The sequence below is a fragment of the Myotis yumanensis genome, unplaced genomic scaffold (assembly GCF_028538775.1).
Source record: "Myotis yumanensis isolate MYYU_CA2020_CCGP unplaced genomic scaffold, mMyoYum1.0.hap1 SCAF_5, whole genome shotgun sequence".
Lineage (NCBI taxonomy): Eukaryota > Metazoa > Chordata > Mammalia > Chiroptera > Vespertilionidae > Myotis > Myotis yumanensis.
The window spans coordinates 1637579-2094047 of NW_027223756.1; the positions used below are offsets into that span (position 1 = coordinate 1637579).

Consider the following 456469-nt stretch of genomic DNA (forward strand, 5'->3'; position numbering starts at 1 on the left):
CATAATTTAGTTGCTTTCATTTCGTCGTAAGGCCTGCTTATTACCTCTCGGTAATTGAAACTACTTGTCGCGGAAGGCTGTGTGTTTCTCAGACCTGTACGTTTAGAGCCTGTTTCTAAACAGTGTCTCTCGCTTGTGGAGCAGGTGACTGGTTTATTTATGTTGCGTCTCAGTCGGCAAGCTTTTGGGCGCGCTTCCGGATGTACTGGCGTAATCGGCCTGCGGAAGCTGCGCCCGTGTTCTGGGTTCTTGGATCAGCTTTCACCTTGACGGCTTCGTTAATGTCAGTGACAGAACCCCGCACGGGGCCAGAGGCGCGGGCATTGTGTGCGCGGACAGTGTCTTAGTGACCAGGGCCCGTCTTGGTGGCAAGTGACACTGTGAGGCAGTGGTTTTAAAAAACGGTCGGTGCCAATTCAATACTTCTTCCTTGGAAGTAGACAGTACTCTTTCCCTGGATGATGATACTTTACCCTCATGGAAATCTATATTCCCTTTTCCTGCCAAGTGATACAACTTCGTGAAGTCCTCCCAGATTTTACTACCAAAAGTTCGGTAATAAAAGATTGCTTTCTTTCATTATATGTACGACTTTTCACCTGAGACAGTTGCCTCTTCATTTTCTTGATGGTGGGTTTATTTTACATATTGAAACGAAGCATTTTTATAAAGTTAAACTCGTTGATCTCTTTGTAGTCTAGTTTTCCAACCTCCAGCTCTTACTTTCCCAGCATTTCTGCTGCTGTAATTTGGTGTGGATGGCCTCACCCCAGGCCTAAGGATTGACCCTGTGCCGTTGAATTTAGAGGCCCAATCCCAGTCCCTTTGCTGTGAATGAACTCAGGCCTGATGTGACCGTTTCTTACCGGGACTATGAAGGGGTGGGTGTGCAGGGCTCGTTGCAGCGGATGGAGGAAGAGTGACTGCTTTATAGCCGGTGAGGCGCGCAGCCAGCAGCCGTATACGACTGAGCCTTTAGGCCTCACGGGAGCTGTTCTTTGGGGGTAGCTGCCTGCCAGGAAGAGGGCAGACTTGAGAGCATGGTGGAGAAGTGGAGCCAGAACTTTGATCACACTGAGCCTGAAACAGGACCTACCCCTGTGCTTGATATTGCGGGAGTCATTAAATTACATCCTTAAGTCAGTTGAGAGAGATGGCCCATTTGCAACTGAAAACACCCTAAGGATTCGTTCTTGCCTTATGATTTTAGCTCATGTGTAGGATGAGATGTGGGTGAAGTTTGCCGGTATCTCTTTCTCATATTTGTGAAATGGTTAGTTCCCAAGTGTTGCAGTACATAAGGAGCACATTTGGTAAGAGTTTCCCATTACTGGAAGAGATCAACCAAAGGACTTGTACGCATGCATATAAGCCAAACCAATGGACATGGACAACAGGGGGATGAGAGCATGAGTGGGGGGGGGGGGGGGGGGTTAATGGGGGGGATAAGGACACATTTGTAATACCTTAACTAATAAAGAATTTAATTTTAAAAAAAGAGTTTCCCATTACTTATTAAATTGTATTTTCCCCATTGATTTAAAACCTACTTCTTAGGAAACTTCACCTGCTGTGGATTTTCTGTTTGGTTCCATTGATTTGTCTTTACATCCCTTGACCAATAAAAATATTTTGAAGTGTTATTCTTCTGTAATACATTTTCATGTTTTTAGGGCTAAGCTTCCGTGTTATTTTCCCCAAAATTCTTGTCCATTACCTCCCATTTATTCTTCAGGATTAATTTGAGAATTATTTTGTTATTTTTTACAAAATAACTCCTGAAGTGTTGATTAGGCTTCCGTTAATTTTGTAAACTCTTTTTATAAATTCATATCTGAGCTTTGACATCTTCATGTTGCTAGGTCAGTGATGGCGAACCTATGACACGTGTGTCAGAGGTGACATGCGAACTCATTTTTTTGGTTGATTTTTCTTTGTTAAATGGAATTTAAATATATAAAATAAATATCAAAAATATAAGTCTTTGTTTTACTATGGTTGCAAATATCAAAAAATTTCTCTATATGACACGGCACCAGAGTTAAGTTAGGGTTTTTCAAAATGCTGACACGCTGAGCTCAAAAGGTTCGCCATCACTGTGCTAGGTTTTCCTGTCTATGTCAGAAACACAGTAACTCTCTATATAGCTAGTATTTTTAGGTCCCTAATTTTTTGAGGTAATTTCGCCATATTTCTTATTAGTGTACTTTTGGCACTTCATATCATTGTTATGAATGAGGTCTTCATTTCCATTTTTTTAAAATTGGGATAAAATTTATAAAAACACAACTGTGGCCGAAACCGGTTTGGCTCAGTGGATAGAGCGTCGGCCTGCGGACTGAGGGGTCCCAGGTTCGATTCCGGTCAGGGGCATGTGCCTGGGTTGCGGGCACATCCCCAGTGGGGGGTGTGTAGGAGGCGGCTGATCGATGTTTCTCTCTCATCGATGTTTCTGGCTCTCTATCTCTCTCCCTTCCTCTCTGTAAAAAACCAATAAAATATATTAAATAAAAAAAAAAAGAAAAAAAAAACACAACTGTGGTAATTATTAGAAAAAGAATCTGGGAATGTCATATTATTTACATCTTTTTATTTATTTTTATTTTTGTGGCTAAAGTATTTTATTAAGTTAAGTAATTAATTTTCAAATAGTTTCATAAGAAAATTTTTAAAGCAAAGTTAAAAAATATTTTCAATGAAAAAGTAGATTCAGGTTTTGTGATTCTTCCTGATTTAGTTTTGGGAGATTGTAGGTTTCTAGGAATTGATCCATTTTACCCAGGTTGTCAATTTGTTGGCATATAGTTGTTCATAGTATTTTCTGGTAGTCCTTTGTATCTTCATTTTAAATAAAATACAAATAAAGTTGAATATCCATGACATGAGGTTTACCCATATCTTTGTTTTCAGTTGTGTGGAGGCCTCGTGACCAGTGTTGCTGAGACTTACCAATTTTATTAGCTTTTCAAGGAATCAGAGTTTTTGTTGAATTTCTGTTGAATCATTGTTAATATATTTCAGCTCTTTTATTATTTCCTTCATTCTGCCTGATTTAGGTTTATCCTTATTCCTCTCCTAATGCGTAAATTAGATGCTTAGTTCATTGCTATTCAGCTTATCTTCCCTTATAATTTAAGCATTTAAATTTATAATTTTTTTCTAATTATTTTTGTTGCTTCTTAGTTGTTCTGATATGTGCTATTTCATTATTTTTTTCATGCATATTTTAACATTTTAATTATGATTTCTTCTTTAATGAATGGATTATTTAGATGTGCTTTTAAATATAAAAATATCTTATTGTTTTCCAAAATACTGATTTCTAACTTAGTTGCACTAAGGTCAGAGAACTTGAGGTGTATTAAGCTGATTGTTTAAAAGTTGTTGAGACTTACTTTATGGCCCAGTATGTGGTCACTTGTTATAAATGTTTCACATTTGCATAAGACTACCTCTTCTCTAATTGTTGGATACAGGGCTCTAAAAATATCAGTCAGATTGTTGATTATATTGTACAAATCTTTAATATCTTTAATAATTGTTTTTAGCCTGATTGGCAATTCCTGAGAGAGCTATGTTAAAATATCCCATTAAATGATGTGTCTGTAAATTTCCCAAAGTTCTTGCAATATTTTTCTTTATAAATTTGAGTCTGTTACTAGGTAGGCAGAATAATGCCCCCTCTCTGTCTTTCCTGCCTCCGCAAAAGATCCTAATTTTCAGAACTCATGAAGTTTTGAGCTTACATGGCAAAGGGGAATTAAGGCAGCAGAAGGAATGAAGGTTGTAGTCATGTGATCTTCAATAGGGAGAGGTTTCGCATCATTTCTGGGGCCTTGGATGTGGAATGGGGGTTAGGAGAAGAGGTCGGAGTGGTGATGTGGGAAGGACGCCATCCGCCACTGCTGGCGCCAAAGATGGAGGGGCCCCGTGACCCTGGAGGCCCCCAGAAGCTGGCAAAGCACGAAATGGGTGGGCGCCGCCCTAGAGGCTTCAGAAAGGAGCTCAGCTCGGGGCGGGCAGCCCGAGACGCGTCAGACTTCCCGTCAGTGTCTCCTGGTACCTCCCTTCCCCCTTTCCCTTCCCATCTTTCACTAGGCTGTGTGTTATGTGTGGCTCTTACAAGTGTGATGTATGTAGATTTTGAATTTTTTACCGTGTCTGACAGTATTGGTTTTTAGTTGGAGAGATAGAGCAGTTACTTACTATGATTATGGAGATCTTTGGAATTATTCTTGCGGTTGTATTGCTACCGTTTTATTTCATCCCACTTTAATTTTTAAAAGTAATTTCTCCTTGTTATGTTTCCCCACTATTTTAGATTTAATGAATTCTGTTTCTATTGTTTTTATAGTTTCTCTTAAAGTTTAACATGCATACTTAAACTCTGAAGACTTCTTCCTAACAACACGCATTCTGGTCATTGCTCTTCCGCATTCTTACTTTCCAGTGGTTTTGTTTTGTTTTTCTGTCTTGCTTTTCATGTAACCTTCAAATTCAGTATCATTATCATTGTTGTTTTTATATAGAAATGTTGGTTTGGGATTGACTGTGTTTACTGTTTTCTTGGCCCAGCTTTTCTTCGTTTCTTAGACATCCTCTGGGTTTATGTGTTTTCTCTCTGAAGCGTATTATTTCTTTATCACACTTTTAAAAAAAGGGTATTTTTATTGATTTTAGAGAGAGAGAAAGGGGGGGAGAGAGAGAGAGAGAGAGAGAGGAGAGAGAGAGGAGAGAGAGAGAGAGAGAGGAGAGAGAGATCAGTCGGCTGTCTCTTGCACATCCCCCACCGGGAACAGAGCCCACAACCCGGGCATGTGCTCGACCAGGAATTGACCTGGCAGCTGCCCAACCAACGGAGCCTGACCAGCCAGGGCTCACACCTTTTGTTTTTGTTTGAGAAATATTATTTTGCCATTGCATTGGAGTCATCGTTTTATTTGCTAGAGCATTCCAGGCTAACAGTTATTTTTCTGTCAGTGTCACGATATATTCTAGACTTAACAGTGTGTGTGTGTGTTTTTTCTGCATCGTAAAATAGTCAGTTGTCTTCCGCCTCCCAGGACTGCGGTGGAGAAGTTTCCTGGGAATGGAATTGCTGTTCCTATGGCGGCTGTTGTCTCTGGTCTGTAGTTTCATGGTCGTGGGTGTAGGTGTGGGTTCCTGGGGACTCACTGTGACTCCTGCCTTGGAGGCTTTATGTTTGCCGCCAGCGCTGGGAGTTTTCAGTCATTGTTCCTCCCCTCCATCATGCCCAGCACATGTATGTTGCTGGCACTTCTCACTCTTCTCTTCACTGTGTTTAAAATACATTATTTTCTGGCTGCGTCTGAGGCTGCATTCCAGGTAACGTTTTCTTTTCTACCTCCTTGCTCTCAAAGTTCTCCTTTCAGTTGTATCTGACTTGCTATTTAAACGATTCTGGTGTGTTAGCAGGTGTATTATTTACTTTGTAAATCAGCTGCGTCATATTTTCATTGTCTCTCGGTCCTTTCTTGTGACTTTAATTGCCTTTGTATTCTGTATCTGAGCATTCTGTATACCTTAATTTTTTAATGAGTCTGGTGATCATGTTTGCTTTTGCTAATCGCCCTTATGATGCTTTCCCCTTCTATGCCATTATTTTTATTGGGCGTTGCTGTCAGTGGAGACTGTCATTGTAAAGGTGCTGAGAGGGGTCAAAGGAGCCTTTCTTTAGAGCAGTGGTTCTCAGCCTTCCTAATGCCGCGGCCCTTTAATACAGTTCTTCATGTTGTGGTGACCCCCAATTTCACTGTTACAAATTGAACATAATTAAAGCACAGTGATTAATCACAAAAACAATATGTAATTATATATGTGTTTTCCGATGGTCTTAGGCGACCCCTGTGAAAGGGTTGTTCGACCTCCGAAGGGGTGGCAACCCACAGGTTGAGAACCGCTGCAGTAGAGTAAGGGTATTTATTAGACTGTTCTTTGTACTTTTCTTTATATTTGAAACTTTCATAATACTTAATGACAAACCCAATTATTTGCTTTTCATTCTGTAATAGGGCTTGACAAACTGTTGTCTGGGGGCCTAATCTGGCCCCATGCCCATTATTGTAAATAAAGTTTTATTGGAACACGGTCGTACTCGTTTGTTTCTGAATTGTCTGTGGCTGCGTTGGTGCTGGGCTGGCAGTGCTGAGCAGTTTGAGGCCCTTTGGCCTGCACAGCCTGCAATCTTCCTCTCTGACCTTTTACGGAAAAGCCGTGCGGAGCCCTGCTCTGTAGGTGTCCCCTCGTTTATTTTGCCCCATGGCCCTTAGCCCTCTGCTCGTCTCTCTCCCCTCAGCATATAGTTATGAATTTATTGTTTGGTTCTGGTCAATAGGATATGAGCTTTAACGCAGACTTTGTGTTTTCACTAAAATAATAAATACCAGGAACCTATGAGGAGCTCAGTAAACTGTTGACTAATGAGTGAGTTAGCATCCCTCATCCTTGTGAGCACATGCAGTGAGAGATTTGTACATGTTGCCAGGAAAGTGGCTGGGATGGTGTTGCGTTGTTCTTTTGCTTTTCGTGTCTCTGGTTCCTCCTGGGCGATCGCTGCCTTTCCTGTTCTCTGTTGATGAGTGCGTGCACTTTATCTTGTGGGAACTGCTTGCTAATCCCTTACCTGCTTTCCTCTTTGGCTGCCTTCAGGAATGCTTTGAATTTGGGTTGAAGCTGCTTTCCTCCGGAGGACCTGTGTTTGCTGTTGCCAGTTGCCTGGGGGCACATTTAGAATTGTTTGCTTGAGGTCATGTTGGACTTCCTGTGAGCGTCGGGCATCTGGGCTGGCGATGGTGTGAGCCCCCTGGTGGCTGTAAATTCTCGGGGAAGCCGGTTCCCTTCCACTCTAATAAGTCAGACTTGTTTCTTCGCTTTTCTCTTCAACCCAGGGGCTCCCTTTCCATTCACCTTTACTCTGGAATCAAAGGGCTGTGTGATTCCAACTTAATGCGGAGTCTCCTTTGAGCTTTGCAGTTTGTAGAGACCGTGGCTTCATTGCCCGTCCGGCTCCGGTGCCCAGCGCGGCCATCAGACCGGAAGCCCGGGCCACCAGAGCTCAGAGGCGACAAGGGCGCACTGCCGCCCGGAGCCCAGCTTGCCTTCCCCTGCCAGCTCCTCCCTCTCGCGCCCGATCACAGTACATTTTAGAGTAGCTTTGGGGGAAAGTAACATTTGTAACTGTTGTCAGTAGGCACGCAGCTTAGGGTGCCTGGTCTCTAATACTGTGAAGCGAAGCCTGTATCCTTTTCACGCACCAACACTCCCCGCTTTATCGGGGGAGCATCACAGATGCTGGGGAGAACCCCTCCCCTTCGTGCTCATCTTTCCTCGGCGGGGGGGGTTCTGAGGCCCTTTACACGCTGTCGCTGCTGATCCTCTCTCTGTGCCGGGTTCTGCCGGCCAGATCTGCCGCCCGTTTGGTTGTCACACAGAAATTTGAATCTTTCTGTCGTTAAGTTTATTAAGCTGTTCTTTTTTTTTTTTTTTTAATATGTTTTATTGATTTTTTACAGAGAGGAAGGGAGAGAGATAGAGAGTTAGAAACATCGATGAGAGAGAAACATCGATCAGCTGCCTCTTGCACATCCCCTACTGGGGATGTGCCCGCAACCCAGGTACATGCCCTTGACCGGAATCGAACCTGGGAACCTTCAGTCCACAGGCCGACGCTCTATCCACCGAGCCAAACCGGTTTTGGCTATTAAGCTGTTCTTATGTGTTTCATTCTTCTGCCTTTTTAAAGAAGGAATCCTCACCCAAGGTTATAAATATTTTCTGTCTCCTGTCAGTATGTATATGCTTTTGTTTTGGGTGGGTTTATCTTCAGTTCATCTGGAACATGTCTTGTGACTGGTACGAGGTCGGGCTTCCATCATGTGCTTCCCGGGAGGGTGGTGACTTCATTCACTGATCTTTCTCGGCGAGCTGGTCAGGGTGCAGGCAGGAGCAGTGTGCAGGCATCGGGCGAAGTGGGAGGAGTTCAGTGAAGGGGCTGCCCAGCGGCCTGGCTGTTTAGGGAAACGCGAGGGGCTTCTCCAGCTCCGGAGCACGTGGCACCTGCCTTTCCCACGGCGAGACCTGAGGGTTAGAGGCGTGGAGTGGGAGACGATGTTGAGAGGACCGAGTGGCGGGGCCACCTGCTTGGAGCGTGGCATCTTGGGGAGGGTGGCGAGCTTTGTGGCCGCTCTGTGGGATGGGAGTGGTCGTGTGTGTGTGTGTGTGTGTGTGTGTGTGTGTGTGTGTTGGGGGGGTTGTTAGGGTTCAGGGGCCAGAATGACCATCCTGTCCTGATCACCTCGGCCCCCTTGGCGGAAACCAGCTGGGAGGCGTAGGAGCCCACGGACAGCCTTTCAGGGAAAGAGCAGGGGCAGATGGGAGGATCGGGAGCCGCAGGCACCAGCACATCCACTGGTTGGAAATTTCACCTTCTTTCCTTCTCAAACCCCGTAAACTGCCCGGCACTCTGCCTGGGTAACATGGTAGTCACTCTGGCAGATGTACCGGGTTCGAATGCAGATCCTGTCAAGCACGAGTTGTCCCTTAGCCTTTCTGTGTTGTAGTTTTCTCAACTCTAAAGTGGGCCTAGTAAACATCCCCACTTTAAAAGATGGTGTGAGAATGAAACTGGCTGATCTTGCAATAGACCTTGAACTGTCCTTCGCACCCAATCGGTGCCAAGTTAATGTTGGCCGTGACGGTGATGAGGATGGCAACAGCGATGGAGTGGATGTCAAGGCTGCTTCATTCTCCTCTGTAAATCTTCCTGTATGAACACTGTACCACGTTATTAATCTTCCTGTATTAATATTATACCACTCTAATTAGTATAATGCCATGTTGTTTTTGTATTGTTTTGTATAGATCAAACTCTTCACCGATCCTTTACATTTTTTTCTTGCATATTTTTTATGTTAGTTTTAGAATTAGCTTGTCAAATTCCCCAAAGATTATGTTTGAATGTTGATAGGGGTAAGGATTACACTTGTCAAAAGGGATTTGTTAAAAACTGACATCCTTACAGCAGTGTCTCACCGTTCTTGAACAGGCTGTCTTTTCATTTGTTTAGACTTCTTTAAGCCCTTCAGTAAGTTTTATACTTGGCTTCATAAAGGTCTTGCACATTTCTTTTAAGGAGTTTTATACCCATTTTAGTGTTTATATTGCTTTTTTTCTATTAGATTCTTAAATTGGCTATTCTGGAGGTGTAAGAGCTATTGATTTTTGTGTTGACCTTGTCTGTGGTCCACTTGCCAAATTTTCTTATTATTTTTCTGTTGATTTTATAGGTGAATAGTCACATTGCTGTGAATTATGATGGTCTTGTCTTTTACGTCCCAGTATTTATAGCTATGGCTTGTCTATCTTATTGCAATGCCCAGGTCAGTGCGTTGTGGGGTTGTGGCAGGTAAAACAGATCTTTGTGTTTTACTCTTCCTTTTAGTGGATGCTTCTAATATTTTATCATTGAATATAAACATTTTTAAATTTATTTATTTTTAAAATTACATTTTTATTGATTTCAGAGAAGAAGGGAGAGAGAGATAGAAACATCAATCATTGATCGGTTGCCTCCTGCACGCCTCTCCCCGGGGATGGAGCCCTCAACCCAGGCATGTGCCCTTGATCAGAATTGAACCCAGGACCCTTCAGTCCACATGCCAACACTGGATCCACTGAGGCAAACCAGCTAGGGCTGAATATAAAATTTTCTCTAAATTTCTGGTCTATACTCTTTTTCCAGATTTGCTCAGTATATTTGTTAGGAATTGGAGTTGAATATTATTAAATGATATTTCAGCCTGTTTGATAATCATACTAGAGGCCCGGTGCATGAAATTCATGCACTCGAGGGGGTGCCTCAGCCCGGCCTGCACCCTCTTGCAGTCCGGGAGCCCTCGGGGAGCAGGCCTAAGCCGTCAGTCAGACATCCTTAGCGCTGCCTTGGAGGCAGGAGAGGCTCCCGCCACCGCTGCTGTGAGCCGGCTTCTGGCTGAGCAGCGCTCCCCCTGTGGGAGCGCACTGGCCACCAGGGGGCAGCTCCTGCATTGAGTGTCTGCCCCCTGGTGGTCAGTGCGCATCAGAGCAACTGGTTGTTTCAGTTATTGGGTTGTAATGGTCACTGAGGTTTTTATATAGATGATTCTTTTCTTTTTTAGTATGTTAATATAATACATTCATTGGGATTTTTTTTAAAATCACTGAACTATATGTATATACCTTGTGTAAACCCCACATGGTAACAGCACTTGACTAACTTTTACATTTTAAAATACTTCATTTAAAAATGTTATATCAATGTTCATAAATGCTATTTCCATCTGAGTTTCTATTCTCATACTTATCTCATTATGTTGGTGTCTTAAAATGTTAGGTAGTTTGTTTTTTTTACTTTTTGCTTTGTCCTGAGTTTATAAAAAGCATTGTAATTATCTAGTCCTTAATGATTTAGAAACCTCTTCCAAAAACCATCAGAGCCTTTCCTTTTTCTGTTTCTTTTTTAGAGTTAAATCATTATCTAACATTTTAGCTTTTTCTATGACTATTATGTCTGTTCATGTTTTGTTTTATTCATATGTAAGTTTTTGTACATTTTTCTAATATTTCATCCATTTTGCCTAGGCTTTAAAATTAGTTTAAGTTATATGGGAAAAGTAAAAATAATCTCTTTCAAATCTGAAGTTATGTTCCCTTTTCCATTTCTAGTGTGGCTTGTTTGGACTAACACTCTTTTTTCTTAACCAGACTTAGCAAAACTTTGCCAGTTTTGTTGATCATTTCAAAAAACCTGGGCTTTAAATATCCTGGTATTTTGTTTTGTTTCCTAATTCATTTCTTCTTTTATGTCCAGAAATTTCTTCTACTTTCCTTGTTGGGCTTATTTGTGAAGTTTTCCTCTCATTTTCTGAGTTAAAAACTAATTATTTTCAGTCTCTTGCCTTTTCTAAGAAACGCATCTTATGCCGCATTTTTCTCCTGACCCTGCTTTGGCTGTTTCCCAGTAATTGTTATTTATGTGTAAAAGGAATGGACATTTTTATCCTATTTTTTTTCTTTATCCCGAAACACATGTATAAGTATGGTTTTCTACTTTAATAGGTAGGTAGAGGGAGAGCATTTTTGTTAACCATGTTTAATATAGTTTACAGTTTAATAGGTAGGTAGATGGAGATTATTTTTTTTAACCATGTTTAACTTTTATCCCATCACATTCATTTCACAAGGTTTGTATGACTTCTATTTTTTTAAAATTTATAAATGTATTCTTTTGTCCTGATATTTGATTGGTAATTTTTGTGAACATTTCACTTGTGTTTGATAAGAGTATACATTATTCTCTTAACTGTCTTATTCTCTACCAATTTCTCCTTGTTTTTTATCATATATATTTTCACGTGTGTATATACATATATATATATATATATTATTGTATTAAGTGCATAAAGGTTATATTTGCTTTGCAAATGTTATACTATCATTGCACGGTCTTAGAACAGCTAATTTTTTCTTGTAGGGACCAGGTACTAAATATTTGAAGCTTTGTGAGCCACATGGTTTCTGTCACAACTACCTAACTCTGCCATTGTAGCATGAAAGCAGCCTGATACGTGAATGAGCGTGTGGCTTTGTTTTAATAAAACTTCATTTATAAAAACACGTGGCAGGCCAGAATTGGCACACTGGTCTTAGTTTGCCAGTTCCTGGTCTCACGTAAGGGTTATGAGACTCTGGCATTTAGATTTATCTATCTGTGTTTCATCTGCGTCTGGTAACCGTTTTTGGTAGTGATTTGTTGGAAATTCGTACACCTTTACCCGTGGTTTCTGTGTTTATGGTATTCTCCCTGTTGGATCAGGATGGACAGTCCTTGTTCTTCTGAAGCACTGCACTTAGTGTTAATGCAAGCCTCTCAGCAAGGCAGCATTGTGGAACGTGGTGGGTCGGGAGAGGAAAAACATCTCCGAAATGATCATGGTTCGTGGCTCTCTAGAGCTCAATCCACCAAGCACGGTTCACCCTTCGTGTTTGATTTCCCGGGCAGGGAGCTGACTAGGAGAGGGTCCTGGGGGCATGCCGGGAAGAAGATGGCAAGGCACTCCGATTTAGTACTGGTTCCTGAATGTCATGTTCTTGAAACTGTTTGTAGGGTCTCTATGGGAGGCGACGCTGTTTTACTCACTCCTACTGTCGCATACGCCGTTTTCTCTAATTGTTCTTTATTAGATTAGCTAGCGGCTTTTCCCCTCCACCCCTTTCAAGGACTCTCTTAGATTGTTTTCCAATTCAACTCTTCCAGATTCATGTATTTTTATCTTTATTTTGCTTAATGTTTTCTTTCTGATATCTTTAATTAAATCATTTTTGTTTTCTGCCTCCCATCTCCCTAATTATATGCTATATATTTTCTTCTGATTACTAATTTGGCTATATTTCTTTTTCCTTTTTCTTTCTTATCTTTTCTTTGCTTTCTTTTTTTTTTTTGTATGTTATGTTCTTCCTGTCATTATTATCTAAAGATTTGATTTTACAATTGCTTCTTTACCTTCTTTGTTTGATAAATGATTTAGTATTTGAGTAGAATTAAAATTTTTTTAACCTTATTTAGCTATTTTTGCCTCCCCCCTTTAATGCCTGTGTGAGTTTCGGCATGCACGCATGTGAGCGCAGGTGTGCGTGTGTAAAGTTTTCCCAGACACTTCCGGTAGATCGGAGAAGACCTTTCAATGACCAGAACTGTGTTATGGCCCATTCCTTGTCCAGTCACTGGCAATGTCACCGCCGTGGGTAGTAAGTGCAGTACTGCTTGAGGGTAGGTCAGAGTTGGGCATGAGAAGGGACAATAGCCTGATGAACATAGACCCTGGCCAGTGGCTAAGGCTCAGGTATTATGGGTAGTTTAAGGCTGGGTGGGCGGGGTGCACGGGGATGGTGATTGGGCGGGAAACCAACATTGTCCACACAGCAGACCTTATCAGCTCTGCCATCGCATCAAAACCATAGACACTTCACCGTGGATAGCGGTTCCTTCAGCTGGAACTAAACATGCATCATTGTGGCTACCGATAATTGTGTTTATCGTAGGAAGTTTGGTATGATTTTGTCTTTAATAAATAATTGCTGCTTGACTGAAAAATGATTACTATAAAATTCTCTTTCAGTCACTGTGAGTATATCATATATGTACTAGAGGCCCAGTGCACGAATTCATGCATGGGTGGGGTCCCTCAGCCTGGCTGGCAATCGGGGCCGATTGGGGCATTTCGCCCAGTCCAGATCGGTGCCGGCCGGCTGGGGGGAGGGGGGGGGCTGAGGCCGCAGGAGGTTGGCCAGCCAGGGGGGAGGGGCCGTGGGAGGTTGGCCGGCTGTGAGAGGTTGGCTGTGGGAGCGCACTGACCACCAGGGGCAGCTCCTGCGTTGAGCGTCTGTCCCCTGGTGGTCAGTGTGCGTCTTAGCGACTGGTCGACCCGTTGTTCTGGTTGTTCTGGTCGTTCGGTCATAACGGTGGCTTAGGCTTTTATATATATAGATTTTTGCTGTATTCCTTATAATTTAGGATCTTGGGATTGTGAACAGACACTGTGTCTTCTTTCTTGTTTGTCCAGCACTGAGCACTGGATTTCCAGAAACTACTTATTAGTAATAAAAAAAGGTGCGTGTCTGAAGATTGAAGTGTAACTCCAGATGTAATTAGCTACCTCATTTGTTTTTATTAAATTATTTTTTTTCTGCATATTTGTAATACAGGGAAAGCTTCTAATATGAAAAATAAAGTAGATTTCTTTTAAGGCAACATATAAAAATAATTGGTTTAACAGCATTGTGTGAATACAGATGAGATGGTCCTATTATTAAAATTTGGTCACAAAATATCTATATATATAAAAGCCAAGCGACCAGAATGCCAGAATGATTGGAACGACTGGTCATTATGCTGTGCACTGTGGTGGCCAACCAGTCCAATCAGGACTGGTTGGCCCCCCAACATCACACGGCCCCTCCCCCAGGCCTGCCTGGCTCCTGATTGCCCCCCCCCACCCCGATCAGGGGCAGGGCCGGCCGGCCAACCTCCCGCGGCCCCCCGCAAGGCCCCTCATCATGGGCGGGGCTGGCTGACCTCCCATGGCCTGCCCCCTGCTGGTCTTGCCCTGATCGATCCCCATTGGGGTGGGCAGGCCGGAACCCACCCATGCACGATTTCATGCACGGGGCCTCTAGTCCTCCTATATAATATGACCCTAATATGCAAATCGACCGAATGGCGGAACAACTGGCGGAATGACCGGTCACTATGATGCACAATGACCACCAGGGGGCAGACGCTCAACGCTGGAGCTGGCCCCTGGTGGTCAGTGCATTCCCACAGGGGGAGTGCCGCTCAGCCAGAAGCCATGCTTACGGCTGGCTAGTGCAGTGGCGGTGGCGGAAGCCTCTCTTGCCTCCGCAGCAGCGCTAAGGAACAGTGAGCTGAGCAGTAAGGAGCAGCGAGCAAGTGGGCAGTAAGGAGCGAGGGGTCCCAGACTGCGAGAGGGTACAGGCTGGGCTGAGGGGACCCTCCTCCAGTGCACAGATTTTGTGCACCGGGCCTCTAGTATAAGATAATGCAGCAAGGTTCATGCCAACTAATTGCTAGTTCAAGTTTGTGTAATGAATTAATGAGAAGCTGTGTTGTCCCTGAGTGAGTCCTGTCAGGAAGGGACGGTGCTGCCAATTACACACAAAATAATCGAAGTCTCGTACATTTGGGTCGCCGGTTGTCAAGATGAGCTTTTCTTTATCCCCCTTGTACTTACTGGTCATTTGTTTATTTTCATTTTTGTTGAGAGAATTCACAGAAATTATATGTTGTCACTTGCCTTCAAACTGCAATTATTTGTCTTGATGTGTAGACGTAGCTACCAATTAAGTGAAAAGAAGAAAAGAAGTCTGTCTTAAATAAAATTATTACTATTAGTATAGTGCATCTTATAACTGTCTAATCTTATAACCGCTGGGTTCTTTATTTTGCATGCAGGTAATTTAATATGAATGATGGATTATTAAATTCTTTCATAGGAAACAGGCATATTTTAAGCTAACAGCCTTTATCACGGATACCAATTAGCAGACGAGAAATAAATTCCGAGGATTTATATTTCTTGATAGCTCTTTCAGGATATCATTTTGTTACTTTTGGGGAAGGTGTGTGAAATCTGGCCTAGGTATCATGGGTGGCATAGAACAGATTCATTGACTCAGCAAGTATCTATTGAGTGTCTGTGATTGCCGGTCATTCATGTCTTTCATTCATCATGTTAAGGATCGTCATTCCTTTTCTTACGATACTTCTGTAGAGACGGTACTTGTATGAAGAATTCACCCTATAGGATGCTATGGCTTCCCATCAGCTCCATTTACCTGTCTAGCAGGCCTAGAATTCATGTGTCCACATGAATGAAGAGGATACTCAAAAACACTCCACTACTTGAAATGGCTAGTGAGTGGGAGAACTCTGCTTGAGCCCATGCCCCTGACTGGGAGGTCTGGGATCCCCCTCAACCCCCGCACCCCCGGTCTAACAGCCTCGGATACGCAGGAGCCCCTGTTGCCACAGTTGGGCAGCCTCGCAGCTTCCCCAAGGCAGCGGCTTCCTTTTGGTCGTGGTGAGTGTGTCCCCTCGTTTCCTGGGGCTTTCTTGAGCTCCGTCAGGGGGTCCCCTTCCCCGCCCTGAGCTCGGTGCACATTTGGCTGGGCCTCCTGTTGCTCCGCTTTATCGGCCACAGGAGAGAGCACAGGCTCCTGTTAGGGTTCCCGGTAGCAGCGCAGGCACGTGCTCAGGGACCTTCACTCACCCCGTGTCCGCAGTGAGCAGGGCGCCCAAGTCTCCCTGGGGACTACGGGCCCACTTTGGCCTCCATTCTAGCATTTCCCATGTGGGCCCTGCGCAGTGAGACTGCAGTGAGCGCCAGTGTGTCTTCAGGTCAGAGCAGCGCATGTGGAGACCCGCCAACAGGTGCCGCACGGTGTCCTGAGGGCCCGGGGTGCCGAGGAGCCCCACTGCCTTAGACAGGGAACCCTCTGGCTCTGAGGCCCCCAAGCTTCTGTGACTGCGGATTCCCAGGCCGCCTCCTCCCGCCAATCAACCAGAGCCTCTGCGGTGGGGTCCAGGCATCGGGAGTCTGTAGTTCCCGCACCATTTCACACGCAGCCAGACGCGAGACCCGCTGGGCTAGAGCTCTGAGCGATACCTGGTGCTGCTGTATCGTAGATGTTACAGAAAGGTGGCGTTGAATTGCCTATGAGATAAATTACAGGTGAAAACATCTCTCTTTCCTCTCTTCATAAACCATTGTTAATTTCCATAGGATTACCTAATTTTGCCTGATGAGATTTATTTAGAAAAAGAGATGCAGTAAACATAGAGCTCCTGGAGTCTTCTTGGCAGCTGCTAATTAAGGCCGTGCCCACATTCTCAGTGGAGGGAGGACTTTAAATATGGCCTCTCTGCTGCACTGAAGGTAACCCAAGTGTTATGGCTTTTTAAATGAACCAGAGCAATAAATCCAAGTGTTTGCCAGCCATATCCTTTTCCTCATATGCCAACAATTATGTAATCAGAGTAGAAAGTAGCCATTTACAGATTCCTTCCTCTTGAACAGAATCCAAATGTAAGAGTTAGCGGTAGCGATTAGCATAGGGCACAGTGCCTGATGGACCACTGTGCCATGCCTACACACGCTCTTGGGAAGCGCATCACAGGCAGGGGAAGTCCTGTCCTTATGGGACTCGCTACCTTTTGTTCCAGTTACATCCGCCTCCTGTTGGCTTCTGGAGACACGCAAGGTGCTGGTTGAATTTAAAGCCAGATGTGATGGGGCATTTGGCAGGAACGTTCACATTTCCCGAGACACTTTTGTAGCGACTTCAAACTTGAGAAAACAGTAGTCACTGCTTATTTAAATCTAGAGAGTTTCCAGAAGCCTTTTCTGTTGTCTCAAACTTTCTTCTCTGCTGAAATCGGTCGTTATGTGCATGAGGGCAGATTTGTGAGTTAAAGAGAAATCATGTCTCTAATCAGAAAGCCAGCGCCTGACAGACTGCTGGGGTCCAACCCCAGCAGGTCCAGGGGTCCCCAAAGGTGTGGACGGAGTCGGTGAAGAAGGAATGACACGGAGACAGCCTTCAGTTGATCAGCAGCCTAGCCAGAACCTCTAGCCAGGATCTCCAGCCAAAGTTCTGGTCGGGATCTCCAGCCAAGTTCTGGTCAGGATCTCCAGCGAAGTTCTGGCCAAGTTCTGGTTAGGATCTGATGTTTATTGTCTTGTTACATCTGTATTTATACCAGTTGATTTTAATCCTGTCAATTTCTATTGCAAAGGTTAGGGCGTTTCTTATCTCCATTCCAGGGAGTAAAGATTATGTAGCTTAAGCGTGATTGTTCTTAGTTAAAGTGATTAACTACCCGCCTGGCACTTAGTTAAGGGGTTTTATTTCCTCCCTAACTTCAGGGAAAAATTCCTACCTGGGGAAACAACCTTCCTCGGAGAGGCAACCTTGGCCAAAACACATAGCGCCAAGAAGGGGAGCAAACATATGAAGAACAGTATGCCATATACGCCAGGTCCCTTGAAACATATGCTGTGCAGATGTTTCTTTCCTGCAGTGACTGTGTCAAGCAGCAAGGATGGACTGGCTTCCGGCAAATTCCCCCTTTTTTATTTTTTAAATGATAGTGCATGCAAATCAGTGGCCACCTCTCAGACTGGGTCGTTTAAGACTCGGAAGAAGACTGGCAAGCGATGACAGTGACCATAGTTATAAACATAGTGGATGGAGTGCACAAGGAGCCCCGTTCCTGTAGAAGGTTGCCGGCCTCCTCAGTCAAGGGATTTCAGCTATCCTCAAATCGGGGGTTTGGTTGTCCTTGTTGATCTGGCTAGCGGGCGGCGTCATTGGCGACGGGCTTCCCAAAGTGTCAGGGAGTTGAAGGGCTGCATCAAAGGGTCCATCAGGGCCGTGCTTGATGGTGGTGTCGGTGTCCGAGGAGGAGTAAGCTGTGCCCTCTGAGTCAGCTGATATGGAAGATGGAGGGTAGTAGAGAGAAAAAGAAGAGAAAGCAAAAGAACTACGAGGCATGGAAGTGTTTAGAAAAAAGAGGGAGAATAAAGGGAAGAAGGCAGCATCCTGACACAGCCCTTTCCTTCAGCTGCCCCTTTCCCTGTGGTCCAAGGTAGAAATGGGAGACAAGTCCTGTTGCAGTGAGAGGGCAGCTGCTGTCAGCCAGTCTCTGTCTTTACCTGGGTCCCGATCTGAGCTGGATGTGGGAAGCGGGAAGCAGCCATGGGGGCAGGAGACCTCCCTCAGAAGGGGCGAGTGTTCAAGCCCCTGCATAGTTGGGGGGGGGTGAGGATCTGTGCCCCACCTCTGTTGACCCCCAAGTTCTCTCCTGTTGGCCCCTCTGCGACTGTACCTGTCTTAGATCGTTCCTCCCTGAGGAATCTTACCCGTCTTTGACTAACCAGCCATCCTCCGGGGACAAGCAGGGTGATGTGAGGTGAGGTTCTGTCTCCTTGGTAGCCTATGCCCCCGTGGCCTCCACGCCCAGCAACTGCCTTGGAATCCCCTCGCCTGCTGGCGGGGCCCTGGCATTGATCGCATATCTTGGGGAACCCAGGATTCTTCTCCAGGGAGGGCCCAGCTCACGCCATTGGGCGAGAGACAGATCCATGGTACCAGCCACCATGCGGCTTCAACCTCAGCATGAACAGAGAGCTCATGCAACAGCTATGGGGAATTGGATTGTAAGAAGAGGGTCCCTCTTGACACGAGGGTAAGAGGGGCCAATACAGGACAAAGGAGAGTCCCGGGACAGGGCTTTCTCAGCCCAGGATGTCAGGCTCTTGGCACAGGACAACTCCACGTATGGGGCATATACCAAACACCCCTAGTCATGGCATAAAAGGGAGGTGCCCTTCCTGGAGCAGTAGGGTAGGGAGATTCTAGAAAAGGCTGTGTTCAGGAGAAAAGCAGAAAGGCCAAAGAACCAGCAAACAAGTAGTCAGATTAAAAAAAAGAAAAAGGAAAGGAGATGTGGGGCAAAGCTAGAACATAAGGACAGACAAAAAGGAGGCACATGTGATCCTCCCAATGGACAGGTTGTTCCAGCTCAGGGCTGCACATCTGCTGCAGACGGGCACTGGTCAGGTGTGCTAGGGTGAGGCAGAGATGGAGGGCGGTGAGACATAAGGTCGGACTAGACGGTCTGGAATCCACACAGGTGAGTCTGCGTCCTGTGGAAATATACAAGCATATCCTCTCCCCCGGGTTAAAAGTACATCAGGTCCCTTCCAGGCTCCTGTAAGCAAGTCTCTCCATTTGACAAGGACTTTAGGTTTAGTTAGATCAGGGTTCCAATGTCTGTACATCGAGGAATTTCCCTCAGAATCTACATTTAGTATATTAATTACAAATAGAGTATGTTGTAGAACATGATGAGGAGAGGAATATTTAAACTCATAGTCATAACTACATAGGGACAGAATGTTCCTGAATGTTGATCTTCATCAGCCCAAGTTAAAATCTGAGAACTGTTTTTTACATTAGATGCCTTGCCTAGCCCTACTAGGGAAGTGGAGGTGGTGTGCGTGGGCCATGAAGAGGGCCAATCCTTCCCTTTTTTTTCATTTTTTGATGGTCTTTATTTACAACTTTATTGGCAAAAAAGAAGAGGATACGATTAAAACAGTTCAGCACAGGGCATTGCAGCTGGTCTGTCAATTAAAGAAGGTTCACTTTAAAGGTCCACCTACTTCTCCAAAACATACAACACGGAACCTGCATTGCCGGTGCCTCAGGAATTACAGTGCTCACGTTCCAGGCAGTCTTTTAACACATAAACACAGAAGAAACAACACCACCCGCGAGACCGCATTAAATAAAGGGTCCTGAACTGTACACGGATGTCCTCGCAGGGACACATGCCAATGACACCAGATGCCGGGGAGCAGGACACCGGCCCTGAGTGGACAGTCACGACGATGCTCTGCCAGGAGGTACTTCACTCACTACCTGCACTTCCTGGGAGAGGGAGATGGAGCGGAGGAACCACGAGGGAGAGGAGTCCTGGAGGCAGCATGGGACTGCCGTCCTGTGGACGAGTTCTAGGTGGACGGAATGAGTGCAGTCCCTTTACTTCATGCTGGGGGGTGGCTGACGGACCCACTGGCGGGGTCATTTCTCCAGGTCCAGTGTGTTCAGCTTCTCCTCCAGGTCCTCCAGGTCCTCCCCGGTGAAGAGGTTCTCGTCCACGGACACTGCCGCGCCGACCCTGTTCTCCGGGCCCTCCCCGCCGTGGTCCTCCTCCAGGTCGCTCCTCTCGCTGTTCTCAGCCCTGCCCCCCGAGGCTTCGCTCAGCTTGTTTTCATCTCTCTCTGCAGCGTACGCACTGAATCGCTCATGACTGGCCACCATGATGCCCGTCTCGTCCACGTCTCTTGGGATGTACAGGCTCACATCTATGTCGTTTATGCTCACCGAGTCATCAACCTCATCACCGCCTGCTCCCTGTGTGTAGCACGTGTCATCTGCTTCCTCATCCTCATCGTCAACCAGTTCAGGACGGAATTCAAATACCTCACGACCACTGATCACCAACGCCTTCCCCGCCTTGAAGTCTGCTTTCCTTCGCTCCATGTCTTGCTCCAGTTTGTTGATCTTTTCTTGTCTCTTCCTCTTCTTCCAGGCGAGGAAAGACTCTAGGGTGATCTTGGTAATGTTTGGACCGAGGGCAGCGCGCTCTCTTTCAATGAGATCTTCTAATGAAATTTCATCTTCTTTCTCTTCTTTCTTCTTATCTTTTTTCAATACAAATCCTGGAGGAAGTGCATGACGATACATACAAATATTGCCGCCTCCGGGGCATACCCAAAACCAGCCATATTTGTTGTTTTCAATAGCGTCAAGGAAGTGCTTGCACACTATTTGCGTTTTGGGCTTTTTCTTTTCCGCCTCACCGTGCTTCTTGTTCACCACTTCTTCCAGCTTCTTCTTGTCCCAGTTTTCCATCGTGTCTTTTTCAAGTTCTTCATCTCTTGCATCAATGTAAACACTTCGCTTCTCGCCCTTCCTCTCCAGGGTGAGGTCGTGGGAGAACTTGCACTTGTCCCCCTTCGTGCACTGCCCTTGCTTGAAGAAGGCGCACACCACAGACTTGGGGTCAGCACCTTTACTTATTTTTTGAGCAGCAACTACAGGTTTGAACAGTTCATTTAGCTCTTGCAATTCTTTCTTCTTGTCATCTTTCTTTAATTTCTTTTCAGCTTCACTCTGTGCTACCTGGCGTGGATTCTGCTGACCAAACTTAACTTGATGAGTGACAGCCTTGATAAACTTCTGCTGCTTTGCTCCTTTCTTGTTCTTTAGACCAAAAGTTTTGTCCTCGATGATCTTCTCCTTCTTCTTCTGCTCTGCCTTCTTGCTGCTCCCGGCCTGAGCCTGCTTCTTGGGGGGCATGGTGGAGGCGGGGGGCACTGGCCGGGCTGGGGCGCAGCTGGACACCGTCCGAGGACGCGGCCCTGCGAGCGGAAGGAGGGGAGATGCGGGCCGCTGTCGCCGCCGCACCGCACGTAAAGCGAGGCACTCACTCACCGCCGCAACGCGCCTTTTAACCTGGGGGAATGGGGGGCTTACCTAAGGGTCCCTGTTCGGGCACCAAATGCTGGGGTCCAACCCCAGCAGGTCCAGGGGTCCCCAAAGGTGTGGATGGAGTCAGTGAAGAAGGAATGACACGGAGACAGCCTTCAGTTGATCAGCAGCCTAGCCAGAACCTCTAGCCAGGATCTCCAGCCAAGTTCTGGTTAGGATCTGATGTTTATTGTCTTGTTACATCTGTATTTATACCAGTTGATTTTAATCCTGTCAATTTCTATTGCAAAGGTTAGGGCGTTTCTTATCTCCATTCCAGGGAGTAAAGATTATGTAGCTTAAGCATGATTGTCCTTAGTTAAAGTGATTAACTACCCGCCTGGCACTTAGGTAAGGGGTTTTATTCTCTCCCTAACTTCAGGGAAAAATTCCTACCTGGGGAAAAAACCTTCCTCGGAGAGGCAACCTTGGCCAAAACACATAGCGCCAAGAAGGGGAGCAAACATATGAAGAACAGTATGCTATATACGCCAGGTCCCTTGAAACATATGCTGTGCAGATGTTTCTTTCCTGCAGCGACTGTGTCAAGCAGCAAGGATGGACTGGCTTCCAGCAACAGACGTGTCCGTGGAACTGGGCGGCCTCACTAAGCAGGCTTTCCGGTTGACTGAGGGTCCGTTTGTTACATAAACCCTGACACCCTGTTAAGACTGTAATTATACAACCAAGTCCCAACTCATGGACAGTCATGGCAAACGAAACACCGCCGCTGTGTCGCTCGCTCTTTTTGATTAAACATAAAACGTAATTTGGCCTTTAGTTGACTAATGACTAAATTTTTTATATCTAAAGATGAGCCAAGCAAACACTGGGAACTTGAGATTCAAGTAATAAATAGCTTGTGCACGGCCTGTATTCCAAGTGAGGCTTTCTATGGCTGGCTGTCTGTCTGTCTGTCTGTCTGCCTGCCTGCCTGCCTGTCTGCCTAGTATCCACTCATACATTCTTGGCGTTACTTGAGAGCTAAGACTCACACCTGAGATTTTAATCTTTAAATCCAGAGCTCAGTCCTTTGAGTTATTGTATTAATCAGATTTTATTGCTGCTTATAGATTTTGTTCTCAAAAAAGAAAATTAAAAATGTTCCTTCTGCTATAGTGCACTGTTTTCACTACAGGGTCCTGCTCCCTTTATTTCTAATTGACACATATTTACAAGGAAGTGCCCCCATTGCTAGATAATCGTCATGAATTGAGAATTCCCTTTTCTTGGATACTCCTTTGTTTAAGGAGGGAAGGAAAAGGAGAATGCTATGCAGAAGTTGAGGAATCCGATTCCCATGAGTCAGGGCTTTTGCAATGCTAGGGCTTTCCAGTTTCAATTTCTTTCTCGCAAGGTTAAGAGAATTATGCTTGCGCTAGCTCGCCAATACTGTGTCCGATCATCCTTCCTCACTTACAACACAGCCGGCGTGACTTACGGAGCATTGCATTTGCAATAGTAGATCCACCGGAATCTGTCTCTACATGGAATGACCCGATTGAATTGTTCTAAATCCTTCCCCAACGTTCCGTTACAAATCCTTCGCCCAGCCTTCCAGTTTGAACTGGAAATACCAATTCAGGCAGCTCCAGGTCATCATAGATTCAGGGGTTGACACAGCCTGAGCAGGCGGGAGAATGAGCTGGGGGGTAGACGGTTCGTTGGAAGAGCCACTTCCGAATGACATTTGGTTGAATTTTGAAAACCTAGATTTTTTAGTAAACTTTCATCCATTTGTTTAGAAGTCAAATATGTTCCAAGAACCCAGGAGAGAGCAAACAAACCCCCCTTTCTCCCTCCAGCATTCAAAATAGCGATTATAAAGCCCTTTTCCTTATTGCCTGGGGAAGCATTTTTACTCTTTAATCTTGAGTCAGGTTTTTTAACTTTATATATGACTTTGATGTGCTTTGTTATATGTTATTCTGCTGTAGTCCTGGTTGAAGATGGGCGTTTCGAGGGGGTAATGGGTAATGAGGGGGCAGCAGGCCTGGCAGAGAGGGAAGGACCGCTGATGTCGGCATCTAGGGAGGTGGAAGACCCTCTGAGTCCACGGGCCCTTCTGAGCCTATCGGAACGCTATGTCAGACCAGGAAAATGAGTGTTAGGAATTACAAACCTATGAAAAAGCGTTATGTTTTATGCACTTGATTAAGGAAGGAGAATGTATTGGGAAAACCACCAGAGTTGTTACGATCTTAACCCGATGTTTAAAGGACAAGAGCTCATGTTCCTAAGGTTCCCCGTTGCATCACCTCGTGCACTGACTGCTGCACGCGGAGGGGCCACAGGGGCTTTATTTGGAGCATTGGTCCGAGGCGGGTGGCGCGGGGACCTTGCCTGCTCGAAGGGTTTCCGGTGTGTCTGTCTCGCTGTCCGCCGCCCAACCTCTCACCTGGATTCCGGCCGTTATTTCTTTTGGGTGAAGGCTTAGCACCGCCCTCCTCTCCTGTGGGCACCGAGGCCTGAGTGTGACTGAAACGCGTTTGTGCAGAAGGAGATGGAGAGCAGCAGATGCGCATGCAGGGAACACCCCACGGGCCAGGGGGCAGGAAAATGGCATCGTCTCATTTGGGAAATTGGAGGCCATCCCAGAGGGTCTTTGGGAAGAGTCCTGTCCCTCTGGGCCCCGTGAAGGTCCCTGCCCGTGAAGTGTAGGAAGTCACCTCGCCGTTCTGGGTGGCGAGTCACCTCGCTCCCCTCGCGCGGTGCCGGGCTGAGCTCTCACTGTCTCTTCCCTGCTCAGAGGGATTTCTCCGGGAGGAGCTGGCTCCGTGTCTGTATTTATGAACCTCTGGCCGGGGAAGGAGCTTCTCCAGAATTTAAATGGCAATAAAGGCATTTAACCCTCTGGCCTCTCTCTCCGTCCAGTGCGAGGACTCCGGGCAGCACCTGTCATGGTGAATGGGGCGCCGCCCTCTGCCTCGAGCCTGAGCCTGGGGTGGGGTTGGCCCTGCTCGAGACGCGTGCAGGGCCCCTCAGACTGTCATTTCCGTGGGACCCTCTGTCCTGTCCTGCTGCCGGAGCTCAAGCCCACAGCTGGAGCAGGTGGCAGTGCTAACCCACTGCCCTGTGGGGGGCTCTCCACCATGTTGACCGAGTGGTTCTCTTCAGACACAAGTGGTGAGGCTATGCGTCCCAGGGAGACTCCCCCCCCCCACCCCCACCCCCAGCTCCACTGCGGCCCAGCTCCAGCGCCCGTTCCGCAGGCGCTTGCTCCTCTCAGGCCACCCTGGTCCCACGCCTCTGCATGCGGCGTTCTCCCTGCCAAAGCCACGGGGAAGGTCCACCAGCCGTGTCCCACGTTAACTCTCACCCAAGAAGATCTGTTGACCTCCACACCTCAGCGTTTCACTTCATACATTTCAGAAAGGTTTGTACATAATTAGAATATATTTATCATATTTTCTCAGTGGCCTGCCACTATAAAATTGAACAAGATCTTGTAAAGCACAATCATCGGTAAACATTTCCCAAGGAATAGAGACACGGTGGTGTGGTGGTTAAGAGCGTGGGCTCTGAGTTCCTGCTTCGGCTCAGAGTGAGTAGCTGTCTGACTCCAGCCTTGGCCAGCCCGCCCCCCTCACCGCAGGGGGTGCGGCTCCTTCCTCACAGGGTGGCCGTGGGGGAAGCAGGTCCCATGTCCGAAGCTTCGAGGACAGTGTCTGGTGTGGGCTGACGGGCTGTGTGGTTTAGCTCTTGTTGTTGTCATCCCGTTGGACCCCAGTTTGCAGCGGTGCTTGTCATTCCCACAGTTTATTTAAAGGGTTCTGGGTAAAATCATTCTATCGGCTAAGTTTCTGAAACGATTTTTAACATGACGTTTCCAGCCTTAGGGGAAAGGGGTGTCGGTACCGGCTTTGTCTTGTTTTGCTTCCTAATGGTAAAATATAGGGAAACGCATATCATTTTGCATTAACCGGCGAGTTTGTTGGAACGGTCGCAGGATGAGAGTGTGGACGCGTGAGGAGTCAGGTCGGGTATAATACATTGGTTTATGCTCAGTAACTTCCAAAACGGTGGGTTTTCACATGGCGAGTCTCTCTGTTGTATGAAGAACGTCTGTATTCTGCATGTTTTGCTTCTCAGTTCAGTTTCCTTTGTTACAGTCTGAGCATAAGGAACGGCCCGTTGGTTAATTCATTCAGTGCAGTGACGGTTACACGTTCAGCTAAACCTGGCTCATCTCTCCTGCTGGCTGGACGGCGTGCTCCTTTCCCTGCCCGACTCCTGGTCAGAGGCACCTGCTTCCCCGAGGCTGGGCGCTGCCTACCAGCTGGGCCCCTCTTCACGCTTCCGTCCCTTTGCGTTCTCAGCGCGGATCACCACATCCTTGTTGGTGGCGGGCTGGCCCGTTCCCAGTGAAAACTGCCCACAACCAACACGTGAGTGTGAAAAGCACCCAGAGGAGCGCTTGTCCACACCGCAGGCAGTGCTGTGCCCAGGCTTCGTTTTAATCTGGGACTTTCCCAAAAAGAGAGACCCCCCCCCCCCAAAACACACACACTCACACACACACACACACACTCACACACACACACACACACACTCACACACACACACTCACACACACTCACACACACACACACACACACACTCACACACACACACACTCACACACAAACACAACACACACACACACTCACACACACACACTCACACACACACACACTCACACACACACACACTCACACACACACACACACTCACACACACACACACTCACACACACACACACACGCACACACAAACACAACAACACACGATTCTGCAGGCCGTCCCTCTTCATGGGCACCGGGTTCCCCTTTACTTTTCAGGGGTGTTGCAGCCTCCCCAGTGCGGACGTGAGGAGCGTGCGCAGGGCAGGTGGTGGGTGGCGTGAGGAAGCGCCGTGTTTGTGGGGACGTCAGTCCCGCTCCTTCTCCCCGTGTGTTTACTCTCTGATGGATGGTGTTTGTCCCTCTCCGTCGCTCTGCGCAGACCCCTCCGCACCTCCGTTCCGGGCGCGCTGTCGCTGCCTGTCATTGCTATTCCAGGGCGAGTTTCTGAAGCAGCAGGAGTGAGATGATTTTGCAAATTGCAAGATAATACCCTCTATGATCTTGTCTCAACCTGTAACACACATCCTCACAGAAACACCATTTAATTATGGTAATATCCTTCCTCAGAGCAGACGCAGCACGGGGCCGTGAGATTATATTGTTCATGGGAGATGGAGTCAGAGAGGAAGGTGTGCAATCTTCTTTCGGCTCTGGAGAGCTTTTGATTTCGTTTTCTTTCTTGACTCCCCAAATAAAAATGCAAACAACGCTCTGACAGACAGACACACACTGTCAGACACCATGACGCCATCTAACCCACTCCCTACCCCCTGGTCCCCGATGGGCTCCCCTCAGGTACATGGGCGCTGAGGTGAGGGAGCTTCTGGAGGTGACACTTCTTCCCGAGTCTCCGGCGACAGCTGCAGGGACCTTATCGCGCACACAGCTCTGTCCAGGTTGACAGCCTGGCCATCTGGCTTCTATCGATCATAATTGGTTTAAAGAAACCAGCTCTCTGACGTTGGTCATTTGAAACCCTGAGGCTAAATTGGCCTACATTTAATTGAAGTTCTAAAAACCTTTATTCTTGACACTTGTTTGGGACTAACATGCAACATGAAGCCTGGTTTCTTGCCTGTGTGTGATTTGGGGGTGAAGAAACTCGTGGCCTGCCTTGGGAAACGTCAGCCTCTATAAAGACTGTTACACTCTAAAGGCTGCCCGTGCATGTGCACGCACATTGGGTTTATGATTCTCTCTGGTTTTGCAGGAGTTGAAAACTTAGTGGACTAGGGTGATAGGACTGGTCCTCCTTGACCAGCTTTCTAGATTCGTGCTAGGACTTCACCTGAGTCTCTTGAGCCTGTGACGTGGGTGAGGACAGGTACCTGTCTCGTATCATCGGCAGAATGAAGTGAAGTGGTACAAGCCCAGTGCCTGCTGAGCCGCTGCCGGGCACACTGCGAGGAATAAAGACGGATTTGACTACTGATCACTTCACTCGTTGCCAGTGGTTACTAAGAGCCTCTCCTGCTTCCTTTGTCCATCTCTTCGCTTTCCCTCTGTGTTCATCTCACCGCAGCTAAGACCTCAGCCCTCACTGGTGCGCTGAAGGCTCCCGTGCTGATCTCCAACCCAGGCCTCCCTTTGGGCTCCTCGGAAGGGCACCCCTTATCCTGCTACGGGCGGTGCAGGGGCCATAGGGCTGGTGCAGGGCAGCCCTGCAGGGAGTTCCATTGATCTCTTTTTGGAGACAGCTTGTATTGATTAATTGATAATATGTGGAAACCCAAAGTTTAATGACAATGTGGGGTCTTACACTTTGTTTTTTTAAAATCCGATGTTGCATTTCATGCTATAATACAAGTAACGTTTGGTCAGGGGTCCCGTTCTGCAGCTGACCCCTGGTCTTCATGAAGCCTCTGGATCACTGTTCTGTAAACCATCCTTTTCCGAGCTGGCAGATTGTACTCAGCGCAGCGTTAGGGGTTTCTTTAAGGTGGGCATCTTTCCGAGTTTATTTTTATGCTTTGATTTAATTCAACAGTTAGCAGTCATATATGTAACACAATATGCGTAAATGACTTTCAAGCTCCCTCCTCCTCTTGCATGTACTGTTTGACAGATGATGTTTATCACTCTTCCCGTAGCTCCGCGCGCGCAGGCCTCACTGCACCTGTGATGAGAGCGCGGTAGCTTTCTGTTGTTTTCATCAAGTGCTAACTTGCTCTATTAAAATTGGGTTCATTAACCAATCATTCCTTAATGTCTTAGCCATCGTTTTGCTATTTTTGTTTTTATTTTTTAAAAATGTGAGACTATGCTACCTGAGGAAGAGTCTATACCAGTGATGGCGAACCTATGACGAACCTATGGCGAACTCATTTTTTTGGTTGATTTTTCTTTGTTAAATGGCATTTAAATATATAAAATAAATATCAAAAATATAAATCTTTGCTTTACTATGGTTGCAAATATCAAAAAATTTCTATATGTGACACGGCACCAGAGTTAAGTTAGGGTTTTTCAAAATGCTGGCACGCCGAGCTCAAAAGGTTCGCCATCACTGGTCTATACAATGTGTACTGTGGTTTAAAGATTAATAATAAAATGAACACGGCATAGCCAGCTTCCAGGTTAAGGAAATAACATCATCAGTGTCTTAGAACCGCTGTGAGCCCCTCCCCATTGTTCCCTCTGCCTCGCCCCAGAGTCAAACCCATCATGTTTGCTTGCTCTTCTCCACACGTTACCCCCCACATTGCTGTTTTGCATAAAATACAATTTCTGAGAAAGCGAGTAACTTACACACACGCAGCCGTGTAAGGGAAGGGTCTCCCGCTGCAGGTCCCGTAATTAGAGCAACAACTCATCTCTGGCCGGAGCTGGGCCTCATCACCCCTCGGAGCTTCCCAAGTCCCTCCGGGGAAGTCATGGTCAGGGTCAGAGCTGCATCCTGGGAGCGGGCTTTACCGGTCAGAGCAGCTGGCGGCTGTTGGGGGTCACGTGGTAGACGTCTGGAGTGGAAGGCATGTGCTGAGGGGGACGCCTCTCTGACCTGTTCTGAGCTCGCTGTGCCGCCCTCCTCTCCCCAGGAGCCCACGGCAGCCCCGGAGGCGGGAAGGGGTGCCCTCAGCTGGCCAGGCCTCAGGCGGCACCCGCAGGCGGAGGTGGGGGAGTGGGGGCTCCGTTAACGTGGCTCAGGATAAACCAAGGACAGATACAAGCCTGGGTCAGGCTCACCTGGGCATTTCGTGTTCCGGTAGCAACGACCGTAAGAGAAGGAGAGGGCGTTTGTGGCGACCGCCCTCAGCCTGTCTCTCCTGAGCCACTTTGCGGACTCTGGACCCTTCCCTCTGTGTCTGCCGAGCAGCTCTGACCCCAGGCGCTCTGCCGCGTGTCCTGAGGCTTCCGTCTCCGTAGCTGTGTGGGCCTCGCTCCTGGACCCCCTCCCCTCCTCGGATTCCTTCTTGTTGGGGTAGCACGTCCCCCAGTGTCTCTGAGCTCAGGCTTCTCTCTCTAAACACGTCTTCATTCTGCTCTCCTTTTTGGAACGACGGGGTAGAGCATTCTGGGTTGGCCATCACTTTGATCTGTAAGTTGAAGGAATTGCTTCATTGTCTTCTTGCTGCGTTGTGGCTGTTGAGGAGTTAAAAGCCATTCTATTTCCCGATTCTTTGATGTGATCCTTATGCTTTTTCTTTTGCTATTTGTAAGAACTGTCCTCAGTGCTTTTTAAAATATTTTTATTGCTTTCAGAGAAGAAGGGAGAGGGAGAGAGAGAAACATCAATGATGAGAGAGAATCATGGATCGGCTGCCTCCTGCACACCCCACACTGGCGATTGAGCCCACAACTCGGGCGTGTGCCCTGACCGGGAGTGAAACCGTGACCTCCTGGTTCATAGGTTGACGCTCAACCCCTGGGCCATGCGGGCCGGGCTCAATGTTCTGAAGGTCCACAATGAATTGCCCATGGAGATCAGTTTTCTTCCATTGTGCTGGCTGCTCAGTGGGTACTTTTAAACCCAGAAACTGATTTCCTTTAGTTCTGAGACGTTTCCTAGAACAATTTCATAATTTTGACAATTAAAATAATGGTAATTGTAGTGATTTTCTCCCCTCCATTTATTTCTGTTCTCCCTTCCCAGGACTTCCATTGTTTGGATGCTGGCCCCCTACACAGGCCTTCTATTCCTTATCTTTTCTTTCATCTTGCATTTCTTTGACTTTTTGCTCTACTTCCTGGGAGATGTCTTTAACTTCATTCCCCAACTCCTTTTTCCTTCTGTCATGTTAATTCTAAACAGTTCTTTGTGCTGTTCTTGCCCTTGTCATAGCTTCCCATTCTTGTGTAATAGATGCAAAGTATTTTTCATATCCCTGAAAATTTTAATATGTCTTTTGAAGTTCTCTCTGAAAAGTCTTTTCCCCACATTGCTTTTATTTTTGTTATGATTGTTTTGCTTTTTAACTTCTCTGTTGAAACCTTTCCTTAGATGGCTGGTAATCTTAGATACGTGCTTATAATGCAAAATGGCGGCGAACAATTCGATGGAAAGTGCTGAGCCGTGGCTGGGACATGCGAGCTTTGCGTGTCATTGCAGGGTGATTTGCCTGAGCTCTTTCTGGAGTCACCTTGGATAGTAGCATCTTTAGAGGATTCTTCTTAGACCAGTGGTTCGGTTCTCAACCTTCCTGATGCTGCGACCCTTTAATACAGTTCCTCATGTTGTGGTGACCCCCAACCATAAAATTATTTTCGTTGCTCCTTCATAACTGTAATGTTGCTACTGTTATGAATCGTCATGTAAATATCTGATATGCAGGATATATTTTCATTGTTACAAATTGAACATAATTAAAGCATAGTGATGAATCACAAAAACAATATGTAATTATAGATGTGTTTTCCAATGGTCTTAGGGACCCCTGTGAAAGGGTCGTTCGACCCCCAAAGGGGTCGCGACCCACAGGTTGAGAACTGCTGTCTTAGACTGACCGGATTCCCCAGAGAAGATTCCTTCCATTTCTTGCATGGCTGTTGGCCATTTTCCCCTCCCTTTCCTTGTCTCTGGTTTGCTGTTTCTCATTTGCTACAGGCTAGAGAATGGGGGATGTAGGGGGGAAGCGACCTGATTAGGGTTGTTTGAAATGAGAATAATTAGATTCGGAGTGGCAGCCTAAGGGACTGGTCTGTGTGGAAAATGCTGCAAATGTGTGGGTTTTTGGCATCTGTTTTGGTGACCCAGAAACATGTTTTCGTTTATTTCGCATCCTTGGATGGACTCTGGAAACAGGAAGTCTTCCTGTGACTGAGTTCTAAATAGAGGAAGTATTAATGCAAATTGTTCCGGAGTAATTTGTGTTTTTTCTTTTCTTAGTCATTTTAGTTGATCCAGTACGTGTACTTTTCTAGTTGAGTATAAAATGATTTATTAATTTGTTCTCTAATCTTTCTAGTTATTGAAGAAAATACTACTGGTCCATTATTATCACATTAAAAAAAAGTATTTGTTAAGGTAGCAGCCATTCAAAGTTTTGGCAATATATAGACTAGCCACAAGTTCTCAAGAGTAATGGGAGACTACTTTGAGAAGTATTTTTTACTTTTGATGTTCTCCAAGGTTCATATCATGAGTTCCTGTTGATTTAAAGCCATTTGGAATTTTAAAGTATGTGCAGCCATTTTAACCTATCCTTATTCTTGCTTGTTTTACCTCCCTGACTAGAGGTGTTTATTTTTTATAACTTTGTTTTTTTAATAAATAGCTGAATTTCTAGTGATAGGCAAACTTTTAACGAAAATTTCCATTGATGCATAAGCTCACTGTCATTTGTTTACTATGATTAAACATGATATTATAATTAGGGCTTATTTAGTCACAACCGTGAAAACAAACCCATGAGATGGAAATTCAGGTGCACAAGGATCATTGATTGAGGATTGCTTCTTCAGAGAGTTTTAACCAAAATAATTTTTTTTTACAAAATGTTTCCTAAGATGATTTATTTTTAATTGCACCTCTAATACATTTAAAGCATGATTGCATATACAAAATTTGGACACACATACCTTTCAGAACTACTTAATTTGCATAAGCATACACCTATATTTCTTGACAAATGAGAGGGCCTTTTATTAGAAATCAGCTACAGGCTCTGATTTTCTGAATGACCTTGAGCAAATTGTTTACTTTTTCTTTAATACCCTTTTCCTGCCTCTAATACTGAGATGAAGATTTAGTCCCGATCCTACCGAATCGCCGCAGTGTTGTGGGGATTAATTAACTGATGTTTGTAAAATATTTTGTTCTTCTGAGAATTGGAATTACCTACGTAGATGATACTATCATTGATACTGTGTGTTGTGTTCAGCACATTGGACTAGATAATTGTGCCATTGTGTCAGCTAATGTTCCGGATTTCTTTTAATTAAAATTACATGGAGATAGTGGTGTGCTTGCTGCAATCTTGCCCTCCCCTGAAAATTGCAAGTGACTATTAACATGAAATATTTAAATTATAGATAATTACCAGGTTCTTAAGAATTTATCAGTTCCAGGAAAAAAGAAGGAGCAAGAAAATAGTCATTAAGACTCAGGAATTTCAGCAATTGCATTTGGAAGAATTAGATTACTTGGGTTATGGTTTCATAAGATTTTGGAATATTCATTCTCAGCCAGTGATAATTGAGCCTTGACAAACATAATAAACAGCGGTTAACAGTTCACAAATGAAACCAGGAGAGCAGCTACACTTACAATAGCATTAAAAAGAGCGAAATACTTAAGGTTTATAGAAATAAAATGCAAAACTAGTACACTGGAAATTACAAAATGCCATGAAAATGAATTGAAGGAGATCTAAATAAATGGAAAAGGATGACATGTTTATGGCATGGAAGACTTAATGCTACTAAAATGGCATTATTCCCCAAATTGATATACAGATTAAACACAATTCATATCAAAATCCCAGACGAAAGTTTTTGTTGTTGTTGCAGAATTCAACAAGCTGATCTTAAAATCACATAGAAATACAAGGGACCCAGAATAACCAAGCAGCATTGAAAAAGAAAATCAAAGTTGGAGGTTTCATACTTTCCAATTTAAAAGCTACAGTACTCAAGACAGTGTGGTATTGGCATAAAAAAAAAAAAAAAAGACACACAGCTCAATGGAATAAAATAGAAAGTCCAGAAATAAACCCACACATTTCGAGTCCATTGATCTTACCCAGAGTCTGAGGCACTCATTTAAATGGAGAGAAGAGGAGTTTGCTCAGCAGATTGTGCTGAGACAGCTGGATGTCCGTGTGGAAAGAATGCTCGGATCCCTACCTCACACCTGCCCAGACCCTAACTCCGTCTTTGTAACGCTCAGCTACAATGTTCTTAGGAGAAAGCCTGGTAATCAGGAGCCCTGGGGGAGGAATGGTTTCCTAGCTGTTACACCAAAGCACCAGCAGCAGGACACCCCTTCCCCCGCACGGCTGTGAGCGTGTAGTGTGTGCCACTTCCGAAGCGGTCCGACGGTCCCTCAAAATGTCAGAGACACGAGTACCATCAGCCCAGTAATCCTGCTCCTATGCATGTCCCCACAAAAAATGAAAACATAGCTCCATTTAAAAACGTGTACGTCAAGGCAATCCCTATTAAAATGCCAGCAGCATTGTTCACAGGTCTAGAATAAACACTCCAAAAATTTATATGGAACCGAAAAGTAACTGCTAGTTCTTAAGAAAGCAGAACAAAGTTGGAGGAATCACGGTACCAGATATCAAGCTATACTGCAAAGCCACCGTACTCAAAACAGCCTGGTACTGCACAAGAACAGGGATATAGATCAATGGAACAAAACAGAGACCCCAGAAATCGACTCAAGCCATTATGCTCAATTAATATTTGACAAAGGAGGCATGAACATACAGTGGGGTAAAGACAGTCTTTTCAATAAATGTTGGGAAAATTGGACAGATACATGCAAAAAATGAAACTAGACCACCAACTTACACCATCTACAAGAATAAACTCAAAATGGATAAAAGACTTAAATGTAAGCTGTGAAACCATAAAAATCTTAGAAGAAGCCATAGGCAGTAGAATCTCAGACATCTTTTGTAGCAATATGTTTACTGATATATCTCCTAGGACAAAGGAAACTAAGGAGAAAATAAACAAATGGGACTACATCAAAATAAAAAGCTTCTGCACAGCAAAAGAAACCATCAACAAAATGAAAAGAGAGTCCACTGCATGGGAGAACATACTTGCCAATGATACACCCAGTAAGGATTTAATTTTCAAAATATATAGGGAAATCATACAACTTAACAAAAGGAAAACAAATAATCCAATTAAAAAATGGGCAAAGGACCTAAATAGACACTTCTCCAAAATGGATGTACAGAAAGCCAAAAGATATGAAAAAATGCTCAAAGTCACTAATCATCAGAGAAATGCAAATTAAAATGGCAATGAGATATCATCTTACACCTATCAGAATGGCTACCATCAACAAATCAACAAATGACAAGTGCTGGCGAGGATGTGGAGAAAAGGGAGCCCTCGTGCACTGCTGGTGGGAATGCAGACTGGGGAAGCCACTGTGGAGAACAGTATGGAATTTTTGTAAAAAATTAAGCATGGAACTCCCATTTGACCCAGTGATCCCACTTCTAGGCGTATATCCTAAGAAACCAGAAACACCAATCAGAAAGAATGTATGTGCCTCAATAGCAGCACAATTTACGATAGCGAAGATTTGTAAACAGCCAAAGTGCCTATCAGTAGATGAGTGGATAAAAAAGCTGTGGTACACTTATACCGTGGAATACTATAGAGCAGTAAAAATGAAGGACCTCTTACCTTTGAGATAGCCTGGAGGGACCAGGAGAGCAAGCCCCTTTAACTATTACAATGATTTTCCATAAAATAAATAGGTTGTATATATTTGAAAATAAAGTAGAAACTTCTCTTTTTTAAGGTTTTATAGATTGAGTGTTTTAAAATATAACCTGTTATCTTCTCTTTCACCTTATTAACTAAACCTCTCCAACTTTTACTGGTTGCTATAGGGTTTACAATATGTTTATCTAAATTTTTGGGTCTATCTCTAAATAATATTCTACTCCTTCCTATGACAGATATACACTACAGCAGTGTTCCTTCCCCCTCCTGTGCTGTTAGCATCATGTATTTGTATGTATGTTATAAGTTCTACAATAATTTTTATTTTTGCTTTCAACTCAGTTATCTTTTAAAGAAATTAAAAAGTAAAAATTAGCTTATATTTAACCATGTTTACAATGTATAAGCTTTTTATTCCTTTTTTTTTAATCCTCAGGCAAGGACATCCCTCCATAGATCCCTAGAGAGAATGAAAGGGAGGGAAGGGAAGGGGGGAGAGAGAGACAGAGAAACATTGATGCGAGAGAGACTCATGACCAGTTGCCTCCTGCACACGCCCTGATGGGGATGGGAGTGGGGGAGGGGTGTGGACCTACAACTGAGGCACACACTCCCCACTGGGAATCAAACCTGCAACCCTTTAGTCCGTGGGCCGATGTTTCAACCACTGAACCAAACCGGCCAGGGCTGCAGTTCAGTTCTTTTGAAAAATTATCTTAAGCATTTCTTTGGTTGAAAACCAATTTTGGTTCTATTTTTAAGTGACATTTTCATTGGCTATAGTATTCCAAGGTGACAGTCTTATTCTTTCCTGAAAGATGTTCTCCCATTGTCTTCTGACTTGTATTGTTTCTGGTGAAAAGTCAGTAATAACTCTTATCTACTCCCTATGTGTAACTTACTTTTTTTCCCTTTCTTACTGCTTCGTAAGCATTTCACTTTGTCATTAATTTTCAGGAATTTCATGATGATGTGCCCAAGTTTATTTTCTTAGTTTTTACTCTGTTTGGGGTTTGGTGACCTTTTGGATACATGGTTTATATTTTTAATTTACCAAAATTTAAACATTGTACCTTCAAGCAATTTTCCATTTTCCTGGACTCCAATGGCGTGTAGAGCACATTGCCTTTCCCTCACCAGGTGACTCTCCCTTTAGCTCTGGGGCAGGCTCCTGAGGCAACTGCCAGACAGGATGGATTTCTGTAAGACAAGGATCGCAACAGGCACAGCGAGCCCCCGACTGCACGTGGAAAATGAGCGCTTGGAGTCGCCGTTGCAGGCAGCAGCATGACTTAGATCAGAGGTTCTCAGCTGGGGCTGTCCGTGAGGACCAGGGCTCCCGTGGGCGGGGGGTGCTTTCAAGGCTCCGCGGGCAGCTCTGAGAGGTGAAGCCTGGGTGAGCAGGAACACGGACAGAGAGCTGGCCGGGGGCTCAGTTGTCTTGCTGCCCTGCGCTCTCCAGGACTTCGCCCTCAGCAGAAGCAGGTGTCGTGATGTTTTCCAGGGCTTGGGCCCGGGTATTGTTTTTAACTGCAGCTCGAGTTCAGCTTTGAAAACCACTTTGTGCTGCTGCTGGTCACGTGATGGACGGGCACGTGCAGATGATGCGGAAGCCAGCGAGTCTCAGGGCGTCACATTTCACAGGGAAGCGGTGTCTGAGGCTCGGCTTGCGATGGGTTTGCCCAGAAAACGTTGTTGCCAGTAAAATCTTGGTTGGGCGAAGCGTTTACTTGGCCTGTGTTTGCCGGTTATGCAGTGTTTGGTTGTTTGTGTCATGTAACAGCATTTTAACTACTGATATTCCGAGTTTTGATTTTTAAGAAAAATGTTAGCACGGCAGACGGAGGGTTAAAGGAAGAGGGCGGGATAATGAGAGACCGGCTTTGGAGAAGGAATGTCCTTAATTTCAGGAATTTCGGTGAGTGTTTCCCACAGTGAGGATATTTCCCTGACGCATGGTCATAGTCACCTGTAGCCGTAAGGTTAAGCGTCATGGGGCAGATTTCCCACGGTGTGCTGTGTGCCATGGAAATGTGCCCCAGTTTTCATTCATTTGACAGATTCACGTGCATGGATTATGTGCCCGTTAAACTGCAGCACGTGGGAGACGTCGGTGAACCAAACGGACAGAAATGTCTGCCCCCCTTGAGCTTGTATTTAGGGCGGTATTCAGGAGGGTCAAAGAATAAATAATAGCTGTAACTCATCAATTACATGGTATGGTGTAAGGCTCCGGGGGAAGAAATGGGCAGAGATCGGTGATGGGCTGAGTGGCCTGCAGTTTAAGAGAGTGGCTGGGGGCCTGACATTTGAGCCGGGGCCTGAGAGGAGCCAGGGAGTGAGCGATGCGGGCATCTGCGGGGAGAGAGCAGGAGGAAGAACGGTCCAGCGGGTGCCGGTGGGCACGGGGGGCCGCGGGCAGAGGCCACAGTGGTCCGGAGAGGGAAGTGAGCTGGAGGGCATCAGGGGCTTGGCCAGCAGCGCCTCCGCGAGGACTTGGGTTTTCACTTTGTGGGACAGGACCCAGCAGCGAAGGGCTGCTGCGTTGAGGAGTGTAGGGCTGAGGGTGACGCGGGGAGACCGGACCGGGGCGGTCACCGTGGTCCTGGCCAACGGCGGCCGGGCCAGGGTGGCAGCAGTGCCTTGGAGGCTCCAGCCCGTGGGTTCCAGATGGATGTGTGGCCTGAGACAGGGGTCGGGGGGTTCCGCAGAGGCTGCAGCTGCTAGTTTAATGAGGTGATTTAGCATTTCATTTCTTCCTTGTTGGGCGTTTATAACCTAATTCAGTGTGTTCTGAAAGCGATACTGTATTAGATTATTCCTACTTTCTTTTCATTTGCTGAGTGATAATATCTTTCCCTATGTATGTGTTCTGAGATTTCAGGGCTAATGATTTTAAGTAAAACTCTAGTTCAAAAATAACTTCAATTCGTTGAAATTTAAATTACTCAAAGTTCAGTGGGTAGATTATTTAGGTCATTTTACTTACATTAGTGCTTTACACTCACATTTTCCTGTTTAATGAATCATTAACTAATACGTAAAATTTGCTAGTCAAATTGTCAGACTTTGTTAAATGGCTTGTCAAAATGTTTATTTAGCATTGATTCCTGCCTTCTTTAATTTTGTGGAATCCCCGCTAATTCAGAATTTTCCTGGTAATTTGGTAAGTGGCAGTAGTTAGCAATTAAAAATTTTTATTATAAAAATAAACTCATTGTAGAAAATCAGTAAAGCATAAAAGTTTAAAGAATCAAAAAAAAAATCAAGCCTGATTTTCCCACTCCGAAGTTAAGTGGCGAGTTTGGTGAGTGGAGTCATCTGTGAGGGCGTGTGTGTGGGATGCGGCTGCTGTCCATGTTCCACTGATGAGTAGCAGCTCTCGCCATGGTCTCCCCTGACTCCGCGCTGGCACGCGCCTCCGTCCTTCCGACGTGAAACTCGTGAAAAACTCCCCCCGCCCCTCTGTGGCCCCCGACGCCGGCCACCCGAGACCGTGCTTTCCTGCTGGAGCTGAAGCCAGGATGGTGCTCAGAGCGGTCAGGGCGCAGCCGGGGGCTGTCTCCTCCCGGCCTGGCCTGTGTCCGCCGCCCCGCGTGGGCAGGGCCCGCGCCTGTCTTCAGGCCTCGGGAGCTAACACTGTCCTGTCCGTGTTAAAATCTCACCAAGTCGGGGATGTTGTTTCTTGCTTTGGTTTACTGATCTGTGACCGTTCATGGGAAGCTACTCAAATCGATGTTAGTTTGTACCTCCTGTTTTGTGCGTTGCCTTTTCTTGTCCTTAGTTGTTACTGACTCGCTGCGAACTCTTTCTTCATAAGGAGCTTAACAGTGTTGTGTCATGTGTTACAAGTGTTTTGTCCAGTTTGTGGTTTGCTTTTTAATTTTAAGTTTTTAAGCTTTGATTGCAAATTTTGATCATTTTTAACGTGAAGTAATGAAGACTTAAGACTCCTGTGGCTAAAAGATGAATTTATGGCAAGCAATGTAAACGAAATACTAGTATTTTAGGAATAAGGAAAGCGCAGAAGGGCAAGACACGGTGTCAGTGTTTCAGAGCAAGTGTCTGCACGCACCATTGGGTGGAGTTTGTATGTTTAGTTTAAATCCCAAGTATGATGTGTGTGCGCGTGTGTGTGTGTGTGTGATTGAGAGATCTGCAGTCAGCATTTCTGCATTTCATATATTAAATATGGAATATAATCTTTTGTTTCTTGAGTATGTTTTATGTGTCAGTTTGTATTTTCTGTTAGTGAAATAAGGGAAAATATGTAGTTAAAACTTAAATATACTTGTGAATAATTTACATATCAGGTTGGCTTTGGTTGCTTTCCATGTGGCTATAGGAGAGAGGGGGTTATTTCTGTCTGAACTTTGGGGAGGCGGGTCGTCCCGGGCAGGCGTGGCGGGTCCGCAGTCATTAGGGTGCAGCTCCCGGTGCCGGCTGCTCTGCATCCCTGCAGGTCTCCCCACTGTCCTCCATGGGTGCTCTGGCCGGCGCCTCTGCAGGTCTCCCCGCTGTCCTCGGTGGGTGCCCTGGCCGGCGCCACTGCAGGTCTCCCCGCTGTCCTCGATGGGTGCTCTGGCCGGCGCCTCTGCAGGTCTCCCCGCTGTCCTCGATGGGTGCTCTGGCCGGCGCCTCTGCAGGTCTCCCCGCTGTCCTCGGTGGGTGCCCTGGCCGGCGCCTCTGCAGGTTTCTCCACAGTCCTCGGTGGGTGCCCTGGCCGGCGCCTCTGCAGGTCTCCCCGCTGTCCTCGGTGGGTGCTCTGGCCGGCGCCTCTGCATCTCCGCGCGGGACCGAGGAAACAGCGCGTGCGAGTGCCCAGCTTTCTCTGAAGAAGGCCCTGGAAGTTGCCCCGCAGCACCTGACTTCATCTCATCGGCTGCAATGAAAAATCGGGAGAAACGGGGGATTGGATGTTAGGCTAGACAAGTAGCCATCTCTGCTCCACCTTACTAGTACTTGCATTTATCTTTACACGCACACACACACACACACACACGCGCGCACGCACACACACACGCACACACGCGCACACGCACACGCACACGCACGCACACACACACCAGCTTTATTTTATGTGTAATAAGCACAAAGGAAACATTTCTAACGTGAATTAGAAAATTAATCCCTTAGCTCCTTTTCGTCACTGAATGTATTTCCATAACGCGGCAGCATCAGGCTTGGCAACACCTTTGACACCATCATTCCTTTAACAGCACCAGGACGTTCTGAGGGCAGGGGAGTCAGATGGAGGAGGGGAGGCAGAAGGAGGAGGGGAGGCAGGTGGAGGAGGGGAGGCAGATGGAGGAGGGGAGGCAGGTGGAGGAGGGGAGGCAGATGGAGGAGGGGAGGCAGATGGAGGAGGGGAGGCAGATGGAGGAGGGGAGGCAGAAGGAGGAGGGGAGGCAGAAGAAGGAGGGGAGGCAGATGGAGGAGGGGAGGCAGATGGAGGAGGGGAGGCCGGGCTTGGCCAGAGGGGACCAGACCCGGAAGTGCAGCAGCTTCTGCTCTGCTGGGAGCTGGGCAGCCCGAGAGTGTCTCCTGAGCGCTGACTCACCTCGCAGGACCGTCCCCACATGCGGTCCCGCAGGAGGAGAGGGGACCCGGGGAAAGAGGAAATCGTTCTGTTTTGTTGCATCGATCTGAGTTCAGAAGGGAGGTATCTCTGACCAGCAAGATCCTGGAGGGCCAACGCCACGTCCTTAGCAGTCGCCTTAGCACAAGCCCACGTGTGCGTGGCCCTCAGAAACGTGTTTGTGGCAGCGCTGCGGGAAGGGCAGGGCTGACGGCGTGCAACTCGAACCTCTGACTCCGCTGTCGCTCCACGAGTGATGGTTAAGAACACTGCTGGCAGCGAAAGGCTCGGTCGTTTATGCTCAGGGTTGTGTTGTTGATGGAACCATCAAGTACCCTCTGGAATGTCGAACGTGCTCTTAAAACACGCAGCCTTGCCTTGGCCTCCTCGCGTGGACGTGGCAGCGCAGGGTCTTGCTCACGCCGGCGTTCGGAGGTCAGTTCACAACTGCGGACGGCTTAGCCAAAGAGAAATACTGATGTAAATTTTGCTTTGGGCATTTTGCACTGTTTTTCAACTCACTTGGTTTTACAAATTACTTGATTTTAAAAATTACAAATTACTTGAAGTTACACATGCATTATTAAGAAATCCCCGTAGCACACTCCAAGTTATAAAGCACCTTATTTTGATCAATTTTTGAAAATTGAAACATAGCTAATGAAAAATTCTCTTTACTATGGATAAGAGACTTGGCTGAAATTTTTCATTTTGGATCTTTGAAAACATCCATGTGGTATCATCAGATGGGCTTTTGCACATGTAATCATTTCATTGTTATCATATATTTATAATTCATCGGGTGCGAACTGAAGTGTTATCTTTGATGCATGAAGCTGAGAGAATGTAAGTTTTAGAACTTTCCTTTGTTTTGCCCTTTAATTCAAAGGTATTTTCTTGTCTTATGGTCAACTTTCAAAATAGGCATATGTGTGAGTATAAAACATAAGATACTATTCAAACTATATAGTTTCTATGTACCTATATTATATATCATATAATTATGTAGGGTATACACACACACACACACACACACACACATACACTGCCCTTGAACGGAAGCTGCCTACTTCACAACATCCTGCTGGCTGCGACTTACTTTATATTCTTTTAACCAAACATTGAAAGTACAATCAGAAAAAAATTTAAGTATTCAACTTAAAAGGTCTGTTCTATGTTTTTAAGAAATAAATACTTCGCCGCCTTTTATGAAAACATTCTCGTGATTTCTAAGTGAACTGTCTTTAGCGCTCCCGTGGCCTCTTAAGGAATGCGTTTTCTGGTGCCCCACTAGCCCTGCTTTTGCAGAGCGTTCTAGCATCCTGTTAATTAGGGTGTGACCGCCTTTCGGGTGAATTCCTGTGGGTCTGTGTAAATGACGATCGGGAAAAGTGCATGGAAGTCTAGCGTGAAGAACTGGGGTGTCAGTGTCTGACAGTTGACCATTTGAAATGTATCTACTATTGGACATGGTTACTTTAAAAGAAATGGGTAAAAAAATCATTCAAAGGAAAGCATGTACCTTCTTAAGAATTCAGTGCCCGGGATGGCATTGACTATCATAATTTGGGGACACGAAAATTATGTCCCCAAAGCTATGAAGGGCCACATGGGTCCGGGAGCCCGCTGGTGGCTCTCCGATGTTTCTTTATGGAGAAGGAGCATGTTTGCGTTGTGTCATCCTGGAGAACTGGGGTGACAGGCACACAGCCCTGGTCTCCTCTGGGACCCCTACTTTCTGCATCCTCCATCGGTGTGTGAGGACTCACACGGAGCCCACGCCCAGTCTGGTCGGAACGGGAAAGGCCCTTTCAGAGGCTGAGGGACCAGGCCCGTCCAGCAGGTCGGGAAGCGGCACCTGCCCCCTGGCCACCCGGCCGGCCAGTCCGGTCGGAGGGGCGCCGTGCGAGCCCCTTCCGTGCTGCGGAGCCCCGTGTCTTCGTCCGTCCGAGGGGGGTGCCGCCCTCCTCGTCATTCAGCTGGTGTTGGTTCGGTTCACGCCGTCTCCCCTGTCCCGGTGCGAATGCTGGAGGCACCGGCGGCGGACACGCACGCGGCTCCACGGGAGGGAAGTCAGCGTGTTCTGGTCCGCGGCCTCTTCCTGCGGCCCTCGCCCGCCGCTGCCTTAGGATCCGCCCAGGACAGTGTAGGGGCCCTGCGGGGCCACCTGCCCTCACGCCCAGCCCGGAGCCTGCCCGCCTGGGGGGGGTGAGCGTGTGCCCGGGGCTGCGCATGCTGCCCCCGCCCTGCTGGTGCGGCTCTCGGCGTGTTCGCGGGCACAGCCTTAGCCTCGGATTCTGACCTCCAGAGCTCCCTCCGGGCCCGGCCGGCGCGGTCCTGGCGCGTCTCTCCGCCGGCATCACTGAGCAACACGGGTTTTCTAGCACCGGACGCGCGGCTGAAGTTACTCTTTCAGGCCGTAACCTCCTTGTTGTTATGCTGTGTCATCAGCCAGGGCCTGAATGTCCCCTCGTCTCCTGCTGATTCATGGTGTCTTCTGTTTGCTAGTTGGCTTTGTGTCCTCTCTCTGTGGTGGAGAAGCCACAGGGGGATTTACAGAGCGAAATTATATTACAGTTTTAGGCCCTTTCTTGTCAAAACATAATTTATCCTTCAAAGCCTTTTGGTGAGATGTTTACGATATTTATGTTAATGTTTATAGTTTTCTTTTGCCTCGAAGGTAGGTTGAATTCATGTAGTAGTGTACCCGGTGTTGATATGAAGCAGGAAAAGACATTTCTTATAGGTGAATAATTTATTTTGTACTACATTTTCTGGGAAAATTAATAATACATATTAAAAATTCTTAAAGCATGAGCCTTTCTACCCAATAATCACACTTTTTGGAATTCATTGTAGGAAAAAATAACAATAGTAGCTAAGCTCTCTGTACCACTGGCTATGTTTGGAACACTGTTTTAGGTATTTTACATGTGTCAACATATCTGACTCGTCATAACCTTATGAGCTAGGAGCTATTGTTATCTCCATCTCTTAGATTAAAATATTGAGGGTCAGGGGCTACATAACTTGTCTGGCATCACATAGCTAGTGAAAGGTGAAGCCAGGATTTTGTTGTTTCTCTTACACGCAGAGATGTGCGTAAATGTATGTAAAAGATTAAAAAATGGAATATACTTATACTTCCACCAATAGAGGTTCTATTAATTAAGAGGAGAATCATATAGTAGAATTTTATGAGGGCATTAAAGCTTTGAGTTGTGGAAAATGCCTTCCATAAGGCTAAACCTTAAGTGAGTATGATACTATTTTAATAAAAGAGTATCAATACCCATATACTGAAATATAAATATTATGTAAATAAAGCAGATAACAGAACATTAATAGTATCGATCACCTCTGGGCATAGAGATATGGGTAATTCTATTTATGCAAGTATTTCTCTGCTTCCCAAGTTTTTCCCATTTACCACGTTATTCTGCATTTGGGAAAAGGGTTATTGAAAGCTGCTTTAATTAGGTTCGCAGTCACTGCCTGTAAGGGTTTGCCTGTGCCAGTTAGGGGAGTAAGACGCTCGGCATCAAGCGACCGGAGCCCTCTCTGGAGCCCTCTCTGGGCGGGACAATTACAGCCTTTGGGCTTTGACACAGCAGCTCACAGTGATTTTGTGAGTGACACGCGTCGGGGTTGTGACCAACAGGCTTCGCCCTCTGTCTCCAGGGCTTCTGGATAAGGGCTGTCCGGTGCCCTGGGTTGAGCAGGTCCACGGTGCCAGCTGAGGTAGAGGAGGAAGGCCCGCGTGGGCCCGTGAAACCCGTTTGGATGTTGATGCTAGAGGAGGGAGGGAGAGTATGGGAGGCCGGAGAGTGTGGCCACCTGAGCAGAGGGGATGTAGCCCTGGGCACGTCTGTGGCACCCACGGAGCTTCGCCGACGAGGTCAGACGCAGAGGGAGCTCATGTACAAACTGCAGGGTGGGGAGTCGGGCGACGGGGTTTCGGGGTGATTTCCTAAAGTGGGCAGCACCTCGTTTGGGACCAAGAGAGCAATACAAGGAACGAGTGCTTCCTGAAGGCCAGTCTGCAGAGAGATGCAGGACGGACGGATGGACGCGGGGGAAGGTGGGGTGGGGACAGGAGTGGGTGCTGCTGTCATCCAGGCCGGGCCCAGGCCAGGCCGTCATCACCAGCACCTCTACCCTCGGGGACCTGACGTGGGAACGTCCTGAGACTTAGGATTTAAAAGCTGCACTCGCAGTGGCCACCTCATTACCTCCGTCACTAATGGGACCGCTTCTGCTTTTATTGCAAACAGCCGTCTCTCTTCTGCTCTGGGAGGCGGCGGTGTCAGCAGGAGTGATGCATGGCTCTCCTGTGGGAGACTTTAGTGCCTCACGCCCCCTCCTCATCGCCGTCTCCAGGACGCATGCGGCATGGCAAGAGGGCCTTCCTGCGTGAATACCAAGAGCTGGAATTCAGAAATCTGTTCTTATCAAGATCCTGCCGCGTCCGGCCATAAGGAGAAGCAAATGCCGCTCCGTTCTGATCCGTGCGGGCCCTGAAGCTCCGAGCTGCGCCCAGGGAACCTTCAGACGCCCCTGACCCGGAGTGGAGCACGTCCTGCCGAGGAAATGGGGGTGTGGGGCCTGGTGTTGCGGGTGTAGCTGGCGTGAGGCGGCCAGGAAGCACTCGGTCCTCCTGCTGCTCCAGAGCCTGCTCCTGTCACAGTCACACAGGGACTCGGTCCTCCTGCTGCTCCAGAGCCTGCTCCTGTCACAGTCATGGCTGCTGAGTGGGTCGCCCCCGGCCTTTAGAGGCGGCCGCTTCCCACCCGCTCGCTCCCAACCCGCCAGAGGCCCGAGGCCGGTGGAAGCCCCTGGAAGGTCCTCACCGACCCCCGACCCCAGCGCACGGGCTCCGGGGAAGGCTCACAGCCTCCTCTGGAAAACAAGCTCTTGTTTAAACTAATTGCCGCATTGATCTGGGGGTGGCGGGGGGAGAAGTTTCCCTCGGAGAGTGTGACTGGCCTTTTCTAAGGAGACCCGATTCCTTTGCTAAATTCCAACTGGCATTTGGACATGGTTTCTGCGGAGGCTGCCGGCACTCCGTGGCTCTACAGTCTCATCGCAGAGTGAGAGGTCCCCGCGGGCTCGTTGGACTTATTTAATTACACCGACAGGGCTCGGGTAACCGTTTTATCAAACCCTCTTCAAGGCACATTTGTAATTTAATACCGAGTGGTAAATTGGTAAACCTTTAACATTTACACCACGAGACAGGTGCTGTAGATCAGGATTAAATAAGGGGACAAATGTGAGGTGTCACATTTGAATTAGAAATGGTCATATTTGTATATGGTTAAGAAAACTTGAAGGGGCGAAATCTCCTGAATGACCTCCTTGTTAAATATGGGAGAGCATTTGCGAGTCGGAAGTGGAAGTGCTCTCTCCTCCGCTGACACACAGTAGGACTGTCTCCTGTCCGCAGGCACTGTGCTCAGGACTGGGTCCTTGAGAGGCGGCCTGGCTCTGCTCCAGGGCCGTGAGACAGACAGACACGGGACACATGCTTCCAGGGAAGCACCTGGGGGCCCAGAGAGGCACGCAGTTAGTACTCAGCACACAGTAGGTCATCACTGTGAATGAAACGGACCCTCCTTCTAACCTTGTCTGCCTGGTCACTGGCTACTGATCTTTCCAGGCGTGGCTAAGGACCATGAGTCCTGTAGAGTCTTTTTTGACCCGCCATCACCCGACAGCACACAGTGGGTGCTTCTGTCACAGCACCTGAGATACCCCCAGGGGACAGCACACCAGAGAGAGTGCACATGGGGCACCCAGCCTCCCAGAGCAGGAGAATCACGTGTAGCTGTCAGAAATCGGAATGATTGAATGTTAAGTAAGCGGTGTCTGTTGTTAACAACCAGTAAGACCTTGGCCGCAGCGTGAAAACATTTTCTCATCAAGCTCGCAAATGCAAACCAGACGGGGAGCCTTTCGCTCCCACAGGAGTCAGTTCCACTCCTGGGCCCGTCACGCATTTGCCTCCCCCCTCTCCACCTGCCCCACCCCCGAGCCTCAGCCATGTTCCTTGCTTTAGCGCAGTGATTCTCAACCTTCTGGCCCTTTCATTACAGTTCCTCATGTTGTGACCCAACCATAAAATTATTTTCGTTGCTACTTCATAACTGTCATGTTGCTACTGTGATGAATCGTCATGTAAATATCTGATATGCAGGATGGTCTTAGGCGACCCCTGTGAAAGGGTCGTTCGATCGCCAAAGGGGTCGCGACCCACAGGTTGAGATCCGCTGCTTTAGCGGGCACCCTGGCGGCATTCAGGAAGACTGGGGAAGCATTGCCTTTGAAGGAAACGTGTTGTTGTCATTTATGACTGGATTCCTGCCCCCGCCCTGGCTCCACGGAGCGGGTGTGTGTTGGTCTCTCCACCGGCCTGGGGAGCCCCTCCTCGCTCTAAGGTCCTTTAGAGGCAGGTCTCCCTCTTGTCACCTTCCGGGAGGCGCCGGCTGCACATTCACTCCCCGAGCGCCGTCTGCAGGTGAGGCTGGAGCTGGGAGGTGGAGGTGATTCCGCGGGGTCCCAGCCCCAGCGACCTGTTGCCTGTGCAGCGTCCTGTTGGCACGTGCCCTGCCCTGTGCGGGGCCTGGACGCGGCCTCGCCGCTTCTCTCCCTCGGAGCCTCTGCCGGAGGGCGGCTCGGGCAGGTGGGCAGGCAGCAGCCTGGGAGCCGCAGTGGGAGCCGCTCCTCTGGTGTCGCCCCCACGCCTGCCACTCCCTGTCTCAGCTGCTTCGTAGCGGATTCTTCTGCCTGGAACTCCCAGCTCCCCGCTCTCCGCCTAATAAAAAGTCTCCAATTTAATGTAATAACTTGTCCTGTGTAATTTTGTTCATTTAAGTGAAATTCAGGGTTTCCCGAGGACTTGGAACGGGGCTGGGATGGAGATGAATGGGATAATAACAGGTCCCCGCCTCAGATCATTCACATTTCCGGCTTTTATCATCCGGTTTTACATGGTCGGATTTCCCCTGCATTTTTTTTCTTTTTATGTTTCACTGTAAACGGCAATATTTTTGATATATTAGAGAAATGTTTTATTTTTATCTTTTCCGGTTTTATTGAGAAATAATTGACATCCATCACAGTGCACGTTTAAGGCAGACAGCATGATGGCTTGATATCCATACGTTGTGAAATGATCACACAACAGGTTCCCGGCATCCATCTTCTCACCGAGGCACAAGCAAAAGAGAAGAAAGAGGAAAAAAGGAAAAATGTCCTCGCGACGAGAATGGCAAACACGTTAGCGTTGTGCCTGTGATCGAGCGTAACGTCCATGGATAGTCACCGTTTCCGCTTGGGCGTTCACTGCCTCTCTGTGCCCCCGGCCTCTCTCTGTGCCCCCGGCCTCTCTCCGCGCCCCCGGCCTCGCTCCGCGCCCCCGGCCTCGCTCCGTGCCCCCGGCCTCGCTCCGCGCCCCCGGCCTCCCTCCGCGCCCCCGGCCTCGCTCCGTGCCCCGGCCTCCCTCTGTGCCCCGGCCTCCCTCTGTGCCCCCGGCCTCTCTCTGTGCCCCCGGCCTCTCTCCGTGCCCCCGGCCTCGCTCTGTGCCCCCGGCCTCGCTCTGTGCCCCCGGCCTCTCTCTGCGGAACGAGCGGATGTCACCCGCACAGGAAGCAGGTGCTTGGTGTCCGCAGACAGTCCTTGGGTGGCACCTTCATCTCCAGTTGCTGCACTTTCCCTCCGTCGCTGCAGGGAACACGGACAAAATGGTTCCTTTCATTCCTCTCCTTCCCCCATGATCGTCCCCGCAGCCCCAGTCCTTGCTGTCAGGCTGCCTGCCGCCATCCATCTGTCTCATTTGCGTGCCGGCTGTTTCCTTTTCCACGGCTGCGCGGGGCCACGCGCGGCCTTTATGTGCGCGATTTCCATTCCCGAAGCGTAGACGGACCACCGGGGTGTGCGTTTCGGATGCTGTCTGTGGCTTCCACACTTAGCGTCGTATTATCACGAAGAGATTTGTCATCGGGCCGCTCCGAAAGCCTTTTCCTAGACGCTCCGCTCTCCTCCTCTGACTCGCACGCGGCTGGCTGTCCGTTAAGTCGCTATAAATCTAGCCTCGGTCTCAGCGTTGCGTAATTATATAAATTCTGTTATTAACGGCACGTCTCTGGCTGCTGGACTGTCTGGACGTTGCCGGTGGTCACTAGCCTTTTACTTTGCCATTGACAATGAATCTGCATCTCCGGACGATCGGATTTTCTTTCGTAACAGTGTGTTATGCGTACATTTCTGTTAATGTGTCAGTTTAACCAATAGGTACTAAATGCCTGCCATGTATTAGGCAGAAGTGATGGGAATGCCATGGCGACTATGATGCCATGAAGGAATTACTGTCCAGTGTGGGAGGCAGACAGTAAGTCCACACAGCACCTTACAGAGCTGCGAGTGTGGAGAGCTAGAAGGGAAGTGAAGCAGGAGTGAGGACCAAACTGAAGACGTGGGCACAGTCAGGGGAGGTGTCTTGGGGGCAGGGGGGCTTTGTCTGCTCCCCCGGGGCCTCCTCACCGCCCTGCCAGGGGCTTCCGTGGTGACAGAGGCACGTGAAGATCCCACGCCTCAGCGGAGCGGCCGCAGCCCTCCCGTCCCCAGCCGCTAGCCTCTCTGATACACCAACAGAATAGAAAAGAACGTTCACTTCTTTCACAAAGAGACGTGTTCCTAGAGGCTGTGGTAACCTGTAAAGAAGAAAAGAAAAAGTGTTCACTCAAATGATCAGCATCCCATTTTGATATTCTCTTCTACTATTTATCTGATACAGTTTGACATAGTTGAAATTATGCCATATATACATGTAATTCTGTCTCCTGCTTTTTAAAAAAATATATTTTTATTGATTTCAGAGAGGAAGGGAGAGGGGGAGAGAGAGAGAAACATCAATGATGAGAGAGAACCATGGATCAACTGCCTCCTGCACGCCCCCTACTAGGGATTGAGCCGGCAACCCTCCCTGACCAGGAATCAAACCATGACCTCCTGGTTCATAGGTCAACACTCCACCACTGAGCCCAACCGGCCGGGCTGGCTCCTGCTTTTCAAACATAATATACGTCACTGCCATTTCCCCTTCTTTTTAATATTATTTATAAGCAACCATTTAATGGCAAAAATAATAGCACTCCATCATATAAATAAGTCATAATTCAATATTTGGGTAGTTTCAGAGTTCTAAGTTTTCACTATTATGAGATGAACACCTTTGTGGATAAAATTCTATACTTAATTTGAGATGGAATTCTAAGAATGTAATAACTAGATCAAATAGTAAGATCATTTAAGGACTCTTGAAAATCATTGTTAAATTTTATTCCCAAAACCTAGCACCAATTTTTCACTCACTGTGGAGATATGTATGCAAGTATTCATTATATCAGCTCAAAATCGCAATGAATTTATTTGCATACATTTTAAAATGTGATACAACAAACCATGGAATCTTAGAAATGACCCATTTCAACTTGTCTAAGAACAGGAATTAGATATTTCTGGCATGAGAACACTCTTTGCAGTAACTGTACATGTTCACCACCCTCCTGTAACATATTTCTAATGAAAAATCATGGATTTTGGTATTTCTGGTGACTAAATGCTTATAAAAATTTTAGGCCCTTCCCAAATTGCTAAAGGAAACGTGTGTTTTGTCATATTATTAACCTCTGTGATAACCTGTAGACCACATCTACTGATAACTAGTTCTTAGAATGACTGGAAGCTATGAGAGAATTAGGAAAACCAAGTCTGAAAGGATGAGGGATAGAGAGAACTTAGAATTTCACTCATTTTTATAAAGGAAAAAATATATGGATAGAATGAACAAGAGAGGGAACCTAGTATTATTGTTTGTTTATGGTATAGAGGCCCAATGCATGAAATTCGTGCAAGGGCTCAGCCCTCGCAGCCCCACGGCCCTGTGGCCCTGCCCACTGGTCGTTCTGGAAGGTCATTCCGGAAGGTCGTTCCGTTGTCTGGTCTAATTAGCATATTAGCTCTTTATTATATAGGATTATTGACAGTAATACTTATTTTCAAATAGATAGGCATATAAGGCAAATTATTTATTTCAAAATTATCTTGATATGAAGTTAGTATATGTGCATGAATGAGAGATAAAAATGCAGGCTCAGCCCTAAGCTGGTTTGGCTCAGTGGATAGAGTGTTGGCCTGTGGACTGAAGGGTCCCTGGTTCTATTCTGGTCAAGGGCACATGCCCGGGTTGCAGGCTTGATTCCCAAGAGGGGGCGTGCAGGAGGCAGACAATCAATGATTCTCTCTCATCATTGATGTTTCTATCTCTCTCTCCCTCTCCCTTTCTCTCTGAAATCAATAAAAATATATTTTTAAAAAAGCAGGCTCATACCTGAAGTATCAGCATCCATTCACTGCCTGAGGAGTACTAGTGAGCCTGTGAAAGGCCACCTGGGAACAATTTATGTGAAAACATATTTTCCGAAAGAAATAATTATTTGCCTCATTATCTCTCTATGTATAAAGACATAGACAACTATCCAGAAGGTCAAGTCTAAATATTACGAACATTGTTTCTCAGTGAACAATCCTTCTTGTACAGTTGATCTCTGTTGAATTTTTATTGACTTGGAAATGATATGGCCGGTGTTTGGAATTTAGCTCGGAGACTGTTCTACCAAAATAGCTCTGCTCCGTGCCCCAGCGAATGAACCCTTCCTTTAGGAGGCTAACGGGATTTGACTAATGTGAGCCCTGCTGTGAATATTGGGCCAGCTCCCCACTGTCGGACCAAAGTACTGACCCTCAAACTACATGGGTTTTCAGGTGCTATGAAGGTGGATCTTTGATAAACCCACGTTTTTACCTTAATAATTCAGGGGCACATTTTGATTGACCTTACTCCGTGCCCGATGTGAGTGCTGAGTGTATATCCTTTTTCACCCTGAGTTTTGTAGGGAAAGGTTCATGCGTATTTTGATTCCAGTTACTTAAGGGCAGTGAGAAATGTGACTGAAATTTAAATTTATTTCCAGAAGGGGTACTTGGGAGGCTAAATTGAGGATAACTTTAACTTTTACTTTCTTAAAATTTAAAAACTAAATTTAAACTACCTGCAATTTGAGCAGTTAATTTGTCCTTCGGATTAAAAATTTTTTTTTACTTTATTTTTATTATCAACACCGTTTATTGAAAAAGCTGTTTTCACTCCATTGTGAGTTCTTGCCTCCTTTGTCAGATATTAGCTGACCATATAAGTGTGGCTTGATTCTGGGCTCTCTCTTCTGCCCCATGGATCTACATGCCTGTTCTCATGCCAGTGCCAGGCTGTTTTGATGACAGTGGCCTTGTTAGTATAGTTTGACATCAGGTATGTGTGATACTTCCAACTCTGTTCTTCTTTCTGAAGATTGCTGAGGCTGTTTGGGCATTTTGAGGATGTTTGTTCTAGATCTGTGAAATATGCCGTTGGTATTTTAATGGAATTGCGTTGAATCTGTAGATGGCTTTGGATAGAATGGACATTTTAATGATGTTAGTTCTTCCAATCCATGAGTACGGTATATGCTTCCACTTACTTGTGTCTTCCTCAGTTTCTTTATTCCGTGTCCTGTAGTTTTCCAAGTGCTGGTATAAGCCTTTTGCCTCGATTCAATTTATTTCTAGGCACCATATTGTTTATGTTGCAATAGAAAATGGGATTGTTTTCTTAGTTCCTCGTTCTGATAATTTACTATTGGTGTATAAAATGCCACTGACTTCTGAATGTTAGTGTTGTATCCTGCTACTTTGCTGAATTCGTTTATTATATCTCGTAGCTTTTTGGTGGGGTCTTCAGGGTTTTCTATGTACAATATCATGTCATCTGTGAATAATGAGTTTTCCTTCCTCCTCTACAATTTGGATGGCTTTTATTTCTTCTTCTTGTTGGACTGTTGTGGCTAGGTCTTCAGTATCATGTTGAATAAGTGGTGAAAGCGGACATCCCTGTCTTATTCCCAATCTTAAGGAAAGCGTTTTTAGTTTTGGCCAGTGAGTGTGATGTTGGCTGCGGGTTTGTCATATGTGGCCTTTCCTACGCTGAGCTATGTTCCCACTTTGCTGAGGGTTTTAATCATAGTGGGTGCTGGAATTTATCAAATGCTTTTTTTTGCCTCTATTGATAGGATCATGTGGTTTTCATCCTTCATTGTGTTTCTGTGGTTTATCATGTGTGTTGATTTGCGGATATTGTACCAACCTTGCATCCCTGGAATAAATCCCACTTGGTCATGGTGTCTGAGCCTTTAATGTTTTGCTGGATCTAGTTTGCTAATATTTTGTTGAAGATTTTAGCATCTGTGTTCATCAGGGATATTGGCCTATACTTTTCTTTCTTTGTAGTGTCTTTATCTGGTTTGGGGGTAGGCTAAAGCTGGCCTCATAAGATGAGTGTGGGAGTCTTCCCTCCCCTTGAAATTTTTGGAATAATTTGAGGACATTCTTTGAACGTTTGGTAAAATTCACCTGTGAAGCCATCCGGTCCAGGACTTTTATTTGTTGTGAGGGTTTGTTGTTGTTGTTTTTTTAAAATAACTGCTTCATTTCACTCGTTGTAATCTGTCTGCTCAGGTTCTCCGATACTTCCTGACCCATGTGTGGCAGGGGGTGTGTTTCTAGAAATGTATCCGTTTCTCTCAGATTGTCCATGTTTTTGGGTTTTTTCACAGACCCACCTTTTTCTAGCAGTATTCTGAGTCTAGCGAGCAGGGAGTAGGTTGGTTAGAATATACTCGGTGTGTAGTGTTACATTTGTGCTGCTGTCTATATCTCAGTCAACTAGTGCTTTAAAAATGTCCACTCCTTGGTACTACCCACCCTATTTCCACCTTCGTCAATGTAAATAATTAAATTTATTCCATTATTTATTTTTGTTGCTTCCGCCTGGGTGCTGACACTTGTGGAAGGGATACCTGGGAGAGTTTATTACTGAAAAAGGAACGATCTTGTTACTATTTACAATGCTTACCTGACAGTGGGAAGTGCTACCCATCAATATTTTAAATGCACAGGAATTCATAGCAGATACTGGCAGGGCAGGTGAACCGAGCTGTCCGGAAGGTAAGGAGGCTTTTGTTTTCAACTCGATCCATGTATTTGTACTAAAGGAGCACATTCAGTAACACTCCATTTATCTGGTCATTTTTTCAGAATAAGATGGAATTTTCCAGGTAGCTGATCATAAATTAGTTTTCCAGGTAACTGAATCTTACACCTTCAAGCACCAAAATCTGTTAAATGTAACCATTTCTGATGGAAAATTTTATAAAATGTATTATCCAATTTCTGCCGTCTTACTGCCCCATGTTTTCCTGATCAGAGAATCTGCGACGTAATTCAATCGAGTCTCTGACGGCTCCGGACCGTTATTGTTTTAACGTGAAGGAGGTGAGTGTGAGGCCTACTGCCCACGTTTGCTCTTCTTGGTGAGACTCAATAAGATGCCATTTCTTCTGTGGTGTCCTCCTCTGATGCTCCTTCCTCCTGTTTGGCTTTTCTCCATGGCTGTGACACCGCATGCGGGGAGGCCGTTTGTGGGGAGTCCGAGTCCGGGGGGAGGGGTGGGGCCCTCAGCCATCTGTGCTGTCTCCTCAGCGCCCGGCCATTCCCAGGTTCCTGCTGCTCTGGGTTGGAGCGTTGCTCTGAAAGGTCGCTTACGGAGGGGTCACTCATGGCTCATGGCTGCTGGGTCTCACCTGCCCCCCCCCCCCCCCCCCCACACACACACACACACTCCCCCGGAAGTGCGGGCTGACGCCTCGGTCCCTGCCTCCAGGCCCAGGGCTTGTCTCGGGGACTCAGATGTCAACTCCAGGTTTTCTGAGGAGCGTTGTCTGGATGAATAAGAAGGGCCGCGCTCTTCCTCCAGGCACCCTGGTTGCCCCCTCGCGCCCGGCCTGGCCCCAGAGGACCCTCCGAGGCTGCCCGCGCTCCGTTCTGAGAGGTATCAGATGTCTGATGTGTCTAGAGTCTCCCCCTCTCGTCTCCCCCCCGTGGTCTGGCTTCAGTTTGTCACCTTCCGCCTCGTCCCCTCCTGCCCCGCCTCCTGCCCCTGGAATCACCACCTTCAGATCCCCATCCACTCGGCCAGCGAAGCGCTCAGTGCACGGGGGAAATACGGGGAGGAAGGGAGATGGAGACGCTGTGAGCAAACATGGGCCCCCGAGGGCGGAGGGTGAGCCCAATGGGTGGGGAAAATACGGAAATACAGAGAGAAAACAGCCAACTGTGCACATGCAGACATGAAACGGTTCAAAATGATTCATGTGTTATGACCCACGGAAACCACGTGGTTAGTGCAGAGAAAGGCAGGGGGAGCCCCGCGTGCACGCGGTGGATGGCACCCCCTTCTCATCACGCACTGAGGACGGTGCTGCCGCTGCTCACTCGGACAGAATCCCGCTTCCCGGCGGGAAAGTACACATGGAAGCGTGACGGGCTGGCGGCTGCGCCTCCTGAGGAGACGGACAAGTGACTAGACCAGCCGTGGGCAAACTACTGCCCGAGGGCCGGATCCGGCCCGTTTGAAATTAATAAAACTGAAAAAAAAAAAGACCGTGCCCTTTTATGTAATGATGTTTACTTTGAATTTATATTAGTTCACACAGACACTCCATCCATGCTTTTGTTCCGGCCTCCGGTCCAGTTTAAGAACCCATTGTGGCCCTCGAGTCAAAGAGTTTGCCCTCCCCTGGGCTAGCCCGTTGGTAAGGACTTAAGTGAGTGGAGTTGTTCCGCCTTGAAGAGGAAAGGTTAAGGGGTGACTTAGGTGTGACTAACACACATGCTTTATTCTGAGGGCAGAGCCAAAATAAACCCGATGTATCCTCTAGGCCAGCGGTTCTCAACCTTCCAATGCCGCGACCCTGTAATACAGTTCCTCATGCTGTGGTGACCCCCAACCATAACATTATTTTCGTTGCTACTTCATAACTGTAATGTTGCTACTGTTAGGAATCGTCATGTAAATATCTCATATGCAGGATGTATTTTCATTGTTACAAATTGAACATAATTAAAGCATAGTGATGAATCACAAAAACAATATGTAATTATAGATGTGTTTTCCGATGGTCTTTGGCGACCCCTGTGAAAGGGTCGTTCGACCCCCAAAGGTGTCGCGACCCGCAGGTTGAGAACCGCTGCTCTAGGCAGTAAGAGATTATGTTATAAGCAGGGCTTTAAATTTAAATATTTTTATCAACCTAACACGTGCTGTGTAAAGCTCATTAGCACTGTGGTCTAGAATGGAAAATACTAGTAGGGACTGCTCTGTTTATCCTTAAAGTGTGGGAATTCACGTTCTGGGAATATGTTTGGTAGCATCACTGTGGTTTCTTTTCTCCTTCTGTCTTTGATCTCTTTGTAGCTCTTGTGAGTTTGATGTTGGACTTTCTGGACTTGCTGAGTCGATCGAGTTCCCATCTATTTTTCTTTTCTGTTGTTCATCTCGTGGCCCCGACCCCCACCCCCACCCCCACCCCGGCCCCGCCTGTTTCAGGTCCTTCTGTCTGCAGCATCTCAGCTGGAGGCATTAATTTTCTTCTGCTTCCTCATTCCTGCCACCACCGCTGCTGCCACTGCTGCTCCTCCTCCTCCTTTTGTATTGGATTCTTTACATTTGTTCGTTCGGGGCTCTGCCCTCCATGTAAAGCTTCCTCAGGTGCCCACTGGCCATGAAGTCCTGGCACAGGGGCGGGGCCCAAGTGCTTTTCGTAAGGTGACCCGTCCTCAGTGGGCTCTCCAGCGGCCACGGTACATAGTCTGTATGAAGTTCTCCATTTTCAACCAGCAAAACGAGAAATCATTTAAATGAAGCATAGGAAGACTTACATTCCAGGGACATTAGATCTCTCATGGAATTACAGCAAGCGTTGTAACTTCTGAAAGCTTATAATTGTTTTGGTTTTTAAATATTAATGTAATCGGTTTGCAGTGTGTTTGGTGTGGGAGGTTTTGTTGGGGAAACTGGAGACGAAGGCCCTGTCCTTTCTGGGTGGGGAGGGTGCTGTGCTCAGGGCATTGCAATTCCCAGTCCTCAAGTTCGCTGTCATCCGCAGGTTAGATTGGGTGTAACTCACAGCTACATCCCACCCTCTTCCCCTGGTGGAGTGGCCAGCCGCTTCCGGGGTGGGAGGGCCTCCGAAGTGATACTCCATTCCTGTGATCCTGAGTCCGGGGGAGATCGTGGGCCATTGTCTTCATTCTTAAATACTTCGTTGTTGAAAAGTACTTCACATAAGAATAATTTACATGTTTAAACCAGCGTAAAAAAAGGTAGATATCACAGATTAAGTTCACTGTTTTCACAGAAAGAGCTGTGATAGATATTTTCTCAAAATCGTTTTACTAGTAGATGTTAAGGGTCTTGTAAAGTGAGAAAAGTGCATTTAGCCTTATGGTTTAAATTAATAAAATGCACCAATTTCTTTCAGAACTATCAAGCTAATAAAATAAAAAGCTTGGACATTAATTTTCATTACTGTGATTGGGTTAAGTGTGGGTAGTTCTTTTATTACATTCAAACAAACTACAGTAGCCTATAAAGAATCCCCTTGTTTGTTGGTTTAATTTAAAAGTAAAATGTACATTATTCTAATTATATGCCTTAGCGTTGACTGTTACATTCATAAACTTATGGCTCTCATTCTTAATTTTAATCACAGTTCAGTGACTTGTCCCCTGTGGCCAGTGTGGAAGGAAAGTGGCCCGGAGCGTGTACCAGGTTGAGTTTTGCTGCTCCAGTGAGCTGTGGCCTTCTCCAAGTTACTTCTCTGCTGCTTGCGAGTTTCCTTAGCTGTAAAGTGAGAGCCTGTGGGTTCTCTCTGCTTGTAATATGCCCTTGTTATTTGACAAAATATGTCTATATAGGCCTTCCTTTATAATTAATAGAAGTATAATTAATACAAATTAATTATATATATATGAATCGTGGAAAGTCAGACATTATCAAAGCATAAATAACCAAAAAGTGAAAGTCTGTTCCCTCCCCCACTAAAAATAAAAAATAAAAAAGTCTTCAGTGTACATTCTTCCAGAAATTTTTCATCTGTCTGTCAGCATATGCAAGCTTTCTTAGCACCCTATTCTTTTCCCCCCTTACATCTTGGAAATGATTTCATGTAAATATATATATATATTTAGTATGATATTCTTTTTTTATATTTTATTGATTTTTTTACAGAGAGGAAGGGAGAGGGATAGAGTGTTAGAAACATTGATGAGAGAGAAACATCGATCAGCTGCCTCCCGCACACCTCCCACTGGGGACGTGCCCACAACCAAGGCACATGCCCTTGACTGGAATTGAACCTGGGACCCCTCAGTCCACAGGCCGATGCTCTATCCACTGAGCCAAACTGGCTAGGGCCATGTAAATATATTTTTGAAAAAATTTATATCTAGTCAATATCTGGTAGCTTTTATTTAGAGATTAATAAGGAACTTAAATTTTTAATTCTTTGCCTTTTTTCTTACATCTTAATTTCCCCTTGCATGTTTGAATTGCATTAGCAGAATAATTTTAAAAATTCTATGCAGAGAAAGATGTCTGAAAGTCAATAAAACAGATGTTAATAATACTTGTAAGGGGTGCTGAATTTGAAGTTATTTTTTTCCTTTATGCTGTTTTTTTTGTATTTCATATTTTAATAATTGACATTTTATTGGGAAAAGTTCATTTAATAAAATGTAGTATGCTGTTATGAAATAATTATTAATCAGCAGTTTAATTAAATTATAAAACCGTATTCTTTATTGACTATTAAATCATACCTTGTTAAAAATAATTTATTTTTCAGTCTATTTTTAAATGAAGTATAATTTACAATAATAAAATGCAGAGATTTAAACTGTATCCTTTGATGAGATTTTACCCACTGTTCTTAAAATATAAAACATTCCAGTAATCCCATAAAAGCCCCTCAAATCCCTTTAAAGCAACCCGTCCCCTCCACCCGGCAGCTGCTGGTCTGGCTGTATCTCCAGGGATTCCTTTTCTCTGTCCTGAGCGTCTACGGAGTCCCTCTCCATGCACTCTCCTGTGCTGACCTCCATCCTCCATCACACCAGCATCTGTCGTCATCACCGTTTTAAAATCCCTCTCCTTTCCTTTTCTTCACGTCAGAGCTGCTGGCCCAGGTCCGCGTGGCCCGAGCTCGGCCCCCTCCCGCGCTGCTCTCCCGGGGCAGATGGAGGGGGCTGTCGGCCTGTGACAGTCCTTGAAGGTCCCGCGAGGAGGGTTGCATTTTATTCCTTGTGAAGTGAGTTCTCCCTGTGGGACCGGCACACTGGGGCTGAGAGTACAAGGAACCAAGTCTGTCGCACACAGCGCCTCCGTTCCCTCCGTCCGGGGCTCAGCAGGCTGCCAGCGGGTCCCACGGCTCCCAGCACCTGCGACGCCAGCCGGGCGCGGGGCAAGCTGACCACGTCCAGCGGGAACTTGATGTCAGATGTTGGCACCACGTGTTTCCCTTTGAGCAGCCGGTTCCCCAGAAAAGACTCCGTGTCCCCGTGTAGATGGCGGGTGTCCCCGTGTAGATGGCGGGTGTCTCCCGTGTAGATGGCGGGTGTCCCTGTGTAGATGGCGGGTGTCTCCCTGAGTAGATGGCGGGTGTCTCCCGTGTAGATGGCGGGTGTCTCCCGTGTAGATGGCGGGTAGATGGCGGGTGTCCCCGTGTAGATGGCGGGTGTCTCCCTGTGTAGATGGCGGGTGTCTCCCGTGTAGGTGGCGGGTGTCCCTGTGTAGATGGCGGGTGTCTCCCGTGTAGATGGCGGGTGTCCCTGTGTAGATGGCGGGTGTCCCTGTGTAGATGCGGGTGTCTCCCGTGTAGATGGCGGGTGTCCCTGTGTAGATGGCGGGTGTCTCCCTGTGTAGATGGCGGGTGTCTCCCGTGTAGATGGCGGGTGTCTCCCGTGTAGATGGCGGATGTCTCCCGTGTAGATGGCAGGTGTCTCCCGTGTAGATGGCGGGTGTCCCTGTGTAGATGGCGGGTGTCTCCCTGTGTAGATGGCGGGTGTCCCCGTGTAGATGGCGGGTGTCCCTGTGTAGATGGCGGGAGCCTGGCCATCAGCGCACATGCCGCTGAGCTGGGGCTCGGGCGCCTCCCTGCAGCTTCTCCCGTTGGCGGGGCGGTGTCAGGGTCCGGCCTGTCCTGGCGTCTCTGAGCCCAGGGCCCTGTGTGACCTGCCCCGGAGCGGGCCTGTTGGGGGGGGGGGCAGGCTCCAGCTTAGGCGGAGGGGCGGGGCCGCCAGACCAGGCGGCGCTTTCACACCTTCACGGGATGGTCCTGCGTGGCTCCTGCAGCCCGGCCCGGCCCAGGGAGCGGGGAACGGCACCGGAGAGCCGTGTGGGTTTTATTGCGACTCCGTCTGCGGGGCTTCCCCGGGGCCGGCCCTGGAGCCGGCTCCGGTGTGGGCTGTGCTGGTCCCGCTGCCAGGACGCGTGCCAGCTGTCGCCTTCACTTCTAATAGAGAGTCCGCTCATTGTCATTCCAGGGGAGTTTCCGGGAGAATTAAAATAAACATGTGCTTTCAATCTGCCATCTTTACCTTGGGAGTCTCTTTTGTTTAATCAGACTGGGCATCGATCTCTTTTTATTAATTTTTGTCTTTTAATAAGTTTTCTTTTGCTAATTTGGAGACGGGTTCAGAAACGCCGGGTGTCTGTACTTCCTGGCGACCATCGTAGTTTGGGCTGCGGGCACCTTCCTGTTGCCGAGAGCGCCTGGTCGTCATTCCCCCTCAGGGCCGCCCCGCTGACCTGGGACGGACGGTGGGTGGGATGGGGAGAGCCTGGGGCGTCCTGCAAGGAATGTGCATTTCATCCCTTTTATGTGGAGATGGACGGGGTCCCCTCCTACCTGCCACCCCGCTGCTCGGTGCTGGGCGCAGGCACAGGCACTGACGACACTCCGCACCCTGGGGTGCCAGGGAGGAGCCTGGAGGGAGGCCAGAGGGGCCTGTTCGATCCCAGAGCAAGAGAAAACCCTTTCGTGGCCGGATGCTGTTTTAGGGAACAAAAGAGAATAAAAGGAATACCCGAGCACATTCCCACCGCTGGCTCCCTGTCCTGCTGCGGGCGCCAAGGGAGCGCTGGCCGATTCCTGTCCCTCTCTCTGTCCCGTCTCCTAAGCTGGCGGCGTCCGGTGTGTCCGCTCCTGCGCAGGGGCTGCTGGGTTTGTGCTCCTGTGGGACACGCCCTCCAGCATCAGGGGCACAGAAAGGCCCGGGGGGGGGGGGTGCGGGGGGGAGGTTTCCCCGTGGCTCCCGCCACCTGGTTCCCGGGGTCGGCTTTTCTCTCCGCAGATGGAGCTAGTGAGGAGGGGCGCTAGGGCTCCACTGACTGTGTCCAGGAAACTGGAGTCGGGCCCCGAGGACCTAGGCCTGGGTGCTTTGTTTAGGTTCCTTCGAAGACTTGGTGTATGAATGGTTTCAACGTGGCTGTGAATGTTTCTGTGGGATTTTATCGGGAAAGTGACTGAAGAGCGGTGGTCCTGGCCCTTGCCCCCGCAGTGAGAAGAGGGCTGGCTCGTTTGCCCGAGTGTCTCAGTGTCGGCCGGACGAGCTGAGTTGCGCTGGCTCCCATCCCACTGGGCTGGGACTCGGGGCGGGAGGTCAGCGTAGACTGACACTCGCCTGGCTCCCTCCCTGGATCGCAGGCTCGTTTGTATCGGGATCCTTGGCAACTGACATCATTCACGGCAGCGAGAGGCACCCATAACCGACCGGGGACCGACCGGTTAGTCCAGGCAGGTATCCCCGAGGGCGTCACCCCCTCCAAGACGAGTCATGGCAGCTGCTGCCTATATGGCAGCTCGGCTCAGTGCAAACGGGGTCCAAGCAGTGGGCAAAGGGCCCCCTCTGGCTGCATGAAGGCAGCTCAGGGTCTGGGGAGTGGTGGCTGCTGGTCAGCGGGGCGCGCTGGCTGCCTACCTGCAGCCCTAGGCACAATGACAGAGCCCCAGGGCTGCTGATGGGAGCAGGACTCCGATGGGAACAGGAAATGTCCTGGTTTTAGCACCTAACTCATGATGCCAAGGCATTGCGAATGGAACACACGGTGGGTCGGACTTGGCCCAGGCCCTCACATGGTCTCTTCAGCAAACCACCCAGGAAGGGGACCGGCCGCCAGGCTCCTTCATCGAAGGGGCGGAGGAAGAAAACCGGCCCCAAAAAGCTCGAGAGAGAGCAACCGAAGGGCGGAGCCACGCAGGGGACTGGACGGGAAAACCCTCCAGAGGCCTGGGCAGGCTGCGGGCGTCTGCGTGCCGTGTGCCGTGTGCCGCGGGGAAGGCCAGGCCTCGGAGCCGCTGTGATCACTCAGGCCGGGGCGTGCGTGTTAACACCGGCAGCCGCTGCGGGTCCGGCATACGTCTGGGCCCGGCCGTGACTCCGGGCGTCGATCGGACCAAACTTGTTTTCAAAGTTATTTCCTTAAAGCTTTGGCCAGAAAAGAGTGCAAGGGTCTATCAATTCGTTTGACATGTTGAACCCTATTATCCCTGTGTCCATAATATAATACTTTAAAGAAGCATTTGGAGTATTTCGAGGCATTTACACGAAACCGTAAGGAGACCACTCGTTCTGTACCCTCACCGGGATCGGACGGGCCTTTGTCTTGTCTGTGGGGAAGTTATGACAGTAGATGCTATCCCAGGAGGTTCATTTCCCTGGAGGGAGCCGCGGGAAAGCCCCGCTATTAATGTTTTGTCACGTCACTGACCGAAGAACAGACTGCCACCGTCTCAGCCGTTTGACACAATCGTTTCTGTTTCTGAATCTTGATCCATGTTTTTTCAAGTGACTTGTGCATTCTAAGTCAAAATTGAACAAGGTATATCCAATCTAAGGTATTGGACTAATGGATGTTTTTATTTTTATTTTATTTGTTGAAAGTTTATCATTGATTATCTGTGCCAGTTAGACATGGTTTAGTGAGCACCGCCGTTGACTACGCCCTCCCCTGCCCTTCCCCAGGCTCAAGGCCACTCAGGGTGTCAGGCTGCTGAAGGAGGATGATCTCGCCACAAGCCCATCACTCCGCGCCCCCCCTGCCTCCAGGCCCTCTCTCGTGTGCCTGCTCTGCCTGGAATGGTCCGTCCATCCTCAGCCGCCTTTCCTCCCGATCTCTCTCCGGTGCCTCCTTCTGCTTCAGGGGCAGCAGCCGGTGTCAGTCCTGCTGCAGCCCCCTTCACGCTCACTGTTGTTCCCACAGCACTTGTATGGACGCAGCATTTACCAAATTCTCTTCCGCAAACTGTCAGCTTTCTGAAGCCCATCCCATTAGATATTGTATATCCCAATAGTTGATATACAATATTACGTTATTGCCAGGTGTACCACATAGTGATTTGACATTTAAAGACTTTACAAAATGCTCACACATTAACTCTCGTAACCATCTGCTACCAAACAAAGCTATTATAATATTATCGACTGTAGTCCCTATCTTGTAAATTATGTTCCCGTGACTTCCTTATTTCACAACTGGAAATTTGTATCTTTTATATATATTACAAAAGGCCAGTGGCTGTAATGACCAATCGAACGGCCACCAGGAGGTGTATTGATGGGTTTCGAGGTGTGGTGGGTCTGGGGTCTCACGTGATTTCACGCACTGGGCCTCTAGTATATATATAATTGACTTCAGAGAGGACGGGAGAAGGAAAGAGAGATAGAAACATCCATGATGAGAGACAATCATTGATCGGCTGCCTCCTGCACGCCCCACACGGGATGGAGCCTGCAACCCAGGCATGTGTCCTGACCGAGAATCGAACTGTGACCTCCTGGTTCATAGGTCAATGCTCAGCCACTGAGCCATGCCAGCCGGGTGAAATCTGTATCTCTTAGTTCCCTTCACCTATCATGCCCTCACCCATCTCCTCCCCTCTGGCAACCACCATTTGTTCTCTGTATTTATGAGTCTGTTTCTGTTCTGTTTTGTTTGTTCCTTTTTTTCCTTTTTAGAGTCCATATATGATTTAAATAATATGGTGTTTGTCTTTCCTGTTTGATTTATTTCACTTATTATAATACCCTCTGGGTCCGTCATGTTGTCCCAAGTGGTAAGATTTCATTCTTTTTTATTGCCGAGTAGTATTCCACTGTATGTATATCGCACCTTCTTTAACAAGTCATCCATCGAAGGCCACTTCTGTTAGTGGCTAATAAAGGTGACACGCAGCCACATGGAGGCAGGTCTGGAAACACAGGTGGCCATTGGCGGACGTAGGAGGAGACGTTTGGACTGAGTGGCATTCAGTGTGTTTCTCAGACTGTATTCTTACAGACATGGACAGCGATTACAGGCCCCTCATTATTATAATGTGTTTTAAATTCTGATGATGTTCATATGGTTTGAATTTTACTTTTGATTTATTCTGTACAAAAGGATGATCTTTCAGAGTACTTAATGGTTATTAGTTCATAAATTACCTCAAAATATTCATTTATTTGTTAACAGATAGTAAAAACACCAGTAGCAATTTGAGTTTTATAAACTTTTTGTTTTTATCAAGATGGGCTTTATTTTTGAAATGTGGTCATTTCTTTGCTCATGGATTATCACCAGCCATCTGTGCGACTGTTCGACTTGTTTGATCCTTCCTCAGACTTAGAAATTGTAGTTTTTGCATTTGAATTATTTTTCTCGTAAATTATGTTATCCTTGGCTAAAGGCTTTTCTCTTTAGTAAATGCTTTTGACTATCTGGCCTTTATAGCATCAATTTCAGTTTTAAATGCTTACAGAGACATGCTTGACTGCTTATAAATTTTCTAATATAGTTCTGTAAGAATTCTTCACTTTCCAAGGGCCATATGTATTCATCGGGGTGCCCACCAGTTTATAACTGCCAGAATAATTTAAAAGTCATTTTCCGTTTGCAGCTTCATTTCGAGCAGAGCACATTTTGTGAGCAAAGGCGGGGTTGGAGACGGCGTGGACGCAGCAGCGTTAGCCCTGCAGCTCCCGCCCCGCCTTTGTGGGGCCTCCGCAGAGCACCGGACTGGGGGTCTGGTGGTGAAGTCTCGGTGTATTTCGTGCCGGGGCTGCACACCCAGTGGTGCGGGCAGGGGTCTCGGCTGACCAGGGCCCCGTTTCCAACCTGCGGACGCCGTCAGAGGGGAAGGCGGGGTGACGGCAGGGAGCTCACCGGCCTGCGTTTCATCGGAAGAGGCCGAGCCTCCTTGGTGGGCAGGGAAGTCCGTCCCGCCCAGCCCGGGACTCTTGACGGACAGCAGCGTTGAAAGCACATAACCAAGGCCGTCTCCCCCCAAAGCCCGCGTTAGGGGAGACTTTGAGTTGAGAGGTAACAGGTCCCTGCTGCGGACGTTCCATACCGTGCAGAGGAGAGGGACGGCTGGCGTCTGAGCCCTTAGGGATGGAGGGAGGCGTGAGGCAGAGCGCAGGCAAGTGTCATGGATCGAGGGAGGGGTTCGGGAGACGGGGCGCACAAAATAAACAGAAAACACAGAGGTCGCTTCGTAGGTCAAGGCTGGTAGGTTAAAATTGGCTTTGGCAATAAGGTGGAGATTTCTCTTGGGCGGAGACTATAGCTGGGTGATAGATTGAGCTCTCGATGGTGACGTGTGTCTACATATACTAGCTGCCACGGTGACCGGAGCCCGCGTCGGTGCCACTCCCGCTACCTGCGGCGCCGATCGGTGTCGTCCTGTTAATTTCCTGAAGGAGCGGCAGAGGAGGAAATGGCTCTGCTGCTCAGCATTGGGCTGACTCCGTGTCTGTGGCCGCCATAAACACCGCTGTGATGAACATCCTCGCGTCTAAATTGATAAGTGGGTCCATGATTGTTTTCTCAGGACACGTTCCTGGAAGTGACGCCTCGGGGTCAAAGGAGACGCACATTTTTTAAGGCTTTGAGATGCATTTCCACCCTGCTCCTCAGAAAGGCGGTGCCCGCGAGCCTTCCTCTGCTGTGCGGGCGCCTGAGTTTCCGTTCAGCACAGGCCGCCTTCGCTCCAGGCCGTCACTGTCCTCCCCTCGTCTCCCGGGACGCGGGGCTGCCCGTGGCCGTGGCGTTGGCAGCCTTTCACCCTCGTCAGCCTCGAGGAGTAACTCGTGAATAAGCTCATGAAGGAAACGTCCCCTCTTTGCCCCCAAACATCTCCGCCTCTGCATTAGTCAGAGACCTGGCAGGGCCACACAGAGCGACCATCGGCTGCTCTTTCTCTTGGTGTCAGGACAGGCGCTGTGCCGGGGCCGGGAGCCCACGCCGCCGCGGGGACTCGGGTGAGCTGTCGCTCGGTAGGGCTTGCTGTTGCCTGACGTCTGTCCCTCTCCGTTCTCTGGTCAGTGACAGTGCAGTGCGCTCCCAGCTGGACAAAACACGGGCACGGCACTCAGACTTCCTGCTGGGTTCGGTCGTCTCCATGTGCACGGTGTCTGTTTTAATGGAAACTGCCATTTACTGAGTTCACTCTGAAGGCGGTGAAGCGGGTGTCTGAGTCCTGGCCTTCCCGCGAGATGCGTTCTCCGGCGGAGCCGCCGCGGGCTCGCATAGGATTGTTTTCTCCAGGCGCTTCTGGGCCGCAGCTGCATCCAGGAGACACGAGTGGGAAGGAGGGCCTCTCGCTCCGATGCCGCGCACAGAGTTCCGTGCGTCGCCCTCTTGCGGGAACATTGTGAATGAGAAGCTGTGTTCCTGTCGTTCCTGGGCCAGGACGAGGCGAGGCGGTTCCTCCTGAGCCGGGAGGGGGGATGGCCGTGCCATCAGTCACCGTGTGCGCCGGGCCGAGTTCGGAGCTTGTGCGTCCTGCAGCTGCTGCCGTGTCCCTGTGGGAGGAGTTTGTCTTTGTTTTTATGTTTTAGCACAAACTCAGCCTGTAGCCTGGGAATCAGTGGAAACGAGAGGAGGGCAGTGGGCCCCACCAGTCCCTGCTCTCGCTGGACCCGGCTCTGTGGCGGCATCGAGGCGCTGCCCTCTGCTGCGGCCTTTCCGCCCGGTGCCGGCCCATCCTGCCCGCTTCTGTTTGCTTGTCCACTCGTAGCCCAGGGCGCGACATCGCGTGCCGTGGGCCGCCCGCCGCTGCCGTGGGAGCTGGCGGGAGCCGCAGCGCACCTCGGGGAGCCGAGCTGCTTGCACGGGAGCCGGGAGCTGGGCAGCTTCCGCGGAGGCAGAAGCGAGCCGCCAGCGCCCACGGGAGCCGGGAGGGAGCCGTGCCGCTTCCTCGGGAGGCAGGGCCGCCATCTCCTCTCCAGCCTGTCTGCTCCGGCTCCAGGGGGCCGGCCCAAGCCGGGGTGCGGCGGCTCGCCGGCCCTTCAGTCTCTGTGTCCATCTCTGCTCTGGACCTCACCCGCACGCAACCTCCTCCTATCCGGTCGTGACCCGTTACCGCGTCCTGGCCTAATTTGCATATATCCTGTATATATATATATATATATATATATATATATATATGCCACTTGTTTCCTTAAGCTAGAGTTAGCCGGAAAGGAACAACCCTATTTCGGTGTATGTAACACTAAGATAGAACAATGCAGGCAGCTTCATTTATTGTGTCCTTAAACCTGCATCTAAAAATAGTATTTAGGTAAATTATTATACAAAATACTTTTAAATATCAATTATCACAATGATAGTAATTGTAAAGTGAATTTTTAGCTTTACATATAAATATGCATATACATGCATATATATTATCTCAATATACTTATGTATGTGTATTTTAACATAGATTAATATATATTTTATATAGTATACATAATCCTCCTATATAATAAAAGGCTAATATGCAAACTGGGAGTTCAACCGGGAGTTTGACCAGGGGGCAAGGCCGGCTGGCCAACCACCCGGGGCTCCTCCCCGCAGCCGGCCCGATCCCACCTGTACACGAATTCGTGCACCAGGCCTCTAGTATGTATAGAGAGAGAGAGTTAACACAGATTACAAATGACATATTAAAGAGGCTGCAAATTTCAGGAATCTTGTGATGTATAAAGAAACCTACAATATTTCAGTGCCTGGGATGTTTTTAGCTTTATATTTTAGTAATTTGCACTGTCTTCTCTTTTCTAACATGGTCTTCAGATGAGGGAATTCACTCACAGTCCATGCCTTATGGCAAAGGTGAGGATGATGGGTCCCGCACATGCTATCAGGGAGGCGGTCCACGGAGTCCTGCCAGCCCCCGGTTAATGCGTGTGTCTCGCGTCCCTCCACCCGCACCCCCTCTGCTGGGTCAGTGCTGCTGCTGGTCCCCTTCTCTGGTTTCACTGGCCCCGTGCTCACTGGAGCACGTCTCTGCCCTCCTGTCATGTGTGAGTGTGGTTTTGCTCCGTGCCTAGGTTGGATGGGTCGCTGCTAAAGTGAGCCCGGGGAACATGCAGAACGTAGGGATTCTCGCACTGATTCTGTTGTCGTGACAGATCTGTTCGAAAACTTCCTTGTAGTCATTAAACTATAAAATAAAATTTGGAATGCTTTGTGTGATATTAATACTGCTCTGACAACTGATTAAGAAAGATTAGCTTTCTTGTAAAGAATTATCATCCCTTCTATTTTCATATTTTGATATTTCTAGAAAATGTTTTACTCCATTAAAGATAAGCAATTTGTAATTTCTTTGTAGTACAGCTCTGAAGCCTAGCTGAAATGAACATATTAGCTGATTTTAAACCTATTTATCATTCTTTATTGTTAAAAAGAAATAAAAGTTAAAATGAATTTTATAAATGTTGAGTAAATTCAACCCGCTTTCAGTAACTTTTTTTTAGCAGAGTAGGAGAGAACAACCTAGTTAAGGACCTTACCTACTTTTAAATCATACAAAGTAAATTTTCTTTTTCGTTTAAAATCTTTTTCCTCTTTGTATTTTCTTTATTGGAACAGTTGTTTGCCAGGAATAGATGCTTTTAGGAGTTACAACCCAGCCAAAACAAAGCACATCTGTGTTTATGATGCAATATTTATTAATATAGGTCATATTACTTTAATATATCAGTACCTGATGGGACTGTGAATTATTTAAAGTGAGCATCTGTGTGCTATTTTATGGTATTTGAAATAAAATGAATTTTTAATGTTCATATGTAATACGATCTGCCAAGATTATCCGGGTAAAAGTTTTCAAATCCAAATGGGGAATCAGCTGCGATTTCTTCATCGCTGTGTAGAGTTGGGTACGAGACTGAAGTTGAACCCAACCTGCAGTGATGTTTTCCTGCTTTAAAATGGGCTGCTTAGGTCTGTATTTACACACCGTGGCCTCTGGCATGCCTCCCGCACATGCCTCTTCAGTCTTTTTTGTTCTTTTCTGGAATTAAGACTCTCCGGAAATAAAGCCAGAAACATCCATTTTTCCAACTCCACTCTCCCTTAAGTTCTGTAGTTTTGTATAACAGACAACTCTAAGTCTTTTTAATGAAAAACTTTCACAAGGGAGTTATTAAGACCTAGAAATTGTGAATCATATCATCAAGCTTTAGAAAATGTTCTTTTTTTTTTTTATGAAAGTCTTTTTATTTTTTTTTATTTTTTTTAATTAAATCTTTATTGTTCAGATTATTACATTAGTTACTCTTTTTTCCCACCATAACTCCCCTCCACCCAGTTCCCACCCCACCCACCGCCCTCACTCCCCACCCAGTGTCCTAATCCATAGGTGCACGATTATTGTCCAGTCTCTTCCCTCACCTCCCACATCCCCCCCTAAGAATAGTCAGTCCATTCCCATTCTATGTCCCTGATTCTATTACAATCACCAGTTCATACTGTTCATCAGATTATTTATTCATTTGATTTTTAGATTCACTTGTTGATAGATGTGTATTTGTTGTTCATAATTTGTATCTTTACCTTTTTCTTCTTCTTCCTCTTCTTAAAGGATACCTTTCAGCATTTCATATAATACTGGTTTGGTGGTGATGAACTCCTTTAGCTTTTCCTTATCTGTGAAGCTCTTTATCTGGCCTTCACTTCTGAATGATAGCTTTGCTGGATAAAGTAATCTTGGTTGTAGGTTCTTGGTATTCATCACTTTGAATATTTCTTGCCACTCCCTTCTGGCCTGCAAAGTTTCTGTTGAGAAATCAGCTGACAGTCGTATGGGTACTCCCTTGTAGGTAACTGAGTTTCTTTCTCTTGCTGCTTTTAAGATTCTCTCTTTGTCTTTTGCTCTTGGCATTTTAATTATGATGTGTCTTGGTGTGGTCCTCTTTGGGTTCCTTTTATTTGGGGTTCTCTGCGCTTCTTGGACTTGGAAGTCTATTTCTTTCACCAGGTAGGGGAAGTTTTCTGTCATTATTTCTTCAAATAGGTTTTCAATATCTTGCTCTCTCTCTTCTTCTGGCACCCCTATAATTCGGATGTTGCTACGCTTGAAGCTGTCCCAGAGGCTCCTGACACTATCTTCGTATTTTTGGATTCTTTTTTCATTTTGCTTTTTCGGTTGGGTGTTTTTTGCTTTTTCGTATTTCAAATCTTTGACTTGATTCTTGTGATCCTCTGGTCTGCTGTTGGGAGTCTGTATAATATTCTTTATTTCAGTCAGTGTATGCTTAATTTCTAGTTGGTTCTTTATCACAACATCGAGGGTTTCACCAGTCTTCTTGAAGATCTCACTACATTTATCGGCGGCTTCTAGACAGTTCTTTAAAGACCTTAAAAGTGTGGTTTTGAACTCTATATCCAGCAGTTTGCTTTCCTCCAATTCTGTCGTTTGTGTTCTATTTCTTTGTCTCGGCATTTTTTATGCTTCGCTGTGTCGATAGAGTGCCTTTCTGTGCTAAGTGTCCCAATTACCTGAGGTAGACACTCTTGGTGCACCCCCTTGTGGGCTCTGTGCACAGTCTTGTTGTGGTTAAGCCTTGATTGTTGTAGTTATCACTGTGAGGAATTGACCTCCAGGCCAATTGGCTGTGAGAATCAGCTGTGTCTGCAGTGGGAGAACTTCTGTGCTGGAGACACCCCTCAGGGGCTAGACTTGCTTCGATGGGGCTTTGGTGCTCACTGAGTCTGCCCCCTGAGTGTGTCTTTTATGGTTCCACGGAGCTCAGAAAAAGTTCTTAATTTCATAAGTAAATTAAGTGCTGATGTTACGGGCTAAGTCATTCAGCTCTCAGTTTGCTGCAACTCGTCAGTGTGAGCTCTTACCTGGCTGCCCCTCTGGTCACTGGCGGCCCAGGCCCCAGGCCCCAGGCCCCAGGCCCCGGGACCTGTTGCTGACTGAATGCTCACCAAGCCCTTGGATGCCAGGGGCTGCCAGGTCTCTGCCCACCTTCTCTCTCCTCACACCTGGGCTGACACAGCCTCAAAGGAAGGCAGAGTCTGCTAGGATGTTAGTTTGGGACACAGCTTTTCTTTGCAAGTAATTATTTCCACTTTGCTGGGCCCCATTGTAGAGAGCGGCTGTCTGTCGAGTTGATTATGAGCAGGGTTTCCTACAGGTCGTGTTACTTGACTATATCAGTGGCCGATGGGAATGGGAATTGAAGTGTGATTTTATTTCCAAACGCACATCTGCCTTTTGTAACAGCAGTAAAAACAGTTATTTATATGTCCTAGCTGGGTGCTGCATCTGAGTTACAAACTTTAAAAGCTTCAAGGAGAATCCCTTCAGCTGGAGAGATGAAGGGATTCATCTTGCTTTCTATTTTCACTCTTAAAATTTCCAACGAGTACATCCTGCATGTAACCAAGAAATGTAAATAGTCCGAGCTGGACCGACCTCAGGGGGATCCTACCTGATCCACGGCTGTGAATCATTCCAAGCGATGTATTGAGCTGTCATGCAGTTTGCCAGTCAGGTCACTGAGGGGTTGAGGGCAGGGAAAGACTGAACCCATCACTGAGTTCTCAGAACAGAGCAGCCGCGCCCAGGGCCGTGGCCAGGCGGCGTGTCCTGCTGGCACGGGAGGCGTCTGATTGACACACGCATCGTCCTCCTCGCTTTGTGTGAGGGCTGTGCGGAAGGTGTTTACGTACGTCCCTTAAGGAGCGATAAGGCACATGTTTAGATTATAATACTTTTAAAAGATTTTCAATCATAAAGCTAAAACCTGTTCATTGTGGAACATTTGGAAAATACAGAGAAATGTGAAAGAAGGAAATTTAAAAGTACCCGTGATCCTGCCATCTCGCGGTATAATTATTTAGTGGGTTTCCTCTGGCCTTTTCTGTTCATATAATTTTTTCACAAAAAGTGTAATTGTTGCTGGTGCTCATTTCTCAGGAGACAGTGACCGAGAGCGGTGCGTGTGTGACCTGCTCAGTGTTCACCATGGTTGAGCCCGTTCTCTTCTAGTGATGGTTCTGAGACTCACAGAGACTCCAGGGTCCAAACATGGGAAACTGGAGGCTTCCACTCGGGATAAGTGCTGCTTAAATCATACACATAAGAATAGTTTAAAAGTACCCTATCTAATGAAAGCCTGCTATGCAAATGGTCCCCTTGGGCGGTAGTTGGACTCCTTCGACCACTCATTATGACATGCACTGGCCACCAGGGGGCGGTGCGGAACATGGCGGGCATCGGTTGCAGGGCGCTGGCAGCAGGCGGCAGTGGAGGCACTGCCGGCCCCAATGGACCCTGATAAGAGCTGGACCGCGGCCGGATGGTGGGGCAGGTGAGCGGGCAGTGCCAGGCCAAGGCGGGTGCGAGCAGGGGTCCAATCAGCCCGCAGATGGCGACCAGCAGCTGGCCGGGGGGCGGGGGCGCGCGACTGGCTCCCAGACACTGAGGGAGCTGGGCAGGGCGCCCCCCCCCCCCCGCCCTAATCAATTGCCCCGCAGGCGGGATGGTGGAGCAGGTGAGGGGTGGCACCAGGCCCGGGTGGGGTGCCAGGCAGCACTGCGGGGCTGTGAGGCTGGGGGCGTGAGCTGGGGGCTGATCTCTGCAGGCCACCCCGAGGGACCCCACCCGTGCACGAATTTGTGCACCAAGCCTCTGGTATCTAAATAACTTAAAAAGTAAAGCTTTTGAGTTCTGTGGAATTTTCCCCCCTCATATGACAAACCAATTTATTTAGAGACTATCAAAAATATTTCAAAAGTAGCATTTAAACCAGGAATAATATTTGTATACTGTTGCTATTCACTTTCATTAGGCAAATATGTATTCAATTACACATTCACACAATCACCCTTTCCCATCGCACTTGAGGTCACAGATCTAAGGTGTTTGCAAGCCGGCTTTTGATAATGGGCATTCAAAACAGTGCTGAGTGCTCACAGTGCTTGTTCCCCGCAGGAGACAACAGAAAGCAGGCAGGCCCCCTCCCCGCTCCCCTGAAGGTATTTCCCCCGGAGCTTCCACAGCTTAACTCAGATGCTGCCCCCAGCGAGGGCGTATGAGTAAGTGTTCTGTCTATTGCTACAGAAGTCAGGTGTGCGTGTGGCAATAAAGGCAGGGACGGGAGAAAAAGGACTCCTGCCGGGTTTGGTAACGGAGTGACTCCCCGGGGCGCCTGCTGACAGTGTGTCATTAGCCAGCACTGTCCACTCTGCACTGTCCATCCAGCTGGCTTACGAAGGCCCACGGGACCCAGCTCGCGTCCTCTGCCCGGAAGAGTACCTCCTCTGCCCATGAACTTGTGTGTGTCTTTGCCAGAAAATGAACAAACAGGAAGTGCCGTCCGTGTTCCTTTAGCGCGGACACCCGGAGCTGACGTGCCCAGATGCACGTGCATTTGCGTTCGTGTCCGCTCAGCACCGAGTGTCCGCAGGAGCTTTTGCTTCGTCCGCGGAAGCCCCGCTGGCAGAGCAGCGTTGGTTCAGTTACCCGCCTGTCTGCGGGCCTCTGCTCACTGGCCGCCGTCGTAAATATCGGGGCCTCCAAGTGGTCTGCAGAGGATGAGCAGGGATGACAGTTTTTCCTTAAAAACCACCGGAATAAAAGCAGACGCAGCGGCGCCTCGTCGCAGGAACCTGGGCGCAGACGTGGCCAGGGCGGGGCTGCAGGCGGCCGCGGCGTCCCCAGCTCCCGGCGCGGTGCTTGCCACGCAGTAAACGCTTCAAGTTGACTGATGTTGAATCAACTTGAAAAGTCCTGAGCTCCTCAGAACTGGGAGGAACACAGAGCATTTGTGTTGGCAGGAGAGAGACGCAGGCCCGGGAGACGCGGAGGCCGCTCAGCAGCCTGTCGCAAGCACAGTGCTTTGAAGTCTGTGTTTTATCTCAAAAACTCATACAGATTTTGAATTCTACTTTATATTAGGAATGTTTGCTCTACCACGAAAGTATTTTAAATGCTATCATAAGGCGCGATCCTTCCAGAAAAGGCTGTGTGTGTGTCCCGAAGAGGCCTGGCCGGCACACCTCCAGGCTGCTTGCATTGCTTCTGAGAAATACAAATGCCCCGTCAGTTACATTCTGTTTAAGTCCTGTTGATATGCCGATGGCATCCACATTTCCGTCTCCTGCCTTTACCTTCCTCCCGGATGCGTCATCTCAGTTAATGACAGCGCTGTGCTTCCAGCTGATGGGCCAACAGTTGTCCTCATCCTTGACTCGTTTCTCGCTCAGTGTATGTCCCGTCTGTGGGGAAGCCCTGTTGTCTCTGTACCTGAGGGTCTCCCCTCACTGTGGTCGCTTGTGCCACCCCCACTAGGGCCGCAGCCTGGCACCATCACCCCTGTTCAGTTCATTAGATGAGAAGGCCGCTGGATTGGGCTCCCTACGCCATGGGGGCCAAACCCGCAACCCCAAATCTAAGCCTCTTAAGGCCCCAATGTTATGATAAAAAATGCGAAGGACAGCCAGCAGCTGGGAGCTCCCGCCGTCCAGTCACCCCTCCTTTGCCTCCTCTTTCTCTGTGAGTTTCCCCCGCCCTCTTGTCCTCTGAGCACACTTCCGGTTTGGTGCTGCCAAATCCAAATCAATATTTGCTCAAATTCTTCATATTTCTTTTAGTTTTTAAAAAAATATATTTCTATTGATTTCAGAGAGGAAATGGGAGGAGTAGAGAGAGAGAAACATCAATGATGAGAGAGAATCCTGGATCGGCTGCCCCCTGCACGCCCCCTACTGGGGATCGCATCCCGGGCCTGTGCCCTTGGCTGGAATCCAACCTGGGACCCTTCCGTCCGCAGGTCGACCCTCCATCCACTGAGCCAAACCAGCTAGGGCTCAAACCCTTAATATTCCTACCGTGCCTCAGTTTACCTTTTAACACCTCTTGCCTGCGTCCGAGCAGTAGTGCCGTAGCTGGTCTCCCTGCGTTGGCCCTTGCCCCGCACACTCAGGCTCCATAGGGCAGCAGTGTCGCCCTGTAAACACACCTGCAGGTCATGGGGGCACCCCACCCGGCACGCACAGAGATGGCCCAGGCAAGCAGCGTGAGGGCTGAGTCCTGAGCCCTGCAGGGTCCTGCCCACCCCCCTGGGTTCCTCCCTCAGGCCACCCGCCCTCCCCCCTTGCTGTCTGTCCCAGCCGCGCTGGCCCCTGTGGTTCCTGCAGCCGGAGTGGCTGCTGCTCAGGGCTTTGCATTCACTGCTCCCCCCCACCCCCGTCCAGATGCTCCTACATTTCGTTCTCCTCTTCGCTCAGAAGTCACACCTGCAGTGGCGTCTGCCCATTCCTCCTGTGCAGCTTCACACCGGCCAGGCAGCCGCCCCTCCGCTCTGGCCTGTGCTTTGCTTCATGTGTGGAAGGAATTCCTCCTCCCTCTCCCCCGTGGCATGGACTTCTCGGGCCACGGGGGTCCTCGGCAGACGCTTCCCGGGAGGCTGCTGACCCGTGTGTGTCCTGAAGGCTGGTTCCTGGCGGGCATGACGCCTGGCACGTGGCAGTGCTCAGGCCCTTGTGACCCGAGGCTGGGCCCCTGGACCTGACCTGATGGCTTGAGGGTTTCGCTCGGTGTGGCTCGCAGGAAGCCTTCGCGTTTACCTGCCAGAGCCGCGGGCGCGGACGTCAGAGGCCACGCCGCAAATGCACCGCTCACAGCTCACTGCCTTTCCTGACTCTGGGAGCATCGGAGGGCTGGCCTCGCCTTCCACACATGCTTTTACCAGGGCCCGGGGCTACGAGTATTTCCCTTTCTTATCAAAGTTTTTCTTCTAAAATTTGCATCTGTTTTCATTTTCTTATTAAAACGGATTGAGAAAGATTAATTTAACAGAAACGCCAGTGGGGACAATGCAGAGGAGATAGGCGATCGTGAATATTTCAGGGCTGTTTTCCAGCCGCCACGGCTGTGCCGACACAGCGGGTCGAGGACAGGCTGCTCCTTCCGATCGCCACAGTGTGCGGCCTCGGGGCCCCGCTCACCAGGGGACGGAACGTGGACGTTTGGAAACTGCACACGCGCCAGCCCAGCGAGCAGGACTCCACGCGCCAGGCAGATCCTGTCTCTGAGGGCTTCACACCATACTGTTCCGTCTCCAAACCCAACGTGCCGTTACTGGCTTTGACCTTGACCTTTAAAATAACCTGTTCTGCTTATTTAAGTAAAACATGCTCATCATAGAAAATACTTTGGCAGATTCTCCTGTAGGTTTTTTTAATTCAAGCCAGGATGGTGAAGTCGCGTGGAGGACTGACACCCCCTTCACCCCCATCCCCCGCTCCCAGCTCTGAGTGAAGATGGAAGCTCATGGGAAATCGGGGTCTAAACTCACCCCCGGCAGGAGGACTCCCCACTTTAGCGTCGTTGAGAAGCAGGTGGCTGCACCTGAGGGGGAGGCAGCCCGTGGTGTCATGAGAATCTGGAGAAAAGCTGTAATTTATCTTAACTATTTAAAAAAATTGTGGTGCCCGGCCGGTGTGGCTCAGTGGTTGAGCGCCGACCAATGAACCAGGAGGTCACGGTTCGATTCCTGGTCAGGGCACATGCCCAGGTTACGGGCCATCCATCAGCGATTCTCTCTCATTATTGATGTTTCTATCTCTCCCTTCCTGTCTGAAATCAATAAAAATAGATATTTAAGGTTGTGGAAAATGTATATGACATCGGGTTTACCATAGTAACCGTTTTCCGGGTACAGGTCGGTGGCACGAGTACGTTCACGTAAGTTCTGGTTCCCCCTGAATTTTATTTCCGGCCAAATTGTCCCACAGACGTAACGAGTATCTCCGGCTGCAAGGCCTTACGAGGCTTCGCACGAAGGCCCCGCGAGCTCTGTTGGTGGGAGGGATGTACATATGCAGGCCAGGGTGATCCGCCGAAGAGCTTGTGTGCACACGTGTACAACCCTGGACACGGGCAACAAGGTGGTGAAGGCCTGGGGGGGGCGGGGACGGGCGGAAGGGGTCAGGGGGAAAGAGGACAGGGGTCATACTCTCAACCATAAAGACTTAAAATAAACAAAGAAGTGTGCAGGCAGCAAACAGAGCAGCTCCAGAGACGAGGAAGGCGGGAGGACCGGTCCCGGGAGCTTGCTGGTGCTGCCCAGTGACAGACATAATACAACACGGGGACCGGTTCGATGTCCTTTGCTCCAGGGAAAGCACCGTGGACGGGTGAGTGCCGACCGCACACCAGGAGCTTTGTTTGGGGTTCACTTCGTGTCTGTTACAGTTGATCCCGAGAACAGAGGCGTGCGCTCTGGAGAGGGTTAGAGGAGGCCGTGCGCACAGGCATGGCCGCCTGGGGCTGGCTTCCTGGAGGCGCGGCCCCGTGTTCTGGGGTCCGGTGAGCGGCTGAAGCTGAGTGGAGGGTTGTGATGGGTGGTGTCAGGTTTCCGTGACGGGTGTTCCCGAAGTTCAGGCTGACTCAGGTTTTGATTTGTGACATGGACACATGGACGGGGCCACAGGGGCAGTATTATATGAATATATAATTCATATATTGTGGATCCTAATATATGAATTAACTGTTTCAATACCTTTAAAAAAAAGTCAAGGACTAAAGAAAAGAGAACCACAGGCAAAACAGAAGGTGCAGCTTTTTAAAAATTTTTTAAATATATTTTATTGATTTCAGAGAGGAAGGGAGAGGGAGAGATAGAAGCATCAATGATGAGAGAGAATCATTGATAAGCTGACTCTTGCACGCCCCCCACTAGGGACTGAGCCCGCAACCTAGGCATGTGCCCTTGACCAGAATCAAACTCAAGACCCTTCAGTCCACAGGCCGATGCTCTATCCACTGAGCCAAACCAGCCAGGGCCAGAGGTGCAGCTTTGAAACCAGCAGAAGAAAAGTGATCCAGCCGATCAAAAATACAAAAAGGGGTGGGGGTGGGGGTGGGGGAAGGAAATAAAAAGCAAGTATATTAACTGCAAAATAGGAAAAAAGTGCCCAGAGTGTAGCGTGACTGTAGTTACAGTGAACATGGCTGGGCATCCATGGTAACGAGAAATTCTCAGACTGGGTAGGAGAACAAGATGCAAAAGTGAGTTATCTAGAAGAAACAAAAAACAAAGAAAAAAAGGCCGAGAAAGGTTGAAAATAAGAGGATAGAAAAGAGATCTACTACTCAGATATGAACCAAGAGAAAACAGCTGTAACGAACAGGAAGTATATTCCGGGGAGAAGGAGGGTGTGACGTGGTGCTGAAAGGAACACTGGAACAAGAAAGTGTAGTCATCAAAACACAGCCCTAGACGCGCAGCGGCACTCGGCAGAGCTGCAGGGCGCCCGGGTCTCAGCTGCGTTTGAAGGTTCTAGCATTTTCTCAGAAACTGGGAGCCTTGCCCTCAGAAACAAGCAGCTGTGGACAAGACCGAACAGCACAGCTACAAGCTGGAGCTGCTGGAGCTGTGTCTAAAACTGGGCACCACAGAGAATGTGCAGTTTTGAGTTTATGGGGGATGGTAATAGAAGTAAACCATGTATCACACCATAAGGAAGCCTGGATGATTTCCCCAGAATGAAAGTCACACCAGTTAGGTCTCAGTAGTGAGCAATGTAATAAGACATTACTAACAAAAGATAGCCCCCTTCCCCCCCAAAATATTCCTCATAGTTATAGATTAAATCACATATTTCTAAATAGCCATTGGGTTAAAAAGGAAATAAAAATGAAATTTCGATATATTTAGAACTGAAAGAGAATGAAAACTCTGCATGTTGGAATTGTGGGATATAGTTTAACTAGTACTTAAAGGGATTTGTCATCTTAAATACATTTATCAGTAAGCAAGAAAGGTTACAAACACGAGCCAAGTTCAACTCAGAAGTTGATAAAAAAAGAAAAAAAAGGAACAACAAAACAAACCCAAGGAAACAATGAAGGTAGATATTGAAAGCAATAAAATACAGAATTATAATGACACTAATTGATAGAGAAGGTTAAGAAAATCAGAAGCTGGTTCTTTGAAAGATAAATAAGACAGTGTCAAAATTGTCACCAGAAGAAATAGAGAACAGGACGCGCCCATATATGACTAAACCGCTCCATGGGGATCATCAAAGAGCTTTTGTCCCCAACCTTCCAGGGAGAGTTTTGTGGGTGATTCCTGGTAAACGTGTAAGAAACAATCACTTCTTGTCTTTTACAAGCGGATCCAGAAAATAGAAGATGGAGAGAAAGGTGCCAGCTCACTTTCTACAGCGCTTGAAACCATTATCAAAATGAAGGCAGGCAACACTGGGCAGTAAAAGGAGGAAGGAAAAATATGTGTATCTCAAACAGTGCAGCAAAAGCACTTGGTAGCGTTCAGCACCTACCTAGGATTTTAAACACACACACACGTAACATAGAAGGAGTGGAAGGGACCTTCCTGTAGGTTACATACCAAAAACTATATGAAAGATTACAGTTAACATGCCCTGGCCGTTTGGGCTCAGTGGATAGAGCATCAGCCCGCAGACGAAAGGGTCCCGGGTTCGATTCTGGTCAAGAGCATGTACCTCGATTGCACGCTCAATCCCTGGCCCTGGTGAGGGCACGTGAAGGAAGCAACCAATCGATGTGTTTCTCTCACATTGATGTTTCTCTCTCTGTGTAACTCTCCCTCCCTTCCACTCTCTAAAAATCAGTGGAAAAATATCCTTGGGTGAGGATCAACAACAAAAAAGTTTTTAAAAAAATTTTATACTTAACAGAGAAAGTGTAGATACATTCCCTGCACTACAGGGAAGACAAGCACGCTGTGGTCAGTCCCAGGTTAGCACAGGAAGCAACAGACCAGGTTTTCAAGAGGAAAGAGATGCCACGCGGTGGGTCAGATAGAAAGCTGTCGGAAGGGGCAGTTTGTGGGGACAGACTTCAAGATCACACGGCTGTAGTCACAGTCCAGGGGGCAGGGATTGCTGCCCTCTCCTTTCATTAACATTTGCTTTTCACCTCCGAAAGCTGGTCGCTAGCCACAGATTGCAGACCCCGGCCCCACAAACACGTCTCCAGCCTTGCTTTCCACCGTCCCCGGGGGCAGGCGAACGGCCTCTACATTATCTTTCTTTTTTTTTTTAAATATATTTTTTATTGATTTCAGAGAGGCAGGGAGAGGGGGAGAGAGAGAGAATCGTCATTGATGAGAGAATCTTTCCTCGGCTGCCTCCTGCACACCCCACACTGGGGATCGAGCCAGCAACCCAGGCACGTGCCCTGACAGGAAGCGAACCATGACCTCCTGGTTCAGCCCCTGAGCCCCGCCGGCGGAGCCATGCCCTTCCTTTTCCATAGCTCTGAGAGTGTGTCTAGGTGACAGATCTCAAGTTGCATCCAGAACCTTAGCTGTGAAGGAGTCTGAGAACTGCAGTCCTTAGATTTCAGACTGAGCCAGAGGCAGGGAGGGAGAAATGGAGTTTGAGAGATTCAGTCAAAGTACCCACCACACCTGCCCACTGTCTCTGCTGCTCTCAGCGTGGCCTTGATGTCCAGGCGGGGGCTGCGGAGGAAGCACGGGAGGTGAGGACGGAGCCTGGGCAGGAATTGTCACTATTCGCTGTTCGCCGACAGTGTGGTCATCGCCGCCAGCAGGAGGTACTGACGGGCGGAACTAATCAGTGTGGGGACGTTGCTGTATGTAGGATCAGTCTGTGAGAGTCAGCGTGATTTATCTATGCTGGTAATACCCAATTAAAAATGTCATAAAACATAAGATACCACTCATCGTAATAACAGAAACTGCGGTATCTGTGAATTAATCACGAAGTACAATATCTCTTCAGAGAAAAATGTTAAACTCTAATAAAAGACAAAGATTATGTGAGTGACTAGAGACTTTTTATTCTCTTAGAGGTAGTATTAGGAAGGCATCATTTCTTTCCAAATTAATCTTCAAATTCAGTTTAGTCTCTTTCAAAGTGTTACTTGTATGTTTGTAAGGACTTGATAAACTGAACCAGAGCATAAAGCAGTAGGGAACGTGGGCAGTTGGATGGAGCCGTGGGTGTCTGTGACGTGAAGGCATCCGCACTCGGGGATGGGAGGCGAGGTGTGCAGTGTCCAGAACTTGTCAGAGATGATAGCAAATCAGTGTCTGAAACTGCCAGAAACTCCTGCTAAGCAATAAGGGGTAGCGATCCCAACAGACACACGAGAAAGAGATACAAGCACACACTTGACCAGAGTGGACCCCAAAGGCTGGCCAGCACGCGAGGAAATCATCCAATGAGCAGCAACCAGAGAAATGAGAACTGATAGGCGGCGTGACAATCGCTGTTAGACTGGTGGTCATTAGAAAGCTGAGGAGCGCAGTGGGTGAGGAGAGTATGGCGTTCTCACTTGTGGTGGGACGCGGACGCCTGCGGCTGCATCGGGGACAGTCTGGCGCCCCTCATCACATCGGGAACACTCTCTGTGGCCCCACATTTATTCTCCTGAGTGTGTGTAAACGCCACGGACGTCGTCCATAACTGAGTAAGCGGCACGGCGCCGTTCTCTCTGGAGAGAGGCAGGAGGCTTGGGCCGTTCTGGGAGAGCAGCGGGGAGGACATGGAGGCCACCCGTGTGGCGATCGGAAGCACATGGTGTGGCAGATGTGACAAGACGAAGGCGGCGAGGCAGGGAAGCAGCAGGATGAGATGAGTAGTGTAGCCCATCATGCACTTGAATTACAAGTACACGCACACAGGACAGTATGTGGTTTGTAGAGCGCGTCCCAGTCAGAAGAGACCACAGAGCACAGGGCTGCTGCCTTGGGCAGGGCTGTGGGGCGAGTGTCGGGAATGGGTTTAAGAGCGAATGTATCCATCCATCCAGCCAGCCATCCACACATATAACCAGCGGGGGCCTTGCATGGCCATTAATAAAAAGCCTTGCGTGGCGGAGCAGGGTTAACGAGAGCCACTGCCCCTGAGGTTAAAAGGGAAGATAACGAATCGGTGCATTTTCTCCTCATTTTTACTTTCCGCATATGGTTGAGATCTCCGTTCGCTCAGTTTCGTGTTCTGGTTTTGTGCTGACTTAGCATCGTATCTCATGGCTGACGTGCTTTGTAAGCGAGCATGTTCCGATGGACCTGGGACACCCCCTTCTGGGTGCAGTGTGTCCGTGAGAGCTGTCCCCGCTGTTGGCGTGCAGGTGGTTTCAGACCTACGGAGCTCAGAGTGACGAACATCTTCCCATGTATTCATTTGGCCTCGTCCTCTGCTTGGAGAGAACAGTGCTCTGCCCACTAACTGCAGCCTCAGGCGAGCCGTCTACCCCGTGTCTCCCTTCCTCCTGGGTGGCTGAGAATTCAATGGCGTCAGCCTCTACCCGATTAGAGCGCCTGGCACGTCCTAACCCGCTTAATGAATGGTCGCCATCACCGCAGCGCTATTTCTAGGAACAGAAGCGCTGGGTTCATAGGTATGAACTTTTCTCCTAAAGCTCATCAGTCATTGGTTCATTCGGCAAATATTTATCGAGTGCCCACTGTTTCGTCTTGGCATTTAGACAAAAATCCCTGCTCTGGTGGAACTAAACCCGCCAAACATTTTCAAAACGTAAGCGCCGTGCGTGGCATGTTCGTGTCGGTGAGCGCTCCCGAGGACAGGCGGGCGTGGGCCGTCCCAGTGGCGCCCGGATGGAGAGGTGCCCGCAGCCCGCGCATCAGCGAAGAGGACCGGCCCGAGGCTCCCGCGTGTCCCCTGGTTCCTACCTGGGCTGTTCAGGCGGCAGCCCATTCGCTGGTCCGTCCCCTTCTCCGTGGGTGTCCAGGGGGTGCCGGGAAGAGGTTGTCATTTGAACAGTGCCCGTGATGGTGATGGAGGGTCAGCCCTTCCTGTGCTTGTCAGGGTCAGGCGCGGCGTCAGACCGGCTGTGACACCCCCGGTGTCCTGCTCCCCGGACGGAGGTGGCCGCCTCCTCGGCGCCCCGCCCTCCGCGCGGCTGTCACAGCAGCGGCCACGCGGGCCCTCCTCCTGGAGTCCGTGTGAGCGCGTCCCCCTCGTTAGGATCCCGGTTACTCTGGTCGTTTTTGAATCTCTAACGTGGTTAACATTCAGGGCGTTTTGTCCAACTGAACGTTGACCTTCGCCTCGGTGTCTGCTGGGCTTCCTCCTGGTAAACGCTCCGAGCGCCCCAGGTCGGTCCGGCCCGCGCTCCCGCCGCCTCCGCCGTGATGTGCGGCTCCGGCCACGGCCCAGAGCAGGCCCGGCAGAGGCGGCCTTCACCACGTGGGGCTCTGCCTCGGTGACCTCGCCACGTGCCTCTGGCGAGCCCCATGGCGGGAAACGATCCTCTCCTGACGGCCTCCTCTGGAGAGCCTGCGCTGGGCGGTGTTGGTCACCGATCCCTGCCAACCCGTTCCCGTGCCAACAAGCAGCTCCTGCACTAAGTGTGCGTTTTCTGTTAATAAACAGAACGTATTTCCCCAAAGAAACTACAGACACGTGGACTGGGTTACGTTTTTCACTCTCCGAATAAACCTTCATCTTCAGTTTAATTTCTCGGACGGATTCCAAATATTTATCGAGCCATGTGACTTTTTTCTAGCATCACATGGTACTCTAGGTGGTTATTTGGACCATAATTTTCTTCTTTGAAAAATTAACACATTTGTATTTTTTAATATTTATTTGCTCATTTGAAATGTGTATCTCAGTCTTAAAATGCATTTAAGGTTGGTGAAAAGGATCCTGAGAATACAAAGCAGGTATCCGTTAGAAGTGAGGGAACAAGGAAAAAGCAGGTGGGCCAGGAGCTGGCACCAGCTCTGAGGCCAATGGACGGCGTGGAGCGCGTCGGGCATCGGCCATGGCGGTGCCTGTCCCACAGGTGGGCTACGCAGCCGCCGGCAGGACAGGGGTCCCCGCCAGCTGTCCGGTTCACTCTCGTCAGGTGACGCAGACTCCTGGCCTCACCCCCGGCTCACAGCAGCAGCTCCCTCACCTGAGGGGCAGGGCACAGCCTCCCGCATCCCGCTGGCTCCGGACGGGCCTCAGGCGGCTTCGTCCCTGGGTCCTTCCGTCACCTCGCTGCCATCCTGAGGGCGGGGACCCCACGCAGCCATCGCTCCCGTGAGGATCTCGAAGCTTCTCCTACTGGAGACACACACGTCTTGTTTTCTAACGACAGTTTTATTTATGACAACACAGTTACTCAGTTGTGTCTGTCAGACGGCAGGGGCCTGGCCGATTCCCCCTGCGCGGCACGCCAGGCACGGAAGTGCGGTTCCTGCACCCCGGGTCCCGGAGGGCATTCAAACCTTGCTCCACCGCGTGCTTTATCTGAACACAAATTAATGCATTTATTTTGCTCAGTGCTTGTTGTCAACACCTAAGTGCCTAGAGCGCTCTCATCCCAGTTGCTCTCTCTCATCCCAGTGGAGCTAAGATTTTATCAAATATATTTATTGTTTTGTTTTGGGGTCAAAATGATGCTCAGAGACTGAGATTATCTTTGCTAATAGCTTATTGGACACAAGTTCACCGCAGGGATGATGATAATTTCATAAGCCAGCAGCATATAGGACGTTGTCTCTTAATAAGCTAATAAAGGAGTAACAGTCCAAACCAGTGATGGAGTCATCACAGCGCCGTTCAGGCGGGAGGCGGAAGGCAGGGGGTCCAGGTGTGGAGGAGGCGCACCTGTGCAGGAGCCGAGCTCGAGGCCATGGCAGCCGGAGCTGGCGTTGCTAGGGCGAGTTGCTAGGGAATAATGCGGGGTGAGGGGCCGGGGCTCTCCTCAAGGCTGCTGGACAGTCTTCATCCTGCTGGTAGAGAGTCACCCCTATGCGCAGGAGCTGTGTCCCAAAGGTCCCTGAAGCCTGTTAGGTCAGTAGAGGTCGCCTTGCCAGCCAGGACACCCTGGCCACCCTCACAGCCTCGTGTATGGTCTCACCTCCCCAAGCCACACCTGTGTCTGCCTGTGCTCTTACAGGTACGTCCCAGCGGCCGCAGTAGCTGAGCTTCTCACTGCTCATCACCCAACCACTGAGATGTGACCACCTCCCCCCACTTTCCCCTCCCCCCTCCCCCCCACACTGACCTCACTCTTACAGCAAAGCAGCTTTACTCTTGCCGGCAATTTCGTTTCTGCCTTAAACCAGTGGCTTGGACATCACACCGAGCCAGCACACAGCACTTCTTTAATGAAGCTGGGAGCCTCCTGTTGCATGTTCATTTCTGAAGTTCTCTTCAGTGCCCTCTATTCCTCAGTTTAATTGAGAGTTGCATCATGGAAGTTGATTTTCACTTAAATGGTGTAATAGCTGGAACATCCATATCTCAGTTGTATGTGAAACACTATTCTTGTGTTATTATTTATTATCGTATTACTTTCCACTAGAGGCCTGGTGCACAAAAATTTGTGCACTTGGGGGGGCTCCCTCAGCCTGGCCTGTGCCCTCTCGCAGTCTGGGACCCCTCAGGGGATGACCACCTGCTGGCTTAGGCCCAGTCCCTGGGGGGATTGGGCCTAAGCTGGCAGTCAGACATCCCTCTGGCAGCCCGGCAGCCCTCGGGGGATGTCCACTTGCCAGTGGGGAGCAGGCCTAAGCTGCAGTCGGACATCCTTAGCGCTGCTGAGGAGGCGGGAGAGGCTCCCACCACCACCGCTGTACTGGCAGCCATCAGCCTGGCTTGTGGCTGAGCAGAGCTCCCCCTGTCGGAGCGCACTGACCACCAGGGGGCAGCTCCTGCATTGAGCATCTGCCCCCTGGTGGTCAGTGTGTGTCATAGTGACCAGTTATTCCCAGTCGTTCTGCTGTTAGGGTCAATTTGCATATTACCTTTTTATTATATAGGAGTGCCTGGCCAGCCTGGGTGAGGGGCTGATGGCTGTTTGCAGGCTGGCCACAGCCCCTTCAGGGTAGGGGTCCCCCCTGGGGTGCCTGGCCAGCCTGAGTGAGTGGCTGATGGCTGTTTGCAGGCTGGCCACAGCCCCTTCAGGGTGGGGGGTCCTGCTGGGGTGCCTGGCCAGTCTGGGTGAGGGGCTGAGGGTAGTTTTCAGGCTGGCTAAGCCCCCCAGCAGGGACCCTCACCCCATGAGGGTGTGGGCAGCCTGGGTGAGGGGCTGATAACTGTTTGCAGGCTGGCCACAGCCCCCAGCCACCCAAGCTCCCAGTGGAGGCTGGCTGGAAGCAGGTATCTGGGATTTATTTGTCTTCTATAATTGAAACTTTGTTGCCATGAGTGGAGGCCACAGCCGACTCAGGGCAGGTGGGAAGTTTGGCTTCCTCCATTGCCCGGGCAACCAAGCCTCCTGCTTGCTCCAGCTCTGTGGCTGCCGGCCGCCATCTTGGTTGGGTTAATTTGCATATAGTCACTCTGATTGACTGGTGGGTGTGGCTTAGGGCGTAGTGAAGATGCGGTCCGTTAGCATCTTTGTCTTTTATTAGTGTAGATGTGAACAAGTGTAAACCTACTTTTGCCTACCCTGTGTATATGTATGTACTGTGTGTGTGTGTATACATATGTGTGTGTATATTTACATATATAATATATTACCAAAACCTTGGTTTTGATGTTATTATTGTTACTGTAGGCTATCTTTGTTTTTAACGAAGTCGCTTTTTGTTTTAGAGTTTGTTATAAGGGAATTCCCAAGTTCACATTTAAGAAAAAAATAATGAGCTCATCTAAAACCCTCTTTAAAAGAATCAGCTTTGAGAGATGTAGGCGCTCACTGAGGACCGTGTTCTTGGCCACCTGAGAAGAGGATCGCATTTGTAACTTGGACAAGATGTGTTAAGTGACCCGTGTTCTGTGGAGTTAAACTGGCTGTCTGTATTTTAAGCTGATCGATCGGTCACCTCTGCCCAGCCCTGAGAACGCCCTCAGACACTCTCCCTCCTCGTCCTCTCCCTTCTCTTACCCGCGTTACTCACTGGCTGTCCTGTTAGGAAAGTCTTCAGTCTGCTCTTTGAACATCTAAGCACGCAGGATTTATCGGCTAACGACCAGCCGAGCCGTCGGGGAAAGGGCACCTGACCCATTGAATGAAGCTTTCAGATCAGCAAGAACTGACTCGTGTTTTTTAATTCAATTCAGAAAACCTCTATTGGGTATGTACTACGTTCAAAAGCCTGTGGATGATAGGAGGCCTAGTAAGTCAATAGTTCCTAATCTCAGGAAATGTACGTCCCTGCTTTTCTCTAGCACTTTGCTGGACTTTTCATTTCTTTAATGGTATTTCATGCATTTTGCAAAGTAAGATATTTTGAATGAGTGGCAATCCTACCCCATTGGAGAGGATGTAGAGCCTTTTGGGACTAGGGTCTTCCGGACGCCGGGGCCGGAAGGTGGAGGTGTAGCCATGATGGGCACCGGACCAAGCTTGGCGTGGGCATCGTGTCGATGGGGGTGATATTGCCCGCCCGCCACCAGGTGAGCAGACCACTGGGCGGCGCGGGGAGGCCTCTGGGAGTGCCAGGCACAGCCCCAGTGCGTGAGCCACGCGTGGGAAAGGGCCCAGCAAATTGACACACAGTGTCCGACCCACTTCTAGTAAATAGCCCTCTGCTGTTACGCTGCTGTTTTTATTTGATCCTGGTGAGCTTCGCTCAGTGAGGATGGCCAGCCGTTCATGGGGGCTGTCAATCCAGTGCCTGTTCTGTGACAGGCAGGGTCCTCGGGACAGAGGACTCAGCTGCCCGAGGCGGCCCTGCCCACTGCCCCGGAGCTTTAAGTCCTGGGGGTCAGACAGCGGCTGGGCTGTCCGGCCAGGGGCTTGGCCGTGAGGTGCGGTTGGAACGGCTCCTCTGAGGAAGGGGTACAGGGGAGAGCTCCCCTCGCACAGGCTCGCACAGGTGTGATGTGGAGGACCCCTCCTCTGAACTGCAGGGCGCGTGTGAGTGGGGCGTCGCGGGAGCCGCTCAGCCTGCAGGTGCAGGTGCAGGTGCAGGTGCAGGTGGTGGGTGACTGTTCCCCGGCGCTCCGTCCAGCCCCCGTAAGTTGCAGGATCATCGCTGCTTCACACTCTTAGGAGCCTGACCACGGCCTCCATTGCTTCTCGGAAGGCAGGTCCTGAAGTGTGAATTGAGACCCGCTTGGTCTGCTCTGGCCGCGTAACCAAATCCCAGAGGCTGGGCGGCTTAAACAGCAGATATTTATTCTCACACCGCTGGCGCCTGGAGGTCCACGGTCAGGGTGCTGGCAATTTGGGGCCGGTGAGAGCTCGCTCCTGGCTTGTGGATGGTCACCGTCTTGCTCTGTTCTCACATTGGGGGACGGGGGGGAGGGAGAGATACTGCAGGCTTTCTGGCGTCTTTTTATCAGGGCACCGATCCCATCACGAGGACTCCGTGGGGACTTCTTCTCGTCCTAGCCCCTCCCGAAGGCCTCATCTCCAAATGCCATCACGTTGGGTAGGGCCTCCACAGATGAATGGGGGGGGGGGGGGGGGGGCAGAAACATTCAGTCCGTCCCAGCTTCCCATTGGTACTTTCATTTACCATAAAAGAATACATTCATGCATTTTCTGGAGGGAAAAAACCACATGGACTATGCAGAGTTGTTTGGGTTGGCTTTTTGATTTTGCAAGATCAAGAGAAATAAATCTCGAAATAAACGATAAAATTCCATTAACTAAGCGCGTCAAAGGGGCCATCTCAGTAAAGGCAGTACATCTGCTGAGAGAACGGTTTAGGCAGCAGCTTATTAACCGCACCCACACCGTCGCGTTGCCTTTGTCCTAAAGCCGCGGGACGGAGTTGAACACAAGCTTCCCAGTGTATCATGTACCCGAAACCCAAACACAATAGCATTTGTCTCGCTGCAAACCGGGAGGCTGCGGACCTGTTATTTATGTTTTATTAAAGGTGCAGATTCCAGAGGGAGGCCTGCGAGTAGCGGGAGAAACAGGAGATGCGCCTTTCATCTCCGCGGCTTCCCGGGCGGTGGGGCAGCGGCGATGCGGTGCCCCCGCTGTTCTCACCCGTGTGTGTGTGTGTGTGTGTGTGTGTGTGTACACTCGTGTGTGTGTTTACCTGGGCTGCGTCCAAAGGCAGAGAAGAGCAGAAAGGGGAAAGGGAGGGAAGTCTCAAATCTGACTTTGCGTTGCGGAACAGACTTCCAGTTGTCATTTGACACAACGACATGATCACTCGCGGCTCTCACGGAATTTTCCAGGGGGTCCGGTGTAGGGGGACCCTATGGATCCTGGTAGGCAATGCACTCAGACTTCTCTATGGCCGTCACCCCAGCAGGTCCCTCAGGGCCTCCGTTGTTTAGAGTTGCCAGCGGCCTGCCCCCGGGGAAGGCTTCTGAAGTCGCACAGGCGTCCCAGCCTGGCGGGCGCTGGCTGCCAGCCTGTCCAGAGAAGGCCCGGCTGCCTCGGGGGCTGGAGCAGGAAGCAGGCAGGTGGCCTTCCTGGGGCCTGGAGCCTGAGTCTGTGCGTCTCTTAAGCACCTGATCCGGTTCCCGGGGGCCAGGCCCTCGCTCTGCAGCAGGAACTTTTTGCTCAGCTACTTGCTGGCACTGCCGCGAGGCTGAGGTGGCGTAACCTGCCCAAGGAAGCCTCAGAGTCCCTCCCTCCCAGCACGTTCCCCCAGCGTGGGGGGGGGGGGGGTGAGGGGGGTGCCATCCCCATGTGAAGTGCGCTCTGTCATGTATGTGGCTGCGCTTTGCCTGCGCTAAGTCCGTGTGCACAGGCGGAAAGCCGTGTTTATTGCCCCAGGAACAGCTTTTCCGTCCTGTTCTTATTCGGGGAGGGTGTGGCCCTGTGAACTGCATGCAAGGTCCCTGCTCAGCAGTCAGCTGCTGTGTGCCGGCCGCCTGCCCCGCCTTGGGGACCAGCAGTGCCGTGGCCCTCGGAGCTGGAGCTGGGGGGCACCCGGGGAAGGGCTGGCTCTTGGTGTGGGACCATCGGCACCGTCTTTCCTCCTGGAAGACTCCTGTGTCGCAGTCAGGGCCGCCCCGGGGCTGCCTGGAGCCTGGGGTGCGGGAGTCTCTCTTTCTGCGCCCATCCCGAGTGAAAGCCATGCTCCCCTCTGGAACCCCGGCCCAGGCGGCACCCACAGCCACCTGTGTACTTCTCTTCCTCATCCCTCACCCATCTCTACACGTCCCCCAGCAGTGACGGCAGCGCTCCCAGGCTGGTCCTGTGGGTGACGCATGTTACTGTCGGGAAAGGAGACAGAGATGGGGCCAGCCCGCACCCCGGCCGGCAGAACTTAGCCCGCGGAGCCAGCTGTCTGCCAGCGTGGACGGCACGGGTCCGGGCGGCCTGGGTGCCCCGGGAGTGGGCCCTTTCGTGCCCTCCAGGCTCCCCACTAACACTGCTCCCCTCCAGGGGCCACCCCTGTGCCGTTGGTCCCTAAGAACTGTTTCCCTCGCCCCGTGGAGCCCCTGGAACCTTTCCTTTTTCTGTCTGTTGTTCTGTCCGTGTCACACACGTGCTAAGAGCTTCCCATGTCTGTTACATGCGATGAGCGTGAATAAGTGGAGCATTTCGTTCTTGCAGCGGCCCTGCCAGGGCAGCACGCTGTCACAGACCAGGGGCTGCTGGCATCCTGCTCCTGTTGGTCAGATTGTCCCCCAGCCCTGCCATGGCTACTTGAGGGGAGTCCTTCATCTCCCACAGTCTCAGGTGACCGAGTGTGCCCACGCCTGGGGGCCTGCGAGCTGGTGGCTGGAGGGATGTGGGGGCGGGGAGCTGAGGGGGCGGGGCCAGGCTTGGGTCCACCCAGAACCGGGGTCCTTCCTGCCCCTTTTCTGGATTCACACAGTTACTTTCCCCTGCAGTTCCATTACTTTTCCCACAGAAAGGGGCGATGGGAGGACTGGCAGCGCCTGGGAACCCGGCACCGTTCCTTCAGGCTCTGGGGTGCCCGGCCTGCGCCAGCCCTCCTCACCTCCAGCTCCTCTCCTCCTCTACTGCAGGGCCTGGGTGACGGGGACTTCGCCCCACGGGTCTCAGCGGTGCCCGAGGGCTTCGTGGGGAGATGGCAGGTGACAGGATGGCGGAGGCCCCGGGTCCAGGACTCACGAGGCAGGTCTCCCTCCTGCTGCCCCGGCCTGGGCCTGCAGGAGGCGGTGGGGACAGAAAGCGCATTTGGTGAAGAAACGGGAGACCTGACCGGTTGGTGTGAACACCCTGCAGCGGTGGTGGCTTCTGGCCTGTGGCCTGGGAGCCTGCAGGCCGCATCGGCGTCTCACTCGCAGACTAGCACAGTGGCATTGGTGCCCGCGGAGGCTCACCTCTCGGTTCTGGTCTGAAAGGACTCTCCATCTTTCCGGAGGTAAACTGTTCACACACAGAACTGCAGTTGATGAGGATAAGCATTTAGAGACTCTGGAGGAAGACGGCCACGCCCGGGCCCTGCCCTCCCGGTGCCGCTGAAGGAGACCCCGTGTGGCTCTGTGTTCAGCGGGGACAGAGGAGCTTTCGGCTCTGCCAGTGTGGGCTCCAGCGCGAGCGGGTGGCAGAGGGCAAAAGTGCTGTGCTGCGTAAAGTGGGGGTGACATGGGGGGCCAGGGACCCAGGTCAGACAGAAGCCGAGAGCTCTCAGGGTTATTAGCAGCGGGAGCCAGAAAGTTGTCCTGACCGTCAGTGCCCTGGCCACGCACAGAAACGCCTCGATGGGGTCGCGGGCAGGAGAGGGCAGGGAGAGGAAGAAGTTGTCTCCCCCAGAAAGCGCTAAGTTCCGCTGGTCAGCAGGGACCAGCCAACGGGCCCGCAGCTGTGACCGTGAGAACAGAACGCGTCTCTCAGGGATGAGCTGCAAATTGAGGAGGGCTTTGGGCTCCCACAGCACGTGGGCAAGGACAGCAGAAGCAATTTCATGCCAGCGTCCGAGGGCAGAGTGCCCTTAGCTGTCACCTGGACGTCATGGGGGACGCCTTACTGTCTGTAGCAAGGGGAGGGCACTCGGGGACCAGGTGCTGCCGTGTCTGCAGAATTGCATGTGCTGGGGAAGGGAGAGCTGGTGTGAGGATTTTAAATATTATTGATTTCAGAGAGGGAGGGAGGGAGGGAGGGGGAGAGAGAGAGAGAAACATCAGTGATGAGAGAGAATCATGGACCGGCTGCCTCTTGCCCGCCCCACAATGGGGATCGAGCCTACAACCCGGGCCTGTGCCCTGACCAGGAACCAAGCCGTGACCTCCTGCTTCATAGGTCGATGCTCAGCCACGGAGCCACGCCGGCTGGGCCCGTTGGAATTCTTTAGCAATGAAGGCCCCAGTAGGGTTAGTGGGCATCACAGTGAAGCAGAGGGCATGATCGCTACCTGCAGCGGGGGGGGGGGGGGGGGGGTGGGGGGGGGGGTGGGGAGGAGAAGGAAGAGGAGGAGGAGGAGGAGGGACGTGGGCCCAGTGCCGAGGTTTGGGGGTTGGCATGGTGGGCACGGGCGGAGATTTGGTCAGGGAGGGATCCTCGAGGTGAGTGAGATCTTGTGGAAAGGGCTGGGATGGGTCCGACACAGCAGCTGAGTTCTAACACCAGCTCTGCCTGTGGACCTAGGCAAGATGGGAGAGCCCAAGACAAGGGGTGAGGGGTGAGGGGGTGCAGGCGAGGAGGGAGGAGACGGTGGGAGGGGGGAGCGGTGGCCAGAGGCTAGAGGCTTGGAGAGGGCCAGCATTTGCTGCTGACATGAGCCAGGGGTCCCCGGAGAAGCAGTGCATGTGCATGAGAGCGCGGGTGGCATGTACTGGCTTCCACAGTCCCGGTGCTGAGCAGCCCGCCTGCCCGCTGCGCCCGGAGAGCGGGTCTGAGTGAAGGCTGAGCCGCAGCCAGAGGACAGAGGACTGTGTTCCCGGAGGCAGTCAGGCAGCGAGGCCACGGCCTCGGCCTTTGGTCCCTTTCGTGCCCTCAGTGGATTGCATGACGCCCACCCGCAGGGAGAAGGCTCTGCTTCCCTCAGTCCCCGGTTCAGATGCTAGTCTCTGCCCAAACCCTCCCGGACACGCCCAGAGCTGGCGCCCACCAGCTGGCCCGGCACCCTGTGGCCAGGCGGGTGACGCCACACGAATGCTCCCACTGCTCCGTGACCCTGAGCCACGCGGAGGTCAGAGCTCCACGCCCGAGCTGCGCGCTCCGCCAGGGGGGCCCTCTCTTCTCAAACTGTTCTCTGCAGCTGACAGGCTCCCCGTGTGCTCATATTGGATGGTTCATTGATCCCGTAAACGGATGCCTGTGCCAATACAGAGTCGCTCCGAGAAGCCGGGGGAAATCCATTCTTGGTGAATTGACTCTTATTTCAAGTGTACCGGGAGTTCAGCATTGAGGACCCCGGTGGCTGGGCATCCGGGCGCCTTTACTCCGTGATATTCACGTTGTTCAGATAAGGAAGCTGAGTTACAGAGAAACTGTGTGACCTGTCGCCATCTGATATGTCGCTTACACGGACGGCCTCTTAAAGCAAAGTTTACCTGTTACTGATGTAGTGACTCTGCGAAAAGCCGTCTGTGGCAGTGATGGCGAACCTATGACACGCGTGTCAGGTGACACGCGAACTCATTTTTTTGGTTGATTTTTCTTTGTTAAATGGCATTTAAATATATAAAATAAATATCAAAAATGTAAATCTTTGTTTTACTATGGTTGCAAATATCAAAAAATTTCTATATGTGACACGGCACCAGAGTTAAGTTAGGGTTTTTCAAAATGCTGACACGCCGAGCTCAAAAGGTTCGCCATCACTGGTCTATGGGGTTCACAGCATTAGAGCGACAGCATTTTATTTCCAGCAGGATTCGTCTTTAGTCTGCAGATACGTAGTAGATTTGTCTGAATTAAACATTATTTCAGTAATATACTCACGAGTAAAGTCTATGCAGTCATGCGCTACAGAACGGCGTTCCGGTCAATGACAGACTGCGCCTATGACGGTGGTCCCATAAGATTATAATGGAGCCGGAACATTCCTATGGCCCAGTGACATCATAGCCAGCACACCACTCCCTTGTGGGTGATGCTGGTGTGAACCTGTGGCACTGCCACTCATGTGGAGGCGTGGCACATGCAGCCTGCACAGTACATGCGTGATCATGCTGACTAATCACATAGCTGAGCTGTGCGGTGGGCTTCCCGTCCAGGTGTGTGTAAGAGCCCGCTCTGGCGTTCGCACGACCAGATTGCCTGGACGCCTTCCTCCGAACGTGTCCCGTCCTGAGAAATGACTGTACCGAACCGTTCCGCAGGGTCTGCGGGTTAATGAGGAAAAAGAAAACGCACAAGAACATGCAGAGGAAGCTTCTGGTGGGAAGATTCCCTTCGGAAGGCACCGGGCTCAGGGCATAGTGTTCGTCTGTGACTGGGAAGGTGGGTGAGTAGACGGTGCCCAGCCCTGGGGCCCCGAGAGCGAGTTCCCAGACTCACCGCCTAGGTGACGGGACCTTCCAGGCAGCGGCTCAGTGTTCGGGTGAGAAAGATGTTGAAAGGATTCAGTGGCACCTTCAGAACAGCTTCCTGGTTGAATTATTCATTTTAAATTGATCTGGTTTTATCAGCATCTGCGTCGGTTGATGTGGTGGCTCCCGCTCCGTCCGGAATGGAGGGATGTGTTAGGCTGAGGGGCTGGAGGAGAAGCAGGGCTGCTTGGATCACTGGTTCGGACGATGCAAATGAAGGAAGTCAGAGCCTCGAGGTGTGTGTCACGTTTGCTCGTCTTCCCGGCCTGGGCACTTCACACGCTCCCGCCTGTCGGAAGTGATTGTGACGTTGTCATTTACTACAGAAGAAGCTTCCTCCTCTGCGACCTCCGTGTCCTGGCCGTGAGCAGTGACTCAGCTGCGAGGGCAGGAGCTGGCGCTGATGTGAGCGAGGAGCTGGCACAGAGACCGACTCCGAGGGCTGGAACCGTTACCCCGTGTTACCAACGAGGACACCGAGGCTCCGGGACAGAGAAACTCGGCCCGCAGGCGCGTGCCCGCCGGCACTGTCCCAGGGCCCGAGCGTCTTCCTTCAGCTTGTGCTCGTATCGTCGCTGCGGCTGCCGAGCTGCTCGCTTCTGAAGACAGCGTGACGTCACTTATGTGGCGATGTCTTAAATAGGCACCCATTCGGGCGATAGGACAGATATGGATCAAGGGAGCCTTTAGGGCAGCGGCTCTCAACCTGTGGGTCGCGACCCCTTTGGGGGTCGAAGGACCCTTTCACAGGGGTCGCCTAAGACCATCGGAAAACACATCTATAATTACATATTGTTTTTGTGATGAATCACTATGCTTTCATTATGTTCAATTTGTAACAATGAAAATACATCCTGCATATCAGATATTTACATTACGATTCACAACAGTAGCAACATTACAGTTATGAAGTAGCAACGAAAATAATGTTATGGTTGGGGGTCACCACAGCATGAGGAACTGCATTAAAGGGTCGCGGCATTAGGAAGGTTGAGAACCACTGGTCTAGGTGATCCAGGCTCTGGTCTGTTCATCACCGTCTCCACTCAACCAGCACCGATCTCCCTGCGCCGGCTCCTGGCGCTGGGTCAGGGACACAGGAGGGAGGGGGGTGGGAATGTTTTCTTCACCTGAGCGTCAGGGTAGCTGTGGGATGGACTGTGCGTGGGCTTCCAGGATTGAAAGCTGAAAGGGAGCGCATGGCGAGTCGCAGCCGCTGCAGGCCGCGCCAGACCTCCAGGGCCCCTGGGCAGCGCTTCCCCTGCGGGTACTCCTGTCACAGTTGATTTTCTGTCACAGTTGATTTCCGTGGGTTGAAGTAGAAACTGCGTTGTCTTCCTTGAATCCTAGTTGGTTTGAAGTGAAGAAACGGAGGTAGACTTTTCACCTCCTTCCCTTTGCCTTTCTTTTGAGTGACGCGTGGATAAGCAACGCTATAGACAAAGTGCAACGGAGAGGGCAGATTATGGGCAGATCGGACAATGAAACTCCGCAGAACAGGGCTTTATTACTGTTAAATTGCACCATAGATGTAATGAAATACACAGCACCAAAAGCAAATTGCCAATTTAAAACATTCTGTTTAGTGTCTAAGAAATGAATACTAATAAGTTTCAAATCACAAAATCACAGTCATTCCTTGCTTTATGCAACTGAGGTCTATTAATAAAAATCAGAATTATAAGCATGTTTTCGGGAAGATCAGTAGCTTCCGATGACTGAGTGTGGAGCGCTCAGCTCCTCTGTGTCCCGCCTGAGCTGTGCACGGAAGTCGGAGGGGAGACTGGGAAAATGCTGAGGCCCCTGAGGCCGGGCTGTGGCGGCCGGCAGCATTTTTTCCCGCTCCCACGGCATCCTGTGCATCCGCAGGTAAGAGCCCTGTTTTTGTTGCTGTGATTCTCTAACTCTAGTTGGTGGTTTTTTCATACGTGATCTCCCTTTTAATGTGCTGACTTTTGAGCTGCGCTGCTCTGCGGGCGGCAGCAGGTCAGCTCGTGGGTGAGGGCGTGCTGGCCTCTGCCTTTCAGGTGCCCTGTGGTGGGGAGTCACTGGGCAGGTGACCCCTCCGCTTGCACATCCGCGTGCTGAGTGCCAGGACCTCGGCTTTGAAACCTCCCCACAGACCCTTTAACTGGCTCCGAGCCCGCAGGGCATGGCAGCGCCAGCGTGAATTCAGCTCTTTCATCTGATTGACGCGAGGATCAGGGCCACCCAGGGGAGGCCTTGCCGTTATTAATTCCTTTCCAGGCGTCCTCCGTGTGTCTGCCCAGAGGCCGTGGCCTTGGCTGCGTTGTGAAAGTCATGAAAGTAAAGAAATACTTTGCGCCGCTGCTCCTGCTGGCATTCGGCAAACAAGCCGCAGCCCGGTAGGGCTGCCTCGCTGGGAGGGGCACCGGCGCCTGGTGGCGTGTTTCTTGGAAGAGTTTGCAGTGGGTCTGCCGTGCACGGGGGGTGGGCCGGGTGCTGGTCAGCACGGGGCCACCACTGCTGGAGGCCACCCGTGCCCTGTGTGGTCATTTGGGGGGGGGTGTGAGTGTATGTGAGAATGTGACTGTGTGTGAGAGAATGTGAGTGTGTGTGTGTGTGTGTGTGAGAGAATGTGAGTGTATGTGTGTGTGTGAGAGAATGTGTGTGTGTGTGAGAGAATGTGAGTGTGTGTGTGTGTATAAGAGAATGTGTGTATGTTGTGTGTATGACTGTGAGAGTGTGTGAGAGTGTGTGTGAATGTGAGTGAGAGAATGTGTGTGTGAGTGTCTGTGTATGGCTGTGTGAGAGTGTGTGTGAGTGTGTGAGAGTGTATGAGTATGTGGGTGCGTGAGAGAATGTGTGTGTATGACTGTGTGAGAGTGTGTGAGTGTATAAGAGTGTGTGTGCACGCACGTGAGTGTGTGTGTATGAGAGTGTGTGTCAGAGTGTGTAAGAATGTGAGTGTGTGTGAGAGAATGTGTGTGTGAGAATGAGTGTCTGTGAGAATGAGTGTGTGTGAGAATGAGTGAGTGTGCGTGAGAATGTGTGAGTGTGTGTATGACTGTGTGTGTGTATGAGAGTGTGTATGTGAGAGTATGTGTATGTGTGAGTGTATGTGTATGAGAGTGTGTGTGTGAAAGTGTGGGTGAGTGTGTGTATGCATGAGTGTGCGTGTATGTCTGAGTGTGTGTGTATGTGTGCATGCACACTCACATACTAGGATGTACATATTGTTTTTGTATTTCACACTTGAAGCTCATTTTTTAAATGTTTATGAAAGTTATCCAAAGCGAGGAAAACATTTAAGTCTGTGACTCTCAAACTCTTGTAGGCATCTGGGGGTCAGCCCAGGACCGGATCCAAGTGTGAGAGGCACTGATTTCCCTAAACGTCCCCAAGGCCACTTCTGAGCGGCCCTGATACGATCACACACCAGGCTGCTGGTGTCCTCTGTAGAAACAAGCGACTACATTCTACCCTGAGTGGAAATTACAGTTTTGAAACTGCAGAGGCCTGTGTATCACTCTCGGCTCTATTTTTGGAAGTAACGGAGGAAGTATTTCAGCCGGATTACTGCCTGTGGAGTGAGGAATTTCTTCGTATTTGACTGACCACCTGCTGATAATTTATTTCCTTTGAGCTCCTCAAGTCATTACAAGAATCACCCAACAGTTTGAAATCGAAATGATGTCTCACTATAAAATGTCAGCCATCCAGCGTAAAAATATTACACACCATTAAAAATATAATTGCCACCCCCCCTCACACTGCAACGGTTCATAACCACAGGGTCCTTGCAAAGGAGGAGCCTGAGGTTCAAGCCTCGCCCCTTGGAAGAACTGCCTTCGGTTTTAAGTCCTTTAATTAAAAGTCCCTGCGATTGTAACCCCGCTCACTGCCCCTTCTCGCACCCCTGCTTATCCTGTGACGCTGCAGGGAGGCGCCGTGTCTCCAGCCCTGCGAGCTCCGTGTGCGTTTGTCCCTGGGCTGGGTTCCAGCCTCTGTTTGCTTATCTGGTCCTGTTGCCTTTCTGAGCGCCGCCGCCGCCAGCCCTCTGCGCGCCCTTGTGCAGCGCACAGCAGGCGGATGGAGCTGCAGGCTCCCGCTGCGCGGCCCGTTTGGGTAAATGTCACTGCTTTCAACAGCGAAGAACTCGGCTAAATTGCACCTCCAGAAACGGCGTCGGTTGCGTCTTACACATGTTACCTGACAGTTGGAAAGCATGTGTTTGCTGTGGGTCTGAAGCACCCGGGGTCGGTGGCTTTTTAATGCATCTCTGTGACGCGCCCTGCGGGGACGGTGAGCGGGGGCCAGTGGGGTGTGTGATCTGATCTGTGCCCCCGGCCTCCTCCGCTCCGGGCCTGCCGGGTCGGGGCTGAGACATGCCCCTGGGAAAAGCTAACTCACCTGAAGATGCTGCCTCGCCCGGAGGGGGCGGCAGAGACCGGCCCTGCCTTCCCGCGGGGAGCCCCGCTGGTCCAGCGCCTGTGAGCACGAGCCAGGCCCATTTAGAGAGCGCTCAGTGGAGGCCTGTGCTGGGCATGAGGAACACCCTCACGAAGTAATGCTTCTTCCTCCGCCCCCCAGGGCACTGCCTTCTCATTTCCACCCGCCGCCCCCGCCCCCGGCCCCGCCGCCCCCCGGCCCCCGCCGCCCCCGCTAGTGGGAACAGATGCCCGGCGACATTCCCACGGCCACCCCCCCTCTACCAGGCCCTGACCAGGGCTCAGAACCCCCTTTCTCAAATGCGCCTCCCTCAGGGACCGGCGGGCTCTGCAAATGCTCAGCCTTCTTCGGACAGTTCTGTGTGTTTGGAAGAGAACTCTGAGGTGCTGCCTTGCGATGCTTTCCTCCCTGCTCTCCAGTTGCCTGGTCAGTCTGGGCGGCGCCCGGGCAACGAGGGAAGCCTTTGTACGTCCAAGAACGATGCCCACACTTAAGCCAACTGTTCTGTACCCAGTTTGGGGGGCTGTTATGACTAACCCGCTGTTAACATCTTGCACAGGCTCTTGTGTGAACGTAAGTCTTCATTTCTCTGGGGTGAGTGCTCCCAAGTGGACTTGCTGGGCTGGGTGGTGGTTGCGTGGTTAGTGCAGTCAGAACCGGCCTAGCCTTTCTGAGTGGCCGGGGCCTTCCCACCCGCCGTGTCTGAGTGGTCCAGAGTGTGTCTCCATCCTCAGCACTCGGTGTTCGTCAGTGTGTGCTGGTAACGCCTGGGGTTGAGTGTGCATTTCTCCAGCGGGTCGTGATCAGGCCTCTTGTCCTGCGTGTGTTTTCCATCTGCAGATCCTCTTCAGGGAAAGAGCTGTTCGCATCTTTCCCTGTTTCCTGTTTGGCTCGTTCATTTTGCACTGTCGGTTTTTGAGGGTTCTTTACACATTTTAGATTCTAGTTCTTCTTCAGATATGTGATTTGGACATATTTCCTCCTAATCTGTGCTTATCTTTCCATCCTTTTCACAGGGACTCTTGTAGAACAAAAGTTTTAAATTTTGATAAGGTTCAATTTGTATTTTTTTAATCTTTTTTAAAAGTATATTTTTATTAATTTCAGAGAAGAAGGGAGAGGGGGAGAGAGCGAGAGAAACATCAATGATGAGAAAGAATCATCGATGGGATGCCTCTTGCATGCTCCACACTGGGGGGTTGAGCCTGCAACCCGGGCATATGCCCCAACCGGGCATGGACCCGAGACCTCCTGGTTCATAGGTCGACACTCAACCACTGAGCCATGCCGGCCCGGCTAATTTTGTATCTTTTATGTATTGTAGTTTTGATGTCAGCTCTGGGACTTTTTGCTTACCTTTAGATGCCAGAGATTTTCAGGATAAAACTAGGCTCAAAAGATGAGTTGGGAAATGTTTCTTTATTTTTATTTTTAATTGTGTAAAATTAATATGAATTCTTTACATGCTTGATAAAATTCTCCAATGAAATTATTTGGGTCTGGAGATTTCTCTTTCAGGAACTCTTTTTTTTTTAATCCTCACCCTCAGATATGTCCCCATTGACTCTACAAAGACAGGAAGGGGAGGGAGAAAGAGAGAAAGAAACATTGATATGAGAGAGAAACGTCGATCGGTTGCCTCCTGCAAGCATCCCGACCAGGGATCAAACCTGCCACTTGGACATGTGTTCTGACTGGTTATCGAACCCGAGACCTTTAGGAGTATGGGATGACACTCCATCCAAGTGAGCCACACTGCCCAGGGCTTCAGGAGCTTTTAATTACAAGTTTAATTTCTTTAATGGGTTATGGACTATTCAGGCTGTCTACCTATTTTGATCTTGCTAGAGGTTTGTCAGTTGTATTTTTTCCTCGAATAATCAGCTTTTGGATCCACTGATTTTCTGTATTGCTTCTCTTTTTTCAATTTTATTGATTCTGCTTCATCATTATTTTCCACCAGCTTTCTTTGCGTTTATTTTAATCTTGAGTTTCTTTCTTTTTCTGAGGTAGGAAGTAAGGTTATTAATTTGAGGCTTTTCCTCTTCTCTGATGTAAACTTTTAGTGCTATAAATTTTCCTCTCAGCACTGCTTTAGCTGTGTCTGCATATTTTGTTACATTGTATTTTCACTTTCATTCAATTCTATGTAGTTTTCAATTTCCTTTCAGACTTTCTCTTTGACTGGGAATATTTAAAACCTTGTTTACAGATGTTTGAAGATTTTTCTGTTGTCTTTTTGTTACTGATTTCTAGTTTGATTCTCTTATGGTCAGAGGATACATTCTGTATGAATTCACTTCCCTTAAATGTGTTGAGGTTTGTTTTTAGGTCAGGAACATACAATTGCAAGCGCTCACTTGCAAAACCATGTGGGAATCTAGTTGTTTTTTTTTTATTAAGCCAGACATTGAAGGAATTTGGAAAAAAACAAAAAACAAGTGAAACAATGCCACTCTTTTAGGTATTTTTGTTGTTCAGGATAATATACTTATTTTTCAAGAACAATGGATGTGTTCCTGACAAGCTCCACACACTAAAATAACAGAACTTACGGGGAAAATGGGGTTAGGGGCCGACCACCCAAAACATACGGGATTTTGCAACCAGGGCACCAATAAAAACTAACACTCCTAGTAACTGTCTTCATCGATTTGCTATTTTGATAAAAATGGAAAAGTCTTCTGAATTTGTGTACCTGCACTTATCTCCATGGCGACAAACCGTGGGAAGTAAAGTAGGTCCTGAGGGCCCTAACCCAGGCACTGCTGGCACGGAGCTCACCAAGGGCTGCTTTGATTTTAGGGCAGTTGCGTGGGCTGTTATCATTGTTGGTAATTGCTTCCTTTTAATTTTCAGGCTGACTTTTTAATAAATGACAAAAATTATCTATGATTGCATTATAACATTAACATGCCGGACAAAATCATGTATAAAGGAATACCACTTTCATGCTGTACTAATAACAGCTTTCTGTTTACCAACCACATTTGTCATAATTTGGATAAAAGAAATAAGAGCTTTAGCAAGACTCGGTGTACCGTGTATTTTCTGTATTTGTTTACTATTGATCTCTCTAAACTAGAATATAAACCACATGAAGATAGGATTTTTGTTTTGCTTTTAATTCACATCTGTATTTCCATCTCATTGGTGGGGTGCCACTGAAGTATTTGTTGAATGAAAAAAAAAACACACAGATAATTAAGTCAATACTTAGGTCTGGCCGGTATTGCTCAGTGGTTATAGTGTTGGCCTGAGCACTGAAGGGTCAAAGGTTCAATTCTTGGATTGCAGGTTAGATCGCTCACCCCGGTTGGGAGCATGTGGAAGACAACCAATCAATGTGTCTCTCTCACACATCGATGTTTCTCTCTCCCTCCCTGCCTCCCACCCTTCTTCCACTCTCTCTGCCTCCCACCCTTCTTCCACTCTCTCAAAAAGAAATCAATGGGAAAATTTCCTCAGGTGCAGATTACAAAACAAAATTTTTAAAAAATAAATATTTAGACTTCTCAGAAATTCTGAAATAATTGAAAATATGGACACCTGCTTTTTGTTGGTTTTTTGTTTGTTTGTTTTTTAAATTGAACAACTTCTTTGGCTTAATCAGTTACATTTAAGACCATAACTGATGTGTGTTGTCTAGGAGGCCAAAAGTAGATGTGTTTTGAATGAAGCTCAAGATTGAACATTCTGTAAGAAGGTGCGGTGTTATTCTCTGACGATATGTTTTAATAAAAGCTGATGGGTCCGTTGCGCTTTGGCGCCGGGCCTGTGCTGCACACTTGGAACACAGTAGCCGGTTTCACGCTGTGCGGTCTCTCGGGTGGCAGGTCTCAGTGCCCTAAGGAGCTCCTTTAGTTCTGGAGACCGAGCCCTTGCAGGGTCCGAGGCCAGGGCACCGCACAACGGCGCTGGGAGTGTGTTCGCTGGGTCTTCCTGGCGGTGCAGAGCGATCCTGGACACCTCGCGGCTGCGGCAGGTGCGGCCCTGGCAGTGGTGCCAAGCTCTCCTCGCCGGCGTGGTCTCCTCCCACCACACACGGCGACGCGATTCCCGAGGACGTCCTGGACGAAGCAGTAAACACAGTCGCTCACTCACTGTTGACTGTAGTGCACGCCTTCCTGATTCTCTGTAGGGAAGATGCGAGGCAGCTCCGCCCGCTGCCGCGCACACAAGTGTGAGGGCTGTCCCGGGCCTCGGAGCCGGAGGTGCCTGCTGAACGGCTGCTTTTCTCCCGGCGCCGTTCTGTTCTGTCTTGTTGGGTGGATCCTCACCCGAGGATATTTTTCCATTGATTTTTAGAGAGAGTGGGAGCGAGGGGGAGAGACAGAGAGAGAGAAACACCGATGTGAAAGGGACACATGGAGTGGTTGCCGCCTGCACAGGCGCTGGCCAGGGCCGGATGAAGCCTGCAGCCTAGGTATGTGCCAGGGACCGGAATCGAACCTGGGGCCCTTCAGTCCGAGGGCCGACGCTCTGTCCACGGGGCCACCCCGGCTGGAACCCATTCTTACTTGAAGAAGCGATTCATAGACACACACATACTCAGAGCTAGGTGTTTGGTAGCATTTTCTTGAAAACGATGAGCATAATGCTGTGCCACCGAAAACAATTGACAATATTTGTTACGACGAATAAAAATCGAGCTCGTAAGAAAAATTGGAATTTTGGGCCTCATCTCTGTGCCTGATGCGCTTGATAGCATCCCGTTAGTGAAGGGCTTTCATAGCAGCAGCCGCACGTGATGTGTTTTTATTGCGTCCTGAAATGTGTCCACATTGGACGAGCAGCCCGAGTCGGAGCCAGCTGACCAGCCAACGCGGGCGTGTGGGAAAGCGCCATGTAAAACGCAGGCGAGGCCCCGGGGCTGCGGGAGAGAGCCCCGCCATCCACGGCCCGCCCGCGGGTCAGTTCCACGCGGCCACGGCCTCCGGGACCCGCCGCTCATGCCGGTGCCGTTCCGGAAGCTTCCCACGATCTGAAAAGGCTGGTGATGCGCCTCCCTCCCCGCTCCCGGTGTGGGGGAGGCTGGCTATTTACCTTACATCCTCAGCCACAGCAGCACAATAGCAGGAGATGAAATGCGAACGCATAGATGGGAAGCGATGATCTTTGTTAAGCCAAGCATTGAAGAAATCTGAAAAAAAAAAAAAAAAAAGGTACAAGAGTGCCACTCTTTTCGGTATGTTTTGGGGGAGATGAGGTCGTTATTTTTCATAACCATGTGTTTTGTCATAACGTATAATAACTTTAATGTTATTTTTAAAAATTAAATATTTTAAGAGTTCTCTTTTACATTCTAATACGATGGAGAAAGGTGCAGCTCACGTAAGCAAGACATTTGGGGCTATCAGTAATTTTTCCAGACGCTGTAAAGGGGCCCTAAACCAGAAAGTCTGAGCCGCCGCTCCCACAGACGTTGGTCTCCCCGTTTCATCCACTGGGAACCCCGAGCGCAGGAGGTGGGGTCCCCCAGGCTCACCCGCTCCTCCGGGCCGAGCTGGGACCTGACGCAGGAGGGACTCGACGCGCCCTGACCTCCGACTCCTTTTGTGGAAAACGTCCCGTGACTTTGCTGAAAGTGTCGGGCCTTGTCGTGGAGACCTTGGGTGTCCTTCAGGGGCTTCCCCGCCCTCTCCTGGGTGTGGAGCGCAGCCTCACCACGTGGAGTCCCCGCTGCTGCTTCTGTCTCTGTGGTCGGTGCGCCTGTGACAGACGCTCACTCGCCTCTCCGCTGGGGAAGGGCATGACACCCGAGCTTCGCTCCCGGGGCTTCCGGCCGGTGTTCACCTGAGCTGGGTGTTCGGGGTTATTGGAAAGAACACCTGAGAGAAATATCGAACCACAGTCAGAAACTGGGGGTTGTTTCTGCGAGCTCCCCGCTTACCTTGGTGGCCACACTTTTCACTGCAAACCAGAGAAACGACAAGGTAGTGCAGTTCCCGTTTGAAACAAAAGGTCGGCGAGCTGGGGGCTTGTTTCGGTTTGGAGGAGCCGGGGAATGGCTTCCATCCCTTCGCCTCTTCGTATTAATTTAAACGCGGAGGCCGATTAGCACGGAGCAGGATCACACCGTCCGCAAACTCGGCCGCTCATTCCCCACCGCCAGGCGCCGCAGACGATCTCACGGAAAGTGCGGACGGCTTCTGAGGGGAAAGCCCCGGAAGGAGGTCCACCCCGTGAGCCCTTAAACACGGTGTTAACGTGCATCCGTCACCGAGGAAACAGATACTCAGTGTGAAGTCCCCTGGCCGGAGGCGCCGCCAGCTGCTCCCAGTGCCGGGGATGGGAGCCTCGGGAGCCCCCTGCGGTGCCGACTTTACCTGCTCGGATCCGAAGACCAAGAAGACCCTGCAGATGAGCCCCTCACTCAGAAAACCCCTCACAGGCGAGGACTTTGGAGAGAGACCCAGGAACGTGCCAGGCCGGCTCCGGCCTGCTTTCTCCCGGCGACAGAGGCCCCTCCAGAACCCACTGAGACAGAGGACGGGCGTAGCGGCCGCCTCGTGCCTGCCCTGGCCCCCACCTCTGCCCCTCACCGAGCTTCGCAGGCCTTGGCACCTGCCGGGCCATCCCTCATCCTCAGAGCCCAGGTGTCCTGCAGCACTGCCCACCCCACAGACAGACGGGCAGGCGGCTCGCACAGGCCTTCATTGGAACGGAGGTGTTTATGTAAAAGAATTCAGTTCCCCTTGGCCGGACAGGGCGAGGTGGCTCCTGAACCGGCCGTCGGAGCCTGTGGGAGCCCCTGGAGCTGGAGCGGCAGTCGGAGGGCCCTGAGCCCTCAGTTTCTCTAAGACCTTGGCGCCTCAGGCCCACCAGTGCCCTCCAGCTGCTGCCCTGGCTGCTACGTGGGCACCTCGGCCCCGGGAGCCCCTCGGCCGGGAGCCCCATCGAGGGCCCTGTCAGCTTCCGACATCACCCTTGGCTTGCTGACCGTTTCTCACTTCCTGGACTCTGACTGCTGAGGGCAGAGACCAACTGTGTCCCCGTGAGCAGCAGCCAGAGACCCTCCGCGCCGGCGGGAGGATGCTGCAGCGCCGTCCCTGTGGGGCAGGGTGGCCGGAGCTTCCGCGTGGCCTCCTCTCCTGGCGAAGCTCTGCGAACTCGGAGAAGGTGGCGAGGGGCTCCTGGCTGTTGGTGGGAGAGGCTGCATGCACAGTGGGGACCCGACTCACCTCTGCTCTCCGGTCGTGCCCGCCAGCAGCTGGAGAGTGGGACCACACGACACCCCATTCCTATGTTCGCAGTCATCATGGCTTGGTTAGTTTTTATTATCTTTGAAATAATCCTATATAATAAAAGGCTAATATGCAAATAGATCAAACAGTGGAACGACTGGTTGCTACTGACATGCACTGACCACCAGGGGCAGACATTCAGTGCAGGAGCTGCCCCCTGGTGGTCAGTGTACTCCCACAGGGGGAGCACTGCTCAGCCAGAAGCCGGGCTCACAGCTGGCGAGCGCAGTGGCAGTGGCAGTGGCAGGAGCCTCTCCTGCCTCCACAGCAGCACTAAGGATGTCCGACTGACAGCTTAGGCGCAGGGAGCGGGCCTAAGCCATCAATCGGACAACCCCTGAGGGCTCCCGGACTGTGAGAGGGCACAGGCTGGGCTGAGGGACCGCCCCCGCCCCCACCGAGTGTATGAATTTCGTGTACCAGGCCTCTAGTATGCATGTATATGTATATGCTTAATTGTCACTACCTTTCACCCTGAAATTTCTGACATTTGTTTATTTTTATAAGGCAGAAGTGGAACTATATAAAGTGGCATACAGAGAAGTTGACTACTTTTTTAACATCTACAAAATATGGTGGTGCATCCTACTATGCTTGAAGGTCTATCGCTGGAAAATATTTATAAATATTTCTGATAAGCTAGGAGAATGCAGCCTGAGATTCAGCTGTAAGGATGGGGCTGCCGCCGCCTCCTCCTCCTTTTCCTCATCCTCTTCCTCTCTCCTCCTCCTCCTCCTCTTCCTCCTTCTTCTCTTCCTCCTCCTTCTCCTCTTCCTCCTCCTCCTCTTCCTCCCCTCCTCCTCCTTCTCCCAGCTTCAGCCACCAAGTGCCTGCGTGGTGGTTAGAGAAGTGCAGCGGAGCCAGCTTGTCCGGAGCACAGAGGACTGTCCTGAGCCCGCAGCATGAGGTGTGCCCGCCCATATTTGAATAACTAGAACCTATCTCATCATTCGTTTCAGTGTTATCTCAGAAGCACATTTGAAATGTACCACTGTTTTCTTTAAAAAGATGAATGTGAGTGTGATGTGAGAGTAGCTGCCTGGCTCCAGGGGGCGCACTAGTCCCCTGCCAGCAGCTGGGTGTGAGTGGCCGAGTTTACAAAAAGGGCCCGTTCCCGCCCTTTCCAGGAGCGCCGCCCGCCCATGGTACCTCACGCCCCTGCTTTGTTCCCCCGGGACTCTGGGAATGCAGCTTTCCGTTGGGGGGAGTCCGTGAGCGTGGGGCATGCAGATGTTGAATCTGGTGTAAAGGAGGATTGAAAGGAAGGTTAGTGGTTTAAACCAAAAGCTTAGCCGCCCGGGAAACGCAGCTGCCAAACAGCAGACTTGGCAGAGGAGGCCCCGCCCTGGCCGAGGCTGCCCTCCTGCTGCAGCTCTTGGGGTTCGGCCGGGCGCCTGCTGGACGCCCAGGAATGTCACCCTTCCAGGTCAGCGGGCTCCTCCGCTCTGGACCTCTCGGCTGTGGCCGGGGGCGCCCTCTGCTAAGCAGATGTGGACTAGCCTTTCTTTATTCAGTTGCTTTAAAATGGAAGAGGAGGGGGAGCCAGTGCCCGATGCTGGTGGCTCGGCCGCAGGGCTCTGGTTGCAGCCACAGAATAGGTGGGTCTGACGCTCACGCCTCTAGTGCAGTTTCTGGTGGCAGAGTCTCCTGTTTCCATGGTGAGCCAGGTAGCTAACCCCACAGGGTCCAGCCCACTGGGGGAGGAAGCCGCTCGCCCAGGAAGAGGCCCCGCCTCCCGGCCTCCTGCACCCCCCCCCCCCCCCTGGCTGCCCCGTGCCAGCGGGTCGTGGCTCCTTCCTAGATGAGCACAGGCAGTCACGTTGGACAGGAAAGTTCAATGTATTCACGTTACCACCGAGAACCTTAGGAGTCCATTTAGGAAAGTGACTGCTGCATCATAAAATTATAATGTTGTCTGGAGAGAACATTAAGTCCATCCCTCTCCTCTGGATGGACCTTAAATCTGCGTTACCCGGACAGACGAGCCTCTCTCTTTCATAAATGATTTATGTTCTGTTTAAAAGATTGTGAAAATGGAAATGTCACCGTTTTCCTTAGTAATTCATTCCAGGGTCTTATAATGATCATCCTAAGAATACAGAAGCAGGGTCATCTCTGCTTCTTTATCCCCAGGAAGGGAGATCTTTTCGTTACTATTGTGCAAGACAAGTGCGCGTGCGCACACACACTCTGCCTCAAAAGGCCACAGGGCGACCCCACTGGCTTTTTCCCAGGTCAGAGTCTGATTACCTGTCTCAGAAAGAACTCATTCATTTTTGTCTTTATGGGCCTTTTCAGACTTTTTTCTGTGCCACTTAAGGCACATAAGGATCACATGCTTTCGCAGGGGCCTGTGCCGACCTGAATACTAATCCTTTTGTCTCTTTCTCTCGCCTAAGCGTTTGCGTTTTGCTCCCTTGATACCGCGTTTAATTTCAGGATCTACTGTCTGTGTCCGTGGTAAGCAGTGCTGGGCTGGGAGAGGGCACTGCTAGTCGGCACGTGGGCCAATCTCCGTGAGATACTTGTGGTCATAACTTTAACGTAGACACGTGAGATCCCGCCCTTCCTCCTAATGTAAATGCTAGCGTCTGCGCCAGCCACAATTCTACCGTCGCTGGATCACAAGCGACCTGCTGGCCAGCTCCGTGCAGCTTTCTCTCTGGCGGGTTCTCCGCCAGTCGGGTCGGGCGCCCAGCATTTCTGTGCAGCAGAGGCCGCTCTGGAAGCTGCGTGTTCTGCAGAGGCGTGAACCACGGCATCGCTCACATTCAGAACCCCCACGTCATCTATTACATCGCAGATGCCCTGTCGTTGTAAAACCAAATCCAAGCTCATGCGTGTCTATCTTGAAGCAGGTTTCTTTCAAAAAGATGTATTTCCTCTGACTTATTCCTGCAGGACGCTGCACCCACAGGCAGTGGCGTTCCTCTTTCTGCTGTCAGGGGGTGTGCAGATGGCGGGACATAAATAAAGCTGCTGCGCAGTCGGCCCCCAGGCGTCAGAGCCACAGCCACAGCCATTCCGCTTTATCACACGGCTCGGGTTGTGCGAGCGGGTGACTCCGCTGAAGTACATAGCAAACACGGAGCTGGACCGCGGATGGTGAACCCAAACCTAAAAACGCACTTGAGGGCTCGGAGCACGTGACATGCAGCAGAGGCAGAGGGCCCCTGGGCCGGGCCGAGTTATACATCTCAGCAGCCGCGCCTCACGCCTCACGCCTCACGCCTCATGCCTCACGCCTCATGCCTCACCTCACACCTCACTCCTCACGCCTCACTCCTCACTCCTCCTCACTCCTCACACCTCACTCCTCACACCTCACTCCTCACTCCTCCTCACACCTCACTCCTCACACCTCACGCCTCACTCCTCACTCCTCCTTACTCCTCACACCTCACTCCTCCTTACTCCTCACACCTCACTCCTCACGCCTCACTCCTCACTCCTCCTCACACCTCACTCCTCACACCTCACACCTCATTCCTCACTTCTCACTCCTCACACCTCACGCCTCACCTCACACCTCACTCCTCACGCCTCACTCCTCACTCCTCCTCACTCCTCACACCTCACGCCTCACTCCTCACTCCTCCTCACACCTCACTCCTCACACCTCACACCTCATTCCTCACTTCTCACTCCTCACACCTCACGCCTCACCTCACACCTCACTCCTCACGCCTCACTCCTCACTCCTCCTCACTCCTCACACCTCACACCTCACACCTCACTCCTCACACCTCACTCCTCACTCCTCCTCACGCCTCACTCCTCACGCCTCACGCCTCACGCCTCACTCCTCACTCCTCCTCACACCTCACTCCTCACACCTCACTCCTCACGCCTCACACTTCACACCTCACACCTCACACCTCACACTTCACACCTCACTCCTCACACCTCACACCTCACACCTCACGCCTCACTCCTCAGACCCAGACTGTGATCTCTGAGGGGCCAGGGCCTGTCTGACTCCGTCCATGTCCATGGCTGGCTGCAGAATTTGTGTGTTTATCGAACAGCAAGTTGGGCGTGTCAGAGATCTCTGAACCCTCCTTGCCCCCCGTTCTCCCTCACCCCCACCTTCAGTCCATCCCTGCCTTTGCTTGCCCCCTAAATAGTGTTTGAAAGCAGCCGTTTCTCTCCACCACCACAGCCTCTACGATTTCCTCGCCCTGACCCACATCACCCTTCAGAGTGTTCCCTGGGTGCCTGGCTTGGCCTCCTGCCGGGTCGGCTCGCACCTCTGGGTCCCTCCTGACCCCTCCTTGGTGCGGCCAGAATGAGCTTTAAGGGCGACTCTGTCCAGGCTGCCTTCTGTCCCTCTAGAGTGGGTGGGAACCTCTTATCTGCCGAGGACCACCGTGCATTTATAACATCATTCAAGGGCCATAAAAGTATCAACGTAAAAATTAGCCTGCTGCTATATTTGATCAAACACTTAACTCACCCCTAATGACCTGGGCAGGGCCAGTCCCACTGATTTCTCAGGCCTTAGGCGGCAGCTGTTCTCCACCCCTGTTCTAGAGTAATAGCGAATCACCATCTCTCTCTCTCTCTCTTTCTCTCTCTCTCTCTCTCTCTCTCTCTCTATATATATATATATATATTTATATATATATGGCTAAGTGACCATCCGACCGGCCGGTACATATGACGCACACTGACCACTAGGGGGCGGATGCTCAACACAGAAGCTGCCGAGCTGTGATGACTTGACAGCAGCGGTTCTCGGGTGACGCACCCTGGAACCAGAGAGGAGGGAGCGTGGCCCCACTTCCTTTCACTGTGCACGAATCCGTGCACCAGGCCACTAGTTGTAATAACATTGACAGTACTGTTCACTAGGCCTGTGACCAGGGCGACCGTGTAACTTATTATTCACATGAGACCATGTGGAGTGTGAAGAGAGCACCACTGAAAATCACCGGGGATGGAGACCGGCTGCGGCTGGGCGCGGCGCACCTGCTCCCGTCCCCACCGCCACCTGCTGGTTTTCTAGCCTTTGTACCTCCCAAGGCAGCTCACGCCCCAGAGCCTCGGCGCTTGGTTTGATCTGAGGATCTGACTGGACTGAGCTTTTAGCTCTTGGCCGCTGCACGTGCTCACTGACCAGGTTAGATCTTCTTATTTGGGGAGGGGGGTGTCCAGCCGGGAAAGGGCAGGGGGAAGGCCCCAGGTGTGACAGGCTTTCCTGGCTTCAGAGGTCAGAAGCCGAGCGGCGGAGTGTCCGTGTGAGTTGAGGGTAGGAGGCCTGGAAGGCGGACAGGGAGCAGATGACACAGGCGTGCCCTGGGATTTCATCGCAAAAGCGAGCAGGCATCTAATTCCCTGTGTTTTACTGATGAATAAACAGAATCAGGGTCATGCAGGGAATTAGAGATGGCAGGAACTACTAGCTGAGTGTCCTGTGGTCATATGTTTTTTAAAAGTTATTGAAGCGTACATACAAAAATTGTACAAGTCATATATATGCATTTTCACTAAATACGTACCCCCATGCAACCACACACAGTAGGTCTGGCCTGTCTCCATCCGTAGCCCCCTGTGCCCTGCCCCATCCCCCCAAGGTAACCCCCACCCTGACCTCTGACACCACAGACAGTGCCGCCTGGTTTTAACTTCCCGGAACCTGGGATGGAAGCCTGTGTGGGAACTCCTTCCTGTCTGGCGTCCTTCACCCCGGGTGTCTGTGGGGTTCACCGGCTCCGGGTCGTGTGTGGCTGTAGGTGGCTCACTCCCGTTGCCCTGTGCTGTTCCTTTGTGCGAAACACACAGGTTCCCGGGGTGGCGCCCCGCCTGTGCGTGAGCTGAGCTGGGTGCCTCATGGCGTGCGTGCAGGCATGAGGTTTGCTAGTTATGGAAGGCGATGCGAGGGCGTGGTAGAGGAGCCCAGGTGCACCCCTGCTGTCACCTTGAGGACACTGCCTCGTTGCCCCCAGGCTGTGGGAGCAGAGGGCCCGCCTGCCCCTGGAGAAATGCGGGTGAAACCCACGGGGACTAGCCCGGGCGGCTCCGTCAGACGCGCTCGGATGGTGCCGCCAGTGAGCGCGCAGCCATGGGAACTGTCATCCCTGCGAGCTTCCAGGGGGCCGAATGGCCATCATCGCTATTTTTAAAACAAGGCCACTTTATTTTATCGTTATTTTTATTTTAATTAAGTTTGATTGGGGTGACATTGGTCAACATGAGCATACAGGTTTCAGGTGCGGGTTTCTAAGGTACAACATCTGCTTATGGCACCGTGTGCCCACCGCAGTCAGCTCTGCTCCTGTCGCCTCCTGTTCGGCCCCTTCTCCCCATCCCCTCCCTCTGGCACCACACCTCTGCCGTGTGTGTTCATGTGTCAGCTTTATAGCCCACATACGTGTGACATCACATGGTTCTTAGCTTTCTCTGTCTGTCACCGGCATCATGTTCTCACTGTCCATCCATGTTGTTCAAACGGCGCCGCTTCGTCCTTTGTGGCTGAGCCGTATCCCGCGGGGGGTGTGGACCAGCCTCCTCCATCCAGTCCTCCCCCACGGGCACTTCCTTGTGTCCATGCCTTGGCCGCCCTGACCATAGGGGTGCATATCTCTGCGAATAAATGAGTCGATTTAAACTAAAAGTGATTCACTAATTGGATGAATGCCGTTTTCACATGCACTTTATTTAGCTATTTTCTTTCTTCTTCTTCTTTAAAATTCTTCAGAGGACGTGGTGCCGTATTTCAAGACGGAGCCGGGGCTGCCGCAGACGCACCTGGAGGGCAACCGCCTGGTCCTCACCTGCCTGGCCGAGGGCAGCTGGCCCCTGGAGTTCAGGTGGCTGTGCAACGGCAGCGAGGTCACCGCCTACAGCAGCGAGTACAGGTACCGGGTCGCCTCGGGCTGGGGTGCCCTTGCACGTGGGTGTGTGCAGAGCGTTGGCCTTGTCGGCATGGAGACACAGGGATTGACCTGGTGGGAGTGGCTTTCTAACGCCCCCGGGAGGAAGGGGTGGCTTTGAACATGCGCTTAGGATGGGTTTGCTGTTCTCATACAGGTTGTGTTGCTCACACGTAGGGAGTCTCTCGTTATATTTGTAAAACGAAGCCTGGGAGTGGAATTACCAGACCCCAAAGAGAGGAAGCAAACAACAGCCTTAGAATTAGACCTGCTTTTCCCAGGCAGCAGCTCAGCCCTGGTAGCGCCCTGTCCGAGGAGCACACGTGGGTAAACACCATCTGAGACCAGAGCGTCTGCAGCTCTGTGCTCAGGGAAACCTCCACGGGAGCTCGCGGAGCTGGGACAGGAGAGATGGAGCCACAGAGGGTGGGCCTGCGGAGGGCGCCTGCATCCACAGCACATCCCTGTGGGTGCTGGCCGGGGCCCAGGCCTGAGAACTCCGCTGGGGACTGTGTACAGGCCAGAGGCGGGGAGCAGGGGTCAGGCCACGCCTGAGCTGGGGCCTCACCGGAAGGGGAAGCCGCAGCACCAGCCTGTGGCCCAGCGGGTCTCCAGGTTCAGGTCTGTTCAGCCTGCATTCCTGTGCAAGGAGGGTCACACCAGATGCTGCCCTTCTGGGAAGGACAGAGAGGCAGAGAAGGCCTGAAAGTCTGAGAGGCTCCGCGCAGCACCAGCAGCAATTCCAGGCTCTCCTCCCATGAAATGGGAAAGACAATGGGATTTCCCGGGTTACTTTAATAGAGGGAGGGGCTTCTCCTGGAGGCGTGGCCACCACTCACTCTGTCCTCAGAGCCCCAGTAAGGCCAGCCAGGATCCACACCCTGCCTCCTGTGCCCCCCCTCATCCACACCCTGCCTGCCCCCCCTCCCCCGGGGGGATCCACCCTCTGCCTGCCCGCAGTGGGGTGTGTATTTAAAAAAATCAGTTTGAAGTCTACATGGCTGTACACAGACTAGATTTCTTAATTGCTGGCCAGCATGGACTTGGTAAGATATTACATGAAAGTGGGCTCTCGGACCCCCCTTGACCAGTCGGCAGCCCACACAGGAGCAGGCGCTGGCAGAGCTGCCTTCGGGAAAGGCACGGCCACTGGGTCCCGGGCACTCTGGCCCCACCCCATCGGCCACACGTGTCGGTCAGCCCAGTGTCGGCCCGCCCCGCGCAGGCCTGAGCTGAGGCCGCCTCTGTCATCCGCGGGCCCGCCCTGTCAGTATCTGCCATTGGAGCTTGATCCTCATGGTCCAGCTGGTTGACGCTGAGCAGACCTGGGTGTGAGTCCCAGCCCCCAGCAGCTGGCCTGGCGGGTGGCCTCGGGCAGGGCGCCCGCGAGCCCCTCGTCCAATGTCCGCAGAGGGATGGCCACACCTCACTCGTGGCGTTGTGAGCGGAAAGGTGCTAATACGTGAACGTGGCCTATGGTCTGGCCCACCGCCGCCTGTTACCAAGGCCTCGGCCACAGTGTGTATTATTGTCCCGTGGCATCTGGGCTTGCTCTGTTGGGAGCGCAAGAAAGAAAGCAGTGGCCTTAGAAATGAGGATGCTCGGTGAGCCATGGGCTTTCCCAGCAGAGGAGAGTGCAGGCACTTCCGTTCAGCATGCTGCTTGTGTGACTTTGGACAAGCTATCTCACCAGAGTGACCTTACTTCTCTCACCTCTAAAATGGGTATAACAAAGCCCACCTCAGAGGTGTCCTAAAATTCAAATGGCAATGCTTTGGTGCCCTAGGCCAGTGGTCGGCAAACTGCGGCTCGGCAAACTGCGGCTCACGAGCCACATGTGGCTCTTTGGCCCCTTGAGTGTGGCTCTTCCACAAAATACCGACTTCTGCACATGGGCCACGAAGTTTCAATCACACTGTATGTGCGTGCCCACATGTGGTATTTTGTGGAAGAGCCACGCTAAAGGGGCCAAAGAGCCGCATGTGGCTCGCAAGCCACGGTTTGCCGACCACGGCTAGGAAGGATGTTTTAAGAGAATCCAGCTTATTCGTCCTAATAGAAAGGAGTGGTCAGTGGATGGCCTGTCCTGGTGTCTTCACCCTGAGGTCATGGCCAAGGACAGTGGCAGACAGACTGCGTTCTAGACCCTCAGTCTCCACTGGCTTGCGTTCCAGAACCGAGCTGCTGAGATCACGCCCGTGTGTTCCCCTGTCCGGCTTCTGCGTTGTTTCTCTCGTCTCACAGCCGAGAGACACACCAGCCCGTCCGAGTCTCTGGCTCAAAGCCGTCCTAGGGCGCCAGCCAGACACACAGTTCAAAATATTTGTCTTAACCCAAAGAGTGGGCCCTGCAGGCAGCCAGAGAGCCCCTTGCCTTTCACTCTACACGTATGTCTCATAACTGCAAACCTGACCCTGGAAATGGGGTGTTTGGACCCAGCCCGGAGCCACCTCAGTTACACTGCACAGGCTGGGCTCCCCTCACCGGCTCTGCTCCCCAATAGCCCTCAGGAACGTTGGGCGAGCGCCCGGCAAGGACAGCACCTGCGCGAGGTGCTGCAGGTGAGGGCGCCGCTTCAGCAGCCGGCACACATGCTGTCAGGCTCGGAGGCCCTCATTTCCATACATTAGCATCGGACTAGCCCAGGTTCGCTTGAAATGTAAAGCAAGCGGAGAAAAGGCCTAGGAAGCACACTGTATGCGTTTCCCGGCTCGGGTGCAGATTTCTGGGAGGAGGGGAGAAGTTCCATCCACCTGCAGGTCCTTCTTCTGTGTTGATCTAGAACAGCGGTTCTCAACCTGTGGGTCGCGACCCCTTTGGGGGTCGAACGACCCTTTCACAGGGGTCGCCTAAGACCATCGGAAAACACATATAAATCACATATTGTTTGTGATTCATCACTATGCTTTAATTATGTTCAATTTGTAACAATGAAATTGGGGGTCACCACAACATGAGGAACTGTATTAAAGGGTCTCGGCATTTGGAAGGTTGGGAACCACTAATCTAGAAGGAGCGCCCCCTACGGGAAGTCTGTGCTCATGTTTCCCCAAACATTTCTGCAGAAGACACTTCATTCACTGCCCCCCACAAAGAGCATGTGCTGTGGAGGCCCCGGCCGCCTGTGTGACGTCGGTGCTTCCCGTGCTGCCTCGGCTCCGCATGCTCGTTTCTCCCACTCACTCATTCCCAGCAAATGAGCGGCATGCGGCCTGGTCAGGCCTTCCTCCTCTTCTTTAAATTCCTGTCCAATTCTGTTCATTCCAGCAGCAACTAACTTGCCTTTTAACGAAATGCGAATTGAAAACAGTCACTGCCGTCTCATTAAGAAACATGTTTCCTTTCTAAGTTTTTAATGTTTAATCGTTATTTTTCAAAGTATGTAATACATTTATTGTGTTTTGATGAACAGTGAACATGGAACCCAGAAGAAATTTTTATAAAAGGAACTTCAAATCTTTTGGACAAAGGGGATTCTCTCTAAATTGCTATTTATGTGCACATTTTTATTTCCGAGAAGTCGGGTGGGCAATCGATGTGTATCCTTAATGCATAAAACTCTGTTACATGAGGATACGTTTCTGAGGGGTGAGTAGGTGTAATGCGAAACTTCAAAGAGAGAAGAGAAACCACGTGGAAGCTGAATTGGTTAGAGTTCATTTTGAAAACTGGATAATGTGGCGATCACAACCACTCTATTATTTAGACTCCATGGGAGACATTTTATAACAGTGGTGTAACGTTTTTATTCGTAAGCGCCAGGACGCTGCACGGTGCCATCATTTTATATGTGCAGCCATCTAAACTTGAACTTGGACATCCTGGAGGAGGGGACTGTGCCCCGGCGGCCGCGCCTGCTCGTCGGGGCTCTGGAGAGTCCACAGGAGACCGGCGTCCTGCGCTGGAGCTGGAGCCGGGCGAGGGGGACGCGCACCATTAGCACAAGGAGCCGCGTGGCGGCCGCTTCCCGGGAGCTCGCTGGGAGAGATGGGTTTCTGCAGCCGCTGACTTGGGGCCGACGTGATAAATTACATTCTATTCATGAGGCTCCAGGACTGAGATGGGTTATCAAGGATCTATCGTGTTTTGTCATTTTTTTCAAGATATAAGACCTGTCTAAAAACCTCAGGCTGGTTTTCCAAATTACTCTTCCATCGCCTGACTCCTGCTCAGCACCTTCGGCTGCCAGGCGCTCACCTCCACGCCGGCTCCGCGTCCCGAATTGAAAACACGGCACCTTCCGAGGATGGTGGCTGTTCCCGCCTGACATGAATGCCGACCCCACCCCCACACTTGGTCTCAGTGATGAAATGCTAACCTTATAACAGAGAAAGTAATATAAATTCACCTTTGCAGCTTTGACAAAAAAAGCAATTGCTTGGCTGCTTGTATTACGGTTAAACTGCACGGTGGTGAGTTCTGGCGAGTTCCAGCTGCTGTGTTATTCATGGGCCTGCTCATTTCCACATGTAAGCACAGGTGACTACACTGCAAAGCGATAGCAGTTTCATGAGAAAACCATTTCTACCTGCCCGTCCCCCCTCCCAAAACAACAACAACATTTATTCTAAATTATTTTCTATTTTGGGCTAAAACATTATTTTGCAATTGTATTCAAAGTGTATATCCCCAAGCCGAGACTTGGTGCTGGGCACAGTGCTCATTGTTACATCGGGCGGGGGTGGTAATGGATGCTCTAAGCTGCTGAAGGATCTCACCGCTTCCTCCTGGGCCTGTCTCTGTGCTCAGCCTCTAGGACAGTTTAATGATAGAAAATTCATGGATGTTTGTTTGTTTGTTTTATTCCATTGAAAAATAGGAATTATTAAGGGGGAAGTTACTTTTTCCTAAGTCTTATCCAAAGATAAAAAATTTCATAATATCAATAAAAATTATTCAATGCCTGGAAATCACCTTTATAAGAAACTAGGGACCCAGTGAATGAATTTGTGCACCTTGAAAGGAACTGTGGGCCACGAGGCTGCGGTAGGCACAGGGGCGGGTCTCGGCTCATCCTCCGAGCCCCTGCCCCACCTCTCCCACTGTGGCCCCTGGTCCCCTGTCTGCTGGCAGCCCCGCTCCTGCCACTGCCGTTCCCATGCACTGACGGCACTGGCCCTGCTCGCACCCGCTGACGGCGCAGAGCGATTAGGGCTGACACCAGCAGTAGGTGCAAATGGGGCTGGTGCTGTCAGCAGGTGTGAGCGGCTGCTGCTGCCCCAATCGCCCCTCAGGAGCAGGGGGAGGTGGAGAAGCCTTCGGGGGCGATCAGGGCGGCAGTAGGTGCGAGTGGGGCCAGCACCAGCAGCAGGTGTGGGTGCCGGCAGCAGGTGCGAGCGCCCGGTGGGACCACGGCACACAGGAGCAAAGAATTTTCAGTAACCACCAGAGGCTTGCCCGGATGACAGCAACCGGAGCCCCGCCTTAGTCTAGCGCCCCCGCTCAACTGCTCCACCATCCCACTGCAGCCGATGCCCACCATGTTCCTCATTCTGCCGCCTGCTATTGACGCCTACCATGTTCCACGCGCGCCCCATGGTGGTCAGCGCACGTCATAGCAACTGGTTGTTTGGTTGTTCTGCCGTTCGGTCTATTTGCATATTAGGGTTTTATATATATAGATGAGTAGAACCTACATGAAGAAAAGTAGTGAATGTCACCCTAGTTGGGAAATCTAAACATTGTAGAAATTTAAATTCCTTTGAAATTGTTGTTGAAGTTTAGCCTAATTTTAAGAAAAGTCCCGATGGGGTTTGCTGAGGGTACCGTGATTCATGAGCGGACTCCAGAGCGCATGTCGAAATAGAAACAGAAAAGAAGCCCAACGAATCTTCAAACACTAGGTGAATGAATACAGGGAGGAGTGTTTCCTCCCAGGAGCCACCATAATTAAATGACATGTGGGTGGGACACAAACAGACAGAAATATTCCAGAAGGGAGTTTGAACTAGACCGTTGTGTCCATAAAAACCCACACCCTCAAGTGAGCATGAGAACCAGCGGCAAAGAAGTCAGTTATTTGGAAACGATATTGAACATGGGTCCTCTTTTTATACCAGACACCAAGTACTTTGCAGATTCATTTAAGAGTTATATTAAAAAATTAAACTATAAGAAAACAAAGGTGAAATGATCTCTAGATATACCAACGTGTAAAAGACACTAGAAAAATGGCCAAAACCAGATCACAGCCATATCCAATTTTACAGCGTGTCCTCAGTGACCACTACCAATGAAGAGGCAAATAATAAACGAGAACCATTCTGCAACACATCGGACAGTTCGCTCTCTGTGATCCCCTGGGCTCTCTGGAAACTGCATAGGTGGGTTGGCACGAGGTGTCTGGGACACTCAGGCCGCGAGAGCAAGGGCAGAGCTGCGACGCAAGGAGGAAGACCCAGTGCCACCCAGACAGAACCAGGACACGCTCCGTATCAAGGTCCTTACAGAGGCTCCACTGATCCCCCTGGGACGGAAGGAGACGAACACAGTCACCTCTGAGCTCCTTCCTCAGCGGATGGCCCACGGCCCAGCCTCGCTCCGGCCCCTCAGGCCTGAGGGCCCGCGTGGACATCCTGGCGCAGAGAACCCCGGAACAGGCAGCACGCGGCACGAGGCCTGGCTGATGTGGGGTGCTGCCACCGCACCTGAACGCAGGCCGCCCAGGCTGCGGGGACCTGGTGGCCAAGCCATGGCTCAGATGAAAAGGTGGAGCCACAAGGGCTTTTGGAATGGCCACAGGAGGGTCAGAGGGAGCCTGTTCTTCGAGCCTCAGTGCCCCTTGCACCTGCTGCTGAGTGCCAGCCGCCAGAGTCCCCCCGGGAGGATGGTCTGCAGTTTCTACCAGGACTTCCTGCAGCAGGGGGAGGAGCAAGCTGCACTTCTTCTCTGAGCGAGGGCCCTGCTGCTGGGGACACGGGCACTGATGCCACTGCGGGGGACGCTGCCCCGATGGGCACGGGACACGCGCACTGCTCGCCTGGCCCAGGTCTCAGAGCCCACAGTGCCAGTGGCCGGCGCTGGGTCGGCCTCCCCCAAGCCTCCGAGCGGAGCACTCTCCAAATACAGGAGAGTGAGCAGATGCTCGGAGACCAAAAGTGTCCGCTGCCCCCCCCCCTCCCCCCGGGAGGCTGGTCGGACACTGTCCCGGGCTGCAGTGCACCCGCTGCCGCGTCCCGGAGACACGGGCTGTGCCTGTGGCCCCTTCTGAGCGGCAGTTCAGGACCTCGTTCTACTTAGCGGAAGTGGAGGATTCCCTTCAACCCTTGGTTTTGCTGTGATTTTGTTGGATTTTCTTTAACTTGCTCTTCCCGATGGTGAACTGGCCTGGACACCGTTCTGTTAGCCTAGCACAGTGGTCGGCAAACTCATTAGTCAGCAGAGCCAAATACCAACAGTACAACGATTGAAATTTCTTTTGAGAGCCAAATTTTTTAAACTTCAACTATATAGGTAGGTGCGTTGTTATTAACTTAATTAGGGTACTCCTAAGCTGGCCTTTGCTAAAAACGTCTTCAATCTGATTGAGGTACGTTCGCTGAGGTCGACCCCTTCCAACTCTCCCATCCACACTCGTCTTGTATACTTGTTTCGTCTGTCTCCTTTCCAAAAAGCCGACTTCTGCGCATGGGCCACGAAGTTTCAATCGCACTGTACGTGCGCGCCCGCACGTGGTATTTTGTGGAAGAGCCACACTGAAGGGGCCAAAGAGCCGCATGTGACTTGTGAGCCGCGGTTTGCTGACCACTGGCCTAGTAGGAGATATATATATATATATATAGATGTCAGAGAGGAAGGGAGAGGGAGAGCGAGAGATAGAAACATCAACGATGAGAGAGAATCATTGATCGGCCGCCTCCTGCACGCCCCCTACTGGGGATTGAAACGGCAACCCAGGCATGTGCCTTGACTGGGAATGGAACTGCGACCTCCTGGTTCATAGGTCGAGGCTCAACCGCTGACCCACGCCGGCCGGGCAGCCTAGTGGAATTTCACTGTGGTGTGACATTGCCTGCCGAGTTTACTTGAAACCGGAGCAGCATTTCCTGTGTTTTCGTGGCATCTGGTGCTAAGATGTCATTGTAGTTGCTTGTAAAGAGCCAGGAAACTTTCTCGGCTTGAAAATGTGTGCTGATAAACAGAGGCCTGCGAGGAGTGTTCCCATCTGTTGGGCGAACATAATGTGTGGGAAATTCCTGGAATAGGTGGGAGGACTTTGCAACTTTTTTGTATATTTTTTCCCCTGGTGAGGCATTCAACTAAAGCTCCGGTACAGAACAGCATATGTCTGACACTCCGCCTTGTCTCTTTCTCTCCGTTGTTTGAAAGCAGTGCTGAGTTTGTGCACTGGTGCGTGGGAGCGCTACGGAAATGTAACAGCTAGTTAGGATTCCTCCAAAAAGGGAAAACGGCACGAATACCAATGATATAAATATGGTTACGCTGCAGGGACGAAGCTGTTCTTATCGTTTTTCAAAACATGCTCTAATGACCGTGTTATTTCTTTTCCAAAAACTTTCGTTGACTTTATTTTAATGCAGTCTCAAAACTCCTCCTTCTTAGAATCACGGTACATAATAAAACCCCTCATCCTTCTCGTTTTATTTGTAATTTAAATACATGGCACCGACTCCTTGTGCTCTCTTCAGTATTATTCTGATTTACTAGTCGATGCACTAATTAATTTTTTATTTGAGGTAAACCATTCCTCAGAAAAGAATGAAATTTTGAATATTAAAACTCAGCAATATTTTCCTCATAAAAGATTTTATTAATCTCGCCATAGGATCTCAAGATGGTTATCAGAGGGAAAACATACTTTGATTAATATTTGCTTAATACTGAATTAGCTGTATGGTCCAAATGTGTGGGGGTTTTTTGCTTAAAAATTATGCCTATCAGATCCTTTTTGGGGTTGACTAATTGGACACGGTTGAGTAAAAAGATGAGCAGTTAGGTGAATGTAAGTGATTTCAAGGTGTCCTTAGGAACTGAGCACATACAATCCCACAATCGGTGCCTCCTACCTGCGTTAAGTACTCTGACTGCGGTGTAAGAGGCAGCCTTCTTTTTAAGAACACATTTTTATTGATTTCACAGATGAAGGGCGAGGGAGAGAGAGAGAAACATCAATGATGAGAGAGAATCATTGTTTGGCTGCCTCCTGCACGCCCCACATTGGGGATCGAGCCTGCAACCCGGGCATGTGCCCTACCGGGAATCAAACTCTGACCTCCTGGTTCATAGGTCGACGCTCAACCCCTGAGCCACGCTGGCCAGACAGGAGGTGCTATTCTTAAACGAGATGTCCGTGACCAGAACACCTTTTCCGCAAGGGGTGCAGCCCCACCTCTTCTCTCTTTCGGAAAATAGGCAGCATTCACTGGGCTTCAGCCCTCTTCTTCCTCGTAGTAGACAGCTGCCCACGTGTGGAAGGTGCCCACGTGTGGAAGGTGCCCACGTGTGGAAGGTGCCCGCCTCACACCTTAAACCCTGTTCTCGATTTGTTTGGGAGCGCGGCCAGAGGCCCGCTACAGCACTCACGCAGCGTGAGCGGTGTGGCCTGGAGCTGTAAGCTCACTAAGTGGTTCTGGGCTATTTATCCCACTTGCTTGCGGGTTTCAAAACATCCTCCGTTATAAAACCAACGGTAAGCCTAAAGCAGGCTTTTACGGAAACTGTGTCTTCTCTGCACTTTTTCCTATAAAACTTTACTGACGTTCTTTGAAAGGCGCTGATTTGAAGGATGATTGCTTATAGTCACAGGAATGGAAATACAAATGCATTGCCCTTTCAGTCCTTCCGAGAGGTTTTAAAATGAATGTTGGGCCCCGGAGGAGAAGTGAGAAAGGAAAGCGTGTGACTCGTGTTGGGCGGTGCGCCCGGCATGGCGCGGGAGGGACGCTGGCCGGGATGCCACGGCGCCCTCTGCCTGGCCGACTAGTTTACCGCAGCCTCCTTAGCTCTGTGCCTGGCGTCCCTCCAGCCCCGGGAGCGGCGGCTCCTGCGTGCACAGGTGCCCGGCACTGAGGCGGCACCCCGGGTGCAGCGATGAACACGGCAGATCTGCAACCCGTTTCCCGGGACATTGACAGCCGGTGGGGGACGGGGATGGATTGAGTCATCCCTCCAACAGATCGCAGCGGCAGCGGGCGTGCTGGGCAGGGAGGGTTGCACGGACATTACTTATTAGAAACGGTCTTAGTGGAGCGCCGGGTGCGATGGCGGCTGCTGTGGGAGGCGCACTAACGCTGTGTCCGTGTTCGGCAGGTACGTGATCCCGGCGCTGCGGCGGCTGGACGCCGGCTTCTACCGCTGCGCGGTGCGGAACCGGCTGGGCGCGCTCCTGCAGAGAAGATCGGAGGTCCACGTCGCGTGTACGTGTCCACTGAGATCTCCACGGTCCAGTGACAGGGTGGGGTGCCCGTCCGTCACCTTCGGCCGCCTCGGGGCCGGCTTCTGTCTGGGGTCCCACGTGGAATAGAGTCCCTGCCGAAACCGGTGGAGAGAGAAGGGACTTGCGGGAGTGGCTGGTCCAATGGCGATGGGGCTGATGAGGGGAAGGGCACCTTTCAGTTCAGCTGATCGAGGGCCCAGTAAGCGCTGTGGTGCAGGGTCCTCAGACTTTTTAAACAGGAGCCAGTTCACTGTCCCTCAGACCGTTGGAGGGCCGGACTGTAGTTTAAAATAAAAACCATGAACAAATTCCTATGCACACTGCACATATCTTATTTTGAAGTAAAAAAACAAAACAGGAACAAATACAGTATTTGTATTTGCATGTGGCCCGTGGGCCGTAGTTTGAGGACCCCTGCTGTGGAGGGTGGAAATAAAATAAGCAGAACAAGCTGCCTCTGCTTTATGAATTAGTGAGCTGCTCTGAGCTTTCGTTACATTCACAGTCAGTGTTTTTAAAATAAAAAATTAAACCCAATTCGGTAACTTTTCACCAAGTTAGAATCCGTTCCTTGCAATGATGATGTGTTCAGAGATCCCTGAGCTGCACGACCAGAGCCCGTGGCTCGTCACGTCCCAGGCGGGTTCATGTAACAGTGAGTTCGTTAATCCTGTTGGGCTAGTTCAGTGGTCAGCAAACTGCGGCTCGGAAAACTGTGGCTCTCGAGCCACATGCGGCTCTTTGGCCCCTTGAGTGTGGCTCTTCCACAAAATACCTACTTCTGCGCATGGGCCACGAAGTTTCAATCGCACTGTACGTGCGCGCCCGCATGTGGTATTTTGTGGAAGAGCCACACTCAAGGGGCCAAAAAGCCGCATGTGGCTCGTGAGCCGCCGTGTGCTGACCACGGGGCTAGTTAATCCTGTTGGGCGGTCCCATTTTGAAGAAGGAAACTTTTGAAAGTAGGGAGCTTGAATTCCTGGGGAGCCAGGATTCAACCAGGTGAGGGGAGCTGGCCCATGTAAAGCATTTAGTACTTTTCTAGTCCATAACCTGTGACAGGTCCCGTCCATCTACAGTGGCCTGTCTGCTTCATTCTAGTGCGAATTTGCTACCAGAATGTCTCTTCCTTTCAAAGAAAGCAAAGGGCGTCATGAAATGTTAAATTCCACACTCGTGTGTCCTGACAGGCCAGAGAGCCCTACGCGCTCCTGGCGGGGCCGTGCTGAGCAGTGATGGTCGCCTTCTCTCCTTCGTTATCTGCCCACAGTCAGGCCCTCAGTGGTCAGCGTTCCGCACGAACTAAAGCGATTCCCAGTTGCTCTCCTATGCCCTGGCTGCTGGGGCCTGAGTGCAGATCTCACCCATGTTCACTTACATCTTCCATGACTAGGAAGGCAGCGACGTTTCTGAATTGTGGGGAAGCCACTCGGCCCAATCTGCCTGCAGGGCTGTTTAGAGCTTTTCCAATGGAAACATCGAAAACGTTATCAATAAAGTCACACCCCAGACATTCGAATAAGTTAACGGCTTGGAATTTATGATCATCTATTAAATGCTATTTTGTAAAATTAAATTTTGGACTTTTTCTTGCTTAATGATTTATCTCCTTTATTGCCTATGTTTTCTCTCACCTCTGTTTTCTCCTGCTCTTTGATAACAAATTTTACTTTAAAATAACCACAACTGCTTTCCCAATCTATTAAATCTATTTCCTAGACTATTAAATGCTGCTTGTAATATAGGAAATAGTTTCTCTTGGATAAAAAAGCCATTGATAATAGAGATATTCTGTTCCAAATTCCTATATATCCAGACAAATGTGTGCATATACACATATGTGTGTGCCTAATCATTCAAAAAATGTCAGACGTTACTAATGTAAACATTGGCCACTTACACCCACATGCTAATGGCTGGTTTTCCCGTGACCTCATTTTCTAAATTGGTACCAAGTAGCACAAAGACTGGAACAACACCCACCTGCCCCAAACTAAGTCAGCGCATGGGGTTGGGAGCGCCTCTGAAATGAGCCTGGGCTTGCAGATGGCTCACCCCAGGAGAGCTGTGAGGGAGCAGTCGCCCCAGGAACAAAGGGAAGGAGAGACGGAGTGGGGCGCCGGCGGGCGGGGCGTGGAGAAACCAGCATGAGGGGTTCGGGAGCGGGAGACATCTGAGAGCTCTATGTTAGAGCGGCCTCCGGCTCGTGTGGCTCTAGGCAGCTTCCAGCAGCTCGTCCAGGGGAAAGTACTAGCAATTGTCTTGTTGCAGCAGCGTAGCGCGGGCAAGGCTGCTGATGGCGATCCCTGGGCACCTGGCCCGGGCCTCTCCCCACCAGCCAGCACCGTCAGCACATGCTCAGTCTCTCCTCCCGGCTCCTCCTCGCCACGTCGGGGATGCTGTGAAATGCAGTTCCCTCCACCTGGGCCCCTCCCCCTCAGAGAGAGCTTTCTAGAACCTAAGAGGCCTGATTGTCTCCGCAGATATGGGCAGTTTCCTGGCTGGAGAGCAGAGGAAGACGGTGCCCGAGGGACAGGCGGCCGTCCTGGACCTGCCGCCCCTCCGCAGCTACCCCAGGCCCCAGGTGACCTGGTTCCGAGAAGGACACAAGATCATCCCCAGCGACAGAATGTGAGTCCTCCCCAGCGTCCCCTCCAATGTACAGCCACTGCCCGCGGGCGCCGTTCACACGCTGCGTTTACCACCGATCGCTGAAAAGGGTATCCCAGCCGCAGCCCTGCCCGGTCCTGAGTGGGCAGCGGCCTTCGCCTGGCGTGGGGGTGTGCGAGCAAGTAAGAAAACAGGTGCCGCCCGGCCGGCGGGGCTCAGGGGCTGAGCGTTGTTGACCTATGAACCAGGAGGTCATGGTTGGATTCCCGGTCAGGGCACCTGCCTGGGTTGCGGGCTCGATCCCCGGTGTGGGGTGTGCAGGAGGCAGCCGATCCATGATTCTCTCTCATCATTGACGTTTCTCTCCCTCTCCCTTCCTCTCTGAAATCAATTATATGTTTTTAAAAAATGAAAACAGGTACCATGATTCCTCCGTTTGCCGCACGCCCTTCCCCGCCCCTGACGGCCACGTCTCCCTTTGCGAGCGACTCTTGGCGACCTCAGGGCAGCCTGCGTGTGCCCGGCTCCCAGCACCAGGGAGGAGGCCTGGTCGCTTACAGAGCTTCTTCGTGAGCCGTGTGTGATGCTGCTTCCGCTGACGATGAGGCAGTAATTACTGCGCATTTCTCTCTATCCCTTCATCCTGCCGTGGCAGCTTTATTTCCTCCGTCTAATTAGAGGTCCGCTCACCTATTGCAGAAGAGCTGCTTTGTGATTAGTTAAGCATTATTTCAAGGTGTTCCGGCCTGCCCCACATTCTGCATTCAGTTTTAAGTGATTACAAAGAGCGTGGGCATATGTTTCCTACCTGGGCATTCTGCGGTGCGATATACCAGATGGGAAGGGCTCAGAGATGACCATCCAGGATAATCTCGAAATGCTGTAAGCTCGTCTATACAAAAGCTATATTTTAAAATTCTAGTAAAAAGATCAGTTACCTTAGAAATGGGATGACTGCTATCCTTCATTTTTTTTTATTAAAAGTTGCTTGGGTACCGCCCACCTCTATCTCGATTCCAGTGATCACAGATGCCTCTGCAGTTGGCGTGAAACAAAGACGCGTGAAGAAGGCAGCCAGGGAGATTCCTGTGCAGTATTCTGGGGGGTCCTCGTGTCGAGCGCAGCGTGGCCGGGCCGAGTTGGGAGGAGCCCCGGGAAGAGCTGCTGCGGGGGGAGGGGGAGGGAAAGCGGGGGGTCGACACGGGCTCCTCTCAAACACCGAAGCTTCCGCGGAAGGGCAGGGGGCACAGTTCGTGGTGGAAGGAGAATTGTAACTCGGCAGCAAGTGAGTCTGGTCACTTGTTTGCTTGCTGTGGTCCACGTAGACTCATGAGAGCATGTGTCCCAGGAGGACACAGGACATGGAGTGAAACTACAACTCCTAATTTCATCAGCTCGTGTCTTCCACTTGCAAATTCTTGCTAAAGACGGGTTACTTCCTGGGGAGCTAATCACCCCCGACGCTGCTCTCCAGCCCGGAGGACACGCCGGCGCCCTTTTAGCAAGAGAGGCCACGAGGCTGGTGATGGGTGTTCCCACGTTTGCAAGCCCTTCGGCGTCGGATCTCCGTGCATCCTCACCTCGTGGTTTTGAAGCGCCGGCCGTGCAGGTGTCACAGAGCAGCCCGAGCCTGGTCGCCCCCCGCGTGCATGGGGTGTATCAGTGGGAGCAGCAAGTTGAAGCCCTGGGTAGATGCACAAGGAGGTGGGGGGGGATGGGGGGTTGGCAGCGCCGGGACGGGGGTGAGGTGGGGGGTTGGAGACAAGGCTGTCGAGGCTGTCGAGGTGGCTGGACCGGGGGGTTCAGAGCCAGGCCGCTTGGCTGTGCACAGACCGGCCGTCACCGAGGAGCTGAGCAGAACAGCAGCGCAGCCTCACTTACGGGTCTTTGGTTAAGAATTATGTTATGAACAGACTGTGGGAGACACGATCAGGAGCCGCCTGGGGGTTTACTGCCGCCACGGGGTGGGGGCCACCGCCGCCATCGGGACGGGTGGGGGGCGTGGTGAGAAGTGTCGGATGCAGGTCTGTTTGCGTGGCATCAGGAGGCTGTCTGTTGGGGGGGTGAGCACTGAGAGCAGCAGGAAGCATGGAGAGCTCTAGGAGTTCCGCCTGAGCTGTGACAGGATGAAGCAACCACTGGGAGGCGCTCTTGGTGGAGCAGTTTTTACATGTGTGTGTACATGTGGTGCATGTGCGTGCGTGTATGTGTGTGCATGTGTGTGCGTGGGGGGTGGCGGTGGTGTCTGGAGTTTGTTCGGACACGTGGGTGTGAGGCAGGGCGATGGGCAGGAGGGTCCCAGGACTAGGTCGCGCTCCTTGGACTCGGGGAGCTGGGTGTCGGGGTGGTCGTGGCCCTTAGAGCCTGTAACGCTGAGTGTGAGCTGACCGGCCAGCGAGAGGAGCCCGTGGCTGGAGGTCACAGAGGTGACAGTGAAAGACCATGTCCCGGAGAATTCAGAGGACCCGGAACCGAACCAGTGGGGAGGCCTGGCTTGGAACGGGGCTGCTCCCGGGCCCCGGAGCAGGGGCAGGGCACATTCGATGGCCGCCCGCCCGCGCCGGCCCCGCCCCGATTCCTGGAGCTTGGGAATGTGGTCCTGGTGGCATGTGCAGGCCCGTCTCCTCTGTAGCTCCAGCCTCCTCGGGGTGTTCCCACTGAACCCCTCTTTCTGTGCTCCGTCTGGCCGGGGCTCTGCAGCGCAGAGGAGCGGTGCTGGGTGGTGAAGGGATGAGGGAGGGGATGAGTGTGGGCGCCGTCCTGTGGTACCTGCGCCTCCTCCCCAGAAGGCAGGAGCCTGGCCAGCCCCAGGGAGCCGCGTCCCTGAGGGAGTCTGACTTGGAAAGCGAGCGACCAAGAAAGAGTCGAGAATAAGCGATACTCAGAATTTTGAAGAGGAAATTACAGGTTTCGCTTATGTGAGATGATGAAGATAATGCATGTTTACTTTCTGGTGTACGGGATCCAAACAGCGAGGCTGCTGTCTTTGCATTTCAGAGATGAGGAGAGCCGTGTCCTGAGAAATGGAGCCTCATTTGATGCTAAAACTGTTCTGTGTTCTCCCGGGAAGATCTATGTGCGTTGTTTCCCTTTATTTCTCACAATAGGAAATGGGGAGTGGATGACACGCGGGCCGCCTCCCCCTGGAGGGAGTGGACAGCGCGGTCAGCAGGTCGGACGCACAGGCTGTTCCGTGAGCGCCCTGCCGCCGCCGATGGCCGCTCCTGGCTGATGGCACCCACGGCCGCCGGCGGGAGGGGGACACAGCGCCCGGTTCCCCTGCCAGTGCCGCGGCCGCAGAGCCCACGCTCTCACCTCCCGCCGGCGTGGGAGCCGCTCGCCGGGAAGGGTCCGGACTGTGAGTCAGGCAGCAAACAGCGTCTCAGGACGAGGAAGCTGCCCGACTCACACTGTGGACGCTACGGACGGGACGTCACGGCCACAGCGCCCTCTCCCTGCAGCTGCTCAGGGTCCGTGTCAATTAGCACTTGGGTTGGGAGTCACGACGTAACGCTTGAACGAAGACCCGGTTATAATGATATTTTTATAGTTAACGGGGCTTTCAAAATAATGAGCTTTTAAACTGTTAGATTGTTTCATAGGCATTTGTGCCTGGTTATGGAGGGTTCTGTACGTGTGGGTGGAGCCATGTTTGCTGTAAGCAGATGTGGGTTCTAGACCTTTCCTCCGCCAGGTCTGCCCTGGGCAGTCTTACCCTCCGGGCGGGGGCACGACCTCCACTCAGCGATCCTGTGGGCGGGAGCTCCCGGCCAGTTCTGCGCCCCGCCCTCATTCTTACCGTGCACCCCCTCACTCTTAACCCGTGCGCCCCCCTCCCTCTTACCCGGGCACCCCCTCCCTCTTACCCGGGCACCCCCTCCCTCTTACCCAGGCGCCCCCCTCCCTCTTACCCGGGCACCCCCTCCCTCTTACCCGGGCGCCCCCCTCGCTCTTACCCGGGCACCCCCTCCCTCTTACCCGGGCGCCCCCCTCCCTCTTACCCGTGCTTTCAGGAGATGCCTCCTGGCACTGGCTTTGTGCCGGGCCCTGTCCTGGCTGCTGGGACAGAAACGAGGCTCTGGGGGTGCTGCCATGTGAGTCCGGGTCCAGCCCGGAAACAGCTTAAGGACCAGGATGCTTTCAGGCGAGGGTGGACGTTATGAGGGAGCGAGTGGGGGCGGATGAGAGAGAGCTGGGGGGGGGGGTTCCCCTGCACCGAGTGGTCCCGGGCCGCCTTGCTCGCAGGTGACATTTTAAAAATCACTCGCTGAGGATTTGCACACGTGCACAGGTTTCAGCTCGGGGTGGGGGCCGAGCAGGTGGCTGTGACCACCACCCGCAGGGCCCTCACGCAGTGGCTGTCTCCCCCCTGCCCGCCCGCCCCTCGTCTGGTTCCAGCACCAGAGGGAACTTGTCTGCCCGGGAATTTCTTGTAAGTGGGGCCATGGGACATGGAATCTTTTGTGTCTGGCCTCCTTCATCCCGCATCATTCCTGTGGCCGCCTCAGGGTGGTATTTAATAACAGCAATTATTAATAACGTTGAGTGCCCGGCTCCGTGGTAAGTGTTTTCTGGGTAATGACTCATTTGATCCTCGCAGCAGCCTAATGAGTGCGGTTGTCCTTGCTTTTCTGATGGGAACTAAGGCAGCGCGGCCCACGGCGGGTCCCCGCTGAGCCCGTGGCTCCTGCGCCCACGCGCCCTCCGCATCCGCGTTGCCAGGCGCAGCTGGGACCGGTGCCCTGGGAGGGGCCCGGGCGGGAGGGGGCTGGACCCTCGGCCAGGACGCCCGCTCCTGTGCAGACCGCGTGGGCTCCTCCAGGTGCTGGTTCCTGAAGCCCCTCAGTGCTCGCTGTGCTCGTCCTAAGGACATGCAGGAGCCCCGCTGAGCCCCGTTGTCCGCGCTGATGTCCCGGGCAGATGTCCACAGAGGAGACCGGGGAGTGAGTCTGTGTTCAGCGACCGGCGTGCGGAACGCTGACTTGTCAGAAGCGGCTGCCGGGGGCGTGAAGATCGCCGCGGGAAGTCATTTGCTCTCGGGTCTAGGCAGCGTCATGGTGGGTGGAGGGTTACCTTGTCAACACGATGAGAGCAGCGGCGGTGCAGATGGACTTGGTGAAGGTCGTCCCGGCGTCTCCTCTCTGGTGGTGTTTGTCGGGCGTGTGCAGGCTGCTGCCCTGTGCCCACCGCGCTGGGCAAAGGCAGGTCCCCCCCGGAGAGCCCTCCCGGGGCCAGCCGGCGACCCTGAGGGAAGGCGGTCCTAGGATGACTTGGTTCCATTTCAGTTGGCAATGTAGTGTTTAACTTCAATGACAAGAGTTTAATATTCTCTGTACCAATTTTTCATTCGAAAATAAAAACCACTTCATTTTGCATGAGCAGAGCTTGTGACAATAATAATGCATTGCTTTTCAAATATTAGCCTATTAGACACCTTAAGTCAGTTGCCCATAATTGCATTTCGCCAACTCGACATAATACCTTAATTAAAACTAGGATAATTAAAATACAGCTTTAATGAACAATAAATTCTGAGGTTGCCAAGCCTGGAATATGTTTGTTGAATCATAGCTTGCTCTATTTTAGCTCTTAAATCTGTATCCACATTATGTTTTGAAATGGCAACCATCATGAGCCAAAGGCGCTTTAATGCATATAATCGTACTAGAGGCCCGATGCACAAAATTCGTACACGGTGGGCCCTTGCGGCCTTGGCTGCCTCAGCGCTCGCAGCCCCACGGCCCCGTCCCCTGCCCACTGGTCATTCCAGAAGGTCGCCTGGAAGGTCATTCCACTGTCTGGTCTAATTAGCATATTAGCTCTTTATTATCTAGGATGTACCACTGAGCACTCTGCCCCTCTGTGGCTCTCATGTTTTTGTTCCCTTCCTTGCGTGTGGCTGTTTGTTTGCTACTAAATTTAATCCCTTGAGGCAAAAAAAAGTGTTGTTTTTGTTGACAGTCTCCCGGTTTTATTGAGATAGAATTAACATATAACAGTGTATTATTTTAAGGCACACAATGTACTGATTTGATACATGTACATATTAAGGAATGATGACCATAAGTCTAGTTAACATCGATCGCCACACAGTTACACATTTTTTGTTGTTGTGATGAGAAGTCTTAAGATCTGCTCTCTCAGCGACTTTCAAATATACAGAATGCAGTGTCGTTAACTGTCCATACACCCCTGGGGAAACGGGGGTGTATACCTTCGGACCTCCTTACCCATTCCTCCCCTCCGCCTTTCCTGCTGCGATTCGAGTCCCGTGGTTTAGATTCCGCCTGTAAGTGAGGTTGTAAGTGAGATCACACGTTGTCTCACGCCTGTCACTCAGCATCATGCTCGCAGGGGCCCTCCGTGTTGTCACAGATGGCGGGGTTTCCTTCTGTTTCGGCTGAGTCATACATGTCACTTTTTCTTCCTGCCTCCGTCGGTGGACACGGGGCTGTTCCCATGTCCTGACTCTTGTGACTCCTGCTGCCCTGACCACCTCTGAGATGGTGATGTTGTTTCCTTCAGGTAGATCCCGGCGGTGGGAGGCCGGGCCCTGTGGAAACTCTATTTTAGGTTTTTTAGAAACGTCCACACCGTTTCCCAGAGGGGCTGCATGCACCTGCATTCCCGCCCGCAGGGCTAGGCTTCCCCTCCTCCAGGCCTCATCAGCACTCACCTCTTGTCTTTTCGACAACAGCCATCTGACAGGTGTGATGACGCCTCACTGTGGCTTTGACATCTTTCCCTGGTGATTAGGGACAGTGAGCCCCTTTGCATGGTCCCGTTGGCCATTTGAATATCTTCTTTAGGAAAATGTCTGCTCAGCTTCTTTGTCTCCCGCCCCCCTTTTTTAGTTGAATTATTTCTTGGTCTTTGAAGGCTCAGGAACTCAGCACAGTTCCTGGCCATGTAAATAGTAAACGCTTACCGGCTGGCTGGACAAGTGTTTCTTGAGTAAATAAATAGGCAATAATGCGTGGCTCTTTCCAGGGAGATGGTGTGAGACGATGGGCACTGGACTGAGACTCAGAGCAGGAGAGTCCCAGTCTCAGTTCCTCATCCTTTCACTGTGCCCAGCAATCTATCTATATGAAAGCCTAAGCGACCATTATGACCGAACGACCAGAACGACCGGTCGACCAGTCGCTATGACACACACTGACCACCAGGGGGCAGGCGCACAGCCAACCTCCCCCTGGTCCCTCCCCCTGGCCGGCAAACCTCCCGCAGTCCCTCCCCCAGTCTGGCAGGCCCTCTCCAGCAGGCCCCGGCCAGCAGCCGGCAGGTCCCGGCTGGCCCGGTCCCGATCGGGACTGGGCAGGACGGCCCTGATAGGCCCTGATCTATCGCCAGCCAGGCCTAGGGACCCCGCCCATGCATGTATTTCGTCACCGGCCTCTAGTGGTGATATAACGGAAATCTCAAATGGAGACGAAGTAGGTACCCAGCAAGCTCTTGGAGTTATTACAGGGAAGATTTATTTGTGGAGAAAAATGTTTAGTATTCGAAGGCAACTGCTCACTAACGCATTTGGAACTGCGGGTTCAGGGAGGGTTTGTAATGGATTTCCGGTCCTTATACAACAAGTAGAACGAGGCTCCGGCCTCCCCTTCCCCTTCACTCTCCCCGTTACAGTGTCCGTGGGACACTTCGGCCCGTCTTATTTTTTAAATGTTATTTATTGATTTGAGAGAGCGAGAGAGAGAAAGAATCATTCCACTTATTCAGGCACTCATTGGTTGATTCTGTGTGTGTCCCGGCTGGGGATCAAACCCACAACCGTGGCGTATCGGGATGACGCTCGAACCAACTGAGCGGCCCGGCCCGGGCCCGAACTGGTCTTGATAGTGCTGAGTAATGAGGAGGCATCGCTGTCTGTGCATCTAACATGTCGTCCATGACACCGTCCAACACACGTACTTTCATTGGCTGCTGTTTCAGAGGGTCATGGTCAGTGTTACTCTTCCCACATGCAGGGCATGTGCCCCTCCGCTCCCCTGTTCACGTAACAGGAACCTCATCGCACTGGCGTCAGCCACCGAGGTGCTCCTGGGAAGGAAATGTGCTTCGACGGCGGCCACGGGGATCCTGCCGCTGTTCATTTATAGCCCAGGCGTAGGCGGGGTCCTCCCCTCGAGGGTGCGTGTCACCTTGTGTGTCCACGGAGAGCCCGTGGTCGGAGCACAGGTCAGTTCGTACGTGCACTCTGGGCGCTCGGGGCCGGGGGTCAGCCTGCCCTTTCTGGCGTCATAGGCAGTCGTAGGCAGAGGGCTCGGGTACCCAGGTGAAGTTCTCCCACACAGGGGAGCAGAGGAAAGGGGACCTCACGGTCAGAGAGAGCCCGGGACGGTCTCCCCTGGGCACGTGTGCACTTCCGGGCTGGGCCGGGGGGAGCCTGTCACCTGGAGGTCAGTGGGCATGTGGGAGGGTCAGAGAAGGTCAAACAACGAGCGGTGCCAGCGGAACCTGGCGGGTGCTGTCACCTGGCAGCCTGCGCGCTTGGCGCCCTGTGGGAGGCGTTCCAGGCCAGTGCACCCTGAGTCCTTGAGACCCGGGCAGGGAGCGGGGAGGACCGACGGAAGGGAAGGTCACGCAGATGGAAGTGTGCGCAGAGACTCGGGCCCAGGTGCGAGGGGAGGCGGAGCCCAGCTGCTCTCCTGCACCCATTCCCGATGCTGGCGGCCTGTCTCGGTGTTGGAGGGGCTTGGGTTTTCACATTCCATGGGTGACAGCAGTCCTGCGGGTGTCCGACCGGAGGCCGTTGCGTGGATTTGTGGGCTGGGCCCCGTGAGTGGTGAGGGAGCAGCTGTCCTGGTGGCAGGGCCATGAGGCGAGGCCCCACAGACACTCCGGAGGGCCGACAAGCGTTTCTCTCGTCTCCCTGTAGCTCTGCCCTGCGCCCTCCGTCTTCTTGGCGTCCTGCTGAAGGCGCCCGGGCAGCCTTATCACACCAGGTCTGTGGGTGACTGCGTGGGGGGGGGGGGCGGGGGGGGCAGTGATCCGGGCTCCAGGGCCCCGGCAGTGACAGAGCCAAGGATGGAGCCCACCGATGGCCTATCTGCTTTCCTGGGAATGTGCCTGGTGGTTGCTCTCCGCTGGCCCCCAGGCTGAGGCCTGCAGCAGGGGCCTGGCTGCGGTGGGTAAAGAGAAGGCGTTCCTATCCTGGTATGAGGGCGCCTGGGTCCCACTTCTCAGCAGAAGTCCAGTCCGGTGCGGGCAAACAGGCAAACGGAACGGGCAGGTGAGGACACACAGGAGGATCGGTGGCGAGGGAAGCCCTGCCCAGGCATCTCATACGGGACCGGGAAGAGGAAGAGAAGGAGCAAGTGACTTGAAGAAAGGGGCTGGGGTTCCGCAACATCGGCACCGAAAGCAGCGGGAAGGCAGCCGGAGGCAGCGCGTGTGTGGGAGGGAGCGGCAGAGGCCAGCAGGCCGGGCTGTGGCTGTGGCTGTGGCTGTGGCTGTGGCTCTGGCTCTGGCTCTGGCTCTGGCTCTGGCTGTGGCGCGGGCTTCGGCACTGTGCTGAGGGCGGTGGAAAGACGTGGGGACGCGTGATCGGATTTGCTTTAAGAAAACCTGGCTGCTGTGTGAGGAGTGGGTGCTCAGGGGCAAAGGGGGAAACAGCCCCTTAGGAAGCTCTTGCTAATACCCTTGGTTTGCGAGCAGGAGGGGCTGGTAGCCTGGATTAGGCGGAGCAGGGGAAGTGGGGGGCCGTGAATAAATTAAAGCAATTGGTTAAAAGCAGATCCACAGTTACGGTGTGAACAAATACTAACAAAATGAGGATTTTAAAAAAGCAGAATCGCCGGGACTTGCAGATGGAGTGGGCCTAGAGCGAGCCCGTGGCAGCATTTCCTGAAGTACTGACAACGGGGTCGGAAGGGGCTGGGCCTGCGAAGGTCGAGAGAGATCCTGCGAGCAGCCTGCGTAGCCAGAGCGACTCCCATCCGGACGCCACAGGCCTGGAGCGCAGAGGAGAGGGCTGCTGGAGACACAACACTGGGCGCAGAGGCGGGATTTAAACCACGAGGGAGAGAGTTCCCAGGGAGGACGAGATGCGAGCCCGAGGAGCTCCGGCCCTTGGAGAGAGGGGCGAGGATGAGAGGCCACAGAAGACAGGAGGGAAGAGGCCCCACAGTGCTACAGAACCACCCGGAAGGGAACTGGTGGGTGGCGGTGCGGCCTCCACAGAGCTGAGCCGGGACAGATGCGCGGGGATCACAGCCCGACACACTGGCTCAGGCTGCACCCAGGGCTCCCCCCAGCTGCTTCCGAGCCTGGTCCTCAGGCTCACGGGCCTGCAGGTTCTGCCCTGGAAGGTCATGAAGGGGGGAGTCTGGGAACTCGCTGATCTCTCCGAGCGTGATCCCTCCCTCCTCCAGCCCGGATGTGCCGGAGCCTCAGCAGCCAGGGAATCATCACAGCCAAGAGCTGCCGTGTGTCCTGGTTATGCAGCCATGTGTGGACTTAGTTTATAGTCAGAGTCTCACTTTAACGCATGACACAGATTTTCGAATGACCCGTGTGGGTGGTTTGGGTCTTAGGCATTACCTGTGTGGAGTCTCCCCGTGTTCATGGCACTAAAGCTCTCTCTCGGTCAGTGAACCACTGGGCGGCCAGCGCTGCCTGCTCCGAGGACCCAGCCCATTGACTCTGCGCGGCCTGCAGCCCGGGTCCTGCCAGGTCTCTGCACAGCGAATTGGCTGCCAGGGACCTCGCTGTTTCCTGTTCTGTCTGCTCCGAGCCTGCCGTGCATCTGAGTGAAGTTGAGAGCCGTGTCTCCGGAAGTGAACGTGAGCAGGGCTTGTGTTGATTGAAGCGGGAGAGGGGAGGGGTGGCCACCTGCCGCTGGCCCGCCTCTGCCCCGGGCTGTGCGTGGAGGGTCCAGCCCCCGAGTGCCTGGCTTTCCTCCAACACCCGCTGTGAGAATCTAAAGACATCGCACGTGCCCCGGTGCCACTCAGTCATTGCTTTGATCTCCTGATGGAGTAAGGAGGTGTGGCAATCAGGGACGGTTTGAAGAGCATCTAATGATTTAAAGAATAGCGTTTCTAAATATTTAATGGAACAGGCTCCTGCCGCAGCACTTCCTGTCTTACTCTCCTTTTACCACCTTGAGGACGAGGCCAGAGAGAACTTGCAGACAAGCAGGAGAGAGCGGCGGCTAACGTGTGGGGTCGGAAGTTCAGTGTTGTGTGACCTTGGGCACGTGACCCAGCTGTGCCTCAGTTTCCTCTCCTGTAACAGTACTGTCTGCCCCGTAGGCCTGCGAGGACCCCCTGGGCCCACACCGGGCCATTTCGAGGCTGAGCCATCCCCGGGCCATGTACAGGCACAGGGATGCTCCCCTCTCACTGAGCCTTCCGAACGGGGAAGGACCGGTGCGCACTCCCCTCCGGTGTGCCTCCAGGAGGTCTCGCAGCGACACTGCGTTTGTGTTTCTGTACTTCCTCCCACTGCAGGCTGGCATTGTCGCCGTAACCCTTCTGTGGGCCCGCGCCCCAGTCCTCGGTGGCAGGAGCGAGATGGGACTAAGGCACAGCCGTGACACGGACCCCGTGGGTGAGCCGTGACCCAGCGCGGGCTTTCCACACGGACCGGCGCAGCTCGTGCGCTTCCGGACCATGTCCCGCCCGGTCCCGGGACACGGAGCCGGGCCTTTCCCCGCGGGGCTCAGAGGCTTCAGCGGCCCCTTTCCTTGCCGGCGCCTCAGTCCAGGAGGAGCAGGCCCATCACTGCCCACGGCTCTCTACAGCCCCCTGTCTGTTCAAAGACCCCGTTCTAGCCCGGCTGGTGTGGCTCAGTGGCTGAGTGTCGACCCAGGAACCAGCAGGTCAGGGTTCAATTCCAGGTCAGGGCACACGCCCGGGTTCTGCGCTCGACCCCAGTAGGAGGCGCACAGGAGGCAGTCGATCAATGGTTCTCTCTCACTGATGTTTCTATCCCTCTCTCCCTCTCCCTTCCTCTCTGAAATTAATAGTAATAATAATAATAATAATAAAAAGCGCTGTTTAGTAAGATGGCAGCCAGATTGTATTTCCGAGGCCCCTAGGAAAGTAGGTGCTGACCAGGACTGCTGGGAGGTTGGAGGTCACAGGTGAGGGTCAGAGGAGAACATAACTAGTTACTGAGAACATAAGTGTTTCAATACCACACGTATGCATTTTATTAGGGCCCGCAGTGTATGGGGGTGTGTGTGTGCACGTGTATACATTTTATAAGGGCCTGCGGTGTATGGGGGTGTGTGTGCACGTGTATGCATTTTATAAGGGCCTGCGGTGTATGGGTGTGTGTGCACATGTATGCATTTTATAAGGGCCTGCGGTGTATGGGTGTGTGTGCACATGTATGCATTTTATAAGGGCCTGCGGTGTATGGGGGTGTGTGTGCACGTGTATACATTTTATAAGGGCCTGCGGTGTATGGGGGTGTGTGTGCACGTGTATGCATTTTATAAGGGCCTGCGGTGTATGGGTGTGTGTGCACGTGTATACATTTTATTAGGGCCTGCGGTGTATGGGGGTGTGTGTGCACGTGTATACATTTTATAAGGGCCTGCGGTGTATGGGTGTGTGTGCACATGTATGCATTTTATAAGGGCCTGCGGTGTATGGGTGTGTGTGCACATGTATGCATTTTATAAGGGCCTGCGGTGTATGGGGGTGTGTGCACATGTATGCATTTTATAAGGGCCTGCGGTGTATGGGTGTGTGTGCACATGTATGCATTTTATAAGGGCCTGCGGTGTATGGGGGTGTGTGCACATGTATGCATTTTATAAGGGCCTACGGTGTATGGGGGTGTGTGCACATGTATGTATTTTATAAGGGCCTGCGGTGTATGGGTGTGTGTGCACATGTATACATTTTATAAGGGCATGCGGTGTATGGGGGTGTGTGTGCACATGTATGCATTTTATAAGGGCCTGCGGTGTATGGGTGTGTGTGCACATGTATGTATTTTATAAGGGCCTGCGGTGTATGTGTGTGTGCGCACATGTATGTATTTTATAAGGGCCTGCGGTGTATGGGTGTGTGTGCACATGTATGCATTTTATAAGGGCCTGCGGTGTATGGGTGTGTGTGCACATGTATGTATTTTATAAGGGCCTGCGGTGTATGTGTGTGTGCGCACATGTATGTATTTTATAAGGGCCTGCGGTGTATGGGTGTGTGTGCACATGTATGCATTTTATAAGGGCCTGCGGTGTATGGGGGTGTGTGCACATGTATGTATTTTATAAGGGCCTGCGGTGTATGGGTGTGTGTGCACATGTATGCATTTTATAAGGGCCTGCGGTGTATGGGGGTGTGTCTGCACATGTATGTATTTTATAAGGGCCTGCGGTGTATGGGTGTGTGTGCACATGTATGCATTTTATAAGGGCCTGCGGTGTATGGGGGTGTGTGTGCACGTGTATACATTTTATAAGGGCCTGCGGTGTATGGGTGTGTGTGCACATGTATGCATTTTATAAGGGCCTGCGGTGTATGGGGGTGTGTGCACATGTATGTATTTTATAAGGGCCTGCAGTGTATGGGTGTGTGTGCACATGTATACATTTTATAAGGGCATGCGGTGTATGGGGGGGTGTGTGCACATGTATGCATTTTATAAGGGCCTGCGGTGTATGGGTGTGTGTGCACATGTATGTATTTTATAAGGGCCTGCGGTGTATGTGTGTGTGCGCACATGTATGCATTTTATAAGGGCCTGCGGTGTATGGGTGTGTGTGCACATGTATGCATTTTATAAGGGCCTGCGGTGTATGGGTGTGTGTGCACATGTATGCATTTTATAAGGGCCTGCGGTGTATGGGTGTGTGCACATGTATGCATTTTATAAGGGCCTGCGGTGTATGGGTGTGTGCACATGTATGCATTTTATAAGGGCCTGCGGTGTATGGGGGTGTGTGTGCACATGTATGTATTTTATAAGGGCCTGCGGTGTATGGGTGTGTGTGCACATGTATCCATTTTATAAGGGCCTGCGGTGTATGGGTGTGTGTGCACATGTATGTATTTTATAAGGGCCTGCGGTGTATGGGTGTGTGTGCACATGTATGCATTTTATAAGGGCCTGCGGTGTATGGGTGTGTGTGCACATGTATGCATTTTATAAGGGCCTGCGGTGTATGGGTGTGTGTGCACATGTATGCATTTTATAAGGGCCTGCGGTGTATGGGTGTGTGCACATGTATGCATTTTATAAGGGCCTGCGGTGTATGGGTGTGTGCACATGTATGCATTTTAGAAGGGCCTGCGGTGTATGGGTGTGTGTGTGCACATGTATGCATTTTATAAGGGCCTGCGGTGTATGGGGGTGTGTGTGCACATGTATGTATTTTATAAGGGCCTGCGGTGTATGGGTGTGTGTGTGCACATGTATGCATTTTATAAGGGCCTGCGGTGTATGGGTGTGTGTGCACATGTGTGTATTTTATAAGGGCCTGCGGTGTATGGGTGTGTGTGCACATGTATACATTTTATAAGGGCCTGCGGTGTATGGGGGTGTGTGTGCACATGTATGCATTTTATAAGGGCCTGCGGTGTATGGGTGTGTGTGCACATGTATACATTTTATAAGGGCCTGCGGTGCATGGGGGTGTGTGTGCACATGTATACATTTTATAAGGGCCTGCGGTGCATGGGGGTGTGTGTGCACATGTATACATTTTATAAGGGCCTGCGGTGTATGGGTGTGTGTGCACATGTATACATTTTATAAGGGCCTGCGGTGTATGGGGGTGTGTGTGCACATGTATGCATTTTATAAGGGCCTGCGGTGTATGGGTGTGTGTGCACATGTATGCATTTAATAAGGGCCTGCGGTGTATGGGTGTGTGTGTCTGCACATGTATGCATTTTATAAGGGCCTGCGGTGTATGGGTGTGTGTGCACATGTATGCATTTTATAAGGGCCTGCGGTGTATGGGTGTGTGTGCACATGTATGCATTTTATAAGGGCCTGCGGTGTATGGGGGTGTGTGTGCACATGTATACATTTTATAAGGGCCTGCGGTGTATGGGTGTGTGTGCACATGTATGCATTTTATAAGGGCCTGCGGTGTATGGGGGTGTGTGTGCACATGTATGCATTTTATAAGGGCCTGCGGTGTATGGGTGTGTGTGTCTGCACATGTATGCATTTTATAAGGGCCTGCAGTGTATGGGTGTGTGTGTGCACATGTATGCATTTTATAAGGGCCTGCGGTGTATGGGGGGGGTGTGTGCACATGTATGCATTTTATAAGGGCCTGCGGTGTATGGGTGTGTGTGCACATGTATGTATTTTATAAGGGCCTGCGGTGTATGGGTGTGTGTGCACATGTATGTATTTTATAAGGGCCTGCGGTGTATGGGTGTGTGTGCACATGTATGTATTTTATAAGGGCCTGCAGTGTATGGGTGTGTGTGCACGTGTATACATTTTATAAGGGCCTGCGGTGTATGGGGGTGTGTGTGCACATGTATACATTTTATAAGGGCCTGCGGTGTATGGGGGTGTGTGTGCACATGTATACATTTTATAAGGGCCTGCGGTGTATGGGGGTGTGTGTGCACATGTATACATTTTCTAAGGGCCTGCGGTGTATGGGGGGGGGTGTGTGCACATGTATGTTGCACCTGTCAGACAGCTAGTCCTTCCCTGGTTTCACCTTGGACTCTGAAGGAATGCACGATTAGGGCAGGTATTTTAATCAGCGTGGATGTGCTCGCTCTAAGGAAAGTGGGTGAAGGGTTCCCAGCCCTCACAGTCCGTACGAAGGTGAAGGCCTTGGCTCTGCACGTTCGCAGGGAGCCAGGGGGTGACACGGGCGGGCAGAGGCAGGTCTGTAGTGACAGGAAGGCACCCGGAGCGGAGAGGCAGACGCCCGTCTCCGTTCAGTGGGTGACGAGGACGCGTAGTGCAGGGACACTGTTTTCTCTTTTGAGTGTTTGACTGAATCAGAGATCAGGGAGGCTGACTGTGTGCTTGTGACACAGCTTCTCGAGCGGCGCTTCTTCTCACCGTTTATTCTCTGCGAAGTTCACTCTTAGAGGCGCGTGCGGGAACGGTGGGCTCCACAGCGAGGCATTGGACGAGATTGTGCGGGAACGGAGGGGTCCACAGCGAGGCATTGGACGAGATTGTGCGGGAACGGAGGGCTCCACAGCGAGGCATTGGACAAGATTGTGCGGGAACGGAGGGCTCCACAGCGAGGCATTGGACGAGATTGTGCGGGAACGGAAGGTGTCCACAGCGAGGCATTGGACGAGATTGTGCGGGTACGGAGGGTGTCCACAGCGAGGCATTGGACGAGATTGTGCGGGAACGGAGGGTGTCCACAGCGAGGCATTGGACGAGATTGTGCGGGAACGGAGGGCTCCACAGCGAGGCATTGGACGAGATTGTGCGGGAACGGAGGGCTCCACAGCGAGGCATTGGACGAGATTGTGCGGGAACGGAGGGGTCCACAGCGAGGCATTGGACGAGATTGTGCGGGAACGGAGGGTGTCCACAGCGAGGCATTAGAGGAGCTGAGGACATTAGCACATGGCGGACCAGTAGTTTTATTGCTAGCTTTACCCAGTGGCCAGATAAGTTTCTATTGAACGAGTACAAAAAACGTTTTACATAAATGTGAAAGGCACGCTTTAAAATTAAGCACCCATTGCCTCTCAGAGTTATTTATTACATGTTCTTACAAGCTAATGTCTTTTTAAAGTATGAGACTGTGTAAAACACTGTGTAATATGAAGCGGAACTAAACAAAGCTGCAAACGTAACGCGTTTCTCTTCTCTTACCGTTACTTTTGCACACTTTGCAAACTTTAGTAGGATATTTCCTTTTATATAAAGTTTCTGCAATTGAAACGCTATTGGAATAGTTGTCTTGGTATATGTGATGCCCCAATTCCAGATACGGCCGAAGTAGTGATAGAATAGAGTCATTCCATTTTTTTCCTTCTCCTGTGTAAATTTGCATATTGCAAATATACCCAGTCTTGCCCTCACATACCATTCCTATAAGTCAACCATATTTAATAATCTTAGCTGGGTTGTAAGTTCGAAATAGAAGACGTCCCCTCCAGGGAATCACGCCTTCATCTAATGGTACTTCTCGCCTAGGCTTCTATATTGTTTGAAATTTGCTAATAAAGTGGTCGAGTACAGGTTGAATTTTAAATAGCCTGGATGAAGAGTTAGTCATGTGTGCATTGTCATTGAAATGCCAATAAGTCCAGATCTGTTCAAAATGATTTCAACTCATTGTCTGAGGAAATATTGGAACAGCTAGAACTGGATTTGTAGACACTATTCTTTCCAAGTATCCTTTCGAGAACGCCCCATTAGCACTCTGAGTCCTAAAGGTTGTTGGAGTAACAGGAGACTGCTTTATTGCTTTCGAAGTTTTGTGCTTTCCCCAAATTTGGTTATATGTTCTATTGATGACAAAATAGTTCAAACAGATCGTTGTAAAAAATCAATGATGTTCTTAGAATCAGACGATATAACTACAACCCCAGGATTACCTTCAAATTTTTCCAAATTAGGCTGAAAGTCCTCTTTTGACCAATCATTATCTCGGCAACCAAGATGCAAATTACACTCAAAATCATGTGTGGAATTGTTCAAATGTTCAGGTTCAGAATCACTTGAAATTACTATTTTTCACCTTTTTGAAGGAATAACTATATCACTGCCACTGTCAAAGCTTTCATCACTTTCACTTGGAATATCTAATAAATTGTCAGCAAATATATCAAGAATTTTATCACGTTCTTCGTCATTATCCATGGTTACTGAGCACTTTAAAAATATCAAATTGATATTTTAAAAAGTTATTTTTATTACTAACAGCAAGAGACTAATCACTTTTAATTCCTTTTGTAATTTTTAACTCCAGCGAATGCGTTTTCTGTTACACTGTTTCTCTCTGACAACAATGAAAAGCCGAGAATTCTCGTGATTGGCCACAAGCTTAGAACAGAAAACACGAGAATTCTCGTGATCCGTCCGCATGTGTTAAGATACTGTTAGGCCACGTGACTGGCAGGAGAGAGCGTGTGACGTGTGGGGTAACCTCCTCGTCTGGTTTCCCCAGGACTGTCCCTGTTTTGCACTGAAAGGCCTTGAAGTCCCCAGGCAGACAGGGATGGTCGGCCCCCGTGGCTACCGTGGGAATAGACATTTGCCATAGTACAGCTCCATATCTTCCCCACTAGGGGAGAGCCGGGCATCTGTAAAGCATGGCGGTGGAGCGAGAGGCCAGCGTCGCTAGCGATCCTGTACTTGCTGAGCGAGGCAGAGGGGTTCGCTGAAGAGAACCCCGTTTCCCTCCAGTGCTCTCTTGGTGACAGGTCCCTGTCACTGCGGGAAGAACCGGGTGCGCTGCGTCCTAGGGGAGGCCTTGCCCGCTTGAGAAAAGGAGCCACAAGCTGGTCCCCGACCCCAGCATCTGGTCCTGGCCCCACGGAAGTCACACACTTTCGCAGGTGACAGGGCCCAGGTGGCTGAAAGGTGCCCGTTGACACGAGCCCATGAGCAGTCCCGTCAGCCCGATGCCCCGGAAGCTCCTCTTTCCAGCGGGCTGTGCTAGGAATGCCCGTTTCAGCCGATGACTGGATTCCTTCTCCTCAGGCCCTGCCCTCATCACAGTAGCTGTCCATCCTGCACACCCCTCCTGGGGGCAGGGAGCTCCGTCATTAAACATCCACGATGCAGAAAAGGGCAGAAAACACAAGGTGCAGGGTGAGCACCCTTATCAAGCCCGCACCCACGTGACCGCCTCTTACCCTGACACGCTCACCCCCACCCCCGAAGTCTGGACCTGACACTCACTTTCTTGCTGTTCTCTAGAGTTTTACCACTTACGTTTTTTGCTTCTGTGGTGGTTTTATGCAAACAGAATCAAGCAGAATGTCTTCATTTGTGTCTTGCTTGTTCAATCCAACTTTCTGTTTTTGAGACTCATCCAGGCTGTGTTTGTGCCTGTAGTTGGTGCATATCTATGGCTGTGTGGGTTTCACTGTGTAACTTGCCACCATATGTCGCTCGGTGGTTCTCGGTCGTTAACCTCGTCTGCACGTACGGCCACAACGAATAGCCCCGCCGCGAGGACGCGCCAACGCCCCTGCTGCGTGGGGTCACGCGCCCCAGGGCCCCTGCCTTCAACTTCCCTGCCATTCCGGTCTCCACAGCGGGCCCAGCCTCCACACCCACCACCCTCGAGGAGATGGAGCTCGTCCCTCCAGCGGCACTCGGGACGGCCGGACTTCACATTCCCCCTCATCTAGTGGGTGTGCCTTCCCTGTGGTTTCACTGGTGTCCCTGATGCTTAGTGGAGTTAAGCATGTTTTTATATGTTTGCCAGTTGCATGTCCTCTCTGGTGAAGGGCCAAGTCTTGCCCATTTTCTCTCTCGGATTCTTTATGTTTTTCTAAGTAATTGGCAGGAGTTCTGTACAAACGCCGGGTGCACGTCCTTCGCTGGTTATGTCTTTCTCGCCGCTCTGGCTTGCTTTTCACTCCTGTTATGGTGTCTGTTGGTGAGAAGAACCGATTTCCACTGTAGGTAAATCATCTTTCTTCCCTCGTGGTCGCTGCCTCCGCAGTCCTGTCTCAGCCCTCCTGTCCGAGCGCAGTGAGGTCTCTGAGTTCCTTTCTGAGCTGATGGCTTCGCCCTCCCATCCGGCCGCCCCGTGCTGCGGGCTCGTCTGTGGGTGGCGGGAAGGCCTGTGCTTGCTGCTCTCCCTTCGCTCCCGCCTCACCTGCCGTCATCCGAGCCCTCGTGTCGGACTGGCTGCTGGGTCCCCCGCCCCACCCCGGCCTCCACGCCCAGCCCGCTGCTGCTCCCTTCACCGGGAAGTGCCCCGTGGGCCATGGCGGCTGCATGTTAAATGCAGAAGCCCGCGATGCCACCGTGTCACCCACGATTGAGTTCGGCCTATTTTTCTGGTGTTCTGAGCTCCTGGCACGTCTGTGGTTGGCACAGCTTCGGCAGGCGGAGAGCATGTCGCCGGGGAAGCCCAGCTGCTCTCAGCGGCTCTGCCACAGCCCCGGGCCCGGCCCGCACAGCCGCACGGTAGAAGGCTGAGAGCGATGGATGTGAGAGCCGCACACCCGCTCACTGGGGAGCAGCACGTTCCGGGGACCACCCTCTTCCCCGTCAGGGATGCAGGAGCCACGGTGGCATCTCAGCTGCTTCCCGTGCAGAGGAAAGCCGGACCTGTAACAAATATGTGCCGAGCCCCAGCGAGGCCGGACCCCGAGCTCTAACTCACAGCCCCTCCCGGGCGTCCTACATGCAGCATCCAGGCTCCTCCCCTCTTGCGAGCTGGGCCAGGGAAACAGCACATGTTTGTTTACACATGTGTTTCCCCGGATACGTGCTGACCCTCCCTGGCCCCACCTCGGAAGACACTCCTTGGTCAGGAAGAACGGGGTGCAGCGGCCCGCTGTTAGGACTGGAGCCTTTTCCCGGGTTGTTACAGGCCTCCGGCTGCTCCAGCCCCTCCCCCGCCCCCCAGGCCCTCTCTCCTGTGGACTCCGCCTTTCCGAGCCTGCGGGCTCCTCTCTCTAATCCTGACCGCACAGCCCCGCCTCGGGCAGAACAGGACACTTCTATTTCTGAAGCACATCCTGTGCTTTCTCACTTCTTTACTTTTCGTTAATTATGTCATTTTCCTGTCTGGGTTAATCTGTCCCGGGTCCATTAAATCTTTTAATAAATCCTATTTGGTGACATAGACAGAAGCTTTCCAGCTCATTCCTCCTCTTCTAGGACGCGTCTCGCCCTCTCATTTCCTGCTGACGGGCACGCTGCAACCACACGCCTCCTTCCTTGGGCCGCTGCTGGTTTCAGGTCAGAGGTGACGGAGAAATCGACGCGTTGGCTGGTCACCCACCGAACAGGCCAAAGACAGACCCGCCTGGAGGATTGTTTCTTGGGAAAATCAAAGCCACCTGTCCTCTGAGCCCCGGGGTTAGAGAGGAGCCGCCACACAGAGGAAGCAGTTCTGCAGCGGGCCATGAGGTGCCAGTGGGAGCGGCATGAGGCTCACGGAGGGGTGGGGAGAGAGACAGAGTGAGAGAGAAAGAGAGAGAAGAGAGAGAGAGAGAAGAGAGAGAGAGAGAGAGAGGCTGGCAGGGAGGGGCCTCCGTCCCCGATGGCCTCGCAGAGCAGCCCCTGGGGCCCAGCGAGTGCCCTTGAACGAGGTTGTGCTTCGTGACCAGGAGACCTGTGTCCTCATGAAAGAAAGTCTCCCTCCCTGAGTCTTTACCCAAAGGGAACATCGTTTTCCTTCATTTTAAAGTGAAGGTGTAAAGTCTCCTTCCAGTGGACAGCTCCATGAAGTGTCCACACATGCAGTTCCACGCCCCTCACAATCAAGATAGAAAATATGTCCATCACCCCCCCCAGGTGCCCTCATCCCCTGGCAGTCAAACACCCCCCCTCCCCGCCCCCACCAGGCTGGGCTGTTGCAATCTGTGTCTGTCCCTGTAGTTTTAATGGTCAGAGACCTCCCAGCATCTAGCCTTGGAGCCTGGCTTCTTCCACGGATCAGAACCTTCTGCTCCGGGCGGGCGTGCCGCCTGGTTGGCCCGGGACGGACCCCGGTCACGCCTGTTGCAGATCGCGCCTGCTCGCTCTGCTCAGGGGCTCCCTTCCCGCTGGTTTGTGCCACGAGTGATATGCTCACCCTCTTGTGCTCAGTTCAAAAGTCACTTTTTCCAGGGAACGTTCCCTGATGCCTCTGTCATTTGCTTTCGTGGAGCATCCGATGTCTGTCTTTGCGTAGTCATCACGGCGTCATTAAGACGGGCCCAGGGCCCAGGTTTGTTTCTCCCGGCGGGTCCGAGCTCTCGTGGTGAGGACTGAGCCGTCACCCTCATCGCGGAGTTCCCAGCGCTGGTCTGTTGGGAGCGCCTGCTCGCTGAGCATGTGCGAGGGAGGAGAGACGCTGGCCCGGAGGCAGGACTGGCCTCCTGCCCGTGTCTGCATTAATGCGTTCCCTCTCTGGGCTCCATCCCTCACCTGTGCAGTGAGAAATTGGACTGGATGTTCTAAGGCTCCTTGCTGTAGGCACATCAAAGAAATCTCTTGCCATTTTCCTAACATTTAGAGTCATGAATTCTAAGAAAGGTATGGAATCCATTTAGATCCCCCGAAGATAGACTAATGTCCCTTTATTGCCCAGGGAATGCAGCTCTGATTGTTACCCTCTTTCTGATTATGGGCTCCTCATGTGTAAACGGCGATGTTATTCCTCTTTTCTCAGGGCATGAGAGAAATATATAGTCCGTATGATGATACAATTATCGCTAATCCTTTTAACAAATGTAAGGCTGAGCTTGTCTTTCTCCAGCTAGTTAGCCAACCGAAGACGTTTTATTTTGTTGCTGTTGTCATTCAGGAAAAAAGAAATCCTTAAGGAGACAGTGTGGTGAAAATCCTAAAGCATTTTCATTGAGTTTTATAATGAAGTTAAGTAGGAATTAAGAGCAGGAAATGAAATTCATAACACCGGTGGGAAATCTTGAAACCATTTCATCGTGTTTTCCTTCTAACTTAATTGGGTCTCATGATGTTCGTGAGGCGGGGAAGTTGTTGGTTTGCTTGCTGTTTGTATTTAGTCATATGAGGAAATCAGCGGAAGACCTTGGAAATGAGAACAGCGATTCTGAAGTCATTCTGGCTTCTAGAAAGTCTTAACAATACTTTGGGATGTAAGGGCTCGTGGGGTCTTCAGGAGTGTTCCCCATACCTGAAGGTTGGAGGGCCGTGGAGCAGGGGCCATGTGTGTAAGGAGGGAAGGGGGGGCGTGGAGCAGGGGCCGTGTGTGTAAGGAGGGAAGGGGGGGCGTGGAGCAGGGGCCGTGTGTGTAAGGAGAGGATGGAGGGCGTGGAGCAGGGGCCGTGTGTGTAAGGAGGGGATAGGGGCCGTGGAGCAGGGGCCATGTGTGTAAGGAGGGAAGGGGGCCGTGGAGCAGGGGCCATGTGTGTAAGGAGGGAAGGGGGGCCGTGGAGCAGGGGCCATGTGTGTAAGGAGGGAAGGGGGGGCGTGGAGCAGGGGCCATGTGTGTAAGGAGGGAAGGGGGGGCGTGGAGCAGGGGCCATGTGTGTAAGGAGGGAATGGGGGGTGTAGAGCAGGGGCCATGTGTGTAAAGTGGGAATGGGCGGCGTGGAGCAGGGGCCGTGTGTGTAAGGAGGGGATGGAGGGCGTGGAGCAGGGGCCGTGTGTGTAACTGGAAGGGCTGTGGGATTGGGGGCAGGAGGAGACGAAGAGGAGGTCTCTGGCGGCTGGCGAGCGCGTGGCCGCCACACCAGCCCTGTGTCCAGGGTGCTGGCTCTCAGGACGCCCGCCAGCAGGTGGTGCATCTCCTGCCCCGCACCCCGAGCACCTAGAAGTCCTCCTCTTCTGGGCCTCAGTGGAGGCAGCAGCGTGGAGAACTCACTCTAAATGGATCCTCCTACTGAGAGCACTGAGAGAACCGAGGTATTGTTAGAAAGACAGGCCCACAGGGGAAGAAGGAAGGTGCGGGGGAAACCAGTGCCTGCGTCAGTCCAGGGTCGTCTACCTACCGACTCCAGAGCTGCCCCGATGCAGGCGGTGACGAGGAGGGAGGAAAATCCAGAAGCTCGGAGCGTGCGGAGAGCACCCTGTCCTGACCGGTCCCCATCCCGAGGGCCGCCTTCGAGTCGGCAGTGGGTTGTGGGTAAAAGCTCTGTTCTAGCTCATGAAAGAGTAAACTTTTTAGGGGCATCTTTCAGTGTTCCTGTTGAGGGATTTCAGTGGCTGCTTCTAGCATTGTCGGAAGATAAACTTTTTTCCCTTTTTCCTCTTTTGGCTGTGGAGCAGCTCTTGCTGATAGTAAATAACTACTTAAAACACGGAGATCCTTTTTCCCTTTTGTAGCTTTCGACCACTTTGAAAGGTAGTGGTTTCTAAATTTCAATGATACGCCAAGCGTTTCAGAAAATGAGTTCCAAAGGGGATTGATTTTATCTGCAAGGCTCTCATCCCGCAGACAGGATATTGGCTGCGCTGGGCAGGATGGATGTGACGCTGAATGAAGCATCGCGGTCCCGTCCTGGGGGAGCGCGTCGCCTCCGCAGGCCCATTCATTAGCTGGGAGCGTCTGGGGGTGAGACGGCGCCCAGAGAGAAGACGCAGGAAATAAAAGCCTCCTCTCCCAAAGGCTCCTCCTCGGCTTCTCACTGGCTCGTCTCCGTCCGCCCCCTTTTCCTAGTTGGTCATCAGCTCATATGAGGATCTCAGAACTTCCCGTGATCGATTGCTAATCACATCCAGGGGGAAAAAGTAGGTTTACAGTTGTTCATTTGGAAAATAATACAATAATTAATAGGTCATCCAAGAATAAATCTGCGTTTTGGGTTCCCACAGCTGTAAGCCTGCCTTTGCCCGCCGGTGGTCACACCTCAGAGTGAAAGTGCTGGCACCCACAGTCCCACTGGCCTGCTCCCCCGAGAGGGCTGCACACGCGCTGTGAGAGGCTGGTGTGGCCTCACCTGAATCCTGTGCATTTGAACAGTGCACGTTCCCAGGGCCTCTGGCAGGGGTGTCTCAGCGTGGGAGGCCAAAGGTCTGCCACGGACTCGGGGCCCCTGCCCCCCGGACTGCGTGCGCTCCTCCTGTCTCCTGGCTCGCGTGCTTGCGCCCTGGCAGGGCCACGCCATCACGTGGCAGACAACCATTTCCACTTCAGGCGAGAAAAACAGAAATGGTTTCATCTGAGAATTATATCGTAAAATCGAGTTCTAAGTACCTCTTCTTAAATACTGAGATCATTATTGATGAAGTGATTATAAATCGTTCTTAGAAACGTGAACAAAGCCGTTTTTATCTCATTAAAACTCAGGATGGGATTTGTATAGAGAATGAGGGCTTATTTCAGGGAGGTTTCTTGTAGGTGACAAAGGGACATTTGGAGCTTTTGCGTACCTTTGAAGTTTTGAAATTCATTAAGGCTCTGAAGAGCCATCACTGTGCCTGTGAAAGTTGTGCGTCTAGAGATGTATCACCCAAAAGTAAGGGGCACATCAGAGAGATGCAGATTAATAGGACAATGAGGTGTCACCTCACACCCGCCAGAATGGCTCCCATCAACAAAATCCACAGATGCTGGGAGGGTGTGGAGAAAAGGGAGCCCTCGTGCACTGCTGGTGGGAGTGCAGGCTGGGCAGCCACTGTGGAGAACAGTATGGAGTTTCCTCCTCAAGAAATTAAAAATGGAACCGCCATTCGACACAGTGATCCCACTTCTGAAATACCAGTTATAAAAAAATGTATGCGCCCCTATGTTCATAGCATTATTTACAAGAGCTAAGATCTGGAAACAGCCCAAGTGCCCATCAGTAGATGAGTGGATAAAAAAGCTGTGGTACATCTACACGATGTAAAAAAGAAGGATCTCTTACCCTTTGAGACAGCATGGAGGGACCTAGAGAGTATCATGCTAAGTGAAATGAGCCAGTCAGAGAAAGACAAGTGTCACATGACATCACTTACATGTGAAATCTAATGAACAACATAAACTGATGAATAAAATAGATCCAGAGACATGGAAGCATACAACAGACTGACGGATTTCAGAGGGAAGGGGATGGGGGGTGGGAAAGATAACCAAGGAACTTATATGCATATATATCCATCCATCCCATGGACAGACAATAGTGTGGTGAAGACCTGGGGAGGGGGCGGGAGCTGGGGGGAGGGGTCAATGGGGGAAAAGGGGGACATCTGTAATACTTTCAACAATAAAGATAAATTTAAAAAAAAAAAGTTAGGGACAGACAGCCTCAGCAGGTGGCTGCCGTGGCGAAGGGATCGTGGGAAATGAAGTCCAATGAGCTGGCATTTGAATTAGGGGTGGAGGCAGTTAGAGCAGGAGAAGGCAGGGTGGGCTGGACATGGTGGGAGGCCCTATTCCACCCCCAGGCCCAGTGGTGTGAGGGGTGTGGCGCTCGGGGCTGCGGAAAGCCAGGTTTCCCGGGGATGAAGAAAAGGCTGCCAGTCGGGCTGCGGTCCCAAAGGCACAGCGTGGTTCGGGGTGTAGAATTGATGGGGGCGCAGCGAGGCAGGAGGCAGGCCAGGCTGCCTGGGGACCTGCGTGTAGGAGATGAGGGATGACTTGAGATTTGGGACTTCACCCCAAAACAGGGGCAAGGCAGTGATGTACTGTCAAGTGTTCAATGACTGGCTTTCAGCAAGGAAAAGCAGCATTTGGTAAATACTCCTCCCACGGCATGTTTCTGCTACCACCATGACGTCACACGTAAGGAGTTAGCCAGAAAAGCACAAAATGGGCTCATCTGAGCCCAAAGGAGCTGGCTCAGGCCTCGCTGGAGTGAGAGCCTACGTGGATTCACCCAGGCGGACCAGTGGGCAAGACTGTGAGTGGTAGGAGACGAGGGAGCACTTCGTCCCTCCTGACCCCGTGGTAGAGACACAGCGACCTCAGTCGTCTTAGCTTGGGGACCAGATTCAAACAGGCCTGGGTTGGATGGGACCCCGAGGCCGCGGCTGGCCGGTCACCGCCGTCGACTTGACCGTGAACGAAGCAGCTCCGGTGGGAACCCAGCGGCTGTCTCACTCACAGAGCCTGGGGGGGGCGGGGGGTGCTCCCCGGAACACACACGAGAGAACTGCACCTCCACGGGCAGCGGCAAGAGACCCGACCCAAACGTGGGCGAGGGGTTCAGTAGGTGTCGCTCCGGAGAAGAGGCGCGTGGCCACCGAGCACCTGGAAGATGCTCCCCGCTTCAGTCGCCAGGGAAACGCAGATCGAACCCGCACCGCGAGGCCACCCCACACCCACGGGAAGGGCTGCCACTAAAGATAAACGAACATGGCAGACGCCGTAAGGCTCGGGGACACGGGAGCCTCTTGCCGCCAGCGAGGACGGGAAATGGGCGGCGACCGTGGGAAGCAGGTTGGTGGGTCCTCGGGTGTTAAACGGAACGACCGAGGGACCAGCAGCTCCGCCCCTGGGTCTGTGCCCGAGAGAACTGAGCAGAGACGTGCGCAGGCGCTCGCACCCCGTGGTTCACAGCAGCACATTCCCACCGCGGAGGTGGGAGCAGCCCAGTGCGTCCCCGTAAGCAAGTTTAGTCTATAAATCGGGCCCGTGAGAGGTCGGCGTGGTGACTCATGTGGTAGATCAATGGGAACGATAGACTGTCGTACGAGTTATGTGCAGGTGGTCTCTCTCTCTCTCTCTCTCTCTCTCTCTATCTCTATCTCTCTCTCAGAATGTACCATCCCGGACCTGCCCTTCCTGTGTGCGGTGAGGTGATGACACGCTGACCTGTCGCGGAATCGCAGCCGCCTCTCACTTGTGGGACATGGCCTGGGGTCGCCCGTCTCAGGGCCCCGGCGGGTCTCCCTCGGGCTCGGCGCTGCCTGGCACAGCGCGTCCCCATCAGCGGGGACACCTTCAGTTCAGTCTCCCGCCCATGGTTTTCGTGCTTTTTCCGACCCGAGTCAGCCCTTCTCTCCTCCGTGGCCGTGACCTTGCAGCGTGAGGCAGGCAGCAGAGCTAGCACCGCCTCCCTCTTCCGTCCTCACGGCTTTACGGCCAGAAGGTTCCTTCTGCTGTGGGTTGAGCAGCCGCGGCCTCGGCTTGCCTGTATCAGGCTGAGAGCGTTGCCTTTCACTTACAGGAAGCGCTTCCCGCTCCTCCCGCCCCGCCTGCTGTCCGCTCACCGCTCGGCACCGGGGGGCCATCTGTCAGTACAATAACGGTCACCGGGACACAAGCCTGCCCGCGTGGCGGCTGTCTGTCTGGTAGGGACACGGCAGCCGTGGCTGATGGGCGGGGTGTCTGCAGCGTGGGGACACTGGACAGGGGGGAGTCGTGTTCCAGGTGGGACACAGCAGGGCGGTGCGAGATTTCTTCACGCTGCTCAGAATGGCTCACCATTGAAAACTGACGAATTGTTTATTTCTAGAATTTTCCGTTCACTATTTTCGGATTGTGGGTCCGAGAACCCACTGAAACGGTAGAAAACGAAGCCGCGGGTAAGGGGAGACGCTGTCATCGTTTGCAGACTTTTAAAGCCTCTGCCTGCCAGGCCTTCCAGTGAAGATCATGGTGCTGGAAATTATACCTCAGGATCTGTAAAAAGGCGTTAAATTTCATCACAACTCCTGAGGTAATAGGCAGCATAGACATGCTTATACCCACTTCACAGATGAGATAGTCGAGGCACCAGAAAACAAGGCTGTGGCCCCGAGGTGCACATACACGCAGAGCTGAGACACAGCCTCGTCTTCCGCCTCCAGCGCGGTTTCAGCAACGCCTCCCGCTGGTGGCAGGGGCAGTGCTAGGGATGCGCACAGTGACCCCAGGAGGGAAGGGGCGCCCTCGGGATGGAGCTGTCCTGGCCCCGCACAGCTGTCTGAATCGGGAACATCGCCAGGCAGTGTCCCCACCAAGGCACCAGGTATGCTGGGGCCATCCAGGGACATTGCCCCCAGCACCTGCCGCCGCCCTCCGTGTTGCCTTTTCCTTTGGTGAGAATTCTTTCCCTCAACAGCTGCACAGTAGGTCCCCAACCACAGTACACTCCAGCCTGCTCTCTCCTCTCAAGACAGGAGAGGAGCAGAAATCAGCATCTGGATTTATAAACTAAGCAGCAAATTTTCCTGGGAGGGAGATTCTGGACAAGGTACTACCTGACTGGATGGATAGATGGTGGTAGCAGAGAGAGCTGAATGAATGAATGGATGTTGGTTGCAGAGTGAGCTGAATGGATGAATGGATGTTGGTTGCAGAGTGAGCTGAATGAATGAATGGATGTTGGTCACAGAGTGAGCTGAATGAATGGATGGGTGTTGGTCACAGAGTGAGCTGATCGAATGAATGGATGTTGGTCACAGAGTGAGCTGATCGAATGAATGAATGTCGGTTGCAGAGTGAGCTGAATGAATGAATGGATGTTGGTCGCAGTCTTCTGATGGGCCATGCTTGTTGCATGTGTCTGGCTCCTCCGGGAGAGGATGGGGTGCCAGTGTAGGGCGTGGTATTGTTTTGTTCTCTGATGATTTCCCAGTACCCAGGACAGGACCCAGCACGTCCTCTTGCCAAATATTTACTTAATAACCAGATGATTGTTTGCAACTTTTATCTGGAAGGTAAGCATGCCTCTTTGAACTCTGTTAAAAAACAATTTCAGACAGATGAGAAAGCAGATCGGGAGGTGTGGGGGGAGGATGGCGGGGCAGGGGGGGCGGTTCCCACATGCCCGTTGGAGTCTGTGTAGGAAAGTACCACAAGCTGGATGCTTAAAACCATAGAAACTGGTTGACTCGTGGTCGGAGGCCAGAAAGGTAAACCCAGGTGCTGGGAGGCCCACGCTTCCTCTGACCCCTGCAGGGACCCTCCTGCCCCCTCCCGCACCCCCCGTGCCGCTGGCTTGCTGCCACCATTCGCCATTTCTCGCTTTGCAGCAACGACACTCCCATCTGTGTTATCATACAGGAGTCTCTCTTCATGTGCCACCTTCTTAGAGCCCAGCCCACTGCACGTGACCCCGTCTTCACACGACATCTGCACGGCCCTGTTCCCAGCGACGGCCACGGTCTGAAATACCGAGTGTCGGGGCCCCCGTGGTCTTGTTTGTTTGTTTTGTTTTGAAGGGGTGAGGGCAGGAGGTACAAGTCCACCCAGAGGAGGAGTCTGGAGAGAAAGAAAATGATTAGAGAAAAGAGAGACTGACAGGTACCCCTGGAGCTCTGGTGAGGTCAGCCCCGGACCGCCCACCCCAACAAAGCCAATATTGCAAACAAGTGCGTCATGGGACATGTTTTGGTTTCCAAGTGCATATAAAACGTATGTTTACACTGTACTGGCATCTATTAAGTGTTCAGTAGCCTTATGTCTAAGAAGCAATGTGTATAACTTAATTAAATACACTTTATAGCCCAAACATGCTAACCGTCATCTGAGCCTTCAGCGAGCTGGGGACTTTTTGTTGGTGGAGGGTCTTGCCTTCCGTTTGTAAAAAGCACGATATCTGCGGAGCTCAGGAAGCGGGGTGCAGTAAAAGGAGGGGTGATGTAGATGACGACGACAGATAACCCACCAGGAAGGAATAATCTCCAGTGTGTAGGCACCAAACAACAGAGCCCTGGCCTGCACGGAGCAGAAGCTGCTAGAGCGAGAGGAGACACACGGCAGCCACCATTGCAGCCGTGGGCCTGACACCCCATCTCAGCAGCTCCAGGGCCTCCAGACAGAACCTCAGCAATGGCTCAGGAAGGCGGAGCAGCGCGCTCAGCCAAGAGAGGCCATGAGCAGGCGGAACTCTGCATCCGCAGGAGCCAAGTGACACTCCTCTCCGGCTCCCGGAACATTCCCGAAGGCAGGCGCTCTCCGGCTGCTGCGCTGACCTCCACAAACCAAAGGAGCGGACATCAGGCAGAATCTTCTCGGACCTTAATGGGATCCAGTGAAAAACAAACAACAGAAAGACAGCAGGGACCTCTTCAACACTTGGGAATCCAACAACATACGTCTCCATGCTCGTTGGATCAAAAAGGAAAACTCAAGGGGATTTGACAATCCAAAGAAGGGAGTGGAAATAAAACGCAGCCTATCAGAATGTGGGGATGCAGCGAGAGTCGGTCTGAGAGCGAGTGTTATCGTGTGTAAGAAGGTGTGTCACATTAGAGAAAGGGAGGCGTCTCATTAAGCCAAACCCCGCCTCAAGGAACTACAAAAAGAAGAGCAAAATACGCCCAAAGGAAATCGAAGGAAGGGACTAATCGTTATACGAGCAGAAATTAATGAAATTGGAAATAGAAAACTGTCAAAAACCCAGCTCCTTGAAAAGATCAAATTGAAAAACCTGCAGCAAGACTGACAGTGAAGACTGAAAAGACACAAACACCAGTGCCCGGGGTGACGGGTGTCATTCCGGGTCCTGCGGACGTCGGGATGGTGGTAAGGAGCCGTGTGGCCCAGTCTGCACAGACACTGGATCCCCGTTCCTCGGGAAGGAAGTTCCACCAGAACTCGACCAAGATGGATGAGTAACCTGGACAGTTCAATAGCCATTAAGGAAATGGAATTTGTAATTACAATGTTCCTGAGAGAAATTTCCCTGCCGTTTCCAATGTCACTGCGTCTGAAGTGAGTTTCCATGGAGAATTTAACAAAACTCTTAAAGAATAAACACCCCTTTTCACAGTCTCCTCCAAAGAAATGAAGAGGAGCGAATACTTTCCAATACACTCTATAAGGATGATATTACTTTTATATTAAAACCAGATAAAGACAATACAAAAAAATAGAAAACTATAGACCAATATCTCTCATATACTGTTACAAAAAAAATCAATAAAATATTAGCAAGTCAATTTCAACAAAGCATAAAAAGAATTATATATCATGACTCAGTAGGATTCCTCCAGTTATCAAAGGCTGATTCAATTCAGCAATCTCCCAAATGGTTCAATTTGATAATCACCCCAAACTGAAAAAAGCCCAGATGTCCGTGGACTGGATGGATAACCAGACTGCGGTGCCCTGGGACTCAGCATAGAGAGGGAGGAGCCCCTGGGGCCGCAGCGGCCTGGGTGCATGTGGAAGGCGTTAAGGAGGAGAAGGTCCGACCCCACAGGGCGCACTGTCTCCCAGTCACGCAATGCTACTGCGATGCGCCTTTCCAGGGGCGGGGACAGGCTAGAGGTTTCTAGGGCTCAGTGACCCGGGGACGGGGGGCGGTGACGATAAAGGAGGGGCCTGGGGTGGTGGGAACGCGCCGTTCTGCTGTCCGGTCCGCATGACGCTGTCCTGTAGATTTGCACGGTCACCGCTGGGGAACTGGGTCACGGCACACGGGTGCTCTGTAATATTTCTCACCGCTGCATGGGGATCTGCAATGATCTCAACGTAAAAAGGCGGCTTTTAAAAAGTATTTATTGGATTAATAAAGGAAGGAAAGCTCACGGGGCGGGGCCTTGGGGTCGGCACTGACCTTGAAGTGAATGCGGCGACCTGGAGGCACCCCGGGCACGGGAGTGTCGCCAGTTCCAGATGACTGTCCCCTGGTGAGAAAGGGGCCAGAGCCCCACTTTCTGCGGTTTCTTGGGGAACCCGGGGGGGAAGGAAAAATAGTCATTAAGGTCCAGTTTCAAACTGCACTGAGCCCCATGGGCCTCCCTCCGCCTTCCTGCCTGAGAACGGGGCTCAGGACATCGATCCTCAGAGCACAAGGCCCCGAGCCGGGGGAGCCGGGACCCCTGCGCGGTTCCCAAGGACACTGCCCGGAAGCTGTTTTCCACTGAGCGCAGGAGCGGCGACATGGCGCTGCGGGCAGTGAGCTCAGCGTGCTGACAGGGCCTCCACCTGACCCCTTCTGAGCGGCGCTCACAGTCCTGCTGTCAGGGCAGCCCCCGGCTTCCCCTGCTCCTGGGCCAGGAGCCCCCCCAAATCCCAGGGAGCCGTGCGCTCACTCAGCCTGGGTGCCCGTCAGACCTGGACCCTCCAGGCTCTCCCACGTCCTGGCCGTGGCCTTGGGCCAGCGTGGTCATCTTCGGGGCTTCAGTCGCTGAACGTAGACGGAGAACTGAGGGGTGGCCCGTTGTACCTGCATTGAAGGGCGTTTGAAGAACAAAGGAGACGGAACAGAGCACGTGCTCAGGGCGTCGCGGGTGCCAGCGCGGCCGCTGCTGTTCCAGGAGCAGGAACCGCGGTGCTGGGATCAAAATACAGATCCCGCCTCTGCTCCCAGCGGGCAGGGCCACTCGTCGGAAGTGCCTTAACTTTCCCCTCGCCTCCTCGTCTAGAGCCTCCGTGTCAGAGGGGTCCGTAAGCAGAGCGCCTGCCGGTTTTCACCGTCCTGGATTCCCGGGTGAACTGGTGGAGGCAAAGTGGTGGATGCCACGGGGTTGCAGCTCAGGCTGTGGAGTCTCACCGGCCTGAAGGAGAGCCCTTCCCCTGCCCCGTGTGCCCCCGTGGCCAGCCCGTCAGCTGTCCTAACAGGACAGTGACTTGTTTACGTCAGGGTCGTGTGCCCTCGCCTCCCATGCCTCCCCCTCCCGTGCCAAGTCATGATTGCTCTAAGACAGGTCAGCAAACCAGCCAGCGAAGGGCAAATCCGTGCCCGAGCTGCCTGCTGTGTGTTTCTGTAAACATAGCCCCCTCGTCTCGTCTGCATCGTCTATGGTTCTCCAGCTTTATGGGCAAAGCTGGGTAGTTGCGACAGAGGCCAAAGAGCCTGCAAACCCTAAACCTTTTACTATCCAGGTCTTTACAGAAAATGCTTGCTAACCCTCCTCCAGGGAAATTATGATACTCCTGTCCCTGGGTTTCCTCGCTTCCCTTGCAGCTATAGAAAGATGGAGGGGGCGGGATTCTGAACAGACATCCTGGCACTGCTGTGCTAGTTTTGGACTCTACCTCTAGTTACCTCGATATGTGGGAAATCAAACTGCGACTTTTGAAGGTCTTTTAAAAATGTCTGTTGTTGTTGCTGCTCATGACTCAACGCTGTCCACCTTTTGAAAACCCTTTTGCTATTTGCAAGCCTTTGGACAAATTGCTTAACTTCTCCAGGCCTCAGATTCCTTACCTGCTTCTCACGTTTTCTAATAACCAGGGTTAAGTTAGATGATAACGATGAAGCTTTTGCTCAGCTCCTCCTACAGAGTAAGCAATTGATTGTTATCATTTTTACTTAAAATACTTTTCCTGATGAATGCATACATGCTTTTAAATCGCTTTGACTCTGAGTCTACACAGGCACACATTTGCCAAATTAAATACCTTTTGCAAAAACATGTTTTATTGAGACATTTTTTGACAGCCAGAACATGTGTTTCTGTTGTGAAGAAAAATGTTTCCAGTTTAGAAATACTTGTTTTGACCATCTGTGTGGAAATGAACGTTTTGTATCTGAGTCCTGAAGCTACAACGTACATTTGCTAACTGTTCTCGCAAATGTGTTTGTCCAGTTGTTAGGATATTGCCTCGAAACACCGAGGGGCACTCGGGCTCTTGGGCAAGGGTTACCGTTTCTGCCCCAGAGCTGCGCTCACCGAGGGAGGGCTGTGTGGTTACTGCCCCGCGTGCTTCCGGCTGCTCCTCCCGACACGAACCTCACGCCCAGTGCTGGCTGCGTGGGCTTCACACGCCGTCACCAGGAATCCAGATCTTAATGACAGGTTATTCTTATGTCTCAACCGTCATACAACATTGATTTTTTTTTTTTTTACTGTAACTATATTTTTTTCTTTGAGGACCATGAGTAAATAGTATCTTTTTTTTTTTTTGGCCAAAATTAAAATAATTCACTTGAGGCATATTGCTAACGTTCAGTGTGGCAAGGGTTTATCCTTTTCTAATTCTCATGTTGTTTCTCTTTCAAATTTTACTTGTAGTAAATCAGAAAGTAAGCCCCTGGATAGCCTATGTCTTTTGCTGGCATTTAGGATAAAGAGAAACCAATAAATCATTATCGAGCAGCTTTACCAATATTGACTTAACTGAGATCACGGAACCGCTATGCAGGTAAATCACTGCGCTCCAGCCCAGTGGCTCCGTTGTTTAGAGGGTCGCCCCGATGTGCCGAGGTTGCAGGTTCGATCCCTGGTCAGGGCACACAGGAGGAGCAACCAGCGATGCGTCAATAAGTGGAAAACAAATCGATGTTTCTCTCTCTCCCCCTCCCTCCCTGCCTTCCTCTCTCTAAACAGCAAAAGCAGGCATCACAGTCAGTCTTGTTTAGAAAACAGTTCTTCTCCTTCTCTTTCTCCTTATTCTTCTTCTCCTTCTCCTCCTCCTCTTCTTCCCCCTGCTCTTCCTCCTCTTCCCCCTCCTCCTCCTCCTCCTCCTCCTCTTCCCCCTCCTCCTCCTCCTCCTCCTCCTCCTCCTCCTCCTCCTCCTCTTCCCCCTCCTCCTCCTCTTCCCCCTCCTTCTCCTCCTCCTCCTCTTCCCCCTCCTCCTCCTCCTCCTCCTCCTCTTCCCCCTCCTTCTCCTCCTCCTCCTCCTCCTCCTCCTCCTCCTCCTCCTCCTCCTCCTCTTCCCCCTCCTCCTCCTCTTCCCCCTCCTTCTCCTCCTCCTCCTCTTCTCCCTCCTCCTCCTCCTCCTCCTCCTCTTCCCCCTCCTCCTCCTCCTCCTCCTCTTCCTCCTCCTCCTCCTCCCCCTACTCTTTAATAAGAGGAAGTTTACTTAGAAAGTCACGGAGGTAGAAGCAGCGAGCCGTGAGCTCTGCAAGAAGAGGGCTCAGGAAACATTTACAGCAAAGGAAGGCCTGGAGCTTAGGAGAGAGGGGGGGAGATTGGAATGAGGGGGGCAGAGGCGCAGGCGGGCGCTGTGGAGGGAGCAGCGCGGGCGGGCGCTGGAGGGAGCGGCAGCGGCTCTTTGTGAGAACCCGCATCACGTTGACCCCATGTGACATGACGCCAGTCTTTTTTCTCGTTGATTATCCTCTTCCCTGCAAGGTCAGGATACGCTTTACAGCAACAGAAGCCAAATGGCTTGTTTTTTGAGTCCCAAGACAATTTAAAGGTAGCACTTCGCATGTACAGCAGCTTTCGTCACGTGTAGGCTCTAAACACTTCAGAAACAAAACCCGCGGCGCGCTGGCCTGGGACGCAGGCCGTGCCCCGGTGGCGTTCCCTCGAGACTCCGGGCCACGGGGCCTCAGGCAGCGCGTTTGTCTGCCCTCGTCGGCGGGTTTGGCTTCAGGAAAGGTCGTTTGGAAGAGCAGTTCTTCGCTGTGGAAAATGCTTCTCTCGTTTTCTCATTTAGCGGGAGGCAGGCCGCTTTCTCCCGGACATTTACACGTTTCCCGCCTGGAATCCCCTTCCAGCATGAACGCGTTCACATGGAGATGGAAACCAGGGAGAGACGGCTCAGTCCCAGGCCTGTGCAGCAGAAAGCAGCTCCCCGGGGCCTTGAGGTCTCTGATCTCCGGGAGGCAGAGCGAGAAGGCTGCGTGGCTCCCTGGGCGGGCGGGCGGGCGGGCGGGCGGACGGACGGCAGGCCCTGGGCGCACCGGCCACAGGCTGCCTTGGGGCTGGACCAGCCCTTCCTGCCTCAGGGCGCCCGCGCGGCTGTGGCGGGGAAGGCCCGGGTTGGAAATGGCTCGGGAAACTGGGTGACCTCGTCTCTTCTCGGGGACCTACCCCGGGAGACAGTGGCATTCACACGAGAGTGGAAGATGAGCGTTCTCTGCGGGCAGGATGTTTCACAGAGAATAGAAATATTACTGCCTGACGTGATTCATGTGAGCGGACCTCACTGACTGTCCTGCTGTGGCCTTGGCCTCCAGCGCCAATCCCAACCACGTCGGACGGTTCCTGCGAGGCGGCTTCCCTTGTGCTCAGAGTAGGTCCAGGTCAGGCGGGAAACGGGCCTCAGTGTGTGTTCGCCCCTTCGTTACCCGTAAGAAGTGAGTCTCGTGTATCTACTTTTCGTCCCACAGCCTGCGCTCAGCATGGCTCAGAGCCAGGTCGCCTGTTAGCCCGTGGGGACGCCCTGAGGAGCTGATGGTTAGGGGGCTCTGTGCTCAGACTCACCATGGTCTTGCTTCCCATGGCCTCCTCCTTCTCCCTCATCTTCCTCCCAGCTCCTTCCTCCCCCTCCTTCCCTCCCTCCTCCCTTCCTCTGTCCTTCCTTCCCTCCCTCCCTCCCTCTCTCCTTCTTCATCCCTTCCTTCCTCCTTACCTCCCACCCTCTCTCCCCCCTCCCTCCCTCCCTCCCTCCCTCCCTGCCTCCTTCCCGTCCTTGTTTATTTATTAATTCGTGAATATTTTTAGGTCCCTGCAGTGCCCCAGGCACTGAGACTATAGCTGTGAGCATGGTGGATGGAGTTCCTACTCTAATGTACTTCATAGTTGGGTAGGGAGACAGACATTAAATAAATGACTGTATAAATACTTTTTGTTGCAAGTATAATGATTATTCCTATCAGACCCCAAAGAATTTCTGATTTTATTTTCTTAAAAGATTTTTTCTGATTATAAAACCTTATAGACAACTTAGAAAATGTAGGACTGTATCAGGGGAAAAAATAACCTAAACTAACCCACTCACAGCACAACTGTTGTTAGCATCTGATAGCGTTCCTGCCCTCTGTGTCTCCTTGTACATGTGTGTGCACATGTGTGTACGTGTGTGTGCACATGTGTGTATGTGTGCACATGTGTGTACGCGCGTGTGCACATGTGTATGTATGCTTATGTGTGCATTGGGATCATAATGTATTCAGTTTGCTGCTGCTTTTAGGAGCCTGTTTGCCTTTTGCTAATTAGCCTTTTGCAGCCCTTGGCGATGACGCTCTGAAACACATGGCCATCTCCGTCTTCCTCAGAGCGCGTGCTTCCCTCTCTCCTTCCGGCTCCTCGTCTATATCGAAGGTCGTTAAAAAAGCAACACTAGCTGTATTTAATGTAATGATTATCTAAACCTCTAATCCTTTATAGGTGCAAACTTCTCAAACAACGTTAAAAAATTAAAGAATGAAAGAAATAATATATTTAATTATTTCCTTATTTATGGATTTTCTAATTATCTCATTAAACAGTGTATTGAATTTAGAGACCAAAATCTAATCAGGAGAAAGCGCTGCTCTGTAAAGGGAGCACGTCTCGTTGTCTCTGCTCCCCGCGGCGTCCACGCCAGTAGCTGGGACCCCCGGAAAGAGAACGCGAGGGGCGCGGTGTGTGGTACATCCAGGCCGTGCCTCGGAGGCCGTGCTGAGCGAGGCCCTCGTTAGGAATCCTTTGGAGACCTCGACAGGGAGATGCGGCCTCAGGTTCTCGGGGGTAGGCAGAGGACCGGGAAAGAAATCCTTATTTTCCAGATGTGTCTGCCTGTCCATCTCTGACCAGGTCCTGTAATGAGCCAGGCGGGAATGAAGGGCGTGCCGGCCACTCTTCACTGGCTTTTCCTGGACCTTCGGGAAGGAGTGGCGATGAGCTGCGGGGCTGTGGCCTTCCATCGCTGGCCGGCTACTTGCGGGAGAGCAGGCTGCTGGCTGATTGGGGGAGAGCAGGCTGTTGGCTGTTTGCGGGAGAGCAGGCTGTTGGCTGTTTGCGGGAGAGCAGGCTGTTGGCTGTTTGCGGGAGAGCAGGCTGTTGGCTGTTTGCGGGAGAGCAGGCTGTTGGCTGTTTGCGGGAGAGCAGGCTGTTGGCTGATTGGGGGAGAGCAGGCTGCTGGCTGATTGGGGGAGAGCAGGCTGTTGGCTGATTGGGGGAGAGCGGGCTGTTGGCTGATTGGGGGAGAGCAGGCTGTTGGCTGATTGGGGGAGAGCGGGCTGTTGGCTGATTGGGGGAGAGCAGGCTGTTGGCTGATTGGGGGAGAGCGGGCTGTTGGCTGATTGCGGGAGAGCAGGCTGTTGGCTGATTGGGGGAGAGCGGGCTGTTGGCTGATTGGGGGAGAGCAGGCTGTTGGCTGATTGCGGGAGAGCAGGCTGCTGGCTGATTGGGGGAGAGCAGGCTGTTGGCTGATTGGGGGAGAGCGGGCTGTTGGCTGATTGCGGGAGAGCAGGCTGCTGGCTGATTGGGGGAGAGCAGGCTGTTGGCTGATTGGGGGAGAGCGGGCTGTTGGCTGATTGCGGGAGAGCAGGCTGTTGGCTAATTGGGGGAGAGCAGGCTGTTGGCTAATTGGGGGAGAGCGGGCTGTGCAAAGTGTGTGGTGCTCACTGCTCAGCGCTCCTGCCCGTCGCCGTGTGCAGTGTCCTTAGGACGCCCGGGCCGGCTCGGAGCTGCTGCCTCTGCTTTTCCTGTGCAATTAGGCTTCCTCTGGCACTAATGGACCTGAGCGAGGTCTGGCTCAGGAGAACGCGCTTCCGCTCGGCTTCATTAAAGGTGGACGCGAGGCTGGCAGGCTCCTCTCTGTTCCCGAGGCCAGGGGCATCGGCACACTCCTGACCCTCCCTTTCCTCGCGCTCTTCTCGTTGCCGGCAGGCTCTCTGATCATCTCCACCTGACGGTCATTATCTGTTGCCCGAAGCAAACAGATGCGGTCCTTGGTTTTACTTCTACACTCGGTGAGCAGCTCATAACTCACCCATTTCTTCTCCCCGCGTTGCCCCCAAGTGGGCTCCTCGTTGTCCCCCGTGCTCTGTGCTGAGGCCCCGAGTCTTTGTTGCGGATCCTCCGTCTGTGGAGGAGGGAAGGCTGCCAGGCACCTTCTCAACTCGTCTCTGGACCAGCGGGCGCCAGCCTTTCGGACCTCACGGGCCACCAGGGGTCCGCGGGCCACGGTTGGCGACCGCTGCTCTGGCGATGCCAGGCGTGCTGTCCCCGTCCCTCCGTCTAGGCACGCCCAGTCCCTGACCAGGATGTACGGCGACACAGGACACTGCAGGTGGGTGGAGACGGCCACGCCTCGGGCTCTGGGACGCAGTGCGTGGGCTTCCCCGAGCCTCCCGTTGGCCTTGTCTGTCTGGGACCGGGTGCCAGAGGAAACCCAGATGCCAGTGGGCACAGACGAAAGAACGCCTCTGAGAAAGCCAGCTCTTCCAGCCACAGGACACCGTGGGAGCCGCCCAGCAAGACAGAACCCTGGTGCGCAGTGACCACTGCCTCCAGCGAAGCACAGAAAAGGCCGGCCACGCCCACAAGCCGCACAGCGCAGGCCAGTGGGAGCCGTGGGGAGCCTGCCGCTGCTCTCTTGGCACCGAGGTGCCTCCCCGTCCCGGGCTCAGGTCAGAGGAGGCCCAGTGAAGAGTCGGGACTCTCACCCGGCCCGGGGGTGGCAGGATCCCTCCCGCTGTTCAGTGAGGCTGTGCAGGAGACCCCCTCCCATCCAGGGGATCTCCCAGAGGCTCCCGGGAGCGTGAACTCACACCCCTCCTGGCGATGAGGAGCCTGCCTCCACCCCTGAGTGTCCACGGAGTCATGCGGGGACCCCAGCTCTCCCCTCGCCTGGAAGTGGTGAGAGAGAGGGTCAGAGCAGAGCAAGGATTGAACACACACACACACATCACTCACAGAATAAGTAAGTTTAGCAAGGTCACGGGACACAGATCCGCATATAAAAAACAGCACCATTTCTGGTGAACAGATGGAAATTGAAATAAAAAATACAATACTTTTCACAGCTGCTTTGAAAAGGAATTAGTGTAAATCTAATAAAATGTGGCCAGGGCCTGAAGCTGAGAGCTGCGCAGGACTGATGAGAGGAATCCGAGCCCTGAAACACAGGGAAGCAGGCCGTGTTCATGGGTTGAAAGCAGGCAATTTCCCCCAAATTGATGTCCAAGTTGAGTGCAATTCCCATCAAAACCTCAGCGAGATTTCTGTCGGCCTCGGAAAGGTTATTCTCAAACAGACGTCGGAAGCAGAGGAGCTGAAACAAGTCTGAATCGGAAGGATGGAGGGGGAGCCGCTCTCCCCCGTTTGGCTTTGCACCGTCCAGCTGCAGTGTGCGCGCTGTGGCCCGGCTCGGGGACACACGGACCCGTGGACGGACGGGGGGACGCAGAGGCAGCCGCACGGCAGCAGCAGCCGTGGCGGAGGAGCAGTCGCCACCAATAGGGCTGGGCCCATCCACAGGCAAACTACACCCTGACCTGCCCCACCCCCGGGTTATAGTCACCTCAGAGGCGTGGGGGTAAGTGTGACACTAACACTGCTCCACGTTCCGGAGGACACATCGCAGGAGACCTCTGGGGCCGGGAATGGGGAAGAGTTCTCCAGCCCCGCAGGCCTGGCTCCGAAAAGAAAACAATCGATACATTTTACAACTTTTCTCTGCCACACAGCCTGATCCGGGAGTGGCAAGCCACATGGGAGACGGCAATACAGTGTCTGCCCGCCACGTGTTTGGGAAAGCACTCGTGTCTAGAATGCGCAGAGAACTCTGAAAACTCTGCGACTAAACAGATCTAGTTGTGAGCAGACATTTCAGGAAGGGGGATGTGTGGGTGGCCAGTGAGCCCGTGAAGCGATGGCCAACACCATGAGCCATGAGAGACAATGAAAACCACAATGAGATGTCACTGAGTAGCCGCTGGACCCGCGACAGTGAGAAGTGGTGACACAGTGCATCCCGGTGAGGACCGGGGACCGGCGACGAGGCGCCAGGGCCGCCGTCTGCAAGACGGTTTGGCGGTCTCACGAGAAAACTGGACAGCCCGGCCGATGTGACTCAGTGATTGAGCATCGACCTATGAACCTACAGGTCAGGATTCAATTCCCAGTCAGGGCACATGCCTGGGTTGCGGGCTCAATCTCCAGTAGGAGGCAGCCGGTCCCTGATTCTCTCTCATCATGGATGTTTCTCTCTCTCTCTCCCTCTCTCTTCCTGTCTGATATCAATAAAAATATATTTTTTTAAAAAACTGGACACACACTGAGGATTGGACTTCGCAGCTGCAGTCCTGAGCGTGCATCCCAGGGAGACGATGCCTCTGTCCACACACGTGCACCAGCCGCTCGTGGGAGCTCCATCGTGAGGGCCCCTCTGCGTCCTCACTACAGAGACACTGGCCCGGGGTGGTCCGTCCAGACCGCAGGGTGCTGCCCAGCTCCCGGGAGCCTCCTCAAGAGCAGCCCTCGGAGGGGCTCGGGGACTGTCCTGAAGGAGAACAGGCCGTCCCACCCTCGGCTCCTGGACGATTCGCTTGCCTGAGCCCCCACGTGCGGAGGCAAGCTCTTAAAGAACCAGTTGTGGGATCGGCTTAGGGAGGGGGAGTGTCTGCCAAGGCCTGCGGGGGAGGGTGGATGGCCGTGGAACATTCCAGGTCCTGGTTGTAGCGGTGAAGCCAGCTCCACCCGTGGTGAAGGCCCCTGTGCCCACCTCCGTGTCCGGCTTGCTCATGCCCCCTGTCCACGAAAGTGTGTCGATCAGGAGAACGGGGAGGCGCCGTTCTCTCCTCTGCACTCCCCGGGACCCACAATCACTTAAAATAACATGTGCTTTCCCGCGGGGTCTCCCGGGGCCTTGGGGGAGGGTGGTCCCACCCGAAACCCTTGCCCGGCCGCCCACGCGCCTGGCTTTGGCTGCTGTCCATCAAGTTGCAGTTTTGTTGTCTTTGTTCTTGGCGTGAACAGATGCTTTCGTGCTTTTTAGCCGCTGGCCTGAGATGGGGCTTTGGAAACGTCTGAGCCACCTCGCAGGGCGAGCTGCCCGGATGTCGCAGGGGCACGGGCTCCCCAGGGCCCAGCAGGTCAGACCGGCGGCGCCTCCTCCTGGTGCGTCACCCGGGACTCCACGCGACCCCGTCACGGCTCCCGGGAGCAGAGCGTGTGCCAGATGCCCCACAACTTAAAGGGTCTCCTGGCCTGTGTACTTTTTATCATTTGCTACGTTTTTAGAAATTGTTTGATACATTGACTATAGAGGGGGAAAGAGATGTTATTAAAACTCTAACATTTCTGATGAACCACATGGTACCGCTAGCAGTGCCTCTCACAGTGACGGTTCTCAGGACGGGCGGAGGGCGGGGTTCCTTCTCCAGCGCAGAGTCTGGCTAACAGACAGGAAGACACGGCGGGAATCGTCCCTCATTGCACATTCGCGCTTTGTCGCCCCTCCTGGGCCCCCGAGAGGCGGGGGTGGGAACCACCTCTGCGCCCTGCAGATCGAGCAGCTCACGCGAGACTGTCACGTTCTAGACACACGTCATAACCCGCCTCCTCTGGTCACCCGGGATTCCATGCTTTCTCACGACACTGAAAATAACCCGTCACCCGAGTCTGATTTCTTAATTAGAACTCACATGTTGAAATTACTGCGGACGGTGATCTGCTTGGAGTTGTTTCTAGTTTTTATGTGAAAGCAAGCTGTTTAGGGAAAATCTTTTTTTTATTTAAAGATTTTTAAAAATTATAGATTTTTAGAGAGAGGAAGGGAGAGAGAAACATCAATGTGAGAGGGAACAGCTCTCAGCTGCCTCCTGCACACCCCCTACTGGAGATGAGCCCACAACCTCAGCATGTGCCCTGACCAGGTATCGAACCTGCAACCTTTTAGTGCATGAGGCGATGCTTAACCATTGAGCCACACCAGCCAGGGCGGGGACAACCTTTCTCTTCTGTCTCAGTGGTTCACTTAGTGACACAGTTGTCTGTGTACCTCCTGGCTCCCCTTGCACTGCAGGCGGGAGCAGGACGGCGGCAGCCACGGCAGGCGGTGGGCGCCTGTGCACGGGGATGACCGGTAGCTGTGTCACGGCTTGGCTGAGAGGGCTGCCAGGTGAGGGAGAAAGCTCGAGAGGCTGATGGGTCGTAGTCCTGGCGGAGCCCCGCCGGCACCTGAGGACATGGCCCAGGCCCCAGGGAGCTGGCCCTGGCCCGTGACCACCTGTCCCCACATCACCTGGCCCTCCCACGGGCAGTGACGCTGCATCGTTTATAACTGCCTGGTTGCCGTCTCATCACTCTGGCTTCATGTGGCCGCGCAGAGATTCTCCTCTGAAATATAGAGCATATCTGAGAACTGTGCTTTTACATTCTGTCAATCTCAAACTTTAAAATTAAATTTTATTCCAGGGAGCTCTCCGGAGGTGCTTTTGTGAATTCATCAACTCTAATTCAATAGCAATTTTTATTGTTCAGAAGGTGGAATAGCTTTATGTCCAAAGGTTCAAATTGTGTAATTGGAGGAGGCTGCTGTGCTTTCTGTTTTGTCGCAGGAAGCAGCATGATTCGACTTTTGAAAACATGACAACATTTCTAAATGTTTTTGCGGATGCCCTTCTTCCTCGGAAGGGCGTGTAATCTCCATGAACTGGGAGGCCCTGCCTCCATCATCCCTGCCTTCGAGGGCGCCTTTGTTTTGCCGTGAACTGTTTACGTAGCGCTGGTGGCACCGGGGTGCATCGGAGACTGGAAAAGAGGCCTCCTCGGAGGGCTAGGGGGAGAGGCAGGCACAGTAAACACGATAGTTACCCACAGCCGTCACTGAGGGAGGGGACAGAGTGACTTGGGGAGGGTGCTGGTGACTGGCTGTGGCTTAGCAAGGTGCTGATTCCCGAAGCACATGAAGGAGCCCTCGAACCACCGGGTCGGAGCCTCTCGGGCTGTGGGGTGGCGACCCCAGGGAGCCCGGAGCAGAGGAGCTGTGGCTAGTACACGCCCAGTGGCCCTGTGATCCCCCAGTTGCCTCGCGGCGTCTCCCGGACCCTCAGACTTGCCATCGGATTCCTTGCTTTGGGTTAGAACCTTGCTCCCCAAAACCCTTTGAAGATACAAACCCCAGACTCAGTGCCCCAAACAGTGATGACTCTGGTAGCGCCGAGCCTGTCTCAGGGGATAGAATAGCCAGAGGAGCCGGCCCCGGAGGCTGGGGAGCCTCAGGTCAGCAGGAGGCCGGCTGCATCCCTGGGGCGGGGCAGGAGCCCTAGTCGGAGGATCGGGAGGTTGTGGGCAGACAGAGGGTGCAGGAGCCCCTCACAGAGCTAAGGAAATGGCCCAGCCAGTGTGGTTCAGTGGTTGTGCATCTTCAATTCCCGGTCAGGGCACAGGCCCGGGTTCCAGGCTCGATCCCCAGTGTGGGGTGTGCAGAAGGCAGCTGGTCAGTGATTCTCTCATCATTGATGCTTTATCTCTCTATCCCTCTCCCTCACTCTCTGAAGTCAATTAAAAGGTAAAATAAAAAGCTGAGGAAATGGGAACACATCCTCGAGAAAAGCACCTGCTTCAGGCTGAGTGAGTGTGTGACAGGCACTGTCTTCCTCCGCTGGGAGCAGCCGGGCGACTTTCTCCTCAGAGCCTTTGGGGACCGAGGCTCCGTGTACGTACAGTCGGGCTGCCGGTGTGGCCCTGCTCAGGGACACCCAGTGCCTAACAGTAAGGAGGGTTTCCAGCGTTTAAGAAAGAAAGGATTTCCTGGGGCGGGGGGGGGGGGGGTGTCAATGACGTCACGCGCGTTCCCTCGGGAGCTTTTCGCTCATCGCCTTCCTGTCTGGGACGCCTCCGCTGCCTGTCTCCCCACGTCCGTTAGCACTGAGTGGGGCGCGGCCTAGACGGGCGTGTGCGGCACAGAAAGCGCAGCAGAGGCCTTCACACCGATGTCCCCTCCCCGGGTCAGGCCCGTTGGCGCCAGGTCCCGTCCAGCGCGCCCCGTCCAGGATGTGCTCCTTGGGGGAATGGGAACCAGCGCTCCCTCCGGAGAGCAGACTGGCTCTGGAAGCAAAGCTCTCAGCAGCTCGCTGGTCAGTGCTGTGCCCGCTGCTCCTGCACAGTGACTGTGGGCACAGCCTGTCACTCGTGGGCGAGTCACAGACCCAGTCACCGTTGCGATGGAGGACAGAGCTGAGAACCGGATGGCAAAGCAGGCCGCGCCCAGCCACGGGGAGGCCACCTTCACCCGCGGCTGACTTCAGAGAGGGCGCCTCAGACCCGGATTCCTAAGCCGCTTCATCCCGTCCCCAGACACGTCGAAATGTCAGATCAGAGACCGGGACGGGCAGGGGTGCAGCCAGCAGCGAGGAAGGAGTGGGCCGCCACCGCCCTCCCTGGAGACAGAATGCAGAGCACGGAGCCGGGAGTCCCAGCTCCAGCATCGGGAGCCATGGCGGAGGCGGGAGCCACCGGCAGCTGGAAGCAGCGGGGACAGCTCCGGGCGGGTTCCGGGCGTTCGGCACCGTGACTGCAGACGGCACCGGTTACCTGTGGCCGCAGTGCCCTCACTGTAAGAGAGGAAGGACAATTACTCGGGTTGGAACAAAGTGAAATAATATTTGCGATAAGGGCCTTGGCACAATAGAACTACAAAGTAATTGCTGGCTTTTTCACTCCTTTCTGCCTTTTGATTCCCTGTTTAGTCACTGACTGGTCATTGGCCCTCGCTGGGACTCAGTTTCCCCCGAACCTGAGAGAAGACTGGTGCTCTATTTGTGCGTTTCATACCCGCGGAAGCATGTCCTTGCCGTGCTCCGCCTTCTGGACCCTCGGGTCAGTGGGTGGGCGTGTCCTCACCACATTGCTGGACAGAGGACAGATGGTGGCGAGTCCGGGCCTCCAGGAGTGGGGACCCCACTCATGCACTTATTCCACATTACTGCACGGAGGACAGACGGCAGCGGGTCCAGGCCTCCAGGAGTGGGGACCCCACTCATGCACTTATTCCACATTACTGCACGGAGGACAGACGGCAGCGGGTCCAGGCCTCCAGGAGCGGGGACCCCACTCATGTATTTATTTCAGAAGCAGGCGCTGCTGCACAGAATGAACCTCTGAGCATTTTCTCTAAAAGGCGAGGCTGTGCAGAAGCTGGAGCATCGGCCGTGGGAGATTTGCACTCGCGGGGTGTCGCTGCCCGGTGGGGCCGGAATGAGTTGTTTTGTGTGCTGGTCTCACACATCGAGGGCTCTAATTAAGTGCCAAATGCAATGAAATTAATAAATGGCACCAATTTTTAGGCGTTAAAATGGGCTTTGGGAGAATGCAGTGTGGGCTCAGATTGATTATTATTCTAATCTCTTAAGTTGTGAATCAATATTATGTAGCATTAAAACTCAATTAAATAAAAAATAAATGAAGAAGCAAGTGGAGGGACATTCATCTCTCGGTTGGTTCGACCTCTCAGGAATGACTTAAAGTCTGTCCAATGCTGAGATTGTAATTGTCCTTATTGCTCGCTAGATTCCAAAATAATCGCCCATATAATTAGCATCCGTTAATGAGAGATATTAAAGTACCCTGCTCACCAATAGACCACCGTTATAAATTGTTCAAATCGAGTTGCAAACTTCAGGTTTTATTTAACCTTTGCGGATGAACTGCAGGCTATAAAGGAATCAATGTATTAATGTGATTCCGTACCAGAAATGTTACTAAGCCAAGAACGGTTTGGCCCAGCACGTCCCATCCGCCCGTGACAGAAGGTGGGCCAAGTGGGCACCTCCCTCCCTGGTGGCACCGGCCACAACTGAGCGGAGGCCAGGCAGCCCCGGCCTCGCGCCCCGGGTCGCAGGCGGCCTACGGAGCGCCTCTGTCCTCACAGGCGGCAGAGCAGGGACAGAGCAGGACCCCAGCGGGCCGGCAGGATGCAGGGGCCACAGTAGCTCTGAACAGTGACGTGTCGTCGGAACGACAGCCCGCACGTGAGGCCAGAGCCGATCCAACTGCTGCTGGAATAAGCTCTTCCATTGGGAGGGCGTCTCCACAGCCTCCCCGATGTGCCGGAGGCCACGCAGCAGGGCCCCAGGCCTGGAGCCGGGCGCCCGCTGGCACGAGGAAGCAGAGGTGGGACGTGCTTGACACGGGTTTCAAGCAGCCGTCACAAAAGCCCTTCAACAGCAACCACTCATTCTTTTTTAAACAAATGAAGAGATGGAAAACCTCAGCAAAGAAAAAATTAAAAAGAATGAAATAAAAATTAGTGAATTGAAAGACATTATAACGGAAATAAGAAGCGGGGTGGCCGAGCTCAGTCGCAGACGCAACGACAAGGAGAGCAGGTGACTGGAGGGCAGGTCAATGGAATCTACGCACCCTGAGCAGCAACGGAGACCTGGAACCAAAAGAGCCTCAGGGGCCTTTGAGACGAGAACCAAAGATCTACCGTCCATGTCATGAGCGTCCTGCAAGGGGACGACTGGGGGCCTGAGAAACAAATACTGGTTAAAACCCCCCAGATTGGAAAAACCCACAAACCTGGAGATTCAAGAAGCTGAATATTGGAAAAAATAAATTAAAAATAAATAAGTACATAAATAGTTTTTTAAAAGCTGAGTAAATCCCAAATAACGCCCAAATAAAATCTATTCAGAGACAGATAGGTTATCATTAGACTTAAGAAATGTAAAGAAAAAGAAAAATATTCAAACTGAAAAATAAAAAGAACCGTCAGGTTCTAATTCTGTATATGCATCTGGCAAAAATGTTATTCGGGAGCGAAGGCGACCGCTTGGACCAAGGAGAGCCAGGCCCTGCGCTGGCAGCTACCCCGGACGGAGGGAAGGGATTGGGGAGGGGAGTTTCAACTACAGAAGGGAGAGCCGGGCAGAGAAGTGGATCGAGTGAAGCTAGAAGAGGCGTCCTCCTCCGCATTCGTCCGTTAAGTTACGTTGGCAACGTGAAGGATAAAGTGACGCCGCTCCGAAGTGGTGCCAGCCGTTCCGAGAGGGAACGCGACCTCGTTCTAAAGGCGGGGGAGGCAGCCGGTCCCGGCACGTGTGTAGAGCGGTAGGATGTTTTTACGTGCGGGCTGAGGAAAGTCCTCTGTGCCTGTTGTAACCGTTGGAGCAGCCACCAAGAAAACTGTACACAATGAGAAGCTAAAAACACTATTAAAATCAGGATGGGATCCAAACACCCTTCAGCTGACCCCCAAGAAGGCAATAGAAGGGAACGGAGGAGCAAGGGGCCTGGTGCTTACTGGGCCGGCTCGGTGCTGCCCCTCCAGGAGGGCACAGGCCGGCGCACGGCTCCCCTGGTGTTGGACATAGTGTCCGCCGGCACCGTAAGGCAGGGAAACCGGGAGGCCGTTGGGAGGGAAGAATAAAACTGTTCCTGCTTCAGATGGCCTTACTGTGTACATGCAACATCCAGACACACTTACCCAAACGCCGTAGAGTAGTTAGTGCTTCGGCAAGATTGCAGGATGCAAAATCAACACACACAGGCCAGTCACACGCCTGCATAGCAACAAGCGTGTGGAGACCAGAGTGGAAACACAGTACTGCTCACAGCTGCTCCGGGAAGCCAGACCTCAGGTGTCCCCCCAGCAAAGCGCACGGGCTCTGTGCTGAGAATTAGGAAAGGCTGGAGGCGGAATACATTGTGAAAAGACCCAAGCAAGTAACTGCAGAGACTGACCTCGTTCGAGGACTAGGAAACTCAGCGCAGGAAATACGTCCATCCTCCAAGTCCATCTATCGGGTTAACACAATTTGCATCAAAAGCCAGTCATTTTTTTGTAGATATCGACAGTCTCATTCTAAAATGTATATGGCATGGCAAAGGTCCTAGCATAACCGTTCTTGGAAAAGAATAATGAAATGGAAGAATCGCTCTCTCCGTTATTAAGGATTGCTCTGTAACGGCAGTAATGGTGGGTGCTGGCAGCTAACCCAGGACTAGACCCGCATGAATATGTCCAGCTGGTTTCTGACAAAGGTGCAGGGGATTCGGCGAAGGGGAGACGGACTTTACGGTAATTGTGGCTAAGCAATTGGCCCTTCAGAGAGAGGGAGCGAACTTTGACACGAACCTTGTACTTTACTTTTAAAAATGAATTTGAAATGTAATATGCATTTGAATGCACAATGTAAAAGTATAAAACTGTTAGAAAAATCAGAGAGTATCTTTGGGATAAGAGTAGGAGAGGGCCCCAGCCAGTTTGGCTCAGTGGATAGAGCGTCAGCCTGTGGACTGAAGGGTCCCGGGTTTGATTCCCACTCAGGGCACATGCCCGGGTTGTGGGCTCAATCCCCAGTAGGGGGCGTGCAGGAGACAGCCGATCCATGATTCTCTCTCATCATTGATGTTTCTATCTCCTCTCTCCCTCTCCCTTCCTCTCTGAAATCAATTAAAATAAGAGTAGGGGAGGAGTTCTTCAACTTGAGTATACCAAAAATATGACCCATGAAACAGAAAGAAAGATAAACGTGGACTCTTTACAATTCAAAACGTTTACAAACGACCATGAAAAGAAACATTGCAGAGCGGACATGGAGAAAATATTGGCAAAGCGCAAGTGTGAGGAAGGGCTGTGAGGGCAGCAGTCGCCGACCTGGACCTCACAGACCGCCGGTTGGCGACCGCTGCGCGAGGGCGTGTAGAAGACGGAAACGACTCTCAGAAACCAGCATGAGGAAAACCGCTGTCAGAAAAGACACTCGAGACATGCAGACACCTCAGCAAAGAGAATGTGCAAGTGAAAAAATGTAAAAAGGGGCATCTGTAGTACTTTCAACAATAAAGGTAAGTTTTTAAACGAGAGAATACGCAAACGGCACCCGGCGCATGGAAAGATGTTCAACGTCACTCCCCATTAGGGAGATGCAAGTTAAAACCACAATGAGGGGTCCCCACCAACCCATCAGAATGGGTAAGACAGAGAGACAGCACCCCATGCTGGCGAGGAGGCCCAGAAGCCGGGCCGTGCGGACATCGCTGGCGGCGTGTGGCCAGCGCAGCCCCTGGAGACCAGGCAGGGGTTTCTGCTGGAACGGAACCGCACCTGCCGTGGGCTCAGCACCGCGCCTGGGGCCTCCCCAGAGACACGGGGGCTGTGCACACGAAGCCCAGGCACGGCAGCTTCATTTGCAACCGCCCCAAACTGGAGGAAACCCAACGCCCTGCAGTAGATGAATAGATAAGAAACGGCTACCTGCGTCCCATGAAATACTGCTCAGTGATAGCGGGACAGACCACTGACACAGCGCGGATGGGCCTAGAGAACTTCTAGGCTGAGCAGGAAAAGCCAGTCTTCAGTGGCCGCGGATGGAGAATCCCATCGTGTGACCTTCTCTGAGCCACATTCCAGGAGCATGGTGTCTCAACAGAGTCTATGCCTTGGGGGCTGAGAGGCGAGGTTCCCAGGCTGTCCTTACCTTCGAGGTCCTGGGTGAACGGTGCCGGCGAGCCTGTGGTTAGAATAGATTCCGGCACAGGGACACCAGGCTGGTGCCCCTGCCCTGAAGCTGCTGCCGTCCTGGTGGTGGTTCAGGCACCAGCCCTGCGTCCATTGGCGTTGGGGGGAGAGCAGGGAGGAGGGGTACCTGCCCGAGAGCCTGGCCTGGAGGCAGTGCGTACCCACCAACAGCCCCTGACAGGCCGCTGTCCCATGGCCACCCGACCTGCACCCGGGTCCGATACAGTTTCTGGCTGCGGAGCCCCTTCCCAGATGAAAGTGTGTTCAGGGGCAGAAGATGGTGGCAGCCCGGACCCCGGGTGTGCCCCGCAGCCACCTCAGCGTGGACTTCCCTCTGAGCCCCACCCTTTCCCTGCACAAGGGCTGGGGGGGCCTTGGAGGAGAAAGACGCCCCGGCGTGAAGCCACTCCCCATGGTGGCGGATTGGTTGTTCTGGTTCCAGCTCAGTTAGGGGAGAGCTCGCGGGCATCTGCCAGCTGCAGGGAAACGCCCGTGGTCTCAGCAGGGAGGCGGAGGGCGCGGGGATGAGGGTGGGTCTGTGGGGATGCGCACGCAGGCCCAGGGCTTGGCCATGACCTGGTGTGAGGCGGCCGTGACCTGGTGTGAGGCGGCCGTGACCTGGTGTGAGGCGGCCGTGACCTGGTGTGAGGCGGCCTTGCAAGTTGAAATGCAGGAAGGGCGTGGGGCTGTGGGTTAAGTGACCCTGAAATCGAGGAGAGTTAGGTCTGGACAGATTGCATACTTGGAGAAACATTTTCTGGTCATCACAGAAGAGGCTGCAGTGGAGAGTCCCTGAGAAGAGCAGCAGTGCTGTGGGTGGCATCACTGTCATGGAAGAGCTTGAGTCCATCCTCGCGACTCTTTTCCCTCTACTTGTTCACATAAACGTGTGGAGAGTCAGGCGCCCCGGCCACCCTGAAGGGATCGCAGAGCCGGGGCTGTCCCCGCTGCCAGAGCCGAGGCCACGGAGAGCGGTCCCCTCTGCGAGCCCGTCCTGAGTGACCGCTGATTGGAGCCACAGGTGCTACTGGACTGAAATGATGGCCGTCGGTTCAACTGTATTGAGCAGCCGATTGACCCCGCACTAAAACATGCTCACACCACAAAACGGTGCCCACTGGGAGGAAGGTGAGGTTGTACCAGGCGCCAGGATCCCGGAGCACCAGGGACGCTGTGAGCAGGCCTGGGGGAAATGGAGAGCTGGCTTAGAGCTGAGGGCAGGTCGCCCCCGTGGGCCCGTGGGCGGCTGGGGCCGGATGCCCGCGAAGAGGAAGTCTCCGGACCCCACACATCGCAGCTGGAAACCCTGCCAGCCTGGTGCGGACCAGCCAGGAGAACCTTCCACCGCCCCTCGCCAACGCCACGCCGCCCGCTTGGCAGCAGCTTCCGGTCCCGGTGACGGGACTGTGAGATGTGCTTATGAAAATTCATTAACTCTGATCAGCACGAAGAACGAAGCTAATGCGTTTGGATATTAAGATCGATGGTATATGCAAACAATGCGATGAGGAGTAGTGACTCAACTATTGGCATCTCTAGCCTGTAGGAAATTAATGTTTCGTAACCTTGCGGCAAGTCCGGAAGCCCAGCTGTCGCCCTCTCCCTGTTTCTAAGGGAACAACTGGATTCTCTGTTAGGAAGAGCATTCTAAGATATTTATTGCTATTTGCTTTATTCAGTGCAATGCAGTTGCTTCTGATTTTATTCTTTGTCATTAAATCATTTCCAAGATTGCCATTCAGGTTTCTGAACATCTAAACCTGCAGTGCTTCAAACACGTTAACAAACTTGGACAGCCCTGGCGGGTGGCTTGGTCAGTGGGAGAGTCATCCCCGAGCACCAACAGGTTGCAGGTTCGAGTCCCAGTCAGGGCACAGTCCTAGGGTGCAGGCTTCACCCCCAGTTGGGGTGCGTGCGGGAGGCAAATGATCGATGTTTCTCTCTTCTCTTTTTTCTTCTCTCCCTCTCCCTCTCTCCCTCTCTCCCTCTCTCTGTCTCTCTCTCCCTTCCTCTCTCTAAAAATCAATCAACATATCCCTGGGTGAGGATTTGTTAAAAATGTGGGCAGTAGGGAACACCAGACTCTGGTTTCTCTGAAGCAGCCGGGAGCTGGGGAAGTCACCGCTCGATGCTGCAGGTTTCAGCCTCGACCTCTGTGCCCCCCGACCTCCGGGTTCCACGTTTCTAGTCCATGTTCTACCATTTGGCCCTGCACCCAGTGCCCTCCAGCTGACGCCTCTCCATGTGGAGTCCGTCCGGGTGTGAATCCCACGAAAAGGTCCTTGCTCGCCGCCTCTGCTCGATGCACTGGGAAGAGACACCATTTATTACTTGCTAATCAAACTGTAATTGCCTGTCTCTGTGATAAATAGATGGCGGGGAAGGTGGGTCTGAGTGACACGCCAGGGAAAGTGCCTCTCAGCCTTTACCGGGGTGATGTGCCGTGACAGGGAAGCGAGCGGCTGGGAGGGAGGCGACCATGTTTCCCTCCGCGGAAGGGAATTGATCTCGGGAATTTCGCCAGCATCGCAAACAGGCCCCGGGAAAAGCGCCCGCCGATGGTCTGCGGGCCGAGAGGGGGGCAGCCGCTTTGCGTGGGAACGCAGCCTTGCTGCCGTGTTGATTCCATCAGGGCCCCGTGTGTCCGCGTCTGTGATCTAAGTGTAATCAGAGTCCCTGAATAGGAAATGGTTTCGGCCCGCCGCTCTGCATTCTGCAGAGGAAACGGACGCCGGGCTTGTCATTAGCGCTGCTGTCAGCTGTCACCGGCGGGACCGGCGCCCTCTGCACCCCCACTGGGCTCTTGGGGGCGAGGTGCCCCTCTGTCCTTCTCTTTGCAGGGACAGCACTTGCACAGGAGCCTCGCGAAGAACACACGAGGCCGGTGCCTCTTCATGCACAGCCCCTGGTGCTGCCTCCGTGTCCCTCTTCTGTTCAGGAGCTCCGCCAGGCACCGCACCGCACGCAGCCCCCGTGTCTGCGTGCCCCTCCCGTCCGCCCCGTCCTCACACTCGCCTGTTCTCCGTGCCCTTGTCAGCTCGGGGGGCTGGAGGGGAAGGGCGTGGTCAGGTATTCTGCAGAATGCCCTTCACAGTGGGTTTTTGGCATTTTTCTCGTGGGCATGCTCACTGTTTTTAGAGAGGGGGCGGGGCGGGGGAGTGAAACATCAGTAGATTGCCTTCCCATATGCGGCCCCACTGGGGAGCAAACCCATAACCCAGGTATATGCCCTGACCAGGAATTGAACCAACAACCTTTCGGTGCACAGGGCAATGCTCCAGCCAACTGAGCCACCCCAGCCAGGGCCTGGGGACATTTTCAGTTGCCACAGCTGGGTGGAGGGGTGCGACTGGCATGTTGTGGGTGAAGGCCAGGGCTGCTGCTCAGCATCCTACAGCGTAACCTGCCGTAGAAGAGCTCTCTGACCCACGTGCACAGTGCCAGGGCCGAGAAGCGCTCCGGGGCACCTTTCCCCAGCCGGACACGTGGTTGTGTGTTTGTTTTGGTCTGTGAGATGTTAGATAACCCCAGAGAAGTTCTCTAGGCCAGTAGTCGGCAAATGGCAGCTCCCAAGCCACATGCGGCTCTTTGGCCCCTTGAGTGTGGCTCTTCCACAAATACCACGTGCAGGCGGGCAGTGTGATTGAAACTTCGTGGCCCGTGCGCAGAAGTCGGTTTTCAGCCTGGGCGAGTCTATTTTGAAGAAGTGGCGTTAGAAGAAGTGGGGGTACGTTCGCTGAGGTCGACCCCTCAGATTGAGGACGTTTTTAGCAAAGGCCAGCTTAGGAGCACCCTAATTAAGTTAATAACAATGTACCTGCCTATATTGTTTAAGTTTAAAAAATTTGGCTCTCAAAAGATATTTCAATCGTTGTACTGTTGATATTTGGCTCTGTTGACTAATGAGTTTGCCGACCACTACTCTAGGTCAATCTAAAAATGAAACTTCTAGCCCTAACCGGTTTGGCTCAGTGGATAGAGCATCAGCCTGTGGACTCAAGGGTCCCAGGTTCAATTCTGGTCAAGGGCATGTACCTTGGTTGCGGGCACATCCCCAGTAGGGAGTGTGCAGGAGGCAGCTGATCAATGTTTCTCTCTCATCGATGTTTCTAACTCTCTATTCCTCTCCCTTCCTCTCTGTAAAAAAAAATCAATAAAATGTATTTTTTAAAAAATAAAAATAAAAATGAAACTTCTAGAATGTTCTACAACAGTGGTTCTCAACTTGTGGGTCGCGACCCCTTTGGCGGTCGAACACCTTTTCACGGGGGTCGCCTAAGACCATCCTGCATATCAGATATTTACATGATGATTCATAACAGTAGCAACATTACAGTTATGACGTAGCAACGAAAATAATTTTATGGTTGGGGGTCACCACAACATGAGGAACTGTATTAAAGGGCCAGAAGGTTGAGAACCACTGTTCTAGAAGGACTACTAGAGCAGTGGTTTCCACTCAGCCTGTTTGAGTATGAAGACCTTCTTTGATGAACAAAACTTTCGAGGAGATTCATGTAACTTTGACCTCTTACTATTCAGTGAAGGAGAGACTGCATAGCGGGGCTGGTAGCGCGGGCACACGCAGACTCGCTCACGTGGATGTGGATCCAGTAAGGCGTGCAGTCTCTGTTTGCTTAGTCACAGCATTTGAAAAACAATAGTGCAGATGTGTCTGTGTGAGGCCGTTTCTGTTCCGTCTACAGAGAATGCTTGGGTGCAATGGGGGTGACAGCCCCTGGAAGGAGATCTCTGGCCTCACACGGGCGGGGGCCCACAATTTGGGAACCGTGGCCAATGGGGATTCCTTGGGACTGAGGTGACCTGGAGATTGCTGACCCCTGGAGCTAACCAAGGTCCGTGTAGGCGAGAGGAAGTGATATCCCAGCCCCCTCCACACACACACACACACGCACACGCACGCACACACACGCACACACGCACGCACACACACACGCGCGCACACAGACACACACGCGTGCGCACACACGCGCACACACACAGACACACACGCATACACGCGCGCACACACAGACACACATGCACACACACACGCACACACAGACACACACACGCACACACAGACACACACACGCACACACGCACACACACACACTGACTGCTCAGCGAGCACCTGCGAGCTGCTGGTGGCTCGGCCTCGTCTCCGTGCCTGACCGAGGACCCTGCGCGAGGCAGCAGGCCTCTCCCAGCCTCAGGAGAGCGGGGCTCTGGCCTACAGCCAGCGGGCAGACTGGCTGCTGCCAAGGCTCTGAGTCTCCTGGGAGCGTTTGTCCACATTTTCAAAGAGCAGATTGTGGAAGGGCAGGCGGTAGGACGTGGAGGGCGGTGGGATGTGCAGGAGGAGCGTCAGGGAGGGCGGAGGACGGTGCCAGCGAGGAGCTGTCAGAGGACTCTGTCCTGGCAGCGGGTCTGAGGGGGTGTGGGGACAAACGGCCTTCTCCTCTGGGAGGGAAGCCGATGGCCTGCGAGCCATGTGGCCTGGGTTCCAGATCTCAGCTCCTTCATCCTGCTGACCAAGGGGAGGGACACATTCCCTCCAGGAAACAGCGGAGCAACCAGATCAAGAGGCGGCCGATGGGCAGAGCCTCGGACGCAGGTGGCGGGTGGGGGGTCGAGCAGATACAGTCAGCTGTGGGGCAGCTGTGCATCCCGTGCTCTGCGCCTGGAGCCCGGGCTTCTGCTCCCAAGCTCGAGGCCTTTCATGGCTGCTGTTAGTCTGTGCATCCCACCCTCAGGCTGGGGTCCGCCCTCAGGCATGGGGTCCACCCTCAGGCTCGGGGTCCATTCTCAGGCTCAGGTCCAACCTCAGGCTCGGGGTCCACCCTCAGGCTCGGGGTCCACCCTCAGGCATGGGGTCCGCACTCAGGCTCGGGGTCCGCCCTCAGGCTCGGGGTCCGCCCGCAGGCACGGGGTCCGCCCTCAGGCTCGGGGTCCACCCTCAGGCTGGGGTCCGCCCTCAGCCATGGGGTCCACCCTCAGGCTCAGGGTCCACCCTCAGGCTCGGGGTTCGCCCTCAGGCTCGGGGTCCACCCTCAGGCTCGGGGTCCACTCTCAGGCTCAGGTCCAACCTCAGGCCCGGGGTCCGCCCTCAGCCATGGGGTCCACCCTCAGGCTCGGGGTCCACCCTCAGGCTCGGGGTCCGCCCTCAGGCTGGGGTCTGCCCTCAGGCTCGGGGTCCACCCTCAGGCTCGGGGTCTGCCCTCAGGCTCGGGGTCCGCCCTCAGGCCCGGGGTCCGCCCTCAGGCTCACATCCCAGAGAACCCAGAATGGCTGTCACTTGGAGCATCTCGTTCTCGCTCCATACTCTGTACTTTAGCATCTACTGCTGCGGAACGAACCTCCTCCAAAGTTGGCGGCTTCAAACAATGACGTTTGTTATTTCTCAGGGGCCTGTGGTTCGGCAGGTGGTTCTGCTGAGGTGGACTCACGTGGGCACCCGTGCCCGCGACCGCAGGCGAACCCAGGAGGGGCTCCGTGGGCCCCGGTTGTGGGTGCGGGCGGTGGGCGCCGGTTGTGGGTGCGGGCGGTGGGCCCCGGTTGTGGGTGCGGGCGGTGGGCGCCGGTTGTGGGTGCGGGCGGTGGGCGCCGGTTGTGGGTGCGGACGGTGGGCCCCGGTTGTGGGTGCGGGACGGTGGGCCCCGGTTGCGGGTGCGGGCGGTGGGCCCCGGTTGCGGGTACGAACGGTGGGCCCCGGTTGCGGGTGCGGGCGGTGGGCCCCGGTTGTGGGTGCGGACGGTGGGCCCCGGTTGTGGGTACGAACGGTGGGCGCCGGTTGTGGGTGCGGACGGTGGGCCCCGGTTGTGGGTGCGGGACGGTGGGCCCCGGTTGTGGGTACGAACGGTGGGCGCCGGTTGTGTGTGCGGGCGGTGGGCCCCGGTTGTGGGTGCGGGCGGTGGGCCCCGGTTGTGGGTGCGGGCGGTGGGCGCCGGTTGTGGGTGCGGGCGGTGGGCCCCGGTTGTGGGTGCGGACGGTGGGCCCCGGTTGTGGGTGCGGGACGGTGGGCCCCGGGTGTGGGTGCGGGCGGTGGGCGCCGGCTGTGGGTGCGGGCGGTGGGCGCCGGCTGTGGGTGCGGACGGTGGGCGCCGGCTGTGGGTGCGGACGGTGGGCGCCGGCTGTGGGTGCGGACGGTGGGCCCCGGTTGCGGGTGCGGACGGTGGGCCCCGGTTGCGGGTACGGACGGTGGGCCCCGGTTGCGGGTGCGGACGGTGGGCCCCGGTTGCGGGTGCGGGCGGTGGGCGCCGGTTGGGGGTGCGGGCGGTGGGCCCCGGTTGTGGGTGCGGGCGGTGGGCCCCGGTTGTGGGTGCTGGCGGTGGGCCCGGTTGTGGGTGCGGGACGGTGGGCCCCGGTTGTGGGTGCGGGCGGTGGGCCCCGGTTGTGGGTGCGGGCGGTGGGCCCCGGTTGTGGGTGCGAACGGTGGGCGCCGGTTGTGGGTGCGGGCGGTGGGCCCCGGTTGTGGGTGCGGGACGGTGGGCCCCGGGTGTGGGTGCGGGCGGTGGGCGCCGGCTGTGGGTGCGGGCGGTGGGCGCCGGCTGTGGGTGCGGGCGGTGGGCGCCGGCTGTGGGTGCGGGCGGTGGGCGCCGGCTGTGGGTGCGGGCGGTGGGCGCCGGCTGTGGGTGCGGACTGTGGGCGCCGGCTGTGGGTGCGGACGGTGGGCGCCGGCTGTGGGTGCGGACGGTGGGCCCCGGTTGTGGGTGCGAACGGTGGGCCCCGGTTGCGGGTGCGGGACGGTGGGCCCCGGTTGTGGGTGCGGGACGGTGGGCCCCGGTTGTGGGTGCGGACGGTGGGCGCCGGCTGTGGGTGTGGGACGGTGAGTGTGTACACTTTGCCAGCAGGGCGGGGGGCAGCGGTGGTCAGATTGTGGTTGCGTGAACACAGGAGCATCGTAAACATCTGTGTATTATAAGGACAACGTTTGCACTTTGTCAGGAGGGAGCTGCCATATTATTTGGAGCTTATGTAGATACAATAAATGGAACTTTGCAGAATGTCAAGGAAAGATAGGAAAGATTTTTCTAAAGCTTTACGCTGTGTTTTTACTTCACACAGTTCATATCTAAAGCGTTTCCCCGCGTCCTCTCAGTGTTAGCTATTTCTAGTCACGAAGTTCTTTTTTGTTCGATGCTAATAATTATACTTATGAGCAAGTCATTTCTCTGCTTCCTCCGTGTGGTGCATTCAGAGACTAGAGAAAAAGGCTCGGTCCCTGCCGTGCATCTCTGTGTGTCACGGGCACTGACCGTCCAGGAATGTCCTCAGGAAGCGGACGAGGAGGCAGCGAGGACGGGAACCTCCCCCCGGGTCCCCGAGCCGCTGCAGGAGGAGGTTCAGGGCAGCCTTATTGCAGCTCAGGTCGTCCTCGCTGGGCGTGGGGAGGTGGTGGAGTGTGTGCGGGTCAGCGTGGCTCAGGGGCCTCCTGCTGGCGTGGAGAGGGCTCGTCCTCGCTGGGCGTGGGGAGGTGGTGGAGTGTGTGCTGGTCAGCGTGGCTCAGGGCCCTCCTGCTGGCATGGAGAGGGCTCGTCCTCGCTGGGCGTGGGGTGGTGATGGAGTGTGTGCTGGTCAGCGTGGCTCAGGGGCCTCCTGCTGGCGTGGAGAGGGCTCGTCCTCGCTGGGCGTGGGGTGGTGGTGGAGTGTGTGCGGGTCAGCGTGGCTCAGGGCCTCCTGCTGGCATGGAGAGGGCTCGTCCTTGCTGGGCGTGGGGAGGTGGTGGAGTGTGTGCGGGTCAGCGTGGCTCAGGGCCCTCCTGCTGGCGTGGAGAGGGCTCGTCCTCGCTGGGCGTGGGGAGGTGGTGGAGTGTGTGCTGGTCAGCGTGGCTCAGGGGCCTCCTGCTGGCGTGGAGAGGGCTCGTCCTCGCTGGGCGTCACTCGGGGATCGCGGCAGCCAGCCACGCTCCAGAAGAGCGGCCCTGGTCGCAGAGGCTCGCGTTCCCGTCATGGCCCGCACCCTGCTGGTGACCACCCGGAGCTCCGCACTTCCTTCCTAATTAAGTGAAACAGGCGCTAGGCAGGTCCGCGCTGAGCGTAAGAGAGTTTGACAAGTTCCTCGAGCAGGTGCTGTATGACTGTGAATCGCTGCTCAGGTAACGTGGCGGGTCTTTAACGTCTTTCAGTGTATCGCCACGTCTAAATAGGCTGCGTGTGTCAGCTTCAGTTGCCAAGTCGATACTTTGAAGAACATTAGCAGGATGACATGGAAACAGCTCCCGCGTGGGAAGCCGCCTCCGTGTGCGCGATCGCGCGTATAAATTCTCGTGGTGCGGCCTTCAGTAGAGATTATCGAACGAGGTGTTTTCATGACTGATGTGTCGGGATGACAAGTCGTAGACGCACCCTCTGGGCTTTAAACAGGTCCACGTGGTCTCCAGAGCTGGGGGCCCAGTGTCCTTGAGCCAAGAGCGGCTGTGAGGAGTCGGGGCCTCCGCAGCCCCTACCCCTTAGTCGTGTGGCACCTCGGTGTCCCCTCTAGCTCCTGGCCCCACAAGCTCCATCTCTCCGCCTTGAGCCTCGTGTGGTGACGAGCAGCAAGGGCGTCAGTGCTCACTTAGGAAAAGCGGGGACGGAGGAACGAGCCAGCAGGGGCCACGGGCCGAGTGGTCTGCGAGGCCTGTGGGCTCACGGGCCTTCCACGCCCGAGGTCTGACAGCAGTTCCCTCCGCTCTCACAGCTGCTCTGGGGCAGCTGACTGGCTACTGGGAATGCCCATCAGGACCCCCGGGGACCCCTGTTCTGGAGTCCCGCCTCCGAGATCCCGCTCCGGGTCCGAGGGAGGGGCCCCGAGATGTTTCGGGTGGAACCGCCGGCCCAGGCCCCCATAGAGTCCTGCTGATGCTGACTGTCCTTGTTTTAACTTCATTTGTCTTGTTAGGCGCACCCCTGCTCCGAGCAGAGGCCTGCTGTGGCGGGTGCTCCGAGGGGAACGGCGGGAGGGACCTGGGTGCCGTGACCTGCTTAGGAATAGCGTCACATGGGCCCGGTGGATCAAACAGAATGGAACTCTGGCTTCTGGCAGTCGGCGCAGGACTCCGTCCATCCGCAGGATAAACGGCCATGAAATCTGTATTCAGCGTTTGACTCACCTATAGATTTTTGTTAAAAATGAGACTCCAATAGAGAACATTTTTAGCATTTGTCTGTAATGGAGTTGCTCCTTAAGTTTTAAGTCAGTAATTCAGTTAGAGGGCTAAGCGTTTCAGTGGAAAATATTCCCTGAGACTAGTTACCATTTGCAGCTTAAATAATGATCCCTTGCAATATTGATCAGGTGCAAGACCATTAATTAAACACCAGTTCTTTTCCAGTTGGAGGCGGAGAGCGTAAATTTCCAGGCCGGAGGCTGGTCGCGGTGAGATGTATGGACATCTGCTGCAGCGGGGCTGACGTGTCCCTAAGCCACTGAGTGTTCTCCTGCGTGGCTTTGAGCTGAACCGCCTCCCTCTTCCAAACAAATTATATTATCGACAGGATCAGCTTCTCTGGGGCCAGCAGCCTCCATTCCTGGTGGTCTGTTCTCCACGTTCAGCGCAGACCAAGCTCTTGGCCACGTTAGGGAGTAAGTGATGTGCTGCTGTGTCACGTGTCCCTCGCTGTCCTCCACGTGTGCGTGGCTATCCAGACCCCTGTGGTGGCATGAAACCCACCGGGGCTGGGGATGCCCATGGAGGATGTGCTTAGACTATGGAAGTGTCTTCAGAATCAGGGGCAGGAGTCTGGGGGGTCAGGAGCGGGAAGACCCCTCCATTTCTCCCCTCTTTGTATCTCTGTAATTTTGCTTCATTCATTTCTTTCCCTGCATATCAGCTTCCACTTCTTCCTCATTTAAAAAAAAAAATTTCTAATAAGTTTGTTGATTTCAGAGAGGAAGTGAGAGGGAGAGAGGGAGAGGAAAATCAGTGATGAGAGAGAATCATTGATCGGCTGCTTCCTACACGTCCCCACACTGGGGATGGAGCCTGCAACCGGTACGTGCCCTGACCAGGAATGAAACCGTGACCTCCTGGTTCATGGGTGGACACTCAGCCACTGAGCCACTCTGGCTGGGCCTCATTTTTTAAATGTTTAATTGTGGTAAAATACCCATAACATGAAATGGACCGTCTTGACCGCCTGTAAGTATACAGCTCAGTAGGGTTGCGTGCGCTCACATCGGTGTGTGACCCGTCTCCAGAACTTTTCATCTTGCGTCACGGAAATTCAGTCCCGTTAAACAACTCCCTGTCCCCCTCCCTCACCCCCCGGAGCCACCTTCTGCTTCCTGTTTCTCTGCGTCTGACACCTCTGGGTCCCCCCTAACAGTGGCTCACACAGTGTTTGTCCTCTTGTGACGGGCTTATTCCTCTTACTGTCACAGGCTAAGGGTCCATCCGTGTGGTGGCAGGTGACAGGATTGCCTCCCTTTGAGGATGAACTATACTCCTTGTGTGTAGACGCTGCATTTTGTTTACCCAGCCGTGCGCGGAGGGACACGCGTGCTCACCTCTGGCTGTTGTGAGTGATGCTGCCGTGGGCGTGGCTGTGCCGGTGTTTCTCCAAGAGCCTGCTCTCAGCTCATGTGCGTGTGCCCGGAGCGGAGCGCTGAGTCCCGGGGTGGTTCTATTTCTAATGTGTGAGGACCCGCCACACTCTTTCCACGGCGGCCACTGGCTTTACTGCCCCATGAATAGTGCCCGCGGCTCCCATCCCCCCCTCTCCCCACACGCACTGGTTTCCCTTTTGTAATCGCAGCCAGTGTGATGGGCGGCGAGTGCTCTCACGGTGGTTTTGGTTTGCATTTCCTTACGATTAGTGACCCTGTGCGTCTTTCAGATGCCATCGGCCATCTGTCTGTCTGCCTTCCAGTCCTTGGCCCGTTTTAAAGTGGGGCTATTTGACTTTTTGTTGTTGTGAGTTGTGGGAGATCACTGTATATGCCGAGTATTGACCCCTCATCAGACACAGATGTGCAAACGGTACCCCCACCCTGCAGGCTGCCTCCTTCCCCTGCTGATGGTGTCCTCCCTCCGAGGCCCGGCTTGCACCCTGTGATGGAGGCCAGCTTCCCTGCTCTCATAGCGGCTGCCTGGCCTCCTGGTGCCCATAAACCCAATTGAGGCTTTTCTTTTTTCTAAGAGTTTTATAGTTTGGGGCCTTACATTTAAGCCTTTAATCATTTTGAGTTCATTTTTGCACGTGGTCTTGAGTAAGGGTCCCACTGGATTCTCTGCGTGTGGATGACCGTTTTCCCAGCACCACTTGTCACAGAGACTGTCCTGCCCAGGGAGTGGTCCTGACAGCGCTGTCAGCAGCTGTGGGTCCCCATGCGCCGGGTTTGCTCTGGCTCCCTACTCGACCCGCCGCTCTGCCCGTCGGTCGGGGCGAGGACCTGGCTGCTGTGGTCAGTGCTGTGGGGTAAGGTTTGAAATCGGGAAGTGTGGGTCCTCCAACCCTATTTCTCTGTTTGCAAGATGGTTGTGGCTGTCAGGGGCCCTTGAGTTTCCACATGAAGTTCAGATGGATTTTCCATTTCCTGCAAGAACGGAAGTAGGCATTGATAGTGATTGCATTAAACCCACAGAGCACTGTGGGTGGGTTCCAGTGCATGACGCAGAGTGTCTTCACAGAAATGTATTCATGTCTTTCGTTCCTGGCAGCAGTATTGTGCAGTTTTCAGGGCACAGGTCTTTCGCTTCTTTGGTTAAGTTTATTCCTAAGTATTTTTGGATGCTTTTTTATGCAATTGTTTTCTTAATTTCCTTTTTAGGTTGTTCATTGTTAGTACATAGAAATGCAATTGATTTTCATGTGTTAACTTTGTTCCCTGCAACATTGCTGAATTTATTCTCACGGGCGGGGGGCGGGGGGGGGGGGGGTGATATCTTAGGAGCATCTACATATAAGACCGTGTCTGTATTGGTATAGTTTCATATGTTTTTTCTGTTTGGACGTTGTGCTGTGCTGTGTGTGTTTTTTGTCTTGCTGATCGCTCCAGCTAGGACGCCAGGACTGTGTGAAGAGAAGTGACTCAGTGGCATCCTTGTCCTGCCCTTGATCCTCGACGAAGAGCCTCCAGCCCTTCACCATTAGGCAGGGTGTCTGCTGTGGGCGCGTCACACACATGGCCTTGACCATGTTGCCACCGTTTCCTTCCCTTCCTACCTTATTGAGTGCTTTTACCATATAGATGTTAACTTTTGTCAAATGCTTTTTTTTTTTTTATCAATTGAGAGGATTGGGTGGTTTTCTCCTTCATTCTGTAATGATTGATTTTCATACGTTGCAAAATCCATGCAGAGGGGAGCTTTTAGGGCTTTTTGGGTCTTCCCCGGATATGTGACATGTGCAAAGCCCTGCACACATGTGTGTCCTCCCAAGTTTCTTGGCATATGCTCGGGCTTTAAAACACTCCCTGTGGACATCTCATTTCCCGCTTTTTCCTTTCAAGTCTTTTGACCGGTCTCTTAGACCCAACCAGCATTGCCGCCTCCGGCTGCTGCAGTATTGAACAGTTGTCACTGATTGTTTTCAACAAATCCCCAGGGATAGTGCTTTTCACACAGAGTGAGCTCTGAGTCGGATCAAATAAAGGCAAAGGCTAAGAGTGGAGCTTTTCACAGGAGCTTCCTGACAGCGAGTAGTAACAATGGTCTCTTCGAGCTGCGTGGTGGCTTCAGGGGCCTGGTTTTCATGGGCGCCGTGGTTGCAAGGCTGTTGTTTTTTCTCTAATAGAAACCCCTTGGGTTGTGCCAAGCCTCTGGTGATGGCCCAGCGTTCTGAAGGAGGTCTCTGGTTTGCCGGTGTTCTCGTGGCTTTTATGGAGGAGCTGATTTTCAGGGCCATACGTTGCCATTCTGCTTCTCTCAGGTGACTACTGTGGTCCCATCGGGCAGGGACACTTCCTAGAGAAAAGGGTCTCTTTGTGCAGAAAAGCTGCCGGGGCCTGACCTGGCCTCAGTGTGCCTTCTGCTGCTCTGGAGCCTCGGGGAGGAGCGTGGCTGTGGGTGACAGGACACGTGGCTTCCCTGGCGACTTCTCACTGAATACCCACCTGGCCACCTGGTCCACGCAAGAGGGATGTGCTGGGTGCTCTCTGAAGTGCTGGGAGAGACGGGAAGGGGCTTCTGGGACAGTCCGCCCGCCACCCGGCAGGGGACTGGCCTCGGGGTTTTATGTTTCTCCAGGCGGCGTGTTTGGAGCCCAGGACTCTGAGAAGAGCCTGTCAGCCCCCTGCGTGGCTGGAGCATGGCGCTGTCATGGCGGCCCGTGTCCCCCCGGCTCTCAGATGCGCCATCTCTCCTCTGCTCTCCGCAGTGGTCCGTGGGCGGGGCATCCCTGGCAGTGCCCTGTGTGTGAGGCTCATGGCAGGGACCCTCGCCAGGGAGTGATGAAACTGCTCTGGATGTCATCGGGGTGATTCTTGAGGATTGGATTTATATTAAAGAAGTGGTTGCCCTAATTAACTTTAATATTACAGATTTGGGCCTTTTGAACTCAGTATGCAGATTTATGCAAATTATATAGAGCTTTTAAAGTAGGAGCCCTAACATTTACATTTATAATCCCATTTGTCCCATTTATCCCTGTGTCAGTCACTCATTAAAGCGAGGGAGGCACTATTGGGAGGGACGTGCTCGATTATTCTAATTTCACTGTTGAATGGACCAAAGAGCACATAGCCGGTGACTACCCAGATGTGTGTGTGTGCATGTGTACGTGTGTGTGTGTGCGTGTGTGTGTGCGTGTGTGTGTGTGCGTGTGTGTGTACGTGTGTGTGTGTGTGTGTGCACGTGCACATGTCGCATGTAGACAGAGAACCAACACTACTCTTCTCCCTTTTGCTCCTTAGTCTCTTCTGTATCCATCAAAGTTCATGACAAAACATCAGTGCCTTTTTGATCAGAGTTCTCAGGAGTATTTAACGGGAAGCGATTCCTAGAGGAATATTCTAGAAAAAAGTTGTTGCAAACAAACAAACAAAAAAGCCAGCAGACTGTATGTATTACACCAAGACTGACTGTCTAAAGAGGATGTGTAGAGGTGGCCACTTGGTTGGTACCTGTGTCAGGGAATACATCAGTGTGTTGTGAGTAGTTCGTTTTGCTCTGAAGAGGGGTATTTTGATCCGAGTAATAGTTTTGTATTTATTTTTGCTTTGTTTACTCGTTTATATGTGTGTTATTTTACAATTTAAAAAATATTTTCAGTTGGCTTTCCTGTGTAATTAGCAGTATCTGTATAGAAAACGTCACGGAAAGAAATTCTCAAAACAATACAATATTTGGACCAAATATAACAAGAAGTGTATCGCCCTCTGTACGCAAACTCACCCTTTGCACGGGAACAGCAGTAACACCTCGTGTGTGCGCCCGTCACACCCTGTTCCCAAACGGGAAAACTCCACATCATGCGGTTAGTGTCTCTCTCAATTCGTGGATCGGCTAATGCAATTTCAGTCAAATTCCTGGAAGATGCGTGCGGAGCTCTGACAAAATAATACTCAAGTTCTAAAGATGCTAAAGAAAGGAGAAATAATAATAAGAAAATGAAAACAAATACTCTGGCCTTAAAAGCAACAAAAGTAGAATGCCAAAGTAATGATTCCAGATCTGACTTCAGTGAATCTTGAGACAGATGACTGACATGTGAATGTGGAGACCCAGGCACGCAGACAGGGTGTCACAGAAGCACCGTCAGCAGGTGAGAATATGGGGGAAATCATTCCAGTCGGTAACTGCAAATGCACAGTACTCACTCTCCAATAGACAGCCTTCAGAAAACGACACAGTCACAACTAGAGTTCGTGCGTGCTGTCAAGGGTGGAGGACGTGTACTACGCTGTGTTCTGGAAGGAGACGTGGCCATGGTCACTGGAGGCATTAAAAACACGTACCTGTTGACAGTTATATTTCCAGGAATGTAGTCTGAGAAGTGATCAGACGCACCCTGGATGCTGTTTGCCGGGACTTCACTGACAGTCTGTCTCTTATTTAGCGAGTCCTATGTGGGCCGTCGGGACGCAGGGCGTATGCTGGGCGTATGTTTTGATAACAGGCAGACAAACGTGACAAACGTAAGAGAGAAGAGGAAGATAATGGCTGAGCCCAGAGGACCAGGGGGACCAGTGCCTGGCGCTGGGGTTGCGCCCAGCCTGGGGTGGGGACTTGCGTGGTGGGGATGCGAGGGGGAAGTGTCCCCTGACCCGGCAGGAGCAGAGTCGGCAACGGAGGACAAGGCGGCGTGTGAGCAGCGGGAGCGCAGGTGGAGGAGCAGGAGGGGGAGCAGCACAGCAGACAAACTCACGGTGCCTGGTGAGGCCGGAGACCGTGCCACATCCACCGTTCAGGCAGTTTATGGTTTGAACCAGGAAACTGATACGAAAGATCATGTTTCCAAAGAAGACAGGGATATAATTAATTATGGCATTCGAATGATGTAATACCAGTATATGGCATTATTCTATATTGTATAACATAATGACTACACCTGATCATATTGAATACCATTATATATAATGAGAGGCCCAGTGCACGAAATTCATGCACTGGTAGTGTCCCTAGCGGCTGCCGGCTGCTGGCAGGTACTCCCTTCCTTTCCCCAGCCGGCCCCACCCCCTGGTTGAACTTCCAGACGAACTGCCGGTCGAGGGGACAGTTTGCATACTACGCTTTTATTATATAGGATGACGCAGTGATGCAATACTTACATGATAGGAAATGATGAAAGCAGGACACAAAACAGCATGTGCAGTGTAATCCGAGGTTTAAAAAGGAAAAATTGCATGAAAAGTAAAAGTCAGGTGCAGAGACTGAGGGAAACTCCATGTGGTTAGGCCAGCGGTTTTCCATGTGGTGAACGGTGCCTCTGTGTTCTCCCATGTTCTCCACGTGCTGCACAATGAGCAGGTCTGACTCTGTACTTAGAAAGAAATGGTTTCCATTTAAATGGGGACGTTCACACGCACGGTCTACCAGCAGGTGGGCTTCGGAAACGCTGAGGCCCGCTGGACGCCGGGCGCCTGTCTCCGCGGCTTTGCCCCTTTAAGGGCCCCCTGCCTGCACCCCTTCCCATTAGGACCTGTGGCTCCAGCGTCATTGCAATCGGTTACCCAGTCGCATGGATCTGCAGCACTCACGCCGCCGGCCTCGGGCCGTTGCTTTAGAAATTCCCGTGCACGTCGCGTTCCTTCGTGTGCCATGTAGTGACGGCGAGGATTCTCGTTTTGTTCCCGTCGGACAATCACGGGTCGTTAAATGTCATCTCTTTCGTCTGACGGGCAGCACAAAGAAGTCTGCAATCGCCAAGGTGCCGAGTGCCACCCTGTGGTTCCCACGCCTCCTCCGGGTCTCGGCCCCGGTGCTCCGAGCCAGGCCTTCACGGCACCGCTGCCCCCAGGGTGCCTGCTCCTCCTGGCGAGACCCTGCTCCCCGTCCACCGGAATCCATCATTCACGAAACTCCGGTCGAGGGTTCATTGCAGTCGAGCCGGGAGCCAAGGAGCCGCGCCAGCAGGGACGGAAACACCGGCCTGGGAGCGCGCACAGATCACATGCCTGCGGCCCCAGGCCTCGGCGTCCAGTGAGCCGCCAGCAGCAAGGCGACCGGGTCCTGCGGTGCGGAGGGCGGGAGGGAGGCACCACGCACCTGCGCCAGGGGAGCAAGCGTTTCACGTGCACAGAGTTTCGTGGGTGACCGACGTGCAGTGCCTCCTGTGGGTGACGCTGCCAAGCAGGAGTCACTCAGCGGCCGCGGGTGGCACGAGCTCTCTCTGCCGTCCAGCCGCGCCGGTCCCCTGTGCACCTTCTGCTGAAGTCGTGGGGGACGCCTGCCTGCCCCACAGAGCTGAGGCGGGTGGAGGCGCCGTCTCTGTGAAATAAGTCACCTCGTGTGCCTGCCCTGCGGACCCTGCCTTCCAGTCTGCCGCCCACCCCCGAGCCCCTGTGGCTGCTGTCGGGCCCGGCTCCCCCGGGTCCCCAGGAGCCCACCAGCCTCGGGGCTCACTGATGGGACCGTTAGCTCAGCCAGTGGCTTCCCGGGCACTGCAGCCTCCGCAAGGCCTCCAACAAGGGGCTGTAAACTAGGAGGGGGTCCCTCTTCATTCCTGTCCCGTAAACCTTGAGGTCTGCGCCTCGCTGCTCACAATTCATCGCTGCGGCACGGCCGCCGGCTGCTCCCCTCTTGGCGCCGCGAACAGCGAATGAGCGTGAGGTTGGGCCAGGGCCCTGATGTTGGGCCTGGGACCTGATGTTGGGCCTGGGACCTGATGTTGGGCCAGGGCCGTGAGGTTGGGCCGGGCCGTTGGCCACAGGGACCTGGGAGCTGCGGGAGGGCGGGGAGCGCGGCGGGTCCTGCAGGCCTGGGTGCGGTTAGGCTCGGTCACTGCCTGTGGACTGTGTTCCCAGCACTGAGTCTCGGTCAGTGATTCTCCGACAGCCACAGACCTGCTCTCAAAGGCCCTGTTTCTCCGAAGAAATGATTTCACGTTTGACTGACAGTAGCGCTGAGCTCTGTGATCGGTCGCCACCGACAGGCCCTGGGAGGCGTCTGAGACAGGATGCTCGCCTCTGGGCCCCTGAAGCCCCTGCCCCGAGTCCTGGGGCTCCAGTCGCCCCTGGGAAGTTCCCCCTGGGGACACGCCCTGCCGAGAGCCTGGGCAATGGTTTCCTACCCCCACGTCTCTCCCTGGCGCAGCTGTGCAGTTAGGGCGGCTATTTTCATTGTGGGCACACCGGCTGGCGGACCAGAGGCTGAGGGGGGGCTCCATGCGGGGCTCTTCCAGGAGAGGAGGGGGTGGATCCCACCCGGAAGGAGCATCCCTCTGCCCTGTGCGACGTGCCTTTCAAACGACCTCGCGGGAGCGAGCTGACTGCTGAGCACTTTCTACGCCGGCCTCGCCCAGCCCGGGAGCTGAGCCTGCAGTGGACTCTGTTAACTTGTGATTTGCTACTAAGGCCTGCAATCTACTGGTCTGTAATGAATTTATTACATCAATTATTTTTATCTTAATGCAGGATGGGGACTTCAAAGCCCCCTTCCTTTTGATTTCCTTTCATTTAAATCATTTCCTGGAAATCACAGTTCTGGTGCCTTCCCTGACACACAGTTACGATTCTGCAAAAGCTCCCGGCATTTTTCATGTCCTCTGACTCAGGATGTTAATAAAATTAAATGCAAACAGGACAAGAACACAAGGGCGGTGGGGAAACTTCGTTACTGAGCTGAGGAGAAGTTTTAAACTCTTGATCAGGGTATGATTCTGTGTTTAATTAATTAAAAACGTGCCAGGAGATACCTTCAGAAGCCTTTTATAGGAACCGTTTTTCCAGAGTTTGGAGATAGAATTCTAGCAAGGAGTCCCGTCCTCAGGAACTACCGCGTAGAGTCCTTCCCCCTTCTCTGGCCTCGAGTCCTAAAGCTCTAGGAGTCCATGTCTCTCTTTGCATTGTTATTCTGAGGATTCACGAGACCCACCCTCCAAGGCAAGAACCTTCTTTTCGGGAAACGCTGTGTGAAAAATTCCGATTTGTTACCGTAAAGACGTCGAGGGCCTGCTCACCCGCTGTCTGTGACCTCACTCTGCCTCAGAACTCCCAACGGTGTTTGCAGCGAATCTCCAACAAGTGAGTTGAATTTCTTCTCTCTACTGTTTGTTCTTAGCTCAGCCTTAAACCCCAACTTTGCCCAATGGCAGCCCCCGCCCCAGAAGGTAGAGGTGGAGACTGCAATGCTCCCAGCTCCCTCATCAGTGGAAGGTGGACACCGCTCCGCGGAGCGTGACCTCGGACGCTGTGCGGTCCATGGGACGCCTGGGTGATGACCAAGCCCAAGGCAGTGCCGGGCGGGCCGCCTTCCCCTGAGCCACGCCTGCACTCCTTTGTACTGTAGTTAATGCAATATGCTGGTGAGAATCCAGCATCACCTTGAAAATGACATTCTGAAGGACAGTAAAAGGCAAAAACATATACAGGGAAAGTCTTTCTGGAAGAAACTTGCTATTCTAGGCGTTCGTTCCTCTTGGCTTTCCATTCAAGACTCCGGCCCAAACTGTCGCCATGACTGACGGGGCCATACGGAGATCGGCTGCGAAAGGTGTTTCCAATTAGCTGGGCTCGCCAAGAGCCTGGGGGGTGCGGCCGCCTAATGAAGCCGGCCCTTGGAGAGGCTTTATTCGACCAAACGGAAACCTTTTTCTGAGAAATTCATATTACTTTTTAATACACTTGTCTTGGTTCATACCCCAGGGATTTATTTAAGTTATAATTGAATATTGCATTTTTAAGAAGGTTTCTTAATTTATTGCTTCCTTCAGCGAATTTTGCTCAGTGTTGTTCTGTCAGAATAATTTAATTTCACATCAGCTAATTTAGCCCGCATTAATATTTCCCCTGGAATTTGGAGAGCTTGGCAAGCTGGCGCAGGTGGTGAGAGAGAGAGCGCCGACAGGCAGCCCACAGTGTGAAAGGATGAAGCCGGCTTCCGCCTTGGGGGCGATCTGCCCCTGATTCCATGGCTCCTTCCAGAAAGGTCCCTTCCTCCGAAAGCCATCCTTTCTTCACCCCCTCCCCAGACCCCTCCACCCTCCCCTCCCCTCCCGCAGGGAAGCTCCCTGGAAGCTGAGTGTAGGAACAGCAGGGCCTGTTGCTTAGTGACAACAACAGCACTCCTTGCGGTGGTAACAATGGGCCTGAATAATCCAGACTCCATGAAAGCAACCTGGTCCGACAGCTGGGGCCTGTCCCCCGGAACCGCTAGTGGCACGCAGGAGGCATTCTCAGGGCACGCGGGTCCGTGGGCTGGGGGCTTGGAAAGGGATTGCTGTGCAGGGCGCCCTCGCCCCCCCCTCGTTTCTCACGCAGGTTGTGCAGCACCTGGGCTGTGCCTGATCAGTTCCCGATACGAGGTTTGTTTTGCAAAGCGGGTTTGCTCCTGTGGGAATGAAGGACCCAGGAGAAGAGCAGCGGGATAGTTGATCAGGCTGCTCCAGCAGGAGCCTTGCCTTTAGAGATGGGAGGGCGGAGAGTCACGGGGGAGGGGGAAGGAGGGAGGGGACCCCTGCTGGGGCCCTGGTGGGGTCTGGCCTGGGGAGCTGGGGCGGGAATTAAGAGAGGACATCCCACGGGACTGGTTAGGGTCTCACAGCTGGCTCCAGTGAGTCCTGAGCTGCAAAGGGCTTGGGGGCAAAAATAGAGAAGTCGCAGCCATGGGCCAAGTCCCGACCCTCTGGGCCCGCAGGCCAGGGACATGGCGTGGCAGCCTTCCCGGCTTCCCACGGGTGCGGAGTTCTGTTGTCACGGACGGCCTGGCCACCGCCGCCTCTATGTTCCGTCTCTCACTGCGAACAGGAAATGCATCGAGCAGCGGAATTGCGCTGCACGCACTTCTGCGGGGAGAGTGCTGAGTAATGTGTGGGCCTCGGCTGGGTTGTCAGATGGTTAGAGCACTATCCCACTGTGCCAAGGTTGTGGGTTCGATCCCGGTCAGGGCACAGCCAGTGAATGTATAAGTGGAACAACAAATTGATGCTTCTCTCTCCCTCCCCCTCCCCCTCCCTCCTCTCTCCCCACTCCCTCAGCTTTGGGCTCTGTCAGTGGGCCTTGCTCCCAGCAGGAAGAAGGGATGCCGGGGACCTGTTCCTCTGCTGTTACTACTTGGAATCCCCCTGTGATGCCCGTTCCCCTGCTCCCAGTTACTTATTTATTTACTCAGCCGCGCATGTTCCCCCTGTGGACTCATGGGGTCTGTGTTACTCCGTGGACGGTCACCTGTGTGAATTTGTGGCTCCCTGTGTTTACATCGTCACAGCTGAGGCCTCGGGAGCTTTTGGGGTCGTGCCTGGTCCGTGTGGGTTTCTCAGCGGCCCTTACTCTACGCCAGTGCCTGCGCCAAGCCGTCCTGTCGGCTGCCTGCCGCCCGGGGCCCGTCGTTTCTGTGCGGGTCCGGTCTCTTCCGTGGGGAATGCGAGTGGAGCCTGGGATCTGGGCCCGAGCGTGCTTCTCACTGGACTGTCCCTGCCTCTAGGCTTCTTGGTGGACATGCATGCTAACCCGTGTGTACACACGGTCTGTGTGTCCTTCTGCCTCCATCCACCTGTGTGTCTGTAAGAACACCCGTGCGTTCACACAGTGTCTCCCGTAACCACGCACACCTCCTGTTCTCTCTTGCCCACGACAACCTGTCACACGCTGTTCTCCGAGGCTGGGAAGGCACTCCTTGTCCTCCATCACAGGATTTCCCCTTCAGTAGGCGCTCCTGTGTCACAGCTGCACCCCAGCCGGGGGCTCCTAGCACCCGGGTCTTTGTGGTTGAGTTTGCAAACAGTAGTGCTCCCTCCTCCGTGCACCTTCCTGTGGGACCCACAGAAGCGGAGTGTGTGCACCTCGCAGTTCACCTGTGTCACCCACCCGTGTTCCCATGCGGAGCAGCTGCATCACCCACCCGTGTTCCCATGCGGAGCGGCTGTGTCACCCACCCGTGTTCCCATGCAGTTCACCTGTGTCACCCACCCGTGTTCCCATGCAGAGCGGCTGTGTCACCCACCCGTGTTCCCATGCAGAGCAGCTGCGTCACCCACCCGTGTTCCCATGCAGAGCAGCTGCGTCACCCACCCGTGTTCCCATGCAGAGCAGCTGCGTCACCCACCCGTGTTCCCATGCAGAGCAGCTGCGTCACCCACCCGTGTTCCCATGCAGTTCACCTGTGTCACCCACCCGTGTTCCCATGCAGAGCAGCTGTGTCACCCACCCGTGTTCCCATGCAGAGCAGCTGTGTCACCCACCCGTGTTCCCATGCGGAGCGGCTGTGTCACCCTCCCGTGTTCCCATGCGGAGCGGCTGTGTCACCCACCCGTGTTCCCATGCAGAGCAGCTGTGTCACCCACCCGTGTTCCCATGCAGAGCAGCTGTGTCACCCACCCGTGTTCCCATGCGGAGCGGCTGTGTCACCCTCCCGTGTTCCCATGCGGAGCGGCTGTGTCACCCACCCGTGTTCCCATGCGGAGCGGCTGTGTCACCCTCCCGTGTTCCCATGCGGAGCGGCTGCGTCACCCACCCGTGTTCCCATGCAGAGCGGCTGTGTCACCCACCCGTGTTCCCATGCAGTTCACCTGTGTCACCCACCCGTGTTCCCATGCAGTTCACCTGTGTCACCCACCCGTGTTCCCATGCAGAGCAGCTGTGTCACCCACCCGTGTTCCCATGCGGAGCAGCTGCGTCACCCACCCGTGTTCCCATGCAGGACACCTGTGTCACCCACCCGTGTTCCCATGCGGAGCGGCTGCGTCACCCACCCGTGTTCCCATGCAGAGCAGCTGCGTCACCCACCTGTGTTCCCATGCGGAGCGGCTGTGTCACCCACCCGTGTTCCCATGCGGAGCACCTGTGTCACCCACCCGTGTTCCCATGCAGAGCGGCTGTGTCACCCACCCGTGTTCCCATGCAGCGCGGCTGCATTACCCACTGTGTCCCTTGCAGGCACTCCTTCCCTCCAGGCCTGCCTCCCCCTCACTGTCTCCTCTGACCGTGCAGTGCTCCTGTGCGGTGTGTCTGTACACGGATCTCAGGTGTCTTGGGAGACGCACGTACAGAGGTGCTCACGCCGTCGTGCGCAGTGCACTTCGCCCCTTCGATGCGGAGTCCCGTCCGCTCTGAGGCCACATTGTGTCCCCGCGCCCCTGGTGAAGGGCGCTCAGGGTCGGGGTGACTACCGTGAACGTTTCCTACACAGTCGTTGGTGAACCTACGTTTCCAGCTCGCGTGGGAGGAGACCCGGGAGCGGGTCAGGTGTCCTGTGGGTAGTTCTGTGTAAGGTTTGCAGAATGTTTGCTTGTCTAGAACAGAGAATGAACACCTTTCCCTAGTGAACATTTTCATCAAATTACATACAGCTTTTTCTTTTTCTTTTTCACTGTATTGCCTCTTATTTATTTAATTTTATTTTTTCCATCACTATTTCTTCCCTCTATGTCTTCCACCTCCACCCCCCACCACCACCCGCAGTCATAAAGTTGACTGATTTCCCCCTTAATTTCTTTGAAAAACCCAGTCATTATTTTCTCGATCAAGCACATTTTTCTTTTGATCCATATTTAGCGATTGATTTAGTTATTTGTTGGCAAGTCATCTGAGCAAATGAATTCATGTCCCATTTCATTTCGCCTTGCCTTAGAAAAATAGGCCTAATCATTGTACAGGGTGATGAAAAATGGGAGGGAGGGGAGAGAGAGAGAGGGGAGAGAGAGAGAGAGAGAGAGAGAGAGAAGGTCAGAAAACCCCTGGGATGTGGGGAGATGAGGGGAGGTGTGGGAGGACTCGGGAGTTTGGTGACAAGCTGGCTTAGGGCGCAGAAACGCCAGGGCTGCCAGGCTAAGTAACACAGGAAACACGAACGTTATGAAATCACACAGGCTTCGAGCACGGAGGCTCAAACATCTGGAAATTGATAAGGAAAATCCCAAGAACAATACTTAGGAACGACTGTGAAATGTGCGTTTGCTTCGGCTTCGGGCAGGCCGAATGCGGGCTTTCCATCGTGGCTCTGTCCCGAGGCGGAGTCAGCAAACATTGCTTCCAGGGACCGTCTGCGCTGAGGAGATGTCTCTGTATGGGGAGCTACAGTCACCAAGTGCCGGCAGGTGACAGCTACCTGATATGTCTTCCTGGGCCCGGCTCCTTTCGCCACGACTTAGCCACAAGTCACTTAAAGCGACTGGAGATGGAATTCTTACGTTGAGTTATTTCGGGGTGAACACCGTGACCTGCTGAGTCTCTGCTGGAGAAGGTATTTCTGTTAGTAAGATCAGAATGTCCCAGACAGTCCTTTCCTCGCTCCGATCAGTGGTTTCTGGTGCAGGTAACACTGACCGGGGGGCTGTGTGGGAAGTTTAGGGGGCATTTCTGGGGGTCCCAGCTGTGAGGCGCGGGGAGGACGGGTGCGGGCTGGCCCCCTGCAGGGCTCAGCCAGGTCCTGCAGATGAAGGCTGGTCTGAGCCCCCACGTGTCTCTCCCACGTGTCTCGGGAGGTGGACACGGGCTGAGAGAAGCAAAAACAGCCCTTCACCAGGACCCCGGCCTGGTATGCCGTTTTTAAATAAACACAGTCTTTCTGCAGTTTTCACACACACTGAAAATATCCACAAATGCAATTACCGAGTGAATGAGGGAAAATGGGACTTTGTTTTGTTGGGAACTTTGCCAAGCGCCGTTCAGCATTTCGGCGAAGCCTCGTGGTGTCTGAGCTGCGGGAGCAGCTCGCCTGCGTCCGCCTTCACCTGTGGCTGCGGCGTGCGGTCCCGGGACAGGGGAGCCGAGGTCGTCGGAATAGACGCGGAACCAGATGCTTTTAATTAGCAGAGGAGCCTGAAGTGTAAAGATACCACACTCGAAGGCAGCGGTTCTCAACCTTCTGGCCCTTTAAATACAGTTCCTCATGTTGTGACCCAACCGTAACATTATTTTCGTTGCTGCTTCATCACTGTCATGTTGCTACAGTTAGGAATCGTCATGTAAATATCTGATCTGCAGGATGGTCTTAGGCGACCCCTGTGAAAGGGTCGTTCGACCGCCAAAGGGATCACAACCCACAGGTTGAGAACTGCTGCTCTAAGGGTTTTTTTTTAATATAAAGGTCAAAAAGCCTTTGTTAATAAGGTTAACATTATTTGTTATCATTCTCGTTTATTCCTGTGGTGTGATCCTATGAACGTGGTTGTAGAGTTACAAGGGCAGCGTCGCGGGCCTTCCCTCCTGAGCACTGGAGACGGGACCCGTCACTTGGCCTGATGGACATTCGAGATCTGAGGGTGTTCCCTGGGTGCGTTCTCAGTGCCCTGTTCCATGTCACCTCGCACAGGATTTTGACATTGCCTCAAATTAAGTCTCTTTATTTCTGAGAATATCATATATTTATTTTTATATATTTTAATAATGTGTGATTTGTCTTGGACTTTACTTATAGTAAATATATTATTTCTCCATTCTCTTATTTATAAACTAGAGCCCCGGTGCACAAAATTTGTGCCCAGTGGGGGAGGGTCCCTCAGCCCAGCCTGCACCCTCTCTAATCCAGGACCCCTCTGGGGATGTCCCACTGCCAGCAGTCAGACATCCCTCATCCCTCTCGCAATCTAGGACTGCTGCTCCTAACCACTCCCTGCCTGCCTGCCTGCCTGATTGCCTCTAAGCACCTCTGCCTGCCGGCCTGATCGCCCCTAACCACCTCTGCCTGCCGGCCTGATCACCCCCCTAACTGCCCTCCCCTGCTGTCCTGATCACCCCCTAACTGCTCCCCTCTGCCGGCCTGATCACTCCCTAACTGCTCCCCCCTGCAGGCCTGATCGCCCCTAACCGACTGCCTTGGCCCCTGCCACCGTGGCTTTTTCGGAGGACATTCCACAAGATGTCTGGTTTAATTAGCATATTACCCTTTTATTAGTATAGATAAGCCTAGTCTGTTATTTATCCTAGCCTTAACATTTTTAATGTTTAAAACTTTAAAAACTTTTATTGAGGTATAACTTACCTATAGTAAAGTATACAAATCTTAAGTGTACAACTCAATAGGTTTTTCAACATTTTATTATGAACATTTTCAAACGTAGAAAGAATTGTAAAGTGAACACGTGTATAACCACCACCTGGAATCTACAGCGAACATTTGCTTCTTCCTGTGTCCGCGCATCGACCCGGCCTGTATTCCCGCCAGCCCACTCGTTCTCCCGTTTACTTCAAAGGTAGTTGTGACGTCAGTACACTGCACGCCTCAACTCTTCACCACGCATGTTACTAACCAGCATAGTTATTGCTCTTTCAGGGTGAGATTGGCAGACAGTGCAATGCCTGGACAGTAAATGTGCCATTTCATTCGCTTTTCACAAGGCGCACATCCTCCGTACACAGCTGGCCCCGTCACCATGGAAATCACCGTCACCAGAACGGTCCCCTCAGGCCTCTTCCTGGTCACGCCTGACCCTGACCCTGACCCCGACCCCAGGGAAACTGCTGTTCTGGGTCCGGGATGTTTTCACCAGCCGAGCCCTGGGGTTCTGGGTGCCCCGGACCCCTCGAAGGGGGGTCACCAGGTCAGAGCCGTTTTTATACCACTGAGATGGCTGCCCCTTTCCACGGCACTCTCTCGTGCGTGTCCAGGGTTCCGGGGTCTACGCGGCGGCTGTTCCTCGCAATGTTACCAGGTTCCTAGTTCAGTGAGGGTGGTGAGCCAAGAGAGAGTGGACGCCTTACACACGATGCCAGGCAGGTTCTCCATCCGCCGGACAAAGCACCCTCCTCCTGCATCAGCCGCCTCCTCGGGCCCCTGTGCGCGCCTGCAGGCAGCTCCTGGGTAAAATAGCCGGCTGCGCACAGACTCCAGGCAGCAGCAACACTCACCCGCTCAGTGTAAAAGGAAAGAAAAGAAAGTAACTCTTAATGAGTGTGTATTTCATATGTAAATTGAATGCAGAAGCAGCTATGAGAATCCAGCTGTCTTCTTTTAAGCCAAACATTAAGGACATTTTCAAAAATGTAAAACAGTATCATTCTTTCAACTATTTTTTGTTTTGGAAAATATCATTTTCTATAAAATACTTTATGTGTGTTCATCTTTAAGGCTTATCATCTCTTTTTAATGAATTCAGTAAATATGTTAAGTTTATCAGTTTAAAAACTAATGTGATAATGGAAATAGATAGAACCGGCACAGATCACAGCTTTGGGGGTTCCTGGTAACTACAGTCTAAGACTGTGAGGGCACTGAGGCCGAAAAGATGGGGGACCCTAGGTAGCCCCTCACAGAGCTGCCCGTAAACCGTCAGCCGTCCAGCTGTGTCTGCTTTTGTTAAGGCTCATGTGACCGGTGCCCTGATTCTGAGACGCGTCCGTGTTGTCTGGGCTGTGGGTAGTTTGTTCACTTTGTTTATAAATAATATTTCATAGTTTGAATAGACCCAGTCAGTGAGTCCGTAAGGACACACACACACACACACACACACACGGAAACACGCACGCACACACATGGAAACACGCACGCACACACACAGGGAAACGCAACCATGCGCGTGCACACGGAAACACACACAGAAACATGCACACACACGGAAACACAACCACGTGCACACACACACACAGAAACACGCACACACACAGAAACACCACCCAGATCAGGACAGGGCGTGTGGCCATCGTTACCTCCCTGCAGAGGGAGCTGTGGTTCTGATGTCCAGAAGCTCATGGCCCGGAGCCAAGGGCGTCTCCCTCCCTAAGGCCTGGCTTCTTGCACAGACACCACCCGAGGCTGTGGCGGGCTGTGCGCGCTGGTCGGCCTCCCTGCCGCCTCTCACCGCATCCCTAGTGCCCACTGCACGCGTCCACTCCCCACGCTCCTGCCCTTCCCTGCGGCGGGGCTCTAACCGCCACAGGGCTGCGCCCACACGCACTCATGATGAGAAGGTGAAGCGGCTGACGCCTGCCAGGTGCCTTCAGTGTGGCCAGGCTCACACACGTCCACCTTGGAGTGCCAGGTCCTTACGAGTTGTCTCTGTCACTCCTGCGTCACAGGCTGGTGAGGTGACAGCGGCGTTTGGAGGTGACCTGTGGAGGCTGGTCATTCCCTCGGTGCGGTTAGATCAGAATAGCCAAGTGGACGTGACCCGATGTTTTTTGTAAAAAGGGGGGATGGGCTCCACAGGACTGAGAATACTTCTTGGGTCGTGTTTCAGTGTTTCTTTTCCTCGTCACTCGTCGTCCTCGCTGAGCCTCGTGGCAGTAACAGTGCACCGGAAAGACGTCACATTCGTCAGGAGAGCAGGTTTTCACACGCGTGTCATTGACTTTACGGTGGCATTTCCCCCAGATACGCCAGTTCTGGCCAGTTGGCCACGGGTTGCGGTGGTGGCAGGAATGGCCGTGTTCGAGGGCGGGCACCTTGAAGTGTGTGCAGAAATCTGATACTGACTTACAAGGGTCTGTCCCCAGTGTATGTGATGGGACATGAGCAGGGTGGGAGCTGCCCGCGAGTCTGTGGGGCCCGGGAGGCGGCTTCCCGTTCTGACTCTCCTGGGTCAGTCACTCCTCTGCCCGCCTCGGCTCTTCTCCATCAGACGGAGGAACCGCACCTACTGAATCGTAGCAATTGCACCTACTTGGGGCGGGGCGGTTGTCACCATGACTCCATGGAGGAATAGAACGTGCCTGACTTTGTGAGTGGGCAATAAAGAATCACTTGGGGCTGCTATTGGTTTTTATTGGAAATACTAATAAAGGGTGAGATTAGGAATTGTGTTCCTCTGGTGGAGTTTTAGGAATTAGTTTTCTCAATAACAGCACAGGACCTGACATGTGCAGGCGCTTGGGGACGGCAGGTGTGAGTGAGTATGATGACTCCCCTGAGCCAGCTCACGTGGTTGCCTCTACGAAAGCACCCACACGTGGTTGTGCCTGAAAGACCCCGAGGGAAGTCACTCCAGGGGGAGCACTGGGTCCCGGGCCTGGCTACCTGTTTGGGGAATTAGGAGCCTGATAGTCGTCTTAGCAGAAAACCCCAGCGGAGCCCTGCCTGTTCTCAGTGGGTGTAGAGGAGCCCAGAACCCCACGTTTCAGCTGAGAAACGTGCTCTGAGGATACGGGGCAGCATTGGTCCACCCTCATGGGGCAGCGAGGTGGGCTCAACATCTGCGGGGCAGAGGGAAAGGCCCGGAGTCCGGGAGAACCGTGCACTGGCCCAAGCAGCAGGGCCAGCATGCTGCTGAAATGTTCCCTGTCATCCCGAACATTGCATTTGAAGAACTTAACAATCAGTGAGCACAGACGTCGGACGGCAAGTCTTGCCCTGGCCACGTTGGCTCAGTGGATAGAGCGTCTGCCGTGGGCAGTGTCCCGGGTTTGATTTCGGTCAAGGTGCGTACCTCGGTTGCAGGCTCGATCCTCAGCCCAAGTCGGGGTGCCTGTGGGAGGCAACCAATTAATGTGTCTCTCTCACATCGATGTTTCTCTCTCTCTCTGTCTCTCCCTCACCCTTCCACTCTCCAAAAACCAATGGAAAAATATCCTCGGGGGGAGGATTAACAGCAAAAAGCAGACAAGCCTTCCGTGTTAAGTCCTCAGGCCACGCTCCGCGGTCTCCCGGTGCCTAATAGTTGGATTGGACCGTGTTGCCTCTGGGAGGCGCCAGGGCCGCCGGGGGTCTGGGTGGGTGGCATGCAGAGTCTCCCGCTGGCATTGCATGGAGCTGAAGTTCCGTACGCAGCCCTGGGCGCTGAAACCCGGACCGGCAGCCATCGGCAGCGCTGACATCCCCGGAGCCCCAGGCCGTCCCTCTAAGGTGGGTTCCCCACTCGCTCCGCCACCCAATTTGTCGCTGTCGGCCTTTCCCACCTACTGTCCCTCCCCCTCCGATCCCGTCCGCACCTGCTGCGTCCGCACCTGCTGTGGGAACACAGCCAACCCTGTGGTCGCCAGAGGTCTGTGGGCACAGGCTTGGGCACCAGCGACGTCCGAGCACGGGTGGTGCCGCTGCTCTCAGCCCTGCCTGTGGTTCCCACGGCTCTCAAATAGCAGAGGCTTTAGAAGAGGAAGCTTTTCGTTCTGAGGTGGTTAGCAGTTCACACGACTTGTCAGAGCCCATGGAGGTCTCGTGCACCCGTACCTGCTTCCCCCCAGGGGGGCGCCTGGCCAAGCCGCACAGAACGTCGCCACCAGGATGTCGACGTTGATCAGAATCATCACCTCATTCAGGTTTCCCCAGTTTTACTTGTACGTGTTGCTCACATGTGCGTGCGCATGTGTGTGTGTGTGTGTGTGTGTATGTGTAGAGTTGTGTAAGCTTTCACACGTGTAGGTCGTGTCAGCACACACAGTCGGGATACAGAAGAGTTGTTCCATCTCCACACGGGGCTCCTCCTGCCCCTTTACAGCCGCTTCCCACTGACCCCCTCACCTCCCCACCCGCCTGACCCCCTGCCCGGCCAGCGCTGGCCTGGTCTCGTGTCTTCTCTATGGAACAACCCGTGTGCGACGTAGGGAACTGGCTTCAAGATTAGACCTCGGCTCGCTTCCCTGAGGCCCATCGAGCTGTGTGCAGGACGCGCTCACCCGCCTTCATTGCTCAGTGACATTCCACACGGGTTAGCCTTCGCCGCGGGACGACACGGGGTCAGGCCCTGTCCAGTTCGGGGCGGTGGGGATAAAGACGCTCTGGACACTTGCGTGCGGGGTTTGTGTGAACGTCAGCTCCCGCTTCTCAGAGGGGAGTGCCCGGCAGCGTGGTGGCTGCACCGCGTGGGCCGTGTTCACTTTCACCAGAAGGTGCCGCCCGCTCCCCAGGGCGCCCGCTGCTCTCCCCCCGATGTCGGGCACCGCCTCCCATGCCCACACCAGCGCTCGGGGCCTCTGGCTTCGCGGCAGCCGTTCCGCTAGGTGTGCGATGCTGTCGCAGTGGTTTTGTTTCCATTTCCCCGATGAGGAGTGATGTTGAACATCTTTACACGGGCTCATTCGCCGGCTACAAATTCCCTCCACACGCCTCGGCATCCGGTGTTTGTTTCCTAATGGCTTTTGCTGGGCGGAGATTGAGGCTCATTATACATTCTAGGTACTCGCTCTTGGTGGGCGATGTGGGTGCAGATACATCCTGCCGGCGTGTGTCTCGTCTTCTCCCCCTCCTGCCAGGCTCGTGGGAGGGCAGAGGTTTTACATTTGGGTGGGGCCTCGTGTATCTGTCCCCACGCGAGGTTCATGCGCTTGGAGTCAAGTCTAAGAACGGTCGCCAAGCCCTGGGTCCCAGGGAAATTCTCCTGTGTTTTTCTCCTAATGTCTTTGTAGTTTTACATTTGACATTTAAGTCCATGACCCATTTGAATTAATTTCATGTCGATGCGAGGGTTAGATCAAGGTTAATTTCCTTTTTCTCTATGCATGTCCGATTGTTAAAAACACCGCCGTTCTTCTGTCCAGTTGCCTCTGTGCCTTTGTCAAGGATCAATTGCTCCTGTTTCCATATTCCTGGCTCCCTTTTCTCTCCCATTGGTCCCCGTGTCGGTGCCTGTGCCCGGTCCCTGCTGGCCTGTAGCTCTGTGGGGAGTCATCGGGGGGAGAGTGGCTCCTCTTTCTTTATGTTCTTCTTCAAAAGCGACTTCGCTGTTCTGGTGCCCTCGCCGCCCATGTAAACTTTAGGGTCCTGCCGGCTTCATCGGAAAGCCGTGCTGGGCTTTTGATAGGCGGGCAGACGAAACCCCAACCTGCTTGGAGAGAGCAGCTCTTCCCCACGCGGCGTCTCAGTCGTGAGCATGGCTTCTCTCCGCCTGCGAGGCCTTCTTCGACGTTGCTCCTCAGCAGTTTGTACTTCCCGCACCAGGAGTCTGCACAGGGCCCGTTCATAGCGTTCCGTGTTGTGTGGAGCCAGTAGCAGTGGTCGTGGGCCTTTGATTGTCATTTCCGTATGTTTGTTAGTAGTGGATGAGAAGGTAATCAATTTGTGTGTGTGTGTGTGTATGTGTGTGTATCTTACATTCTGTGACTTTGCTCAACTCATTGACTAGCTCCCAGAGGTTTGGTTTTGTAGACTCCTGGAGGTTTTCCATGGAGACGATCGTGTCATCTGCAAATAGGGACAATTTCACGTCTTCCTTCTATTCCTTAGTCTCCCCTGGTGGTTAGAGCTTCTGGTGCAGGAGTGGTGCCTCCTAAGGACACGCCTGAAGGATAAGACGCTGTGCCTCACCCACGTCTGAGGCTGGTGGGGAAGGAAGACCCACTGGCAGCTGCTTCTCGATGGCCTCGCCCGTGCTGCCCGCTCACCCTCTGGGGCTGACGGGGCGTCCGCTCAGTGCAGGGAGGGGCGAGCTGCCTCGACGGCCATCTGGTGCAGGAGCAGGGGCTGCTGGGCCTTCTTTGGTCTTGGATGGGCCCGCCTTGTGTGTGAGGTCAGTGCAGGTCAGGTGTGTGGCTCTGCTGATCCAGACTGGCTCTCCCGCCTAGGGGTGGCGGGCGTGGGCTGACCAGCAGTGGCTCAGCGTGGACAGCTGTGCTCTTCTCCGGGCGGCCTCTGACCCTCTGACCCTCTGACCTTCCGCAGGCCACCGGGCCTGTCTGCCGGGCAGTGCAGTGCTGCCTGGGCCTTGGCGTGGAACCGGGACCCCGTCCCTTCAGCCGAAGTGAGTCACAGGACCAGCCCGCTCCCGTCCCCATCCCCTCCCCGAGGAAGCCACCCCCATGGGCTTGCTCCCGGGACTTGGGAGTTGCCAGGCCGTGCTGCCCCGGGCTGGTTCCCGGTGAGCACAGGCCAGCGAGAGGTTGCACACGAGGGCATGGACTCTCGCTCCCTCCTGATAGCCTGGGTTTCTCCTCCTCAGCCTCTGGAGTCCATTAGGTGGCACCGTGGGCAGGGGCCGTGCGTGGGGCGGAGCAGCTGAGGGTGGCAGTGCGTGCGGTGAGCCGGGTACCCGCGTTCACCGGGGCCTGTGGCTGTGCCCGGCCCCCCCGCTGCCCCGGGAGGAAGCCGCTCTCACTTGTGGCAGATCAGCCTCCTCCATCCCCCTGACCCACACGCACACACACGCACATGCACACACGCACGCACATGCACACACACGCACGCACATGCACACACACGCACGCACACTCGCACGCACGCCTGTCCCAGGCTGATGTCCCAGCCTCCCATACATTTCAGTAGTTTTCATCGTTTCCTGTTGAGCTGTGAGCTCAGTGGTTATCACCTCTCAGATGAAATGATCGTTACACTCATGTCTTTGCCGAGCCCTCTCCTGAACTCCATCGCTGTGAGCGGTATTTGCACTGACTCCCGGGCAGGTTCCCTTTGCTTCCCAACCCAGGGTGACCTGCCCCCCTCCCCCATGTCACCCACAGGCCCTGCTCTCCAGGTGCGGTGAGCAGGCCGAGCGCAGGCCCCCTGCGGGAGCGGGAGAGGAAGCCCACACGGTGTGCGAGTCTGTGGGATGGATCCACAGGAGAGAGAGCGAGTGGGTGCTCTTTGCTTTGGGGGCGCCGTCGGTCCTGGGGTGGGAAGCGTGTGGTGGGCCGGGCCGGGCAGGGCCTGGTGGTGTGTGAGGGCGGCGCACGGGGTCACTTGATCATCGCACCCCTCCCTCGTCCCCTCCCCAGTTCCCGCGGGAGAGACCCTGGAGGACGAATGATTGCATCACTCAAGGCGTCTGTCACTGTCACCTGAACAAACTGCGGTGCCTCGGTCTCAGCCGACATCCCTCGCTCCGTCTAATGAGCCGGGTCAGGTCCACTGCTGTCCACTCTCGGCCGCGGCCCCCTCCCCGCCTCCCAGGGTGCGGGGTGAGCAGGAGCTGCGGTGTGAGGCGCGAGTGTTGTGGACGCGCGTGATGAATCACGGCGGGACAGATCGGCAGCCGCTGTGACCCCCCGAGACGCCGCCACTGAGAAGGAAAAGGGAGCGTGTCGCTAACGTTCATTTTTCTGGGAGAATTAAAGCTGAGCCCTAAAGCCTGTGCCAACCAGCCGGTTGCCGGCCTGGACGAACCGGGAAGGAACATGTAACGGAAACTGACCTTGGTTTTGTTACCGAGGCTCGAGCGTGTCAGACGGAGTCCTGCATAACCCACCACGCAGTGGGACTGCGGGCGTCTCCATGGCAACAGGCAGAGCATCTAGCGCAGGGCAGTGTGCACCTGCGTGAGCCGGCTCCGGCAGGAGGCCCCCCCCCTCCCCCCCGGCCCACATGCCTGCTCCTTCCCATCCCGCCTCCCCCGCCGGACACCTGCTTCCTGGTGGCCGATGACCAGGACATTTCCCTCTAAAGTCTGCTTCATAGCTCGCCGTCCCTGGGTGTGCTCCCCGTCCCGGGCACCTACCCTGGGTGAGATGAGGAATCCCTACAGGGCCGCCCACTCCGTATGACGCCAAAGACGCCTGGGCCGCACAATAAAGCTTTACCTGCAGGCCAGGGCGAAGCGCGGGTTTAATCTCCCGGTGGCTCTCGTCCTCCCTTTATGTCCCGGCGGCTCTCGCTCATTTGCCCTGATCCGTATGCTGCCTCATAGGTAGGCTAAGCCTTTTCCCAAATAGCAAATGTTTGCCTCCAGCTCCATGGCCGTCGGTGTGACTCAGACGGTCCACCTGGTCCGCACCTGTGAGCTGCCAGGGCAGGTGGCGTGGCTGTCATTTCACGGGCGAGGGCCGGCCTCCCGTGGGAATTAGCAAGCGATGGCGCAGCGGGAGGAAGCGAGGCGCGTCCTGTGCTCACGCCGCCACCACGGACCTGCAGCCCAGGCCGCTCTGCCTCCCGGGACCGCCATGGCTCCCGCTGGGACCTTTGGCCTGAGGCCGGAGTGGGCGTCCCGAGTTTGGACGGACCAGCTCGCAGCTTCTCGTGCCATCTTACAAGACGCGCGTTTATCATTTGCAGCGATTACCCAGAGCACAGGGACCTTGAGGAGGTTGCTCGAGCCGTGCTGCTAACAGTGTGGCGGTCGTGGAAGGAGATGCGCTCCCCTCCCTCCCTGATTCTGAGCCACAACCGCACCACCTCATGCCCAGGAGCGAGAGGGCGTGTGGGGGGGGGGGGGCACGTTGTTGTGGGGGAGCTGGCCTTTCCTCTCATGACGCCATTTACATAAGTAGCTTGAACTCTTTCTTGATCATTCTCTCATCTTCCTCTCAGGAAAAGGCTGTTTAACCTGTGGTCCAAGGCATTAGATAGTGCCTTGCTATTTTTTGATGTATTTTTATTGATTTCAGAGAGGAAAGGGGAGGGAGAGAGAGAGAAACATCAACAAGGAGAGAGAATCATGAATTGGCTGCCTCCTGCACGCCCCACACAACCCAGGCACGTGCCCTGACCGGGAATGGAACCCTGACCTCCTGGTTCTCAGGTTTGACGCTCAGCCACTGAGCCACGCCGTAAGCTGGTGCCTGGTGTTCTCCATGCCGCCGTGACCGCCACCTTGGTGGGCAGGATGACAGTGTGGTTCCCCGTTAGGAATGGAGGGTCACCTGAGGCCAGCATGCGTGGACCAACATGGGTCTGTATTTCAATAGCACCTCCTCCAGAAAGCCGGTCAGCAGGAGAAGCCCTGTGTTGTAGGACACGCCCGTGGCTTAGGGTTTAAATACCGCATTTGACAAGGGTCTGGGGCCTCAAACCAAGCCTCCTGGACGAACTCCATTCCCGGCCGGGCTCTCCCATGGCTGGGTGGGCCCCGGACCTGTATCTTTTCACGGTGACAATCCAGGTGGACTGTCTCCTTCATCTACGGCTGCTCCACGCGTCTGCGCCGACGGCGTGCCTGCGTCTGCTCTGTGCCCTGGCACCGTGAGCGTGTGTGTCCTGCAGTGTAGTCAGGCGGAGCACATATGTTTCCAGTAGGTGAAGTCTCTTTAGATCAAACACGAATCTCCATGATCCATAAACAGCCAAGAATGTGTTTCATCTCAACAGAGCAGCCGTGGCGGCGTGGCTGGCTTCTCACTGACGCGCCACCGACACACTGAGTCCTAACAATTTAATGCACCGACTGAGGCCGAAGGGCCCGTGGGCCCATCGCCATGACACGCGTCGGTGACCACACAGGAGGCGCCTGCCCAGGAGCCCGCTGGTCCGTGGAGGCTGCCCGACAGCACCCTGGGGCGCCTCGGTGGTGTCAGACTAAAGGCTGTTGGGTTTGTGGGTTTAACATCCTTGGCCCTGAATGGGATTGGGGTTCCGTGTGGCAGCAGCTTTGATTGTGTGACACTTTAACCGAGTGCCTTAGAGGGAAGGGAAATTAACCAGGACAGTACTCAGTGACGGGTGTTCCTTTTCTATCATGTGGCTAAGAATTCTGCAGCGTTTCTGTTCTAATTACGTTATTTCAAATGGATACTAAGCATAAATAATAAACACACTGTCTTTAAGACAAGATGTGCCATCTGGTTCAAGAACTTGTTGTCTGGCTGGTTTGGCTCAGTGGATAGAGCCAGGCACTCGGCCTGGGGACTGAAGGGTCCCAGGTTTGATTCCGGTCAAGGGCATGTACCTTGGTTGCGGGCACACCCCCAGTGAGGGATGTGCAGGAGGCAGCTGATCGATGCTTCGCTCTCATCGATGTTTCTAACTCTCTATCCCTCTCCCTTCCTCTCTGTAAAAAATCAATAAAATATATTTTTTTAAAAAGAAGAAGTACTTGTGAAGAGGGAGCATAGGGTTGATGTTGGCCGAGGTGTCTCTTCAAACTTAGAAGCCCTTCCTCCCACGGGGGCTGTCAGCCAGGCAGATCGGCTCCAAGTCACACGTGGGGCTAAAGACCACGGGAGACACAGTTCCAGTCCGTGGGTGCGTGGTTCCGGTTCGTGATGCGTGTTCCAGTCCGTGGGTGCGTGCTCTCGTGTGGAAGAAACGCGTGTCCCACATACTTGTTCACAAGGAAGCCAGCATTGGCCGGGGAACGAAGACCAGTTTTCTTATTTGGATGTTTATGGCAGAGGTCCTCAAACTTTTTAAACAGGGGCCAGTTCACTGTCCCTCAGACATTCCACACATGCGCACTGCAGGCCCGGGACGAGTCGGCTGCTAAGCAGGACAGGCAGCGGGGGCAAAAACACCCGGCGGGCCGGATGAATGTTTTCGGCGGGCCGCACGTGGCCCGCGGGCCGTAGTTTGAGGACCCCTGGTTTATGGTCTTCATATTGCATCTCTTTACCTTTAATGCCCCTTAAAATAAAATGGTCTAACTGAGTGAAAATGGGGGGAGGAGGGGGACTACATAATTGAGACGCTGAGACCAGTCTACTTAGAAAATGTGAAAACAGAGAAGAACTGTAGAGCAGCATGGCACATTAAGCAGCGACGGTATTAGCAGACTCGGCGTCCATGCCGCAGAGCGAGCGCCTGCTGGTGGGAAGAGACTGACTGTGATCACAGCCCTTTCGCTTGGAAAAGGCACTGGCTGGCCCGTGAGGTCGCCACCTTCCCAGCTCGGCGAGGAGAGGGGAGGCCCCTCTGAGAGGTTCCCACAGCACCGAGACGCAGACCGCGCTGCGACCGCGGGCCTCTCAGCCCCTCGCTGCGACAGACACGAGTGGAGAGCTGCCAACTCTCCTGGGCCCTGTCGCAGGCGTCCGCTGTGGTCGCGTGTGTGACGCTCCGTGTTCTCTTCCAAGCAGGCGAGCTGGCATTGCCACGAGCGGAGCGGGCACTGGTTCTCTTTCAGGCTCCTGGTTCCGCTTGGTTTTTCTTCCTTTTGGGTTCTGTCTGTCTGCCGGCTCCTCCCTGGCCCTCCCGCCTTCCGTGCTGGACAGCAGCCCCCTCCGTGGCCGCCTCCCCGCACGGTCAGTGGGGGCCGTTGCCCTGTGGTCACGGCGGAAGCAGAGCTCTGAGTGGCACACCCTCTACACGAGGCCTTGGGTTCGGGATCGGAGATCCTGGCCGAGTGACCATCACATGTGCGACGCGCAGACGGAGAGGGGTTAGTCCCTGCCCTCAGAGACTCCAGTGGGTGCGGTGGGGTGCAGAGGGTCCCGCCGATGGCTTCTGGGTGACAGTTCCATCCCTGTCCCAGCGATGAGCTCACGCCATGCCCATCGGCCGTTGACAGCGGCGAGCTTCTCACAGTCAGTGCTGCGTCTGGTCTCCCTCTGATGCAGAAGCGTGTGTGTGGGCCTGGGGTGGGGACGGGGTCAGCGTCCCTGTTCCGTGCACCTTCCAGGCTCTTCCTTTGAGAAAGCTGTTCAGATCAGAAAAGGAAGAGCAGCCCCGCAAGCAGCCGGCCCGGCGCCGCCGCGGCCTGTGTCCCTCCACCGGCACCGCCAACACGCCGGCTCCTGCAGGCCGTGGGTCAGGAGCCCGGAGCGCACGGGAGTCCAGCCCCTCCTCCCCGCTGATGGGAGCCCCCTGGTCTGCGTTGCCTCAGGACCCAGGCGGAGGCTGTGCGGGCCGAGGCCGGCAGCTCCCCAGTGAGGGGGAGAAGGGAAAGGGGGGCTACACCAAGCGCCCGCCCTCTCGGCTGCAGGAACTCTCCCCGTCCCTGTCCTGCTGCTAGAAGGGCAGTCCGTGTGGAAATTACCTAATCAAGGGACAACTTCATGGTGCGCCCGGGACACGGCAGTTCTGGGTCCTTTGGACACACGTGGACAAGGGTGTCTGGCATGGCCTTGACACCTGCATGGGCCCCAAAGGAAGCCCCTTGGCCTGCGTGGCTCCAGGCCATCCAGGACCCCCTCGTCCAGGCCCTCCCGGCCAGACCCGCCTGCAGCTGCCAGTGAGGGGCCTGGGGCGCCCTGCACCCTCAGCACAGAGCCCAGCACTCCCCGCCGAGCCACCCGCCTCCCCTCTTGCTGTCCTCTTCCCTTTCTCCCCGTTCTCTCTAGTGAACTCGGAAGAACTCAGCTCTAGTTTCCTCACTAGGATGTGTGCCCTTGAAGGTGTGAGTGTGCGGGATAGATCTCTAACTTGCTGCCCCCTGCCAGCAGGCCAGCCTCATCCACCCACCCATTCACTCCAATGACCTGTACAGACCAGGTTTTTATGTTCTCACTTCCTTTCCCACGGCCTCGCTGAATGTCCCTCAGCAGGAACTTGAATTCATCTCCTTCTTCTCTCTCTCTCATCCATTTATCTATCCATCCATCCATGTGTCCATGCATTTATCATTTACTCATCGATCCATCAGCCATCCATCCACCATCAATCCATCTATCCACCCCTCCATTCATCCATCCATTCATCCATCCGTCCACTCACCCACCCACCCATTCACTCACCCATCCACCATCAATCCATCCATCCACCCCTCCATCCATCCACTCACCCACCCACCCATCCACTCACCCACCCACCCATTCACTCACCCATCCACTATCAATCCATCCATCCACCCATCCATCCATCCACCCATCCACCCATCCACCATCAATCCATCCATCCACCCATCCATCCATCCACTCACCCACCCACCCATCCACTCACCCACCCACCCATTCACTCACCCATCCACCATCAATCCATCCATCCATCCATCCACCCATCCACCCACCCATCCACCTGCTTGGTTCTCCATACATCTCTCTCTGAGCTGTTTCCTGACCATCGGGGCCACTGCTGCTCCTCTTAGATTCACTGTCACCTCGTCCATCACACATTCTATCCTTGCCGTCAACGTAGAAAGCTCAATGAATGCACTCAGTTGGAGCTTTGAAACAATGAGATGTTAACTTTGTACTAACTCAGGCCTTACATGGGAAGGAAAAAGAGTTGGTTCTCAGTGATGTGTGGCGTCGTGTGGGAGACCGTGGACGAGGTCATAGGATTCCAGACCCGACAAATGGGCAGTGGTGAGATAGTGCCGTGAAGAGCGACGCTCTGGTATGAGAAATACCTGCCCAAACGTCCCTTAAACGTGACGGAGATTCACAAATAAGTTCAGGATGTTGGTCTGTGTCTATTAAAGACAGATAACACATTTCTAAATCTGAGGGCAGCCCTCCACTGTTTAAGATCCTGTGGATGACTCATTTCTTAGCTTTAAATCTTGTCTTCTTGTGTCCCCCTGAAAAGACAGGGCCGTTATCCATAGCGGAGTCGGCTACACAGAAGATGCATTTTCCACTGGACAGACTCGCTGTTTGAAGGTCTTCGTGCTCCACGCAGAAAGGCCTGCCGGGCGATTGGCGCGGCCGGCGCTGAGCATTCTGCCCACAATGGTGGTCGCTTTAGCTCATGAAAGGCCTCCCTGTGCTCGGGCAGCCCGGGCGTCTTCCTGCCTGCGCCCTGCTAAGTAGGCCCTTGAGCCTCTGCCCTTTGCAGCTTTTGCATCGTTGTCCCGGCGATTCTATAGCTGTTGTCAGCAGCCCAGCAGTCCTGCTTTCTCTCTGGCGTGGAGGAGCTGTACACTGCATTTTTCTTAACCTTCACTCCTCCGCCCTCACTGAGCCGCTGGAAGTGAGCATTGAAGTATAAATGCCGACTCTTTGATGCCGTGCGGGGCGGTCACTCTGGTCTCGAAAGGGATTGGCGAGCCGGCGGGGGGGAGGAGGCAGGTCCCGCACAGCCAGTAGCCGTGGAAAGCCGGCTGGTCTGCCAGGCTGGGCCGCCCCGCCCTGTGTCCCACAGGCACGTCTCGCTGGGGAGCTCGAAATGCCTCCGCGGCGGAGCCCTCTTACCCCGATGGGGCCCCCACCCCTGGGTGTGGGCCTGGGGTCCCTAGACTTTGCACAAGTCAGACTTACCTTCTTTTTCACGCACAGGCTGTCTTTATAAAGCCCTCCAATAGGTGCCTGAGTTCAGGTTACATTTTACAGCATCGCCTCCTTTAAAGAAACGTGTTACAGTTATTTCAGATGCGCGCAACGTTTAAAACCACGGAGCTGGCAGCTGGGGGCACACCCGCCGCCCGTGGGGGACGGCACTGCCCGCCCCGCGTCCCTGACGTCCGGCACGGTCTGCATTTCATCATGAACATCCCATTTTAGCTTCTTTTTCATTTTAAGACGATTTTTCACGAAAAGAAATTTTAATTTACCAATTGCCCTCAGATGGACTGGGAATTGTTTTTACAGACAAAGAAAGAAAATAAGGAGGCAGGGTGGTCCCACGCAGCCCGGGCCTGGTGTTGGCACGCCCCACGCGCTGGGGCAGGGCTGGACGCCTCCCTCCTCCAGGTGACGGGCCTGGACACAGCGGCCTGCGGTCCCCTTGCCCTGCGGGAGGTTGGGGCCCCACACGTGTTTTTAGGTCAAGATGGAGGGGCTGGTTATAACCATGGCGGAGGCAATCGGCATTGCCGGTGCTGGGAGTGTGAACTCTGCCCGGAAGGGGATGAGCCCCGCCAGCTCAGGCCGTGTCCCCGGGCAGTGGCACCGCTGGTGGCCTGCAGGCTCCGTGCACACCCCAAGCACGGACACCAGTGGCGCTGTTAGTGGGCCCGCACCCCTGGGTTCGCAGCAGGCGGTGGCTCTGCGTGGGCTGAGAGTGTGTTTTCCGTGCAGGGGTGTCAGGTGTGGTGCCTGTGGATTGAAGCCGGGGGCCCGGGGGCCCCTCCCCTCCACCCGCCTCCTCGGCCGCTGAGGCCCATCAGGGCTGCAGATCATCCTGTGAGTGTGTGACCCCGGGCGTTCGAGGGCCCAGGCTCACACATGAAGCGCCCAGAACTCCCCCAGACACGGAGCCGGGAGGAGGGCTGGTGTCGGGAAGGAGCCGCGTTCCTTCCTGCCTCCGCGTCTGGCTGTCGGGCCGTCTCGGCAGCCATGCCTCTTCCTCTCTCCCTCGGGAGGGCTAACTACACTCACCCACCCGTGGTGCTGCTGGGCCCAGGGGTAGGGCGGAGAGCAGAGCTCCCCTCCCTGTGCCCTTCCGGGGCACCCTCTGGGCGGGAGTGGGTGCCCCCCCCCCTTCGCAGGGGGTGAGGACAGGAGGGACGGGCCCTGGGAGCTCTCCCTCGCGTCCAGCAGTAACATGGTGAGCTGACTGATGGGACGCGGGTGCAGGAGGACAGTGCCGCGCCCTGCAGCTCACAGGTGTTCTGGGCAGGCAGCGGTTCGGGACAGAGGCACACGCGGACGTCACGAGGTGCGAGAAACAGAGCCCACGGCCTGGGCTCTGAAGGCCTGGGCTGGCCTGGGAGCTCTGCAGCGGGGGATGGATTCCGCAGTGCTGTGCCCTTTCTCTGCCTCCGCCTCCCGGTTCTGCTGGGGGAACAGCTCTGGCTCTTTTGGTGGCTGGAGAGGAAGGAAGGACGAGTCAGCAGATAGCAAATGGCTGCGAGTGAAGGGGCTGGAGCTGGAGAGGTGACACGGGGAGGACGGGAGGCCTCTCGGGCAGTGAGGGAGCTGGAAGTTGACCCACGCCCGCCGACGGCCAGCTCCGAGGAGGAGGCTCCGGCCGTGGCAAAGGTTCCTGGACCCGGACGGTCATGGAACGCAGAGGTGGGTATCAGCTCGGCCTGGAGCCACGCTCCTGCCTGCGTGCTGGTTCCTTCGCAGGAAATAGAGCCCCTGAAAGGGAACCAGCAGGTGCGGGTTCCGCCCGATCCTCTCCCCCACCCCGACACCAACCCAGCGCCCCACTTCCTGTCCCCCGGGACCGGCCCCAGTGTCCCGACTGCCGGGAGCCGTGCGCACGCGGCTTCTGTTTGCTTCCCTTTGGCTGTGAGGACGCTGAGACTTCGCCGTGTGCATGACTCGTCTTTAATCTTTAATGAGCTTGTGTTTGCTTTATCCGGCTCTGCCAGTGGGCCTCCCCGTTTTCTGCGTAAACTAACATTATAAATGCTGTGTAGTCAAGTGTATTCATCTCTGCCTCGGTTACTTACTCCGAGGTGTTGTATCTGAGAAGTTCATTTCCGTCGGCACGTAGGTATGTACTCGCCCACATTTTATTTTTGTTTTATGTTTACTTCTGACAATTGAATTTCGTCAATCATATCTTCACACACATAATTGTACATATGCGTACATGTGGTCATATACATCTTTTTAAAAATTTTATCTTTTTTTTCTTTTTGCTTTCTTCCATGCTCTTCCCTTTTCTCTCTCCTCGCCCAGCCCCTGTTAACAGCCCGAGGTGTTTCTTTTCTTACGTATTTGTACAGTCATGTGGTCCCATGTAGACATGTGCACACACACACACAGATGCAGAGACGCACACACCACACACAGGTGGTTTTTATTGCCATTGTTTTTTAATTGGGTCACATTTTACATGCCTTTCTATAGCTTGTTTCTCATACTCAACAAAACCTACAAAAACTCGCTGAACTCCCCTTGGAAGCTCCAGTTCATTCTCTCACACGCTTGTGTCCTGTCCCAGGATGTGTCTGCCATCATTTATCAGGTCCTTCCTTTCCCACTGGAAGGTCTCATTGGACTTGGGCGTGGCTGTGGGAAGGCCCTCCATGTGGTTTTCTGAGGGGTCGGCCAGGGTGTCTGGTGGGACTCTCTATTCCTGCCCTGTTGGCGTGTGGCTCTTCCTTTACTTCATATTAATCATTGATATATGCCAGGGCCTGTCCTGGGGCTCCCTGTCCTGTATAAATGTCAACGTTTCATTGTTTTTGTTCAGTTTCATTCGAAGGCACGTTTTGTTTGGAATGACTTAGCTATGAAAGAGCTGGTCTCCCTTCGCCCGGTCCCCACTAACGGTAACGTTCACATGACTAGCCCGTCCATCGGATGTAGGAAGTCAGCATTGCTGTGGTCTATTAACTAAACCCGAGTTTCTTGTCCAAACGCCTTTTTTCTGCCCCAGAATCCGGCCCAAGGCCCCACATGGCCTTCAGTTGTCACGTCTGCTGCGTCTCCACCAGCGGCGTTTCCCGGTCTGTCCGTGGCCTCCGTGGCCTTACGCTCCTGACGGGCACCGGCCAGTGGTTCTGTAAAGCGCCCGCAGTGTCTTGTCGAAGGTTTTCTCATGAGGAGGCTGAGGTTACAGATTTGGGGGAAGAACCCATCGAAGAGTTGGCATTTATACTTCACTCAGGAGAGTTGAGCTTCCCTCGCATACAGGGGCCCTGGTCACAGAAAGCTCTGCCCTCCTCTTCCCTGGCCTGGCCTTCCGCTCAGTCCCTTAGCCCCGTCCTCACGCAGGGGAGGGTGAGTTACAGCCCCACAAGCACCTGGAACCGTGTGGAGTGGCACTTTGAGGTCATGCACAGGCTGGTTTTCTCCTGCACCGGTGACCGTGCCTGTGGCCACGACTCCTGTGGATTTCTGAGGGTGATCTTTCTGTTTCGCTCATGGCTTCTGCGTTTATTAATTTGAATTCTTCTGTAAGAAAACTAATCTTTTCTCCCTCCATTATCTATTATTCAGTAATTATTTATAATGGAATGGATTTAGCCCCACTTGATAACTATTAGGATGAGTCCTTCACTTTTATTCGCTTGTTTAAAAACAATTTTGGGGGGATTATTACTTTTTTATTCTTCTTACAAACTTGAAAAATGTTTCCATTCTCAGGAAGTGTAATTGGAATGCTCTTCAGCATTTTGTTAAATGTTGCAACTAAATCTCGAAGGAAATGCCATCTCCATGGCCCAAGAAGTCTCTCCTCCCACTTCCCCAGTCACTCCTGCGAGACCCCGCCTCCCCCCCAGCCTCTCTGCAGAAGGCACCGGAACTCCTTAGACCTTTGTTCTGAGCTTGCCGATGGGGCCGAAACCTTTCACACCCCTCGCCCGAGCGCATGTTCTTCAAAAGGGCGGCGCTGGGACGATCTGCGTTGGGATCCGCTTTCGAATGTGCTCAGTCCCTGTAGCGTGGTGCCCGGGTCATGAGTCTCTGTACTTTTCTTTCTTTCTGGGGAAGTCTTGGTTTCTTGTCTCTATGAGGTGGAAGAAATCTCTCTCCCAAAACTATGTAACCGTTTCGGGCCTTCACGAGTCTGCAGTCAATGCGGGTGTTCTTGGTTAGAGATGGCGGGGCCAGGGGCCAGCACCCCGGGGTCCCAGACCTGTAGGTGAGCAGGCCTCGGTGTGCGCGCGTCCTGCGCTCTCTTCTCGGGAACCGTGTTAGGCAGCTTCTAGCCTGCGAGTCTAATCTTAATGGGAACGTAGCAATTCTGTTTTCTTATTTTTTTACAAAGTCTCTCCTTCTGTTCACTCTGAGCCAACTTGGTGTCTGACGATGCCGTGGCTGCACCTTCATCCCTGTATCTCAGGTGGACGCTCCTGGCTGCGTTGATGGGCTCTTCACTCACGAGCCGGCATCTTTTCTCTCTTCACGCACAGCGCTGCCGACGCTGAGCTCACGCACCAGGTGACTCAGAGCCGCAGGGCGCCGAGGTCCCATCGGTACCTCTCCCGCACACACGCCGCGCCCCGCATCGAAGCAGCAAGTCCCCTGCACCCTCTGAGATCCCTCCCGACCGGCAGGGCCCGCTGGGAGCCAGGTGGACCAGCAGGCCGGCGTAGTGTGCTCTCGGGTCAGCAGACCTGCCCCCACAATTCTTGGCTCTGGATGAGCTAACTCCCTTTAGAATTTTGTAAATATATTTTTATTGATGTCAGAGAGGAAGGGAGAGGGAAAGAGAGACAGAAACATCAATGAGGAGAGAGAAACATCGATCAGCTGCTTCCTGCAGGCCCCACACTGGGGATCGAGCCCACAACCAGGGCAGGTGCCCTGACCAGGAATCGAACCGTGACCTCCTGGTTCATGGGTCGATGCTCAACCCCTGAGCCATGCTGGCCGGGCTGAGCTAACTCCCTTAAGCTTTCTTATCGACCCATCTGTTCCTCTTACCCTAATGAAATATTCCAAACTCAGATATTTGCACAATGAAATGTAGTTTTTAGCAAATGCCTTTTATTTTACTGCTGAGGCCCAGTGCACAGATGCGTGCACCGGTGGGGTCCCTCGGCTTGGCTTGAAAACAACCCTCAAGTGGTCCTGAATTACGAGAGGGCACAGGCCTGGCCGAGGGACCCCACCGGTGCACAATCGGGACCGGGGAGGGACCGCAGGAGGGCTCCAGGGGCTGTCTGCCCCGTCTCACCCAGTCCCGATCAGCCAGACCCCAGCAGCAAGCTAACCTGCTGGTCGGAACGTCTGCACCCTAGTGGTCAGTGCATGTCATATCTACCGGTCAAACGGCCGAACAGTCACTTAGGCTTTTATATATATAGATGATAGATGGTCCCTGCCATGTGATGGTTTGACTTACGATGTTTTTCACCTTCCTGATGGTGTGAACGTAATTCCATCGGGGAGGAGCCCTACTCGAACTTTGAGTTCTGACCTTTTCCTGGGCTGTGATATGCGATGCAGGACAGTGTCAGCGACCCACGGCCCCCGGGCAGCCCCGTGGTCCTGAGGGGCAGCAGCCCACACCCCACAGGCAGCTGGAAAGGCTTTTCAACCCGCCATGTCTTCACTTGCTGTGGGTTTGTGGGGGGGTCTCCCCGTCGCAAGCTGAGCAACGTCCGTGAGGTGCCCCAGAGCGCAGCAGACCCGCCGCGGCCCCGGGAGACGGACGTGATGATAAAATGAGACACGTTGCTTTTCAGTTATGAGGTTATTGTGTAATTAGCTACTTCATATTACAGGCCTTTGTTTAATAGCCGAGAGTAATCTTTTATCACCGTAACCTTTTTTCCCTTTGTGGTGGCTTTAATGAAAACTTTTCTAATATGTCTCTACTTTTCTTTTGGAGCATAGCGCATATCATTTATTCTCTTTCAATATCACTCCAAGGTTATAATTAAAAGCATGGATTCCTCTTCCATGACCCTTAGAGTCTGCTGAATTGTTGAATCTTTTTTTTCTGAGTCGAACTGGCTGACCCTGGCCGTTCATTTTGAGTTCTAATAGCTCCTTCCACATAATTTATTTATTTCCATTGTAGCGTGTCAGAGTCTGTCAGTACCCCCGTCTCTTTCATCCCCGCCTCAGCCCCGAGGTCTGGTCACCCAGCCCCACCAAAGCGGAGAGGGGGCTGGGAGCCATCCCTGCAGGCCTCCCCCACTACCCCCTGTACCCCCCAGAGGACTCCTGAGCCAGGCCTGGCTGGTCCCAGGGGGCGTGGCTGCTCCCACCTCCTCCGTTCCCTGGACATCCGGTAGCTCCCCCGCCTGTCCTGTCTGGGGGCCTCTGCACCCGGTGCCCCCCACCTGAACCCTCTAACCCGATTGCCTGTCGCTCACCCCGTTCCGCTCCTCAGCCCCCAATGTTCGTCTCTCCTGGAACAGCCAGAGCCTCCCTAACCCGCTGGCTTCCCAGAGAGAACAGCTCCCGCCCCAGAGAACGAGCGGGGAGTGTTCCTCCTTTTTCATTTTTCTGGCCTAAGTCTCTTCCCCCCTTTCTCTAACGTTTTCTTCTGTGACAATTAGACATTCACAGGAATCTGCAGAGCTCCTTCAGAGAGGTGCCATGTCCCTCGCCCAATGGTCCTGTTGTGCACAACACCAGCGCGGTCCCGCCACCAGGAGGCTGGCGCCAGTGCCGCGCGTGTGGGCTGCTCGTTAGCGCGTGTGGGTTCGTGCACCCACCGCTGCCATCCAGACGTGGAGTTGCTCACCTCAGAGTCCTCCCTCCTGCCGTCCTGTACACTCTCACCCACCGCCCCCCTCCACCCCCCCCCCGCCCCCGGCCTCTGCCTGTTCTCCGTCGCTGTCATTTTGTCGTTCTCACAATGTGATGGAAGTGGAGCCGCACGGTAGCGGCCCTTCGACATTGGCCGTCTTGACCCGGCATGATGCCCTGGATGCATCCGAGTGGCAAGTCCCGGCCGGGCGTTCCTCCTTGTTGCTTACGTAGCATTCTGCAGGTGCTGGTGGCAATGCTGAGCTCTTCGTCTGCTAAGGGTCGTGGGAGCTCCCTGCGCCCTGCCGTTCGCCCCCGTAGGCCCTCGTCTTTGGTCGTTCCCTTCCCATGTGATGCAAGACGTTCACCGCTAGGTTGTATATTTCCTGCCCCAGACCCACCCGCAACCATGTCCCCCGACGCCCGGCTCCTGTGGAGGAATTGCATTGAGAGAGCACAGTGTGGCTGCAGGGTTGGAGCCTGCACAGTTAGCCGTTGCCATGGACGCTGAACGCACCCCCCCCCCAAATATGGCAACCGATAAACACATAGGTAGTCTCTCATCTGTCAGGAAATTCCTCAAGGGTTCAATTCGTGTTTGTTTACTAGATGAGGGAATGAATGAATGAAAAACACGGTCTGATGCAAAAATTATATAGCACAGCCCTTCCAGCAAAGAAACATTGTCAAAGCCGTTGAGACAGGGCCCGCCTCTCACCGCCCAGCAGCCGTCCTCGCCCCTGTCTCCTCCCTCCCCAGCTTGTCAGGACGTGAGTCTGTCGGTGTCCCCGTCGGAGGGGCACTGTGGACTGTTCCAGCGCCAGGCCCTGTGCTCAGCATATGCCGGGCGTCAAACTTAGTTCCTTAAATACACAGCGACTCCGCGAGCTGGGCAGGGACGGCTCGTTTCAGAGACGAAGACACGTGAGCCTGGAGAACGAGCGTTTTTGAGGCGTTTCCTATTGTTGCTAAACTCGGCGACTCCAGACCACACTGTGCACTGCCCTCCAGTTCAGCGGCCGGGATCTGAAGGGGGTCTCGCTGAGCTGAAGCCAAGATGTCCGAGGCGGGCTCCTCGGGGGCCTGGGAGAGTCTGCTCCTGCCTCCGGCTTCTAGAGGCCCCTGTTTTCCTTGGCTCGGGGCCCCTCCCTCACCTGCAAAGCCGGCAGCGGAGCCTCCCCAAGCCTCTCGCTGGCTCTGACGCTCCTGACGCCTTTGGCTTTAAAGAACCTGTGCCCTAACCATTTGGCTCAGTGGATAGAGCGTCGGCCTGCGGACTCAAGGTCCCAGGTTCTATTCCGGTCAAGGCCATGTACCTTGGTTACGGGCACATCCCCAGAGGGGGGCGTGCAGGCGGCAGCTGATCGGTGTTTCTCTCTCATCGATGTTTCTGACTCTCTGTCCCTCTCCCTTCCTCTCTGTAAAAAATCAATGAAATATATTTTTAAAAAGAACCTTGTGATCGCCTGGCAGGCGTGGCTCAGTGGTTGAGCATCGACCTGTGAACCAGGAGGTCGTGGCTTGATTCCCGGTCAGGGCACAGGCCCAGGGTGTGGGCTCGATCCCCTGTGTGGGGTGTAGCCGATCAATGATTCTCTCTCATTATTGATGTTTCTATCTCTCCCTCTCCCTTCCCCTCTGAAGTCAATAAAAAAATAAAAATAAATAAGAACCATGCGATCACTTGGACCTGCCCAGAAATCCGAGATCCGCCCCATCTGGAGGTGCTAGACTCTGTCACATCTGCCAGTCCCTCAGCCACGTGAGCAGCATGTTTAGGTTAGGTTCTGGGGTGAGGCTGTGGCCGTCTTTGGAGGCCACTGTGCTGATGGCCTGAAGGAGGGTCACACGCTGACCCCGTGGCTAAGAGCTGGGCCTCGAGGACCCAGGCCCGGAGCTGTGGTTTCCAGAAGGAAAGGCAGTTCAGAGGCCGCGTTTCCCTCGAGATGAATTGTCACCCTCAGTGTTGAGGGAGCTGGTCCCCGAGCGGGGAGCTCTGCTGGAGTGTGGAGAGCCCGCGTTTTCCAGGCCCGTTTGGAAGGCAGGCCCGGCGTTGCCGCAGAGCAGCTGTGATACTGAGTCTGACGGCCACGGCGGGCACAGCTGTGCCCCGGTGATCAAAGAGGCGGAGAGCAGAGCCCTTTGTGGTCAACACGTTCCTTTGAAGAGGAACTGGCTGTGCAGACCTGAGAGGGAAGGGCTTTCCCACCGCAGTCCGTCCGCCTGCCGTATGTGCTCCCTCAGACCTGCTCTCCGGCAGCTCCTCCTGCGCGGGGTCCTGTGGGGGGAGGGGGCGAGGTCCCTGCAGATGGCGCCACCGGGAGCCTGGCAGGTGCCCTGCCCAGTGCCATCCTGCAGACAGGGAGGAAGTGAGAAGCGACAGGAGGGACTGGTCCAGAGCCTCACCGGCCTGCGGCTTCCCTGGCCCCTCCCCCTCCTGGGGAGGGCCGAGTCCAGCCCCTCCTGCCCACCGCACCTTGGGAATGAATGACCGGTGGCCCAGAGCTGCTCATCAGGCTCGTGGACCCGCCAGCTTGGCAGCTGCCCTGGTCTTGCTACTCATTCAATTTGGGGAAACTAGCCCTGGCCAGTGTGGCTCAGTGGATAGAACGTCGGCCTGCAGACCGAAGGGTCCCGGGTTCAGTTCCACTCCAGGGCACGTAACTCTGTTGCAGGCTCCTCCCCGGCCTGGGCCCTGGTCGGGGCACATGCAGGAGGCAACCAATGGATGTGTTTCTCTGTATCGATGTTTCCCTCTGTCTTTCCCTCTCTCTTCCACTCTCCCTAAAAATCAATGGAAAAATATCCTCGGGTGAGGACTAACCCAAATAAAAATTGGGGAACTATAGTCCTTGGCCATGGCAGCGCTCAGTGTGGGCTGAATTGTGTTTTGGTTTTATTATACACAAGGAAACTTACGTCAGACTCGTGGCTGCTCTCAAGGACCTCAGAGACAGAGGGACCCCCGCGCCCCACCCGTGCGTGGCCTTCACGGCCCGTCCGTCTTGCAGTCCCTTCCTGTCCTTCGTGCAGCGGCTTCTAGCCTGAGCGGGTTTTACACTCCGGGTGGTTCCACTCTTCCGGACACAAAGACCTAACGAAACACATGTCTCCACGCATTTTTTAAAGTCTTGTTTCCTTTTCTTTAAAAAAAAAAATATAGTTTAAGCAGGAAAAAAGCTTGGCGTGCTACTTGTACGCCCAGACTGGGGCTCAGTTTCGCTGCGTTCTGTGGCGGGTGACCATCCGCTCCTGCCTGGCGCTGGGACAGCCCATTAAACGCGCAAAGGGCCCCTGGACACGTGTAAATAGACTCAGACGCTTTTAAAACCAGCTGGAGGATGTAGGAAGCCTCGCTCTACATAAACATATTTCTTCCGGGCAAACCCCCGGTGAGCTGAATCCTTTACGAGGTAAAGCGAGCTGCCCGCAGGGGTTCATTTCTTCTCCGCGCCTCCTGGCAGAGCTTTCCTGGAGGAAGAGGGTTGGTTCCACGCAGGACGCGTGGCCGAGCTGAGAGGAGGCGGGGTTTCCCGCAGCGAGGCCTTGTGGCGGGTTTGCGTCCGTGTGTGAGGTGGGTGCGCGCTGTCCCGGCCTCTGCTCCGCTCCGAGCGGCGGCCTTGTCTCAGGCAGCGGCGGCAGCTACATCCACTCACGACTTCCGTCCGACAGCTCAGTGGCCTGGCGGTGTTTGTCTGCGTGGAAATCTATGCACCAAACTCCAGAGAGGACTTGACATTTGGCCTCCAGAAGAGGACAGCACGGGGGGCTCGAGGCTCACCACAGAGACCTGGGGGTGCCCCCCAAATCCTCCCTGGGGGCCCACCACCCCTCTTAAGGGAATGTCATTCAAGCATTTCCTGTTATTTCGTGTGGTTTATAAATTCTCCAGATCTAGGCCCCAGGGGACATGGCCGTGTGCCCCTGGCCCAGGTGTGTGTCCCTCCACCCTGAGCCAGGCCTGGGACTCAGGTGGTTGATGAGTCAGCAGTGAGTACAGTTACTTGGTTCTGTTTCCATGGCATCCAGGTGAACGCGTACCCTGACTTTTCCTTCCTGGTCTGAGTGCACACTGGCTGTTTCCATCCACCGTAAACCTGGTGCTTGTGGGATTGATGTCGGTGTCATATCTCTGAAAGCAGGTGTTCTGTGTGGGCACGGGAGCTCACCGTGGATCTCCCAGCCAGGGCCTGGCCCCCTCCAGTGTGGCAGGGAGCTCACCGTGGATCTCCCAGCTGGGTGCCCCCCACCCCCTATGCCACATGCACAGCCCCCTTCCATGGATCTCTTCCCTCAGTGCCCATGGCTGGAGGTCCCAGCGCCTCCTCTGAGGTCCATCTTGTCTGAAATGGAGAATCTCACTTTGCTCGCTGCTTCAGGAAAGCGTTGGGAGGGTCAGGTGAGAAACCAAGAGCCCGGAGAGCGCCCCTCGAATCCAGTCTTCCTTCCCTGGGCACTCGGAGGCCCCTGCTGTGGGGAAGCTGAGAGCAGCCCCTGTGGAGCCCGCGCCTACAGGCAATGGACGTCCCGCGACTGGTTCCTGTCACATCCAGCCCCCCGCTCCTGAGCTGAGCTACATTCTGTCCACGTTGGACTAAGTCTTATATTTATTTTTTCCTATATTCTTTATTATCATCCCACGGAGTTAGAAGTTAGAGTGATAAGACTTCATTTTGAAAATTAGAATTAAGATGGGGAAGACTAAGAAAATTTTACAGAAAACCATGAACACATTTATTTTAATAAAGTCAAAGAAAGGGAAATCTCCCCAGCTTTCGGGTTATGATTTTCTGGGAAGTCGGTGAAAGTATAAATTAGTATCATGGAACCATGTGCTAATAAAGCCGCGTGCGCACCCCTGGGAGAGCAGGAAGCGTGGCTGCCCTCATCGCGTGGCGCGCCCTGACGCTCACTGTGGGAATTGTTATTCTGATGACGAAGGGATACTTGTTTATTGTGGGAGAATTTTACCACACAGAAATCAAAAGCAAAAATGTGTCACCTTCCCACTGAGCGCTCACCACCGTTCACATGGCATGTTACACACACATGCCGAAACACGTGTGTAATGTTGTTCCCTGTGCACAGAGGGTGCCGACGTCTTTATTACTTTCACTCCCGGTGGACGGCACTGCATATGTTGCTTTGAATCACTCTCACTTCTAGTAACAGAAAACCTACCGTGAGCAAGTTCCACCCGGAATGAAGGACGCTAGGGCATGGCACGGGAACTCAGGGACAGGAAGGGGAGCAGGGTGGCCCATGACGCCATCAGGGGTCAAGGTCAAGGACCCAGGCACTCCCTGTTCTCACTGTCCTGCCACTGACACCATCAGCTTCCTGCCAAGGCCGCTCCCCTCTCGGACATGATGTGGCCCCCGAGGGACAGCCTGCTTCCTGCCCGCAGGTGGAGGAGGGAGAGGAAGCCTGGTCCCACCAGGGAGGGGCGGGCCTGCCCTCGGTCAGGTGAGACTCACTCAGGTGTGGCCACCCCAGAACCAGGAGGGCCCCGGGGACCTGCCACAGGCCACAGGCTGGCACGGGCTTCCTCTGTGAGTCCCTGGCAAGAGGGAGGAGACCACCACGATGAGCTGAGACTCGGGGCCGGTTCCCCACACTGCATTGCGGCTCTGACACGGGGAGACTTGGGGAAGGCGTTGGGCGTCAGCCTCGGGAGCCTCCTGGTCTCACTGAACCCTAAGCGGACGGAAGGGTGTGTGCGGGGTCGCTAGCTTGTTCCTCATCACTGGCTCGCTCGGCTCTCATTTGGTCCCTCCTCCTGCCTCGGTCTCGGCACTGCCTCCCCTCGGGGTTCCCGGGGGAGAGTGGCTCCCAGCAGCCCCTGGGACAGCACCTTTCCTGGCTGGCGTCCAGCAGAAGTGGGAAGCCCTGATCCCCAAGCCTGGCCTTCCCTGGGGTCCCGTGCGGCTTCCCCAGTGTTTTGAGCGTGGCCAGGGACCTCCACTGTCCTCGGGGGATCAAGGTCAGGACCTGGTGCTGGGGACGGGCGTTGCCCTCACCACCGGCCCCCGGGAAGGTGCGGCCCAGCCAGCGCAGGGCTGCGGGGAGAGGGCTCGGAGCAGGGCGCGTGGCCCGCTGTGCTGCCGTTGGTGTTCCTGCGGCGATGGCACGGCAATGGTCAGAATCGGAAATGAAGCTGCATGCGGTTAGATATCTTCATTTTCATTTGAAAATCAGGTTTTTAAATAGGAACGCTGTGTTCAGAGAGAATAAGTTTTCTGATTAATCTGATGTTCTCCAAAGTTTGGGCATTTTTGTTGTATGTTGTTGGCAATAGGTAAGTTTTCTTCGTGAGTTTTTACTTAAACTGGTACAGAAATGAAGAACTAAAAGAAAAAAAAAGAGCTTAAAGATGTAAATGATAATAAGTGAAAATTTCAGTATTTTTATTCTTAATGTACTTTTTTATTCTTCAGTACCCTTGAAGCAATGCCATGTAATAGAGAGAAGCAATGAGCATTTTTGGAGAATAATTCTGAGAAGTAATAGGCATACTTGAAATCACGCTGGCACAAATCAGATGTTAAAGCAAAAAGTTACTGTTTTTAAATTGTACTATTAAATGGGTAACTTCATGTGTAATAAATATTCATTTTTAATTTTAGGTGCCAGTATAACATATACTAATGCGAAATGGAATAATTTTTATGGTTCTCTAAAGGAATCTATAAAGGAGTCATAAATATTACAGTAAAACTTTTAAAAAATGTTTTTATGGGACTAAAAATTGAAAACTTCCTAATAGAGAAATTTTCTTAAATGAGAAATGAGGTAAGTTAATCATAGAGACCTCAAACTGTAATATATCCTACAGAAACCCTGAATAAGCAGTAACTGTAAGATAATTTTATATGATGAACAAAAATCAAGGGTTTTTGAAAAAGCTTTCCAAAAGGTAGCAGGAAGGAAAAGAGGGTTATACTAAAATTCCTCCCGAGAGGTATTTATTTATTTATTTATAATATATTTTAACTGATTTCAGAGAGGAGAAGAGAAGAGAGAGAGAGAGAGAAACATCAATGATGAGAGAGAATCATTGATCGGCTGCCTCCTGCACACCCCCTACTAGGGATTAGCCCACAACCCGGGAACGTGCCCTGACCGAGAATCGAACTGTGACCTCCTGGTTCTATAGGCTGATGCTCAACCACTGAGCCATGCCGGCCAGGCTTTCTCTTTTAATAGGTGACCTGGTGAGCGTCTGTGTGTGGTGCGGGTGGCAGAGCACTGTGTGCATGTGAGAGGGCCTAGTCCTCCCTCTCGTATTGCTCCCTTGCTGTGCCACCTTGGACAAACAACTTAACCTCTCTGAGCCTCAGTTTTCTCATTTCTAAAGAGAGAGGGTGAGTGGGTCCAATGTGTCTCAGATTCCTTTGCGCAGCTGGGATAGATGAGAAGGATTCTGGATGATGACAGACTGCTTGCCCTCTAGGATGTGGGGTGCAGGTGAAGGGCATGGGTCCGGGAGTTGTGGTTCTGGGAGAGCCATGCCCACTGCAGCTTTCCTCTACCCATCCGTCTAGACTGGGTGCCCAGAGGCCCCGTGAGGCCTCCTGGGTGGTGGAGAGTCACCATCAGTTCCCGTGCGGGGTCCAGGGCCTGGTGGTCCAGGCCCCATGTGAAGGGTTTGGTCAAACAGCCCCCAAGGGAGAAAAGCCAACTTTTCCGGAATTCTTCTAGCTTGGTGTTTTTGGGTGTTTTTTTAAATATATTTTTATTGATTTCAGAGAGGAAGAGAGGGGGAGATAGAGAAACATCCATGATGAGAGAGAATCATTGATGGGCTGCCTCCTGCACGCCCCCTACTGGGGATCAAGCCCGCAACCCGGGCATGTACCATGACTGGGAATCAAACCGTGACCTCCTGGTTCATAGGTCGATGCTCAACCACGGAGCCACGCCAGCCAGGCTAGCTTGTTTTGTCATAAACTCCCGGAGGAACCTTTGAGTTCTAACACACCCTGGATGCGTATGTTCCCGATATTGTCTTCCTCCCAGCTGAGGGCCAGCGCAGATGTGCGGTGAGTGCCTGGGGCTCGGACCCTCCCCAGGAGTGGGCCAGCCGGATGCGAGAGGCCTTGCCCGTGCCCCTGAAGTCGGGCTGCGGTGCGTGTCTGCCCTTCCAGAGCCTTTGACCTTCAGGCACCTCGGGACGTCTGTGTGTAGCGGCCTCGTGAGTCGAAGTGTCTTACGGGTAAACAGTCCTCAGGGCCCTGACACTGTCCCTTCTCTGACACAGAGCCATCACGCTGGAGAGTCAGCTGGTGATCCTGGCGGCGAACGCCGGCGACGCAGGGGCGTACTACGTGCAGGCCGTCAACGAGAGGAACGGCGAGAACAAGACCAGCCCGCCCGTCCACCTGAGCGTAACCCGTGAGTTCCGACCCCCGTGGTCCTTCCGAAGCAGGAAGATGGGGTTTCGTGAACAGCCCCCGGCCCGTGGGCCACTGGTTCTGCGGGAGGTCTTCTGCCGGTGCCGGGCGGAGGTTTGACACTGACCGAGGTCCATGCTGCCTTTGGTGGGATGGACTGACACTGAGAACACACCTCATCGTTCTAAACGCAAGGGCTTGTTCGTATGGAGGGTGTAAAGGTATTTTGGCTTCCAGACACTGTTCACGCGGACTGTCTAACAGCAAAACTCCTTTGACGTATAGGAACTGAATCGGTGAATCATGTTGGAGACTAGACTAAGCACAGGTTATGGTCTTTTCATTTAATGATAAAACCCTTGAGAAAATATTTACCAAATATAATCATGTTCAAATTAGCAGCATTTCTTAAGCATCATCAGCTGATCACTTTTTGTACCTGATTTAACTGAATCGGGTAGAGAATACACGCAAATCACCGTTACGTGTTCAGCTTCCTGGAGCACATAGTAGTTTGAGGGAGTTTAGTTCAAATGTTTGGCCTTTGAAAGGCTCCAGAAATTCTGCTACAAGAGTGTGTTGCTGGAGGAGGGGAGCGACCACCAGCGAGAACCCTGAACCAAGGAGATAGGAGCGTGGGGCGGGGGGGGGGGGCGCGCATTGCCAGGTGTTTGCAGCGCGAGGCTGCATGGGGGGACATGCGGGGACGGTGCTGTTGAGCACACGCAGTCAGGAAGGGGCCATGGGGAATTGCGAACTATCGCGGTCACGTCGGAGAGGAGCGGAGGCAGTGGGCCTGTCTGCGCGCACGGGTCTCGTCTTTCTCAAAAGCACCGTGAGGGCTGGCTGTCCCCGGCGGTGACTGGGAGAGGGCTGTTTCACACGTGGGACAGGATCCGGCGTTTGCTTCCTGTGGTCCTTGAGGGTCACGTGGCTTCCAGGAGGGTTTCCTGAGGGGACGTGGGTGGCAGACCCGGGGCAGTGCCTGGGAACCACCCGAGCGCCCCCCGTGCCCGCGCGTCCCTGGCAGGGCTCCTGGTGGCCGTCAGCCGGCCGTCGGGGTGGACGGATCCCTCGGGCGGACGGAGCCCGACCTCCAGGCTGTGGACTGAGCTCAGCCTTGTCGGTGCGAGAGAGCGCTGCCCGGGTCAGCACAGGTCCCAGGCCAGGCCGTGCGCCCTGCACTGCCATGTAAAGGACCTGAGTCAGAACCGTAGTAGCGATGGGTGCGGTTTATCGAGGCTTTCCCAGTATTGATCAGAAAGGGTGGAAAGTACCTTATCACATAGGTTGTAATTACTTTAATGATTTTCAAGCTTTACCATTATCCTGTCCAGCAGATCGGATTCGGCGCTAAATGGTCCTATGCATACAGGGTGGTAGTAGATCCGATTGGGGGGGTTTTGAGTCAGAGCCAAGGGCGTTGGCCTCGGTCCGTGAGGACGCACCAACACTGGTGACGCGGTGCGAACAGCGCGGAGTTCGGAGGCAGCCGCGTCTCGGCCGTCCCTGTGTGCCTGCTCTATGGAGGCCGGACCCGGCAGGTTGCCATGCTAGCGCAGTGCCGTGCAGTAGATAATTGGAATATGCAAATTTTTTCAATAATTTTAGTTTCTACTCCAAGAAGTATATTGGAAGCAGCTCATAAATATTATAATTAACTCCTTTGCATTTCATTCCCGTGTATATTTTTATCTTTTCACTGGCACCAGGTAAAACGTGTAGAAAGAGACATAAAAGGAGGTTGAAGGTATGGACGATCTTATTTCACATCTTCGGAGAAATCCTACATTTCGGTCCCTCGTGCAGTCTCTGCTTTTTTACCGGCTGGGCAGCCTGTGAGGAGGAGGAGTTGAGGACACAGCCTATTTCCATTCTTAGGAGAACTTCCTGTGGACATTCTGGGTTCAGCTCAAAGGGAAGTGGCACCCGATTATGCATTTCTCACTGGAGTTCTGTTTGGAAAACCTCTGAAGTTCAGAAGTCTTGATAAGTTTGCAGAAAACCCCAGACCATGTGTGTGTCTTGCTCCCTTCCAGACTCGCGCGAGGCGAGGGCTCTACCAGCTCGGCTGCGGGCGGGCCCTGGCCGCCAGGGTCCCCGGGGCCGGAGACACGGGGGACACCCCCCCAGGTTTGCCGAGAGCGCCGTCTCCTCCGGCTGCTCACGCTGGTCCAGGCGCAGGGTGTGCTGCAGACTCAGACGGCCTTGCTTCCAGGGGCGACAGAAAAGAACCACCGAACAAGATGGATGACTATTTAAAACTCGCCAGCCAGCATTTCTGAGGAACCCAAAGACATCACAGCCAGTTCTCACTTAACAAAGATAAATTTGGCCTCGGCATCCGGAGATTAAAGTGGGGAACCTTGTGTGATGACTGCGATCGGACTGTGAAGTACTGGAAGTGACATTTCTGGGGGATTGTCTGTAATGAATGTAAACGCGGCCTGCCGTGGCCCCTTCTCGTTTCCTGTCACAGTGGCACACCGTCCCCTGCAGGGACGGCCCACGTGGATGTGGAGCAGCTCCCACAGCCCGCGTGGTATCGAGCACCTCGTGAGTGATGGGCTGTCCCCTGGCTACGGGAGGAATCCCTGCACGAGGCCAAGCACCTGTGAACTGGAGCGTTCACCACCTCACCCCTGCTCAGCTGCTAGGTATTCTGGCTACACTTGAAGCTGGTGGGAAGGAAGCAAAAGAAAATGAGGATTTACATAAAAAATAAAGTTTTCATTGATTGATTGATTGATTGATTTCATAGAGAAAGGAAGAGAAGGACAGAGATAAGAATATCACTGATGAGAGAGAATCATGGATCGGCTGCCTCCTGCACGCCCCCTACTGGGGATTGAGCCCCCAACCCGGGTATGTGCCCTGACCAGGAATGGAACCGTGACCTGCTGGTTCATGGGTTGATGCTCAACCACTGAGCCACGCCAGCCGGGCAAGTTTGTAAACACGTGACCATTAGACATGAGATGCTGACTATTTAAAACCCGCCAGCCAGCATTTCTGAAGAGTCCAAGATATTCCAGCCAATTGTCATTTAGGGGACCGCCTGCTGCTCTGGGGGTGTCCATGGACCGCACTGCCCTGAGCATCCCCTCTGTGCGTTGAGAAGATGAGGCCGGCGGGGTCTGCGCGGGAAGCAGGCGCCTTGGGGACACACCCTTCTCCTGCCCCCGGGAAGGCTGTGTTCGCTTTGAAGTGTCCTGTGCCTGTGCCGGGAGCCCCGGTGTTAGGGACACCGAGGGGAGGGACTGGGAACGTCGCAGGAATTTTTCATGCTGGCTCCCCGCTCAGATGCACCAGGAGGAGGAGGACACTGGGCCGGACTCGGCTGCACGGGCGCTTCCATGCTGAAGGGGAGCCCACGAGCTCCATCCACCTGCCCCCTCCGTACACCTGTCCTCGGCTCCGCTTGGAAGGCTTCTCACCGAGACCTGCGGGTCAGGTCGTCCCAGCTGAATGCAGAGTGAGCGAGTTTCCTCCTGAGTAGAGATCGGGGCAGAGCGAGGCGCCGAGGAGAGCCCTGCGCACGGCTCACCGGTTGTTGTTCAAATGCCACGCGTCCCCCAGGCGCTCTCGGGCTCTGACCCCACATTCCAAATGTCCCGGGTAACGAGCGTCTCTCCGAGGACGACGCTGATTGAAACGGAAGCGCCTGCCTCTCGCCTTCTGTTATCTCCCCTTTCATTTAATGTCTCCTCTTCAAACACGGCGATGCGCTCTCATTCCCACTGGGCCCCTCCTTCTGAAGAGACTCAGCAGCGCTGTCCTCCGTGGTGCTCCTGTGCGCAGCCTCCGTGTGCGCGGAGTTGGCAGTGGATCCGGAGGGCGGTGTCGGGGTGAGTCTGAGCACCTGTGCCCGGTGGAAGTCTGCTCACTCTGTGCCTCTCGCACTCAGGGAGGGGCCTCAGCCTTGCCACTGCGCCCGCATGGCGGTTCCCAGAGCCGGCGGCCCGAGTTTGGAATACCACTGAAGACCCGTCTGGGGACAGCGTCCGTATCACCAACGACCGGTGTAGAATCCAGCTCTGGCTTCGTGGGCTGTGTGGGCCTCGCCTACCAAGACGGGCGGAAACGTAACAGGAAGTGTAGCTGCCGTGGGACAATGAGTTTAACCACCCGGCTGACCCCGGCTGCGGGGCCCTCTGGCCCGGCCTCCCGGGCGGGTTCGGACAGAACCGAGTCTAGGCTGCGCCTCCCGGTCAGCGAGCCTCGTGCATCAGCCCACGCTCCGCACTCAGTTCTGTGCGCACTGCAGCGTGTGTCCCCGCACAGGCGAGGAGGCGACATCCCAGCATCTCACGCATCTCGACGCTCAGGGCTGTTCATCCATCTTTGTTCAGTTCCCGGCTCAGGGCACAGTGTGAGTGAGGAAGTGGAAACCGGTGTTTTACTCGGGCTGCTAAGGAGGTTCTGTTTGGGGCTAATCCTAAGGCGCTGTTCACAGAGGCTCGTGTGTCCTGGTCACACGGCTGTGCTGAGCACAGGCGGGGACCGCTGCTGCCGACCGCCTGCGTCTGCGGTGCCCCCGGGCGTGCGCCGTAGCCAGTCACCTGCTCAGTCAGCGCTGAGTGCACAGATGCACGCACGCACCTTCCGCACCCACCTTCCAGGCAGAGGGCGCCCCGGCCCCTGGGGAGCTCTGAGAGCAAAGAGGCACAAAGGCACCCTGTGCCCCCCACCCACTCTGAAAGGAGAGCTTGGAGGGCGGCCGTGTGCACCGGTGCTGGCGTGGCCACCTCCTGACCCCTGGTCTCCATAGCAACGGCGAAGATTAGAGTTCTTCTTGGGGCTTTCGTTCAAAACCTAAGTGACAATGCCCCTCTAGCGACTCGTTTCTCAAACCTGAGAGCAGAGGCCTTAGCACATTAACACTGAAGACCACAGGACTGGGAGGCGGGACCCCTGGCCCTGGTTTCTCCTGTGAAAAGGGAGCAGCGTCTGTCCTGCAGCCGGTCAGCGTGCGTCCGCGTGAGGGGAGCCAGGGGCGTGGCCTGGGGAGTGCGTCACTGGGCCCCCCCTTTGGACAGAGGCTCTGGGATCCCCCACACCCAGACCTCAGACCTCAGACCTCAGCTGCTGAACAGGGAGCGCTTCTGCCTGATGCCAGGGCCCGTCCCGGTGGACAGCGCTGTCCGTGCAGAGGCGCGAGCCGGCTCCCCCCTGTGCAGCCGGAGGGACGGTGGGAGGAGACCCACCCCTGAGCGCAGGCTGCGTGTGGCGCCGTGGGGACGGGAGTCCGAACTCCGTGTGGGAGCGCCGAGCTGCGGTGTGTGACCACCAGTGGGTGTTATCGTCGCTAACGATTAGACCCGCACGGGCCACCTCCCCACCTCCCAGGTGCTGCCATTGACCTCCTGCCGCAGGTTGTGAACAGTGAGCGGCCACGCCCGGGGCCCGGGCAGCTGTGGGGAGGTCAGTCCCGAACGTGTCCGTTACGTGAAAGGCCACCAGCTCCTCTGAGGCCTCGGCCGGATCCAGAGCGAGGCGCCCCCCCCCCCCCCGCCCCCCATTTTGTCAGGAGGAGGTGGGGCCGGGATGTGGGATGGGATCCATGTCAGAAAGAGCGGGAGCCCGATGGCGCTTCCGAGGGCCGCTCCTGCGCGTCCTGGTCAGCGGCCCCCTCGCCGTCTCTGCCGTGGGTGCTGTCATCTGCCGTGGGTGACTCCGCCTGCACCTCGCACCCGCGTCCGCTTCGGGGACATCCTCCCAGCAGAGTCAGCTGCGACCCCGAGCCCCGTGCGGCTCTGAACCGGCAGCGCAGGTCACTGCTTGCTGCTTGCCGGGGACAGCTGCCGCGGCTTTCTCAGGCGGGTTCCAAAGAGCCTGCTCTTCGGGGCTGACAGAAGCCTGGGGCTGCGGCTGGGACTCTGGGCCCGTGGCTGTCGCCTGCGTGACCTGTGTGGAGTCTGAGGGCCGTCCTGCGTGCGCTTCCTGGGAGCAGGACACACAGAACCCCAGGCGTGCAGGAACTGGGGAAGTTCTGTGTTTTTGTTGTTGATCCTCACCCGAGGATATTTTCCCATTGATTTTTAGAGAGAATGGAGGGAGGGGAGAGACAGAGAGAGAGAAACATCCGTGTGAGAGAGACACCTCGACTGGTTGCCTCCTGCATGCACCCGGACCAGGGCCAGGGATGGAGCCTGCAACCAGGATATGTGTCCTTGACCAGAATCGAACCCAGGACCCTTCAGTCCGTGGGCAGACACTCTATCCACTGAGCCACACCGGCCAGGGCTCGAGTAAACTCTGGCAAGAACAACAGTGTCCCAGGGTCCCCCTGTGGGCGTAAGAGTAGGAGCTGGAACTGGGGGAGAGCGAGGCGGTGGCCGGCGACCCATCACGCTGGCCCACGGGCGCCTGTCACGTGTGCTGGTTTGGCTGGTAATGGATTTGCTGCGGGAGGTCCATCCCAGATAAAGCCCCCCGCTGGGCGGCGCCTTCGCCGACACTGAGCGCTGCTCACACCCGTCGTCCCCCAGCTACAGTTCTGTGGGTTGAGACAGCGCTGAGGCCCACAGGTCTGCCTCGTGGGGAAGGTTTCCGCCTCGCGCTCCAACCCCCTTCCCCCACAGGCTTCCCTTAGGCCAGGGGTGGGCAAACTTTTTGACTCGAGGGCCACAATGGGTTCTTAAACTGGACCGGAGGCCGGAACAAAAGCGTGGATGGAGTGTTTGTGTGAACTAATATAAATTCAAAGTAAACATCATTACATAAAAGGGTACGGTCTTTTTTTTTTTTTTAGTTTTATTCATTTCAAATGGGCCGGATCCGTAGTTTGCCCACGGCTGCCTTAGGCCCTGACTAGCCAGAGGGCTCACCCGGGAGACCACAAGAGGAGGCCGCCCTGCTCGCCGGGCCTCTCAGCACTGACGCGCTTCCTCGTGTCCTGAGCATCTGCGAGAGAGCTCCTCCTGAGTTAAGAAAACGGTCTCAAAAAATCGTGCAGAACGTCCGTCGGAAGACGTATCCGCTGCACGGGCAGGATCTGAGCCTCTCGTGTCTCGTTCACTTCAGTCGTAGCACGAAGAAGTGACAGCGGGCGTGTTCTCGATGGCCATCGGGCCCGGCTCTAGTTTCCTGCCCCCTGTGCCAGCTGCAGGTCAGCGGGCCGTGCTCCCCCCTCCCCTGCACCGAGGGGCCGGTACCGGCCACTGTCCCGCTGGTTCTGCTCCCATCGGCTGGGGCCCTGCCGTGTTGGCCGCAGACGACTTTGACTGTCACCCCAGCCTGGGAGAGCACTGAGTCAACTGCCCGCCCCTGCTGTCTGCCCCCCACACACCCCTGTGCATATCCCCGCACGGGGTCTGTCCGGAAACAGTGTGGTTTCCTGTGGCCTTAGAGTCCATCCGTCTCACTTTTCCCTGCGGTGACCAGTGATCTCATTAAGTGATGCAATTCTGAGGAAAGTTTACTTTTATGTCCAATATTTGCAGCAACGTATGTTGGTTTGATTATTAATTATAATAATAATGTAGACCCAACCCAGAATTTTTTTTAACATTTAGAGTTTTAGGATCACAGGGATTTGAAAAAAAAATAATGAAATATCTGTCCTAGTGCTGGCTCCGTGGCTTAGCTGGTTAAAGCGCTTGTCTAGAAATATCTGTCCTTTCTTGTAGAGAAAAGTAGTAACAGTGATGAAAGGCTTTCGAGGATAATATATGTTGCAGTAAATAAAATTCTCCACACGGGTTGAAGGAGGAAAAGGAATAAAGTAAAATATCCAGGTATTCAAAAGGAGATTTTTATAGGAATGACAGTGGGTAGCAAATGGTACCTAAGTCCCTTTGGATACATTTAAAAGAGCGATCTAAAGTTTTATTTAAAATACACTAGAAATTAAAAGCAAATATTGAAATGCAGGCTTGAAATATATGAGGGGTATATAGTTTTCAGAATTGTTTTATGGGCGACCAGAGACAAAAATACATAAAGACCATGTGCGTGAAAGTGGTGGTCAGAGGCGTACGCTGAGGACGGAAATGCAGTAGGACAGGGAGGGAGGTCGGGGGGAGACGAGACCCCTCACCCGCCTGCCGGGCGCTGGGACGGGCCCACCAAGGGCAAATCCCGCACAGTTTGAAAGCGTGCTGGGCCAACATATGTCACGAGAATCTTAGGAGAAGTGACAGAGGAGAATAAAGTGAGTGTGGGACGCTGTTTCTTTACCGGACGCCATGAAAGTCACCCCCCGCCGCAGCACGTGTCAAAGGCACCAGGTCACTGTGACGTGTAGACGCAGCTCCGTTTAGAGTGTGGTCCCGGCTCCGGCGACGCGTCACCGCGGGAGCGCGTCAGGGTGCCGGCTCCGGGCTCCTCTCAGCCTCGGCAGGTGGTTCTCAGCCCAGGACAGGGAGGGAAGCGGGGTCTCCGGCTCCCGGGTGACGGGCTCCCGGTGGGACCACAGCGACAGCATCACCTGGACCGGCCACAGTCTCTGGGCGTGGGGGCCAGGAATCCGCTGCAGCGACTCCCTGGGTGACGGGTGCTCATCACACTGAGCAGGGAGGGTGCTCCCCCGACACTCCACGAGGCTCGCCAGCCCTGGGCTCCTGGGCTCCTGGGCTCCTGGGCTTCAAGGACCCACTAGGGGTTGAACACCTGCCGCCAGGTGCGCAGGAGCTGCCGCTGAAACTTCCCTCACAGCCTCCTGCCTCCAGGCCCGGGCACCCCCTCTGCGTGGCCCTCGTGCCCACCCGGGTTCCGCGGGCCTGGCGGGCAGCGCCTCACTTCCTCCCGGGCGGTCCAGAGGCTGTCCGTTTGGGGAGGGGTCAGGTCAAGAGAGCGTGTCCATAGATCCAGGGACGCCCTTCCCAGCGGCTCCATCTTGGGGCCAGCAGACCTGGTGGTGCCCGCGGACCTGGCAGAGGAGACCAGGTCGGGGCCCTGCAGCCAGACCGGGCCCTCTGCGCGGGAGCGGCCATCACTGGAGAAGGACACGTCTCGCTCTCCCGGGTTCCAGGGCCCGCGTCGGCCCTGAGCGCCGAGTGCCCGGGCCCCAGCACCCCCCCCCCCCGCCCCCGCCCCGCACCGCGTGAGCCCGGGGCTGTGACTGTCCAGGCCCCGAGGACGGTCGGGTGGCGATGGCACATGGAGGCCACGCCAGACAGACAGACACAGGAGTCAGTCACATGACAGGTAGTGGCCTCCGCGCACCCACCTCAGGGCCGCAGCCTCGGGGGCAGGGCCTGTCACGGCAGCGGGCAGGCGTGGAGCCGGCAGCCTCTCCTCCGCTTTGTCGCAGGACTCTACCCCGCTCCGTTGCCCTGCGTTCCGACCACGTGAGCGCCCCGCTCCGACCGTCTTCTCTGACCGCAGACGGGACATGATTTATTAACTTTGTCTCTAGCTGTTTTCAAAAGAGAGCTTTTATTGTGGAGAAGAAATTGTTGAAATCCTATCACCTGCGAAATAGGCCTCGGCTCTTTCTTCTCCGAATTAACTAAAGTCAATCTGTTTTCAGTGGGCGATCTCCCCTCATTAGTTTTAATTCACTGTTCGGCGCGGCTGGCTTTTATTCTTGGTGCTTTTGATGAAAATTAATTAGTTTCTTTTCGCGCTGAGCCGGTATTATCGCGGGCACTCAGATGTTGCTCCACAAAGGCCTCCTCCGGGCTGGCGCGCCCCGAGCCCGGCGCCTCGTAGAGACCCCACCCGCCCCGCATGAAGCCCGGCGGGGAGCTGGCCTCAGTTTCCCCGCTGTGAAATGAGGGGCTTGAACCAGGTCTTATGAGCCCAACAAAACTAAACAGACTCACAGAGAATACAGACATGAAGGACATAGACAAGGTTCACATACACATTGTGCTGATTAAACATTTTCTTAGCCCGGTAGGGAGCGCCAATCAAATTCTAACTAAAGGCCGAGGCAAAGGGGGCCGGCTCATAGGGATGGGGGGAGAGGGGAGGGGAGTGGACTCAGGCCCCAGGTCCACCCCAGACCATTCCTGAGACCCAGGGCACCCTAGGATGTGCCGGCCTGGAGGGGACCCTGAGGTTTGCCACTCTGGCTCCCAGAACACTCAAGCTGGGCGTCACACCTTTGTTGATCTTGCCCCCAGGTTTTGGCTTCCTGCAATTTAATCCCTTTTGCAGCAGAGAATTTACTAAAGGAAACCCACTTCCTTAAGTTATAATTTCAACCATGAAGAATGTAGAGAGAGGAACACACTTTTGACTTTGTTAGAACCCGTTGGCTCGATCCGACAGCAGCCGCCCGGCCAGGCCCCCAGCCGTGACGTGCTGTTCGCGGAGGCCTTAGAGATGGTCAGACCTGCGTGCCTGCCACGGCCCCGATTTGCTGATTAAACAAGAGGCTCACTTTCATGAAATATACGATCCTGTATGGAAAGTCCATCCCAGCAGAACCTGCTGCGCTAATCCGTTCATCGCTTAGCAGATAAGTTTGTGTTAAGAAAAGGGCTCTTCACCAGCACTGCGTGGGCTGGAGCCTTTGGCAGAGCGTCTGGTCGCAGGGGCGCAGGGAGCGCCACCGGGCTCGCGGCCTGGCGTGGAGGCTCGGGCCGCTCTCCGTGCAGCGTCAGAGGGGCGGCCCCGGAGCCGGGGGACAGAGTGATGACCAGAAAGCGCTCAGGACGGGCACAGCGAGGACGGGGCAGGTGAGCCTGCGCGGGCAGGAGGTGCCGGGAGGGCACACAGGCGTGCAGAAGCGGCGCCGTCCTCGTGGGCACCGCGTCTCCGGTCTCTGGCTCGCGGCCTGGAGCCTCCAGGTCGGCACGTAGGCCTCTGAGCGCTGCTCCCCGTCCCACACGCCGGGGTCCCGATGTCCCCGGGGTCCTCGCTCCCAACACCTACGCCACCAGGTCCCACTTCTTGCCCAGGCTGCTGCTCTCTCACTGTCACTGTGTCGCCCTCAGACTAGACATCAGACGACCACGGAAATCGGCCCCCCAGGTCTGTAAGGCCCCAGGCTCTGTCTGTTCTGTGGTGATTTTATCTAGATTCACTGGGGCCTGTGACGTGCGAGCCGAATCCTAGGCAGGCAGAGACCGAGTCCGTGGTAGAGTGGATTTGAACCTGGCAACCTGGTGTGTGCGGCCACCACCAGCCTTGTGCCCCCGCAGGCCTCCCCCTACGCAGGGCCCTCCCCGCCCTGCGGGCCTTCCCCCCCACCCCCCGCAAGGCCCCTCCCCGCCCCGCAGGCCACACCGCCTCACCCGACCAGGCCTCCTGCGAGGCGCCGCTCCTCCTGCTGCTGGAAACGCTTCTGAGAGGCAGCCACCTCCTTGCACATAAGAACAGAGTAAAACCTCCTCCTCCGTGTGAACGGTGTGCAGGTCGGTTACTGCAAATACTGACATTTAGAATAAAACGTTGCACATTCTTTTGAAAGGGCCACCGGGGTGTCCTACATACCGGAGGGGTTTGACCTCATCATCTGGTTAAAAGTCCGTGGAAATCATGTCCTGGACAGCTGGGGTGCGGGACCCCAATGCACGCAGGACTGTATCCCGATGGGGTTTTCCCTCAAAGTTTTCACTAATCACCCTGACATACTTCCCTGCAGCATCCTACATGTAGCCATCCATGCATATGCACATATGTGTGCACACACGTGCACACACATGCACATTTATAAATGGCATTTGAAATGTGTTATTTCCAGTAAACATAAACTCTGTTAAGAAAATAACTCCATGTTATTGCCGTGACGACTTTCAGGACACGGTCGATCAGCCTACCATAAGGATGTTACACGTTTCATAAACAATTGTTAAACATGTGAACGCCTCATTGGAGACGCATCCCTGAGTGAGACAGTTCGGGACCACTTACGTTGGGCCTGATGGCGGAGCTCAGGCGTCTCTCCACCGGGTGCTGAAGGCTTGTGGTCACCGGCCGGCCCTCAGGATTCGGCTGGGGCGGCCTGCCCCTCATTTCCGGAGGAGGAGAGGGCGATGGAGGGAGGGACGCGGGGGAACCTGGAGGTCAGGGGCATCTTAGGCGGAGTGCTCCAGGAAGGAGTATGGAAGGTGAGGATCCGGAAATCGGCTCCCTTCACACCGCCAGGCTCGGAGCTTCGCTGAGGCCACCTCCCGCGGGGGCGCGGGGGCGCGGGGGCGCTGGGCGAGGCCACCAGGTTTGCTGCAGGGGCCTCCCCCGTCCCTCCCTGGTCACACCCCCCACCTCCACCCCGACTGTCCGTGATGGCACGAGTTCTCCCTCTGAGGCTGGACGCTGCCTTCCCAGAACTCAGCACCGTCACCTGCGGCTGTCAGGCCCCTGCCCAGGCCGCTCAGGGTCCGTGTCTCCTCCCGCTTCCCCCTCAGCCTTTCCCTGATGCACCCTCCCCCACCCCCGTTCTCCGTGAGAACAAACCCTCCGGCCTGGATCGCCCTCCCTGGCGGCTCCTGCCTGCACGTCTTCCAGGTGGCTCCCATGCCCCGTTCCGACATCACGTCCCGGCTCCTCACACGGTCAGTGTGTGCCCGCCTGCCCAGGTCTGAGCTCCTTCCGCACAGCCCCTCCCTCTGACCTTGACTCCGTAGGTCAGGCACGGGGCCCAGCGAGGAGCTGGGAATGGAACTGGTCGTCTCAGAGGCCAAGAAATTAAACTTCCTGGGTATTTGTAGGAAAATTGGCTCATTAGCCCATGAAAGACCATGTTGAGGAAAATTTATTTGAACAGTGTGATGTTCTATTCCTTGATTAAAAGGGTGATTTTGGACTTGAGAGAACACCGCCAGAGGACATTAGGAATTTGGAAGATCTTGTGAACCTTACGCTGACGAGTGAATTTCCATTTGGAGCCGGATGCGGACGCCTCTCTGCTGATGCTTCTGACAGCGGAGCGGCTGGTAATGGATGGGATGGTGCTGATGGCGGCCATTACCTAAATTACAGCCCACGCCGGCCCAGGTCATCCGCTCCTTCTCTTGTTGTACCTGTCTCTGTGACCTTCACAGATCACACATGACCTCTCCAGACGCTGTCCCCGAGCCCACCGGGGGATGCGCCGCAGAAGAGCCGACAGACCCTTATCACGGAGCCCACGCTTGGCCCCAGGACACGGCGGCTGTGAGGAGAGTCAGAGCTGGAGGAAGATGTCCTTGCCCCGGGGGCCGGGGCTGCGGCGGAGGGGGGATTCCTGGAGGCTGTGTAGCAGGTGAAAATCCGGAGGACGGATCCCGCACCGCCGGCCTGCCACGACAGAAGCCAGGGGGAGAGGCGGCCGGCACGGCGGGAGCAGCGCCACCCCGGGGACGGGCCACGGCCTTCACGTCTGGCCGCACCGCTGGCGAGGCGCGTGGCCGTGGGAGCTGCCGCTTCCCCTCGGTCCCCAGGCCTCGTCGCTCCTGCCTCACAGGAGCCTGTCCACCGTCAGATCAATACAAGGCAGTGTGCGCCCCAGCGCCGGATCGCAGCAGGGATGTTTACTTTAATTACTGTTGTCGTGTTTCATTATTAGGTATTAAGTACAGTGATACTTATTGTCTTAACCAATTAGTTATGCTGTTGTTTTATTAGTAGTAAAAGTAAGACACTTTTGCCCGGCCGGCGTGGCTCAGTGGTTGAGCATCAGCCTACGAACCAGGAGGTCACGGTTCGATTCCTGGTCAGGGCACAGGCCCGGGTTATGGGCCAGAACCCCAGTGCAGGGCGTGCAGGAGGCAGCCGATCAATGATTCCCTCTCTTCACTGATGTTTCTATCTCTCTCTCTCTCCCTCCTCCTTCCTCTCTGAAATCAGTTAAAAAACATATTTTAAAAAGAAAAAGAAATATAATACTTTTTATAAAATTTCTAAAAATTCAGTTCTTGATCAAACCTGATGAACCAACTGAAAAAAAAAAACACTGCATGTGGGCATTATCAGTGATTCAGGATTATACAGTGCCTGTTGGAAACTTCACTTGTTAGAGTGAAAATTATCATTTTATTAAAATGCGTTTAAAGCTTGTTAAAGGCAGGCGGCCGCGCTATCTACCAGGAATAATGAGCTTTGGGGAGACAATGTCTCTCTTGAAGATATGAGATCGTCTTTTTTATTAATTGAATAATTTGGTGATATTACCATTTTAATGAAGGAATTATTCTATTTTAATATTTATTAAGAAACTGATATTTAATTTCTACTTCATGTTCATAATGTTATAAGTGCTTAACATATTTTAAATCTCAATTAAAACTAACTTAGGCTCACATTTCCATAAAGCTGGCAGCGTAGTGTGAGCCTTTGTGCTCTGTGTCACCAGGGCTCCCTTTAATGGAGCCGCATTTCTAAAATCCTGATCTGAAGGGAACCGTGATTTAGATAAGTAGCGTCTGGGACATGAGAACTGCGAGCATGCAGCGGTGTGAGGGTGTGTACTTTTTTAAAATATATTTTATTGATGTCGGAGAGGAAGGGAGAGGGAGAGAGAGAGAGAAACATCAATGATAAGAAAGAACCATGGATCGGCCGCCTCCTGCCCGCCCCCCACTGGGGATGGAGCCCGCAACCCGGGCATGTGCTCTGACTGGGAATCGAACCCTGACCTCCTTGTTCATAGGTCGTTACTCAACCCCTGAGCCACGCCGGCCGGGCAAGGATGTGTGCTTTTCAAAAGAGCCCCACCCGCAAGGTGAGCTTCGCGGCCGGCGGGCAGCGTGGTGCGTGGGCTATGGGGGGGCGGCGCCGAGCTCACACCGTCCGGCTCCTCATAGGCAGCCACTGTGAGTGAGAAACGGCCTCTGGAGAAGGACGGGATGTTGAAGCAAAAGGGCCGATAGCTCCAGACACTCCCGGAGGGAGAGAGGAGGCCTCAGTGTGGGAAGGAGCAGGATCTATAAGGAAAGGGGCCCGGCGTGTTGGACAAGCAAGAGGAAGTGTGTTTGACGGGCGTTTGCCGCTGCCGCTGCGCTGAGAGGCGTGTGGCTGACGCCGAGTCGGCCGGGCGGGTGGCGGGAGGGGCCGGCTGGGTCCTGGGCTGCTCTCCGCAGAGCACTCTGTGGACAGCCAGACGGAGGACATCCCCACGGCGGTGCCCGGTCCCTCGCGGCCATGAGCGGTGTGCGGGGTGGCTCTGCCCTGTTTTTTCTTGGGAGGATGTAGGTCAGCGTGACGCTTTGATTCCAGAGGTTCTGACTGATGTGCTGTCGCAGCCGAGAGAACGGGCCGCCTGGAGGGTCGGGTGGGGTCTGAGGGTCGGGGTCCCGGGCTGTGGCTGATGCTGTCACCTCCGTCACTGCAGGACCGACAGCGTGTTGTCCGCCCAGAAAAAGGTGGGAGAGGTGCTGTTTGTTGAACAAATTTCTTTCTTGAAATTGACTTTTAAAATACACCATGGAAGGAAGAAAAACAAGTTTCTTTAAAGACCGTGGGCTTGGTTGTGGCAGTCGCCGCCCAGAGTCTGTGAGAACCAGCCCTGGGGGCCGACTGTGGGTGCGCTGACAGGTCCTGCAGCGTCTCCACGGCTTCACCCCACACCCGTTTCCCCGCGGCTGGAAGGCGACCGCTGGCGGCGTTGGGCGTCTCCCTGCTCCCGGCTGCACTGTCAGGAGAGTGAGTCCCCCGGGAGCAGTCCCTCCTGCGTCTTAGCAGGTCAGCGGCCGGTCCAGCGCCAGGGCCTGTGCGTGCGCCCTGGCTCCCGCTGACCTTCGGGGGTGGGCGAGCATCGGTCAACCACAGAGCCAGGACGCACTCACGCACACCATACCCATCGTCAGCCCCACACAGACCTGACACATACATGTAAACTACAAAACTGTGAAAGCCTTCAACAAAGACAGGAAACCTCTGAACCAAGGGCCCTATAAACCAGTGGTCGGCAAACCGCGGCCCGCGAGCCACGTGCGGCTCTTTGGCCCCTTGAGTGTGGCTCTGCCACAAAATACCACGTGTGAGCGCGCACGTACAGTGCGATTGAAACTTCGTGGCCCATGGGCAGAAGTCGGTTTTCGGCCTGGGCGAGTCTATTTTGAAGAAGTGGTGTTAGAAGTGGGGGGTGTCGGTCCGTTGGTCGGGAGACGGGAGATGGGGCGCAGGCAGGCCGCGGGATACGCAGCTCGGGGGAGGTACATTGTTTTGAGGTACGTTCGCTGAGGTCGACCCCTTCCAACTCTCCCATCCACACTCGTCTATCTGAAACCAGTATACAAGACAAGTGTGGAGGGGAGAGTTGGAAGGGGTCGACCTCAGCGAACATACCTCAATCAGATTGAGGACGTTTTTAGCAAAGGCCAGCTTAGCAGTACCCTAATTAAGTTAATAACAATGTACCTACCTATATAGTTGAAGTTTAAAAAATTTGGCTCTCCAAAGAAATTTCAATCGTTGTCCTGTTGGTATTTGGCTCTGCTGACTAATGAGTTTGCCGACCACTGCTATAAACCAAGGTGAGAGACAGCCTGGAGGAGAGTAATTGCAGCTCAGTTAACATACAGAGCCTCTACGGGAGATCATTGATATGAGAAACATGCCGAGGGGAGAAATACAGGCCAAGCTCAAGGCAGGGCAGGGGATGGAGCACGCGTATTGCTAACGTGAAACATGGGCACGCTCACTCGCCATCTAGGGCAGTGGTTCTCAACCTTCTGGCCCTTTAATGCAGTTCCTCATGTGGTGGTGACCCCCAACCATAACATCATTTTCGTTGCTACTTCATAACTGTAATGTTGCTACTGTTTGGAATCGTCATGTAAATATCTGATATGCAGGATGTATTTTCATTGTTACAAATTGAACATAATGAAAGCATAGTGATGAATCACAAAAACAATATGTAATTATATGTGTGTTTTCCGATGGTCTTAGGCGACCCCTGTGAAAGGGTCGTTCGACCCCCAAAGGGGTCGCGACCCACAGGTTGAGAACCGCTGATCTAGGGCATCCAAGTTAACACGAAATACACGTTTTCGCCCACCAAAGTGCCGAGCGTTTGGAAAGTTTGGGAGCATCCAGTGTTGGCAGGGCACCTGTAGGGTAACGGGCTGTTCAGGGAGCTGCTAATTGACGTGTAAATGAGGCAGTTGTTTGGGGCGCAGCCAGGTGACGTCTGTGAGGACGATCCATCCCGCGCTCTCACCCTGCGCCAGGGTTCTGAGAGGCAGCTGCCCGGGGTCGGCCCGCCCAGAGGGGTTTGTGCTGGGGCCGCTGGCAACGGCCCTGTCCTTGCTGAGCGGGCGGCCGCCCTGTGTGTCCGGCACATGGCCCTGTGCAGGACCAGCGCCCTTCCCTCTGGCTCCCGAGTGATGGTTTTTGCTGTGTAGACACAGTCCACTCATCGTCTCCTCCTCTGTCCTTGTACGTTCGAGCGTCTCCCGCGTGCGCTGGCGGGAGGGGGTGATCACCAGGCGTTCGGGGTTCGGGGTGTTTCTGTGCTTCGCGCCGAGGAGTTTTAGTTGAACCCCTGCTGCTCGGTGCCACGGAGAAGAAGCGGATTCCTTAATTGGAACACAAATGAGGGAGCTCGAGACTCCTCGCCCCCCTGGAGACGGGGTGCCTGCTAACTCCTGCTCGTTCGAAACGCGCCCGGGGACTCGGGGCTGGCGCTTCTTCAGAAGACGCCTGTGCGGCCTGGTGATTCACGGAGATTGATTCGGGAGACATTCCGAATCAATTAGGGCTTTAATCAGCGCAGCAGCAAACTTCTCGGCCCGTGGACTAATTTTGCCGCCTCCCATCAACGCGAACCTCAGCTGGAGAAAGAAAACAATTACGGGCTGTCGCGATCCGCCCTGATTACGAGGTTAGGGAGTCTGTGTGGGCCCGTCCCCGTGCGGGCTGTCCTCTGGGGAACGCAGTCCCGAGGCGGCTGGCAGGGGCCCTCACCGGCCACAGGGCTCCCTGGCGAAGGCCGACGGGAGGGCTGACCAGTGCCCGGAGACCAGCGCCCGGCCTGAGCGGCAGCTCCAGCCACAGCTCCTGGCTGTTCTTCCGAGTCAGCAGTTGGAGAGCGAGTCTGAGCTCCTGGCTGAGGGCCGGGGGTCCCTGCGCACACGTCTCCTTGGAATCTCTCCACCCACAGCCCCTGCACTCTGACAGCGCTCGGAAACGGCTCCCTGTGGGCCAGCTCTGGCCTGGCCGCCGAGGAGAAGCACGGGGCCGGGCAGCCCAGAGTCCCCGGGTGGCCACAGCGGGGGGGGGGGGGGGGGGGGGGGGGCGCTGGCGGGCGCTGCTCCAGGTCCCGCCAGTGCCCAGCCTCAGCCTGTGTTGTTGTGATGTGGTGACCGTGTGTATCTTTTTGGAATACAGTGATTTTTTTAATATATTTTTATTGATTTCAGAGAGGAACGGAGAGAGGCTCGGGCGGCTGCGGGGTTGTGGTGGGAGACGCTGAGTGCGGGGGACCCACCTCCGGGGCGACACACACACACTCACCGCGTTCCAGTCCGTTCCCGGGGATTGCGGGTCCCACACACCCGCCCAAAATCCGTGGCCACAGACGGACCCAGGACAGAGGCTGAGCTCTGCCGTGTGGTGACCAGGCTGAGAGGAGGGCGGGCACTTGGCGGGAGGACCTCGCTCCCAGCGGAGGAGCTGGAGTGCGGCCCCACTGGGCGTGGGAGCTGGTTGCCAAGAAGCCAGTGACCGAAGGTCCACAGCTCGCAGCTCAGGCCCAGCGCCTGACGTGGCCGTGGGTTCCCTGAGGGGACTCAGGGGAGAGGGACGTGGCCTAGCCTCCTTCCTGCCCTGCAAATGACCACAGACGGGCTAGGCCAGTGATGGCGAACCTTTTGAGCTCGGCGTGTCAGCATTTTGAAAAACCCTAACTTAACTCTGGTGCCGTGTCACATATAGAAATTTTTTGATCTTTGCAACCATAGTGAAACAAAGACTTATATTTTTGATATTTATTTTATGTATTTAAATGCCATTTAACAAAGAAAAATCAACCAAAAAAATGAGTTCGTGTCATAGGTTCGCCATCACTGGGCTAGACGCTGGGGCGCGGAGCGGCAGTGGGTGAGTGGGTATCGGTCTCGCTCCCGGGCCGATGGAAAGGCTACTTTTCAAGTAACGACATAGGACCCGAGGGGCCTGGGAAACGCGTGTCGGTGGCTTTATCTTGTCGAGCTCCGGCTACATCATTGCCCTCGGTCAGTCTGAGGGATGAGCTCGGACTAGCTGAGCTCCTGCAACGCAGGCGCAAAAAAATGGCCTCTTAATTGCAAGCATACTTCCCCATTAAGGAATTAGAATTTGATTATTTGCTGTCAGGAAGTCTAAAAATGCAGCTCCTTTTTGACTAAAACATTTTTTTAAACCTTGCTCTGTGATCTCTGGCTGTTTTCCAGCTTTGAGAGGGTGGGGGTTTTAAGGCCGACTTTTCTTTAGAAGAACGGCGTGTCCAGCTCTGAGCTCTCGCCCGGGGGCTCTGCGTGGGGCTGTGCCGCGGGGCGCGCTCCTGTCCTTTCCGGGGAGAGATGTTCTGGCGGACATCGCTGACCCTCACATCTTCCCAGGGACGGTCAGAGCTCACAGATGACATCAGCCCTCTCGCAGCCCCGGGTGCGTGGCTGGGGAGCCGTTTGGGTTTGAATATTTAGCAGAATGTTAATCCTGGCGCATGTTGTTGCCATGAGGACGGATTGTCCAAAATTGATGAGTCCGCCTTATAAATTGAAAGGAAATGTAATCAAGTAACCTGACATTACCCACCAGCAACGTTATCATTTACTGCTTATTAATGAGCAATAAACAAACCTGTCACCAATCATTGATTCTGAAAAATGCGCTGCTCAGTCGATTCCGGTGGCTGGCGGATCCGAGCGGAGGGTTTGCCGCCGGCAGCCCCTGGATGTAGTGAGATTGGCGTGTGGGGAGCTGGCCTTTCAGAGGAAGGAGCGGGGGAGACGGCCGCCTCAGGAAGCGGGCGCACGGGCGGAGACAGCTGTTAATAACGCGCTGTTTTGCTGGAAACATAATGTGCGTGACTGTTACACAGAGTGCAGCCCAGGGCAGTCTCCCCGGCGGGCAGTGAGAGGCCGCCCTGGCCAGACCCTGATCTTCCATCTGGACGCGTCCACCCGTGGCTCGCGCTGCGCTCGGTCGTGATAAACAGTCTAGACTCGCAGCCTCATTTCCGGCGTCCTCTACGCTCTCCTGGGCCATGTTTCTTGGAAACGAGGGGCACACAAGCCCCGTGCACCACAGCCTGTGGCTTCTTCTCCCAAACAAAAGCCCAATGCAGCCCTGGCTGGAGTGGCTCAGTGGATAGAGCATTGCCCTGTGGACTGAAAGGTCCGGTCAAGGGCACGCACTTGGTTGCAGGCTCCGTCCCAGGCCCTGGTCGGGGTTCATGTGGGAGGCAACCAGTCGATGCGTCTCTCTGGCATCAATGTCTCTCTCTGTCTCTCCCCCTCCCTTCCACTCTCTCTAAGAATCAATGGAAAAATATCCTCAGGTGAGGATTAACAACCACAAAAAGCCAGCTGTGAGCATTCTGGTAGCCTGCATACACAGGTGTGTGTCCTGCGCACACAGGCGTGTGTCCTGCACACACAGGCGTGTATCCTGCACACACAGGTGTGTGTCCTGCACACACAGGCGTGTATCCTGCACACACAGGCGTGTGTCCTGCACACACAGGCGTGTATCCTGCACACAGGCGTGTGTCCTGCGCACACAGGCGTGTGGCCGGGAGCTGCTGTTTGTAGAAAGGCGTTCCCTTGGGCACCACTTTCCACCGCAGCACAAGGAACATCTACATCTTGTTTTTTCCTTTTTCTGTGTTTTTCCCCCCAAGATCCTGAGCTGAATAACAGATGTGCTCGGTACCACATTTCCGTAGAGAAAACCTAAGTTCCTGTCGCCGAGCCGAAGGCAGCACCGCTGAGGGAAATGGGAAGCCGGTGACACTCCGCCCAGAGGAGCAGAGCTAGTTCCGGAGAGTCCGGCGGGGATTCTGCTCGGCTACAGGGCTTTGTCTGGGGGGCCTTCTCCTCCCAGGAGTGGAGACGGGCAGGGGGCCTCAGGGCCCGGCTCTGCTTTCCTTTCCCTCAGGTTTCCATCCGGGAGCCAGGCCCAGAGGGAGGGGGTGGCTGCACGTCGGCCGCTCTGCTTCCCCACGCCCTGGCCTGTGGCCCCGACGCCCTGCCCGTTCGCACCCGCAACTCCCCCAGCCACGCTCAGCACCCGGTGCCCACGGAGCAGCCCCATTTTCCTTGCAAATGAGGAAATGTGCGCCCGCCATTTTTAACTCTGAAATTTAAGGCCATGGGCGCCTTTGTTCCCACGGGATAGGAAAGAAAACGAGGGTTAAATCGTTATTAAAAAGTGCCATTTGGCACTTACTGTTCCCCGAGTGCCACAGCGTAGACACCGTGGGCTCATCCGGCGCATCCCTCAGGTGTGATGTCAGAGGTCCGTGTAAGTGGAGCGCCGTCGTGAGTCCCATGAGCAAAGTGACAGAGGCCTTTAAATGCGTGCTTCTCCCCACGGAGCGTGTCAGCCTCGGGGAAGTCCACCTGACGCGGCCCAGGGCGTTGCTTACAGGCCCAGCAAGGATGTTGCCGTGAAGGGGCCAGAGTGTCCGGGAGTCTTGGCGCCGCTGAGCTTGGCCTCCTCGGGCTAGAGGTCCATTCTGCTGTCACGTAGTGGCCACTGCTCCTTGGTTGTGCCGTCTTTGCCCTTAGAACCGAGGCAGCCTCCCTTAGGCGCCCGTTTCCGGGGAAGGCGATGAGTCGGTGCTCAATCGCTTGGAACTGTTACAGTGAGTGAGTAGGACCTAGAGGAGTCTAAGGACCAATAGCCTTTATTCTTGTCTCTCACGGTCATTTCAACACCCTTCCCTCAGACTCGCCCGCCGCCAACCCCTCCAGCGGGTGCCCGTTACCGTTCTTTAAAAAGCACTAACCTTCATTTTACATAAATGCAGATGTTCAGAAGGTCTGCACAAGTAGTACGGAGAGATCTGTAAACCCTTCATCCGGTTCCCATAACATTAACACAGCCGCCGTGTATTTATCAACCGGGGCTTCGCTTGGTGCTCCCCGCGAACTGACACGGCGTCTTCAGACCGGACCTGCTTCTCCGCCAGCGCCCCTTCTGTCGCCGTGCACCCCGCGGCCGGTTGCATTTAGCGGCCATGCCGCCTTCATCTTCTCCGATCTGTGATAGTGTCTTGTTCCTTTACTGTCCTCTCGATCTTGACACTTTGGAAGGGTACCGTGATTTCTTTCATTAATACAGGGTAGACTTTAACATACATATTCTGCATGTTTTGTTAGGTTAATACATGTATATTTCATGTGTTTTTGTTTTGTTTTGCTAAAATCTACCCTGTACTAATGAAAGAAATCACAGACCTTTATGTACGTGGAAAGGTACACCATATTCATGGATTGGAAGATCAATGCTGTGAAGATGTCAAATTCTCTCCAACCTGATCTACAGATTCAATTCAATACCAACCAAATAACCTCTACAAATACCTGACCATTATGGGGAAAACTCAGCAAGTGAGGAACTGAAGGTAACTTTCTTAACCAAACATAAAACATCCACAAAAAGCCTACAGCTAGTATCATCCTTAACAATGAGAAACTGAGGACTTCCCTCTTAAGATCATAAACAAGGAAGAATTCGTTCCCTCACCACTCCTGGTCCACATCCTCTTCGGTTCGAACTCGTACAACAAGGCGAGAAAAAGAGGTCATATACACTGAGTGGCCAGATCATTATGACCACCTGATGTTGTAGGCAAATTAGCTATAATTTCGTGCTGAAGTTGCTAGAGGGCCTGACCATTATAAATAGGGAAGCAGGTTGTTTACCACAACACTAGAAGTGATTTTTTTTTTCTGAAGATATGGGTAAAAAATGCGATTTAACAGCCTTTGAACGTGATATATATATAGTAAATGAAGAAATATTGACAAATGAAAGGACTCTTTATGTAGAAACCCTCAAATTTATTTAAAAGCTCCTAGAAATAATAAGTGAGTTTAACAAGATGGCAAGATACAAGGTCAACATATGAAAGGTCAATACACACACACACACACGTGTGTGTGTGTGTGTGTGTGAGAGAGAGAGAGAGAGAGAGAGAGAGTATTTATTTTTCTTTCACTCTTTAAATCTTTCCTTGGTACTGAATTCTGCATTGACATATTTTTCTTTCAGCAACTGATGTCTTTCCATCGTCGTCTTGCTCACATGGTTTCTGACGAGAACTGTTATATTTCTTACCTCGCTCTTTTATAGGTAATGTACCCCCACCCGCCCGGCCCCGTCTGGTTTCCTTCGAGATTTCTTCTTTGTCTTAAGTGTTCAGTCGTTTGAATATGAGATTTTGTGGATTAAAAAAATTCTGCTTTATGTTCTCTGAGTTTCTAGATCTGTGGTTTGGCGCCTGTCACTAATTTGGGGGAAATTTTGGCCATTATTTCTTCCACCATTCCTTCTGTCTATTCTCTTTTCCCTCTGCTTGTAGAATTTCATGTCTGTGCATGTTAAACTGTTTGACATTCTCGCACAGTTCTTGAATGCTCTATTCCGTTTTATTTACTTTTTTTGCATTTTGGTTTGAGCGATTTCTGTTTATCTCTCTTCAAATTCAATAGTGTTTTCTTTGAATTGTACTTGTGATCCCATCAGAGGTAATCTTCATCTCAATAGTGTTGTGCTGTTTTTAATTTCTGTCATTTCCCTTCAGTCCTTCCTTCCAGTTTCCTATCTGTGTGAAATCACCTATCTGATCATGTATATTAGCTACCTTTTCCATTAGTGTTTAATTATTAACGATAATTAATTTACATTCCTTATCTGAGAGTTCCAACATCCCTATCATTTCTGAGTCTGCTTCTGATGATTGTCTTATCTCTTCGTGAAGTTTATGTCTGTGTTTTTTTCTTTTGCCTGATTGTGTGCCTCATAATTTTTGCTGAAAGCAGGATATGTCATAGAGGGTAGATACAGAGGTAAGTGGTTTGGTGCCTGGAGATAAGCATGTCGTCTCTGCTGCTGGGCTTTAGTGTGAAGGTTTGTGTTCATTCAGTCGGGGGTCGGGCTGGGCTCCAAGTTCGCTGTTAAGGTTAGCCTCCTACCACTGGGGCCTCAAATCCCTGCAGGGATATCTTGTGCTTATGAGGTGGGGTGATTTTCCAGGGTTCTTCTGCTCCCCCTTGTCTGCTTCTGCGTGTCTTAGAGCCCCCAGCTTATCTCTGGCTCTTCTCTTCGCATGGCTCCCCAGATGGAGTCTGTCTCTTGCAGCTCCCCACGCTTATCCCTCGGTTCTTTCTCCTCACTGCTGCTCGGTGTGGGATGGAGTGCGGGCCGAGAAGGAGTTCTCTGATGTTCTGATTGAGCCCCACTCAGGCACACCCTGACCTGAGGCTCAGCTGTTCCTGCTCCTCCTCTGCATGTCCCACTGGCCTCCCTCCCTCCCTGCTCCCCCACCTACTGTACCAGGAATACCTCCTGGATTCCACCGGGCCTTCGTGCCTCCCTTTTGTTGCTCTTTCGCCTGCACATTGCGGTTTCTGCTCCTCAGCGGACTTAGGGGAGCAGGGTCAGGGCAGGACCTCGGTGGCGACTGCTGCTCCCTCTCCCAGCGGCAGTGGCCTCCCCCAGTGCCTTCGGGCTGTGGTGTTGCTGTCCTTGTCTCTACAGCTTCAGGGGTTTGTTCCTTGGGGGTTAAAAGAGATGGTTCTGGGCAAAGTTTCAGCACTGGCGGCTGTTCGCCCAGCGCAGCCAGGACGCTGGCGGCGGCAGCTTTCTTAGGGCCCCCGGCCTTCCCTCTGAGCACCTGGTAGGTTTCTTGGGGAGAAACTGCCTGTGGCCCCTTGATGGCCACGCCCTCTGGCAGCACCCACTCGCATAGCCCACGCCGGGCCTCAGACGGCTCATGACGACTCGCCGCTGGCTCTTCCTGTGGCCTTGAACCCAGTGGGTGTCCGCTCCAGGTGAGCGATGTCTGGGCCCTGTTTCCCTGGCGTGCCTGCCTCCCTCTCCGCTTTGGGCTAATTGCTCAGCCGCAGCCTCCGTTCTCCGCAGGTTCCAGAAAGGTCAGGGTGTGCGCCGTGTCCGCTGATCGGCGTGTTGTCACAGCGGGGGTGATGCTCCGGCAGCGCCACACGTCGGAGCTGAAAGCAGACGTCCCTGTAATTAATTTCTGCTATTTACCTTCCAAGTCAATCTCAGGAAAATAAACAGCCCTTCCCGGCCTTCCACCCCCCATCGTTCCGGTTCAGAAATTAAATGCTCGGTAAAACAGAGGAGAGGCTCCCAGGGCCAGTTATCCCCCCTCCAGGCCCAGCTGAGCCGCGCCGGCGGTGGGAGGGGCTGTGCTGGCCCCCCGCTTCCCTTAGCCGCCTCTGTGCTCCCGGCGGCGGTCTCCTAGACCCTGGTGGCTGGCAGGTCAGGGACCGGGAAGGGAAGGCTGGCTGGAGGCGGGTGCGGGTGTGAAGGAAGGATGTCCTGCCTGGCTGGCCCTTCCTGAACTGGCCCGGGGGTTTAAAGGCGACATGCTCCTGTGAGCGCCTGGGACACATTCCTGCTGGGGCATCTCCCCCTGCACCCCCAGGTGCCTTGGTGTGGAAGAACCGTGCGTCTCCTCCGGCCCACAGGCCCCGCGTCCCCGTCCCGAGCCCCTGGGCTTCAGGGCTTATGCTTCTGGCCTCTTTCTTCCCTCACTTTCCAGGCAGCCCCCTTGGGCAGGATAAGGGCCACGTTGGCTCTTCCAGGACCCCGTGGGCTCATCCCCCTTCACAGCACTGTGGCCAGAGGGGGGAGGACAGGGCCGCTCCCGGCGCAGGTCCTCCCCTGCCGGCACGTCAGCCGGTCTCTCGGCCTCGGATTACTCCGGAGTGAGTTGGACGCAGTCCTCCGTTTCCTCCCAAACTGCCGGGGACACAGATCCAAACTGCACGGTCCTCCTGAGCCCGTCCCTTTGGGCTGGGTGAGCTGGGGACACGCCCCTCCTGACACCATCTCCAACATGTGTCTCTTCCTCTCCGTCTCTCCTCTTGGTGCTGGTTCCCCGTCTCCGGTCTCCGTCTCCGTTAGGCAGGGGATTTGTGATGGATCCATCGGCTGAAAGTTGCAAAACCAGTTTTGACACCCAGTGTTGCAAGTCCTGTTTGAGGCTCTTGCCCTGCGGAAGGTGGGAGAGATTGTCCCTTACATGTCTTGGGATCTCAGTGGGAACAACAGAAAGAACCCATCAGCGCCTCCTCTTACCGGCACTCCTCCTGTTGGAGAGAGCAGATGCTTTCAGTAACGGCGGCAGGACCGCACCTTTCCCTGGAGCTAGTGTGTAATTTTAAAACGTGAAGAGTTGGATGGCCATGGAGAGCTCATAACATCCCAGCAGGCTTCGAGACTAAGATGTTGAAGACTACATTTCCGGCGTGGGAAGTCAGAGTCCATTGCTGTAGTGGATCTGAAGTGGCCGAAGGGAAGATTCTGGGGGGAGGGACGTGGACACGCACTGTGATGTGTCTGCATGTGGCACTTTGATCACGATGAGCGAGCACACTCTCCGTGAAGTCCTCCTGGCTGAGGTGGGAGAGGAGGAGAGCCGGGCTCAGCAAACCTCAGAGTGTGAGCAGCTCTCCGCCCTGCTCAGCGCTCCTGGAGCCATTTCTGTGGGTTGACATGTATTTTCTGTTGACGGGACCTTCTTTTTAAGCGTGTGCTGCATTGTTCTCTTTGTAAAGCAGACTGACTTGACGAGGTAAGTGGCCCCTGCCCCCTGCCCTCGCCCATCGATCTTACATACGAATCTTCACGCCCAGGCTCGGAGGCCGTGTGCTCCGGGCTGAAAGGGCAGTGACGATCCAGCCTCGGAATCAGAGACCTGGATTTAAATTCTCACCAGGAACGCACGCCTCATCGCTCAGGAGCTCCGCCATCGATCGGAATGAGTGTCGACTGATCAGCACGGCCCCGTGACCTCCCCCCGCCACCCCCGCCGGAGAGCCCCGCACCCCAGGCTGCTCCTGCTGCTCTCCGTGCTCCCTGGTGGGGACACAGTCTCTATCTGCCCGAGTTGTAGTGAGGATTCCCCGGGTGCAGTGGGCCTTGCGCACAGTAGGGCCTCAGCAGATGGCGGCTGCTAGTACCACGTGGGTAGATTCCAGGCCTCAGAGCGGAGGAGCCTGCCTTCGCGCGTGCGGTCAGCGGGCCCCCAGGAGCTCACGTGTCCGGGCCGGTGGGTTGATTAGAGCATGTAATGGAGACATTTCTCTCTTTTCCAGCCAAAAATCCTTAGGTGGTTTCTCCCTTTGAAATGTTGTTTATAAAATGTGAAATAAGGGAATACAGGGAAAAGTATGAAAAAGGCACAAAAGTCACCTGCAGTCCTGTCATACAGAGTTAGGCGCCATCAACTTTCAAAATATACCCGCTCGGGCACCTTGTTCTGTGAGAACATGCAGATGTCATCCTGAATGCGACCCTTTAAGACCTGTCACCTAACTGCTCCTCACAAGCATGTTTCCACGTCAGGAAACAGCCATCATGGGATGCCCCTCTGTGATTTTTCCAAATCAAATGCATTTGGAATAGCGTCCATCAGCGGCCACTCGGATTACTTCCCGGAGCGGCCTGAGACGCCCACCTTTTCATGCGCACGTCGCTATTTTCTAAGAAAACAGTCCGGGAAGCGGATTTGCTGGAAGGAGCCAAGGCACAGTTTAGATAATGAAACCCATTGCCCAGTGCGCTCGGGAAAGGCAGCGAAGTTATTCCCCCATTAAGGCCGTGTACGGTCCGTAGCTCCACGCTTAGGAGTTTTAGAATAAAATAAAAGATTTCAATATTCTTTGATAGGCGAGAGCATTTTCTCCCTAAAATCAAATAATATCTTTTGTTTTTAATTTCAGAGAGGAAGGGAGAGGGAGAGAGATAGAAGCATCAATGATGAGAGAGAATCATCGATCGGCTGCCTCCTGCACGCCCCACACTGGGGATCGAGCCCACAACCAAGTCCTTTTGTCATGGCAACTGTTAACGCTGTGTCTCAGAGTCACAGTGGGGTCTGCGGTGCAGATGAGCAGCAAGGGTGAGGCAGAGGCGGGGGAGGGAGCCGCCGGCACCTGGGGCCCGTCTCCCGCACCTGCCTCCGGCGTGGGAACAGTCACCACTGTTATTCCCAGGGAAGCGTCTCTCTCCCCCAATGCCAGGGCTGCGCTGTGACATTTAATTTTTTTAATGAAAGTGTAGAAACCTCCAGGAAATGAATGATCATAAAGTAAACACACCTGTGTCATGGCCACCAGGTTGGGAGCAAAAACACTTCTGTTGACAGTTTCTAATGCAGATGATCATCATAAAAAAGAGAGAAATCCTCGCGGCCATCCCTGGCCTTCAGCTCCTAGCAGAGCCAGGACTTCCTCTTGGAGACTGTCCCCAGCGCTCTCCACCCTGTCCCCTCCGGCCGTTTCTCCTCAGCATTGTGAGTGGTGACCTCCTAGTCCTCAGGTGCCCACGCTCTGGAAACTTTCTTGCTCTGACAGTGAAACCCAACCCAGGAACGGCAAGGGCCGAGGATGTGGCTGAGAGGCCCCACTGTGCGTGGGTCAGCACCAGAGGGGGTGCGGGCGCGGGCGCTGCTGGCACGGACCTGTGACCACCAGCGGCAGGTGGGGACTGGGGTCGGGGCAGGCTGCCCGGGGCAGGTTACGAGGACTCAGGAGCACCTGGAAGGCGACTTGGCGCCAGGGCCCAGGGCCGAGCTGCAGGGACACAGAGTTCCCGCCGAGGCTATAGCCCGCCTGCCCGGGGCGCCATGCCCTTCGCCGGGTGCCAGCTGCGCCTCAGAGTTCCGGCAGGAGAGATGCCAAGTCGGCCTCGCTCAGCCACGCGCTGCAGGTGCAGGATGGACGCCGGGTTTAATCTCACTGTTCAGTCGGCAGCTGTCGCGTGATCTTCCTTTTCTGTGGTTAATGTACCATTTTTCTTCTCTTTTCTCGCTGCACAAACACCGCCCTGCCCGAGGTGCATCCCCTGCTTGTGGGAAAGTTATGGCCGGGGCTGCACGGAGCAGCGCCCGGTGAAAGTGATTAAAACCCTGCGCAGCGCCATTAACCTCTGCCCGCCGCCCCCGGCTGATGCCGGCGCTGATATGTGTCTGTCCTGGCAGCCAGCGTATGCTACACGCCCGCTTTTTTTCCTGCGGCATTTTAATCACTTGAGATAAAGAGCCAGGAGAGAGAGATCGGGGCCGTATTAATCCTCTCGATGGCTTTATAATTTCCCTTCCATTCCAGTGCTCGTAATCAAGAGAAAGAATGCCGCTCGGCCCCAGCTGCCCGGGCAGGTCATCCCGCGCCCTTGATGGGGAGGGTGTCATGGGGGGAGGGGGAGGGGATGATGCTTGATGAGGTGAGCTTGCTGCACTTCATGCCAGAAGAGCAAGATCCAGGACTCCAGGGTGGGCGGGCGGGCATCTGTTTCGGGGGGAGGGGAGGAGGATTTTTAAATATTAATTCTCACCCTGACTGGTTTGGCTCAGTGGATAGAGCGTCTTCCTGCAGACTGAAGGGTCCCAGGTTCGATTCTGGTCAAGGGCATGTACCTGGGTTGCGGGCACATCCCCAGTAGGGGGTGTGCAGGAAGCAGCTGATCGATGTTTCCCTCTCATCGATGTTTCTGACTCTCTATCCATCTCCCTTCCTCTCTGTAAAAAATCAATAAGATATATATATTTAAATATTAATTGTCTAAGAAATAAATGCCCCACAGCTGGCTGGGGCTGCAGGCCAGCTCCACGGAGCGCTCGGCGAAGGAGAGCGCAGAAGGGCGCGGCAGCGGGTCAGGCCTATGGCGCAGGGGGGGGGGACCCAGACTAGCAGCGGGGCCACGGGCCGCTGCAGGAGGCCGAGCAGCGGGAACAGGCCCCGCACTCGCTCCCCCGCCGCCCTGAGGGCTGCCCCATCACAAGCGAGTGCAGCTGTGCCAGATGTGCGGCCACGTTCAAACAGGCCTGGCTCCTGGGACACGCAGACAGGAGAAAGCAGCCCTTCCCGCGGGACCGCCGCAGCGGAACCCAGGCGGCCGCCCTCCGCCTGCTGCTGCTCTGGCTTGGTTTTCCCCAAAACAGGGTCCCAGGGGAGGTGACCGATGGAGGTGGCCTTGAGGGAAAGACTCACAGCAGGCAGGCTGGAGCCCGCCCCGCGCCCAGCTCTGACCCGCACTCGGCCAGCAGGGCCTGTGAGAGTCTGCCGCACCCGGGGCCTTTGTCCCGGGGAGAACGGCGGGAGGAGGCTGTGGGCGCAGCTTCAGCACACGGGGGGCGGAGCCGCTCAGAAGGGGAGACTCCACGTGGTCGCGAGCACAGACACAATCCGTCACCACCCTTACAAGTCCTCCCAGCCGTTCCCCTGGCAGCGCAGTCCGGCCTCCACAGGGCGCCTCACCCGCCTGAGGGACAGCATGAAGTTTCCGTCCCGCCTGAATGCGCTCGCCAGGGGCACCCATCCCCGTGTCCAAGCGTAAAAGGTGTCGGGTGCCTTTGAACCGAACCTGCTGGGCATCTTCCCTGTGTGGTGTGTTTATTGAGGTCACCGTGCCGGGCAGCGGCCTTGGGCACGGGCCTGCTGACTCCGCACAGCCCCCCGGGCAGCGGCCTTGGGCACGGGCCTGCTGACTCCTCACAGCCCCCGGGCAGCGGCCTTGGGCACGGGCCTGCTGACTCCTCACGGCCCCCCGGGCAGCGGCCTTGGGCACGGGCCTGCTGACTCCTCACGGCCCCCCGGGCAGCGGCCTTGGGCACGGGCCTGCTGACTCCTCACGGCCCCCCGGGCAGCGGCCTTGGGCACGGGCCTGCTGACTCCTCACAGCCCCCGGGCAGCGGCCTTGGGCACGGGCCTGCTGACTCCTCACAGCCCCCGGGCAGCGGCCTTGGGCACGGGCCTGCTGACTCCGCACAGCCCCCCGGGCAGCGGCCTTGGGCACGGGCCTGCTGACTCCGCACAGCCCCCCGGGCAGCGGCCTTGGGCACGGGCCTGCTGACTCCTCACGGCCCCCCGGGCAGCGGCCTTGGGCACGGGCCTGCTGACTCCGCACGGGCCCCCGGGCAGCGGGCGAGGTCAGCTCCGCACCCCGCAGGAAGGAACCCAGTCTCAGACTCAGCGCCTGCCTGACCTTCTTGTGGTCATTTCCCGTCCTCCCAACAAGCCACCCGTGAGCACCTGTGACGTACCAGCCCCTGGGCGCTGGGAACTCGGCCCCTCGCCTGGGCTGTGACTGCCCTGGCGTCTACTGTCAGAGCTGCAATCCACGGGGCGATGCTGCTGAATTATCTGGTTAACCGGCCCGCCTCATCCCCCGCTGTCTCACAGGGCCAGCCTTCATTAGCGCGGAATCACACTGAGCTCTCCTCTCCGCGTCCCCCCAGGGTTCACAGTCAATGCTGAGCGTGACAGATGCCAACATCGACCAGCGCCCTCTGGAGCCCAGGCCAGGACTGTGCGATGTGCACGCGTTGCGTTTCGAGTCCTCCCACTTCCACCCCGTGTCGCGTGGAATAGTCAGTGCAGGTGGTTTATTTAGGAGGCGGTTGTAGGACAGGCGTGACATGTGACCCAGGGAAGGGGAGGCAGCCGGTCAGAGGTTTATAATCAGGCCAGTGCCATGTGGCCAGAGCTTGATCCTACCGGGGACTGTAGCCGGTGCAAGCGGGGACCCCCAGGGACTGTAGCCGGTGCAAGCGGGGACTCCTGGGGGAGGGTTAGCAGGGTGTTGCTGTTGGACAGCTGGGCACAGCGAAGCCAGCCCCCCTGGGCGTCTGGCCCCTCTGGGTGAAGGCAGAGCAGGTGGCAGCCCCCAGGGAGAGCTGTCAGGTGCCTCGATCCGGACACTGGCCGTGGACGGTGGCCAAGAGGTGAGGCTGGAGGGGGGGCAGCGCCCACGGTGTCTGCCGAGGAGCCGCGGTGCTGCTCTCACCGGGCACATAGTGAAGCCGGAGTTGTTGCGTGGCCAGTGCAGGGCCATGTGCTCCGGTGAGACCTGTAAGTCATTTGTGTTCTTCCCGCCGGAAGCCCCTTCCTGCCTGGGCCCCGATGGTGAACTTGAGTCCCACTCGGGGCTGCTCCGTGAGTTGGGTGTCTTTTCCGCCCGACCCCCCCCCCCGCCAAAAGTGGGCTCTTGAGGTGCTGAGCCTACTGCTCCCGGAAGGAGGCTGTCAGCCCCGCTGAGGAAGCCAAGAGGCGAGGGCAGGTCTCTGCGGGAGTGATGGGCTTTTTAAATATGTTTTTATTGATGTCAGAGAGGAAGGGAGAGGGAGAGAGAGAGAAGCATCAGTGATGAGAGGGAATCATGGACCAGCTGCCGCCTGCACGCCCCACACTGGGGATCAAGCCCACAACTCGGCAGGTACTCTGACCAGGAATAGAAGCGGGACCTCCTGGTTCATAGGTCAGCGCTCAGCCACGGAGCCCCGCCGGCCGGGCATGGAGTAAAGTATTGTTAATTCCAACTGTCGGCAGAAGAGCGCTAGGTGCTGCTGCTGTTACGACAGCCACAGTCGCCGTGTTTCAGCACCGCATGGGTCTCATTCTCAGCCACACAGCCCCTGGGTCCACGCGGTGACTCGGTCCTGGTGGCTGTGGCCTGGTGGCTTCTCCATGCCCAGCTGGCCAGTCGCCGTGGCAGGTCACAGAGAGAACAGACCTGCTGGGCTTTTCACTAGGCGTTCCCAAATGACGATGCCACTTCTATTTCCATGGGGTTGGCCCAGCTCGTCCCACGGCCCCGTTAATTACAAGTGGCTGAGACGGGCCCCGGTGGAGGAGGGAGATAATGAAGCAGTCACATGGAGGGACCCCCCCAGCCCCCCCCCACCCCCGCGTCCCCGGACTCCCAGAGGCTGGGAGAACTCTGCCTCGGGCTGTGATGTCAGTGGCTCATTAACTCAATTCCTCAGAAATGCCCAGAGCAAGGTTGTTATTGCTAATAAGACATATTTGCGTGGTTATTTAACAAATAAGAGAAGCCACTGTCATTCCCCGCGTCTTGCCGACCCGTGAGCAGGCGCACGCTCTCCATTTTATGCGGCAGTGGGCGCAGCACCTCTTCCCTCCTCCACGTGGCGGTGGGGTGACCCGCGGTGGAGCAGCCGCTCGGGGGACAGGCAGCGTCGTCCTCATCGCTGCTTCGAAGCCGAGACGCTGAAAGGTGTGCTCTGATTTTTTTTTTAAATTCTTTATTAGTTAAGGAATTACAAATGTGTCCTTATCCCCCCCCATTAACCCCCATCCTCCCCCCCCCCCACTCATGCTCTCATCCCCCTGTTGTCCATGTCCATTGGTTTGGCTTATATGCATGCATACAAGTCCTTTGGTTGATCTCTTCCCTTTAACCCCTCCCTCCCCTACTTTCCCTCTGGGGATTGATAGTCTGATCGCTGTTTCTCTGTCTTTGGGTCTGTCCCTGTTTATCAGTCTATGTTGTTCTCTATATTCCACAAATGAGTGAGATCATGTGGTATTTATCTTTCTCCGACTGGCTTGTTTCACTTAGCATAATGCTCTCCAGTTCCATCCATGTTATTACAAAAGGCAAGAGTTCCTTCTTTTTTACAGCAGCATAGTATTCCATCGTGTAGATGTACCACAGCTTTCTAATCCATTCATCTACTGATGGGCACTTAGGCTGTTTCCAGATCTTAGCTATGGTGAACTGTGCTGCTATGAACATAGGAGTGCATATATCCTTTCTGATTGGTGTTTCTGGCTTCTTGGGATATATTCCCAGAAGTGGGATCACTGGGTCAAATGGCAGTTCCATTTTTAGTTTTTTGAGGAAGCTCCATACTGTTCTCCACAGTGGCTGCACCAGTCTGCATTCCCACCAGCAGTGCAGAAGGGTTCCTTTTTCTCCACATCCTCTCCAACACTTGTTGTTTGTTGATTTGTTGATGATAGCCATTCTGACAGGTGTGAGATGGTACCGCATTGTCGTTTTGATTTGCATCTCTCGTATAATTAGTGACTTTGAGCATGTTTTCATATGTCTTTCGACCTTCTGTATGTCCTCTTTCAAAAAGTGTCTGTCTAGGTCCGTTGCCCGTTTTTTGATTGGATTGTTTATCTTCCTGTTGTTAAGTTGCATGAGTTCCCTGTAAATATTGGAGATTAAACCCTTATTGGTGATATCATTGGCAAATATGTTCTCCCATGTAGTGGGTCTTCTTGTTGTTTTGTTGATGGTTTCCTTTGCTGTGCAAAAGCTTTTTATTTTGATGTAGTCCCATTTGTTTATTTTCTCTTTAGTTTCCATTGCCCTAGGAGCAGTATCAGAAAAGAAATTCCTTCAGCATATGTTTGCGATTTCGCTGCCTGTGGATTCCTCTAGTATTTTTATGGTTTCCCGTCTTACGTTTAAGTCTTTTATCCATTTTGAGTTTATTTTTGTGTATGGTGTGAGTTGGTGGTCTAGTTTCATCTTTTTGCATGTATGCTCTGATTTATGTTAATAAACCGTCTCCCCCAGCGGCGGAGGTGAGGCCCGCAGGTCCCGCATCCTGCACATTCCCCCGACGCTCGGTGCGTCCGTGTTTTCTCCGTCTGATTGTCTTACAGGCGAACGTGACAGTTGGGGGTTCTCGCCACCTTAACACTCAGGACGCAGCGAGCTTGCTGAGCGGTGAGGCAGGACGGCGCCGGCGGGGCTCTAGCCAAGGCATGGTCGGCATCCTGCACTCTTCTCCCCGCCGGCCGGACGCCGAGCCTGCTGCCTGGCTGCGGAGTCCTCGGTGAAGGGGAGAGTCATTCCTGCCCAGCTGTCCCCAGGCTGTCCCCAGGCTGCCCCCACTCGGCCATCTGGTGGCACCTGTGGCGATAATTCCTCGTTCCGTGTGAGAACGACTCGTCATCTGATCCGGGGCTGCCTTTTTTTTTTTTTTATAATATATCTTTATTGATGTCAGAGAGGAAGGGAAAGGGCGAGAGAGATAGAAACATCAATGAGGAGAGAGAATCATGGACCGGCTGCCTCCTGCACACCCCCTGCTGGGGCTCGAGCCCGAAACCCGGGCATGTGCCCTTGACCGGAATCGAACCCGGGACCCTTCAGTCCACAGGCTGACGCTCTCTATCCACTGAGCCACACCAGCGAGGGCCATGGCTGTTTTCGGAGCCTTGCCCACCTGGCTCTGGCTCGGCCTCAGGGACAGTCGGCAAAGGCTTCTGGGGTTTACGGAGGCTTTTGAGGAGCGAGAGAAAGCGTATCCGATGAGGCAGAGGGGATGCGCTAGCGGGCGCTCCCGTGTTCATGGTTCACAGGGCGGCTCCTGGGGAACGAACGGCTTCTGAGCAGAGGGGACCGCGGAGCAGCGGGGCTGTCACCCAGCGAAGATGACTGTGATGCATCCTAAGCAGATGGGGCCGGGCGGGGTGGGTGCAGGTCCACTGGCTGGTCGGCACGTGGGAAAGCGGGGTCGCCTTGCAGTGCCCGCGGCGAGGACGGTGATTGACGTCATGGGTTTCGGGAGCGGAATTGGTGAGGTTCCCACATCTTTGGACTCATCGCTTCCTGTTCTGTAGGATACACAACCTTTACTTTAATGTTTTATTTTACCTGAGCTCTTCTGAAAGTTGCAAGAACTTTAAAAAGAAACCAGGTTTGCTTTTTGGCGGAGGTAGTTGATGAAGTGCGCTTGTTACTCATTGGGATGAGAGGCGTGGCTGCTCCCGCAGGGCCCTGGCACGTCCCCAGCGTCCCTGTCGTCCTCGGGGCTCGCGATTCAGACCCTCGCCAGCCGCTCTCGGCGCTGAGGAGAATCGGACTAAGAACGTGACGTGTCCTCAGTGCCTCGGAGGTCCAGCCGGAAGCCCTGCCCTCGTGGGGGCTGCACACGCTCAGCCCGTGTCCGCCCGCAGCAGGCGGGAGCCAAGGGCCCTTCAGGCCAGTGTCCCAGCCGTTTTAGAGCATCTCTAAAATCCTGATCTCCGCCCCCCCCTCCCCCGGGACACAGAATTCTTATTATTCAAAAAGTGACTCCTGTTCACATGGAGGAAGCCTAAAAGGCCATGAACTTGGTCTACACAAGCTTCAAAGACCATGGCATCCACGAAAGAGAAAAATAAGAGAACGAAAGGACAGTGGACATCCTGAGGAAGAAATCACTAAGAAATTGTTAAAAAAATAATAATAATATGAAGTGATATGAAAAAATAGCAAATAAAGTTTCAAAACATTTACTAGAGAACGGAAATGCATAAATGTCACAATATATATTTATATCCTGTATGTGAGGCCCCCAGAACCATGAGAAATGCAAAAACTTCATTGTAAATAACTCATCCTCGAATTGCTCCCCTTAAACATCAAATTACCCCCCTGTGGGGAACCACTGCTCTGGGTGCAGCAGGTCGCGCCGCCTCAGTGGCGCCCCGAGCGTGCATCCATCTCTCTCTCTCTCTCTCTCTCTCTCTCTCTCTCTCTCTCTGTCTCTCTCTCGGCTCCTGCTTCTAGGTGCCAGTTTCTGCATCATCAGCGCTTCCTGCGTGACTAACGGCCCGTCTCCATGCCTCCAGCAGCCACATTCACTCCTCACTGAGCAGCCCCACTGAGCCTGCTGCTCGCTGCTTCCCGTGCCCAGTGGGGCTGGAGGAGTGGCCACCATCAGGGCTGCTCTCCCGGGTGCAGGGCGGCTCGAGGGCAGGCGGGACCCCACACCATTCCTGAAGCTGCTGCTCAGCTGTCACGCTGTGCCCTGCACCTCTGGGGAGTCAAGATAAGGACGGGGTGCAGGCAAACAATGTTGAGCAAGTAGCGCAGTCTCCCACAGGGGGAGTCCCCACAGAGAAGCTGGTAGTGAGCCATCAAGAAGGGCCCGGCTGCATTTTCACAGGCAGGAGCAGAGGTGCGACATGGCCGCAGCCTGGAGGCCCCCAGGGGTCGTCCAGCTGTGGGGCCATCCAGCTGTGGGGCCATCCAGTGGTGCCTCTGACTCAGCAAAGCGGAGGGAGCCTCTTGGGGAGTGTGCAGCCCGAGTCCTGTCCCACTCGCCACCACCTCCCGGTCCCCTGGGCCAGCAGTCGCCCTGTGGCCTCAGGTCCCTCTGAATGTCACGAGGGTCGGATTAGATGGCATCTTGGGTTGATTTCGAGAACCAACCACTTCCTGATAGGAGCCCGCCGCCTTCTTAGGAGCCAGTGCCATGGCAGGACGAAAGTGGTTTTGGAATCAGGCTGATTTGAGTTTTGTGGGGTTTTAATATAATTTTACTGGTTTCAGAGAGGAAGGGAGAGGGAGAGAGAGGAACATCAATGATGAGAGAGAACCATGGGCCGGCTGCCTCCTGCTCGCCCCCCACTGGGGATGGAGCCCGCACCCCGGCCTGTGTGCCAACCGGGGAAGGAACACGATAGCCCCTGGCTCACGGGGCTCCCATTAGGCTAAACTGCCCCCAACACCCCCTTCCCCCCAGCCCTCGCATCCTGTGGATCCCAGGTTTTCTGTGCTCAGCTCAGCTGTCTGGTCTCCTGGTGGAATCGGCCTCAGCAACTGAAGAAGAGGCGGAGGAACAGCGAGGGAATTCGGAGTCAGAGTGCACTGTCGCGGGCGCCTGCCTGGAGGTCTCTCGCCCCTTATGAAACGGTCACTCATGTCTTCACTCCTGTTTAAAGCGGGGACTGATCCGCTCAGCACCGTATCCCTACATCAGATCGACAAAGGCTTGTTTCTCATTGACCTTTTTTTAGCCATAAAAATAAATAGTTAATCTTGCGCAAGGCATGCCACAGAATGTGCATGTTTCAGCTGAGATGTTTTTGAAAGAGATGAAGCCTTTGGTTCCAAGCCAAGCACACGGCATTCGGAACCTTAAGACCGGCTGCCTTAGGAGCCGTTTCCTCGGGAACGCGAGCTGCCATCCGCAGGGACACTGGGTCGCGCAGCCTACCACACGAGCCTGGACGCGTGCCCTGCGCGTCCTTTCCCCACTGCCCTGCGCCCGCTGGTCTCCCCGAGGACACGAGACAAATCCACGGAAAGACGGCGGGGCTCCCCATCTGCACGCGGCCAGCAGTGTCCTCCGTCCTTTCGCGGAGCTCTCGCGCTTCCGTCCTGGGACTTGGACCAGTTCTAGAAAATACGCATCATAAATAACCCCCGAGCGCTTTAATATACTGCCGGCGGCATTAAAAGTCAGAGCGCTCGCGGAATGTAATTTACTTCTCCTGCGACTGAGATCAGGAGCAGCTTAAAAACGTGCTCGGGCTCCCGCTAACGCAGGCTTCCCCCTGCAGCCTCTGGGGGCTGCACCCTGCGCCCGGAAGCCTGGGGACTCGGGGGAGGCCGCGAGTCCCACGTCTGTCCTGACACCCCCTGGCCTTACTGCCAGCCTAGTGCCCGGTCACAGCATCCCACGCTGTTCCACACCGCCCTCCGAGCGTGTAACTGCACAGCCACATGGCCAGGCCTCCGGGCCACCAGGGGCAGGCGGCTCACTGAGCAAGGGGGGCTGGGGTCCGGCAGGCGGTGCCTCCGTCACACCCACTGATGACCCCACCCAATCCTCTAAGACCCTGTCGCTCTTCCTTGGCGTGTGGTCAGTTTCCGTGATGGGGAAGAATGGCACAAAGTCCCCCACGATGGGGACTCATTGTCGCCGCAGACAGACGATGAGAAAGGCAGGCAGGGCTCGGTCCCCAGCGATGCAGCTGCGTGGCCACCACAGAAGTGACCCTGGGCTCACGGATGGGAGCACAGTGATGTTGAGCCCGCCCTCCTGCGTGTGACTTATGCTTATTGGTGCTTTCGCCCATGCGGCCAGCACTGGAGGCGGACCCAGGGCATGTCCGTGTCACGGGGCTGGCCCTCAGGGTTCAGGGGAGACCGCTGAGCAGACCTCCAGGAGGGTGAGCGGCTGAGGATGGAAAGAGAAAGACGAGGCGAGCAGCCCTCTCCTCGCCGGACACGGCTGTAGAGCTGGGGGTGGTGCGGGGCCTGGGCCGTGAGGTAGCGCCGTGAGGACCGGCGCCACCCTGGGGACAGACCACGCGCCCCACACGCCCCACACGCTCCCCAGTGTGATGCGGCATGGACTTGGGGTTCGAAGTTGGACAAAGTGCGTCTCGGTCACTGACGTGCTCCTCTGCCGGCGCACACGCTTGATGCGGTAAATGCCCTTGAAGCCCTGGTGCGGGCCCGGCCCACGTTCTTGCCGCGCTGGGTTTCCCGTCTCACCCATGACGGTGTCTCTTCCGGTAACCTAGCACCTTCTCCGCGGGCCCGGGGGTGGCTGGTCAGTCCCCGCTCCCTGGGGTTTCCGTGCGTCCCCTTGTTCCTGGTCTGACGTAACTCCGGGTGGTCGGAGAACACGCTCTGCAGGATTCCAATCCTTTTAAATGGACCGGGGTTTGTTTTATGGCCCAGGACATCTTGGCAAAGGCTCTGTGTGGACGTAAACGGGCTGCGGGCTTCACTGTCGGGGGGAGGGTGTCTATAAATATCCATCAGGGCGAGTTGATTATGACATTACTCAAGTGCGTCGCTGTGCCGATTCCAGCTTTCCTTAAAGCGATCTCTCAGATGAGACACGGCCCCCGCCCCTCGCCAGGTCCACGTGTGCGCCCTTCACCCCGGAGCACCCGCCCTCTGCCGCTGCCTCGCCTTCCTGCTGCAGCGCCGCTCACCGCTCCTGTGGATGCCGCGGTGAGGAGGCCGGCCGTGCCCGCGTGGGGGGCACAGACCCCCCAGCCTCGGCGGGCTCTTGGGGCTGCACTGCCCACTCCTCCCTTTCCCGCACCCCCCCTCCGCGCCCGGTCGGTCATGCGGAGGGAGGGGTAGTCCTGGCCGAGGGAGGGGTAGCCTGTTTCCAGGGCCCCTCCATGCACCCCTCTGCTGAGGTTCCTTCGTGCCTCCCCTCCACCTGGGGGGGGGGGGGCAGGGGGCCGCTTGAGAGCAGACATTCCTGGGGCTCAGCCGCTTGCTCAGGTCCTGCCTCACCGCATGAACTGAAGAGCGTTCTGATAGCTTCTCTTCTCCATTATTCACGACAAAATGCTTCAGACAAGGGAGGGAGGTAACTGAGACCAGCTACCTACCAACACGTGACAGATGCGAACATCTCAAGGAAAGACAACGTTACAGAAGACCCAGCGCCCACCTCCCCTTCCTCCGCCCTTTGCTAAAGAAACCCTCAGCCCGCAGTGGCGTGCTCCTTCTCTGCATGTGTCTCACTTTATTCCGTGTGCCCCCGTCGTTCTATGGAGCCTGTCTGTGTGTCTAAGCGAACAGAGACTCCCATTTCACAGCGGCCGCCCGCCCGCAGCTGTGTCACAGGGAGGTCCACTTACTGGAGCCTGAAGCGAGGCAGCGCTTTCTGAACAGAAACAGGCCGCACCGCCTTCAAGGCCTGTCACCTTCTTGTCTGCATGTCACACCTGTGGGTCACACCTGCATGTCACACCTGCGGGTCACACCTGTGTGTCACACCTGCAGGTCACACCTGCGGGTCACACCTGCGGGTCATACCTATGTATCACACCTGCGGGTCACACCTGTGTGTCACACCTGCAGGTCACACCTGTGTGTCATACCTGTGTATCACACCTGTGGGTCATACCTGTGTGTCACACCTGTGTGTCACACCTGCGGGTCATACCTGTGGGTCATACCTGCAGGTCACACCTGTGGGTCATACCTGTGTGTCACACCTGCGGGTCATACCTGTGTGTCACACCTGTGTGTCATACCTGTGTGTCACACCTGTGTGTCACACCTGCAGGTCACACCTGCGGGTCATACCTGTGTGTCACACCTGCAGGTCACACCTGCGGGTCATACCTGTGTGTCACACCTGTGTGTCACACCTGCGGGTCATACCTGTGGGTCATACCTGCAGGTCACACCTGTGGGTCATACCTGTGTGTCACACCTGTGTGTCACACCTGTGTGTCATACCTGTGAGCCATACATGTGTGTCACACCTGCATGGTGCACTGTATTAGTTGTGTCAAGTCTAACCTGCAAGTTAGTGCCATCAGTGACAGAATTACCTTCCACAGCGCGTTGCAACTGGCCAACAGGCCTCGCTCCCCACGGCCCCTCCCTCCGGTGCCTCCTCGGGCCGAGGCCTCCTTCAGAGGCCATTTCTGTCCGAAAATAGTTTTAAGCCTCACTCTCCTGTTCTCCACTTTTATTTGAGAACATTTCACCCTGCGGAAATGTAAGGGGAGTAAACGCGTGTCTTATGCCCTTCACCTAGGCTCACCGATGGTTACCATGTTGCCACTTCTGCGTCCCCTCTCTCTCTCTCTCTCTCTCTCTCTCACACACACACACACGCACACACACTTTTATAGACTGAAGCATTTGCGTTTATTGCAGACACGCAGCCAAAACACGCAGCCTCTATCCAGTGTGAACAAGAGCACCTCCATAGGATTATCACTGTGAAGGTTGGCGTGGATTTGCACCATTTCTAATAGAGTCCCTCGCCCAGTGCCGCAATCTAAGTGACACAGTCCTTCTTCCAGCCGGCCCCCAGGATGTTCACCGCCTTGGTCTCCTGCCCCCTCCCTCCCCGGACCGGAGGCCCGGCCTGTGTTTGCCTCGACACTGACATTTTGAAAAGTCCCGACCAGCGTCAGCCTTGGCTCTCTCTGATTGTCCCTCCTCATGAGGTTCAGGTTAAACACCTCGCCCACGGCAGAGGCCGCTGGAGGTCGGTCTGTCTCATTACGGAGGATTTCTGCGTAAGTGATCATTGTTTAAATGGAGGCCGCAGCTTTCTCTAAATGTAAAGGTGCCTTTTCCTCGGTGATTAGTTATAAATCTGCGTGGCGACACTTTGAAATGGAGTCACTGTTCTCTTTCCCAGACCCCTGCCTCACTCGAACATCAAACCCAGACCCTCACACACGTGAGACTGCGTTTGAGTGACAGTCTGACTGTGAAGTTCTGGGTGTGAGGGACAGTCTGACTGTGTGGGGGTCTGGGTGTGAGGGACAGTCTGACTGTGTGGGGGTCTGGGTGTGAGGGACAGTCTGATGTGAGAGGGCCTAGGCCAGGGGTGGGCAAACTTTTTGACTCGAGGGCCACAATGGGTTCTTAAACTGGACCGGAGGCCGGAACAAAAGCATGGATGGAGTGTCTGTGTGAACTAATATAAATTCAAAGTAAACATCATTACATAAAAGGGTACGGTCTTTTTTTTTTTTCAGTTTTATTCATTTCAAACGGGCCGGATCCGGCCCGCGGGCCATAGTTTGCCCACGGCTGGCCTAGACTGATGGTTTACCTTCTCCCGCCCCCTGGATGCTGTCATTCCATTTTCTTGCAGTTCCTTTATTTCTCCGATAAGAAATCTGCTGCCAGCTCAGTTACCCTTTGGTGGGTGATCTTTCTCTGCGGTTGTTGTTGTTAAGGTCCCCCCTCGCCTCCGCTGCCTGCTTTCACGAGGTAGTTTATTTCCTCCTGCTTACAAATCGCCATGTTTCTTAACTCCAAGGAGTCATGTCTTTTATCAGCTCAAAATTCTCATCTCTTTTCCTCTGAATATTGCTTTCCTTTCTCTGGTAGCCGCTCTTTCTAGAACTCCTGTTTAACCTTATTTTGACTTTCTCACACACTTTACTTTGTCTTAGCCTCAGTTTGGGGCATTCCCTTGATCTCTTCCATTTAATTATTTTCACTTTTGCTCTCTTATCTGATGTTTATCCTCACCTTTGAGTTTTACATTCCAATGACTATTTTTCATCTGTAGAAGTTCTATTTGCTACTTTTTAAATCTACTTTTTCTTGTTCATGTTATTTTGTTACTTTGTTAGAATTTCCACTTCTTTTCTGTTTAATCATTTTAAACTTTCTTATTTCATAGTCTCTCTCAATTACTTCATTGTCTCAAGTTCTGGGGCATAAAGCTTGGTTTTGAATAGCCTGGCTCTTCCTATGTGTGTGTGTGCGTGAATGAGTGTGTGCGCGCGCACGCGCGTGTGTGTGCGTGAGTGTGTGTGTGCGCGCATGAGTGTGTGTATGTGTGTGCATGAGTGTGTGCATGAGTCTGTGTGAGTGTGTGTGTCTGTGTGTGTGTGTGTGTGTGTGTGTGTGAGTGTCTGTGGGGGGGGGGGGCGGGGGGGCGGTGTGCCTGGCCCAGGGAGCCCCTCCCTCCTCCTGCTGTGGCCTCTGCCAGGGCTGAGTGGCCCCAGCAGCACTAAGGGACCTTTATGCTCCCGCGCCCTTGGCTCTCCCAGAGGGGTCAGGTCAGGAGGCACCAGAGGGGCCGTCTGTATGGTCCCCACAGTGCCTGGGCAGCGTCTTCCAAACGTCGAGTGTGTGTGGACGGGGTTGGCCAGGGTGCGCCACAGGAGGAGGTTGTGATGTTTCTAGAAGGAAACAGATACAGTGCTCTGGCACCAGGAGTTTGACATGTGCTCTAGAGCAGCTCGGTGGTAGGACCCACTCTGTGGCTTCACCCCGGGCTTACAGGAAGGGGCCTCTGAACACACGAGCCCGTCCGTGGAATGGAAGTTAAGTGTGAGCCGGGAGAAGCCACGCCCAGAACTGAGGGTGAGGGTCACTGTGCATCTACACCGACCCGCCCACCTCCCCCCCCCCGCCCCGGGAAGCCACGTTTCCTGTGAGAACCATGGTGGAGGTGTCAGATGGGCATCTCTGTGGCCATGGGCACACCGGGTGGAGGCGTCAGATGGGCATCTCTGTGGCCATGGGCACACCGGGTGGAGGCGTCAGATGGGCATCTCTGTGGCCATGGGCACACCGGGTGGAGGTGTCAGATGGGCATCTCTGTGGCCATGGGCACACCCAGTAGAGCTGTCAGATGGGCATCTCTGTGGCCGTGGGCACACCAGTTGGAGGAGGATGGACATCTCTGTGGCCATGGGCACACCCAGTAGAGCTGTCAGATGGGCATCTCTGTGGCCGTGGGCACACCAGTTGGAGGAGGATGGACATCTCTGTGGCCATGGGCACACCCAGTAGAGCTGTCAGATGGGCATCTCTGTGGCCATGGGCACACTCAATAGAGCTGTCAGATGGGCATCTCTGTGGCCATGGGCACACCAGTTGGAGGAGGATGGACATCTCTGTGGCCATGGGCACACCCAGTAGAGCTGTCAGATGGGCATCTCTGTGGCCGTGGGCACACCCAATAGAGCTGTCAGATGGGCATCTCTGTGGCCATGGGCACACCGGGTAGAGGAGGATGGGCATCTCTGTGGCCATGGGCACACCCAGTAGAGCTGTCAGATGGGCATCTCTGTGACCGTGGGCACACCCAGTAGAGCTGTCAGATGGGCATCTCTGTGGCCCAGCCCTGCAGTCTGGTCTGCACTCGGTCCTTGGTGCTGACTTTGGACGTGAGTCGCGGGAAGGCCGCCGCGGGCCCTTCTCCCGGAGGAGCTGATGCTCTTCCCCTCCACACCATCCTGGTCACTTGCCCAGAAACAAGTGGTTATGCAGCCGTTAGACCCGCGTAGCCTGGGTTATTGACGTCCCGTCCTGTCCCCTGAACCCAAGCCCGACACCTGCTGTGGGCGAGGGGCTCCCCCGGCCCTCGCCTCCCTGCCCGCAAGTTCACACGCGGGCGCGGCTCCTGCTCGCCTCACACTCTGGCCTCCGCAAGACGGTGCCCGGCCCCCGCGCTGCTCTCAGTTTTGTGGGGCCTTTTCGTGGGGAGTTTCTGTGGAACTTGTCTTTTCTAACTGGGACAAAGTTGAAATGGCACAAACACAAAACGGTCCCGCTCAAATGTGCGCTCCCCCCGCAGCCCCGCTGAGCGACTCCTCTGCCCGGGAGGCAGGATTCCTACCCGTGGTCCCGCAGCCCACGCCAGGCCCGTCATTCAGACAGGCCCCCTGCCCACGGTCTCCCAGCGGCCCTGTTGTGTCTTTGCTCTACGCCAGGTGGCGGGAGGGAGGGCACTGAGGAGCAGCCCCACCCCGAGGAGCTCGGGGAAACCGTGAGGTCCCCTGGGTGGCACGCTATGCTGGTCATTCACTGAGGGTCCTCACCGGTGCCTGGGAGAGCTGGGCGGAGGTGCACCGGGCCGGGGGAGGTCTGGGGGGGCCCGGAGAGGTCTGGGGGGGCCCGGAGAGGTCTGGGGGGGCCGGGGGAGGTCTGGGGGGGCCCGGAGAGGTCTGGGGGGGCCCGGAGAGGTCTCAGAGGGCCGGGAGGCGTCTAGCTTACAGGAGCTGGGGGACCACTCCAGGAATCAGGGTGAGCCAGGGTGCGGTGGGTGAGCAGGAAGGGTCCCATTTCCCGGGACGAGGGGCACAAAGGAGTGTGGGAAACAAGTCAGGTGACAGGCGACACACAGTGGGCGGGGCCGGGAGCTGTTCTGGGACTCAGCGGCCACATAGCTCTGCGAGGCAGCGTGTCTGGGCGGGTGGCTGGTTTGGGGGCAGGAGACCCACTTCTACATCGTTCCCTGGGCCAGAGGCAGTGAAGCCCGTCCCCCAGCCTGTCCCCCAGCCTCTGCTCCTGCCCGATCTCGTCCTGGGAGGTCTGAGAGGACAGGGCCCCGGCCCGGAGCACCGTGGCCGCAGTTCCACGAACAGGGTTCCGCTCCTGGGAGGCAGAAGCCGTGTGTGCGGCCGCGGCTGTCGCAGAGGACACCGGGACGGGGCGGCCCAGGGCGTCCCCCGCACGTGCAGCCCCCCCCACCAGCTCTCCCGCAGAGCCGCTCCCGCCGAGGACAGCGCTGGCGTCTGTGACCAGGGGCGCGGGCCGAGGAGCAGCCCCAGGAAACGGCCGAGGAGCCATTCCAGCCCCGGCCGATTAGGGGCTAAATGGAATGCGGAGGACACATCCGTGCAATTTATTGGCTCATTTACTTGCTTTTTGAGAATTTAAGTGAGACCTTTGCCGTCATTTAAACTTTTTAAAAGAAATCGTTCCCAAGGCCTCCCCCAGCGAGAACTGTTGCGTGTCTGAGTGACGGGGAGAGGGAGCCGTGTCGCGGGGCGGGCGGCAGGCCCTCGTCCTGGGCCGCTGGAGGCGAGCGGGCGCCTGCTCTGAGGAGGCCTGTGCCGGGGGCCGTGTGGTGGCCGGGAGGCCTGGGGCCGAGTGTGTTTCTCAGATGACAGAACTGATACATGGACGCTCAGGTGGTGGCCGGCGGGATGAGCCATTTCTCCCCCATTCTCGCCATCTCTTTGGCAAAGCCGGGGGGTGGGGGGTGCAGAGGGGAGAGGACCAGGCGGAGGGGGAAGTCTGGCACCGGGTGCGTGGGGACCGGGCGTTCAGCCAGGCACCCCATGGCCCGTGTGGGGGTGGAAATTGAGGGAGCACCCCAGGGCCTTGGTGTTGAGCCCACCCCGCGACACTCGCGAGCACCGTCCACCCCAGGCTCCGCCCAGACCTGGCCCGGCCGGGTGCGTGGGGTCCTATCCATGTGTGGGTGTTAGATGGTGCTCCTTTAACTGCTTTACTTTGTAATGACTGTGTTTCTGGTTCCCGACGCCTCTGCGACCTGAGATCACAGGGCAGCACTCCTCCGACGGGTCTCAACGCCAGCCCACCCCCAGCTCAGCGGGCGGTGGGGGCTCCAGGGGCGGCGGGGGCCCCTGCGTCCTCCCCCGCTCCCTCCCCTCGCAGTGCCGAGGACTCCCCGGGAAGCGTCCGTGTGCCACCGAGTCTCTGCGAGTCTCTGTAGGAAATGACACAGGATTGGCCTCTACAGAGTGAAGTGGCCCGTTCGTCCTCTGCTGGTCCCCACGCGCGTGGGTTCTCACCCTTCCCAGGGGCACATCCGCACCACGGAGCGTTCTCCCTCATTCCCCAGCGACGGTGGGCAGGACCATCTTCCATCCGTTATGATTACCACAGCCGTGCGCCCCTCATTAGCCCATTAACGCGTCACTATTCCTCTCATTGCTGCTGTAATGACTATTAACTAAATATGAATGATCCCTGCTACCACTAATATAATCATCGTTACTAACTGTGTCCCGGAGCCTCGTGTGGTTTCTCTGTCCCTCCTCTGCCTGTCTCTTCTCTCCCCTTCCCCTCCCCATCGAGCAGCTGGTGGCCCTCACAGACCCAGGAGCCAGGCCTGCGTCCCGGACACAGTGCTGGTGTCAGCGACCTGAGCAGCCAGTCCGTCTGCAGAGGCGGGACGGGAGCGAGCCTGGCTGGTGGGCGCGTGTGTTTAGGGCGGGTTCTGCCTTTGCTGATGCCACTGGGCCCCCGAATGTCACAGGCCAAGGATCGGGGCGGGTCACAGGCCTGCCCGCCCCACCCACCAGGGACAGCAGAAGGCGGTGGGGGAGGGAGGAGGGTCTCACTCCTCCTGGGGACCTGGGGGGGTCCGTGGGAAGCGTCTGCGTACCTGAGCGTTGACCTGACGCCGCCCGGCGCTCCCTGCGCTTCAGACCTGCTTCTCCGACCACCAGCTCGCAGGGCACGCAGCTCCTGACCCGCCTGCAGTGGCCGTGCGTGCGCCCTGAGCAGCAGACAGCTGCCAGCCTGAAGGATCTGCAGCCTCGTCGGGGACCTGCCATGTCCTTTGTTAGGGCCTGCTGCCTGTCAGAGGTGGCACGAGACACCAGCTGCACCCGCGCCTCGCATCTCACAGACTCGACCTCAGGGCGGTCGAAGGCCTTCCGGGACAGACAAGCAAAATACACCCAGAGACACGAGCGGTGCTGCTGACCACAGCAAGTTAGGGCCTGGGTCTGACCTGATGGCCCGGGCTGACCACAGCAAGCTCAGGGCCTGGGTCTGACCTGATGGCCCGGGCTGACCACAGCAAGCTCAGGGCCTGGTCCCAGAGGACCTGATGGCCCGGGCTGACCACAGCAAGCTTAGGGCCTGGTCCCAGAGGGCCCTGATGGCCCGGGCTGACCACAGCAAGCTTAGGGCCTGGTCCCAGAGGGCCCTGATGGCCCGGGCTGACCACAGCAAGCTCAGGGCCTGGTCCCAGAGGGCCCTGATGGCCCGGGCTGACCACAGCAAGCTCAGGGCCTGGTCCCAGAGGCCCTGATGGCCCGGGCTGACCACAGCAAGCTTAGGGCCTGGTCCCAGAGGCCCTGATGGCCCGGGCTGACCACAGCAAGCTTAGGGCCTGGTCCCAGAGGACCTGATGGCCCGGGCTGACCACAGCAAGCTTAGGGCCTGGTCCCAGAGGACCTGATGGCCCGGGCTGACCACAGCAAGCTCAGGGCCTGGTCCCCGAGGGCCCCAAGGACCTAGGGGAGGGGCCGGTTCTGGGAAAGGAGATGACAGGCGAGCCTTCGGGATGAGAGGATGGGTTAAGGGGACGGTGAAAGGGCAGAGCGGGCAGGGGAGTCGGGCAGAGCAGGGAACGTGTCCAGGGACACGGTGACCCGCGTGGCGTGGCCAGTGTGGGTCCTGGGAGCGACAGGGAAAGGCCGTGTTGTGCGCACACGGAGACTTGCGGGCTGTATTCTCGGGCCGTGGTCACTCACTCGGGTGCAGACCAGGGCGCGGTTTAGGAAGATGCGCTGGCCGAGGCATGTGGACTGACTGGAGGACGGCTTGGCAGTGTGTTGGGGAGACGCCACGGGGACCTGAGCTACGAGAGAGGGTGCAGCCGGTCGAGAGAAGGGCGGGTCCCTGCGAGTTTGTGGAGATTGCAGATTCAACTCCCGGGCCTTCTCTGGCTTCGTGTTTCCGGTCTGAGTGACCAGAGGGGTGACGGCGCTGGTTGGGGTGACACAGGAGCAGACGTAGGTGGGAAGGGCAGGAAAAAGACAGGACAGTGAATTCTGTTCGACAGATACGCTGAGTTGTAGATGCCAAGATGGGAACTTCCAGAAGGCAAATTGGCACTTCAGCTGCCAGGCTGGGCAACCGTATTCAGCCACATTTGTACTTGGCATCCGCCACGGTGGGCGTACGTGCCCCAAGGAAATTGGCAAACACTGAGGATCAGGGGGGCGGCTGTGTTGGTCAGAAACCACCGGTGTCACAGGGACACGCTGTCAGCGTCCCTGGGGAGGAGGCGTGGCCGTGGTGTCATCTGGTGTCTGTGTAGAGGGTACAGCAGTGCACCCGGTTCCTGTAAGACTCCGCAGGCACCGCCTCTCGTGCCGGCTGCGCGCCCCAGGGAAGAGCCTGCAGACCGTCGGCTGTCGAGTTGTCTTTTGGTGCCACTGGTCGCTCCTTCCCGGACGCGGAAATCTTGTGTTCTTGTCTGTGGAGCTCAGACAGGCTCCTGGGATGTGGCTCTGCGGCTCCGCTCGGTATGTGGGAGGCCGTTCTGTGCTTTTGTTTTGAGGGTTTTTGTTTTTTTTTCAGAAAATGCAAATGTTCCCTGTTCCTGTCAGGGGAGTTTTCCACGTTGTTAATTTGATTAATGTTTTCCATCCGCTCTGTTTCCATCTCGTGGAATCCTCACCGCGCTCAGCCTGGCGCTCGGATCGGCCCTGCGCGCGGCTTCCGTTCTCACCACAGCTCGTTAGGCGCTTCCTCCGACTTCCAGGGCCTCTCGGCAGCCAGGCTCCCGGCAGCTTTCTGTCCGCGCCCGGCCCGGCCCTGCCCGGCCCGCGGGGCTTCTGCTGCGTTTTTAACTCCCTTTGTGTTCGCAGCTGGCGCCACCTTTCCTGACCTCCCAGGACCCCCTTTCCTAGTCACAGGCCGCACTGACGCCGCTCAGTGAGTTTTTGGACACATGTCCCCGGAGTGCTCTGCCCCGGAAGGGGGTCCTCTATCGCCCTTAAACGGGTCCCTCTGTGGGCCTGGTTGTGGGCTTTATCACTGGGGTCACTGGGCGCTCACACCCCCTGGATGCACGTGCCCCCTGGACTGCGGGCAGCCACCCTGGGCGAGAGCTGCTTCACTCCGGCCCCGGCCATTCTCTTCCTCTTTGGTTTCATCCTGAAATGGCGGAGCTCTGCTCTGCTCCCACCAGCACTCATTGCACCCGTGACACTCTCAAAGTGGGGTGCCCCGGCAGCAGGGCCGGCATCACCCGGGACCTGGTAGAAATGCAGATGTGCTGAGTCAGAAACCCCAGGTGGCTGTGCCCCCCCCCATGGTCTGATGCCCATCAGAGTGAGACCTGCCCGTCGGCCTGCACCGACAGCTCTGTCCCAGCAGCTTCAGCCGAGGGATCTGAGTCCACGTACAGCCCCTGGTGCCATGTCTGTGCCCTGGCCCGAGGCGTCCACAGGCTGCCAGCCCTGCAGCCAGCCCCCCGTCTGCCTGGCCCCCGGCCCTGCCCTGGTCCCCCGCCTGCTCTGGCCTCAGGCCCTGACCTGCCCCCGACCCCTGCTCTGGCCCCCGGCCCTGCCCTGGCCTCCCACCTGCCCTGGCCCTGCCCTGGCCCCCCCTCTGCCCTAGCCTCCTCCCCTACCCCCCCCATCCCCCGTTGCCCTGGCCCCAGGCCCTGCCCTATCCCTGGCCCTGCCCTAGCCCCCCCGCCTGCCCTGGCCCCTGGCCCTGCCCTGGCCCCCCCTCTGCCCTAGCCCCCTCCCCCACCCCCACTCCTGTTGCTCTAGCACCTGGCCCTTCCCTGTCCCCAGCCCTGCCCTGGTCCCCACCTGCCCTGGCTCCTGGCTCTGCCCTGGCCTTGGCTGCAGCTGTGCGGTCCCCGCTTCCCTTGGCCTTCTCTGCTGCCAGCGGGAATTTCAGGCCGGAAGCCTTTGCCGCCTGGGCCCATTCGTCATTCCGACGCAGAAGTCCTCTTGCTTTGTCCACTTTGGAGATGCCTACAGGGATGTAAGAGTGGCAAGTGGGCAGTTTAAACCACCTGGGCACAGAAGTTGGATTTCTTTAAAAATGGCAGCATCTCAGGTGAATGACCACAGAGCCTGGGGGGGGCGAGGGGGGCCAGGTGGGAGGTGAGGGCCTGCCTACGCGGTGAGGGGATGGGAGAGGTGGGGCTCCCATGGGCTCCGGGGCCAGTGGCTCAGCGTGATGACCAGCGGGGTTGAAGGGTGCGGGAGGCATGGATGTAAGGATGGCGACGCTCTAGCGGGGCTCCTGGGGGTGTCTGGGGGATTCCGGGTGTCTTGGCGGGGCAGGATGCCGGCTCTGGACGGGGCGGGAGGACGCAGGCGGACACCAGGCAGAGCAGGAGCTCCCGGTGGTGACCAGGTGCCCGTCACTGCTCCGCGGCATCGCGCCGGCCCGGCCACATGCTCGAGCCAGAGAGGCGCCCAGGCTCCTCCGGGTCTCAGGCTGCGGCTCGAGGCCTAGGACGGCGGGTTCAGGACGTTTCTCCAGGCCTGAGGCCCACGGGCAGCCTGCTCCTCGGCGCACGTCCCACGGCCCGCCCCTCCGAGCACACAGCGCGCTCATCCTCACGCTTGCGGGCTGCGCCGAGGGCGATAATGAATTTCCTCACCCGGCCTCGGCCTCCGTGTCAGGTCCCTCCGTGTGCAAGACAACAGCCTCCTTCCTCGCTGGCTCGAGAGCAGGCAGAGGGGACCTGAGCGTAGACAGTTCTGCCTCCGTGGCCTCACCCTTAGGGCTCAGCCTGGGCCCTTGGGACCCATCCTGGGCTTCGGGCCGAAGAATTCCTAATCCACCCTCCAGCGGTTCCCATTGCTCCCGCGTTGCCTGGTAGCCAGATGGGCTGACTTTCTCAGATTTCATCGCTGGGATGAAGGAGGTCTTATTGAGCCAGGGCCACCTTCACGTCGCATGTGAAAGGGTATCAGGATGTTGGTATTGGAGATCCTTCTAAAAATATGTGATGTTCCAAAGGGATCGCATGACTGATGGAGACAGGATTTTATTTCATTGAGTAAATGTTGGGCTTTTTAGTTTCTGTCCCTTTTTTTGTAATTGATGTCAGAGAGAATGGGAGAGAGAGAAAGAGAGGGAAACATCACTGATGAGAGAGAATCATTGATCAGCTGCCTCCTGCACATCCCCTACTGGGGATCGGGCCCGCAACCCAGGCATGTGCCCTTGACCAGAATCAAACCTGGGACCCTTCAGTCCGCAGGCCTGCACTCTATCCACGGAGCCAAACCGGCCAGGGCGTTTCTATCTTGTTTTTATTTAGGATTTGGGGGCTTTTGGTTTACGGAGCACCTACTGTGAGCCAGATGCTGTGTGCCAAGCCCCTTACGTGCGTTATTTCATTTCGTTTTGGTGACAGCGTGACCCCATCTCTGCCCCAGTGGGAGAGGCTGGGTGAACGAGCTGCCAGGGCCGGGAAGCTGGTGAGCGGCAGCCAGGCCCGCACGCCAGGCCCTCGGCCCACGCTCGCACGTTCTCCGTGACCCTCACTTAAGGGCGTGCGATGTCCACGCTAAAGGCCAGCCCCACGGCGTCCACTTGCTTGTCCGGACCCACCTCGTGCGAGCAGCCAGCTCGGCAGTGAACACGACATCCACTCGCCTCGTAGAGACTGGGTTGTGCGGCCTGTTTGCGGAATCTGGCTCAGTCCACGGCTCTGACAGGGAAACTGTGGTCACGCCTGAGGTTCTACGAGTTAACAAGTGGCCGGCCCGCCCCACGGCTGCAGTGTGACCCTTAGCCGTGAGCCGGGCCTCGCGTCCCCTACTGCTGGCGGCCGCCCAGGAGGAGCGCGCTGGGGACAGAGCCCCCTAGGCAGCGGCCGAGCAGTCACCTTCGGAAACGGGGTAATGGTTGCGGCGACTGGCTCTGTCTTGATTAGGAAGCACTAATAGCAATTAATGACATAATTTTAGAAAGAAAGAGGAAAATTAATAGAACTCTCGGCGAACATGAATGACAGCCATTATCTACCGTCTCCAGAACCATCGGGCTGCCACGTGGTTGGTGGAAAGGCAGGTGGATTTTTTGGTCTGAATTCTCTAGATAATTGAGCAAGTCTTTTATTTCTTCAGTAGAAAACTCCCTGGAGTGAGCTAATAATATTAATTTGTTTAAAATGCCTCAGTTCTACAACTTAATTAAAAACCTTTTACAAGTTAATTTTATATTTGCACATTTTATCTACATGTGCAAATATTATTTGATCCTGATGATGGAGCTTTTTTAATCAAAGGAGCTGCTGCCGTGAGGCCGCAGGCAGTTCGGGTCAAGAGTGGTGAACCGAGCCTGCGTTTGTGGAGCTCTGGCGCTGCCGGCAGCTGAAAGGACGCGCCCTCCTCGCAGACACGGCGAGAGCAGCAGCCGCGACAGTGACCGAAGTAACAGGACTCACACTGAGCACCGCACGGGGGCTGGGCTACACTGCACGGCCATCTCAGCGGCCTTCACCTTGACCTCGGAGCCGGGAGGTACCCCCCTCCACCAACCAGGACCCCGACTGGGGGCCAGGAACCCGTCCGAGTCCCGAGTGACCAGCGGGAGAGCGGAGGTTGGACACGGAGGGTCGCTCCGCGGTGCCTCGCAATCACTCGGCGGACAGATAAGTTTCGCCTCACTGGGCCCAGCCCCCTGCCCCGCCTGACACTTTCCCAGTGTCGTCAGGAGACACAGTAGTTCCCGTCCTTCGTGACACCAACACACAGGTCCCTCCCTGACACCCCCGGCGGCCTCAGACTGCAGCGGGCTGGGGCACTGCCCTGGCCGGGCTGATCTGGGCACAGGTGGTGAGGTGTGTCCTTGTGGCTGTTCTCCGGGTCAGGACTCCACCGAGTTCCGGCGCTTCTGTGGGGACATGTCCCTGCTGATCTGATGCCTGGGCCTCCGTCAGTCTGCCCAGCCCCAACCTGCCAGCGTGAGCAGTAGCGCCCTCCAGGGGCCGGCCTCTCGCCACGTGAGGGTTCTCTGTGTCTTTCCCAAACCTTTGTAGCTGTTTTCTCTCCCGAGTCCAGCGCTCAGAAGCACATTCCAGGTTTGCTCCTCAGCCTGTGAGGACATATAAATAGGGCCTTTTTCCAAGAACGCTGTGAAGGTTCTTGTGCCGCCAGCACAGCCAGGGGTGAACCTGGGTGGGGGGATGCAGGATTAGAAAAGACAGACAAGAGAATAAAGCTGGGGCCGGGTGGGACGCTGACCTCTGATTAGAGAGACAGCGCCACGGCCTGCAAGCCGGGTCTTTATTTTATAGCAGATCCCACGAGGCAAAGCAAGGGCGTGGGTCAAGATGTTTACAGGCGCCTGAACTCTATCAAGCCCACATCACTCAGCTTCCTGGGCCCACAGGTTCGGACCATGAGGTCAAGCTCACCACTGTACCTTCGGCTGTAATTGTGCTGGGACCTGCACGTGGCTTTGCCTCGAGAGGACCGTGCCCTCATTTGTCCGAGGCTTGACCCTGTGTAAACGCTGCGGCCGCTCTCCACAGTTACTCTGGGGATGGTGTTGGCGTTCTTAGGGCAGCAGAGCTGTTCTAACCCCTTTCTACAGACCGGCTGTCAAGTTTACCTTTGTGATGTGCTCTGGGGGGCTGCGTGCATGTGGGAGGCTCAGAGGCAGGGGTACGGGGTCTGCCCCCGAAGTCCTCAGACCCGGTGTCACTGGGCCGCTGTTGTGTGATGAGGCCACGGCCCCAGGAGTCTCTAGGCTACAGGGGTCTCGCACGGGCGTGACCGTGTCTGCGTGGAAGGACACGGGTCTCTCCCACTCACATGGCATGGGCACAGCCAGTCACACCGCCACCCCTGACGGAAGGGGACAGGGAAGGCCGGCGCCCTCCCTCGGTGCCAGGAGGAGAGGACGACGGGCGTGGTTGAGATGACGGCGGGCGGGAGCGGTTGTCCGGTCTGGGTGTGATGAGCCTGAGCTCTCCGCCCTCCTCTCTGGCTTCGGACTCAGCGGCCATGCGTGGCCGGGGACCTCTCTCTGGGCGTCGGGAAGGGTGGTCGCTGGAGCACAAACTCCAGTCGTGAAGCCCTGGGTCTGCCTCCCGCTCTGCCCCCACCTGAGTGTCGGTTTGCTGTGTGAATGGGGACAAGAGGTTTCCCAGCGGCGGGCACGGTGCTGCCGGCGCTGGCCCGCGCTGAGGCGAGGAACCGTCCGCTCCACCTCAGCGTCTGCAAGGGGCCACCTCGGGCTCTCCGTTCTGCTCAGTCGTCCTTCCCGCCACTTTCCTGCCCTTTGCCCTCCTCGCTGCCTCCTCAGGACCCCCGTCTGTGGTCGCCCACCCACTGGCCCCTCCCAGCCCCTCCCCTTCTCACCCACAGTCCGTTACTTCCCTGTGCGTCCGCCCCTCCTGGCCTGCAGCACTCAGCCTGCCCACTGGCATCCTCCGCCAGTGAGGTGCCACCCGACGGGTCTTCCACAGTCTCCAGGGCGTCGTGCTGCACGGAAACCCTCTGCGTCCTCCTGGGTTCCCCCTCCTCCTCCTCCTCCCCCCCTGCTCCCCCTCCTCCTCCTGGTGACTGTCCAGGACCTTCCCTCCTCCCGCCCCCGGGAGGACTGCTTCCTGCTGAGTCATGTTCATGCGGATACAGTGTTTTTAGTGTTTTCTTTTACCGAATTGAGAAACAGGTGAATGTAATGGTAATTGAAAAACAAAATCATCCCGCACAGAACATCTCCAATCGAATGAGCACACACGTCACCCAGCAAGCGTGTTACAAACACGCAGGGTCTGCTCCTGGAGGTCTGGGTTCAGCCCAGGCCCTGCCCCCTCCCCAGGCCCAGGAGCCAGCCCGCTCCACACTGAGGAGCAGAGCGGACCGTGGCGAACGCTGGCCGTGTGCCGAGAGGACACGGGAGGGCTCTGCGGCGGCCCCGCCCGTCGCTGGTCAGAGGTAACGTCGTGGCTCCGCCCGGACCTGCATGTTTAGGGTCTGCATCTGAGCAGCTACCAGGTGGCCCCGGGTGTGCGCACACGGTGTGGGAGGCACCAGCTTCGCAGATGCAAATGAAAAGGTCTAGAGAACATCTGTAAACCCGCACGTGGTTTGCCGGCGCTCTGGAAGGAGACGGAAAACACCGATGTCAAACCAGGCTAACGACCGAGTGGGTTGAAATCCATTAACCAGAAAAGACTCTGAGGGAAAATAAATCGTGTGCCGGCTTCAGAAGACGCCAAGCCATTTATAAACGCATTTAATACTTGCATGTTTACCATGTAGAACATTGAATTGACGGCCATTTCATGGGAAAGCCCGGTTATAAAAGAACCGTCTGTCTTACAGAATTACTCGTATTTTGTTTTCATTTATGTAAGTAACAGCAAATGTGCACGCGGACTTTAGTCTTATCTCTGCCCCTTTCCTGTCCCAAGAGTAACATGGTGCATGCCGATCAGCGCCGGCTCCCTTCGCCCAGCTCCTCCCGCGTCGGTCTGCAAAGAGCTGCTCCGTCCTCGCCCAGCGGCGTCCGGGAATGCTGTCCTGTAAGGTGCTTAGAAGGCTTTCCCACAGCAACCACCAGCACTCACGCAGGAGGCCACTGTGTCCCCTCAGACAGGGCTTCCTTGTCACAAGGAAGAAAGCGCCTTGGTAACCGGAGAGGCTTTGATGGGGCTCGGCCAGAGGTGGCCCCTCTTTTTGGAGGAGTGATTTGGGGGGAAACCCTTGACTTCTATCTGGGCACATGGGGTCTAGTTTGGCTCCTTGAATGCCCCCTGCGCCCCTCGGAGAGCTCCCAGGCGTCCCCAGGCGGTGGGTCCGATGCCGGCCACCAGGAGAGCGCCATCCGGCTTCCGCCCCTGCCCCTCGCTCGCTCTGTGTGAGCCTAGCAGGCGTTTCACGGCCGCAGAGGAGCTGGCCCAGGACTCAGCAGAGACGGAGTCACACTCTCGGCAACTAGACCGCACCCTCCTCGGAGGCTTTGGGAGAGGGCGGTGGGAGGGCCTAGTGCACGACCGGCCCTGATTACTCTCAGGCTTCCTATCGGTTCTCTACAGTCCTCTTTCCTGCTGCCCCACAGGGAGCCACACCCGTGCTGCTTCAAAACCACAGCCATAGCAGGCGGTGGGGCTCAGGGGTTGAGCATCGACCCAGGGACCAGGAGGTCACGGTTCAGTTCCCCGTCAGGGCACACGCCTGGGTTGCAGCTCGATCCCCGCAGGAGTCGTGCAGGAGGCAGCCGATCAGTGTTCATGTTTCTCATCGATGTTTCTAGCTCTCTTTCCCTCTCCCTTCCTCTCTCTCGAAAATCAATAAAAACATTTAATAAACAAATAAATAAATAAATGACAGCAAGCTGCCGAGTGTGTGAGACGTGCGCTCTGTGCACAGCCCCGGTTTGCTGAGTCCGCGTCGATGTCACATTGTGTATAGGCCCACCCTGCCCAGCTTCTTCCTCACACGTGTGAGCACCCACGGGCGGGATGAGGACCGTGAGCGCCCACGGGCGGGATGAGGACCGTGAGCGCCCACGGGTGGGATGAGGACTGTGTTCTTATCCACCTGCCTTCCCGTCTGTGAGCAATGTCCTGTCCTCCTACCAGCAGCACCCTCCCTCCCGTACACCCTGGTGATGGCCATGTGTGTCCTAGGAGGCTCTCAGCTGCGTCTGAGCTCATTTATAGTCACAGTTTCTACCTTATGTGCTCTTCCTCTCGCTGTCGTCAGCCTGAGATTTATTGTTGGTGCTGATTTTAGAGCAAAATAGAAATGAGATTGAGTTGGCATTTTTTTAAGAAGCCTGCTCCGCAGCAGGCGGAGCAGAGAATCAGTTGGCTTAAACAGATAACCTTGGGTCATATCAGAAAATGTCTTGTTCCAGCTGAGGACTCGTTCCCCGCCTGTGGGACCGACGGTATTCAGTTAAGGGAGCGCGGGCAGACAGCAGAGAGATTTCTTCTCTTCAGATTTCCTGATTTGTTTGTGCCTCTGCTGTGACCCCCAGGGTAATTCTCATAAAGCAACTTCTAACAGAAAGCAGAGAGTTACGGCTTCTCACTCTTCACTCGCGCAGCGGCCTGTGCCCTGGCTCCTCTGTGGTCTTGTTTGCTGTGCTCCCCACCGAGGACAGTGACCCACCGAGTCCCCAGGGATGGACTGGGAGAAAGCAGGCGCCCGAGTGGGAGTGAGAGCGAGACCAAGGGAAAGCAAAATCCCACTGCAGTGTGGCCCGTGCATTCAGATGGAGGCGTGGCCTGTGTGCTCAGAGGGTGTGGCCATGCGAACCGGCAGCTGCAGGGACCTGCGTCCCAGAGGGCAGAGCCCTCTCCTGGGCCACGCGCTCAGTGGAGGGCGTCCTGCCTGCCGGCCTGTCTGTCCACTGCAGGTGCTGACACTCTGCACCAAGCCTTGTTGAGATTTGCTGAGTGCTCGTCACCCCTCTATCCAAATACCCAGGGCGTGGCCTATGCGCTCAGAGGGGGCGTGGCCTGTGCATTCAGATGGAGGCGTGGCCTGTGTGCTCAGAGGGGGTGTGGCCTGTGTGCTCAGGGGGCGTGGCCTTGTGCTCAGAGGGGTGTGGCACTGCTCCACAGCCGTGTGCTGAGCCCCAGGGCCAGGCTCTCCCCGTAGGCTGAGGCCTGCAGGTGTCTCGTTGAGGGCACAGGTGGAGGTGGCTAAGGGCCCCACCCGCCCTCCGGAGGGGAAGGCTCCTTCCTTGCTGCTGGTGTCTGCAGACGGAATGCTACCCGCTCCTGGGATGACTTTGAAAGGAATGTGGGTGAGGGACCTGGTCATCTGTGGAGTTGTCTGCCGGCTGCTCATTATTTGGGGATTCAGGTGCCTCTGGAAGGGGGGAGAGAAACCCTCTCAGGCCGCTGTCCCTCTGAGGTGAAGTTACCAAGAAACCGGCACCTGGGAGGACGACAGAGGACGTGCTTGTCACAGTGCGTTTGTGGAGCATCTGAGCTTCAGGTGGGAATGCAGGAGAAGGGCCCTGTGATTGAGGAGCAGTTTCCTCTCTGGGTATAACCTCCGCTCAGCACGTGGCCTATGAAACACTGAATGTGTAAGTGAGAGAGTTTGGTGTCGGAGTTCTCACTTGAGAAGTCCTGGTGTTACTTAGATGTCAGGCTTGTATGAAATAACCAGTGGCCCGGTGCACGAAATTCATCCATATTGAAAGGGGATTAATTAGAGGAAATATTTTAATAATGGTATTTGCCCTTTCTCTATAATAGAAGTGTCAGAGATTAAAGAAAATTAGTAAAATGCATATGAAAATCTCCCTCCTGTCAGAGTCTGGGGCACAGCATGGAACCTAGAGTCAAGCCCTCACCCACCACCCACACCCGCTTTGAAAACGCAGGAGAACCAGACCTGGCCAGCCCCACCCACATTGGGTGAGACCCAAACCTGGCCAGCCCCATCCCCATCAAGCCCCTCCAGGTCGGGGGGGGGGGCGCAACCTCAGGTTCCCCAGCCTGGCACCGGGCGGGGAGCACAGCCTCAGGTCCCCCAGCCCGGCGCCGGGGCAGGGGGCGCAGCCTGAGATCCTCCGTCAAGCCCTGCTGGGTGGGGGGTGCGGCCTGAGGTCCCTCACCCTGCCCAGGTCCCTTGCAGCCTCGGGTCCCTGCTGTTCGGTCATGACGTTACAGCGTCCCGGCTAATTTGCACGTTCCTCTGTTATTATATAGATGGGAAGAGGGCCATCTGTTGGCCTCGGTCCCCTTCTGGAACCTCGAGAAACCTGGTCTCGAAACAGTGGCCCCTCAGCGCTGTGCGTCTGCACACGGCGGGGCGGGCGTGCCGTACAGAGCTCTCAGGTTTATGTGGGTCCAGTCAGGCAGTCCGCACAAAGCACGCCCTGTGCCCCCAAAGTGTGCCCCCCCCCCCCCCCCGGCTTCATCAGAACCAGACCGGACCTTCCCTTGAGCTTCGGTGCCAGGATTTCTTGTCTCTGCGTTGAACAGCAGCCTCTGTGGCAGGAGAAGCAGCTTCCCTGCGGTCTGGATCTCTGAGACCCTCGCGGCGCTGGCGGAGGGCGGTGCCGGGGGATGAGACGCGTTCTGCCCGCGCTGTGCCCCTGCTCTCGCGTCTCCTCGCATCTCGTTCTCTCTCCTGTGCTCCCAGCAGGTGTTGAGGTGATTCTCTGTTTGCTCCGGGGACTCGGGATCGGGTTTCTCTCGTGGTTTTATGTGTTTCGTGTATTAAAGGTGCTTTTTAAGTCACAGATTCTGTTAGTGAGGCGCATGCTCCATAAAGAAAATCTGATTTGGGGGCCAGGTTTACGCCTGGCAAATAGTCCCGTTCGTGTCCCAGGAGCAGCGCGCTGCCCTCTCTGTGCAAGTCTGTGGGAAGAAGTGGCGACACCCACCTGGGAGCTACACTGAGATTCACTCCGTTTGCCCGGCAGCTCTTAGGCGCCGACTGGGCCCAGGCTCCCGGGTTTTAAGTCACAGCCTCCAAGGAGCTGACAGTGGGGGCCGGTGTGGGGTGGTCCGCGCCTTGTCCGGAGGAGACGGGCTCTTGTCCTGCCTCTGAGGACACACTGCTGGCCAGGGAGCCTCCATCCTCCAGCGATGGCCATTTGCTCATGAAAAGGGACCCCTGTGTTTTGGCCCCTCCCAGTTTGCTGGATGCAATGTTCTTCTTCCCACACGGCTGCCAGCCTCTGGGTATCTGTGTGTCCATCGGCCATGGAGCCCTCGGCTCGGGTGGAGCCCCGGTCCCGCTGTCCTTGCCGACGGCCTCAGCCGGGGGTGGGGCCCACTTGCCTGGTGTGCTGGGCTCCACGCCCAGGTGGGCGTGCTGGACACTTCATTCAAGGGCATTTGTTATCGACAATAAAGTGATGCGATTGTGCCTCGTACAGCCTCTCCTCCCGCCTACTGCTTTCCCCAAGCTGGCGCTTTCATTCCTACCTTCCCCCCCCCCCCCCCCCCCCCAGTGCTGGGGCACAGGGACTTTAGACGCCCTGACCTGATGACAAGTCCCTCTCACCCCCAGCCCCCCCAGACTGCACCAGGCCAGCTCCCCGCCGGCTGCGCTCTCCCCCCATCACGGGCAGACCACGCGCTCACGTGTGTGAGTGTGAAGCAGGTGGCCTTCTGCTGTCCCCTGAGTCGGGGACGTGGGTCATCGCTCCATCACCCCGTCCCGCGGTCCCCGATGCGCACGCCTGCTCCATGGTTACCGTGTGCTCGCAGCGCACCCCCAAATGCATAAACCCACCACTGCGGGCCGCCGTTTGTCACACTCACTCCTCTGCCCGGTAAACGGCCGATGGAAATACGTTCTCTGTTACGTTCCATTCGTTTCCACATGTACGAGTTTTCAAATATGTTATAAATGAGAAGAAAAGAAACTGCTGGACTGTTTGTCAAACTGTCACATTATTTTATTTATCGTCTCCTGTCAACAGAAAAGTCCAGAAGTGGATTGAGATAAAAAATGGAGGCGCGTGTAGAGATAAACAGAAAGGGAGACCCTGCACATTCCCTCCCTCCTGCTCCGGGCAGCAAACAAGAAGCACCGAGGCCGCCGGCATGGCTCGGTGGTTGAGCACCGGCCTGTGACCTGGGAGGGCGTGGTGCTGTCCCGGTCAGGGCGCAGGCCCGAGTTGCGGCTCGATCCCCAGTGAGGGGCATGTAGGAGGCAGCCGATCCATGATTCCCTCTCATCATTGATGTTTCTCTTTCTCTCTCTCCCTCCCCCTTCCTCTCTGAAATCAGGAATATGTTTTAAATGGCTGGAGGAACTTTCTGTTTAGCGAACAAGATGTTTCTGGTCGGTAGAGAATTGCTCTGTTTATGTCCGTTTTCACGATGAAGTGCCTGTTCGAAGGGCCCGGTTCTGCCTGGAGAAAGCACCTGTGGAGCCTGGGGGGACCCGGCTATCCACTGCCTTCACGCCTTCCGCGCGGGCAGGCTTCCGAGAGGAGGCGGTCGTGGCTGTGGGGGCTGGAGATGTGCTGGTTGGGGTGCATCTCAGCCTCTTCAACACTGTGCACCCGGGCTCAGCGTTACAGACTCGGCATGTAGATGCTGGCCCCCAGGCTGCACGCGGCCAGCACCCCTGGGAGACAGCCCCTGCCGGGCACTGATGTGCAGGGGAAGGCCACAGGCTCTGCTCGCCGCCCCCCCAGTGCAGCAGCACCTCCTGCCGGGGAAGGTCGGGGGTCACAAAAGGCAGACCAGCTCCGCGGCACTTCCATCGTCAGGAGCAGGTGCGAGGGGCGGCCAGCTGCATGCGGAGGCGGCTGCAGCGCTGAGCAAAAGGTGACCGGTCCTGCGACGCTCCACCAGGGCCTCGCGGTGCACTGGGGGGGCCCTCGTGGGGTGTATTGGGGGCCTTCCATGGGGTACACTGGGGGGTACACATGTGGGGTGCACTGGGGGGGCCTCGTAGGGTACACTGGGGGGCCCTCGTAGGGTACACTGGGGGGTACACACGTGGGGCCCTCCGCGGTGCACTGGGTGTCTGTAACAAGAGAGTTTGGGGTGTGTATGGGATCAGGGTCCCCCCCACCCCCCATGTGGGCCGTGAGCTGTAGGGCTGCAGGCCTCCTCAGGGTCCCGCGTTCATGGCCACGTGTCCTGAGAGGAGCAGCCACACTGGCCGACACCGTCAGGCAGGAGAGAGGAACCTGGGGCCGCGCAGGGAGCCCGCGCCCCGCTCTCCGGGGCCTGGAACGCCTGCGCCCCGAGAGCCACGGGGCTGGTCTCCTTCCTCGCTCCTTAAGGTCACCCACCGCCTCCCGCCCCTCCTGTGTCCCTGCTGCCCTCCAGTCGTCATGATGCTCTCACCTCTTACCCCCTGGACCCCCGGCTCAGCAGCTCAGGGACGGGGAGCCTCGTCTCCTGCTGGAGAGACTTGTGTCTTTACAGGGACTTTCTAATCACGTGCAGCCTGGACAGCTGCTGCCACGGAGCCCCGGCACCAGGGCTGGGCTGGGGGCGGGGGGGGGGGGGGGGGGGGCGGGGGTTGGGTGTGGACGGGCCCTGCCTCTGCGGGGTTGTTTGTTCCCAGAGCTGCAGCGAGGCCGCCCCAGGTCCCTGCCGCCCCCAGGAGCCCCCTGGCGTGCGCTGCTCCCTCCGCCGAAATCTCTTCCAGTTTGATTTCTTCACCTCCTGCCACCCCGCCCGGCCGGGAAATGATCCGCTGGGAAAGCTCGACCGGAGCCGCTGGGGGGAGGGGAGCTCCAGGTCCCGTGGTTTCCAGGGAACTGGCCACAGCAGAGTTCGGAGGAGGAGGAGCAGCCCGTGGGAGAGCAGGGTTCTGAACTCCGGGCGCTGACGCTCCTCTGTCCGAACGCCTCTCACCACTGAGTCATGTGACTGGCCTCCGTTTTCTGAGGCGATAATAGATATCGTATTGGCTGGGGTTCGAAGCCAGGGGCTGACACCTGTAAATGGACCCGTTTAGCACAATGTCCGGGGCCGTGTGGGACTTGGCCAACACAGCCCCCTCCCCACTTCCCACTTGGTTTTCCTTCCTCTGGGAAGTAATTCCCAGCGCACTGACATTTGGAATTTTGGGACTGTTTTTAGTGTAGAGCATTGAAGGAGAGGGTAATGTTTCTGGTGGAGGCAGTGGTGACTCGTTATTGCGGGATATGCATGAAGAATTAAGCCATCACTGAGATTTGTTGAGTGCTCATCGCGTCGTAAATCCTCCGGGAACGGCAGGAACAAAGAGCCGGCTTATTCCTTTAAGGGCGCCTCGGTGTTCGTCTCCGCAGCTTCCTTCCCGAAACTGACCGTGGGAGCAGAATGTGGGAGGAGGCCAGCGTGCGGGTGAGGGATGCACCCCGTTATCTCGTCTCTCGGGAAAAGAGTAAACCCACCGACAAGCAGTAAAGGAGGCAGAGACTGTCGCCTCCCGCGCCACAAAGGAAGGAGGCGACAGGGAGCCCGAGGGAAGCGTGTCTGGAAGGCAGCCCTGGGTGGAGGCATGACGGCGGGGGGAGGTCTCCGCGTGGGGACACCCAGCGCGGACTTGCTCGCGGAGGGGCTAGAGCTGCAAATGGGGGTGATTCACAGCGTGGCCTGAACAGCCTGCTCCCGCCCGTCTGCTGTAGGCAGAGTGTCAGCGCCTGCTGTGGTCGGACAGGCAGGCAGGCAGGACGCCCTCCACGGAGCGCGCGTGGCCAGGAGAGGGCTCTGCCCTGTGGACGCCGGTCCCTGCAGGAGGCAGGGAGCTGCCGTTCGCATGGGGTGGGTGCGCTTCCCGAGCCTTGCCGTGCTGCTCTGCACTCCACGTGCACACCCGAGTCTGGTTGCACTTGGAAACCGCTGTTGGCTCGGGAGGCCCCACAGCGAGCTCTGTGGTGAGCGTCGTCCATGCCGTGGGGGGGGGGGGGGGGGGGGGGGGGGGGGGGCTGGGTGCGGCCGCAGGCCCAGACCACGCGCAGCGCTGCGCTCAGCAGCCCTGGCTCTGCTTGTGCCCAGAGACTGGCCCGGAGTCAAGGTCACCTTCCCAGCGGCCCTGTGTGTGTCCCCGAATGCCCGCCTTGGGAATGACGACATTTCCACCGGTCCCCCTCACCTGCCTCCGAGCACGTCCTGTGCGGGTCACGCCTCACCGGGAGCGCAGGCGGCAGGGCGGGAGGTCGGGCGCTTTCGAACACACTGACATTTACCAGCCCCGAGCCAGGCGGGCACGTGACCTGCCCTGCGGACCCCACAGGGCGCAGGAGCTGAAGCCGCATTTGTATGGCAGGAGGTGGGGCCCAGGGCAGTCCCAGCTCCAGAGGAGTCACATGGGGCCTGTCTTTCCATCGCCGTGGCGACTCCGTGACAACCCCCCCCCCCCCCCCCCGTGTCCCACATGTCCCTGCAGGACTGGCACTGGCCCTGGGCCTGTTCCTCAGGGGCATCGGGCAGTCGAGGCTGAGCGGCCGGGGGACCGTCCCCCGGGGCAGTGACCAGCGCTGAGCACGGCTTCCTCCGGGCGGCGGCTGAGCCGTGATTGATGCCGTATTAGCCCCTGCCCCGGCGACCTCCCCACCCCGCTCCCTCCTGCGCCGCACGTCGCAGCCATTGCAGACGGTAGCTCCTCAGGTCACTGCTCCTCATCGGGACTTTCACAGGTGGCGGGCGGCGGTTAACCTGCTGGCGTTCAGCTCTGTCCTTCGTCCCATCGCGGCATCTCCTAGAAGCCTTCCAGCCGCCACGTCCCTGCCTTGTCTCCCCGGAAGCCACGCCCCCAGGGAGCCTCGGGGTGGGGGGAGGCAGCTTTCCAGGACCCCACGGACACGGAGACTCGGCGTCACGCCCCTGTGCTCAGTGCAGAGACCTTCACGATGCGCATTTGCCGGCTCTGCCAGCCCAGCGGCCAGCGCCCTCGGGTCCTCGCGTGCCCGTCACTGCCCTGCACGGCGGCGGGCGCCTCCCTCTGAAGCACTAGACCAGACGCTTCATCTGCCGTCATTTACCCGAATGTGATTTCCAGGCTCCCCGTCTCCGCCCTTAAATTGAGATCCTGTTCCAGAAATGTCTGATCGTCTTCATTTTCCCTAAATACACAGCAGCGAAGTGTACCGTGAGCAGTTTAATGTGGGTATTACATGTATTTCGGAGGAAAGTGGCAAAAATGTGTCATTCTTTTCTCCCTTGTCAGGAGAAGGCTGAGCTGAACTGTCGTCCTCTGCCGCTCGCAGGGGCAGGGACGGGGCAGGTCGCTCTCGGGAGAGGGGCTTGGCCACATGGCGAGCCGACGCTCCGTCCGCGGCTGTGCTGCGTGGGGCGCTCTGCCTGACACAGTGCCTCTCGGGGGGCCTGGCGCGGACTCGTTTGTGGAACTGAACAGGTTGTACAACAGTGGGTGGACTAGGTGGCTCCATAAGCAACGTCGTAAACCAATTAAAGGCGCGTAAAGCAGCGGCCTCCTGGGGAGGCTCCACAGGCCGAGGCCCTGATCCGCGGGCTCCGCCCCCCCAGCGCAGGGCTCCAGCCCCGATCCGCAAGGACGGCCCTGTCAAGTTATGGGCTGGGCCCCCCCCCCCCCAAGGCTCCCAGCACCCACCAGGGACAGGGCCCCCCAGGCCTCTTCATGGGGGTCACGGTGGGGCATGAGACCCGGGCATCCCACCGGAGCCCCCCAGTATCTCTCGACGGTCATTCCCAGTCCTCACCCCGTACCCAGGAGCGCTCCGTGGTTTGTGCTTTGTCGCCACAGGGGACGGCGCTGCGCCCGAAGCCACGGCCCCCGTCATCGTGATCGCCCCGAGCAACCGCAGCGTGCTGGCCGGGTCCAGCGAGGTCACCCTGGAGTGCATAGCGAATGCCAGGTATGTGACATCACCGAGACCCTCGCCAGGGGTGCGAGCTCCCTGCCACGGTGTCCTGTTGGCGCAGCTGGGCTGTGAGCACAGCTGTGGGGGGGCAGCCGGGACCCCAGGCCTCTGTGGTCCCAGAACACACTTCTCGGGAGCTGCCGGGCCTGGAGGGACCTCCTCGGAGTCCGGCTGAGGAGGGAGAGGCCGCCCCTCTCTAGTCCCAGGTGTCCTCGCTCCAGGATGGTGTTCCCGGGGCCACAGCTCCCCCGCGGCCTCAGCTCCCCCGCGGCCTCAGCTCCCCCGCGGCCACAGCTCCCCCGCGGCCTCAGCTCCCCCACGGCCTCAGCTCCCCCGCGGCCACAGCTCCCCCGCTGCCGCAATTAGCTGTCCTTGCTCAGTAGCCCAAGCGGAGCACCGCTGAGCGAAGCGGGAGGGAGAGGGGTGCGAGGGGACTGGTTCAGGTGTCCACTGACCCCCAGCAGCCCCGCAGGACAGGCCCTAGCAGCTCCTGCCTGGGCCCGAGGTGGCTGCCACCCCCCTCCCTGGACTCACGGTCCCTCACAGCTGCCCTCGCTCTCCCAGGCCCCTGGAGGAGCTGCGTGTGAGCTGGAAGAGGAACGGGGTGACCCTCACCCGCGGGCTCCGCAGCTTCGGGAGGCGCCTCACCATCAGCACCCCGACCTCCGCCGACACTGGCGAGTACCTCTGCGAGGCGGCGCTGGCCGGGAGCACGGCCGAACCAGCCCACGCAAAGGCCTTCCTCTCCATCACAGGTAACCCTCCTCCCATCACAGTGACCCCTCCTCCCATCACAGTGACCCCTCCTCCCATCACAGTGACCCCTCCTCCCCATCGCAGTGACCCTCCTCCCATCACAGTGACCCTCCTCCCATCACAGTGACCCCTCCTCCCATCACAGTGACCCTCCTCCCATCACAGTGACCCCTCCTCCCATCACAGTGACCCCTCCTCCCATCACAGTGACCCCTCCTCCCCATCGCAGTGACCCTCCTCCCATCACAGTGACCCCTCCTCCCATCACAGTGACCCCTCCTCCCCATCGCAGTGACCCTCCTCCCATCACAGTGACCCCTCCTCCCATCACAGTGACCCCTCCTCCCATCACAGTGACCCCTCCTCCCCATCGCAGTGACCCTCCTCCCATCACAGTGACCCCTCCTCCCATCACAGTGACCCCTCCTCCCCATCGCAGTGACCCTCCTCCCATCACAGTGACCCCTCCTCCCATCACAGTGACCCCTCCTCCCATCACAGTGACCCCTCCTCCCATCACGGTGACCCCTCCTCCCATCACAGTAACCCTCCTCCCATCACGGTGACCCTCCTCCCATCACAGTGACCCTCCTCCCATCACGGTGACCCCTCCTCCCATCACGGTGACCCCTCCTCCCATCACGGTGACCCTCCTCCCATCACAGTGACCCCTCCTCCCATCACAGTGACCCCTCCTCCCATCACAGTGACCCTCCTCCCATCACAGTGACCCCTCCTCCCATCACAGTGACCCTCCTCCCATCACAGTGACCCCTCCTCCCATCACAGGTAACCCTCCTCCCATCACAGTGACCCCTCCTCCCATCACAGTAACCCCTCCTCCCATCACAGTAACCCTCCTCCCATCACAGGTAAGGCTCCCCCTGGAGGCGGCACTGGGCCTGGGTGCTGCCCAGCCTTCCCTGGGAAGCGCAGTCACACTCACCCCAGCTTTACCTTGAACCTGGCGCAGGGAGGGGGCCTGATTCCATCTCCCAAACGCATCCGGCTTTTCTTTCCCAAGAAAATCACTGAACCCGAGAGCTGGTCTGAGCCGGCCTGACCCAGCCCGGGCTGCAGGCGGGAGGCCGTGGGGAGGGCACCTCCTGTGCCTCGGCCCAGGCTCTCATGTCTGACTGTGACGATCAGGGCTCGGAGACGGTGCTGCTGCTGTCATTTCTGGACCCGAAGGCAGTGAGAAGGTGCCCGATGTTACCTTCCCTCCGTGTCAGAGAGGACGGAGCCCAGTGCCGCCCTGGCCGGGAGCGGAGGGGAACCGGCACCACTGCTCTGAGCGCCTGAGGGTGGCAGGTCGGGACGTGGCCTCGCACACGGCGAGGGGAACTCGGTGACTCGGACTGTGGTGCGATGGCCCGGCACAGGGGTGAGGGCTGCACTCCTCCCACCGGCCCCGCCCACAGCCCTTGTCCTCCTGCGGCCGGCCCTGTGGTCGTGGCCAGCCCAGCAGAGAGGTGGCCGTGCCGCCTGCTCCCGTGAGGGGACCCCCACCCCTCCCCTCCTCTGCGGGACGAAGGGGCGGCCCCAGGAGAGCGGATATGCCGGAGCCCTCCCGAGAGCGTGGCCCCTCGGTGACATACGCGCCGTTGGCCCCTTTGCGAGGGAAGTCAGAATGAAGGCTGCATTTCACACACAGTTCGCAAGAGGAGCAGCCACTGCCTCGAAGTGTGCCTGGAGCACGGCACTTCCTTCCATCATCAGACGTGGCTCCGGCCTCTACGTGACGGCCACACGCCTGCCACGCACACCTGCGGCCCCTGGCCATGGGGAAGATCTCGCAGCCCCGGAGGGCAGGCCGGGTCCATCTCACCCTGTTCAGCCGCGACGTGAATGCACCCGCTCCCGGAGGGGCACCCACTGGGCGGCCTGTGGCTGCGGGAGCCACGGTGTGGGCCGCACAGACTGAAGTCCGGCTCCGGCTCCTTAGACAGCACAGCCTGCGTCCTGACGGCAGGGGATTATCTCCCGGAACTAGAATGTCGGTCTCCAGCAGCGCTGCTTCCAAACACTTGGCCTCTGAGTGAGCTGCTTCCAAACACTCGGCCTCTGAGTGCGCTGGGCTCTGCGTTTACATCCGGATTCACGGCAGACGCTCACCTAGAGTGTCCCGCCCCCCCCTCCACCCCCCCGCCACCCCGTCCGGCCTGTGCAGGCGCCAGAGCACACCTGGCTTCCGGGGTCGGTATAAGTCCCCTCCGCTCGTCAGCGTTTGCTGGGACAGTGGGACTTGTGCCGAGTGACCTGGGAAAGCCTGTTCGTGTGGGGAGATGCCACCCTCGCCCGCCATCCCAGGCGTCAGGGCGGCGGGGAGGCTCCCGTAGGAACGTGAAGTGGAAGGAGGAGAGCAGAGGGGCTTCGGTTGCTGCCCTCCCTCTCGGACGAGACCAGACAGACGCACGCAGCTGTTCACCCGCCCGTGGGCTTCCTGCTGCCCTTCCCTCCTGCGGCCCAACAGGGGCACCGGCTGAGTGCGGGCACCGCCACCCGCCCAGAGGCCTGCACCCGCCGTCGGCAGCACCGGCACAGGCTCTGCCTCGTGGTCCCTCCCGACCCTCAGAACCTAACCCAGCTGAGCCCTCACGTGCCCCTAACCCAGTGGTGCTGGGAGCTTCCTCCCCACCAGCCCTGGGATGTGTCCTCGGCCACAAGGAAAGGTACACAGAACCCCGGCTCTCCTCCTGCGCTGCCAGCAGAGCCTCCCACCCCACCGCCGAGTGGGGCCAGGCGCCCACCCACCGCGCAGCGGAGCGTGACGTCCCTGTGCAGGGCGGCCTCCACTCGAGAAGCCTGGATGCTGGGCCCGGCTGCTGCTTCACGCACCGTCCCAGAGCCCGGGCCGGCGTCAGTGTGTGAAGCGTGACCCATGCCAGGCCCTCCCTGCACCCGGGGGACCCGCGGGCACTGCCCACTAAGAAAGAGCCGAGCTGCCCACAGGCATCGCCGTTGCTGCCGCGGGAGCAGTGTGGTCTGTGGGCGCGACCGTCCACGGGGATGGATTTTCATCTTCGCAGAGTGATCGCTCTTGAATGAACCGCACGGGCGCTGCTGAGTGAAAGAGGCCGCTCCCAGGCCCCGCCCTGTGATCCGCGTCCATAGCATCAGGCAGACAGGACGACAGAGATGGGCCAGGCACGGCCGGAGACGCTGGGAGGGGCGGCTACAGAGAGCGGGGTGCCGGGGCCTTTGGTGACCCCCACACCTACGCAGGCGATGACACTGCGTGACACTAAGTACATGTGCCCACGCCCACGAGCACCAGCCAACGGAGACGGAGTGCAGGGCCCTGCCTGCTTCCGGCCGCCGCCTCGCCGGCTCTGATTGCAGCCGTTCAGCAAGGTGTTGCCATGGAGGGAGACGAGTAAAGGACAGAGTGTCCTTCCCCACCGTCTCCTGCACCTGCAGGGACCTCGCAGCCCACTCGGCTGCAGCGTTTCCCTCAGAAAAGGAAAACCAACTCATCAGGCCAATGTTGATCCCCCCCCCCCCCCCACACACACACACACACACATTCACCCCTACAATCGGACGGCAGCACGCAGCGGCGGCGGGCATGGCCTGCGTGCGGCGTCGGCAGGTTGAGCCGGCAGCGGAGGATGGAGGTGCTGCTGCCGTGGCGGCCCCTGAAGGAGAAGGCCAAGGGGGCTCCTACACGCCGAAGAGCAGCCTGAGGAGCCGGCGGCGGCTCAGCCGTGGTCCTCTGGGCCAGTCCACCGGGTCCACACGCGCACAGGGAGCAGAGGTTCTGACCCCTCTCCCGCCAGGCGCAGACTTTCCGCTCAGTGAGCCGGGGAAGCAAAATTGCTACCTAACTGCCTCCCCGGGAACCTTGGCCTTTTCTCTGTCACCGCCATCGTTCCTTGAAAGTGCTGTTTGCGAGCCTTTCTCCTCCTTTGGGCTCTGCCTGCTCTGGGGAGACAGCTGCTGTCGGAGGCTCGCCAGGCTGCGTGTCCGCGTGCAGCACCGTCCAAAGTCACACTGAGCATGACCTCTGGCAGGCAGGCCCAGCATTAATTACCACTCAGAAAGCCAGCGCAGCCTTTGTCATCATGATAATGAGATCACTGCCACCTAAACACGCCACGCACTCGGCCAGGCCACTGTTGAATTTCTGTTGAATAAACTGAGAAAAAAAATACTGCAATTTACTCTCCAAGGAAATTCACTGCTTAGTGCAACCACTATTTTTTTTTTTTTTTTTTTGGTTGAATAGGTCAGTGCAGTATCCAGAGAGAAGCGAGTGGCTACGCGTTCGCTGCTACAGAGCGACGCCAGGCCCTTTCTCTTCTTGCCCTCAGCTGTTATTTGCTGTCGCATTGGAGTGTTAAATCTGTATTTTGGAGGAGAACTGCTAAGACTTTAGAGAGGATGTTACTAGACTGCACTGTCCCCCGGCACGGGCCAGAGCCCGGTGCGGCCCCCAGCACGCCTCGGGAGTTGTGTTTAGTTTCGATACGGAAGCAAACTGGCCTATGAAATACTGGGCTGTAAATATCCACCTTATGAGCCCCTCGGGACAGCGCTTCTAAAGCCTGAATTAAGATGGTTCATGATTCAAGCCCACACGCTGAAAAGTGGCCGTTGCTCTGAGTAGCAATTTGCTGCCGGAGACCTGAGAGTGTAAATCGCCTCTGGCCTCTGCTCTCTGTGGTCAGACTTTGTGCGCACATTGGTAACAGATGAAGTTCTCAGAAATCGTTTTTTTAATGCATCTTAAAATATATTTTTATTGATTTCAGAGAGGAAGGGAGAGGGAAAGAGAGAGAGAAACATCAGTGATGAGAGAGAATCATGGGTCGGCTGCCTCCTGCACGCCCCCCACTGGGGATCGAGCCTGCAACCCGGGCAGGTGCTCTGACGGGGAATCAAAGCCTGACCTTCTGGTTCTTAAGTCAATGCTCAGTCACTGAGCCACACTGGTCGGGCCAAAGATAGTTTTTAAAAAGAGTCCCGACTCGAGGCTGCAGAGTCTTCTGAAATATGCTCCTTGCTTAGCGGCTCCTGTGTTTTCTTGTTTAAAGAGCCACCGTACTTCACTGCTGAGCCCGAGAGCCGGATTGTGGTGGAGGTGGAGGAGACCGTGGACATGGCGTGTGCAGCGATGGGTGAGTGTGGGGGCTGCTGGGTGGCCGTGATGTGGAGGGACCCAGGGCATTCTCCAGGGCAGAGTCGTCATCATTGGAGGGACACATTGAGGCCAAGGTCAGAAACTGGGACTGTACAGAACCCAATTGCTCTGCACGTGACCTGGGGAGGTATTTGACCCTGGGAAGGTGTTTGATCTGGGAAGGTGTTTGACCCTGGGGAGGTGTTTGACCTTCGGGAGGTGTTTGCCCTGGGAAGGTGTTTGACCCTGGAAAGGTGTTTGATCTGGGAAAGTATTTGACCCTGGGGAGGTGTTTGACCCTGGGAAAGTGTTTAATCTGGGATGTGTTTGACCTTGGGAAGGTGTTTGACCCTGGGGAGATGTTTGACCTTGAGACTGTGTTTTGATCAGGGGTGGTGTTTGACCTTGGGAAGGTATTTGACCTTGCTCCCTCACCTGCAAAGCGGGGAAGGTACTATTTACAAGGAAGCACAGGAGGCCTGGTGTAGGCTGTCCTCTCACTCCCTTGGACGCTCCGCTTCCACCAGCCACGGCCCCAGGCCTGAGGGTAGGAAGCTCGTCCTCATCCACAGGTGGTGGGGACCCACAACCATGCCGCTCTGTAGACAGGGAGATGCTGTGAATTCTCTGAGCAGGACATCCTGTGTTTCTGCCGTTTCAGCACTGGGTTGCCTTTTCCTGTTATTCAGGCAGCGTGACTAGCGCCATTCCCACCCCGCAGCGCAGGGAGCCACACTCACCCTAAGACGGGCTCTCTGGGCACTGCATTAACAAAGGCTGCGTCAGTGCTGGGGGCGGTCAGGAAACGAGAGGGGCCTTCTCCCGTTGCTGTCTGGCCCCCTTAAGAGCGGTCTTTCCTCCTGAGACTTCCCAGCCCTTCCTGAGCCTTCACAAGGGCCACGGGGGAGCGTGTCATCTCCCTGTTCACACGGACAGAGCCTGAAGGCAAGGCCCAGCCACATGCCCGGGGCCACGGCGACGCGTGCGGTGCCTCCCGTAAAGCCTCCGCCAGCGTTTGGCATGAAGGGGTCATTATGTACCGGGCAGGTGACCCACCTGGGGCCACACGGAGGCGGGAGGCACCCCGAATCCGGGAGCTCCATGGCGAGGGCTTTGCCAGGACCCCGGCTGCTCCCGGGAGCTGAGCCGGGACGGGAGCTAAGACCTCACAGCTGTGGGTGCCCACACGTCGCTCCCATTTCTGAGGAGGATGGCAGCGTCCCTCGGGGCAGTGCCGATGGCCGGTGAGGGTCCGCCGCAGTCCCCTCCTCCATCACTGTCTGTGCGGCAGCCGGGCCTGCCGAGCGGCTCTGGTCTGGGCCGGGGGGCCGTCAGGGAGGCAGGAGGCCGGGGGCCGGGGGCAGGGCCCTGCTCCGCTCCTGTCCCTCTGTCCCCCTCCCTGAGCCCGGGGCGGGGGGAGGGCGAAGAGGAACGCAGATCTCACACAGAATTACATCCCTGGCGGCGGTCGCACTGTCCCCTCTCGAGTAATCCCAGCTTTATCAGGCCGATGACAGAAAGGGAAGCTGTGCAGTTAGCGTCTGCAGTGCGTGGGGGGACGACTCTGCTGAAATTGCCCCAAAGAAGAAGCCCTCCTCGCCCCTCCTCGCCAACAGCCGTCTCTCAATAAGCGACGGTCGGAAGCTCTGCCCTGACGAGCAAGCTCCTGACCCGGCTGCTGTGGCGACAGCGTGTGAAGTGCAGGCATACACGTGGGAGCAGGTTCCCGCGTGGCGTGGCCGGCGTGTAATTTACCGCTTTCTTTTAACTCTGACGGCGAAGCCGCAGCCGGCGGCGAGGTTCCAAGAGGAACCGCCGTTATGAGGTTTTACACGAGTCCTTATGCTTTTACCTCGAAATGGATTTTTTTTAATTTCCTGGTTTAATAAAAAGTGACAGGAAACATAATTAAGGCAAAGAACAGGATCCGCGAATGCATTATCTTGAAATATTCCACGACATTAACTTTATTTATGAGAAGGAGGCATCTTTTATTCCAGCGTCTGAAGTCGGGGGACCGGAGTGTGCTCCCTCCCATGCACCGCGTGGACGTGTTTTCTCCTGGCTACGTTCACAGCGAGGGAAACCGAGGCACAAGCCGTCGGGGTGTAGAAATAGCCCAGCTGCTCCCGCACTTTTCCTGGGGCCTCGGCAGGCGCTGTGCCCGCCGCAGTTCAGGACTGTGGTCTTGGGGCTCAGGTCAGCTCTCTGGTGCAGGCGCAGGCGTTGGGAGGGTCATGTCGGGGCTGCGTGTTCCCCACCTTCCCCGATGCCGTGCTGGGTCCATTGCTTCCTGCCACGTGGGAGGAGGAACACCTGAAGTGCCTGTCAAAACATTGCCGTTCCTGCCCGGCCGACAGGCTCAGTGGTTGAGTGTCGACCTATGAACCAGGAGGTCACAGTTCGATTCCAGGTCAGGGCACGTGCCCGGGTTGTGGTCTCAATCCCCAGTAGGGGGCGTGCAGGAGGCAGCCAATCGATGATTCTCTCTCATCATTGATGTTTCTCTCTCTATCTCCCTCTCCCTTCCTCTCTGAAATCAGTAAACACATATTTTTTTTAAAAAAAAAAATACTGCCGTTGCTCCCGCCTGTAAGAGATTCCCGAAATTTAAATTTGTGACGCCTGGTTCTTGCCTCCACGCAGGGGCCCCGCTGCCCAGGCTGCAGTGGTACAAGGACGCCGTGCCGCTCAGCCAGCTCCAGGACCCGCGCTACCGGCTGCTCCCAGGCGGCCTGCGCATCGAGCGGCTGCGTCCCCGCGACTCCGGCATCTTCCAGTGCTTTGCCAGCAACGAAGGGGGCGAGGTGCAGACCTCCACCTACCTGGACGTCACCAGTGAGTACCGGCCACCAGAGGCCGGAGCTTCCGACCGTGGCCCGCGTGGCACACTCAGAGAGGGGTCCCCTCTGCCTGGCCCCGCGGGGACCTGGGCGGGGCGTGGTGCCCAGGTGACTGCAGCACCCAGCCCCCTCGTCCCCTCTGCAGACGCCCGGGGCGCAAACACATGGCTGCCCCAGGGGCCCGCCCTGCTCTCAGCAGGTAGCGGGGACCCAGCACCAAGAAGTAGGAAACCCGGTTTTCTGGACATTAAGTGAACAGCCCGTTCCTGCTCTTTTCCCTGAGATAGTGTTTCCACTTTAAATATTCATTCTCTGCTGTGGTTTATTGAACGATTACAGCTCTTCTGTGAGCTTCTTCTATTGCCCCATCGACGGACATAGTGGGCCTCTGACAGCTGGGATGCGGGAGGATTTCCCTGTATCCGCGCTTCACGCCGTAACCTCCCACAGCTGTGATCCTGTCTCCCGAAGGAGGGTTTCCTGGTTTCTTTTCCGTTCCTGCACGTCTTCCCCTTTCAGACAAAGTAGAACCTGGTGCTTAGGGAACGGTACCGGGCACGTTTGTCCTTTCGGAGGAAAAATGCTGGTCCCTCGGGGCAGAGCCTTTGGAGGAAGCGGGCCGGTGCCGGTGTGCTGGCCGGTGGAGCCCACAGAGGCGGACAGGACCTGAGACTGATGCGTACGCTTCAGTGACCTGGGCCCACTTCCTGGAACTGTGCCCAGGGGTCAAGTTTATCGTCCAGTTCGGAGCGTGGGAAACTAAAATCCCTTCAAACAGTAGAAATAACACTGGGCACTTAGCCGGAAACCGAGTTTGAGGCATTAGAATTATTAAAGCAGACCTGGCAGCGGCGGGCCAGGGTGGGACGGGCGGGGACTGGCCCTCTTCCTGAAAGGGCAGACGGTACATTGGTTCAGCCTTGAGGGGCACGGTCTCAGTCAGCGACTCAGCTCTGCTGGAGAAGGACAGCAGCACAGGCAGCACAGAGTGGTGGGCGTGGCTGTGTTCCAATAAAGCTTTATTGACAAAAGCAGCACAGACAGTACAGAACGGGTAGGCATGGCTGTGTTCCAATAAAGCTTTATTGACAAAAGCAGGCATGGGGCTGCATTCAGCCCCCAGGTTGGGGGGGGGGCAGCCTTTTCTCTATTGAGAGACTGGGAAGCTCTACTTAATTTCTCCACCTCAGTGTTGTCATCAAAATGGAGCCAACCCAGCCCAATTCACAAGGTTCTTGCAAAGATCAGATTGGAAATTCAAATGAACGTGCTACATATGCTGGTTACCATGACAACTAGAGGGAGAACAGATAAATGATTATGATTTGTAAGTGTAGGGTGTCGCAAAAGGGGCTTTTTTCAAATTAAAACCTTTAATGGGATGAAAATACAATGTAGCACAATCAATATTGACATGTTCATTTGACAAACACTATTGAGCATGCGTGTCCAGGCCTCCGGGTCCCTCAGGCCTGGGGACAGCCGTGCGGAGGCGGGTTCTCTGCGGGCTGCCGGCAGGATCGGCCGCTCCGAGAGGGAGCCCGGGCAGGTGCAGGCACCCTCACTAGTTGCCTCGAGCTCCGTCCTACGGAAAGCCACGTGGACAGTCCCTCCGAGGGGCCACGCTGAGCCTGTCCCTGTTACCTCCTCACTCAGATGTCGCACCAGCCTTCACTCAGCTTCCGGCCGACACCACGGTCACAGATGGGATGACGGCCACGCTGAGGTGCGAGGTGTCCGGGGCGCCCAGACCCGCCATCACCTGGAGGAGAGGTAGGCAGCGGCCCTGTCGCAGCAGCCGGGCCAGCGCAGCACTGAGCCTCGGCGATTCACACGGACCCGCCACGCTGGGGGACGGAAAACCGGAGGGAGCTCCTCAGCTCCGAGGTTCAGCCTGTGCACAGGCCCAGCTGGGGTGGGGGACCTGGGGGCCAAAGGTGAAGGGGGCAGGCCCTCTGTCTGTCATATGCTTTCTCTCACTCGATTGAGATGGGATCATAGCATACGAGAGCATTTCCAATGCCCCAGAGGGCCGTGGCAGACGTGTCCACATCCCGGTGGAGGGAGGGTGTCGGCGTGCGCTCCTGTGAATCGCGCTGGAGGACCTGCTGCGGTGGTATCCGTGTGTGAAGGGCCCCCTTCGTTCTGGCTTCTCCTTGACTTGCTTCTTGGTGGTGGCCTGAGCGTGGCCCTCCCTCGCCCTGGGTTCTGACGCACCTGTCCTCTCTCTGGTCTCCAGGAAGCCACGTGCTGGCCAGCGGCTCCGTGCAGATTCCCAGGTTCATGCTGCTGGAATCGGGGGGCCTGCAGATCAGCCCCGTCTTCATCCAAGATGCCGGCACCTACACCTGCTACGCAGCCAACACGGAGGGGTCCCTGAACGCGTCGGCCACGCTCACCGTGTGGAGTAAGGACCCCACCCCGCGGGCTCCACCCCAGCCCTGGTCTCACCGTCGTGTCCTCTGCTCGGGGACCTCCTGATGTCCGGACTCCGGTTCGCCCAGGGGAGGAGGATTGTCACAGCTAATTTCTAGGAACCTGTTCTTAACTAATGTTTCCGTTTCCGAGGAGCAGTCAGCAAGTGTGTTCCCAGATTGAAAGGGGGCGTTTCGGGCGAGGAGAGACTGACTTTCAAGTCAGTGAGTTGGGGTGGTGCCCCCAAGTGGCTCCCATAGCAAAGGGGCAGGTTATGCGAGAAAACCGCGTTGAGAACTAAAATCCTAGAGAGAGTATATTTTTTTCTGTTATCATTGTAACCAACTAGAACAGTCCTAGCTTATGAACTATGAATGCTCCCTAGATATGAGGCATGAACCGAGAGAGAGAGAGAGAGAGAGAGAGAGAGAGAGAGAGAGAGAGATTTGTTTCTCCAACGTTTGACTCTTCTTATTTTATCGCTAACACGGGTTTCTGAAATGCAGATAAGCTGTTTTCCGGAGCATGAGGATTGGCTTACCAAGCATTCCTTCCCCCTCCCCACCCCGTAGCCTCCATCACCAGTGAGCTTCCCCGTCTCCCCGCGGCCGTATCTACATCACTAAAACAGTGCTGCTCGCAAACGCAAGACTAGGAGAGTCACCTGTGCTCGCTAAGAGATTCCCCAACCGTCTGTGAGGAGGGAAACGCTAACTTGCGTGAGGGGGCGTCTGCCACACCCCATCCTTCGGGAAAAGCCCCCTGGGCTCCCTTCATGTCCACGGAGGTGTTTCTGGTTTCCGTGGCGTCCACTCTGATAGACGGCCTCCTAACGTGCGAGGTGCTCTAAGAACACTGGCTTCCAGTCACCCCCGATTGTCAGGTGCTGAAGAGGGGGTTGTCCCTAAAATGAGCCTCATCTTTACAAACTGGTGACAAACTGACGTCTGCACGTCGCTGGGTCACTTGCCAGGCAGTTGTGTGGCTCCGCTAAGATCCAGGGTCAGAACAGCGGTGGATGCGGGAGCCACAGTGGCTGCGGGCGCCGTCCCCCACGCGCCCACGGGTCTGTGCAGCCGCAGCACCAGCAGCCCCCCCCAACCCAGGAAACGCACGCTCAGAGAGGCCTCCCGCACGCCCGCTGCAGGGGGTCAGGCTGCCCTGAACCCAGTGTGGTGACCCCCAAGTGCGGGCTGTGCTCACAGAGGTGCGCATGGGAGATGCATGCCATGGCTGTCACCGGGCCCCGCTGTGGCGGCGGCTGGTCTGGGCAGAGTCCAGACCTACCCCTTTGCCCCAGGCCACTCCAGCTCCGTGGCACCAGCAGCCCGGCATGTCTGAGCCTCACTGTCCTCCCGGGAACTGGGGTGATACCGCAGCGCCCACAGGCTGCCGTGAGGACTAAGTCATACACCGTAATAATGAAGGCGCCTCGCCAGTCCCGGGTGCCGTGCGGCCGGCAGACGTCCCCGATGCCCATTATCTCGGGGAGACGGATGCTTCCCTGGGAGTGGGAGCGGGGGGCCTGATGACCATCGCAGCCGGCCTTCCACTCTCGCTTCCTCCGGGCCGGGGCCCTCGGGGTGGCCTGGGAGGGCGGAGGCCTGGCTCCCGGCTGCGTGGGAGGGCATGTTTCGGTCCCCAGGGCGGCTCTGGGTGCCGAGATGCGCGTGTCTTGCCGGGAGACGAGGAAATTGGTTTTGATGTCAGGTGCCCAGTGCATTGCCTGGGGGGCGGAAGGCGCACACGCCTGTGATTCTGTCTGAGCTGTGACTTGTGTTTTCAGATCGAACGTCCATCGTCACGCCCCCTGAGGACCGCGTGGTGATCAAGGGGACCACGGCCACGCTGCGCTGCGGGGCCACGCACGACCCTCGTGTCTCCCTCCGGTAGCTCCGTCCCCCCGTGGGGGTGTTCATACTCCGTGGGCGCGGGAAGGGGTGCTGAGGCCAGAGGGAGAATGGCAGGGACTGGATTTTAGCCGCAGGTCACGGCGCCATGCGGTCTGAGCTCCGTCATTAACCTCACAGATCCCAGCTCCCACTCCGCCTGTGTGTCACTTACGGGGACAGTGTCCTCTCCCGGCCTCGGTGCAGCGCTCCTTTGTGGGTGCAGAGTGAGGGGTGGTGGGGGAGAGAGCACCACAGTCTATGGGGGTGAGGGGCAGGGTGGAGAGAGGGCCGGGGACTGCGGGTCTGGAGGAGTTGCAGCGCCCTCCCGTTGGAGCTCATACTGGGAAGGTAATGACCCCGTGGGACCCAGCCGGCCACCGCGTGGCGCCAGCACAGGCCGCCGTGGCGAGCCTCTTCCCGGACTCGCGGCTGCAGAATGGGCTTCACTGTCAGACGCAGACTCGAGCCTAAATGGTAAATCCGCACAGACACACACCCTCCTGGCATCTGCACTCGGCCTGAGCCAGAGGCGTGCAGCCAGCGATGGGGCTTTCGGAAGCGCTCACCCCAGCAGAGGGGGCGGGGGCGCATGCGCACATGTGGTTTAACTGGATTCGGAGGCAGCTGACGTCTCGCTCGTCTCTGGCGGGTGTTTGGCAAACGGTGAACGTGTGTTTGCGTGTGACTTGCTCTTTGTTCAGGAACTGGAGGCTTCTGCTCTGGGTTTTAGACAGTCATTGCCCCTGTGCAGGCAGCACTTGTCCTTCGGGACTTTCCTGGGAATGAGAGGAGCAGTGCTCGTAGCGACAGGTGTGACAGGTGTATGTCACAGTGCTCGTAGCGACAGGTGTGACAGGCGTGTGACATCCTTAGTGCGGCCACAGAGGCAGGAGAGACTGCCGCCTCCACCGCTGTGCTCGCCAGCTGTGAGCCTGGCTTCTGGCTGAGCAGTGCTCCCCCTGTGGTCAGTGCACATCATAGCGACTGGTTGTTCCGAATTCAGTCAGTTTGCATATTAGCCTTTTATTATATAGGATTATTATATAGGATTGATTTCAGAGATGAAAGGAATAGGAGAGAGAAAGAGAAACATCAATGATGAGAGGGAATCATTGATCGGCTGCCTCCTGCATGCCCCACTGGGGTTTGAGCCCACAAACCTGGGCATGTGCCCTTGACTGGAATCAAAACTTGGGACCCCTCAGTCTGCAGTTGATGCTCTATCCACTGAGCCAAACTGGCCAGGGCTCGTTCTGTTCCTCTGTTATCGTATAGCCCACATGGGATAGAATTCACCCTTCCGAAGAACAGTGAAGTGGTCGGTGCACCCACAGGCCCCAGCGTGGCTTCTCACAGACGGAGGGGCCAGCGCCAGACCCTCCCTGCCCGCTCTGACCCAGGCTCTGTGCTTGGCCGCAGCTACGTGTGGAGGAAGGACGACGTGGTCCTCGCCCCGCCCAGCAGCTCCCGGATCGTGGTGGAGCCAGACGGGTCCCTGCTCATCAGCCAGACGTGGTCGGGCGACATCGGAGACTACACCTGCGAGATCGTCTCTGAGGGCGGCAGCGACTCCCGGACGGCCCGGCTGGAGGTGATGTGAGTACCGTGTCCCCTCCCCCCTGGCTCTGAGGGCGGCATCTGGGAGGCCACACGCCCGCCCCCGGCTGCCCTTCACACGGGTGCCGCCCACCGTGGCTCTCAGCCAGTGGCCAGTGGCGGGTGCCTTAGGCCTCACAGGTGCGTCCTTAGGAGGTTCCACCTCGTTCCAGGAGGTTCGCTGGCGCTCACTGACCCCTGCATCCTGTCCCCCAGCGTCTCTGCGGTGCGAGGTCCTGTCTGCCATGGGCACCGGGTAACAGGCCACTTTCCCCCCGAGCGCCCATCAGAGCTTCCGGTAGGCGAGACGGCAGGGCCCCTGCCAGGAGGCGGACCTGCAGCCAGCAGGGCGCATGTCAGCCAGCGCCTGCCTCCACGGCAACGGCACTTCCCATGAGCTCCTCGGGGATCGGGACGGCGATGGCGGCCAGTCCTCTGGCCTGGCCCCGGGGTCCCGCTTCTCTCCCATGTGACTCCCTCTGTTCACAGCAGGAAGCTGACACTTAGTTCAGCTCATTTTTAGAAATGCTGTCCTCGCAGACGTTCCCCGAGCTCATACGTGTAAGAGTAAACCGGCCGGTGAAGAAGCAGATGGGGGCAGGGAGGGGAGGGGCCCGGGGGTGCAGCAGCCAGCTCTGGGCCCCGCCACATCCCGGGGAGCGGGCAGGCGGCCCTGAGGAAAGGCAGTGTGAGAGGCTTGCCTGCTGGACTCACCCCGACCCAGCCAGGGTCCTCTAGACAAACTCACTCCCTGGACATAGAACCTGAGCAGGGGCACAGGCCACGCCTCATTGTCTTTGAATCCATGGACCAGGCCGAGGGGATTATTAGTGATGGACAGGCTTGAGCACAGACACTGGGATGGGTGAGCAACCACAGCCCTGCTGGCCCTGCTGCAGGGGCAGGTGAGGCTGTGCAGGGCTGGGTGAGGCTGTGTAGGTTCGGGTGAGGCTGTGTAAGGCCCAGGGTGAGGGGGTGAGGCTGTGCAGGGCCCAGGGTGAGGGGGTGAGGGGGTGAGGCTGTGTAAGGCCCAGGATGAGGGGGTGAGGCTGTGTAAGGCCCGGGTGAGGGGGTGAGGGGGTAAGGCTGTGCAGGGCCCAGGGTGAGAGGGTGAGGGGGTGAGGGGATGAGCGGGTGAGGCTGTGCAGGGCCCAGGGTGAGGGGGTGAGGGGGTGAGGCTGTGCAGGGCCCAGGGTGAGGGGGTGAGGAGGTGAGGGGGTGAGGAGGTGAGGGGGTGAGGCTGTGGAGCGGCCCCGGTGCCTCCAGGACCTGAACCGGCCCCGCCCGCCGCTGCCTGTAGGGTCTCGTCCAGGATGACCACCCCGTGTTCTCTGTGGAGGCTCCTCTTTGGGGGCAAAGGTCACCCTAGTCAGTAGGGAAACAGCAGGAGCCTCAGCCCCAGAGGGTATGCGGGGTCTTGGTGCTGCAGCCATGGCTTATGCAGGTGACCCCCAGCTCTGTGCGTGAGCGGGGAAATGGGGGGCTCCCCCTCTCGCCATTGGACCCACGGACCCCGGCGCTCCATCCTCCTGTGCCCCTGCCCCCCCCCCCAGATGCCTCCACAATTTCTGCCCCTGCGGCCTGTCCTCCACCATCTCCACCTGGAGGAGCTGCCCCTCAGTCTCTAGGATGCACCTGGGCCGCCAGGTGTCTTCATGGGCTCCCGGGATCGCCCGGAGGAAGCACCGCGCTCACGCTCCCAGCTGAAGTGGGTGCACTGCGTGCACAACTCTGCGCTCCGGTGCCTGGCGGTGCCTGGCGGTGTCTGGTGGTGTCTGGTGGTGCCTGGCGGTGCCTGGCGGTGTCTGGCGGTGCCTGGTGGTGCCTGGTGGTGTCTGGCGGTGCCTGGCAGTGTCTGGTGGTGCCTGGCGGTGCCTGGTGGTGTCTGGTGGTACCTGGCGGTGTCTGTGCCCTGCAGACGCTCAGTAGATGCAAGTGGTTGGTTGAGAGCATGAATGAATGATGTGTGTGTCACTGGCCATTGGTGACCCGCCTCTCGATTTTACTCACGCCCTTCGTCCCCTTCGGTGCCACACCCTGGGCTTCTCCCTGGGAACGAACGCAGGCTCAGCCCACACGGCCATGAGCCTGGGCACCCAGTGCCACCCGGTTCCGCACTGGCCCTGCGTCTCTCCCCTCCCGTCCGCAGCTCGTGGGGAGGATTTTTAAATGCTGACCACGTGGGAGTCCGGGCCCCATAGTAAACTCCCTTTGAGGACCCTCACTTCACACGTCCTTGGTGCCGAGCGAGTCATGCGAGTGTTTCCCACGGCCTCTGTCCCGGGCGCCGCCCTGCACGCCTCTGATACGCGCCTTCTTCCTTCTCGCTCCGCAGTGTATGTTCTGCTGATTTACGTGTCTCCCCAACTATTCGCTCCTTTGATTTCCTTGAAGTAAAATACATTTTTCAGCCAGTGTTGCCGTATCTCTAAGATAATAGTCTCCCGTGACGGGAGCTATGGCTACATTTGCCGATCTGTGATGCGACCCACGCAGCAGGGCTCCGGGGTGTCTGAAGGCGCCGAGTGCACTGTCGTTAGCGTCACGGGCTGCTCCTGGTCGGGATGGATGGGAAGCCGCGGTGACAGCGGCGTCTGCGCCCGCACAGGCCCTGGCTCGCGCCCCCGAGATGCCGGCGGTGATGACAATAATCATGGCTCATGATTGCGGGCGTCGTGCTCCGAGCTTCCCAATCGAGCGCAGCCACATTTCCGTGATTTACTCCGATGGCAACAGAAAAAGAAAAGGAAAAACCTCAATCGCAGAAGCCACCGAGAGGCACTTACCGCCAAGCAGCGCCCTCAACGCCTGGCAGCGCCTCCTCCACTTGAGTTCAAGCTGCTCGTTAACATAGGGATCGGAGGGTAGAAGTGGGCTTTCGCAGGGCAGGGCTGGCGCCCGTTTGCTTGCCTGTGGGCAGCCGCTCACCTGGGCGGGTCCCTCACACCCTGCACAGGGTCTGCCGCAGCCCAGCTGGACTGGGGCTTCCCCACCCCTCGCTCAGGGCGGGACTGTGGGCCAGTTCCCCACTTCTCAGCCTCGGCTTCCTGAGCTGGAAACTGGGCGCGCTGTCCTCCTCGGGGCGCTGCTGTGAGGTGTGAATGACCCAGTGTTTGTAGAAGCCGCCTGGAGCCTGGCTCAGGGGGGACCCAGCAGCAGTCCACCCGTCATCCCTCCCGTCCTGCCCCATGCACACGTCACCCGCTGTCCTCAGCAGCCCCCCTCCACCCCGCCCGGGAGGGCTCCCCCTCACCTGCTTGGGTTTGCTGTGTTCGTGGCCCTGTGACCAGCAGCCTGCTGCTGAGCCCGGTGCCAGGACAGGCCGGGGCTGGGCAGCACCCCCACCGATGGGTTGAGGGGTCTGCAGATGAGGGACCACGAGGAGGACTCCCAGGAGGGCCTGCCTCCTCCCCTCCCACGAGCACAGGCTCTGCAACCCGGATGGTCCTGAGACGTGTCCGGTAAATCCACGTCACAGGGTCAAGGGTCAAGGTGACATACTGGCCCCGCCTGGGTGTGTCTCTCCTCGGAGCGGCTGGTGCCCGAGGGAGGGAACGTCTGGGTGACTCCGGACCCGCAGAGCCGTGCCCAGCACCCGAGGGACCGGCTCCGAGGCTCCGTGGATCGGCTCCTTGCTCATCATTTAAGACGCAGTTACTAGTAGATCAGAGACTCATTCCTGTGAACGGGCTACAGGGAAACCCCGTTACGGGGCCCCGTGAAGACTGGGAGGTGGGGCAGGTCCTACAATAAACCCCGGGTGACAAACCATACTCAGGGGCACAGTCCGGGCCGGGTCCCGAGAACCACCAGGCCCCCCGTCTTCCTCCTCGGAGGGAAGCTGCGGGAGATGGGCTCGGCCACGTGACCGCTGGTGCTTTTATAGAAAAGCGCTTCTCCGGCCTCCGCTGCCTGCAGCCCCTGCAGCCACAGCCCTGCCGGTTGCTTTCCCGTTTCTCAAAGCGATGGGTTGCTCTCCCTCCCGCGGCTGTCTGTTGCTCGTTCCGGCTGTCACTGTGGGCAGTGGGCTTGATGGCGACCCCCAACTCCTCTCCATTGCTCAGTGACTCCGCCCTGCCCTCCGCCCCACGGTCCCCTCCGCCCTGGCATTTGTCACCCTGTCTGCGTGTCCCCGGCTGTGAGTCACCGTGCTCTCCATCTGTCTCCGTTCGGAGCTGCAGCGGAAAGCCGAGATGCGATCTGCTTCCATCGGCGGATGCTCTGGATGGGACTCGAATATATGAAACCGCCGTCATTGGTTGCTGATGCGCTGACGGAGACTCACGGAGCTTAATCCCCAGATAAGCGAAACGTATCACTTGCAGGAACCGTCGGGTCTCCAAGGTGTTAGCAAGCCCTCGGCACAGAGCGGGGGAGATGGAACACGAGAGGCACCAGAGGGGCTCCCGTGTGGAGGCTGGACCTGGGGAAGGTGGATTCCTCCGGCCGAGTCCCATGCACGTGTGAAAGTCACATTCTGCATCGGGCGTCACCCTGGGCGTGGCCGGGGCAGTGGGATGTGCTGGCCAACGGAGGACGAGGGCTCGTGGCTTCTGCTGCGTCACAGACGCCATGTCCTCACCACCCCTGGAACTAGGTAGGGTTGACCCCAGTGACCTCATTAGCATAACCCCAGGTGGCCAGGGGCCAGGAGTAGCAGTGACAGTCCCCTCACTCAGGAAAGCCCAGGGTTGGAAGTTCCCTCCCGGAACCGGACGGAGACCAGCCAGGCTCCGCATTACAGCCGTAGGCAGCCCTGAGCCACGCTCACGCTGAGCTTGTCTTCGGGAGGGGCCGACTCAACAGCGTTGGTTCCATTTCTGAGCGAAGCAACTCAGGAAGACGGGGGGGAGGGTAGAGCGGCATTTTCACCCGAACGCCTCCGTCGGGGTCCTTGGGGGACGCCGGAGAGGGCGTGGCTATTGGAGAACTCAAATGGAAATAACAGTTCCTTTTTAAAAAATATATATTTTTATTGATTTCAGAGAGGAAGAGAGAGGGAGATAGAAACATCCATGATGAGAGAGAATCATTGATCAGCTGCCTCCTGCAGGCCTCACACTGGGGATCAAACCCGCAACCAGGGCGTGTGCCCTGACCAGAATCGAACCCTGACCTGCGGGTTCATAGGTCGATGCTCAACCACTGAGCCACACCCGGCCAGCCAGTAGCTCTTTTTTTAACTTCAAGCTCATTCACAACAAAGAAAAGAAGCGGGAGTCCAGGCCCAGTTGCTTCTTCATTGTGCTCACTCAACGCCACGTCCACGTCAGAAACGCTTGCCCGTGAGCGGTGCGATGGGCGGAGCGCTGTTTCTCGGGTCGCCGCGAGCACAGCAGCCTGGGAAATCTCAGAGTGATGAGTGCACTTTCCGAATTACAGTATCGAGTGTAACCACCGCTTTCTGTGCTGACCCGTGGGCTCAGCAGTAACTGATGCCTGGGGAGACCAGGCCTAGTGAGTGGGTGGCACAGGGGGCACTGGGTGTCCGCTCTCCCCGGCATCCCTAGGCCATGAAGCGGGTCCTCTCCCAGCCTTGGGAGACGTGGGGTTCGGGGGGGAGAGGGGGCACGTAGCTGCCGATGGAGGCGGCAGAGCGCCGTGGGAGAGCCCGCGCCCTCCATGGAAGCTCTGTGACCGCGGTCCCACAAACACCTTCCCCAGCGTCTGCAGAACCCACTCGCTTCCCCTACCGCCTCGCGTGTGCTGTTTCTCTCCCGCGGTGCGGGCCTGTCCCCACCGCATTGCCCTCTCGGCGCTTCTCCCGGCCTCCCGCGTGCAGCAGGGGAGAGGGCGCAGGACACCCCCACCACCACCCCCATCCTCGGAGAATGTGCGGGCCCGTTTTGGCTGAAAACTCCCAGTGTCGGACCCGTGTTAGGTCCCACTTCCCGGCCTTTCCTGCGGGTCGGCTGACTGCCTCTCGCGAGCAGCCTCGGGTTGTGAAACCAGTGCGTGGCCACTCGTTCAATGACACTCCGTGTGGGAGTGGCGCCTCCCGCCCGGTCCAAGCTGCAGTCACCGGCCCCTTCAGGCCCACCAGGGGCCTGGGCGAGTCGGGCTCGGAGAGCAGCCGCGCCTGAGTGTGCGGGCGGGTTTCCGAGGCGGGAGGCGTGCTGCTTGTGTTGGGCGTATGGTACGTTCTCCCTCTCAGCATGGCACACGGGACGGCGGGCGCGGGCCGGGCTCCCTCGGTCTGACCTGTGTTCTCTCCTCTGACCCTCGCCCCGCAGTGAGCTGCCGCACCCCCCGCAGAACCTGCTGGCCCGCCTGGACGCCGCGCACAGCCACACGGTGCTGCTGAGCTGGGTGCGCCCCTTCGACGGGAACAGCCCGGTCCTGCGCTACGTGGTGGAGCTGTCGGAGAACAGTGAGTAGCGGCGGGCGGCGGCCCCCGGGTTCCCTCTGGGCCTCCATGTCCTTCACCCTCGGTCCTGCTCAGGCCCACACGGTGCTTACGGAGCCGCCGCCGCCGAACCCGGCTCTGGGTTAGGCAAGGTCAGCGGCGAGTGGGAGCCCCGTGGGGCAGAGGAATGGCGGGGCCTCCTATGAGCCTGGGTCTGGGCTGCAGCCCCATAGGGGGCAGAGGAGGGCCATGCACACAGGCTGCCCTGAGTGGGTCCTGGGTTCGGTGTTGTCCCTGAAATGAGCTCCTCATGCCTCCCCTTGGGGCTGATTTGCGCGTCGACTGCACCGCAATGGGGAACGTCTCTGCACGTGCCCTCGGGGGCAGCGTGTGCCCCGCATCCCGGCCGGCGTCCAGTGGGCCCTTCCTCTCCTCTCGCCCAGACCTCTCACAGCAGCGACACTGCCCTCCCCACGCTCACTCCTGGCTCTCCTGCCGCCCCCGGCGCCCTCCATCCCTTTGTGGTGGCCGCGCAGAAGTCCCCGTTGTAAGAATAGACGCTGGGCTTCGGAGCGTGGTCCAGGCTCCACCGCCGGCCTCTCCAGATGCGCCTCCAGCCGCTCAGGCTTGGCTTTGCGCGCTCGGCAACAAGGCGTCGCTCCACCCTGCGCCCCCTGCACTCACAGGCCCTCAGTGCCCAGCCTGCGCCCTGCTGGACCTGCCGTCCCTCCCTGCCTCCCACCCTCACCCCCCCACCCCCGCCTCAGCGCCCGTCCCTCTCCTCCTCTGGGGGCGCTGTCTCACGTCCTGCTGGGCCTTTCTTGCACCGATACCCAAGGGGCCCTGGGGGCACCGAACACAGGCAGGGCCCCAGCCCTGGTGGAAACATCTGGAAGGAAAAGGTTGCAGGACATTTCCGCGCCCTCGTTCGGAAGACTGAGGAATGAGATCCGCACTCGCTCCGTCTCCCCTATTCCCGGGCTGCCTGGCGCTTTCCCGGCGCCGCCTTCCCCCGCCGTGTCTGTCAGTGCCCTTCCCTGCTTTCCGCCGAGGCCTCGGGTTCCTGTCCTTTGTGACGGGTGTGCCTCCCGCCTGCTCTGCTCCCTCATTCTGTGTGTAACTGTCTGGCAGCCGGGGTGTCTGGTTTTTATGTACTTACACCCACCGGTGTTTTCCTTTATGATTCCCTTTACTGCTCTCCTGTTTGGCTGTTTCAGCACTGAGCATGGAATATGTCTTCTTACACGTTTCTTCTCGCTGTTGTTCTTTTCTTTATTATTTTGTTTTTCTAACATCTTTTGTATTAAATGGACTGGGGTGACATTGGTCGTCAACATGATCGTATAGGTTTCAGGTGTGGTCTTCTTTTACTTTTTTTAATATATTTTTATTGGTTTCAGAGAGGAAGGGGGAGAGGGAGAGAGAGAGAAACATCAATGATGAGAGCGATTCATTGATCAGCTGCCTCCTGCACACCCCACACTGGGGATGGAGCCTGCAACCCAGGCATGTGCCCTGACTGGGAATCGAGCCATGACCTCCAGGATCATAGGTCAACATTCACCCGCTGAGCCCCGCCGGCCGGGCTGGCCTTCTTGCTTTTAAAGCTGTAAGTTGTGATGCATTTGACTCTAGTTCACCTGGAACTCGGCTGTGCTGCGTGTTTCGACACGGGAGTTCTCTTTTCCCGATGGCCTCCCTCCCCCGCGGTGTTCCGGAACAGTCTACTTCCTGGGGCTGGGTCCGTTTTTACGTGTTAAGAGGCCCTGTTTATACAACAGGCTGTTTGGGGTTCATTTGCACCCATTGATTCATCTTCTGGTTTTCGCCAGTTTTAGAGTGTTTTCCTTGGTTTGGTTCCAACACTTGTCATCGCTGATAAAAAGTGAGTCCCCGCACCTTCAGAATGTTGTTACTTCCTGTCACCTGTTGCTTCTTTCAGGAAAGAATTGGAATTATTTTGCAAAGTTTCAAAACTAGCCTCCTTGCCGGTGTGACCTCGTTAAGGCTGTGGTGAGGTTTTGAGCACTGACTTCCTGGTCGTCCTGTCTTCTCCTCCGTGGACCAAGGCTCCCACCCACTCGGGAATGGTGCCCTCCGATCAGTCCTGGCGCGTGAGCGGGATCTCCTCCCGCCCCTGCTGGCCAGGCATGCGCATGGGAGCGTGGGGAGCGTGTCCTCCGTTCGGCCGCTCCCCCGGGGCGCATTATTCTAACGAGGGTCCCATCGATCCTCTCAGTTTTCCAGGGAGACAGTCACGTCTTCTCCAAACGATAAAAAGTGCGGTTTTCTTTTTGTTTTTATATCTTGCTGGACTGGTCAGAACAATTTTAAAATAATCAGTATAGGAGCGTCTCCTGTTGTTCATTCTCTGTCACAGTGGAAGGTCTACTAGGATCTTACTGTAATGTACGGTGTTAAATGGGAGGGAGGGAGAGAGAAACATCGATGTGAGAGAGACACATCAATTGGTTGCCTCCCACACGATTGCCCCACCAGGGTTGGGGATCAAACTGCAAATTCTTCTTAAACAAACTGAATACTTGGTTTAGCAATGGCCTCCTGTTTACGCGGGAGCGCCCCTCTGACCGCCTGCAGCTCACCGCTCCGGACGCAGTGGCGATGTGCCAGCCGGGGAGAGGACGGGCCATGAGACCACCGCTGGGCTGGAGGCTGCGGGCCAGGCGTGTGGGGAGACGGGTGGGGACAGGCCCCTCCTGTCCCTGAGACTGGATGCACCTGACAGAGCGCAAGCCGTGAAGGGAAGGTTCCTGTGGACACAGGGTGCCTCCCTCGTGCTGTGGCCCCCGAAAGGCTCCGGGCTGTTTGCTGGACAGAGTGGCAGGGACTGGTGCCGGGTGCAACCTGAAGTCCGCGTAGCCGTGTTCCTACAGCGCGCGTTTCAGGGCGCTGACGTCTAGCTCATTCCCCTCTGGGCTTTTACACGGGACCTCACGTGAGTGGCGTCTGCTCCCACTTAAAACCCACGCGGGGTGGGAGTGCATGTCACAGCTACCTACTGCTCTTGGCTGTGTCGTCGGCCCAGGTCGGGGCCTAGGTGCAGGGTTTGGGGTTCTCTCCCCCTCGATCCCAGCCGGCAAATGATGGAGAGATGTCCCCACATCCCCAGCGGCCCGTCCTGTCCCCAGACTGACCGCTTCCCATGCAGGTGGCCATCGTTACCCCTCACGCAGGACAAAGTGCCCCTCTTTACCCCCCTCATGTCCGCCCTGAGGCCGGTCAGCTCCTGCCGAGAGGGCCCGTGTCCACCCGGCACCGCCAGCGAAGGGTAGGCCCATCCCCAGCCAGCGTCACGGTGCGTCTCCTGCCCGAAGCTGAGCCACGCTCGGGATCTGTGCGGTCCCCACTGCCGCTCTGGCCCCCTCCCCTTCTTGGAAGCAAACGGCTTCCCCAGCTCGTTCCAGGGCGTCCTGTACGAAATGACCAAATGCCCCGGCCAGAGGATGCGTGCACTCTGCGAGCAGATCACACAGGCCTGCAGGCCCTCGAAGCTCCAGGCCAGGGCCCCTTGGCCACAGAGGGGCTCAACACACCTGCAGGCACACCTGTGGGTACACCTGCGGGGCACACCTGCGGGGCACACCTGCGGGGCACAGCTGCGGGCACACCTGCAGGACACACCTGCCGGGCACACCTGTGGAGCACACCTACGGGGCACACCTGTGGGGCACAGCTGCGGGCACACCTGCGGGGCACACCTGCGGGGCACACCTACGGGGCACACCTGTGGGGCACAGCTGCGGGGCACAGCTGCGGGCACACCTGCGGGACACACCTGCCGGACACACCTGCCGGGCACACCTGTGGAGCACACCTACGGGGCACACCTGTGGGGCACAGCTGCAGGGCACACCTGCGGGCACCGGGAGAAAGACACTCCAGGCGGCTGCGAACCTCATCGTGTCTCCAGCTAAAGCCGCTCCGTGGGTGGTGGAACGGCCACGCAGACGGGCTGCAGACCCGCCTCTCTGTCTATCTGCTCACGAGCCCTTTTACTAAAATGTTAATGGCTGGAGTCTGTATTTATCGCTGGGAGACACCTGTGCACCCCGTTCTGGGAAGGAACCTGCCTGGGAGCGGGCAGTGAGCCCTTCTCTGTAGTGACGGGGACGAGGAGCACATGACCATAGGCACCGCCACACCCACGTCGCACAGAAAGCTGTTGCTGACGGCGGCACGGGCGATGGGAGATACTGGACTCGGAGCGGGAAGTTCAAGGCCCGGCTCCTGGGCCGCTGGCCCCGGGGCCCTGAGCCTCAGCTTCCACATTGTTAAGTGGGCGCCACCCTGCACCCCCCGAGGCTGCCGCCCTGGCGTGTGGGCCGGTTCATGGGGACCCGGGCGGTTCGCTTGCTCTCCCTCAGACGCGCACTCACAGGTGTGAACCTGCTCTGCTTCTTGCAGACTCTCCGTGGAAAGTGCACTTGGCGGACGTCGGCCCCGAGATGACAGGCGTGGCCGTGCGCGGCCTGACTCCCGCTCGCACCTACCAGTTCCGCGTGTGCGCCGTGAACCAAGTGGGCAAGGGCCAGTACAGCGCGGAGACGAGCAGGTGAGAGCCCGTCGCCGGTGGGACGGGGCGGCGGGGGCCTGACAGCAAGGGGAGCGCCGAGGAAAGGGGGGACGGCCAAGCCACCAGCCCCGGCCGGGGCCACCCCGCAAAGACGGCGTGGGAAAAACTGACAGACGGGCCGCGCAGGGGGCCGAGCGGGGCTGCGCGTGGCGCTGAGCAGTGTCGGAGCCACGGCGTCCCTGTGCGCGGCCGTGGGGCACGTGCCGTTAGGAGTTTAAGGTTAAGCCCCGGCCAGTTTGGCTCAGCAGTTAGAGCGTCTGCCCACAGACTAAAAGGGTCCCGGGTTCGATTCCCGTCAAGGGCACGTACCTCCATTGCAGATTTGATCCCAGTGGGGAGGCAACCAATCCATGTGTCTCTCTCACATCAATGTTTCTCTCCTCCTCCTCCCTTCCGCTTCCTCAAAAAGTCAATGGGAAAACATCCTCAGGTGAGGATTAAAGAAACCAAAAAGGAGTTTACAGCGTTTAGTGCCTTTGCCCATCCCAATGCCGCCAGGTGGGCGCAGGGGCCACCGCCTTAAAGGGGACTGAAGGAGCCGCAGGGTCTCCGGGGCTGTCACCTCCCGCAGGGTCTCTCCGCTCGCCCGTCCCCGGGGTGCGGGGCGGGAAGTGCCATTGTGCCGTGTCTGTGAGCCTCCCCACCAGCCTGCGCTCTCCATGGGCGGGCGTCGGAAACCAGTGGAATGAGAGGAACGAAAATGCCTTTTCTAAAACGTGGGAGTTGGCTGTGCGGAGTTGGACAGGGCGAAGAAAACGATTTGGAAGGGGCGGGCGTGGGCCTGCAGGCCTTCTCCGCGGCTGCGAGGCTTTGAAAGAGCCCAGGGGGGTTGTTCAGACAGAACAGGCCCCTGTGCCTGCTGGTGCCTGCTAGCCGGTGCCCTACTGTGTGGGGTTGTTCAGACAGAACAGGCCCCTGTGCCTGCTGATGCCTGCTAGCTGGTGCCCTACTGTGTGGATCTGCTCAGCTACGTCAGGCTGGGCCCTCCCATGAGATGGGCTGTGTGTCTCACGGTCTTCCTCGCTCGGTTTTGGCAAACAGCTGGGCTCGGGATCCAGCCAGACGGCGAGTGCAAATGCGCGTCCTCCGAGCCGGCGCTGACCTCTCCTTCCTCCGTCTTCGTTTTCAGGCTGATGTTGCCGGAAGAACCACCCAGTGCACCCCCGAAAAACATAGTGGCCAGTGGGCGCACCAACCAGTCCATCATGGTGCAGTGGCAGCCGCCCCCCGAGACAGAGCACAACGGGGTGCTGCGCGGCTACATCCTCAGGCAAGTGGCCGGGGGTCAGGGCTGGGCTGTCACGGTGGAGGCGGGCGTCTGTTTTGCTGAGGTTGCGAACGCGAATGTGTATAGGAGCCCAGTGTAAGCAAGCGGTAAGCCCAGTGGTGAGCTCCAGGGAGTGGCGGGGAGTGCGGCAAAGTGCAGAGGCCGGGCGCGCGGTAGCCGGCAGAGCTGGTGTCCGTCTGTAGGGTTACACACAGGACGCGGTGTCGGTGGCTGCATTTTGGGAAAAGCATGGAGCAAGGTACACTCTTCCTCGTAGATGTTCTCATTCTGAGCTTTTACCAGGGGCGTGAATTACTATCCGCCATGATTTTTAATGAATAACAATGCAATTGAGTGAGTTATTAATCAGTTGTTACCACGCAGGCATGTTGCTCAGTGTTGCCAGGTTTTCTCGTGTTTCAAAGGAATTGTAAAGTCGAGCTTTCTACATGCAGTCTCACAGCTTTCCAGTGTTGGGCATGAAATCAAAATACTTTGAAACACAGGGCAGGCCACACTCGCACACCTGCAGGCAGCCTGGCCCCGGCCCCAGGGGGGTGGGCAGGCCGGAGGGACGTGGGAGGACCTGCCTGACGGGGCTGCGTGGGAGAGAGGACCCCTCCTTTCCCAGAACCGCTAACTCGAAAGCTGCCCCGACTATGCTAATTACAGTCGTTTGTTGACACGAGTGAAGAGAAGAAAACAGCTGGATTAAAGGGTGATTACTACATCCCTTCCCGTGGCTGCCCAGCGGGCCTGTGTTAATCGGGCGTGAACTCTGCCCCCTCACAGCCTGTGGGGCAAGGGGCAGGTGCGTCCCCACCTTCCCCCCGCCCGCCAGGCCCTGCTGAGCGGAACCAGAAGGTCCGGGGCTGACGGAGCGGCTGAGGGTAAAGCCATTTCCCAGGCAAAGGGAGAAAATGCAGGAAGTGCTGCCTCCTCGGCTCCAGTGTCTTCGCATGTGGAGGACAGCGCACCCGTGTGTATGTCCGCATCGCGCATTCGCCATTTCATACATGTCGATCTGTGTGCGGGGCTGCTTGCCTGTCACAACCGTGTCCCTGTGACTCTCACGTTCCTCCCCCAGCGTGTGAATCGCCCTCAACACCGGCCAGACCATCCTCTGCCTGAAGGGGCTTAAACGCAGCCGCCCTGGGGGTGCACGGGGTGGGGGGGGAGCAAAGGGCGGGATCAGCTGGGCCTGCCCCGCTCCCATGCCCCAGCTGCCCTTCCCGCTCCAGAGGAGGGAAGGAGACCGCTGCAGGAGGGGCTCCGTGGCTCGGTTCCTGTCTGCTCGCCCTGCCCGCCCCTGTGCGGCCGTCACGCTTGTCCCGGGCTCACCCACTAATGGAAACGACCGGCCTCACGCCCTGGGCCCAGCCACGCGCGCCTCCAGCGGCTGCCTGGGTGGAGCACGTGGAGGAACGCTCCTGAGGCCCCGGGAGGACGTTAGCAGTCAGCCCACGGGCCGCTCCGGGCGAGCGGTTAATAATGAAATCTCTCTGATGCCGAGGCCCCTGGGCCGCGCGTCCCTCTGTTTGCGGGATTACTGCTGTTAAAAGGATTTTCCGCGCTGGAGCCAGCGGCCGGGGCTGGGAAGGGGGCTGTGCACGTGTCGGGGCTTAAATCCGACAGCCCCGAAGTGAGGACCCGCGATGTCAGCGTTTCCGGGAATTACAGACCCGGCAGAAGTGGATTTGCTCAGAAACATTCCCGAATCGTCCTCCGGCTTGCAAACCAGCTGTGTGCGCAGCGCGCACCCTCAGGGCCCGTGCCTCCTGCGGAACCACAGAAGAAATGAACCCCGTCAGGGCTCCGCGTGAGAAATCGTCAGGACGGGTGCGCAGCCATCACATATTTACCGTGATGGGCAGGGAGTTCCTTTATTCGGAGCATCAGGGCTGTGTCCTTTGTAAACGCTCTCCTGTTATTTCCACATAAAAGTCATCTTGTTCCGTCAGAGAAAACGCCCTCCCTCCTGCCTGGACCTCGCCTTCCCCGGCTTCCTATAGCTGCAGCAAAAGCACCCCGAGCCACGGTCAGGATGGCCCGGCCTGAGCCGCAGAGGACACGGCCGGGGCCGGGACACGGGCTCTGCCACTCATCCTGCACCGACGCGGGGAGAGGCCTGGACACGGTGCCGATGGGTGCGGGCGCGTTTCTCAGAACTGGCTCCCACCCGCGTCCCAGGAAAGGCGCCATCGGAGAGGAAGGGGTAGGGGCGCTCCAGTCACCTCGCCCTGCGACGCCCTGTGCAGGGCCATGGCTGTCACGTGAGGGAGCAGAACTGGGCGCAGGGAGTGAGGGGAGCTGAGGCCGCCCAGCTCTTTCGTCTTCTTCCCACGGAGTCCCGGGAGCTCAGCTCTGCCTGCCCCTGGACGCACATGGTGGCTTCCGCGAGGTCCCCATGAGTGAGCTTCCTCTTCCGTCGCCCGGCTGTGCCTCGGGCTGTGCGTGGTCCTGGGCCCCTCACACAGCAGGACACTCGAGTGTGGGTGGGTGTGAGCCCTTTCCGCCTCCTCCCAGACGGCCGCCCAGCAGTGCCAGGGCCGCAAATGTCTGGTGCGTGGGGAGCTTTGGGGTCAGTATCTGACCCAGGGGTTCTCCCAGGCCGGTCCTCTCCCCGTTGTTTCTCTGGGGGACCCCGCCCCATCACCCAGCTCCACCGCGGAGAGCGCCTTCACGTGCTGGCGCCGGCAGGGCCCGCGGTCGAGGGACACGACTCGGGAGGGGGCAGAGGTCAGTGGGGCATGAAGCAAAAATGGGGTTTGACGCATTAGTCACAGAAGGACCCTGTGTCCCAGCGCCGCCCCGGGCGGGGTGCACAGAGCCTGGGGCCTCCATGCCACTGCGTCAGGCAGGCCCCGCCGAGCACAGGTGGCCCCAGGTGGTCCCTGGCGAGGCGGGCTCCTCAGGAGGCCCAGGTTTCCATGCAGAGCCCGTCCTCAGTGCCTTGGCAGCCTCCTCTCTGGGAGGGCTGTTCTCCGTCAGGGGCCTGGATTTCGGGGTTCCTCCATCGCTCTGATGGCAGCGGCCTTGCTGGCCTGCTGGCCGGCCCCGGGGACAGCGCAGGTCACTGGCCGGGACTGCGCAGCCTCAGAGCCTCTCTGTGTCAGGGAGGAGCCTGGGGACCCCGACCTGCCCGAGACTGCAGCTGCATCTCCTCCCTCGGCGGCTCCCTTCCCCGCTCCCCCTTCCTCACACAGCCAGGCGCCTCCCCCAGAGCCGCTCTCGCTCTGGGTGGAACTCTGATGCCTGGAAGCTGCACCGGGACTGGGGACCCATGTCCACGCCCCTCATCTCCCCAGGGCACCGATCAGCTTCTCGAAATGGAGCCGGGAAATGCTGGCTGCCCGAGGAGGGCTGAGGGCGCCCCGCCCTCCAGGCGGGACAGGGTCTCCTCGTTCACACGCCTAAGCCCAGGGGAGGCCTGTCCCTCTTTAAAATGAGTGAATGTGACTGTAGCCCGGCCACAGGGCTCAGTGACTGAGGGTCACCCTATGAACCAGGAGGTCACTGTTCAGTTTCGGTCAGGGCACATGCCCGGGTTTCGGGCTCAATCCCCAGTGTGGGGCGTGCAAGAGGCAGCCGATCCGTGATTCTCTCTCATCACTGATGTTTCTCTCTCTCTCCCCTCCTCTCTGAAAGCAATAAAAATATATTTTAACATAATAGTAACAAAGTGCACTCGCTGTAAACCTGGGCCCTGGGCACCCTGCAGAGCCTCCTGTGCGCTCTCAGGGCCCCCGCAGGCCGACCGGCACACCCAGCAGTGGCTAGTGCGCTAGGGGCGGGAGCACCTTTGAAAGCCCCTGGCTCTGGTTCTGGGGCCTGGTTCTGGTTCTGGGCCTGCGTGAACGGATCTGACCTCCTGACTGGGCCAGAGCGCGGCTTCTCTCCCCCAGCATTCCAGCCGCAGGAAGCACCGCTCAGACGGCTGACCGCGCCCCCACTTCCTCCCGGAAGTCACGTCCGGGGCTCTGGGTGCTAAGTCCCTACACTCCCGGGACAGTCACACCTGAAAAGCCGGACTCCTTAACCCCTAACTCAGCTCAGAGGTCGGCTGTGTCTCTCTCGCCCAGGGCTGTGGTCACGGTGAGGCGAGACTCCACCTTTTTAACAGGTGAATTCGGGGTTGGCGTGTCCGGCTCCCCGGCCTTACTGCTGTTCCCTCACTCCTGCCCCCCCCCGCCCCCCCCCGCGAGGAGCTGGGTGAGGGTGTCCCTGGAGTCACCTCTCGGTCTGCGCAGGTACCGCCTGGCCGGGCTGCCGGGGGAGCACCAGCAGCGCAACATCTCCAGCCCCGAGGTCAACTACTGCCTGGTGACCGAGCTCATCGTGTGGACGCAGTACGAGATCCAGGTGGCCGCCTACAACGGCGCCGGCCTGGGCGTCTTCAGCCGGGCGGTGGCCGAGTACACGCTCCAGGGAGGTAAGCCGTGCCGCCAGCGCCGGGCCCTGGGGGGAGCAGGGTTCGCAAGGCTGGATCGGAGCAGCTGGAAACGAAAGAGGAGGGTTCGCTCCCCCACTTAATGTAACCTCTCCCTCTATCCCGAGAGGGCGGCACCCGGGAGGGGCAGGTGAGTGCTCACTGCCCTCTCGGCCGCCAGGACCGGCCGTGGCTGCACACGCCGGCTGGTCCCCGAGGTCGGCACTTGCTCCGCGCGGAGTGGGGTCTCTGTGGCTGGAGTCCCGGTGAGCCTGTGCGTGCCTGAGGGAATGAGTCCGTGGAGTCTGTTTTCAGTGATGTGCTCGGAGGAGGAGGAGGAATGAAACTGGTAGTTGGTGTTATTATGTTGCTTTCAGTTACTCAAGCAAACAGCTTACTAGTCAGTAAAACTTCTCCCCCAAAAGCCGGGCGGCTGTCATGAAGCAGAGCCTCACTCTCCCCACGTGCTCGCCCCGCCCGGCACCTTCCGCTCTCTACGGTCCAGTCCCACTGCCCGGGAGGACCCGGCTCGGCCCGGGAGGCGCTGGGCTGGGCCAACAGGGCGCTCTCTGCCGGTGCCCTCAGCTCTAAACAGACCCTCTGTCCACGCAGCCGCGCGTGCCCGCCGCCAAACCCTAGCCCGGGAGTCTAGCCCCGCCCGCGGGAATATCTCCAACGCGGGGCAGGCAGGGGCCGTCCACCGCAAGCGGCCTCTCTCACCTCTGGGGAGTGAGGAGGCCGGAGCCAGGACCGCGTGTCGCTTCAGGCAGCCTGTTCCAGGGGAGAGCGGCTGCGACCGGGACTGCGCATCATCCCCGAGAGGGAGTGTCACACAAGGGGAATTTGGCAGGCGGGTCCCCATCCACTGGGGCGTCAGGCGACAGAAGGGACCTTCCCTCGCACCCCTGGAACGCGCTCCGGCTGGAAGTGTGCTTGCGTCCCGCTGCTCGATTTGTAGGTCGATGTGTCACATTTTAGAATTCGGGGCAGAAAGGCCACGAGGCCCTGCTGATAAGATGCAGTCACTGGGATCCGCGGCCGCGATAACAGATGGAGGGCGAGGGGGCGTGCAAGGTCCGGGTGGGGCCATGTACATCACACAGTCCCTGCGTCCAGGGTCCAGGCTGAGCACGTGAGGAACCCGCAACAGACCCGCACTTCTCTCTTGTGCATTCAAACCGGAGACCGGTTCGGGGAGGACTGATGTCTTGGTTAGGTCGCCTCCCAACCCATTAATGGGCTGTGACTCTCCGTTTGCTTAGGTCTTGCTTCTGTGATCACTGTTCTGACTTTTTAGCATCCGCCTGTCACAGCCCCTTGTGATTCCCCCACTGAGATGGAAGGTGTCCTTGGTGTTCTAGAGAATTCCGTCCCGATCGCTCCGGGAGCCGGGGAAGCCGTGTGCTCTGGGTCCCGGGGAGGAGGCCCTGGGGCATCGTTCCGTCTGCCAATCACCCGATCACTGGGCCTTCTTCCTGCCCCCAGCTCGGCCGCTTCCCGCCACGGACACGGCTCCCGTGAGCTCAATTCGGGAGGGGCGTGTCTGGGGCCCTCATGCCGAAGCCACAGGAAGGAATGCGTGGCCGTGGAGGGGGCAGGTGGAGAGCCTTCGCGGGGAGCACGTGGGCATCGCCATGGCAGCCGCCCACCCCGCAGGCCACGTGGACTGTGGGCTCCTCCCCCCTCACGTCCACTGAGACAGGAGGCCGGCTTCCCCCAAGGGACCAGGACAGAGGACGCTGTAAATGGCCATGGTGCGCACGCCCGGGCTCTCATGTCTTCCCGGTTTGGTTCCTCATCATCTCTCTTCCTGCCACAGGCCTTCTGTGCTGCGAGGGTTTGTTCTGGTTTCAGGACATTACCTCCTAATGGGAGGGGAGCGTTTCCCGTCCTAAGGAAACCAGGGAACGTTTGATTATCCACTTTCCGGAACATCAATGCCGCCGCTGACGTTCACTCGGGCTCGGCAAGGCGTCTGAAGTGAGGGTTGCAGACAGCAGATGCTCGGTCTGCGGCTCCCGTCTCGCCCTCATGTGACATCCTCAATGGGGCAAAAATGCCTTCGCACCTCGGTTTGTCTCCGCAGTGACGTCCGTCTCTGTGGCCCACGTGTAACCCGTCGCAGGTGCCCCCTGCCCTGCGGTGCCTCCTACTCCCATCTCGGGGCACAAGAAAGGGCACTGCTGCCTCCCGAGTCTGCACCCGCCTGTGGTTCCTGTCATGTCCTCGCGGGGCCGTGAGCGCTGGGAGCTCCCGCCAGAGCGCCCGTCCCTGGCGGTGAGAATGAGCCGTGTCCAAGGGCGTGGGCCGCGTGGGATTTACAACTGGAACACGCTGGGATCTGCGCGGGGCATCCATTATCTGTGGGAATGGAGCTTTCTGGGCAAGGAGAACCACAGAGCACACGTTCATCTTACCGTGGTGTGCAAAGGCGGTGCTTTAAATGCTAATCATCACAGTGGCTGAGCGCTGTCCTACAAACCGGGAGGTCACAGTTCCTTTCCCGGTCCGGGTACAGGCCCAGGTAGCGGGCTTCATCCCCGTGGGGGCGTACGGGAGGCAACCAATCCATGATTCTCTCTCATCATGGATGTTTCTCTTGCCCTCTCCCTTCCTCTCTCTGAAATCAATAAATATTTTTTTAAAATGCTAATTATCATAGAAAATGTCCCTGAGGCCTGATTCCTGATTCCAAGCTGCAGGCGGTCGGCTTCCTGCTCAGGCCTGGGGGACAAGCCCTCTGTGAACACTGGTCCCCCCGCTGGGCCCTGTCCTTGCTCAGAGGGGTGGGGTCCCCTAACCCCTGTAGTTGAGCCCTTCCGGCCTCGAGGGCTCCTGTGTGGGATGCATTGCAGGGCGGGTGCACTGGCTTCAGGGCTTTTTCTCACTCGAGAAAATGTTTAATTCCATTGCCCACAAATTTGCGAGTCACTCTGATGACAATAATTAGGAAAAAGAGAAAAGGGATGAGAAGAGTTGGAGGTTTTTTAATAAAGTGGGGGGGGGGGCGTGGTAGTCGGAGGCCTGAGCCTGTGTCCTCTGACTCCGTGAGCTCTGATGGGGGACAGAGAGGACAGAGGATTCTGGAATCTCCCGGGTAGCGAGGAGGGCTGGTCTCTGATAAGGTCTGGGTGTGGACCCAGATGGGGGTTTGCACATGGACACCCATTCTTCCTTCCTCCAGAGCACTGCCCTGTGCGTCAGTAAGCTCAGCTGGTGCACACGCGGGTGCTTTCTGGCTGCTCCGTGGGCCTGCGTGTCCGTCTTTTCTGCAGTGACTGTTTAATTCCTGTAGGTTTATAGTTCGTATTGTGCAGTTTCGTTCTTTTTCAGAATTGTTTTGTCTATTTAATTCCCTTACTTTTCCCCATAAATTTTAAAGTCAACTTCCCAATCTCTAAAAGCTCCTAGCAACAGCGTTGCTAGGGTGACATTCAAACCGGAGACCAGTTCGGGGAGAACCGATGTCTTGGTTAGGTCGCCTCTCAACCCATTAACGGGCTGTGACTCTCCGTTTGCTTAGGTCTTGCTTCTGTGATCACTGTTCTGACTTTTTAGCATCCAGCGCTTGCATGCAGTTGGTTAAATTTGTGTCTACTTCCTGTTTTCGTTGGTATTTTAAATGGTATTGACTTTGTCGTTTTAATTTCCAGTTCTCCGTTGCTCATGTTTAGAAATACAATTGACCTTTTTAAAAATAGTTTTCATTGATTTCAGAGAGGAAGGGAAAGGGAGAGAGAGAAACATTCGTGATAAGAGAGACTCATTGATTGGCTGCCTCCTGCACGACCCCTACTGGGGATCGAGCCCGCAACCCAGGCCTGTGCCCTGACCGGGAATCGAACCGTGACCTCCTGGTCGATAGGTCACCACCCAACCACTGCACCACCGGCCGGGCTAAATTGACTTTTGACTCCCAGTTCTTCAAGGACAGTTACATTGTGTGTCTAGAGAGAGGGGTTTGTTTTTTCCCTTGTGCCTGCTATCTCTCTTTCTTGCACTGGCTTGCACTTCCAGACAAGGCATGTCAGAACAACCTCCTGGCTTTGTCCCTGATCCTAAGGGAAAGCACCCCGTCCTTGTATTTTAACTACGTGCTGTCGAGGCTTATAGGTTCCTTTATCGGGGTTAGTCGTGTTCTACTTCCCTGGGAGAGTTTGTGAAAGTCAGTATTGGATGTTAAATTTTATCCAGTGCTTTTCCTAAATCTATTATGATGATCACACTTTTTCCTTCATTCTGTTGACATGGAGAATTTTTGACTGTCGAACCAGCTTAGCATTTGTAAGATAACCCCTACTTGATCGGGATAAAGTATGATTTTTATATATTGTAGAATTCGATTTCCCGATATTTTTATTGAGCCTGTTTGCAACCTGTGTTCATGAGGGAGACATCCGGGTCTGTATTTTCTTGTCTTTTAATGTCTTTTTCTGATTTGGATGAACTGCTTTTATTTTTCCTTCAAACGTTTGGTAGACTCACCAGTAAAGCTTATGAGCTTAGAGTTTTTTTATTGGAAGGTTTTAATTGCATATTCAGCTATTGAATAGCTATAGGACAACTTAGGTTGTCTATTTCTTCTTGAGTAGATTCTGTAAGTGAGTTTCTTTTCAGGAATTTGTCCACCTCGTCTAAATTGTTGAATTTATGAGCATAAAGATGTAAGAAATGGACTCTCCTCTCTTAACGTCATGGGATTTGGAGAGGTGTTCCCTGACTTTGGTGATATTGGCAATTTGTGGTTTCTCACTTATTCCTGATCAGTCTGGCTCACGGTTTATTTATGTTTTAAAAGAATCAGCTTTTGGTTTTGTTGATTTCCTCTGTTATTTTTCTAATTTCATTTCATTTGTTTATGCTCTTTTTCTTTACCATTGCCTTAAATCAACTTGTTTTGGGTTTAATTAACTATTACACATTCTTAAGGTAGAATCTTAGATTATAAGGTAAACATTTAAATGCTATAAATTTCCCTCTATCACCCCTGCAACCCATAAATTTTGATGTGTTGAGTTTTCATTTTCATTAAATTGGAAGTGCTTTTTAATTTTCCATGTGACTTCCTCTTGGACTCATGGTTATTTTGAAGTGCATTGCTTCATTTCCAAATATTTAGGGAATTTCCACCATCTTCCTGATATTAATTTCAAGTTTGATTCTTTTGGGGCCGTAAAACATGCATTTTGTGACTTGCATTATCTTTAACTTGTTTGGGTCTGTTTGGGGCTTAAACTGTTTCTATTTGGTTAAGTTCCATGTGCACCGAGGAGAAGGTGTGTTCTGCCGTCGGTGGGTGGATTTAAACATTAATATCACGTGGGTCAAGCTGCTCCATGGTGTTGGGTGTTCAGGTCTTGTGTCTCCTACTGATTTTCTTTGTCTGTTTTTTTAAGAGCACTGAAATTCCCGCTGTAACAGTAGATGTTTCCGTTTTTCCTTTTCGTTCCTCGGTTTCGCGCCTGGTACTTTGAGTCCTGCTGCAGCACACATGCAGGAGGTTGCCTCTTTCGGTGACTAGGTTGCGCCATCACTATGTGACCTCCCTCTTCCTCCTCGGCTCCCCTCCTGGGCAGGAAGCCTAGCGCTCCTCATGGTAGCATAACCGCTCCCGACCGAGTCAGTGTGTGTGTGTATTCCTCCATCCTTCTACTTGTGAGCTACTCGTGCCTTTGTATTTCAAGTGGGATTCTTTTAGACGCCGCATAGTCGGGTCTTGGTTTCCATCCAGCCGATACCCTGCCGTCTGCTGGGATGTGTGGGCTGCCTTTCCCGAGTGCTCTCACCCCCGCTGCCCCATACACATCGTCGACCCCGATGTTTGGTGTGGGAGGCAACCCGGGGTGGCCCGTCTGCTTCCTCCGCTGGTCTCCCCCTCACGCCCCATAGCCACGCTCACCGTGCTCGCCAGTCACCAGGCTTTCCCATAATCCCATGCCTTTGCTCGCTGCACTCTCCCAGGGAGCGCGCCTTTCTCAGGCCTCCCCCCCCACCCCCGGCCTGCCCTTCCCCCAGAGGCCTGCCCTTCCCCCAGGCCTGGGCCTGGCTCCAGTCTGAAGCCTCCCAGTGTGTGTACCGTGTGACTCCTGCAGAGACGCCCTTTCGGCTGCATGAGGGTGTCCCCTGGACTGTGACTCCCAGGGGGCGGGCCCCCGGGCAGGTGTACGATTGGGTTCAATAACGGAAAGGAAGAGAGAGTGGAAATTGTAATGGGGCCCCTGTGACAGGCAGACGCCTGGCCTCCGAGAGCGTAGGCAGCGGTGCCCGCGGGAGGGCGATGGTTTCATGTGAAGGTCAGTGGGGGGAGCGGGGCGCCTGCGGGAAGGGCGCCCACAGGAACCGGGTCTGGTCTCAGAGGTCGGGGAGAGAGAAGCTGGAGGAAGCTGGGTTTGCTCTCCCCTCGGGCCCCGGAACGGCTCCCCAGGGACGGGTGGTCCGGGCCCCTTTCCCGGCGACGCCTTAACGAACTCGGCCGCAGAGAAGGAGAAGCAGCCCAGCCCCTTTCTCTGTGATGCCAGCAGCTCCCCAGACATTGTCACAGCGCCGAGTGCCCGTGCGGCGGGCAGCGGCTAAGAGTGTTTCCATCTCTCCCCCTCCTGCCTCCTGTTGGTTCCTGTCTCTGATGGCGATGCCTGGCACAGTGCCCACCGCGCCCCCCCAGAACGTGCAGGCGGAAGCGGTGAATTCCACGACCATCCGCTTCCTGTGGAACCCCCCGCCCCAGCAGTTCATCAATGGCATCAACCAGGGATACAAGGTACGCGCCTCGCCCGGGGGCGTCTCGGAGGGTCCAGGCCTGAGGGTCAGCACGGAGGCCGCTGCCCGTCCTGGGGTCCCGGGAGTCACCCAGGTCCTGCCACCAGCTGTGCTGCTCAGGAACTCCTGGTGGGCTTTCTGCAGGCGGGGGGGGGGGGGGGGGGGGGGGCGGGGGGGGGGACACAGCACTGTCTCCTGAGAAAGGCCTCCCACGTGAACATCCCCTCGGGAGGGAGCCCCACCTCGCGGATTGGGATCGGGCTTGCAGGAACCACTTCCTCCTGGGAGGGACCCTGCCTGGGGGACATTGAGGGACATTTGTATCAGGTGAGGAGCAGCGTCCCCTCCCTCCCTCGGCTCCTGGGACTGAGACCTGGTGACCCAGGTCACCTCTCTACCCGGAATCTGAGGCACGGACCCTCCCCACCCTCCACCTTCCCTTCGTCCTTAGTCGCCAGAGCATGTCACCTTCATCCGTGTGCTGGGGCCCAGGTCCCAAAAGCGTCGTCTCTGCCCCGTATCCCCGCCCTGGCTGGGCCTGGAGCCGTGGCCTCAGCGCAGTCATGACCGTCCGCCTGGAGGTGGGCACGGGCAGACCTTAGAGAGGCGCGCCCACCTCGCGGCTGGACACGCGGCAGTCTCGGATGCAGAGGGTGTTTCTGCTCCGACACAGTCCGTTCTTTCTCCATTTGGATTCAATTTACACAAACACGTGTCCACGCCAGCCCGGCCGCCGGCCAGCAGCTCGCCCGCCCTCGCCTCCAGGGCCCGCCGTCGGCTTCCTGAAAGGAAACCATGTGGATCAGCAGGACGCTGTGCCGCTCCGTCCAGTCGGACTGGCGAGGCCGGCGCTCGCTCGGTCCCTGCGCTGGGCTCTGACCCGCATGGCTGTGCTCCTGTCCTGCGGCCGCCGCCCTCCAGCCCCAGGGCCCCGATGTTTGGTGCCACAGGGACCCGGTCCCGCAGACACACAGTGGCCAGACCTTGGGCGGCCCCCTGCCACGTGTCAGCAGACTGTGTGCCTTTACGGTGTGATCGGTGTCCTGACTGCCTGCCCAGGCAGCTGCTGGACAGAAACTAGAAACAGCGACGGTTGTCCCAGTGCATCGGGCTCATGCCGAGTCTGGGGCGGGCCTGTCGGGAAACATCTGTGGGTGTGGCTCGTCCGGGGTCGGGAGTGACAGCTGGAGTCCATGTTCCTTGCTGCCCAACCACACGCTCGGCCGTGTGCGTGGTGTGTGTGTGTGTGTGTGTGTGAGGAGGGACGGTCTGCGCGTCTGTGCCAGGAGATAGAGAAGACTTTGTGTCACGTGTGCACATATAAATACCCGTGTTTGCACTCAGCAATCTACGAGATCTCCTTTTTTATTATTATTTTTTTTAATTTCACAGAGGAAAGGAGGGAGAGAGATGAGAGAGAATCAGCGATTGGCTGCCTCTGCACGCCCCACCCTGGGGATCGAGCCTGCGGCTCGGCCGTGTGCCCTGACCGGGAGTCGACCGATGAACCTGACCGTGACCTCCTGGTTCATAGGTCAACATTCAACCATTGAGCCACACCGGCCGGGCTGAAATCCCTTTTAAACTCAGTGCTTCTCAGTGAGATGACAAAGGTTGGATTTATGACGTCTTTTAATTATGACGTCGAAGGTAAATTTCACATGAAATTCTGGTGCAGACTTTGAAGCCGTGCGACTAAAAGGAATCTCTTCCCAACCCGCTCCCCCCAGCTCCTCGCGTGGCCCGCCGACACCCCGGAGTCTGTCACCGTGGTCACCATCGCGCCAGACTTCCACGGAGCGCACCACGGCTACATCAGCCACCTGCGGAAGTTCACGGCCTACTTCACGGCGGCCCTGTGCTTCACCACGCCCGGGGACGGGCCCCCCAGCGCGCCCCGGCTCGTCCGCACCCACGAGGACAGTGAGTGCTGCTGGCGGGGCCTCCGGGAGCTCCTGCCAGGCTGGCCGCTTCCCTTTCATAGTTAGAGCTCTCCGCACAGCCTGCCCGAGAGGGATGGGCTTAGTGTGACAGGGACTGTGTCCCCCTCCCCCCCAGGGCCAGGAGCTGTGGGGCACCTGAGCTTCACCGAGATCCTGGACACGTCCCTAAAGGTCAGCTGGCAGGAGCCGCTGGACAAGAACGGAGTAATCACAGGTGAGCACCTGTCCCCAAGGAGGAGCCTCGGGTTTGCCGCCCACAGGCCTGGGTCACCTTCAGACAGAAGGCCGCCAGAGCACGTGTGTGGCTGCGTGTGCCACAGCCAGGGCCCGTCCCCACCCCAGGCCCTGCCATCACCAGCCCAGCCCCTTAGGGCTGTTCCCTGCTCAGCTCCCGCCTCTGAGTCAGAGACCAGTCTCCTCTGTTGTCAAGACACCCCGCCATGGCCTAGAGTGGGGGCTGGACAGGGGCCTGGGGTGGGGGCTGGGCAGGGGCCTGGGGTGGGAGCTGGGCAGGGGCCTGGGGTGGGGGCTGGGGTAGGGACCCAGAAGCCGGAAGCAGGCTTCAGGCGTCAGGTGTGCTGTGCTTGGGGAGCTCTGGTGAGCACAGGGGCACAGTGATAGGGCCACCCCTCTGCCTGTGTCCCTGGTGTCCCCGCCTGGAGCCCTGCCAGCGCTCGGAAGCCGGGGGGCTCAGAGGGCTGAGGGTCAGCAGACAGGCAGTGGCTTCTGATACTAATTTTTTTAAAAATTAAAGTCCCGAGACACTTCTCTCTGAGTTCTGTTCACCGGAAGTCCTGGTTCCTACTGTGTGACCGCTTTCATCCGAGGCGCGTTCGACGCCCCTGGAGCGGCAGGGCCCAGTTTACTGCCTGGGAGGGGAGGGCCACGTTTTCAGCGGCTTTGCACTGCCCGTGGCCGGGCTCTCCATCACTGTCCCTCTGCAGGGCCTCCAGCGCCCCAACCTCATCAGCCCCCCGGGGGCGGACTCAGGGGCCGGCTGGGCCTTTTTCTCGGAGCCCCACACACGCTGTAGTCAGGCGAATAATCGCGGCTGTGAGGCCCCACTGGGTGGAGCAGAGGGAAGTTGGGGCTCACTAGGAGGGGGGCTCAGGCTCCAGGGGGAGGCGGGGCCACAGGGGCTCGGGAAAGAGCCACTTTTTAAGGCCACGCGCTGGCCCAGTGAAGCCGCACCCGTCATCCCCGGGGAGCGCAAGCAGCGGGCCCACAAATTAGGTGCCGCCCAGGACCGCGCTGAGCTAGGTGCCGCCTCATGAAAATACGAGCTTATAAAAATGGAAATATGGCTGAGATGCAGCCATAATTTGAGGAGAGAAGGGGAGGCGTGCACAGAGGCTGGCAGCCATCTGTCGTCACGCTGCGGGCACTGAGGGTGCCCACGTGTCGGGCCACCTGTCCTGCAGGTCACTGATCACCGTGGACAGGACACGGGCAGTGCTGCCTGGGGCGGGGGGGGGAGGACGGGAGGTTTCTGGGGCACCTGGGAGCCCTGACTCCGGGGTGCCCTTTGCCAGGGCAGCAGCCTCTCCCCAGACTCTGCAAATCTGGGAGATGACGGGGCGGCCTCCACTCCTGCCCTCGGCCCCGGGAGCCCCCCACAACTCTCTGTCCACCGCCCCCCAGGCTACCGGATCTCCTGGGAGGTTTACGGGAAGAACGACTCTCGGCTCACAGACACGCTCAACAGCACGACGCACGAGTACAAGATCCAGGGCCTGTCTTCGCTCACCACCTACACCATCGACGTGGCTGCCCTCACCGCCGTGGGCGCCGGCCTGGCCACCTCGTCCACCATTTCGTCGGGCGTGCCCCCAGGTCAGTGAGAGCAGGGCTCCGGCCCCTCCTTCCCCCTGGAGTCCTGACGCTCGAAGGGCACCCGCCTTTGAGGGGGCCAGTGTCCTGCTGGAGGGTGGGGTAAGTGGAGGGTGACCCGCTGCGGCCTGTTTCCCAGCGTCTTCTGACCACAGCCCCCCTCTCTTCTGTGGGGGTTGGGGGAGTGGCTGGTGGGCAGGGAGGGGAGATGTGAATCCCCTCAGGGAGCTGGACTGGGGCCCCGCCCTCCCGGGAAAGGGAACCCCACAGAAGGAAAGGCAGGCCTTGGGAGAGAGAGAGGAAGTGCCGATGTTAAAATAAAGAGTAGTGTCACCAGCCGGTGTGGCTCAGTGGTGGAGCATCGACCTATGAGCCAGGAGGTCACGGTTTGATTCCCGGTCAGGGCACAGGCCCGGGTTGCAGGCTCGATCCCCAGTGTGGGTGGTGCGGGAGGCAGCTGATCTATCATTCTCTCTCATCATTGATGCTTTTATCTCTCTCTCTCTCTCTCTCTCTCTCTCTCCCTCTCCCTTCCTCTCTTTGAAATCAACAAAAACATATTTTTAAAAAATAGTGTCAAAGAAGAAGGCCAAGCAGTAGAAAAATTTTATAAGAATTTGAGTTGAGCCAAACGAATGCCAATTGCCAGGAAACAAGAGTGCAAGCGCCCCGAGAAGCCCGGTTTTGCAGTTGCTTCTCTGCATTTGGAATTAAGGGGGAGCACGGGGAAGATTCTGGGGGGGGGGGGCCTCAAGTGGTGGAGCCGCTCAGGTCACGCCTTCCCTTCATCTAGTTGCCAGAGCACCTGCACGCGGGCAGTGGGGAGAGCTCTGCACTCGCCCCGGAACCCGTTGTCTCGGAAACCAGGCCCAGGAAGCCCGGGCTCAGGGCCTGCCCACTGCCCGGGTCAGCTGCCTGGGAACCAGGCGTGCACCCCTCTGCACCCCCCCTCCCCCCGCTCCCGCTCTCCATGGCCGTGATCACAGTCAGGATCCGGGAGGGGGACGTGCGCTGCTGTGTGTTCTCTGAGGCCCCGTCCTCCCTCCTTCTTCACTCCGCGGTGTCCATTGAACAAGACCGGCTGCACAGAGGTCCCCACTGAGCCTGGCGTCCCCAGGGCTGCGAGGTCTCCTGCGCCTGCCCCAGCGCCAGCTCGAATGGGCGGCCCCGTAGAGTGGGGCCATGCTGGGCATGTTCCCAGGGAAGCTGTGCTCCTCCCTGTTGTTTGTTTGTTTTTAAATATTTATATTGATTTCAAAGAGGAAGGGGGAGAGAGAGAGAGAGAGAGAGAGGATAATGAGAGAGAATTATGGGTCGGCTGCCTCCTGCACGCCCCCCACTGGGGATGGAGCCCCCAACCTGGGCACATACCCTGACCGGGAATTGAACCGTGACCTCCTGGTTCATAGGTCGATGCTCACCCACTGAGCCACACCAGCCAGGCCTCTCGTGGTTTGAAAACACGTCCTCTCTGTGGTAGGAAGGGTTTGGAAGTATCTACTCACCGGCGTGTTGCTCCGCTTCCTAAACGGTGGCAGAAGCTCAGTCTGTGCCGTCCTCTCTCGTTTCCCTCCAGAACTTCCCGGCGCCCCGTCCAACCTGGTCATCTCCAACATCAGCCCGCGCTCGGCCACCCTGCAGTTCCGGCCGGGCTACGACGGGAAGACGTCCATCTCCAGGTGGCTCGTGGAGGGGCAGGTGTGCCTCTCGTGACGCCGGAGCGGGAGTCGCCAAAGAGCGGCGCTGGCTCCGGGGTTTGATGGGTCCTTCCCTGCGAGTCGTCCACAGCTGGACGGAGCGGACGGGGGGCGTGTGTGGGGAGGCCGTGCTGGCCGGACCAGAGACCCACGGCAGAGCGGGTGCTGGGGACGGGGTGGGGAGGGGGGCCAGCTGACAGAGGGGGGTCTCACTGGACGTGGAGGAAGTGGTGATGAGAATTACAATCAGGCTGTGAGGGGTACCCCGAGTCTGAGAGCATAACTGACTGTTTAACTCTGGTCCCAGTCAGCTGCCATCTCACCAATAGGATGGATCGTGGGTGCAACGTGTCTTAGCACATGAATGAATGAATGAATGAATGCAATGCAATCCATTCAACATCTGTGGAGCACGCTTACTTCCAGGCGCTTCTCTAGGCGGGAGGGATAGAGCCGTGAGCGAAGCTGACCTGATTCTGCTGGTTAAGGGGAGATTTCTCGGGGCGGGGGGGGGGGGGGCAGGTGCGCACGGTCCCCCGCGGGCCAGCAGGTGGGAGGCTGGAGGAGGAGAGGAGAGGGGCTGCCGAGGCCCTGGGCGCGGCTCCGAGCTGCAGGCCGCGCAGGAGAAAGAGCCGGCTGTGACAAGGGAGTTTCCTGTGGTTCTTGTGGGCAGTGAATCCTCCCCGAGCTGCTGGGCGGCAGTTCACTCCTGGGAGCAGGACTGACCTGGGCTCTTGCCTTGCGTCCCGTTTCAGCATCAGGGGCGGCCCTGTGCTCCCGGTGCAAGGGCTTCGCTGGCTTCTGGCCTGATCTCTCCCTGAGTATCGCTGTTTACCTGAACGCCGATGTTCAATGTGTTCAGTGGGTTTCCACCACGGCCGTCATTCATTGTAAACCTCCAACTGGCCCCTCTGGGTCAGGGGCATCCTCGAGTTCTAGGCCTCTGAGCCGAGTGTCCTAACCTTCGGTGAGCGCCTTGCTCCAGGCACCACGGACGGACGGCCTAGGACCACCCCCCCTCCCTGCCCGGGCTTACCCCGGCCCTCCCACCAGGGCCTGGGCCTAGGACCGCCCCCCCACCCCCCCCACCCCGCCCAGGCTCACCCCGGCCCACCCACCAGGGCCTGGGCCTAGGACCACCCCCCTCTGTGCCCGGGCTCACCCCAGCCCTCCCACCAGGCCTGGGCCTAGGACCACCACCACCCCCACCCCACCCCCGCCCAGGCTCACCCCGGCCCTCCCACCAGGGCCTGGGCCTAGGACCACCCACCTCCGTGCCCGGGCTCACCCCAGCCCTCCCACCAGGGCCTGGGCCTAGGACCACCCCCCTCTGTGCCCGGGCTCACCCCAGCCCTCCCACCAGGGCCGTGGCTGCCCCAGTGAATGGGCAGGGAAGGGGTGCTCGCTGCTGCTGGCTGGCGGCTGCTTCCAGGCCTTTCCGGGGGACGGAGAGGAGAAATACGCATTTTGAAACATCATGAATTCATACTGATATTTCCAATTCAAATTTAAGAATATTTTACTTGGAGTTTATATTTTAAATACTGTTTCTCTTCACTAAAAATGTGGGGTTTTTTAGAAATATTAGCATAATTACTTATTATCTTTATCTGACTATTACAGAGTTTCAAAATTGTAATTTCAGCGGTACCGCTAACCATGAGACCGCCGCGTGCGGTTTAAGGGTTTGCCCTCAGCCTGCGTTACACTGCGATGGGCCCTCCAAACGCTGCCTGGGCAGCCTGGTCCTTCCTCGGGCGGCTGAACCAGCAGTTCCCAGCATGAGGACTGTGCCCTGTGGGGGGTGGTCTTGTTCTCTGGCTTCAATCTGTAGGGAACGCTTTCTGTGAAAAGCACCTCACTCTTCAGCACACGTCCAAACCCTCGAAGCCTCCTTTCTTCCTGAGCCTGTAACTCGCTGCAGGATCCCAGCGTCACACCCATGGGAGGGCGTGTGCACAGGCGTGTCCCATGCCCGCTGCCTCTCCCGGGCCCTCCCTGCACCTCTGAGCCAGCAGGGGCCAGACGGTCTCTCCCAGCTTCCCCGCCCCTCCTCCTCCCTCATCTCCCTGACCCGCCCTTCAGCTCTTCCTTTTAGGGGTCCTGTAATCAGATGGCACCCCCAGATAAGGCAGGGTCACCCTGTCTCAAGGCTCTTACCTTCGTCACACCGCAGGGTCCCTTAGGAAGGCAGCGTGCCCCCAGGGGAGGGCGCTATTCTGCCCAGAGGTGGTCTCCGCCTTTCGCATCGTTATTGTGTGTTTTTGCCGCTGAGTCGTTGGGATGCATTCCTAGGAGTGAGCTTGCCGGATCATGAATCAGATGTAAATGGTCTGGACCCGCGGTCGCCAACCTTTGGGACCTCACGGACCACCAGTGGTCCACGGGCCACCAGTGGGCGACCGCGGGTCTAGACTGCACCCGGCCCACTGCTGGTTGACATTTCGCATTCTCACCAGCAGCACGTAACTGACGGCTGTGCCAACGCAGCGGAGGTCAATTGACCAGTCTCCTCGCGACCCTGGGTCCCTCCCACGCTCGGCTGTAAAGGAGTCCGCCCCGCGCCCCACGCCACTCCGTGGCTTCGCCTCTGCATTCAGCTCTCCCTCCAGGGGGGATTGTCCTTGTGCGTGGAGTGAGGTGTGAACCTCTTGTATCACTTTGCAAATAGCTACGTGGTTGTCCCACCGCCAGGTGCTCAGAAGTCCGTGTCCTGCCTCCTCCTGATCTGAGGAGGTTGCGTTTCCGTGTGCACGTGGGTCTGTGTCTGCACTTTCCACTCTGCTCTTAGTCTGGCTGTTCGTGCGCCGGTTCCACATTGTCTAGTTGTAGAGGCTGTACCCTGTGCTGTGATCTCTGAAAAGGTCTCCCAACCCCACCAACACACGTGCACACACACTCATGCACACAGGTGTGCACACATGTATGCTGGTGTGCGTATAATCATGTACACACTCACAAACATGCATGTGCACACAACCATGCACATGCATGTACATGCATGCCTGCACACACGTACACATGCCCACACTCATGCACATGCACACAGATGCAAAAACTCATGCATGTGCAAGCACACACACTTGTGCACAGAGGAGTGCATGCAGGCACTCATGCACACACATGCATGTGCACACATGCTCCCATGTGCTGTCCTCCAGGAAGCCTCACTGAGGTCCCTGCAGCTATTTCTCTAAGAATATCTCCGTGGCCTCCCTGGTCCAGGCAGCTCCCCTTTCCTAAACTCAGAACAATGGGGCCCTTGAGTCTGTAACTGGTATAGATGAAGCCTTCTGGAACATTCCGCACCTAATTCTCTTTGATTGGCTGCCAGCCAAACCAGGCCTCCTCTGCTGCAGTGAGACCCCGCGTTCCCTCGCCCCATCTCCCACCCAGGAAGCGGCTGTGCCCTGCTCTGTGCCAGCCACGGACTGGATGCGGAGCGTCCATGGGTGGCGCCACTCACCCGTCAGTCACCTGAGGAGCAGGGCGATGACGTGATCGTGGTTTGCTCAGGTGCTGGCGGGACGCCAAGGAGGGAGGGATGCTCCAGTGGCCGCAGAGGCCCATCTCCAGGTACCGCGGCCGTGACCTGGTGGGGCCATGACCTGGCGGGGCCACCGGGCGCCTCGCAGCCCCCACCAGGTGCTGGGGCCTCAGTGTTGACTTCCTCTCCGGGACCCCCCTCAGTCAGCTCTTCTGTGCACGCGGTCCCTTCAGCTCGGCCCCTCTGCAGTGCGCAGGCGGGTTACACGGAGAACTCGGCAGGTCTCCCCCGCGGGGAGCCATTGAGGGGCCTGCAGTACGCTGATGGGGTGCCCATTGTGGAGAGCAGCTTTTATAGGTGTTTCTGGCTCAGTAATGCTTTGCTTAATTAGTCACCTTTGACCCTGCAGTGAGCAAAACACCCCTCCCCACACTCTCTTGACGCCCATAACGGGGAGAGCGTTAATGCCCGTGTTCATCTGGCTCCCGCTGCCCGGCAGTCCCCGCCGACCCGCCATTCGAGGTTCTAATGGCCCGCGCTGCGCCGGCCTCTCCAGGCTGCTCCGCGGGCGCTGGCCCTCCGGGAGCAGAGGGAACTGCATCTGAAAGGGAGAAATGGGGGGAGAAAGCCCACTTAGTGCTCATTTGTGCATAAGAGCAGCCCTTGGCTCGAAAGGATTTCCGGAGGGTGGTGGGCTCCGCTGGCCGGGCTCCCTCTGCCGAGGGCTGGGCTGGCAGCTAGAGCAGCGGGGGGAGCCGGCCCGGGGCCCGCAGGGAAGGCGCACGGGGGCCCCGCCCGGCCGTGCCCACGAGGTCCTTCGTGGTGACAGCTCCTCCGAGAAGCCAGGGCTGTAGAGTGACGCTGTCGTCTCCCAAGGGCACTCCCCCAGGGGCCGCGCCGGCTGAGGAACAGGCCCGGCTCCTCCGTGTTCCCGAGGTCACGTTACCCGCACCCACTCCTTTCCCGGGCTGTGGCTGTGGGGTGACCACGGTGCTCGTCCCTCCGCCCTCGGCTGCTGGGCCGCGCTGTGCTGTTCGCAGACTGGTTTCCTCTCTGGGGTGTGGACCTGGGCAGTCTGTAGCTTTTGCGGAGCGGCTTTCGTGTCTCAGCTGAGAGCGTGTCGGGTTGTGTCTGCGTTAGTTCCTTTAGCGTTTGCTGTCTCCTCCTCGTCCTCGCGCCCTTCACGCCCCTAGGTCGTTCGCATTCCTGTGCCACCCTCTGGCCCCGGCCCCGCTCCAGCCTGCTCCCTCGCAGACGTGATGAGCAGGTTCCCGTGCGGCTGTGTAGGTCTGGGATGGATGTGGAGGCCCAGGCCCCGACTGCCGGCCTCGACACAGCCCGTGGGGCCTGACTCCGTGCTCAGCCCTGCTCTGCGCCTGTCCTCTGGGTCCCAGAGCCTCACACCTGCCCAGGTGCCACGAGGGCCTCGGACGGGAGGCGGGGACCTGCAGGGTGGAACTCCGAGGGTCTCCTGGCGGCCTGAGGTCCGGGTGGGCCCTGGGCTCTCCTGCTGGGTCGGCCCCCGGCGCCTGCACGACCGGGCGAGTCCTGTGGTCAGACTCTGTGGGCAGGACTAGCAGCCACTCGGGCAGCACAGGAAGTCATGAGTGGGTGGCTCGGGGCCCCACGCGGGTCGGAGGCGTGAAGCCGCTTCCAGAGGCCGGATGAGGCAGAAGCAGGAGGCCCGCGGGACACCCAGGAGCTGGTCAGTGGGCTGTGTGTGTGGGAGTCAGCTCTGCCGGAGGCGGCTTTCTGACCGGAAGGGCTGCCTGTCAGTCTGGCTCCGGGCAGCGGCGAGCCCTTCTCTGTGAGGCCCTCCCATGGCCCAGCCTTGCTGGTGTCTCCCATGTGTCTGGGCAGAAAGAGCTGGGTGCGAGCAGGACAGACAGAGCCCTGGTCAGATGTGCTGGGAAAGGTCTGGACCCTCCATGAGGACGCTCGGCCACTGGGGTCACATGGGGTCCTGGCCATGTCTTCTCCCACTTTCAGTTGGGAGGAAGGACAGGATGGCGTGAGTCCTCTCCGCCCTGGTCATCCCCAGAGGCTTCAGGTCCTGACCAAGGCGGGAGCAGCAGGAGCCCACATCTCCACAGCTCGAGTGGGAGGTGTGTGTGCAGGGCGTGTGGGGCCCCAGGGGGCTCGTCCAGCCCCACCCACCGTGGCCTCTGCCCTGCGGCTGTCCAGCAGTCCCAGGAGGTCCCTCTCCACAGGTGGGAGCCATTGGTGACGAGGAGGAGTGGGTCAGCCTGTACGAGGAGGAGAATGAGCCTGATGCCCAGACACTGGAGATCCCAAACCTCACGCCCTACACTCATTACAGGTGAGACGTGCGGCTCTCCAGCAGGGGGCGCTGTCTGCAAGTCGGTGCATGTGAGACGTCTCTAAGGGGCAAGAATGGAAAATTGAAGCTTCGGGAGCAAGGTGCACAGTTGAGTCTTTCCCGGGGAGGTCTGTCCCCGCTGCCAGACTGACAGTGACCCTTCCGTCCACACCAGCTGGCAGGGCGCCCTCGAGACGGCTCACTGTGTGCAGTCAGACACGAGCTACTTTTCATTTAAAATTGTTTTAATTTTTTTTTTATTGATTTCAGAGAGGAAGGAAGTGGGAGAGAGAGAGAATCATCAATGATGAGAGAGAATCATTGATCGGCTGCCTCCTGCACGCCCCCCACTGGGGATGGAGCCTGCACCCCGGGCATGTGCCCTGACTGGAGATCAGACCGTGACCTCCTGGTTCATAGGTCGATGCTCAACTACTGAGCCACACCGGCCAGGCATGTGCTGCTTTTCTTTACAAAACTCCTGGTCATATGGGACGTCCCACTGCTCCCCCTCGGCCAGGGGCTGCCGGTCTCACTGATCAGCACTTAACGTGCCATTTCACCTTCTGCTTCTCGACCCTGAAACAGTGCAGGCGTAAATCCTTGGCCTTCACTAAGGGCAGCGTGATGATGAGCTGTTAGCGAGGTTATAACTTCCCGTAAGATGATGGAGGGCGATGCAATTTCCCGTTATCGCCGCGGGTGCAGCTGGATGGTGCCATTGTCCTGCCAGGGCGAGCCTCTCCGCAGCTGGGGAGGGAGCAGGGACGGCGTCCTTGCAAAGAACACTTCTCGGTCCAGCAGCAAAGTCAGGCTCCAGATAAAAACCCAGCAGGAGCGACTGCTCAGCGTCTGTTCCCTTTAACCTTTCCCTAAGGTGGGAGCAGACGATTCAGGACGCCACACGCTCGTTTTTAGAGACAACATTGAGTGTGAACCCAGCCATCAGGATTCACGACCCCCCTCGTGAAATCGGTGTCGGCCACGTGGTGAATTCTAAGATCAGAAGCTGCAGTTAGAGCCCGGCCAGTGTGGCGCAGTGGGTTGAGCATTGTCCCACGCACGGAGAGGTCACTGGTTCAGTTCCTGGTGAGGACACATGCCCGGTTGCAGGCTTGGTCCCCATTTGGGATGGTACAGGAGGCAGCCATCGATGTTTCTCTCTCATCGACGTTTCCGTCTCTCTCTGCCTCTCCCTTCCTCTCTCTAAAATCCAGACAAACATTTTTAAAAAGAAGCTGCCGTTAGAGACCCGTGTCCCTGTCTCAGCCGCGTGTGAAGTTAGGAAGCCTCTGTAGGTAACAAGGACGTGTGTGCACATCAGATGTTTTCCTGTGTGTAAGTCCAGTTCAAAAAGGTGTGGATCTCAATGCAGGAGAGACAGGGCTGAGGACATGGACACGGGCTTAGAGAGCATCTGGCCCCACCCTCACCCTGCAGACCGGGGACGACCGGTCGAACCCGGCGTTCTCACCCAAACGGGCGGGAATGGGCCGCGGGGCCCTGGGTCGTCGAAGAGACACTGGACATTCAGAGCTGGCGTTGGGTGTGACAATCTGACGCTCCATCTGTTAAACAGCTGCTTGGACTCCGATCCCCTGCACCAGCCACTGGCAGCTGGCGGCACACATCCCTGGCCACGGAACCCACCCAGTCACGCTTCTGGGGGAACTTGAAACCGCTGATTTGCAGATTACCATGCTTTGAGGTCTTTCAGGGAAAAAGACCAGATATGTAATTTGCATTTTAAAAATATTTTTATTATAGAATAATGCATAGTCATTAGGGTCAACAATCAATTTTTTTGTTGTTAATCCTCACCCGAGGATATTTTTCCATTGATTTTTAGAGAGAGTGGAAGGGAGGGGGAAAGACAGAAACATCGATGTGAGAGAGACACATTGATCTGATTGCCTCCTGCACATGCCCTCACGGGGCTGGGGATGGAGCCTGCAACCGAGGTATATGCCCTTGACCAGAATCGGCCTTCAGTCTGAGGGCCGATGCTCTACCCACTGAGCCAAACCGGCTAAGGCTATCATTTGCATTTTTAATGAACCCAGGTAGAGAGGGCGCCCTTGAGCATGGGCCTAGGATACAGGTAGACACACGTCTGAGCCCCCCCAAGCAGCCTGGGTGTTCTCCTGGTTCCTCTGTCTCCCACGCTGCCCTCCGCTCTCACTGTTGTGCCCCCAGGTTCCGGATGAGGCAGGAGAACGTGGTGGGGGCCAGCCCCTTCAGCCAGTCCTCCCGGGTCATCCAGACGCTGCAGGCCCCCCCGGACGTGGCTCCGTCCAGCGTCACCGTCCGGACTGCCAGCGAGACCAGCCTGCGGCTGCGCTGGGTGGTGAGTTGGGTGGTGAGGGGCTGCAGGCGGGGGCCTGGGGCCCCCAAGGGCACGCATGCACCCAGGGCTTGGTCTCTCCGCCCTGCCTTTGTCCCGGTCCAGACCTATCTCCTGGTTAAGCCGCAAGGTGCCGCCCGCCTGGCTGTGTTAATCGGGGGCGCTCCTCACGGCGCCTGGAGCCGAGCGGCGGCCTGGGGAGGAGCCCACGCGGGGTGGGCTGTGCGCCCTGGGTCTGGGTCACACGGAACTGTTTGTAAGGGCGCCAGCTTGACATTCCATCGGAACATCCCCCCCAAAACAAAGCCAGGGTGTGGTCAGAGAAATCAGGTCCGGCCAGGTTCACAGAGGGAAGGTCCAGGGACCCGTGTTTGAGCACATCCCCCCAGAAAAGGTTGTCCAGGGACTTGGCCCATACGACAGGCCCACCCGGGGCCCCGGCAGGGACGGGGCTGAGACGTCAGCTCACACGGACTGTCCCCCAGCCCCTGCCCGATTCCCAGTACAACGGGAACCCCGAGTCGGTGGGCTACAGGGTCAAGTACTGGCGCCCGGACCTGCGGGCCCCCGCGCGGGCGCACGTCGTCAGCGACCGGCTGGAGAGGGAGCTGACCATCGAGGAGCTGGAGGAGTGGACGGAGTACGAGGTGCAGGTGCAGGCCTTCAACGCCATCGGGGCCGGGCCCTGGAGCGAGGTGGTGCGCGGCCGCACGCGGGAGTCAGGTGAGGGGAGGCCAGGCCCGGGCCACGCGGCCTCCCAGGTGGGGCTGACCCCCACCCTCACTGCCCCCCAGAGTAGAGCTGACCCCGACCCTCACTGCCCCCCAGAGTAGAACTGACCCCCTCTCTCACTGCCCCCCCAGAGTAGAGCTGACCCCCACCATTACTGCCCCCCCAGAGTATAGCTGACCCCCACCATCACTGCCCCCCCAGAGTAGAGCTGACCCCCACCCTCACTGCCCCCCAGAGTAGAACTGACCCCCTCTCTCACTGCCCCCCAGAGTAGAACTGACCCCCACTCTCACTGCCCCCAGAGTAGAGCTGACCCCCACCCTCACTGCCCCCCAGAGTAGAACTGACCCCCTCTCTCACTGCCCCCCCAGAGTAGAGCTGACCCCCACCATTACTGCCCCCCCAGAGTATAGCTGACCCCCACCATCACTGCCCCCCCAGAGTAGAGCTGACCCCCACCCTCACTGCCCCCCAGAGTAGAACTGACCCCCTCTCTCACTGCCCCCCAGAGTAGAACTGACCCCCACTCTCACTGCCCCCAGAGTAGAGCTGACCCCCACCCTCACTGCCCCCCAGAGTAGAACTGACCCCCTCTCTCACTGCCCCCCCAGAGTAGAGCTGACCCCCACCATTACTGCCCCCCCAGAGTATAGCTGACCCCCACCATCACTGCCCCCCCAGAGTAGAGCTGACCCCCACCCTCACTGCCCCCCAGAGTAGAACTGACCCCCTCTCTCACTGCCCCCCCAGAGTAGAGCTGACCCCCATCCTCACTGCCCCCCAGAGTAGAGCTGACCCCCACCCTCACTGCCCCCCCAGAGTAGAGCTGACCCCCACCCTCACTGCCCCCCAGAGTAGAAATGACCCCCACCCTCACTGCCCCCCAGAGTAGAACTGACCCCCACCCTCACTGCCCCCCCAGAGTAGAACTGACCCCCTCTCTCACTGCCCCCCAGAGTAGAACTGACCCCCACCCTGACTGCCCCCCCAGAGTAGAGCTGACCCCCACCCTCACTGCCCCCCAGAGTAGAAATGACCCCCACCCTCACTGTCCCCCAGAGTAGAACTGACCCCCACCCTCACTGCCCCCCCAGAGTAGAACTGACCCCCTCTCTCACTGCCCCCCAGAGTAGAACTGACCCCCACCCTGACTGCCCCCCCAGAGTAGAGCTGACCCCCTCTCACTGCCCCCCCAGAGTAGAGCTGACCCCCACCCTCACTGCCCCCCAGAGTAGAGCTGACCCCCACCCTCACTGCCCCCCAGACTAGAGCTGACCCCCATCCTCACTGCCCCCCGAGTAGAGCTGACCCCCATCCTCACTGCCCCCCCCAGAGTAGAGCTGACCCCCACCCTCACTGCCCCCCAGAGTAGAACTGACCCCCTCTCTCACTGCCCCCCCAGAGTAGAACTGACCCCCTCTCTCACTGCCCCCCCAGAGTGGAGCTGACCCCCACCCTCACTGCCCCCCCAGAGTAGAGCTGACCCCCACCCTCACTGCCCCCCCAGAGTAGAGCTGACCCCCATCCTCACTGCCCCCCCAGAGTAGAACTGACCCCCACCCTCACTGCCCCCCCAGAGTAGAACTGACCCCCACCCTCACTGCCCCCCCAGAGTAGAACTGACCCCCATCCTCACTGCCCCCCCAGAGTAGAGCTGACCCCCACCCTCACTGCCTCCCAGAGTAGAACTGACCCCCTCTCTCACTGCCCCCCCAGAGTAGAACTGACCCCCTCTCTCACTGCCCCCCCAGAGTAGAGCTGACCCCCACCCTCACTGCCCCCCCAGAGTAGAGCTGACCCCCACCCTCACTGCCCCCCAGAGTAGAACTGACCCCCTCTCTCACTGCCCCCCCAGAGTAGAACTGACCCCCATCCTCACTGCCCCCCCAGAGTAGAGCTGACCCCCACCCTCACTGCCTCCCCAGAGTAGAGCTGACCCCCACCCTCACTGCCCCCCCAGAGTAGAACTGACCCCCACTCTCACTGCCCCCCCAGAGTAGAGCTGACCCCCACCCTCACTGCCCCCCAGAGTAGAGCTGACCCCCACCCTCACTGCCCCCCCAGAGTAGAACTGACCCCCATCCTCACTGCCCCCCCAGAGTAGAGCTGACCCCCACCCTCACTGCCCCCCAGAGTAGAGCTGACCCCCACCCTCACTGCCCCCCCAGAGTAGAACTGACCCCCACTCTCACTGCCCCCCAGAGTAGAGCTGACCCCCACCCTCACTAGCTCTTCGCTGGCTCGTCCCAATGTCTGTGTTGCCAGGACCCTACCAGGACCGTCCGCCTCCAGGGTGATCTGAGTGACCTTCCTTAGAGCCCACAGCACCGTGAGCCACGGTGAATTCCACGGGGGCTGGACTCCGTGGTCATTCTCAGTTGGGGGTCACTTCACCGTCAGGGGGGAGAAGCATGAGTGGGGAGTGTAAGGGACCCTCGTGGTGCAGGGCACCCGGCTTTCGGACGAGGCAGGTGTGAGGTGGTCAGCCCGTCACCGCGCTAGCGAGGCCGGATGCGACTGGGTGGGGCTCGGGGTACAGGCCCCCAGCCCCCCTCTTTCCTCCTCCCCCCTCCCCACTCCCGGCTCATCCTGTTCGCACCCGGGCACAAGCGGGTAGGGGCCTGGCCTGGCCGTGTCAGGAGGCACCTGCCGGCTGTGGGACAGCTCGACCTGGACCTATCCACTGGGTCACGCGCTCCACGCTGGCGGTCCCGCAGGAGCTCAGCTGTGAGCTGGCCTGGCGGGGGCTCCATGCCCTCCTGGTCCCCTCTGGGGGGCGGGACCAGCTGCTGGAGAACCAGTGAGTGTCAGGCAGGAGCGGTGAGTGAGCAGGGATCCTGGGACTGCGTGACGCACAGATAGCGGGGCCCCGGGGCACAGGCCGAGGTGACAGCATCAGCTGCCGGGAGGACTGTGTGCAGCGAGGGGGAGCCGGAGCGGCCAGGGCCGCGGAGTTCCTTGCGTCGGAATGAGAGGGAGGCGTGGAGGCTCCTGTGACTGCGCCACCACAGGACGCAGACGCTCTGTGATCCTCCGACCCGGACTCTGCGACACGGGAGAGACCCTGTCAGTCCTGCGGGCAGTTCTGGGCTCAGGAACGGGCAGGTGGATAACACGGCCTGTGCTCGGCTCTGGGGGAGGCTGGGTTCAGGGTGCTCCGGGCGCAGGTTAGGTTCACGGGTGTCCGGGCACAGGTTAGGTGACAGGGTCGTCGATCCCCGCTTCCCGGCCTGGCGATTCCGCTGCCAGTTGCTTCATGCTGGGAAGGGGTCCTCGGAGCCCTCCTGGGCTGATCCCCCTCAGGACCCTCCTGGAATGACCCCTGAGAGCCCTCCTGGACTGACCCCCCCAGGACCCTCCTGGGCTGACCCCCCTCAGGGCCCTCCTTGAATGACCCCCCCTCAGGACCCTCCTGGAATGACCCCTGAGAGCCATCCTGGGCTGACCCCCCCAGGACCCTCCTGGGTTGATCTCCCAGGGCCCTGGTGCCCAGCTGTCAGTGCCACCAGAGCCATCCCGGCCCCTGCAGTGGGGCCTCAGATTCTCCCCCTCTGAATGGAGCTTCCAGAACCTTCTGCCGCAGGAGCTGCCCTCTGAGCCGCAGTCCTCCCGGCAGAGCAGGTCTAATGTCCTGCCCTCCCTGTCCTGCTGGTGTCCACGCTGACCGTCCCCAACACAGCCCGCCCTGCAGAGCTGGTCCCACAGGCCCTCCCCGTGTGTAAGGAGGGGGTGCAGCAGGCCGGGGTGAAGGGTGGAGGGAGCCGATGGGGAGGGGGACTGGAGGGAGCTGATGGGGGGTGAGGGGCCACCTCGGGAAGATAGCGACGGCGGGTGCGTGACCCGAGCCCGAGGCCGGGCTGGGACGTGGTGGGACCTGGAGCAGCACGAGGAGCCCCTGGGCTGGAGCCGACAGCTCTGCGCGCCCGGCTGCTCTCACGGCCCCTCAGGATGCGTTACGGGATAAATGAGGCCTTAAAACTCAGAAGAGGCTGCGCCAGGAGTGGCAGCCGCTCAGCACCGGGACTCCGTCCGTGGTGACGGGCACGAACAGGAGGACCCTGCGCTTCGGGGTGTTTCTGCAAAGGGGGTTCTAAGGCTCCCAACTGACGCTGTCAGGGCACAAGGGGCTGAGTCCGCCTGCAGGTCGGTAACGGCTGTGACTCCTCCCACATCTCAAACATGAACACGCGTGACTGCTCGGCAGGGTTTGTGCTGGAAGAATCAGAATCGGCTGAAATGTTCCTTCTGCCACGTGTCCTCTGCGCCCAGGGGGGAGCCCCACTGTGCTCCAGGCGCCCATCTGGACCGCTGGGTCACCCCTGCCCTCGTGCCAGGTGTGGGTGCCCACAGGAGGCTGGTGCCCGCAGGAGACAGGTGCCCACAGGAGACGGGTGCCCACAGGGGATGGGTGCCCGCAGGAGACAGATGCCCACAGGAGGCCGGTGCCCGCAGGAGACGGGTGCCCACAGGGGACGGGTGCCCACAGGGGACGGGTGCCCGCAGGAGACAGATGCCCACAGGAGGCCGGTGCCCGCAGGAGACGGGTGCCCACAGGAGGCCGGTGCCCACATCACCACGTCACAGAGGGCCCGCCACCACCTGCAGATCTCAGTTCAAAGCCGGACCTGCGGGGCCCAGCTAGGGGTCTGAGAGGTGGCTGGTGCGTTGCTATGGCAACGCCTCCCTTTCCTAGGCAGGGCAGTCAGGGATAGGGCTGACATCCGGGCACACCGCGGGGCTGGCTCTGCTCTCGTCCTGATCAAGTCGGAAATTGACCCGAACAGAGCGTCGCTCGCCTCTCCTTTCACCGCCAGTGACTCCTTCAGCCCCAGCCGACTCGAGATGCCAGTTACCCCGCCGCTCGCGCAGCCGCCTGTGTGAGCCGTGTCGCGGGCACTGCCGCGGGGGACATGAGGGCGGCACGGGGAGCAGCACGGGGCACGGAGCCCCGGGACAGCACTGGGTGGGCGGCGTGCTCGGCAGCAGCCTCCCCTAGGGGCCGAGTGAACTTGAGGTTGTAAATTCTCCGAGGCCCTGAGGAGCTCCCACCGATCAGCATGTGGTCGCATGGCCGAGGGACAATGAGCGGCTCCGGTGACATACAGGACAGGTGTGCCCACCGGTGCAGGCGACCACGCAGTCCCTCCAGCTCAGAGGGGCCCGAGCTCCGGGCACTGGCAGGCGCCATGCCTTCTGTCCTGTGACTACACGGTGACCTTCACCGCAGCAGCCAAGCCTGCGCTCTGAGGACCATCAACTAGTCCTTAGAGAAGGGAGAGGCAGAGAGAAGCCGCTGCCACCAGGACGCCCTCTAGAACTTCTCCTCTGGCTGCAGACGCCCCACCCCAGGCTCAGAGTCCCCTGCAGCTGGTCCTCTTAGGCTGCGACTGGCTGCGGGCCCGCCTTCCTGTCTCCCGCAGCCTCTGTCTGCAGGACCTGCTGGCATGGAGTGGCCTAGTCAAACCTGCCCAGAACCTCTCGACACCCTGGCCGGACCTCTTGGCACCCTCTCGGCACCCCGGCAGAACCTGCTCTAGCAGAACCAGAGCCTGGTCTGACAGAACCAGAACCTGCTCTAGCAGAACCAGAGCCTGGTCTGACAGAACCAGAACCTGCTCTAGCAGAACCAGAGCCTGGTCTGACAGAACCAGAACCTGCTCTAGCAGAACCAGACCCTGGTCTGACAGAACCAGAACCTGCTCTAGCAGAACCAGACCCTGGTCTGACAGAACCAGAACCTGCTCTAGCAGAACCAGAGCCTGGTCTAGCAGAACCTCTCGGTGTCCTAGCAGAACCTCCCATGTACACGCGTCAGGGACAGATGGTGCAGCTGCATCCCGTCGGTCCGTCACGCTGTGAAAAAGCTTCTCATTCACGTGGAGTGTAGGCCGGTTTCTCGGGCTTGGGCTTCCCTCTACGGAGCTGCATGTAGCACGGCCCACCTGGGCTGTTGTGGGGATTGGATGTGAGGTGCAGATCGTGCGTCTCCTCCCTGGAGCCCCGCCTGTCCCCTCACAAAAGGCCATGTTTATAGAGGTCGGTGCACGGGGGCTGGAAGTGAGGATTTCCCATGAGAGATGGAAGCCTGCAGCCCATAGCCCGCAGCCCGCCTGTCAAGAGGAAAGCAGACCCCTCACTTCCTTGTGGGGGGCTCGGATGGGGCTGAGCTCCTCAACACCAGGGCTTACAGCGTCCGCTGCTCACACGAAAGACATTTGCATTTCCGTCCGCTCCTGCGGTTTCATCTGCTCACTCACAATGCCCAGAATGCATTGCGCTTCCACAGGCAACCGATATTTGGGTAGAAACGGGCCCTTCACTTCTCGAAGCCTTTAGGCTCTGCTTCTAATCTGTTCCACTCTCTTCACAGTCCCCTCAGCCGCCCCTGGGAATGTGTCCGCCGTGGCGGTCAGCTCGACCCAGATCCTGCTGACATGGGCCTCGGTGCCCGAGCAGGACCAGAACGGCCTGATCCTGGGCTACAAGGTATGTGAGAGGCGACCTCGCTTTGCTCAAGACACACGGCTGCCACCCCTGCCCCTCCCTGACCAGCGCGGTTCTGGTCTCTGAGGGACCACAGCTCAGCTGCTCCCTGCTCCCTGCTCGTCACCTCACTTGTCTCATGTAAGATCGTCACGGCCCGGGACTCAGTGTTGGTGTCGCCCTTAAAGCCAGACCAGGCCCAGAGCCTGTTCCCACAGGAGCGTGCTCGTGAGGGTTAGATAAATGCCAGCATCCTGGCCATCCTCCAGCTGACACCTCCGCTTCCCGGGAGTCCGTGTGACACGCGTTCACCCGGGCCCACAAAACGCACTCCCTGCCTGTCCCTGCACCTCCCTCCCTCAGCCTCCCCGGGCATTGCCGCTGCTCGCCCGCCCCATGAGACAGGGTGACTCCGTTAGGCCTGGCGATCACACAGAGTGGGGTCAGCGATCAGCGTCCCCCCACCCTCCCCGGGTGCTGGAGATGTTTCTGCCGGGCCCTTGCTCCCTCCCCCGGGGCCTGCCCGTTAAGCCTCGGTCACCATGTGAGCCCGGGTTCCGGGGCAGAGGGGCCACTCCTGAGACCGCAGCCCAGCCTCCGAGTCAGTGGGGCCTGGGACGGGGTTGCTTTTGTGTCCACCATGGAGTCCTCAGTCAGCGGCTGTGGTCAGCATGGCCGCCTTTGGTGGCCTCAGATCTACAAATTACGGCGAGGCAGCCAGCCAGCAGCCCTGGGCCGGGTCCCAGCTCCAATGTCCTTCCACTCGGGTACAAGCGCTTCATTGCCGTCCTCCCCAGCGCCAGCAAGTAGCAGTCGGACCCATAAGCCTGCAGCCGGCTGCCAGGCACGAAACACCCTGGCGGGTCCTAGCGCCGCGGTCGGCCGTGCTGCCGAGGCCCCTGCCCGGCGCCCGCGTCCTCACGCCCATCCCCGGTGTTGATGCTTCAGATCCTGTTCCGGGCCAAAGACCTGGACCCCGAGCCTAGCAGCCACGTGGTGCGCGGCAACCACACGCAGTCGGCGCTCCTGACGGGCCTGCGCAAGTTCGTGCTGTACGAGCTGCAGGTGCTGGCGTTCACGCGCATCGGGAACGGGGTGGCCAGCGCGCCGCTGGTCCTGGAGCGGACCAAGGACGACGGTAAGTGTCGGTGCACCTCCCCCTCCCAGAGAAGCAGCCTCTGACACGTGTCCCCTCCCACAGCCGCTCCTCCCCGGGAGGATGGACGGTTGGACAGCCAGACTGACGGCAGCCCATCCTCTGCCAGGTGTGACCACAGTCACCCCCACACACACCCCCCAGGAAAGCACGGGGACAGTGACAGCACAGAAGACCACGTGGTCCGGTGTCATTTCCAACTCGGTTTCCGACCACTGCTCTTTTCAGTGGAGGAAAACAACACAGAATTGCCTCTCAGTCACGGAGCAGCTGGATGGCCAGTTGCAGCGCGAATGGGTTTTTAGGGCCAGTTATGAGCCTGCGCGGGTTTCCGTGGTAACTGCAGCAGGCCGGCAGGAAAGGCCGCTCCGGTGGGGTCTGCACCGTCCAGTCACTGCTGCCCAGGTGCCCGGGGTCCTGGTGCCCACGACCCTCCTTTGCATAACATGAGGTCATTGACCTGCGTGTGGAGCGGCCGCTCGGGGCCCCGGCGCCCAGCGCACTTTTCCAGACCTGCACCCAGGAACGGGCGGCTGGTGCTCGTGGGCGTCTTGCTCGGCTGTGAGCAGTCGCCCTCTTTGCAGGCCCCAGCGCCTGCAGGCGGCTGCTTCCCACCCTCACGCACATGCCTGATGCCTGTCCAGGGGAGGCCCTGGTCTGCCAGCCCTCCCGCCCGCAGCAGCTGCAGAGGAAAAACAACATAGATTTCCTTTTTTTTTTTAATATATATATATATATATTTAATTCCAGAGAGGGGAAGAAGGGAGAGAGAAACATCAATGATGAGAGAGAATCATTGATCGGCTGCCTCCTGCATGCTCCCTACTGGGGATCGAGCCTGCAACCTGGGCATGGGCCCTGACTGGGAATTGAACCGTGACCTCCTGGTTCATAGGTCGACGTTCAACCCCTGAGCCATGCCGGCCAGGTCCTGGCTGTGTGGGATGTCCATCTGCTCCCGGGTGGGCAGTGGTAGATTTCCTTAAACATCTTCACCAACGAAATGAAATTAGTCCCCAGATGTCCTGTCCCGCGCTTCCCTGGGAGGGGCACTGTGGCCACACCTGGCAGGGACGGGCTGCTGTCGGCCTGTCTGTCCATCAGTCCGTCCATCCTCCCGGAGCGCAGCGTCCCGGCAGCTGTGGACGGGAGGGGACACGTGTCCCGAGGCTGTTTCTCTGAACTGTACGCAGCCCTCGTGCGTCCCAGGCTGCACAGTGAGACGTGGGGCCGGGGAGGGGGGGCGGTGTGCTTTAGAAACTGCGCTAAAGTTCAACCGGTCGGAACGGTTTCTCCCTAGAGTGAAGGTCGGCCTGTGCCCAGTGACGCTCTCCCCTGGGAGGGTGCCGGGGCCGAGGCCACATGAGACGCGTCGGGCTGGGGCGTGTGTGGCTCTTCCCAGCGTGTGAGCCATAGCCGCCTCCCCACACTTGTTTTACCCACACCCACGGGTCATCACACATTGAAAGTACCAAATACTGTCCTCAGCAGAGTGGCTCAGGCAGAAGCCGCGCCCGGGATGCCTGGCACACGGCACTGTAGTTAGTATTGATCACACGCCCACCGCCCCTCCCGGAACCGCCGGAACAGCAGGACGTCCTGAGAGCGGCCAATTCCATAACCCTGACTCTGGGGGCCCCGCCGCATCCTGCTGTCCCCATCGCTGGCGCACCGTGCAGCAGGCCACAGCAGGACCTGCTGCGTGCACCGTGCATGGCCACCCTCTGGGACAGGGCATGACTGTACACATGGCATTTTGTCTCTGTTTGTCACCTCCATGAGTTGGGAGTGGCTTTCGGCCTTCTTGCTTCTCTGGCACCTGCCTTGCAGCTGTCAAGCCCAGAAAAGAACTCGACTCCGATTGGTGAAATGTTTTATTATTAAATGTGTGGGGGCAGCGTTGGTCAATGATAGTATGTAGTTTTTAGGTGTATAGGCTTGTAGTTCAACACCCAAACGCTAATTTCCTTCACTGCCATGTCCATGACCCCCAACACCCACTGCCCCCCTTCCCCGCTCCCTGACCCTCACCTTGACATCCACGCCAGGCCCCCAGCGGCTGGCCTGGCCCCGCGGCTCCCAGCCTGGCTGAGCACTACAAAGCAGGGGCTGATGGGAGCGGGTTTCTCAGAACCACTGGGGAGCCACACAGAGCCCGTCAGATCCAAAGCCATTCACCCGAACGTGGCGTGTCCCCACGAACAGTGTCACGGTGCAGTGACTGTGTGTCCAGTTCCCAGACCCACACAGACCGTGTCAGGGGCACAGACAGCATCGTCGGGTGCCCGGCTCACGAGACTTCCTTCGCCTCCAGCCCCAGGCCCCCCGGTAAGGCTGGTGTTCCCGGAAGTGAGGCTCACGTCGGTGCGGATCGTGTGGCAGCCGCCGGAGGAGCCCAACGGCATCATCCTGGGTAAGGGGGCGGGGGGCGGGGGGCAGGGACTGCGGGGGGCCAGGCACGGCTCAGAGAAGCAGCAGGTGGGTGCCGTCACCTAGTTCCATCGCGTGGGGAGGCTCCCGTCTTCAGCACCTGGCGCGTCCTGGACTGAGAGGGTGACCCCGCGTCTGAGCCGTGAGCTGAGGTTACTCGACAGGTCGAAGTTCACGGGTGGTGCTCCCAGAACTGCTGCCGTGCGTGGGGTTCGCAGCAGGGAGGGTGGGGGCACTCGGCCACAAGGGGCCTTGTCCCGGGGCTGCTGTGTGCCGTGTGCTTTGAACCCTGCGTCCGGACAGGCCAGTGGCGGGCAGGGACGGCTGTGGATGCAGAGGCCACACCGCCCGGGCCCGGCCTTCGTGCAGGGATCGGCCTCTCGTGCCTCAGTGTCCCCGCCCTCAGAAGGGACATGTCCCTCCCAGGCTAGTGGGCTAAGCAGGAAGAACTCGGGCAGCGCCTGCCTCACCCACGTGCCCAGTGACATTCCCACAGCGTCGGCGTCCCCTCACTTCTCCGGACAGAGACGCTGCTGAATGGCGGCGGGCTGACAGCGCAGCATCCACCGCTAGTCACGGGGGTGGGGGGCTGCCTGGACCGTCCCCATTGTCCCCAGCTCTGGCTCCGGGACAGAGTTCATGCTGGCGAGACAGAAGCAAAACCTGAGCCGGCGCGTGGGCCGCTGAGAGGGCCCTGGGTGTGCTGAGAAGTTGAGTTTAGTCTGTGGTCCGAGCCTAGCAGCCGCGGAAAACAGCGCTGGGTGAGACAGCGCCGTGTCCCCGTCACGGAGAGCGGCCCGCCCGCCACTTTTGTTGAGATGCAGCCGAGGGTCACCGTCAGGGAGGCCGGTCACGGTCACACGCCAGCCGCAGGCGCTGCCAGTGCGGAGGTCGTTCCGGAGGCTCAGGTCGGGGTTCACGGAGAAGAAACCGTCTCTGCGAGGCCCCGACCCCTGAGACGCGAGGCCGCTCCGCTCTGGCCCTGGGAGTGTGTAAACACGGCCGCTCAGGCTGTGATCTAGATCAAACGTGTTCCTGCATTTCCCACGGAGATTAACCGCCAGCCCGCAGCGCCTGCAGGGAAAACATCACGTATTTGCATAAACATTTACTGGGCGCTTCCAGCGTTTAGAGCCTTCCTCTGGGGATGCGGCTGCTCCGGCCTCCCTGCCTCCCTTGTCGACGCCCTTAAATGCTCCTGAGCTGCAGTGAAGCGTGTGCCCCTCAAGCCCACCCGGGGCTGCCCCACCTCACGCACCAGAATCTCCCACCCACCCGCCTGCGAGCCCCCGGCATTTGCCTCTGGCTCATCGGGAAGGGCGTGTGAGGGCCTCGCTGGGGATCAGGAGCAGTGAGTGTGAGCCTCTGCCAACACGGTCAGAACCCGGTCGCACTGCCTGCTCCCAGCCCCCGATGGACAAGCTGTGAAACCAACAGGACACTCGGCGCCTGGGCCGGGCTGGTGCGGGCCTCGCGGGGCGGCACAGCTGCTCTGGGTTCCCTGAGCAACGAACAAGTGTTGGGGGGCCGTCACCACTCACATCCCAACAGTGGCTACGGACGGGGTCAGGCAGCACCAGGCCCCCGGACCGGAGCGTCCGGGCCCAGTGATGCATCACAGAGCACACGACGCTCAGAGCGATGCCAGGGGGTTGCCCAGGAAACAGCCCACAAAAGGCCTGCAGCACAGGACTCGCCACAGGATGAGGTGTCTGCCTAAGTCACCCCCCCACCCCCGACCAGGCAGCTGAGACCCCACCTCCCCCACCCCGCCCCCGCCACAGCCCAACTCGGCCTCTCTTCCTGTTTGCCTCACCGTGGATGGTTCTGGAGCTCTCTGGGGCGCCCCAGGCTGCTGGCCAGCCGGTGCCGTGAGGAGCAGAGGCCGGAATGGGAGCCGTGGAGGCTGCGTGAAGATGGTGCTGCCGGTGCAACACAGGCCACCGAGCAGCAGGCGCAGGCCGCTGGGAACACAGCAGCCAAGGGAGGAGGGTGACAGCTGCTTGTTGTACAGCAACATCACAGCCCAGGCGCTGACCGGCCCGGACCCCCAACACCCCGGGACCCACAGCAGCCCCGGAGGCATTTCCCGCCGCCCCCGTCGCAGTCTGACAAGCCAAGGCTCCGAGAGCGCGGTGCCCAGTGAAGCACCTGCAAAGCCAGATGCAGCCGGGATGTGGCCTCAGCGCGGGCGTCCCGCCTGGCCTGCTGGGAAAAGCGCTCCAAGGTGGCGTCGGGCTGGCGGCCTAGCGGAACCAGGTCTAGCAAGGGGCCCCCTTTTCTGGAAGACTGAGGTGGGTTCCTCCTCACGGAGCTCGTGGCTGTGGAAAGTGAAAGCTGTGCAGCCCGGCAGACCCAGGGCCAGCCCGGCTCTGCCGGGGGCATGCTGTGTGACCTCGGGCAGACCGCCACCCTCTCTGAGCTCTCCTGCCCCCGGGCGGCTGAGGATGAGCACGCTGCCTGCTGAGACCTCTGTGAGGTCTGGGGACGAGGACTGTCAGGAGTCTCGCGGGAAGAGCTGCCCCTGTGGCTGCGGTGGCCACGCTGTCCTGGTGTTCGGGACGCTGGGCATCTGGGCATCTCAGGAGGCTGGGGCTGGTCCCCGCGGCACCGGAACTGCAGGCTCCCGCCACGACCAGGCAGGACGGAGAGGCGGGAGGGAAGGTCCGGAGGAGAGCTGCTGGGTCAGTGCGTGGGGAAGCGTGACATCCAGCAGGACACCCAGGCCACAGGCCGAGGCCAGGGGGCCACATCCAGACCAGGGCCAGCGGGTCACCATGGCCGGGAAGAGGGTCCGCCATCAGAGGCAGAGCAGCCGCTGCAGGGGTCACTCAGGGCTGGGGCCCAGGGCCCTACGGACACCTGTGAGCAGTGACAATCATCGTGCTGTCCGTCTGTGTGGTGGCAGCAGTCAGCAGCGGTGGTCGGGCCGAATGCGAGGGCACGCCGCCTCTGAGCCCTGGGCCTGGCCTGGCCTGGCCTCCTGCAGGCGGGTCAGGGCCTCCGTGTGGTTGGACAGACGACAAAGCAGAGCTGGGAAGGTGCCAGTGAGCGGGGTCACCTGGAGCCGGAGGCCGCGCCAGCGGGAAGACGGGAGCAGCGAGGGTGGGGCAGGCGGCGGGGCGAATGACTGTGGCCTGAGCGCAGCAGCATAAGGACGGCCGGTGTCCCCAGAACTTCATCCACATGACAGCTGGGCCATTGTTATGCTGCGGATGCTCTGGAGCAGCAGGGGCGGCAGCTGGACCGAGGGCTGGGTCTGCCGGTTGGCACAGCCTCAGATGCGGGCGGGGCCTCGGCGGGCTGGGCGAGGGCTTGATCAGGAGTGACCCTGGCCAACCCAGGCCCGATGGCCCAGCTCCCTCGCCTGTGGGGCTGTGGAAGGCGGAGGCCGGCCCAGTGCAGGGAGGACTTGGCAGGGGGAGAGTGGGGCGGGGGGCGGGAGTGGCGGGCAGGAAGCTAGGTCGGCGGCAGAGGAGGTGAGAGGGAGGCTGGCAGATGCCAGGGCAGCTGGTGTCGGCTGGTTGGCTGCCGCCAAAGCCTCGCTGCAGAGAGGGCGAGGGCCCTGTTTAGAGAACTAACAGGAGGCGCTGCCCTTGGCAGGGCAGGTTACGGGGCGGGGGGGGGGGGGGGCAGTGAGTGCAGGACCTGCACATCGGAGACGCTCGCCGCTCCCAGGCACCACTCAGGGTGGGGCGGCCACAGGAGGGACTGTCCTCACACCTTGTCCCGTGAGGGGTGAGGGAGAGCAGGGGGGACTGGGGCCCAGAGCCCCGTTTATCATGGGGCTGGGCTTCCCTCTCGGTGGTGTTGGTCTGCCTGGTGCCGGCTGGGAAGGAGGGTGTCATGAGGACGTGGCTCTGGCTCTCGCCACGTGGCTGTGGGAGGCGGATGGGCTGCCCCGTGCTGAGGAGGGACTGACCACGCTCCGGGCCCCGCCCACAGGGTACCAGATCGCCTACCGCCTGGCCCGCAGCAGCCCCCACACCTTCACCACGGTGGAGGTCGGCGCCACGGTTCGGCAGTTCACGGCCACCGAGCTGGCCCCTGAGTCGGCATATACCTTCCGGCTGTCGGCCAAGACCAGGCAGGGCTGGGGGGAGCCGCTGGAGGCCACCGTCATCACCACCGAGAAGAGAGGTAAGACCTGGGGCCCAGGCCAGTCACAGCAGCGGGAGGGGAATCCGCTGGAACCTTGGCGACACGTGACCTCTCGGTCGGGCCTGCGTGGCCAGTGCGTGGAGGGGGCAGCGGGCACTGAGAGCTCATTGAGCGCCCGCTGAGCCGGCCTGGGACTGGGCACACCCCCAGTCTGTGCACCTGCACCGCACGCCGCGCCCTCTACCAGCTGACCATCCATTGTGAAGGGGGACGCAGCTCAGAGGCTGAGTGCTGGCCCAGGGATGCCGTCCTGCGTGGGGGCCGCCCCGAGGCAGCACAGGCCCCTGGGGTCAGCGGCCCCTCCCAGGGAGCAGCTCGGCATGCTCAGCTGCCATAGAAAGGCCGTCTTTGTGGACCCTCTGCTCCCAGCGCTGCGTGTGCTGGGGGACATCACCCTGCTTTATCGTCCCCCAAGCCCGGGGGGCGGGGTGAGCCCGAGTCTTAGGAGAGAGGAAGCTGAGGCTGGATGTGTCTGGGAGGGAGGCGCCGGCCGCTGCCGGGAGAGGCTGTGGACCAGGTCAGCCGGAAGCTCCTCGCTCCGTCCCCGTGGCATCATGCGGCGCTGTCCCCGCCACGTGTCCTGATCAGAATCAACAGCCTCCATGACCAGCAGTTAGAGCAGGGATGGGCAAACTTTTTGACTCGAGGGCCACAATGGGTTCTTAAACTGGACCGGAGGGCCGGAACAAAAGCATGGATGGAGTGTTTGTGTGAACTAATATAAATTCAAAGTAAACATCATTACATAAAAGGGTACGGTCTTTTTTTTTTTAGTTTTATTCATTTCAAACGGGCCGGATTCGGCCCGCAGGCCATAGTTTGCCCACGGCTGAGTTAGACAGTGATTCCTGCCCCATGCGTCCCTGTTGGAACCGAGGGGTGAGGAGAAGGGCAGGTGGCCGGTCCACACGCTCCCCTCACCCCTGCCCCAGCCCCTCCCTGCAGGGCCGACCACGGGCCCCCAGCAAGGAGCTGAGCTGCTGCGTGAGGACCCAGCTCGGGACACCCGGGCTCAGGGGACGCCCGGGGGTGGGGACACAGGGAGAAGGAGTCCCGAGTCCCCTGTGGTGCTCGGGGAGCCCGGGTGTCCCTCCGAGACTCGCTCCCGGGTGGCATGGAGTCGGGGGGCGCGTGTCGGTGGGGTCACACAGCCTGTTGGTCTGGCCTGAGCTGAGGGTGGAGCAGGTCCCGCTGGGCCCATCGCCCTGAGTGGCTGTACGCGGAGGCCGCTCCCGTGGCACAGGCGTCACCTGCGGAGTCCGCTCCGTGCGGCACTGTGGGCGTCGGCAGTGCCCACGGTGGTTTCGGGGTCCCTCTCACGCCCTGGTCTGTCCTCATTTGCTTGCAGAGCGGCCGGCGCCCCCCAGGCAGCTGCGGGTGCCCCAGGCCGAGGTGACGGCCCGCAGCCTCCAGCTCCAGTGGGTTCCGGGCAGCGACGGGGCCTCCCCCATCCGCTACTTCACCGCGCAGGTGCGCGAGCTGCCCAGGGGGCCCTGGCAGACCTACTCCTCGTCCATCAGCCACGAGGCCACAGCCTGTGCGGTGGAAAGGTACGCGGCCTGGAGGCCCCTCCCAGACCTGCAGGCCTGCCCTGTCCCCCCGAAGCAGCTCCCCACAGGGGAGGGGGTGGCCATGTCTCCTCGTCCACACCTGGGACCAGGGATTTCTGTGTCCCGAACCCACTGCTCCAGGCCCCAGGCCTCTCCACCCCCCGCAGGCTGTCCCCCTAGAGGCCCCGGGACAGGCCAGTAATAGGGACAGTGAGCCTGAAGCGTGGGCTCCTAAGAGGGCAGGAGAGTGGTGTTGGGAGCGGGGCCCAGCGGCAGATGTCCCCCAGAGAGACGCCCCCCGTCTGCTCCTCCAGGTCAGCAGGCACACAGGTCTCACTCAGGGCCTCGCTGGCCAGTGACGCTGGGCGGGAATCGGCGGGCGTCCCCCTGAGCAGGATGACCCACCACTCACTCATTCCTCAGAGACCCGGGAGGGAGGGGGCTGGGGCGACTCACACGCAGCCCCTGGGGGACTTCAGGGCCGCCTCACTGAACTCTGGCCCCGATTCCAACCCCTTTCCTGTTCGGCCCAGGCTCCGGGCTGTGGGCAGGGCTGCTATGCCGTGGCTCCCACCGTGGGTTCTAGGGCCCTGGCCCCCACCGAGCTGGGCTGGAGGAGTGTCTGCTCCCAGACTCCGCCGTGTCCTGCCGCCCCCGCTGAGCTGGAAAATGTCACACACCATGTCAGCGCGTTGATCCCTGCGAGGGAGGGCCCAGTGGCGGTGGGAGGTCGCCGTCCTTGTTGTGCAAACAAGAAACCAGGCACCCGCTTGGCGCCCCACTCTGTTGGCGGCGGGTGGGGGAGGAAGCAGGTCAGAGAGTCCTGGGGGCAGCTCCATCCTGAGCCCCCAGCACACAGCAGGCTGTGGACTCGCAGGCCTGAGTGCGGAGTGTGTCTCTGTGGCTGTCCTGGACCCACACCTGGGGCTTTAGAGAGAAGGCGCCCCCACCCTGGCCTGAGGCGGCAGCGCAGTGCATGCAGCTGAGCAGGGGGCACAGGGAGGTGGGGATCTAACGCAGACACCCGGGCTCAGGTGCCTCCTGCCACCGCCCACCTGTGGGGGTCTGGGCTGCGAGGCTGGGAGGCAACAGGAGGGCCTCCAGGGCGGGCGGGTGGCGCGAGCTTCGTGATGGGGGGGGAGAGGTAATTCAGTCATGGGCTCTGCTCATCCTCCGAACGCCCACTGTGGCCGGTGTATGGGCCCCACCAGACCACAGGGAGACCACGCAAGAGAATGGGATTCCACCAGCCGCAGGCCCGGGCCCCCCGCAGGTCGGTGCGTGGCTCGGCCGGGGCTGGGGCTCGGGCCAGGAGGTTCCTCATCCCTCCCCTGGGAAGTCCCTCCACAGTCCAGTGAGTGGGCGATGGGCTGAGGCTCCTCCCAGAGCCAACCCAACCCCAGAGCACCCCTCCTAAGCAGGGCAGGGCCCTCTGGCAGGAGGGCACCCCCAGGAGCTCTGGGCCACTGGGGCGGGAAGGTCACCGGGGTCACGGGTCAGAGCTCCAGGCTGCTGGGGTCACGGGTCAGAGCTCCAGGCCGCTGGTCGGGAAGGTCACCGGGGTCACGGGTCAGAGCTCCAGGCCGCTGATCGGGAAGGTCCCTGGGGTCACGGGTCAGAGCTCCAGGCCGCTGGGAGGGAAGGTCACCGGGGTCACGGGTCAGAGATTCAGGCCGCTGGGTGGGAAGGTCACAGGGTCACGGGTCTCTCGGTTCTGCTCAGGCTGAGGCCCTTCACCTCCTACAAGCTGCGCCTGAAGGCCACCAACGACATCGGGGACAGTGACTTCAGCGCCGAGACGGAGGCGGTGACCACGCTGCAGGATGGTGAGTGCGTGGGCCCCGGCGGCGGACAGACGGGGCCACTCCCAGCTGCTGGCTCGGGAGAGAGCCCCCACTTTCGTCCTGAGCCAGGGGGGACTCGAGGGCCCAGGGAGCCTGGGAGTCACTGAGCAACAGCGCACAGAGGCTCCTGGGCCGGTGCTGTGCGGGACATGAAGGGCTTCTGCACGAAAGGAGTCTCTTTGATTCGCTTCCAAACCCTCCGACCGTTAGCATCCCAGGAATGCATAATTGATGGGCTCATTAAAAATAAATGCCGCCACCGGGTAGCTGCGTTTGGAGAGGTTGCCCATTTTCTCATTCAGCGGCCTTCCCAGCGTGGCCGCCGGCCAGGAGCACAGCTAAGTGAGGGCGGCGAGACCCTACAAGCCCAGGTGGCGTTCACCCGCTCCTCCCCCGGGGGGCGGGGGGCCTGCGTCCGGTGAGGGAGATAGGATGCTGCCTGGCCGAGCGCGGGGAGCCCACATCACCCCACGGTGGCCCACCTGCAGACCCAACACTGAGCTCGCCCTCAGCGCTCTGGGCTAGTCCCCCAGCCTCCCCCAGCGCTCTCCTCCCGGGGGCACCAGGGAGCCATTGGTAACCTCACCTCTTCATTCCGCTCTTTCTGTAACCTGGGAGCTGAGCTTCCCCGGGGCCCCCGGGGCCTTAAGGACCAGCCGGGAAGGTGGGGGCTGCTAGCTTCTGGGCCACGTGCAGACAGCGTTCTGCATAGAGCAGACCTCCAGCGTGTTCCTGCCCCAGGACGGGGCCCTGGAACTGCCCTCAGGGAGCCGCAGGTGGACTGACCCCTGGAGACGGTGGTTGTACTTATGGCTCCCATTTTTATGTTGTGTCTCACATCACCGAGGCGGTATTTGCGACATTTGCGAGAGGCGCTGACCCTCAGGAGGAAAGAGCAGATGCCGCCAGCTGCCTGTGCAGACACCCAGCCCCCTGGCCTCGCAGCTCAGTGGGAAAGGCCTCTTGGAACCCCGCAGGGCCTCCTCAGGCCCAAAGGCCTGCTTCCTCCTTCGATATTCCAATCGCCCGGTGGTGCCTATCTTGTCATCTCCTCCAGGACTGCTCCTGGCAGGCCGTTCGCACTGACTGGAGCTGCATTGTCTCCAGCCCAGCGCTCACTGAGATGGACAGGCCATTCACTGAGATGGACAGGCCGTTCACTGAGATGGACAGGCCACTCACTGAGATGGACAGGCAGCAGGCCGCTCACTGAGATGGACAGGCCGCTCACTGAGATGGACAGGCAGCAGGCCGCTCACTGAGATGGACAGGCAGCAGGCCGCTCACTGAGATGGACAGGCAGCAGGTCGTTCACTGAGATGGACAGGCAGCAGGTCGCTCACTGAGATGGACAGGCAGCAGGTCGTTCACTGAGATGGACAGGCAGCAGGCCGCTCACTGAGATGGACAGGCCGCTCACTGAGATGGACAGGCCGCTCACTGAGATGGACAGGCAGCAGGCCGCTCACTGAGATGGACAGGCAGCAGGCCGCTCACTGAGATGGACAGGCAGCAGGTCGCTCACTGAGATGGACAGGCAGCAGGTCGTTCACTGAGATGGACAGGCAGCAGGCGACTCCAGGCCCTGGGGAGCCCTGTGCTGGGGGGCGGGGAGGGAGCAGCCCTTTGAGTGTGTGGATGGTTTGTGGGGGAGGAAAAGTGACGCTCCCTCTACCCTCCTGAGTTCTTCGTCTGGTCTTTAAAGCAAACTGACAGGAGGCAGATGCACAGGAGAAAAGGTCCACGTGTATTATGTTCATGTTTGTACGTACAGGGCCCCGGACATGGGGCCTGCGGACAGGCCGGCCAGTGAGGGCTCCCTGCTGCTCTGGGCCCAGGAGAAGGCGGGGCTCTGCGGCCTCATCAGGGAGCCAGGGAAGGTCACTTCCGAATCCTGGGACGTGGGTGCGTGGGACCCGACAGACAGCGGGTGGGCGTTAGTTCCAGGTGCAGGGCACGGCCAGGCAGAGGCCAGACCAGCCTGTGCCCGCAGCGGGCAGAGCAGAGCGCACAGGTGGACCAGGATGGTGAGCCACCAGAAGTCACCTCCTTCGTGACGGTCACTCCGTGGCCAGGACCAGGAGCACTGTGCCCTGGCTTGGTCATCTGTCCAGCTCAGAAGTGCTCTGGCCTGCACTCCTCAAAAAGAACATGCTGCCCTCCTCGGGGCGGGGGCAGGGGGGCCTGAGCAGGCTCTCGGGTGGGGCGCCTGATACCCCGCTGGCTGGCGTGAGGGGCCCCGTGGAGAGGTGGGAACTCCCTCGGTGTCTCAGTGCCGGTCTGTCTCAGGGAGGTGGTCACACGTGAGCACCAGGTCCCTCCTCTCCTGGCACAGGCTGTGCAGGGGGTGCAGGGCACCCACAGGGAAGAGGGGGTGCCAGGTGCCAACAGAGCCCTCTAATCCTGTCTCTTTGATCTTGGATTTCAGTTCCGGGGGAGCCTCCAAGTTCCGTCTCAGTGACGCCCCACACCACCTCCTCCGTCCTGGTCCAGTGGCAGGTGAGCACCGGGTCTCACGGGGCCTCGTGAAACATGGCACGCACCCTCCACGCGCTCGCCCTCCGCGCGCTCGCCCTCCGTGCACCCGGTGTCGTGACTGAGGTGTTTGAGAGCAGGACAGGGGCGCTCGCTGGGAGGGAGCATCCAGGTGAGGTCCCCACACACAGAGCCTGGCTGTCAGCACAGTGGACTCGAACCCACTCACGAGGGCGCCCAGGCGCCAGAGCACCGAGGCTCCGCGTCCCAGGCCACGTGAAGGCGGCAGGCAGGGCTGGGTGGACGTGCCCGCCTGGCCCGGGTCCTGCAGGGAGTGGACCATGACCCGTTCCCCCTCCGGAAGTCACTCTAAGGGGGCTCTGCGGGGGCCCATCACTCCCTCGAGTCCTCAGTCCTAGGTTCAGAGGGATCCTGTGGGGGTGAGGGGTTGGGGTCTCGCTCATGTGGCATGAGAGGCCTCGCTGCCCTCTCCTTGCCTGCTCTCCAGTGGTGTCTATTTGCTAGCGATGAGGTGCATTGAGGACAGGATCACAGAGGGACAGATCTTCCGGGCCCGGCTACCAGCCTGGGGCCAGCCCAGCGAGGGCGCCGTGGGGTCTCCGTCAGAGCAGGGCTGCGCTGGTCGGGCCGGTGGTGCGCACAGCAAGGCCTCGGCAGCCAGGGTCGCTCCCGCCGCCAGGAGGGGGCTGCAGGCGTGAGCTCCTTTCTGTACCGGCCGCGCGCAGGGCTGTGCAGGCATCGCCTCCACACGGGGGAGTGGCGGGGGGGGGCGCCCTCAGCGTGCTGCTTTCCACACTGAGGCTCCGCCCGCCCTGTTGAGCTTGGACAGCCCTGTGAAGTGCGGCGGCTACACCAGGGGAACTTGGCGACAGAGCCCAGCAGCTGTCCCCTCCGAGCCCAGCAGGACAGACTAATCACAGGAAGCTCCCGCAGGAGGTGGCCAGTGCGACGGGAAATGCATGCCTGTCGACCGCCAGGCAGCTGGCACACCACGGAAATTAGGAGCAATTTACAGAACCCGGGCAAGCAGGACAGAGAGCGCGTTTAACTATAGCCCCGCGTTCCCGTGAAATGTGTCACCTGCAAGCCTGTCGCTTATAGTCACAGGTTTAAAATCGCAGCCACCGCCTATGGTTTCCAGGCGTCACACCCATGTAAGCGGCGGCTCCGTCGCACAGTCAGGTTGGGGTCTTGCAGGGGGACAGGCGAGCCGCCTTCCTGGGGTCCCGCGGGGTCTGAAATCTGAGACCTGCACGCAAGCCCCCCCAAAGGAGGCGTGTGCACACTGGGTGCCCTCGCCTGGCGTGGACGCCTATCACAGCGCTGCAGCCGGCTGTCCCGAAACTCCCAGTGGGCGGGCAGCCTGTCACTCAAATGTAGTCCCTCCCCCTCCCACCTTGACTTCCCCACGTGGACTTGGAGGCTTTTCTAGCAAGAAGGCACCCTGAGCGGAGACCGCCTCATGCAGGATGGCGCCTCTGAGCAGGCGGCCGCCCACGGGGACGAGGCAGCGGGATGACGTGCCTCGTGGTTACTCCCTTTCTCGCCACTTGCTCGGCCGTGGGCAGAGACCAGCTCCGAGTAGGCGCTGAGCAGCTGGACAGAGTGAGACAGACCCCTGGAGTGGAGCTCTGCTGGGCGGGGCGGGGCATGCGTGGGTGGGTGGACAGCGGAAGGGGCAGTGACCCTGGGCGGAGGGGTGGGGGTGTCCACTGCACGATGCAGGGACCTGAGAGGCAAGGAGGGGCCAGCAGGGTCGGGCATGACAGCCCTGTGTCCCCTGAACCAGCAGGACTCGATCGCATGGGCATCAAGGGGTCGCTGTTCTGTGCTCCGGGGAGCGGAAGCCGTGGGAAAATGTGGGCTTGGGTCCCAGCTCTGCCTCGACTGCCCAGGAGGCCCCGGCGTGGCGCCAACCTCCCTAGCCAGGCCCCAGGCCCGGCCCTGCCCTGCACCCAGCCTGCTGCCTCCAGGACGCCCCCCTGGTCCTCCTGGGCCCCCACGCAGCTCCCTCCTCCCTGCCGCTGTGCGGAGGGGTCAGCCGGGCACACTGCGCCATGTCCCCTGAGATCTCAGAGGCCTGGGAAATGGACAAAACCCTCCGGCGCCCAGAGGGTCGCCCGCAGAATTTCCCGCGTGCCGTAGCCAGAGGGCAGGCGTGCTCAGGAAGGCCTCCCAGCTCCCCCTGAGCAGCTGCCCATCCAGATGGCCAGGCCAGGGCGGAATTACCGAGGCTGGGTCACCTCGGACTTTGGCAAGCCAGCTCACTCCCACCGCACCGAGGGCACCACCCCACCTGCCTGGCCTCCGAGCGGAGCAGGAGCGCCAGGCGAGGCCGGGTCTGGGCTGGAGGTCAGGTCTCCTGCGAAAGGGACCTTCTGTTCAGAGTCCTGGACAGGCTGTTGCGGATGCGGGTCGGCCAGGGAGGGCGAGCAGCCAGCACTGCGCCCAGAGCCTGAGCTCAGCCCATCCCTTCTAGAACTCTCGGTGCGCGCCATGGAGCTGCCAGGTGACAGCCCAGGTCTGGCAGCTCTTTCCCGAATGGCAGGCAGGTCATTCCAACTCCAGAGCAGACAGTGCGTTAAAGGCAGTTCCGAGTCCGCGCAGGTGCAGGCCCCCGATCTCCGCGGGGTGAGGAGAGTGAGGAGGGCCTGCGCTTCTCCTCCCGGGACCAGGCCCTCTGGGCTGCGGGACCGGCCCCTGCTCCAGGCCTGGATCTCCTGCTGGGGGAGCGGGGTCCCCGGTTTAGTCCGCAGTGAGCTTGTTGCCAGTGGGTGCTGCCGGGCCGGGGCCAGCTGTGCCTCTCCACGCCCACCCCTCCCGCGTGCTGGCTCCTGGACTGCGGGTGTCGGTGAGCCCCGCACTGGCAGCCCCCGCCCCCATCCTCAGCCACAGGAGGCGGGGACATGGGGTGCGGCGGGGTGTCTCCTGTGCTTGCAGAACATCACTGGGTCCCGAGTGAGGACATGTTTATTTTCTCCAAACTCCCAATTCCTGCTTATTTGCTATTTTCAGTGAATTGGTCCTTCTCCCCCAACGCCGCCTCCGCCTCCCTCCCTGAGAGTACTGCCCTCGCTCCTGCTGCAGCCGGCGGTGAGCCTGGCCTGTGCCAGCTTCCTGCTCAGGCCCCGGGCCACAGCGGCCGCAGGACAGTCGGGCCCGGGAAGCTGCGATGGTGCCCAGGGCTGTGGCCTGGGTGTCCGGCTGCCCCTAAGCCCAGGTCTCGAGGCTGCTGGCATCTCCCGTCCACAAAGGGCTCTTCACCGTGCATTTCGAGTGAGGCTGCCGCAGCCTGGTGGCCAGGGACCGAGGACAGGGTGGGGCCAGCCCGTGGACCGTGCGGGAACAGGCCACGGCCGCGGCCCCCTTAAGGGTTCTGGGTCCGCCGGGAGCGGGCAGCTCCTTGCCCGTCTGTGGCCTGGGCCGCAGTCCCGTAGGCTGGCCCCGGGGCAGCGGGCATGGACGAGAGGCTGTGTCCACCGCCCCGGGAAGCCTGGGCTCGGGGAACGCCCACAGCCTGGCTCCGGACAGGAGCACCGTGTTCCCCATCACCTGACACCTGCCCTTTTCCCGTGTAAACACTGAGTGGCGTCCTCCTGGCAGGCGCTGGTGGGCCTCGGCGCGAGGCCACCTCCCGAGGCTGACTGGCCCTGTCCTTGCAGCCCCCGAGTGACGAGAGCCTGAACGGCCTCCTGCAGGGCTACCGCATCTACTACCGGGAGCTGGAGCCCGAGGCGGCCGCGGGGCCCGAGTCCGCGGCGCTCAAAACCCCCTCGGCCTTACGGAGCGAGCTCACAGGTGAGCCCGCCCTGCCCTCCTCCCGGCACAGGTGCCATGCCAGCCTCTGGGGTGGGAGCTGCCCGGTAACCGTGGGTGTGCCATGGGGGTGTGGTGGGAAGCCCTGGGGGCGTGGTGGGCAGGCCATGGGGCCGTGGTGGGAGGTCTGTGGGGGGTGTGGTGGGAAGCCCATAGGGGCGTCGTGGGAAGCCCATAGGGGCGTGGTGGGAAGCCCATAGGGGCGTGGTGGGAAGCCCATAGGGGTGTGGTGGGAGGCTCATAGGGGCGTGGTGGGAGGCCCATAGGGGCGTGGTGGGACCCCATAGGGGCGTGGTGGGAGGCCCATAGGGGCGTGGTGGGAAGCCCATAGGGGTGTGGTGGGAGGCTCATTGGGGTGTGGTGGGTGGGCCGTGGGCACTGGGGAGGGTGGGTGTCTGCCGCAGCCCAGGGTGCACAATCAGGTGGTGGGAGCAATAAACCCCGAGCTTTGGGGCCTCCACCCAGGGGATTGGGGGCTCGTGGAGGAGGAGCCTTGGCGGCAGGCTGTCGGGGTGGAAGGACCTCACCAGGGATGTGAAGGGAAAGGGGACTGACGCAGCCGGCAGCACCGGTGGGGGGAGGAAGGGGAGGGGAGGGAAGGGGAGGGGAGGAGAAGGGAGGGGAGGAAGGGGAGGGGAGGGGCTCAGGGACGGGGAAGCCATACAGGAGCAGAGCGGGTGCGGAGGCCACTGACCTGAGCGACAGGACTGCCTCAAGGGAGAAGCAGCCAGGCCCCGGACGGCAGTGCCCCCTAATGGAGTGACCCCACTGCAGGCGGGAACTTCCAGGGCGCCTCACCCCTCCCTCAGGAGGTGGGGGACCTCCTCCCCTGGCGGCCCCTGACTCGTGCTGAGAATGGCGAGTGGCCCCAGGTCGTCGCACGGTCGCATCCCTCACGTTGCAGGGCTGCCCGGGCCCGTGCTGCCCATTCCTGAGGCTCCCAGGTGCCGCCCCCCACTTCTGGGCCTCAGCCTGCACTGGGGGTGCTGGTGGAAGGAGAGGCTCACTGTCCCCCTCCCTCCGCTTACGCCCCCTCCCCCGTGCCCTCCTGACAGCCAGACAGCTTGCTGGCACCTCCCCGAGCCCCGTAGCAAGATCCACACAATGAGCTAAAGAGCCTGGGATGTGGGGTCGGCAAACCCATCCCGTGGCCTTCGCGCTGGATTGCTCGGGCCCTTCCGACGGCTCTGACTGGGCGCTGTGAGCTGCGGCCGCGCCTGCCTCGGGGCATCGGGGGCGGCACTGCCCAGAGGCTGGGGCCTCGTGCCAGTCTGACCTCTCACTGGAGGGGAGCGCGGGGCCCACGTCCCCCCGGGAGCCTGGCGCTCAGGAGAACAGCGGGCGCCCCCAGCTGCGGGCCGCGGGGGGCAGGGGCCTCGGGGGTCCCGAGCTCGCCCACACGCTCCACCTCTGCGTTGCTCCCTCACAGCCCCCAGCAGCTTCCAGACCGTGAACAGCAGCTCCACGCTGACCACGTACGAGCTGACGCGTGAGTGCCTGCGCCTCCGGAGGCGCCGCTGCGACCCGGGGAACACCACCCGCAGGCAGCCAGGAACCTGCTAGAAACGCGCTGGGGAGGGAGGGGCACTACCGACCAGCTGGGACCATTCGCTGTTTTCTTTACACGTCGCTTTACCCAGCTGCCCGCTCCTTCACCTCCCTCCCTCGCTCGCCCGCCCGCATCCGCCTCTGCCACGACCCCGTGACCTCCCAGCAGCCAGAGAGTCGGTGCAGGCGGGGCTCCAGTGGGGGCTCCCTGCAGGGTCTCACTCCAGCTTCTCAGCGGCGGTTACAACACGGGGCGGGGGGGGGGGGGGGGGGCGGCCAGCCCACGCCGCTTGTCCACAGCCACCCGGGTGTGTCTCATGGACTCCTGACCGTCCCTCCTTCTGTGGATGTGGGACCACGTGACCCCGGGATTGGGACTAACAGGCCAGGCCGTGTGGTCCCAGGAGCCACTCGTGGGCTCTGCAGGGCCATGTACTCCAGCCACGCTGAGGATGGCGAGGCCGGGCCGGCGAGGCCGCGGGGCGACACGGGGACGCGGTGTCGCATTCAGTGAACCTCTGCTAAGCCTGTAGCTCACAGGGAGGTGATGCGCAGGCCTGGCGTGTCCCCGTCCACACCTCCCCCGGGACCAGCCGTGCACCCGGGACCTCAGGAGGGCCAGCTCCGAGGGCGATGACGCCCTGGGAGAACCTGGGTGGCTGGGCCAAGGCCACCGCCCTGTGCAGTTCTGTGCACGTGGCTTCACACACCTTGGTCCTGAAGTCACAGTCATTAAGAACACGGGACTGTAGTCTCCTGCTTGTATATGTAAATGCCAGGGTCCGACTCCCCTGCGCCTGCTTTGAGGAGAGCTGGGCTAGAGGCCCCCGGCCCTCAGGCTGTCACCCTGTCGCCCCCACCTCCTTGTCCCCCAGGCTGTCTCCCTGCCCCCCAGCTGTCTCCCTGCCCCCCCTTCTTGTTCCCCAGGCTGTCTCCCTGCCCCCTAGCTGTCTCCCTGTCGCCCCCACCTCCTTGTCCCCCAGGCTGTCTCCCTGCCCCCCAGCTGTCTCCCTGCCCCCCAACTGTCTCCCTGCCCCCCCGGCTGTCTCCCTGCCCCCCCAGCTGTCTCCCTGCCCCCCCAGCTGTCTCCCTGCCCCCCGGCTGTCTCCCTGCCCCCTCTCCTTGTCCCCCAACTGTCTCCCTGCCCCCCGGCTGTCTCCCTGCCCCCTCTCCTTGCCCCCCCAGCTGTCTCCCTGCCCCCCCCAGCTGTCTCCCTGCCCCCCCCCAGCTGTCTCCCTGCCCCCCGGCTGTCTCCCTGTCCCCAGGCTTTAAGGACAGCTGGGCCAGAGGCCTCCCTGCCCCCTCAGGGTGGTGCGGGGGGGCCATCCAAAAGGGAGGAGGTCCCTGGAGCTGCCCCGCCCCCCTGCAGAGCTGAAGAAGTACCGGCGCTACGAGGTAATCCTGACGGCCTACAACGTCATCGGGGAGAGCCCGGCCACCGCGCCCGTGGAGGTCTTCGTGGGCGAGGCCGGTAAGCCCGCGTCCCCCCACAGCCCAGGCTCTCGGGGGCCAAGTAGTGTCCCTGTTGTTGGAGAGGAGATCGCGTTGCTGGAGGGCGGGAGGCGTGCAGGTCACGGGCTCAGCAGGGATACCAATGCCCGGCTCAGCCTGACCCCTGGTGACAGCCCTTCTCAGGGCTCAGTCAGCCACAGGGTCAGTTTCTACCCCTTTTAGCTGAGACGTGGCCCTGACTGCACCCCAAGGGCCACCTCTTCTGCGGGGCTAACGCGCCATGAGATGTCTTGCCATGTGGGCACCCAGTCGCGCCCAGTGTGGCCTCGGTAGCGAGGGCCCGCCCTCTGGCCGGAGGGCCTGCACGGCTCCCTCCCCGCTGACAGCTGCATGGATTTCCGCTCAGTCTGCAGGTGCAGGGTCAGCAGTGACACTTCCAGAGGAATGCCTGGAATTCCTTCTGGGACGGAGGCCAGGCTGGGGAGGAGGGGTCAGGACAGCAAGGCCACCTGGCAGACAGCACCTGAGGGCCCAGCCCTCACCGGAGCCTGGAGCCCGAGCGCAGCTGCGCTGGCCTCTCCTCCCTGCCGGGCCTCGCACCCAGGACACAGCCCAGGGCTCCTCTTCTGGAATCTCATCTGACGCTCCCTGGGGCAGAGCTCCAGGCTCCTTCCCCCGACACCCAATCCCATTAAGAGGTTCTGTCCGTGTTTCTGTCCCCTCTGGGTCCATGGCGCTCGTCTCCAAATGCTCCTTGTCCTGGGCGGGGGCCACAGGGCCGATGCCTTTGCTGTCAGAGCCCCCAGGAGGACAGGCAGGGCACAGTGGGGGCTCCAGGCACCTGGGGCCGCAGGCGGGGCTGGGACAGGCGGGGGCTGGGACAGGCGGGGCCGCAGGCGGGGCTGGGACAGGCGAGGCACCCCTCTCTCACAGCAGGTGGGACTGAGGGCTCCGACCGAGTCCTCCTGCCTGGCAGGGGTGCTGCTCAGGCCTGTGAATTGGGCGGAGTTCAGGCGCAGGCGTCTCTGCCGCTGGGTCCTGGTGAAGACTCGGGGCCTGGGTGCTGGCCAGTTGGTGACAGGCCCGTCCCGCCCAACTGAGCGCCTCACAGCGCCGCCTCTGCTGCTCCTCTGAGCCTCGGCCAACCTCTGAAGAGGTGGACTCCATCCAATCCCAAATCGCTCCATCTGTAGGGCCGAGAGGGACCTGGCCGGGCAGGGGAGCCCAGACACCCCCGGCAGGTCTGGCCCGACCGGCGCTGGTCCAGCCCAGGCAGTGGCGGAGTCAGCCCAGAGCTGGGCCCGCACTGAGCCCACAGCCCAGGCTCGTGTGAGAGCAGCAATCTCCCGGGGTCTGGCTTTGGGATGACACATCGGCGGTGGATTCTGGGGCCCAGGTGTGCGTCGGGTGGCTTTGCTGGGCCCCCAGGAGTTACTGGAGCTATAGGTAGAGGGGAGGGGCCAGCTCCCGGCACCAGCACCGGGGAGGCAGGCTGCATTGGGGTGGGTGTGGCCTCACGGGAAGCGTCTTGCTCCAGGGGAGAAACACAAGGTCCCTCTGGCTCATCCCTTAGCTTTCTCCATGGACCGTCGTCACCACCACCCCTTCGTCACCCCTGAGATTCCCAGGTGGGACTGAGACAGCCCCCGGGGGGTGCGGCACCACGTGTGCACATGGCGGGCTCCCCCGGGCAGCCAGAGCCCCTGCGGCCGAGGTGTGTGGCCCTCCTGCAGAGGCTCCCAGCGGGCAGGTGTTGCTGGCCTTGGACAGGTGTTTCTCTGTCGGGCCCAGGAGCAAGGTCATCTCCCTGCAGGGACAGGGGCAGCCCCTCCGGCCTTCGAGACAAGTGGGAGGAGGGCATGCTCCATGGGGGAGTGGGCCGAGGCTGTCCTTGGGCCTCTGTTTTCTCATCTGTAAAATGGGGGGATCCGTACACCCGAAGTGCTATAGGTCCCCACACCCCTTCTCCGGGCCCCTCCCCTCGTGTTCTGACACCAAATGCCAGGCTGGGCAGATGACTCAGCCTCGGCATCGGGCAGCGCCTTCCTGGGCCTGGAGACCCGCCCCCTCAGGAGCCAGACAGGAAGTCCCAGACCCCAGGCCTTGCTCTGAGCTCACACCATTCCCTCCTCCCTGCTGTCAACTCAGGTCTGTCACCTGCCCTGTTTCCTGGCACAGAAGCCAGGCTACAGGGAGCTGGTGGGCACATCGGGGACCTCAGCTTGGGGACATGGTGCCTGGGGCCCCGCTGCCGGGGAGGGACGAAGGGCCTCTGTCCAGCACGTGTCCACCGACCACGGTGAGGGACGCGCGGGCCTGCAGCTCCCCGTGGACCCCGCCACGGCGGGCCTCTCCCCGCTGCGCCTTCAGGTGCCTCTGGAAGGGAACCTCGGGTGGGGGCCTCGCCCACAGCAGGTGACGGCCGCGCTCAATGTCGCCCACATTTTAATTGCGCGACAGTAATTCTGCGATAGAGTTGCCGATGGCAAACATGCAGAAGACATTAAGTTTATTTATGTTTTGGGTTATTAATGTGGCTGCTGAAACTCCCCAGTTAGTTTTGATTGAATTGTTTTGTGCGGTTCTCTGTCTAATGGAGCGGTAAATAAGAAGTTCTGATAATGAGGCCGAGCATCTGCCACAACAACCTGGTGCGGTTATTAACATTTCCACGAGGCGGGGCCGCCGCGCCGCAGTTAGAGCAAAATAAATGTGGGTGTCAGGCCGCGCGGGTGTTAATTACTATTTCATTCCACGTGGAGGGGGCTCGAGGGGAGGGGCGGCCCGTGAAGGTCGTTCTCTCCCGAGAAGGCTCGGGCACCCGTGCGCTGGGCTGTCTGCCCCCAGAGCCACTGCCTCCGGTTTCCATGTACGGCCTGAAACCAGACTCGAGGGGTCCTAGCACCCCCGGGACATGTGGGTTCCGGCAGGTGTCACCATGGGTGCCAGGACGAGGGGAGGAGAGGAGGTGCCAGGACGGGGGAGCAAGGGGGTCCCAGAGGCAGGTGTCCTGCCGAGTGCCCGGTGTGGGGAGATGTCACCCCAGCTTCCCGACAGCCGCTCGGGGTGGGGGTGCTGGCCGTGATGTCCCCTAACACACAGCACAGCCCTGCTGACCCCAGCAGGGCAGCCCGGTCTCCCCTGGGGGATGGAGGGGAGGAGCGAGGCCAGGTCCTCAGAAGTGGGGGTCACAGGACCTCATGGGGGAGCGCGTGGAGATGGAGCCTCGGGCCTGTCCCTCCCGGAGGCAGCCCTGGTCTGGAGACGCCGCCCAGAGCCTGGGCCCTGGACGCGTGGTGGGAGCAGGCGCTTCATCCTCCCCGCGCTCCACCCGGGGCCTCCCCTGTCCCTCAGGTCCCGCGCGTCCCACTCCACGGCCCAGCTGTCACTGGACCGGGTCTCCATCAGACCCTCCGTGCCTCAGTCTCGCGGGGCCCAGCAGCTCTCCCGTTTTATTTAACGCGTTTGGAAGCGCGACCAGCAGGGCTGGCGGTGCTCGCGGCACGGATGTGGAGGCCGGGCCGTGTGTCTCAGGCCCTCCTGTCCTGTCTCTCCCCCCAGCGCCGGCCATGGCCCCGCAGAACGTCCAGGTGAACCCGCTCACGGCCAGCCAGCTGGAGGTCACGTGGGACCCACCGCCACCCGAGAGCCAGAACGGGAACGTGCAGGGCTACAAGGCAAGCTCCGCTCCGCGTGGGCCGCCCCGCAGGTCGCTGTGGGCCCGAGCGGCCGAGTCCCCAGATGGAACCCTGGCCCCACGCACGCTGCCGCTCTTGGCTCACTTGTTCCCTGGCTCCTGTGGCGGACAAGCCACCATCGGCCCGCAGAGCCATGGCCATCCTGAGCGCCAGGAGCGGGCCAGCCCACCCTTGCCTCTGGCTGGTTTGTGGCTAGGCCTGGTTAGGGGCCTGCCCCCGCCCCCCAACACACACACACTTGGGGAGTCTCCAGGGGCTTTGCCGGCAATCAGACAGAACCCTGAGAGAACAGGTTCCCATCCCAGCTCTGCCGCGGGCCCCAGTGGATGGTGCATGAGCCTCCTGACTTCATAGGTCCAGGGTGGGGCCGAGAATTTGCATCCTAACAAGTTCCCTTGGGGTGTGGTTCCTAGGCACCCCACTCTGAGAACCACTGCACCACAGTGTTATGGTTCCACGTTAGCTAAAGATTCAGAGACGGGATAAGAGAAAGGCAGCAGGCGGGGCCAAGGAGTTGGGTGACGAAGGATTAGAGCTGGGTTCCCCGGGGCAGGAAGCTCCTCGCTCCGTCCGGCTTCTGCGTAGAGAGCTGAGCCAGGAGGCCCCCGAAGCCCCCCTGGAGCCAGGGTGCCCCTCCCTGTCCCCCATCCTCCATGGCAGGCCGGTCCGGTGATTCATGAGTGAATGGGCGGTCCCGGGAGCTGGGAGCCAAGGCGCCATGTGTGTGTCCCAAACAAGGCTTCTAGTTTCCTCAACTTGAAGACACGGGGCTTGGATCTGATCTCATTAGGAAGCCTGTCCCAGCCGGGGGTCTCCCCGCAGGTCAGAGCGCAGACGCCGGGCTGTCGGGGGCAGTCGGTGCTGCCCGCCTGCTGGCAATGTGGCAGTGGTGTCTGGCCAGCCATCTAGGGCAGCAGCCGTGGTGACCTCCGCCAACCTCCATCCTGGGCATCGCGTTCGCCCACGGGCGCTCAGCGAGGGGGTGGCGCCCAGGAGAAGTGTGGGCTGTCCCCACAGGGCTGTGCCCCCCGGTTGTTGTCCGTGTTCTGCCCCCGATTCTTCAGGAGAAGGTCCCCTCCGCCCTCCCACTCAGCACAGCTGCACGCAGGGGTGCACGCGGGCCCCCCTCGCGGCTCACCTCCCCCGGCTGGAAAGGGTGGCCCCGCCCAGGCCGCCTGCGACCCTGCTCTCTCTGCAGATCTACTACTGGGAGGCGGGCAGCCAGAACGACACGGAGAAGGTGAAGGTGCTGTTCCTGCCGGAGACCGTGGTGAAGCTGAAGAACCTGACCAGCCACTCCCGCTACCTGGTCAGCATTTCCGCCTTCAACGCCGCCGGAGACGGGCCCAGGAGCGAGCCCCGGCCGGGGCGCACCCACCAGGCGGGTAGGAGAGGCGGCCGTGCGTTTCCTTCCCGCCTCTGCTGGGCGCCCTCGTGAGAGCAGCCCCTGTCTGTCCCACAGCTCTGCTCCGCCCGTCCCGAGGCCCGGACACGGCCGTGGGGCAGGAGGCAGCACGTAGGGCTGGCTCCATGGCTGCCCCAGGGCCTGGTCGGCTGCTCAGCAGTGGGGCCCCATAGCCATTAGCCAGATGTGCAGGCCGCCAGCCCCCTCCATGGTCACCTGGGCACGGCCAGGCCCTTTGGGGACCCACCAGCCCCCCTGGCCGGCATGCTCTCGTCACTGCGTGCACTATGAGGGTGACACCCAGGCCAGTGTGTCGGGCACCCACTCCCCTGGGTGTGGGGGCCACAGACCACCCCCCCCACCCCCACCCCCCCCCCCCGCAGCAGCTCGCCAGCGTCTCAGGTGCACGCCCTGCTGGGTCCAGGAGCGCGACGGGCTGAGCCTCCCATCACACGCAGGCGCAGTGTGGGCTCTGAGGCCGCCCGCTCGCCCGGTGCTTCTAGTTCCTGGCGCCTGGACCTGACGCGGGTCAGGGGACCGAGGGGCCGGCAGCCTGGCCCAGGGCCCGGGAGCTCTAAGAGGCTCTTTGTAGGACCCTGGAGTCCAAGGGGGGAGTGAGATTAGGGGGCCTGTGGGGTGAAGACCCGGGCTCCCTGCCGTCCAGTGGGCTTAGCACCTCCCGAGCGTCGTGCTTCCCGGGGACGTGGCCACCCGCGTGGACAGCAGCTGAGAAAGGCCACGTGCAGAGCAGTCCTGGGGCGGGGGGGCAGGGCCCTCACCCGGGCACTGCGGCCCTCCCAGGCAAGAAGGCTCCCGAGCCCCAAGGGGAGCGCAGGAGAGTCGGTGCCCAGGCCAGCAGGGAGGGGCCGCTCTGGGCACCAGCACCCGCCCCCACTTTCCCATGGAGCCTGGGCAGGAGGGGCGTGAGAGGTGGCCACACGCCTGGCCTCTGGTCTGCCGTGCGTCCTCCGGCTCCGCCCCCCTCCCGACCAGGCGGCCCCGGAGAGGGCAGAGCGCCACTGGGATTTCAGATGAGATGGTGGAGAGAGGCGGCAGGCCCAGCCGGCACGGAGTCCTGTCCCGCTGCCCCCCACCCCACCCAGAGCAGGACGGAGCCGGCCTCAGAGCCTGGCAGGGGCTGGGAGGTGAAGCTGCACCTCCTGCTCCATGTCCACCGTGAGGAGTCATGCCCTGAGGCCCCGGCGTCCCTCTCTCCCCTCGGCCTGGCTCCGATCCCCCCAGGAGCTCCGAGGGGACAGTCAGTCCCGCCCTCGCCCTCGCAGGCCAGTCAGACCCTTACTGAGGTGGAAATGGCTTCTCATCACACATTTGATCCATGACGTCCCTTCTGTTCCGTCCCCAGCGCCCGGCAGCCCCAGCTTCTTGGCCTTCTCGGAAGTCAGCTCCACGTCGCTGAACGTGTCCTGGGGCGAGCCGGCGGCCGCCAACGGCGTCCTGCAGGGCTACCGCGTTGTCTACGAGCCCTTGGCGCCCGTGCAAGGTACAGCCAAGGGGCAGCGTGGAGGGCGCCCGCAGGGGCTCAGCACCGTCTGCGGAGGGGGGTGACGGTGAACACAGGGTAGTTCGCACACCTGCGCGGCTGGCGGTGGAAGGGTGGTCCCCTCCGAGGGGAGCACGTCTGCGCTCAGGCTGTGGGGTTAGAGGCCATGGCCCTGCCGTCTGCGCTCAGGCTGTGGGGTTAGAGGCCATGGCCCTGCCGCCTGCGCTCAGGCTGTGGGGTTAGAGGCCATGACCCTGCCGCCTGCGCTCAGGCTGTGGGGTTAGAGGCCATGACCCTGCCGTCTGCGCTCAGGCTGTGGGGTTAGAGGCCATGACCCTGCCGCCTGCGCTCAGGCTGTGGGGTTAGAGGCCGTGGCCCTGCCGCCTGCGCTCAGGCTGTGGGGTTAGAGGCCATGGCCCTGCCGTCTGCGCTCAGGCTGTGGGGTTAGAGGCCATGGCCCTGCCGCCTGCGCTCAGGCTGTGGGGTTAGAGGCCATGACCCTGCCGCCTGCGCTCAGGCTGTGGGGTTAGAGGCCATGACCCTGCCGTCTGCGCTCAGGCTGTGGGGTTAGAGGCCATGACCCTGCCGCCTGCGCTCAGGCTGTGGGGTTAGAGGCCGTGGCCCTGCCGCCTGCGCTCAGGCTGTGGGGTTAGAGGCCGTGGCCCTGCCGCCTGCGCTCAGGCTGTGGGGTTAGAGGCCGTGGCCCTGCCGCGGGTGCGGGGGGTGGACGGCCGGACCGGGACAGCAGGAACAGCTCTTCTGCGCGAGTCCGTGACTCCCACGTCTCAGAATGCATGCCCTCGCGTCCTCCCCACGGAGACACGGGTAGATGTGCGCCCAGAGCTCAGAGAAACCTACAGCCAAGAGCCCGTGTAACTGTTTGTCAAATGCATCGTTTTCAAACCAGAGAACCTCCCTTCTCTCTGGCAAATGCGTGTTTGTATGACCTCCAGCAGATTCCCTCCTCTCAGAACGCTACCCCGCTCTCTGACTATTCTCAGTAGGAGCAGCAGCACTTTTGCTCCGTCTCCACGTTTAGGAAGGAAACTGTGTCCCTGTGGCCATGTTTTCTGAGCCGAGGCGTCGATATTGGAGGGACCACGCCTCTTCATCTTGCTTCCAGGCCCACGGGGGAGGGTGTCATGAGTCGCCTGAGGCCGGAGACCCACGCTCCCCTCCCCTGTGACTCAGGAAGCTCGGGCCTGTGCTGGGGACACCGGCGTGACACAGTCAGAGCCCCGTGGGGAGGGAGCCGCCACAGCATCCCAGGAGCCTGACCTGGGGCCGGGCGTGGCTGCCTGCAAGCCAGCTGGCCAGTGTGAACAGCGAGGCCGCGCCGCCTCCCCCTCCTCCGGGTTTGGGTCTCCCTATGCCCGCACCCACGCAGCCAGCGCAAGCTCTAAGGACACTGATCGGGGCTGCCATGGGCTGTGACACCGCCGCCGCCTCCTGCAGGAAAGCCTCCTTAGGGACAGCGCCGCGCACGGACGGCGCCCACACCTCTCTAACCCACTCTTGTCTGTGCCCCGCGCTCCAGGGGTGAGCAAGGTGGTCACCGTGGACGTCCAGGGCAACGGGCAGCGCTGGCTGAAGGTGCGGGACCTCACCAAGGGCGTGACCTACTTTTTCCGCGTCCAGGCGCGGACCATCGCCTACGGGCCCGAGCTGCAAGCCAACGTCACGGCCGGGCCAGCCGCGGGTGAGTGGGCGCCTGCGTCTCGGGACAGACCGGTCACCCAGCTGCACGGCGCGAGCTGGGGACCCGCGGGCACGTGGGTGTCTCCGGAGCAGGTGCTGCCCTCGCCGGCGGCTCGTCAGTGCACGCGGACAGCGTCTCGGGTGCCGTTAAAGCCTTGAATTGTTTTCTGGAAAAATCGAGAGAAAATGAGTGACGTTGACTTTCGAATAAGATGCTTAAGAAAATGTTAGTTTCCACACGTCGGAGGCAGCCATGCAGCTTCCTGCAGAAAAGAGGGGCCTTTGCAGGGTCACACTGAGTGTGGCACGGCGCTGGGCGCGGGTCATCCCTTCCTCAGCCCTGAGGCGGGTCCCTGACCAGGGCCAGGCCTGCCTGGGGGCGGAGACCCAGCACAGCCCCTCCCCCACCCCCACCCCCAGCGCTGGGAACCCCGGGGCCCACATCTCACCTGTCCTGCTCTATCCACAGGCTCCCCGGGGCCCCCGAGAGACGTCTTGGTCACCAAGTCCACCTCCGAGCTGACCCTGTGGTGGACGGAGGGCCATGCCGGCGGGGCGCCCACCACGGGCTACGTCATCGAGGCCAGGCCCTCAGGTAAGGGGGGCAGGCGGGCCCCGGGCACCAGCCAGGTGTCCCCGCCGAGGGTCTCAGGGTCAGTCTCAGCCCCGGCCCTCCGCTCAGTGGTGCCCTCAGGAGCCAGGAGGAGAGGGCGCCGGCGTTGACAGGATGGCCACGCTGTCCTGTACCGTGAGCCTGACGGGCAGCGTCCCTGTGTCTTCCCCACCTTGCACCTGCCGGGTGACAGGGTCATTCCCAGAACAGGGTGCACAGCACCCGGGACACAGACGGTTTCTCTCAGCAGTGAGCCCACCGGGTCCTGGGCCTTGTGGTTCCGAGAGCTGCTTCCCAGGGGGGGAGAGTGCAGATCAGCTGTGTGAGAGCCGGCTGTGTCAGGTCCGGCTGTGCCAGGTCCGGCTGTGTCAGGTCCGGCTGTGCCAGGTCCGGCTGTGTCAGGTCCACCTGTGTCACGTCCGGCTGTGTCAGGCCGGCTGTGTCAGGTCCGGCTGTGTCAGGTCCGGCTGTGTGAGAGCCGGCTGTGTCAGGTCCGGCTGTGTGAGAGCCGGCTGTGTGAGAGCCGGCTGTGTCAGGTCCGGCTGTGTCAGGTCCGGCTGTGTCAGGTCGGCTGTGTGAGAGCCGGCTGTGTCAGGTCCGGCTGTGTCAGGTCTGGCTGTGTCAGGTCCGGCTGTGTCAGGTACGGCTGTGTGAGAGCCGGCTGTGCTGCCGCCCATGTCTGATTGCAACATCCTGTAGTTTGCACACTCACCTTCGGGCGACCCTGGAGAAAGGACACATAGATCTCTCTTATCTCGACAACCTGCACGGAGTCCACAATGACCTCAAAATAAAAAGCTTAGCCTAAAAGTAACACACACACACCACACACACACACACACACACACCTCCCCTGGAGGGTCCAGCTGGGCACAGACGTATCCTGGACACAAGCACTTTCCCATCCGGACCCACCGCGCCGGTCCCCAGGCCGACACGATGCGGGTGGGCTCGCTGACCCTGGGAGAACATCCGGCACCTTCCGAGAAGCGAGGGCATCGACTCCCGGGCCTGCCTAAGGGCCATTGCATTTCTCCTCAGTCCACACGCTCCCCCGCCTCCTCAGGAGGGAGCAGGTGCCGATGGGCCAGCATGCGTGCGCACGGAGCTATGGGGCGCGCCCGGCTTCACACCGAGCCCCAAGCCCCTGCCTGGAGGCCGGGCAGGCTGGAGCCTTTGATGTCGTGGGGGGAGCCGGTGTCGGAGCATGGACACTGACCCGGGGGCTGAGACAGGAATGAGAGCTGCCCGGAGACGCCGCCTGTCAGCGGGCGTGGAGGGCTCGACGCTCTCCAGCAGGTGGGAGCAGCTTCCCTCCCAGAGCACCAGCAGCCACTGCACCTGCCACGGAAGGCGAGAAGGAGAGAAGGAAGAAGAGAGAGAAGGAAGGAGAGAAGGAAGGTGAGAAGAAAGGAGAGAAGGAAGAAGAGAGAGAAGGAAGGAGAGAAGGAAGGAGAGAAGGAAGGTGAGAAGGAAGGAAGGTGAGAAGGAAGGTGAGAAGGCACTGCCCTGCAGGGACGGCCAGCGGCAGCCGCAGGTGAGACGCCTGATGGATTGCGGAGATGAATGGTGTGTGAGGAATCCACAGCTGACAGGCTCCCGTGTGCCCAGGGCCGGGGCTGACAGTCACTGGGGCCTGTGAGTTAGAGGAACGTAGGCCCGGATGGCAGGCTCCTTCGGCGCGGAGACCTGTGTGATTGCCGTGAAGTCAGACTCGGTGCGGGCAGCTCCGCCCGGGCTCGGGGCGAGGGTGGGGTCCCGCGTCAACACGGTGGCGGCCAGGCACAGGGTGATGGGGGCCCCGACCCCGTGACAGCTGGCAGCTCCGCGCGTGGCCCTGGTGTGCAGGCCGCTCCTGACACTGCTGGTTCCGCTGCAGCAGGCGCAGGTGGGAAGGGCCCCCCCCCCCGGCTCCCCCACACCCAGCCTCCCCCACACACGACGGCGACGTACAGTCCGTGTGGCCGGGTGCCCCAGTGAATTATAAATGAGGCCCAAAGTGCTGAAGAGGCTCATTTCGGAAAGGGAGGATTAAGCAGAATAAAATGTGAGCGTTTTCTTCAGTTAATTTAAGGAAATCTCTTGGAATGACTCCCGCCCCCAGCATTTTTCACTCTAAGTGGATTGCTAACTACCTCGCTCCTGGTTGAGATGCTGTATCAATATTTTAAAATGTTTTCATGAAAAATGCACACAATCCCGAGAGCTCTGACGGAGCCGAAACTAAAACGCGGCTTCAGGTGACGGCCCAGGAAGGGACGGGCAGGCGAGCGGCCCAGACAGCAAGGCCGCCAGCGCTGGGCACTCGGGTGCGGGCACTGGGCACTCGGGTGGGCACTGGGCACTCGGGTGGGCACTGGGCACTCGGGTGGGCACTGGGCACTCGGGTGGGCACTGGGCACTCAGGTGCGGGCCTGCCCGCGGCTCAGCACCGCCCCCTCCGCGGCCCTCGCACCAGCGCTGCCGGCAACAGCCAGTGCAGACTGGGGGTTTTCTTTAGTTTCTTTAACAGCATTAAGTCTCTCTCTTTAGAACAGTGGTTCTCCACCTTCTGGCCCTTTAAATACAGTTCCTCCTGTTGTGACACAACCATAAAATTATTTTCGTTGCTACTTCATAACTGTAATGTTGCTACTGTTATGAATCGTCATGTAAATATCTGATATGCAGGATGGTCTTAGGCGACCCCTGTGAAAGGGTCGTTCGACCGCCAAAGGGGTCGCGACCCACAGGTTGAGAACCGCTGGTCTAGAGGAACCGCTGCAGGGCTTTCTACACTGACAGCCTGGAACAGATTGGCCATCGAGCGCTGGTGAAACGTGCTGGGCCTCGCTTGCTGAAGGCCAGGAGGCTGCAGGCACAGAGGCGCCTGGGAGGGAGGGGCGGGGAGGGGAGGGAGGGAGGGAACTAGCAAGGAAGGAAGGAGAAAGGAAAGAAGGAGGGAGGGAGAGAGGGAGGGAGGGAGGAAGGAGGAAGGGGCCAGTGGCTCCCACGGGCGGACGGTGCGGGACAGAGGGGCCAGCGCCCTCATTCCACGGTTGCTCTCATACGAAACCCTGCGTGTAAGTCACACACAGCACCGGTCCATGTGCAAACCTCCATGTTCAAGGCGGCTGGGCCCGGATCCCACGGCTCCCGGAGCCCCGGACGTGAGCTCAGGCGCCAGCACCGCCCCCCAGCTCCCTTCCAAGGACCACAGAAGGTGGCTGCTTCACAGGGACATTCAGATGCCTTTTGCCGCGTTCCACCATGGCCTCCTGAGAGGAGGGCTGTGTTTGCCGTGGACACTCCGAGGGGCGGCGTGCGCTGCGGGGGGCATCGGACCAGCCCTTTGCCGCGGCCGAAGCTCCGCGCCTTTGCCACCTGCCGATGAGGCACCGAGAGGCTCCGCGCGCCACCGGGTCACACAGCTCTCCGGCCAGGCTCCCCTCGGCCTCAAGGCTGTGCCGCCCCTGCCGGTCCCAGGGCAGGGGTCACAGGTCACACTCCTCAGTCCTGCTGCCCAGGCTCAGGACCCCGCATCCACCGCCTCCGCTCTCCGCACCCCACTCTCTGGCTTTCCCTTAGGTGTTAACGTGGTCCTGGGGTCGGGTTTCGGTGCGTTCGGTGCGTAGATTTTTGTGGTGAGAGATACGGAACCTCAGATTCGCCGTTTAGTGATGGTCAGCGGCAGTTCAGGCCCCTGAGCAGTCACGCTGCTGTTCGGCCTCACCACCTCTCCGGAATGTTCTCCTCCCAACCCAGACTCTGCCCCATTAAACGCTCCCTCCCTCCCCTCCCCCCGGCCCCAGCCCCACCCTCTATCCTGTCTCTGTGACTCTGGCTCCTGCAGGGACCTCGTAGGAGCGGAGTCTCAGTGTTGGTCCCTCTGTGACCGGCTGGCTCACTGAGCACAGTGGCCATGGGGTCCTGCCGTCATGGGGGGCAGAGTCCCCTGTTGTGAAGGCTGAGCAGGACCCGTGGTGGCCTGCGCCCTGTTCCTCCCCACCCGCCAGCGCTGGGCAGCGTGTCTGTGAGGCTATGCAGGCAGCTGCACGGCTCAGTGTGTGTGTGACTTGCACTTGTACCTGGTAGCACCGGGGCTCAGGGCAGACATTCCTGGGCCTGGGACGGGGGATGCCGCAGCCACTGCGGGTGCTCACGCTGGCGGGAGAGGGGTGGGCGCAGTTTGTGAGTTGGGTGTGGGTGTGCAGGCAGCGTCCTGGGAGTGGGGGCCGGCGGGGCTGTCCCCAGCACGGGCAGACCCCACAGTCCCAGCTGCACTGCCATGAGAGTGACAAGCTGCAGCTCAGGCCAAGTCCAGGCCCTGCAGGGCTGCCCTGCCCTCTGCCCCCTGCCCCCTGCCCGGGCTGCCCTGCCCCTTGCCCCCTGCCCCTGCCCCTGCCCCCTGCCCCCTGCCGGGGCTGCCCTGCCCCCTACCCCCTGCCCCCTGCCCCCTGCCGGGGCTGCCCGCATAGCGCAAGCCAGCAGCTGTCCGTGTGGGGCTGGCGTTTGAAGTTGTGCCTCGGTCACCATGTCCTGTTAGGATGCAGCTGGGCCACCCGGGCACTGCAGGGAGCGGCGGAAGCCGGGCTGGGCGCCGTGTGTGGGTCAGGAGGCGGCGCAGGGTGAGTGCCTGCGGGCACACAGGATCCTGAACCGGAGATGAGATCCAGGCGGAGTGGAGGGGCTGATCAGAGCCCCCGAGGATGCTTGGGAAGTGCCGCCTCCCACTCCAGCCTTCACGGGGTCTCCCTGCGGGAAGGACGTAGGCCCCAGCCCTGGGCCCTCACCCGCCTCGGACCTCAGAGCACGTGCCGGGAGGGGCCTGGGAGCTGACCGCAGCGCAGGGAGCGTGGGGCCTCGCTGGCCGCAGGCTGACCCGCTCTCCCCGCCCGCGGGGCTGCGCCGGGCGTGGCTCTTGCAGACGAAGGCCTGTGGGACACGTTCGTGAAGGGCCTCCCGCAGAGCGCCACGTCCTACCGCGTCGGCCTGGGCAGGCTCCGGCCCGGCGTGACCTACGAGTTCCGGGTGGTGGCCGTGAACCCGGTGGGCTACGGGGAGCCCAGCAGCCCGTCCGCAGCCGTGTCAGGTAGGTCCCCAGACAGCTCGCTTGTCGGGGAAGGGAGGCCACACGGACGTGCAGGCGCCCCAGCAGCAGGCGCCCCCACAGCGGACAGTGTGGGTCCCGCGTCCTCACGGCCCCAGCATGGCCTGTGACCACGGGAGCAGGGGGGCCCTCCGGGTGAGGTCAAAGCACAGGGCTCCCCGGGGGGTGGCAGCTGAGCACCCACATGGGTTCGGAGAGCTGTCCTGCCCCAGGAGCCGACCTACGCCGTCCAGGACCCCCCACCCCCACCCCGTGTTCCCCGCGGCCACACACACACACACACACACACACACACACACACACGGCCACACACAGCGAGGGCCTGACGTCGGCGGTAACTTCTGTGGCGCAGCCTTGGGCCTCAGCGCCGACAGGCTTCCCGTGCGGCAGCCCGAGGCCTGGGACCCCTTGCAGGGCACAGAGACGGCCCCGGGGCCACCCGGCACCTTCCCAGAAGCCGCTTCCGTTCCTCAGGGTTCAGTAACAGGATGAACGGGAGATGGTTCCTTCCTCCCAAGCCACCTGTCCATGAACCTCCTCCAGTCGTTCTGGAACTGGGGCTGCTCCGTTCAGCTTTGCAGAGACATGAACTAAATATAACAGCCCAGCGGCGGGGGCGGGGGGGTGTTGGGGGCTCAGGGGTGGGGGCCAGCAGGTACCCAAAGAGCCCCCTCCACCCGTGGTGCCTGCACCCAGCCCTTCCAGAAAAGGGTGGGCGCCCCCGCGCAGCTGTGAGCGGGTCAGCTCAGGACCCACTGGGCTCAGTCTGTCCCCACAGGCTTTTGGGGGACCCCCTGACTCCCCCTGAGAAGCTCTCTCTGGTGGCCACGTGAAGCTTGGACTTGAGTTGCGTTGGCCGGGCGGGCAGGAGCTGCGGGGCCCAGGCGGTGGCGGGCGCCAGGGAGGCGGGAATCGGAGGGACCGACACTTGGAGAGGGGCCCCCAGGCACGTGGCTCCTTCTTCCCTGAACCCCAACGACAGGGGCAGGTGATGAGGGAAAGGCGTCAGGACAGGTCTGGGGGAGAGCGGCTCAGGTGGGGATAGCCCAAGCCCGGCCCCCGGGCCCGGCCACATCCTGACCCCGGGGCCTGGGCAGAGGGCGAGGCTTCTGTCGAGCTCACCACGTGCCCCTCTGCCCGCAGCGCAAGCAGACACCCCGTTCTACGAGGAGTGGTGGTTCCTGCTGGTGATGGCGCTGTCCAGCCTGCTCATCCTGCTGCTGGTGGCCCTCGCCCTGGTGCTGCGCGGGCAGAGCCGGGGGCACCGGAGCTGCGGCACAGGTGGGCGCCCCCACCCTGCTCACCCCACCCCCACCCCGGCCCCAGGAGAGCTGGCTCGAGTTTGTGCCGTGTCCCCCGCCCGCCGTGCCCGCCGCGGGTGACAGACCAGCAGGCCTGTCTTGGAGGTGCCAGGCTCTGCCCAGAGTAGCCGTGGGGCTCGGATGCGCCATCAGGAACTCAGGCCTCTGAGTCTCCGTGTGCCCATCTGCCCGCGGCTCATGCAGCAGGAGGTGTGAGTCTGAGCGGAGGAGAGTGTTACACCGAGGGGACACGCACCCAGGGCCTAAGGACAGGCGGGCTCCCTCCCGGCAGGGTCCGGGCATCACAAACCCGGTGGCAGCCGGCTCCCTCCGCCCCATGGCCCAGCTGGAGCCTCTGGGGGCTGCTCGCGCGTTCCCGCACAGGCTCTGTGCCGGCGCATAGTAGGTGCCGGCAGGGTTTGCTGCTAGGTGAGTCGCTGTGTCGTTAGAGAAAGGGACCCCGGGCCTGGGCGAGACGGCCACTGAGGTGCACCCTCCATGTGACTCCATGTACCGAGGGCACAGCAGGTGCCGGAGGCCAGAAGGTGTGGCCCAGGCCGGGAGGCAGGAGGAGGCTCTGGCGACGCTCGCCACCCGCCTGTGCCCACGGCGCTGTGCACGGGGCGCCCGAGACGGGCACACTTGGCGCTTTTCATCGTCCTCCACTCACATCCTCACAGCTGCCCGTGTGCCCCTCCCCGGTGTGACGGAGCGCGCTGAGCTCCAAGCCTGGGCTGCTCCCCCCCACCCCCCACCCCCCGCACCCCCAGCTGGGCCCAGTGCTCCTGAGCCCGCGCCATCCCATGGGGCTCTCCCTGTCAGCTCGCCTGTCCTTCTCAGGAGAGGGGACCCACAAGGCTGTCCCCGGCCCTGCAGAAGGGTGACTAGCGCCCAGAGCACCTCCCCTCCCCTCACGGCTGCTCCAGTGACGGTTGCATGCGTCCCTCCAAGGAAGGGCTGTGTTTTCTGTGCGTTTCATCTCTCAGGAGGGCTCCTGGGTCAGGCTCTCGGTGGGAGGTGCTGTATGGAGGTATTCACAGCCCTGGGCAGGGGCTGGCTCTGCTTCTCTCTCTCCTCCCGCCCAGAGCGGGACTGAAAGCACTGCCCCGCAGCCTCTGCCCCAGCTCACCCCGGAGTCTTCATTAACCTCATAACTGAAGCCTTGGGAGGAGTCCACGGCCACCAGAATGTCCCCTCCGTGCAGAACACACAGGGCCTGGCCTCTGGGCACAGCACTGCCTGCACCTCCTCCACTCGCCAGCCCCACCCCCTCTCTCCAGCCCCACCCCCTCCCTCCAGCCCCACCCCCTCCCTCCATCCCCAACCCCTCCCTCCGGCCCCACCCCCTCCCTCCATCCCCACCCCCTCCCTCCATCCCCACCCCCTCCCTCCATCCCCACCCCCTCCCTCCAGCCCCACCCCCTCCCTCCAGCCCCACCCCCTCTCCATCCCCACCCCCTCTCTCCAGCCCCACCCCCTCTCCAGCCCCACCCCCTCTCTCCATCCCCACCCCCTCCCTCCATCCCCACCCCCTCTCTCCATCCCCACCCCCTCTCTCCGGCCCCACCCCCTCCCTCCATCCCCACCCCCTCTCTCCATCCCCACCCCCTCTCCATCCCCACCCCCTCTCTCCATCCCCACCCCCTCCCTCCATCCCCACCCCCTCCCTCCATCCCCACCCCCTCCCTCCATCCCCACCCCCTCTCCATCCCCACCCCCTCTCTCCATCCCCACCCCCTCTCTCCAGCCCCACCCCCTCCCTCCATCCCCACCCCCTCCCTCCATCCCCACCCCCTCTCTCCAGCCCCACCCCCTCTCTCCAGCCCCACCCCCTCTCTCCAGCCCCACCCCCTCTCCATCCCCACCCCCTCCCTCCATCCCCACCCCCTCCCTCCATCCCCACCCCCTCTCTCCAGCCCCACCCCCTCTCTCCAGCCCCACCCCCTCCCTCCAGCCCCACCCCCTCTCTCCAGCCCCACCCCCTCTCCAGCCCCACCCCCTCCCTCCATCCCCACCCCCCTCCCTCCATCCCCACCCCCTCTCTCCATCCCCACCCCCTCTCTCCATCCCCACCCCCTCCCTCCATCCCCACCCCCTCCCTCCAGCCCCACCCCCTCCCTCCAGCCCCACCCCCTCTCTCCAGCCCCACCCCCTCTCTCCATCCCCACCCCCTCTCTCCATCCCCACCCCCTCTTACCAGCCATGGAGGCTCCCCGTGCCTCTGTTCTGCTGGCGCTTCACTCCCACAGACAGAGCATTGGGCATGCTGAGGGGTGTGAGGACCCCCAGAGGGGACCCAGAGGTTGGAAATGGGGGTGAGTTGCACGGGCCCATGGAGGCCCTGGCGCGTGCTCAGCACTGTCCCCACGGCTGGCGTGGCGGGAGCCCAACACAGGGTCAGCGGTTTGCTGTCTGTCTTGCCCGGAACTTACGGTCTGGCCAGGGGAGCAGAGGCGGACACGGAGAAGCAGGCACACGCGTGTGTGAAAAACGCAGTCATGGTGGCGGGCGCTGGGGGGCTCCTCTGGGAGAGGGGCTGCTCTTTCGGGGTCTGGAAAATTCTCTCTGGTCTCCTGACCCGTGAGCCGTGATCTGAAGGAAGGGGCCAGTAAGCCAGGAGATGGGGGTTCCTGCATGGACCCTCACTCGGGGGGCTGGGGGGCTGGGGGCTCTGCACGGAGCCCTCACTCAGGGGGCTGGGGGGCCGGGGGGCTGGGAGCTCTGCACGGAGCCCTCACTCAGGGGACTGGGGGCTGGGGGCTCTGCACGGAGACCCACTTGGGGGGCTGGGGGCTGGGGGGCCGGGGGCTCTGCACGGAGCCCTCACTCAGGGGGCTGGGGGCTGGGGGCCCTGCACGGACTGTCACTCGGGGGGCTGGGGGGCTGGGGGGCTGGGGGCTCTGCACGGAGACCCACTTGGGGGGCTGGGGGGCTGGGGGCTCTGCAGGGAGACCTCACTTGGGGGGCTGGGGGCTGGGGGCTCTGCACGGAGACCCACTCACGGGCCCGGCCTGGCCGTAGGGAAGAGCGTCGCCCACATGGAGGAGTCTGTGACCCTGGACAACGGGGCCTTCGCCGCCTTGGAGCTCAACAGCCGCCACCTCAGTGTGAAGAACACCTTCTCCAAGAAGAACGGGTCCAGGTAGGGCCCGCACTCCCCGCGCCGCCCACGGGTCCCGGGCCAGCAGGGCCGCACTGAGCGCAGGAGGGGCCGGCGGTGAGAGGCCTGAGTGTGAAGAGGGCAGGTCCCCGGGGTGGGGGGGCCCAGGGAGAACCCCAGCCCCGGGCCCTCTGTCAGCGGAGCCCTGGGTGAGAGAACCCCCGCTTCACGGGGTGAGAGAACCCCTGCTTCACGGGGTCGCTTGAAGCCACGCGGACTAGTGTCCGCGGCGTGGACTTGCCCCCACTCGGCCTGACAGGCGGGGATGGGGGGCCGGGGGGGCAGGACCCCCCGAGATCTGCCCGGCGCCCTCACAGGCGGGCCCCGCGCAGGTCCCCGCCCCGGCCCAGCCCCGGCGGCCTGCGCTACTCGGACGAGGACCTGAGCAGCAAGTACAACGGGGCGGTGCTGAGCGAGAGCGCGCACCTGGCGGAGCCGGCGGAGGGCGCGTCGGAATCCGAGGTCAGTGCTGGGCCCCGGCCTCCTCCCGGCCTCACTCTGGTCTCCTCCTCGTCTCAGGGACAAACGGCCCCTTAACGGCCAGGGGAGGGGAAGGAGCGCCAGGCCCAGGCCCAGGCCGCCGGGGGCCCCAGCCCCTTGCAGGGCCGGGCAGTGGGTCCCTCTCAGGAGACCTGCGTCCGCCCAGGTGTGGCCATGCGCCCGTGGGACCTCAGGGGTCGTGGCCCCAGGCGGCACCCGGACGGGTCATGTGCCCAAAGCGGCCTCAGGTCGGCACACGGCTGTCACCGCTGTCACCGCTGCCCTCAGAGCAGACCCCAGTGTCCTGGGTGACACAGGGCTGGTGGCCTCTGGGCCTGGGCCTGCGACCTGGGTGCCAGGCTCACGCCCCCCAGGACCCCCCCACTCCCCCCGCCCCATTCCTGCCCCTGAGCTGAGCAGGGGACTCCCACGGCCGCCCGGCTCAGTCAGCAGGGTCCTGCGCTCCCACTCAGATGGCCCTGTCCTCCCTGAGCAACCAGGTCTCGCCCCGAGGGAGCGCACCCCGGCTGGGCCCCAGGACCCGGCCTCCTGCGTGTGGGGCGTTCATCCTGGAGCTGAGCGGTCCTGCAGGCTCAGCGGGGGCGCCCCCCACCCCCACTCCCGCCTGCAGTCTCACTTCACCGGCAAAGCAGCTGGCCCAGCGCCTGGGCGCCCCTGTCAGCTCTGCCAGGCCTCAGGGGGCACCAGGCCTTTCCTGGGCGTGCGGCCCACCCCGTCTTGGCATTCCTGCTCTAAATCAGCGTTTAACCTAAAGGGAGTCTCACCCGCATTTTGACCTGAATTCAGGCCTATTGGGCCCGAGGCTTCGTGAAATGGCCCGTAAGTGGTGGCTTGGTATGAACTCCTAGGCGAGGGGACGGCCGGCGGGCCGCGTCTCACCTGCTCTGCTCGGGATCTGCTTGCAAATCCCCGGGTCCGGCTGCACCCCAGCCCAGGGCTCGGGGAGGCAGCCCAGCGCCCAGGTGTCCTGCAAGGTCCCTCTGTCCCAACCAGGGCTGTCGGGGACCTCTGCCCAGGCACTGCCTCGGTCCCCTGAGCCGCGGCAGGAGGCGGCCGGGGGCACAGGTCACAGGTCAGCCTCAGACCCTGCCATTCTCTGTAAAACCTCGTCCCTGTGTCCCTCTGCTCTGTGCCCTGGGCGCCGTTTCCAGAGACTGTAAATGGTTGCTCATAAAGTAATTTCCACCTAAATCCTGGCCCCAGGGAGGGTCCTGCTGGGCCCCCTCCCCCCAGCCACTCGGAAGCACCTTCTGCACCCACAGCTGACGGGACAGTCGGGACCGGGAGGGAGGGGCGGGGCCCGGCACCGCTTTCCTGGAGGGCCCTGACTTCGGGCCGGGCCTTCACACTCATGTTCAGAGGCGGTGACCTCCCCGAGCTGTCCGCACGGCCCGGGCGCTGAGCAGAGCCTGAGGGGCCGAGGGCAGGCAGCCCGCTCCCGGAGCCTCACACAGACCAGCCATGACGGGCGGGACTCAGCCACGGTGCTTGTCCTGCCGAGAGCACCCTGCACTTCCGGTCCATCCACTGCCCCCAGGGGCTCGGGGTGAAGAGTGACTGTCTGCCCGGGGCGGTCAGGGTGTGGCCCAGGGTGGCCGCAGGGCAAGGACACAGGGTGTCCTGTGGGGGCAGGTCTCATGCCCCCAGGCCGGCCAGGGCGGGGGCAGAATCCTGGGGCCCCTGCAGCGGGGCTCCCCAGGAGCTGACATCCCACCAGGACACAGCGGCCGCCCCGCCCCAGGTTCTTGCCTGCGTCTGGAAGTCCTGCTCAGGGAAGTTCCAGAGCCGCTGGGAGCACAGCCCTGCCTGGGGCGCGGCTCTAGCTGGCGCCACGGGACAGGCTGCGGCCAGGCCCGGCTGCGTCCCCGGTTGGAAATCAGAGGCTGTCACCGTGTATCCCACGCTGCTCACGAACTCTATCAGGACTGCTGTGCAAATCACGTTGTAAAAACTGTTTTGAAGCCCAAAGAAACCGTTTTCACCATCTCTCCTGCTCCAAGCGACTCAGCCGAAACCCTCGCACCCAATTAGTTCCATCACAGCAGCCGGGCCCTTCATCTCACGGCAACACCAGGAGCCCGGAGCCGCGATGACCTCCGTCAGCGCTCGCCAGGCTCCTGGGCTTCGTCAGAAGCTCCCGCTGCCGTCCGGCAGCCACCTCGCAGGTCACACGCTGGCCGGTATGGTTTCCCAGGAAACCAACACCCGTGGCGACTTCCTATCACACAGGAAAGCTAGGAAAATGAGGCCCCCACGGCATTTCTCTGTCAGTAATTCTAACTCACTAGGACGTAGCGGTGCCGCGTACACCTACACAGAGCAGGGCAGGGGCACGTGGCTTCCTAAGCGGGCACAGCAGCGTCCAGCAGGAGCGGAGGCTGCTGGGAGTGCGCCCTGGTGGCTCGGGGGTCCCCACACTGGCTCTGGAACCATGGGAACCACTCAGCTGCATCTATGCACTACGGGCCCTGCCACTCAAGGTCACGGCTGCCAGCTTTGTCCCCAGGGAGGCACTGCTCTACCACTGAGAAAAGTCCCAGGGCGGGTTCCCATTGGCTCAGCTCCTGTCACATGCCCACCCACCAGCCAATCACATTTTCTGAGGGACAAGCCGTGCATTCAGCCCTCGGGAAAGGCAGAGAAGGACCACTTCCTGAAGGTCACTCGGGAAGGTCAAAGCCCAGACAGGAACACGGGGGCCAGACAACCCCCCCACAGGGTCTCCTGCCAGACCTCCTCAGCACCCACATTGCCGCAGCCCCGGCTCCATGGGTGGGGCGTTTAGGTCCGGGGTGAGGAGCTGTGCAATGATGCAGAGTCACTGAGCAGTCTCAGGAGGAACGACTTCATTCACCACGTCAGCCATCAGCGGGGTGCGTCAGCCGTCAGCCGTCAGCGCGTGCAGCTGGGACATGGATGCTCTCTCCAGGCTGCCCTGCTCTCAGAACGCTGGCCTGGGAGACGAGACGCACAGGCCCCCAGACGGCCCCTCAGCCCACCCGGCCTCCACCCGAGAGCCTGGCTTCTCTACAGCTGCCGGGGGGTGGGCGAGGGCACAGGGGGCGGGGGGTGGGGTGCAGAGGGTCCCAGCACAGGACACACGTGTGCTGATGTGCCTGCCCCAGGGAGACCCACCCGGTGCGGCTCTAACCTTTTCTGAAATGGGGCTCAGAGGGGCCCCCAGGGGGCTCCTAAAAGGCTCCGCCCATGCCGTGCTCGGCCTGGCCCCGCTGCCCCCCAGGATGACCTGCCAGGCCCCCGCCTCCTCGGCCGTGGCTCTCAGGGGGACGGAGTCCACGCTGCGTCTCACACCTGCTCACCAGCATCCTTCGCCCGGAGGACGCGGCCTGAAGCGGGTGAACGTCTTCAGTCTTACCTTCGGCCCTCAGGTCACCATGACCTTTGACCCCGGTTGACACCTGGACCTAAATGGCTGCCTTGAGTGCTCTGTGACTCTCGTGAGAAACGGGCCCTTTGGCGTGTTCGCCGCGGGCTCTGCCCCCTGAGCCTCAGGAGATGCGACCAAAGGCGGCGTCTGAAGAGGCGACCCTCCCGGCGCCGACCCTGGAGGACCCAGGCCGGTCCCATCGCGGCAGGAGCTGCCTCTCGGCCCGAGGAAGGCGATGACCAGGAAGCCCCCACCACACCCAGACGGCGCCCGCTCGCTCATCCGCAGCCCAGGGCTGGCGCGTTCAGGAAGCCCGTGTCCCCGTGGGACTGAGCGCACAGCACGCGACCGCCAGCGGGTCAGCGGCCATCGGGCGGGAGACCGGGCGCCAGGCTTCCCGCAGCGGCCACGGCTACGAGCCGCTTTCCAGGCCGGAGCACAGGGATGTAGGGGGCGGGGGGCGGGCTGAGCGCCGGAAGGGGGCCTGGAGCTGGGGACGGTCCGTGTGCTGGGACAGGAGAGAGTGCGGGGCGCAGGTGGGGCTCCCGGATACACCCGCCTGTGAGGTCCTGGGGCACCCACACACACTGCCCACCTGGGAGCAGCCACGGTGCCTCCTGTGCCGCCAACACCATCGGTATCGATTCCTGAGCCGCTGCCCTCTGCCCTCTGCCCTCTGCCCTCTGCCCTCTGCCCTCTGCGGCCGGGTGTGCGGGAGGGGCTCCTGGGCCCGCGCCCACCTGATCGTGCCAAGCGGAGGGACCAGCGTGTGCAGAGCTGATGCCTCGAAACAAACAGTCCCCATCCTACACCCTGAGAAGCCCCAACGCGGGGACTGACTTTCTTTTTAAAAGAAAAACATATGTGGGTTTTTATTGATTTCAGAGAGGAAGGGAGAGGGAGAGAGAGAGAGAAAGGTCAATGCTGAGAGAGAATCATTGATGGGCTGCCTCCTGCACGCCCCACACTGGGATGGAGCCCGCAACCCGGGCCGGAGCCCTGACCGGGAATCGAGCCCTGACCTCCTGGGTCATAGGTCGCCGCTCACCCACGGAGCCACGCCGGCCGGCACGTTACTTCCTTAAAGCAGTCCAGGTTCCTCGTCGTGTCCCAGGGACCCCGGGATCTCCCCGCCCTCTGAGCACAGGGATTCCCTTCAGCCTGGAGGCTCCCAGACACAGCGCTGGCAGCCAGGGGCCCGGGGAGCCCTGGGGCCACCTGGGGAGGCGGGCATGAGGGTCGCTCGCTCTCTGACCCCCGAATGGGGGAGGGGCAAGCAGGTGCCTCGCTGCGGGGCCTGGGGACCGTTCAGTTTTCCTCTCCGTGAGTCACACGGGCCCGGGCCTCCTCCCCGCACAGCCGCTGTGTGAGCCCAGCCACAGCCCCTAGATACCACCCGGGCCCCTCGGGCTGGAGCTGGGAGCCCCCACTCCCCACCCCCGATGACCTGCAGCATCAGGGGCTGCTCACTCCTCCACCCCCGGCTCCTGACGCCCTCCTTGTCCCTAAAAAGAGCAGGTGGACGGCCCCTTGCCAGTGGGGACTGGAGCCCAAGGGAGTGTAGGGGGCAGAGCCACGACCCCCGTGCCCTCCTGCCATGTCAGAGCGGCCTCTGCCAGGTCCCCGGGGCCCGGAGCACCCGCTGGGCTCAGCCAGGGAGCGGGCGGGGCCTGCAGAGGTTTGTGCCCTTGGGTGGGTGAGGTGGGGAGTGGAGGGCAGGGGGATGGAGGGGAGGGGGGGACAGTTGGCTGACAGGCACTGTCCCTGTTGGGTGACTGATGCTGGTCCTGCCTGCTGGCCACTCGCGGCTTCCGGCTCGGCCCTGCTGCCCTGTGCCCCCATGACCACCCCCTCCCCCTCCATGACCACCCCCCACGTCCTCCCCTCCCCGGGCCCACATCTGCTCTCCCCACCCTCCCAGGGCACCGACTCGGAGTCGGAGGACGCGCCCCCCCCAGCACTCCTTCGTCAACCACTACCTGAGCGACCCCACCTACTACAACTCCTGGAAGCGGCAGGCCCCGGGGCGGGCGGGCGGCCCCGCACAGGTACGAGGGGCGGTGGCGGGGGGGCGAGGGCCCGCTGCTGCACACCGTGGTCACCACCCAGAGCGCCGTGTTCGCGCCCGCGGCCCCCCGGCGCCCGGGACTCGCTCACCGGCTTCTCCTCCTTCGTGTGACGCCGCCAGGGCCACCGGGACCTCGGAGTCTGTTGTGTTCAGACATCAGCTCCAGTGACTGAGCTCCCCTCCTGCTCCCAGGAACGCGGGCTCCCCGGACGGACGGGGTCAGGAGGGGCTCCGTTTCTCTTTTCTTTTCTCGAGGACGTGTGTCCCTGGTGCGACGGCCAGGGCCCCGGACCGCAGAGCCTGGCTGGGCGGCTCCATCAGGCCCCCAAACGGGAGTGGGGGGAGGAGGTCAAGGGACACCTGCGGCCTCCAGCCTCCGCCTCCCACCTCCTCGGCCTCCGCCCCGGGCTCGGGCGCCCTCACCCCGCCGCCGGCTCACTCGGCAGTTTCTGGTGGAGGAACCAGCTGGACGGGCAGGAGGCGGGGGTGCTGCCCTCCCGCTGCGACGGTCACCCTGTCACCGGCGGAGCACGGGCCCCTCCTTCCTCCTTCCTTGACGGACAGGCGCCCGAGCAGGCCCAGCCAGCTCACTGAGGCCACGGAGTCGCTTGTGTGTGAGGTGTGCATTGTCAGCCAGAGTATTTTTTAAATCTTTTTATCTTTTTTTAAAATATGTCACATGAAATGAATGAGTCTCCACTGTCTCCAGGTGCCTTTTATTAACTGTTTAGCTTTGTACACGGGGAAGCCCACCAGCGCGCGGTCTCCAAATAAAGCCAGTGGCTCTGAGATAAGGGGTCCTGAATCGCCTCCTGGACCCCAGCTCCCCACACCACCTCTACCGTGCTCCCCAGCCCCTGAGCATGCACCACTAGCCCCCTGACTGTGCACCCAGCCCCCCCACTGTGTAGCCCAGCCCTAAACCGTGCACCCCAGCCCCGACCATGCACCCCAGCCCCCCACCATGCACCACAGCCCCCCACCATGCACCCCAGCCCCCTACCATGCACACCAGTTTCCTACCATGCACCCCAGCCCCCCACCGTGCACCCCAGCCCCCCACCGTTCACCCCAGCCCCCCACCATGCACCCCAGCCCCCTACCGTTCACCCCCCGCCCCCCACCATGCACCCCAGCCCCCTACCGTTCACCCCAGCCCCCCACCATGCACCCCAGCCCCCTATCGTTCACCCCAGCCTCTGACCATGCACCCCAGCCCCCTACCGTTCACCCCCAGCCCCCCACCATGCACCCCAGCCCCCTACCGTTCACCCCAGCCCCCCCACCATGCACACCAGGCCCCATCAGGTTGCTCCTTCACACTTGGCCCCTCTGTGCTTGAGGCCTGGTCCTCCCTCCGAGCCTCCGAGCGGCGCCCCTGCCGCTGCTTCTTGCTGGCGGGTGCGGCTGCTGTCCCTTCGCTGATCGCCGGGCCCACTTTTTAGGCTTCACGGTTTCCTGGAAACGTGTTCCCATTGCTCACTGTTCCGTTGTAGACTCTAGCTCAGTGATGGCGAACCTTTTGAGCTCGGCGTGTCAGCATTTTGAAAAACCCTAACTGAACTCTGGTGCCGGGTCACATATAGAAATTATTTGATATTTGCAACCATAGTAAAACAAAGATTTATATTTTTGATATTTATTTTATATATTTAAATGCCATTTAACAAAGAAAAATCAACCAAAAAAATGAGTTCGCATGTCACCTCTGGCACGCGTGTCATAGTTCGCCATCCCTGCTCTAGCTGCACAGGAGCAGCATGGACTGGGCTGGAAACCGAGAGTCAGCCATGGCTGGGCCTCCAGCCCCATCCCACCACTGAGGCAGCCCTGAGGCAACAGGCCCCAGGTGTGCCGTCCCCCGGGCCCAGGTGTCCCGTCCCCCGGCCCCAGGTGTCCCGTCCCCCGGGCAGAGCCAGGGCTGGAGGCCCCGGGAGGGCCCGCCGCCCCCCACCAGGAGGAGTGTGGCCCCTGACGGACACAGGCTGCTCTGTGGACAGGGGCAGGGGCACCAGGCCTCCCTGCCCTGCAGAGCGTGTGCCTTCCTGCCCAGGCCCCACCCTCCCAGGGGCGAGGCTGGCCCCTGCTCTCAGCGCTGTCGGCCCCCAGCTGCCCCGGGTCCACTCCTGGGGGTGGAGGCTGAGCTCGTCGGGGACAGGCAGCCCGGCGGGTGAGCGGGGCAGCGTGGAGCCGAGTGGACAGCACCATTCTCAGCACCCACCCCTCCGGGCCCCCGCAGCCTCCCAGGTGCCCTCCCCTGACTTAGCCCCGAGGATGCAGGGCTGGGGCGGGTTCCTTCCCGCCTAAGACGCCCCCTTCCCTGCGGGGCCTCGGAGCGAAGGGGAATGAGAGGGCAGGGCCCGGGGACAGGGACGTGACCGGACGAGGGCCAGGGCCCCGGGGAGGGCAGCCTGGCCGTCCCAGGCCTCAGGCCTCGGCCCCGCCACCTCAGTGCTCTCAGCTGCGCTGCATTTAGAATCACGGGCAGCGTTTCATCTGCGCCCAGGCCGCGCCCATCAGAGCCTCGGGCCCAGGCTCCCCCGGGGCCGTGTGCAGCCCAGGAGGCTCCGGGCAGTGCGGTCAGGGGAGAGGTGGGGGGGGAGCAGGGCCTGTGGGGGCGACTCCCCTGCTCCGGACGCCATGGCACAGCTGCCGGCCGAGGTAAGAAGCCTATCTGTCTCCCCCACAAACGGAAATGTCTGTCTGCCCCCCCCCGGCCCCCCACCTGGCTGCGCCCGGTGCTGAGAGCCGGTGCCGCCCGTGCAGGACCCTCGGGGACTGAGTGAGCAGGTGCCGGGGGCCAGCTGGCCAGCGACAGCTCCGGGTCCAAACCCAGGGAGTGGGGGGCTGCACTGGGTCCTGAACCACCGCACCACGGCCTCCTGGGGCGCCTGCCCCCGAGCTGCCTCCGGCGCCGGAGAAGCGGGGGCTCTGGCCCTGGAGCTCCAGGACCTTCTCGCCCGCCTCGTCTCTGTGTCCACAGGAGAAGGTGCCCCATTCACTTGCCCGGGGTGCGCGAGGCCTCCATTGCTAGAGCCATGGCTGGTGGGAAGTTAACAAGGAGCCCTTCGCGCTGCGGCCATTTATCCCTAAGGCCGCCTTGTCTCGCTGCGGGCGTTGGGTAACCCCCCTCCCCCCTCCCCAGGGAGGAGAAGCGAGGCGGGGAGGCCCCAGGCACCGGGGAGAGCTCACCTGCACCTGTTCTGACCCTCCGAGCCATGGCGCCTGGCCCTGTGTCTGCAGGTCGGCGGGCCTGTGCCCCGACCAGAATATCGAGGGCGGCTGGGGTGACTGACTCGGAGCAGGCGCCCCTCGACCCCAGCCTCACCCTCTGGTCGGCCGAGGGCTGCACCCTGAGCAGCAGGGTTCGCAGGGACAGGCCACAGGGCAGTGGCCACAACCCCCGGGCTCAGCACACGGTTCGGAGGTGACGGCCAAGGCCTAGTGCTCGGGTGAGGCCCCCAGCACCAGGGAGGCCGGGAGCAGGGTCCCGAGCTGGTGACCAGCCGCGCCATCTGACCCAGGAAACCAGCCTCCGGGACGGCCGTGCTCGGTCCAGGTTGGTTCTGTCACGAGTGGGGCCGCCAGACCCGCGATGGGGATGAGCCGCCCACAGCCTTCCGCGTGGCTGTGTCTGTGTCCGCTCCGTGCCCGTGGCCTGGCTCCTTGGCCCCACTGGCGCCTACGAGGTGGGCTGTTGCCTGTGGGGGTTTTGGAAAAGGAAGGCGAGTCACGGTGGAAACGGCTGTGCCCGGCGGCGGCCTCCACGGCAGCGCCGTGACCCTCTGGCTGAGCTTGACGTGGCCCCGCTGGCCCTCCCGGCCCCGGCAGGAACCGGCCTCCCGCACGGGGGTCGGAGAGGTGGCGGCCAGCCCCGCCCAGAGCCGCTGCGTCCCCGGCCACGAGGAACACATCCTACCCTTGTCGTTGGCCCCTCCTGCCCCACGACCGCGTCTGAGGGAGCACGGAGGCGGGGAGTCCCCCGTGTTCACCAGCCAGAGCCCCTGACACCTGCGCCCGCCGACCGGGCGGCCCCGTGGACTCCAGCCTCCGCGTTGTGTTCGCACTCACCTGGGAGTCCAAAGGAGGCAGATGGTAGCAACCAACTTCACAGTGGACTTTGTTTTTAATAAGGTGGGCGGGGGGCAGGTGGGCGGGGGGCAGGTGGGACAGGTGGGCAGGTGGGCGGGGGGCAGGTGGGCGGGGGGCAGGTGGGACAGGTGGGCGGGGGGCAGGTGGGCGGGGGGCAGGTGGGACAGGTGGGCAGGTGGGCGGGGGGCAGGTGGGCGGGGGGCAGGTGGGACAGGTGGGGGGGCAGGTGGGCGGGGGGCAGGTGGGACAGGTGGGGGGGACAGGTGGGGGGGACAGGTGGGCGGGGGGCAGGTGGGCGGGGGGCAGGTGGGACAGGTGGGGGGGACAGGTGGGCGGGGGGCAGGTGGGACAGGTGGGCAGGTGGGCGGGGGGCAGGTGGGCAGGTGGGCGGGGGGCAGGTGGGCGGGGGGCAGGTGGGACAGGTGGGCAGGTGGGCGGGGGGCAGGTGGGCGGGGGGCAGGTGGGACAGGTGGGCAGGTGGGCGGGGGGCAGGTGGGCAGGTGGGCGGGGGGCAGGTGGGACAGGTGGGCAGGTGGGCGGGGGGCAGGTGGGCAGGTGGGCGGGGGGCAGGTGGGCGGGGGGCAGGTGGGCAGGTGGGCGGGGGGCAGGTGGGCGGGGGGCAGGTGGGACAGGTGGGCAGGTGGGCGGGGGGCAGGTGGGACAGGTGGGCGGGGGGCAGGTGGGACAGGTGGGCAGGTGGGCGGGGGGCAGGTGGGCGGGGGGCAGGTGGGACAGGTGGGCAGGTGGGCGGGGGGCAGGTGGGCAGGTGGGCGGGGGGCAGGTGGGACAGGTGGGCAGGTGGGCGGGGGGCAGGTGGGCAGGTGGGCGGGGGGCAGGTGGGCGGGGGGCAGGTGGGACAGGTGGGCAGGTGGGCGGGGGGCAGGTGGGACAGGTGGGCGGGGGGCAGGTGGGACAGGTGGGCAGGTGGGCGGGGGGCAGGTGGGCAGGTGGGCGGGGGGCAGGTGGGCGGGGGGCAGGTGGGACAGGTGGGCAGGTGGGCGGGGGGCAGGTGGGCGGGGGGCAGGTGGGACAGGTGGGCGGGGGGCAGGTGGGACAGGTGGGCAGGTGGGCGGGGGGCAGGTGGGCAGGTGGGCGGGGGGCAGGTGGGCGGGGGGCAGGTGGGACAGGTGGGCAGGTGGGCGGGGGGCAGGTGGGCGGGGGGCAGGTGGGACAGGTGGGCGGGGGGGCAGGTGGGCGGGGGGCAGGTGGGCAGGTGGGCGGGGGGCAGGTGGGCGGGGGGGCAGGTGTGCGGGGGGCAGGTGGGGCGGGGGGCAGGTGGGACAGGTGGGCAGGTGGGCGGGGGGCAGGTGGGCGGGGGGCAGGTGGGACAGGTGGGGGGGACAGGTGGGGGGGACAGGTGGGCGGGGGGACCAGTGGGGGGACAGGTGGGAGGCGGGCACTTGGACGAATGTTTTGGTGAAGGTGTACGCCTTTGCTTCTGGAAGCTGCTGGGAGGAGAATAATATCAAAGGATAAAACCTCAGTTCCCCCAAAAAGCTGGAGGGCGGTTCCCGTGAACGACTGGAACACGGTCCTCAGCCCGCGATGGGCCTTCGTGGTGTTTAGTTGGGTGATCGTGTCTGGCGGTGTTTAAAGCCTCTGGTGGCTGAGGCGGAGCTCCATGCAGCAGCCACACGGATACTGTGTGCGGTTCCGTGGCTTGTACACGTGTTCCTCTGTCCCAGGCTGCTCCCAGCCTCCAGAGGTCCCCCTGCTCCTCCCTCCGGCTCCGCCAGCTCCCGCCAGGCCTCGACGGCCCACCTTGACCTTCTGGACGAGCCCGGCCGGCCCGAACGTGGCAGGAGCGCCTTCCGCTGCCGCTCGGGTCCCTCGCTCAGTGCTTGTCCCTGAGACGCCCTGGCCGCCTGGGGTGGCTGGTTCATGGCTGTTGTCCCCACATCTCACCTGAGGCTGCAGCAGAACTTACCCCCCACCCCGCTGGCCACGGGGGCCGCTGGGAGTGTCGGTCAGGCCTCTGAGCGGGACCTGCGTGAACATCCCTGGATGCGTCTTCACTCAGACGACAGGGGCCCGATGTGGGGGCGCCACCTTCCTGATCTGGGGGGATGGAGTCGCTGGGTCATGGAGGGGCGTGCAGCTTCCGTAGCAACCGCGTTGCTGTTTTGAAGTCACAGCACCGTCTGCGTCCAGGCAGCAGTGGCTGCGCTCCAGGGCCCCGGGAAGGGGCCTGCGGGGAGCGGAGGGGTGAAGGGGGGGCGAGGGGGGGGAGCATCTATGGGGAACCAGACGGCCCTGGGTGAGCACCTGGAGGGCACGCGGGTGCTGGGCCCACCTGTTCTGCACTGTGGTCCTGGCACCCCCTGGCCTGCATCCCGGGCCTGTGTCCTGACCAGGAATCGAACCATGACCTGCGGGTTCATAGGTGGACGCCCACCCCCTGAGCCACGCCGGCCGGGCCGATGGTCCTTCACTTAGACTCCCAGCGCCTCCCCAGCTCCAGGGTCTGCCACCAGCCGTCCCGGGGGAGGCGGGAGACTGGCGGCTCTTGCTTTTCAGGCTCAGCGTCCAGGGTAACGTAAGGGTAGGGGGGTGGCCGCCCCCTTCCTGTGAAATTCACCCTCACCCTGTTTTACAGCTGCCCCCCCCCCACCTCGCCCCCAAAGTCTGCTTCATTTCCCTCTTCCGTCTTCTGTGAACGCACATGTTCGTCTCTGGTCAGACACCCCTGCCTCCAGGTGACCTAAAGCAAAGCCAAGTTCAAACAGTTTCCCAACAAACACCTTTTCTCTGAGAGAGCCCGATTCTGGGCCCGGTCTCGAGTGTGAATAGCCGTCTGATGCCTCCACTTCCCCTGTGGGCCCGGCTCACGGCCACACGGAAGGGGAGGCCGGCTGGCCTCTCCGGCTCGAGCTGCTCCCTCCCTGACGGTCACTATAAAGCGAAGGCCGCTGGCTGAGCCGAAATGCCACCGGGCGCACTCAGGCCGCGGCAAAGGCCTGGGACCGAGCGGGGCCTTGGCCAGAACGGACACACGTCCTGTCCCCAGCAGGCGAGGCGGCGGCATGCTTGTCGCCCCTCCTCAGGCCTGACCTCGTTGCGTGACGCTCTTGCCCGACTCCATTGGTGGGGGGACCGCTTCAGTGTCTCTGGAAAAGGGCTGCCCCACAGAGTGCGAGCCCCAGGGGCGCGGGGTCCGACAGCCAGGGAAGCGTCTCCCTCCAGCAGGCGTGCGCTTGGCTGCAGTTAAGAGAAAACTTGAATAACGCGGGACGGTAAGGGGCTTCTCAGAGCAGCTGGAGGTGGGCGTTGCTGGCGTGGCTTTAGCTGCGTTATAATGTCGTCGGGCCTGTGAGCCTGAGACGCAATCGGTTCATTGTTGCCTCGCGGTCACAAGACGGCTGCAGCGGCACCGGACATCGCTTCTGCCAACAAGGCAGTGGGGTGGGGGGAGCAGAAGTCACCCCATCGTTTTCTTTTCTTACAAAAAACAACAACAGACGTTTCCCCTCAGCTCCAGGTGGCCGTCTTTTCGTGGGTTTCATGGGTCAGAACTGGGTCCCCGCGTCCCCAGCTGCGGGAGAGAAGGGGGACCGGGACACAGCTCCGCCTGGTCGTTTAGATAAACACTAGCCATCCCTGGGCGGGTGCATTGCCACCTTAGACCCAGTTCCTCTGAGCAAAGGCGGGGTGAGGTCTAGTTAGCAAGTTTGTTCCCAGGAGCAGAGGGCGGGGCCGAGAGAGGAAACCCCGCCCGGGAACGCACCTCGTCCTGCCATCCGTCCAGCACTTCCTGCTAAGAGGCCACTGGAAGACAGCTGGGGGTTCTGCCCAAATTCTGTCCGCCTCCACCCTCACCCCCCACCCCACCCCAGTGTCCGCTGGGCACATGGCCGCCCAGGTGGAGATGACATCTCCCAGACTCCCTTTCAGCTCAGTGTGGCCATGTGACTCCTGGGGGCCAATGGGGTGTGAGCAGAAGGGCCTGCACACCTTCTGGCTCATGGTGTGTCCACTTGTTAACACTGAGCAGGCGAGCGGTTCGCTTACTTAATTTCACTTAAAAACAACAAGGAAGTGTGACCCGGAGCATGGAGCTGAGGGCAGGTGTGCAAGTGGCCGCTTGTAGCAAAATGCAGTCATTGCAGATGAAGCCTGCGCTCGGGGAAGTACTGCAGTTTGTCCCCAAAACGCGAGCGCAGAGTCAACAATTTCTACGACAGCGCTCCCACCGGACAGGAGACGGCACCTTAGGCCCCGAGGCCGCGTGGGAATTCCTGGGCTCCCAGGAGCTCCTGTTTCTAATTTTGTAAATCGATGGTCAGCATTGACAACGTCCAGCATCTCTGATGAGCACCGCTCGACAGCGTCGTGAAGAGAGGAACGGGTTTCACAGATTCCGAGCCATAAAGCATCTGCCCACAGGAGGTGTGCTGAGTGGGCGCGAGGAGGGGGGTCTGTAAAGATGTGGGCTGAGGTGTTCGCACCTTTTAACGCAGAAATAATAGGCTCCATAGTCACCTCCATTCATCGCGGCTGCTCTGAGCTGCCGGACGCCCGGCCGGGGGAGACCTGCCTTGGCAATTTGAAATCTTACGGTTGAGCGAGATCAGTCGATCTAAGGTGTCAACGATTTCAAGTTCATTCACCGTGAAAACCGCTTGGAGGAAGGTGGCAGGCCCATTTCTGAAAAATAAAACGGAACAAATATTGGGAAAGTCTGTTTTTCAGAAATACGCCAGTGGCCTGGGATTAAGCGCAGACATAGCTCCAAACGCAGAAATATACACGAGCCGCCAAGAGCCATACTCCCCACGGTATCACCTGGTGCTCAGATCACTGACAGAAGGAACTGGGAATTGTTTGTCCTTTAATGCACATAGATTTGGGGGAGAATAATATTTACTTTTTGAATCCACCAATATAATGAAACCAACTTGTCAGCCAATAAGTAAATATTGTAAAAATTATGTTAGCATTATTTTTCAATTTCAAAATTTTCCCAGTTTGGAGAAAAGAAGAATGACACGGTTACCCATCCTCCCACCCCTCTTGCTCCCGAAGCGATTTCCAGCGGCTGGGAGGACGGGAGCGGCCACCTGGCCTCACTGAGCAGGTTTGGGAGCCGAAGGTCTTGTCCAGCGTTTCGCTGCTTTTAGCTGAGGGACCGGGTTCAGGCCAGAGGAACTGTAGCTTCGTTAGCTTTTCCCGTAAATAAAAGTGGGGTTACTACATCGTTTTTATTTTATTTCCAACGTGATCGTGTATCCGACTCCTTCCGACCGAGAAGCAAATCACAAACGTGAACTGAGGGCCCATCCATGGGGGCCGCCAGGCTCGGCTCCTCTCACACAGTTTTCACCAGAAAATCAGTCCCGGCCGTTGCGGATGCCCCTGCCCGGCCTGTGGGGCAGTGTGACCTTCTGGAATATGACGACGAGGAAGACGGGTGTCTAGCAAAGTCCTTGGCCAAACGTGGGCAGAACCGTGCGCTCTTGTTCAGACACAAACCCGGAGTGTTCTGAGGCACCTAAAGGCTGAAAGGCCCCGGCGGGTGGCTGAGCCACGTGGACACTGGATGCCTGGGGCTCCACGGCATCTGCGCGGCCTCCGCAGCACCTGCCCGGCCTCCACGGCACCTGCCCAGCCTCCACAGCAACTGCCCGGCCTCCACAGCAACTGCCCGGCCTCCACAGCACCTGCGCGGCCTCCACAGCAACTGCCCGGCCTCCACGGCACCTGCCCAGCCTCCACAGCAACTGCCCGGCCTCCACAGCAACTGCCCGGCCTCCACAGCACCTGCGCGGCCTCCACAGCAACTGCCCGGCCTCCACGGCACCTGCCCAGCCTCCACAGCAACTGCCCGGCCTCCACGGCACCTGCCCAGCCTCCACAGCAACTGCCCGGCCTCCACGGCACCTGCCCGGCCTCCGCAGCAACTGCCCGGCCTCCACGGCACCTGCCCGGCCTCCACAGCAACTGCCCGGCCTCCACAGCAACTGCCCGGCCTCCACAGCACCTGCGCGGCCTCCACAGCAACTGCCCGGCCTCCACGGCACCTGCCCAGCCTCCACAGCAACTGCCCGGCCTCCACGGCACCTGCCCAGCCTCCGCAGCAACTGCCCGGCCTCCACAGCAACTGCCCGGCCTCCACGGCACCTGCCCGGCCTCCACAGCAACTGCCCGGCCTCCACAGCAACTGCCCGGCCTCCACGGCACCTGCCCGGCCTCCACAGCACCTGCCCGGCCTCCACAGCACCTGCCCGGCCTCCACGGCACCTGCCCGGCCTCCACAGCACCTGCCCGGCCTCCACGGCACCTGCCCGGCCTCCACAGCACCTGCCCGGCCTCCACAGCACCTTCCCGGCCTCCACGGCACCTGCCCGGCCTCCACAGCAACTGCCCGGCCTCCACAGCAACTGCCCGGCCTCCACGGCACCTGCCCAGCCTCCACAGCAACTGCCCGGCCTCCACGGCACCTGCCCGGCCTCCGCAGCAACTGCCCGGCCTCCACGGCAACTGCCCGGCCTCCACGGCAACTGCCCGGCCTCCACGGCAACTGCCCGGCCTCCGCAGCAACTGCCCGGCCTCCACGGCAACTGCCCGGCCTCCACGGCAACTGCCCGGCCTCCACGGCATCTGCTCGGCCTCCACGGCAACTGCCCGGCCTCCGCGGCAACTGCCCGGCCTCCACGGCAACTGCCCGGCCTCCACGGCAACTGCCCGGCCTCCACGGCATCTGCTCGGCCTCCACGGCAACTGCCCGGCCTCCGCAGCAACTGCCCGGCCTCCACGGCACCTGCCCGGCCTCCACAGCACCTGCCCGGCCTCCACAGCAACTGCCCGGCCTCCACGGCACCTGCCCGGCCTCCACAGCACCTGCCCAGCCTCCACGGCATCTGCTCGGCCTCCACGGCAACTGCCCGGCCTCCGCAGCAACTGCCCGGCCTCCACGGCACCTGCCCGGCCTCCACAGCACCTGCCCGGCCTCCACGGCATCTGCTCGGCCTCCACGGCAACTGCCCGGCCTCCGCAGCAACTGCCCGGCCTCCACGGCACCTGCCTGGCCTCCACAGCACCTGCCCGGCCTCCGCAGCAACTGCCCAGCCTCCACGGCACCTGCCTGGCCTCCGCAGCAACTGCCCAGCCTCCACGGCACCTGCCTGGCCTCCACAGCACCTGCCCGGCCTCCCATGGGGCTGGCTTCTCCTCGGCACTGGGCTGGTGGGTGAGTTCCACAAGCGGTTGGGAGGCTCCTGTTTGGGAACCGTGAGAAATACCCCAGAGGCCAAGCCTCCCACTCCTTCCCGGGGCTACAGTGAGGACGGGAAAGGGACTCAGCTGAGAAAAGCGAACTTATATGCTACTAGTGACCCGGTGCATGGATTCATGTATGGGTGGGGTCCCTCAGCCTGGACGCCAATGGGGCCAACTCACCAGTGGGAGGGATCGTGAGAGGTTGACGGGCCACAGGGGGTTGGCTGTGGGAGCACACTGACCACCAGGGGGTAGTTCCTGCATTGAGCATCTGCCCCCTGGTGGTTAGTGTGTGTCATAGCAACCAGTCGACCGGTGAAACCATCGAATGGTCACTTAGGCTTTTCTATGGAGAGACATGCAGAGCCCATGGACACGAGCAATAGGGTGGTGAAGATCCGGGGGGAGGGGCTTGGGGTCATAAAGTGAGGAAATGGGCGGGCGACACCTGTAATATTATCAACAATAAAAAATATTTTAGGGAGAAACCAAGATGGCGGCATAGGTTAACGCCAGAGTTTGCAGCCTCAAACAACCGCTTCAAAAATACAACTAAAAGATGGAACGGACATCATCCAGAACCACAGGAAGGCTGGCTGAATGGAAGTTCTACAACTAGGAGGAACCGAGAATCAGAGGAGGCGCAGCGCTGAAGTAAAATACTAAGGTGCGGAGTACGTGCGGCGCGGGCTGGTGGCTGAGGGCGCGGTTGTCGTTTTCAATCTGGAGGGAGTCTCAGACTCTGAGCTCCAGATCCGGGTGAGTCTCTAGGGACCCAGACTCAAACGGGAGAAGCGGGACTGTCTGGCTACGGTCCCTCCGAGGTTTGCAGCTGTTGCTGGGACAGAGAGGCAGAGCCCCTGGGGATGGACTGAGAGCAGCCATAACTGTTCCCTCCTCTGCCCTGTTGATCCCATGGGACCCGCCCCGCCCAAGCCCTACACAGAGGCATTTGCCGGATAGCCTCAGGCAAAGGCTAGATTAGCACCTCCCTAGAGGACACAAGTTCTTCCACTGCAGACACAGCTGATTATCACACCCAGTCGGCCTGGAGGTCATATCCCTCTAGTATTAACTATAACAATCAAGGCTTAACTACAACAAGACTGCGCACAAAGACCACTAGGGGGTGTACCAAGAAAGCGTAAAAAATGCGGAGACAAAGAAACAGGACAAAACTATCAAGGGAGGATATTGAGTTCAGAACCACACTTTTGAGGTCTCTCAAGAGGCTTCTAGAGTCTGTCGATAAACTTGATGAGATGTACAGAAAATCTAATGAGACCCTCGATGGTGTGATAAAGGACCATCTAGAAAGTAAGCATACACTGACTGAAATAAAGAATATTATACAGACTCTGAACAGCAGACCAGAGGAGCGCAAGAATCAAGTCAAAGATTTGAAATGCGAAGAAGTGAGAAACACCCAACCGGAAAAGCAAAACGAAAAAAGAACCCAAAAATACGAAGATAGTGTAAGGAGCCTCTGGGACAGCTTCAAACGTACCAACATCAGAATTATAGGGGTGCCAGAAGATGAGAGAGAGCAAGATATTGAAAACCTATTTGAAGAAATAATGACAGAAAACTTCCCCCACCTAGTGAAAGAAATAGACTTACAGGTCCAGGAAGCGCAGAGAACCCCAAACAAAAGGAATCCAAAGAGGACCACACCAAGACACATCATAATTAAAATGCCAAGAGCAAAAGACAAAGAGAGAATCTTAAAAGCAGCAAGAGAAAGAAACTCAGTTACCTACAAGGGAGTACCCATACGACTGTCAGCTGATTTCTCAACAGAAGCTTTGCAGGCCAGAAGGGAGTGGGAAGAAATATTCAAAGTGATGAATAGCAAGAACCTACAACCAAGATTACTTTATCCAGCAAAGCTATCATTCAGAATTGAAGGTCAGATAAAGAGCTTCACAGATAAGGAAAAGCTAAAGGAGTTCATCACCACCAAACCAGTATTATATGAAATGCTGAAAGGTATCCTTTAAGAAGAGGAAGAAGAAGAAAAAGGTAAAGATACAAATTATGAACAACAAACATGCATCTATCAACAAATGAATCTAAGAATCAAGTGAATAAATAACCTGATGTACAGAATGAACTGGTGATTATAATGAATCAGGGACATAGAAAGGGAATGGACTAACTATTCTTGGGGGAAAAAGGGGTGTGGGAGATGCGGGAAGAGACTGGACAAAAATCGTGCACCTATGGATGAGGACAGTGGGTGGGGAGTGAGGGCGGAGGGTGGGGTGGGAGCTGGAAGGAGGGGAGTTATGGGGGGAAAAAAGAGGAACAAATGTAATAATCTGAACAATAAAGATTTAATAAATAAATAAATAAATAAATAAATAAATAATGTTTTTAAAGGAGTAAGGAGTTACTCTTCAAAGTGATGAAGTTGTCCTCAGATTAGATAGTGGTGATGTCCACACAATCCCGTGGGTTTCTAAATAACTGAATTGTGTGCTTTTGTTAAATGAATTAATGTCGTGGCACATAAATTTCACCTCAAAAAAAGCTGTAAAAGAAAAGTTCAACCAGGTCCCTTCTTAACAACAACAACAAAAAGGAGTGAGGGAGAGGCAATCGGTGCTTCTGGCTGTGGATGGAGGCGGCGTGGGCATGGGCGCGGGTGTGGGCGTGGGTGTGGGCGTGGGCATGGGCGTGGGCATGGGTGCGGGCGTGGGCGTGGGCACGGGCACGGGTGCGGGCGTGGGCGTGGGCATGGGCGCGGGTGTGGGTATGGGCGTGAGCATGGGCGCGGGCGCGGGCGCGGGCGCGGGCGCGGGCGCGGGCGTGAGTTTGGGTTGGTTGGGTTCTTTGTTCCCTTTGAGGATTTTCTGGTCGAGAAAAGTCCTTCCAGCCCCTTGGGGGGACCCTGTGACATCACTAAACGCTGCTCCTTGTGGAGCCCAGTGATGGCGGGACGTCGACAGGACCACCGTGACTTCCTGCTGAAGGAGGCGCCGTCCCTGCCCCCCGTGGTTCCGTCGCACGGACCCGTCTTCCCCAGACGTCGGCCCACACTGTGTTCACGGACCCACGCGAGCCCTGGAGTGCGCAGCCGCGGTGCCGGGAACTCTGCACGCGACCCTGAGCCTGGTTCCTGTGTCTCGCCGGCACCGCTCCACCCGACTGCTCTTTGAGGGTCGCACCCAGGCAGCCCCCAGCGCCATGGCACCCTTTCCGGTCTCCGTGAGACTCAGGAGTGGAGACGCAGGGGACCCGTCCGTTCAGGCTCTTCCTCCGTCATCCCAGCCCCGGGTCGGGCTTCCCGCCAGGGCGTGGGCACCGCAGGCGTGTAGGGCACAATTTAGGCGAATAGGCAACCACGGGGATGGGCCCGTGCGGTAGAGGTTCCCTCGCGGGTCTGTGTGGTCCACACCAGCACCGGAAGGCCTGGCCCTGGACCGGCCGGGAGGTGGAGGGGAGGGGGGAGGGTGGCTTTGAGCACCTGCCTTTGTTCCCTGCGGGCCCTGCACCCGGGGAGGCCGGGAGCCCAGGTCAGCACGAGGGGGTCGGCCAGGCCTGTAACGTCTCAGTCCTGCTGCGTCTGGCATCGGGGGCCGAGCCGGCACAGGGCAGGGCTTTCTGGGCATTTGTGGGGTGAGCTCTGCTCACCAAACAGTCAAGAACCCACTTAATTCTTACCTTTCCCTCCATTGGTTGGGTCTTGAGCCCCCCATAAGCTCCTCGGACCATAAATGTGTTTAGGAAACTGAGCTGCATATTCTTAGGAGAAATTGGGTTTTTCCAGAGCGGAATCGGCAGCTGAATGTCCACAGGGGGGGGGCTCAGCATTGAATACAGACGCAGCCGCCGCTGCTGGAACAGAGCGCCGAGGGTTCTCAGGCATCAGGCAAACCGCGCACCAGACACTCCAGTCGGCCACTGGAGGCCGGGTGGGCCGGGCGAGGGCTGCCCGCGGGGACCCCTCCCCTCCTGCTGTCCCTGAGCCGCTGAGCGTCACCCCTGCTGAGCACGGAGTTTCATGGGGCAGGAGGCCTGGGCAGGGGTGCGAGCCCGAGCCCCAGATCACAGACACAGGACCAAGTGCGATGCCTCGGGGCCAGGGGCGGCAGATAAGCCCTCAGTTCTCACGTGGAGCCCGGAAGCCATGTGACTCTTGAACTAGGAAGACGAGTTTTTGACTCGACTTAAGCCCCAGCTTCCGGAAGAGCCCGTGTGAGAGATGTGTCCCCAGAGGGGCCTCCACGCGGCAGGCGAGGCACCCACCCCTCCGCCCCACTCGCCAAACCCCTTTCTTTTCAAATATGTTTCATTGATTTCAGGGAGGAAGGGAGAGGGAGAGAGAAGCATCAGTGATGAGAGAGAATCACTGATCAGCTGCCTCCTGCAGGCCCCACACTGGGGATGGAGCCCGCAACCTGGGCCTGTGCCCTGACTGGGAATCGAACCCTGACCTCCTGGTTGACAGGTCAATGCTCAGCCACGGAGCCCCGCCGGCCGGGCCATTGAGCGACTATCTCCAGTCGAACAGCCGGTCGAACAGCCGGTCGAACAGCTACGGCCCCTGCAGCACCCCGAGGTGCTGGCCTGGCGGGTCCGGCTCCTGTGGCGGGAGCGTGTGTCTGGGTCGCTTCGCCGCCTGTGTCCGCGATGTCATCGGTTATGGCCGCTCCCTCCGAGGCCAGGGCTGCGTCTCACCGCCGAGGCCGCAGCTCCCGTATCGACCTGGTTGCGAACGGCTCGTGGGTGGCGGTCAGGGGAGCAGGTGGGTGAATCTTAAAGACCGAGGCCCGGCAGCCCTCGCGGTGGTTCACTCGCTTCCTCTTCTAACACATAATCCAGGCGGCAGCTCGCCTCTCGGCCTTTCCCGGGGGCGCCTGGCGCGCAGGCCTGCTGGTCTGTGTGGCTGTTTCTGTCTCCACTCAGTGCTCTTCGTGCTGCAGCGAGTTTTCTAGGAAAGACACCGAAGTGACGGGCTCAGGCCTGTCCCAGGGGTGAAGCCCGGCCTCCATCACCCTCCGTGACGCATCGCTGGGCGGCGGCCCCCGGCGGCTGCTGCCCGTGATGCTAAGAGCACAGGGTGCTGCCTGCCCCGGGGCCTTTGCCGTGGCTTCCTCTCCGCTCGGAACAGGCTTCCTCGGTGTCGACAGCTTCCTGCCGTTGTCTGTAGCTGTGCAGCCAGTCTCCATGGTAACCCTGGTCCTGGCCTGCAGTCACCGTTCACTGTGGCTCCTGTGTATGCAGCTCCCCCTCTGAGCGGGCGCCTCACCCCTGTCCTCACGCGGGCCCAGCCGGCGGGACAGGCCCCCGGGGACGGTCACAGGACCTTTGTTTTGGTTTCTAAAGACGAAAACGAAGAGGCCAAAAGCGGGGAGTTGGCTGGATCAGTAGAGACTGCGCCCCAGGCAGGCGGGTTGGCTGCTGGTCCACGGAGCTGGAGCGCCGAGCGTGGGGCGCCGGCAGGAGGCAGAGGAGTGGGCGGAGCCGCAGGTCCCGAGTGGCGGTCACACGGCTGATGGCATGGCCGCAGGGGAAGGACGGCAGTGCCGGCGCCGACGGCCGTGCACGTGGAAGACACCCACCACCGCCCCCCGCCCCCGCCGCGCTCCCACTGACTCATTCCGTTTGAAGAAGGTCATTGTCTAAATGGCAGGTCAGACGAGAGCTCCCAGGCGGACACAGCACGCGGACACGGGCAGGCGCGACTCTCAGAGGACGAAGGAAGGACGGACCGCGAAGGGAAGCCTCGACCTGGGGCCTCATTAAACTAGAAGCTCGTCTCATGAGAAACATCTCGGGGGATGGGAGCCTCCGAGCATCTCGGCGAAGGAGCCGCGGGCAAATACAGGAAGCAGGGCACCGGCCGGCGTGGCTCCGTGGGTAGAGCGGCAGCCTGCGGACTGAGGGGTCCCGGGTTCGATTTTCAGTCAGGGCACATGCCCGGGTTGTGGGCTCGATCCCCAGTAGGGGGCGTGCAGGAGGCAGCCGATCAATGATGCTCTCTCATCACTGATGTTTCTCTCTCCCTCTCCCTTCCTCTCTGACATCAATAAAAACATAAATGCTGAAAACACTAATCTGGCTGGAACGAATAGGCATTTGATTGACCAAAAGCAGCCAGACACAAGCTAGTCCATAGCATGTGGTCCCTTCGTGTGAAACGCACAGGTCAGCTCAGCGGTTCCCTCTGGGAGGAGGGACGTGTCCGGACCGTGTGGACGGGGGTCGCACACAGGCAGACACGCACACGTGTCCGTGCGCTCCCTGTGGCACGTGTTAGACCTCGTGGACACGGGGAGCTTGGTAAGGAAAGGATGACTTCAAGGTCCTAAAGAAGAAATTCCACTTCCTGCCGTGGAGGTCAGCAGGCGGGAGGGGAGGGGGCTGACATGAAGGGGGTGGGGTCTCCTCGATGGAACGTGGTCAGCTGACGCCCAGGGTGGGCTCCCTGCAGGAGACGCGGACTCTGGGGTGTCGGCGTGAGACCCTGACGGCTGAACCTCGCAGCTCCCAATGGGCAGAGGTGACCAAAGCTCCCCACGCAGACGCCCGGACAGGCCACAGGGAGGGAAGACAGGCAGGCGGCCCTCGGCGCCGCGGGGACAGCAGCCGGACCCGGGGAGACCGGTGGCTTCCTCTCCTCCCGCCGCCCTCCGCCCTCCACGGGCTCCGAGAGCCTCCGTCCACCCAGCAGGCCCTCCTGCGGGCGGTGGGAGGACGCCCTGGGCCGCCCGGGCAGGCGTCCTTCACCCGGAACCGGACCCGACTGTGAAGCAGACACAGCGGCAGGTGGGGCTGTGCTCGCGGTTCCGAGCCGCCTGGAGCCGCGAGGTCGTTCAGGTCGCTCTCCGCCTCCGATGGGACAGATGGCCGCCAGCCGTCGCCCGGCAGCCGATTCACCTTCACGCCTGGGCGGGCCCTTCTCGCCGGTCCGTTCATGACGGCGGCTGTGCTCCCGGCTTCGCAGCGGCCCAGACGCTGAGTCCCACGGGGAAGCTCTTCCCGCAGAAGCCGGGAAGCGGGCCGAGACTGGACGCCGCCGTGCGAGACGCCCTAGTCACGCCACCCACGCCTTCATAATGCCACCAGGTCCTCCTTAGCTGCTCCCCTCGCCTGCGCCCCTCGCCTGCTCCCTTCACCTGCGCCCCTCGCCTGCTCCCTTCACCTGCTCCCCTCGCCTGCTCCCCTCGCCTGCGCCCCTCGCCTGCTCCCCTCGCCTGCGCCCCTCGCCTGCGCCCCTCACCTGAGCCCCTCGCCTGTGCCGTCTGCCTTACCTGCACCAGGAGGGTCTGTCCCAGCAGCTCCCACAGAAATGCCACCCACAGGACAGTGTTCATGCCGCCTCTCTCTGTGCGTGGCGCTTGTGTGTTGTCTGGCCCTGGTGAGCCTGGGAGGCCGTCACGGCACCGTCGGTGGGAGTGGTAGGGCTCTCCGCTGGGTTCGGGGTTAATGAACCCGCAGCGCGTGTTGAATGAGGTCTTTAAACAGAAACGCTCAGAAACAAGGCTGCTCATCGATCGGCTGGTGAGATGTGAGCAGAGGCAGCGGCGGGCCCTGGGCTTCCCGGGGAGCCGAGCGCCGGCCGTGGCCAATGCGAGTCCTTGGCGACTCCGTGACGGGGCCGCCAGGAGCGACAGCGCGACGGGATTGGCCCGTGGCGGCCCCTGATCGCTTCACCCACCACCCCGTTCGTGACGCGTCCTCTCTCCACGGGCCACGCTGGGCCTGGGCCGTCTCTGTTTTCTCGGTCCGTCTGCCAGCAAGTTCCCTGTGGCGCTGGCTCTTCGGAAACGTCCACGAGGCTTCTCTCTGCCCACGGTGACTGCATTTTTGTTGTTGCTGTTTTCTTTTAAAAACCTTTGTTCTTTATTTTACACCAGTGCAACCTACATGGTTGCTTTTTCGGTGACGGCGTTTTTAATCTCCCAAGTAGGGAGCGTGTTTCCAGTTCTCCTTTTGCACCAGCTTCTCACGTGGGAGGGACGTGACCGCACGTGGGCCGCGTGGAACCGCGGGGGGGTTTACCGAGGCCGCGTGTGGCCCGGCAGTGCCCTGGCTCCGTGTGCGGCGCTCGGCTTCCCTGCGCTCAGCCTGAGGCGGTCACGGGCCCTGGCCCGTGTGATGTGCACGTGCCCACAGCCTCGCTCGTTCCCCCGATGAGCTTCCCAGTCACTGACCGTGGAGTCCGTGTCCCCGGGGGTCCCACCCGCCCAGCCTCCTGGGGCTCCTCAGTTCGCGCCCCGGTTCTGAGGGGCCGTGTCTCCCTGCTGAACGGCGCCTGTTACCCCCGGAGGCCGGCTCCCGCCTGGCAGGCTCTCCGCCTCGCCTCCGCGGGCTCCAGCGTGTATCTCAGCAAAGCAGACATCCTGTACGTGGGCCTGGTCTCTCTCCGTCCTTTCATCTGCGACCTGGTGTGCCCAGGCCCCAGCCCTGCCCCTGAGAAACCACAGACGGTGGGAGGAGGCTGGGGTCACAGGGCAGGCGGGGTGTCACCTGCAGATACACCCTGGGTTTCAGGAAGGGGTTCCACTCCCCCCCCCCCCCCCGCCCTGCAGCTCCCGGAGGGAATCACGGAGCGGCTGGGGGGCGGGGAGCCCACGGTCACCAGCAGCAGAGGCGGCCGCCACCCCAGTGCCCGTCCCGACTCTCCCTGCGCTTGGTCCTGTTCACACCCTTTGTTTCCCGTGACGTCAGACACAGAACTGGGCCGAGGCTGCAGGAGACCCGCGAGGCCCGGCGGGGTCCCAGCCAGGGACTGCACCCCCCCCGACCCTGTGAGGTGGGCTTGCCTGTCAGTCACTCCCCGCGCCCCTCGTGTGCGTGTCATACCTCTCCTTTCAACCAGATGGAGGAGACTGAGGACAGAGCTCACCCACAGCAGCAGGCGGGGAGGCGGGCGGCCGCAGCGGGACTGCGGGTGGAGGGCCGGTCCTATCCCGGGCCAGTCCTCAGTCCCGGGAGCTTCCCAGCACGCGGCGCTGCCTGGCGGTTGGAGGCCGGCCTGCCTGCCGAGAGCGACCCCCGGATCACTGGGTGCGCAGGGAGCAGAGGCATGAGGCATGCGGAGCGAGGGGCGCAGGGTGTCCAGAGGGCAGACGCCCCGTTTCTTCTTTTGTTTTTGCTTTTTCTGCGTCTGTGCAGCTGCCCCCTGGTGGGCTGGAGCCGCAGGCAGGGAGGGAAGGGGCTTCTGAATGTGAGTCCAAAGGACCAGAGTTCCGAGCTTCTGGCCGAGTCCCAAGGACATCGCTTCTACAGCCGTGACCTTGAGGGAGACGCAGCCCGTGTTTCAGTCGTGACCTGACCATCCAGGGAAACACTTAGGCCTTCAGAGAAGACACTTAAAACGGAGCCTGTGATGCCATTGACGCAAGTGCAGCAAATCCTTCCACAGAATTTGACCGGAAGCTTCTTTCTATTCAGAGGAGCTTGTCTGGAGGTCACCAGGGGCCCGCTGGGCAGAGAAGGGTCTGGGAGAGTCGGCACCGCGTTGCTCTCTGTAACAGAGAAAACCGGCACCAACCAGGTGATGCTGATGGAACGCGGAGGGAGCCAGTCGGGCGAGTCCAACAAGGGGGCACTCTGCAGCCATTAAAATTATGCTACAAATCAGAGACGGTTGCTAAGGCGCAGTGGCCGTGTGCTATTAGGGAAAGTGCAATATGATACTATCGTTCTTGAAAGAAGGAATGTGTGTACAAAATACAAGTGCGCCGTGGACAGATGGCTGGGACTCAGTGATTAAAAGGTTACTGTGGTTATTTACGTGGGAGGGTTCTGGGCGATCTGTTTCTTGGCTGCTCAGTTTATACTATTTTGTAAGTTATTTGAAAGAAGCAAAATGATCACAATAATTTATAAAAGTAAAGATGCCGAGGCGGCCGTTGGTGAGGTCCCCGCTGCATGCGGACGCACGGTTGGTCCCCTCAGCGTTCGTGTTTGCTCTAAATGGTGAGTTCCCAGCGGAGGGCGCTGTCTTCTCTCCTTCTTTCTCCCCGGAGCTCCGTGCACAGCCCCGCGGGGCCGAGAGCTCCACTGTGGCTGTTGACTGAGTGGGCATTTAGATGTCAGGCACTGAGAGGATATTAGTGAAAATAGCAAGGAACTAAATTGCACTGGAACTTTCATAATTGAAAACTAAAACCCCCGAGTCATTTCCTTTTATTATAGATGAACCGCCTCGCAGCTCCCCCTCGGCGTTGAAATCCTGCCAGCGTGTGGGTTACGATCCCGTCGCTTGGCCGATGTGAGAGATTTAAAAGCTGCTTAATGACATCATTATCCTGCAAATCATAGCCAGGGAGGCACACGTGAGTCCGGTGTTTGAGGCGGCCACGCCAGGACCTGTGGTTTCTGAGAGGGGGCCAGGGCCAGCCCAAGCCAATTGAAGAAGGGGGTGACATGATATTCTGCATTCCCAACGTCCTCACCTGCTCCTCTGCCTCGGTATCAGTCAGCTATTGCTGCGTAACAAATAGCCACACAGTGCCAGCGGCAAGGAAAATGACACCCGTGTATGTCGAAGGGCAGAGCCTTCAGAGGAAGCTCCTCTCCTGTTGTTGGTAAAAGGTCAAGGTCAAGAGGGCGCGCCCGGCATGCACTTCGAATGGCTCCTGTGCTGTGTCCGCCAACCACCCCTGGCTGGGGGGTGCCCCCCCCCCCCCCCGCGGGCAGGGAGGCCACAGCGAGGTGCATGGTGGGGACTGAGGAAGCCGACGGGCGAGTCCACCTCCGCCCCCCCATCGGGCCGGCTCCCGCACCGCGTCACCTCACGCTTTCCCGGCATCGCCACAGTCGTCTCTCCTGCCTCGCGGAAAAGCCAGCCCTGCTGATGGCCGCCGGCGTCCTTTCTGAGTAAATAAACACCGGTCTGCTGTTCTGTGGACCAAGCTTGTGAGCTGCTGCGGGTTCCTGGGGGAGGAGCGGGTGTCCCCGGCTGGTCAGCGTAGCTTCCATCTCCGTCCCAGCGGCCAGAGCAGTGCAAGCGCCAACGGACTGCGGCCACGTGGGCAGGGAGAGCGCCTGCCGCCGAGGGGACAGCGCAGCCCATTTTACCGCAATTGAGAAGCCTCCCTGGACTGTCACCACGGCCGCGCCAGAGTCACTGCGGCTGCACCAGAGGTCACCACGGTGAGGCCAGAGGTCACGTGGGCCGGGCGCTGCAAAGGCTCCGACTGAGGAGGAAGCGCGTCTGTCCCAGGAGGAGCAGCAGCAGCTCCACGCGAAGAGCCTCCCTGGGCGTCTCTGGGAAACGCAGGCGATTCTGTTTCCTAACATCGCCCACTGGGCATGGTCCCTGGGCGGGGCGGGGGGCCGCACTCGGGGCCGCGCTGCGCTGCTGGAGGAGAGCAGTTGTGGGTAAGACCCGCCTCCTCTGTGCCGGGCTCACCACAGGGAAGCTTTCAGCTTTCTCTTCCCAATCTAGACACCAATTTGGCCATTTTTGTGTCTATTTAGGCCTAAACGCAGAGGGCACGCAGGCCTCCGGGGGCTTAAATGCGGCTGCGGGCAGAGTTCTGAGCCGCGATTCCGGCGGGCGGGAAGCGCAGGGCCTGAGAGAAACAGCACAGGGGGGGCTCCCGCCGGGGCTGCCTGGGGACGCTGACCCCCTGCATCATTCCTTCCTGCTGACGTCGCGCGTGGGGCCCTTGCATTCCAGAGGCTGTTCCCATTGTACTGAGGTCCAATCCCCTGCACCCCCACCCCCGCACCCCACTCCCCCACGCCCGCCCCCGCCCGCCCCCGCACCCCACCCCCGCACCCCACTCCCCCACGCCCGCCCACGCCGCGCCCGTGGCCGTCCTAGGTGTGCTGTTCGCTCTGTCCCCAGGCTCCTCCCTGAAGCTCCGGGGCAGGTGCTGGCTTTGGCGGGGGCTGCGTTTTCAGCACCTGGGACAGCGCCCGGCGCCCAGTTCCTGCTGTGACTGTCCCCTGAGGAGAGGGGCGCCTGGCAGCTCCTCGCTGGTGGAAAATGCCTCGGGTCCTGATGTTCGCGTTGGGTCCTGCTCTTCCTCGTCCGCTTATTAGATGTGGTCGCTTTCTGTGGGGCCTCCAGGGGGTTCATCTGCGAAGAGTGACCGTTTTCTTCCTCCCTCCCATCGGGGGTCTTTTCTTCCTTCTCGTCTGGATGCTGTGGGTGCTGGGCTCGGTGTGGGACCGGAGAGGTGGCCGCAGACACCCCTGTCTTGTTCCTGGTTTTAGGGTGAAGGCTTTCCCCCCGCGGAGTGTGATGTTGACTGTGGGTTGGTCACTGGGTGAACGAAGGTGAAGGGATTAACAACATACAGACAAGCCACACAGAGGCACAGATAGCAGTGGGGGGCAGCCGGGGGAAGTGGGGGGCTACCAGGTGGAGTGGGCGACGGGGCGGGGAATGTGGACGAAAGAGACTTTGCGTGGGGTGCTGGGCGCGACGGGGCGCAGGGGACGTTCTGCTGAGCTGACATGGGGAACCCGCGTGGCTTTGCGAACCGATGTCACCCCCACACGTCCGCTAGGAAGGAAGAGGAGCGAGGCCGCGCTGCTGGAGAAGCCGGCGCTGAAGCCGCGCTGGTGTGACGCGTGTGCGGCTGCTCTTCCCTGAGGCGGCTTTAAACCCCGTGTGACAGGTGCAGGGGAGGAGCTCCGTGCCTGGCGTGGGGGCGTCCGTCAGCATCTAGAAGCACGGTGTATCTCAGAGCCTCCGGTCCAGCGGCAAACAAAACACTCATGGACACAGACAGCCAGGTGGTGGTTGCCAGAGGGAGGAGGGGACAATGGATAAAGGGGGCCAGACATGTGATGGAAGAAGACTTGGCTTTGGGTGCCGGGCACACAATCCAATAGACAGACCCTGTGCTGTAGAGGGGCTCCCCTGAGGCCTGTATAATGTTATTAACCAATGTCACCCCACAATAAGTTAAATTTTTTTAAAAATATATTTTATTGATTTTTTACAGAGAAGAAGGGAGAGGGATAGAGAGTTAGAAACACCGATGAGAGCGAAGCATCGATCAGCTGCCTCCTGCACATCCCTCACTGGGGATGTGCCCGCAACCCAGGTACATGCCCTTGACCAGAATCGAACCTGGGACCCTTCAGTCCAAAGGCCGACGCTCTATCCACTGAGCCAAACTGGTTAGGGCTAAATTAAATTTTTAAATAACAAAGATTTATGGGAGAAATGACATTAGGAGAACAAAGATATGAATACACATGCTTTTACTTTTTAATATATTTTTATTGATTTCAGAGAGGAAGGGAGAGAGAGATAGAAACATCAATGATGAGAGAGAATCCTTGATTGGCTGCCTCCTGCACACCCTCCCCCCCCCCCCCCCCACTGGAGATTGAGCCCACAACCCGGGCATGTGCCCTAGACCTGAATCGAACCCGGGATCCTTCAGTCTGCAGGCCGACACTCTACCCACTGAGCAAAACCACCCAGGGCTTATAATTGTTGATTAGTTAACAAAAAACAAACAACGGAGATATAACAAAATGATGTGCAAAGCCCATAAAACGGGAGCAGTTCCAATTCTAAAGAGGATTAATCCATCATCGCCCTAGACTAGAAATGTCCATGGTGTTCTGAATATAAAAGGTGCAGGTGTGATCTCTGGAGGGAGAAAAGGCAACAAAAACAACGAAAGAAGCTCCGAGACGCGTCCAGCCCCGGTCCGAGCCGTGACCTGATGGCTGGGCACTGTCCTGAGTAACCCAGCATCACAGCGTGTTGGCTTCGCACAGCAACACCCCAGGCTGCGTGGCCCCTTAGCTGGGCATCATCCCAGCACCAACAGGTTGCCGGTTCGAGTCCCAGTCAGGACACACGCCTGGGTTGCCAGCTTGATCCCCAGTAAGGGGCGTGCAGGAGGCAGCCAACCGATCAATGGCTCTCTCTCATCATTGATGTTTCTCTCTCTCTCTCCTTCTCCCTTCCTCTCTCTCTCTAAAAAAAAATAATAATAATAAATAAAATATTTTTAAAATTTTTAAAGCAAACAAAAAATCCTCCCATAAAAGCGTACCCCAATTCATGACCACCAATAACATTTCTTTCACATTTTCCCATGTCCCTATTTCCGAGCACACGGTGCACACGCACAGCGATAGCAGGAGAGGCACAGCTCTGGCCCTGACTGCACTCGCCCTCACATCTGGGCCTCCCCGTCCTGCGTCTGGCCCGTCCCGTGCTGACGCCTGCCCCCCCGCGCTGCCAGCGCATGGACCGTGCTGGGTCTTCCTCTCGCCTTCTCTTTGGCCGTGTGGGCTGGGACCAGCTTCCGCTGCGTAAATAACACTGCGATGAACATCTCCCGCTCCTCAGCTGAGTCGGAATGTGCTTTCTGAACGCGAATAACGTTACATAAACGGCCTCATCGGACCCAGGAGAAAATAAAAATAATGACTAATTCTAGACATCGCAAAAAAAATCAAGGGCAATTACTAGAAAAATACAAATAGAGGAATAACTTCTTACTCGCAAACTACTGGAGGAAAAAATCATAAAACAATGAAATGATCAGTCCTCAAACGGGAGGAAGTGACATGTAAAGCGAGAGGAGGCCGTGTATGGAAACATTGATAACCGCATAAATAAGAGCTGGTTAAATGGTCCTCACAAGAGGGGGAAATTGCAGAATCTATCCAGTCGCTTTCAACGCCACACACTCACAGCTAATTCTCTGGGACAAAATGGGAGGACGTTTGAAAACAAGGAAGCGGCGGGATGACCTCTGGTTCACCTTGAGGAAGAGTCATGACGCCGTTGCTGGAGAAGATGTGCAGGGAGAGGAAGTCGGCTGTTCACAGCTTAATTTAGCATCACTCCCTCTAAAGGCTGCGGAGTTCGTGCAGAAAGAACAGAAGGAAGCGAGGACCCGTCAGCTCAGCATCCTTGCGAAAACGAAGGGAAAACTGCAAATTAACAACATGAAAACCCAAACCAGATGTGCAGCGGGCAGCGCCGAAGAGCCAGCATGACCTCTGGGTCTGCATCTGCTCTTTGGCTGAAACACAGACAGCTGTGTGGCGAAGGCCAGAGGGAGGGGCGAGGGGCTGGGGGGGGTGGGGGGCCGTCTGTAACCGTCTCGACCATAACAATAAAGAAAAAAGGCCCAAAACTGTGTCTCTGAAAAGATAATGAAATGAATGATTCCCTGACGAGAAAAGGAGAAGCAAGAAATAAGTAAGTAACTTTCCGGAAGGAAGCAGGTAACCTCTCTGAGATAGTTATTTCGACGTTAACGTGGAAATAAGGGGCCAGAATGAGCATGTTGATACGGAAACATCTGAGGATTTCGATGAAGCCGGCCAGTGCCTGGGAAAACAGCTCACCCAACACGGCACCAGGAGACCGGGGAGTCTGCGTAGTGACATCATCGCTAAATAAACCGAATCTGTCGTTTAAAAACTCCTGCAAAGGGGACTCCGGGCCCAGACGTCCTCACGGGGGAATCCGTGGAGTGTTTATCACTGGAGGATGGGAATGGCACACGCCTCCCACCGAGGAGAGACGAAGCAGGGACGCCCCAGGCTCGTTCCGTGGGTCCCTCTGCCAAGTCCTGACAAAGGCGAACACGTCCAGGAGCAGAAACGCAAAACATCACCGTGGGCCCAGCAGCCGAGGACGACAACATCTGGGGCCGGGCCGGCTCCTGGCGGGGGCCCAGGCGGACTTGACATTCAGAAATCCATGGAGGACGTCATGGTATCGGCTCCAGGGATGCAGGGGTTTCACAGAATTCATAATTTATTAGTGACTTTAAAAACTCCTAGCAAAGCAGGAATAGAACCTCCTCAGTATGATGAAGGGTAGCCTACAAACCCATGACAAAATCCTACTTAATAAAAGCCTAATATGCAAATCGAACGGCGGAATGACCGGTCGCTATGATGCACACTGACCACCGGGGACAGACGTTCAACGCAGGAGCTGCCCCCTGGTGGTCAATGCGCTCCCACCAGGAGGGCGCCGCTCAGCCAGAAGCCGGGCTCACGGCTGCAAGCGCAGCCTCCGTGGCAGTCGGACTTCCCCCGAGGGGTCCCGGACTGTGAGAGGGCGCAGGCCGGGCTGAGGGACCTGCCCCACCACCCAGTGCATGAGTGTCGTGCACTGAGCCTCTAGTTTAAAATAAACAAGCTCATACGTGGAGCGAGACAGGGGGATCTCGGAAAGCGGAGTGTTGCGTGAGAGATCCGGCTTTGGGATGTTGTGCTATGCATAATGCAGAGCTTCCATAAAAGTCTAAATGCATAAACCGATAGTCTGCAATACGGTACAGAGATATGTATTCATTGGGACGTGATGGGATCATTTCAAACGGAGCAGACAAGCACATACCAAATTTATGATGATGATGCTTCTGGGAGAAAGAACGGAGCCTGAAACTGAGGAGGGATGCAAAGGTATTTCATCTTTGCTACATTATTCCAGCTCCCTTCAATATTAAGCAACATTGATCTGAAATAAAAATGACAGCATCGTAGTAGTTTAAACACTGGGTTCTGAGTCATATGGGTGCTGGTTGCCGTTTATGGTTCTCGGTATTTCAAAAACCCCTGGGAAGCACTGAGGCACAGTCTTTGGTGACAGAATGGCATTCACTCTATCGCCGGCTTAGGCACGTCCCACCCGGCACCCAGGCCGAGACCCGCGGCTAGACCAGGGCACGTGGGTGCCGTCCACGCCAGCGCCGTGGGACCGGAGGGGACAGCTGGACGCCATCTCATTGGCCAGCGCCTCCTGCTTCCCCCCTCTTTCCTTCTGGCATCTCATGACGGTGCCGTGGCGACGTGTGTCAGGTGACTGTGCGATAGTTCCTTCCTGCCTCTCCCCTCGGATGGCGAGATCCGATTGGCAGGAGCCGCGGCTTATTCATTCCCGGGATCCGAGCGCGCAGGGGGCGGGACCGTGTCTGATGAACACATGACCGAGGGGACCCCCTTCGTCTGCTCGGCCACCTCCTACCTGTAGTCAGAGGGTGCCGAGGGCTAAATGTGTGTGTCCCCCAAATTCCTACGCTGCAACCCCCGCCCCCATGTTACGGTGTCAGGAGGTGGGGTGTGGGAGGGTCACAGGGACCAGTGCCCTCGCCAAGGAGACCCGCGAGCTCCCTGCTCCTCCGCCGCGTGAGGTCCCAGCGGGAAGGCGGTCACGAGCCAGGGAGCCGAGCCCTCACCGGACCGAACCTGCTGGGGCCGTGACCGTGGACTTGGCAGCTTCCGGAACTGTGAGCCGTGACCTCCTGTGACCTCCTGTGCTGCTGACCCGGCTGTGTGTTCTGTTACAGCAGCGGGCACGGCCGACACACAGGCAAACACTGTAACCGGCATCGGTGCCGGTTCTGGGGCCTCGCGTGAGGTTGTGGGCCGGGGTGTGAGTGCCTTCACGCCAGTGGCCATCGGAGGACTTAGTAAAAGTCACCCAAAAAGCGAGAGTAGTTGAGTCATGTATAGAAAAAGCTTTGGGGGCCTGACCCAAAGGCGGGGGGGGGGGGGGGGGGCAGGCAGCGTGGCTAGAAGCCGAGAGGAAGCCCTGTGGGCCCCAAAGACTCAGGAGTGGAGCCAGCACGACCAAGAGCCGTCCGGGGAGGAAGGCGGGGAGGAAGGAGGAGAGTGGGCGCGAGGCCGTCCGTGTGACCCTGAGAAGCGGCTGGGCTCTGGGGACACGGCCATCGCCGGGGGCTGCAAATGCCCGCGAGTCTGTCTGATGTTTTGATGCAAAGAGGCGGCATTTCCATCCTGAGCACAGGGTTGGATTCACAGCCTGAAACGCCCCCCGAGCCGAGGGCGCGGTGGAGCCCTGCAGAAAGCGACGCCCGCCTGCCCGGGCCGGGCCCTGGACGCGGGAGGCGTCTCAGTGCGACTTTCGATGAGGGTTGGAGAGCCTTTGCAGAGCCTGGGGTTTGCAGCCCACGGGGTCTGCTCTGCACCTGACGGTAAATTCAAGGCCCAAAAGGCAGAAGCGGGAGCTGAGGGCCCATTCACTTTTCCAAATGCCCAGGAAATGCGGGGGATGCCCTCGCAGCAGCCGCCGCCCCACCCTTTCGTGACGGAGGAGGTGGCGTTCTCGTGCAACCTGCTGCTGAGAAATGAGCGAGGGCATCCCTGGGGCTGGGGAGGCCAGGAACAGGGGCGGGCAAACTCTTTGACTCAGGGCCACAATGGGTTCTTAAACTGGACCGGAGGCCGGAACAAAAGCATGGATGGAGTGTTTGTGTGAACTAATATAAATTCAAAGTAAACATCATTACATAAAAGGGTACGGTCTTTTTTTTTTTTTAGTTTTATTCATTTCAAACGGGCCGGATCCGGCCCGCGGGCCGTAGTTTGCCCACGGCTGGGCCAGGGGGGAGCCTCTGGCTTCCTGTCCCTTTGGCTTGTGCGGTGGTAGCTCTCCTGCCACTGCCGCCCGGCGACGCCCAACCTGGATGCCTGCCCTCCACGTATTTTCCCCCCACACCCCCCAGGCATTTCCAGGGCAAGGATGACAGAACCCCATCTCCTGGCCAGGCCTGCTGTCAATGTCACTGTCGCCATCACCTGTAAGAGCTGATGCGGCCGACCCGCAGCCCCCAGCGCCTCCAGGTGCCGACTCGCCACCCAGGTCAGCCAGCGGCTCCGTGCCCGGACTCCGCCCCCCGGCTCCCCCTGGAGCCCACACCTCAACCTTCGCACGTTCTGTGGAGAGGTGTGTGCATGTCTACATACAGACCATTGTGGGGGGGGGGGGGGGGGCAGACACATTGCTGGCAGCGTCACTGGCAAAATCCCGCTGGGCCGCCAGCTGGCTCAGGGGCTGAGCGTCGACCTATGAACCAGGAGGTCGTGGTTCGATTCCCGGTCAGGGCACAGGCCCGGGTTACCGGCTCATCCCCAGTGCGGGGCATAGAGGGGGCAGCCAATCAATGACTCTCTCTCATCATTGATGTCTCTCTTTCCCTCTCCTTTCCTCTCTGAAAATAAAAATATATTTTTTTAAAAATTACCAGCTGCCGTGAAAACTAAATGCAAGAGGACTTGGGAACAGGCCCAGGGCGGAAGGAATGCACCAGAAACCAAAAAAATGGATAATTTGCCCAGTGGACGCGGCTATAAAAGCCGATGTTGAGGAAAGGTATTTATTATGCGAGAAGATTCCTAATATATTGCAGAGAGGAAAAAGGAGGCCGAATTATGCTGATGAGCCTGCCACTAATTCTGTAAATTCGTGCGTTTTGTAATTTCACACAACGATGTAATTTTGGAGCAACCCATAAATCAGTGACAGCCTATAAGTGTGTGTAATTTATGGGCGTGTGGGTGTGGACATATTTTTTAAAACCGCAAGATGGTTATCAAGAAATTAGCAGCAGTTGTTTATCCCGGGAGCCGGCGGCGGGAGGGGTAGTTAATCTTCCTTTGTGCTTTCCGTGGGCGGGCGGTTTTCTGTTTTCCTTTACGTGGGGCGTGAGCCGGTGGTGCGGAGGGGACGGCGCGGGCGCCCCGGGGTGGGGAGCTGGGTGGGGTGTCCGTCTCTGTCGGGGACAGTGAGTGTGTGAACCTGCTTCCCAGGCACGCGCCATGAATGGTACAGACACTGAGCACCTGCTGTGAACCCGGCCAGGAGCGTTTCCGGAGGAGCCGCGCTGCTGGGACCGCGGTGACATCAGCCGCCAGAGCGGGGACGCGGGCCGGGGCGTGAGGCCGCGGGGGGACGGGCGCGGGCGCAGCAGGCGGCGCAGTGTGGCTCGCGGGGGCTCGGTTCAGCCGGACCTGGTGGGAGGAGCCCTGAGGGCCGGCTCTGCCTTGACCTGGGGTCTTGGACCTGACCGACCCCCGCGCACGGGTGAGCCCTCTCCGCGGCGGTGACCGGAAGGTACCCCCCCCCCCGAGAAAGGTGTGGCCGTGGCGCAGGAGGAGACCCCCGGGGGGCAGGTGTGGAGTGTCATGAGGGGCCCAGGGCTCAGCAGGGTCCCAGAGGGGTCTCGGGAGCTGCACTGGACAGACCTCCCTCCGCTGGACAGACCCCTGCTCCACGTGCCGCCGAGCACCAGGCAGAGAGCAGGGCGGTGAGGCCGAGGCAGGGCCCTGAGGTCAGAGAGCAGAGGTCAGTGTGGCCAGGGGGGCAGCACGTTGCTGACGGAGTGCGGGCAGGGCAGGGGGCGGACACCTCAGGCGGAGGGGGACCTGGAGAGGGGGTCCTGCAGAGTCCCGGGTGGGGTGCAGGTGCGGGTGCTGGTGCGGGTGCGGGTGCGGCTGGAGGAGCCAAGCACATAGGTCTGGAGGGACCCGCCAAACCTGCCATCCGATCGAGGGCTGGAGGCAGAGCGCTGGTCCCAGCCGCCGCCCTCCCCCCCTCCCCGCCGCCCCCCCCGCCAGCGTGCGCTGCCCTGTGACGGCACGGCTGCTCTGAGGTCCCCAAGGCAGAGGAGCACACGCTCCCGGAGTGACGGGTCCCAGCGGCCCAGGCAGCAGGAATGCCACCCCGAGCTGTGCCTTTAGAATGACGGAGACTGTCCCTCTCGCCCGGGACCCACCTGCGTGTTTGCACAGGAAAGTGCCCGCTGACTGCTCTCCCCGGGCCGCGCCGGAGCGCCAGCCTGTGCGCCAGGCCGCCCTCTGGCGGGCGCGCCCCCAACGCAGCTCCCGCTGTCCTGGAGCTGCCCGTGACCTCAGCGACCGATTCCCGCTCTGCCCTCTCCGAGTGGCGCTTTATCACCAAAGAGCCAGCTCAGCCCGGCCGGCGTGGCTCAGTGGCTGAGCACCGACCTATGAACCAGGAGGTCACGGTTTGATTCCCGGTCAGGGCACAGGCCCAGGGTGCGGGCTCAATCCCCAGTGTGGGGCGTGCAGGAGGCAGCCAGTCCGTGATTCTCTCTCCTCGATGTTTCTCTCTCTCTCTCTCCCCCTTTCCCTTCCTCTCTGAAATCCGTAAGAATATACATATTTTAAAGTCATCGCTGACCTGAACGCAAACACCTCCAGGGCTGTGAGGTGGCATAAGACAGACCCGGTGGGGCTGGGCCTGGCTGGAGGGAGGAGGGAGGAGGGAGGAGGCAGAGAGGAAGAGGAGCTTTGGGGGATGGGGGAATGTTCTAGTCCTTCATCGTGGGGGAGGCTCCATGGCTGCCAATAGGTCAAAATTCATAGAACTGTGCGCTACAAAGGGTTCATTTCACCGGATGTAAACTAGGCCTCAGGGAGACGGACTTCGATATAAAAATATAAAACAAATCATGCTCATGCTTCAGTGAGCGTTCCCCTTCAGGCGGCCCCTCCGTCCGTATCCACCTGCTCCCGTCACCCCCGCCCCCCTCCCCCCCAGCCAGGTTTCCCCTCGCTCTAGCGGGCTCAGTTCTAGAATCGGTTGCTCCCATCACTCCTGCCTCGAAGGTTTTATTTCTGAAGCCGTCCCGGCCGCGGCTGCCACGGCGCCTGTGACTGCGGGTTCCCTGCTCTCCACGCTCACAGGACGGGCATTACAAACGCCTCCTGCTGCTGCCGCGCCTTCTCCCCTTGGTCCGACCAGCAGCAGAAGCACTGGCAGGCGATTCCCATCCCTGCGAGGCCGTCGGGAGGGATCGCGGGTTTGCAGGTGGAAACAGGCTGGACACGCTGTAAGTGCACCGGCCACAGGCGATGGCACTGCCCGTGGCCGAGGCTCGGCTCAGAGCTGCGGGCCCCACGGAACCTGTGGCCCCTCCACCCGCCGCACCACCCGCTACCCCATCCAGTCCTGCGACGATGCCCAGCAGCCTCATAACGTTTATGGATCTCCAGGGAGCTGGGCTGTGGGGGAGCCAGTTTCAGAGGGTCCATGCCCTACGGTTCTATGTCTAGAACGTTCTTTAAGTGGAGGGGTACAGAATGGAGGCTAGGACGGTTTCCAGGGATGAGGAGTTGGGGGCTACACGGTCAGCGTGAGGGGGATCTCTGGGCCTCGAGGGGGCGGATCAGTCCTGTGGCTCGACCGTGATGATGGCAACACAGATCGACACATGCAGTAAATTACATGAAACTACACACTCGCCCTCACCGGCGTGGCTCAGTGGATAGGGCGTCGGCCTGCGGACTGAAGGGTCCCGGGTTGATCCTGGTCAGGGCACAGGCCCCGGTTATGGTCTCCATCCCCAGTGGGGGGCGTGCAGGAGGCAGCCGATCCATGATTCCCTCTCATCATGGATGTTTCTATCTCTCTCTCCCTCTCCCTTTCTCTCTGAAAGCAATAAAAATATATTTTAAAAACTCTTATTTTTTTAAAAAACTACACACACACACACTGTGTAACTGGTAAGACGTGAATACGGTCCACGGCTTGCACACATGTCACTCCCTGGTGACGATATTAGACTATGATTACGCCGTGTTCCCCCTGGGACGCTGGCTGTGGGGTAAGGGGGGCCTCCTCGTGTATATTTTTGGAAACTTCTGTGAATCTCGGATGCGTTCGGGGTGAAACGTGTGTTTGCAATAGGTTATGTCTTTACAAACACACTGAACGCCGGCACCACCTGAGCACTGGCCGGGCAGAGTGGAGCCCGGTGACCAGCCTGTCACACAAAGATGAATGAAGCAATCCCGGCTCCGGTGAGCGCCCGGCCCTAGGGGAGCAAGACGTACGTGTGCCAAACCCAAAGGGACTGGTGCGACCTGCGAAAGGCCCGGCCACCTGCTGCAGGAGCACCGAGGACCAGCTCAGAGGCCCCCGGGGAGGCGGCCTGGGCGCGGAAGACGAGGGTGCAGGGGGAGATTTGGGCCGAAGGATGGGTCACTGAGTGGCACGCTGGGTTCTCCCTGGACCAGGGCGTGTCCCCAAAGGCCCCCGAGCCCAGGGCCGGGAGGCGTCATCTCCGCAGCAAACGGAGGTCAGACGCCCGAACAGAGAGGTCAAGGCTGGAGACAGTCAGGATGCTGCTGCCGAGACTCAGGTAACCAATGCTGGGGGGCAGCTGAGAGTCCTGGGGAGTGAGGGTGACGGGACAAGGCATCCGGGAGGCGAGCTGGGCACGTCTCGGTGACCCATTGGAAGGGGACACGGTATTCCTGTCGGGTGATCCGGCGACGGTGGTGCTGTCCGCCAACCCAGGGGCAGCCTCCCCTGGCTATTTCTCACGGCCAAGGGCAGCCGGTCCTCACCCTGCAGCCTGAGCCCTCACCGCCCCTCCCAGCCCCAGACCACAACCACTTAACTGTTAGCCCTCCACCCGCTCTGGAGCCAGACGCACGCTTACTGGTCAACATGATGCCCTAACAGCTATCGATGCCCAACCATCCGCTGTGACTCACTCGTACCCGCACCTCGAGGTGATCCTGGGACTCCTCCCCTTCAGAGAGCTCAGGCCCGGGGAGAAGGCCCCAGAGGTCACAGGGGAAGGTCGTGGCAGGACTGAACCCAGGCAGGAGGAGGAGAAGGAGGAGGAGGAGGAGGAGGAGGAGGAGGAGGAGGAGGAGGAAGAGAGGAGGAGGAGGAGGGGAGGAGGAGGAGAAGAGGGGAGGAGGAGGAAGAGGAGGAGGAGGAGGAGGAGGAGGAGGAGGAGGAAGAGAGGAGGAGGAGGAGGAGAGGGGAGGAGGAGGAGGAGGAGAGGGGAGGAGGAGGAGGAAGAGGAGAAGGAGGAGGAGGAGGAGAGGGGAGGAGGAGGAGGAGGAGGAGAAGGAGGAGGAGAGGGGAGGAGGAGGAGGAGGAGGAGGAGGAGAGTGAGGTAAGGGGGGGTGGGTGCCTGCCTCTTCCTAGAGCCTCAGTGTGCCTTGAGGAGTCGAGAGGGGGATTCCAGCAGCATTCCTTTTCACGCTAAGTAGCCGAGTGTGAGATGGAAGAGCTTCTTAAGGCGAGACTGGGTTTCAGCCAATGGGCCCCGGGCGTCTTCTTTCTCTTGCCCCTTGGGGTTCGGAGGTGGAGGAGCTGGGGAGACCCGGCTCCCAGGAGGCCGCACCCCGCGAGGCCCACCTCCCCCTGCCCTCTGTGCTCTGCACTCCCCCTGCGTCCCCCCCCCTGCGCGCTCACTGCCCTCTGGTAAGCCGCGTGGCGATGTTCTCTCTCTCTCTTCGTGGGGTGCTGTCCCGGTGACATGGCTGTGGCTTCCCGGCGACCCCGAGCCACCTCCTGCGCCTGACATGCGCCTGGAGACCCCGGGCTGAGGCCCGCGAGGGCAGGTGTTGCCCCACCATGTGAGCCGTCCCTGCACAGAAGCTCAGCTCCCGTTCTGAGTGACACGGTGTCCCACAGACTCAGCGCTGATTGGCCAAGTCTGGTTTGTCACCGGCAGAAGGGAAGCTGTGAAGCGACAGGCATGACAGTTGTCATGTCAAAGTCACCAAGCACGCCCCCCGCCCCGCCCCTCCGTCTGCCCAGCTGCTCACGTCCCTCCGCTCCCGCCTCCCACGCGAGGTCAGACCCTCGCAGATCTGCTCTGAGGCCAGGAAGCCGCGGACGCTCACCGTCTGCCTCTTTGCATCGGGGCTGCGGCCCCAGCGCCTGGCAGCTGCCTGTGTTGGGTGCAGACCATTAAATGTGATCAGGCCGCAGGCGTGGCTCCGTTGAGCATCAACCTATGAACCAGGAGGTCAGGGGTCGATTCCCGCTCAGGGCACAGGCCCGGGTTGTGGACTCCATCCCCAGTGTGGGCGTGCAGGAGGCAGTCGGTCCATGATTCTCTAACTAATGTTTCTATCTCTCCCTCCCTCTCCCTTCCTCTCTGACATCAATAAAAATATATTTTTTAAAAATACAAATACATGTGACCAAATAACTGCATGAACGCTCTCCCCAAAACAGGAACCTCCCCCTCCCCCACTCCCCTGCCCACCGGGTCATCCTGGGGGAGATCGCTCAGGGAGAGCTGCTGGGCGGACTCACACTCATTTCCCGGAACCGGAGCCGGAGCCGGGAGACCCCCAGGCCCGCCCTGGACGCTGGGCAGGGAGGAGCCGCTGCGCGTCCAGGCTGTTCACTTCCCAGCCTGCACTGCCACCTCCAGGGCGCCAAGGAGCTGCGCAGACGTGGCTGGGAGACCACCGTTGCCCTCTTGCGGGGTTTCTAACCCCAAAAAGTCCAGCGCCCTGAGCAGCTCACTCACCACTGATCCCTCAGCCCTGCGGGGGTGCCACCCGCTGCTCGTGCAGCTGGGAGCTGGCAGGACCAGGGAGCGCCCCAGGCCAGCGCCTGCCGGGGGTGAGGTGGCCGCAGGCCCCCCGCAGGCTGGGCCGGGCCTGGGGGTCTGTGCATCTAGCGGGCCTCAGGCGTCGGCGCTGCTGGGCCGGTGCTGCGCAGGGTGGATGCTGACATTCTGAGTGTGGCCCCAGGACCGCAGCCTCGGCTGCCGCTCCGGAGGAGTCTGTGCCCACGACGCTCAGGTGGCAGGCCCGGCATCGGCCCGACCTTGTGAGAGGTAGAGTCTCGGCCCCACCGGACCTCCTGGCCCGGGATCTGCACTTGAACCCGTTTCCCGGGTGACCCATGGCCCAGGAACGGCCAGCCCTCGAGCCCACGCCCACGTCCACCCACCTGTGGCATTTTGAAAATCGCTGCCCTGGGGGTCCCTGGGGACCCCGATGTCCCTGCACTGGGTGCGACCTGCAGACCGGGTGTCTGACTCCCCAGCGAGCCCAGTGGAACAGTTGGAGAGTTTGCTCTATGTTGGAATGCTCATCAATATTCTATTACGTTTTACTCATCTTTTTATTAATATTCATTAGAATTCTTCTCTCCAGGGAAGATATACAAACAGCCAAGGAGCCCATGAGCAGACCCTCAACATCATTCCTCATTAGGGAAACGCAGATCCGACCGCGGGGAGCCCCCCCACCCCCCACGGGAACCTCACACGGGCGGGGAGCGTGTGCAGCCATGGCCGCGCCCGCCCCCCCTCCCCATGCTGCAGAGAGAGCCCCCCAGGCGCAGGGTCCTCACACACCGCCCGCCGCTCACAGGGTCTGGGACGCTACCATTTCCCAGGCTCCACAGTCCCACGAAGTGCGGGGACCAGGGACGTTTCCTGTCGGGTCCTCAGCACCCACGTCCCAACTGGGCCTGCCAACCTGCCAGCTGGGGTGAGGACACCCCACCCTTACACACCCCAAGGGGCTTCATCCTAAAGTCGGCGTCAGTGCAGAGGGGCAGGGGGTGCCACCAAAGGGCGGGCCAGCTGGTCCCAGGCCACGTCCCCTGGGAACCCTGCCTCCCAGACACGGCTCCTCCTAAGCCCGCCTCCTCCTTGGCCGTCTTTTCCTGCGGCTCCATCCCCTCTTCACCCCATGAGTGATGATCTCCTGGCGCTCTGTCAATGCTCTGAGCCGTCACTCCTCGAGACGAGGTGTGGGAACCAGCACAGTTTCCTAAGGACCCCTCACGGCTGTGGGGGCACCGAGGAGGACCAGAGCCTGGCACCTCTCACTCTAGCCCACGATGAGATGGGGAGGCGGGGGGGGGGGGGGGGGCGGCCATGGGCCATGGACAACTCCGTCCCCGACTGCAGGCGCAGCTCCACGTCCCACCTGTAACAGGGCCTGGGCGCCCTGAGGACCGTGTTCACGTCCATGAGTGTTGGGCGCATCGTGGGCTCAGCGAGCGGCAGGTGGGGGGACCGAGGTCACCCTGCCTGTGAGCACTGAGTAGGTCCACAGCCTGGCTCCTCGGGATGCACCGTCCCCCGCTCCCCACTGTGGGCTCAGCCCGGGCTGGATGCCGCCAACACAGCTTTGACCGAGGAGGAAGGCTTGGGTGTGGACAAGACGGACAACAGACCATAGCCCGAGGCGCGACCCGGCTGGCAGGGCCCTAAACGGTCTGAATGGAGGCTGGCGGCTGCTCTAGGAGAGGCGTGCTCCCCGGCCTCCCGGAGGGACTCCAGGCCACAGCCAGGTGGTGGGAGCCAGGGCGCTGCAGCCCCTCCGTGCCCGGCAGGGGAGGGGGAAGGCCGTGGGCGCAGGCTCTGGGCCACTCGGTCCCTGATCTGCCCGACCCGAGGCCATCACCTCGCCCCAGGCCCCACCGTCTCCCTCTGTGCCGAGAGCCAGGTCGCCTGTGTGGGGATTCGAACACACGACTCCAGGTCGGTGCACGCTTCCCCCGAGGGGGGTCTGTGTCCCACTCCTCACACCTGGCGGCCTCCGAGGCTCCAGCCCACCAACGGGGAAGGGGGACCACGTGGCCGTGAGGGTGCATCCAGGGACCACGCAGTGTCCGCCCGCTTCCCCTGCAGCCTGGCCGGCCAGGAGGTCCGCCCGGGGCCGGGGGGCCACGGCGGGTGCTCCCAGCTGACGCGGCCTCGCCTGCCAGCCCAGTGCCCGAGCCCATCCGGACGCCTAGCCCGCCCGGCCTCCAGGCGCCCACAGCCCCGCCGACCTCGGACGGTGCCCCCGAGCCCTACGCGGACTCCTGGCCATGGAGCCGCGGCCATGATGTTGGGAGCTGGAGGCCGCCCTGCTGCTCGGTCCTGGGAGGGTCGGGCCGCCCGCATCCTGACCCTCCTGAGCTCCCCCCGGGCCTTGCTCTGTTCCTGACACTCCACTGGCCCTGACCTCTGCCCTGGGCACCCCTCTCTGCCCTCCCCCGTCTCCCCTGCCCGCTGGCTCCGTGGCCCCTCAGCCGGTCCTTGGGGGTCACCTGGTCGGGTTGGACCCCGTCCCCGCCGCCCCCGCCCCAGGCACTGCGGGTGGTTTACTGACTGCCCTGCGCGGGGACAGAGGGCCCTTGAGGGGCGTCTTCGCCCGTCTGACCGCGGTACCCCCGCCCCGTAAGCCTGCATGACGTCAGCGTGGACACGTACTTATGAAACGCGTAAGCCTGTGTGGCGTCAGCATGGACACGTGCTTACGACACGCGTAAGCTTGCATGACGTCAGCGTGGACACGTACTTATGAACCGCGTAAGCCTGCATGACGTCAGCGTGGGCACGTACTTATGAAACGCATAAGCCTATGTGACGTCAGCATGGACACGTGCTTACGACACGCGTAAGCCTGCATGACGTCAGCGTGGACACGTGCTCAGGACACGCACAGGAACCGGAAAGCGTCTCCGCAGATGGGACAGCTGAGGGGCCCGGGCTGCTGCGCTCCAGTCGGAAGGTCGGAAGGTCGGACGGTCGAGTGGAGGGTTCAGGGGTGGGAGCGGGCCTTCTAGGGCCATGCGGGGCCTCGTGCCCGTGGGATGACAGCGTCCCCCTCTGTCGGGGCATTTCTCTTGCACCCCGTCTCCCAGGCCGCGCACAGCGCCCCACTGGGTTGGGATGAAGGACACAACGGGCTCTGCTGCAGTTTCAGGGTGACGGGGGCCCCCTGTCGGCGCCACATCCCGGTCACCCGGGTCACCCGCTCGCTGGCGCGGCGGCTCCTTCTTAAACGGCCCGGGTGGGCAGAGGCCGGGGCGGGAGCTGGGCGGGTCTCGGCCCCACTTAACAGGCGAGGGAGGACCCGGGCTCCGGGCAGCCAGGCGGCCTGCCCAGGTCACAAGCCGGAAAAGGTGAGGCCGCGGTCGGACCCTGCGGCCGGGCCCACCGCATCCGGCCCTCCTCGGCCGCCGCCCTTCCCGGCCCTTCCCGGCCGGCGACCCCGCCCTGGCCGCCAGTGCGCACGCGCCAGAGCCGCGCGGTGCAGGGCGCGTGCGCGGTGGGCGCCTGGTGCGGAAGGCTCTGCTCCCGCCGGGTGTGAGTCCGCGATCCGGGTTTTCGGCTCCGCCGGGGGTTCTGTTTATAAACACACAGCGAGGTCGCCGCGGCCTGGGGTAAACCTTAAAGTAGGGGGTCGAAGGTCAAGGGTCATCGGGGACGCCGGCGGAGAGACCTCGCCCTTCCCCTCCGCGGGCTGCTGGCCGCGTGGCGTGGCCGGCCTAGCGGTGCTGCCGCGGCCCCGCGCTGCCCGGCGCCACGTGGTACGCACGTGGTCCGGCACCGGCGCGGCGGCCTCCCCTCCCCCACGGCGCCGCGTCCCCCGCGCCCCCCGCGCCCCCTGGCGGCTACCGGGCGCCACGCCGCCCAGCGCGCCTGCGCACCACGCGTCCGCCGGGTCTTCCGGTCTGAGCGGGCGTGGGGTCGGCAGCGGCCTCGTGACAGCTGCGCCTTGGCCGGGTCGGGGCGGGGGCGGGGGCGTCCCGGGGGCGGGGACGTCCCGGCGGGCGGGGCCACTCGCCAGGGTCGCGCGAGCCTGTTGGCGAGGTTGGAGGGGCCTCCGCAGTCCACGTGGGCCGGGCCGGGCGTGCCCGCGGCGGGCGGGGTGGTGATGCCGGTTGAATGAATCTGCGCTCCCGGTCGGGCGGGAGGAGGGGAGGGGCCGAATCGGGGGACGGGCCTGGGAGCCTCCCGACCTGAGGCCCCGTTCCGGCTCCTGGTCCGCGGGGAACAGTGCTCAGCGCCCGTTTCCGAGCGAGCGGAGGGCGATCGAAATGGCCCCGAATGCCGCTTCCGGCCTCGATCGCCGCCTGCTCTCGGGTTAGTTTGTGAGGTTCTGCACGGAAAGCACCGCCGGCCGTGGGAGCGCGGAGGCTACAGGGCGGCCATGACGGCTGCTGCACCCACCCCTTCGCTCCATCCGTTCCTGAAGGGCCCGCGGGGCTGGCATGGCCGACGGAACCAGCACACTTGCCGCCAGCGCCGCTGTGTCCTCTCGGGCGGGTGGCCGCTCCGCAGGCGGTGCCGCGGAAGCCCGGCCCCCGCAGGCCGAGGGGCTGGGCCAGGCCCCGCACAGGAACCCTGAAAGGGGGTAAATCGTCAAGGAAATCCCGGAAGCACCGACCTAGACTCCAGGCTGAGGTTTCTGTTTCACAGCCGGCGGGGGAGGGGCGCACACGGACACCCACACGTTTTTGGGGGTCCCCGCCATCACACCTGTGGTTGACGGGTGACCGTGGGCAGTCAGGTGGAGTGGCCTCCCACCCAGTTCTCCAGGGGTGTGTTGTCATTAGCTGTAGCCTGTGACCTGAGCGTTGGTGGAACTGTCTTAATGAGCAAGAGATGGAACCAGAAAGACGAATCTTTACTCCTTGGTGGCCTGCGCCCAAGTGGGACCCGTGGGGGGGGGGGGGGGTTCCTTCCCGTTTCAGCTCTCCTGTGCCTGTCGCCTTCCTCTCGCTTCCCAAGCCGCCTCGCTCCTGCTGTGCTCACAGGAGCCGGCTCGGCCTGCCCACAGTTAGCCAGGGTGACAACCCGAGCCCCGTCCCGTCCACAGGCCAGCATTCTCCTCCCAGTCACCGAGGCCCAGCCGCCGTGGTGCCTGCTCGGAGGAGCCCTCCCTGGGAAGCCCTGTCCCTGGCGCCTTTGGGCTTATCTGTGCGACCTCACAAAGGAAAACCAAGGTCTTCAGGCCCCAGGCTCAGCCTGGAGCGCCCTGCGGGCTCAGCAGCCTCTGGAGGGCCGGGCGAACAGAGACCTTGCAGGCAGTGGGCCTGGGTTCCCAGCCAGTGGCCCAGCACCCCACCCATTAGAGCTGTTTTGTGCTGAACAAAGGCCTGGCCCGCCCGGCAGCTCACCTCAACGCTGCTGCTCTATTAAAACCTCGAGGTGGGTGCCTATCAGTCACTCCCTTTGCTGACTCAGAGGCCAAAAAGGGAGGCAAACCAAACCTCTTTCTAAGCAGGAAAAGGGTTCCTGAGGGGCCTGAGCGGAGAGGTCCCCAACCCCTGGCCAGCACGACACTAACAAGACGCTGGGCCTCCCAGACTCACGAGGAGAGTAGCTGCTGGCGCCCAGAGGGCGAGCTGGGATGTGGCTGGTGGCCGGGGGCTCCCTGCCTGCAGCCCTAACGGGGTTTATGTTAGAAACCAAAGACCCAATTAAACGGTGTTTTAAGTCGGTGCTCACTAGGAGGCTGGGAGAGAAAGCAAAAAGCCCATTTCTCTTCCTCCTCAGACAAATCCTTGAACCTCAACTCCTTTGTCTCCTTTTCCCAATGGCGCTGCTATGGGTTAACCTATAAGCGATACCACGTTATTCACTCATCTTCAACTATGAAGTTTGGCTTCTCCTTTTAAACAGAAGAGCAAGCCATCACTTCCCGGCAAACCCGTCCCCCAGGGCCCAGCCTGCTGCGGGCAGACCTGCTCGGATTGTCCGCTCACGGAGAGCGAGGGCCTGCGGGGCCAACTGCTGTGGTTCCTGCAGGCACCAGGCTCGGTCTAGGTCGTTACGGCTCTGCGTGGAAGCGCGTTCTTTTCCGTGAACATTTAATTTTTAACACGAAGGGAAAGGGAAAGGCTGGCTTGAGAGCATTCTCGGGCCATCCATTCCCACTCGAGAGCAGAAGTCCATCCGAAACCGGGGCAAGGCCTTAGCTCACAGGGCAGGTGGGTACAGATCCAGCGACTCGTCGGGAAGCCATCATCCTGGCCCAGCTGGAGGGTGGGGGCGAGGGCCTGTGTTCAAGTGTCAACCTGCCTGCTGGTCTGGGGGTCTGAGACAGAGGCTACAGACCACAGGGAGGACGGGGGCCAGTAGCATCCCCTCCGGGGGTCAGCGCTGACCCTCGGTGCTCCAGCCCCAGAGGGCAGACGCGCTTCTCCCAGAGAAACAAGTTTCAGGACCTGATTTGTGGTTGGCGGTGCCCACCGCACCGGCCTGACAGGTTAACGGAACTTAGTGTCTGAACCCGCGGCTTCAGGGGCAGGTACTCCAGCCCCTTGCTGGGATCAGACCCGGGACAGCCTGCCCTGGCAGCTAAGGAGCACTCCGGAGCCTTGGCAGTGCCAGGTGTGTTTTTAATGAAATAAAGTGACACTAACAGGAGAGATGATGCTAATCCCGGCTGGACTGTGCTTCCTAAGGCTCCATCGCCCGGGGAACGGGAACGCTGTGCCCTTTGCTTTACGTTTTGCAGCACAAATCAGTGCGTAGGGCCCCCCCAATTCAGAGACGTTCCTCCCGCGCCGTCCCCGAGGACTCCCCTTTTCCCGAGGGTGCTCACCCCGAGCCCACTTCAGGGTTCAGCCAATGGGGCGCGAGGAAGGTCGGCTCAGGCACTCACCCCCTCACCCTGTACGTAGAGCCTTCCAAAGCGCAAGCCGCAGTGTTTTGCCCAGAGCAGCGATGTCTGCGCGGCGTGTTGCTAATACGGGGCCACACCGCGTCACGGGAAGGGGAAGCAGCAGGACACGAGACGGCGCGCGATCTGAGGAAAGCGCCCAAACTAGTGGAAGCAGCAGGAGATTCTGTGTGTGATGAGGTTCTGTATTTCCTTCCTGGTTTCCTGCAATGAATGTATGTTGCATTTCTAACCAGTAGTGTCGTTTTCAAAATGAAATTTAACAGAAATTGGAACCACCCTCTGATCCTCTCCCGTGCCACTGGTTTTGTGTGATTTTGTGATTTTCTCCGAATCCCTGTCCGGTGAGGGCGGTGGGCAGGTGGACACGGAGGCGACCTTGGGAGCCTGGCGGGGGTCAGCAGGCTGGTGGCAGCCGTGGGGCCTCGGGCGATGCCACAGGACAGCTGGTGGTCGGTCTGGAGTGAAGGGCAGGACCCCCGGCAGCCTCCTGTGTCCGTGCTGCTCCCCTATTCACTCAGCCCCCACTGTGCCCGGAGGCGCTGAGGACATTGCTAACAGGTGGTATTTCTCCGCCTGCCTTGAGGCCAGGGGTGGCCGCGCCATAGCTGGTCACCATGTGTGAGCGGCCCTTCCCGTCTGCCTGACGAGGTCCCGAGTCCTGGGAGACTCCTTGCGTTCAGTTCTGCGGTGCCCAGTGTAGCCCTGCCTGCGGGCGGGTGAGGCTGAGGCAGAAGGTACAGACCACCGGGGGGTGGTGGATGACGCCATGTGTAACGATTGCCTTTTTCTCGTTGGTGCGAAATGACCTCTGACCAGGGCAAGCGACGGAACTCCCTGACCTTCTCAGATCCACCCCTCCCTCCTCATGAGGTGGGACTATTGCTGCCAACGGCCCAGCACACGCATGTGGTAAACGTGCTAGAGAGTTGCCTCTGGAGGATTGCAGCTCCTCCTGTTGGTCCCACGCCCAGCAGCGAGCATCTTCCTGCCTGTGCCTCACCCAGAATCCTTTGCCTGCTGTGGCAGGGGTGCGTTGGCGCCGGGAGAGCCAGGCGTTGTCTAGGTACCCAGGCCCCAGCAGCTCCTGAGAGCCAGGATTGGGCTGGAACGCACGGTGGTCTGCCCGGCCGGTGCGGCTGGTGGAGTGTCATCCCGGGCCCTGAACGGTCACCGGCTGAGTCCCGGACAGAGCACATGCCCAGGTTGTGGGTTCAGTCCCCAGTCGGCACATACGGAGGCAACCGATGAATGTTTCTCTCCCTCTCCCTTCCTCTCTAAAATCAATAAAAACAGATTGAAAAACAAAAAAGCATAGTGGCCCCGGCTGGCGTGGCTCAGTGGTTGAGTGTTGACCTATGAACCAAGAGGTCACCTGTTTGATTCCCGGTCAGGGCACATGCCTGGGTTGCTGGCTCCATCCTCAGTGTGGGGTGTGCAGGAGGCAGCCCATCCATGATTCTCATCATTGATGTTTCTCTCCCGCTCCCTTCTTCTCTGAAATCAGTGAAAATACATTTTTTGAAAAAAAAAGATGCATGAAGCAAAAGTGGTCTCGGAACCTGGTTCGTGAGCATGGGGTGGGGGGAGGGCCACCTCGAAATCTGAGGGTCCGTCCAAGGACAGGAAGCCAGACGCTGGAGGAAACTGAGGCCAGGCGGCGCCACTGAGTCCGGGCTGCCCTCCCCGGTCCCGCAGGCGCGGCCATAAACCTGTCGGTGCGGAGCCACGTGGCGCGGGGTTTCCTGTTCTTTGCCATCAAGGCCTCTCACTGAGCCGGCGCTGAACTGGCATGTCCTCTGAGTCATAAACTCCTGGATGAATAACCTCAAGCAGCAGCTCTCGCTTCAGCCTGCGTCAGACGCTCCTGGAGGCTCGGGGCACCCCCAGGGTCTGAGGTAGGAGGCCTGGGTGGCCCCCCAAAACCTGCACTTCTAACAAGTCCCCAGGTTATGCTGATGACCTGGGGCCACCCTGAGGGCCACCTGGAGAGGGCGCTGCAGGATGCCTGCACACGGGTGTGTCTTCGAGTCCGTCAGCCTTGGATGAATGAAGTGCGGCTCGTTCACGCTACAGAACGCTCACACCGTAAAGCGGGGGTCCTCAAACTGCGGCCCGCGGGCCACATGCGGCCCGCCGAGAACATTTCTCCGGCCCGCCGGGTGTTTTTGCCGCCGCTGTGTGCATAGGAATTTGTTCGTAGTTTTTTTTTAAACTATAGTCCGGCCCTCCAACGGTCTGAGGGACAGTGACCTGGCCCCGTTTAAAAAGTCTGAGGACCCTGCTGTAAAGCAGTGGAAACGAATGCAGTGCCCCATTGCACACTGTGCACGCACCCCCAAACACTCAGCGTCAAACGCCGGACACGACACCATTTACAGTATAATCCCAACCATAGCACCTTGGGAAGCGGGTGAAGTCAAACATAAACTCTAAGGAGAAGCAAGAAAACAGCACAAGCCCTGGCCGGTGTGCTCAGTGGGTAGAGTGTCAGCCCTCGGACTGAAGGGCCCCAGGTTCACTTCCGGTCAAGGGCACGTACCTGGGTTGCAGCCTTGACCCCCGGCCCAGTCGGGCGCCTGCGGGAGGCAACCAATCAATGTTCTCTCTCACATTGGGTTTTCTCTCTGCCTCTCCCCCTCCTTTCCACTCTAAGGATCAAGGGGGAGATAGGCTCCAGGGGAAGGGGAGAGGGATGTGAGCAGGGGAGGTGTGGTCCCTGTGGGGTTGGGCCTCTGGGCGCCAAACCCACCCTACAATCCAGCTCTATGGTGTCGGCTGGGACTTCGGAGGTGCCAGTAGGTGGCGCTAGACCAACCCTGCGAGGCTGGGAGAGGACTGGGGCTCTCCAGGCTTCTCCCCTGCCCCCCCCCCCCCCCCCCCCCGCTTCACGTTCCTGTGAGCTCTTCCAGTCCACGTCTCCGCCTGCGTCTGACAGCTGCTCTCCTAACAGAAACAGCTCACGGACCCTCCATCCCCGCCCAGCCAGCCCCGTCCTGTCCACTGGCGTTCCTGTTGCTATCGCTCCACTCCATCCCCACCCCAGCCCCCTGGTGCGTATCCCCTTCATTTACTTGCTGCCTCTACAGTTACCAGCTAACAGCTCGCTCTCAGTTCTTTCTGTTAAATACGCTGGTGCGTCCGGCCGGCGTGGCTCAGTGGTTGAGCGTCACCCTATGAACCAGGAGGTCACGGTTGGGTTCCCGGTCAGGGTGCAGCCCTGGTTGCTGGCTCCATCCCCTGTGTGGGGAGGGCAGAGGCAGCTGATTGATGATTCTCTCTCATCATTGATGTTCCTCTCTCTCTCCCTCTCTCTCTGAAATCAATAAAAATATATTTAAAAAAATAAAAAAGTAGACCCGAGCGGGAGTTCCCCTGGAAGCGGGAGGTGATGGCACCCACTGAAGACAGCGGGGACGATGCCTTTCGACCTCAGGGAACTGCCGGGGGGGGGGGGGGGCGGGCGCCTCTCTCTCCTGCTCTAGTGTGTGTCCGCACAGCCCTGTCTTGAAGAGGGAGAAAGGGGGGAGCAGACGAGGCCCCCACGCGTCCGGAATCTGTGTCCTTGGGAGGAAATGGGATTTGAGAAAGGCTTGCAGCCTGCCTCGCGCCCCAAACTAGGGATGGAGCCTGCAACCCGGGCATGTGCCCTGACCTGGAATTGAACCCTGACCTCCTGGTTCATAGGTCGACGTTCAACCCCTGAGCCAAGCTGGCAGGGCTCCCCTTGGTTTTTACAGGGGGAAGGAGGGAGGAGGGAGAATGAGAGCGAGAGAGAGGGAGGGAGGAACACTGATGTGAGAGAGGCACACGGATGGGTTGTCTCCCACGTGCATCTCGAGTAGGGGCAGGGATCGAGCCTGCAACCCAGGTGCGTGTCCTTGACCGAGAATCAAACCTGAGGCCCTCTGGTGCGCAGGCTGACACTTGCACCGCTGAGCCAGGGTGGCCAGGGCACCTCCCTCTCTTCATGCTCCTTATTTCCATAAAGGGCAAGCAGCTAGCCGGTGAGATTAAGTGAGTCGCATACCAGCTTCCTGGATGTGAAATCCTGCCAGCAAGCATTCGCCGAGCAAGCCAGTGGCAGGCAGTGCAGCCCCGAAGGCTCTTCAGGGTGAACCGGGGCGATGGTAACTGACCCTGAGAGAGCACCCACACATACAAATAAACAAGCACAAGACCCGGATCCCTGACCCTCCCAGGGCCCCATTCAGAAGGAGCCAGGCTTGACGGGGCAGGAGCCTGGGCCTGCCCCGCCTGTGGCCGCCTGTCACGCAGCACCCCTCTCCCCCCACCTCTACACTTGCAGCTTCATTAGCCACCGAGATCCGACACCGTCGAGGGCGGATGGTTCTCTCTAGGGTGCCAGGCACTATCCTTGTTCCGGTGAGGGCCGTGGGCAGGCGGACACGGAGGCGACCCTCGGAAGCCTGGCGGGGGTCAGCACGCTGGTGGCAGCCGTGGGACCTCGGGCGATGCCGCAGCACAGTGGGTGGTCGGTCTGGAGTGAAGGGCAGGACCCCCAGCAGCCTCCCATGTCCGCACTGCTCCCCATTCACGCAGCCCCCACTGTGCCCGGGAGGTGCTGAGCCGACAGAGGACATTGCTAACAGGTATTTCTCCACCTTCCTTGAGGCCAGGGGTGGCCGTGCCATAACTGGTCGGCGTGTGTGAGCAAAGGTCGCAAGGCTTAGGGCAGTGATGGCGAACCTATGACACGTGTGTCAGAGGTGACATGCGAACTCATTTTTCTGGTTGATTTTTCTTTGTTAAATGGCATTTAAATATATAAAATAAATATCAAAAATATAAGTCTTTGTTTTACTATGGTTGCAAATATCAAAAAATTTCTATATGTGACACGGCACCAGAGTTAAGTTAGGGTTTTTCAAAATGCTGACACGCCGAGCTCAAAAGGTTTGCCATCACTGGCTTAGGGTGACCGGCCCTTCCTGTTCGCCTGGATTTCCTGGGGCTGAGCCTTGGACGTCCTGCGTCCCGGGACACTCCTTAGTCCCCGACAAACTGGGATGCCTGGCCACGCTGGGAGAGGGCCTGGACGGGGCACACGCGGCTGGCCAGCGGCATTTCCCTTCGCTGCCCCTCTGGCTGTCGGGCTGTGGGCTCAGTGTGAGAGGTGCCCATGAGCAAGCACGGAGACAAGAGCCACCAGCGTGTTTTTAACATATATTTTTATTGATTTCAGAGAGGAAAGGAGAGGGGGAGAGAGACAGAAGCATCAACGATGAGAGAGAACCATGGATCGGCTGCCCCCGGCACGCCCCACACTGGGGATCAAGCCCACAACCGGGGCATGTGCCCCAACCCGGGAATCCAACCGTGACCTCCTGGTTCATAGGTCAATGCTCAACCCCTGAGCCACATGGGTTGGGCTGGAGGTACTTTTCTAACTTAGGTTTTGGTTATAAGTTTAGGTTGAACCTTCCGACCTCCGTGACCTTTGACCACGTTTGACCATCTGTGAGTGACAGTGGGCGGAGCCAACACAACACCAAATATCCGAGATGAGGTCTTGCTCACACCCAGCCCTTCACTCACACGACACGGCAAGTGCTCGGTAAACGTGGACTCACATAGATGATGACACAGCAGACTGCTAAGAGGAGCTGGGCCTGGGCAGGGACCTGCCCCTGGGCGGGTCTGGCTAATGTTTCACCAGCAGCTTCCGTGAGCTCAGACCAGACACCGAGCAGCCGAACGTCCATCGCAGCTGCCGAACCAGGAGAGCAAGTCTCTAACCACCTTCAAAAAATCAGTCACCAAAGCCAGGCCTTGTGACTGAACCGCCAAGACACGCTCCCTGACGGTACGCGGCAGGATGCTTCCTGCACGCGGTTTGTGCTCCGACCTCCCTGTCCGTGTTTCTGGAAGTGGCCGGGCCTCGTGCGCCCTGCTTTTGGGGGAGCTGGGGCTGCAGGCCTGAAAGCATACGTTTTCCGTGAGGGGGTTGCCCCAGGCCCCCGAGAGGGGAAGGGGTGGCCCGGGCAGCCCCCATCTGCCTTCTCCTCCGTGGTTTTTCCTTTTCTACCACTTTCTCACGCACAGAACGAGACAGCACTGGGTTCATCCGTCCTGTGTCTGTCAGCAGTCCATCCCCTGGTGCTGCTGAGAGTGCTGGCCCGGCCGGCGTGGCTCAGTCACTGAGCGTCTGCCTATGAACCAGGAGGTCATGGTTCGATTCCCCGTCAGGACACAGGCCCCAGTTTCGGGCCCAGTCCCCCGTAGGTGGCATGCAGGAGGCAGCTGATCCATGATTCTCTCTCATCATAGATGTTTCTATCTCTCCTTTCCCTTCCTCTCTGAAATCAATAAAAATATACTTAAACAAAATAAAATGTATTTTTTTTTTTTTTTTAAAAGAGAGTGCTTGACTGTGTGACTGTAACTCAGCTTTTTAAAATCAGTCCAACTAACCGATAGACATTGGATTGCTTCCTGTCTGGGTTTTATGAATGAGTCTGCTGTCCACACACACGGGCGTGCCTTGGGCGTGTGTTTTCATGTCTCTCAAGTAGATTCCTAGGGGTGCGATTGCTGGATCCCACACTTGGGAAGTCGAACTCTTGAAGAAATTCCTAGACTGTTTTCCCCAGCGAGGACTGACTAGATGGACACAGGGAATTGGGGGTGATGGGATATTCTAAATTAGTAATTATTCTGAATTAGTAATTACTCTAAAGCTGGATGGTGGTGATCACTGAGCAGCTGTATAGACCTACGAAGCCTGTACACTAGCATCGTGTGAATGTTACGGTATGTAAGTTGTCCCTCAGTAAAGTCGTTAAAAAGAAATATCTAAACACTGGCCAGAAACCTGATGCTATTAGGGCCTGGTTGGGGTTCTCTTGCAGGGGATGACACCGTGGCCGTGTTCTTGTCAAAGGGCTTTTCTCCTGGTTTGCACCCTGAGTGGTAGGAGAGGAGAGCGGGCCTGAGATGTGCTTCACGGGGACCGGGCGGCTCCAAGATGCATGATCCTGACCACACGGCCATCGCTCCAGCGGGCTGGTGGGAACAGGAGGCTGCTTTTTAGTCTGTCTCTTCTCGTGTACGTTTCCACGCTCTCCGTGATGTGAAGCGTGAAAAGGCTGAACTGGGGTCCTCGCTGGTGCCCGCGGGGATCCAGGTGGACAGAGGCCGCGGCCTCTGCTGTTCTGCCTGCCCGGCTCCCTCCCACCCGCGACGGCAGCCGCCACAGCCAGGCCTCTGCAGCGGCTTCCTGGCCGCAAACCTTGGGCCGTGGCCTGGGCAGAGCCCCCGCTAAGCCCATCGCTGCTCTCTCCCGGGGACCCCAGCCTCGTGGAGAGAGGGCACGGAGGGGAACGCTGGGGCTGATGATTCCGGGCTGGGGGCACCCGCGCCACTGCCCTGGGGTTTTTGGCTGGATCTGTGGGCAGCGCTCTGCAACCTGAGCCTCATGCCCGCACATCCCCGAGTAGGGGGCCAGTGTCGGTCCCGTGGCGGAGGCAGCGCAGCTCGGGGTGGTGTGCGCCTCCCCCTCGGGCTGGTGCAGCTACAGGCCCGGCGACCTTGGCCGTGACATCTCCACAGGCCAAGTGCCGGCTGGAAGGGGCAGGGCGCACAGGAGGCCGAGGCTGTGCCGTGCACACGAAGTGCCACCCTGACGACGGGAACAGCTGCTGGGCCAGGACAGTCCCCTCGTCTCAGACACTCAGGGGGCGTGGTCTGGGGGCCGCGAGGACAAATGGGGGAGGGGAGGGCCCAACACATCTGTGTTTCACCTCCAGGTTTTCAGGGTAAAGACCAGAGAAACAGTCCCCCGGCCTCCGCCAGGGAGGGAGCAGCTTCCTGCAACGCGTCCAGCAGGCCCACCCGCCTGCTGAGCAGCCTGTGGGTTCCGTGGGGGGCCTCGGGCTACGGTCCTGCGTTCCTTACCCCACGGCTGTTCTCACAAAACTCCGCCTCTAGCGGGGAGTGAGGGAGCCGTGTCCAAGGCCCCATCGTCTCTTCTGAGCCCCGTCAGCCCTCAGCCGGTTTGTGCTGAGGCCACAGGCCCAGCGAGGCCACATCGCCTGTCCCGGTCACACCGCTGGGAACCGTGCAGCTGGCTGGGCCCCTTCCACGGCACCTCATTCTGTTTTGACGGGCCCTCCGGGCTCAGAGAACCTTCCAGAAGACACAGCCCCACCAACATCTTGGTGTGACCTCACAAGAGACCCAGAGCCAGAAGCACCAGCTGTCATCCTGAGGCGCCGTCTCACACTGCACGCCGGCTGCCCGAAGCCGCTCCGTCGTGGAGCCATTTGTCACCAGCAACAGAGGAGTAACACACGGGCCGTCTTTTTAAAAATAATAATTTTGAAATGTTTTAATTGATTTCAAAGAGGGAGAGGGAAAGAGAGAAACATCAATGATGGGAGAGAATCATGGATCGGCTGCCTCCTGCACGCCCCCTACTGGGGATGGAGCCCGAAACCTGGGCCTGTGCCCTGACCGGGAATCGAATCGCGACCTCCTGGTTCATGGGTCCATGCTCAACCGCTGAGCCATGCTTTGTTGGTGGATCACTCTGCCCAGGGCAGCCCCCACCCACTCCACGCTCGGCGGCGACAGGTTTCCGTGGCGGCAAAGACTTCCCTGGCGTGGCTGAACATGCGTGGAGCTCTGATGGCAGAGGCCGGAGGCTGGGAAGGAAGAACAAGCCGCCTGTCCTGGGGCCCAGGCCCAGGGTCCACCCCTCCCAGGTGCCCGGGGTCTCGAAGGGTCAGGAAGTGCTTCTGCAGGATCATCCTGCCTGCCTGCCTGCCTGTCCTTTGCAGCGGCGACATGCAGGCCTCTCGGGAATGGCCCAGGTCCCGTCCCTGTGCCGTGTGGTACCCTGGGGACCCAGCAGGAAGGGGACACAGGAAGGACCCGAGGAGGTAGCAGCAGCAGCAGGAAGTGACGCTGTGACAGGAAAAGGAAGCTCGTTGGTCAAATACAGGGTGTCCCCAAAAATGTGCACACACTGTGACAGCTGGGGTCTCAGTTTTGAAAATGAGGTCGATTTAATGGACACCGCCAGTACAGTTACTCAAAGTGTGTGCGTACATTCTTGGGGACACCCTGAATTTCTGAGCTCTAGGCCCTCACGGTGCTCTGTGCATGGACGCCCGTGAGTGTGGACCAGAGGCTCTCAGATATGGGGCTCCCCTGCTGGGCCCCCACACTCAGCCAGGACCAGGGCTGCGGGTTTCCAGAAGGATCCTGTCTGCTGGGCTCTCCCCGCCGCCTTGCACGTCCCCCCCCCCCCCCCCCCCCCCCGGAATGGGAGTCCAGGCGCAGCCCTCGGGCTCACGGCAGGGGCGACCTGGGCGGCACTTCTTGGTGGCCCTGGCTGCCTGGCATGACTCCCTGTCTCGGGCAGATGAGGGAGGAGAGGCAGAGGTGACCGGCCAGCCCCCCTCGGGCAGCACCGCCACGATGGGGTGTCCCCCTCTGCACCGGCCAGTGCGGGAGCCACTGGCCACACGGGCTGCAGGCCCAGCACCAGAAGGTGGCTCACGCCGCTGGGGAACAGGGTCTAACTTCGTTCCCTTTTAACTAGAGTAGAAATGTAGCTGGTGGCCTCTGAATCGTGCCGCACGGTTCTTAGTACTTGTTCTGGGTCTAGCACAAGCTAGAGATTTTTTAAAGACTTTTAAATGAAGGTTGATTTACAGAGAGCAAAATTCACTGCTGTTCGCGAACACTTCTGCTGCTCTTGACAAATACGGGGAGTCCCATAGGCGCCACCACGGTCGCCCTCCAAAAACGTTCCCCACGTGTCACGTGGCCAGCCTCTCCCCAGACCTCCAGCCCTGGCAAACCACTCATCCGTCTCTGTCTCTGTCGTTTGGCTTTTTCTAGGATGTCCCACAAGTGAAAGCATTTGGGGTCACCCGTGCGCGATGCTGTGTGTGGGTATCCCGCCCCTTTTCCTGGCTGCGTAGTATTCCACCCTGTGGTTGTGCCGGAGTCTGCTCTCCATTCCTCAGCCGAGGCACATGTGGATGGTCAGCTTGTTTCCGGTTTGGGGTGATACATACATAAACCCACTGCAAGCATCTGTGTGCAGGGCTTTGTGTTGACACACTTTTCAGTTCAGTTGGGAAAACACCTAGTGATAGGACTGCACGTCACATGGTAAGTCCGTTGAACTTCTTAAGAAATCTCTCAACTGCTTCCAAGATGGTGGGACCACGGTGCCTCCCAGCACCTGGGGAGGGGCACTCGGAGCCCCCAACCTGCCCCCTGACCAGTAGTGACGCTGGGATGCTTTTCATGTGCTTGTCTGTCATGTGTGTCTCTGGTGAAGGATCTGCGCACAGTTTGGCTTTTTTCATGGACGGTTTCTCCAGGCGGCTCCGCGCTCCTTTTGAACGGGCCTTCCTGGCATCTCCCGGGACAGCCCGTCGCGGGGCGTCCTGGAGGTAACGTTGTCCCTCCCGCTTCTGCAGCAGCTTCACAGGCCCGTCAGGGTAGGAGCCCGGAGCGGAGGCTCCCCTTGCCCGCTTTTCCGTTCCTGTTCGGAGCCTGGGAAGCGGCGCCAGCGTGCCCTCGCGGCCTGGGAGTGGGAGGATTCCGTTCTCGGGTGGGTCCTCGCTCTTTACCGGCCCGTTGTTGCCCCTGCCCCGCCCTCTCTGCTGGAGCTGTCACTGTCGCCCCATGGCTGCTTGGGAGAAAGGACTGGCCAACGGTCCCGTGGGTGTCAGCCCTGTGAGCGCCTGGGTGCTCCTGGGGAAAGAACCATCGAGGCCGGTCATTTTGGGCAGAAGTCTTTCCACTTCTACTGAGTGAGGCCTGAGGGGCCTGGAAGCACGTGGGTGCCCGGGCGATGCCCACACTGGCCAGTTCCGTGTTGGCAGCTCCTGTCTCTGGGGTGTCTGCACTGCGAGGGGTTTGCCTCGCCGATCCCCGCGTCCTGCGCGGCCCCCGGATACTCGATGGAGCTGTTGGTTGGCAAAGGGGTGGCTCCAGAAAAGAGCACGGGG

At 57.2% G+C, this 456469-nt stretch overlaps 1 protein-coding gene and 1 pseudogene across 1 annotated transcript; one reads left to right on the top strand and one right to left on the bottom strand.

Annotated features, from left to right (window-relative positions):
• Positions 1–20223: 20223 nt before the first annotated feature.
• On the bottom strand, positions 20224–21515 carry LOC139011563 (zinc finger CCCH domain-containing protein 15 pseudogene; annotated as a pseudogene).
• A 101638-nt stretch (positions 21516–123153) lies between these two features.
• Positions 123154–402958, top strand: SDK1 (sidekick cell adhesion molecule 1). Its single transcript, XM_070414297.1, is given in 45 exon segments — positions 123154–123220; positions 125724–125871; positions 232575–232708; positions 298410–298521; positions 299092–299282; positions 304320–304403; positions 307052–307243; positions 308905–309021; positions 309488–309655; positions 311450–311552; positions 312975–313151; positions 319385–319521; positions 323923–324070; positions 325221–325361; positions 329609–329790; positions 336429–336544; positions 338274–338466; positions 338602–338700; positions 340128–340319; positions 341893–342014; positions 347711–347820; positions 350017–350167; positions 350650–350887; positions 357267–357382; positions 358328–358517; positions 360850–360948; positions 364911–365105; positions 366475–366676; positions 368399–368502; positions 370949–371019; positions 374679–374814; positions 376262–376321; positions 377750–377851; positions 381394–381509; positions 382729–382915; positions 384299–384436; positions 385974–386135; positions 386604–386729; positions 391654–391818; positions 392980–393117; positions 396159–396279; positions 396630–396759; positions 402108–402134; positions 402136–402234; positions 402375–402958. Coding segments are annotated over 44 exon segments (6411 nt in total). The 5' UTR covers positions 123154–123220; positions 125724–125725; the 3' UTR covers positions 402849–402958.
• The last annotated feature ends 53511 nt before the right edge of the window (positions 402959–456469 follow it).